The sequence below is a fragment of the Toxorhynchites rutilus genome, chromosome 2 (assembly GCF_029784135.1).
Source record: "Toxorhynchites rutilus septentrionalis strain SRP chromosome 2, ASM2978413v1, whole genome shotgun sequence".
NCBI classification, from domain to species: domain Eukaryota; kingdom Metazoa; phylum Arthropoda; class Insecta; order Diptera; family Culicidae; genus Toxorhynchites; species Toxorhynchites rutilus.
Genome location: NC_073745.1, coordinates 259299869 through 259876584, shown reverse-complemented (window position 1 = coordinate 259876584; position 576716 = coordinate 259299869). Strand labels below are relative to the sequence as shown.

The following is a 576716-nucleotide window of genomic DNA, read 5'->3' as shown; positions in this document are numbered from 1 at the left end:
TTAAATTCGCATTAGTTCAATTCATTAAAAAAACAACTTGAGATTAATAAATTTAATTCAGCCAGTCTCAACTAACAACTTAAGAACAATAAATGCACGTCTTATCGAAATCCGAGCAGCGTGTCTCATGAACCCATTTCTTGCACCCAATACACGTATTCCATTCTTGGCCGTTCACAGAATTTGAGAAACGGCTGCAAGGCATGTGAAATATATGGAAAATATCTGAATTACCTTTAACTGGCCGCAAACCATGCCGTGCTTATCCTACTCAAAGGGTGACGGTCTTACCACAACAGCACATTTTTTAAGAAGACTATTTCTATGAGTTTTTGCTTTAACTTACCTCAACTTGAATCCCAGTGATAGTTACCAATCCAGGGAACAAACTGTAGATCAACGAAAAAAGAATTGAAACCTCATTCAAGAATAAAAGCTTAAACTCCGCTGCCAAAAAATTACATCTCGTGACGCACCTTCGGCACTCGCGTTTGTTTCGATTGTTATCACGTGATCCGGTGGGCTCGATGTGATTTAAGTCTAAAATAACAAATACTAACATGTACAGTAGGGTGCCAATGAAAAGGGTCATCTCGAGTTTCAAAAAGTGACGCCATGAAAAATGTTCACCACCTCGAAAAAACACCCTATGCAAAATATCAGCTCAATCGGTCTTAAGGGAGAGTGGCGCAAAGCGGTCAAAGTTTGAGTTTTTTGAAAATCGAAAAATCACCCAAGGGGGGAGTAAAGGAAATCGGGGTTTTCGAAAAAAAATTTTGAAGCCAAATGTCTTTAAATGGCATGAAACGTCGAGATCTAGTGTCAGCTCGAAAAATGTTTTTTTGGTCAAAGTCGGCACTCTGGTTTCTTTTCGGTATGCGAAACGAAAAGTATGGTTTAGGGTGTTTAGTAGTTATCTCGATTTTTCATTCGGAACTTGCTACGAAGTGTTGATTTGCATAATAATATACCCTAGGCAAAATAGTAGCTCATTCGGACTTCATTTACTGGTGTCGCAGACGTTAAAATTTGAGTTTTTTTGAAAAACGAAAAATCACCGAAAATATAGGTTTTGAAAAAAAAAATTTGGATGCCAAATGTCATAAAATTGCATTACTTAGATATTTCTAGCTGATTTTTCGTCTTTTCGAGGTTGTGAACGTTTTGTACGGGGTAACTTTTTGAAATTTTAGGGTCGATTTTTTCGCATACATTCATTGGCACCCTAATGTACAGTGTTCAAAAACATAGTTAATGACAGTTTTATAGTAAAACTCAACGGAGTGCTGATCATACCCTCAGTGCCGGACTTACCCCCAGCTCCCCTACCAATTACCGATGCAGCAGTAAGGGACTGGGATTACTATCACATGATAATTGTTGCGTCGACTTGGTAGCTAGGATAACATACAAAGATGGTCAGTTGAGGGGCCCTGAGTTATGAGCTCATGATCGTTCGCTTAGCAGCGGTCAAGCAGCCAATTAGGCTACGAAGACCCCCAAATACAAATGTCGAGTGTCATTTTGACAGAAATGTCAAAAGAACTCGTATTTAAGTACGTAGATCACACGAGACGACGAGCGTTCAAAACATTGTGTCAATCAACGTTACCGCATACAAGCCTGATTCGGCTTCTTTTCAGATCGTTCCTTTTGATTGCTTCCGGTTAGAAAACAAAAATCACACAAGGGTGAGGCTTGCGACGCAATGTTTCTCTTCTTTTTGATTTCCCTTATATCGAACAAAACCATAGTATGTGCTATCAGCTCTAGGAAAGACTGTTGTCTGCTCGCTAGCTGAAGCGATACTAACGTTGACTAGAGTGAGGCCAATATTTATGCAGTGACTTCGTTTTCTTAGGCTTTTTAGTTCCTTTGAATAGAATGATATGTATATGATAGCTACGATTGTTTTCGCAGTGATATTGACTTATTCAAATTGTACAGGGTTTTCCAACTTTAAATTCCGAAAGTAAATTGAAATAAAACACACTTAGAATTCGAATTTCGATGATACTTTTATTTCAAATTAAAGTTTGGTTTATGCCATTATGTGTGAAATACAACATCATTCAAATGTCCACCTAGGGCTTCCTCGCACACCTTGATCCGGAACAAGTAATTTTCGATGACTTTTCGGCACATATGGGGCGGTATCTCGGTCATAACTTCACGAATGTTGTCTTTCAAATGTTCAAGAGTTTGCGGAGAGTTGGCATAGACACGGTCTTTCGCATAACCCCACAAAAAAAAGCCTAGCGGGTTCAAATCGCATGATCTGGACGGCCAATTGGCATCACCAAAACGCGAAATTATGCGTCTCTCAAATTTCTTTCGCAATATGGCCATGTTCGGTCGTGTTGTGTGGCACGTGGCGCCATCCTGCTGAAACCACATGTCATCCGTATTTGTGGCAAAAAAAAATCGGTTAACATGCGTTCATAGCGCTCACCATTCACAGTTACCGTCTCGCCGTCCTCATTTTCAAAGAAATACGGCCCGATGACTTCACCAGACCATAATGCGCACCAAACAGTGACTTTTGGCGGATGCAATGGCCTCTCAACAATCACGTGTGGATTTTCTAAGCTCCATATACGGAAATTTTGGGTGTTCACATAGCCACCGAGCTCGAAATGTGCCTCATCGCTGAAGAAAATTTGATGCGAAAATTCAGCATTTTGCTGCTGTTGTTCGTTCATCCAATCGACGTATGCCCGACGCATTCCATGGTCACCACGCTCTAATTTTTGTACCAGTTGGACTTTATATGGATGTAGGTGCAAGTCCAAATGCAAAATTCGCCACAATGATGTGTTTGACAAGCCCAATTGCTGAGCACGCCGTGGAATCGAAACATTCGGGTCATCCTCCACACTGGCAGCAACAGCAGCAATATTTTCGGCCGAACGCACATTACGATGATGCACAGGTTTCACAATATCCACTACGGATTCAGTTTGTTCGAATTTACGCACTACATTAGCGATTGTGTGCTCTGTAGGCCGTCCATGACGACCAAAAATCGTCCGTAATGCTCGAAAAACATTTGCCGGTTTTTCATCATTTTTATAGTATAATTTAACAAAATTAACACGTTGTGCGATGCTAAAACGATCCATATTGTGAAATGGCAGACATTCAACTAACGATATGACGCTTTGGTTGACAGCTATATCAAACGGTTGTCAGCGCAGGGCTGTATACTTTCGGAAGCCCGAAATGGAAAACCCTGTATTTCATCGCTACGCTAGTCACACCTTTTGATCGTTACAATTTATGGAGCACATATTGGGGCAATCAAAACGTAGAAATTATCGCATTTAGATAATGCATTCAATTGATTCTCTTAAAAAATATAACTTTCTTTGTTGTGAAATATTTGCAATGATCCTATTTTTATTCATTATTTCTTATGTTTGGTTTTAAAATTTCCCTTTCTTTTCCAGATCCTCTTGTTAGACGTAGTGCTACGTCAAAAATTCGAGGGGTTGTATCCGAGACACGACCGCTTAGGACGTAGGACTACGCCATTTTTTTTTCAATTTGTTGGTTTCTCATTTCGGATATTATTTGCGAATACTTCGAAATTTCATAAACACAGTTGCAGTGATAAAAATGAAACATCGCGAGAATGACCGTTTATGAAAAATCGTTTCTCCACTCTCGGTCAAAACGGCTCGCAGCTCGTGGGGAAATATAAAACACAAAACGAGCAGAATAAGCGACCTTTATTGTTTCCGGCACTGAAAGATTCGGAGAATTTTCCTCAGAGGAGATGTAATACTTATACGCTAGCGACATCTTACTTACTATGCAAGGTTGGAGTTTACTTCGCAAATATTCTCTTTTCGCTATCCCCCTTCGTTGTTTCTATTCTAGTGGCTGCATAAAATGGCTGTTATTGACAGCTCTGTTCGGGAAAGCACACAAATGAACAGAACAAATGTATTGAGAATTGGGAATGCTTCCAATTTTCATCAATTTAAACCATATACAGACTATGGGATTGTAATGTATAGCATATCAAACAAATCTTAGAAAATTTCTGATTCGATTGGTATGCAAATAGTTAAAATCCGTTCGCAGCAAAAATAGTTATAAACAGGTATGGACAAAATCGCATCGAAATTCGTTCAACAACACTCATGCACAGATAAAACTCACCCTTCTATTCTCCGTTTATGCCTTACTTTATTTGAGACAGAAAACTTTCACCTATCCTCTTCGCAGAGTTCATTCTCGATTAGAATGGAAAAATACTGTCTCGATTCCGCTCTTCTATTCTCAGAAATGTTTGCATTCCCTCATTTGCCTTATTTGCTTTAGTCAGCGAGTGTCTCTGTAAAATCATTCGTTTTTCACTCAAATAGCAATCATTGATCCTCGATCGCGATAGTGAAATATAGTTGAAAACGAGTTGTTTCCTGTGCACTAATGCAATGACATATTTTTTTTGTTTCTAGTATGAAACGATCTAAGCCAACGCAAAATACCATATTAACGAAAGTTATTGGTGAGCGAGAAGGTGGATTCATGTACATTTGAATGCTGACAAGGAAAAATAAAATCATACATACACGCAGATTCAATCTATTTTGACTCACTTGTTATTTTGTTTCGTGCGATCCTTCCAAAGGAATATTCATTAATTGAATGTTGTTTTCCACTCTTTGTTTTGTTATGTTTTCTATCAGTCCCGAATGAAGATGGTCGGGGAGTGTAAAATGATTCATCGTGCAATCTCACGATTGTTTGCTGCATTCTTTTCGCCATGATTATTCCAAGCAGATACAAGAGTGATTTATAATCAGGTGTGGAGAAATGAGTGAATGAACTTTTCCATACTTGGTTATAAACGTTAACTTTATTTCATAAAAACGTGACCGGTTTTCTGATTTGGCACCCTTAATGTAAGACGTAGTCCTACGTCAAAAATTGCATAGTGTTGTTTTCTCTACATCGATGTTTTTTTTATTAGATAGAGAACATTCGTAGCACTATTTGTTGTTGACGTGAGATTTCGTCTATACGGAATATATGGGAAGTAAAATTAAAACCTAAACACAGAACATGGTGGAAAAAATGAATCATTTCGAATGCTTATAACTCGAGATAAGCAAGTATGTTGATTTCAATTGAACTCGAAAATTGTTTCATTCAATCAATAATTTAATCGATACAAACAAATGACCAACGCCAACGGCAGTTCCACGTCAACCTTGCGGTTATATCACAGATGTAATCCACCTAGTTTTTTCATTCGAAACATATTGCTGGTGATTCATACATGGCAGGTTGAACAAGCAAAATCGCAAAATACGTGTGGACGAAATTTCCGACACGGTGATTTCGAAATTCCAAACAACGAATCAGGAAAACGAAATGATTTCTCAGAAGATGGGAAAAATGTGTAACCAATAAGGCTTCTTATTTTCTTGTAAAATTTCACAAGTTCGCTCCCGAATTCAACCAACTGTTAATTCATTAAGCTGCCCATAGACGCTCAATATTATTGCGCAATATTTTAGATTGTACAATATAATTGTTCCACTAGGGCAGCTATACTCAACCTAAAGCTCTTTTGGTTGTCCCGCCTGACTCGTTATCATTTTGTATGTGTAACAATCACGAAAACTTAAAAAATCATTCAGGAAACATGAGATGAGAATAACGGACTTCAACGCATTACACATCTACACATTAGTTAGTTGTCTAGTTAGATGGTATTAGTAGAATAAATATCTATTATATACATTCAATCCGATCATTTGGGCTAATCCAGCCGACATTAGTGAATAAAAATTAAAATATCGATAAAAAATATGAATATGAAATCTTTACCTTTTTTTGACATAACGTAACGTCTTTCAATGATGGTACCAAATCAGAAAACTGGTCATGGTTTTCTATGAAATAGTTTTACCGTTAATATTTATTTTAGCTATGAATGAATTTTGATGGTTTGCTTTCCAAGCGAATCGGAAATTCTTTAATTTTTTCGATAATTTATACATTACGGTACCCGTCACCATAAACCCGTACCCATAAATGATTTAAATTGAGGAAAATTGGAAGAATACACATTTTCCTATCGTGTTCCTATGGCCGAGTATGTATGAGGGAGGTACAACATTCAAACATCACTGCTAATAAGACAGACATAAATTGGTCGCTCGAAATGCAATTGCAGCATTCGTTATAATGACAATGTGGATAGAGATAATATTGCAATCTTAGCTACCCCGTATTCTACTCATTGAGTATTCACAATTCAAGAGTCATCTAGCTAGCGACCAGACGGCAACGAGTCTTTTGAATAACCTTTCTCAAGGCCAAGTGTTTAGTTGAGTTTTCCAAATTGGTCTTTTTCGACGGTAAAGCCGGATGAACTGATGGATTTAAAAGTCTCTATAATTCAAAACATCGTCATCATTCAAGTTCTCGCTTCAGCTGTCAAACAGCAGACTTTCTCAATGCTGATGTCACACACAGTGGTTTTGCTCGATTCTAAGGAAGAATGGATGATAGATATCACACTGTATGGCACAATTTTGTTCGGTTCGATATGCATGCCAACTGGTGAAGAGTACCTCTGTATTTTGCATCACATCATTTTTGAATCTCTAGTGGGGTGTAAGTTTAAAATTTCTGAAACTAGAGTAACGTTGGGGTGCAAAGTTCCGAGCGTTAACATCTTTTTGTCAGTTGTACAAAGTGGTAAATCAAGGTGTATGAGCAATGCTGTTCACTAATTGACTCAAAAGCGTGTTTCAATATCTCAGAACTGCTTCGAAAGCAAACTATTGAAATCACAAAAATCTATAAATATGAGTACCGGCTTGAAAGTAGATCTGCATCAGAAAATGCATCTTCAGAATATGCAAGAAGCAAGCATAGTGCACAGCCGAATAAAAGAAGAAGAAATAACTGAATAGGAGGTTCGTCGTCGGTTTTCATACCGTGGAGATTGTACGAATTGTTGATTTTATGCGTTATGCGTTATCGAATAGATAACGGTAGTGTGGGACAAATATATAATCGCCTGGAACCGCACTGTATGTAGTACGGGAAAAATGCTACGGTACATGCTGAATGCGTTACGTGTAATTTTCGAGTGCGTGTACTGTTATCGCGAGAAAAAGAATGAATCGTGAATCAACCATTTTCAACTGCGTGTACAAAACAATGCAAACCCATCGGTCCTTTTCAGGGCCACTAAAACATTCGACTAAACAGTTACTCAATATTCAGTTAAGAAATTTCGATGCATTCTAAAAATCAATGTAATACTTATGTGTGCCTGTAGAGAGCTTCTGTGAATTCTGGAGTGAGTTTGGATTTATTGGTGTTATGTTGATTCTTGAATTGTACTAAACCCTGTACAGCTTTCTCAGTTCATTCGTCTCTAGCATTTATAGAGACCAATTTGAAATATGAAATATATTAGCTCATTCGGACTTCATTTAAAGGTGTTACAAACGTTAAAATTTGAGTTTTTGTTGAAAACCAAAAAATCGCCCGGATTTAAAAAAAATGGTTGATGCCAAATGTCTTAAAATTGCATTACTCGTCGAGATTTACAGTTATCTCGAAATTTTTTTTGGCACTTGGTCGTTTTTCCGCCTGAAAAATTGATTTTTGACAAAAAAAAATTGTTTGAAATAACTGTAAATCTCGACGTGTCATGCAATTTTATGACATTTGGCCTCATTTTTTTTAAAAGCCCCGATTTCCGGTGATTATTCGGTTTTCAAAAAACTCAAATTTTTACGTCTGCGACATCAGTAAATGAACTCCATGTGAGCTAATATTTTGCATAGGGTACATATTTTCGTGCAAATCAACATTTCGTATCAAGTTCCGAATGAAAAATCCAGATAAATATTTTTATTGGCACCCAAAACCATACTTTTCGTTTCGTATTCCGAAAAACACTAAGTCTCAAAGTGCCGATTTTTGACCAAAAAAATTTCGAGATAACACAAGATCTCGACGTTTCATGCCATTTTAAGACATCTGGCATCAAACTTTTTTTTCGAAAACCCCGAATTACCTTGGGTGATTTTTCGATTTTGAAACAACTCAAACATTGACCGCTTTGCGCCACTCTCCCTCAAGTTCGATTGAGCTGAAATTTGACATAGGGTGTTTTTTCGAGTGGTGAGCATTTTGTATAGGGTAACTTTTTGAAATTGTAGGGTCGATTTTTTCCCATACAACAACTAATTTTCCCACACAATAGTCATCTCAAAATCTACCTAATTGCACAACGCGCGGTCGCGTTTCGCCTCCCGACGACTGTTACACACAAATACGTCATTGTTCCGTCGTTCTGCCACGCCGTTGATAAGCTAACGCGCAGCCTCTCGGTTTCGATTTATAAAGCGCGCTCATCAGCCGGTACATCACCCATTGAACTCGACTCGTGTCGGCGTGAGTGAAAGCAGGTAGGTCAATACGCTGGTGCACATAAACGCCCGGAATCATTGGATAACACATCGAACGGTGGTTTCATCTAGAAAAGCTATTCCATCGAAATGACCGGTTTTCGCGGAACCATTCCGCCGAAGCCACAGAACCAGCTTAATTCATGCACGTAGCAATTGATGTTCGTTTAGTGATTCGAGAAGTTCAAAAGTTCAATAGTTTCCAATAAGATTTGCTGCCATGCGCTGATTGGTTCGGAATTATTTGGTGCAAGTGAATTTTATGTTGAGCAGATCTGCAGTTGCCGGTGGATAGTCGCAATATGTGGGCATCGCGCCCAGATGAAAGTGAGAAACTGTTTGCGTAGGATATACAATTCATCGCTTTGATCCCAGGGTAGACAGCGTTTGGTAGTCTGTCGGAAATTCGCAAACAAAGGTAACGCTTAATAGTGTTGTAAAAGTGAAGTGATTAGATGGTGATTAATCGCGTTCCTTGTTGACACATGTTCGTTCCTGTTTTGATTGTGTATTCATAATAAATCGTGTGGTTGAATGGCTGCTCACTATACTCAGTAAACAATGTGATCGGTCAGAAACCTCAATTATGCTTCTCATTCAAGTGCTGTGCGATAAGCATGGGGAGGGTGACGGTATGTCATAATTATGAGAGGAATTGTATTTAACATTGATGGATGTTAACGCGAGTATGTAGCAGTTCCACGCCAAATTGTTCAACATCCAGTTACCGTATGCGACTAGGACGAATCCCTTGACGTTCTGGGGGGCCGGTAATGTCACTTTTCGTTATGAAATGACCAATTCTGGATTTTTTTTCTCTTGATACAAACGTTTTGACGATTGGTCATTGAGTATTTGTAGGTGATGTGTGTTGATTTAGTTCAAGGCCCTTCATAAAGAATCTTCATAAACTTAATTATCTTTGATCGTGGTAACATCTTTAACACTCCTACACTCGCGCGAAAAATCGTAATTTGTGTACTCTGGACTCTGCGCGTCTCTGTGATATTGCTATTGTGTGTTTTCAGGCGTTATTGGTATTTATTCAAAGAAAAAAATATAATTGAGTGAAAAACTCCAGAAAATATTTTTTCTTTAACTTCATTCAGTATTAATAGTCATTTAATTCAGCCACCTCATTGATGCTCGGTCTGTCACATCTATACGCGAGTATAGGAAGGTTAAGTACGTTTTAGCCCAGAAAAAACCCGCAAATTCCCAATTGGAGGACTTTTAGGAGGTAATCCGAGTGATCGTATATGACAATATCGAATGTGGGACTTATTTTTTAGCGTTGTATCTTGGGTTCTTGTCTGTTGGAAGATTTTTTTCTATTCCGGTCTACAATGATCAAATCGATTTTTGGATGCACCGCAACCAGTCATGGTTTATGATTTATTTACAAGAGCGGAACATGCACCACCATCGACGTTGCTAATCCACGGCTGCAATATTCGCTGGAACCGTGTGACCCAAAATATTGTGTAGTTTGCCAGAGATCCTAAGAATTGTTTCATTCATTCTCTCTGGAAATGGAATTATCCCGAAGACACTGAAAAAAGTACCAGAAGGATTCGATTGCAAATGCTTCTCGACCGGTACCCTATTAATCGGCTTTTAGCTATTGACGGCGATCGTGCTGTGGTTTGATGAGGTTCCTGACAAAAATTACTGGCTTCGACGTCGTTTATTACTAGCCGCCCGTATAGTAGGATTTACTGATTTCGTAGTAGCTGTACATTAACCTTTTCATAGTATAAATTAAATAAATTCACCTTCCTTTGGAACAAAAAGAATCAGCGTAACACGATATGTAACGAAAACTTAGCCGGTACACCCATACCTCGCTTTACGGCCTAGATACGTTCCACGGAATTCGGCACAAAGCGAAAAGCCGTATAAGTAATCAATTATTCTAATACAAATTCATACAAATTTAATCAGATCGGTTCCAAATTTGTTAAATATGTAACATGGTTTATCATTCAAAATGCATTTTATCCTTTTATTTTTATTCTGTTTGAATAAAAAATTAAATACATTTAAATTCATCTCATTTAAATTAAAAATACATACATAACATAAACATAAAACATACAATACATACGACATAATACATAAAAATCAACAATAATCTATAAACAAAAATGAAACAGCTTCATGTTATACCTACCTAATTTGTATGTTGCTTAAGTTATTGTCTCGAAAATATTTTTCACTTCTGTACAAAAGTGATTTTTGAACCACTCCTCAATTATTTTTTTTGCCATTATAACGAAACATTTTAGGCCGTTTTAGCGAAATGCCTTATAGAGAGCTGCCGTATAGCGAGGTATGGGTGTACTGTGAGTGAATGCGCGTGAAACCGGCCTCAACAACAAGCTGTCTATAAAGTGTTAGAAAAATTTCTCAGATACCAGAACAAACGATGAAAACAAACATTACAGAAAGTTTAGAAGGAATTTAACAGTATAAATATTTGCTAGCGGACAAGGGCACTGGAGTGCAAACGATTGCACGATGCAATAAATGCCAATACGATTGTTAAATTATTCCTCAACATTAACATGTACTGTTTATTGTTCGCTTTTTAGAGCGACATTGCTGCACTGAGCTTATGAATATCGAAGTAGTTTTTCAGTATCTCTTAGTCGTCGTGCACAAATTACGTAACGTGAGAAGGAAGGGAGGGGAGTCGAGGCGTTACTTACTGTGTATTATAGGAAATAGGAAATTGCGTTTCGTGGGGTTGGGGGAGCTGGTCCAAAATCCGGATTTTAAGCGTTACGTAATTTGTTACTTCACCAACGCTCCCAAAACACCTTTTCCAAATAGATAATCCGCAAATTATGCTTAACACCTTTCGCTGAACGGCATCAGCAAATCTGATACGAATCGATTGTGTGGTTACGGGAACGGTGACAGCCGGTGTGAAATAAATTTTCACCTCCATTTTTCCCACCGAAAAACACAGCTCTCATACCGGACAAACTATGCCAAAATGAGGAATAAGCTTTCCCAACAAACGAATATAAATATTGTATGATTTTATGAGCTTATTTATGACGTTTAACTAACAAAACATTGAGTCAAGTTCTGTTCTCCATATGGTCGTCCCTATCCGTAAATAATTTTACTTCCATGTTTACACAGCACGGTCGTCCCGACCCGCACTCTTGTCATTATATTTTTTTCATACGGTCGTCCTGAGCCGTACTTTTTGTGCGCGGTCGTCCCTACCCGCATATAATTTTACTTCCTTTTCCAAACAGCACGGTCGTCCCGATTCGTACTCTTATCATTATAATTTTTTTATATGGTCGTCCCAATCCGCATTTTTTAAAAAATTTTTTGTACTCACGCTGTCAATCATAGACGTTTGTGCGGTCGCCTCGATCCTCGCTTATCCACTTTCATTATACCGTTTCATCATACGGTCGTTCCGATCCGTACTGATTATAAAAGTTTTATAACATTTATGTATATTTAAAAAATATTTTTAAAAAAGTGGAACATATCGGTGTTGATAATTTGTTCGTTTTCCTTGTACATCTTTAGAGTAACTCTTATTATTAATATATGACCCATAATTTTGATTTTCAATGCGTTGCTGCGAAGTAATAAGTTAGTAATAATGCAATGGAGCTACGAGACTGTTGTGCATCAGTACTTATATTTTAATATCACCTACTAAACATAGAAACATAATTTATAAAAAAAAATGTTTTGTTACCCTATAGCAACCGAAGTATTGAGCAACTGGCAACAAGCTTCAATTTTGCTGTCATTCGAGTCAACCTGCAGTTTAACATGGAGCATTAGAATTTCTGCCAATCATACTGTTTAATTTATACTTTTTCAAACGTACCATTTACTTACTGATAATCTTCATGCTTCCCATGGTAGAATAGTTCTGCTACTTGTAGTCTTCCGCTAACGGGGTAGTCCCGGGCTGACCACTCATGTCTTCATGTACTTTCGAGTTGTTCGAGGTTCTACTGCCCTTATGCACACATACAAACTTTAATAAAAAAAAAACAAACAACTTTTTTCTAATTTCTGCTTGAAATATTTCACACACGGTGGGAATCACACCAAATGCACTTCGGAAACGTGCAACATTAGTGTCACTTAATTCCCACACGGTTTCCGATTATCCCGTTCAATCCTCGCTCTTAGCAGGTTCCCAAAATGTGTGCCCATGAGCGTTCGCGGGATAATCGGAGACCGCCTGAAGCCAAGCGGTGACTACCTCCTGATAAGATGGCGGAAAAGTGTGCCCAGTGCCCGGCCCACTCAATCGCTAAACTGACAATGCCCGTGTTGCCAGAACAGGGCATGCCATACAGTAATTTTTTTTAAAGGAAAACATGAAAAACTTGTTGTTATGATAAGTCTTTCGCTCTAGCAGTGCGCTTCTTCCGATGTATCGGTGACTTGTTGGTAATTGTATGGGCTATCCATATAATTTTTGTTCAGAATGATGAAATAAATGTTGTAATTTGCGTAATTCGTATTTTTTAGTTGTTTTGATAAAATAAAAATTGTTCAAAAAATAAAAAGCCTAGCTGGAATTTTGACGGGAGGTCTGGGAGATTGAATAGTAATTAAGTATAGAACATCTTAATAATACTGAACTTTCAGTTCCTGTCAAATGTCTCTTGTCTCTTGTGACTCTTATGATTTAGAACGCTAGCAATAATTGACGAAAAAATGTGGTTCGTTCATTTATTCAATATCAATATTATTTATTTGATTATTTTTGCCATTGATAACAATGCTTTCCCTATGGAGTGGAGTGTTAAAAGAAAAGCTTATGTTCATCCTAATCGTTGGACCATTTAGAATTTATCCACATGTCCCAGTGTATGAGAAGCAATCATTTCCATTTCTAAATTATTAGAAACCCATCGAACATACTGTTCCTGTCGTTTGATATTTCGACCCGTTGTCTTGGTGCGTTTTAAATACGTATATGGGAATCTTACTTCGCCTTTGTGAGAATGAGTTTCGGGGGCGCCTGTAATGTCACTTTACGTTATAAAGTGTGGTCACTGGTTGTTTTTCTCCTGCTACAAACGTTTTGGCGTTCGGTCAGTAAGTGTTGGTAGGTGCTGTGTGTGCTTCATTAAATTAATTATCTTTGCTCGTGATAACATCCTAAAGTTCGTTTTTGCCCAGAAAAACTCACAAATTATCAATTTATTATTTCAAACGATTGTGATCAACCTCTCTCTTTCATGATTCAATTAAACAATCCCTCTACCGGTTTCTTCTGTACTGTTACATATACCTTCCCCTTATCCATTTAGTGACCAGCTAGCGACCGGACGGCTCGATAAATAATAGGACGCACCGTGTCAGTTTCCGTACCATTAGGTGGAGAGTGTTTGTGTATGATTGAATCACATACAAGCATTTTTGATTTTATGGGTTGTTACCATCAGTACTAATAAAGTATGGCCTGTGACTACAGCGTGATAAATTATGTGCATTTGCAATCAGGACATAAATTTCGACACATGGTCAACTTGGATATTGTTCTCGCGAGAAAGCGAAAAAGTTGTTTATTTGGTCTGCGTTAAATTTTCTCGAGCGAACATGGATTTCATCAACAATCAACCCAATTTGTTTTGGTTCTGTAACAATTGCACCACAATCATGAAATCGAAACATGTTCGTGATGCGTTCGCCACTTTGTATGATGCATTTCTCAAATTGAGCGAAACACATCGTACTGCTCTAGAAGGAATCCAATCAGAGTTGGTGATGAACCGAGAGCAAGTGGAACTATTATCAACAAAAGTCTCCACTGCTCCTACAACTCCCAAGCCGTGACCGAGCCTGAAAAGACCAGCTATGAAAAGATCCGTTGGTACTGCGGAGCTTGAATCTACACAGCTGCCTAAAATGTCGTGCGGTAGGAGAAAAACAACAACATCCATCCCTGTTGTTCCTCCAGAACCTGAAAACTGCTGGGTTTACATATCCCGAATAGATCCGAAAACCACTGAAGACGACATACTCTCGCTAGTTGCCGAATGTATTCCATGTAACGAGCCCATCATTGTTAGGAAGTTGGTGAAAAAAGACGCTGATCTGAATTCTATGCGTTTCATCTAGTTTAAAATTGGAATCGACGAAAAATATCGGGAAGTGGCTCTTTGTGCTGACACGTGGCCTGTATACTTTCGCAAGTTTGTTGACCATCAAGATCGAAATACTCAGTCGGGGTTCTTCAAAACGCCACGGCTGAAGTAGCAACGAAGATCAGACGAGGAGAAAATACAGCCAGCGAGTTCATATCAGCAACAATCCACAATGTTCGTACAACCGGGATGCAATACCCTGACAATTGCCTCCCAACCTGACAATTGTCATCACTCGTACCTGCCTCACACCGTTCGAACTTTCAGCCATCTAACATTGACCGACCAGCTTGATGATGACCTTCAACTACTGGAACGCATGAATAACAGCAACATGGAATCCCCTAACCCGTCCAACTCAGTCGAGCTCTGCAGCCTGTATCAGAACAGCCGTCCCGGTCCTGTTGTTGAGTCTGGGGGAGGGGTCTTCCAACGTGCCATCCTAGGCGAGTATACTTCAATTGGGAACCCTTCACGACCTGATCTGCCTTTGATTTCTAGCGGGGGCGACAACATTACTACAAATGGTATATGGCTGTACTACCAAAACGTACGCGGCCTGAGGAAGAAAATTGACGATCTCTTTGTGGCAGTAAGCGATTGCAATTACGACGTCATCATGTTGACCGAAACTGGACTTGACGACAGTATCAACTCCCTTCAGCTATTTGGTGCTGAGTTCAACGTTTTTCGTTGCGACCGTAGCCCTTCTAAGGGTGCTCATACACTGTTTGACCGAAGCCAAATATTTGACTCTTTTTGACAGATAAATTTTGTCCAACGTGTACTGATCAAATATATTCTACACAAAACACGACAAGCAAATATTCAATTATTGGATGCCTAAAATATTTTTTTCAGTCTGTTCTTCGAACCTGTCGGTATATGATTAGGTTACCTTGAATATTTCAGTTGATTTTTTCCATGTTCGGTGTTTGATATTGTTTACTACTGTTGAAAATTGAAGAGTGGCAAACAAAATAGTGTTTGTACAAATATCAAATCAAACCTTATCTGTCAAAAAATATCAAATATTTGACCTCCGGGCAAACAGTGTACGGCCACCTTAACAGTTCTAAGCGCAGATTCGGTGGAGTTCTCATCGCAGTAGCTCGTCGTTTCACTGCTGTAGCAGTTCAAACGAGAAATGGAGGTTGCTTAGAACAGATTTGTGTCTCTACTACCATACGTGGGAAAAGGATGTCACTTTGCGTAGTATACATTCCTCCCGACCGCAGTCGTGACGTGGAGGCTTATGATTCATATTTAGCTTGTGTGCGCGAGTTGTGTGACCGTGCCTCCTCTGATGACACAGTTTTCATATGTGGTGATTACAATCAGCCTCATATTGCGTGGGAACTGCATGCCGATTCTGTTGTTGACCTGAACCCCTCGTTGACCACCGCTGCGAGTGCTGCTCTATTAGATGGAGTCACCTTTCTCGATCTCCAGCAACGCAACTCCATTCGCAATTTTCGTGGCCGCACATTGGATCTGGTTTTATGCGCACCCGACATTAACATAGCTATTAGCGAATCCGTATCGCCTAATGGTGGATGGTGGATCTGTACCATTCACCATTAGAACTGTCGTTATCAGCCACAGGTGGAGTAGTGTCGGCTGCTGAGGATCGTAACGAAGCTGAAAAACCGTTGAATTACTCTAAAATTGATTTCACTGCATTCAACGATTTTCTGTGTAGCTACGATTGGGGTGTCCTTGATCAAGACGTTAACAATATGGCGACGCGCTTTTGCGAAATTGTCTGTAGCTGGCTAGTAACAAATACTCTACGAAAAAAACCTCAGATGTCTCCAGCATGGAGTACTCCACTCCTACGCATTCTGAGGCGCGCCAAAAATTCCTACCAACGCAGGTTGCGTCGTCGACGAACTTTTGAAACAAAACACAACTTTCAACTCGCTAGCAAGTCATACCGAAGTCTTAACGCAACTCTCTACCAATCATACGTACTTTATGTCCAGACGAACTTGCGCAGGATTCCAAGAAGTTTCTGGAAGTTTGTAAACTCCAAGCGGCCGATGCAGCTACCCCGATGTAGCTGTTTGCAGCCGATGCAGCTACCCCGTCCGAAGCCGAATGTGCTGCAGCTAATGTTCCGGAGGCCTTAATAGACTTGCGGTGATTCGCTGTTACTCCACAGATGATTGTGAGATGTTGAAACGGCCAACAGTTGCTGGCCCAGATGGCATTCCAGCAATAGTTTTCTGTCGCTGTGCTTCAGCTTTGGCTTTGCTACTCTCCCATATCTACACTGCTTCGCTGGATCAAGGAATTTTTCCAGATGTGTGGAAGCACTCCTATATGTTTCCCGTCTTCAAAAAAGGAGATAAGTGCAACGTGATCAACTATCGCGGGATAACCAGCCTTCCTGCCGCATCTAAGCTATTTGAGATGATCGTGAACGATGTTGTCCTCTTCGAAGTGAAGAGCTATATCTCACCAATACAACATGGTTTTATGCCAGGACGCTCGGTTAGTATAAATCTTCTAGAGTTCTCATCGTTTTGTGTCAACCGCCTTGAAGAGGGAGCTCAAGTTGATGCTATTTATACCGACATAAAAGCCGCTTTAGACCGAATTGACCACGGCATCCTGTTGAGTAAACTATCTCGTCCTGGTGCTTCTGAAGGATTCATCTACTGGCTGAGGTCATTCCTTTCTGGAAGGACGCTCCGTGTTAAGCTCCTGTCTCACACTTCATACTCGTTTGCTGTTTGTTCGGGAGTTACACAAGGCAGCAATCTAAGGCCACTGCTGTTCGCGATATTTTACAACGACGTGTCGCTTATTCTCGCATCCGGCGGTGTATCGATCTACGCAGACGATTTGAAGATCTATCTGGCTATCGAAACTCTCGAGGATTGCCTTCGGTTGCAGAGCTTGCCTAACCAGTTCGTATGTTGGTGCCGGCTGAACAAAATTACCATCAGCATTACTAAGTGTGTGATCATGAGTTTTTATCGAAAAAGACAGCCAATTATATTTGAGTACATGATTGATGATATCATCTTGGAGAGAGTAAGTCAGATCAACGACTTGGGTGTAGCACTCGACCCTAAACTCACCTTCGACGCACACCGCTCTGTTCTGATCTCTAAAGCTAATCGTCAGCTTGGTTTCATTTCAAGAATATCTAGGGACTTCACCGATCCTTACTGCCTGAAGTCACTCTACTGTTCTCTTGTAAGACTAATTCTTGAAACCGCATCGGTAGTTTGGAACCCTTATCAACACATGTGGAGCATCAGAATTGAAAGAATTCAGAAACGCTTCATCCGTAGAGCGCTTAGGCATCTACCTTGGCGTGATCCACGGAACTTGCCGCCATATATAGCCAGATGTCGATTACTGAATCTGGATACGCTTGAACGTCGTAGGCGTATTCAACAAGCCACTTTCGTTGCCAAACTGATTTGTGGTGAATTAGATGCACCTAACTTTAAACTCAAACAAATAAACAAATTAACAAATAAGAATAAACCAACCATCTACAGCTGCTTCCATAAAACCAGGGCTCTTTTCAGAGTCATCAAAACTTTCACTAAGGAATTATTTTTAAAAGTTCGATGCTTCTAAAGTAATATCCGAAACAATAAAAAGCAAACTGTTTTATATAGCTTGTGAGCTTGAATTTGGAAGTTTTGGTTTTTGGCTGTTTTGTTACTATTCCCGATGGAACATTCAATTTCCCACTATTTCCGATTGATTTCGTGTATTATTGCTGGAATAAAAGTCTTAGAATTGCATGAAACGTCCAGAATCGCTGTAATCTCGAAAAAAAATTGGTCAAAAATTGACATTTGGCATCAAAAATTGTTTTTTTTTCGAAATTACAGTGCATCTCGACGTTTATGCAATTTGAACACATTTGACATAACAATTTTTTCCGAAAACCACTATTTCCTCTACCCTTGGGTGATTTTTCGGTTTTCAAAAAACTTTTACGGCTGTGCGACACTAGTAAATGAAGTCCGATTGAGCTGATATTTTGCATAGGGTAGTTTTTCGTGAGAATCAACATTTTTAATCAAGTCCCATTTGAAAATTTGAGATGTCCATTTTCATTCGCACTCTAATGTTCATATGCCAAAACATCATTCACGATCTAACAGTCATCCATCTGTTAACCAGATTGCGGCGGTGGCGGGGCGTCCAAAATGTTTTTTTCTTAGGGCCGAGAGTTTAGGTTGAGTTTTCCCAATTCGTATTTTTTCAAGGCTGAAGTTGAATGAACTGAAAAAGTTTCAAGCCTCTATTACTACAACATAACATTATCATCATCACCGAGATATTTAGGCCTATGGACATTTAAGGTCAGGAATTGACAAATTGTGTAGAAATAAAATAAAAATACATCACAATCATACGAAAATCGAAATCAGCAGCACCATCGACAGCACCAAAAGTTTGTTTCAGAGCCATCCAAATTTAAAAAAAAAATTCAAAAAAATGCTAAATAGATTTTTCCAAGCACAAGCCACAACCTCATTTGAAAAAATCGAACAAATGAAAATAAAACGATATATTTAAATTGACCTTAGTGTAGTGCTACGTTTCTCCAGTTTTGTGCCCAACATTATCCACCCTTTTTATTTTTGATCTTCCAACAGATAACAGGTGTAGACGACATTGACCAATATATAATTGAATATTAGATTTTGCTAACAGAAAATGAAAACCGACAAAGAAAACTACTTTGTGTATCATAAATGCCGCTTTGTTTAATACTTCAATAGCATTAATTTGGCAATAAATTCATTTGTTTGTTTTATTTAAATTGTAATTGAAAAAAAAACTATATGCAGTTTTTAATTAATTATTATTTGTAATTAATTACTTTTAATAAAACCTATCAAAAGTAACGGTGGCTGGCCCTAGTTTTCCCAATGTGATGAGCGTATATATGTAGCTTCGGAAGACCAAGTGTTAAAATCTAAGCAAATGCCGATTGAAATTTTCAAGATAGTCGAACGGCTAAATGCAATTTACGTTTACCTCTCACCATCCTGAAACAACCTGGTTATCGTTGATAGAAGAAAAGATTCATAGTTCCTACCCGGATACAGATATAAAACGAATCGTGATGTAATCAAAATCGGATTATATTTCTTCATAAATCTCTACCAATTAATACGTCCTGTTATCTTATATTTCCCAGCTATTCCATCACCTAGATTAGATAGCAAGTATTGCTAGTTCCGTTCAATCAGCTGCTACCACGTGCAAAAGCCCCTCCGCCTGGTGATTGAATCAGATAAAACCCAACTCCACCCCCGACGGTTCATCAGTATTAAAAGAGACTGCAAGGCAAATCAAAGTGGTGAAAAATGAAGTACCTTCTGCTCTCGTTGCACTTCCTATTCTGCGTAAAACTATACGAAGCAAAAGTAGTAATCACAGCGGATACTACGGGGCCATTCGTCCACAAACGACCATCTTTGGATACCTACAACCAGCAAAGGCAACATGTCATCGAAAAACAAGAACGGCGCTTTCTGGGCGCTGATTTGATGCTGACCAACGACGAGAAGATTGTCAATAGCCACATTATGAAACTGAAGAGGGCCGAAATGGATGAAGGGTTTAAAGACAGCTTTCAATTCATTCCGGCACGCCATATCTTCGAGAAATTGGATCAGTTGAACAGTTCGAAGCTTTTTCAATTAATTCGACGAATACCGAAGGGAGCGGTGCTGCATGCTCACGATACTGCAATCGGAAGTACCGATTTGCTGATTAATGCTACGTACAGACCTAATCTATGGCAAAATGGTAGATTCGAGTCAAACACACCTCCGACTTTCGTATTTTCCAAAACAAAACCCGATGGAAAGGGTTGGGAACTTGTGTCGAAAGTTCGTAATGAAATGACGGCTGAGATTTACGACGAAAAACTGAGAGATTTATTTGGACTGTACACCAAGGATCCAATTAATACGTACAAAAGCATTAATGTCGTGTGGGATAAATTTCAACAGCTATTCACTACCATAGGACCAATTATTAATTATGAACCGGTATGGAGACAGTATTACTATGATTCCCTAAAAGAATTCTACGACGACCAGGTAAACTATCTGGAACTACGAGGGGTTCTTCCAGAGGTGTATGATCTCACCGGGAAGATTTATTCGCCAGAGGAAATTGTTCAAATATATGTTGAAGAGACGAAGAGGTTTATTCACAATTATCCAGATTTTATTGGAGCCAAATTTGTTTATGCTCCCCCACGTTTCGGAGACGACGATGTTTTCCGTGGTTTCATAAAAATTTTGAAAAGTTTGCACGAGAAGTTTCCCAAGTTTGTGGCTGGGTTCGACTTGGTTGGTCAGGAGGATACTGGGCGAGCACTGCTGGAATTCGTTCCTGAGCTGCTGAAGCTACCCGAGTCCATTCAGTTCTTCTTTCACTCAGGAGAGACCAATTGGTACGGAATGAAAACTGATGCAAATTTGGTAGGTATCACTTTGACCATTTATTTTAAAACACCCATAATGTGATATGATCTCTCTGCAGATTGATGCAATTCTGCTAGGGACCAAGCGTATCGGGCATGGTTTCGCATTGATCAAGCATCCTCTTCTACTGGAGGAAATCAAACAGAGACAGATTTGCGTTGAAATCAATCCCATATCCAATCAAGTGCTCAAACTGGTGGAAGACTACAGAAATCACCCGGCAGCGCTATTCTTCGCCGATGACTATCCCGTCGTTGTGTCCTCTGACGATCCATCCTTCTGGCGGGCAACTCCACTGAGTCACGATTTCTATATGGCCTTCGTGGGTATCGCTTCTGCTCAACATGATCTGCGAATGCTGAAGCAGTTGGCGATCAATTCGATTCAGTTCAGCGCTATGGACAAGGTTGACAAGGCTAGAGCCATGCGTAAATGGGAAAGTCTATGGAATGGGACAATGCAAACGCTTGCGTCCGATATTTCGAAGGGAAATCTGAAATAAATCTGCAATAATTGTTTGTCAATTTTCATTCATGACTATTGAGAAATTATTTCAAATGTTTGATTGTTCAGCTGGAAATATCTAGAATCTGAAATCCTATAGAAAAAATTATAGACCAAAATTTTAAATCCAAAAACCCGATCATCTCATGTTTGAAAAATAAAAAATGTAAACTCAGAAAAATGTAGATTTTTTTTATTCAAACATGGAATCCAGAATACGCACAATCTAAAATTTAAAAAAAGCTGTGATCCATGAATCCGAATCTAAGAACTCGGAAATCTAAAATACAAAAATTTAAAATCAGAAATTCTTAAATCTAAATCTGATATCCAAAAATCTTGAATCTACTATCCTAATATCTAAAGCCCTAAATTTAATATCGAAATACTTGAAATCCGAAATCCAAAAATTTGAGATCTAAAAATGCAGAATCTATATAAATAAAAAAGAATCGTCAAATGTGGGGCTAAGCGCAAAACTCGAGAGCGAATCGTAGAGCTGCCATTGTTTTGTTGTGTTCGTCTCCACTCGTAGAGAAATGCGTAGAAAACGACGAAAAAATGGGACAATAGACGTTGGAAACACGCGTTTGGAATAACGCACTTTGAACCTTTCCGGGTAAAGTATGTGTCCCATGTAATGGAGTAACATAGAACATGAATCTTGAATGAGAATTGTGTCTGACAATTATGTTTAATTATGATGATAAGTTTTTGGTAGAAGTAGTCGGACATTTAAAAACATGTAACATTTATTAAATAAGGTTAGAGACTACGTGATTAATCATTCAAATAATATAAAATAATAATTATCATTCCATTTTTATTGATTCGAAACTGCTTGCAGGTTTGCTAATCTTATAGAGTTAATTGTTACACACAACCGTAGATTTCGACACTGTTTTTTTTTTCCCAAAATATATTTTTTATTAAGGCACATGTGGCGTTAGCCTGACGGGGCCGGGAGTCCAATATTTTGACAAATTTTGTCTTACAACTATGTTAGTAATATGTAACCGATTACTCGCGGTTGGCTCGAGGTTAGTATTACAAGTGTTCTCATAATTGGTATGTTGCAGTCTTCGATGCTCTATACGTGTGCCCGACACGGGCTACTTCCTATTGGGATGCAGCTGACCATTAATCAGCAACGCTCCCTAGTCTGTACCCCATATCTAGCGTGGTGCGTCTTTCTCGACTCGAGGAATCCAGGATAGGATGGTCACTAGCCGGCGCAATCATCAGTTCGTGTAGAGTTGTCATGAGCGGTACAACCTTTGGCTCTTGTTGAATGATCAGTGGACTGCACAACCTTTGGCCCGTGTATCTGTAAAGAGTGTGTGTATGTATTGCCGCGACTAAGTAAAAGTTTATAGATCGGATAGGAGGGATATGAAACAGGGACACAACGAAGGAAACATCATTAAACGTTGACATCGGCGTTTCTGAGGAACAGGTATAGATGAAGCAGAAGATCAGGATCACGGCTACCTAAGATATCCCGGACGGGGATATCCGATTGTCTGCCTTTTGCTCTCAGTGCTCTAGAGAGCTGAGAGCGAGCAGCATGGAACCGGATACACGACCAGACAACATGCTCGATGTCGTGGTAGCCATCGCCACAATCAATAAGATTGTTTGCTGCGAGCCCAATGCGATAGAGATGCGCGTTTAGGTTGTAGTGATTGGACATAAGCCGAGATATCACGCGAATGAAATCACGACCTACATTCAATCCCTTGAACCATGCACTCGTCGAGACCTTAGGGATAATCGTGTGTAACCAGCGACCGAACTCATCTTCACTCCACATGCGCTGCCAACTAACGAGTGTGTCCTGACGAGGAATGTGAAAAAATTCATTATAAGCAATTTGCCTTTCAAAAAGTGTGCCTTCTAAAGCGCCCACCTTAGCTAGCGAGTCCGCTTTCTCATTCCCCGGAATCGAGCAATGAGAGGGAACCCATGCTAAGGTAATCTTGAATAATTTTTCGACCAAAACACTCAATAGATGTCTTATTCTTGTTAGGAAATAAGATGAGCGTTTATCAACTTTCATTGAACGGATTGCCTCTATTGAGCTGAGACTGTCTGAAAAAATAAAATAATGGTCGATGGGCAGTGTTTCAATGATCCCTAGACCATAGTATATCGCACCCATTTCTGCGACATACACGGAACAAGGATCTTTGAGTTTGAAAGAGGCACTGGAATTTTCATTGAAGATGCCGAAGCCAGTGGACCCGTTTATGTATGAACCGTCAGTAAAGAACATTTTATCAGATCCAACTTTCCCATATTTTTCCGAAAATATTGACGGAATAACATTGGAGCGTAGGTGATCTGGTATTCCATGGATTTTTTGTCGCATGGACAGATAAAAAATGACAGAGGAATTGCAAAAGTATGGGAAGCAAACTTGGTTGGAGATGCCTGGTGAAGGGTGCACGTCGTGGGTAAGGTACTCATGGTATAAAGACATAAAACTTGACTGAGGAGTCAGCTGGAGTAGATTTTCGAAGTTATCAATCACCAATGGATTCATGATCTTGCAACGGATGAGAAATCTGTAGGATAATTCTGTGAACCGAAGAGTAAGCGGGGGTACTCCTGCCAAAACTTCGAGACTCATCGTATGTGTCGAATGCAAACACCCCATGGCTATACGCAAGCAACGATATTGTATTCTCTCCAGCTTGAGAATATGAATCCTGGCAGCTGATCGGAAGCAAAAACTGCCATATTCTAACACTGACAATATCGTTGTCTGAACAACTGAATGAGGTCTCCTGGATGGGCAGGCTTCCGACACTGTTTGACATCGGGAATGTAATCAATAATGGATTTTTTTTTCTTTTGTAGATGCTTTAGAGTACAAAGTTCATTCGCATCTAGCCTTGTAGTAGGTCATTCAGCAAATCAATCAATGAAAAGTTGAGGAATTGAACTCACGATCGTTTGCTTTGTAATAAAACGCGAATTTTCGAAAGTACTCATAGAGCAATTCCTAATTAAATCGTCCTGAAACTATTTTTGACGAAGTTTGTGGAACATTTGAAGACATGTATGTTCGCATCATCAGCAGCAACACTGAATTCTGGCTGCGGCATTTGTGGCGGCGTTCTAGGGCGTGTTTTCGCCACTGGTGGAGGAATTTGTGGTTGTAATTTCGCCTGTACGGCGATTTCCTCGATATACGAAGAAGAATTAAAAAAAGATGAATTGGTTAGTAGGAAAGAAAGGATTCTAAGAAAATCGTTGTGCTTGAAAAGATAAAAAAATTTAATTGTTATAAAAGTAAAGGACTAAAATTTGTAAGTAAAAGACAGAAGAAAATTATAATTTGAAACTAATTAAACAAAATTTACAGCTTTGAGCAAATCCTAGAAAAAAGGAGTTTGGCTAAAAGAGGTCCGAAAATTTGGGTATAACAACATGTAGGTTTTAACAAAATGTATTTCACCGTTCCTCCTTAACATAAATTTTTACCATAATGATGTATTTCGAAAAGTTGTTGAAAATTATAATCAAACTTCAACAAACTTCGTCCCGCCTAAAATTTATTTTTTGTTATCAATATCTTCAAACATTCACGTTTTCTTACTGAGCGCAAGTTCATGAGTCCAATCGCAGAGCTGTTCATTGATTGATCTTCTATACGACCCCGTTGAATTTACCTTTTACTATGAAATTCCTAGTATTATCAACAAAACTCATCATTATAATATCAGATTATTTTCAGACACAATTCTCGTTCAAGATTTATTAACAACTTGCAAATAATATGTTTCTCCGTTACATGGAATAAATGTTTGATACAGAAAATATGATAGAATAAAGACAAACCCCTCCCCTCTACTCCCCTTAGAAGGGGGAGGAGCGTCTATCCACCATAGAAACGTTTCTTGCCCTTAAAATATTCACATGCCAAATTCGGCTCCATTTGCTTAATTAGTTCTCGAGTAATGCAGAAATTAGTTTTTCATATGTATGACAGTCTATCCTAAGAGAGGGGGGAGGAGTCTCGAACCACCATAGAAACATTTATTGCACCCTAAAACCTCCAGGGGCCTAATTTGGTTGCATTTGCTTGATTAATTCTCGAGTAATGTAAAAATTTGTGTTTCATTTGTATGGCAGCCTCCCCTTTGAGTCTTACCACCATAGAAATATTCATTGCATCCTAAAACCTCTATATGCTTAATTTGGTTTCATTTGCTTGATTAATTTTCGAGTAATGTAGAAATTTGTGTTCCATTTGTATGGCAGCCCCCCCTATCAGAGGGGGGAGGAGTATCTAACCACCGTAAAAACATTTATCGCATCCTAAAACCCTCACATGCCAAATTTAGTTTCGTTTGCTTGATTATTTCTCAAGAAATGCAGAAATTTGTGTTTCATTTTTGTGGCACCCCTCCCTAAGAGAGGGGGGAGGAGTGTCTATCTACTATAGAAACATTTTTTGCACCCAAAAACCTCCATATGTCAAATTTCATTTCATTTGCTTGTTTAATTCCAGAGTAATGTAGAAATTTCGTATGGCAGCCCCCCATAGAGAGGGGGAGGGGTCTCAAACTATCACGAAAACCTTCCCCGGCCCCAAAAACCCGTACATATCAATTTTCATGTTGATCGGTTCAGTAGTTTCCGAGTCCATAAGAATCAGACAGACAGACAGACAGACAGACAGACAGAAATCCATTTACATATATATAGATTCATAAAATTTCATGAACATGACGGTATAATACGACAAACATATTAAAAGAGCCTATTTACTAAAAAAAGGACAATAAATTAGAAATATTTGTTTTGAATATGTCGAGAATGGATGCATTTAGAAAGAGATTGATGAAGAGCTTTTTTGTTTTAAATCATATCAGAAATCATAATTTGTGGCTAAAAATAATTGTTAACATACAAAAAATCGAAATTCCGATAATTCATAAAAAAACGATGTTCCACAAATTTCTTCGAAAATAGTTTTACCATCTTGGACTCTTATTTCAAATTTTCTATATACCTTATATTTTATATAAACAAAATAAAAGAACAAGAAATAATACATATCTAAATAAAATAGAATTAAAAACACAACAAATTTTTTTTTTCAAATATCTCGAGAATGCATTCAGAAGGACATTGATAAAGAGCTTTTACGTTTTAAATCACAACAGAATTAATGTTTTGTGGCTAAAAATGATTGTTAACCTACAAAAATTCGAAATTTCGAAAATTGGTAAAAATTCGATGTTCCACAAAGTTCATCAAAAATATTTCAACCATCTTGGACTCATTTTTTTAAATTTTCTATATGACCTCTATTTTATATGAAAAAAAAAAAAAGTATATATTTAGATATTGAAATTAATTTTTTCTTTGTAAATAAAAAAGAGTACGAATTTTTTTTCCAGTGTACATTTTTTTCACATTTTAACATCAATACTCAATAACTTTTTCCAAGACACTATTTCGGAACCACTCATAGTTTTCGAGATATAAATTATCAAAGATTTTTCTTACTAAAATCGATACACCCTTTTCAAAAGTTACACTTAAGTAAAAAAAATTCCAATTGCTGTTTCCAAAACTCATGTTTCCTCCAACCCAAACGAAATAAAAAAAACTTTCTTTCTAATTATAAATACTTATGTTTTGTCGATTTCATTTGGAATTGCTCTATTTAAAAAATCTATTTTGGATGGAACGAAGTTCTCCGGGACAGCTAGAATAAAATGAATAAAATTTATGTGATCCAAAAATCCGAAATTCCTAAATGTTAACAATCCAAATCCAAAAACGTGAAATCTTAGACCTAAACTTCGAAAATTTGAAATCCAATAGTCTAAAATCTAATCTATATAATCCAACAATCGAAAATTCGGAAAACCTAAATTGTTAAATTCAAAGGTCTAAAATTTCAAAAATCAAAAATGTAAAACCAAATCCAAACGATCAAAATAAAAAAATGCTGAATCTATGATAAAACAATATGTGTTATTGACAAATCTAAAATTATTAAATGTAAAATACCTGTGAAACCTTAAAATCCGAACGCATGAAATTGGAAATCAAAAATCTTAAAATCCTATGTTTCAAAAACAAAAAATTAAAAAAAAAAATGTGAATTTCATGAAACGGAAAATCTAAAAGTCCGAAATTTTAAAATGTAGAATTCAAAATGATAAACAATATCATAGGTTACACATCGAAAATCTAAAATCCAAAAAAACGAAAATGCGCAATTCTAATTTTTTGGGGCACATCTAAAAACCGATTTTTTTTCAAATCCTAAAATCTGAATTTTACAAAATTAAATTCATAAAATCTGAAGTTCAAAAACCTGTGATAAAAAAAATGCAGAATCTGAAATAAAGAGAATCTCTGTAACCCAAAGATTCAAAATAAAAAAAAACCAAAATGTGACATTCAAAAATCTCAAGTTCAAAATCAAATGAATACAGATCCCAAAATAAAAAAGAAAATATATGCGATCGAAAAATCTAAAAACCAAAAATCTGAGATTCTTAAATATAAAATACGAAAATCTAATACCCAAAATCCAGAAACGTGAAATTCGATGTCTAAAATTCATAAATCTCAAAATTGTGAAATTCAAAAAAAAATTCGAGAAATATGAAATCCAGATATCCTAAATATAAAAATGAAGGATCTAAAATAAAAAATCTGAGTAATCCAAAAATCTGCAATCCAAAAACCAGAAATGTGATACCTCAAAAACTGAATCCAAGAAATGAAAATCCAAAAACGTGAAATACGAAATTCTATGTTCAAAAATTAAAAATGTTCTTAAATCAAATGAGTAAAATCCAAAAGTCTATAATCTAAAAATCAAGAATACAAAACAAAATCTTGTAAAATCGAAAAATTATAAAAACAATAATCTAAAGCCTAAATATCCAAAAACGTGAAATTGAATATCTCAAATACAAAAATCTAAACCTCGAAAATCCCAACGTGAACGTGGAATATGAGATTCCAAATTCAAAAAACTGAAAAACGGGAAGTAAAAAAAAACAAAAAAGCCAAAAAAGCGAAGTTAAAAATGTGAAATCTAAATATTCAAAACGGTAAAATTAATAATTCAATAAAAAAAAATGTGTGATCTAAAAATTTTAAATCCAAAAAATATGAAATTCCTCAATGCAAAACAAGAAGAAACAAGAAAATCTAAAGCTTAAAAATTCAAAGAAAATCTAAATTTTAAATGTACCAATCTGAAATCCCAAAAATCTAAAATGCTAAATAAATAAAAATATTTCAAGAAAGGAATTCAAAAGTCTAAAATTGCAAAATAAAAGATAATAAAAATCAGTGTAAAATAAAGAAATCCGGAATCCAAAAAATCTGTGTAGCCTTAAAATCTGAAGTCCAAAAATCTTATATTCAAAAATTCAAGAACTTAAAATAAAAAATTCAAAAACCAAAAAAAAATAATAGCTTAGAATGCAAAACCTAAAATAAAAGTTATGTGTAATTCGAAAATGTCAAACCCAAAACACTAGATCAAAAAACAAAATTTTCAAATTTCAAACAAAAATAAAAAAAAATTTGAAAATCTTGAATCCAAAATTGATAATTCTAAAATCTAAGTATCCAAAAGCTTTGAATTTGAAAATAATATGAAATTTTAAAAAACCTGTAATTGGAAGAATAAAAATTTCAAATCTGAAATCCAAAAATCTACAAATAAAAACCAAATTAAAACAAAACAAAACCAAATTAAAATCCAAACTCTGAAATCTAAAAGTTTGAAATACAAAATTCCGGAAGACCTACCCTATGATCAAAAGGGAACGAGAATTTTTAAATAAAACAAAATAGAGTTGAATTTCAAGCAAATTTATTTTATCCAAATATGATCCATCTGAAGCAACACACATGTGCCAGCGCTTGACCCAGTCCTCCATGCATCCCTGGTAGGCCGACGATGGGATGACCTTTAGTTCCCTCGTCGCATTCTCTTTGATCTCGTCGATCGAGTGATATCTCTTTCCACGAAGTGACAACTTCAACTTGTAGAACAGAAAAAAAAGCCGCACGGGGTCATATCAGGTGAATACGACGGTATTCACCCGATGGTATTTACTTCATGTTTGGTCAAATAATTCAGTACAATTCTGGCTCGGTGCGATGGCGCGATGTTAACATGCAAAATCCAAGAATTGTCGGTCCGAATATCCGGCCGTTTGCGACGTACAGGTAAACACTAATGATTGAATGGCACTAAAACCTGACAGATGTGCGTCTTAAGGTCGTACCAACATAAGAAAAATTAAAATAAACCGGTTCCCGCATGCACGATACGTTTAAATAATAAATTCTCGGAACTTTCTGATCATAGTGTATAATCATAAAATAAAATTCTTAAATTGCTATTCGGGCTGCCTTCTCAGAGCGAAGTATACCATACGCCTACGGGCTTGAAATATGTGAAATACAGGCCATACCCGATAATATACAGTCCCCATTATAAACAGACACGATTTTATATGATTGGATTTTATCTATTTTTAGACTCGATTATACACAGTTATTTATTTATATTTAAAATATAACTTGTAATAAGAAAAAAATGAATATTTCAATGTTATTTGACTATTTTTGACTATAATCGAGGTTTTTAAAGATTCTAATTGAAGGCTCTAACACTTCATAGAAATGATATTTCAGCGAAACAACATGTGTGTAAAACTTGTAGTGTACATGTTGTCTAAGAGTTGTCTCATTGAAGTCCTGACAGAGGACATTTCGAAAACGAGTAGAAGCAGGAGTTGTACATGCTCCGAATGGGTAAGACTTCAAACTTCAAATGCAGTATATTCTTTTTCTCGCGTCCAACCCACTTTTCCAGTTAGCGAACGACCACACCAAAACTAAATCAGACTCGCCAAAAGATATTAATATATCATACTTTTCCCTCCCTTACTTCGTAACCAGTTGCTATTCACTTCATTTTTATCCTTTTTTTGTCCACTGCTTCTGGACACCATTCTACTTGTTGGTTGCAGAAACGTTGTCATCGGTTTTGTCATCCCCGAAGAATGATAACAATTCCGTGCTTTGGCAACATCATCGGGACAAAATAAATCACTTCATCAGAGCAAAGTTCGTGCTTTTGGTCAACAGACTGGATCGCGTTGGAAATGGCATCGGAATTAGGAACTCATCTCGTCGGCTATTCTTGTTCTCCATTTCCGCCTCTGATGCATATTAATGTTGGCTCAATGAAAGAGCGAAGATATTTGCCACCAACAGGACAAACCATCGCTGCAGAGAGGATGGAAATGGAGTGTACGCCACGCTCGTACAAGTCTAACTAATTATGATTTATATCGAGAGACACTAGACACATCGAGTTTGGCGGAGCCGATTGCTTCCTATAATTACTCATCATTAATTAAACGACACCGGATGGTGTTCTTCATGACGAATACAGCTGGGCTGTGATCCTTGTCGACCGGTGATAATGATGTGTTTAGACGCCTGGGAATGATTGACTGTATCCGTTCTGTGCCGAGCCTTTACCTACAGCAGATGTGGGATCATGGGTAAAGGACTTGATTACGTCACTTTTAGTTATAAACACTCCAAATTTGCTTGCATCATTGCAGGTGATTGTTTTGATCTTTTAATAAGACAACTTCATCAGCTTAATTGCCCAAAGCTAAAGAGAGTTCAAATTTTAGAAGGTTCGTTGGGAATCCGAGAATAATGACTTTTTTCTAATAATATAGCATAATTAAAACTTTAAAAAAATTTGTAAAAACGAAACTTTGAGAGTGAATGAATATTTCAATGAAATTATGCACATATGTTCCCGTTAATTAACAGGTACGAATTATAGCAGTGGGATTAAATTCTCGCTGATAATCCCAAATCTGCCGCACATAATGGAAATTGAATCAAAACTGACTCTCTGTTAGTGGAATGCGGTTTATTACATCATAGCATCCAGATTGACTTCGTTAGCTTCGATGCAATGAACCGCTAGCACTCTGTGATCGATGAGCAAAAAACTTTGATCCATTCTACCACCCAACTTTCACGTACTTTAAATATAACTCTGCATCGATTAAATTGACGATGCTCGAAATTCAATTCAAAGGCTTTTAAATATGCCGTATATGTGTTGTGCACTGTATGGCACATATTTCAGGATTTTTAATATAGTGAACAACGTTTAAATGGATGCACAGAACAGAAGCATTAATAAATTCGTTCATTCAATTTACTCGCTTTTTTTCGATGAAGACCTCGATGACAAGTAAACACTCGACAAAGAAATTAGAGAAACAGAGTGCAAAGTCGGAAATTCTAAGTGATTTTTGACATGCTGCAACTGACATGCTTCGAACTCGTAACTTCTTGGTGTATGTAGGTGTAGTGGGCAACAATATCGGGAAGAAATGAAAAAAATATTTTTCTTTGTTTTGCTCAAAAATATGTTGGACTAACACAATTTTTTTGCTAACCACTTTGACAAAAAAATGCATATACATTCTTTACAACGATTTTCCTGTGAACAATTTATTTTCTTTTGTCAAAGTAACAAATCATTCTCGTGCAGAATCTATTGGAGTTTTCAAAACTGCCTTTTGAATTGCGGTGCGATGGTTGTTTATTGAATTATTCGTCATCAAAAACGAAGGGATAATTTTTTATTGAAAATGAAATATCTCTCAAGGGGGGTCTCCGTAGCCACATTGGTTGCGCGTTCGCTTAGTAAGCGATCGATCGTGGGTTCAAAACTCAGGACCCTCATTGACCATCTTTGTGTTGTTACAGAATAGCTACGTCCACGCAACAATCATCAGCGATGGAGATCGATCCACGGTCGAAATAAGATCGATTAATCCATGCAACTGTTCTGCTCTGCAAGACACATCGGGCTGCTGTTCTATAAATAACTCAACAATGATCAATCAACTGTCTCCGCTGTCCGGTGGTCCAACTGGATAATGGAAGAACAGAAAGAATACTCTTACGCCTAAATGGCTACTGTGTGAATGTACCATATGTAATGGTATAGAAGGAATACTGGCGAACGGCAACTGTGTAATGTGCTAATTATAGATATGATAACCATGTGACATGTACACGATTAAAATTCGGCTCTGTTACAGCTGAAATGCTAATGAGCCTTAAATAAATAAATGGGATAAAAAAAAAATATCTCTATATGGGAAGATCCTACAAGAACGTTCTTGGAACCAAATGAAAACTGGTTGATAAGGTTAATTGGATTTGCTATTAAGTTGGGTGGCAAAAAATTGTGTTAGTCCTGCAAATCTGTGAAAAAACAGAGAAAAATCGATTTCTCATTTCTTTCCAATATTGTTGCACCTACACACATCAAGATAAAATTACGTCTGTAAAATTTTCTGATACTTGAAAGTTGTAGCTTCAAAATGATGTACATCCCATCGATATGCGTTAATTCTTCGCGAAGTTACGGCATGTCAGAAATCACTTCAAATTTCCGACTTTGCACTCTGTTCCTCTAATTTTGTTGTTGAGTGTATTTCGTTCCGTTTTGAATCACACAACTTGGTAAACGGTATATTCAATTTTAGATGTTCAAAGGAAGATAAGTAAATTTAAAAAGAAACCGCTAGAAAACGAGTTACTGAAAGCAACTACTAATTTTTCTCACATTTTGACATGATTTGATTTTTTATCCTTCACACCAAAATCATTGTTCCTGCCCTGCCAAAAAGTGTTTTTGTGAAATGTTGTTAACTCATCGAAAACTAGACTTTTCAGACTTGAATTAGTCTATTCCTCGAAAGGTTGTGAGTGTTACCTATAATATTACCAAATTTTGCTCGACTCGTTTTTGTGTCCCATGTATAATTCCAAACATCCTTTCAGTACTTTCCTTCGTAGTGTATATTTTTTGCTAAATAGCGAGAATTTATTCGAATTTTCAGTATTACAGGGTAACTTCGATATAACGTACATTTTACTTTCAAAATTGTACGTTGTATCGAATTGTCTGTTATATCGAAGCATTATAAAGAACTCAGAAATGTAACTTATGTTACTTTATTGTGTTGCTGTTTGAGCAAGGTTAATGAATAAATTCAACTAGAAGACGAATCCAACCTTTCTCATGATGTTTCCCTTCATACAGTTGATTAAGATTTGATTCATTTAGAACCGGGAATCACTAAACAGGAATCACGAGATTGGTTGAATGTACAAATCAAGCTTTAGTATCAAAATACATATAATTTATTGTTCTTTCAGAAAAATGATATTCAAAAAATTATTCCTTTGGACTTTGAAAATGTGTACGTTATATCGAAGTTTTCCTGTATCATATAATTTTGTTTGATTAACAATTGTTGCAGGAAGTGGTTAAAATCATCAAGTATGAAGAAATATTACAAGTTTCCGTCAACCGTTATTGTTGTGACACACTAATTGGTAACTTTACTTAAGTTTTATGTAAACATCTGGTATGTCACCAAAGACTCGTATAATATTCTCTACCAAAGACATACCACCTAAATTCAATCTTTGCATTCAGGGCAAAAAATCCCCTAATCATCGTCTGATAGCGGACTCCATTAACCTTCATCTTTTAAAAATTGAAAACCTATAATTTCAACCGATGGCTTATTTTGATAATTCAATGTTTCGTAATCGATTCTCGTGTGTAAGTCGACAGCTGTTTGGTATGAAGTCTACACACAGAGCTGTTCCGAACGAAAAAAGATTTGCATGATGCAATGTGGGGATGAATGAGGGGTATATACCGCAGAAGAATATGTATGAAATCAAAATTGAAAATATACGTATTTAGAATTTGTTTTATTAACCTATTAACCATTTCTGTGGAATTTTCCATTTTTGAGATACCGTCGATGGGGGTGAAAATGGGTTATGGTGGTAAAATTGGGTCAAAAAAGGAGAAAGTTACTATACAAATATTGCGAATATTATTGAAAGCTGTGAGCCGTTTAATAGAATACATATTTCGACAACTTCCAATGCACAATACTTAACTGTAGTACAAATAGTTATTATTTAATAACTCATCAAAGTGTGATGTGTAAATAGCCATCAAATAACACCCCAGCACTATACAGAACTACCAAAATTGTAAATATTGCATAGAATTATTCTTTGAAGTCTTGCCAGATGAGTCATTACTGATTTTGAACATAAAAAAAAAATTCCATTCGATTTTCAATATTTTCGGAATAATCTCTTACACTGAGTCCCCACTCAGAGAATGGGTCAAGCACAAAATTGAATTACATGCCAAACCGATATAGTGATTGTCAGATTTTCATGAAAATTTGTAGTTTTATTCCTCATCGTAAAATATCAGACCCGTATTGGTGGCCATTTCCATTTTATGGTGGTCCGATCAACTTTTCCCCCTTTTTTCCAAAAATGACTTTTTTCAATAATTCATAACTTTTGAACTACTCGACCGATTTAGATGATCGACATATCAAATTAAAGCCAATAAGCTAGTTTTGTTTGAAGGACATTACACTTGAAAAAGAACAAGATTTTGTTTTCGTAATAATTGATTGTAATTGTTTTTCATAGCTTACATGGTTTCGTAACTAAGGTCACTATATTTTTTATATTTTTTCTTGAAAGCTGAGATTTTTTTTTTACATAACATATCCGAATATCAGAGAGGTGTTTTTTCCGTTTTCGAGCGATTTTGCAAAGTTAACATGTTTTTTCAGTTTACGTTCAATATTCATATGCGACTGGACAACATCTATGCGACTAGAATCCAATTTTTATACATATGTGGCATTTCATGTGGCTTCAAATTGGTATTTCGATCATCTGAATCGGCTCAGTAGTTTAAAATTTATGAATTAAAAACCTATTTTTGGAAAAAAAAAAAGGGAGAAATGATTTTTCGGACCATCGGTAAATTTTGAAAAATCATGACTCAATAAAACAAAATAATGCATCTCTGAATCCTGGATATATCATCTAAAAAAATCTTAGCTTTCAAGAAAAAATATAAAAATATATAGCGCCCTTGGTCGCGAGATAATGTAAAATATCAAAAAAAAAAATACAATCAATAATAACAAGACCAAAATCCAAAACTTTTCTGCAAGTATAATATTTTTCGAAAGAGGTGCAGTAGTTCAAAAGTTATGAGCTTTAAAAAATGTAATTTTTGGAGAAAATGAGGAAAAAAATATCTTTCGGACCACCCTAAAATGGAAATGGTCACCTATTTAATTTGATATGAAGATCATCCGAATCGGTACAGTTGTTCAAAAGTTACGAATTTAAAAAAAAAGTCATTTTTAGAAAAAACGGAAATAATGATGATTCGGGCAATCCTAAAATGATAAAAAATACGGGTCTGATGTTTTGCAATAAAGAACAAAACTTCTCACAAAAATCTGAGAACCACTGTATCGGTTTGACATGGAGTGGCTGTATATAAATATTTCCATCGCACTTCTAGGTGGATTGACACTATTTTCATAACTCTAATAATCATTCAAGACACCTACATGTTGGTGAAGTTATTGAGAAATTGATTTCTAAACACAATTCCTAATAGAAAGTAATATTTACTACTTTGACCCATTGTCACCCTCTCTAAGGGGTGAGATTGGGTCAACTTTCATTTAATCGTAGTTCAGTGAAAAATTAATATTATTCAACAATTCCTTGAACACTTACGAGTGTTCATCATTAGAGAACATTTCTACGTAATCAGAATTGTGTTTCACTCTAATTTACGATAGTTATTCAACAAAAAAGTTCGAAAACTACCTTTATTGATCCATTTTCACCCCCATCGACGGTATATCAATTTGAATAGAATGAGTGTGAAAAAGTTACGCAATTTCAAGGAAATAACATTTATTCTGTCAAATATATACCGGGGATTTGTAGTTTAAAATCTTCTCGCTGAACAATTATTCTTTTTTAAATTGATACTACTGTCAGTGGTCTTAATGTAAATTTTAAGCGCGTTCTGTCATTTAGTCATTAAGAACAAGTTAATTTTTTTTTTGCTCGGGGATTTTTGATATAGATAATTCTATCGGTCAAAGATATAGTGTGATATTTTGTATTGCAAACAAAACTTCTTGTGCCGAAACGTTGAAAACGGCGCAGAATACATTTTGTGACTCAACTATATCGAAACATCCGTGTTTGAATGGTATAAGGCATTCAAAGACTAAGAAGAGATGAAGGATTTGCCACGCCAAGGACGACCATCCACCTCTTCAACAGATTAAAACAAAATCAAAGGTGCTCGGGAATCGTCACTTGAGTTTGAGAGAGCTAGCCCGTGAATTAAACAACTCTCGCGAGACTGTTCATCATATATTGGTTGATGTTTTGAGCATGAGAAAAGTTGCAGCCCGTTTAGTGCCAAAAGAGCTCAACTTTCTTCCAAAACTTAATCGCAACCAAGTGACGCAAAACATGCTTGAACGATCAAATTCTAATTCCATAAAATCCCACATCCCACACATGATTACTGGCGATGAGACATGGATGAGATAGAAAAAGTGTTCCGATGACTGGATTGTTCGTTGGAAAAAGTGTATTGCTCCAGAAGGGGCCTATTTTGAAGACGATAATATAAATTTAGGTGACAAATGAAGCATTTTATTTAACACGTTGACTTACACCGAGTTTTCGCTCAGACTGCCGGTGACTGACAGTATAACATATGAAAATAAGGGTAACTAATATAATCATATAAGCTAATAAGCGTTTCCTTTCGAACCAAAATACATTCCACTACGATAAGAAACGAGAATCCTAATACGTTTAAAAATTTCCACAGAGTCGCTATAAAACCGTAGCGCTCAACGTGTAAAAAACGCAAATTCCCGATATATATTTGACGGAATGTAAACCTGTTTTGAAAAAGGAAGTATGCAAAGAAACCTTATTAGCTAATAAATTCACACGCACATAGTTTCAATGGACTCATCTTATATATGAGTTGACCTGAAATTCCTCTCAAGTTTTACTCTATCAATTGGTGTGAATTGAAATGAAAAGTATACACTAGAACCGGGAAATTAATCGCATCTATCAAACTAAGATATCGTACATTATTCTTAAACTTGGAAATATTACTGAATAAGTCGAGTTCCATCGAGTAACTTAAAAGCAGCGATAGTTTTGTCACGATAACCATACTTTAGTCAGAGTAATCAAAAATATTTTTTCTCCGGCTGTGTCTTGCCCAGCAATGTTTCCTTGTGCTTCCATAGGCTTTCATCACCTAGAGTAAGTGGGGGCTATTCAGACCCCCTAGGCAAATCGCCTAATATTTCCGATCCAATGTGGTCTAAATGAAAAAAATCACATTGTAGCAGTTCGACTGAAAAGTTCATAAGGTTGACGTCTAGATGGCGCCTTGTAAAAATCTACTTGGCTATCACAAAGCACCATCTTTCAGTGGATACGTGCCAAAATTTGACAGCAATTGGTCGATTGGTTCGTGAGCTGCAGCAACGTGAGTGAGAGTGAAGCAACTTTTGTTATTGTGAATAAAATGGAAAAATCACAATTCAATGAAAACGATGGCAAAATTACATGAATTGGGCTTCGAATTGCTCCGCATCCACCGTATTCTCCAGATCTAGACCCAGCGACTACTTTCTGTTCGCAGACATGAAGAGAATGCCCGCTGGCAAGAAATTTAAGACCGATGATGGAGTGATTACGAAACTGAGGCCTATTTTGGAAAAGCCGAAAGAGTACTATAAAAATGGTATCGAAAAGTTGCAAGATCGCTATAATCGCTGTATAGCCCTCGAAGCCAATTATGTTGAATAATAAAATTGAATTTCGCAAAAAAAAAATTCACCTTATTAACTTTTCAGCCGAACTGTTGTTTTTTTTTAATCAATCATGTTTAATCACAGTAATTCAAGATAATATTACAATCAGTAACAGTGTTCTACACCCAAAGGTTATTTTTGGCACATGTTATGGCATCCTGATTCATTACATTAAATGAGCTGAAAAATAACAGAAAATTTTCTACTCCCCAATACATGTATATCATTTGTATAATATATATTCTAGAGCCATTATGAGCGAACGAAACAGGAGACACATTTAAATGAAAGCATATGAAAGCTTTTCGTGTAGTTTGCCAAATACCGCTTTCAGGCCTAGACAGAGAAAAGTATCTATTTTCGTTCATGCTTTTTTCTCCTCTTAGAAAACGTTTCCCAACTTCATGTTATGGTGAGGTGTAATATTTTCACGCTTTTATATAACAACACTAGTAGCGTGGTTAGCGTGGTCGTGTAAAACAGCTTTGCGTTCCAGCCGGGCTCTGATCCCCTTTGATGCGTCGTATGGACTTTTTTTGGCACAATCCCAAATGAAATGAGAAAAGAAAACAGAAAGAGATGTCTGCTCGCATACATACAAACCATTTTTAAGCTTTTATAACAGTTCAATATTTGCGCATTTGACCCTCCAGCAAACGAAAGGGTATTATTTTCTGCCAAAGATAAAATGCTTCTGCCAACGCTAGTTTGGGTGTAGGTCGATCATTCCTTCTTCTAACGTTGTTTCTCAATCATTGACACGGTTAAGAAACGTTTTTCAGATGAACATTTCTTACCGTTTTTCGGAAACGGTCTACAACACGAGAAAATGTTGTTGCAGTCCATTGTGGTATACTGTTATTTATTCTATAAGGAAGATTGTTCGACTGATGAGCGATGTTTGAATGTGAGTAACTTTATATACATATACAGAGGTACCTTAAAGATACATGACTTCAGGTACAATCTAAGCATAACGTAAACAAGTTAAATATTTTTGTGCAGTTTAATCAACGAGGTGTATTTGTGTTGTTGGGAGTTCAATTCTACTTTAAAACTATTTGTGTTTTGATTGTGCAACACGAACAATATGTTAGAAGTTTGTATTGAAATTAAAAAAAAAGATTTTTTAATATCATTACGTTTTGTATTAACCTACATGTCTTCAAATATTTTTCAATGTAACTCCTAAACTTATATTTTTACCATAATGATGTATTTGAAAAAGTTTTTGAAAATTATGAGCAAATTCATAAAAATTCATGAACATGACGGTATAACACGACAAATATATTAAATGAGCCTATTCACTATGAAAAAGACAATAAATTAGAAATACTTTTTTCAATATCTCGAGAATAGCTGTATTTAGAAGGAGATTGATAATGAGATTTTTTGTTTTAAATTATATCAGGATTCATAATTTGTGGCTGAAATTGATTGTTAGTATACAAAACTTTTAAGTTTCGAAACTTCATAAAAATTCGATGTTCCACAAAATTTTTCTTTATTTAAATCGTTTATTTTTACAGGCTCAGTTACAAAAGTTTAAAGGAGCCGAACTCCTTACTGTATTGTTACTAGTATATATACATTTTTTCTTAATTTTAATGTTAATAATATAGGAAACCGATTACTCGCGGTCGACTCGAGTTTAGAAGTGTGACATATTTTCTTCAGGAAAAGGAGGGGATATGAGATTCCACAAAGTTCGTCAAAAATAATTTTACCATCTTGGACTCATTTTTCGAATTCTCTACATGACTTTAATTTTACATGAAAAAAAATTGAAAGTGTGTATTTTAGATATTGCAAATGAATGTTTATTTTTCGTAAATAAAAAAAAGAGTACTAATATTTTTTTGTCAGTGTATATTTTTTTCATGTTCAAGCATCAATACTCTTTATCTCATTCTGAGACACTATTTCGATACAACTCATAGTTTTTAAAGACATAAACAAAGATTTCTCTTACTAAAATCGAAACGCCCTTTCCAAAAGTTACACTTGGGTCAAAAATTCGCAAATGCTTCATATTTCCTTCAACCCAAACGGAATACAAACTTTCATTCGAATCAAAAATACATGTTTTTAAAATCTGCATTTTTAGGACGATTTCATTTGGGATTGCTCTGGGCCAAAAACGAACGAACTTTAAAAGTTTAATATCTTTATAATTCAAGAAGAAAAATAAGTAGTAGTTTGCTACCAATAAAAAATAATGTTTTAGGCTGACCGTCCTGTTCCCCAAAATAAAAAACGATTGAAAACCTTTGGGAAATACAGTTCAACGAATTTACGTTGATATTCGTCAATTTTCAACTACAATACTTCAAGTACGATCTGAAATCGGGCTGGCAATACTGCATTTTTTTATAATTTTGAAAAACTGAAGGTTTGTACCTAATTTTAGAGACATTCGATTCAATCATATGGGTATGTGCACGTTTTCATATCATTCCGTCTTCTCTTCGTTCCCAAAATTTGAGACAATATCGACATTCCGGTAATGCAAAACGAGCTCGCGCACTGGTCCGTAATGTTTACCAAATTCCCCGACACTACAAACGTATGCGCAGAATGACAAAACTTTGCCCACATCTCGTCTGCTGTACCACAGGAAGGATATTGAGAAACGCTATCGTTAATTTTCCGCCCCCGATTTTCCCCAACGGTTTACCATCGTCATCGCGTTTGGGCCCCGTCATATATTGCTCAGTTGCTTTGCCATCTGAATACTGCACCGGAAATGGTGGGGTGCCAATTGAACACCATTTTCCACAGACTCGTGTAGCGTCAGTTTAGGTTATTAAATCTTGCAAGAGTTCAACTGTTTATACTCGTAAGAACACTTTCCCCTATCGAGCTCGGGAATATATTTGCTTATCGGAGCACACCATCGCAATTTTCAGCATAAACTATTCCAAGTAGTATTTGAACGAAATTGGGAAGTAATATAAATTAGTGGGAGCTTTCTTACACGTTTCGATGCACCACTGATCGTTGTGTGTTATAACGAACGAGTTGTTAGCATGAAATGCACACTATGAGAAGAAAGACAACTATGGGATAGAATGATTCTCCAGTTGCTAGTGGAGATGATTGACATTTTTAATACAAGGAAGATGGTTCCACCTCATTCCCCTACGAAGGTTCAACTCGTTAATGCTCAGAAACTCAAACAGCAATTTGATAATTTCTTATGTTTTTGGAAAGCAATCATATGATAATGATTTTGAACCAAATTATAGCTAAATTAATAAGCTGCCACTTAGCGACAATTTCATTTTATTTTGTATCACTTTATTGGGAAATAAACTGCTGCTTTTTTGCTTTAAACCGGTAAATATGTGTGGAAGGTGTTTCAATAATAAAATCTAATAAAATACAAAAAAATTAAAACTTTTCTACAATCAGCCAATCCATGTCAAGCCGATATAGAGGCTTTAATTGCAGTAGCTTAATGGAAAAAAATAGAAACATGGGAATCAAATTTTTTGCAAGTGTATTATTTTTTTCAAAAATACTAGCTAATTGGCTATAATTCGATATGTCGATCATCTGTATCGGTTATGAAAAAGTAATTTTTGAAAACAAGGGGAAAAATAGATTTTTCAGATCACCCTCAAATAGAAATGGGCACCAATACAAAATAATAAGAAAATTTGTTGGAAGAACAGACATTGTGATGTAAAACGAAAACAAGGTTTGTTGGATTGTTCGCACAGTAATTTCCTAGAAAATTGAAAAATAAAAAATTTTTTGAGTGGAAAATTTAATTTATTGAAATAATTGTACTGGTGGGGTAAAACGGACAATTGCCAGTAGGAGTGAGATAGACTGTGAAAAGTCTGTTTCATCTATTCCTAAGGAATGCCCTGCGTCTATAAGTGGAAATCAAATCGCCAAATGCGGACTGTTTAGAAGCTGACTGGAATCAAATACAAAATAGTTGAGGGTCTGTCGGTTCATACTGCTGAAAAGCACGATATCACTTCTAGGAGGATTAATTTGATTTTTTCCTCATTTTATTGACATTCGTGATGAGTTCAGACCTTGGTTGAATAAAATTATTCCTCTCGCGATCGATAAACCTCTACGCTCCATATATCACAAACCTGTCCATATTACCCCCACTATATGTCCATATTACACGCATCGAAAAAAATGTTGTATTTCTCGGTCTGTTTTGATTTCAGTAAAAAAACAATGAAAAACACTTTTTTGTAAAATATTTGGCCAATTAGATAGAAAAACGATGAGATAGAATATCGATGAGTTTCCAAAGATATAATTGAAGTTCTTCTTAACATGTCCGTTTTAGCCCCACCTCCCCTACCTATATCTGCTAGTATGATCGTTTTTTGAACTATAAAACGCTAATCAGCTGAGCGAACTCATGCCTGATTCAAGCCGATCTGGCCCATCGCTTGGATGATTGACATCGAAGAAGTTGAGCGCCATCAACGAGAGACATACTGTGTCCAATAATTCTGTATTTAATTTATATTCAAATTTGGAAATGAACCCCTTTTTATCGTGCAGCTGTCTTTCAGCGTCATTTGGTGCTACTGTTCGACGGCAAACCGGATACGGAAAAGCACCAAGATACAGTTTAAGAAATTGTTTTCTTCTTTTTATATGTGGTGAAATCCTCAGTCTAGTCGACTCAATGAGTGTTCGGATCCAGAATGCAGCAGATATTCGGATAGAGTGAAATATTATTCTAGCAACATCACTTCGCCGACGATAAGTTCGCATCTCAGCATTTTCGTATAATTTCATCTAATGCTGGTATGAGCAAATGTGTGCTATGCGGAATTTCAATGAAACCTATTCATCGATTTTGGCGTCACATGTGTTTCAGTTCGGAATCTTTCGTTCAGTATGCTGGCAGTATAGAATGAGAAAGTTCTAGCCATAAATGAGCACAACTTTAAATGATTAACACAATATCAAAAGTTGATTCTTGGTGAATTGAGCCGTATAGAAACTCTTTATCGGCTCTCTCATCACTCATTTTTGCGTTCTGGCGAGGCCAATCGACAGGTCTGTCAGCGCTTTCAATGTTGGATACCACATAACAAATTTTGTGTAAAACTGAAAAGAAATAGGTCTCCCTATCTCACGAACGATATTGGATGTCCGTCTTCCAGTGCACAATGCACAATGGTCCAGGAGGGATTGTGTCACATTTACCCGAAACCCACTCACCCGAATGACAGTTACCCGAAAGACATTCACCCGAATTCCACTCACCCGAATGTAACAAATACCCGGAAGCGACAGCTACCCGAATGCGACATTTACCCGAATGCAACAATTACCCGAATGTAACGTTTACCCGAATGTAACATTTACCCGAATGCGACAGTTACCCTAATGTAACAATTACCCGAATGTAACATCTACCCGAAAGCGACACTTACCCAAAAGAAGGATATATTCACAATTTTTTTTTTACACAAATTTTACTATATTTGTATTTGTATATTTAATTCTGATCAGTGTTATATAAAGATCATATTTGTCTCATACTTCAATTTCCATTCAAAAAGTATTTTTCGTGGGAAGTACAATTCAAGAAATACTGGCATTGAATAAAATCCTTTTTAAATAAATGAAAAGTGAAAGAATGCAGTTTTATAACGTATTTTTAAGTCCGACAGCGGGTCAGCGGCCTACTCGGATTGCGTCACCTCGGCGGCTTGGTGCTGCCTCGATTCCTTATCCTCGTTAAATGGGGACTTCGCCCCCATTACATTGATCTCAAAATAAATTTCATCACGAAATAATAAACTCATGATAAAAATTGCGCTGCGGCGGCAAATACGTAAGTACCATTTTTGAGGGTCCAGTCTTTTCACATTTTCATTAAAAAAATTTATGTTAATATTACCTGTTTAATTTTCGAAATATTTCATAACCTATGCTCATTTCTGAATGATCTCTTGGTCTTAAAGAGCAATACGGAAAGGGAAAGAAGACAGCATGCCAATTGTAACTACACTAATTTCTAAAAATAACACAGCGAAGTCTTCAACATCTTTTTCGAATTTCCTCATTACAATTTCTCAGTTTACTTCGTAACTTCCTAACAGCAGATTCGAAAAAACTCATAAACTGATTTGTCGGAATTTTTCCTTCTTCATTCGGGTAAACATCCCATTCGAATAACTGTCGCATTCGGGTAAATGTTCATTCGGGTAAATGTCCATTCGGATATATGTTGCATTCGGGTATTTGTTACATTCAGGTGAATGTCATTCGGGTATGCGTTACATTCGGGTAAACATGTTTCGGGTGAATGGGGCACAACCGAGGTGAACATAGTTCGACAATGTTGTAGTCCCAGTTATTTGAGACATCTTTGTAGAACAAAGTATTTTTTTATATCTCTTGAAACAATCGATATAGCGCCTTTTTTCTAAGTTGCGTTAGGGTCAACATGAAAAGAACTGTTTTTTACTCTAACTTTTATATTTCGAATTCTACATACAAATTGTCTTCCAAAGACTTTTAGAGCTTACTAATACGAACATTTTGCGATGCAGAACTTGTTAATATCTCAACTTAACTCAAAGTTATTGATTTTTCTTCCTAAAAACCTAAGTGGTGCGGACTCAATCCACTTCATTTTCAAGCAAATTCATGGATTTTTTCTAGCGGTTTCTTGCAATAAATTCTCAGACCACCAGAGATGCCAGATTAACAGATATGTTTGTAAATTTACAGACATATCTGTAAAATACTTTTTATTTTTGTTGCAGACTTTTTGAATATAACAATATTTCACAGGTTTTTGAAAAATGAGAGGCTCTGTTTATCACATCAAAGATATTTGACTCATCGTATTACATGTTTCCATAGTTTTAATACATAAATGGTTTTTATATTTAGTTTATATCAATACACATGAAGTTATACCTATTTTTTGAGTAATTAATTAACACTTTATCGCCCGGCGTAACCACAGTGGTTATGTGCGTAAACTAGCGCCTAACTGTCGGTGTAACCACAGTGATTACGTGCGCAAAATAGGTCGCATTGCAGTGATCTCGTGAGCATAGTATCGCTCAGTGACCGACGACGGTACTTCAGTATCTTTTGCATTCTGTTGGTGTTTTGTTTGGTAACAATAACTTGTATACGTCAACATTTTTCATGATTTCATAAGTACTGTAAAATATTATAATTTATAGCAAATAATTTTTTGTCTTGAACCCCATTAATTACATGAGCCAGATATGCCATTTGAAATAAACATATTGTACGTCTATTGTTCAAACTAGCCGGTCACCATACAACTGTTATCACAATCAGTCTCAATAAATATCTTAAAGCAACAACATCGTTTTTTCATCTCGTTCTCGATCAGCTCCTTTTTCCACCGTTGGAATTACAGGAATTTAAAATTTTGTCGTACTTTTGGATAAATCTCCTCTCGTACTCGCAATTCGCGAATTTTTCTTAGTGTCGTCTCGAACATGGTCCTTCGAACCGGATTTCGGTTGGACGCGGTTATCACATTGTGGTGAAAAGAACACGTGGCTCCGAAACTGAAGAATTTCTCGCTTGTTGAGCGCCAATTGACAAAGCGAATTGTGTGCCGATTGCATCAAGTGTTCGTAGGAGTGCTAAATCAAAAATTCTCAGTGAAATTTCCAACATTCTTGGACATTGTGGATCCACGTGGTTATCGATCTATTGTTTCGCGATCGGTTACCTCGCGAGCCATTGTTGGTGATCTATTGTTTCGCGAAGGATTGGTCAGTGAACTATATTGTTTCGCCATTTCATTGTTGGGTGATCTACTATCCCGTGAACAATTGTTTGAGAATCCATTGTGTCGCGAAATATCTCAAATATCTCGCAATTTGTCGTCTGGAACTAAATCGAGAGTGACTAATAGTTTTCCCACTGGAAATAAGAAACGGAATTACGAAAGAAAACGAGGAATTTAGTGGATTCCAGATTTCCAGTTCACGAAGCACGTGTTGCCGTGCAGCATCATCGACGCCATTGGCAATTTGAGTCGGTTGGTGGATGTTTTAACAGCGCTCTCAAACATCAGGTGGGTTCGTTCCATACTATAATTCGAATAACACGAACGAATCTTTCTCCGAATTTGTCGAAATGTCGCAAATCGAACAGAAAATATCCGATGATATCACCGCGATGCAAGCGCGTGTAGATAATATAACAAGATCAATGAGAAGAATAGAAGAGTTCACAAAAAGGTTCGATGCGGAGAAAGATTCGGGGCAGGTTTCGGTAAGGTTGGCTAGGCTTGATGAATTGTTCAAGCATTATGGCGAGACGGTTTTGAAGTTGCAACTTCTCTCTCCAGTGTCGAAGAAGGAGTATGAGGGTCTGTTGGATGATGCGGAGGAACGATTTTATCGATGCAAATCAATCCTAACCAATGTCTTACCGAAACAACCAGCTACGAACCAATCACGATCAAATCAAACCGTAACCCAGATCAATCATGTGAAGTATCCCGAGCTAAAATTACCAGAATTCAGCGGCAAACTAGCTGATTGGCAGTCGTTTCATGACTCCTTTGATGCGGCGGTAAACTCATGTGCACAATTAAGCGCAGTGCAAAAATTTCAGTACCTCAAAAGTACACTGAAAGGTGAGGCACTCCGATTGATTGATCCTCTCGCTGTCTCATCGGAAAATTATCCCCTGGCATGGAAAACGTTAGTTAACCGTTATAATAACAAACGTCTCTTGATCAAGTGTCACATAAAGGCACTTTTCGACACTCCTGCAATGCGACGTGAATCTCCAGAGTCGCTTCTGGAGTTAGTTGACAGTTTTGAACGAAACATCTCCATTCTAAAAAGACTTGGTGAGCCTGCGGATCGTTGGAGCTCAATCTTAGTGTATCAGTTAAGTTTACGTCTAGATAACCGAACGCTAAGAGAATGGGAACATCATGCCTCGAGAGATACCGCTAGGGAAGATGGCGCGATAAATGACGGGATGCCATCGTATGTGTGCATGATTCAATTTTTACAGGATTATGCTCGAGTTTTACAATCGCTTTCGCCTGTTTCACAAATTTCACAGCAAACGTCTTATCGTACTGTGGAAACAAAAACAAAAATGAAGTCGTCAGTTTATCACGCCGCTGAATTCTCGTCGTCGTCCTCACCATCATGCCACAGCTGTGGTCAAAATCATTATCTCGCCAATTGTCCGAAATTTCGTAGGTTGTCGCCTCGTGAACGGTTGGATTTCGCAAAAGGTCATCGCCTATGTTTGAATTGTCTCAGAACTTCGTCGCACATTTGTAAAAATTGCCCGTCATCGAACTGTCGAAAATGTGAACGCAAACATCATACGCTGCTACACTTACCTCCTCTCGAGTCGTCTCATACAGATCAACAGACATCACATCTGCCAATCGTAGCCAATCTTAACCAACCTGGTCCCCCACCTGTATTACCATCCACCCAAGTGCGACAATCAGCTCTTTGTCCCACCGTAAACCAAACCGCTCATTTTGCAAATTCTGGGAATGATATTGGAGTCTCATCAAATCTGTCGGAATCTCTAGCAGCACATTCGAATTGCGATTTGGTTCTTCTGTGGACTGCACTCGTCAACTTTGAGGATATGAGTGGAAAAATACATCCTGTTAGAATACTCCTCGATTGTGGATCACAATGTAATTTTATCAGTGAATCGCTCCGTCAAAAACTTAGTCTCGATACCGTCGTCTCTCGTGTAGATGTAGCTGGAATTGGATCAAGTATCGCAAAGGTTTAACGTTCGTCTGTCGCCGTCGTCTCATCTCGTGTAGCCCCCTACAGAAAGAAATTAGCTTTCCTTGTTCTGCCAGCGATCACTAGAGCCTTGCCACATAAGACCGTATCCTGTATCGATTGGAACATTCCAAATTATGTCTATTTGGCTGATCCTACGTTCAATATACCGGGTCCAATCGATGCTATCATCGGAAACGAATGCTTCGCGGAAATACTGCGATATGGAAAAATCAACCTAGAAAATAATAATCCCGTTCTCCAGAAAACCCTTTTTGGATGGGTGGTCTCCGGCAAATGTAAAGAAGACATCAACCTAATCTCGTGTCATTCGTATCATGTTAGTCGGCTTGATAGCCTGGAAAGGCAAGTAACAAAATTTTGGGAGATGGAATCGTGCTCCTCAGTAGACAATTGGTCACCGTCGGAGCAGGAATGTGAAAATCATTTCAAGCAAAATACAACCCGTGACGATCGCGGAAGATATGTTGTCAAGTTACCGAAAAGACTCGAATTAATTTCCCAGTTGCGGGACAATAAGTATAACGCTCAACGTCGTTTCCTTGCACTTGAGTGGAAATTGGAAGCAAATCTTGAACTCAAAACCATGTATCACGAGTTCATTCATGAATATATATCGATGGGCCACATGCGGGAAATATCGGCGGAAAATGATCAGTCGCCTCAATATTTTTTACCCCACCACGCGGTGTTACGCCCCGAAAGTTCGACGACGAAGCTTCGTACTGTTTTCGACGCGTCATGCAAATCGCAATCCGGAATGTCGCTCAACGATGTGTTATTGACCGGACCCACAATACAACAATCGCTCATCGCTCTAGTAATGCGATTCCGCATGCATGCGTACGTGGTAACCGCCGATATCGCCAAAATGTACCGCCAAATAATGGTACATCCTACCGATCAGCCACTACAGCGGATTTATTGGCGAGATGATAAAAACACAACGCTCAAAATATTCCAGTTACAGACGGTTACTTATGGCACCAACAGTGCATCGTTCCTCGCAACACGCGTGTTGAAGCAGTTAGCCGAGGATGAGAAGGTTAAGTTCCCGCTCGCTGCACCTGTAATCCGCAGTGATTTTTACATGGACGATCTTCTTACTGGCTGCGAAGATCTCAACAAGCTGAAAGAAACATGCTCGCAACTCGTCTCCATGTTAGACTCGGCTGGATTTCAGCTACGTAAATTTTCGTCAAACTCCCAGGATGTCCTCAACATGATCCCAGAGCATCTGAGGGAGTCAAAAACCATTCTCGAGTTTGAATCTGGTTCCTCAATCAAAACCTTGGGATTGCTGTGGGAACCAGCATCAGACTTTATCAGTTATAATGTTCCTGATTGGTCACCTATTGAAAGATATACAAAACGAATTATGTTGTCGCGGATGTCGAGTCTATTTGACCCGCTTGGATTGTTGGGTCCTCTCGTTGTGACTGCAAAAATCACAATGCAGCTCGTATGGAAGGAACAAATTCCATGGGACAGTACCTTGCCCCCTGTCATTCGTCAAATGTGGGAAGAATATCAAGTACAAGTAGCCCAAATCAGAAACATACTCATTCCACGATTTGTATTGTCCCTCTGCAAAAATAGTGCATTGCAGATGCACGGATTCTGCGATGCTTCCATGCAGGCCTACGGAGCATGCATATACGTACGATCTATTGCTCCTGACGAATATTGTACTGTTCGCCTGATCGCCACCAAATCTCGTGTCGCTCCCCTAGAAGTGAAGTCGATCGCTCGACTAGAGCTGTGCGCAGCTCTTTTGCTTTCGCAGCTAACCAATACCGTTTTGGATAGCATTGGTCGCGTCCAAGAGATATTTCTGTGGACCGACTCTACTATAGTCTTACACTGGCTAGCGGCGACACCGTCAACTTGGCAGACCTTTGTCGCGAACAGAGTCGCCGAAATACAACGACTTACACCCAATGTAGTTTGGAGACACGTTCCCAGTTTGGAAAATCCCGCCGATCTGCTTTCGAGAGGGATGATCTCAAAGGATCTAATGGACAGCTCGTTGTGGTGGAATGGGCCGGAATGGTTAGCTACAACCAACCACCCTTGGCCTGATAACATTCGTCCTTCCCAGCAAGTTGAAGATCAATTTTTGGAATCTCGCAAAATATCACTCCATTCATCGTGTTCACCGTCTGAGTTAATTGAACAATATTCCTCATTGACAAAATTACTCCGCATAGCATCTCTCTGTCGTCGTTTTGCACACAACAGTGGTTCTGGCAATGTACGTCGTCTGGGTCCACTCACGAAGCTAGAAATAAGACAAACCTTGTTGTCACTGATACGACTAGTCCAGAAACAGCATTTTCCTGCAGAAATAAGCGCTCTCGCTGCGGGAAGATCTGTATCTCGTTCATCGCGTCTACGTTACCTCCACCCCATGCTACAGAATGGCCTCATTCAAGTTGGTGGCCGGTTACATTTTGCCAAGATTTCGCCTGACAGGAAGTTTCCTTTCGTGTTACCGGATAAAAATCCGTTAACTTCTTTAATTGCAGACACAATACACCAACAAACGCTGCACGGAGGATCACAACTGCTCCTGTCGACCATTCGTCACGAATTTTGGCCGTTAGGAGGTCGAAATCTGGCCAGAAAGACCGTCCACAATTGCGTGACATGTGCAAAGGCAAAGCCTCGAACCATTGAGCAACTTATGGGTCAACTCCCACCGGAAAGAGTTTCACCAGCATATCCATTCCAGTTTGTAGGAATAGATTTCGCCGGACCCATTTACCTACGACCAAACACACGGAAAGGAGCACCTATTAAGGCTTACGTAGCGGTGTTTGTTTGCCTGGTGGTGAAGGCATCACATCTCGAACTAGTAACCGACTTAACTTCAGCTGCTTTCATCGCCGCACTTCGCCGGTTCATAGCCCGACGCGGGGTGCCAACTACCGTGTACTGTGATAACGCCACTAATTTCACAGCAGCGCAACGTGAGCTAAAAGAGCTACGCCAACAGTTTCTTTCACAGAAACACAAAGAAGCAGTACACAACGAAGCCAGCACACTCAAGATCGAGTTTCACTTCATCCCGCCACATGCCCCAACGTTCGGTGGCCTGTGGGAGGCGTGCGTGAAGTCTTTCAAACACCACCTCCGCAGAATAGTGGGGAATAGTCTACTCTCAGCTGAAGCCGTTTCCACAGTGTTGGCTCAAATCGAAGGCGTTTTAAACTCTCGGCCAATAACTCCCCTCTCGTCTGACCCAAGCGATCTACAGGCCTTAACGCCAGGTCATTTTTTGATTGGCCGTCCGATTCTGACATTACCAGAACCTGACCTCTCGGAGATACCGACGTCTCGGCTTGATATGTGGCAGAAGATGCAGCTTTTAACTCCGCACTTTTGGAGACGTTGGCAGGACGAATACTTGTCCACGTTGCAGACTCGCTACAGGTGGACAACAGTCAACCAAAACCTCCTCATTGGATCAATCGTGCTTATACGGGATGATAATCAACCAATAGGGAAATGGTCCATGGGGAGGGTTACGGATGTTCACCCAGGAGAGGATGGACTCGTACGAGTTGCCACCATCAGGATACCCAATGGGAAATTGATAAAGCGCCCAATAACCAAAATTTGTCGACTACCAGTGGAAGTGGATGCAGTCACCGTAGCCGAGCGTCCACAAACAACGACTGAATCTCCAGTACAAACCGTATAAAGATGAGAAAAAAAAATTTGAATTGTTGAATGAATTATGTTGAAATGACTTTCAAGGTGGCCGGCATGTAAAATATTATAATTTATAGCAAATAATTTTTTGTCTTGAACCCCATTAATTACATGAGCCAGATATGCCATTTGAAATAAACATATTGTACGTCTATTGTTCAAACTAGCCGGTCACCATACAACTGTTATCACAATCAGTCTCAATAAATATCTTAAAGCAACAACATCGTTTTTTCATCTCGTTCTCGATCAGCTCCTTTTTCCACCGTTGGAATTACAGGAATTTAAAATTTTGTCGTACTTTTGGATAAATCTCCTCTCGTACTCGCAATTCGCGAATTTTTCTTAGTGTCGTCTCGAACAAGTACTTTTGCCCTAAAATCATTGCGGACGAAACAGACAATACGATTCTTCACGATAAATGAAAAATTGCATTAAATGTATCTATACTATACTTCAAAATTTCATGACAGTGAGGGAACAGAGCCGATAACTTATGAGAATTATCGATGAGATTGGTAAAACTTAACAGTTTGTAATTTCCCGGGAATATCAAGAACAACCGGCGACAAACCAAGTAAACCGAATTAGCGCTGTTGCCGCCAAGCGAATCATTTTTCAGCAAACGTACGGTGCAACATGTGCGTCACTAGTTTCCTTAAAAATGATGATCTTTTGAGCAAACGATAATGAGTTGATTCTCAAAGCCCTAACTGGACATCTTTGAATAATATTAAGATTGACTACATCCGAGCGATAACGGAGACCGTTTCATCCCAGTCTTTGAGCATCCCTTCAACCTCGCACTGTTAGTCTATATTCTGGAAAATGAATGCCCATATGACTGAAAATTACCTCATGATAAGCGTTTTTAGTCAATTCGATATTTGCGCTAGCGAAGTTGATCTTTGTTCGAAAGTGGAAATGGATTTTCAGGTAAAAACAACGCATTCCTATATCTTTTATCTATCTATATGAATAAAAATGGAAGGCCAAATGTGTTGCTAATCCCAAAACGTGATGAAGGAAAGGTCCCTTTTGAGCTGTCTTCATTTTATTGTATTAGTGGTATTCTGCCCATAGAACAATGTTATGATGAGAAAAAGTTTAGAAATTCATTCTATAGAATTCATATCAAAACAATAATTTTGCGCGGTACGAAGTTCGCCGGGTCAGCTAGTATATGTATATACAGTTATTTACTTTTAATGCGACATGCCGAGGAACCACTCTGTGTCGCATTGGAGGCGATTTTGACCTGTAATTGGACATTGGCGATGAGAGTGATACAGTGTCGACGCCTGGTTGGGACTTTCAATGTGGGACCATAATTTGGGCCCCGAACTTGTCTCCATGTCCAACTAGAGGTAAAAATGTCCAACGTGTTGCATTACAGGTCTGGTAAATGTCGCATTAAATGTAAACTACTGTATATACAGCCATTTCATGCCAATAAAGTGGTTCTCAAGAGGAAAAATGATTTTTCGGACCACCGGTTAACTTTAAAAAATCATATCTCAAAAACGAAAAAAATAGCATCTCTGAAATCGAGATATGTTATGTATAACAAATACAATAATATACAAAAGACAATCTTACGTGCATCGCGATGTACAAAGTATCAATGAATCTGGAAAAATTAACGTTAAAAGACATTTCTACAGATCCGCACACTTTTACAGATATTTCCTCATTTTTGACAGACTTTCACATATATATACAGACTTTTTTTTTTAAATCATCTGGCAACTCTTCGTTCCACTTTTTATCGAATGTTTTCAAATCGCAGGAGTAAACATTTACGTGACTGTGACTTCGTTTGTTGTTATCTCGTCCGGAAAAATATTATATCAGGGAAAGTGAACATTAAAAATTCGTTGCTCATTGAAAGGCTGCCCGAATACGAGTGAAAATGTTCGCGTAAGCTTTTATCGTATACCCTCAGAAACGTACAGACGCGCTGGGTCGATTTTTACGGAGACGAAAAACTAGTTCCGAATAAGGGTTCCCGTATCTGTGGAGTAAGTACGATGTTTCAATTATTGAAAACCAAAAGTGTATCAAACTTTTCATACACATTTTCAGGGTTATTTTTATAGCGTCTTAATGCAGTGAACTGTAAAAACTGCTATTTAATCCCGCTGTGCGATACCAAAGCAGCCTTTATGCGGCTTGCCCAGCGAGAGAAACCAAATTCCCCCCGTGGGCGCGATGCAGACTGCCTTCATTGCAGTGATGCAGCGGGAATTTTCCATTCGCATGGAACTTCACATCACTGTGGCAGATTGAGGGACTCGTTTCTTCGGAGACAAAACACAACACACGCTTAAACACGCTGTTGCGTACACTCTGCTGTCTTAAATCGAACTGGTGTGCTGTCCTTGTACAGCAAAAACTATCATCCAATCCGTTGGCGGAGCATATTCGATTCTATTTGCAGAAGAGCTGTGGATTGCTCTTTAGGGTCTGGCGTCGAGGGATTGCATCGCATTCATCTGTTCTCTCTTCAGTGCGCTTGCGACTATACAATTTTGATAGAAATACATCGTTACATTTCAACCGGAAAAGAAGCCTCGTGAGAAACCGTAATGCCTTTTCCACAATCAAGCCGGTAGTTGACTTAGAAGATTACGTTCATCATCAACACGAACCGCAGATTGCCTTACCGTTATATTCATCACCAGCACTAGCGGATCATAATTACGCGGGTTTCATCCGGCCAGCTTCACTAGCAAAACTGTTTTCGCCGACGTTAGAAAAAAACGTCTCCAAAACATTTCACTTTTGCTATGTATGTACATATCAAAATTCGCCAATGTTGAATTTCGCTCCCACATTAAAATCTTGGAGTGAACTAAGCGTTATTCGTAGTTTGTTGATATTCTGTCAGGTTCTGATACCTTGCAATATGAGATGCTCTTTCAGAGATTTCTGTCAATTAAACAATTGATTATCATAAGAAAAATAACACTCCTAATCGTTGGAACTCTTTTGACATTTCAATTGGATCTTTTTTGACAGCCGTTTTGATTCAGTCCGCACTAAAACTATGCTCTCTTCGATTGTTTGTCATTCTTTCTGGGGCAAACATAAACTAAGTTTATTGGCGGCATTTGAAAGAACATTTCAATCTACATGATATGTGATTTTCAAATCCATGTTATTTTTCGTGTTTGAGTAAATCAAAATTGAAATCGTGAGTTTTTGGACAAAAAAGCATCAATAACTTTGAGTAGGATAAGAATATTGAATTGCATCGCAATTATTGTTCTGCATCGCAATATTGTTCTGCATCGCAAAATATTGGTATTGATATGTTCTAAAAGTTGTACGAAGACAGTTTTGATGTAGAATTTGAAATATAAAAGTTAAAGTAAAAATCGGATTTTCATTGTCATCCTAAAGCGCTAAATCGATTATATTAAAAGATAGAAAAAAGCTTTGTTCTACAAAGTTGTTTAAAATAACTGTAGCTACAACATTGTCGAACTATGTTTATCTCTATCTATAAAGATAAGATGGTTAGATTTTATATTTCATCGACAATTTTGGTCACACTATTTTTGATAACATAAAAATGAGCGCTCTACCATAAGTAATAACTTTGTCTAAGACATTTTTTGTCTAAACAATAAATATCTCCCACAAAGTTGTTTTTAGCGCCTTCTATCTGAGTTGCATTAGGGTAACTATGAAAAAACTGGTTTTTTACTTTTATATTTAAAATTCTACATCAAAATGGTCTTCGTACGACTTTTAGAGCTGATCAATACGAACATTTTGCGATGCAGAACATGTCAATATCTTAATCCTGCTCAAAGTTATTGATAGGTATTCATCCAAAAACTCATGATTTCAATTTTAATTTACTCAAACACAAAAAATAACATAGTTTTGAAAATCACATATTATATAGAGTGAAATCTGTTCTTTCAAATTCCGTCAACAAACTTTTTTAATTTTTGCCCCAGAAAGAATGACAAACAACTGAAAAGAGCATGTTTTTTGAGAAGAAATATCAATAACTTATAAAAAAGGCGCTATATCGGTTATTTCAAGAGATACAGAAAAACTTTTTTCTACAAAGATGTCTCAAATAATTGGAGCTACAACATTGTTGAGCTATGTTTACCTCTATCTATAAAGATACGAAAGTTAGATATTTTATTTCATCAATATAATATATAATATACTTGTCATGATCATGGGTGTCACCCCTCTAAGGGTGATTTTTTCTATCAATTAAATGAAAGTTCTTTATCCGCTCTACAAGTTTTTTGACATCCAACTTCTTTTTGTCTTAATTTCTAATATAAACAATTCCTGGTGAAAATTCAAGCAAAATCATCATTAATCACGATTTTACCCCACTGTACATATAATAGCCACTGAAATTTATCCTAAACGTTGAAAGGTTACATTTTTCCTTTAAATGCAAAAAAAAATCAAACTGTATATAATCGAGTCCAAAATTGTATATAATCGAATCACATATAATCGAGTCTGTATATAATCGAGTCCGACCTGTATATCCAAACAAGTAACAGTGATTCGCAATATGAAAGTATATTTACTGCACTTTCGTCCGACATTGTATATCATCATTTCGTGCAAATCAGTTTTTTTTACTGTTTACGAAACAGGTGTTGTATTTCTGAACTGCACCTTATTCATCAGATGCAATCTCAACAATTATGAATTCACAGTCATCTCTCATGAATCAGAGTTGAGAGCCAAAAGACAAATAACGAATACGTTTAATCTTTATCGCTACGTTCTAATGCGCCACACAAAACGCCTTACAGTAGAACACATTCTTGGGGAAGCGAACGCAATTACAAAGCATATCGTGTACAACCGTTCACTTTAAGTCATTGTACGGCGCCTGAAGTTGCGACTTATGTGTCGAGTGGAAATAATTTCGTGAACAACAAACAAAACTGAAGATAAGCGTCAACTGCGCTAAGTGAGTTCCCTCTGAAAAGTACTCGAACACATGGTTCGAGTGTTATCATATCAAAGCAGAATATAAAAATATCGCTCTATCGCTTGCGTATTCACAGCGATCGGTTTCACTTATACATACATTCAAGAATTGGGATTCAACTCCTCTGCTTCAAAACATTGGGAGAGGAAAAAGCACTTGCTGGAACTTGTTCTCGCTTCCAGTTACTGCTGGCGTGTGAAGTCGCTGAGGTTCAGTGCGATTGTGGTTTTTGTGCAGTAATCAGCTTGGATTTCGAACGAAAGTGAAAATGTTACGTCCGTCATTCGAAGAATTCCAAGCGCAACGCGCCGATTTTGTAAGTCAGGAAGAAAAGCGTGCATTAGGCGCAGATATAGTGCTGACTGAAGATGAGCTCAAGGTCAACGAATTCCTAATGAAGCTGAAGAATGCAGAACTGGAAGTGGGATTAAAGACACCATTTGAATTCGTACCGGCGCGGCACTTGTTCCATGTGTTGGATAAGATCAAAAACTGCCCGCTTTTTAAGCTGCTTCAAAAGATGCCTAAAGGCGCTATACTTCATGCGCATGACACTGCTATCGGCAGTATGGAAACCATCATTAAAGCAACATATCAAGACTTCCTCTGGCAGCATGGGGATTTCGATCGAGCGAGTCCACCACTGTACAAGTTTTCGAAAACCCAACCAGCGTCGATAGATGATACCGAATGGCGACCGGTGGCTGACATTCGCAAAGAACTGGGTGACGAAGGCTATGATCATAATCTTCGAACAATATTCACATTGTTCAATAAAGACCCTGTCGCCGCCTATCCTTCCATCAATACTATTTGGAGTAAGTTCGCAGATATGTTCTGTTCACTCGAGCCAATCGTCACCTATAAACCCGTGTGGGAAAAGTATTTCCTTAATACCCTCGAAGAGTTATATTGGGACAATGTGAGCTATCTCGAGTTCCGCGGCGTTCTTCCGCCGGTGTATGATCTAGACGGGCGCGTGTACACTGCGGAAGAGATCGTTCAAATTTACTATGACATATCGGAGAACTTTAAGAAGACACATCCTGATTTCATTGGCGTGAAATTCATATACGCTCCGCATCGAATAGTTAACGATGAAGTTTTTGACGGTTACCTGGAGATCGCAGAGAATCTACACAAGAAGTTTCCTACCTTTGTAGCAGGGTTTGATTTGGTGGGCCAAGAGGATCTGGGAAGACCGCTGAGCGATTACAGCGAACGCCTGCTGAAAATGACCCCCAGTATTCAATTTTTCTTTCACGCCGGCGAGACTAATTGGTGGGGCAAAACAGATGAGAACTTGGTGAGTACTTTTCGCTATATTTAATATGTCGGAATCGCGTCGGTCCCTAAAGTTCGACACTGATTTTCCCGTAGTTTTCACGACGGTCTCATCGGCCGACATTGGGCTTTTCGTTTGGACAGTGTCAGCATTGGGAACAACAGCAACAAAGTTAGTCATTGATTTATAGAAGAGTTCATTATCTACTCGTAGGGCCCGACGTAAAGTTCATTGTAGATCCCCTAGCTCGATCGAGGCTCAATGCACAATAGTCCAGGAGATACATTTAAGTGGAAATTAGCATTTAGAGCTAGACAAAAACTGTCTTAGACAAAGTTGTTCCTCATGATAGAGCGCTCGTTTTTATGTTGTCAAAAATAGGGTGACCCAAATTGTCGATGAAATAAAAAATCTAACTTTCTTATCTTTATAGATAGAAGTAAACATAGTTCGATGTTGTAGCTCCAATTATTTGAGACATCTTTGTAGAACAAAGTTTTTCTCTATCTCTTGAAATAACCGATATGGCGCTTTTTTTCTAAGTTACTTTAGGGTAACCATGAAAAAAACTGTTCTTTTTGCTCTAACTTTTATGTTTCAAATTTTACATGCAAACTGTCTTCGAAAGACTTTTAGAGCTTACTAACATTTTTCGATGCAGAACTTGTCAATATCTCAACTTTACTCAAAGTTATTGATTTTTCTTCCCAAAAAACATGCTCTTTTCATTTGTCATTCTTTCTGGGGCAAACGTAAGCAAAGTTTATTGGCGGCATTTGAAAGAGCATATTTCACTCTACATGATGTGTGATTTTCAAAACTATTTTATTTTTTGTGTTTGAGTAGATTAAAATTGAAATCATGAGTTTTTGGGTAAAAAACCATCAATAACTTTGAGTAGGATTAAGATATAGGCATGTTCTGCATCGCAAAGTGTTGGTATCAATAAGCTCTCAAAGTCGTACAAAGACAGTTTTGATGTAGAATATGAAATTTAAAAGTTAAAGCAAAAAAACACGTTTTTTCATGGTCACCCTAATGCAACTTAGAAAAAAAACGTTAAACCGATTATTTTAAAAGATATAAAAAAGCTTTGTTCTACAAAGTTGTTTAAAATAACTGGGGCTACAACATTGTTGAACTATGTTTATATCTATCTATAAAGATAAAAAAGTTAGATTTTTCATAGGGTGACAATTTTGGTCACCCTATTTTTGATAACATAAACATGAGCGCTCTATCATATGTAACAACTTTGTCAAAAACAGTTTTTGTCTAAACAATAAATATCTCCCACAAAGTTGTTTTTAGCGCCTTCTATCCGAGTTGCATTAGGGTAACTATGAAAAACTGTTAATATCTCAATTGCAAAAACGTTCCAATTTAAGTTTGCCATACAATCCGATAGATGAGGTTCTGACCTACCTTCCACATTGTCAAATACAACTGGGAATGTATTTGCAGCTAAGCTATGACCAAAAGAGAGAGTCGATGTAGAGAAATCGATCAAGTCACTTACACCCCTTGCATTCTAATCCCCTCATATAATAACTATGGTATTCGATGTAGTCAACGCTAAAAATATACATGCGGTTTACGCGAGGTTAGTTTTTGTATAAGGTGAAATTTTAATCATCACTTATAACTATTTTCTTATTAATAATATGAATGAATTCAATAGAGATTATGAATAGTCAGATCTAACGGAGACTTGCAGTGATGAGTGTACTTTCGGTAAACGTCTCTCTTTGTCTTTCTCTCTCTCTCTCACTTTTTCTCTCTGTTTCTCTCTTTCTATTTTTTCTCTCTCTCTCTCTTTCTTTCTTTCTTTTCTCGCTCTTTAGTCTCTCTTTACCGAACACGTTACTTTCGACTCAAATGGCAAAGAGAATTCTTGCTCCAAATGTTAATGCGTTCAATTGCGTACACTTGAACAATATTGAATTAAAACTTCGCCGTGAGTGTCAAGTAAAGAGAGAAAGTGAGAGAGAGAGAGAGAGAGAGAGAGAGAGAGAGAGCGAAAGAAAAAAAGAGAGAACTAACGGAATAAACTTTCATCAAAGAACACCGCTCTCACCACTACGATACGCTTTGATGCCTCTTTTAACTCTTTATGAGGCCGTTGCAAGGCAAGGAATCGACTCTAACTTCAGATAACTTAATCCTCGCATGATTAAACTTTGATAAAGAATAAACCAATAATTTTAATATTGAAACGGTTGAAAAAAATTGGTGACAATATAATTGCCACTGTTCGTTTACCCCAAAACACTGTTTGACACTGCCTTGTACATGAAAATTATTCTCAAATTAACATCGTACATTTTTAGCAGCCTTGAAAAATAGAGTAATGCCATATACCTTCATAAGTCTTTAGTTAAGCAAAATATTGGAATGATGTTCCATGAGCAGCGAAAAAAAAATTTTTTTGTGAGTGCAATATAGTTGCCACGACCGTAAGGGGTAAAAAGAGGATTAACAGAGCTCGAATTCACGAAAATTGAATGGTCGATCGAAGAAAAGTCACTAATAAAACTGGAAGTGGGTTGTATCTGTGGTATAACTGCATGGTGGACGTAGAACTAACGTTTGCTTAGCAATCAATAAATAACAAGCGTATATCTCTCAGACATTTCATCATTTGAATAAATTGATTATCATACCACTTAGTTTACCCGGAAAATAATCATTAACGCTCAAAGGAGGAATCGATTCCTCCTCGGAAAGCATTCGATAATAGAACTACTGCTTTCGTCAAACAATACGGCTCCGTTCAGTCCGACTACAGAAAAGAAATGGTATCGGGATAGAAGAGCATAATACATAGACGTGTGAGCGTGACTATCCTCATCTCACATCGCAATAACAACTAAATGGATTTCCGATTCTTTTTCGTCTTCTTCTTCTTGAATTATGGAGAACTTTTTCAGTCCATTCGTCTCTAGCCCTGAGGAAGGCCTTTGTGAAGAACAGAAAACTCTACTTCAAACTTCTTACTAACCTGCCTTGAGAAAGACACTTTATTTTCGTTCGACACTCATCACCAAACCGTGTCTCCTTCGAGATCACCAAACGAAACTCTGTTGTTGATCTCCGATTCGATTTTTCCATTTCCATTTTAGGGTTGTCCAAAAAATCAGTTGTTTTCCCAAAAAAAAATATTTTTTTCCAAAAATTCATTCAACTTTTGAATTACTGAACCGATTCAGATGATTAACAAATATCATCGAAATATGACACTTGCAAAGAAATTGGATTTTGTTTTTGTGATACTTGATTATACTTTAGAGCGCTATATTTTTTATATTTTTTTCTTGAAGCCGAAGTTTTGTTACATAATACATCCAAAAATAAGAAATGTGATTTTTTTTCGTTTTTTTTTGTGATTTTTTTTTCAAAGTTAGCATGATTTCAGTTTTCGTTCAATATTGTTATGCGACTACACTGCCATGATCCTACAATGATTTATAGCCACTGAAAGATGGTTTCATTATTAATACCCATTATAATTTCTAATACTAGACTATCATGTTATATAACAGGGGTGGCCAAACTTTTGGGCATCACGGGCGACTAATTGTTCAAATGCTGGGCTGTGGTCTACCAACGTTGACTGTATGAAAAAATCATTGGAAAATTGAAAGACATGAAATAAGGTCTTAACCAACCTAAACTCGCGCACAGTGTCACAGACTGTGCGTGTCTCTGTAATTTAGCTATTGTGTATTTTGAGGCGTTATTTGTATTTATTCAAAGTAAAAAAAATATAATTAAATGAAACAACTCCAGAAAAAGAGAAATAACTTCATTCAGTCTAAATAATCACTTAGTTCAGCCTTCTCTAAACAAAACTATTTATTGTCGATCTGTGAGATCGTATGCTCGAGTATGGGAGGGTTAATAAAAAAAAACATAAGTCATACTAATAAATATTCAATGGTACATTATTCCATAATTTAAAAATAATTATCTTCTACTAAAAATTGATAATTTTATTTTCTGTAAAGTCTCATCAATCGATATAATTGATTTTTTTAAGGAAATTGTCATTTATGAACACACAAAGCATTGTATTTCCATGAAAATACACCCAAGATGATTATTATATTCATTGATTTATCATCGTAATCACAAATGAAAGAAGCGATAAGCAACAGATGCCGAAAAGCAACAATTGAAAAAAACGAATCGCAGAATGTCAATTGATGTCAGAGTGCGAAAATATTCTGAGGGTTTCTGTTGTCCGAATATTTAAAAACAAAATACTAGAATATTTTTTGAATTAGAAATATTATTGTGAACCTCAGTTTTAAACTATTCTGACAAAAAGGTCTTCTTTATCATCTTAATATGTCTAGAAAAATAAATAAAATATCGCAAAATATAGCTCGTACTTGTGAGGAGTGTTCTGGTTCTGAAGAAGATGAAAATGAAATGATTCAAGGAAGGAATTGAGATTCTGGAATCTGAAGAAAGCATACAAGCAGAAGAATCATTCATTTGAACAACATGATAGGACATGTGAAGGACACTGAAGAAGAAGCACTTCGTGTTTTGAAAAGAAATTGGGAGAGTTCAACTGCAAAGTTACCAAATAACATGCTCAGAGATGAATTTATGCAAATCATGCGATTTGTCCTATTTGATACAAGCATTTTCCAAACATTTACGCACCGACCAATTTACTATGATATCCGAAATTTGGAATCAATTTACACACAATAGTCAATGCTGCCATAAACCTCACGAGAATATTAAAATAGACGAGCAACTGTTCCCTTCCAATGCTTATTGCAAATTCACATAATACATGCCAAATAAACCGCACAAATTTGGCCTAAAGTTTTGGTTGGCAGTAGATAATCAATTGAAATACGTTATAATTAGGTTCCCTTACTTAGGTAAGGACGAAACGCGAACTTCAACATCCCTGAGCGAATTTGTAGTTCTAAAGTTAGCCGAACCATATCTTCATCGGGGCAGACATTTAACCACGGATTATTTTCGCACCAGTAATCCTGTAGCTTAAAAAATAGTTGCAAAAAAACCAGTTTAGTTGATACTAATCGAGTCATGAAGAATAAGATGAAGTTGTATCCTTCAGAACATTTATAAATCTTAAAACTAATATGTTTTATTGGAGTTTTCGTAAACACCTTATAAAATGATCACGGTAAAAGGTGGAGGAATATTTAATCCATTACGGGAAGGGAAGAGTGTCAAACCACTTAAGGAACGCTTCTTGTCTCCTAAATCCTCCCCATGCCAAATTCGGTTCTGTTTTGGTTCGAGTGATGCAAAAATTTGTGTTTCATTTGTGTGCCCCCCCTCCCCCTTTGAGAGGGGGAAGAGGTCTCGAAGTATCATAAGAACCTTCCCCGACCCCAAAAACCCTTACATACCAATATTCATGTCAATCGGTTATGTAGTTTCCGAGTCTATAAGAATCAGACAGACGGAAATCCATTTTTATAGATATAGATACATTACGATTCCCATGCCCTAAACGGATAAAATTGACGAAAATTGGAAGCATTTCTATTATTATGCCGATTGCTGAAAATTCTGCTGTATTTTTTAATGACACGCATACATTGTTGTTTGTATGCGTTGGTGAAATTGGGGAAATTGAAGTGATTAAAAAATGTGCAATACTGGTGCTGGGAAAAAGAATACCTGCAAAAAAGACTGTCGCTATAGTGTTTGCGATGAATTTCTTGCTACATTGCTGCATTGCTATTGGAAAATAAATTGAGGGGCTTAGAATGAAAAAGGTGTAATTGATTTGATCAATTTCTCTACATCGACTCTCTTTGTTGGTCATAACTTAGCTGCGTAAACATTCCCAGCTGTATTTGACAATGTGGAAGATAGTTCAGAACCTCATCTATCGGATTCTATAGCAAACTTAAATTGGAACGTTTTTGCAATTGATATATTAACTAAATAAAAAGTTGATCAAGAGATATCGATCAAGCCACTTACACCCCTTACAATCTGAGCCCCTCAATTGCTTGCGTACTGCTCTCGTGAGGGTAAAAATGAATCATCAATTAATCATCTTCAAATTTTTATATAAAACCATCTATGAGACATTTTAAGGCACTTCAACTTTCTACTGAAAAGTTATTCAAAAATTTTCGATGTATTCTAAACTAATATCCGAAATAATAAAAAGCGAATTGATTTTCATCGCTTTTTTCCAGGAGAGATCTTGTGCGAATTCAGGTGTGTTTGGGTTCGGGCTTATTGGTGACTTTTTCCGATCGACCATTTAACTTTCGTAAATTTGACCATAGTTTCCAGGTTAAAAGTGGCGTCAAAGTACAGCGTATTCCGAACCGGATGTAGAGAAGATATTTTTCAGTGGTAAGAGCTTCTTCGGTCTTTGGTAAAAACTGAAGATGAAAGCTTGTTACATGCCACTGTATTACAATATATTTTTGGGAGAGTTGGAGATATAATTTTTTAAAGAGATGTGCTAAGAGATATAAACACTGAAGAAATAATTGGATAGTCAATTAGTTCGGTGTTTTAGTTTCACTTAGGACAGCGAGAAACCAACATGTTATGTACATGTTATGTTGAAAATTTGTCAATTTGTTCAAATTTTATAGCTTCGCGAATCGTTCGCACCTCTCAGTGCAAGCATTTATTTATCGACCCATGTCAGTGCTACCAAATATTTGTACTAAAAAATACATTCTTAAATTTCTACAATGTTTGCTCTCACCAGCAATAATTGTCAAGTCCTATGTTAACAATGCGGTCGTGTCTTAGATACAACCTCCCTAATTCTATTTTCTTTGGTTGCATGACTTGTGCAGTGTCATGTGTCACAAACAAACAAATAACACTGTTCCACGTTCTTATTTCATTTGATTTGAATCGAAGCAATGTGATAAGAAATATCACTTTGCGATAAAATATGTATGATAGGGTAGCACAAAAGACAATGATTTATTACGGCCATCTGGGGACTGTCCAATTCTCTCTCAACAACATAATGTCTATAGTAATTGCGTATTTCTATCCCTACCCCCAACAGGTCGACGCTATCCTGCTGGGCACAAAACGAATCGGGCACGGCTTTGCGGCAATCAAACACCCTCGGGTGTTGGAGGAGATCAAAAAGCGCAACATCTGCATCGAATTGAACCCTCTTTCCAACCAGGTGCTAAAGCTTGTGGACGACTGCCGAAATCACGTTGGGGCGTTCTACTTCTCCGACAGCTATCCGGTGGTTGTTTCGTCAGATGATCCTGCCTTCTGGTGTGCCTCTCCATTGACACACGATTTTTATATTGCTTTCCTGGGTTTGTCCTCGGCCCGTCAGGATCTGCGGCTGCTGAAGAAATTGGCACTTAATTCCATCGAATACAGTGCAATGTCCAGGGCGGAGAAAGTGGAAGCCAAACACAAGTGGAACATCGCTTGGAACAGCTTTATCGATCGAACAATGCAATCTCTTTAATTGCATAATGGTCAGTGGTATTTTTACAGACAGTATTCCGAAAATAAATAAACAAGAAGCTTATCGTAGCCGTGAATGGGACAAACGTGGTTGATTTCAGAATAGTAAACCCACGCTGGGGCTGACTAAATTCAATGTAATCTCCTGGGCCCTACTTATCTAAGAGGCAATAAATTACGGAAAGGCAACACCGGGTGACACTGTTGTATTTCAATGACCCTTTGTTTCGGTGGTCGAAAGAGCCACGAATGTCAGTTTAATGAATGTGATAAACAACGCATTGATTTAACACCTCGTAATCAGTTCTGATTATTTCATCGTTAAGTAACATTCGCAACAAATAAAACCAACTGCGAAACAGGTTATTAAAAATCAGCTCAGCGTGTTTCGTTTCCAATTCCACAGACACTTCAAAATATCATTCAACTCCATTAAAGCCCACCGGACGGAAGCTCGGAAACGAGCACTGGAGCTGGAGCGAAACGAGTTCCGAATGGCCGGGACGTGTCCAAACTTCAAATGATGTAATTTTTTTTTTGGGTTCCCACATCCAACCCACTTTTCCGGCGGCTGGCAAACGGCCACACCAAAACTAAACCAAACTCGCCAAAATCTAATAATATATCATACTTTTCCCTCCCTTACTTCGTGACCAGTTGCTATTTACTTCATATTTTTTCTTCCTTTGAGGCGGTCTCTTCGCTGCTTGTGGCCGCATGCTACTTGTTGGCTGCAGGAATGTTGTCATCGGTGTCGTCATCCTCGAAGAATGATAACAATTCCGTGCTTTGGCATCATCGCACGGGGCAAAATAAATCACTTCATCAGAGTAAAGTTCGTGCTTTGGCTACCAGACTAGAGCCCTGAAGTGGCATCGGAATTAGGAACTCATCTTTCGCCATATTTCCGCATTCGCTGCATATTAATCCTGGCTCAATGTTTTCTAACATTCCTTCCATTAGCAGAGAGATTTTCCACAAACGGGGCAAGCCTTCGGTAGCGAGGTGGACAATGAAGTGGATGTCGAACCAGGTCGAACCAATTATGATTTATATTCAAGAAACACAACGCGGAGCCGATTGCTTCCTATAATTACTCATCATTAATTAAACGACAGTTTGTTGTGATCAATTACGAGTACGGCCAAGTGGTGATCCTTCACGACCAAAGATGATGATGTGGCTGGGAAAGATAGACTGTGTTCATTTATATTTGGTCACGGATTTTTGCCTACAACGAGAAAATGTTGAACATAAGACTCGGCTACAACATAGCTCGATGAAAAAAATGTGTTTTACATACTCAAATAGAAAAAAAAATAAAATCATTTCTAATTTTAACGGTTTAATGTACTAAAAGCTAGAACATAATTAGGCAAGTAGCAGTTAGTAGATATTACATCCCTTCCTTCATTAATCTAGAGCAATGATGAGACTAAAATAAAATCGTGAGCATATGATGAAACAACTAACTATGGATAATGGAAATCCGATTTAAGTCTCATCATTGCCCTAGATTAATGAAGGAAGGGATGTGAGTGTGTTCTCCAAGTCAAGCCATTCAGCTATTTTTTACCGGCGGCCAATTAGGATTTTTCAAGTTAATATAATACACAGTATTATAAAGACAGCAGAGATAAAGATTTGTTCCAAATTTCAGATCAATAAATCAAAAACAACGGAGTCAAATTTTCATTACTGTGGGATAACCCTACGAACATTCAAACACGCATACAAACAGGTCAAGTTGAATGAAACCGTATAAAAAAGTAATTGGCAATTTTGTTAAAGCGGCCATCTAGGATTTGAATTTTCCTAAATAGCTGTGATCTACCCTCAAACCCTTTCGCCCCAGAAAATATGCAATCCGCCATTTAGTGGTAGCAGCCATTTTGAAGTCAAGCCCTTTCATTTGATACCCATATTGATGGTGTTTTGTAAAAACCCATATTGATGGGGGTTTGAGAAAATATATTATCCACAATTTTGTAGCGGCCGCCATCTTAGATTTTTAAAATCATGAAATACACAGTTTTATAATGACTGCATGGATAAAGGTGTGTTCCAAATTTTAAATCAATCGGCAACAGGAAGGGGTTCAAATTTCTATTAATGTGGTAATGCGCTACAGGCAAACATGTTACAAAGATACAAACATACAAATTACAGGGCAAGCTAAATAAAACCGTTTAAAAATGCGTTACAGTTACCTAACAGTCATGTGGAAGGTAAGTACGACATAATTGGCACTGTATGTAACTCAACATTTATTACCTAATTTTTGAATATTTTATCTCTGTAGTGAAAAATCACGTGGAAAAATCGGAGTTGCCCTATCATGCTGCAGTCAAACTATTCAAACGCGGGCTGATTGATAACACACCACAAGCTCCTTAGCAGTCCCAGAAAAAAAAACGAAATCTTAACTTATCTACCAATGATGTTGCAAGAAAGGATGGTGTTATACAAATTTGCGTTCAGAAGACCAAGGAAAGTAGTGGAATACATATATTGAAAGAATTGTCGGAATCTGCACTGCTGTTCACCTCGAAACAAACTGGCTTCAAACAGATACCAGAATAGGACCCTTTTACCTCGATACAGAGTTTCAAAGTTAATTATCACTTCAGAAAATGTATAAATATACAACAAAGTGTCCAATATGGTAAGAAATCTGTAGGGGAACCGCGGGTAATATGGACAGGCGGTTGATTTGTATAGTTACATTTTGAATTTTCGATTTCTGTTAATGAGAACATCTTCTACGTGATATTCTATAATATTTAAGCCACCCTATGGCAATGAATACTAATCAAAAGTGGAAGAGGGAAACAAAAACCGAAAATCATACATGATTCCGCGTGTGGATGTAAGTTTAGCTGCTTCGATATTAAGCATTTTGAGTGGTTTAATATCAAAATTCAATTCGCTGATGGTTATATTTCGGTTTGTGAGTTAACAGAGAAGCGATATTAGGTATGTACGGAAAAGTAAATTCATTTTTGAGTGGAAAAATTTAAATTATTGAAATAATTGTACTGGTGGGGTAAAACGGACAGTTGCCAGTGGAAGTGATTTTTTGTCGCGTTACAATTTTAATTATGGAGCAGACGTTTCTCCATGAATTCGTTAACGTATATGTCCTGGTTGGTGGTCCCAGTGGAGATTAAAACATCGCTTTCTCTGCCCTATACAGTAATACTTCAGAATCCGGACGGCTTTTTGATCGGGCAATTTATCATTATATCAATATCATCAGAAAACCAAAACGTTATTTTCAATTCATTTTCAATAGATGCGACTAATAGGTGCTATTGAGTCAATTTATTGTAGTGTCAGACATAATACCTAGCTATTAACGAAAAATGTCAAAAATCATCATGCGAGATGTCCGGAATGGGAAACACATTCAGATGATGATTCTAAATCCGGAAGGATTAAAAGTTCACGATGAATTTCCTAATTGCAGGAGTTTCATAATAGTATGTTTCAAGGCCTAGATAGAATGGAGCACGAATTTTCGATGATGTTTGGTTTAAGAGTGGAAACCTTCTCTGAAAGATCGAATAATAACGGATTTTATTGATTTTTTTTTGGAATGTTGGAATCCAAGTTGGTGTTGGGACATTTTGGTGAATGGTTAAATTATATTCGAAGATGTATTTTTTATTTTTTGGATGCCAATATAGTGATTATCATGCTGTAGGCAGGTAATAACATTTTGAAAATTGATTCTTACATTTTCACATACCAATTTCAGCAAGATCGGTCCACTAAATTCTGAGGAAAATGTACCACCAGTTTCAGAGAAAGCATCCACGAGCCCAGCTGCCAACATCATTATAATCACTATATTGGCATCCAAAAACCTAAAAATGCATCTTCGAATATACCTTAACGAATCACCAAAATGTCCCAACACTCAGTCCAGAGTGTCCAGAATCATGATTAAAAAGTGTATGGATTTTAAATAACGACACAGTTAAATAATTTTCAATTTTTTAACAAATATAACATGATTTTGTGGATTTATATGATTCATAATTTAAATGAATACATTATAATTCCATTGGAATGCTACTATTTCATGCTATGCTAGAGCAATATTTTTAAGTAGTTGATGTTACCCTCGTAAATGCTTAAGTGTCCGGATTTCGATGCATTACGATACAACAGCACAGCAAAAAACTATTATTTCCTTGTTTCTTATAGATAAAAATTTCAGATATAATTTCTTTGTGTTGTTCTGTAGAAACAGTTGCAAATGGTTGATTTCTGATTCATGTTTGCCTTGGCGTGAACAATACAGGAGCTGACCATATGTCGCAATTTCTTGTTTTATGACAATGCATTGCACTGAGTATTTATCGTGAACTGCTTATTGCTGCTTATAACAAAAACATCGGACTATTTTTTTCAATTAATAGCAATGGAAGCTTGCTATTGATTCTAAAGTGGTAGAGTTTTACTGTGTCGTTGTGACCATAAAGTTGTGCAAACAGCTCACCGTTTACGCTCAGAGAATATGAGTCAGAGTGAGCTTTTACGCTGAGTAGCAAACCGACTCCACAATCCTCGTATGTCAGAGTATAGCAATACCAGTTCCGAAAGTAGTCTATGTTCACCAAAGTTCAGCCAACCGACTTCCCTAATCTCTAGGATTTCAAGCTTCATGTGCAGCCCCTCGTTAGCCAGTTGAGCTACCTTATCATACTGCGCCAAAGCTAATGCTAAATATCGTTGTCTTTCTACCTCGGTTTCCGTAGTAATTTGTATTGGGTTTTTGTCTTGGGTCGAAGGACACCTATCCTTCGTGAGAAGCGCCTATTTTAGGCATTACTTTGGAGGAAAGGAGGAAAAGCATTGCAGTTTCGATCAAAAGTCGCTCTTTTTTTCGTTCCTTGCAGTTATCCTACTTTCTGTATTAAGGGGACCCCGGTCTGGAAAATCGAAAAAATAGAATTTTTGTTTTTTGCATTTTTGCATTATGCCCTTAGAAGTTACAGCCAAAAGTATGACGTCACCTCAAGGGCTGCCATACAAATGAAACACAAATTTCTGCATTACTCGAGAATCAATCAAGAAAATTAAACCAAATAAGGCATGTGGTGGTTTTAAGGTACAATAAATGTTTTTACTGTAGTTAACTAGTGGGTAGGAATTAAAATTGTATAAAGACCGGAGAAATTACGAACAAAAATCATTTGAAATACCGACCGCAGTAAAAAGTCACAGGAGGGTTGTGTCCGAGACACGACCGCATAGTTGACATAGGATTCCGTTAGGTTATCTGTTTCATGCTGATTTTGGATATGTTTGAAGAATCACACCGTTAAACTCTTTCACAATGATTTGGTGGCCCTGAAAAAGGCTGTTTTGTGTGGTTGTTTGTTATTGTTTTGTTCACTACACCAGTGTTTACAACCGATTGATGACAGAAGAATGGTAATTGGTTATTAGATGGTGCGTATCAAACCGCCCTATGTTACCCCAAGATGAGATGCCTTTATTGGTATGTATGGTTGAAATAAAGAAAACAAAAACTCACCAATGTTATATTAGATAATTATCAATATCGAACACAATTATCAATTTTTCTTATGAGTAAAAACATGTTACTTTATTATAGAGAAAACATATTTGAAAAGGTAATTTTCTATTATAATTTTTACTTTCTGAGTGTTTATTCAATCCATTTCCATTTTCGCTACAAACCAAACGCCAGCATTTTACGCTAACCGGGCAGGTGGCATCTATATTGCCACTAACATTTTGCGCTAACCGGGCAGTGGCCACCAATTTTTTAATGCTTTGGTTGTTTTGTGTATTGGAAAAATTTTTTTTGTGTATTTTAGCATCAAAACATGTCGTTGTATTAGGGTTTGCGTTGATTACATGCCTAGTTCTCACGGCCCGTTAAAGGGTTAAAGCTCCAAATTAAAATTTTATTTGCAAGAATTAATCGTATCACTCACCTTACCTACAATATAAAAATACCCCCGCCTTGCATATATTTGCAATGCCGATTTTCCCAGGCAGTTTGGTTTTGATGTCTCTGTTGGGGAACACATTTCGGTGTGAACAAATGCTCCCCCTACTTTCATGTATTTGCAATGCCGATTTCCCCCAGGCAGCTTGGTTTTGATGTCTCTATTAGGGAACCGCCGCATGTGTTGTCAATTTCGACCAATGAGATGTGGTTATTTCCGTTAGGATAAGGGTTTTTTTTCCAAAATATATATTTTATTAAGGCACATGTGGCGTTAGCCTGACGGGGCCGGGAGTCCAATATTTTGACAATTTTTGTCGTACAACTATGTTAGTAATATGTAACCGATTACTCGCGGTTGGCTCGAGGTTAGTATTACAAGTGTTCTCATAATTGGTATGTTGCAGTCTTCGATGCTCTGTACGTGTGCCCGACACGGGATACTTCCTATTGGGATGCAGCTGACCATTAATCAGCAACGCCCCCCTAGTCTGTACCCCATATCTAGCGTGGTGCGTCTTTCTCGCCTCGAGGAATCCAGGATAGAATGGTCACTAGCCGGCGTAATCATCAGCTCGTGTAGAGAGACCTTTGGCTCTTGTTGAATGATCAGTGGACTGCACAATCTTCGGCCCGTGCATCTGTAAAGAGTGTGTGTATGTATTGCCGCGACTAAGTAAAAGTTTATCGATCGGATAGGAGGGATATGAAACGGGGGCACAACGAAGGAAACATCATTAAACGTTGACATCGGCGTTTCTGTGGAACAGGTATAGATGAAGCAGAAGATCAGGATCACGGCTACCTAAGATATCCCGGACGGGGATATCCGATTGTCTGCCTTGTGCTCTCAGTGCTCTAGAGAGCTGAGAGCGAGCAGCATGGAACCGGATACACGACCAGACAACATGCTCGATGTCGTGGTAGCCATCGCCACAATCACAAAGATTGTTTGCTGCGAGCCCAATGCGATAGAGATGCGCGTTTAGGTTGTAGTGATTGCACATAAGCCGAGATATCACGCGAATGAAATCACGACCTACATTCAATCCCTTGAACCAAGCACTCGTCGAGACCTTAGGGATAATCGTGTGTAACCAACGACCGAACTCATCACCACTCCACATGCGCTGCCAACTTACGAGCGTATACTGACGAGGAATGTGGAAAAATTCTTTATAAGCAATTTGCCTTTCAAAAAGTGTGCCTTCTAAAGCGCCCACCTTAGCTAGCGAGTCCGCTTTCTCATTCCCCGGAATCGAGCAATGAGAGGAAACCCATGCTAAGGTAATCTTGAATAATTTTTCGACCAAAACACTCAATAGTTGTCTTATTCTTGTTAGGAAATAAGATGAGCGTTTATCAACTTTCATTGAGCGGATTGCCTCTATTGAGCTGAGACTGTCTGAAAAAATAAAATAGTGGTCGATGGGCAATGTTTCAATGATCCATAATGCGTAATATATCGCACCCAGTTCAGCGACATACACGGAACAAGGATCTTTGAGTTTGAAAGAGGCACTGGAATTTTCATTGAAGATGCCGAAGCCAGTGGACCCGTTTATGCATGAACCGTCAGTAAAGAACATTTTATCAGATCCAACTTTCCCATATTCTGCCGAAAATATCGGCGGAATAGAATCGGAGCGTAGGTGATCTGGGATTCCATGGATTTTTTGTCGCATGGACAGATAAAAAATGACAGAGGAATTGCAGAAGTATGGGAAGCATACTTGGTTGGAGATGCCTTGTGAAGGGTGCACGTCGTGGGTAAGGTACTCATGGTATAAAGACATAAAACTTGACTGAGGAGTCAGTTGGAGTAGATTTTCGAAGTTATCAATCACCAATGGATTCATGATCTTGCAACTGATGAGAAATCTGTAGGATAATTCTGTGAACCGAAGAGTAAGCGGGGGTACTCCTGCCAAAACTTCGAGACTCATCGTATGTGTCGAATGCAAACACCCCATGGCTATACGCAAGCAACGATATTGTATTCTCTCCAGCTTGAGAATATGAATCCTGGCAGCTGATCGGAAGCAAAAACTGCCATATTCTAACACTGATAATATCGTTGTTTTGTACAACTGGATGAGGTCTCCTGGATGGGCACCCCACCATGTTCCGGTAATTGTTTGGAGAAAATTGATTCTTTGCTGGCATTTCTGTTTCAAATACGCAATGTGTCTCCCCCAGGTACACTTAGAATCAAAATATACACCCAGGTATTTGAAAAACATAGAGTGTTGGATCGTTTTGCCGGATAGGTGAAGCTGGAATTGGGCGGGTTCGTGCTTCCTAGAAAAAACGACCATTTCAGTTTTCTCCGTAGAGAATTCGATACCCAGCTTGAGGGCCCACGTGAACAGATTGTTCAGGGTATCTTGCAACGACTTTTGCAGAACGACGGGATTAGTACCCGTGATGGAAATAACTCCATCGTCTGCCTGCATCGTCTGAGCGTCTGCCTCAGCGTGCAGTCTCTAGTTAGACAATTATCCATATCATTGACGTAAAAACTGTACAAGAGGGGGCTTAGGCAGGAGCCTTGCGGTAGGCCCATAAAACTGTAACGAGAAGATTTCGAGCTGCCATGAGAGAAAATCATGTGCTTTTCTGACAGTAAATTGTACAGGAAATTGTTGAGAATTGGTGAAAGTCCACGATTATGAAGCTTCTCTGAGAGAATTTCCATGGAAACTGAATCAAATGCCCCTTTGATATCGAGAAAAACGGAAGCCATTTGTTCTTTGCGAGCAAATGCGATTTGGATTTCAGAAGATAGCAGCGCGAGACAATCATTTGTCCCTTTACCTCGGCGGAAGCCAAACTGCGTATTTGACAGCAAATTGTTCGCTTCAACCCACTTGTCCAAACGAAGTAGAATCATTTTCTCTAACAATTTGCGAATACAGGATAACATTGCAATCGGCCTATACGAGTTGTGATCGCAAGCCGGCTTGTTGGGTTTCCGTATGGCTATCACTCTCACTTGTCTCCAGTCATGCGGGACAATATTCAGCTCCAGAAACTTGTTGAACAAGTTCAGCAAACGCTGTTTTGCCAAGTCGGGAAGATTCTTCATAAAGTTGAATTTAATCTTGTCCGACCCCGGAGCTGAATTGTTACATGAGAGGAGGGCAATTGAGAATTCCACCATCGAAAAATTCTCATAATCGCTTTGAAGTGGAATGTCGCGTACGACGTTTTGTGCAGGAACGGTGTCGGGGCAAACCTTCCTTGCAAAGTTAAAAATCCAACGGTCAGAGTATTCCTCACTTTCGTTTGTATGGTTCCAGCCACGCATTTTCCTAGCCGTATTCCAAAGAGTGCTCATAGCGGTCTGCCTTGACAAACCATTGACGAACTTCCGCCAATATCCACGCTTTTTTGCTTTAATCAAACCTTTTAGTTTGGCTTCTAGAGCTTGGTACTTTAGAAACCATTCCACTAATCCAGTTTTCCTGAATTTTTTGAAAGCGGATGATTTTTCAAGGTAGACCTTTGAACATTCCTTGTCCCACCAAAGTGATGGAGGACGACGTCGGAAAGTGGTAGCCGGTACACGTTTCTTTTGAGCTTGAAGTGCGCTTTCGTAAATCAAACTCGATATAAAGTTATACTCTTCGAGTGGAGGAAGTTCATGCATTGAAACAATTGCTTCGGATATTATATCCGCATTCTGATACTTATGAACAATCTTTTCCATCACAACAAAGAGTTACAATGGTTAAATTCTGCTGTTATGATTTTTGTCCCACATGTGTAATTTGTACACTGTGCGTAATCTTGTGTGGGTGACTACTTTTATTGATACTGAGTACCGTTATCTATTACTCATAGGAGCACCGTATTGATCAGTGAACGGGTCCACTAGACATCAAGCTTCGTTTAGGAAAAGCATAAACTGATACTTGGTTGAGTAAAATATAAGATTAGCATGATTTCTTGCTGTGGTGGCTGAGAGCAGACAAACGACCACAAAGAGTTAAAGATTAAATTCAAGTGTTCGTGATGTGGTTTGTGGTTTAAAAGGATGTTCATCAGAGAACTTACTCATGCTCTTCAAGATAATGCAGTGAAGAAAAATGTGAAATTAGATGACAGCATTTCTAACATTTGCAGAAATTGCCACTGGAAACTGTAAAAGTACACACCCGAAGAGCCCATCACTGGACCATCCGAAGTTCCTGCTGTCGACAGCCAAGGTAAGCTTTAGGTTTCAATAAACTGACTTGAGTGTATTAGTATAAATTCTGATAACGAGTCTAATAAATTAATTGTTCGCAAGGCTGCTAAATATATATTTTTTTTATTAAATTTCAGTGTCATTACCGTCGCTAGAAACACCCAATTTGGAATCAATCAGGAGTATTGCCAGCGTACCTTCTACAAGCGAGGATGAAATCATTCAGCTACTCAAGGAAAAGTTTCGAAAAAATCATGACAATAATGAGAAGTATCGTATTCTCACCACTTTGCCAAAAAGCTGCTCAGCCTACAAAATAATGAAGGAATTCGATGTTTCTCAACATATGGCAGGAGGACAAGGGCATAATGACAACACAGGCAAATAGGCTAAGCAGTGCGTCTTTGGCAGAAGAAACTCTATCGTTCGTGCGTGATTTCTATACCAGTGACGAAATAACTCGAGCGTGTCAAGGAAAACGAGACTTTGTTGTTTCAAAAAATGTTGATGGCAATGTATATATACAACGAAGATTGGTGTTATGTAATTTACAAGAAGCTTACGCCATTTTCAAAGAACAATATCCTGCAATTAAGATAGGGTTTTCAATGTTTGCAAGTAACCGCCCAAAGCATTGCATTCTGGCAGGAACGAGTGGTACACACACTGTTTGCGTATGTGTTTATCACCAAAATATCAAACTAAGTTTCAAAACTCTTTATGATAGAAAGGCACTTCCAGCTGGTGTAAAATCATACCAAGACATATTGTTAAAAACTCTTTGCGCCAACCGCACAGAACAGTGCTGGTTGAAAACATGTAATCATTGCCCAGGTACTGAGCATTTGGGCTCAGAAATGGTTACTATTCTGACCGATAGGAATGTGGAATCCTTACAATTTGAACAGTGGTGTCAAGCTGACCGTTGCAGCATGGATTTAGTGGAATTAGAAACTCAAGAATTCATAGACATGTTTTGGATAAATTATCTGATTTATCACCACATCATTTCATAGCTGTACAATAAGGGAGATATTTGAAATATGTGAAAACTAACTTGAAATTGACGGAATGTGTAATAATTTGTGATTTTTCTGAAAATTTTTCATTTGTTGTACAAAACGCTGTACAAGGTTTTCATTGGGCAAACGCACAGTGCACTATCCACACATATGCTATTTACTATAACAATGATCATACTTCAGATTTAAAGTTTACAAGTTTCACTGCAATCGCGGAGTCTTCCAAGCATAACTACGTTGCAGTTCGTTTATTCATTGTAGATTATGTTAATTTTATCAAAAGGAAGTTGCCCGATCTTAAGAAAGTTCCCTTTTTCTCAGATGAATCAGGTAGTCAGTACAAAAATAAGATGACAGCCTTTAATTTGTGCCAAATAAAAAAAGAGTTTGGTATAGATGCGGAGTGGAACTTTTTCGCCACATGCCATGGGAAAGGCCCATGTGGCGCTTTAGGAGAAGTTTTGAAGCGGAATGTTGCTAAAACAAGTTTACATGGTCATCACATTACAACTACAAAAGAACTTTATGCATGGGCAATTTCCAAAATTTCCAATCGAAAATGCACTATGGTTTTTTTCAGAGACAAGTTATAAAGCAATGGAAAGAAAACTTAAAATCCGTTATAACCATGTAAAGCAAATTTCCGGAACTCAGTTCTATCATAGTTTTAGACCGGAAAATGAAAATTATATTATCGTAAACAATTCTCGTTCTCGGAAGAAGAACATTCTGTGAAACTGTAAAAGTAGCTTTAAGCATGATTTATACCAAGAATAAAATATATGAAAAATGAATTGTAATTCCTACCCACTAGTCGTCTCTACATTTCTTGCCTTTAACTGAGATTTTTTAATTTAATTTAATTTGCTGATCTTAATTTTAATTTGATATCTCGATCATTCAAATCGGCTCAGTAGTTCAAAAGTTATGAATTTAATTTGTCATTTTTTTAAAAAGTGGAAAAATTTAATTTTTCGGACCACCCTTAAATGGAAATGGTTACCCTAACAAGAAAATAAAAAAAATATGGGTCTAATAGTTTGCGACAAAGAACAAAATTTCCACTTCCCACGAAAATCTGAGAACCACTATACCGGTTCGACATGGAATGGCTGTAAAAAAAATTTTTTTTTTGACTCGATTATATACAGGATTCGATTACACACAGTGAAAAGAAATCGGAGACTGTATATAATCTAGTCCGCGCTGTATTACGAATTTTTTGGTACATTTGATGATATTGACGTCGGCATAATGAAGGCTTCGTCTTCAGTAAGATGGATGAAAATGTAATGAGATTCAGTATGTCCATCGTGGGAAACTCAAGTGGCTTTGTACACTGATCGAAGCGGAAAAGTGAATCGCCTATCGCAACTGCCTTTACATTCTTCAAACTACTCATAAGTCACGTTTATCTGCTCAAAACCTTTGCACTACATTGAACGATAATAGCCAGTGTTGCCGGAGATGACCTTCGCATTGTAATCGGCAGTGTAGATCTTGGTGTCTCTCTTTTAAACCGTATAATCTGTGAAAAGTCTCTTTATCCTGTAGATCGGCAGCGCTAAGCACTACGTAGTGTAGTGTGAAGATAATATAATACAAAGGATAATTTTTGGCAATTCCCTCTGAATTTCCTAACGAAGTTCATGTTGACATAAAATAAAATAATCCACTTGTGCTTGTGAGGCTAAAATGATTTTCGTGTCAGCTCTTCAGTTCGCTCTTCTTACACCTGAAATTTTTTTGACAAACTTCTAAGCCTCAATTCATAAAGGGGAGTTAACCAACAATTATGCTCATAAAAAAGCAACTTTTTGTTCGACTGCCGCCCTCATTAGACGAACTCAATCAGACTGCATTCTCATGAATGTGAGACAGAAAAAAATGTGTGCCATCAATTTCCATTTAGTGCTCTGAAAGTTCCATCGTTCGCGTTCCGATTTCTTCTCCTTCGAGTATATGTACAGACAAATGCCAGAAAAACTCAACAATGATAAACTTTATCCCCAATATATCAAACCGGAATGCTAGGAGATGGAGAGGAAAAGTGTTTCTCAAGACAAGGAAAACAGCAAAATGACAATGATGCCTTTTTCCTCCTTGTTAGCACCACATGAATGTGTGCTACTCCCAAGAAAATGTTGCCAGGGATTGAGAAACAGAAAGCGGGATGGAAAGGGGGATTTTCTCCTGATTTCCGTTTTGTATCATACGTCAAGTCGCATATATATTCCGCATTGTGGGAGATCCAACGCAGCGCGTGTGTTTCAATTTCACCGGAACCAGCGGGACATTAGATAGGATGGCGTGCAGCAGCAGGTTCACTCATGTGGTTTGCCACTAGAACAACCACTAAGAGTGTTGTATACCCAGCACTCCTCCCTTCCCATGACTTGCATCATGGAAAATGGCACTTCATCATTGATCACTTCCTTTGCTAGCCTATGTTTTATTCCTTTCCCACGTTCGCTAGTGCCGGATGAAGCATTGCTGTAGTATATCACCACGGGTTGTGCGGCAGAGCCATTCATCGTTGTGCCTGAAAGGGACAAGTGGGTCAAAATCAGCCTTTTTTTTACTATTGATACTCTGCGAATCGGAAAACTATTTAGTATCCTGAATTATTCAAAATCCTTTCCACAAATTTACATCTACTTGTCAAACAAAATCTCAAGATACCATTCACGGGGTAATAAATGGATTCCCCAATAAATCTGTTGCTCGACGATTCGTTCGAACCCATGTATCCCTTCTGCATAACTACGCCGAACGAAATGTTGGAGTGCCTTTTTCCCAGCAACGTGAAAGCCGAAGAAAGATATCATCTTGGATCTACTCTCCTGGCTAGTTCGGGGAATGGATGAATGACGATCGATATTGTTCCGACGGACGATTCTTTTTCCTCTCACGTATGCCATGCTCCACAGACTAGTGCTTTTATCCAATAAACACACCGCATTGAGCAGTAGCTATTTTCTCTGTTTCATTTTGTGTGTGTGTGTGTGTGTGTGTGTATTGTACTTCAATGGTGAATTGAGTTTCTGCAGAAGTCAGTCATTTGTACGTTTTGTGCATTTTATCGAAGAGGCTTCGGAAGCAGAGAAATAATTTAGACCTAAATTCATTAGATATCGATAGCTCAGTGTATTATGTTGAATAATACGCAGAATTTCGCTAGAATATCTCCTCGGAACCACACACAGCTTCAAGCCCAAGAAGCTCATTATGGCTACATTTAATTGGAATGTAGCGAAATTTTTGATTGGAAAAATGGTACTCTTTCACGAAATTAATTTTATTTTTGGATACAATAGAGCCTTAGTTTTCATTTGACTACAATAAAATTGATTCACAAATACATATTCATGGTGAAAAACTAGAAATATGTTTAATCACTTTTGTCTCAAATTCCGAACAGCAAAAATGCAATTTAAAAAAAAATCATAACTTTTAAACTGCTGAACCGATTCATATGCTCGATATCTACACTGCGTTTCACAACTATAGAACCACTAATTTTTCCTGAGTTTCCAGAGATATGTAAGAACTATATAGTGTAGAATATAACAACTCTTCATTTAAAAGACTGGCCATTTGAACTTTATTGTTGTGTTCAGGCGCAAAACATTAAAAAAAACAAAAATTCCAGTGTATCACAACTATAGAACCAGATGGAAAAACTCTCACTCCTTCACAAAATTAACGTCAATTTCACATGAATTACAAATTTCTAATTCGTAGGTCATCTTTAGTTCTCAATCAGTTCAAATATCCCATTCGGTGTGGTTTTGACCAAGCTGCACCATGTTGTAGTGTGTATCGCGTTCTACGCAAAAGATACCGCTCGTTTAAGTTTTTCAAATCACTCATACTGCTTGTAAGTTGCAACTACTATTCATACGATCACTCCTCATAAGCTCTGGATAGGGGTTTGATCTGGTAAACAAGCTGACCAGTCCAGAATCAGAAGCCGCTATTCAATGAACCATGCCTTGATTTTCCGAATACTATGATTTTATGCCAATTTACCCTATTATCAAGGTGTTTTTGATGCAAAAAGAGAAGTAAATTATTCTGGAGTACCTTATTGCACTTCTGACTTCACATTGGTGTTGATGAAAAGCTATCTGAACCAGGCCGTTTTGAAAATATTTTCCTCAAACCATCAAACTGCCGCCCGCAAAGTTACGAGTTGAAAAATTACATGACACGTTTCGTAAGTCCATCCAGTATGAAGAAATTCTATTCAAGTTGGATTTCTATTCATCAGAGAAGTTCTCCTGAAATAGTGAAACCCATGGCATTAGCTTCCACATTAGTTTTTGCACCCGCAACTTTAGAATGCGATTTTTATGGTTTGGCGAGAATTTTCTCAAAAAGACCTGGTTTAGGTAGCTTACCATCAACACGAATGAACAGTCAGAAGTGCAATAAAGTACTCCAGAATCATTTACTGCTGTTTTTACATCAAAAACAATGTGTTAATTGGGTAATTTGGCATCAATTCATAAAATCTGGAAGGTTATGGCATGGTTTAATGAATAGGGGCTTCAGATTCTGGACTGGTCAGCTTGTTTACCATATCAAAACCCTTAAAACAAACTTCTGAGGAGTGATCGTACGAATAGTAGATGCAGCTTACAAGCAGTATCAGTGATTTGAAGAACAGTATCCTCTGCGTAGAACAGGATACACATTACCACATGGTGCAGCCATGTGGTAGTGTGTATCCTGTTCTATCCTGTTGTATCCGAATGGGTTATTTGTTCTGATTAAGAACTAAAGATGACATATGAATTAGAAACTTATTGTAATTCATGTGAAATTGACTATAGTTTTGTAAAGGAGTGAGAGTTTTTCCATCTGGTTCTATAGTTATGAAACACTAGAATTTTTGTTTTTTTTAATGTTTTGCACCTGAACACAACAATAAAGTTCAAATGGCCAGTATTTTAAATGAAGATAGTTGTGATATTCTACACTATATACTTTAATTCAACCGACTTCTTACATATCTCAGGAAACTCAGAAAAAATGAGTGGTTCTGTTGTTGTGGAACGCAGTGTATATGATTTGGAAAAAAATATTATGCTCGCAAAAAAATTGGGTTTTGCTTTTGTGAATAATTACAAAAGCAAAACCCAATTTTTTTGCGAGCATATTATTTTTTTTATTTATTTCTTATAGTTTACATCGTTTCGGGACCAAGGGCGCTATATCGGTATCTATACCTGTAAATAATGTTAAAATTAAGTCTATAACCCAGAAAATAGGTCGTATGAATAAAAAAAAAGTATTTACTTATTCTGCCCGTTTCCAAGTAAGGTAAACTTTGCTAGTATTTACTTGAATCCGTATGAATAAAAGTTTACTTTACTAATTTGATTTTCGAATTCGATCATAGTTTTTACTTTGTCAAACATCTATCAACTGATTGTTTAGGTTTCGTTTCCAAACGTTTTTTTTGGACAGAGCGTGAATTCGCGATGATAAAGGAATAGTGTCGACGTCTGGTGGCGACTTTCAATTAGGGACCATAGTTTGGGTCCCTATGTCGTTAGTGTTATACCTATCATATTAGAAGACACGAAGCCAGTTAAAATTTGAATGAAAATGTTCACATCATGTTATTTAATCACTTAAAACACTTTTTTCCGACTTTTATTTAACCCTTTGTCTATACATTTCCAACATCATTACTGAAACTTTTCATTATAATATAAAGTTGTCTTCAAAAACAATATCGTACAAGATTTTTTCACCACCTGCAAACAAAAGTGTTTTTCATTTAAACAGAATGCCAAATTGATACGGGAAGGTTATTTTTCATTCATAATTTGAATTTTAAAAACGTGTTCATTCCGCCTGAAAATCAATCAATTTTTTTACGCTCCCCTAAACTAGTAAACGAAGCTCAATGCCATCAATGCGGATCGTTAACTTGTTTAACTTCAAGCGCAAGATAGCAGCATTAAACATAAATCGGATATGACATCAAAACGAATGATAGTGTTTTCAGATCCAAAGTATGCTCATGAGCATACTTGATAATAACGAAGTAAATACTTGATGAATGCTGTTTTATTCATACGAAATCAGCTAAACATCCATTTTCGAAAAGTAAATACTTTGTTGTTTCTTTTATTCATACCAAACGTAGTAAAAACTTAATCTCACTGCTCGACTGTTCGAATGAAGTAAAGTAAAGGTGAATTTTGTTTTTATTCATACGGCCTAATGTCAGGGTATATTAAATCATTTATGACATTAAAGTTCATATTTAAAAAAAAAGTGCTCGCAATTTTAATCATGCGTAGAAACTTGATTCATATTATGAACTCTAAGTTTGATGAAGATTTCTGCATAAAAAAAACATTTTAGTTCATCCATTTATTGTAGATTCTTACCATTTATATCACTTAACATGAAAACAATGAACAAAATAGTTGAAACAACTACAAAACCTGAAAAATGAACGATGCTTGTTTTTAACAGAATTTGCTAACGCAAAAAAAACATTGAATTTGTCTGTCACTTTTATGCAAATGTCTAATATTATAAATTACAGGCTGTATCGATACCTGTAAATGATGTCAAAATGAATCCTATACCTCAAAGAATGTCTGTGTTTTCATTCTTCAATTATTTATAATATAGAAGGTTAGTAAATTTACATTTCAAAATGAAGTGTTCGAAATTTGAGACTGTTCGGAATATGAGACAAACCGGTAAATCAACATTTGAATAATGATTTTTAAACCGTTCTTCATTTCAAGTGATGGAATTAAAAATAAAGCTTCAAACGTTATTTTTTACATATATCATCGTTGATTTATTTTCAGAAAATAAAAAGAATAAATTTTGTTCTCAAAACGAAATGATATTTAAAAAAACCCTTACGTAAAAAAATAATTGGTGCACCCCTCGGTTTTGACACTTTAATGTTTGGATCTATCACAAGCAGTGTTGCCACACGTACAGATTTATCTGGAAAGGTACAGATTTTTCGTTAATTTTGGTACAGATTCTGTACGGTACAGAGTGCATATTTTCGTCAAAAAGTACAGATTGATACAATTTTTTTCCGCGGGTGAAATTTCTTACATTTGAACAAAGTTCCATTATGGTACATAATGACTTTTATGCCGCAGTATCACTTGGTGCGGCAGCTCGAAACTTTTTATGTATAAGCATCATCAAACACACGAATGACGAATGAAATGTGAATGTGGTATTTGTAGTAAATAAATAAGTATTTTTTTATGCTAATAAAATTGATTTTCTCTACAACGAATATTTTCGATGGTACAGATTTTTTGGAAGTACAGATGAGAAAGATTTTTAACAGATTAAAATGTGGCAACACTGATCACAAGCATTATTGTAGAGCTCTAAATCTAAATTGTTGTGACCAAGTGAATCGTATTTTGAAGCTGTCAAAGCCATGGAAAAATGGGAAGACACAAAAATGTTATGTATTGGCAGGCGCACTCCCACTAAAAGATCGCTTCAATTGACTATCTCTTCGGTTCCTCATCCGGTGTAAGGTTATGAATCCAGTGGTGATCGGAAATTTCATGAGTTCATATCATGAATTCATCTCCATGCACGTTGATCCTTCTTCGTATATTCCCAACCGTTTTTGTTTTCCTGACTACATCAATTCCATTTGTGCATTTTGATCTGTTCATGAAGGAGAAAATCCATGGAATTTCAGATTATCATCGATCGGGGATCGTTCCTACGATCTTCAATGCAAAGTATGGGCGTATCAATTGTGATAATATGTACTTTACTGATGGGTCCTCTATGAATGAGTCCACAGGATTTGGAGTGTTCAACGAATTTTTTAGCACCTCACACAGTCTTCAGTATCCTTGCTCAGTATATATTGCTGAATTGGCAGCGATTCACTGGGCGCTGGACAGCGTCGCCTCACGACCTGTTGAACACTATTACATTGTAACGGATAGTCTTAGCTCTGTCGAAGCTATCCGTTCAGTGAGGCCGGAAAAGCACTCGCCGTACTTCCTTGAGAGAATACGAGAAATTTTGAGTGCTTTATCCAGACGCTGTTATGTCATTACCTTTGTCTGGGTCCCTTCACATTGCTCAATTCCGGGTAATGAGAGGGCTGACTCATTAGCAAAGGTAGGTGCAATTGAAGGCGATATTTATCAGCGTCAAATCGCCTTCAATGAATTTTATTCTTTAGTTCGTAAAAATACCATCGTTAACTGGCAACGCAAATGGAACGAAGATGAATTGGGCCGGTGGTTTCACTCAATTATCCCTAAGGTTAGCCTCAAACCATGGTTCAAAAGTCTGGACTTGAGTCGAGACTTTATTCGTACCTTCTCTCGACTCATGTCCAATAACTGTTCGTTAGATGCGCTGCTTTTTCGTTTCAAGCTTGCCGACAGCAATCTCTGCCTTTGTGGCCATGGTTACCACGACATCGAACACGTTGTTTGGTCGTGCGAGCTATATCTTGTCGCCAGATCGAATTTAGAAAACTCCCTTCGGGCTCGAGGAAGGCAGCCCAATGTGCCGGTGAGAGATGTGTTGGCTCGGTTAGACCTTGATTACATGTCCCAAATATAGGTTTTCCTTAAAGATATCGATCTTCGAGTGTGATTGTTCTTACATCCTTTCCCCCCATTTTCTCCTCCTTTTCGTCCTTCGCGAGCTATCGGTTCCCTAACATTAGAATAAGTTAAATTGTTAATACATATTAGATGTGAGGATAGTTTAAGAATTCAGTGTGATGTGTGAGTATGAATGTGAAAGTGAGTGTGAGTGTGAGTGTGAACATGGTTACAATCTCCTTACATCCCATCCTTTTCCTAAAGAAAATGTGTCACCCTTCTAAACTCGAGTCGACCGCGAGTAATCGGTTTCCTATTTCATTAACCGTAGAATTAAGAAAACATGTTAATAGTAAAAGTATAGTTGAGAGTTTGGCTTCTTTAAACCTATGTAACTGAGCCTGTACAAATAAACGAATTATAAAAAAAAAAAACTGTTCGTTAGACGCGCTACCCTTTCGTTTTAATCTTGCCGATAGCAATATCTCTGCTTGTGGCCAAGGTTACCACGACATCGAACACGTTGTTTGGTCGTGCGAGGTGTATCTTGTTGCCAGATCGAATTTAGAGAACTCTTTTCGGGCCAGAGGAAGGCAGCCCAATGTGCCGGTGAGAGATGTGTTGGCTCGGTTAGACCTTGATTACATGTCCCAAATATATGTCTTCCTAAAAGTTATCGATCTTCGTGTGTGATTGTCCATATATCCTTATATTCTCCTTTTTCTTTTCCTTCGCGAGAAATCAAATCCCTTCATACTAACAATAGAATAAGGTGAAATGTAAATACATATTAGATATGAGATAAGCTTAAGAATTTAGTGTAATGAATGTTAGTGTGAACATTGTCAACATTTCCTTATACCCCTTCCTTTTCCTGAAGAAAAAATGTCACCCTTCTAAACTCGAGCAAACCGCGAGTAATCGGTTCTCTACTTTATTAACATAAGAATTAATGAAAAATGTATATATATATACTTGTAACAATACAGATAGGAGTTTGGCTCCTTTAAACTTATGTAACTGAGCCTGTAAAAATAAACGATTTAATAAAAAAAAAGTTTTATATATGTCCAAAATTTTATCGTGCGTGACTCTAAACGTAACGAATCTCATCATGAAATAGCTGAGAAGTATGGAATAGGCCGGAGTGCAGTTCAGACTATCATTCTGAAGCATCAACAGCTTGGAAGTGCTGCTGACCGGGAAGAGGACCACGGAATACATAAACGGAGAACCTGAATATCCCAGGCACCACGTGGTTCACTATCGGATTTAATCATTTTTCCTCAGAACTATTCTAACGTAATTTTCCATTTTAGACTGCAAAGTGTCTTTAGATGTTTACTGTAGTGCGATTAACTGTACTTCATTCTTACATACAGTTCAAAGGAACTGCGGAAAATGGACAAAACCAAACTGTTCAAACAGCTTTATAAAGCTATCATCAAAGCTACTCCTCGAAGCAGCAAGTAGAAGTCACAGGATGTAGCATTACGTATTTGGAATAAAAAAAAATTAAATATTTATATAAAAAATATTTAAAATATAGATATTAACAAAATTCAAGCAAAACTAACTTTGCGAACTGGCCCTCAAATTTTAGGGGTAGGAAAGTACAAGTACCCCGAAGTAGAATAAAGATTCTGTTCCACTGTTGAAGCCTACAGAACACTCTGATAGCGGTGATCAACAAAAACCAACACAGAAGCGACCAATATAGGCTGAAATTGGAGTTCGCAAGTATCGATGCCGAAATTGTAAGTTTCTATATAATACAGTCTAGCGTCAGAATTAAACTGAATAGAATTTATCTGTTCTTGCAAGGTCAAGTTCAGGGAAATGGAAGATTCCGGATTACTTACGGAAGATGGCAAATCTTAGTTAATCAGATGCTTGAAGGATCGCAAGCAGATGGAAGTTAAGCTAAAAACCAAGGCATCAGCCCAAGAGCGCAAACAACGGTTTCGCGATGAGAAGAAGAAATCAATGCGAAACCTATCGCCAGCATTTCTGAGGCCAAGAAAATTTTGAAGGCACACAGTTCTACTGGATGATCCCATTGGAAGAATGCTAGCCAGCCATTTGCCCGAGCCAATTGTGGACATTGCAGTGCATGGATCAACAGCTGAAAAGAAACGGCAGTATGAGAGATCGGAACATTAAAACTCTTTCGGAACTGACCGTAGTGCTAAAGCATAAAGGATTACATGTGAGCTGAAATCAAAATCATTCGTTCACGCGGACGGTTCAATCGAAAGTGTTTAAATTGTCCAAAAAAAATGATTCTTACTAATATTTGTAGATTTTTCTTATCATCTCCCTCCAACCATAGAGAGAGGGAGGAGTGTCAAACCACAATAGAAACATTGATTGCCCCTCAAAAGATCCACATGCCAATTTTGGTTATGCAAAAATTTGGTTATTGAGTTATGCAGAAATTTTATTTCAATCGTATGGCTGACAACCATCCCCCCCTTGAGAGGGAGGAGGAGTGTCGAACCACCATAGAATCGTTTTGTACGCTCTAGAACTATCACATGCAAAATTCGGTTCCGTTTCCTTGATTAGTTCTCGAGTTATGGATAAGTTTATGTTTCATTTGTATGTCAGCACATACCCGTCCCCCCACCCCCCTCAGAGAGATGAGAGGAGTGTCGTAAAATAAACAAATTTATTGCCTCCTATAACCTGCACATGCCAAATTTGGTTCCGTTTGCTTGCTTAGTTCTCGAGTTATGCAAAAGTTTGCGTTTCATTTGTATGATAGCCCTCCTTTAGAGAGGAATTGGGGGAGAGGAGGAGGAATGCCAAAGACGAATTTCATGCCAACTCGTCATAGGAGTTGGCAGCACCATCTTCGATAGCAGCGAAACGTTGTGGATGTAAACACATGGTTCTTTTAAGCAACTTTGCATACTTCGAATATTCAAAAAAGAATTAGACTATTTTTTTGGAAGGGCCAAAAAAATTTTCTTGATTTTTTACAAAACATTCTAACTCAAAAACTATAATAACTACAAAATTTGAATCAAACAATGAAATATAGGAAATTGTCTGAATTTTCATAAACAAATACCGAAATTTCTTTGAAAAAAAAATTTGCTGAAAAAAAAGTATTTTAAAACTTAAAATTCTTTTTTTTTAAACGAATCTTTTTCAAATTCTCAAAAAAAAATATGAATAGCCCTTACAATTTCCAACAAGTCGTCCATACATCAGAAGATGGGCACTATTACGGGGAAAAAGTTTTTCTAACAACAACTTTTTCACGTTTTCTTTGAAAAAAATAAAACTAATCCTAATTTTGTTTAAAGCCAAGATAACAATATAGTGTATTCGACAATGTTTTAGATCTTATTAAAATATGAACTTTTGTCGAAGACGTCAACTTTCTATCTTTTATAGTTTCTTGAGTATAGGGTATTTTTGTATAGAGACCCCTGAAAATAAAAATGTTTTACTCGTTACATATTTGTGAGTAAATTATCGTGTTTAACATGTTCTTGGCATGTTTCTAAATAGAAAAAAGTTAGCAGTGCATTTAAATCATGATAATTTATACATACAAATGTTACAAATTAAACATTAATAGTATTTTTTCAAAGAAAAACATGAAAAAGTTGTTGTTCGAAAAACTTTTTCCCTGTAAAATCGAATTAAAATCAATTTGAATTCTCAAAAAAAAAATTCAATGAATTTTTTATTCAAAAATTTGTTTGATATTTTCTAATAAATACAAAAATAATTTCCTACATTCATTATTTGACTGAAGTTTTGTAGGTCTGATAGATTTTGTGTGAGAATTTTTTTTAAATTTTGAGTTTTTTTCAACTTTTTTTTCCTATTCATTATCAAAGAGTTTAACAATGTAATTTTTCAAACATATTCAAAATCAGCATTAGATCTTATTAAAATATGAACTTTCGTCGAAGACGTCAACTTTCTATCTTTTATAGTTTCTTGAGTATAGGGTATTTTTGTATGGAAAGTTTTACTCGTTAAATATTTGTGAGTAAATGATCGTGTTTAACATGTTCTTGGCATGTTTCTAAATAGAAAAAAGTTAGCATAGCATTTAAATCGCGATAATTTATACATACAAATGTATACATTATATACAAATGTATACATTATATACATTTTCAAAGAAAAAAATTAAAAAGTTGTTGTTCGAAAAACTTTTTCCCTGTAAAATCGAATTAAAATCAATTTGAGTTCTCAAAAAAAAAATTCAATGAATTTTTTATTCAAAAATTGGTTTGATATTTTCTAATAAATACATAAATAATTTCCTACATTTATTATTTGACTAAAATTTTGTAGGTCTGATAGATTTAGTGTGAGAATTTTTTTTAAATTTTGAGTTTTTTTCCAATTCATTATCAAAGAGTTTAACGATGTAATTTTTCAAACATATTCAAAATCAGCATGCAAGGGATAGCCTCACGGAATCCTACATCAAGTATATGGTCGTGTCTCGGACCCAACTCTCCTTTTAAAACTCCATGAACAAATGTATTCCAAGAACAGTGCTTTCCTGAACGAACAACAACGTACGCTGGACCATTTCTCAGTTGTTTTATTCAGAAATAAAAATGGAATTTTGAAGCGTCTTTCAAAAACATGTGTTGTTAACTTCAGCATAGTGCAAACAGTATTACATTCGCCAAAAAATATGTATCCGTATAGTGCACCTAATGCATAGCTGGCTGATTTTCTATTGAATTCGATATTTTTTCTAGGATTTGTTATTAGTGGAAGACGGGGTAGGACCGCCCCCCTAAGAAAACCAATTTTCAGGTAAACGTCCTTCAGAATTTCTCCTATTTGTTGTGCTGCATATCATTGAGCATATAATAATCTACTACAAAAAAAAAGTGTAACTATTGTTGTATAAATTTTTTGACATTTTTTCATTTATATTTGAAATGATAAAAACATTGCTTTTTACTTTGCTGGCGGGGTAAGAAGGACCATCCTCAGGGTAAAACGGACCATGACGGGGTAAGATGGTGCGATGCTATTTTCAAGCAGTACAGTCTAGTAAAAATAACAGGAACAGTGTTGTCTAAGGTACTAAATATTTAGGGTTGTTCATAAACTACTTACAAAATTCTGGAATGGCCATCCATATTCCACGTGCAGAGTTTTGAAAATATTCGTGAATTCGATTATCTATGTGGGTTTAAAATCTCTCAAAATCTATTCACGTGAAGTTTGAATGACCCCGAAATAGGTATTGCTTGTCTTTGATTTGTTGGTGGTTCTAGGAATTCCAAAAGTTACTGATGCTGTCCTGATGGACATGCCTTCCTTCGAGGCATTTGTGTGTAAACAGACGAGCAAAAAGACGATATTTTAATTGATATGAAAATCATTCAATATCACAACGTGTGGCGTTTTTACCCCGTCGAAAATGGTCCGTCTCCCCCCTAGAGCACCTTTTGCATTATTTTGCATTTGAGAAGAGTGGATACGCTCAATGCGAGTGGTGGTTGAAAATTTCTGAGCCTGACGCTTTCGCCCAATAAGTGTTAGACCAATCGATCCATAAAGATAAATGAACTCATCTGTTCGTGAAATGACGGATGCTGGGGATAGTATTTTAAGTTATATTCACAAAGTATCATTGAAAACATACAACAGGATTACAAGATTTGTGAAAGGTAAATTTAGTGTATAAATATAGTAAAATAGATAGAACTAACATCTCTAGACTCACAGATGGGACTTGTATAGAATTTATCCCAGTTTTCGGGACTTAGAATTCATTTGAATGGATGAAATTTGATCGATTTCTCTACATCAACTCTCTCTTTTGGTCATAACTTAGCTGCAAACTCATTCCCATCTGTATTTGACAATGCGGAAGACAGGTCAGAACTTCATCTATCGGATTCTATAGCAAACTAAAATCGGAACGATTTTAACAGTTGAGTTATTAATCAGAGAAAAAGTTGACGAAGAGAAATCGATCAAGTCACTTACACCCTTTGTATTCTAAGCCCCTCAATTAATAAAGGAAGCAATAAATAAATAAATAAATAAATAAATAAATAAATAAATAAATAAATAAATAAATAAATAAATAAATAAATAAAGGTCACGAGTTCAATTCTCAGGAGTCTCAAGGTTCAATTCTCACTCCCGACAGTCTTCCAAAAATGAAAGGTAAAAGTGACGAACCAGCCAAAAGTGTTGAAAATCACTATAATACAGAAAAAAAATAAAAATTGATAATAAGAACAGCCTTTTCCGTGTTAGATCAAACTAACAACTCGTAACAGCAAACATCAATAATACTGAGATAATGTGTGAACTGATATTAATAGAATTCGCCACGAAACATGTCCCTAATAATAAGACCTAATAAACTTACCGATTCGTAGACTCAGGTGTCGGTTATCTGTACTCTCAGCAGCCGCTGACGTGAATCGGCGTAGATCTGCGTAGACCACCGTCGCTATACCTATTAATTTAGCTTAGTATAGCCATGTCGTTTGAGCTTAAGCTAGTGATCTGATTCAATGCCAAACAAAACCAAAGCGGTCTTCGAATATTCCATTCCTATCTGGAGTTTCCTAGATTGCAACACATTTTTTGGAATTCCCAATATGGTAAACTGACCAGACGTCCCGCGTTACACGGGACAGTCCCGCATTTCAACAAAATGTCCCGCGTAAGAGTATGTCCCGCGTAAGAGTATGTCCCGCGAAACGTCCCGCATTTGGCAAAAGAAAAAAACTCACAAAAAACTCTTATTTGGCAGACTGTTTAAGAAAGCTTTCAATGCATCCAAAGATCAATACGTTGAGCTGGTTTCATTGCACCGACAGTGGATTTTTTGTTTAGGGAGTGTCAAATGAAAACGACATCAACAAAATTAGAAAATGATTTTTGAAAAAGTCCCCTATTGATCCGCAGGGAACGTGAGTCAGACGTAAAGTTCATTTTTGGTCCCCTAGCTCGGTCAGGACCTAACGTGTTTAAATAAGAACTAGTGTATACGGGACAGGAAGAGGCAAGGTTGTTTGATGAAGTATCATAAATGAAGCGCTTGGCGGCCTTACGGAAGTTGGCCGGAACCTCAACCATGGCCGATGAAAAGATGTATGTTGGCGTGTTCTTTTACCTCTTCGTGGCTTTGGTGGTCGGCTGTCTCTCCATTTTGGCCATTCGCCCAAAAGTTTTCTATCGGTCGCAGCTGAGGGATGTTGAGAAGGTTGGCGGTCTGCGCGACAATGTTTATCTCCAGCCGATCCATCCTCCAGTGATCTTTTGGCATAATGGGCAGATCCCAGGTTCGGTATGAAGACCACATCATCTTCGAAACTTCCGGTAAGCACTTCGTACTGTATATCTCCCAGTTCATCATATGACACGAAATGAGAGCGGCTTGGACATTCCCTTCTCGTTTGTCAGAGAATGACCTTCTTCGAGAACTTGATGTGAATGATATATTCGACGTCATCGCTTACCTGGGGAACGTAAAGTATTCGGTCCCCTGCCATTCGTTGAATTCAAGCATCAAGTACGTCTTGTCTTTCATTATAAGTACGAAAACAAGTTTTCACCAGTGAAAAAGAAGTTTTTCACTTCTTTTACCGGAAAGAAGTTCTTCACCAGTACCTTAAGCTACTCCTTCTGGATGATTGCCTGCTGCGCGTCTCGCTTGACGCTTTCGCATAAATATGTCCATTTTGGCCAGATTCTCCTTCATCATTGGGCCGGTTGCTTCGATCTCCCGGCTTAACACGTTCGTCGCCCAATGTGCCGTTTTTGAGTTTCTCGCGAAGCCCAAATTGCGGATGAATTATTAAATGAAGATCAAACATAGTTTGTAGACAACTTTTACATGATCTAGTGAATTTTTTTTCTATTTGAAGACGAATTGACAACAATATCACATGCCAAAGTCATATTTTACGGGTTTCCCAAAAAACTCCAGTACAAACCTTCCGTAGTATAAATTGATAAAAAGTATAGTATAAACATTATGTTAATATGATTATGATTTTATTATTTTTCTACATATCCTATAGTTAAATTCAGGTGCCTATTCTGTCAAATTCCTTTTGAAAATCCTATTCAATTTGAACGAGGAAAGTGTCACCCATATCTGGGTGACGGGGCGACGAAAGGGTTAAGGAGCGGCAGGGAGAGGATGTTGTATTTATTAGATTGGCTATATCTGGCGGACACAAAGCGCCTCAGGATGTCCAACTCCTTCGCTGTGAGGTGGAGCTGGCAGTATGAAAAATATCATCAAATTACTTGACAGTGCTGCTGCTGCTGCGGATCAACAACCTTGAATTAATTTTGTTGTAGGCTTAATATACGTTAGATTTAAAGAAAATTTGTTCCATGAAATTATCTTTTGTAGTTTTTTTTCATCGCCATCCGAAATTAGTCCATTTTTTAATGTATACGTTAACGCTAAAATCGATTAAAAATAGATTGGAGTTTTCGAGCATTCCATTCGATAATTGGAAGAAAATTGTGGAATTTGAATCGTGCTTGCCACACTTAAATGCTCTGACTGAGTGAGTAATTTTCAGGCGTAAACAAAATCTAAACCACCGCAAAATCACAACTGGGTGCAGATACTTATAAAGGAATAATACAGATCAGGTTTAATTGCAAGGACACATGTTGAGAGTTTCACGAATAAATGAGACTCTCTAAACTATGGTTTATGTTCACATAACGCAATACATAACGTTTTGTTTCTTGTGTCCCGCGTTAGACCTCTGACCATCTCACTTTACAATATGGGGAAAGTATCAATGTTACTATAACAAACTGCGAAGAACCAGAAGAAACAGAGTAAGACCTTCGCTCTGTGATCAGTTCATTTTTCTGCACCTCATTTCACTTATGTCGTTAAAAAATTTCAAGACAATATGAGGGGCTCAGATGGAAAAGGGTGTATGTGAGGTGATCTTTTTTTTTCTTCATCAACTTTTTCTTTAGTTAATAACTCAACTGCAAAAACGTTCTAATTTGCTATAGAATCCGATGAATATGCTCTGACCTATCTACCACATTGTCAAATACAGCTGGGAATGTGTTTGCAGCTAAGCAGCTAAAAAACAGGGGGTCTCCGTAGCCACATTGGTTGCGCGTTCGCTTAGTAAGCGATCGATCGTGAGTTCAAAACTCAGGGCCCTCATTGATGACCATCTTTGTGTTGTTACAGAATAACTACGTCCACGCAACAATCATCAGTGATGGAGATCGATCCACGGTCGAATTAAGATCGATTCATCCCATACCAACTGCTCTGCTCTGCAAGACACATCGTGCTGCTGTTCTATAAATAACTCAACAATGATCAATCAACTGTCTCCGCTGTCCGGTCTAACTGGATAATGGAAGAACAGAACGAAAACTCTTACGCCTATATGGCAACTGTGTAAATGTGTACCATATGCAATGGTATAGAAGGGAATACTCTAACGCCGAAAACATGGCAACTGTGTAATGTGCTAATTATAGATATGATAAACATGTGACATGTACACGATTGAAATTCGGCTCTGTTACAGCTAAAGCTAATGAGCCTAAAATAAACAAAAGGGATAAAAAAAGCAGCTAAAAGAATTCGATGATGTTACTTACACCGCTTTCATTTTGAGCCCGTCATATAATTTAATTTCTCGTACATGATTCATATAATAGAATTCAACCATAAAAATATAACAGAGTTCGGGCGGAAACTTCAAGACTCATAAACAGTCAGCTGTAAGAAAAGACATAAACTATGTACTAAAATGACTGGTAAAACACCTCACCTAAACGAAATGGACAAAATAGTAAGCAAAAATCCAAATGAGCGAACGGTTTGTGGAATTCTTTCTCTAGTTCCGATTAAAATAACAAAAACATTCTCTACATTGCTTCTTTATTTCGAGATTCATTTTATGGCATTGTTTTGCTCTATGTTTCCCGCAATCTCCTACAATTACAGTGTAAAACAGCATTCGATGCATTTCACAATCCATACAGGGACGACGTATCCTGAACAATGCCAATGCAATTCTCGAGAACCGATAATAATTGTGTCAACAACTGCAACAGCTTATCATTCCCTGGCGAGAGCTTCCACAGAAATGTATGTCCTTTTTTTGCTGCCAAACGGCAAACTGAACAGAAATGAGTCCGAAAAAGGGCAGAGTGGAAATGAGCACCGGATCCGGTCGGATTTACTCAACAATATTGATCGGGACTCTCCGGTTGTCATGAGCAATAATGGTTTGGTTTTTTTAATCGTGTTTAATTTTACCCGCGTTTTTCTTGTTTATTTCACGATGAACTGCGCAGTGTTCTACACCAAAAGGTTTTTTTTGCAACTGCTTTTACTGCCTACTGTTAAAGCTTTTTGGGTGCTGTTCTCGTGTTGAACTAATTAGTAAAAATGTTATATAACGGATGTACTTCATAGATTAAAACAAAGGCAAACTCATGCCGATTGTGCATTATTCCTCCGATACGCTGGATGTGTACACAAGATCTCGCGTTCTTTACTTTCAAGATGAGCTTTTTTTATTAGTTTCTATCCGAATCAATAACAGCGCCTGAATACATCAATACTTCCATTTCTGTTATCCTCAAGCTTGATTGATCCCGCAACCCACAAATGAACAAGAATTGCTTTGCATGGCATTGCTCCATCGTTCGTTCCTTCATCTCATCGTAACACAAACCATATCATACCTATACATAATTCCAAAATACTTATCATGCCCTATTAGATGCTCGTCTATATTTTCGCGTGCAAAGGAAATCTCTTTTTGTGATGCTCCACTTGTTCCTGCCACTTCCAGCTACCTCCCATTTTTGTTCGTCTCCCTCTCTTGCTGTCTGTCTTTCAACCCCCATTTGAGGTCCTGATGCGATACATCCTTCTATCTATGAAACTGATGGTGTGTGTATGTGAGTCTGTAATATGTACATATGTATAATAATCTTTCTACACGTCAGTACGTTTTCAAATATGCGATTATGCACCACCACCCGGTTATACCTTCGCTATAAACTCTACCCCCTTTCTCTCCCCCACACATAATTCGTCCTTCATCCACTGTCCTCGCAAAATGATGCCGTGCCCTAGAGGCGACCGGTCGGTGCAGAGCTCGATTCGGATTTGCGAGTTGAAATTTATTCGGCTCACTTGCCGGAAGATGATGATGCTTTTCTTGTGTTGATGTTCGCTCAATATTTCTCTCTTCCTCGTTTATATAGCCATGGTGACCCTAGATTTATTACCCCATTGCACCCTTGCACCCATCCTGGATTCACTCAACGAAACTCCAACGGAATATGACGGCCAATCTTATGGTGACACTTCAAAGTGACGGAACATTGACAATGTCTAAAACTTTTAGGAAAGACTATTCAGCGGTGACGGTAAGAGCAGACTACCAAACTGGAATTCTCGCAAACCTATTGAAAAGGACCCATTTACATTAATCAATTCTGTTGATACATTCTCTTTCGTTAATAACTCTGCGGTAGTCTAGAAACGTGTTTGACGATCAGGAGTATAGAAGGGAATCGTTCATCAAACTAACTGGCGCAAATCTGCAAAGCCGTGTTTATCGAAAGAGAAAGTCAATGAAGAGAATCGATCGAAGCAGATAGGTCCTTTTCAAAAGTTACGCGAGAACTTTCAAGGAGACGATCTAGCGTATTGGCAACATCCGTACCTCTCACGCTAAAGGTCACGAGTTCAATTCTCACTCCCGACATTCTTCCGAAATGGGAGTAAAGTGACGAACCAGCCAAAAATGTTCGAAAGTCACTAGAATACAGAAAGAGAAAAACAAGTCTATCGAAGTGAAGTGAAATCTATATTTTCTCTACGAATTCTGAAACATCGATTCTTCAGTTTATTTCCGCTGTTTCCGCTGTTTTCTTGTAACCAATTTGGGAAGCCGTAACCTCTGTTGACTATTGAAACGAATGGAGAATATTCATTATTATCGTTAAAGTGTTTCATTTCGCATGCGAAAGACGCTCGCAGTTGTTCAATAGAGAGATTCATCCGTTTCATTTCACCTAAATGGATTATCCGGGACCTTCTCACGAATAAAAATAGTAGGGGAAGACGTAGTAAGACGGGCCACTTCTAGTTTTATGAGAAATCCTCATTTTTTTTGGCAAATATGTTACGCAAGAAGCATGATTAGCCTATTTTTGTCGATTCGAAATACTTGGCAACACTTGAGCGCACGAAATATCAAAATTGTAAACAAAAAAAAGTGTTCGTCCATTGCGGTTGTATTTGTATTTGTATTTCTTTGTATTTGCCAACAGATGATTTCCATCCCAATGACTTTAGTACTTAAACTAACTTAAACTAACAACACAAATTTTAAAACTGACAACACCGTAAGCTAACAAAAAAATCGTCTAAATTCGCGCTTATTCGATTCTTGTGATACATTGAAATCAAACACAAAGTAACACTTATTGAAAACACGACACATACTCCGCACTGGTTCATGTAGGCCATAGTTCGTTCTAGCATGAGGTATGATGAAAAATGAGTGTGATCGTAGATGACGACGACGGGTGTTAATGTGCAGCCTACTGAGCAGTATAGGACAATCGATATTGCCCTGCAAAAGATTTGCAACGAAGCATGCTTTCGTTACCTTGCGTCTCGCGGCCAATTGTTCCAGGTTGATGAGCTTACACCGGCTTGTGTAGCTTGGCAAATTCAAAGGATCCCTCCAGCTGAGGTGACGAAGTGCAAACCTGATGAATTTCCTTTGAACAGATTCAATGCGTTGTGTTTCATTTTGGTAGTGCGGTGACCAAGCAATGGATGAGTATTCCAGGATAGGACGCACAATTGAACAATATAAGGCTTTTAGGCAGTAAACGTCCTTAAATTTTTTGGCAAAGCGAAAAAGAAACCCCAATTGCGAAGTGGCTTTAGATACAGCATATGTGACGTGATCTTTGAAACTCATTTTAGCGTCGATCAGAATCCCCAAGTCCTTGACTATTGATTCGCGTTTGAGTTGTACGCCTGCCAATGTGTAGTCAAAGCAGAAGAGTGTGTGTTTACGCCCGAATGAAATAACGGAGCACTTCGACACGTTAAGCGACATACGGTTCGTTAGACACCATTCGGCAAAAGCTTCCAATTGTTGTTGCAGGAATAATGCGTCTCGCGGTTGCTGTATCACGTAGTAGAGCTTCAGGTCATCGGCATACGAGAGTTTCAGACATTTCATAGTGAAGTTGACATCGTTCATGTACAGCAGGAACAAAAATGGTCCTAGGTGACTGCCCTGCGGAACACCAGACCAAACCGGAAACGGTGATGAAACATGATCTCCAATTTTGACTGCCATGCTACGACCAGTGAGATACGATCGGATCCAGATGACCATTTGGTTACTCATTCCAAGTTTGTCAAATTTAGCTACTGCTATTCGATGATTCATCTTATCAAACGCTGCGGATAAGTCGGTGTAGATAGCGTCTACTTGTAGTCCATTCTCAATTTGATGTATCACGAACGAGGTGAAGCACGTCAAGTTAGTGGTCGTGGAACGCTTGGGCATAAATCCGTGTTGTTCCAATGAGATATACTGTGAACACCTTTGCATTAACGCCTGAAGCACGATCAGCTCAAACAACTTCGAGGTGGCACATAATGCAGCAATACCTCGATAGTTCGAAACGCTCCGTTTGCATCCTTTCTTATATACTGGAAAAACATACGACTCTTTCCAGCATCTCGGGAATACACCGGAAGATAAGGACAGATTGAACAGTGTCGCTAGAGGTGACGCAAGTGTGTCTACACAACCTTTCAAGACGAGTGATGGAATGCCGTCCGGACCACATCCTGTGGAGGTTTTCATGTTCTTAGTTGCTGCAATTACCATGTCGTCAGTGATAACAAAATCCAGCTCAGAAGCAAGAAGTCGAGGTACGTTTCTGGTAGAAGCAGCAACATCCTGCGGATCGATGTGTTCATTGACAAACACATTACTGAACTGAGAGCGAAACAGGTCAGCGATGTCGGTAGTCGTATCAGCTTCCAATAAACCGTTGGTCAACGTAGATGGTAGACCGGATTCCTTACGTTGGTCTTTGACGTAACGCCAAAATCCTTTAGGATTTACCTTAAGGCGTCTCTGCAGACGGTCTTGATAAGCACTGAAGAGACGATTATTGAGCTGTTTATACTCAGCATTCGTCTTTAGATATTTCGCTCTTGTTGAGTCCGTACGGTGCTTGCTGAACTGTCTTAAAGCAGACTGCTTCACTCTTTTAAGATACTTCAGGGCACTATTTGACCAGGCAGGCTTGGTATCCTCACGTTTCATCTTCAATGGAACAAACTGATCGATTGCATACAGCAGAATACTCGACATGATCGATGCAGCGAGGTTAGCGTCACAGCCTTGAAATACATCTATCCACTCGATTTGTGCGAGGAAATTGTTCATCGCGGTAAAATCAGTTTTACTGAAATCGTACGAAACACTTTCAGAAGCATCGTGAAATTGTCGGAAAGGTTTCAAATTGAGATTCACCAGTATAGGAGGATGATGTCGCACTATTTTAACAAGTGGTGATGGTCCTTGCATGACTGTGCAGTGCTCACATAGTTCTTCGTTGACGAAGCACAGATCAAGTATGCGATCGTTTTCATTTTTGATTCCTATCATTTGCCTCAGTCCAGCGGTGCAATAGGAATCAAGCAGTTCTTGTGATGTCAAGCAGATCGAGGATTGAGAAGAAACCGGGTAGAGAAAACCATGCGAGTTATGCTGCCAAGAGATTGAGCTCAAGTTGAAGTCGCCCAGGATCATAATGTTGTCTCTCGGTTCTAGTTGTGAAACAACCCAATAGAGAGAGTCAAGATGTTAGTTGATCAAAGGTCCATCGTTTACCCTATCAGGAGGCATGTAAACTACGCACAAGTAAAGTGTAGCGTCCAAAGTGGTAATAGCGATCCACAGATGCTCTACCGTCGAGCAACTCGGAGGATTGAGCGTACGGGATTTGATCCTTGAGTGAACAGCCAACAATACACCACCTCCCGTGCGTTTGTTACTATTCAGCGACGAACGATCCTGCCTGTAGACGGAGTAAGAGTTGTCGAACAGCTGACTTGATGCAGTGTTTCCTTTGAGCCAGGTTTCGGAAAAGACGTAAATGTCGTAGGAGCCATCACTCAGAGCCAATTGGTACTCTACGAGAGAGCTGTTGATACCACCAACGTTTTGGTAGTAAATTAAGATATCCGAGGAATCAGGACTGCCATTTCTCTGTTGTTGCTCATTCCTGTGGGGTGAGTAGACATCAGAACAAGGTTTGCCGTTCCTTATGGAGTACTTGCCATGGGAGGCAGATCGGAAGACCCCTTCGTCAACACTATACTCAGGGCCGGGACGACTTGAAGGACAAGAGTGAAGGTACTGTGGCTGTTCGAAGATAGTTGGCACGACTGAGCAAGGTGAGTCAGGGGCTTCCTTACTGCTTTGTGTCGAGCGTCCCGGGTCGGATAACGGTGTTCTTTCAAGATGATGAGAAGAATCAGAGGTGACATCTGTTTTTTGTTTCGCAGTCCTACTGGGTGAATGTACATCAGGACGAGAATTACCATTACCAAGTGAATATTTGCAAGCGATCTAATTTTCAAGGCAACCAAAATAAGGATTTTTCCAGCAAAAACTGTGTATTCAGTTAATTATCAGTGTCCCAATCCTTTAGTAGATATGAAATGTAATATAAAATGCGTGAAAAGTGCCAAATAATGCAAAAGGGGGGAAGACGGTCCACTTTCGACGTCGTAAAAGCACCATACGTTGTGATATTGAATGATTTTCATATCAAATAAAATTACAATAGGTTTGCCCTAAGTATGCATCATACTGAGTAATCTAGCGGATAAAAATCGTCGCTGCAAGGCGGCTACTTATCCTTCGCCCAGAACGGTACATGACTCCGGGCCGTACTGCTACTGCGTACTGGTCCACGAAAGAACATACTTACTTAAAATCCCGACATAAACCTTCGTGTTTACTTTGTCACCTTCCGGAATGAACACCGGGTTCATTTTTTTACCATCGGAAGCCACCGATCCAAACACCAAAACGCTAGCAGAATGCTAGGTCAGATACACATTTTTATGCTCGTCGGCCACATCTTTTTCCGGGAGAGAACTTATACACTCTATCCAACTTCTATAAGACCAGGTTATGATCTTGCTGCTTTGTGCCATTGTAAACAAACAAACTTATATTCTAGTGTATTGGTATTGGTTACTACCATACACTGCATCATTTTCATGTGTGTGTGTGTGTGTGTGTGTGTGTGTGCAAGCGCTGAGCGTAAACCAAATGTTTCAAGTGTCAAGTTTCTATAAGACCAGTTACATTTTTCCGTTGTTTTAGTTGTTTTGATCAATAAATTTGGAAAATGCCGAAGGGAAAAGTGCTCACAGAGAGAGAAGAAAGACAAATCGATGCATTTCACCAAGAAAATATTGGTATCAGAGAAATTTCTCGTCAGATTGGACGATCCCATCAAGTGGTGCTCAATTATTTGACGAATCCTCAAGGATACAGTAAGAAGAAGTGAGCTCCACGTAAATCGAAGCTCTCTGACCGGGATAAGCGGGAAATAGCTAGAACAGCTTCGAATACTTCAAAACCCCTTATTCAAATAAAGCAATATTGACATTCGTCATGTTTTGGTAAACAATGTTGGTTTTGGTCAAGTTTTGGTAAACAATTCGTCAAGTTTTGGTAAAAAATCCTCACATAAAGAGGGTTCAAAAAGTTAAAGCTCCTCATCTTACACCATCTCACATCGGAAGGCATCTGAGTTTTGCCAAAGCTCACATGAACCGACAGTGGGACATGGTATGTTGTGACCAGTGCCACAAATTATCAAAATCTGTTCACGAATGAAGACATTAGCTTTTTCCCAGTGTCGGATGAATTTTCTTCTGTTGAAACTCAACGCCATATCTGTCATAATGAGTATAACACAAGAGTCGAGACGCGTGAACTTTGTCTGGTATATTGAACGAATAGAGCATGAACGAATTTCGGAAAGCCTGCATTCAGACACTTCCATTACTGTCAATAATTTCAGGTGATTATCACGAACGTTAAGTTGATTCTCATCGCTTGCAGTGAATTTCTATTGAAAATGTGTTTGATTTCCATATTTAGAAACAAAGGAATCCGGAGAAGGCAACATTAGCTTTCGTTGAGCGTTGACCGTTGTGCGGTGTTGAGCGATTGAGCGACATCTAGCGTTGAACGGCGTTAAGCGTTCCGTTTCCGTTTCCGTTTCTTTTTTATACTGTATTATAATGACTTTCAACACCTTTTTGGCTGGCTTGTCACTTCCAGTTTTGGAAGAATGTCGGGAGTGAGAATTGAACTCGCGATCTTTACCGTGAAGGGTACGGTCCGTTCCCGTTTCCGTTTTCGCTTTATATGATCTTTTACTATCGCCATTTCGCTCTAACACGATCTTAGATTCTAACACTTTCTTCATCTGACTCCATTTCACTAACTCCATTTTCGGTCTCCTAGGGTTTTCAATGCACCGGAAGCCACCGGAATACGATATTCGACTTCCGCTGTTTAAGCCCTTCCATCCAATACCCATATCGTAGGGGTTTTATATGATTGCTAGTCATTTATAGCCAGTATCATTAAACCGGAAATCAAAACAAGATTATGTTCGTTTTTCGCTCGTCTGTTATTGTCACCCATTGCCCATATAATTGGGGTGTACGCCATTTCTTGCCAATGGGGAGTAGATTCATAAAATATAGCTAGAGTTATACCATACATTTCATTGCCAATGTCGCCAAAAACAATAATTTTGTATAATAAATGGCTATCATTTACCATTAATCGATTTCACTCTCAATTAGTTGACGTAGAATTTTATGCTTTTATTTTCACTAACACGCAATGATATTCAATTTCGACGTTACGAATATCATGGCGAAAATGAATATGCAAATGAAAAATGAACTTTATGGCAAGCTGATGTTGATGTTCATTGCACTGGTGTTCATTGATAGTGTTGTTCCATATTTATCGACTCTCGCTTGAGCAGTAGGTTGTCAATACAAAGCAGGCTGAAATTCGCCGTATTTGAATGCCGTCAACGTGAATATTTTCGGCACTGGTTGTGACAAAGAATGTGCCAAAAAATATATTTTTCTATACACCATAACGAAAAGTTCTTCAATGTATAGGTTATCTTCACTGACGAAAATAGGTTCAAAATAGGATGAAAATAGGATGGTCCTGTTGGTTTCAACGGGTACTGGCGTGATTTACGGAAGAAGGAACAGTTTTTTTCAACCAGGAATTTTGGTGGAGGCTCGTGCATGTTTTGGGCGGGATTCTGTGCAACCGGAAGCAAACTTTCTTTCGAATCAATAATACAAGTTTTTAAAATCGGCATTTTTAGTTCGATTTCAATAGGAATTGCACTATAGTTGCCACTGCCCGTTAGTCCCAAAAAAGGTGGTGACAATGTTTTTGCCCCAGCCTTGTAAGCTCTTTTTATTGCAGGTATAAAGACAAACGGAATAATTTGGCAATTTAAAAAGAGTCTTTGTTTAAGCAAGATATTAAAACAATAATCATAGTGCAGCGAAAAAAGTTGAAGAAATCGTCGTTCCAGAAAACAAAATGGTGATGCCGGTTAGTCTGCGTAAAAGATTCCAACAGCTAGCCTATAAAGTGCATCCTGGTTGGTCAACAATGAAGATAAAGAGCTTGGTGGTCAGAAATGCACTGGGAGATCTCAAAGTGGACAACTAACTGTGAAGGGTATCGTTTGATCGAATTACCTCAGAAATCTGAACCAATGCAGAGAATAACTTTACCAACAGAACCGCGAACCGACGTGGCAATACACTTTCTTGGTCCTCTATCATCTGGAGAGTATCTATTGATCGTAATAGATTACTTTAATTGCTAAGAAAAATGACAAAATTATGACAAAGTGAAGAAACAGTTGAAAGTCTTAGCAATATTTTTCGGCGCTTCCAATAACTATAACTATAACTGATAACGCCAAAGAATTCTTTGGCAAATGATGTGTAAGGAAAATGGAATATGTCTCATCTCTACAATACCCTATTGACACTGAAAAACGAAGAGGTATGGCGGTAGAACCGCTCACTCTTTAAGAAACTGAAAAGGAATTAGAGGAATGACTTGGATGACTATTATTCAGCGCCCCACTCTCTAACGACCTAGACACCAACCGAACATTTGACAGGCAGAAACATCTGAATGAAGATACCTTCTTAGAAGGATATCGGATCGCTACATGCAGTGAAGATTTTCATGATCGTGATAGAATCCAGCAGCACTTTTCTGGTGAACGGGGAAACAACAGCCGAGAATCTAACAATCCGACGGGATGCAAAATGTCACTCCTGGTAATAAGCTATTCTTTACTCAAAGGTAGTGGGGGCAAATTGATCATTGGGGGTAAAGTGGTCACCTGCTTGTTTGGTAGTATAACTATTGACTATAGATGCCGTATTGATAGTCACCTTATGTTTGAAGAATTTTATGACTTTTGAGTCACCCTGTACTTCAGTAGAGCTATCGCATGTCAAAATACAAATAAAAACAGAAATTACTCTCTCGATAGCCATTCGGCCGTAGTTCTGTTCGCATGGTATCTAAGGAATTTCTCGTGAAATTTAGTTTACTCAATCTGATATGTTGGACAAATCATTAGTGTGGACGACTGTTTACATATTCTAGGGGAGGTGAACAGATATTTCGTTTAATCTCAGCAATTAATCAGCATAGAAATTATTTTCATGTTTGGGGGCAAAGGTGAATCATAGGTGAATAAAAACTTACAATGTTCTTTTTACTAAAACTGATATACCTCATCACATTCTGCTCTTGAAGAAGATCCTTTTATGGCTTTGACCCTGGATAAAGATGCCACTCCAACTAAACCAAGCCTCATTATGCGTTTCTTCCTAGGTTTTTGTATGCAAGAAAAAATTTAAATTGAGACTCTAGGTGAAAAGGCCAAGCTTATTTCATACATGTACCTACTATCTCAAATATGATTTGAACAAATTTGGACGAAAAAAACGCATAAATCTATCCCATTTTGCTTGATATGTGCGGGTGACCACTTTGCCCCCACTAGGTGACCACTTTACCTCCAAGCAAAAAAAAAGTTCGATTTTTCATCTTTTTTCTAGTGATGAAAAGTGTACTATTTCGAATTTTTATAGTAAAAGCCGTTTGATATCTTGAACAACAATGAGTTGACCTATAATATTCTTCAAGAAACGGGAACTAAATCGGTATGTGGACGCTGGAACTGGGCATATTCTTTAGGGTGACCACTATGCCCCCACTTCCCCTATACCTCTACTGAGTATACTGCTATAGAGAAATTTGGACCCGTGCAACAGTACAGAATGAAGAAACTGGACAGTATATCAACGAAGCTCTGCTCATTCCAAAAAGGTTCTCCTTTCATCTGAGATATAAATTTCGTTTAGTGATCATCAAGAGTCACATGAGTGTTTCGGTGCTGCAGCTGCAGCATCAGTAGATTCATCAGTTGAGACATTCAAACTGAAGCACACTTATAAGCGGTCCGTGCTTTTGGCGAATTATGTAAATGAAGGCTGTGATTCAGATTTTTAAGAGAAAGGGAGATGTGGCATTTATGCCTAAAGGCCCATTTATACGTTGCTAGTAGGTGACTTGACAGTGAGCAGCTACTGACCCGGTGAACTCACTTGACAATTGGGTGACTCGCCTTGTCCGTTCACACAGTGTGAGCTGCTGGCGAGAAATGCCAGGGATGCCAGGCGATTTTCAAATGTCCTTAAAATAGTCAGAAACAGCAATCAGGTTCGAATTTGTTAGATGATTAATCCGAAATCGACTTCTCTATTGGCAGTTTTCGTCACAGGTTTACAATTGAATTCATCATTACACATTACATTTATCATTACATTTATCGCGAAATACGAGGGCGATCCGATAAGTACTTAGCCTCATCGCTAGATGGTGTCAGTATCGCAAGAGAGATTACTTATCATTTAGTACATTCTGTGTGGAAGCGGCCGTGTACGCGGATTTTAGAAAAATGGAAAAAATGGGAATTCCGAATTTCGAAAACCCCGATTTCTTTACTCCCCCCTTGGGTGATTTTTCGATTTTAGAAAAAACTCAAACTTTGACCGCTTCGCGTCGCTCTCCCTCAAGTACGATTGAGCAGATATTTTGCATAGAGTGTTTTTCGAGGTGGTTAACATTTTGTATAGGGTAGATTTTTTAAATTTTAGAGTCGATTTTTTCCCATACATTCATTGGCACCCTAACTTATACGCTGTCGACAGCTTACCTACTATGCAAGGGTGGAGTTTACTTCGCAAATATTCTCCTTTCGCTATCCCCCTTCGTTGTTTCTATTCCAGCGGCTGCATAAGTTGCCCGTTATAGACAGCTCTGTTCGGGAGAAGCACACAAATGGACAGAACGAATGTTTTCATTAATTTGAACCATATACAGACTATGGGATTGCAATGTATAGCATATAAAACAAATTTTAGAATATTTGCGATTCGATTGGTATGCAAATTGTTAAAATCCGTTCGCAGCAAAAGCAGTTGAACGTTAACTTTATTTCATGTGACCCTTCTAAAACTAGAGTAAACCGCGAATATTCGGTTTACCACCTTACTAACCATAGAGTTAGAAAAATTGTTTATATATAGTTTTTAAAAATATATTTAAGAATTCGGCTCTTTTAAATGTGTGCAACTGAGCCTGCAAAAATAAACGATTTAATAAAAAAAAAAATTTCATAAAAACGTGACCTGTTTTCTGATTTGGCACCCTTAATATAAGACGTAGTCCTACGTCAAAAAATGATTTAGGCCAGTAATTGGATGCAAAAAGGGAGCAACACATACAATATTGAAGGAACTCTACGATGATGATCCCCGAGAGTACAGAGCAGTGCTGAGAATAACACCTGAACAAGAACTGAACACTGTTGGATTTAATTGCTCCAAAAATACTACGCCAAAATACACTCATGAGGAATGCTATACCTGCAAGAGTGAAATTAGAAATGACATTGATGTACCTTTCTTCTGGAATACCGTTCAGATTACTGTCGATATTTTTTAGAATTTCGAAAGCATCCATAGGTAAGATAATTCCGAAAGTATGTGATGCTATAAATGGCAGTCTAAAAGATTTTTTTAAATTTAATTTATTTCACCTTGACAGCAGCTTCGTGTACCAATTTGTGAAATGAAAATGGTAGTAGATTTGCAGGTGTAATAAAAACACGTCAAAAATTAAAATAATACATTCATTATGGACTTTTTCAAATCGAATATGTATTCTGCTCTTTGAAACAATACTTTTTTTGCAAGTGGTGAGTGAATTTTGCATTAATATTGTGTCTGATAATTATTTTATATTATAGATTAAAAAAAACTATCCCAAAAAGAAAGCGTGCAAAACAAAATAACAACAATTTCATTTAGAAAATATGAGGGTTTTATTTGTTTTTCCAACAATTATCAAGTCTGTTCATAGCTTCGCATATTTTGAATATCTTCAAAATTGAGATATTTCTTTACATTTGACATCCCTGATCCGAACGCTGAATGATGTTTCTGACATTTTGAGGGATGCGAGTGCGAGTAAAATCAAAAAAACTTTGAAGCAGCTCGCACGCCGGATCTTGCATGACACTAACTGGCATGATGTGTTTACACGGTGTGAGTATCTGCACTGCAGTTGCTGACTAGACCGACTCGTATGCTTACTCGCACCGTATAAACTAGGCTTAACGAAAGTTATACGAGTTGCTGAATTCTACCCTGTCCGTGTCGAAAAGACAGATATGAAAACTGATACCAATGTAGGGAGAAGTTTGTGACTTTCGAACTAAATAAATATTAGGCTGGGGAGAAAGAAATCCATTATTAGCTCGGTAGTAAATGTCGATAAAATCACACACATAATCGAAGTTTACTGGCATGTTAACGGTCGTAGCATCGCCCGGGAGCAGAACATCGACCATAAAACAGGTTTAAACCATTTGCGCAAAGCAGGATTCAAAAAAAAGCTCGATGCCACGCCAATCAACACGAAAAAAACATGATGGACCGAATTTCCATCTGCGAAGTCTTGGCCAAACGGAATCAACATATTTCATAAACGAATGATGACTGGGGATGAGATATGGGTCAACATACGATACGGGACCGCCAGCCAGAATCAATGTTGAGTAGGGCATGTTATTACTCATCGGTCACATCTCCGGTGAATGCTCACCCAAGCTGAGATCAAAACTAATTACTCCGGGCCAGAAGTAGGAGTTTGACCGTCACCTGATCGATCTCAGGAATCGTTTCTATAGGATCCTTATCACCGATATTCGTCGTCTGGCCGTTGAATTGGCAAAAAAAACATGAAGCACCCTTTCAATAAATAATTTGTAATTTTAAATTATTGTAACAAGTTCGTTTCTCTAGAGGTGTCGATTTTACCCGCACTCTCTCTATTTCACCTAAAAACGCCAATTTTCGTATTCTATCAAATCTCGAGTTCTACTCAATAAATGATCAACAGATACTGTTGAAAGGTTAATGAAAAGTTTAATAGAGGTTCTGTAGCGGTTTGAAGTTGAAGAAACCTGAAAGGTCTTGCAAATATATGGAAAATCTTAGGGTGTCGGTTTTACCCTGAATGCTCCGCAGTTGCTGCAGGCTGTTTGAAAAAATGGAAATAGGATGAAATGAAACGAGTATTCTCAAAACTAAGAATAGATGGATTGGAGACTTTTTTCCATAGCAAAATAACAAATAATATTAGAACACATTAGCAGTATTTACGTGATAAGAAAGCTGGAGAAGGAACAGCAGTCTTCGAACTTTTGAAAAGAATGTTTTAGTGGAACTTATCTGACTTTGAATTCAGAATCCGGCATTTTATGGCAAGACTTCAATCATACTCTATGCGTGCTCGTACCTTGAGGAATGATGATTGCATTCACATGTACTGAGCCGTCAATTTAATTCCAATTTTCCGTCTGGGTTACGTGTTCGACATGCCCGTATCATTCCAAAGGGTAAATGAGGAAGAGAGAAGTGTAGCATCGGAGTGAGTTTGAAACCATTCAATACAGCTGACTTGCAGGCTGCTGGTTGATAGTTATATAGCAGTTTCTAAAATTCTACGTGTCCTATATATTCTTTGAGGTTTCCAAACGATATGATGGGTTCTTGTAGCGTCCGAGCTGGCACCCGTTATAAATGTGGTGTGTTCTATTTTTTTTTTGTTTGCTAGTGGAGTAAAATTTTAAAATTGTGTTTCCCATATTCCACATGTGCTATTGGTTTGGTTGAGCTCTGGCTCAGTTCGATTCGGTGAATATTTCCGCGATACCTGTTTTGTCATTCAAGCTTTAATTTTAATCTACATATTTGTTTGTTATTCTAGTGGTTGTGGTATTGACTGTGTCTTTCTTAGCGTGTATGGTATCAAAAATCGCCCCCACCATTCATTCGAATTTGATCTGTAAATAATTTCCTACTGAAACACTTCATCACTTTTTAGATATTATTTTCTCGCATTGATTTTATTTCCGGTTCGTACAAAAGAGTTCTACTATATGTACAATCACTTGCGAACAGATTCGGACCGAAACTATTTCTATTTCCCTTTTTTATTTCGTTTTCGAGGGGTGCATTGTGCAGCCTTGGTGCAATCGTTCGCGTTTAACCGTATCGTAGACACGGATCCAAATATGTAAGTCACTTTAGTGATGTGTTTTTGTTTTGCTCCCCCACCAACTTTACCATCGAAATCAAAGCATGGCTTGTATATCATGTCCAAATAACGTTAAATTTGCTCGAGCTTCCCTCGCCCGTTGGATGTCATTTTGAACAACGTTCCGCTCGCACATTCGTTTTACCGATAAACAATCGCAAACATTCTCCGGGAGCCCATATCACACAAGGCTTCAATTAGGTTACCGGTGCGCCGGGCGGGAGAATACACCAGTGCAGTTCTGGCTCAGTTTATTATGTTCGATGAACCCGTTTTAAAAGCTCGCCGCCATCATTGTGATGGTGGTTTTTCCGTTGACGATGTTGATGCTGATGGTGGTGCGCATTCTGGTGTTTGCGAGGTTGCAGCATACCCGCATTCGCGAGCGGGTTGCCAGTGGATACTGCCGGGAAGTCTCCGAATGAACCGCCCTCGATAGTTTCGCCAACTCCGTCGCTGCCGCTCTCTCTGCCGTCGCCCACCGGATCCGTTGTTTTCCGCGGGCGACAATTTCTGATCTGCGAACAGAGACAAACAGAGAAAAAGCAAATTAAATCGGATTACACTTTATTTAATTTAACAATTCGATGCTATTTTCAACGCGCGCAACATTTCTATTCGCTGCGGAATGGAGCAGGGGTGCGAATGTAAATGTATGGTGTATTTATTATGCAAAGGTTTGCTTCTACTTGACGTAGTGCTCGATAAAGTTATTTTACCAATTTCAATGAAAATCGTGACTATTACGGGTCATTGAAGGACACACAATCGGTCTTGTATTTTCGGTTCCCTTTTTTTTTAATATTTTAAGGTGAAGGCGGAGAGAAGCCACAAAAGGCTGCCACAATGGCGCTAACTTCTTTCATCTCCCTCCCCCACCCCTCGCCCGATATTCAATAATTTAGCGAAACAGTGTGTAGAAAACGATCGTTTTCGCACACTTACCATCAAGTAATATCAACCAAACTCTAATCGATTACTCACAAGATATTAATTTTTTTTCATCTACCGTTGCAACATATAATGAAAAACACGGGAAAACTCGAGCTAGTGCTCTGAAAGTTAAATTGTCATCTCACAATTTTCCGCAAAGGTTTTGTTTGTATTGTTGAAAGCATCGTTGTTTCGACCCTGATGCAAGATAATATCATCGAAACAGCTATAAAAGCCACTCAATAAAATGTTAATTCTAAGTCATACCTGAATCATGTCCAGAAAATCGATAAAATAAAATTGTGTTGATATTTTGTTTATTTTTGGAGCAGGGAAAAGCCCATTTTTCTAAAATGGGCATAAAACCTGCTTATTATTGCGTCAACAGAATAAAACAGTCCAAATGACACAATCCTCATCCTAACAAAAAATAGCTTATTCTATCTTAACACTAAACACTAGTTCACAAAACAAATAACAATATGACCAACTACAATACACTTCAAAGTAACAAAATGATAATAACTAACATAAACGAGCGTACAATTTTCTGAGGACTGAGCGAGATAAATGAAAATCAAAAACACTGTAACACTGATTAAAAATCCTACACATACTATTGACAGGTTCATTCCTAAATACCATAATTAGTCCGAGCAACAAAGAGACGAAGAAAGTTATGGAAGCGAAAATTACGACGACGAATGTCTATATTAAGACTACTGAGTAGATCGCAGCAATCGATATTCGAGAGCAGTAGATCGGAAATAAATATCGCTTTAGCTACATCACGACGCAAGGATAACCGTTCAAGCCCTATAAGATTACAACGATCTTCGTATCTAGGAAGGTTCAGAGGGTCCCTCCAAGACCACGAAGAGCCAATCGCACAATTTTTTTTTGAATGTTTTCAATCCGTTGTATTTCGTTCTGATAGTGTGGGGACCAGACAACGGCAGCATATTCCAGTGTTGATCGAACAAGAGAGCAATACAATGCCTTTAAACAGTGTATATCATTAAAATGCTTAGTAACAAGGAAGAGAAATCCTAAGCTTTTCGTCGCTTTTGCTGAGATGTATGCGATGTGTTCTTTAAAAGTAAGCTTAGAATCAAGCATGACTCCCAAGTCTTTGACAGTATTATCTTTCCGTAATGTAGTTTCGAAAATTGAATAATTAAAATGAACAACGGAGCGTTTGCGAGCAAAAGTGATTACCGAGCACTTAGAAGCATTCAAAACCATGCGATTAGTGACGCCCCATTCAGCGAAAATGTTCAACTGAGATTGCAGCCTGACATCTGACTAAATTGAAAAGTTTCAAGTCATCTGCATACGATAATTTCGAACAACGGATGGAGAGATGTACATCATTTAAATATAAAAGAAAAATATACGGACCGAGGTGTCTGCCTTGGGGTACACCAGACGTTAAGTCGAATGGATTGGATATATGATTGCCTATTTTGACAGACATTTTGCGTGCAACTAGATAAGATTTCAGCCAATCCAAGACGCACCCATGAAAACCTAGGCTTTGCAATTTAGCCACTGCAATACGATGATCGATTTTATCGAAAGCAGCTGATAGATCGGTATATATTGCATCAACTTGGAGGCGATCCTCTAGTGAGCGGGTAATGAACGAGGTAAAAGTGACGAGATTCGTACATGTAGATCGTTTGGGCATGAAACCATGCTGATATTCCGAAATAAGGCTGGAACAGCTATGCGTTAGAAATTCAAGAACAATGAGCTCAAACAGTTTGGAGATAGCACACAGACATGCAATCCCCCGATAGTTTGATACTTCACGTTTGGAACCCTTTTTATGAACCGGAAAAATGTATGATTCTTTCCATATGCCAGGGAAAACGCCGCAGCGTAGAGACGTGTTAAAAATTAACGATAAAGGTGAGCATAAGGCAGACGAACACTTCTTGATTATTAAAGAAGGAATTCCGTCCGGCCCTGGATAAGTAGAGCATTTCAATTTCGAACACGCAATTTGTACAGTAGCGGGATCAATAGTAGGATGAGGTCCAACTGCAGGCATACAGGGGATATTGTGTGCTGCAGCAGATACTTGTTGATCACTAAGTATTCCATTGGTAAAAATGCTGCTGAACTGAATGCGAAATAATTCACAAATTTCCCGCATTGAAGTGGCTTCCTTGTTATCGAGCGACATTGTAGAAGGCAAGCCAGCCTCACGTCTCTGATCACTAACATAACGTCAGAATCTTTTAGGATTATTCTTGAGACTGCACTGTATACGATACTGATAAGAGCTGAACAGTGACTTATTCAGCCGTTTGTAACGACAGTTCAATGAGATGTAGTGAAATTTCAACTGATCAGTACGGTGTTTTGAAAACTTTTTTTAGCGCTGACCTTTTGGCCGTTTCCTAAGATAGCGGTTAGACCATGGAGGGTACTCAGGAACACTGTGAATTCGTTTGGGGGTAAACTAATCGGTATTTGCATCGAATTTATGTAGGATTTCATTCCATTTCATGTGAGAAACAAATTGGTTCATTCCCGCGAAATCTGTCTTCCCAAAGCAATAGGTTATAGTTTCGGTAGTATCTTCAAACACAAATGGTTTACATTCACGAAGAAGAACATGAAGAGCTGGGTGGTGTCGTGTGAATTTAACAAGAGGTGTCGGAGCACGGATAACAGAATTGTGACTAGAGACCTCCTGGGTGACGAAGCAAAGATCCAATAAAGGGTGTGTCACATCAAATTGCATCACGGAAAAAACGCTGTAGAAATTCACCCAGTAGACCGATCCTTTTGAAAATTTTAGACAGTAAAATAAAAACTATTAAACAACTTTTGGCATTTTCTTTTTATTCATACTTCGAGCCCAAGCCCGTATGCTCGTACCTTCCTCTCTACCCCGTCCATAAGGTTCTGTACAACGTCAGGTTGTAGTTTTTTTTGAACAGAAATCCATTTTCTCTTGAAGTCCGCCTCCGATTTGACAACTTTTGGGTTCTTCCGGAGGGTTTGCTTCATAATCGCCCAATATTTCTCTATTGGGCGAAGCTCCGGCGCGTTGGGCAGGTTCATTTCCTTTGGCACGAAGGTGACCCCGTTGGCTTCGTACCACTCCAACACGTCCTTTGAATAGTGGCACGAAGTGAGATCCGGCCAGAAGATGGTCGGGCCCTCGTGCTGCTTCAATAGTGGTAGTAAGCGCTTCTGTAGGCACTCCTTAAGGTAAACCTGCCCGTTTACCGTGCCGGTCATCACGAAGGGGGCGCTCCGCTTTCCGCAAGAGCAGATCGCTTTCCACACCATGTACTTTTTGGCAAACTTGGATAGTTTCTGCTTGCGAATCTCCTCCGGAACGCTGAATTTGTCCTCTGCGGAGAAGAACAACAGGCCCGGCAGCTGACGAAAGTCCGCTTTGACGTAGGTTTCGTCGTCCATTACCAGGCAATGCGGCTTCGTCAGCATTTCGGTGTACAGCTTCCGGGCTCGCGTCTTCCCCACCATGTTTTGCCTTTCGTCGCGGTTTGGAGTACTATAATCATCTAGAAGTCGGCTCATAAACAAGTTCATTGTCGAGTGTGATGTATCTGGATACAAAAATGATGCTGTACTCTGAATCCAGTTGATACTTCCAAAATTGAAATCCCCAACTATTAATATTTTATCGTCGAGTGCCATCTGTGAGGTTATCCAAGATAGCGAGTACAGATGCTGATCAAAGAGAGAATGTAGAATACACATATATAAAGAGTACAACGGCTGAGAACGAGCGAGACCCACAGTTGCTCAACACCTGAGCAGCCAGGTGGAGATAGCATGCACGTTTTGTACATAGAACGAGCAGCCAAGAGAACACCTCCCCCAGATCGTTTAGTGCTGTTTAATGCTGAGCGATCTTGCCGAAAAACTGAATAAGATTCGCCAAATATTTGCTTGGAATGTGTGCTATCGTAAAGCCAAGTTTCTGTGAAAATATATAAATCGTAGACTTCTCCGGAGCATGCAAGAGCATAATCTCTAATGAGAGTGTTGATCCCTCCAACATTTTGATAATAAACTAGAAGTTCATTAATCATACTGCGGTCCGCGTATGCTGATACAATTGAGGAAGTTGCGACTGAGTTGGTATTTGTTGTAGTGGCGTTTGTTGTCGATGCTGAAGGTAGAACGACTGCGGACGATCTCCCGGACGGGTACGTTGGGGAAAATTTGGAGAGAGTGTTGGTGGTCGGTAGTGTTGCAGAACTGAGATTTGATTGTAAGAGTTTGACTTGCGGTTCACAAAAGGGCTAATAGTTACGCCCTCAGGCCAGAACCCATCTGAAAGGACCGTTTTTTCTATGTATTCAGGAACGTTTAACTTAAAAGAAAGGTAAGAGAGTGGTCGTCTGTCAGAGTCAGAACGTACTAGTTTGAAACATCGAATTAGTTCAGGATCGCAACTGGTCAGGGTCGATACATAGCTGATGACATTTTTCTCAGATTCGTGAGGCATGAACCGAGTAATGTAAAACCACTTCTCATCTAAAACAGCACGTGCGACAACGACAGTAGGCATCGTATACACCTGATTGTTGATAGTAGATAAGTCATTGGGTGGGCGAATCACTGTATCTGATAGTATGGTAATCTCAGTGGTGCGGGTTCCAGATCGGTTTATGCTTGATGTGGTGTTGGTATGATTCGAAGAATTATTATAATTTTTTCAATACAATTATTATTCTTACGTTTAATGGGTCTATAATGTAAGTTTTAGCAACTTTAACATTGGATAAGAAAATTGTATTGCAGAGCTCGGAACACTACCACGGCTGCCTCGAAGAGAATGGTTAAGGCTCTCCAACGTGAATATGTGGAAAAACTACGATCAACGAAGGAAAATATTAAGGAATTATCAACATCGAGTTACTGTGCGGAAGAACTTGTTAATACCAAAAGAGCCTCAATTCGCATCTGTTATAAATTAATACATGTTCCGCTCGCGTATGATCAGAATTTTACTGCATATGCAAATATACCACCTATATATATTTATATTTGCAATTGTTCATCGGAACACATCGTTCATACATTTTACTTCAGTATTGAATTGTTATTTTTTTTTCAAATGTATTCTACTTGTGTCAGTGAAGCGCCACACAGTCTGATAAGTGAATTGATCTATTTACGTTTCAACACCAAACCAAACCGGGTGCTCTGCTCTTCTCTCACAAACACTATGACTTGATGAATACACGTGATTTTATCCATACACCCATACCGCTCTACGGCCGCTCTTTATTCGACATTTCGCTATAACGACTCTCTTCAATTAAGGCACGTTTCCGATTACGATCGAATTGAATTTTTGAATATTTTTTATGTCAAACTAGCTGTACCCTGCCACGCTTTTATTTATTTATTTATTTATTTATTTATTTATTTATTATTCGAAACCATCCGACAATAAGTCTTAATGGTAAAAAAAAGGAACTTAGATTGGGAAAAGCCACCTTGAGCAAACGTTAAATTCGAACTCAAAGCGGCATAAAAACCCAATATCTTTTCACAATGGTATACAAAATAAAATGACATAAAAACTAGGCGAATAACAAAGATGGATAACAATTATGACAATACTTTACTACGCATACGTTTCACAGTTGCACACAAAATATTCTAAAAGGACAATAAATTTCCACGACGATTATATTCTAACGCCATCTGACGAATAGGTTCTTGAAGACCATAATTAGTGCGATGCGCATCAACCCGTAGCAGATGTTGGTTCCGTCGAGGCCGAAGAGGGCAGTACAGCTGAAGTCGCGACAGAACAGCAGGGCAATCAAAGCATCCCGATAGGATTTTATGGACGGTCTTAACGGTACTATCCTTGCGTCGCTGCTCGAGAGGAGCTATGCCAACTAGCTGACAAAGATCCTCATAAGGTGGCAAATTATCATAATTTCTCCAAGGCAGCATGCGGCAAATTCTACGAATGAAGCACTTTTGTATCCTTTCAATTCGAAGTATCCAGTACTCATAATCCGGATTCCAAACAACACAGCTTGTCTCAAGGATGGAACGAACTAATGAGCAATAGAGAGTTCGTAAAGTGCCAGGATCGCAAAATTCTCTACCGATTCGAAAGATTGTTTCGAGCTGACGGTACGCTTTATTGATGATGAATGTATAATGTTGTCTAAACGACATTGGGCTGTCCAAAACAACACCTAGGTCCGTCACGTTATCACTTCGCTGGAGTGACGAGCCATTAATGCTGTAATCGAAAACTATTGGTTGTTTTTTTCGGGTAAAACTGATAACAGTGCATTTCTGAATGCTGATTGTCATATGATTAAAGTTGCACCATTCCGCAAATAAATCAATCAAGCTTTGAAGTCTCAAATAGTCTCTGGTGGTCTCAATTGGCAGATAAATTTTTACGTCGTCAGCGTAGCATAACCTTGTTCCATGAGGCAATAGTCGGGTGATGTCGTTAACGAACAGCGAGAATAGCAAAGGTCCTAAAATGCTACCTTGCGGTACTCCGGAACCATTCTGGAACCACCTCGATTGGGAGGAACCCACGCTCACGGAAATTTTGCGACCGCGTAGATATGTGCTCAGCCACGAAAGCAAACTAGATGATGCTCCTAATTTGTTGAGTTTGGCAAGCAAAATTCCATGATCAACACGATCAAATGCCGCTTTCAGATCGGTATAAATAGTGTCGATCTGATTACCCTGTTCCATAGTACGCAAGCATAGCGATGTAAATTCCAATAAATTTGTTGAAACTGATCGACCAGGGTAAAACCCATGTTGTGCAGTAGAAATGTAGCTTTTCACCCGAAACAGTAAATGATCACGCTTTGCTGTGGTACATTGTGGTTGCATGGTTGAGTTGAATTTTTCATTTTTTTTATGTTGTAACAACAATCCTCGATGTGTTTGGTTGTTTTGTATATTGTATCATAATTTGAGCTCAATCGGTTCCGTACTTTTCGTGTTTTTAAAGCGCACACAAACGAACAGAACATTTTTATATACATAGAGATAGATGAGGGAAACCGATAAATTTTAAATCACTTCGAAACACAATTTCAGTACATGATTTTGTCAAACACGTGGAAAAAAAATGTTTCCATCACATAGAACACATTTTCATTGCTGAATAGTCGATTTTAATTAGAAACTCAATCTCAGAGACGCACTCTGGTCATATATAAAGTCATTTTTCTTCCAATTCTCCATTTTTTATGCCGTAACAACACTCCTTGAAATGGGTTGTATATTGTGTCCAACTTTAAGCTCAATCGGTTCCGTACTTTTCGAGTTTTTGACGCGTACACAAACGAACAGAACATTTTTTTATATATAGAGATGTCTTATAGTTGCATAAAACGTAGAGATCTGCAGTAATCTCGAAAAAAAATTGTCAAAGATCGACACTCTGAGATTTTTGAGTCTTTTTTTCGAACTACGAGCCAAAACGTATGATTTAGGGTGCCAATGAAAATGATCATCTCGATTTTAAAGCGGTTTTATTTAGCTTGCCCTGTAATGTGTAATCTGTAATGTGTGTATGTTTATAACATGTCTGTCTGTAGCGCCTACCCACATTAATAGAAATTTTACCCCCTTTCTGTTGACCGATTGATCTCAAATTTGGAACACACCTTTATCTCTGTAGTCATTATAAAACTGCGTATTTCATGATCTTGAAAATCCAAGATGGCGACCGCTACAAAATGGCGGATCACATATTTTCTCAAAACCTCATCGATATGGGTTTTCCAAAACCTCATCCATATAGGTATCAAATGAAAGGGCTTCTCTAGTAGAACACAGATATTTATGAAAAACGCAAATCCAAAATGGTCGCCACCACAAAATTGCGCCATATATATATTTTTTTCAAAACTCTATCAATATGGGTATCAAATGAAAGAGCTTTACTAGTAGAACACAGTTATATATGTAAATTCAAGTTGGCTGCCACTACAAAATGACTGACTACATATTTTCTCAAAACCTCAATAATATGGGTATCAAATGAAAGGGCTTGACTAGTAGAACACGGTTATTTATGAAAAATCCAAATCCAAGATGGCTGCCACTACAAAATGGCGGAATACATATGATGTCAAAACCCCGTTATAATGGGTATCAAATGAAAGGGTCTGACTAGTTGAACACAGTTATTCATGAAAAACGCAAATCCTAGATGGCTGCCACTACAAAAGGGCGGACTACATATTTTCTCAAGCAAAAGTGCGCACCAGCGTTTGCTCTCAAGAATATATATAAAATGTTTTTAACCAATTTTTTAACGGGACTCACAACAAGAAAACTAATTTGAAGAAATGCTCGAAATGGCCCGACAGATGCTTCGAGAGGCGTCGGATTGCGACAGAGAAAGAAAAATAAACAATTGCTTAAAATTATTAAAACCGAAATTCAAATAAAAATGTTTTAATTTTTACCATGCATTCAATTCAATAACGGTTAAGTTTCATTTATGGTAATGTTTTAACAATGAACTTTAAATAAATATTGTGTTTTTTAACAATGAATTCCAAATAAATCAGGTAAAGGTAACTATGCATTTAGAAACTTGATTTGTTAATAAAAAGAATTCTATTTCAAATTTTGGACATTTTATATTGTCAGTCTCCTCCCTCCCAAAAAATTTCCACGTGGTATGTGGATGGCCCGTTATAATATTTCTAGGTGCCAAGAATCAATAAGCACATGAAAAAACCATGTTCGACCATAACACCGACTCTTCTCCATAAAACATCATTCAACACCCCTCCTCCCCACTGGGTAGTGCCAACACACTCTATTAATGATGCTTCTTTCACTGGTAATGATAAAGCATTTATTTTTGTTACAAGTTATCTCAGAAGCTCAATTCAATAAGTGCGCACCTTCGCCCCGTATGGTGCGCACTTTTGCCCCCACTATGGGGCAAAAGTTCGCGTTTGTTATTTCGTATTAAAATAGGTATGTGTTCAACTACAAACAAAACTCGGGAAAATATTGTACGTTTCGAAGGTAATATATAAAGTTACAATTTGGTAAGCAAACTGAATTATATTAGCTTTTATTTCAAGAGTTATTGGACGACAACAGTTAGGTGCGCACCTTTGCCCCGCACTACTCTACTACTACAATGGCTTCGTTCCATCTTCACCTTAACTTCTCTCAAAACAAACTCTTTTCTGCTAATTTCGCGTGAAGTTGCTGAATCAGAATATTTGATTTTATTTCAAATTTTTCTGTTTTCCAGAACGAAACATTTCCACTCTAATTCACAGAGCTTTAAATTCGAACAGATTTTGAAACATGAAGATTGAAACATCCGAAGAATGCATCGATACTCGAAATTCTTTCATTCCTTTCTCTCTCATTCCACCTCGGCTGCTGAAGCACTTCACCCACCATCTAACCGTAAATTTCCAATTAATGAAATGACAAACTGTATTACATTATTACCATGGAAAATCTCAACGGTTAGCAAAGTGAACCTCTCTCTCTCGCTTCGACACTAATAAACCCTAACAATGTCAAAACGTGAGTGCGATTAGCGAAACGTGTCATAATTTCTCCAGCACCGGCAAGGCGGCGCGTTCTTCCCGGGAATTTTTAAAGCACAATTCGTGCCACATCTTTTCACCTCAGTGTCCTTCGCGGAACAAGGACATTTTAACCCACCTGTCCCGCGGCGCCAATCCTCCCCGCCAATCCCACAAATATCTCCGCTCGGAGTCTTCCAGCGCGCTCCCTCACTGCGAAGCGGATGAAAACATAAAAACATTTTTTTGTTCCTTTCCACGGTGGTGGGGCTTCACCACCCCCGAAACGGAGACAATATTATGTAACTAATTAAGTGGAACGCCATTTGACGGCGCTGGCGGTTTTTGTTAGTCTTGTTGTCCGTTTAAGTTTAAGCACGCCGTTGGAAAGATCCGAGTCGCGCTTTCAAAGTCAACCAGAGAATTTTCGCAGCTGCTTTCGGCTGTACGCTGCTCCTTTCCGCGCCAGAACGCGAAGGAGATGACTCTTGTCGGTTTGAGCCACAACAGAGCTGGATGAATGCAAAGTTTCGCTCTGAAGCCGTCGCTGAGTTGTCTCCATGGTCACAGTTGGAGACAGGAATCAGCCTTGCGTATTATTTCCAGCGAGGAAAAATGGAAGAAGAATGTATTTTGAAGAAGTCGCGAAACACTTCTGATTAAGTGTTTTGAATTTTAATCAATTAATTCACTCGATTCGATTAGATGAAAAATCAATTATTGGGCAAAGAATTTTCGATATGCGGATGCCAAAACGTGAGATTGATAGCTGCTTTTAATACCTAAAAGAAAAGACGAGGAAAGACTATTAACATCTCGACTAAAATGACGAGTCCAAATATGTTTTAGACAGTGGAAGATGTGAAGCAGATGTCGAAAGAAATCGAAAAAAACATTGATGCTTCTTCTATATCTCTAGCAACGAGAAAACATTTCGGAAAGATTCGATTTCAATCGCAAAACCGTAGCCGTAGGGTGAAACTCATCTTCTGAAGAAGTCAGGTGATTTTAGTGACTGGTATTAAAAATGAACGGGCTGATAACCAGATAAAACAAAAGAATGGACTGATTTTTGATAAAACAAAAGTCACAAAATCTATCGTAACAAAATTTTTGACTGGGCAGTTGATCGACATTACTCAAACTCCAGTCAAAGACATATTGCTACATACTCTAATTAAGTTTAAGGTGAAGGTGGAAGCTAGCCACAAATGGCTGCCACAATGGCGCTCATTTCTTTCATCTCCCTCCCTTACCCCTCGCCCGAAAATCAATAATTTTGCGAAACAGTGTGAAGAAAATGATCGTTTGCACACACTTCCCACCAAGTAAAATTAACCAAAATCTAATCGATTACTCACCAAATATGAAATTTTCATCTGCCGTCGCAATGTATAGTGGAAAACGTCGTAAAACTCGAGCTAGTGCTCTGAAAGTTAACTTTTCATTTTACAATGGTTTTGTTTGTATTGGTGAAAAGAACTTTATTTTTTCGACACTGATGCCAGACAACATCATTGAAACAGATATAAAAACCACTCAATAAAATGTTATTCCTGAGTCATAGCGTTTCATGTCATGGAAATCAATACAATAAAATTGTGTTGATTTCAATACAATTATTATTTTTACGTTGATGTGTCTATAATGTAAGTTTTAGCAACTTGAACATTGGTTAAGAAAATTGTATTGCAGAGCTCGGAACATTGCCAGGTTTGCCTATACTTTCAAAAATAGTAAACGGAAAAGTATTACATTCAATCGAAATGCCTCGGCCAACGAAGAGAAGGGTTAAGGCTCTCCAGCGTGAGTATGTGAAAACAATACGATCAACGAAGGAAAATATTGAGGAATTATCAATATCGAATTACTGTGCGGAAGAACTTGTTGATAATAAAAGAGCCCTAATTCACTTGTGTTATAAATTTACTCATGTTACGCTCAGAATTGTACTTCATATGCAAATATGAAGTACAATTCATATTTAATAAATAAATAAATAAATATATATATATATATATATATATATATATATATATATATATATATATATATATATATATATATATATATATATATATATATATATATATATATATATTTATATTTGCAATTGTTCATACATTTAACTTCAGTAGTGAATTGCGTTATTTCTTTTTTTTCAAATGTATTCTATGACTCGTGTCAGTGAAGCGCCACACAGTCTGATAAGTGAATTGATCTATTTACGTACTTACGTACAAAGATCAAAACAAACGAAACAAATTGTTCTTCTCTCACAAACACTATTACCCCATTTTTAAACGTGGTTTTACTTATACTACTACAAAGCCTTGCTTCCACCTTCACCAATGTCCTGGGAAAAAGGTAATGAAGATGGTAGAGTTTCGAGCGACATAGCAAGCGCTGCCATAACTATTTCTCAAATAGTGACGTCAGTCGTTGTGTTTATCTACGATTACTCACCGCATCCATGTGAAAATGCTATTTTCAGGAAGTAATTTATTAATGAAAAACGTACATTTGTTTAGAGTTCCCGCTGAATATGAGGCGAATGTGACAGCGTGCAGTGAATATTTGTGAAATTACGTCAAAAAAAAAGGTAGAAAGTGATATTTCCATGTGCCATTTTCACTCCCCCACGTTCATAGAAACAAACGGAGTTTCATTATTTTAACGTTATGAAGTTGATGTTTCGAAGACTCTCAGTGTCGGAGTGTATATTGTGAGAGAATAATCGCAAATTATTAAAAATTTCACCGAAAGTGTTACTGCTTTCGAGAAGTAAGCAAACGACTGCTCTCTAGACCTTTTTACCACATAAGTAATCGAAATAAGCCACATACAATTGTCATCTGTTAAAAAACAAACAGTTGAATGATTTCATTAGAATTTTGGCTTAAATTATCATGCAACCGTGAGTACTTTCAACATTGTTTTGTTTCTTCCATATACAATAAATAATTACGACATGATATTTTGCTTGCCAATACAGATATACTTCACCTACTGCTCCACCTCCATATGTACCTCATTGCACCTTCACCTTAAGCTGTATTTATTTGTAAATGATGTTCTTAATTCAGCGGCTCCATGCTTTTTGTATTCATCAGAGCAGAAATAATCGACCGCTACCTCACCTCATACAATTTTTTAGAAAACTACATTGAGTGGCAACTATCAAAAATTACAATCTTTATTATCACACGACCAAATTCAATTACGGCTGCAGTGATAATTGACTTTTTCTCAAAAAAAAAAAACGCAATCGTAGAAAATCGGTTAATAAATCAAATACACTGTTGGAAAAACTTTCTCAAAAATTTATTTCACTCTCCTACAATCGCGCGAAAAATGTTATACTCGTATACTCACAGACTGTACGTGTCTGTGTAATATTGCTATTGTGTATTTTAGGCGTTGTTGGTATTTATTCAAAGATATAATTGAATGAAAGAACTCCGGAAAATATTTTTTTTATTTAACTTCATTCAGTTTTAATAGTCATTTGATTCAGTCACCTCATTGATTCTCGGTCTGTCAGATATATGCGCGAGTATAGGAAGGTTAATTGAACTTAATATAGAAATGTATTTTTGTGTATTTTTCCTAGAACGCTGTTTTAATTTAACAAACTTTATCATCACTATCCATTAATCTTGTCGAAATCACGAAAAGATTTTTTTTTATTATTACTTCATTTATTTTTATTTGACTATATGTTGTCATGTTGAAAATTAGTTGGGTCCAAATGGCGTAAAAATCTAAGACAAGACATGACAACTGGCTTCTTACTCTTCTTTTTGCTTGTTCATCGAACAAGCACAAACAACAGGGATGTCGAACCACTCGAGATGGCAAGTTTCCAAATAAGATAAAGTTTCTGAAGTCTATTTTCCACGCCCCTAACATATGTTTTCATATAATATATTCATGAATAGTTTCGTTTGGTTTATGTAGTGCAAAACCGTAGCATAGTTTGCAACAAATTATATTTTTAATTAGTTTGAGAGTATTTATCATGAGTAAATTATGTAGAAGTGTATTTTCAAATATTATTGGCAACCCGTTAGGATTGACCAATCTCGCGTAGCTTTTGAAAAGGTCCTAAGTAACATTTTTGTTTTTGAGAATTGTTTTCAAAGGAATCTGCTAAAGGCAGATCGTTATTTTTATCACTCTTTGAATTGCACTAATAACGATAATAACACCCGAAAGAAACAAAAACTCAAAACGACCGAAGTACAACTTCGTGTTGTTTTGATTTCTTTGTTACTTTGGACACTGCAAAAAGTTTACTGTGCATTTTTTTTCTAGCACAGAGGTCTAATTTGATCAAAAGTGTGTAATATCTTAAAATGAGCGGTTTAGATACATAGATAATTATGTCTAATAAAACATAAAAAAAACATTTTAAAATGTATTTTTAGGGAAAACAGACGGAAAGAGTTTATTTCATTTAGTTGCACGTTATGAACTTCCATTTCCTCACTTTCCTCGTGGTGTTTGACATGGTCTTGTAGAATTTAGCCTAGATGTTGTTTGACAACTGTACTGAGGCACTTCCCCCTCCAATTTTAACAAATAATTTCGATTTGAAAATTGCGTTCACAGTTTCTGTAGCGAGACGGTTTAAAACTTTTGTTTTACTCGTATTATTTTGTGAAAAAATACATTTTCCATTGCTACTATATTTGACACGTTTGACTGTAGCAAAAGTAGTTCAGATCAGTGCTTTTCGAATTATCTGATTGAGTTTGTAAATTGTTGCGTAAAATGATCAAATATTTAAAAATGAGTGAATCTTGTTACAAAATCTGTATAAAATCTGCATGGATATCCAATAATCTGTAATCTATATGTACAGATCCTTGGTCAAGAAACATGCTAAAAATCTGTATCATTACAGAAAAATCTGTATATGTGGCAACACTGTTCGGGCATATCGGGCTTCGGAGGAAAGTGGCGTCCGAAGTAACAGCCGAGTGCTTGAAATCCGAATCTTTACATTGGACATTTTTTGTATCGTATAAAGATGAAGAGGACAGATAATTGTACGATTGAAAACTAATAGTATGCATCCATTACCTCGATTTGTTTACATTTGTTACATAGAATCTTTTCAAAAGTTACGCGAGCAATCATCAGCTGGTCCGAAAACTGGTATATTGAACTATATTGGCCAGTTGTATCAGGTAAAAATCCCACATCTTTACGTCATTCTTTGTAAAAAACAAGTAAAACACTTGATGATCAAAACATGAACAATATCAATAAACATAAACATTTGCCACAGCCCATCGTCTGATTCAGATTAATCCAGTATACACCCTTGATCCGGTACTCCTCGTTGAATCCGACAACGAAAAACTTCAGCAGATTAGTTGAACTCGAAGAATTCATGAAATACATTGAATCATGGCTCATGTAAGCCGTAATTCACCAAACGGGGAGATGAAGAAAACTTCTCGAGCGAAGGGCTCCCTCAGGTGCAAGATGTTCATCTCCGCAAGAATAACAGAGCTGTATATTCCTCCAAGCAGCACTTTGGCTGCAAACATTGCCTGGAAAAGTTATATTCAACTGAGGATGGTCAGCGGACTATGAAAAATCCGCCTTCTTATTCAATTGGAAATGAGTTTTGGCTTCTTCCAGCAGTTCCTCCGTCAACATGATTCAACAGTCATTCGGGCGTTTAGTTGTTATCTCAATCTACGACTCGACTATCTCATTTCATTCTCATTTCAATGGACATTCAATGGACTTCAATGCATATTGAACTGACTCCTCCAAAATGAATCCGTTTCTCTTTCTCATGTATCAGGGTTTTTTGCATCGAATCGTTACTGGCGTCTATTAAGATAATCCTAAACCTCGGGCAACGTATGAATACCCCAGCCATGCATCAACATCGACGTCCGCGCGTATTTGGTGGGACCAGCTGGGCGTAGTGTACTATGAGCTGCTAAAACCGAATGAAACCATTGAGGGGCACCTCTACCGATGACAGTTGATGCGTTTGAGTCGTGCACTGAAGGAAAAATGGCCACAATACGAGAAAAGACACGATAAAGTTATTTTTCAGCACGACAATGCTCGGCCGCATGTCGCGAAACCGGTCAAAACATACTTAGAAACGCTGAAATGGGAGGTCCTATCTCACCCGCCGTATTCCCCAGACATTGCTTCGTCCGATTAATACCTTTTTCGATCGATGTAACATGGCCTGGTTGACCAGCACTTCTCCAATCTTGATGAAGTCAAAAATAGGACCGATTCGTGGTTAGTCAACAAACCGGCCGATTATTTCCGCAAAGGGATTCGTGAATTGCCAGAAAGATGAAAAAAGTTGTGACTAGCGATGGGCAATACTTTGAATATTACATTTGAATAAAGCATTAAGTTTTGACAAAAAAACGAAGAAACTTACCGGTACTCCTATTACTATTCGTACGATCACTCCTCATAAGTTCTTGATAGGGTTTTGATCCTGCAAACAAGCTGACCAGTCCAGAATCTGGAGCCTCTACTTATTAAACCATGCAATGACTTTCCTGGTCTTATGAATTGATGCCAAATTACCCAATTATCACGGTGTTTTTGATGCAAAAACAGAAGTGAATGACTCTGAAGTACTTCCACCCGAATGGTGTATTTGAACTGATTGAGAACTAAAGATGACCTACGAACTAGAAACTTATTGTAATTCATGTGAAATTGACGTTATTTTGTAAAGGAGTAAGAGTTTTTCCATCTGGTTTTATAGTTATGAAACACTGGAATTTTAGTTTTTTTTTAATGTTTCGCGCCTGAACACAAAAATAAAGTTCAAATGGGCAGTCTTATAAATGAAGATAGCTATTGTATTCTACACTAAATACTTCAATTCAACCGACTTCTTACAAATCTCTGAAAAATCCAGTGGTTGTGTAGTTATGAAACGCAGTATATAACACACTACTTGTTTTTTGAAGAGTTTTTACATTAACATTAAGAGCGGATGATTTGTATTCCAAATGAATCCGGAATTTCATCAAGATATGAACTATACAATACGATATCCCAGCCCTTCATAGTTTTAGGAGGTAATAGGGTGGTAGCGCATTCTATTCAAAGAATATGAAAATATTGTTTTTTCTTAATTGTACCATGAACATTTCTGAATTCATTTATGAAAAAAATCCTTTTTTCAAGTTTTTTCGAATTCAAATTATTTACCGAGTTAAAGCCATCATAGTGACTCGGTGTGACCTAGCTTTTCACCGGTCGGATCATCTGACTCATTGAATGCGGCTTATCTAATACCATTAGAGATTTCCATCCATTTTTTTAAATCGCAATCCATTTCCATACTAATCTTTTCATTCGATTTAGTCACTGGTAACCCTGCAGATTTACAGAATAATCTGTATTTATACAGATTTTCAGACTTTTTGAAACCAAGAATCTGTAGATACAGATTACAGATTTTTTTGGTTTTCATAAAGATTTAAAGATTTTCCAAAAGAACGTATAAAGGGTGTGTCACATCAAATTGCATCACGGAAAAAACGCTGTAGAAATTCACCCAGTAGACCGATCCTTTTGAAAATTTTAGACAGTAAAATAAAAACTTTTAAACAACTTTTGGCATTTTCTTTTTATTCATACTTCGAGCCCAAGCCCGTATGCTCGCACCTTCCTCTTTACCCCGTCCATAAGGTTCTGTACAACGTCAGGTTGTAGTTTTTTTTGAACAGAAATCCATTTTCTCTTGAAGTCCGCCTCCGATTTGACAACTTTTGGGTTCTTCCGGAGGGCCTGCTCCATAATCGCCCAATATTTCTCTATTAGGCGAAGCTCCGGCGCGTTGGGCGGGTTCATTTCCTTTGGCACGAAGGTGACCCCGTTGGCTTCGTACCACTCCAACACGTCCTTTGAATAGTGGCACGAAGCGAGATCCGGCCAGAAGATGGTCGGGCCCTCGTGCTGCTTCAATAGTGGTAGTGAGCGCTTCTGTAGGCACTCCTTAAGGTAAACCTGCCCGTTTACCGTGCCGGTCATCACGAAGGGGGCGCTCCGCTTTCCGCAAGAGCAGATCGCTTGCCACACCATGTACTTTTTGGCAAACTTGGATAGTTTCTGCTTGCGAATTTCCTCCGGAATGCTGAATTTGTCCTCTGCGGAGAAGAACAACAAGCCCGGCAGCTGACGAAAGTCCGCTTTGACGTAGGTTTCGTCGTCTATTACCAGGCAATGCGGCTTCGTCAGCATTTCGGTGTACAGCTTCCGGGCTCGCGTCTTCCCCACCATGTTTTGCCTTTCGTCGCGGTTAGGAGCCTTCTGAACCTTGTATGTACGCATGCCCTCCCGCTGCTTGGTCCGCTGGACGAATGAACTTGACAAATTCAGCTTATTGGCGACATCCCGGACCGAACTTTTCGGATCACGTCTAAACTGCTTAGCATCCATTTTTGCCGTTCTTCACCTTCCGGTCGATGGTTAGGTTCTCGAAGTATCGTTTTAGTTCTCTGCTGACCGTGGATTGGACGATTCCCAGCATCTTACCGATGTCCCGATGTGACAACTCCGGATTCTCGAAATGAGTGCGCAGTATTAATTCACGACGCTCTTTTTCGTTCGACGACATTTTTCCAAATTTACGAAAAATTGACAGTGAAGCATGGCCAACGTGATCTATACACTCTTATCTGATTATAAGCGAACGCTGAAGATATAATTCCTAAAAATTAAATTTCTACAGCGTTTTTTCCGTGATGCAATTTGATGTGACCCACCCTTTATTAGTTTTTTTTATCTCATTATTATTTTTCCCAACTCACCAAATTCATTCATATAGCATTCGAATCAGTCTGAATGAGAGTCATTTTGGCATTCATATGTAGTGAGTAGTACTGCCTTCTCAGGTTCAATGCTAAAAGATGCTAAAGTCTGTGTTATCGGCTAGCTTTACAATAAATAAATGACACTGCTTACCTTTTTCCTACTAAAGCACAGTGGATACGAATTTTTACGTGGATACCATCAACATCGTCAATTTTATAATAAGCTAAGATTATGATTCAAGATTGAACTTATAAATTTAACTCTTTGTGGTCGTACTAAATTTCGACAATTCCGCAAAAAATATTTCCATGATAAAGCAGTGATATATATAACTTGAGATTATGAAAGATAAACAAGATTCCTTAATTTTTTTGTAAACTTCTGATAAGGATTTACTGAACAATGTTTTTATGTTTATAATCAAAAATATTTGCCATAATTCTTCTTCGTGTGATATCTTTCGCGTGTATCCCAAAAATAATTAGTTTGGCGTCTTTCGCCTTTTATCTTTTTGTTTGAACATACAGAACATTGTTCTTTACATCTACACAGTGCCGCAATACATGAAGTTTTCCATTAATCATTTCCTCAAGCATGGATGACAACTTTTGTTTATACTGAGTACCGATATCTTTTTTTCATAGTAGCACCGTTTTGGTTCGTTAATAAGTTCACAAGACGTTAAAATTCGTTTAGAAAAAGTGTGAACTGATACATTGTTGCATAAATTATAATATTAGTATACTGCTGTGGTGGCTGAAAGCAGACAAACTACCGCAAAGGGTTTATATAGATTTCGATACAGATTTTCCGAGAAAGAAACGCAAATAAAAAGATTTTTAGAGACCAAAAACACAGATTTTTTATGGCAACCCTGAATCACTGTTTTGTATAGAAATACAGGTCGGACTCGATTATCCGGAGTATTGATTTTTTTTTCACTCCGGATAATCGAATCCTCCGGATAATCGAGTCAAAAAATTTTTTTTTTGGTTTTTTTTTACTTGTATTGTTTGATTTTTGAATATAAAAGAGGAATTTGATTTTTGATTCATCTCCTTAAAGTCAGAAAACACCTTTCTCACATGAAAAAAATAAATTTATCCAGATTCTCTCAGGAGGTGATAGGCGATCATATTTGATGAAAAAAATCCTTCTACGCATATGTTCGAATTTCAACAATGAGAGAGTTATAGAACTTTTTTTCTGTTTCGGACTCTGTTGCCTCAAACTGGCTCTACATAAAAAAATACGCTACGGAAGAAAACTTTGTTGCCTTCATTTGAAAGATGAGAAAATTTAGTATAGGATATAGTAGTAGAACATTCACGTTAGTGTATTTTAATAACATTTTGAAAGTGAAAAACTTAAAAGTTAATAATTTTTAATGTGTTCTTATTACTTTTATCCTAAAAATTGTACTAACTGGATTGTTCCTATAAATTAAATTGAAGCTCTTTAAACAGCTCTACAATTTGTTCTTTGACACCTAAATTCTATCTTTCTTAACTTGGCTGCAATATCGATATAAAGAATTCATGGTAAAAAAAGCAAGCAAAATCTCCAAAAATCACTATTTTTACCCCACTATACATGTAATAGCCACTCAAATTTCACCTTAACGTTGAAAGGTTACATTTCTACTTGCAATCAGTCATATTTGAAATATAAAAAAAAAAAATTCCAAACTGTATATAATCGAGTCCAAAATTTATATAATCGAATCACATATAATCGAGTCCGACCTGTATCAAATGAAAGAGATTGACTAGTAGAACACAGTTATGTATTAAAAATGCAAATCCAAAATGGCCGCCACCACAAAGTGGCGCCAAATATATTTTTTTTTCAAAACCACATCAATATGGGTATCAAATGAAAGTGCTTGTCTAGTAGAACATAGCATATCATGAAAATTTCAAATCCAAGATGGCCGCAGTCCCCAAATAACTGATTACTTTTTAATGGTTTCATTCAGCTTGCCCTGTATGTATGTATGTTTGAGTGTTTGTAGGATTGCCCCACATTAATTGAAATTTGACCCCGTTCCTGATCACTGATTGTTTTGAAATTTGGAACATACCTTCAACTATACTGCCATTATAAAACAGCTTGAAAATTCAATTTGGTCGCCGCTAAAAAATGGCTGAATAGACTACATTATGAACAACATAAATTCGAAAAGGTCACCGCCACTAAATAGTCGACTATGTATTTTTTGCATTCCCTTCAATACAGGGAAGCTTCGATATAGCGTACCCTCGTTATAACGTACACATTTTCAAAGTCCAAAGGAAAAGAAATTTTTTGAATAATATTATTCTGATAGAACAATGGGTTATCTGTATTTTGATACTAAAGCTTGGATTGTACTTTTAACCAATCCCGAAGTACAACTGTTTTGTGATTCCGAATTCTAAATGAATCAAATTTTAATCAACAGTACAAAGAGAAACATCATGAGACTTCGTCTTCTAGTAAAAATAATAAAAATATTCCAAAGAAAGTTAGGTAAGAAATCAAAATTTAAAAAAAGTTGAATGGTTTTATTGTAGAGATACCATTGTAGTATACTAATGGTACAGATAAATTAATAAAAACTGGAAAATAAAATAAATAAAACAGCTTTTTAAGTTATACGGATTAATGTATTAAAAGTTAAAAAATAGTTAGACAAGTAACAGTTAGTAGTTATCACATCCGTTCCTTCATTTATGTTTGTTTTGTTGATAATGTAGTGTATTCTCCAAGTCAAGCCATTCGACTATTATTTAGCGACGGTCAAATTGAATTTTTTAAGATCATGGAATACGCAGTTTTATAATGGTAATAGAATTAAAGGTATGTTCCAAATTTCAGATCAATCAGTGATCAGGAATGGGGTCAAATTTCAATTAATGTGGGGCAATCCTACAAACACTCAAACATACATACAAACAGGGCAAGCTGAATGAAACCATTCAAAAGTAATTGTTTATTTGGGAACTGCGGCCATCTTGGATTTTTTATTTCATAAATAACTGTGTTCTACTAGTCAAGCCCTTTCATTCGATACCCATACTGATATAATCCACCATTTTGTTGTGACCGCCATCTTGGATTTGCATTTGTCACAAATAACTGTGTTTTACTAGTCAAGTTCTTTCATGTGATAAATATGGGGTTGTGAAAAAATATATATGGCGCCATCTTGTGGTGGCGTCCATCTTGGATTTGCATTTTTCATAAATAACTGTATTCTACTAGTCAAGCCCTTTCATTTGATAACCATATTGGCTATTGAATATGAAATTATTATACAAATTATTCAAAATTTCCGAAAATCAAAAATAAAATACTCCGGATAATCGAGCCTAAAATTCCGGATAATCGAATCCCGGATAATCGAGTCTCCGGATAATCGAGTCCGACCTGTATAAAGTTTTGCCACAGAACCGAAATCGAATCGTGCAATCCTCAAATCAAGAATTTTTATCGAAATATCGGTATATCTGTATCTGTCAAATAAACGTGGAAAATTTTTGATGTGGCCACGAGTCGATGAAATTTCATTCTGAGCATGTTGTCAGAATTTAACGGGAAGTATACTCTAACGGAAATATATCCTAGATTCTACAATGACAGATCATTGCAATTAATATGTTTGTGGATGCGATTTTTTTACAAATATGTATTAGATGAAACTAGAAATAAAGTTTCTATAAGATCAAAAACTCGTATTGATGAACAGAAAATGTTGAGTGCACAGAACTGAACTACACCACTGATAGGACACGTGTATTACATCGCCTAAACCGCCTTGCAGCCACGGAGCCGAGAGAAAGTGCCAATGAGAGTATGCCACAGGTATTTGACGCCTTTCGTCCGTACCCCCACCCAATCCATTCAACCTCCTCCCTCCCCCAAGCCCTGCAAAGAAAAGCCACTGAAATGTGCGGGGAATGAACGTGTGTGTCTGTGCGACTGTGTGGGACACCACAGGAATCAAATCTTTTCACCTCACCACTGAGTTTCTATTACGTGGTTCGGTTTTATTTCCCCTTCGGTCGTAAAAATGCCAATGTAACCACATGATGCCTTTACTCTGGCGTACGCATCGGAACGTAATACTACGATTGGGGAAGGTTTCCAGCGAATTGTTGTGATTCAAATGCCTGCTTGGTGTCAAATGCAGAAACCTGTGGATGATGGGTGTTATAGGGCTCGTTTTCTGGTTGGCTATATCACTTTTTTATGCTGTTTACGAGATTTCCGCTGGCCCTTTGATACCAATAATATTTGCTTCCAGGAAATAACGTAAAATCGTTTGCAGCATCAATGTGAATCCTTTTAATAAAGCTCCGAAACTCGAAATGCTTTACACGGTTATGCTGGTCGTATTGTTCATCATCTTGCATCTTTATTGGCATGGCAATTGTTTCTCGCAAGCGGAATCCCCTTGATAACATATACTCATTAAAAGATAACAAAGCAACAGCAGTGCTGCTAACAAAGCTAAAGGTATCAGCTAGTATTGGAACTGTCCTTCACCTATCTCTACGACTGGCGTGGAACAGGATTAACCGTTCGGAGCTTCCCACACGCGGTCAACATTACACTGGTGGGTGGAAAACATGAAGTGTGGTAATTTATCCGTACTATGTGCATTCTACCAGCAAATGAAACCACAGATAATTCCGGAAAAGCCAATAACCAACTGTTCCACGACCCAAAGGCTACCACCCGCAGAGGCATCGTTTATGCGATACGTGTCGATTGAAATGGTCATCGAGAGGAAGAGTCTTAACGAGCATTAGCACATACTGCGAGGCCGGACGAAGATTGTTATCATAAAGCGGATACCAAATTTCCCTTATTTCTTGGCAAACGATTGCCTCTGGCAGCAGGCTTTCTGCTCGACACAGGAATAGACCAGAATCAATTGTACCGAATACCAGCTGAAGAAAGGCATTCCATCGTATCGGTTCGTAAATCTAATGATGAGAGGGGGGAACAAGAGAATACTTCGGAGAGGATTACACATCCTTCCCTTGGATTGCTACTTACTTTTGGTCCGCATTCACATTTCAACACCCACTGCACGTCGATGTATTTGTTCTCGATTTTGATCTGCCGGGACTGCAGCATCTCCTGGTCCAGGGGATCGATTGATGCACTATCCCAGAGGTCGTAACCGTGCTCGATGAACTCGAGTGGATCGCCCGCGTTCAGTGGGCAGAGAAGTTCAACCTGGAACGAATGGAATGAGTGTTGTGTAAAGTATGTATGGATATGAATTGCTTTCTCGGCAAAATACAGTTGAGCAATTCCAAATGAAATCGTCCTAAAAATTCAGATTTTGAAAACATGTATTTTTGATTCGAATGATATTTTGTATTCCGTTTGGGTTGTAGGAAATCTGAGTTTTCCACAGCAATTGGGAATTTTCTGAATCAAGTGTAACTTTTCAATGGAGCGTATCGATTTTAGTAAGAGAAATCTTGTATAATTTATATCTCAAAAACTATGAGTCGCACCGAAATAGTGTCTTAGAAAGAGTTATAGAGTATTGATGTTTAAACGTGAAAAAATATACTCTGAAAAAAAATATTACTCTTTTTTATTTACGAAAAAAAAACTTTAATTTGTAATAGTGCAATTCCAAATTAAAGCGAACCTGAAATGCCAATTTCAAAAACTTGTATTTTTGATTCGAACGAAAGTTTGTATTCCGTTTGGATTGGAGGCAATATTAGTTTTCCACAGCATTTGGGAATTTTTTCACTCAAGTGTAACTTTTGAAAAGATCGTATCGATTTTAGTAAGAGAAATCTTTGATGATTTATATCTCAAAAACTATGAGTCGTATCGAAATAGAGTCTTAGAAAGAGCTATAGAGTATTGATTTCAAAACGTGAAAAAAGCATACACTGTGAAAAAAATAGTACTCGTTTTGTATTTACAAAAAAAAACTAAAATTTTCAATATCTAAAAAATATATTTTTTTTTATTTTTTATATAAAATAGAAGTAACATAGAAAATTTAAAAAATTAGTCCAAGATGGTAAAACTGTTTTCGACGAACTTTGTTGAACATCGAATTTTTATGAATTTTTAGCCACAAATTATGAATCCTGATGTAATTTAAAACAAAAAACTTTTAATCAATCTCCTTCTTCTTCTTCTTCTTCTTCTTCAATGGCACTAACGTTCCTAGAGGAACTTCGTCGTCTCAGCGTAGTATTACTTGCGTCATTTTTTATTAGTACTTAGTTGAGATTTCTATGACAAATAACACGCCTTGAATGCATTCTGAATGGCAAGCTCTAGAATACGCATGATCACAGTGCAAGTCGGAGGAAATTTCTTTGACGAAAAATTCCCCCGACCAGAACGGGAATCGAACCCGAACACCCGGCATGTTAGTTATGACGCTAACCACTCGGCCACGGGAGCAATCTCCTTCTAAATACTGCCATTATCGAGATATTTGAAAAAACATTTATCATTTATTGTATATTTCAATTTGATTTTTTTTAAATTTTTATATGCATTTTTTATTTCTTTTTTTATTTTTTCATATAAAACAGATATTTGAAACTTCGAATCTTTGTGTGTGAGGAATCTTTTCCAGCCACAAATTATGAATTCTGACGTGATTTAAAACAAAAAAAACTCTTCATCAATCTTCTTTGAAATGCAGCCATTTTCGAGATATTTAAAAAAATATTTCTGATTTATTGTTTTTTTTATAGTAAATAAGCTCTTTTAATATGTTTGTCGTGTTATACCGCCATGTTCATGAAATTTTATGAATTTGCTTTTTTTGATGATGGTCCCACCTCTTTCCCCTGCAAAGGCTTGAGCGGAACGAGTTATCATATTGATAATAATTATATTACGGTATTTTTTTTTTCATCAACCAACCAGTAGACAAACTAAATTGAAAAGAAAACGGACTGGTTATCTCACAGGCATAGATTACTAATCAAAGGAACAATTGAGGTCATTATATTACCGTATTTATTCAATGGCATGCAGAGGGAATTTCCAGCCCGGGAAGACCCTAGACCGATCGGGAATTGAACCCTATACCTATGTCGGTATTAGCCAAGAATTTACAAGGGAATTCCCGCTTTATTAGATCCCCGGCCACGATGCGATCGTTCCCGAGTTTAAGCAGCTGAGCAAACCCAACCCTAACTCTAGCCGATACTTCAGGCTAATTACTTATCTCAAGACATGTCAAGAAAATTTCCAACCCGATAAAATCCTAGACCGATCAGGAATTAAACCCAATACATATGTCAGCACTTGCTTTGAATTTACAAAGGAATTCCCGCTTTACTAGATACCAGACAACATTCTGCAAATGTGATCGAGACCAGACAGCTGAGAAAACCTAAGCCTAATTCCAACCAATACTTCAGGCCCTACATTCAACCTGGATTATAAACGTATCAACCAGAATCTGTAATGAAATCTGCCACAACACAGAAAAATCTCAATATAATTATCTGTTAAGAAGATGAATTAACGAGTATTCCGGTTGAGCTATCCCTAGCTTTCCTCTGGTTTCCACATTATACCCCTTGGAATGCTTTGATTTTTTTCGCGAAAAACTGCTTTTACTTATGTTTGTTTATTCTTCGTCTTCGAAATTATAACGTACAGACTGTAACTTAAACTAATCTAAATGCTTAATTCTATTAACAAAGACATCCTTGCTGATACAGAAATCAAAATTCTCATAAACAGCGTTAAAAGCACGGATACATGCACTAAAAAGATTGTTGTATCCATAGTTTGTCCTGTTGGCTGGCAGCCGAAGAGCATTATGGAGACGAAGAGTGCGAGAGGGGACGTTTATGTTGATACTCTGAAGCAGTCTTCCGAAAAACACTTACACGTGTCCACGCGATGTGAAAATTCCATGTTTTTGTTTGAATTCGAACACGATTTTCGCTAGTGTTGAATGTCTATCCCGAACACGAACAATGATACACAAACATAAACATTTGAAAACAAACACGATGTTTATAATTCAAGAACATCATGTACAAACATATCACCCGAAGTCGCAGTATTCATTGCTTTCTTTTCGTTTCTTTTCATACACGGAAAGAAATTATTCATCCCAAAACATTTCTACGTAGAATACTTTTTCACAGAAACGAACTTGAAATTTAATTTGCATTACAAAAGTTGCACGAACTAAGAGGCTATGAGTTCATGCATATTTTGCAAGTCTGATTAAATAATCCTTGGTTTCGTGCAAAGAAAACATTTTCTAAATAGAAAGAAGCTTTCTATGAGAATTTTTTTTTTGCGTGCATGTTGGCATTTAAAGTCTGGGGAACCGACTGCACAGCGGGCGACGTCGTACAAATACTGACCAAAAAAAAATACCAAAAAAATTAGTTGTAGATGCAACCTTCAGCGACACACAGCAGAACCAGCAGAGAAATTTCAGCGGCTAAAACACACCATTAATTTCTAAAAGTTATCACAAACTGATTGAAGGAAAAAACAAAAAGCTACACTTACACTGCACGACATGTATGCATGCGATTGCATCATCCTTTCTTTTTCTCTTCCTCGCTCGATTTATAGCTCGGCAGTATTGGCCATTTGTATTCCAGCCAAAATTGTTGCTCCCGTAGTCGAGTGGTTAGCGTCACGCCTAACATGTCACTGCTGAATAATTATTGTGCTTTATGTTCGATTAACATTAAAGAAATATTGTAATCAAAATTTGTTGTGTGTAACTAAACATCTCCGCCACGCTCTATTCTATTTTAGCACTAGTTAAAATAGCTAATAATAGCGAATGTTACATGAATTCAATATATAAATATATAAACAGATAAAGAGGTTTATTCTATTTACCCAATATTTTAGACGAAGCACCCATTGTAATGATAGGAAAGCATTTTTTCCATGTCAACATACCAACACACCACGCGTTGAGTGGTGGTGGTGTGGTGTCCGATTCGCTTCTTCTACTTTACACACTGCCTGTGTTTGGGGTGAAAATGCAAGAGAAACTGTACACCATGTTCGAACATCATGTGAAACATTGGGATTAAACATCGTATGTCCAAACATACTACGAATACAAACATGTCACATTTTCAAACATAGGTACGAAAAAATCATGTTTGTATTCAAACACAAAACTGCGAACAGCAGCGTGGACATGTTTATCCCGGACGCAGTGTTTTTTGTGAAACATGGAAGACTGCTCTGAAGTAATGCCGAACAATCCAAACGATTTGTGAGAACGTCAAAAATGAACACTCGCTGCAGCTTAAGACGTCTGGCCGATAATGATTCTAAACCAATCAGCAGTCAACGTGATGTGTACTGTGGTAACTCTGCAGGGTTAGCCCAGGGAAGCTGGCGAAGAGCGAATCGGATGAAGTGCTTCTGTACTCGTTCAAGTTTCAGACAATGTGAGACGTGATACGGTGCCCAAACTGGCGCTGCATATTCCATAACACTGCGCACTACCGAGCAGTATAGTGATTTGAGAGGATATACATCTGTGATGAATGCTGTATGGCGACGGATGAATCCCAGTGCAGAGAAAGCCTTGGCTGCAGTTACCACAACATGTTCACTGAATCTCAGCTTACTGTCCATTATTACACCTAGGTCACGTATGGAATTGACCCGATCAAGAGCTGTCGAATCGATATGGTAACTGAATTCAACAGCAGTTTGGCAGCGGGTGAAAGAGATTAATTTGCATTTCTTGATATTCACGTTCATACCGTTTTCATTGCACCACAACAAAAGTCGATCTATGTCAGTTTGCAAAACTTGACAATCCAGGACTGATGTAATCACCCTGAAGACTTTCAGATCGTCTGCGAAGAATAGTTTTCTCGATGACAGACGGTGGGCGAGATCGTTTAAATATAGAATAAAGATGAGAGGCCCGAGTACGCTTCCTTGAGGAACTCCAGATGTAACGTCGAACGGTGCAGAGACTTCGTGATCCACTTGAACGAAAGCTAACCGCCCAGTAAGATAGGACCTTAACCAATCGACTATCCAACTTGGGAAGCCCAGAACTAAAAGTTTGTCGACTACAAGGGTATGCGGAACCACGTCAAAAGCCTTCGAGAAATCTACGTAGATCGAATCTACTTGACAACGGGATTCTACTGCAGGGAATAGTATGTTACAATATTCCATCAAATTGGTCGTTGTTGAACGAGGCTCGACGAAATCATGCTGAAACTCGCTGATTAGAGGTTTAGCAGCATTGTTCAGAAAACGATGAACGACTGTTTCGAATACTTTGCCCAAACAACAAAGTATCGATATTCCACGATAGTTTTCAACGAGATTTATGCTTCCTGCTTTGTGGATTGGGACCATCTTTGCAGTTTTCCACATCGACGGGAACGTACACTCGGCTAATGAGCGATTAAAAATTAGCACTATAGGTGCAACCAGTTCAGCTGCACACCTCTTGACAATGAACGGCGTCAATCCATCCACACCGGGTCCTTTGGAGGGGTCCACGTCGTTCAGCGCTTCAAAAACGTCTCTGGCAGAAAAACGAAAATGTGGTAGGTGCACATCATGTAAAGGTGTAAGACTACTTGTTTCCGAATCGGATACAGGAGAGGTGATGCGGAAAACACCTTTGAAGAATTCAGCAAACAGATTTGCAGCTTCCTTGGCTGTGCTTGCTTTGCGTCCTTCGTACTCTACATTGCATGGAATGCGTTTCGATGATTTTTGAGATCTAACGAAAGCCCAAAATGATGACGGGTTCAGCTTCAAACCTGCTTGAAGTCTATCTACGTACGCTGCATATGTTGTCATCAGGAGAACATTATATTCACTTTCGATTAGTCGTACGGCATTGCTATTTTCTTCAGATCTGGCTCTAAAAAATCGGTTGCGGGATTTACGAAGCTTGTTGCGCAAGTGACGGAGCTCTGGCGTCCACCAAGGTTTACGAGTAACAATGGAAGTGTAATTTTTGCGGCTTGGCACAAGTTTAGCGAAAATGTCATGTAGCGTAGCATAGAAAGCAGCCACCGTTTCATCCAATGAAGTACAGCTCAAGCGTTGTGCCCAGTCAATTGTCGAAAGTTCATTTTTCAGCAAGCTGATGTCGCATCTGCTGAAGTCAAGGTCCGTGGCTTCCGCCGGAGCGTCGCTGTAACCTGGCACAGTGAACTGAGTGTCAAGTCTTAGAATGAACGGCTTGTGGTGCTCATCTAATCTTAGGAATGGAAGTGGGGGGCTAAAATTCTCGACATAATCAGGGATGTTGACGTACGCTAAGTCGAGCAGTCTTCCATTCACGTTTCGTAGTCCATTCGTCTGAACAAGACCAATAGCGGACATTGATTCGATCAGCAAAATCACTTGCTCTGTTGATGTGTTCACGGTAGATATCCGTTTATATCATCGTCAAATTCCTAATGAAGGTCTGGTAAGTTGTAGTCGCCTAATGCCAGAACAATATCAGCGTTTGTTGCGTTGTCGTATACGTCCTGGATTGCATTTGTGTGCGAAATATATTTGTCTGCACACGACGATGGCCTGAGGTATATTCCGACAACATAGAGTGAGTGGTTTGCTAACTTGATACCGGTAATTGTTTGTTCGAGCTGATCACAATTGTCCGCAGGGATTGCGCTGTATTGATGGGTCATCTTGACGGCAATAAGCACTCCGCCATCTCTCGATAATTCGCTTGTAGAATCACTTCGATCGCATCTGAAGATATGATAGTCTGATGACAGTTCGCTATCAACGATGTCAGGTCGAAGCTATGTTTCTGTCTACACAAGAATGTCGTAATCGCAGCTGGAAAGCATCAGTCGAAGCTCGTTCGTTTTGGTACGCAGTCCCCTGACATTTTGATAATACGACTGACTGTTTTGGGTGGGGTGGGGTCTTCCGTACGGCTTTCGCAGATGCATCCAGGTGAAGGTTGATCGAAGATGAAATGGCTTTTATTGCTGACGTTTCGCATGATGGAACTCAATTTCATATGTGGCGTTTCAAATGGTCGTATTTGTGTATGTTGCGGTCTCCAAACTGACGGGAATGGCGTGTGAGTTGGGCTCAGTTGATCATTAGCGATGCGTGCACTGCTGCAATCCGAAGAAATTTCAGGCAGAAAAGAAGGATGCGCAATTCAAATAGTTGCCTGCGAGTGGATTCCGGAAAACCCTTTTCCTTTCCACAAAAACAGAGCCGGGATGACTTTGATGGCAGGATACTTGTGAGTGTCGAGATGTACGTTTTCTATCGGAGGTTGGCGCGACTGTTTCGGGTGGGTAAGAGTCTTCCTCGTGGTTTTCGCAGCTGCATCCCGGCGGAGGTTGGTTGAATATTAGTGTGTTGTCCGATTATTCGAAATTGGTATTTGATCGTTGTCCACAAGTTTGTGCGGTGGTCCATGCGAGTTTTGACGTAGGACTACGTCTAACCGGAAGATATAGGGGGTGAAATGGAAATCTAGGCACTGAACAAGTAGGAAAAAATGCAAGATTTGGAACGCTTATAACTCGAGCATTTCTCAATAGATCGCAAAGGTTTTTGCATCAATTGATAGGAAATATATCTACGCATCTATCATAACGAATAACATTTCATTTTTTTGAGATAAATAATTGAATAATTGTGAAATATCAAATATCACATCAACAAACCAATCCAAGCAGCCATGTCTGGACATGGTAAAAGAGGAAAAGTGAAGGGAAAGGCGAAGTGATCGAGTTAGCTGGCAAAGCTGCTCGCGACGATAAGAAAACCCGCATTCGGAACAGAACACATTCGGTTCGGTGGACATCAAGACAACAGGCAGTTGCAGCGAGTGGCGAATGGCAAACGCAATCGCAAAACGGCAGCAGGTAGCAGAAGAAGAAAGTTTGTTCTTTATACAATCTGCTTTGGTGACAAATCCAGAACAAGGCGGCATCGAGTGCGTTCGAAATGTTTTTTTTTCAAAACCACGAGTACTAAGTTTTCCAAATTGGAACCATTCCATAAAACAAGGCGCTTATCAGGGCCATTAAACCTTTCAAAAAAGAGTTTACGAAATACAGTTCAATGCTTTCTAAAATAATATCCAAAATAATAATAAAACACAAATTGATTTTTTCATAATTTGTTTGCCAGGATATGATTAGTATGTGAATTTGACAGTTGTTCTGAGCTTATTGATAGTTGGGGACTTTCCTGATTATTCAATTTTCACCAATTCTTAAATTGTTTCCAGGTTGAAAGTACAGTAATTTACAATTAATTCGACATTTAGCTAATTGGACGGACATGTAATGCGACATATTTAGTTGGAAATTTTTGTAAACATAGAGTTCGGGGTCCAAATTATGACCCAACATGTCCCAAGCTGGATGGGAAGAAATTATCCAACTGTGAAAGCTGTAGCGAGTGGCAACAAATCGCTAAACAGGAAGGTTTAGCCGAACAAGATGGGGATATCGAGTGATAACAAAACAATAAACTCTTTAGATTGAAGATAATTTTGTGATCCTGAAAAGGACCCTTTTTAGCCTGCATGTGAATCCAACGAGCGAACAAATCGTAATGAATGTATTTTTTTGCCATCGCTGCCTTTTAACGCTCATTCGTTCGTCTCGTTGGACTCGCCCCTTTGACTGAGTCTGCCGATTTGTCTCTATCCTGTGAGCGTGTACCGCTAAAGTACAAAACGCGCGCTGATGACCACCTATGCATTAGAGACGAATGAACTCTCAGAGTTTAAAGTCTCTCTAATTCAATACCTTCCTTCCTTCCACCTATGCATCATTCTTTGTGTGGACACCGACTGGACAACATCGTTGCTGGACGGGCTGGACGGCGAGGGATCGAGTGCCTTTCTCAAGGCAAGAGGGCGGAGGTGGTAGCGCTGGAGTAGAATAGAGTAGAGTTTTCAAAGGGCCTTTCTCAAGGCTAGAGACGAATGAACTGCAAAAGTTTATAGTCTCTATAATACAATACCTTACCTTACCTATGCATTCCCTATCACAGCCATCATTTTGATTGTACGATATGTGCATACGCCAAAAGATGCCCGGCGTTGAACATTTAATAAGTACAAAGCCTTCAGAAAAAAATCAAGAATCAACTATGAGATAGTGAGAAAAAATTGAGAAAGTTTGTATAAAAAAAGCAAAAACACAACACCAAAGGTTCTTTTCAGAACCCCCAACATGTTCATAAAGAGTAAACAGTAAACTAATCCATTTTTCAGGTAGATAGGTAGGTATTCACGTAGGAGAAGAAAATAAAACAATATATTTAAAATATATATTTAACAAAAGCTGTCCCCTTTGTATAGTCCTACGTCACTCCGGTTATGTCCCCGACATTACCCACCCGTCTTTTTTGCTCGGTCTACAAATTCTCGGAATATTACTCCTTCCGGCCACGTCGATGGAAGCAGCGCACGTTGTTGCAGCGATGGATCGAGACCGAGCCGTTTGCGCTTTAGTCGACGCGAGATCATCAACTTTCTTACCTAAATTATCGACAGCAGTAGCGAGCAGTTTTACTTGGCTCGATAAATCATCTGACGCAACCACAGCGGCAAGAGGTGTGCTTTGAGTTTTTAATTTGTCTTCCTGGTAGCGTTTAACATTGCGGCCGTTTATCTCAAACCGGCACTCAGAGCAAATGAACATTTCTTTCCCTTGAGTGAATAAGTCTCGACTGGCACGGTGATTGAATCCACAACATTTTTGGCTGATGTGGAACACGACATCGCAAAAGTCACAGCAAATGGGAGGCGATCTGGCGTAGTGGTAACATCCATGCCTCTCACGCTGAAGGTCACGAGTTCAATTCTTACTCCCGACATTCTTCCAAAAATGGAAGTAAAAGTGACGAACTAGCCAAATGAGTTGAAAATCACTATAATACAGATAAAAAAAAGACGGCGCCAGTGGTTGTGTGGTTAGCGTAACAGCCTCACAATCCGATCGGCCTGGGTTCAATCCCAGCTGGCGTCGTTGGGATTTTCTGAGGCGAAAAATCTCTGATTACGTCTTCCTTCGGAGGGGAAGTAAAAGAAGTTGGCCCGGCTCATGAGTTGTTGAGTCTGATAGGTAGGAACAGGTGGAGTCGCCTCCCTGTTGTCGGTGATTGGCACTAAAGTGGCGGAAATAGGCCGACGAAAAATAAGCGAAGATAAAAAAAAAGATAAAAAAAAAGCCACAGCAAATTGGTTCAATATCATTCACTTCCAATAGACATTCTTTGCATTGTTTTTTCGCCATCGGTTTGCTGGATGATAATGTTCAAAGAAATATAGCTAGGCGGGCGGCAGGATGACAGATGATAATGGGAGACGGTGTTGTTATGCTAACTTGCAGGTTGCGCGGAATCGGAATGTACTTCAGTGTCCAAGGATATATTAGGCTGTCAAAAAATTTCCGCGAGGTGTCGTTGTAAGCGCGTAGTTCTAGTTGTATTCATTGTATCGAATCATACTATAGCTTGTTGGAAAGGTATTTTTGCGCGCTATAATATAGTCCTTGACAGTGTTTTGTTTGGTTAAGTCGTTCGTGAGTTATAGTGTCGCAAATATGGAGTAAAATAAAGAGAAAATCCGACATATTTTACAGTACTACTATGACAAAGGCAAAAATGCATCTCAAGCTGCCAATAAAATTTGTGCAGTTTATGAACCCGATACAGTTTCCATTTCCACCGCACAACGATGGTTTCAACGTTTTCGTTCTTGTGTAGAGGTCATCGAAAATTGCAACAAAATCGCTGAATTAGCCGAGAAAGACCGGCATATTAGCAGCCGTAGCATCGGCCAAGAGCTGGGGATAAGTCATCAAACCGTTATTAACCATTTGAAGAAGCTTGGATTCATAAAGAAACTCGATGTTTGGGTGCCACACACGTTGACGCAAAAAAACATCTTTGATCGTATCGACGCATGTGAATCGCTGCTGAATCGCAACAAAATCGACCCGTTTCTGAAGCGGATGGTGACTGGCGATGAAAAGTGGGTCACTTACGACAACGTGAAGCGCAAACGGTCGTGGTCGAAGCCCGCTGAAGCGCCTCAGACGGTGGCCAAGCCCTCATTAACGGCCAGGAAGGTTCTGCTGTGTGTTTGGTGGGATTGTCAAGGAATAATCTATTATGAGCTGCTTCCCTATGGCCAAACGCTCAATTCAGACCTGTACTGCCAACAACAGGACCGCTTGAAGGTAGCACTCATGAAGAAGAGGCCATCTTTGATAAACAGAGGCCGCATTGTCTTCCATCAGGACAACGCCAGGCCACACACTTCTTCTGTGACGCGCCAGAAGCTCCGGGAGCTTGGATGGGAGGTTCTTTTGCATCCGCCGTATAGTCCGGACCTTGCACCAAGTGACTACCACCTGTTTTGTCCATGGCGAACGAGCTAGGTAGTCAGAAGTTAGCCACAAAAGAGGCCTGTGAAAATTGGCTATCCGAGTTTTTTGCCAATAAGGAAGCGAGCTTCTATAACAGGGGTATTATGAAGTTGGCATCTCGTTGGGAACAAGTCATCGAACAAAACGGCGAATATTTGACTTAAAACAGATGATTGTAACTAATTTTATGAACAAATGAAAATTCAAAAAAAAATACCGCAGGACTTTTTTGACAGCCTAATATTAACGAACAATGTTTACAAGCACAGTGAAACAGAAACGATATAGTTAATGTAACAGTAACAAATGGATCGATTACACGAAAGCGATTAATTGATGAAAACTCGTTGGTTGAGGCTGATGATATCCGTGGAACAATGGTCTTGAAGTCCCGCAGACTGCAGGCTTTTTATTGTCGAATAATAAGATCCGTACGGAGAGGTATGCATTCGCGCACAATGCATCGTCGGGTCGTTGGGTCGGTGGGCCCAAACTGTCCAAAATTATCGACCGATGGAAAATCTACAATCTGCGGAGGCTCTTAGTGCATGAGCGAAGCATGCATGAGCGTTTTGACGTAGGATTACGTCTTTCGGGAACATATTGGGGTATAAATTGAAAATCTAAAATCGAGCACATCGTGAGAATTGTCCAATTTCAAACGCTTATTGCTCAGTCATTTCATGGTGGATTGATGAAATTTTTGCGTCAACCGATTTCGGTACTCCATAGCATTTTTTTATATTGAAGAAAATAATATATGTCATGAAACTAACTATCGAACAATTGAAAAATCTCAACCCCTATCCTAACGAAAATATCCACTTCTGTTTGATAGAAATTGACGACACATGCGTCGGGTCCCTAGCAGAGACATCAAAACCAAGCTGCCCTGGGAGAAAACGGCATTGCAAATACATGAAAGTAGGGGGAGCTTTTGTTCTTACCGAAATGTTCCCTAACAGAGACATCAAAACTCGGGGAAAATCGGCATTGCAAATATATGCAAGTTCGGGGGCATTTATATTGCAAGTAAGGTGAATGATACGATTAATTCTAGCAAATTAAATTTAAATTTGGAACTTCAATGTTGGTTGCTTCGTGAAATTTCATATCAATGACCGAGTGTGTATTGTGAAAAATTTAGCACAAGTGTAAGTGTAAAATTGTATATGGTAGCAGTTGTGTTAAAAATGACTTGATATATGGAATGATTTATTTCAATTTTCATAAATAAAAACCAAGGTGTGTTCCTGCTCGAGAACAGGTCGTTTGGTTTAACCGTCGGCAGCCCAAGCCCGCCTTTAAACGGGCTTCACGGATTCTCTTTTCAAATTATTCAGACATTATTTTTAATATTCATCCCCACTAGAACGTCTTCAGAATATTTCCATCTATCACACCTACACATTGATTTGGTGCTGGCACCTTTCTGCTAAGAGTATTTTATGTTGAAAGTCGGAAATTTGAGAAACTTGGGTCTTAGAGGGTTAAGCTGTCTGTTTTGTTGAAAAAGATATTAGAAAATTTTAGAAATATTATAAAAAGTGATTTCCTATATGATCTACATATAGTATTAGTTGTTGTTAGTCCAATTAAAATTCGGATTCGGTTGAATAAACACTAAGAAAGTAAAAATTATAAAAGAAAATTACCTTTTCCATTTCAAATATCTATATTAAAGTAACATGTTTTTACTGATGAGAAAAATTGATAATTGTGTTCGGTAGTGTTAATTATCTTATATTACTTATATTACTTTTTTTCTTTATTTCACCCATACATAACACAGAAAGCATCTCGTCTAGGATCACAGAGGGCGGTTTTCATCATATCTCGTTCTACTTCGGTATCTTTTATCTGATACGCACCATCCAACGACTGTTTACCATCCTTCGGAGTGAACAAACAACACCCAACAATCAAACGATACGACCCTTTTCAGGGCCACCAAATCATTACCAAAAAGTTTAACGATGTAATTCCTCAAACACATCCAAAATCAGCAGATAACCTAACGGAATCCTACGTCAACTAGGCGGTCGTGTCTCGGACACAACCCTCCTGTGACTTTTTTTCATTCGACTGGCGGTAAAATCACAATTCTTTGCTTGTATTCAAATTATTTTCCGTTGTTACTCTGGTTGCTCCTTTTGGTCGGAACCATTTGAGGAGCACAAATTGGACCTATCAGAACGTACCCATAGTTCGTTTGATCACTGTTTGACATTTCACAATTATTCGATTGTTTATTTCAAGAAAAATAAAACGTTATTCATTGTGATAGATGCGTAGTAATATATCCTATCAATTGATGAAAACATTTTTCTATTAATTAAATGCTCGAGTTATAAGCGTTCGAAATCTTTAATTTTTCCCTACATTTTCAGTGCCTAGATTTGTATTTTAACCCCTATATCTTCCGATTAGAAGCAGTCCTATACCAAAATATGTTTGCGAATGCGGCGAGTTTGTAGATGAACAGCCGTGTTAACGAACAAATGTCGCATGACCGAATACCTTAAGATTCAATGGTTTGGGGTTAAGTTTGTTTAGTGGGTCTAAGGTTTATACAAAAAAGTTGCTAGTTTGTACACATGGATTTAAGGCAATCTTCGTCAAAAACGTCAGTCCAAGAAAGTCATGGTGATCATTCGAATATTTTATTGTACAAATCATGAGTGGCATTAACATTTCCATCGAATAAAGTTCTTCCCCACCATTACTGGATGGAGTTTCTGTGCTTTATTTTATTCATGAATTCTTTGGTTCTTGAACATGTTTCTTAGGGATATTTTTTTATTTTTAAATTCTTTCATCTGATTGATAACAGTACTTTGGATGCACCAGGACACCCAGATTAAAATCCTTGTGGTAACTTTTTGGTACTTCTTAGCAAATCATGCTAATAAAATATTTCGCGGGTAATATACACCTCATCAACGAATGAGATGGGATGATTAGTTGGTACTCATATTTTTTCTTTATCGGTATTATAGTGACTTTCAACACTTTTGGTAGGTTTGTCACTTTTACTTTCCATTTTAGAAGAATGTCGGGAACAGGGTTGTCAACTATAATTTCAAAAAATCAGGAAGAATGAGAATAAAAATCAGGATAAATCAGGATAGCTCACATTGAATTGTTCGAAATGGTAATTTCGATTTTTGGGAAAACAAAAACATCATTTCAAATCGAATCATTATAATTTAATTTTATTTAGGGGGTCTTTGTAGCCACTTGGTTACGCGTTCGCTTACCAAGCGATCGATCGTGAGTTCAAACTCAGGGCCCTCAATTGACCATCTTTGTGTTGTTATAGAATAACTACGTCCACGCAACCATCATCAGCGATGGAAATCGATCCACGGTGGAACAAAGATCGATTCATCCATACAACTGCTCTGCTCTGCAAGAAACATCGGGCTGCTGTTTTATAAATAACCCAACAATGATCATCTGTCAACTGTCTCCGCTGTCTGGTCTGCTGAACAATGGAAGAACAGAAAGAATACCCTTACGCCTAAATGGCTACTACTGTGTAATTTACCATAATGTAATGGAACAGAAAACTTAACGCCTAAATGGCTACTACTAACTACTATGTAATTTACAATTTATAGAAACATAAACATATGTACACTGATGGACATAAATATTCGGCATATGCATGAATCTACCACGAATATTATTCTACTGAGCGGTATTATTCCAATCCATTTCCGAAGGTTATTCAAGTGAAACAATATAGTGTTATTAAAAATTTACTTCATTGGGAAATCAAAAAAATTGAAACAACAATTTTACCTTCAAATTCAGCTGGACGAAAGTATTCGGTATTATGAACATTTCTTCAAAAAAACATATCTGAACAATTATCTAACTAATCAATATCTTGTGTTCAATCCTTTCTGTGCAATGACCTCTTTCGATCGATTTGTCATTGAGTGTACCAGCTTCTCGCATACTTTTAGCTCGATCTTATACCATTCTTCACGAAGAATATCTTTTAGCTGCTTTTGTGATGTTACATGATGTTCACGTACACGTCGATCTAGAACATCCCACAAATCCTCTATGTTTTGAGCTGATGGAGAGTATTATATAGCAGCCAGAGACGAAACATTTCCGCAGTATGTTTAGGGTCGTTGTCTTGTTGGAAGTAGAAATTGCTACCTACCCAACTTTTCAGCACTTTTCTTCATATTTTCTTTCAAAATATTTAAATATTGCTCCTTTTTCATGATACCATCTACAAATACAAATTCCCCGACACCGGATGCTGCCATACAGCCGAGACCATGACTGATGGACCTCCATGTTTAACGGTAGTTTAAACATTTTTCTTCTGCAGCTCAGTACCCGGTTTTCGCCATACCAATAACCTTCCATCTGATTTGTCAACATTGAATTTGCTCTCATCGGAAAACAACACATTGTTCCAGAAACCAATCGGGTGATTTTGGTAATCTTTCGCAAAGTTCAACCTTTTAGCCTGATTAACCTTTCTAATAAGAGGCTTCTTACGACAAACACGGATACTATATTGGGCATTATTCAACACTCTGCGCACCGTTCTGGAATGAGCATTTTTCCCATTGAACTCCAGCAACTCTCTACGCACTTTTGACGAAGATGTTTTCGGTTCTTTTTTATATCCCTAGTTCTGTTTCATATCTATATAGTATATCTTTCCTCGGGCGAGAACCGGATAGGTGAAAGAATAAGCATTGTATAATTCCACGCATAAGCGGAAATGCTAGTGTTTCGTCTAACCTTTTGATCGTTTATATTTTTTTCCAAAAAACCTACAGCATCACTACAGTCAATTGCAGAGAAATCAATATTCAACTTTTCACTAAATCCATCGTCCAAAAACAATAAAATTGTAACACTATGAAATAGTACTAACAACAACGATATAAAGCACGCGCGGGCTCAAACTATTGCGGACTTCACAATTATTTTATTTTTTTAATTAATTGAAAAACTAAAATGAAATAAAAACAAAATCAATCGATACCATCATCATCAAAGTCTCGAAATAGAACAAAATAAAATTTAAAAAAAATACACAAACACAGAAGACAATAATTTACAATATGAAATCATGATGGTGGTATCCTTACGAAAGCTTGAGCTGAACGAGTTCTCTTGTTGATTAGTATTATGAAGAAATTTATACAAACGGACTGTTTATGTCTCATTCTCATTCGAAAGAACAACTTCAATCATCATCTGGACCTATATATTCATTATGGTAAATTATGGTAAAACTATATGTTTAGGAGTTACGAGAGAATTTAGAGTAGTCCGAGATAACACTCAACATACGAGATAACACAAACAAAATATTGTGCACAATAGACATCATACTCGAAATATCTCACTAGTAGTATAAATACTGGTCACCGACACATCATCTCATCTTACTCCTTTGTAAACCGTCACCAATAAACGAACGAAAGGAATCAGTTTTCCAACCACTAAAACCAATAGTCTTTTTTAACATATTAAGGACCGTACGTTTTGGGGCAAACTTGTACGCTATATTAGTTCGGATGCTATGAATAAGATCGTTTCCTTCAGTGTGGATGAGACGAAGCCGAACCATCGGTAGGTCTTGTGAGATTCTTGGCAGACCATGGATTTAACCATCAAGTGTAGAAAACACGCGTTATTTCGTGTTCCATCCGTAACAGACGGGAAACGCAAAACACGAGAAATCTCGTGAGCGGTCCGCAAAGTGTTAAGACTCAAAAAGAGTAAATAGAGTTTCCTATCAGTCCGCTTCGCCTGTCCAGGCACGGGAACATTTCGAGGTGGAGTCCGTGGCGCAGACAACATCTTTACTAATTAAGTATTCATCGGCTTCTTCTTCGATCAGATAACCAGAAGAACTGAAATCTGGAAAACAATGCATAATAAACTAACTAACTTACAAGTATACACAATCGCCAACATGAACGTGATGAAAAAAAAAATACTCTGTATCATTTCATCGGGATCCACCTTGTGTGTGTGTAACTCGATTGTTTGTCTGTAGCGTTGTCCCACATTAACACTGACGTCCGCACGTTTCATAAAAAAATATCCACTTGGCACCGGCAGCGCTAATTCGGATTACTTGGCTTGTCGCCGCCCGTTTTTAACGTTATCTGGAAACCATAAATTGTTGAGTTTTACTAACCGTTAGTTTTCATAAGTTCTCAACTTTGTTCCCTGAAATTTCGAACATCTACATACGTAAATGTGACAAACCTGTCCATATTCACCCCACTATATGTCCATGCGGGTAATCATCGAAAAAATGTTCTACTTTTCGATCTATTTTAATTTTAGTAAAATCATTGAAAAATTTTTAGTCGATTGATTCGAAAAACAGTATATTGGGATGCAAAACACTGAATTAAAGTTTGGAGAAACATGAGTTTCGAAAGATATGATTGAAGTTCTTCTTAATATGTCCGTATTTCCCCACCTCCCCTACTTAAAAAAAACACAAAACTTGTTGGCGTGTGTAAGTTAATGTTACCGAAACAAAACCCCAACAGAATGCAAACGATACTAAAGTGCTATCGCCGACCGCTGAGATACTATGCGCACGTAGCCACTGTGGTGTCGCCGGACGCCATATTGTTAATAGAAATTTGACCCCTTGCTATTGGCCGATTGATCTGAAATTTGGAACACACCTATTTCTCTGCTGACATTTTAAAACTGCCTATTCCATGAGTGTGGAAATTCAAGATGGCGGCCGCTACAAAATGGCGGATTACATTTTTTTTTTCAAAATCCCATCAATATGGGTATCAATGAACATCGGGCTTGACTAATAGAACATAGTTTTTTACGAAAATTTCAAATCCAAAAGGACCGCCACCCCAAAATGACAAATCCAAAATGACCGTCACTACAAAATGGCGATATACAGGTCGGAATTACATACAGACTCGATCATATGTGATTCGATTATATACAATTTTATACTCGATTATTTACAGTTTGAAAATAATTTTTTTATAGTATTTTTATACTTATTCCAATCAAAAATGTAACCTTTCAAAGTTGGGGTAAAAATCGCGGTTTTTGGAGATATTGCTTGAATTGTTTCTATCGATTTTGCAGCGAAATTAAGAAAGAAGCTGGGCTTCAAAGAACAAATTGTAAAGTGGTTTGAGAGCTTTAATTTGATTGATAGAACGATCAAGTTTAATATGAATTTTTTGAATAAAATTAATAATCACTAACTATTAAATTTTTCTTTTCCAAAATGTTATTTAAATACGCTAATCAAGATGTTCCACCACTACATCCTGTACTAAATTTTCTCATCTTTCAAATAAAAGCAACATAATTGGCTTACGTAGCGTACTTTGTAGTGTAGAGCCAGTTTGAGGTATAGTACAGTATTCAATATACAGTGAAAAGAAATCGGAGACTGTATATAGTCGAATCCGCGCTGTACATTTTTTTTCAAAACCCCATCAAACCCCTTATCAATATGGGTATCAAATGAATGCACTCGACTAGTAGAACACAGTAGATCATGAAAAATCCAAATCCAAGTTGCCCGCAGTCCCCCAATAATCAATTACTTTTTTAAATGGTTTCTTTCAGCTTGACCTGGTTGCATGCGTGTTTGTATGCATGTTTGATAACTCCGCCTGCGAATGACGGATCTCAATAATAGCATGTCCAAATAAGAACCTGAAATTATTGAGAAACCAGAGCAGTGGGTCCAAAGCCCCAGAAAAGGAGGATGGTTGTAATAGCTGTTATCCATGGTTATTATGGAAAGGAAGTAATGGATAAACCCCTAAACCAAGGTGTGAAGCGACCCGTGCCGAGGGATGAATGGTAGGGGGGGTTTTAAACCTTGCCGTTAACGGAGCCTGTGGAGCACCAGGGCTCCCTCCACAGTATCGTCTGCCCTTGCTGCATTAAGCCGGTCACTGATGCAGTGGACCTTCTTTACCGCGAGACTCATGGGACTTCTATGAATAATCCACATCCAAATGAACAAAACGAGCGGTCGAAAATAACGCAGAACACTAAGGTTCTGCAAATAAATCTCCATCACGCTAAAGCAGCATCTAGCGTGCTGTCTAGGAGGTTTATTAAAGACGCTATGGATTAAGCTTTAATTCAAGAGCCTTGGGTCCACAAAGGAAGAATACTTGGTATTCATACTGGTTCATGCAAGTTATTCTACGACGACAAGCATGACTCCCCAAGAACTGCTGTTCTAGTAAAAGCAAATATTAAATGCTTTCCTATAACAGAGTTCATTCAAAGGGACATCGTCGCGATCAGAGTTGAGATACCAACCGCCAAGGGAAGATCCGACATAATAATTGCGTCGGCTTATTTCCCTGGTGACGTACCTGAGGCACCTCCCCAAGAGGTTGCGGCGTTCGTAAATTATTGCAGAGAAATCAAAAAAGACTTCATCATCGGCTGTGATGCCAACGCTCATCACACTTTGTGGGGTAGTACTGACATAAACAGTCGAGGTGACTGTCTTTTAGAATTTCTCTCTTCAAACAACATTGACATTGCCAATATAGGCAATGAACCAACGTTTATAAACGCTATCAGACAAGAAGTCCTGGACCTAACACTGTGCAGTCCGGTAATTTCTTCGAAAATACACAACTGACACGTTTCGGAAGAGGCGTCTTTGTCTGATCACAGACACATTATCTTCGAATGGGATGGTGGCTTGACAGTACAGAGAGAATATCGTAATCCAAGAAAAACCAACTGGGAACGATATTCACTTGAACTCGAGTCAGAAACTCTTAACACAAGAATAAGGTCGATTCAACAGCTCGAATCAACTTCAAAAGAATTAAATGATACGATAGTTTCTGTCTACAACAGTAATTGTCCACTTAAGAGAGTTTCTTCGACAAGAAACGTTCCATGGTGGAACAAAAGGCTCGAGCGGCTACGTAAAACAGCGCGGAAGCTGTTCAACAGAGCTAAAATTAATTCGGATTGGTCTCAATATAGGAGCGCCCTAACCGAATATAATAGAGAACTAAGACGATCTAAACGAAAATATTGGGTAAATAACTGCGAAAGCATTGAAAGTACCCCAATCGTTGCAAGACTAAGTAAGACTCTTGCAAAAGACCACTCGAACGGGCTAGGTTCCCTCAAAAAGGACGACGGTTCGTTCACAAAATCTCCCTCAGAAGTATTAGACTTACTGATGAAAACTCACTTCCCGGGATCTACATCGGTTCATTCTGATACCAGTCCTAACTAAACCGCGACATGAAATGCTCTCGAAGGAATTCTCAAAGTGCAAAGGATGTCGCAAAGATAGTTGCTGGAATGGTTTTCACGAGGGCCAGAGTAGAAAGCGCGGTGAGATCCTTTCAACCGTACAAATCCGCAGGTGCAGATGGAATTTTTCCAGCCCTGATTCAAAAAGGAGAATCTAAGCTGATTCCATCTCTAATCGAGATTTTTAAGGCAAGTCTGATACTAGAGCACATTCCTTCCACATGGAGACTCGTTAAAGTGGTCTTCATTCCAAAAGCTGGGAAACGTGATAAATCACTCCCAAAATCATTCAGACCAATTAGTTTATCATCAATACTGCTGAAAACTATGGAAAAAGTATTATATGAATACATAAAGTCTGTATTCATGTCCAAATGCCCTTTATCTAAATACCAGTTTGCCAAAATGGTCAATCAGGCAAATCCACAGTCACAGCGTTACACACGCTTGTGACTAAAATTGAAAAATCTCTTTCGTCAAAAGAAACTGCATTATGTGCGTTTCTTGATATCGAAGGGGCTTTCGACAATGCTTCCTATGTATCAATGGCACAGGCTATGAGAAGAAGACATTTCGATGACTGCATAGTCGAATGGATCAAAGGCATGCTCACAAATAGACAAATCACCTCGGAGCTGGGTGGGTCATCGACATCTGTGATTGCAACGAAAGGTTGCCCACAAGGAGGGGTTCTATCACCTCTACTTTGGTCACTGGGGGTTGACGACCTTCTGATTAGTTTGGAGGCGAATGGTTTCGAAACCGTGGGTTTTGCTGATGATTTAGTCATAATGGTACGTGGCAAATTCGACGATGTGATATCGAGTAGGATGCAGATGGCCTTAAACCTTACACAATCATGGTGTATCAAAGAAGGTCTGAGCATAAATCCCTCAAAAACAACAATTGTTCCTTTCACCAAAAAGAAGAAACTGCATCTGCAGACTCTAAATCTTGGAGGAGAGGAAATAAAATTCAGCGTTTCAGTGAAATATCTAGGCGTAATCCTAGATGCTAAACTAAACTGGAACGCACACTTAGATGCAATTATCAGTAAGGCCACCATTGCCCTATGGGCATGTTCTAAAATGATAGGTAGAACATGGGGCCTGAAACCAAAAATGGTTATGTGGGTCTATACAGCAATTGTGCGGCCTAGGATAACCTATGCCTCCTTAGTATGGTGGCCAAAGACTAAGGAGACTGTAGCTACAAAAAAGCTAAACAAACTCCAACGACTGGCATGCGTTGCTGTAACAGGAGCAATGCGAAGCACACCCTCAAAGGCAATGGAGGCTATCCTTCACTTGTTACCTTTGGGTCAACATGTTCAGCTGGAGGCTAATAGAAGCGCTCTAAAGCTAAAAAGATATAAAAAAATATTAGACGGGGACAAAACTGGTCATTTGAGCATCCTGAATCTCTTACCCGTTGGACCAACCTCAGAGATGAACAGCGATTGGATGGAGCCAAGGACCAATTATGACATTCCATACACAGTGATCGAACTTTCTCGTTCAGTATGGGATGAGGGTGGTCCCGATGTTCGTAATGGTTCAATCCTGTTCTATACCGATGGGTCGAAAATGGGTAACAAAACAGGTGTTGGAGTGTATGGTCCCAGAATAAAAATTTCTGTAGCTATGGGGAACTGGCCAACAGTTTTCCAGGCAGAAGTAGCTGCAATAATAGAATGTATAAATGTCTGCCTAAAAAGAAATTATAGACATGCTAACATTTGCATCTTCTCAGACAGTCAAGCAGCACTTGAAGCCCTCAATGCTTTCAAGTGCTATTCAAAAGTTGTCTGGGAATGCATTTGCCTTTTACGACAACTGTGTCAGAGAAGTTCGGTACAACTGTACTGGATTCCTGGCCATTGCGGTATAGAGGGAAATGAACAAGCAGATGAACTCGCAAGACGCGGCTCAAGCTCACCCTTCACTGGTCCAGAACCATTCTGTGGAATTTCTGAATGTGTGGTGAAGAGTGAGCTGAAGAAATGGGAAGACCGGGAAGTAATGGCCAACTGGATGGCTGTACAACTCAACCAGTCAAAAAAATTTATCACGCCGAGTATTAAAATTACTCAACAATTGCTGAGTCTTAATAAGAAAGACTTCAGCACATTCACTGGTCTTATAACAGGACACTGTCCGAGTAAATACCATCTCAAAAACATAGGTTTAGTGCAAGATGATATTTGTCGCTTTTGTAATGCCGAAAGCGAAACCTCGGAACATTTGCTCTGCAAATGCGGAGCACTAACAAGACGCAGACTTCAACACCTTGATAAGGCTATTCTGGAGCCCAAGGAAGTTTGGTCTGTGTCGCCGATCAGGACTATAAATTTTATCAAACAGATTATTCCTGATTGGCACCTATCTCGCTATAGCTTTCAGTCTACTTCTTCATCAATAAGCAGTAGATAAGCTTGAAGCGTAGTACAAAAAATGGGGCATACCACAATAGTTCAAACTAATGGACGCAGTGGTTCACACCCAACAAGGGAAAAAAATGCATGTTTGAATGTCTGTAGGATTGTGCCACATTAATAGAGATTATACCCCGTACTTGTGGACTGATTGGTCTGGTACTTGTAACACATCTCTGCTGTCATTATAAAACCAATTTGCCCGCTGCTAAAAAAAAATGGCTGAATGGCTTGACTTAAAGAACAAAATACTGTACGAACACAAATTCAAGAAGGTCGTGGCCATGTATTTTGTATTTTTGTATTTTTTGCAATCCCCTCAATATCGGTATCAAATGAGATGATTCGACTAATAGAATTCAGAACATCATAAAAATATTCCGAGGAAAATTAGCCAAAATATTTCAAAAATTTTGAAAATTAATAAAAAAGTTGAATGGTTTTATTGTAGAGAAATATGTTAATGATACAGATAATGTACTGAAAACTAGAAAATAAAATAAGTAAAAAAAAGTTTTTAAGTTAAACGGTTTCATTGTGATTAAACATAATAATAATAATACAGATAATGTAACAAAAGCTAAAAAATAATTAGGCAAGAAGCAGTTAGTAGTTGGCACACCCCTTCCTTCATTAATCTTGGGCATTGATGAGACTAAAATAAAGTCGTGAGGCACTTCGGATTTTCATTATCCACAGTTAGTCATTTCATCGTATCCCCAATATGGATTGCATTACCGTGCCAAAATTCCAATAACCGGTTATTCGGTAATGAAAATTTCATTACCGGTAAAACCGGTAAATTACCGATAAGAAATACATTAGAGTGGAGTGAAGATTAGTTCGGTCGTTGGTTACACATGATTATCCCTAAGGTCTCGACGAGTGCATGGTTCAAGAGGTTGAATGTAGGTCGTGATTTCATTCGCGTGATATCTCGATTTATGTCCAATCATTACAACCTAAACGCGCATCTTTATCGCATTGAAGTCGGAAATATTAAGTAATTTTTGGCATGCTGTAACTTCGTGAAAATCCTACGCATATCGATGGGATGCACATCATTTTGAAGCTACCACTTTCAGATATCAGAATATTTTACGTACATATTTTTATCTTGGTGTGTGTAGGTGTAGTGGGCAACATATCGGGAAGAAACGAAAAATCGATTTTCTTTGTTTTTTCAAGAATATTCTGGACCAACACAATTTCTTGCCAACCAACTCAACAGCAACTCCAATGAACCCTATCAACCAGCTTTTATTTGGTTCCAAGAACGTTCCTGTAGGACCTTCACACATAGAGATATTTAAGTTTGAATGAAAAATTACCCCTTCGACCATGATGATGAATAATTCAATAAACAATTATCGTACCGCAAATCGAAAGGCAGTTTTGAAAACTCCAACAAATTCTGTACAAGAATAATTTGTTATTTTGGCGTAAAAAAAATTTATTTTTTGCATCGATTTCAAAAAAGTGCCAGAAACAGGATTTTTATAGTGCTTTACAAAATTCACTGTAATTCTCGAAATATCGCAGTACGGTCTAATGTTTGCAGGCATGTTTTAGCCTAGTATATTCTCTAAACATCCGTGAACGTTTCATATTGATACGTTCAGCCGTTTTTTCTAGCCAATTTTTCAAAGTTTGGAGTAAATTAGATGAGCATTTAATCGCAAATCGTACCAAAAAAAATCATACGCGACTCTCAAAATGAACGATTCGTAGCTTTCTTCTTTATGAGTTTGTGGGTGGAGAGTGCGTGTATGTGTGGAAATGCCTATGAATATGTGTGACTATCATCACTCCTTACAATATTTGTACCTACAATCGCATGACAACGGAAGTTACGAATCGTTCATTCTGAGAGTCGCGTATGATTTTACACTTGGATTTTGTAAAGCACTATAAAATCCTGTTTTTGGTACATTTTTGAAATAGATTCAAAAAATTTAAATATTTTTTTTAGTCAAAATAACAAATTATTCTTCTACAGAATTTATTGGAATTTTCAAAACTGCCTTTCGATTTGCGATGCGATGATTGTTTATTGATTTATTCATCATCAAAGACGAAGGGATAATTTTTCATTCAAACTGAAATATCTCTGTGTGGGAAGGTCCTACAGGAACGTTCTTCTTCTTCTTATATGGCACTAACGTTCCTAGAGGAACTCCGCCGTCTCAACGTAATATTACTTGCGTCATTTTCATTAGTACTTAGTTGAGATTTCTATGCCAAATAACACGCCTTGAATGCATTCTGAGTGGCAAGCTCTAGAATATGCGTGACCACAGTGCAAGTCAGAGGAAATTTCTTTGACGAAAAATTTCCCCGGCCAGAACGGGAATCGAACCCGAACCCCCGGCATGCTAGGTTTGACGCTAACCACTCGGCCACGGGAGCACTACGTTGCTAGAACCAAATAAAAACTGGTTGATAAGGTTGATTGGATTTGCTGTTGAGTTGGTTAGCAAAAAATTGTGTTGGTCCAGAATGTTCTTGAAATACAAAGAAAATCGATTTTTCGTTTCTCCCCGATATTGTTGCTCACTACACCTACACACACCAAGATAAAAATACGCACGTAAAATATTCTGATATCTGAAACTTGCAGCTTCAAAATGATGCACATCTCATCAATATGCGTAGATTTTTCACGAAGTTACAGCATGCCAAAAATCACTTAAAATTTCCGACTTCGCACTCTGTTCCTCTAATTATTTTGTCGAGTCTTTATCGGATCTCATTAATAGAGTTTCCAGAAGAGGAAACCGCTGTCAGTTCTTCATCGCTGAAACTTATCTTGTGTTTCTTTTTCAGATCGAGCAGCGAATTTTGAACTGATGTTATGAGGTCATAGAATTGGCGAAATACAGCCAGTTGTGATTTTCCGATCATGTTTTGATTTTCGAATCATATTTCAAATCGGCATATTGACAAATATTATTTCTGATGTAAAGCTGAATATTACCGAAATTACCGGTTAATGATTGTAAAATTACCGGTAATTCGGTAATGAAAAATTACCCGGTATTGCAGGTAAAACCGGTTAACAATCCCTAATCCCCAATGATTTTATTTGATTTTATTTTGCCCAAGATTAATGAAGGAAGGGATGTGATAACTACTAACCGCTTCTTACCTAATTATTTCCTAGCTTTTAGTACATTATCTGTATTATTAGTATGTTTAATTACAACGAAATTACAATGATTTTTTCACTTACGAGGGTCGTTCAAAAAATAAGTTTCAGTGCCTCAGAAATCGCGGAAAAATAAAGTTAGGACTAAAATCAAGGTGATTTTCGTAATCTAAGTTTTATTTTATATTTTTCTACATAATCGCCGTAACGTTCGAGGCATTTTTCATAGCGTGGCTCGAGTTTTTCTATTCCGAGCGCGAAGTGTGTAGCGTCCAACTTTTTGAAGTACGATGTAGCTGCGTCACGAATTTCTTCAGTGTTATCGAATCGTTGACCGCCGAACGCCTGTTTCATTATCGAAGAGAAGAATGTATAACGACCTTTTAAATAATTACCAGATTATGAAGGTTCTGGAATATGAAGTTTGCATTCTTCGTCTCTGTATTCCTGGAAAACTAAGAATTAATGTTTTTTTAGATGAAGCATAAAAAGATGATATAAAATGATTTCTAGGAACTTCCTTTTCTTTTTCTAGTTTTCTCGTCGATATTGTCCATTATAAAAAAAAATATCCCTGAAACTGTAACGGTTAAAAATAACCATAAGCCACCGATCAGTTTATAGTTTACTGGTTACAATTCTTCCACAAGTGAAATTCTTTCACAAGTGTGTATATGTATGACCATTATAATTAGCGAATAACTATACGAAAGTCAAACATTTATATTTTGCTTCTTAACATATGAATCGAACTACGAATAGCTAATATATGGATCCGTTCAATCCAGTTACAAAAGGGACTGAAATCAAATAAGAATAGTCAGGTAATGATCTTATGCATTATATGCAATAAACATTCCACGCCACTAACATTAATTTATACATTTCAACAATATTCTAGAATATGAAAACAGGCACTTGTCCAAAAAAGTTACTCCTACACTCGCGTCGGTGTGTCAAACCGAAAGTGTGAAAAAAGAGGCACATGTCCCCTTTGTACCAACACATGCGATACGCTAAACGATGACGAACGACAAATAACGAAGCTAGAGAGAATCGCAAAGTCGAAATGTTGATATTTTCTGAGAAATGAACGAATTATTGATTTCTCGGTCTGACAGACCAATGCGCGAGTATAGGAGTGTTAAAAATATGTGTTTCAAAAATAATATCGTAACTGGTGAACAGTCGCATTGAATGAAATCTTTGCCACAGAAATAGTAAGGTAAATGATTTTGGTTTGTCCAGTCGAAAATATGATCATGGTTTGCCCACTTTTTTGAATGCTCTAATTCAGCACACCTTTGTCAAATCAGGTATTCGTATGTTTCAAAACATATGAATAAAATTTATTTTTTCACGATTTACAGTAGTTTCATAGTATTTTTCTACGGAATTACATGTTTCAAAGAATTATAAAATACACCATCTATTGGTGTCAATGCGCACCTCATTCGAGCTAGTTTTTAATCGATCACCAGATGATTATTTCGCACGTATTCAGACCTTTTCTAGATTATAACACTTACGAAAATTGTAAACATCATTCTTACACACAATTTGTATCAGATTTACATAGCTAAACCATTGAATTAACGCATTTTGATGAATTCAATTCTGATTATGAGTTATCCAATTCAATAATGTTGTTTCGTCCACATGATTTCTATGGCAAACGCTTGGCGCGCTGTAGTTTGTTTATTGTGTCCTTCGCGCATAGCAGAAATAAAGTTTCTCTATGTTGAGTGTCTTGAGGTGAACACTTTTAAAATGCCCAAGAAAATGCAATATTGTGAAGAAAGCCTAAATTATGCATGGATCAATATGTTGACAGTAAACTCAAGCAATGATACATGCAACATCTACTTGAAAATTCGAATGTTTTCATTCTAAAAAACCCTTAGTAGTATCAGCAACTAGAGACGTGGGGCATTTCAACAAACCCAGACTCGTATCGATTATATGTTATTTTCATGAAGAAAAATCGATTTGCCTTTACTAGTTGCATAAAAACACCCCAAATCGGACAAACAAAGATCATTTACTCTACTCGCATACCGAAAAGACAGAAAAAACAGCCCAAAGTGTATAAAATTGTAAATTTTTGTCAGAAAAACTCTCCGATCGGAACAGCAATTGAACTAGTCACCGCCACCGCAATTTGTGTGATAATTCTCATTTCAACTCACTTGACCAATAGCCATGATTTGAGCATGAAATAAATGAATACAGTGAATGCACTCACCTTAATAGTAGTAGTAATGGAAGGCACACAGCACATATTGGGATCCTGGCAGTGGCCACAGGTTTTCGGCCGATAGAGCTTCCGGGACACACATGGACCCAGCCGCAACCGAGAGGAGGATGTTCGTTGAATGCTCCGACATTCGTGTCCTTTCTGCAGATGAGACGATAAGAAAAATGAGAAACTAGCCAAGATTATACACCGTGCTTGTCCTCTGGGTTGCCGTGTGGGTGTAGCTGAGGGGACTCGGAACTCGGAGGAAAAACCATTAGATAATTATTCGTTTTCTCGGAAGAAAATGTAATTACCCCCTTAAGAGCCACGTGCCGCCCACCACTACCACCGTGCTCGCCGGGTCCAGATAACACTTACCCTTCTACGGTGTTCTGGCTCGCCGGACAACAGCAAACTATTAGCAACCGGGTAGCCCTGTTGATGCTGCTTTTTGCTGCCACCAAGAGGACCGGTCGCTCCGTCACCATAATCATTAGCAATGTTGTAGTAGTTATTGTCCTGTCGACTGCATTTGTGGTTCTCGCACAGCCTCACGGTGCTGAGCCGCTGGCATCCCGGGGTTGTGGTTATGTTCCTGGTTGAGATTCCAATGCCACAGTTTTGCGAGCAGGGTGACCACAGCGTCGTGGACGAGTTATAACAGGTTGCATTCACTGTGAGGTTGTGCGAATATAGGCAGCATTGATACATGTGGATTTGTTGGAGGTTTTAATCCGTTGGAACGCCAGCCCAAGCGAAACCGCAAATAGAGGGGAAAGCATGGGGAAATATAAAACAATAAATGATTATGTTAAAATTTAGCTCATTATGAGAAATACAGGTGATTCATTTGCACCATAATCAATTAATTGCAGCGCAATTTTAATAGCTCCAAGGACGATACAATTACACTGCTCTCTCGCCGTACCAGTTGCATATGTTAGCATGTGCTAAAATATTCAGATATGAAAATGAGTCCCATCCCATTCTGAAAATGAGAATCATGATAAGTGGCTCGGTAGCCAGCGGAGTGAGTTTGGGTTTAAAAATAGTGCTCTACTTCGAAAAAGGGATGATCACGCTGGATGTTGCATGAAAATTTCCACGAAAAGATGTCTCTGTTTCCTCTGGTCCAATCTATCTCGCCGCAAAACGAAGGACTGATTTATAGGGTACAGATAGCAGCAGTGCTATCGGTACCCTCTAATCCAACAACCTTCGTAGTAGCGTTGTGTTAAATGCCCGGAGAGTTCTTTTCCACCTACTCTAGCAGTTGTGCGCACAACAAGAACAAAACCCTCATCAGTATATTTATGATAGTGCGAGACATCAACTGTAATTAAAGTGACCTTGGGTTTTAGATTACTTCATTGGATTGGGGACGTTTTTTGATCAATTATTGAGCCACGACTAGTATCTAAAATCTTAATTCTCTTCAAAATAACCTTTTGTCCTTCTTGATAACCTACTAAATTCTTGTCAAAATTCATCTTCAATCAAGCTAATAATAAGTACATGCCCTATTCAACTACTTTTGGTAACCTCAAGTACAGTTGACAACCTTTTAGCTAAACGCAGTAAGCATTTGTTATTTGATAAAGTTTAAGAAAACTAGCGAAAACAAATTCCTTTTTAAAATGGCGAAAATCACCAAATCTGAGCCTTCCAAATTTCCAAAACCACCAGTAAGAAAACGAAATCAATTTTCCCGCAGTCAAAATTCCAAGGCGGTTACCTCTGGAGTGAACAATCGAATACAACGTCGCCGACCGGTTCGAGCTGGGGCCGTCTCCAATCGGCGGAGCGCTCCATCAAGGCGACCAATGGACAACGGCCGCAACCGAATAGTGCTTCTCGACGCCTGTAATGTGGGTTACTTCCACTCGAACCACCGGGGCTTTTCTTCCGAAGGACTGCGGTTGGCGCTACAATATTTCATCGATCGGAATTACGAGGTGTACGGCCTTCTGCCGAAGTTTCGCTTAAAACCAGGAAAATCGAGCGATTGGACCGTGTTAGATAGTCTGTACAGAAACGGCCGCTTGATAGCCACGCCTTGCAAGGAATTTCCGGTGCGTGCGATGTGTTACGACGACCGATTTATGATGGAAATTGCAGCCAAATTTGATTGCGACGTGGTTTCCAACGACCAGTATCGGGATTTGATGGACGAAAAACCGTATTATAATGAAGTAATCAGGAGGAGGATACCCTTTTGGTGGAATGGTAATCGATTCGTAATAGAAAGAGACCCGTGACATAAAAATCAGTTTGATTTTTGATCGAAAACATTCAAATCAACTCCGTAATTGAAATAAAAGTCAACCGTTTCGTAATAAAGTTTTTGTTTTTATACGTCTATCAGTTTTGTTCCTTATCACTAAATATTAGACCAATATTTTTTTCATTTCTTCATTAGGGTGCCCATTTACATTTGAGAGTGATCCGAATAATCCCCCTTTTACCCAATAATGTCTTTTTTTAACTTTTGAACTCCTAAAACTGATTCAGATGATCGACATATCAAGTTACAGCCAATTAGCTTGTCTTTATTGTTAAAAATATGATATTTGTAAAAAATTTGTTTTCATAATTATGAGGTTGACCAAATAGTTCAGGGATAAAAACGGGACACGTCAACCCAAAACACAAAACAAAAACATTTACGAAGAATTTTAATGACTAAATCAAACCGAAAATAAAACCAAACAATCAAACATTCATAGATGGTCCTGCTTTGATCTCTACATTAAATAAAAATTTAGATGATGGAGAGACATTGCGAAGAAGATTATTATTTTCAGAAATTTTATCATAAAATTTGTCACATTCCAGATCAAAGCTCTGTTTGACAATTATCATAGGGTTTTTGTCGTAACCAGGGATGCCAGGTGATTTTTTCAGATGTCTTCACATGGTACAAAAAAAAGTCTTCAAATGTCTTCACAATCATATTGGAGGAAACTAAAATTCATAATTTTATTTTGATCAAACTTTGATACATTATTCAAATTCTAATTTATATTGTTGTATAGCGCGTTTCATTAACCTTTCCTTGAGGATTTGAAGTTTATTTCAGTAAATGGGAGTAAAGAATGTGTTCGCAACAGTGGACTAATTTTTATGAATTTTGAAATGATAATAAACTTGCTAAGTCGTTGAAATATCTCCTAAATTCTTCCACAAAAACGGAACTATTATAAGTGTGCTATTAAGGTTGGCACAAATTCAAGAAAATAAAATGAATGACTCTCAAAAATCGGCATTCTGGGACTTACTTTTTTTCGGAGTACGGAACGAAAAGTATGATTTTTGGTGGCAATGAAAATACTTATCTCGATTTTTCATTCGGAACTTGCTACGAAATGTTAATTTGCACGATAATATACCTATGCAAAATATTAGCTCATTCGTGCTTCATTTATTGGTGTCATAAAAGTTAAAATTTGAGTTTTTGAAAACCGAAAAATCACCGGAAATCAGGGTTTTTAAAATTGCATGACACGTCGAGATTTACAGTTATATAAAAAAATTGTCAAAAATCGATTTTCCAGGCGAAAAAACGACCAAGTGCCAAAAAAGACGGATGGGTAATGTCGGGGACATAACCGGAGTGACGTAGGACTATACAAAGGGGACAGCTTTTGTTAAATATATATTTTAAATATATTGTTTTATTTTCTTCTCCTACGTGAATACCTACCTATCTACCTGAAAAATGGATTAGTTTACTGTTTACTCTTTATGAATATGTTGATGGTTCTGAAAAGAACCTTTGGTGTTGTTTTTTGTTATCACTCGATATTCCCATCTTGTTCGGTTAAACCTTCCTGTTTAGCTATTGCGTTTGCCACTCGCCACAGCTTTCACAGTTGGAAAATTTCTTCCCATCCAGCTTGTGATATATTGTACAGTAAATTACATTTAATGCGACGTGCCGGAGAAACACTTTGCCACTCACTGAAACTAATTGTTGCCTTGATGAGCGCCGAACCGAAGCTGCTCTTTTCTTGATGCGGGTTTTCTGATTGTCGTGAGCAGCTTTGCAAGCCAACTCGAGCACTCCGACGGCCGAAACTCTATAATCGCTGTTAGGTATACTGGTGCTCCGGCACCAATCCGTTCGGCCTAGTTACCCTTGCGGAGCAATCAGTGAATGCGACCAACAGGGAACTGGAGACCTGCACGGTTCGAGTGAGACTTTGCCTTTCCCTTAACTTGTCCTCCTTTGTTACGTCCACGATGCCGATGCCGTACAACCACACGGGTTTACGGTTTGAAAGAAAATAAGATATTTTTTTGGGGTCCGCGTGTTTTATACTCTAGCGGTACACACTCACAGGATAGAGACAAATCGGCAGACTCAGCCAAAGGGGCGAGTCCAACGAGACGAACGAATGTGCGTTAAAAGGGAGCGATGGCAAAAAAATACATTCATTACGATTTGTTCGCTCGTTGGATTCACATGCAGGCTAAAAAGGGGCCTTTTCAGGATCACAAAATTATCTTCAATCTAAAGAGTTTATTGTTTTGTTGTCACTCGATATCCCCATCTTGTCCGGCTAAACCTTCCTGTTTAGCGATTTGTTGCCACTCTCCACAGCTTTCACAATTGGAAAATTTCTTCCCATCCAGCTTTGTGACATGTTGTACAGTAAATTAGGCGATTTTAACCTGTAATTGAACATTTGTAATGACAGTGGTACAGTGTCGACTTTCAATGTGGGGTCATAATTTGGATCTCTATGTTTACAAAAATGTCCAACTAAATAAGTCGCATTACATGTCCGTCTAATTAGCTAAATGTCGAAGTAATTGTAAATTACTGTACTTTCAATCTGGAAACAATTTAAGAATTGGTGAAAATTGAATAATCTGGAAAGTCCCCAACTATCAATAAGCTCAGAACAACTGCCAAATTCACATACTCATCAGATCCTGGCAAACAAATTATGAAAAAATCAATTTGTGTTTTATTATTATTTTGGATAATGTTTTAGAAAGCATTGAACTGTATTTCCTAAACTCTTTTTTGAAAGGTTTAATGGCCCTGAAAAGCGCCTTGTTTTATGGAATGGTTCCAATTTAGAAAACTTAGTACTCGTGGTTTTGAAAAAAAACCATTTCGAACGCCCTCGATGCCGCCTTGTTCTGGATTTGCCACCAAAGCAGTGCCGTTTTGCGATTGCGTTTGCCACTCGCCACTCGCTGCAACTGCCTGTTGTCTTGATGTCCACCGAACCGAATGTGTTCTGTTCCGAATGCGGGTTTTCTTATCGTCGCGAGCAGCTTTGCCAGCTAACTCGATCACTTCGGCGGCCGAAACTATATAACGCCGGCTAGGTGGACTGGTGCACTGGTACTAACGCGCTCGGCCTAGCTACCCTTGCGGGGTACTCCAGATCAACACGGTTCGAGCGGGATTTTGCCTTTCCCTTCACTTTTCCTCCTTTACCATGTCCAGACATGGCTGCTTGGGTTGGTTTGTTGATGTGTTGTGATACGAACCGATGTGGTGTACGGTTTGAATGAGAATGATCGTTACGGCAGCGGAGCGGGGATTTTTAAGCTGACTGGCTGGCTCGAGAATTACGCATGTGTGAGACTGCGACGAATGTTTCGTTCATTTTTTTCTTTTTCCTTTCCAATCGTGCTTCATTCTATTTCGCTGCTGCTCTGGTTGCCCGTTTTGGTCGGTACGATTTGAGGAGCACAAAATGGACCAATCAAAAATGGGCACATAGTGTATTTTGACAATGCTTGATATTTCACAATTATTCAATTATTTATCTCAAGAAAAATGAAATGTTATTCGTTATGATAGATGCGTAGATATATTTCCTATCAATTGATGCAAAAACCTTTGCGATCTATTGAGAAATGCTCGAGTTATAAGCGTTCCAAATCTTGCATTTTTCCTACTTGTTCAGTGCCTAGATTTCCATTTCACCCCCTATATATTCCGGTTAGACGTAGTCCTACGTCAAAAAACATTTTTTTTACAAAAAAAAAATCGGGATAACTGTTAATCTCGACGAGTAATGCAATTCTAAGACATTTGACATCATTTTTTTTTAAACCTCGATTTTCGTTTTTTTTTTTTTGTTTCGATTTTTCGTTTTTCTAAAAAACTCAAATTTTAACGTTTACGACACCAGTAAATGAAGCCCGAATGAGCTAATATTTTGCATAGGGTATATTTTCGTGCAAATCAACATTTCGTAGCAAGTTCCGAATGAAAAATCGAGATAACTATATTATTGGCACCCAAAACCATACTTTTCGTTTCGTACTCCGAAAAAAAAGTAAGTCCCAGAATGCCGATTTTCGGCGGAAAAAAATTCTCGAGATTTCGACGCTTCATGCAATTCTAAGACATATGACATAAAAAAAAGTTTTCGAAAACCCTGATTTCCTCTACTCAACCCCCTGGGTGATTTTTCGATTTTCAAAAAACTAAGACTTTGACCGCTTCGTGCCACTCTCCCTTAAGTCCGATTAAACTGAAATTCGGCATAGGGTGTTTTTTCGAGGTGGTGAACATTTTTTATGGGGTAACTTTTTTAAATTAGAGATGACCATTTTCATTGGCACCCTAGTGTAAATATTGTACAGTGGGTCCCCTTGGATTGGCAGCCACCCAATACCAAAAGATGTTTGCATCCCCACACCTGTGGGAGTGATCCTCTTCCTCACACGCGAAAACCCCATGTATTGTCTGAACCATTCCTTCACAATGCCTTTTGCGACACATATGATTATGTACATTTGACAATAAATATACAATAAATATTTGAAGGATTTTTTTACACGTGCAATTCGTTTATCTATTATCAGTCAGAAAGTTCTTATAAAATAATTATTTACATTTCGTTTTTTAGTTCAAAATCCAATGAAATTGTTTCAACAAAATTATTACTTTGCATAATGTAGATCACATATTTTATGAATATTTTAAGAAATGGCAAAACTTGCTACCTACTCGAAAGAGTAATAGTTAACAAACAATTCTATAAAATTACGGTAGTACTTTTTGATAAAATAGAAATTGAGAAACACTTCTAAGAAACCAATGTGGGCTTTTTATACCTATCACAGTATATCTCTAGGTTTTGAATGGTAATATCAATTTCCATAATTTAGCAGACGAAATAGCAGCGTATTCGTGATGTATCCATCAATATGTCGCAAAAATACATTTCAATCGCCGTAGGAGCGTCCCGCTGGTTCATGAAAAGGGTCTTGAACCGAGAAAAGAAAGGACAACTATCCGCAAAGATGACCACAGGTCGTCCGAGGTCAGCTCGGATTCCGATTGTTATCGCTGTCATCAAAAGGAAGTTTCGGGCGAATCCAGGAATCAATGAGGAATATGAAGGCGATAAAATAAAAGCAGAAGTCTATATTGAAATTTTAAGTAAGTATGTTCGTCCGTGGATCAAAGACCAGTACGGCCCGAAGCTAAATGTTGTATCTCAACAAGATCGAGCTCCGTGCCACATCTTGATGCGCGCTCAGAAGTGGTTGCAGAAACACCTGCCGTTCTGGGCGAAAGATATGTGGCCGCCATCCAGCCACGATCCTAATCCGCTGAATTACTCAGTATTGCGCGTCATGAAGGCCTATTCTAAGCGCCGCCCGAGTACAATAAGCCTCGGACAAACCTTGACCTGCATCTGGAGAGAAATGAATCCAGGCTACATTATTAAGACCTGCCGTGCGTTCTGGAAACGTGTGGAATCTCTCATTGCAGCAAGTGGAAACTCAATCGATAATTAACATAAACTCTCAGAAACATCTTCCTTTTGGCTTTGGTGGTCGTTTGTCTCTCTATTTTGGCCATTCGCCCAAAAGTTTTCTATCGGGCGCAGCTGGGGAATGTTGGGAATGTTGGTGTTGGAAGGAAGGTGTTCATCTCCACCCGATCCATCCTCCCGTGATCTTTTGCCATAATGGGCTGATCCCAGGTTCGGCATAAAGACCACATCGCCTTCCCGACTCCGCCAAGCACTTCGTACTATATATCTCCCCGTTCACCATATGACTCGAAAGAAGAGCGACTTGGACATTCCCTTCTCGTCTGTCAGAGAAGGACCTTCTTCGAGAACTTGATGTGAATGATACATTCGACGTCATCGCTTATCTGGGGAACGTAAAGTACCCGGTCCCCAGCCATTCGTTGAATTCTAGCATCAAGTACGTCTTGTCTTTCATTATGAGTACGAAAAAAAGTTTTTCACTTCTTTCGCCGGAAAGAAGTTTTTCACCAGCACCTCAAGCTACTCCTTCTGGGTGATTGCCAGCTGCTCAGATACGGCCGGTCTCGTCTGACGCTTCCGCATAAAAATGTCCATTTTGGCCAGATTCTTCTCCACCGTTTGGCCGATTGCTTCGATCTCCCGGCTTAACCCATTAGTACCCAGCGTATGAAATTTAATACGCTAAAATGCCCGTTTTTGAAAATCTGTTTTTGATTAAACTAAAGTGTTAAGCGCATTTTAAATGATACCACATGACAATTCAAGAGTGTTTTTTGTGTCTGTATCATTTCCTCTGTCATTTTTGTTATTTTGTTGTGTACTAAAGCTTGCAAAGTTCGAGTTTCCCGCAAAAGTTGCAAAGTAAACATAACCTACACCTGGGCAGTAATGGGTTAAGGAGCGGCAAAGAGAAGATATTGTAAATACCAGATCGGCTATATCTGGCGGACACAAAGTGCCTCAGGATGTCCAACTCCTTCGCTGTGGAGTGAAGCTTGCAGTATGGAAAAATCATCAAGTTGCTTGACAGTGCTGGTGCTGCGAATCAACATCATTGAATCATTTTTGTTGTAAACTTAATAAACGTAAGATTTAAAGAAATTTTGTTCCTATAAATTATCTTTTATCGCCTTCCGAAATTAGTCCATTTTTTTAAAGGATATGTTACCACTAAAATCGATGAAAAAGGAATTGGAATTTTCGAGCATTCGGTAATTTGAAGAAAATTGTAGAATTTGAATCGTGCTTGCCAGGCGTAAATGCTCTGATTGAGCGAGTGATTTTCGGGCGTCAACAAAATCTAAACCACCGAAAAATCGCAACTGAGTGCCGATACTCAGAAAGAAATAATACTGATCAGTTTAGACTCGCTAAACTATGGTTTATGTTCACATAACGTATATACATAACGTTTTATTTTTTGTGTCCCACAATAGGCCTCTGACCATCTGATAACTTTACTCTACACAGTAATCAGCCTACTTCATATGCTGAGGTTGAGACTTATCATGAAAATTAGAATCTGTTTTTGAATGCTACGATAAAGTTACAACATCTACTAAAAAGTGAATAATAAAATTTCGTTCCTTCCTAAGTTAATATCGAAGGTGATAATTGAATTGAAGGCGAATTGAATACATTAAGTTCGTAGTCCAACGTTAATAATGCGGTCATGTCTTGGACACCACTCTTCTTGTTTTTTTTTTATTTTTCATTTAGCTACCGTAGTTCTCGAGGTCACAATCGTCGTCACGCAACGTGAGTTTCGGATAGTTTATTTATACACTATAGAAACTTAAAAAAAATAAAAATAAATTTCTGGCTTAAAATGTTCTCTGGAATCTCTACTTTACTGTAGCTTTTGTCCCAGGTTTGCCCGATGCTCCGTTCCGAAGTTACAAGCCAATTAGTGGACCTAAGACTTTGCTTAAGGAGCGCGTAAAGAATGCGGCCAACGCATACATCAGTTGCTTACGGGAATGGATATCCTACTGGCTACCAATGCTATCAAACAATATAATGGATGGATATATCTAGATTGATTTTTGAATTAGTCCTATGTGCATTTGTCATAGGACCGAACACAGATTCGAACAACTTGATTCGCTTTCTATTGCGACCAGAGCGGTGGATTTGTAATGTTGATGCATGCAACCGAAAGTCTAAAGTTTTGGAAATTGCAACAAATATAGTAATCTGTAACTTCAATGATTCAACGTGCTCCCGTGGCCGAGTGGTTAGCGTCACACATTATCATTTCGGGGGTTCGGGTTCGATTCCCGTTCTGGCCGGGAGATTTTTCGTCAAAGAAATTTCTTCCGACTTGCACTGTAGTCACGCGTATTCTAGAGCTTGCCACTCAGAATACATTCAAGGCGTGTTACTTGGCATAGAAATCTCAACTAAATACTTATAAAAAAATGACGCAAGTAATACTACGTTGAGACGGCAAAAGTTCAACTGGGAACGTTAAAGTCATTCAAGAAGAAGAACTTCAATGATAGTCTACAAGGCGTCTTGGGGATAATGAAAGAGCTAAAGCTTGAAATTGGACAGGAGTGCAAAAATTTCTACGGAAAATCGCATAAGGAACGAATCGAACGAGCAGAGATGCGGATTTCAGAGAGCAGCTAAAGAAGCCCGCAAGTCTAATTTGGCAAAAAAAAAGTAACAGGAAGATTATTTTTTAAGCGTTGAAGGACAGTTTTATCGTCCAGGGATTGAAGACTTTGGATACGATGTAAAATGAACGAAATAAATGTATCTTAAATTAAAAACGCGTTTTTCTCGAAACTATGTTTTTCAAACTGGTGGGAGTTCTACCTCCGGAACGGTCCATCCGATTTTGATGAAATTATTTTTCCCAGATTCTCCATTTCCTGTCATCTTACGTAAATTTTTTCGATAGTTGGAATAATAATATTTTGGTTAATGTTTTTGTCTCGATTTTTGAGGCAAAAACGCATTTTTTTACAAAAAATATCGCCCTTTCGTTAAAAATCAATATTTTGAAAAAATCCTACTTATGATGACAAGAAATATATCTAAGATCACGTAAAAAACAACTGGTTCAAATCGGTCCACTAGAAAAACTTGCAGAAAGAAACACCCCAAGTTTACAAGGTTTTGGCTGCAAGGATTCAACAAACCGGTTGCAGCTATTCAGGGGATAGTCCAATTAGCTCGTTGAAAAAAATCATGAAAATCTCATATTGTTTATGTTGTACATAGTGTACTACCCTCTTAACACGTTGAGCCCCGACCGAAATAGGGGACCGACAATGAACTTTTCGTTTGGCCCGTGTCGGTCCCAGCGAAACGATAGTGGGCTTTTCTAAATATCGTTTTGTAACTTTGGTGTTGCCGTTCCCAATGTCGACACTATCCGAACGAGAGGTCTGCTGTCAGTCCGGTGAGATCGGCGCAAAAAAAGACGGACATTTAAGTTTCAGTTCCCAGGGACCGACGTGGGGCTTGCCTTTTGAATGAATAAAACATACCCGAAAAAGCTGGAAAACTGAAAAACGCAAGTAATACTTGAGACTGCAGAGTTCGTCTAGAAAAGGTATAGTACTAAGAAAATGGGGAAGAAGAAAATGGAATTGTCAACAAAAACCCAGACGAAAACATTCAGAACATTTCTAATACGAACCCCTCAGAACATTACATGGAAAAATATAGGTGCTAACAACCCATTCTCGCTCTGTGAGCCGTATAAATTCTGATTAGGCCTCTGTATTCCTTTTCCGTTACACTCAAGAACCACACCAACTGGTAGTGTCGCCGCTAGCTGAAATCAGCTGTTAGCGTTCGTTCAATTTTCCTTCCACCAGCTGTAAAGCGACAATATGAGCGCGCTGCCGTGCCATTGATCGAGCGGGGGATCAGATTACAAAGAGCTGATTCATTACGCGCACGCGTTCGCGAGTATGGATATAGGTCAGTTGTGCTAGGATCAGCAATTAGATTTCGTCGCGGTTTAACCTAACCAGCGACTGGAAGAGAACATACTGTATAAAAAGTATAGCATGGACACATATTCCCGATTCGAAAGGGATACCGAATTTGAACGCCCTTTGCTTCCCGGGTGGCAAAATATTATTGAATGAAATTGTAACTCCTTTCACACTGGGAAGCAAGGGGCATCAAAATTGCTGACAATCCATTATCTTAGTATTTAAGAACCCACAAAGCATGTAAATAATCAGTATCAATAAAGTATCCAAAGAATAGTCAAGTAGTACGTTCGGGTCCTCTACATCCGAAAAAGGTTTTCCTCCGGCGTGAGGAAGTTTACTAAGTTGCATCTTTCACTTCGCTACAAATCCTGAGTTACTCTGTTTCACTTGTGCTGCAAGTGGAACATAGAAACTTACAAACAAACTTGGAATTAGAATTGGCCTGTACTGCAGGACGGTTCTAACCAAACCTCTCCCTTGCAAGGAAGTTATCATTGGAGTTCTCGTTACGCGGGATTTTCATTGTCTAACTTCTGGTTAAGTCTTGGACGGTCTGTTCAGCAGAACGTCGAATACTGACCGGCAACCCAACTCGCGTCGTAAGGTCGGCGTGTATCGATCGCCGACAGGTAGTAAACATAGTACAGGGTTTTCCATTTCGGGCTTCCGAAAATATACAGCCCTGCGCTGACAACCGTTTGACATAGCTGTCAACGTTAGACATAGTTTGACATAGCGTCATATCGTTAGTTGAATGTCTGCCATTTTACAATATGGATCGTTTTAGCATCGCACAACGTGTTAATTTTGTTAAATTATACTATAAAAATGATGAAAAACCGGCAAATGTTTTTCGAGCATTACGGACGGATTTTGGTCGTCATGGACGGCCTACAGAGCACACAATCGCTAATGTAGTGCGTAAATTCGAACAAACTGGATCTGTAGCGGATATTGTGAAACCTGTGCATCATCGTAATGTGCGTTCGGCCGAAAATATTGCTGCTGTTGCTGCCAGTGTGGAGGATGACCCGAATGTTTCGATTCCACGGCGTGCTCAGCAATTGGGCTTGTCAAACACATGATTATGGCGAATTTTGCATTTGGACTTACACCTACATTCATATAAAGTCCAACTGGTACAAAAATTAGAGCGTGTGAACACCCAAAATTTCCGTATATGGGGCTCAGAAAATCCACACGTGATTGTTGAGAGGCCATTGCATCCGCCAAAAGTCACTGTTTGGTGCGCATTATGGGCTGGTGGAGTCATCGGGCCGTATTTCTTTGAAAATGAGGACGGCGAGACGGTAACTGTGAATGGTGAGCGCTATGGCCGCATGTTAACCGATTTTTTTTGCCACAAATTGAAGATATGGATACGGATGACATGTGGTTTCAGCAGGACGGCGCCACGTGCCACACAACACGACCGAACATGGCCATATTGCGAACGAAATTTGAAGGACGCATAATTTCGCGTTTTGGTGATGCCAATTGGCCGTCCAGATCATGTGATTTGAACCCGCTAGACTTTTTTTTTGTGGGGTTATGCGAAAGACCGTGTCTATGCCAACTCTCCGCAAACTCTTGAACATTTGAAAGACAACATTCGTGAAGTTCTGACCGAGATACCGCCTCATATGTGCCGAAAAGTCATCGAAAATTACCTGTTCCGGAGGTGTGCGAGGAAGCCCTAGGTGGACATTTGAATGATGTTGTATTTCACACATAATGGCATAAACCAAACTTTAATTTGAAATAAAAGCTTCATAGAAATTCGAATTCTAAGTGTGTTTTATTTCAATTTACTTTCGGAATTTAAAGTTGGAAAACCCTGTATAAGAGTCTTACGTAGTATACTTTCAAACCAATGGCAAAGCACATGTTAATATGAAGTTTATGTTTGATACTAATTGTCTGAGGTACAGGAACGGAAAAATATATATCTTTGGCAACCGGACTGCGGCCACTTCCTATAACCGCACACATATTTCAAACATAACCTTAGAACTAAGTATTTTCATTGATCTTCTTGTTACAAAATATTTTAAATAGATGAATTTTACGTCATGAATTAATGAATCATCAAACGCACTCTGATTATCACTGTTTTCAACAGAGGCCAAATCAATAATATTTCAATGAAAATACCATCAAAAAGTTTATGGCTACCCCCCGTATAAACACTTACCATCGGTTGTCGGTTGCTCGCAAAGCCACACCCGGCAGCAATGGTCCGGAAGTTCAACCAGCCTGGGGCCGACGCAAATCGCCGTATCGTTGGGAGGCGGCAGGTTCTCATGTGGGCACAGTGTCGAACACGCGTGTCTTCCGTTCTGGAAACAAATGATGTATCGATATAATCATTACAACTGACAAACGGCGAACGTGAGGTAACGATAATTGTGGCGCGAAACTCTACTCGAATTCATCACAACCAAATGCAGCTGGTACGGGGATCATAGACTGTTCTGTTCGTTAGCCTCGCTATCATGAACTCGGGCAAATATAATTAACAAAGTTAAATTTCGCCTCATCATCGCTTTCATTTCCTACTGATGTTGATACCACGGTTTACTCCGGGAAAACCCAGGTAACCGACCCCAACTCGCGCTACTGTTGAATCACTGTGGAATGCTGACGTAACGTTCCACCTAGACGGCAGGTGTAATTACTTACTGCTAGAATTGGATTCTCTTCCCCATTCCCTGCTGGTAATCCGGTCTGACACAACCACTCCAGCCAGGATTACATTCAAATAAAGCTGAAAGGACTGATGCATTGGGGATTATAAACTACGAACAAACTAAGTCATTCATCAATTATTGCCGTTGTACTTTATCCCTCGGTAGACCCGATCGAGGTAAATCCACATACGTATGTCCATCGACTGGTCATCCAATTCTTTGTTCAGAGAAAATGACAATCTTCGGTAGGCGGACAAGAAAGTGTGATATACAGATAGCATTGCATATTGCACTGTGTGACAGTTATCATCTCTATGAGAGTGACATTTGACATCAGAGGAAAATCTGCCTCTGTGACCGAACGCAATTCAATTTATTAGCACATTAAATCTCAAGTTCGTCCTCAATATGTACTTCTATTAACACCGTTACTGAGATAAGATTCAGCAAATAATTCCTAAACAACCTGCCGGCGACAATTCCGTTCTGCCTCCGAGACATCCCCAGTTCAAATATTTAAACTAATTATTACTTCCATTGCTGTGGCATGATTAGATTCCTACTCGGGAGGGTGCGATTGGTTCAGTTAACACATTAAGGACCGCACGTTTTGGGGCAAACTTGAACGCATCATTTGTTCGGATTCCACGAATGAGGTCGTTTCCTTCGGTCTGGATGAGACGTTAGATTCTTGGCAAACCAAGGGTTTAACCATCAAGTGTAGGAAACACTGGTTATTTCGTGATCCATCCGTAACAGACCGGACGCGAAACACGAGAAAACTCGTGCGCGGTCCACAATATGTTAAAAAAGGATCGATGTAAATGCTGCCTTTTTTGCTATCATCATTCAGAGCCCTGCAATGCGATGACTGAGATCAGATCAGCTGTCGGGTATTAAATTTGCCAACGGGCAGCGGGAGTTGAGATGGTTGAAACTTTGTCCTCCTGGAGCACCCGTGGCAGAAATTAATTTTGTTTACCCCGCTTTCGTCTATCTTCCCCCATCCTCAACGTAATATTTGGACAGATGGGTTAAGTAACATCAAGCGAGAAGATTAATTGTGTAACGAAATTTGGAAAATTGAATTGTTTGTTCATCGTTTGATTATTTTCAGGGATATATGATGAATACGCAAGATGGATTTCAGTCTAATATAATCGTTAAGTACGAGTATGAATATTCAAACTGAACAATGCAATTTAACAAATTTATTAACGTTTTAAAATTTATTTGTTTGTAGGGCAAATAATCGTTCGAACAGCTTGGAACAAATTAACGAATATGATCTAGCCGGTTTCTACAGCTCATAGAATATAGAATAGAATATTCGTAGGTTTTTAAATGTTTCGAAAGTGTCGTCAATGTAACACTATCCAGCCATTCCATGCGAATCTAATATAGTGTTTCTCAGATTTGCGTGAAAAATGGTAGTTTTGTTCCTTATCGCTAAATATAAACATAACTTTTTTTCATTTTCATAACTTTTGAACCACCAGAGGCGACGCGTGACCAAGTGAGCTACCTATTCATATCTTAACATTTATGTACACTCAACAAAAAAATTAGAGGAATAGAGTACGGAAAAGGTCGGAAAGATCGGAAATTTCAAGTGATTTTTGACATGCTGTAACTTGAAAAATCAACGCATATCGACGAGATGCGCATCATTTTGAAGCTACAACTTTCAGGTATTAGAATATTTTACATACATATTTTTATCTTGATGTGTGTAGGTGTAGTGGGCAACAATATCGAGAAAAAATGAGAAATCAATTTTTCTTTGTTTTTTCATGAATATTCTGGACTAACACAATTTTTTGCTAATCAACTCAATAGCAAATTTAATTAACCATATCAACCAGCTTTAATTTGGTTCCAAGAACGTTCCCACACAGAGATATTTCGGTTTGAATAAAAAATTACCCCTTCGTCTTTGATGAACAATTCAATTCAATAAATAAAATCTGCAAATCGAAAGGCAGTTTTGAAAACTCCAAATTTATGACATCAATTTGTATCCAAATGCCCCTCACAGTTTTTATCAGCACATGAATATGACGTCTATTATTGACGTATAACTGCTTTTGCTTTTTTTATTGGTTTTTACACAATTGACACATGAAACTTTTGATGAATTGACACATGAAAATGAACTTTTAAACAAGTTGCTTTAATATTTGTGGGTTTCATTCGAAATAGTCTAATAGTCATCTAATGGCGTTGAAGCCGCTCGAATGACAGTAAATGACAGTTGATGTCAAATAAATGTTCTTGAAAATTTGTCTCAATTTTTTTGGAAAAATTGGTGCCGCAATCAGGTAAATATGACGGATCAGTGACTTGTAACTCGGCGAAAACCCGTACAGAATAGTTCAACTTTGTGGATCGTGATATTCGGAACACCAAAAAGACCCCCATTTTTCCAGATCCATTTTCCAGACTTCGTAATAAGAAATCAAATAGCTTGAGCGAAAAAAAATTATTTCGATTTTTATGGACATGAAAGGCAATTTTCTTTATAGTACAATATTACGTGATCTGGTAAATTTAATATATCCGTTATCTCACGAGTATTGCATCAATCATTTTTTTAATGTTGCCTGTCTTCTAGTTGCAAATTTCTTATATTAGGAGTTTTTCCTTATCATTGGAATTATCGGAAGATGTTTAACCATAAAATATTTGTGATTTGAAAAATTCTCTGATAGTTGTCCTTGAAGATTTGTTTGTTTTTCTAAAATTTCCCCATCTTAGAAATGTGATCAAAATTTCTGCTGAAGCTTTAGGTTTTCACAAGTCAATAGAGTTATTGTTATTTAAAGAATACAAAAATTTATTGTTTTAATTTTTTTTCTAAAAAATCATGCCTATATATTAGTTTTCTGCAACTTGTTTCTTAGACAGTTTTCTATACAATTTTAGGACAGAGTTCATATTGAAATGCAAACTACATAGGACTATCGTAAATAACCATGATCAATAACTTAAAGCTCTAATATGGTACTGACTAAGAAAGATCAAAAACTACAGTAGCTACGAGACAGATGGAAAAAATTTAATATATCTCTTAAGCCGGCTTGCTGGATTGAGACTAGCATTGAAATCCATGCGAAAGCGAAGTTATATTATTAGTTATATCTAAAATATATGTTTTTGATTTTTTAAATATTTTTTCCATATAAAAAAGAAGTCATGTAGAAAATTTAAAAAATGGGTACAAGATGGTAAAACTATTTTTGACGAATTTTGTTGAACATCGAATTTTCAGGAATTTTCGAAATTTCTAATATTTGTAGGTTAACAATCATTTTCAGCAGCAAATTATGAATCATTGGTGTCATTCTCGGCCATTCTCGAGATATTTGAAAAAAACATTTCTAATTTATTGTCTTTTTCAATTTTAATTTTTTTTAATTTTTTTCAATTTTTTTCATCTAAAAAAGAAGCCATGTAAAAAATTTAGAAAATGAGTACAAGATGCTAAAACTATTTTTTAAGAACTTCCACAAAGTTCTAATTTATTGTCTTTTTTATAGTAAATAGGCTCTAGTTTTAAAGATATAAATTAATTATTAGATATATTTTAAGATATAAATTAAATATAAATTAGATTTCTTGTAGCACGGTACTGATTTCGACATATGGAAGCCCCTCGTTTCTTAAATTTGAAGTCAGATCCCACACAATCTCGTATGTGTGGATCTGAGTTCCTCTCTTCTGGATTTGTTTGGATGAATGGCAGAGCGAGAGCCTCTCCGCTTTGAATATTTGAGCGACTAGCCATAATGGGTGCTGAATGGGATCCGGCGGCTGAGTTTAGCGAAGACACTCACTGACCAATACGTATTTAGAAGACTCATGCTTTCCTTTTTTTGTTAACACACTTTCCCCCAAAAAAAGCAGAGTCTTTCGGCGGGTTTCTTGTTCTTGAAACTCCAAACCCGGCGAACTCGATTTGGACTGTATTCGGGAGCGTAAAAACCGCGAATGTGGGAAAAACGAGACGGGTACAACCACAAAGAACTTCGGTTAAGACTGTGGAATTATTAACATCGTTAATAATTACGTAGTTCCGGTTCTAAAGAATGCCGGGCTGATCTGAGGATCAAATCAGATACTCGCCCATTTCAACTTTGGCCGTGGACGAGGCGAAAGCGGTGTAGTTTGTGTCTAAATCGCGAGTTTGAAACCGGAAGGTATTGTTGGTGCTAGGTTCACGTTAGTTAGTGTGTTAAGAGTTTTTTTTCCTATTTGTAGAGTGAATTAGGTTATTCAAATAATTGTAACTAGAAATACCCTCCAGTGCATCCGTCAAACGATAAATAGGTAAGCTCTATATTCAAATGTGGCACGTGGCGTGTGTAAACTAAATGTGGCTTTTGTGTGGAATTTTTCTGTTGTGTAAAATAGGAGGAAGAGCCGTTTTCGACACCACGTCCATCGTTGGAATCCAGCCCCGAACGCTATTGAAGGTGGCCGCGCATCCCATTCGTAAGCGCTACAACACTCGCGGAAAAGGAAAACCAGCCGCGGCTCGAATACCAGAGTTCATCGGCGGATTCATCGCCCACGTCTCCCATGCACGCAAGAGCCGCCGGCTATTCACGTAATGCCTAGGTTGTGAGTACTCTTTTCGTTTCTTTCTAACACATGCGCATGTAGAGAAATAAATTTGAAAAGCCACACACGTATTAACAAAGCCACAATGCCACACACAAAATAGAGCATGCTAAAAATAGAGCAATAACCGACGACGATAGAATATCGTCGGTAAAGGAGGGCATGAACGCAGATGAAATGATAGGTTAGTTAGAAAAGCAACAGATTAGAAATCCCATGGGTAGAGGTTCAAAACCAACATATATATGTGATTTATTAAACAATATATAATTGCTGTTGAATTGATGTTTGAATGTTTATAATGATGGTTGTTATGTTTGATATGATTATTGAGTTCTATGTGTAGAGAGTTAAAAAAACGAATGAATAAATGTTGTTGAGAAAGTTATAGAGGTCTAGAAAAAGAACTCGGACGCATCTTTACTGGCTGGCGTGTAGCCGAAACACCGACAAATCGAAACTTTTTCAGGAAATAGGTCTTGAGTCCAGGGTTGGGGCTCCTTTTCTGTTGCAGCAATATTCCAACCCCCGCTTCACGTTCTCTGAAGCTAGTTTCAAGGTGGGTGGGATTAACGATATTTGAAATTGGTCCTATGATGAGATTCTCGGCCTAAGCGGTGTTCTCGGAACCAGCCGTGGTTCTCAGTTTTGGGGTTGTATCACGGACCGCGGACCAACGGAGTCGCGGGTTCTTCAGAGAGCGCAGAAGAGTCGCGGAAATAACCGGGTTTGTGAGAAAAAGGACAAACCCGCCCTCAGTGGGTGTCTCATTGCCGGGCAAGGATAAAACACGGCGGTCGGTCTCCCTCGCGGGAGTGGCGCTTAAGCCGACCGCTTATCTGCGCAAAATCCCCGGTCGCGACGAACTCTCGCGCGCCCCCCGGCGTCGCGGGCTACATTCTCTTACTAAAATCGATACGCCCTTTTCAAAAGTTAGACTTGAGTAAAAAAAAAATTCCAAATGCTGTGGAAAACTCATATTTCCTCAAACCAAAAAGGAATACAAACTTTCGTTCGAATCAAAAACTCAAGTTTTTAAAATCTGCATTTTTAGGTCTATTTAATTTGGAATTGCACTCGTGTCAAATCGCAATTACAACTAAATGGTTTTCCGAGCGGGCGCCTGCCTTCATAGAGATTTGTGTGATTTCAATAGCCTGTTTCAAAAGAAATTTTTAAGCTATTGAAACAAGGTTTCGGATCAATAATTAAAAAGCATATAACTCTTGGACATTTTCACTTTTGTATAAAATTATTACCATACCATTTCGTTGAGGTGGAGCAGAGTTATTGACGCTCACAGAAGGATTCCTACTCGGAAATACTCAGCACAAATAATACCCCTCTTCTCTATTGCGGCATCCGTACACAATTGATTTCATAACTGTTGCTTTCATCAATGTAGTTCCTTTGTATGGTGAATTATCCTCTACATCATATCAAGCATTTCGTATTCTCCACTATCAAATTCATAGTCAATGGCATCTGTATCGAATTATCATCGATACTTCGGTTTTCGCTAAATGCTCTATTCAGTCCGGCTGCAGAAAATAAATGTGATTGGTAGAGAGGCGTGTGAGCGAGACCATCCTCATGTTACATCGAAATTACAACTAAACGGATTTCCATGCGAGCGCCAGCTTATATACAGGTTAGTGTGATTTCAATAGTCTGTTTTCAAAGCAATCTTTAAGCTATTGAAACAAGTCTTAGGATCAATAACAGATAACGCGTAGATATTTCATCTTTCGAATGAAGTGATTGTCATGCCATTCCGTTCGGTTGATTAGGAGGAATTAACGCTCAAAATCTTGTTGCTCCGGCGTAACGCTTTCGTTTTCGAAGCACTGAATTTACACCCCAGTATAGAACTGAAAGTCGTAGTGTCTCCGCCCAGAGAGGTATCTGAGCAGAGTTCCGAAGTAGAGTAGACTGGCTACCCGATGATTAAGATGAGATAAGATCGAATATAGTCAAGACGCTTGATGTATACTGATCGGTGGTTTATTTGCAACTGACACTGTTCTTAACATTTCATGCCCTATTTATATGATTGGTCACATAGTCATTTCAATGCGCAATTGTTGTATGGGTTGCATCTAGAATATTCACCATAAACAATTACACTTTGTATAGCGGGTTCGTTTCCATCTGTTCCGGTAGTTTGACAATTTGCTTGTTATTGTTCGTTTGTTGTGATTGTCTATATGTTTTTGTTTTGTTGTGCTGTTGTGTTTTGTGATGTGGTAAGTATTATGTGCAAGATCAATCTAATCGATGTTCTTTACAGGTGATTGTTTTTGAAGCCAAGGTAAGTGAAAATACAAAATGCACTTATCCATCTTTTATTCCAGGCACGGATTCCTGCGGAGAATTCTAATTAAGTCTTTATATTGTGTTAGATTTGTGTAGCTGTAAGTATAGTGTGTAGTTGTGTAGTATTTTGTTTTGTGAGTGTTTTATATAAAAACATTCTGTGTTTGTTACGTAGTCCTACGTAAAATTTTTTACACCTACCGCGTGTAGGTGTCATTGTGACAATCATTACCGGGTTGTTAGTGAAAATTGGAAAATGTTACGGGATTTTTTTCTCGGATGGAACCATTAATAAACATGATTTTTTATGGAACCTAAGTTGAGTCCCAATAGAAAGTATTATAATAATGTAATGTTTCAAATATATCCAAAATCAATGTGATATAAATAGCCTAACGTTATCCTACGTAAACTATGCGTTCGTGTCTCAGGCACTTGACTTTTAATCTCATTTGTTTATTTATTTAGGCACATTATTTTATTCTTATTTTATTATTCAAATCATTGTAGCGTAAGAAATTCTCCTTTTCATGTACAGGCAAACCTTTCTTTGTGAGGGGGATAGGGACCGCACAAAAAAAGTCGCGTGAAAAAAATCGTGCAAAACTTCACCAGCAGCTTTAAAAAATCGTATTCGGTACGCATTTTGAAAAAAACTTTTATTGTGCGGTAGATAGGGACCGCATAAAAAAAGTTTCCCCCAAGAAAATAACTCAAATACACGCCATTCACCGTTCAATTTTCTTTTGTTTCCCTGCTTTGCGATGAGACACTTTGTCTTTTCGGTTTTCGGTTTCTGTTTCGTGCTTTTAGTTGCATGTCGAAGCGTGTTGCTTTAGAAATCATGTCATGCAAAAACTTAGAAAAACTTAGAGCATTTGATGAGAGGAGGGGAATGATTTCAGAAGTGGATAATTGAGACGCTAATATGCTTTTTTTCGCTCTGAAATGCATATAAACCATCGAAAAAAACAAAATGTACGACAACTTTGTCAAATATGCTTCTTTTCATACACCGCACAAAAAAAAATCGTACAAAAAACCGCACAAGAACAGAAAATCGCACCAACAAAATTGCACAAAAAAAACGCACAAAAACAGGTTTTACTGTACTACATTAAGTTCTAATACATTGAGCCCAGTAATATGTCTTCACTTCTTTATAATAATTAATCCTAATCTAGAGTTTCAATTAACTTTGTTGATTCCTCATGTTGAACCATTTAACGCATTCTCGATGAAATCCACCCACACTATTCATGCTCTTAAATTCGTTAAGTAATTGATCCCAAAACCCAATGCCCCTAACGAACAATGTATTGCCATAATGCGACAAATTATATCGTGGTATCACATAGTTTCTATTACGATTACTGCGAAAAGCATTATGTTTTCGAAATAAGTACGTAGGAGAACGAAAATGCATGATTTCAAACAAGGTTAAACATGTTCGCAACATAATAAATTCATTCCTTGACTTTATTCACATTCGATTCAAGTCATGACATTTTAGCTGTAACAGAGCTGGATTTAATCGTGTACAAGTAGCATATTCATCGTATCTTCTTCTTCTTCAATGGCACTAACGTTCCTAGAGGAACTTCACCGTCTCATCGTAGTATTACTTGCGTCATTTTTATTAGTACTTAGTTGAGATTTCTATGCCAAATAACACGCCTTGAATGCATTCTGAGTGGCAAGCTCTAGAATACGCGTGATCACAGTGCAAGTCAGAGGAAATTACTTTGACGAAAAATTCCCCCGACCAGAACGGGAATCGAACCCGAACACCCGGCATGTTAGTTATGACGCTAACCATTCGGCCAAGGGAGCACTATGTTCATCGTATCTATAGATTGTAAATTACACAGTAACCATTTAGGCGTAACAACGAGGTTTGACATATGCTACATATGAGCCAGATTTTTTGTATCATACACGAGAATTACTCACACAGATAAAATAACATGCAGAATCATGGCATGGTAAAATTTGACTTATTTAGAAATTTTGTTGATTCAAACCAGTCTTACTGTTTTTTTTTCTCACAAAATTTAACTCGAGTTAAAACTATCTTCGGCAACTTTTGCCTTGTTTTAATTCAGAAAGCGCGTGAATTTTGCTCATCAAAAATGGCGAACAAATAGATGCTCTTCCTGGAAATTAGTTAACAAAAAGTTACATGAACGATTTGAGTTTTTCAATCGCTAATGATGATTTCTCTTTTCACATGGAAGTGTGAATTGAGGCTATAGAACAGTATGTACGGAACAACAACATTTTATTGATAAAACTTGCAAAAAGTTTTCCTCAACTTTAAACCAAACATATCGGATTGCATGCTGTTAGGTGTGAAAAAGCGAGTAAATTAGAACACTAAGGAGTTGTGGAGCGTTCGAATATGACCGGTAGCTCAATGATGCGTAGGGTACTCATGGTAACGTAAAGGTAATTCATTCTTTGCGTTGACATTTGTCTATGTTGCCCTTCAAATCTTCAAATGGTAATACTTTTTTTTTGTTTTTCTAGGTCTGGATACCTCGAGGTCGTTTTTGGAAGCAACGGTGTCATGCATTCTTCAATGTTCCAATGGCGAAGCTACTGTTTATGGACACTGTCGACAACGCATGGGATTCTGGGTTCTAAGTCAGCCGTATCAGACTGCAGTAGAGAAACGATGATAAATCATATTTTCCATTTTCCATATATAGGGAAAATATATGAAATCGTGTAAAATACATATTTTTACATCAAATATGAGGCTTTTTGGAAAGAAATATGTATACATTATTTCACAAAAAAATTAAAAAGACCCATACAAATTCAGGCAATTTTGCACGCTATTTACTAACTAACGCAAGGACCCTTATAGCATACCTGATCACTGTCCAAGTACGTAGAGACCAGACAGCGGAAACAGTTGATATGATCATTGTTGTGTTATTAATAGCACAAGAGACTGATGTTTCTTGTTGCAACCAGAGCTTGTATGGATGGAGGGAAGCCAGGACTCTGATCGTGAATCGATCTCCATCGCAGTGGCTACGAAGACCCCAATAATATTATTATCAAGCACAACATTAATTCATGAATTTTTCACCCATTAAAGAACGTGTTACTTTATAACATAGAAATTATATTCGATATACAAAGTTAATATTCATACATCATTTTTACTTTTTAAACAGCGTTTGCAGTTTATTCAGCTTTAAAAACATATATTGCAGATATGACTAAACCTTGATTTGTCTAATCCAATGTCAGACTGTTGTGCTGCTGCCAACATCAATTCTGAATTCGTTAATATTTTCCATCGCACCCTACACAATTTGGGGCGTTTTTTAAACGGTTTTATTTAGCATGCTCTGTAATTTGTATGTTTGTATGTTTGTAACATGTTTGTCTGTAGCGACTTACCACATTAATAGAAATTTGACCCCCTTCCTGTTGACCGATTGATCTGAAATTTGGAACACACCTTTATCTCTGTAGTCGTTCTAAAACTGCGTATTTCATGATTTAAAAAATCCAAGATGGCGGCCGTTCCTTTTAATTTATTGATCTGAAATTTGGAACATACCTTCAAACCTTCATCTCTGCTGTCATTCTAATACTGTGTATTCTATTAACTTGAAAAATCCAATTCGGCTGCCGCTAAAAAATGGGTGGATGGCCTGACTTGGAGAAAACACTACATTATGAACAAAAATTCAGAAAGGTGTATGTACTTTTGTGTAATTCCCTCAACATCGGTATCGGATGAAATGATTTGACTAATAGAATACAGTACATCATCAAAATATTCCGAAGAAAATTAGGTAAGAAATGAAAACAAAAAAAAGTTGAATGGTTTTATTGTAGAGAAGTATACTGATCGTACAGATAATGTACTAAAAACTAGAAAATAAAAAAAGGAAAAAAAAACTTTTCAAGTTAAACGGTTTAAACGGTAGCTTTTAGTACAGCTAGGAAATAATTGGGCAAGTAGCAGTTAATAGTTATCACATTCCTTCCTTCATTAATCTAGGGCAATAATGAGACTAAAATAAAATCGTGGGGCAAAACGGATTGCGATTATCCACAGTTAGTTGTTTCATCATATGCCCACGATTTTATTTTAGTCTCATAATTTCCCTAGATTAATGAAGGAAGGGATGTGATAACTATTAACTGCTACTTGCTCAATTTTTTTTCTAGCTTTTAGTACATTAAACCGTTTAACTTAAAAAGTTTTTTTTTTACTTTTTTTATTCACTTTTTCTTCGCCATTTCGCAGTGAACTATCGTTTAATAGACATGTTTGTTGTCAAACGTGTTTGTTTGATTCTGTCTACAATTCAATGTATCATTCGTCTCCCAAATGTCCACCACCTTCCTTGACTTTATTCACATTCGATTCAAGTCATGATTGTATCCTCATCTGTAAACCGATTTTGGTAAAGGCAAAACTCGTTACACCCCGAATTGCTTCCTATTATCCAATTGGGATAATCAACAACCAAAAAAATAAATCTGCCGCCAGATCACAAGGGTTAGGGCGTCTTTTTTCCTATCCTTCGTTGCTTTCTGTCTTGCTGCAGACCCAAAATCACTAAATCGACAAATCGGAAAATCAAACACAGCCATCCCATCCCAAGTCAGTCAGATCTGGACGAAGAAGTAGTTCATGTGCCTGCGAGGTGGAAAATTCAAATCGGAAGACGGTGGAGAGAGAAAAAAAATACCAATCGTGAAAATGAGAACTAAAGTGTAATGGAAATTCAATTACCTGACAAACGCATTGTGTTCGGCAATCCAATTTGAATGTTTCGCCGTGGAAATATGTCGTGTTCTCTACCGTACAACTACCTGTGAATAAAAAGGAAAATGGTGAATAGGCACCGAGCACACGAAAAATGGCCTAAAGGAGTGAGTGAAAGGGTTCAGGATGGAATTCGTGGCTAAAGTTTCTGCCATTCTCGGAAATTTTACATTGGACGGCATTTGTGGTGTGAGTTGTGAAAAGATGCTCCATCCATGGGAACCATTCTCGGGGATCGTGGGGTAGGGGTAGTAGAAATCGGCGCTCGAGGGTATCAAGGTTTGAGAAAAGTGAGCCAATTGAAATGGCGCCGAAGATGCCGTCGTCGTACCGATGTAGTTCGTACGCGATACGCCTGAAGATGAAGGACGCCTTTGACAAAAGACCTAATTTTATTCCACTTCATCTGCCACGGTAAACAGAAATGGCTTTTGTTGGTAATTTGAAAGCATTGCTCCACAAACGTTCTGTTGGAAAATTGGATTCTTGATACACCCCTCCACGTAAAGAAATATGTCTAATTCCTAATTCAGCAACGTCAATTACCCTTTTTATATTAAATCTTCGAAAATTAGCGACATTTTCTCCTTTCCGCGTAAGTCGAATCGCCAGGAGATTGAGATTCATCGCGGATGGCCAATCGAATTAAACCGCTTGAAGCGTGGTGGGATAGCTTTCCGGAAATTGACACTTTCGCCAGCTGCAGTGACTTGGCCAAGGGATTAATGAGAAAAGGAAATTACAATTTTTTCAACTGCAAGCTGTGGCGAATAGTTTTCTCCCAGTAAAATGTGCGCCAGTTCACGTCCGACGTGTCGGGGGCGAAGGCGATGGAATAGTTGGATTTCAGAGTCCACATTCAACCGGTGCATTTTATCGTTGCTGAGTGGGTGAAGGACGCTGTTGGTTCAAGTGCGATATAAGAAAGGATCCTAACAGATTGTATGTGTGTATTTTGCCACGGTACAAAATAGCAGTGCTGTGGAAGCAATTTCACGCTGCTGTACATTTTAATCTTCATAAATTTGCCATCGCAATACAAATTTAAGGAAACCTGTCAGATTTTTGCTTGGTCGTGGGACTGAGGAAATAATTCGTGAACGTGTATTTTTGGTGAGAAAATCTATCATTGATTACACAAGGGAAGGAAGAGGACTGAGAAATGGACTGTTTGAATATCTATAGAATTACTCACCGTAATCTAAATCTATGCGTGGGCCAAACAGCTGCAAAGAAAATGATAATTATTAAAATAAAACATTTCAGCAGACAATGTAAAAAATTAGAATAAGTCATATTCAATAGATGTCTTCGTTTGTCACAACGAAAATATATTCTATTATTACGACTTTCACCCGAATTTTCCCTGTCAATTGAATTCACATAATTAATTAATCACTTCATGAAATACGCCATGGGGACGATTATCGGAAGATTAATCCTCATTTTTATGCAACTGTTCTCATTGTCAGTTTTTCTGGTTTCGACCTAGATTCCATTCAAAACGCGTTTTATTTATACATCTCGTTCATTGCTTCCTCGCTGTTTTTGACAAGATGGGATTGATTAGCTAACCTTGTCCGTAACCTGATGTACAGTGGGTTGAAAAAAAGAATTTCGAAGAATAAAGACGCGCCTGCCAAGCCGAAGAATCACCACAATAACGATTCACCTCCAGAGAAGCCTCAGTTTGATTAATTATGAGCTTATCACCGAGCAATTCTGACCGTTCTCAGGCCATAGACTTCGCTTTATTTTTCTTCCGTTGCTAAGAACACTGAAAGGCTGACGCCTTCCAGACAAACTTTATGAAATTACGAAATAAATACGTACACTGTCCGTCCGGTTTTTGGAAAAATGAAATTTGGAAAATCGAAAACTTAAAAATGCGTAAAACGTCGAGATCTGTTGTCATCTCGAAAAACACATTTTGGCCAAAAATCGACCTTCTGGGATCTACCCTGAGTGGCAAGGTATGGAAAAAAATCGTCCAATTCAAAGAACCGACCATGTACATTTTGTTTATTGGCCCCAAAAAAATGATCTGTGTAAAATTTGAGATCAATCGGACATGATTTAGAGGTGCCTCAAAGCACTCAAAGTTTTGATTTTTTGGCCACTCAGGCTAAGTTTTTTCCAGATAACATCTGATCTCGACGTTTCATGCAATTTGAAGACATTTGACATCAAAACATTTTTTTTTAAAACCCCGCTTTCATGTACTCCCCTCTTAGGCGTCGTGCACAAATTACGTAACGCTAAAAATGCGGTTTTTGGACCCCCTCCCCACCCTATGTAACAATAAGTAACGCAAGACAAACCCCCTCCCCCTCATGTTACGTAACGCAAAATCAAAGTCGTTTGAAAAATTTTCATAACATTTTGTTTTTATTAAATAATGAAAACATTAACGTAGAAAATCTGTCCAGGCTGGAATCAAAGTTTATTCGAATTAAATTTGACAAGTTCATAGAATTTCTAACAAACAGAGAAAGAAAATCAATGCTTACATCTGTTGGGATTGGTATTTTCAAACCATCTAGTGTTTGGCTGAGAGGAACAGGAGCTGGTATAAATTGATGTTGATTTATATAAAAATAACTGTTTGTTTTCAGAAGTTCGAGACTGAATCGAGCATCGAGATTTGTCACTGCTCAACAAAAGGGTCGCTTTCTTAGGAATTTAAAAAACACGTTCTCAAATTTAAAGAATAGGGGGAAATAGTCCTAATCCGACCGATGGTCTTGAACCGACCTCTACTTGGATCTCGGAAATGGCGCCACCTACCGAACTTCTAGCAGTATCAAATGAAAAGTGTCATAAAACTGATGATTTTAACGTATGATGGCCATTTTCTTGCACCCTTTATTCCAGCGTTTTGGTGACATTCCGTGTTTACAATGCTTAAACAAAAGGGAAAGATATATTTTTAACCAGTACTGAGAATGAGTTAAATGTTCTTTCAGACGATGAAACATTACAATACTAAGCTATTTCGATTGCTTATGGTCTACTTTTCAAGACAAGTTATATAGATTGAATTTACCTGATGCTTGAAGTAAGCGGCATACCGTTAATTGAAAAAAGTTTTGGTGGTCCTGAACCAGCCCTCTGTGTTTGCTTTGTGTTAGTTATTTAACACGTTCCCTCATGTGTTTAACATCAACGGAACGCATTTGCAATTTAAGGGGTCTGATCAGGGCCATCTTCCCCTATGTATTTGACTAAGTATGATTTTGGATGCTGTCTGTCGTTCTACTGATGGGTCCTCTTTTAGATCAACTCATCTGCGCTGTAGTCGCATTGAGATGCCTAATCTTGTATGCGGGTGTGTGTGCGGGACAGAATAACAGATTTGATCGGGAATGGTCGGATTGAGCCATATTTGGTTTCCATCGGGCTAAACAGATTTGTATAAATTCCAACAGTGACTACTCCTTGTTTCAACGCAGCGGTTCCTGTCGTTTGACTACTTGCAAAGAGTACTGGGATGTTCTCACGTGACGAGGAAAATCATTCGGCTAAATATCCTACAATTCCTCCTCCTCAATTTGGGAGTTTTCGGGCTTAATATATTAGGCTTTAACGGGATATCCATCGATTGCTAGGTTGTTCCACAGATCATCTAACGATTTCGCTACATACTCAAAATGTTTCGCTTCCAGTTTCGGATTGTTTTGAGTTTTTCATCCAAGTGAGATTCATAATTATCATACGAAAGTATTAATCCTTCTAACTTCTAGAAATAATAGCCTTCCGACGTTCAACTCGGTTGAAAACCATGCGTTCTGGACCATTTGTAAAAAAAGAATATTGCATCAAGATTCAATTGATTAAAATGATGAAAATATATATCTATGCCCTTTTTAAAACGAAGGTTCTCGTCTGGTCCTTCATCCACATTAATTATGATTACTGGGTTAATAAATTGAATAATTTAGAATTCAGGGAGCTCGCCACCTTTTTTTTTTAAATAGAACCCATGAATTTGAAGAATAGTGCCTTCCTGAAACAAACTGCAACGTACGTTGGATCACTGTATCCAACTGATTCAGAATGACCAAAGTGCCCTAGCTTCTTTCTGCACCTGTGATAACCGATGGAATAACCTTATGTATAGCAGCCAAGAAAAATAATGATCTGGAAGATTAACGCGATATTCGAGATGCACTAATCGGTTCCTGCCTATTTACCGCGGTTATCCCATTATAACATGGTCATCTGGACTCAGGAACCACATTCCACATTCGGCCCCAGAATCGAAGCTATTTGCTCAAGCATATAGGGGCGGTGAATGTATTTAGGAATAAACATTGAATTTTGTTACGTAACGAGCACGCTTATACAGCCCCCCCCCCCCTCCCTATGTTACATTACGTAACAAAGCCTCGACCCCCCTCCCCCCCTACATGCGTTACGTAATTTGTACACGACGCCTTAGGAGATTTTCGTGGGTAAAAAAGATTTTCGTGGGGCCCCTAAATCATGTCCGATTGAGCTGAAATTTTGCACAGGACATTTTTTGGGCCAATAATCAAAATGTACATGGTCGGTTTTTTCAAATTCGACATGACCATTTTCGCTGCCATCCTAACATACATTTCCACTTTGTGTTCCTTCAGAAAATCCCGAATTAAGTGAAAATTTTCGGAGTAACATGGTTTCTTTATAGTTGTCGACCAAAATATATTTGGAAAGGTTAATCTACCCACTTAATTGTAATTATTCAAAAAGGCTTCCAGTTCGCCGTTCCAGGCCGTAGTGCCATCTATCATTTAACGAAGTTAATAAATTCGTTCTGTTTGAAAAACGAACGACGACTAACTATTTGGATATTGTTTATACAAAAATATTGAAATCGCGAGGAAAATGGAGAATGGAGTGTTAAAATCTAGAATTATATGTATTTTTGAAGCCAAATTTAAGAAAAAAATGCAGAAAACATATTTTTCTTTTCCTAGGACCACACTAATCGGTATTAAGTATATGAAAGTTAAATATATTGTAATCGGTACTCTAGCGGTATCATGTATAGCCTATTTTCATAGCTACAATTTTTTTTTTTGGTATAATTTCACAAAAATCGGTCGTGCCGTTTCGGAGAAGTTCGACCACGAACAAGAAGATTGGATTGAAACATAATATTACATAATATTGGAGACTAGCTGACCCGGCAAACGTTGTTCTGCCATATAAATTATTGCTAGTGAATATTTTGGTTGTTAAATGAAAATTAAATAAGTATAAGTGTAAGTGTTCAAATTTGGTCGAATGTGATCGACAAAATAAAACGTCTATCCTTTCGGGAATGACGGTGTGTATTATCACTCGATAAACAAACATGAAACGTTCGTGACTCATCTGTCCATATTTGTGTTTGACATATAGAGAGTACATTTCACAGAGTAAAACTATTAAAAGATAAAACGTGTCAGTTACGATAATGAAATACGTTGAATTGAATTTTTGTTTTTTTTTTTGCGGTTGGTTATTGTCTTGACACTCCATTCCTCGGTATGTCTAACGCAAATATGGGCACATGAGTCACGAACGTTTCACGTTTGTTATCGAATGACTGAAACAATATGTTTAGTCGCAAAGTAGAAAATGGAATAGAGAAAATTTATATTAATCTCGTTCAATTATACAATTAAATTGGTGAAAAAATACTTAGCAGAATCGTAAGCAAATTTACATTATTAAAATTCAAATGAAAATTGTTACTCAAAGTTGTTTGAATACTTTGGAGATCCTAACTCTAACATAACTATTTTTTCTTACAATCTCCTTGCATTTCCGCCTAAACTTTATCCATAATATAAAATCATTATCAGAGAAAATTTTTGGTCAAGATTACACATTACACAGAACACATATTAGAGCCTATGTTCATACTTCTCGTATTTTCATTTACAGATTTTTGTTTTGAAAGCGTGTTCCTTTAATTCCTTTCACAGAAATGGAACACGAAGTTCAATGTCATCTGTGTGGAATTGCGTGGCACATTTGCACAACCCGATTGGATTTGTCTCGAACGGATTACAGAATGCAGTATTGCGACCCGTTCGGGTAATTCTGATTCGAGTGGATTTTAGAATACAGGAATGTAGTTGATCAGTAGATGGATCTAGAAATTCCGAGGAAATTACAATATCGATTTCCTCAGGTCGTATTTTGTCGATTAATCAAACTAAAAATGTGCGTATGAGGTAATTCCGTTTTCGCCATTCAACCGTATATATCTACTAATCTAACTAATCTACTATATCTAATGGAGATCATTAAAGGCTTCATTCATTCTTCGCCGATTGCCCGAAGTAACCAGACGAAGGAAAGTCGCGTCCAAGTTCCGTTATCGGTTACCGCGTGATTGTTGTTTTTTTGCCGCTGAAGAGTTCATTTCACTATCTGGATAGTGAGTGAAGTGCCCTGCCTGCAAGTGGATAAAGGCTTTTATCCTCGGAAAGCAAAGCATTGGTTTTTGTTTTGTCGCTGCTTCGCCGACATTGGAGATTTCGCCGAGTCATCGTGCCAACAGTGACAGTGCGGGTAAGCTTTCACCGACGACTGTGTGTAGTGGTGTCGTAGGCACATTCCCACCACCAACGAGCTTTCAGCACGCTCCCGTTCATCTGCACTGGAGTGCGTTCATAGGTGAATAAGATTGAATATACTGAGAGAAAATATTTAATAATTATAAGTTTTTTTTTTGTTTTTGTGAATTATTTTATTGTGAAATATTGTTTAAAAAAATACTTAGAATATAAGTGAAAATTTAAAATGGCAGAGAGTGGGGGACCTTCGGATATGGAGGTCTCTGACTCTAGTTCCCTCCTAACGGATAAAAAAAAGTCACTCAAACGTGTTCCAAATACGGAAGATACTTCTTCTGGGGACGAGTCAGCTAACCCTACCAAGCCTCCCTCCAAAAAACTAGCAAATCTCCCATCTGCCCTTAACGATCCCACTCTACCTTCAACCTCGTCTTCTCCCTCTGTTCTTCCCGCTCCTTCTCAACCTTCGCCTTCCCACTCTCAATCCCCGTCCTCGCCTTCCCCCCCTGTTATTCCCACTCCCCGTGTAAAGGTCTATCCAGAAGATGCGCCCGGAACTGGTCCCTGGGTTGTTTTCTTCAGGCCTAAGCCAAATGGAAAGGCGTTGAGAGTCATGCAGATCGCGAAAGATCTGGCAAGGTATACCTCCGTTTCGGAAATTTCGAAGGTTAGACCAAACAAATTGCGAGTTGTCGTGAATGATCGAAAAGACGCAAACAAGATTGTTGTCGATCAGCATTTTACAATTGAGTATCGGGTCTACATACCCTCTCACATAGTCGAAATTGAGGGTGTGATAACCGAAACGGGCTTGACGTGCGAATACATTACGAGTGAAGGTACCGGCCGTTTTAAAAAACTGCCCTCGACGACTGTTAAGATCTTGGGTTGCCGCCAGCTCGGAACAGTCTCCCATGAAGGAGAAGAAAAGAAATTTACGCCGTCCAACTCGTTTCGAGTCACCTTCGCTGGTTCAGCTCTCCCTGACTACGTGATGGTAGATAAATTGAGGTTAGCCGTGCGACTTTTTATTCCAAAGCCAATGACTTGTCTAAAGTGCAAGTCAGTTGGTCACACGGCTGCTTATTGTGCCAATAAAGAACGATGTGCCACTTGCGGAGAACAACATGAGGGGAAATCCTGCAGTGCGACTGAGCATAAGTGTCCATATTGCGGGGGATCCCCACACGTGCTCTCAGCTTGTGAAACATACAAGGCTCGCTGGGAGAAACAGAAGCGCTCTTTGAGGGAACGCTCTAAACGCACTTTCGCAGAAATTTTGAAGGGCGCTTCTCCACTGGCTCAAGAACAACAACCAATCAATACACACAATGTCTTCGCTACGTTGCCAGTTGACGAAATGGAAGCGGATACAGCTAACGGGGGCACGCCGTTTATTTCTCAAGGGAATCCCCGGCGCAAAAATGTGACCACTCCCAAAGTTCAAGGACAAGTCCCTCCGGTGATACCCCCTGTTAGCTTGCCCAAAAAATCGAGTGCAGCGGATAAGCAAAATCAGGTCCCTCCTGGCCTCCGTGGTAATAGTTCACCTTCGAACGACCCAGCACTCGAGGGGACATCAAAAACCCCAACTGTCCCTGTTTTTCCGTCAAGTTCAACTTCCCAATCGGGATTTATAAAGTTGTCTGACCTTGTGGATCAAATCTTCACGTGTTTTAATGTTTCCGACTCCATCAGAACCATTGTCACCGCAATGCTTCCAGTACTAAAGACAATTTTGCAGCAATTGATGCAAACATGGCCCCTCCTTGCAATGATTATCTCTCTTGATGTCTAATTTAAATAGAGAGGTCGGAGATATCACTGTTTTACAGTGGAATTGTCGTAGTCTTATCCCTAAATTGGATACATTCAAATTTCTAATTCATAAACTCAATTGTGATGTTTTTGCTCTATCCGAAACCTGGCTCTCTTCTCAAAATGATCTCTCTTTCCACGATTTTAATATAATACGCTTGGACCGTGATGACAGATACGGAGGGGTACTATTGGGGATCAATAAGTGTCACTCATTTTTTAGAATTGACCTTCCACCTACTGGAGGGATCGAAGCTGTTGCTTGTCATGCAAACATCAGAGGCAAAGACCTCTGTATAGTCAGCTTGTATTGGCCTTCGAGAGCTGCGGTTAGCCGCAAGCAACTTGTTGACATGTGCTCACTCCTTCCTGAGCCACGATTAATCTTGGGAGACTTCAACTCTCACGGAACTGCCTGGGGGGAACAGTACGACGACAATCGTTCATCGTTGATATATGACCTTTGTAACAGCTTCAATATGACCGTTTTGAACACTGGGGAAACAACACGTGTACCTAAACCTCCTGCTAAACCAAGTGCTCTTGACCTCTCGCTTTGCTCGAATTCACTATCGTTAGATTGCAAGTGGAATGTAATCCAGGATCCCAACGGTAGTGACCACTTGCCAATCAAAATTTCTATCACCAATGGGTTGAATTCTTCTGAATCAATAAACATGGCATACGACCTCACAAGACACATTGACTGGAAAAAATATGCGGACGCGATTGCTCTAGCCATCAATTCCAGAGATGGTTTGCCTCCATTGGAGGAGTATAACTTCATTTCTCGTTTGATATATGACAGCGCGGTTCGCGCTCAAACGAAACCCATCCCAGGTTCCACTATTCGTCGAAGGCCTCCCAATCCATGGTGGGATGGCCAGTGTTCCAAGCTTTATGGAGATAAATCGAATGCATTTAAAGCTTTTCGGAAACGTGGAACCCCTGAAAATTTTCAGAAGTATTTGGACCTTGAAAATCAATTTAAAAACTTGATCAAAGGGAAAAAACGTGCTTATTGGCGAAATTTCGTGGGAGGTTTGTCACGAGAAACGTCAATGAAAAAATTATGGAAAGTGGCTCGAAACATGAGAAATCGCTCTTCATCCAATGAAAGCGAGGAATATTCACATCGATGGATTTTTAATTTTGCACGAAAGGTTTGTCCCGATTCCGCTCCAGTGCAAAGAATTATTCGAGATATACCACAAGATAGGTGCGATCTTGATTCCGAGTTTTCGATGGTAGAATTCTCTCTTGCTCTCCTTTCATGTAACAATTCTGCTCCGGGATCGGATAGAATTAAGTTCAACTTGCTGAAAAATCTCCCTGATGTGGCGAAACATCGCTTGTTGAGCTTATTCAATCGGTTTCTGGAGCATAATATTGTTCCAGATGATTGGAGACAAGTACGAGTTATAGCTATTCAAAAACCCGGAAAACCCGCGTCCGACTTCAATTCGTACCGCCCAATAGCAATGCTGTCTTGTATACGGAAATTGTTGGAGAAAATTATCTTGTTTCGCCTTGATCGATGGGTTGAAACGAATGGCCTACTCTCAGATACACAATATGGGTTCCGCAGGGGCAAGGGGACGAATGATTGTCTTGCGTTGCTTTCTTCAGAAATTCAACTGGCTTACGCCGAAAAAAAACAAATGGCTTCAGTATTCTTGGACATAAAGGGGGCCTTTGATTCTGTTTCAATAGAGGTTTTGTCAGACAAATTACAATCTCGGGGTCTGCCGCCTCTATTGAATAATATGTTATATAACTTGCTTTGTGAGAAACATTTGAACTTTTCTCACGGAGATTCGGCAGTAAGTCGGGTCTCTTACATGGGACTCCCCCAGGGCTCATGTTTAAGCCCCCTTTTGTACAACTTCTATGTAAGCGACATTGACAATTGCCTTACACAAAATTGCAGCCTAAGACAACTTGCAGATGATGGAGTGGTGTCTGTCGTAGGATCAAACGAATCCGACCTGCAAGAATCCTTACAAGATACTTTGAACAATTTTTCAACCTGGGCCATTGGGCTAGGGATCGAATTCTCCACGGAGAAAACAGAGATGGTGGTTTTTTCTAGGAAGCATAAACCAGCAAAACCAAAGCTTCAACTTTTGGGTAAACCGATCACTCATGCTATGTCATTCAAGTATCTTGGGGTCTGGTTCGACTCTAAATGTACTTGGGGGGCCCATATTAGGTATCTGAGTAAAAAATGTCAACAAAGAATAAACTTTCTCCGTACAATTACCGGCACCTGGTGGGGAGCCCATCCCGAAGATCTTATAATGTTGTATCGAACAACTATTCTCTCAGTGATGGAGTATGGCAGTTTCTGTTTTCAATCAGCTGCCAAAACACACCTCATTAAACTCGAGCGAATTCAGTATCTTTGTCTCCGTATCGCGTTGGGATGTATGCCCTCAACGCATACCATGAGTCTCGAGGTTTTGGCAGGCCTACTCCCACTAAAAGATCGCTTCAATTTATTATCTCTTCGGTTCCTCATCCGGTGTAAGGTTATGAACCCATTGGTGATCGGAAATTTTGAGCAGCTGATCGAGCTAAATTTTCATTCTGGATTCATGAGCTCATATCATGAATTCGTCTCCATGCAGGTTGATCCTTCTTCGTATATTCCCAACCGTGTTTGTTTTCCTGACTACATCAATTCCTCTGTGCATTTTGATCTGTCCATGAAGCAGGATATCCATGGAACATCAGATTATCTTCGATCGAGGATCGTTCCAACGATCTTCGATGCAAAGTATGGGGATATCAATTGTGATAATATGTACTTTACTGATGGGTCCTCTATGAATGAGTCCACAGGATTTGGAGTGTTCAACGAATTTTTTAGCACCTCACACAGTCTTCAGAATCCTTGCTCAGTGTATATTGCTGAATTGGCAGCGATACACTGGGCGCTGGACAGCGTCGCCTCACGACCTGTTGAACACTATTACATTGTAACGGATAGTCTTAGCTCTGTCGAAGCTATCCGTTCAGTGAGGCCGGAAAAGCACTCGCCGTACTTCCTTGAGAGAATACGAGAAATTTTGAGTGCTTTATCCAGACGCTGTTATGTCATTACCTTTGTCTGGGTCCCTTCACATTGCTCAATTCTGGGTAATGAGAGGGCTGACTCATTAGCAAAGGTAGGTGCAATTGAAGGCGATATTTATCAGCGTCAAATCGCCTTCAATGAATTTTATTCTTTAGTCCGCAAAAATACCATAGTTAACTGGCAACGCAAATGGAACGAAGATGAATTGGGCCGGTGGCTCCACTCGATTATCCCTAAGGTTAGCCTCAAACCATGGTTCAAAAGTCTGGACTTGAGCCGGGACTTTATTCGCACCTTCTCCCGACTCATGTCCAATCACTGTTCGTTAGATGCGCTACTCTTTCGTATTAATCTTGCCGACAACAATCTTTGTGTTTGTGGCCAAGGTTACCACGACATCGAGCACGTTGTTTGGTCGTGCGAGCTGTATCTTGTCGCCAGATCGAATTTAGTAGTCACCCTTCGGGCCCGAGGAAGGCAGCCCAATGTGCCGGTGAGAGACGTGTTGGCTCGGTTAGACCTTGATTACATGTCCCAAATATATGTATTCCTTAAAGCTATCGATCTTCGTGTGTGATTGTCCTTATACCCTTAGTTTTTCCTTTTCCTTTTCCTTTGTGAGAGATCGGATCCCTTCTTAAGAATAAGATGAAATGTAAATACATATTAGATATAAGATAGGTTTAAGAATTGAGTGTGATTGAGAGTGTGATTGAGAGTGTGAGTGTGATCAATGTCAACATATCCTCATATCCCCTCCTTTTCCTGAAGAAAATATGTCACCCTTCTAAACTCGAGTTGACCGCGAGTAATCGGTTTCCTATATTATTAACATTAGAATTAAGGAAAAATGTATATATACTAGTAACAATACAGTAAGGAGTTCGGCTCCTTTAAACCTATGTAACTGAGCCTGTAAAAATAAACGATTTAAATAAAAAAAAAAAAAAAAGGCTTCATTTTTGTTTTAACACATGTGCTAGAATGTATATTGACATTGCACGCGTTTTGATCTGACAATAGTAGAGGCTGTGTTGAAGTTGCTCATGATAGCGTTTCGTGAGTGAAAAACAGCAAATGGTAGAAGAAGTGGTTCCAGTGGGTTTGTTACAAAAACGGAGATTGTGGAAGCCCGTAAAAGACGGCAGGATTAGGGTAACACGGGGTGATTTGGACCACTCCATTATCTCAAGAAGTACGGCTCAACTTGGATTTTTTATAATCTTCTTTCATTAATGAACCGTATGTAACTAACGTAGAAAAACTTAGGTAAAATTCGACAGATGGAAGGAAAAGGTAGCATGAACACAGCAAGCACTTTGATTGTCAAAAAATTTGAATTTTCCCATCGTGGTTTTAAGATTTTTACCGCTAATTAAACAATCTTTTCGTGTATTGTGCAGTAAAGTTCTGTTCAACAAAGAAGAGGAACAATTTGATGCAGCGAAACTGTAAGTTTGATAACAATAAATGAAATTAATTGCATTTTAATTTTTACATGTTGTGTGGGGTGAAATGGACACGTTTTTGTGGGGTGAATTGGTCCTACAGCTTCGAGGTTTTTCTTCGGTCTAATTGATTCCAGATGCCGCTGAATTACAAAAAGAGGATGGGCAGATAACGTTAGAAGAAGGAGGAGCTTGAAAGAGCAACGTCGGCCATCAATAAAATTTATTGATATAACTACAAGATACTTCACAGTGAGATGAATTTCAGTCTCGTTGGCTTCCTGTGGACGAGCGTTGCGCTCGTTGTCGGCTTCCTTCGTTTTGTGATCCAATCACTTCGTCATTTTCCTCCCATATTCACTTGCCATCAATTTCGATCTTGGCCTTCTCGCGAGCCATCTCGTTCAGTAGCTTACGAGTGTTCGTCAGCTCGTGCTCGTACATCTGAGCCAGCCGCAAAACTTTCGAGTAGGGGTAGTGGGGGCAAATTGGTCATGGGGGGCAAAGTGGTCACCTGCTTGTTTGGTAGTATAACTATTGACTTTAGATGCCGTATTAATAGTCACCTTATGTTTGAAGAAATTAATGACTTTTGAGTCACCCTGTACTTCAGTAAAGCTGTCGCATGTCAAAATATAAATAGAAACAGAAATTCTCGCTTAACTTTTGAAAAGGTCCTATGTAACAAAAGTAAACAAATCGAGTTAATGGATGCACGCTCTTAGTTTTCAATCATTGAATGCATTAAAAAAATAACCGTTCATGTATCTATCTTCTTCATCTTTTTATCGCCGATACAAAAAAATATCCAATGTGCAGATTCGTATTTTAACCACTCGGCTGTTACTTCGGATACCACTTTCTTCCGACGCTCGGAACGTCCGAAGTAACAAAGCAGTCAAAACACTACAAAGTCGTACTTCGGTCGTTTTGGGTTTTTGCTTCTTACAGGCGTTGTTAGCGATTTCAGTGCAATTCAACGAGTGATAACAACAATAATATGTCTTTAGAACGAAATGCTGATATTCGAATTGCTGTTTGGTAGTTAGTTTCAGATTCGCATCGTGCAACGTAATATGTCCAATGTGCAAACGCGGCAGTCAAAACGTCCAATGTAACATTTTTCGTTCCTAGGCTTCAAATTTAAGCTCAAATCACTGAACAACAGTTACGATTGGTTTTTCAGAGTTATTCTTGACTGCTAGTGGTGAAAGTAGCGATAGAGATTAATACCTTTCAATACAATTCGCAGATTAATGTTCGGGTCGTCAACTTAGTTTTTCTCGAGTTGACGAAAATGTTACATTGGACCTTTTCAAAAGTTACGCGAGAATTGTTCTCTCGATAGCCATTAGGCCGTAGTTCTGTGCGCATGGTTTCTAAGGATTTTCTCGTGAAATTTAGTTTATTCAATCTGGTGTATTGGACAAATCATCAGTTTGGACGACTGTTCACATATTCTAGGAGAGGTGAGCACATATTATGTTCAATCTCAGCGATTAATGACAATAGAAATTACTTTGATGTTTGGGGGCAAAATGATCATAGGCGAATAACGACTTACAATGTTCTGTTCACTAAAGCTGATATACCGCATCACATTCTGCTCTTGAAAATAATCTTTTTGTGGGTTGGACCCTGGATAAATATGTCACTCCAACTAAACCAAGCCTCATTATGCGGAACGTTTTGAGTTTCTTACTACGTTTTTGTATGCATGAGAAAATTTAAATTGAGACTCTAGGTGAATAAGCCAAGCTTATTTCATACATGTACCTACAATATCAAATATGATTTGAACAAATTTGGACAAAAAAACGCATAAATCTATCCCATTTAGCTTGATATCTGCAAGTGACCACTTTACCTACAAGCAAAAAAAAAGTTCGATTTTTCACCTTTTTTTCTGATGATGAAAAGTGTACTATTTTGATTTTTTTTAGTAAAAGTCGTTTGCTATCTTGAACAACAATGAGTTGAACTATAATATTCTTCGAGAAACGGGTATTGAAGTGGTATGTGGACGCTGGAAATGGGCATATTCCTTAGGGTGACCACTATGCCCCCACTTCCCTTACAAACATTACGGGTTAAGCTAGCTAACATCCTAGGCTTATCCGGAAAAAACTTACTCTATACGTTAAAAATCTATACCAGTGTCCTATTTTAAGCTTTCATCTTTTTTTATTTACTTTTTTTATTTATATTTTTTTTAAAATATTGTTTCTGCTTCAGCACTTTCTATAAAAACCAAACCTTTGCACAAATAAAATGAATTCCTTTTGACGTAGGACTACGTCTAACCGGAAGATATAGGGGGTGAAATGGAAATCTAGGCACTGAACAAGTGGGAAAAAATGCAAGATTTGGAACGCTTATAACTCGAGCATTTCTCAATAGATCGCAAAGGTTTTTGCATCAATTGATAGGAAATATATCTACGCATCTATCATAACGAATAACATTTAATTTTTCATGAGATAAATAATTGAATAATTGTGAAATATCAAGCATTGTCAAAATGCCCTATGTGCCCATTTTTGATTGGTCAATTTTGTGCTCCTCAAATCGTACCGACCAAAACGGGCAACCAGAGCAGCAGCACGATTGGAAAGGAAAAAGAAAAAATGAACGAAACATTGGTCGCAGTCTCACACATGCGTAATTCTCGAGCCAGCCAGTCAGCTTAAAAATCCCCGCTCCGCTGCCGTAACGATCATTCTTTGTGTGAACACCGACTGGACAACATCGTTGCTGGACGGGCTGGACGGCGAGGGATCGAGTGCCTTTCTCAAGGCAAGAGGGCGGAGGTGGTAGCGCTGGAGTAGAATAGAGTAGAGTTTTCAAAGGGCCTTTCTCAAGGCTAGAGACGAATGAACTGCAAAAGTTTAAAGTCTCTATAATACAATACCTTCCTTCCTACCGTAACGATTATTCTCATTCAAACCGTACACCACATCGGTTCGCATCACAACACATCAACAAACCAACCCAAGCAACCATGTTTGGACATGGTAAAGGAGGAAAAGTGAAGGGAAAGGCGAAGTGATCGAGTTAGCTGGCAAAGCTGCTCGCGACGATAAGAAAACCCGCATTCGGAACAGAACACATTCGGTTCGGTGGACATCAAGACAACACGCAGTTGCAGCGAGTGGCGAGTGGCAAACGCAATCGCAAAATGGCATCAGGTGGCAGAAGAAAAAAAGTTTGTTCTTTATACAAACTGCTTTGGTGGCAAATCCAGAACAAGGCGGAATCGAGAGCGTTCGAAATGGTTTTACCTTAGTACCACGAGTACTAAGTTTTCTAAATTGTAACCATTTCATAAAACAAGGCGCTTTTCAGGGCCATTAAACCTTCCAAAAAAGAGTTTAGGAAATACAGTTCAATGCTTTCTAAAACATTATCCAAAATAATAAAAAAACACAAATTGATTTTTTCATAATTTGTTTGCCAGGATCTGATGAGTATGTGAATTTGGCAGTTGTTCTGAGCTTATTGATAGTTGGGGACTTTCCTGATTATTCAATTTTCACCAATTCTTAAATTGTTTCCAGATTGAAAGTACAGTAATTTACAATTAGTTCGACATTTAGCTAATTGGACGGACATGTAATGCGACTTATTTAGTTGGACATTTTTGTAAACATAGAGATCCAAATTATGACCCCACATTGAAAGTCGACACTGTACCACTGTCATCGCAAATGTTCAATTACAGGTTAAAATCGCCTCCAATGCGACACTGAGTGGCGCTTCGGCACGTCGCATTGAATGTAATTTACTGTACAACATGTCACAAAGCTGGATGTTAAGAAATTTTCCAACTGTGAAAGCTGTGGCGAGTGGCAACAAATCGCTAAACAGGAAAGTTTAGCCGAACAAGATGGGGATATCGAGTGATAACAAAACAATAAACTCTTTAGTTTGAAGATAATTTTGTGATCCTGAAAAGGACCCTTTTTAGCCTGCATTCACATCCAACGAGCGAACAAATCGTAATGAATGTATTTTTTTGCCATCGCTCCCTTTTAACGCTCATTCGTTCGTCTCGTTGGACTCGCCCCTCTGGCTGAGTCTGCCGATTTGTCTCTATCCTGTGAGTGTGTACCGCTAGAGTATAAAACACTCGAACCCCAAAAAACTATCTCATTTTCTTTCAAACCGTAAACCCGTGTGGTTGTACGGCATCGGCATCGTAGACGAAACAAAGGAGGGCAAGTTAAGGGAAAGGCAAAGTCTCACTCGAACCGTGCAGGTCTCCAGTTCCCTGTTGGCCGCATTCACTGATTGCTCCGCAAGAGTAACTAGGCCGAACGGATTGGTGCCGGAGCACCAGTATACCTAACAGCGATTATAGAGTTTCGGCCGTCGGAGTGCTCGAGTTGGCTTGCAAAGCTGCTCACGACAATCAGAAAACCCGCATCAAGAACAGAGCAGCTTCGGTTCGGCGCTCATCAAGGCAACAATTAGTTTCAGTGAGTGGCAAAGTGTTTCTCCGGCACGTCGCATTAAATGTAATTTACTGAACAACATGTCACAAGCTGGATGGGAAGAAATTTTCCAACTGTGAAAGCTGTGGCGAGTGGCAAACGCAATAGCTAAACAGGAAGGTTTAACCGAACAAGATGGGAATATCGAGTGATAACAAAAACACAACACCAAAGGTTCTTTTCAGAACCATCAACATATTCATAAAGAGTAAACAGTAAACTAATCCATTTTTCAGGTAGATAGGTAGGTATTCACGTAGGAGAAGAAAATAAAACAATATATTTAAAATATATATTTAACAAAAGCTGTCCCCTTTGTATAGTCCTACGTCACTCCGGTTATGTCCCCGACATTACCCACCCGTCTTTTTCTGTTTTCGTTTTGGCCTTTGTTAGAGTGAATGTCATCACCTCCAGAGATGCCAGATGATTTATTTGAAGGTCTTCGACAAAAATCTGAAATGTCGATGTGAGCTTTGTGAAAAAAGAGGTTGTTAGCGCTGAGAACTGAACCAAGCCAAAACGAAGAGAAATACCATATCCATGCAGTCTGCAACAAGATAGAGTTTGCGACAAAAATTAAATATCAGCAAAATTGCAAACATGTCTGCAAATTTGGCATCCTTGCAATGATGAAAAATAAATTTCGAAATAATTCGAAGTCGAACGGATTGATAAATGTGCTCAATCGAAGTCGAACGGGTTACAAAATGCATCATTTTGCTAATTTCAAACCCGATCGTGTATCGGAATAGAGGTGATTATTCCTCACGCCTCTTCTGTTAATTGTGTCGTAGAAATCGCAGTCGTTCGCTCTCTATCTTTGCGTACATGTCGACCATAAGTTGTTGATACAGCTAACGACATCGAAGATGTTCGTTGTTCTGATCGCGTCAAATTATCATCCGACACCAAGCAAACCATTTGTCATGACAATTATCATGCGTAAATGCGAAAACAGAATAGAAACATACGGTATGAGGCATGATGTCGACGCCAACCTCTCTCAGTTTCTATTCTGTTTTCGCATTTTCGCATGACAATTGTCATGACAAATGGTTTGCTTGTCCGACACACATAAAAGATATCGAACGTACTCTCTTGGTTGTTTCGTCTTCTCTATCCACATATTCATAAAAGTAACGATGTTAATAAAAAAAATTCTGATTCCTGTGGCATATATATTCTAGAACCAGTGTTGCCACATTTTTATCTATACCAGAGGGGTTGAAAACTTTTCTCATCAGCACTTTTTCTTTCAATAATCTGTAGCATCGAAAATATTCGTTGTAGAGAAAAATCCATTTTAGTAGCGTGAAAAAATATTCATTTATTTACTATAAATACTGCATTTACATTTGCAAGTCAATTGCAAGTATTTGATGATGCTTATACATACAGGGACTTTCAGATTAAACGCTCACGCAACAAATTTTAATAACTTCTACTAAAGCGAACCGATTTTTACTTTTAAAAAACAAAAATAAAGCTTATTCTAGGACATTTTCGATGTGACCACCTCTTTTTTCGATAAGGCGTTTTAAACGGTGAACAAAATTCTTCATGCACAACTCTAACATTACGACTTCGATGCTATTGAAAATCTGAGTTATTTCTTTCTTAAGTTCCTCCAAATTTTGTGGTTTATTAACATGGCAACGGTCCTTCACGTACCCCCAGGGGAAGTAATCGTCAACGATAAATGTTGAGATTCTTACCATAAGAGGACAAAGTCACAATTTTTATCAAATTTTTAATCTTAAAATAGCGTTCATCCTATCGTTGCTGATTTAATAGCATTGGACATTGAAGCATCGTGAGTTCAGGTTTTTCAGTCTGGAACGAACGATTCCATCTGTTGACCTGGGGAAAAACATACTCCAAAAAGCAATTGAAAGTCGTCAAGTCGGCGTAAAAATCGTCAAGTACCGTAATGTTGCTTTGTTCAAATGTAAGAAATTTTACACGAGGGAGAAATCTGTACCAATCGGTACTTTTTAACGAAAATCTGTACCCTGTACCGTACAGAATCTGTACCAAAAATAACGAAAAAATCTGTACCTTTTCAGATAAATCTGTACTTGTGGCAATACTGTCTAGAACTTGTCACTCAAAATATTCAAGGCGTGTTTTTTGGCATAGAAATCCAGATTATTGTTTCTTCTTCGAATCACAATTTCATGTCACTGTGCAGTCGCCTACCATTATTCCAGCTACCACATACGCATTGGAACTGCACACGTGCTCTTCAGCTGGTGTTTTATCAGAATTGATGACAATAGCGTGATTGTAATTGTGCAATTCGACCATGTGTGATTTGAAGAATTTCAATAATTCATAGTGCTCATTCAAAAAGGCTTCCAGTTCGCTGGCGATGCGCCTGGCTTTAGGCGAATTGAGTTTGGTATGTGAAGGGGCTTGTGCGAATGAAAGTTCGAAGATGCGGACGTAGTGCCATCTATCATTTAACGAAATTAATAAATTCGTTCTGTTTGAAAAACGAACGACGACTAATTATTTGGATATTGTTTATACAAAAATGTTGAAATCGCGAGGAAAATGGAGGATGGAGTGTAAAAATCTAGGGTTGTATGTATTTTTGAAGCCAAATTTAAGAAAGAAATACAGAAAGACCACACTAATCGGTATTAAATATATAGTAATAGATTATTTGCCTTGACGGAATTTAATCCATCATGGAGGAGCAGATGCAAAAACCTGCTTCTCAACTGCAAACAATACCTGAGAATACTAGATGATGAGAATGGTTATTAGATATACTAAATAAATAACCGAAAACAGAGAAAATTTTGTTTTCTAAGTTTTATGAGTTCCAAACCTTTTTCCATGCTTCTATAACATCGTTGTAGAATGCTGACTACAAACGGAATTGGTTCGCAAACTAACTTCATTACTCCAATTCCGAATTTTATCCGCGAGCATCATTATCAACCCCGGAAAGTGCTTACCGCCGTCGGATCGTAATGGGGATAAGGAAGTAATTTGAACTTCGCTAAATTCAATTTTGGCGCTTCAATCATAGAGTTGTGAGCGAATGGTCTATCTTAGCGGGTAAACGTATTCTTCTTGCTATTCTATCGAAGTTATTTCCGTTCACGCAAGAATATACAGGGTTTTCCATTTCGGGCTTCCGAAAGTATACAGCCCTGCGCTGACAACCGTTTGACATAGCTGTCAACCAAAGCGTCATATCGTTAGTTGAATGTCTGCCATTTTACAATATGGATCGATTTAGCATCGCACAACGTGTTAATTTTGTTAAATTATACTATAAAAATGATGAAAACCCGGCAAATGTTTTTCGAGCATTACGGACGGATTTTGGTCGTCATGGACGGCCTACAGAGCACACAATCGCTAATGTAGTGCGTAAATTCGAACAAACTGGATCCGTAGCGGATATTGTGAATCCTGTGCATCATCGTAATGTGCGTTCGGTCGAAAATATTGCTGCTGTTGCTGCCAGTGTAGAGGATGACCCGAATGTTTTGATTCCACGGCGTGCTCAGCAATTGGGCTTGTCAAACACATCATTGTGGCGAATTTTGCATTTGGACTTGCACCTACATCCATATAAAGTCCAACTGGTACAAAAATTAGAGCGTGGTGACCATGGAATACGTCGGGCATACGTCGATTGGGTAAACGAACAACAGTAGCAAAATGCTGAATTTTCGCATAAAATTTTCTTCAGCGATGAGGCACATTTCGAGCTCGCTGGCTATGTGAACACCCAAAATTTCCGTATATGGAGCTCAGAAAATCCACACGTGATTGTTGAGAGGCCATTGCATCCGCCAAAAGTCACTGGTGCGCATTATGGTCTGGTGGAGTCATCGGGCCGTATTTCTTTGAAAATGAGGACGGCGAGACGGTAACTGTGAATGGTGAGCGCTATGGCCGCATGTTAACCGATTTTTTTGCCACAAATTGAAGATATGGATACGGATGACATGTGGTTTCAGCAGGACGGCGCCACGTGCCACACAACACGACCGAACATGGTTTTTGAAAATTGAAAAACATTTACAATGGCAGCTATCATTCCCGTTAAAAATGAGTCATTTTCATGAAAAATCACTGTTTAGAAGCTCATAAAAAAATAAAAAATGAGATATCGAAAAACGGTTATGTAACGCTTTAGATAATTCAATTTTACATGCTGATAAAACATTTCAGCCAAATCGGTTGAGTAGATCCTGAGATATCGATACCACCAGCTGAAAAAACATAGTTTCGAAAAACACGCGTTCAAAATTTTGTACAGGAATACTATATCCCTTGAGGGAACTCATACTTTTGGCTGTAACTTCCCTACAAAATAAAATATCGAAAAATCCTTTTAGGACAACATTTCTGAGGGCATAAGCTGCCCAAAAATGCAAAACGAAAATTCGATTTTTCCGATCTTCCAGACCGGGGTCCCCCTTAATTAGATTCCCCAGTTCGCCCGTGATGGCTTCGTTCGATTTTAACAGCACTAATAGATAACATTGACCTGTTTCATGATTGCGTTTTAGCCGCTGAAGCAGTTGAAAACGACTGCTGCTCCCAAGGAATTAAAATACGACTGTTCTCTGGATCGTTCACCCCTTCAATGATGGTAATAAGTCATACTACAAGTGTCATCTATTAAACTGTGATAACTGGGTAATTTGGCATCAATTCGTAGCATCCGGAAAGTCAATGCATGGTTTATTGAATAGGGGCTTCAGATTCTGGACTGGTCAGTTTAATTACCATATCAAAACTCAATAATGAACTTATAAGGAGTGATCGTACGAATAGTAGATGCAGCTTACAAGCAATATGAGTGATTTAAAGAGCTTGAACGAGCAGTACCCTCTGTGTAGATGAGTTGTGAAACGCAGTGTATATTAGTCTCATCCAATTTTTGGAGCGGAGTGTGATGTTGTTTATATATTACGGCTTTAGATATGTTGTTTTGCACTTTCATGTGCTACTCGGTTTTTCTGGAGTACTAAGTACAACGAGCAAAAAATAAATCGTTGATCCGAATGATTTCATTTTTTTTTTATTGATAACATTCGTTGTCGCGTATTGGATTGAAGAAATGCATGTTTAGTAATGAGTTATGCCATCGTTCAGGTTTATTGAAGACGAATTTTGTTAGTTTACTTCTCAGGATCAGGGCCCGGATTCTTCGAAGGTGAAAAATGAAGACCGACTCTACTCTCAGTAGCTTCGCTTTGACTAACACTGCTTCGGCAGTCGCCCACAACAAAAAGTGACTTGACTAGAAAATGAATTGACTAGCGTTGACTAGGGAGGATGACTGGTAAACTAGTCCAGTCAGTGGTTATTTTAACTGACTCGACTAATGAATACAAATCTGCCTCTTTATTCAACTGACTTAAATTCACATTTCTACTCCCCTAGGAACGAAATTTATACCCGCGTACGCAATCTTATTTTTACGTCCATATAAAGAGGAACGAAAACATGATTTCTGATGCAAAACAGAAGTTACCCTATCAATGGACGGTTTATTATCTACCCATCGTGAACTCAAACCAACGAACTTAGACATTTATCAAGTATGCTATAAAGGTCCTCGCGTTAGTATAAGTAAATAGCGTGCAAAATAGCGCACATACACTGCACGCTATTTTATACGTGTGAGTAATTTTTCGTGTACGATACAAAAGAATCTAGCTCACCTGTAGAGTATGTCAAACCACGTTGAACTCAAACATCGTTGCATGCACACGTACATGGGAGAGAGGAAGAGAGGAACGAATTCGTTTTGGGGGAAGTCACTTCAAAATGCAATGAGGACAATTTGACTAGGAAGAATTAAATGATATAGTCGAGTCGGTAGAGGGAGATAGCGATTAGTGGAGGCGATCTGGCGTAGTGGTAACATCCATGCCTCTCACGCTAAAGGTCACGAGTTCAATTCTCACTCCCGACATTCTTCCAAAAATGGAAGTAAAAGTGACGAACCAGCCAAATGAGTTGAAAGTCACTATAATACAGATAAAAAAAAAAAAAAAAAAAAAGATAGCGATTAAACGCCCGACATACTGTTTAGTCGTTTTGGCGGAGAAACTGCGTGAAGAAGCCAAAAGTCTTTTTGGGCTGAATACAGATATAGTCAGTCAGATAGTCAGCTGACTATCCTCAGTTGACTATGACTATGCAGAGCCCTGCTCAGGATACCCAGGGAGATCCTAAGGGCGTTAGAATCAAAGAGTACTACGCGTGTTGTGGAGTTGCTAATTTAGTATTTAAAGTGCGAATCATCGAAACTTACACACTGAGAACGGATTACCAATCACAAGCGCCATTTAGTCAGTAAGCAACGAAGTTAACAGTCTGCCTGAGCTCAGCTTTAATCGGTGAACTTTTTTAAGCAGATCCATTTCCAGTGTATTGCTGTGTGTAGATTAGAAGTAGTACCCGAATGTCTCATATGATACCTCAAGAACACCATTTGCACACAAAGACCCGACGTTTTTCAGCGAGTAGCCTTTCCATTTTTCAGCAAATACGTAAAAACTTTTAATGATGATTACTAAAATATCAGCATGTTGTGAGTGTGTTATTACTTTCTGGACCAGTCTGTAGGCGAGTTAATTTTAATATGAAAGCATATTTAATGAAGCAGCTTGATTATTTACAAAAAATAATCACTTTCAAGTACCGATAAATTTGACCAATGTAACCCTGTTGAAATATGTTACACGAAAATGACAAAGAACTCCAACCCCTCTTCAGCAACAAGGTTCTGGAATGCTGCTGCTGCCGTTCTTCATCATCATCATCTTACGCAAAGATTAGTAACTCTGATTTTCCTAGGCATCATTTTCTTTTCTTGGTAATGAATACAGAGCTTCCTCTCGTCCTCTCTCGTTGTTATATATGTTTCACCCCTCTGAGGCTAATGATAAAATTTTTCATGCTTTCATTTTACTGCCAGAACTCAATCATTCATAAGCTTGGCTCATTATTTTTCCGCCAGACATTGTTTCATAGCGATCCACTTACTTGCTGCCCCTTATGCTCCGGATTTGCGTTGTCCGGAAGCGTAATTACAAGCGCGTTGGCCAGAGACAGGGATGGGCAACACAACAGCCTAACGAACAAAGAAGTAATAAATTTTGTTGGAACGTCCGAAAGCAGACGAAAAAAAAAACACTTGGTTTTATGAAGTCGAACAATCGATCAAACTTTTTTTTCTGCTACCGCTACACGCGATTCACAGGTGTTTACAGTCTTCAGTCGCTTGTTCGACAAGTTTTTATGACAGTCATTAGTTTCGTTATTTTATTTGGTTCGCATCTATCAGAGAGAGAGTTTGATAAATAATAATTTCAAAAGTATTTATATACATTTGTTATTTGATTAAATGTGAGCAATAGGCATTCCGATGTAATTTTGACAACTGAGCTCAAAAGAACAAGGCGGAAAGCTATCCTTACGTCGATAAATCCGAGTCTTTTTCATTGAACTTTTATGGTTGAGCTTGCAGAAGCTGGCGATCGAACCTGATAACCCTTCTCAAAACTGAATACTCAATTTGTTAATCATTAATAATTAATGTTAATCATTGTAGTTCTTTTGACTTTAAATGTCAGATACAAGACCAAAAATAAGGGACATCCCGCTTTGGCTATCCTTTTGGAACAAATTCTGTTTCCCAAATACCAAACTAGATTCCAAATCTAGCCTTTTAATGCCCTTCTCTGGCACTGAAAAGCTAAAAGGATTGAACCGGGCGAGTGACCTCTACCCCCTGAAGTCCAGGTTGAAAATCGAGACGCAACTCAGCATGAGTCCGACCGATCGTCTTAGGATGGAAAATCGTTAAAAGTTGCTCCTAACTCGTGCTTCCATTTCGCTCCCCCAGAGGATTAAAGTTATGGCTCAATATAGATTATTGAATATTTACGGGATTAGAAGGAAGAAGTCTTCTGGTTTGTGTTTCCCGCTCCGTTCTTTTTCGCACCCTTTTCCAGAGCAGCTCGAAAGAGCCGTTGTCTCTTTCTGAACCCGACTGAAACGGATACTTGACCGGGGAAGCAACAGCAGATATATAGCACAATAAATTAAGTTAATGGAGGATTTCGGCACTCAATTTTATTCGAGTTTTTGGCAGCAAGAATGAAGGTCTAAATATATTACTGTGACCAACATTAAATGTGGGAGCGTTTTGTCCTGCTATCAGCAGGAAATAATTTTCCCCGCAAGGGTGGGAGATGATTCGATACTTTGCCAGTTGTTGATGGATTACTCAGCGAAAACAAACTTTGCCCATTCAGCAGGTTTGTTCTTCGGATTTACCTGATTATCTGTGTTGATGGAGAACGCTGTTATATCCAATATCCTGCTTATAACAAGGCTGATGAGTGTATATATCCACATGTTGCTGTAATGAAATGGAAGAGAAAACAAAATAAGATCATTGTTTTTAAGAAGTTTTTGACTTGTAGTAGATAAGCTGTCTAATGGTGAATGCTAGAAAATTTATTTTTTTACCATGAACATTGATTTTCCATTTTCAAGGGTTTTCCCACCGAAAACGTCCCAAACCCACAAAGGAAATGCATTCAAAGCAAATAGGACGTGAGAATCCTTCAGAAGAATACCGTGTAATCTTCTTAGGAAAAATATATATCTCCGGAGTTTTTTTTTCTCTCACTTACCCCCACTGAACGCTGTAACGGTGCAGCCAAATTTATGATTTTTACCCCCGCCCCCCACCACCCCCCCACAGCGTTTACGTGACGGAGGGGCGGCAACGGAAATCCTCTCCCAAAAGGGGCCTAAATTGCTCCCGCTAGCAGAAAAAGACGGATGTAACTTTATTGTATGTTTTCCAACTTTTAAAGCTCCGTCGCCGTCGACTTTGTGGTTTGTTCGGAATTCCATGGAAAAAAGGAAAACCAAAAGATTTTGGAAGACATGCAAATTCGAATGTTTGTGTTGAATTTTTCAGCTTCTTGTCGAATGATGGAAAAGTTTTCCCGCCTGGCGGTGCCTCGAGTATTCATTCACGGGAGGTATTGTAACGGGAAAAGTTTGATGAGTATTCTCTACGCAAAAAAAGATGGCAATGACATCCGAGGAGAACAATGACATTCTCCTGAAAAAAAAAACGAAGGACTTGGTATGATGTTTTTGAAGAGTTGAAGAAGCTTATCTCTTATTTTTTAAATTAGGTTATTTGCAATTCTATAGTGTCACATTATTAAGAGTGAATCATAAATAACGGTTCGTTTCATTTTCTTTATGTTCAATGTTTATCATCTGTCATAGCTCCTCTGCTGAAATAATATTAGAGTTCAGCAAGATACAGACGACTTCCGATATGAACTGTTCGCCTTTAGATTTCTTGTCTTAAAACAGCAAAAAGAAATAAAATAAACGGTTGGACTCATTCATCGCCCTGTAGAATACAGCAGAATATGAGCGCAATGACGAGATAGTATTCCCAACCCTCATTATTCCATAGTTCAATTTATATCAGCGCCCCTAGTGATTGGTTCTATTTTGTTTCGGAATGTTATTGTTTTGAAAGTGTTTCTACTACAGTGATGAAAACTTCGTTACAATTAGTTTTGTTTTTTTGAATGTTGTGCGTGATAGAAGCTGAGAACCGAAAATTAATTTTAGCCATGTAGAATTGCATCGGAAGTGTTTCCACCTCTTGGACGATCATGGGATATATATCATCATGTTCACCCCGATTCTGGACTTCGATCGAATCGGAATATTTTTTCCCTGTTACGTTCAAGTTGTTTTTAAAATCAAATGTATTTCGTTCGTGCTGTTTTGTTTACGAACATCTCACGAGCAAAACGATCGAAATAGGGAATGACTAATTCGAACTAGATCGAAATATCACTTTCGAACGAAATGTATATCCCTCGGAGTACAGAATCGGGAGATTATCTACGTGGAAGCGAGAGCATTTGAGATTGGCGATACTGGTATGCTTATCTATATATATAAAAATGGATTTCTGTCTGTCTGTCTGTTTGTCTGTCTGTTTGTCTGTCTGTCTGTCTGTCTGTCTGTCTGTCTGTCTGTCTGATTCTTATGGACCCAGAAATTACTGAACCGACCGACATGAAAATTGGTATGTAGAGGTTTTTGGGGGCCGGGGATGGTTTTCATGATAGTTTGAGACCCCTCCCCCCTCTCTAAGGGGGGCTGTCATACAAATGAAACACTAATTTCTACATTACTCGAGAATTAATCAAGCAAATAAAACGAAATTTGGCATGTGGAGGTTCTAGGGTGCAATAAATTTTTCTATGGTGGTTAGACATTCCACCCCCCCCCCCCCTCTCTCTCTAAGGGGGGGGGGGGGGCTGCCATACAAATGAAACAATGCAAATGAACACAAATTTCTGCATTATTCGAGAATTATTCAAGCAAACGAAACCAAATTAGGTATATGGAGGTTTTTGGGTGCAATAAATATTTTCACGGTGGTTAGACACTCCACCCCCCTCTCTAAGGGGGGGAGGGCTGCCATACAAATGAAACACAAATTTCTGCATTACTCGAGAATTAATCAAGCAAACGAAAGCAAATTTGGCATGTGGAGGTTTTAGGGTGCAATAAATGATTCTATGGTGGTTAGATACTCGTCCCCCCCTCTCTTAGGGGGAGTTCCCATACAAATGAAACACAAATTCTGCATTACTCGAGAATTAAACAAGAAAACGAAACCAAATTAGGTATATGGAGGCTTTAGGGTGCAATAAATGTTTTCACGGTGGTTAGACACTCCACCCTCCTCTCTAAGGGGGGCTGCCATACAAACGAAAAACAAATTTCTGCATTACTCGAGAATTAATCAATCAAATAGAACCCAAAATAGTCATATGGAGGTTTTAGGGTGCAATAAATGTTTCCATGGTGGTTAGATACTCCTCCCCCCTCTCTTAGGCTTCCACGCAAATCAAATACTAATTTCTGCATTACTCGAGAATTAATCAAGCAAACGAAACCAAACTAGGTATATCGATGTTTTAGGGCGCAATAAATGTTTTCACGTTGGTTAGACACTCCATCCTTCTCTCTAAGGCGGAGTAGGGGGGCGGGGTGGTGTTAGTGCCACAAAAATGAAACACAAATTTCTGCACTACTCGAGAATTAATCAAGCAAACGAAACCAAATTAGGTACGGTGGTTAGACACACCAACACCAAAGACACACCAAGGGGGGGGGGGGCTCTAGGGGGGAGCTGCCACACAAATGAAAGGCAAATTTCTGCATACTAATCAACTAATCAAACTAATCTCTTAGGGTGGGCGAGAAACGAGAAACAAATTTCTGCATAACTCGAAAACTAATCGAGCAAATGGAACCAAATTTGGCATGTGAAGATTTTAGGAGACACGAACCTATTCTGTGGTGAAAAGACACTCCTCCCCCATCTCTAAGGGGAGAAGAGGGGAGGGGTCTGCCTTTATTCTATCAAATTTTCAGTATCAAACATGTATTCCATGTAACGGAGAAACGTGTTATTTGCAAGTGGTTAAAAAATCTTTAACGAGAATTGTGTCTGAAAATAATCTGATATTATAATGATGAGTTTTGGTAGAAGTACTAGGAATTTTATAGTAAAAGGTAAATTCAACGAGGTCGATTAGAAGATCAATCAATGAACAATTCTGCGATTGGACTCATGAACTTGCGCTTAGTAAGAAAACGTGAATGTTTGAAAGTATTGATAACGAAAAGCAAATTTTGGGCGGGACGAAATTGTCCGGGTCAGCTAGTGCAAAATAAAATTAGGTCATTTTCACTTTATCTAGTACAATTGATCACTCTGTAAATAATCATCTAATCATCATATATACTTGCTACAATTTGACATACAATTCAACGATTCTTTGAAAATAACAAAGTTCAACAATTGAATCGTTAAATTGTTGTCGTTCAATTGGAATATCTTTTTTGATACTAAGTTATTCATAGCAATCAAATGCATTTCGACATCGATAATTTTTTGAAGACGAATAAACTCCGATGGTATATCAATTAGTTCGTATTCGTTTCCTCATTGAATTACAACCGATATTTGATAACTTGATTGGCGACAACTGCGAAACGGAATATAGATATTTTCATGATTTCTGACACACATTCCAACATGTGCAATGTATGCGAAGAATCGCTCATTTTATCCACATGTCAATACCGGTGCGTAGGTGATAAATTGCCAATAGAAACGAAAAAAAAACTACATCTACATCTTTCGGCGGAACAGGCGTCTCAAAATAAACACACCGAAGGACGAAGGCGCACACAAATTGTCGCCAGGGGTCATGAATATTCAACGAAACCTGATACCTCTGGATGCCTATCAGTCTCGATGCTGTCACTAAATTATCTTTTCCAATCATGCTATTTATGAGGGTTGCCGGAATTTTTTTTCCCCCCACCGATGATAAACTCGGTCTGGGCAAGAGATGTCACACACGCGACTGACACTGGTTATACATATGGGCTCGATTATGGAACCACCTTTGATCATACAAATAATGCCAACGGCATGTGGTGTTGTTTTGGGGGAGTGTATAAAGCCAATCCATGCCAAACCGATATAGTGGTTCTCGAATTTTCGTGAAAATTAGTAGTTTTGTTGTTTATCGCAAAATATGAGACTCGTAGTTTTTCTATTTTTTCATCAGGAAGCCCATCTCAATTTTAGAGTCCGCAAAATCAAATTTTTCCCCTTTTGTTCAAAAATGATTATTTTCGAAAATTAATAATTTTTTACCTTTACTTTTGTTTTGGATGAAGGACATCTCAAATAGAGGCCAGTTACCTAGTCTTTTTGAAAAAATACATCATAGAATTTTACTTTCGTAATTGTTTTATTGTATTTGTTTTTGATAGTTTACATGTCCTTGCGCCATATTTTTTTATATTTTTTTCTTGAAAGCTGAGGTTTTTTAAATTTCAATTGCCACTCTTCAATTATCAACAGTGGCAAACAATGTCAAATATCGAACATGGAAATTTTTTTAATGAAATATTTAAGGTAACCTAATCTTGTACCGACAGATTCGAAGAACAGATCGATACAATATTCCGAGTATCCAATAACTGAATATTTGCTTGTCGTCTTGTTTGTCGAATAGATTTAATCAGTACACGTTGATCAAATTTTATCTGACAAAAAGAGTCAAATATTTGGTCAAACTGTGTATGAGCCCCCTGAGACGAGACCAGACAACAGAGGGATCGATTCCAGACCAGTTAACTGTCAAACTCGGACTGATTGATCAATTCGGCGAAGGAGGGTTGCCAATATTATTTGAAAATACACTTCTGCATAATGTACTTACGGTACATACTCTCGAGCTAGTTTTTATAACAAAGAATAACAGAAAAATATAATTTTTTGTTCAACATGCAACAATTTTGCCAAGCATAAACCTAAACATCAACATCAACCAAATGTAACCATTTATTGAATGTATGATACGAAAAACAAATGTCACGAGCGTGAAAATGTATCTCCAGATTTCTTGTATCAATTAGACTACTGACATCTCGCCTGATTCGGCATCCCTGTAGATCGTGCCTAGCACAGACATTTGACTAACTGTGAATACATTTGATTTTGTGAAGTAATTTTGAAGACATTATGAAAAATGTGAAGACATTTCAGTATGTGAAATTTTGTGTGAATTTTTGAGAGATATTATTTCTATAAAATTCTAACTTTTGGCCAAAAATATCCTCCAAACGAAGTAGGGCTTTTATCTCAGTGTCATTTGCTCGCTTTTTTTCAGTGTCATTTTTTACTTTTGTTCTTAGTAATGAACGGAGACTTTTGGCTGGGTATTTTTGGGATTTCAACAAGCGAAAAATCGAACCTTGGATAAACCTCATTAGTTAAGATATCACCATTGCGTAAAGCTAGTCTCGGGGTAATTCACCCGCTTTTTAATTTTTTTTCCAAGCAAAGCTTTCATATGCTTCCCTTTAAATGTGTCTCCTGTTTCGCTCGCTCATTCTGGCTCTAGCATATATATTATACAAATGATATACATGTACATTTTTCTGTTATTTTTCAGCTCATTTAATGTAATAAATTGGGATGCCAAAACATGTGCTAAAAATTAACTTTGGGTGTAATATTATAAGACTGATCATGCAACAGGATTCTGATGGCGATGTTCGTTAAGTGAAGCAAATTAATATCTATCAGATTAGCAAGCGCGAAGGTAGTTTCAAATTGTTTAAATTTGAATGGAAATGTTTACTCCATGTTATTTAATTACCTAAAACACGTAGTGCTGATCCTCGCTTAAACATTTGGCTATAAATTTTTCGATATTTGCCCGAAAACTCATCATTATAATATACAATTTGTTATTGAATATATTTTGAAAACATAATGATTTACTTAAGTCTAGTTAGCCTATAACTACAGAACTATATTGAATACATGTTTGATACGAAAAAGTGTTTTTATTTGTTTATTTTACTTGAAAACACATTGCCATTTTCGTTTCCAAGATGACAATACACCAAACTCAATACAGTCAACTCAAATTTACACCAGTTTGAGAGTTTGACAGTTCTCGCGATTGACATTGATCGCAAATTGAATTTGTGGGTTTAATGTTTATCTCGGTTTTACATTTTACGAATGAATATCCCTCAAAAAAAGAATGATTGACTATAATCGACTTCTTTACAGTAGGGTGGGATGATTTAAACCGATTCCACACGTTTTTCTACATAACTATGTGAAAACTGTGCAAATCACGTTCAAACTTGCTATATAAACAATGAACAAAAACAATTTTCCACCGGCGCTCAAAATCTACATGCATTGTCTTAGGCCTTACAAAGCCAGCCCAATCATTATCGACATCAAAAAATTACTTGCAAGGAAGATCCAGGAAAAGTATTTTACTAAAATTTCAAAATTTTCAATGGAGAACTCTTCCAAAATGCATCCAATTTTTTGGAGTATAGAAGGCACGTTCTTCTAGGCTTGTTCCTAAAGACTTTTTTTTCCTATTATGGTGACTTTCAACACATTTTGGCTGGTTCGTCACTTTTACTTCCATTTATGGAAGAATGTCGGGAGTGAGAATTGAACTCGTGACGTTAAGCGTGAGAGGTATGGATGTTACCACTACGCCAGATCGCCTCCACAGTTGTTCCTAAAGAAGCCCATAAGGCCAATTGAGCGAGACGATGTTAATCTACAATTTCGATGTTATGCCACTACAATGTTAACGATGATTTTCAATGAATTCAAACAGTCAATCTCAAAATTAAGTATACACCTCGTGCTGGTTTGTTATTTTTGAGTTTTTCGGGGTTTAAAATTAAATAACTAAATACCACTTATATTCATCGTAAAATCAATCCATTTTACTCTCATGTAATGATTAAATAAAAAAAAAACTTTTCGCGAAATTTTCTTGTGCACATGGTTAGTTGAATGTGTGTGTTATTAACATGCACCATAAGAAGAAATGTATTCAAGATATTTTGTACCAAATAAATGGAGAGTATCGTCGAGTAGCATGTGTACACTCAATTTTGCGAACCCGAATCCGTCCCATTGTTGGCTGGGAAACTTCTTCTCAGTCACTCCTTTCAATCGCTGCTTTGGTAGAATAAAACGTCGTGTCATCTCGAAAAACAAACGACCGAAAATCGACCTTCTGAGATTCCGACAATTTTGCATGCTATTTACTAAACTGACGCGAAGACCCTTACAGCCACGATAAATACAATAAGGTACCGCGACTTGTGAGAAAGGTTTTTCAGCCATCTTGGAATTTGTATGTAAACAATCAGCAATATTTTGCAATATATGTTTTGCTTTTTGTTTGTGGAATTGCTTTAGTTGCAATAAGAGCATTGAAAAGTTGAAAGGTAAGTCTTTTACGGTTAAAGTTAGGTTTGTGATATACTCTCTCATTTTATGTTTCAGCTAAAGAGAACAAATCGACTCTCGGTGTCTTTTTTCAATCGTCCTCAAAAAATAATGAAATGGTAAATTTATCAATATACTGAAATACCATTTTATTCAAAAACCCTTATTCTGCGCCGTGTTTATTTCAAAATTATATTTAATGTAACTTTTAAAAGTATGACGTCCCATTTTTTCTATTATAAATGTCTGTTCGTTTTGATTACAAGAAATAAATATTCGCTCGATTAATCGAAAACTGAAAAACAATTATTTGAATGATTGGTATGATGCCTAGGACAAAATATATGGACGTAAGAATTATCAAACGATAATTGTATTTAACATTTCTTTCTGAATTTTACATCTCTCAAGTGTACGTACTTCTCGAACCGCGAATTTACTTGAAACTGGAAAGTTCATTCGCTTCTAGTGTCTGCACGATTTTTCTAGGTTCCTAAGTTTAGAAGATCGTGGTAGGACAGACATATTCCTGTTTGCACAAATGCAAGCGAGGACATAAATACTCACTGTTTGCATTTATTTGCAGAGCCGATTTCCCCAGAAACCTTGGTTTTGAAGTCTGTGTTAGGGGAACACATTTCAATCGGAACAAAAATACCCAATATGAAATGTATATGGACTTGTACGAATTCGCAATGCCGATTTCCCCACGCTCCATGGATTTGAAGTCTGCGTAGGGAAACACATTTCAGTCGGAACAAAAATACCCCCGACTTGCATGAATTTGAAATGCCGATTTCCTCCAGGCACCTTAGTTTAGAAATCTCTGTTAGGGAACACATTTCGGTGGGAACAAAAGCTCCCCTTACTTTCAAGTGTTTGCAATGCCGATTTCGTCATCGTTGCTTGGTTTTGAAGTCTGTGTTAGGGAATATTTTTCGGTGAGAAGAAAAGTTCCCCTACTTCCATGTATTTGCAATGCCGATTTCCCCAAGGCTGCTTGCCTTTGATGGCTGTGTTAGGGAAACCGTAAATCGGGCCAATCAAAACGAAGCAGTTAGGGCGTTTAGATAACGCTTAATATTTTACAGTTATTCAATTGTTTATCTAATGCAAAATAACATTTTGTTAGTTGCAATAGATGCGTAGAAATATTCCCTATCAATTGATGCAAATATCTTTTCGATCCAGTAAGAAATGTTCGAGTTATAAGCATTCGAAATCTTTCACTTTTTCCTGCATGATCTGTGTTTAGGTTTTCATTTTACCCTCCATATATTCCGGTTAGACGTAGTCCCACGTCAAAATTTAGACATCTCTATTTGCAGTCAAATCCCTTTCCACAGTTCCTGTATATTTATACCGTTTCTCCTCGCGCACTTATTGACGACACGGTCACACCTTTAGTATATATATATATATATATATATATATATATATATATATATATATATATATATATATATATATATATATATATATATACACACCTTGCTTACAGAATACCTGGTGACTGTCTAAGGGTAAGGTGACATTGGCTCGGAGTACGCACGAAAATTTGATTGTACGAAGAGAAACAAACAGTTTTGTTCTATAGAAGCTGGCGAATTCGAACGAAGCAAGGGGGGAAGCAATGTAACCACACCAATACAACTCAATATGGTTGTTTACTTTCGCTATTGCATAAAATTAGTACGACCACTTATCTGCATCCAGTGTCACCGCCGCCTAAGAGTCCCCGCACACTGCAGACTTTTTTTTAGCCGATAGTTTGGTCGGGTTGGGTTCCTAGTGCGCACACCGAGCCAACCAAACAGTCAGGTTGGTAAAGATTGCGCACACTAGCCAACTGTCGGTCGAATATTCTCGAAAGACTATTTAATTTGTGTTTGACAACGGAGGAAAATCAAAAAGAGATTCAGAGAGCATCCCATTCCCAGTGATTCGCACGACACGTATGTCGGATACCAAAATTGAGAGCGAATGGAGAGCTGAAAGTGCATTTCATATGATTGTTTCACCTGGTATATATAGAGGCGCCTTGGTATTGATTAAACGGACGACCGATATTTGACCGACCGAATAGTTTGAATGTAATCGGGAAGCCTCACAAACTTTTTCATCGGCCGGTACTGAATCGGTGTAGTGTGCACATGTGCATATCGCTCCATACTGATTAAGTCATTCGACCGATCTATCGACCGACAAAAGTCTGCAATATGCGGAGGCTCTAAGTATATTGGTTGTGGATCAATGACATACATATGAGGTGGAGCAGTAGGCAGAGTATATTTGGATTGGTAAACAAAATATGGTGTTGTCATTATTTGCAGGCAATATGAAATGTATATGGAAGAGACGAAACAACATTTGAATAATTCACAAATTGATGATGTAATGAGCCTAAATGCTCATGAAATCTTGTAACTGATTGTTTTTATTAGATGATAATTGTATTGTGACTTACTTCCATCATTTAAGGAGCAAAAACGTCCAGAGAACAGTCTTATTTTTAGTCCTCGGAAATAGCAGAATTTTCAATGAAATGTTGCTTAATTGTACACTATTTTTCTCAAATCACAGGCAATGGTATTGGGAGCCTTCAAAATATCATCGTATCATCGCGGAAATAACGAAAATTTGTTTGTTTATATGAAGGTGAGAGAGTGAAAATGACGCACAAAAAGATCACTTTTATTCATCTTTTCCGACATAATTTGACAAATATCCACTGCACCCTGTCACATTATATGCATATTCATATTCAGCATATTCAGAACTCTACGAAAAGGTCTGTTTTTAATTGATATAAAACATGCCAAAAAAAGCGTATTCTCATAGATGTGGAAAGTAATTGAATGTAAACACAAATATTGACGTCACAATGTGGAAAGTAGCTATGACAGCGCATGCTGTCACGCACACTACGCTCGCAAATTCTGCCATCTGCTCCACCTAATAGTCCTTCTCATGGGTTGTGGATCTCGTTTACTCGAGATTCTCGGAATTCATATCGGCACAAACACTTCTTTTATCAAAAACTGCCAAATTCTCACTTCATTGTGTTGAAATCAAGGAGTTGACCATATTTTTGTAGCTCGCGTAGAATGTCATAACCAAGGCGCCTAGAAGTATATACTAAGGTGGGCCAACTTGCTAAAACCACTCTTCAGCCATCTTGGAAGTCTACTGTGTTTTGTTTGTAAACAAAACACAATACGCTATTGCCGAAGCTCGCTCGTGATCAGTCTGTCTCTTTCACGCTACCAGCAAATAATTCCCCTTCTACTTTCTTCCGTGCTGTTTTCATATACCGCTCCCCTACCAACTTAGTGACGAAACGGCCTCACCTAGTACCATAAACCCGTCTTGGTCATAACCAAGGCGCGTAGAAGTATATCCTAAGGTGGGCCAACTTGCTAAAACCACTCTTCAGCCATCTTGGAAATCTACTGTGTTTTGTATGTAAACAAAACACAATACGCTTGTGCCGGAGCTCGCTCGTGATCAGTCTGTCTCTTTCACGCTTCAAGGAAATAATTCCCCTTCTGCTTTCTTCCGTACTGTTTTCATATACCGCTCCCCTAACCCACTTAGTGACGAAACGGCCTCACCTAGTACCATAGACCCGTCTTGGTCATAACCACCCCAAGCCACACTCACATTGCTATTCGATATCTGTAAACACATACAACACATTGTGAAACAAACAAAAGAAATTCTACGGCTCAACCGTTCGACTGCATAGACAGCTTTATTTGGCAGAGCTGAGTTTGAGCCTAGTGATCCCCGATAATCGTTCGATTAATCGAATCAGTGTTGAAAAAAATCGTCTTCGCTAAGCTCAAATGCATAGATTTTCGGGCTAGGTTGCATCGAAAACCTATATACTCCAAACGAAAATCAAAATGACAGATCCAGACAACCAGTGAATACGAGCAAATGAACTTTTGTTCTTCAATATGTTTTGAAGGTTATTTTTTCACCCAATGTCATTTTCATATTGATAATTCGAGACGTCAGAACTGAATCTCATTTTAGCTAAATGAATATCAGCTATTGTTTACTTTTAACCTGTGGCTGCTGTGTGCGGATGGTTTTTAATTAGTTCTAATTTTTATTGTATTGCTGCTTGCAATACGATAAATACAGCGTTTAGGGATCGTTCGTGGTTTTTTGCTTGTTTTTATCCAAATGTTTTATGAGCCCGTGCTGCTTTGCAGCTGCCGTGTTTGGAAAGTTCACTGCCAGAACGAATTTCATTTCGAATGTGATGAATATAAATTTGATGCTTTTGATATTTGAAGTATGAATAACAGCGGAATTGTGAACCCCACTCAATGCCACATTCATTCATTATAGCAAATTTGTTCATGCGTCAGCGATATGAACAAAATGAACTCGTCTGTTATTATCATCAATATAATGAGGGAAGTGTGTTTCAAGCTGGAAAAAAGTCATTTACACTGAAATAAAATCATATTCGTTACTCGTGAATATTTGTTGATATTCTAAGACACTGAATCGAATGCTTCCTACAGAAATCGATTATTAATCGAACGAATACTGCCCAACCAATAATTGGCGATCTAACGCAAAACGTAAACGATCGGTGAGACATCTGGATTTTCTTTTTGAACTAAAAAAATGATGATAAGGTAACCTACAACTCAAAAACAAATCACCTATATTATACTTCCGGACTTTCCAAGGTAGTTCTTACATGCAGGAACCATGTATTTTTTAACTTGTTTTTGATTGTGCTCTCGAATTTTCTTTTTTAATGCAACCATTGTCAACATTTATACAATTTTTGCTACTGGAGGAGGTAAGAAAATAACATGTTACATATAAAATTGCGCAGAATTAAATTTCTTCCAAACTCATCACAATCAAATAACCTTCATGGCTATAACATTGTTATTTATGGAAAGAACTACAAACTTTCAATAAACTCACATTGCAAAATTTAAAACCATCATCACTTTTACCGCAGCGCCGCCTAGGTGTAGATTTGTACGTTAGATCGCCAATCGAAGCAAACGAATAATTTACGCCGATTAATCGATCCAAACCCAGAGAAAAAGAAAAAAAACGTTTGGCTGCTGCAGTTTTATCCTGAATTAGTAAATGAAGCTGAATGCCGTCAACACGAATCGAGCTTCGTTTACGATCTTAGGGGAGCGTAAAAGATAATAATTGATTTTCAGGCGGAATGAATACTTTTTTTGGTTCCAGATGCTTTCTAGGAAATGAGAAATATTAGTCTAACTAATTATTTCTCTCAGTGTGACGATTAATCGATTATTTTGGGCGATTAATCGTATCGAAAAACAAACTGCTGAAAAGTATTCGATTAGCTGATGAACGATTAACACTCCTATACTCGCGCATTGGTCTGTCAGACCGAGAAATCAATAATTCGTTCATTTCTCAGAAAATATCAACACTACGACTTTGCGATTCTCTCTAGCTTCGTTATTCGTCGTTCGTTATCGTTTAGCGTATCGCATGTGTTGGTACAAAGGGGACGTGTGTCACTTTTTTAACACTTTCGGTCTGAGACACCGACGCGAGTATAGGAGTAACATTTTTGGACAAGTGCCTTTTTTCATATTCTAGAATATTGTTGAATGAAATGTTTAAATTAATGTTAGTGGTGTGGAATATTTATAGAATATAATGCACAAGACTATTGCCGGACTATTCTTATTTGATTTCAATCTCTTTTGTAACTGGATTGAATGAATCCATATATTAACTTTTCGTTGATATATTCGTCTTTGAATGTTTGACTTTCGTATAGTTATTCGCTAAATATAATGGTCATACATATACACACTTATGAAAGAATTTCACTTGTGGAAGAATTGTAAACAGTAACCTATAAACTAATCGGTGGCTTATGGAAACTTTTAACGGTTACAGTTTCGGGGATATTTTTTTATAATGGACAATATCTACAAGAAAACAAGAAAAAGAAAAGGAAGTTCCTAGAAATCTTTTTATACAATCTAATTCTTAGTTTACCAAGAATACAGAGAAAAAGAATATTAGAAATATGCAAACTTTATATTCCAGAACCTTTATCATCTATCATTATCTAGAAGGTCGTTATACATTCTTCTCTTCGATAAAAGACCCGAAAAACACACAACAACTGCATGAAATGTAAAAAATATGTTTGCTTCAAGCATGCAGTTATGCTATGTTTCGATTCTTACTTCAATGGAACCACAATCGATTAAAATGTTGTAATGTCATTTTAACGCTCTTTATACTTCCATGAATTATATTCAGTTGCTTACTTTTAATTAATATCAGTGAAAAATTCGAATTTCGTTATTTGTGTTGGAGTATCAAAAATTGCTCTGTTTTGATGAGGCTGGATTAGATGACTATTAAAACATAATAAAGACGAAGAAAACATAGTTTTTGGAGTTTTTTCATTCTATCATACCCTCTTCTTCAAATAAATGCCAATAAAGACTGAAATATACACAATGGCAACATTACAGAGAAGTTTAATTTTCGGTCTATGACACCGTGCGCGAGTATACGTGTTATGATTTTGCACGCGAGTACAGGAGGGTTAATTTAAAAAATCGGAGCTGAGCTCTTTCAATGGTGCCTACGCTTAATTTGTGTTGGTTCAGATAGGGACACCAGTCCCTTGCTTGAAATATATCCTATATCTATACCACTACAATTGGATTTAGTGTGTATCTTCCTATGTACACACACACATACACACACTTGAATAATGCATCGTATAGACAACAGATTCAAGAGAATGATATCTGCTCTCTTCTTCCCAGTCAAATTCATCGGTTCCGTTCAGCAAGTGATAAAGAAAGAAACGCGTTAAAAAGCAATATGACAACGATTAGGCTGCAATCGTCGGATGGCGAAATTTTCACTGTCGACGTAGAGGTCGCCCAGTACTCGGTAACACTCACCAATTTGATGAATCGTGGTATTGGACTAGGTGAGAACGACGTTATCCCACTGGCGACCGTAAACTCGCGCAATCTCACCAAGGTGCTGGAGTATTACGAGCACCACAGGAATGATCCGGTAACCGAACCCATTCATCGTCGCCCTCGCCGAAAATGCCCACCCAGAAGACGTTCCAACAACATCAGCAAGTGGGATCAGAGATTCTTGGACATTGATAATGGCGCGCTGTGCGAGTTGGCACTGGCAGCTTATTGTCTTGAATTATCAAAGCTTCTGAATGTAATTTGTAGTACTTTTGCCAATAGACTGAAGAGAAGAACACCCGAGGAAAAGGAAGAAGTGATGAAATTTTTGCGAGGCGAAGGATTCGATATGGAATGATACCGCTGTAATGGGATAATAAGATTCGATAAAGTTCGATGAAAATACAGTCGTGTTTCCAGAAAACAAATGTTTTTATTATTTGCTGTAGATTGTGATGTATATTGTTTACGATCATGGTAGTATTGGTCAATCATATCTCGCAATCCGCGATGACGAATGTACAGTGTCGACGTCTCGTGGCGATATAAATGCTTGTAAGGCGCCTCGCACACCGGAGCAATAAGCAACTAGCAACTATCAACATGCAATAAGCAATATTATCGCCAATGGATTTTTCCATTTAATCTTTGTTGATCTCGCATACCGACGCAATACGATATCGCTGTCGCCTTTACAGAGCAACACATGTCGCTAGCAACACGGCGTGTCGGTTGAAGAGCAACTTATCGCCCATATTTTGACAAGTTTCGTACATTAAGCCGATTGTTTGCATAATGTCGGGGGTTTTTATTGCTCTGGTATGCGAAGAACAACAAAATATGTTTCCTGTTGCATATTGCGTATTGCAGTTTGCTAGTTGTTTATTGCTCCGGTGTGCGAGCCGCCTAAGGTACAGGCAAAACCTTTTTCCGTGCGATTCAAAAGTATCGCGCAAAAATAGATTGACGATTACGTTTTTTTAACTAGCATGTCAGACGGAAGTTTCAAATTGATAGAATTTGAAAGAAAATTTTTATTTGATGTTATTTGACATCTTTGAATATTGAGTTCTAGTTCTAACTTTTTTCTATAAATTTCCTGATAGTTCCATAGAAACTTATTGACCAATTTACGTGCGAATAAAATGATGATGTTTTGTTTTTTTTGTATGAAATTCGTTTAAATTTGTTAGAAAATCCGAATTTTTCTTCAAATTTTCCGGATTCAAGTATTATTTCCACGCTGAAAAAGTTAGAAAATTATCTTACAATGTGGTATGTATATTATGAAGAATGGCTTAAAATAAGTGTTGTAGCTATAATTTTTTCTCAACTAGGTAAACGATGAGTAGCATATGTTACGTTAAAAATACTGCAAATCCTTCTCGTATCGGCCCTTACATAATCAATTATATCAGCCAACTTAATCAGCCATATTCTGTATTCCGACGGATTTCCATTTCGTTCTTCTTTCGAAAATTCTCTATTCCGAACGTCTTGCCCATTTAAACTTCGAAGAGAAACAGATCGAACGAATTGCAAAAACAAATCGAACGGAATACAGAATGAAATTTTATCAAGTCGTCCGAAATATTTCAAATCGATCGAAACACAAAATAGGGGTCAATATGATATTGATTTCATCGCCATTATCTATAGTTATAATAATCTGTATGCTTTATCAAACTTAAAATTTTCGAAGATTATCTATGACTCTAGTCAAATCGCGTGTTGAAGCCATCGTGAATTTATAAAACTCTAACTTTCTTACCATGTACTGACGACATTTAGCTGTTGAAATGAATCTAAATAGAAATGAAATGAATAATCTCGACCGAATCTTGTTTTTCACTGTGTAGAATAAACAAACATCATCACTTTTGTGGTTCTGGGCTCTATGTAGGTGTCGCATGAGCTGATTCAGATTTGCGAAGATTCGTCAATTGACGATTTAACGATTGGACGTTTAACTAGTTGAAAAAAATAATATGAGGTTGTGTCGAAGACACGACCGCATTATTGACGTAGAACTACGCTGTTATTCAAGTTATTTGTTTATAACATCGGATATTATTTTAGGATGCTGCGAAATTTTCATTTCGCACTATTCACAAAAGAAACGCCTCGAGAAAAATGACTTTCTCATTCTCGAGACAAGCGCAACTGTCAGCCTTTGTGTAGAAAGTTTTGCTACTGCCATGTGAAACCAAATCAAACTATCATGTGAAACCGAATTCCAGAACTATTATTTTCTTGGTGAGCCGATGATAGCCTAGCTTGATGATCCCCCACACTATTGTGTAGTTCAGAACCCTCATTGAATGGCGTCATTTAGATGTAATGATTGCTATGCCTGATACATCAGCGAGTGACTAATTTGGTCGCATCCACAGCTCAATCCGAAACGAAGACATATGATGACACAAAACAAAGAAGAGCAAGCAATGTTCGTTGCTTCGAATTCAGAACGATACTGAAAGTTTGCCTTCCTTCCTTGTTTGAGACTTTAAACTTCTTCAGTACATTCGTATCTAGCCTTCAAAAAGACTCTTGGAAAACTTTATCCATCATATTACTCCTCCACCCCCACTGCCTTGAGAAAGGCATTCAATCCCTCGTCGTCCAGCTCGCCCAGAAACAATGTTGTTCAGTCGATTTCCTCACGAAGAATGAAAGTTTGCCTCAGCGAGATCCACTGTTTATACTCTAGGCAAATGTTCCTCTTCGTTTTTCTTCTTTTCCTTTGTTCACGGAGACTTTACATTTTGTGATTTCCCCTTCGTTGCTCGTCGATAAGTTGCTCGTTATTGATAGCTCTTTTCGGGAAAGCAAACAAATGGACAGAACAAATGTATGAGGAAATGGGAATGCTTCCAATTTTCATCAATTTAAACCATGTACAGACTATGGGATTGTAATGTATATTACATCAAACAAATCTTAGGGAATTTCCGATTCGTTTGGTATGTAAAACGCCATAATCCGTTCGCGGAAAAAATAGTTATTTACGTTAACTTTATTTCATAAAAACGTGACCTGTTTTCTGATTTGGCTCCCTTAATGAAAGACGTAGTTCTACGTCAAAAAATAAAGTAATAAAACATATGCCAAGCCATTCTTCATAATATACATATCATATTAAAAATGATGATTTTCTAACCTTTAACATGACAAATTTTTGTTCTTGTTGACAACGACGCTACACTTAAGAAAATTCTCGATAGAAAACTACCTAATACCTTTGGTTATACAAACATTAGTACCATATCTTTTTTTTTACATATTACCAACCGTATGTAAAATTAATGTCAGATGCAATACAAGAATATACCAATAATGAGTACGGTAGAAAATGACTATAGATTGGTTGCATTTATCTAAACATTCGTTATATTCACCATTTCTCTCAGTGTAAGGTGAAACGAATTCTTTCTTCTCCCCAATTATGCCGGATTTACAATCATCTACAATGTGCGCGATTTTTATCTTCAGTAATGCCGGATTTACAATCTTTCACAATTTTTTCAATAACAATTTTTATTCGTCAACCAATCAAAGCAAAGCGCGAAATCACCCATGACAGTGCGAAATAAGATAGAACTCTCCAAGCTGCGAAAGCTTGGCTGTGAAAATCTCGTTGCTTTGACAGGAGATACTACATACATCAGACAAGTTGAACAATATATGCTAGATGAGAGGAGCGATTAATTGAAATAAATGTTCAGCTCTATACATATGAAACGCTTAATCAAGTGAGAGCTGAGTCGATCATCTATTGCAAGCGTATTGCTGCATAATCATAATTCTTTTTACACATTTTTGTTAATATTCTTTTGAATTAGTTTTTCAATTATTAATCATCTGGAATTTTATATTTGCATTCACACTTCTAGCGATATGATTTTGTTCCAAAAATCGAGTACGACCTTGTCCATAACAAATAATGTCAGTATGATTAGAGGGATGCAGGTTTGACAGACAGATTATGAAAGATTATCGCGCACCATTGTAAAGAGCTGCACTGAAAAATATCGCGAGTGACTATATCGCATGCCATTAAAAGTCTGCATTGTAAAGGAAGCATTAGACGAATAAACTATTTCAGATCCGGAATTTATCCGAAGTCAGTAAGTCTTAAGTGTTTCGTATCTCTATGTGCTTATTTGAAGAGTTTGAAATTAACAAACTATCAGAAAAAAAGAGCATTTCCAATGTGCAGAATTGGTAAAGAATTCTGCGTGCACAACTGAAATCAGTCACTAATGAAAAACGCCATGGAAAGCACTCAGTTTTGCAGAAGGATGAGCCGAGCTTCCGATTGACACGATACCTTTGAAGACGTCCGTGGCATATTTTCTGCGAATCATCAAAAGAGAGGAACCCATTTAACCCTTTCGTCACCCCATCACCCAGATATGGGTTACACTTTCCTCGTTCCAATTAAATAGGATTTTTGAAAAGGAATTTGATAGAATAGGCACCTAAGTGTAACTATAGGATATGTAGAAAAATAATAAAATTATAACCATGTCATTATAAAGTTTATACTATATTTTTTTATGAATTTATAGCGGGGATGGTTTGTACTGCAGATTTTTGTGAAAACCATATAGGGGAAGTGGGGGCATAGTGGTCACCCTAAGAAATATGCCCATTTCCAGCGTCCACATACCGCTTCAGTTCCCGTTTTTCGAAGAATATTATAGTTCAACTCATTTTTGTTCAAGATAGCATTCAGCTTTTACTATAAAAATGCTAAATAGTACATTTTTCATCATTGGAAAAAAAGATGAAAAATCGAATTTTTTTTTGCTTGGAGGTAAAGGTGTCACCTAGTCGGGAAAAGTTGTCACTCGCACATATCAAGCTAAATGGGATAGACTTATGCGTTTTTTCGTTCAAATTTGTTCAAATCATACTTGATATAGTGTAGGTACATGTATGAAATAAGTTTGGCCTATTCACCTAGAGTCTCAATTTAATTTTTCTCATGCATACAAAAACGTAGTAAGAAACACATAACGTTCCGCATAATAAGGCTTCGTTTAGTTGGAGTAGCATATTTTTCCAGGGTCAATGCCACACGAACTTGTGTTACGAAGCGTACAATCCGGGAGTGGTTCCAAGACATAATCAAACAAGAATATATCAGCAACGTCTTAGAAACAAGGTTCATCATTTTCGAGGACGAAACATAAAAATCGACTCTCCTCTCAATCGCTTCGAATGGGATTACTTCGGCTTTAGCAGTCAACATGAATAGTTCATCAGTCCATCCTTGCTCTCAACGCTCGTCAATTTATTTCTAGTCAATTCAATTCTAACAACTGGTTATTTTAATTGATGTGACGAATGAATACAAATCTGCCTCTTCATTTTATCTGGCTTCAATCCACCACTACTACTCCATCGTGACATGTACCTCGTCGCTCGCGTTCAAAATCTTATTCTAACCTTCATATAAAGTGAAACGAAGACTTCATTTCTGATATAAAAAGTCACAGTAGGGTTCTGTCCGAGATACAATCGCATAGTTGGCATAGGATTCCGCTAAACTATCTGTCGCTTGCTGATTTTGGATATGTTTGAGAAATTACATCGTTCAACTCTTTGCTGATGATTTTGTGGCTCTGAAAAGGGCAATTTGATTTGGTTGTTGGGTATTGTTTGTTAGTTTCACCAGAGTAACAAACAAGTGATGATGGCATAACGATGGTAATTAGCCGTTGGATACCTCACGATAGATGATGCCGGAGTGCAATGAGGTGTGATACGATACGATATTTAGTATGGTATGTAGAACATATGGGAAATCACTTTCTGGAATATTAATTCACTTTTCCAATTTTTCCATCCTTATGAACTTGGGTGAAGATGAACACAACAAAAAATCGGACGATTCCCTCTCCAGCGGAAATACACATTGGTTTTGGACCTAGGACTACGTCTTACATTGAGGGTGCCAAATCAGAAAACAGATCACGTTTTTATGAAATAAAATTACCGTAATAACTATTTTTGCTGCGAACGGATTTTCACGAATTGCATACCAATCGAATCGGAAGATTTGTTTGATATGCTATACATTACAATCCCATATCTGTATATGGTTTGAATTGGTGAAAATTAGTTCTGTTCTGTCCATTTTTGTGCCTTCCCGAAAAGAGCTGTCAATAACGAGCAACTTATGTAGCCACTAGAATGGAAACAACGAAGAGGGATAGCGAAAAGATAATATTTGCGAAGTAAACTCCACCATTGCATAGTAAGTAAGCTGTCGCTAGCGTGTAAGGCATCGATACTTTTAATTGCCATTCGTATTTGCTCTCGTGCGTATCGACTCTGTTTTGATTCAACAAGCTCCTAGCTTTGTTGACGGTTTTGACCGAGAGTCGAGAAACGATTTTTCATAAACGGTCATTCTCGCGATGTTTCGTTAAATACTCAGCGCAATCCGTGCATTGATATAAAGAAACAAATTGCCACATATGACCAAAGCCGATCGCTAAGTTCAATTGTACTGGTGCATCTCGTGTGAATCGCTGTGAGTGAGAACGTGAGAACGAGCACCGGACTGAAAAGTGCACAATCGCAGCGGCGTCTGCAATCATCCGATCGAGCAGCAGCCGTTACCGCAATCATCGCACTGGTGTGCGTTAGCAAGTAGTTTTATTATTTTTTGTTTTTTTTATTAGGTTATAGGAATCATTCAAACTATTGCAATTATCAGCCACATAAATGATGGATGAAGGTGGGGGGTCTTTTAATATGGAGATCTCCTTCGATGACTCCCTTTCCGTTGCACAAAAAGGTGCCGGAAAGTTGCTTAAGCGCGTTCCGTGTGATACAGAAGAGTCGTCGATTAAAAAGCCCCCCTCTAAGAAATCCACAAACCTCGCCACTCATCCCCCGAACCCCCCCGTTTCAACTCAACCATCGACCTCGCATTCCTCATCTGTTGCTCCTGATCCCTCTCAACCATCCACCTCATCTCCCCCCTCTACCGTCCCCGTTCCCGCCAAAACCTCGTCCTCGTCTTCTTCTTCTGTTTTGTCCTCTCCCCGTGTCAAGGTTTATCCAGAGGATGCACCTGGAACTGGTCCATGGGTTGTTTTCTTCCGGCCCAAACCCAACGGGAAATCGCTGAACGTCATTCAGATTATGAAAGATCTGACAAAAAATTATTCCTCCGTGGTCGAAATGAGAAAGGTTAGACCGAACAAACTGCGTGTTGTCGTGGCTGATCGGAAGCAAGCTAACGAGATTGTTGTCGACAATAGATTCATCCTAGAATATCGCGCCTATGTGCCCTGCCATAACGTAGAAATTTCGGGGGTGATTACAGAAACGGGTCTGACGAGCGAATTTATAAAAAAGGGAGATGGCATATTTAAAAAGCTTCCTCTGTCGATAGTTAAAATTTTGGACTGCCAACAGTTAGGAAAAGTGTCCCAGGAAGAGGGAAAAACAAAATTCACGCCGTCCGACTCGTTTCGAGTAACTTTTGCTGGTTCCGCCCTCCCTGACTACGTTATGGTAGACAAATTGAGGCTACCACTGCGACTCTTCGTGCCAAAGCCCATGACTTGCAACAAATGCAAGTCAGTTGGTCACACAGCAGATTATTGTGCCAACAAGGAGCGCTGTGCCACTTGCGGAGAGCAACATGTGGGGAAATCCTGCAATGCGACTGAGCATAAGTGTCCATATTGCGGAGGATCCCCACACGTGCTCTCAGCTTGTGAAACTTACAAGAGTCGCTGGGAGAAGCAGAAGCGCTCTTTAAAGGAACGCTCGAAACGTACTTTTGCGGAAATTTTAAAGGGCGCTTCTCCACTGGCTCAACAACAACAACCAATCTCAACACACAATACCTTTTCCGCGTTGCCAGTTGATGAAATGGAAGCGGACACAGCTAGCGAGGGCACACCGTTTATTTTCAAAGGGAATCCCCGGTGCAAAAATGTGACCACTCCCAAAGTTCAAGAACAAGTCCCCACGGTTATATCCTCTGTTAGCTTGCCTAAAAAATCGAGTGCAGCGGACAAGCAAAATCAGGTTCCTCCTGGCTTCCGTGGGAATATTTCATCTTCGAACGACCCAGCACTCGAGGGGACATCAAAAACCCCAACTGTCCCTATTTTTCCATCCAGTTCAACTTCCCAATCGGGATTTATAAAGTTGTCTGACCTTTTGGATCAAATCTTCAAGTGTTTTAATGTTTCCGACTCCATCAGAACCATTGTCATCTCAATGCTTCCAGTATTAAAGACAATTTTGCAACAATTGATGCAAACATGGCCTCTCCTTGCAATGATTATCTCTCTTGATGTCTAATTCAAATAGAGAGGTCGGAGATATCACTGTTTTACAGTGGAATTGTCGTAGTCTTATCCCTAAATTGGATACATTCAAATTTTTAATTCATAACTTCAATTGTGATGTTTTTGCTCTGTCCGAAACTTGGCTTTCTTCGCGAGATGATATCTCTTTCCACGATTTTAATATTATACGCTTGGACCGTGATGATAGATACGGAGGGGTGCTTTTGGGGATCAATAAGTGCCACTCATTTTTTAGAATTGACCTTCCAACTATTGGAGGGATCGAAGCTGTTGCTTGTCATGCAAACATCAGAGGCAAAGACCTCTGTATTGTCAGCTTGTATTGGCCTCCGAGAGCTGCGGTTAGCCGCAAACAACTTGATGACATGTGCTCACTCCTTCCTGAGCCACGATTGATTTTGGGAGACTTCAACTCTCACGGAACTGCCTGGGGGGAACAGTACGACGACAATCGTTCATTGTTGATATATGACCTTTGTAACAGCTTCAATATGACCATTTTGAACACTGGGGAAACAACACGTGTACCTAAACCTCCTGCTAACCCAAGTGCTCTTGACCTCTCGCTTTGCTCGCATTCACTATCGTTAGATTGCAAGTGGAATGTAATCCAGAACCCCAACGGTAGTGATCACTTGCCAATCAAAATTTCCATCACCATTGGGTCGAATTCTTCTGAATCTATAAACATGGCATATGACCTCACAAGACACATTGACTGGAAAAAATATGCGGACGCGATTACTCTAGCCATCAATTCCAGAGATGGTTTACCTCCATTGGAGGAGTATAACTTCCTTTCTCGTTTGATCTATGACAGCGCGGTTCGCGCTCAAACGAAGCCCATCCCAGGTTCCACTCTTCGACGAAGGTCTCCCAATCCATGGTGGGATAGCCAATGTTCCAAGCTTTATCAGGATAAATCGAATGCATTCAAAGCTTTTCGGAAACGTGGAACCATTGAAAATTTTCAGTCGTATTTGGACCTTGAAAATCAATTTAAAAACTTGATCAAAGGAAAAAAACGTGCTTATTGGCGAAATTTCGTGGAAGGTTTGTCACGAGAAACGTCAATGAAAAAATTATGGAAAGTGGCTCGAAATATGCGAAATCGCTCATCAACGAATGAAAGCGAAGAATATTCACATCGATGGATTTTTAATTTTGCACGGAAGGTTTGTCCTGATTCCGCTCCTGTGCAAAAAATTGTTCGAGACATACCACAAGATAGGTGCGATCTTGATTCCGAGTTTTCGATGGTAGAATTCTCTCTTGCTCTCCTTTCTTGTAACAATTCGGCTCCAGGATCGGATAGAATTAAGTTCAACTTGTTGAAAAACCTCCCTGGTGTGGCGAAACATCGCTTGTTGAATTTATTCAATCGGTTTCTGGAACATAATATTGTTCCAGATGATTGGAGACAAGTACGAGTTATAGCTATTCAAAAACCTGGAAAGCCCGCGTCCGACTTCAATTCGTACCGCCCAATAGCAATGCTGTCTTGTATACGGAAATTGTTGGAGAAAATGATCTTGTTTCGCCTTGATCGATGGGTTGAAACGAATGGCTTACTCTCAGATACACAATATGGGTTCCGCAGGGGCAAGGGGACGAATGATTGTCTTGCGTTGCTTTCTTCAGAAATTCAAATGGCTTACGCCGGAAAAAAACAAATGGCTTCAGTATTCTTGGACATTAAGGGGGCGTTTGATTCAGTTTCAATAGAGGTCCTGTCAGACAAATTACACTCTCGGGGTCTGCCGCCTCTATTGAATAATATGTTATATAACTTGCTTTGTGAGAAACATTTGAATTTTTCTCATGGAGATTCGGCAGTGAGTCGGATCTCTTACATGGGCCTCCCTCAGGGCTCATGTTTAAGCCCCCTTTTGTACAACTTCTATGTAAGCGACATCGACAATTGCCTTACACAAAATTGCAGCCTAAGACAACTTGCAGATGATGGAGTGGTGTCTGTCGTAGGATCAAATGAATCCGACCTGCAAGAACCCTTACAAGATACTTTGAACAATTTTTCAACCTGGGCCATTGAGCTAGGGATCGAATTCTCCACGGAGAAAACAGAGATGGTGGTTTTTTCTAGGAAGCATAGACCAGCAAAACCAAAGCTTCAACTTTTGGGTAAACCGATCACTCATGCTATGTCATTCAAGTTCGACTCCAAATGTACTTGGGGGGCCCATATTAGGTATCTGAGTAAAAAATGTCAACAAAGAATAAACTTTCTCCGTACAATTACCGGCACCTGGTGGGGAGCCCATCCCGAAGATCTTATAATGTTGTATCGAACAACTATTCTCTCAGTGATGGAGTATGGCAGTTTCTGTTTTCAATCAGCTGCCAAAACACACCTCATTAAACTCGAGCGAATTCAGTATCTTTGTCTCCGTATTGCGTTGGGATGTATGCCCTCAACGCATACCATGAGTCTCGAGGTTTTGGCAGGCGTACTCCCACTAAAAGATCGCTTCAATTTATTATCTCTTCGGTTCCTCATCCGGTGTAAGGTTATGAACCCATTGGTGATCGGAAATTTTGAGCAGCTGATCGAGCTAAATTTTCACTCCGGATTCATGAGTTCATATCATGAATTCATCTCCATGCAGGTTGATCCTTCTTCGTATATTCCCAACCATGTTTGTTTCTCTGACTACATAAATTCCTCTGTGCATTTTGATCTGTCCATGAAGCAAGATATCCATGGATATTCAGATTACCAACGATCGAGGATCGCTCCAACGATCTTCGATGAAAAGTATGGGGGTATCAATTGTGATAATATGTACTTTACTGATGGGTCCACTATAAACGAGTCCACAGGATTTGGAGTGTTCAACGAATTTTTTAGCACCTCACACAGTCTTCAGAATCCTTGCTCAGTGTATATTGCTGAATTGGCAGCAATTCATTGGGCGCTGGACAGCGTCGCCTCACGACCTGTTGAATACTATTACATTGTAACGGACAGTCTTAGCTCTGTCGAAGCTATCCGTTCAGTGAGGCCGGAAAAGCACTCGCCGTACTTCCTTGAGAGAATACGAGAAATTTTGAGTGCTTTATCCAGACGCTGTTATGTCATTACCTTTGTCTGGGTCCCTTCACATTGCTCAATTCAGGGTAATGAGAGGGCTGACTCATTAGCAAAGGTAGGTGCAATTGAAGGCGATATTTATCAGCGTCAAATCGCCTTCAATGAATTTTATTCCTTAGTTCGTAAAAATACCATCGCTAACTGGCAACGCAAGTGGAACGAAGATGAATTGGGCCGGTGGTTCCACTCGATTATCCCTAAGGTTAGCCTCAAACCATGCTTCAAAAGTCTGGACTTGAGTCGGGACTTTATTCGGACCTTCTCCCGACTCATGTCCAATCACTGTTCTTTAGATGCGCTGCTTTTTCGTTTCAAGCTTGCCGACAGCAATCTCTGCGTTTGTGGCCATGGTTACCACGACATCGTACACGTTGTTTGGTCGTGCGAGCTATATCTTGTCGCCAGATCGAATTTAGAAAACTCCCTTCGGGCTCGAGGAAGGCAGCCCAATGTACCGGTGAGAGATGTGTTGGCTCGGTTAGACCTTGATTACATGTCCCAAATATATGTTTTCCTTAAAGATATCGATCTTCGAGTGTGATTGTTCTTACATCCTTTCCCCCCCATTTTCTCCTCCTTTTCGTCCTTCGCGAGCTAACGGTTCCCTAACATTGGAATAAGTTAAATTGTTAATACATATTAGATGTGAGGATAGTTTAAGAATTCAGTGTGATGTGTGAGTATGAATGTGAAAGTGAGTGTGAGTGTGAGTGTGAACATGGTTACAATCTCCTTACATCCCATCCTTTTCCTAAAGAAAATGTGTCACCCTTCTAAACTCGAGTCGACCGCGAGTAATCGGTTTCCTATTTCATTAACCGTAGAATTAAGAAAACATGTTAATAGTAAAAGTATAGTTGAGAGTTTGGCTTCTTTAAACCTATGTAACTGAGCCTGTACAAATAAACGAATTATAAAAAAAAAAGTGGTCGTGTCTCGAATACAACCCCTTGGATTTTTTTTTAATGAAAATTAAAATAAATCGTTTCATATTTGAAGTCATTTTTAACACAACAGCTACCATATACAATTTTACATTTACACTTGTGCTAAACGTTTTACAATGCATGATCAGTATTGATATGAAATTTCACGAGGCTACCAGCACTAATGTTCCAAATTTATATATTTTTTTTTTTTTATCCAAACTATATATTTTTATTAAGGCTCATATGGCGTCAACCTGACGGGGCCGGGAGTTCAATATTTCGACAATGTTTGTCTTATAACTATGTTAGTAATATGTAACCGATTACTCGCGGTTGGCTCGAGGTTAGTATTACAAGTGTTTTCGTAATTGTGATGTTGCTGTCTTCAATGATCTGTACCTGTGCCCGACACGGGATACTTCCTATTGGGATGCAGCTGACCATTAATCAGCAACGCCCCCCTAGTCTGTACCCCATATCTAGCGTGGTGCGTCTTCTCGAGGAATCCAGGATAGAATGGTCACTAGCCGGCGCAATCATCAGCTCGTGTAGAGTTGTCATGAGCGGTACAACCTTTGGCTTTTGTTGAATCATCAGTGGACTGCACAACCTTTGGCAGATACACGTGTAAAGAGTGTGTGTATGTATTGCCGCGACTAAGTAAAAGTTTATAGATCGAATAGGATGGATACGAAACAGGGACACAACGAAGGAAAAATCATTAAACGTTGACATCGGCGTTCCTGAGGAACAGGTATAGATGAAGCAGAAGATCAGGATCACGGCTACCTAAGATATCCCGGACGGGGACATCCGATTGTCTGCCTTTTGCTCTCAGTGCTCTAGAGAGCTGAGAACGAGCAGCATGGAACCGGATACACGACCAGACAATATGCTCGATGTCGTGGTAGCCATCGCCACAATCACAAAGATTGTTTGCTGCGAGCCCAATTCGATAGAGATGCGCGTTTAGGTTGTAGTGATTGGACATAAGCCGAGATATCACGCGAATGAAATCACGACCGACATTCAATCCCTTAAACCAAGCTTTCGTCGAAACCTTAGGGATAATCGTGTGTAACCAACGACCGAACTCATCTTCAATCCACATGCGCTGCCAACTAACGAGTGTGTCCTGACGAGGAATGTGAAAAAATTCGTTATAAGTAATTTGCCTTTCAAAAAGTGTGCCTTCTGAAGCGCCCACCTTAGCTAGCGAGTCCGCTTTCTCATTCCCCGGAATCGAGCAATGAGAGGGAACCCATGCTAAGGTAATCTTGAATAATTTTTCGACCAAAACACTCTATAGATGTCTTATTCTTGTTAGGAAATAAGATGAGCGTTTATCAACTTTCATTGAGCGGATTGCCTCTATTGAGCTGAGACTGTCTGAAAAAATAAAATAGTGGTCGATGGGCAATGTTTCAATGATCCCTAATGCGTAATATATCGCACCCAGTTCAGCGACATACACGGAACAAGGATCTTTGAGTTTGAAAGAGGCACTGGAATTTTCATTGAAGATGCCGAAGCCAGTGGACCCGTTTATGCATGAACCGTCAGTAAAGAACATTTTATCAGATCTAACTTTCCCATATTCTGCCGAAAATATCTCCGGAATGTAATCGGAGCGTAGATGATCTGGGATTCCATGGATCTTTTGTCGCATGGACAGATCAAAATTGACAGAGGAATTGCAAAAGTATGGGAAGCAAACTTGGTTGGAGATGCCCGGTGAAGGGTGCACTTCATGGGTAAGGTACTCATGGTATAGAGACATAAAACTTGACTGAGGAGTCAGTTGGAGTATATTTTCGAAGTTATCAATCACCAATGGATTCATGATCTTGCAACGGATGAGAAATCTGTAGGATAATTCTGTGAACCGAAGAGTAAGCGGGGGTACTCCTGCCAAAACTTCGAGACTCATCGTATGTGTCGAATGCAAACACCCCATGGCTATACGCAAGCAACGATATTGTATTCTCTCCAGCTTGAGAATATGAATCCTGGCAGCTGATCGGAAGCAAAAACTGCCATATTCTAACACTGATAATATCGTTGTTTTGTATAACTGAATGAGGTCTCCTGGATGGGCACCCCACCATGTTCCGGTTATTGTTTGGAGAAAATTGATTCTTTGCTGGCATTTCTGTTTCAAATACGCAATGTGTATTCCCCAGTCACTTGATTTGCAAATATAATCTTGAATAAAATTTATATTTTATTTGCTTGAATTAATCGTATCACTTACCATACTTGCAATAGAAGAATGCCCCCGACTTGCATGTATTTGAGATGCCGATTTCCCAGGTATCTTGGTTTTGAAGTCTATGTTAGGGAAACACATTTCAATAGGAACAAAACTTCCCCCAAACTGCATGTATTTACAATGCCGATTTCATACTGTCGTGAGCTTCGGCAGCAATGCTGATTCCCCCAGACATCAATCAGAACACGTGGTTTTTCATTGAGATGCTTGAGTTCATTATATTGTTCGTCAGTTTTTTCCATAAATATATTATTTCATTTTCACTGTAATGAATTGTTATACAGTGCCCAAATCGTCTGATGTAGAACTCTCGTAAATCTATCAGGAATATTTATCTGAGCAATAGTTGTGAGTACTAGAGGAAGCTTGTAACATCGATTTCAACCAATCAGAACGCGGTATTTCCGTTTGTTTAAAGGTTGAGATTTTCAAGTTGTTCGGAAGTTAGTTTCATTGAATATATTAATTTATATTAATACAGGGCGGACTCGATTATATGCAGTTTTTGATTTCTTTTAACTGTATATAATCGAATCCTGTATATAATCGAGTCAAAAAAAAATTTTTTTATTCGTTTGTTTAGAGCAGGGTTTCTCAAAGTGGTCGATATCGATTCCCTGGGGTCGATTTCGGTTTCCTAGGGGTCGACAGAAACGAAAATTGATTTTGGGGGTCGACGGGGTCTGAATATCGACCCCTATAACATAACACAAGTTCTTATTTGAAATTTTCAAGATGCTCCATAAGTTGTGTTACGTGAACAACCCTGTTATGAGAATGACCAGAGTTGCCACATTTGATCCTGTGAAATTTTCTGAATAAATCTGTATCAAAAAACTAACGAAAAAAATGGAAAAGGTTTATTTTCATTTTGAATTTATTGTTCTTATTTATGGATTGCCTAAGTCGTATCAATGCAACAAAAAAAATCATAAAAAGGTTTTCTCATAATAAATTGTATGATGTTTATACATGGTTTTGTCTAACTTTGCTTTTCTTAAATTTTCCGTCAATTTCATCCTTGACGCTCCTCCTTGAGCCGATACATAGTTTTTTGCTTTCAAAATAGAATCCATAATTGTGAAAGCCATCCGATTTCAGAACTTTGTTTTGTTGGCATTGTGAAGCGAGAATATTCACTCAACACATGCTGATGAATGTGGAATTATCAAAAAGTGTCCCAAAAACATCCTTAGCAGGAATGGAGAAGTGAGGTGACATTCCATATGGTTCAGCATTTTTATAAACCAAGGTACATAGTTTCATGACTCAACGGTAAAAAAACAAAGTTTATCAGTAAGAAGGTAGACAGTAAAAATGAACTGGAATTAATTGAACATTTTAATTTGAATTTGAAAAAATATCTTTAAATTCTGTATCTTTGCAGAAAATCTGTAATTCTGTGTATACAGATTCTGTATCTGAAATTTGGCGAAAAATCTGTAAAAGACAGAATATTCTGTATATGTGGCATCCCTGAGAATGATCAATACCTTAGTAGAAAATATTGTTACTGTACATTTTAAAAACTCAACAAGACGATGAGTGTGCACGCGATGAAAATAAAAAAGTACAAAAAGTACAAGATGAAAAATTCGGCAAGTAAAAAAACGTGAACAGGTTCGTGCAAGATAATGTGTTTGAGCGTACGAGTCCTTCAGGCATGTTTAACATTTCTCTGTATTTTAAACATATAGGGAAAAAGCGGTTAAAATGAACACCCTAAGGAATATGCCCATTTACTGCGTCCACATACCGCTACAATTTCCGTGTTTCAAAGAATATTACAGCTTAGCTATTTTTTTGTTTTTATTATGAAAAAAATAGTACATTTTTCATTTAAAGGAAAAAAGGTTTAAAGTCGAGTATTTTTTTCTCGTGCGGTTAAAATGATCACATGGTGGTGGTAAAATGAACAATTACACATATCAGATAGATTTATGCGTTGTTCCTTATCCCTATCCCTTCCTAAACATTTTTGAAATAGTAGGTACATTTATGAATCAAGCTGAGCTTATTCACCTAGAGTAGTAATTAGAATTTTCTCATACGTACGAAAACGTAGTAAGAAACACATAACGATTCACGTATTGAGGTTTGGTTTTGGTTGAGGTGGTATATTTTTTCAGGGTAAAACCCACAAAGGAACCCCTTGAAAAGCAACATGTGATGAGGTAGATCAGATTTGGAAAACATAACATTGTTAGTCGTTATCCAGTGGTGGCTCATTTTGCCCCAAACAACAAAGTAATTTCGAACGCGAATTAATCACTGAAACCAAACAAACTATCTGTTTACCTTTCATTGAATATGTGAACAGTTGTCCAAACTGATGATTTGTCGAAGATATCAGGTTGAAAATTTAAAATTCACGGAAAATTTCTTAAATACGATGCACGCAAAATTACATCCGAATGACTGCCATGAGAGAAATTTCTGTTTTATTTATTATTTTTTACATTTGAAAGTTTCATGCATAACAGGTTGTCTTAAATAGCTTCAAATGTTCTAACAATAGGATGATGAAGAAGTATCAATTGTTTTATGGTTAAATTAGCGAAGTTTGAGCACTGGTTCATTTTACCAACCCTGTTCATTTTAACCTCATTTCCCCTACGCGAAGCAAGTCATCATCAAATTCTTGTCAAAACACTCTCCTGATATTTTACTGTATAACAAGCTTGCTCTTAGGTTGCAATTTCATATGTGTTCTGAAATACGTTGGAGCTTGAATGATAATGTACTCAAATTCTAATTTAATTCAGGAGATTACAAGGTATTTACATAGCTAAATGAAGTGACCTAGAATAAAGTGGTTAAAAAAAGGATTTACAAAATGCTTGGTCATCTATGTGCATGGCGTAACAAAAAATTTGTTTTTTATTATTTCAGGAAACTTGAGATAGGTCGCGAAGAGGGGAAAAAGTAATTCAATTTATTATAAACCGACAGATTTTCTCTCCAGCTGGACAAGTCTACATTACCCAGCAATGAAGCTCTGCCGAAAAAGCTATTCCATGGAAGAACATTGAGACTGATGGTTGGTCGTCATCGTGGTTTTACAGCTAACTCAAAGTTACAACTGCGTAAGGTACTGACCATTCACTGCGTGATTCACAGACAGCATTTTGTAGCAAAAAATTGATCGCATCAGTCTTTACTCTATGTTATGAGCAGTGTTGCCACAGAAGGGGAAAAAATCTTTCTCATCTGTATTTTTTCTTCAAAAAATATGTACCAAAATCTGTACCAACGAAAATATTCGTTGTAGAGAAAAATCATGAAGCATTAAAAAATATACTTTACTACAAAATATTATATTTACTTACTAACTTTATATCTACATTTACTTACTAGAAATACTTACGTATTAACGCCACCGGGACGCAATTTTTACTATGAATTTATTTTTTGGCTATGGGGGTCTAAAGTATGACTTAATTCTGGAAAAGGGGTCTCTTGCCCAAAAGAGTTTGAGAACCCCTGGTTTAGAGCATGTATTTTTCGGACTCTATTGCCTCAAACTGGCTCTACATTAAAAAGTACGCTACGGAAAACAATTATGTTGCTTTCATTTAAAAGATGAGAAAATTTCCCATATGATACAGTAGTGGAATATCTGTGGATTAGTGGATTTTAATAACATTTTGGAAGTGAAACACTTAAATGTCAATAATTTTGAATGCGTTATTATTAATTTTATCCTTAAAACTTATATTAAACTATATTGTTTCTATCAATTAAATTGAAGCTCTCTAACTGCTCTACAAATTGTTCTTTAACACTTGCAATATAAGTATAAACAATTCCTGGGGATAATTCAGGCAAAATCCTCAAAAATCACGATTTTTATCCGACTGTACATGTGATAGCCACTTAAATTTCACCTTAACGTTGAAAGATTACATTTCTTCTTGAAATAAGTCGTATTTGAAATATATATTTAAAAAAAATTCAAACTGTATATAATCAAGTCCAAAATTGTATATAATCGAATCACATATAATCGAGTCCGACCTGTATATGTAAAGAATGTTATGGAGTACCGAAATCGATTGACGCAAAAATCACATCAATCCATCATGAAATGACTGTGTAATAAGCGTTTGAAATTGAACATTTTCCACGATGCGATCGGTTTTCGTTTTTAATTTGTACCCCCAATATGTTCCCGAAAGATTTTTTATTTATAGCCATAGATTAAGTCGTAATTGGAGATAATAAACATCGATTTTATGATATACACTATCGTAAAATTGAACTAATCGACAGCATATCAGGCAGATACAGTTCGAGTGTCGCATAAACGTGTAGTTCGAATATTTTGCGCTACACACACAACGTCCCGTCACCGTTCCGTCTCTGTACCTCTCCAGATAAATCTGTACGTGTGGCAACACTAATGAGAACTATTCTTTGGTACAATAACTTTAATGAAATAATTTATGAACATTTATTAACGATTCTAAAATTATAATGCATTTTTATCATTTCGAGTTTTTATGATTTTTTAATTGTTCCTGAAAATTGAAGGAATTCATGGTAGTAAACACTGGTCTAGTGGAGCTGTATGAAGGAAGCAGCTTAATATTTCCGTATATTGTGAATTTTCCTCTTTTTACAGCTAAGCGAAAGATTCACCTGCGGTATTTTTTCCCTCTTCTTGTTTGTGACATGTCCCACTGTGCGTTCGGGTGGTTCAAAACTCTGTCCCCTTCTACGGTTCTTAACATCTATATATTAACGGTACATAGAGGGAGAATACACGGATATTTATACGAATAAAGCTAGCTAGAATATTTGAAAACAAACATATACTAAAATAAAATAAAATTTAAAATGATTATAAAGAAAAAATGAAATAAATGAAATAAAAATGAATAAAAGAAGGAAGATAGACTTAAATGACGGCACAGGGCTAACACCACACAAACCAGAATGTATAAACAGCCAAGACAACACTACACGAAACAATTCACATCACAACAGTTGGCAAGATTGTATCAGAGGCGGTGTAACTCGACCCGAATGTGACCTGGCGGGTTTGAGAGAGTTCTGCCTTACTCGAGGCGGACACTTTATCTAAACCATCGGACAAAGACGCACCAACTTGAAGACGTTATACGATACGGTCGAGACAAAGGGTAACATTGAAACCCAGAATATCGAAGTGGAGATTCCCTTCCGTTCTTTCCGAACAATCCATACCGTTTCCGGAGGAAGTTTGCGTAGCGAAAGTATTACTGCTTCGTCGTCAATAACCATTGATGTGTCAACGAATAGTGAGGCGGACTCGTAATTTACACGTGTCCTATCCAAACTTCCGTTTCCTGTGCACCGGTCAAGGAGCGGAAATAGGACGAACCAACACCAGCAGACTGAGCCAGTTTACCTGAAACAGAGCCAACTACAGTGAAGCAGCGGACCGGAACCGTATCACGACAGCACGAAAATCCAGCGGCGGGCCCAGACACTTCAACACACCAACACCGTGAGTAATGTAAAAAGGAATAGGGAACTAGGGAATCAGGAAATTCAGGAATCACATAATAAATCGCCGTCGTAAACCAGAAGGAACACGTGTGTTTTCCCTATTGTACCAACCTCTTTCGGGTTAACCTAGTATAGGCTGTGATTGAGCCGACCCTGGGAAGGATCAGAGAGTCCATTGGGGCTGCTAGGGCCTAACAGAGCCTTGTTACATGTTGTTGACTGATCACTAGAAGAGTTCATTTGACCCATTCCATGAGGTCATGCACCAATGAACCAAATTTCAAGTTTAGTTTTAGGTAAAAAATTAAAACGTTATTTGAATAAGCACTAGTTATATCATAAATTCCTTGAAACGAATTTAATTTTTATGCGCCAACCTTTGAGAGAGGCGAGTTTGAAGAACTACATTATTATGTTTGAAATATTTTAGGTTTTCAGTATTTTTATGTTTCTTGAAATATCTCTGCACTTGCTTAACCAAAATTGAATGCCTATATACCATTGAATGGATAATTAAGTACTTGTTCGAAAAGCTGTGGGTATATCTAGATTTCATTTTGTAATTTATGAGAAACAAGCATTTGAAAAACAGGTATTTAATTTATCATCTGAACCTAAATTCAAACCTTTTTATACTTGGGTTTCTTTGAGCAAACAGTGAGAGTCAACAACCCACAAAATTTGGTTAGGATCGGTCCACTAATAGAGGAGTATCAATTGTCTCAAGAAGTCGTTGTCACGTCACGCAAAGTATACGATCCATACCAGCGTGAGGTGGTAATACTTTGACTCAATACAAACATTTTTTTGGCATTTTTATGTATGAAACTCACAATATTAAACGATGTTTTAGTGTAATTGAGAAAATTTATTACTAGAATCATCAGTTGGAGAATATAGATAGATTGGATTGTTGTCTGTCAAATACTTTTGTGACGAAACAACACCTGACTTTGTTTCGGACTGTTGAACATTAATGAACTGTTTGAAACGGAACTGAAACTGTTTCAAAATATACAAATGAGCTTTCTTCTATTTTTTTGTCAACAATAGATGAACGTAGATTCCACAATATAGAACTGAATCTAGTTTCGACTTCCGGTTTGCTGGTAACAGTATTGAATGACAAAAAATATGGAAACCCCATCCGATTTGGATATTTCGTTGCAGGCGTCTTACCAGCGGAAGCGGAATCTAAAAAACCGAAAATGGCATGAAATTCCACAATACGATCGTGAATGGTAGCGCTAGTAGTGGTAGTGGTAGTAGTTAGACGAAGAAAGTACACATCCAAAAGCACACTCAAACGTCAACGATTAACAATCAAAGTCAAAGTCAAAGTCATCTTCAACACGCAAACATAAGCGCCCTTGCACAGGTACGCGCACATGCAAACAGATACATACAAAGAGTTTATCAAAAATTTCTGATAGAAAAATCAAATGCGTTTCCCCTGTAGTGAGCGCCGCTCGATGAACCAGGATTGTGCCAGCCATTGATGGCAAGCGCCAGAGTGAACGTGTTAAACAATCATGATGTAAAAATTGGAGGTCGGTTTAGGACCACTCCGAATTTTCCCAAACAACGGCATACCGTGTATTACAGGTAACAGGTAGATTCAATTTATATAGTTTTATTTTGATGAACATACCATAAGCAATTATAATTGCCTTGTTTCGCAATGTTCCACAATCTAAAAGAACATTGAACTCATTTTGCATACAGGTCAAAAATATTTCTCGCGTAACTTTTGAAAAGGTCCAATGTAACATTTTCGTCAACTCGAGAAAAACGAAGTTGAATACCTATACATTATCACGCGAATTGTCTTAAAAGCTTTCCATCTTTATCGCTACTTTCACCACTAGCAGTCAAGAATAACTCTGAAAAACCAATCGTATCTGTTGTTCCGTGATTTGAGATTAAAGTTGAAGACTAGGAGCGAAAAATGTTACATTGGACCTTTTGACTGCCCGCATTTGCACATTGGACATATTACGTTGCACGATAAGAATTTGAAACTAATTACTAAACAACAATCCAAATAACAGCTTTTCATTCTAAAGGCAGATTATTATTGTTATCACTCGTCGAATTGCACTAAAATCGGTAACAACACATGTAAGAAACAAAAACTCAAAACGACCGAAGTACGACTTCGTATTGTTTTGACTGCTTTGTTACTTCGGACGTTTCGGGCGTTGGAGAAAAGAGGCGTCCGAAGTAACAGCCGGGCGCATAAAATCCGAATCTGTACATTGGATATTTTTTGACGTAGGACTACGTCTTTCATTTCTATACCGGGGTGTAAAATCAAAGTTTCGAAAACGAAAACGCCGGAAACCGAGATTTTGAGCGTTAATAGCTCCTAAACAACTGAACGAAATGGTATGATAAACACTTCATTCGAAAGATAAAATATCTTCGCGTTATATACTTGTTACTTTTTGATCCAAAAACTTGTTTCAATAGTCTTAAAATTGCTTTCAAAACAGGCTATTGAAATCACCAATCGGTATATAAGCGAGCGGCGCTCGGAAGTCCACTCAGTTCTACAGTGAACAGCGATTGGAGCATGTTGTCGCTGTTGCGGTGAAGCTCTTTATTTATCATGAAAGCGCGGATGAACGGTGTCACCAAGAGCCTGTTTGTGCACCCTAGGCCAGAAGGGAATCTATCAGGAGGAGAGTGATGCCACAAACGGTTCCCTGGGAAGACATCGCTACACACACATACACGCGCGGCTATTAACAGGTGGTTATCGAGTTGGCATTAACCACTGGTGGGCTTCCAGTATCGAGGATGTGGAAATATCTAATCGTTACTGAAAATAATCTGCCAGTTCCTTTGGGAATTTTCAAAATATATTCATGTGAAAGAGTTTAATTGAATGTTTTCTATCCATGTAACACTGTGACCAAATACATTTGGTTTTGTGGTTTTTCAATCAATCGCAATTAACAGGATAGCTTCAGAAGATTATTCTTCCCCATCAGTAGGATATTTTCGTATCCAATATTGTATGCGCCCGCAATCGATTATTGCTCAGTCGCCGAAAGTTCCGAGCTCAGAGAGTTCATTCCCCTCTAGTTTGCCTTCCAAATTTCCATCGTAAACCACACCTTCTCTCGATTCAATCACACACAAAAAGCATACTTAAGCGATATTCTGGTGGTGAGACACATTTATTTTTCGTGAGGACATCGACAAGACAACATCGTTGCCTAACGTGCTGGAGGAGGTGGACGGCGAAGGATCGACACATACACGCGCAGAACTCTTTCCGTTAGGATGCCATTCAGCATCGAGAAAGTTCCGGAAAGATCTAATCATTGCTGGAAAATAATCTGCCAGTTCCTTTGGGAATTTTCAAAATATATTCATGTGAAAGAGTTTAATTGAATGTTTTCTATCCATGTAACACTGTGACCAAATATATTTCAATCAAGTGCTATTAACAGGTGGTTATCGAGTTGGCATTAACCACTGGTGGGCTTCCAGTATCGAGGAAAATGTAGAAATAACTAATCGTTACTGAAAATAATCTGCCAGTTCCTCTGGGAATTTTCAAAATATATTCATGTAAAGAGTTTAATTGAATGTTTTCTATCCATGTAACACTGTGACCAAATATGTTTCAATCAAGTGCTATTAACAGGTGGTTATCGAGTTAGCATTAACCACTGGTGGGCTTCCAGTATCGAGGAAAATGTGGAAATATCTAATCGTTACTGAAAATAATCTGCCAGTTCCTCTGGGAATTTAAAATTACATTCATGTGAAAGAGTTTATTTTAATGTTTTCTATCCATGAAACACTGTGACCAAATACATTTGGTTTTGTGATTTTTCAATCAATCGCAATTAACAGGATAGCTTCTGAAGATTATTCTTCCCCATCAGTAAGATATTTCCGTATCCAATATTGGATGCATAAAACCTTGTGCCTCCAACGTAACGCTAACGTAACGTTTTCGAAGTTCTCCAAATATTCATTCATTCAGAATGAATTCAGATTCAACTTCAAACAAATGATCTCTAAATCAACGATAGTCCTACGTCACCCTTGCGGTTATACCATAGATATAACCCACTTCCTGTTTTTGTATCGGCGATAAAAAGATGAAGAAGATAGATACGTGAACGGTTGTTTTTGTAATACATTCAATGATTGAAAACTAATAGCGTGCATCCATTAACTCGATTTGTTTACATTTGTTACATAGGACCTTTTCAAAAGTTACGCGAGATTTCTTCTCTGTTTTTGAAGCAATGAAAATGCAAAATGGCGCTAAAACGTTAGAATGAAGAGAGCCAGAAAAAAGTCACCATGTTATCAAATTGTCAGCATTATGACATCTTTCATTTGACACTACTGAAAATTCGGTAGGAAGTACCGTTCCTGGGATATAAAGAGGGGTAGGTTCAGGATCACCACTCGCGTTAGGACCACATTCCCCTATAGGATGGACTTTAGAAGGAGAAGGGCAGATCTCAGAGGAAAGTGAGAAGTATTCAGAGTAATAAAAAAAAATAAAAAATAGTATACAGCTTGCATCATACGGTGAAATTCTTATTTATTACAACTTATTGATTGAGTGACGTGACAACGCTTCGTGGAGACTGTTTTTTCGCACAAAGCGCGTTGCCACGTCACAAAGTGAATGCCGATTTCCTACATTTATGTTCAATAGTCGGAAACCGCAAAAAGACAGGTGTTGTCACATCACAAAAGTATTGGGCTGGCAACAAGCGAATTGATCTGTAAAATATTCTCCAACTGAAGATTCTTGTAGGAAATTTTCTCTATTTTACTTTAATATCGTTTACTGTTTGGAAATCGTGTAATTTATACTTGAAAACGAGAAAAAAAAAACTGTTTTTAGTGAGTCAAAACTTTGTCACGTCACGCTGTAATGGGTCATATGTTTTCAGAGATTATTTTTCAAAATAGTTTTCTGAAGCATTGTTTGCGGTTTTTATTTTGAATGTTACTACTAATGATGTAGTTTGTAGGCTGCATTAATTGTTTTGTAATACGGTGCATATACGTTCGTTACAGAATGGTTTGAGTTTTGAAAAGTCTGAACTACGCAGAATATTATGTAGTTACATGACTACATATTCGGAAAATTAGCTTTCTCGTATTAACTTTTTCTTAGAGACAGAGACAACTGTTTTCTCAATGCTTTAGTTCCTCGCTAAAATTAATGGTTTCAAAGCATCGCCAGAAACAATCGTTAAATGAGAGCTTTCAAACATCCTTAGGACCAACCGTATTCGTGACAAGCATTTTCCCAATCGTTTCATTTCCCGTGAAGCCCATTCATTTCGGAAAACGAGAAGAGAAAAACCGCTTATTTGTCTCGAGTAACCACTAGGCATTACGAAGGTCCCTCGCAGACACCGGCAGCAACTTTGTTATACATCGATCTTGCAGAAAAAAGCGTGTAAATTCAACACAGTGCAGCCTGCAAACTTTACGTCCCATTTCCAAACACAAGCGCATTCTCGAAGAAGTTGCTTGCATTGTGCCGTCCATTGCCTTGGGTGTGTTTCCGGCGGACAGTAAATGAGTGTGTATACTTCACCTCGAAGACAGTTGTAAGCAGGAGCGAAAACAAATTTCATTTTGCTCCTAAAGTCCGCCACAGTTAGAAACTGGTCTGGCAAGTATCCCTTTTCCGATTACTTTTCGTTGCTGCAAGGCTCTACATTTTGCCGGTGCATGTCCCGTTGTACTGGCTCCGTGCGGTCAAGGGAGATGCCATTCGGCCGGATTGTCTGTTACTTTTGTGGATGAGAGGAGTGTGTATTTTTCGAGATTAGCTGGAAGCATTATTTCGCTTCCATCAACTACCACAACAGGAGGAGTTCCTTCTGTTACAGCAAATCGGTGTGGATAAGGACTTTTGATGATCACATGTAGTGGCAAGAGGAACAAGGTTATTTAATTGCAAATGGTTTTTCGCCTGTTTCCCACTTCACGCCGAAAACTAGTGCCAGCGAACCACTTTAGTTGGTATCGTTTTCATCCGTAAGAACTCCGCTCCATGTAAAGATACAAACAGATGTAGTATTCGTTTTACAAAATTGGCCTCGGGCGTGGAAGAAGTAAATAAATTTATGCTAATTGCTTCGGTTAGGAATTCTCCAGTATAGTGCTCTTGGAACAACAAAGTTCTATTATCTGAAGATTGTAGAAAAACAGAAAGTGTTTATGGCTACGTAGGGAACAGAAGACATATCAATTATTGAGCCTGAGTGTACTATTTCTTGAACGCCATTTGGAATCTGGTTGAATAACTTCAAATATTGAGCTACAAAGAAAAAAGTGAATTGAAAAAAACCCCAGTATATTATTGTTTAAAATTCTACGGTCGCTTTTTCACCAGCCACCAACAGGTCCGCCCTGAGAGCGCCTACGATCTCATTATTAACAGCATCCAAGCTGAAGTGACAGCGACAACAAATTACTAATGGACGTTTAAAGTATTTAAATTAGTGTTGAGTCTCGTACGGAAAATTTCCACTTAGTCACGTGCATTACACCTTCATGTCTGTCAGTCTGCTGCATGCTGGTTCGCAAGATCCCCGTCCTCGGGGTGCAGGAGAATGGCTCACGTTTCGTTTTCCATTTTGTTGGCTTGTTAAAATTTGAGGTCACGACATGTTTAAGTATAATATGTTGTTTTTAATTATAATTGAATGAGCGGATCGCTTGAACAGCTTTACTGTCTTCTAGCTAATCGGAACTGAATATGTTCAAAGATGAGATTTTTACACCCCCGAAAGCCGCTGAATCGTCTCATTCAGAAATTTCACTCATATGAGCCAACAGTCGAGGTAAACGATCGGCTTTCTAACATCTATAGCAGTTAATGCCTACTAAAGGGTGTGTCACATCAAATTGCATCACGGAAAAAACGCTGTAGAAATTCGCCTAGTAGACCGATCCTTTTGAAAATTTTAGACAGTAAAATAAAAACTATTAAACAACTTTTGGCATTTTCTTTTTATTCATACTTCGAGCCCAAGCCCGTATGCTCTCACCTTCCTCTTTACCCCGTCCATAAGGTTCTGTACAACGTCAGGTTGTAGTTTTTTTTGAACAGAAATCCATTTTCTCTTGAAGTCCGCCTCCGATTTGACAACTTTTGGGTTCTTCCGGAGGGCCTGCTTCATAATCGCCCAATATTTCTCTATTGGGCGAAGCTCCGGCGCGTTGGGCGGGTTCATTTCCTTTGGCACGAAGGTGACCCCGTTGGCTTCGTACCACTCCAACACGTCCTTTGAATAGTGGCACGAAGCGAGATCCGGCCAGATGATGGTCGGGCCCTCGTGCTGCTTCAATAGTGGTAGTAAGCGCTTCTGTAGGCACTCCTTAAGGTAAACCTGCCCGTTTACCGTGCCGGTCATCACGAAGGGGGCGCTCCGCTTTCCGCAAGAGCAGATCGCTTGCCACACCATGTACTTTTTGGCAAACTTGGATAGTTTCTGCTTGCGAATCTCCTCCGGAACGCTGAATTTGTCCTCTGCGGAGAAGAACAACAGGCCCGGCAGCTGACGAAAGTCCGCTTTGACGTAGGTTTCGTCGTCCATTACCAGGCAATGCGGCTTCGTCAGCATTTCGGTGTACAGCTTCCGGGCTCGCGTCTTTCCCACCATGTTTTGCCTTTCGTCGCGGTTAGGAGCCTTCTGAACCTTGTATGTACGCAGGGCCTCCCGCTGCTTGGTCCGCTGGACGAATGAACTTGACAAATTCAGCTTATTGGCGACATACCGGACCGAACTTCTCGGATCACGTCTAAACTGCTTAACTACGCGCTTGTGATCTTTTTCACTGACGGAGCATCCATTTTTGCCGTTCTTCACCTTCCGGTCGATGGTTAGGTTCTCGAAGTATCGTTTTAGTACTCTGCTGACCGTGGATTGGACGATTCCCAGCATCTTACCGATGTCCCGATGTGACAACTCCGGATTCTCGAAATGAGTGCACAGGATTAATTCACGACGCTCTTTTTCGTTCGCCGACATTTTTCCAAATTTACGAAAAATTGACAGTGAAGCATGGCCAACGTGATCTATACACTCTTATCTGATTATAAGCGAAAGCTGAAGATATAATTCCTAAAAATTAAATTTCTACAGCGTTTTTTCCGTGATGCAATTTGATGTGACACCCTTTACTTGAAGTGATGCTAGTGTGGGTCCCCGTTCTTCCTCAATTCACCCTTCACAAAAAGCATCCAATCGACACTTAAACGATGTGATATTCTGCTTCCTTTAGTCGTGGTTTATCTCTGATCTTTGGAAGACTCACATAAACCACTAGCGTAAGTGATTATCATCTTACAGAAGCTGTCTCAGTAGACTTTCACCGGGATTGGAGGCAATGAGGACAAAATGCTGAGCTTCGATTAGGTACGATGTATAAGTGGTTTCAAAACAGATTAATGAAAATGTGATGATTCTCAACTAGAAATCAGTTCCTGTTGAATTATAGCATAGATGTGGAACAATTCTTCACTCATATGGGGGTTTACAATGAAATTAAAAAATTCATATAGATAAGAAGCTTCTGTTGAGTTTGCGTGATTTTTAAGTGGGAAAAATAATATTTGAACTTTAAATTTCCATCAGGAGACGAAATTCCGAAAAATGTGTAGTTTTTCTATACATACCAATTCGTTATCAAATCAGAAAAAACCCAATTAGATTCCCGAAGTAACGTAGCATAATGCACGTTGATTCACTAGAGCAGTGGTGCCCAGGTATAGACATGGTGCGGGCCACATCAGAATTTTCATTATAGCCGCGGGCCGCAATGATTTTTTTCTTACTACTGTTCCTAATGAAATGTAAAATATACGTAATGAAATGGTACTATTTTGACTCATTTTTTTTATTTAAAATTAGAAAGTATTCAGATCTATACCTGTAAAATTCATAACTCGAGAACAAAATGAGATAAAAACCCAAAACATTTATTGAAGGTATAAAAGTATCCAGAATTAAAATTTCTGGCAAAATTTTTCGACCATCTCTTCTTCACGCAGAGTTGAAAACGCTAAGGCCAATAATTAATCGCTGCAGCTTCTCGATAGAATTCGATATTCGATTGGTAATTCCAATGAGAACTGTGAATAATCCGATGGATTGGCAAATGGCCAATCATTTGCGGCGATGAAGTCTGATAGGTTTGTTGCGTGTCCGTTCTAGGAGTTTTTTTGTATCGTTTCAAACATATTCGCTTCAATCTGGGCGTCAAAAAATGTACACACATCAATGTACGCATCAATTAATTTATCCAATTCGTTTCGACTGATGAATGCTTTTGTTTCTGAAGAGGATTGCGTTGTACGCGTTCATGATCAACATAGATAAAATTCTGCAGCCGTACCGACCTGTTGTAGTGTACGGAACACGAATCGTTCATTGATAGAAAACGGTTTGACAAGCTAGTAGATCTGTTTTGATGTTTTCCCGCACTTAAATAACGTGACAATTGCCACACGCTTCTCGTACAGACCGAACTTTATCGTTGCTAGGAAACCGAACAAGTACTGTTGGGACCACGAAACTTAGTGAGAGTGAAGAAGAACAACGAACTACACGACTGCAGTGTTACCACTTTTCTTCGCTCCAAATTTCTTTGCTGAGAGCAATCGCGATTTCACTGACACAATTATGGCTATACTTGATAATGTGATCACGTATCACGTATCACGGTATCGATGAAATTGAACGTTCTTTCAATCATCAAAATTTCTACAATATTTTTTGTTTGTTTCAATATAGAAAATCCTTGAATACAAACATACTCCAACACCGTTTCGATTTCACTCGAGCTACTTTTCCTGAGCCATTTTATCTCAATCAGCTTGAATGTGAGAGATAGTCACTGATAGTGACTGACTGTAAGTGATTCTGTTCCTTGACTTTGATTTCACTTCTTTCATAACTGAAACGTTTGCTAACAAATATTTGTGGATTCAAACAAAGAAGTAATAAAATGAGCATACTTTATTAGTTCTGGAAATCGCGCTTCTGGATCAAATCTGGATTTGAAATCCAAGACACCATGGTTTTCAAATTTGTCACGCAACCCTAAATCACACTTCGTTTCAATGAGTTCCATCTGCATGTTTTCAGCGGTATATACGTCATCGAAACTGAATGGGGTAGAGAAAATACCAAAAAATACCAAAAGTACCAAAATCTGCATTAATCGACTGGAGTGCATCAACATCTTTCCCAGTTGTCGACACTTGAGAAATTCTCAATGTCAGAAAATGGGTAAAAAATGGGTGCAGGCTTCCATTTGGTTTCAATTTATGCAACACACACAGCGATAAAAAGCGTTTGCCAATAGGCACTGAATGAACTCGATCGCCCTCTAATGGCGAGAGCACAGCAAAATCGAATGAATTTTCTCCCAAACTTTCTCTTTCTTTTATGAACTCATGCAAACATACATCCCGTTCTCTCCCATAAGACTCTTGAAAAAGCTTCCAACAGTTAAGCCTGGTTTATACGTTGTCAGTTACTCGGTTGCGTGTAAACGACAAACGATCCGAAGTATTACGAACGTACCCATACCACGAAATTTAACATTTGATTTGGTTGTATGGGGCTACTCGCAACCGAGATATTTCAAAGTTTTTTGGCTACTCACTCGTTTACCCCATACATACAAATCAAATTTCATGGTATAGGTACGATCTTAGTTCTTCAGATTGTTTGACGTTTACTCGCAACCGAGTAATTGACAAAATAAAAACAGGGTTTTATTGCCGTTACTTGCCCGAATTTATGCGAGAGTGAACATAACAGAACCAAAAACGTGAAAAAGTACTAACGAGAACAATTGTCAGAACGGTAAATTAGCATGGAAAAAACAGAAAAGAAATCCGAAAATGATCAGCTTGGATACACACGATTAACAAGAATTACTCACAAAGTTATTTTTATTCAATTGTATGGAAGAATTTTCAATTATATTATTATATTTCGCTCTTATGATTTTTTTTTTCAAATCAGACTGCAGGCCACATGAACAAGTCTGGGCTGGGCCGCAGGTTGGCCACCACTGCACTACTGCATTGAAAATTAATTCATAATGATTACTATGTTATTGGATCGTTTCAACTTTGCTAGAAACGAAATTTTCGAATTTGATGAAGGGGAATCCGCTTTCATCAAGATAAAGTGGTCGGTGGGGACCAGGTCGCAGAATTGAAAATTTCGAGTTATTGATTGCATTAAGTTAAGCATTTCGTAAGCTACATACCACATCCATCAGATTTGAAAAAATCACGTGAGTAGCAGAAATAACTTATCGAAATTGTTTTGAATACTAAAGAATGTCCGTTATAGCCAAACTTCAACCTCGTTTTTCTCGAAATAATGAAAATGTCACATGGTCCAGTCTGACTTAAGGGTGGACCCCGGTCTGGAAAATCGAAATACAGGCAAACCTCTTTTTTTGTACGGATCAAATGTATGGGAAAATGGGAATGCTTCCAATTTTCATCAATTTAAACTATTTAGAGAATATGGGATTGTAATGTATAGCATACCAAACAAATCTTAGAGAATTTCCGATTAGATTGGTATGGAAATCGTCAGAATCCGTTCGCAGAAAAATTAGTTATTAACGTGAACTTTATTTCATAAAAACGTGACCTGTTTTCCGATTTGGCACCCTCAATGAAAGAGGTAGGGTGGATGCGATCTGGCGTAGTGGTAACATCCATACCTCTTACGCAGAGATCATTAGTTCAATTCTCACTCCCGACATTCTTCCAAAAATGGAAGTAAAAGTGACGAACCAGCCGAAATGTGTCGAAAATCACTATACTAGAAAAAAAAGAAAATACGTAGTACTACGTCAAAAATCGTTTAAAAAAATCGTGCTTTACCAGTAGCTTTTAAAAATCGCATAAAAAAAGTTTCCCCCAAGAAAATAACTCAAATACACGCCGTTCACCGTACAATTTCCTTTTGTTTCCCTGCTTTGCGGTGGGAAAGTTTGCCTCTTCGGTTGCGCGTGACTGTTTTGTGCTTTTAGTTGCATGTCGAAACGTGATGCTGTTAGATATCATGTCATGCGAAAACGTAGAAAAACTTAGAGCATTTGATGGGAGGAGGGGAATGATTTCAGAAGTGAATAATTGAGACGCAAACATGCTTTTAGCACTGAAATGCATATAAACCATCGAAAAAAACTAAATGGACGATAACTTCGTCAAATATGCTTCTTTTCATATACCGCACAAAAACAATCGTACAGAAAAAACCGCACAAAAACAATCACACAAAAAAAATTCGCACAAAAAAATTCGCACAAAAAACCGCACAAAAACAGGTTTTACTGTAGTCGATTTTTTGTTTTTTGCATTTTTGGTAAGAGAATACCCATAGAAACGTTGTCCTAAAAGGATTTTTCGATATTTGATATCGTTGGAAAGTTACAGCCAAAAGTATGAAGTCACCTCAAGTGATATATTATGATTGTACGAATGTTTAAACTCGTTTCTCTCGAAACCTTGTTTTTTTAACTGGTGGTATCGATATCTCAGCATCTACTCGACCGATTTGGCTGAAATTTGTTATCAGCATGTAAAAATGAATTTTGATATCTTATTTTTTCGATTTTTTATGAGCTTCTAAATAGCGATTTTTCATGAAAAATAACTAATTTCGTCCAACAAAAATGGCCGCCATTTTGGCAATTTTCCGAATTTTAAAAAACCCTTTAGGTGTTGTCCTAAAGTTTCAAAATATTCATTGGAATTCGTTCTGCGATATCCCGTTATTTAAACACTTTCTTACTAACATCCGAAAAAAAAATCACGGAAATTCATAATTTTTCCCGCCTTAACACCGACCATGTATGATGGACATTTTCGCCAGCGCCACAACCAAATTTCATGAGTTTCCTCGTGCGTAATATGGTCCAGTCTAGGATCGGGCAATCTTGGATCGATATTTAGAAAAATCGTTCTTTTCTTCTCGATCTTTCCGATCTCTTGATCGCACTATTTTTTTAAAATTTGTTTTTCAGTGCACATTGTTTTTAATCTCACCAAAAACACCATAAACATTGAATCCATTTCAAATCCATTGAATCCATTTCGAGGCTGTCAAATCAGTGGTCGTAAATTTCGGATATGCAATTTTGTAAGCTTGGTTATACAAAACAAGTAATCACAAGATATATTCACACCATCGCACTCACTAGGCCGACAGTGAAAATTATGATGAAATTGGATGATGACATCAGGTCCAGCTGAAGCGTTTTTTTTTCTAGAGCTGGAACTACTACCAAGTTTTAGACTAAATGCCAGACGTGTGGCACGGTATTTTGTGGGGTCATTTTCAGCGAAGTTCTAATAATATTTTTCAAATAATTTATTCCATTAACCCATGAACGACCAAGCTGTAAAAATATGTTTTGTTGACGAAAGCCATTGTTGTATTTTCGATAAATGAAAAACCTTCCGTCTTCTAAACTGAACATATCAAAATGCGCAGCGGAGGTTAGATGTGTTGGTGTTGATTCAGCAGAAAAAAAAATGTTCGTTATGGCCAACGTTCGATTTTTCGAACGCATGGCCTAAAATGGGTTACGTAATCAGTGACGGTACAAGAGTAATGCTCAGGAAAATACAATTTTCTGGGCTTTCAAGTTTTGTTTGTGTCCTTCAAACTGAAAACAAAAATAAAATGCGTTTCATGTTTGAACAAAAATGTGAAATGTTTAATTATTGCTAAAGGAAAAGACAACATTCATATAGAATAAGTAAATAAATTGGAAAAAAGGCTTCCGATTTTTCAAAGATCGATTCAGCAAAGATCAATTCTCTGGAACCGATTTAATCAGTGAATCGATCGCAACACTGTTTAGACAATCGATTCGTCAATACCGACTTGAAAAAAATAAATAAATCTACTTTCCACGTAGGGGAGGTGGGGGTAAAACGGTCATGTTAAGAAGAACTTCAATTATATCTTTGGATACACATTTTTCCCAAAATTTTGATGCAATTTCTTCCAATTCAACATACTGTCTTTCTACCTAATTGGTCAAATATTTTACAAAAAAGTGTTTTTCAATGTTTTTACTAAAATTAAAACAGACCGAAAAGTACAACTTTTTTTCAATGCGGGTAATATGGACATTAAAGTGCCAATCAAAATGGCCATCTCGATTTTTCAAAGCGAACTTGATTGAAAATGTTGATTCCCACGTAAAACTACCCAACGCAAAATATCGGCTCAAAAACGCAAAATATCGGCTGATTAAAAAATATTTTCGGGATAACAGCAAATCTCGACGTTTTATGCAATTTAAAGACATTTGGCATCAGAATTTTTTTTTTCAAAAACCCCGATTTCCTTTACTCCCCCTCTTGGGTGATCTTGGTTGTTAAATAATAAAATGATAGGTTACTCTGAAACACAGAACTAATATTAGAGCCTATTTTAATTTTTTTTTGCGGTAGAGCCTATTTTTACTCATAATCTTTATTTTAAATGTTTAATTCAAACGATTTTTTTTACCTATTTCGCTTCACAGAAATGGAACACGAAACTTAATGTCGTCTATGACGAAATGCGCGGCAAGGTTGCCACATTTGCACATTCGCACACGATTGGACTTAAATCGAACGAATTACAGAATACAATATTACGATCCATTTGGGTAATTCTGACTCAATCGGGTTTCAAAACACAGGAGGGTAGTGGATTAGTAGACAGATCTGGAATTTCAAATGAATGAGGATTTGAAGTATAATTTAAGAAAAAAAATATGCGGCAACCATGTTGCTTCGTTGACCACCAAACGAGAAGTTGTGTGGCTTCAAATCGAGGATAGCTTATTCAAACCAAATATGTTGGAAACGGGCAGAGACGAATGTATCAGTTGCTTGTTATTGACAGCTCTGTTCAGGAATGCACACAAATCGACATTGTATGGGAAAATGATAATGCTTCCAGTTTTTATTTATTTAAACAGTTTAGGCATAAGTGGATTGTACTGTATAGTATATCAAACGAATCTTAGAGAATTTCCGATTCCATTGGTGTGCAAAGTATCAGAATTTGTTCGCTGTGAAAATAGTTATTAACGTTAACTTTATTTCACAAAAACGAGACCTATTTTCTGATTTGCGCCCTTCCTGAAAGACGTAATTCTACGTCAAAACTCAATTTTTAACGTCTTTGACACTAGGTGGTGAACATTTTTTATGGGGTAACTTTTTGAAGTTTTGAAATCAAGAAGCCGACCAAACTATAAAGCCGATAAAGAGTCTGCAGTCTGCGGGAGCTCTGAGCGTAAAAAATAGTAATTTTGTGTAAACAAACAATGAACTAGCGGTTCCGCGCAGCTACTGCGATTGAACCTTTCAAATGAACGAAACATTTTTGAACATTTTAAAAAAATATTAAACTTGAAATTTTATGATTTAATTATTTTAAATTTATAAAACTTTAATCAATTTACACGAATTCCTGTTGGAACAAAATTTTGATCGTAACCCCCTTTGATGTTATTAAATTGATGGGGTTGTCCAGAAAGTTCGTTCCGTTTTCTATTAGATATATTCAAACATATCTTAATCAGTCATAATGATTGCGGACATATGATTGTTGTGTTTATTTCGAAAAGTGTTGTTTCAACGTGTGTTTTAACTATTTTAAATAATTGTTTTCTGTTTGTTTTGTATCTTTTCGCAGATAGGGAAAACACAGCACATTTTCGACACTTGATAATACCGTTTTGTCTCAAATTCCGAACACTTAAGCTTTGATGGCCAATCAACAGTGTCTCGTCACTCAAAATGGTACTTTTTCGCGAAATTAATTTGATTTTTGGATACAATAGAGCCTTGTTTTTCATTTGACTTCAAAAAAATTGATTTATAAATATATTCTCATGGAGAAAAATTAAAAATTACATTAATCACATTTGTCTCACATTCCGAACACCATTTATTTCACTGATTCATATTCCGAACACTTTTGTCTCAAATTCCAAACTGGACCGATTTAGATGATCGTTATATCAAATTAAAGTGAATTAGCTAGTGTTTTTTTGGAAAAATAATTTACTCACCAAAAAAATGAATTTTGTTTTTGTAATTATCGATTGTGTTCGTTTTTTCTAGTTTACATGGTTAGGTACCGAGGGCGCAATACTTTTTTATAATTTTTCTTGAAAGCTGAGGATTTTTCACATAACATATCCATAAATCAGAGACGTAATTTTCATCATTTTTGAGTTCTTATTTTTCAAAGTTAACATGATTTAGTCTTCGTTCGATATTCCTATACGACTAGACGAATTCTATGCGAATAGGATTATTTTTTTTTTGCAAATTCAATATTTTTTCGAATAAGACTAACTTATTGACTTTACTTTAATATGTAGAGTATCCGAATCTATTCGGTAGCTCAAAATTTATGATTTTTTGGAAAAAAAAATTAAAAAAATGAATTTTTGGACCACTCTAAAATGAAAATGGTCGCACTAACAAAAAAAAAACTAATATTTTGCGTAAAGAACAAAACTATCACTATTCACGGAAATCGGAGAACCACTATATCGGGTTGGCATAGAATGGCTGTATAATCGAATCAGTATATAATCAATCCGACCTGTTACTTCGGGACCCCGGTTTTGTCAATGTGGTTTTAGTTGAAAACCTGACTAAGAAAATCAATTTTACTCTCATTGGTTTGACCCTGTGACCTGCGTTTTGCAATAAAAGAGCTTGTCAACATTTGTTAACAAATATAAAAATATTGTTGCTCCAGAATTGGATTGTCCTTGTACCCAAATTTATGAACTATCGCTGAAAAAAAGTGTGTTGCCTGAAAAAAAGTGTGTTCGAACATTTTCTGTTCGGAAATTGATTCACGCATCGAAACTTGATTCAAATTACGAACACTACTTTAACACTAATTTTAACAAAGATTTTAGCAAAAAAAGATTTTTTCAACAATTTAAAGTAGATTCGTAACGAGATTCTTACCAAACGAACATAAAAACAGAAAAACAAAAAAGTTAAACAAACTAAAAAAAAGAAAAATTATCGATGCTTTTTTTCTACGGAATTTGCAAATGCAAACATTTCATCACTGGTTTTTATAGTAACTTTTTTTTATAAATGCTTAGTATTACAAAGGATAGGCAGTATCGATACATGTGAATGATGTTAAAATGAAGCCTATATCCCAAAGAATGTCAAGGCTCCCATTATACAATTATTTATAACATTAAAGTGTAGTAAATTTGCATTTAAAATAAAGTGTTCGGAATTTGAATCATGCATAGAAACTTGATTCAAATTCCGAACACTACTTCAATACTAATTTAATATTCATTGAAATGCACAAAATATATATTTTTTTATCTATTTATTATAGTATATTACCGTTTCTACAACTTAATATGAAAACAGCAAACAAAATAGTTGAAAAAACCTCAAAAACTGAAAAATTAACGATGCTCGTTTTTTACGAAATTTGCTAACGCATACATTTTATTATTGGTTTTGGTCACTTTTTTGTGCAAATGCTTAATATTATAAATTATAGGCAGTATCGATACCAGTGAATGATGTTAAAATGAAGCCTATATCCTAAAGAATGTCAAGAATATCAAGGCTCAAGTTTTTTACGCAATTTTACGCTTTCATTATACAATTAATCATAACATCAAAGCGTAGTCAATTTACATTTACTACAATATTTACATTTCATCAAACATTGGCGTAAAGCCAAATCGATATTCTTGGCGAGGTGACATTGTGTCTGGCGTGAGAATACCACCAGCTGATCGATTAAGGGTTAACAATGCAATCAGAATTTACAATGTTCATATGTGATTGTTTTCGCTTAGGTGTTAAATTCTATGTTCATTGATATGATTACAGTTTTCAGCAGTTCCAAATCCGACAGCTATGCGAAATTGGTGGAGTTTAGTTTTCAGTATCAGAAACACTGTCGCCGTCCGTTGGGTATTTTCTACTGCTATCAACAATCTTGTTGGTATTATGTTTGAAAGCAAACAAAACAAACGGGAACGCAATGAAGCGAAAGATCAAAAAAACTCATTCTTTTCGTTCAATCATCGGAGGAATTCCCCACCATGTCAGCCATGGCCCACAACTACAATCATCCGGGGCACCACGCAAACCACTAATAATATAACTAGTTATCACCGTCATCATCGGCGGCTGGCTGTCAAAGAAGCGCTCTCGGGAGATACACCCGAACTAATGTTTGCCTTACCAATATCGGACAGTTGCTGTCCGCTCGTTAGTTGGAGAAGTCGGGATTTCCACGGTATTTTTGTGTTAGTCGTAGTAGTTCGATTATTGTTACACGTTAAAGCTTATACACGTTACGCGTCGCATCCTACATTAATTGAGAAAAATAGTGATTGGTCGTGACACGGCCACCCACCCATTCATCTAGCTCCCGTCCTGGGGGAGATTAAAACTAAGTTCGAACATTGGATATCGCTCCATCAACTGTGGCCGTTTTTATGCGGTGATTCGGCAACATGCAACTCCAATTCAGTTTACGGAAAACAACGTGTTCCGCGGTCTCAATATTCCTGTGTAAGTGTGCCTTATGTTGAATCTCTATTTCTACGCTGCTAACTCGCAATGCGATAACCTTGGGTGAAAGACGTCGTAAAATCGATGCAAGCTTAGCGCCGACGATCGAACAAGTTATGCAAATTACTACTATGGGCTGCGAGTATTTCGAAGTTTACTCATTCAACACGAGCGAACACGATGCCGATAGCGGTAATTAATATAATTACCCGTGACTCATACGCGCACAAGGTTTCGTTAGGCGATTTCGAGGTCAAAAGGTAGACGACACGAAACATTCGATCAAAACAAAACCGATGAACTTCAGGTTCATACGAAGATTGGATCGAAACCAGTACCGGAGAAAGCACGCAGACCAGTTTCCTTACCGTTGTCGGTGTGGTTATTAAACCGGTTCTCGAAGTAATTACAGCTTCGAATTTTGTTTGACAGTGATGGAAAGTAATTACTTACAATCCTTTCATGGACATGAAGAGAAAAAAAGCATGATTTTCAGATGGATTTATTGTATGCGAGGTTGTTTGACGTTGATTATAAGCGAATTGCGAATAGGTATATAAACCATACGTCTATACAAAACACAAATCCTTTAAAATTGTGATGGCCGGTTCCTCCTCAAAACTGCAAATTATGTTGTAGACGATTTATTGATTATACGATTATATTGATTAATGAAAGGAATTATATTGTTATAATTGTCTAACAATCATTGAAAAATTTAGAAAAATGTTATGTTCGAGACATGACCACATAGTATACGCAGGATAACGTTATGATATTTGTTGCATGTTCATTTAGAAAACCTTTGAACAAAATACGTCGTGGTCGACCCTGCGCTCTGCGGTCTACACAAATATACGAGGAATGGGAAAAGCTTCATTTCCATCCATTTTTAAACATATAAACTATACAAATTTTTACAATTATTAGGAGTATCGGTAAATTTCTTGGTTTTTTTTTCAAAAATTAATGCTTTATTCTGCAAAAAGGTTGAAAATTTAATATTCAAAGTATTGCCAATCGCTAGTCACATTTGTTTCTGGCAATTCTGACAATTCACGGATCCTTTTGCGAAAATAATCGGCCGGTTTGTCGGCTAACCACGAATTGATCCAATTTCTGACTTCATTAAAATTGGAGAAGTGCTGGTCACCAGGCCATGTTGCATCGATCGAAAAAGGTAGTACAGACGGAGCAATGTCTGGAGAATACGGCGGCTGGGATAGGACCTCCCATTTCAGCGTTTTCAAGTATGTTTTGACCGGTTTCGCGATATGCGGCCAAGCATTGTCGTGCTGCAAAATAACTTTATCGTGTCTTTGCCCGTATTGTGGCCGTTTTTCCTACAGTACACGGCTCAAACGCATCAATTTTCGTCTATAGAGGTCCCCCGTAATGGTTTCATTCAGTATTAGAAGCTCATAGTACACCACACCCAGCTGGTTCCACCAAATAGACAGCATAACCTTGTCGTAATGGACCCACTTTTCATCGCTATCTTTTCAACGATTCGATGCAAAAAACCCTTTCTTTCATGTCGTTGGAGCAGTTGTTCGCACGTGAAAAAACGGCGTTCGATGTCTCGTGGCTTCTATTCATACGGCACCTAATGTCCTATCTTTCGGATCATTCCTATTGCTTTTAAACGATCGGATATGGTTTGCTGAGCTACTCCAAGTGTATCTGCAAGTTCTTATGACGGATCCTAATCGAGTAAGTCCTCTAATTCTTCATCTTGAAGCTCTTTGGCGGTCCGGAACGTTCTTCGTCTTCCAAGTCAAAATTATCACTTTTAAACCGTGCAAACCACATCTGACACGTTCGCTCAGTTGGAGCATGGTCACCATAAACTTCCACCAAAATGCGATGACTTTCCGCAGCTTTTCTCTTCATATTGAAGTTATGAAGTAACACTCTCTCACTCTCACATTCTCGTTGGTACGAAATTCGACATATTCGAAGTGGCAAAAAAAAACTATGTTGTTTACGCTCTAACTTTTTGACATATACTGACAAAGACGCGCAATGATAGTAGCTTTCCACCGAATGTCTGGAAATTTGATTCACTGGAATAATAATCAAGTTAATTACCACGAATTTGGAATTTGGGAGGAACTCCAACCGGGAATTAAAGGACCTTTGATCGCTTCTTGCAGCAATGAAGGCCATTATCAGTGATAATGTGTTACTTCAGATACTTCACACAACCGCATAGAAAAAAAAGCCCAACGGCGTTGAATCGTATAATTTTGAGACCAATTCAAGGTTTCCATTATGCAGAATTGTTCGTTCGCGGAACGTTTCTCTGAATAAATCAATTGTTGAATACGCGGAATGGCATATAAAATCGTATTAGCTTCACCGGAGTCGAAATACAATAGATTGCAATTTTATTGTTCGCACAGGCACCCAGTTTTCTGTTGTATTATTATTACCTTGTTGTTTGCAGTGTTTTATTATTTTTCAGTGTTACGAAAATACGTATTTGGGATTTGCGGTACTTACGTATAAACGCCACCGGTGCGCAATTTTCATTGTGAAGTTATTTTTTCGTAATGAAATTTATTCTAGGGTAAATGTAATGGTAACGAAGTCTCCATTTACCTAGGATAAGGAACTGAGGCGGCCCCAAGCCGCGGAGGTGACGCAATTCGAGTCGACCGCCGACCCGCCGTTGGAAGCAGCGGTTTCTCGCAAGCAAATCTGTGTTACACCGATTGCCCGGTAGGTTGGAAACATAGGAGTCTTCAGTTAGGACGGGCGACATACGTTTGCCTGGTACATTAAGTTTGTCCGGTTATTTTTGCTTTGAAATATGAGTGACGCTCCGGTGACGTTCATTCGTGAGTACTGCAAATCCCAAATACGCATTTTCGTAACACTCTCTATTGAATTTCGGCTCCGGTGATGCCAATACGTAAATAACAATTGTTTTGTTGAAACCACAGCTCCTCATATTGAGAGCACTAAATTGTGTTACGAAAAAGTCGTGAAACCAAAGCGATCACCATTAAATTTGATTTATTTTCATATAAAAATTGATGACTATTACATTTGAATTTTAGAGGAGCTTCCTGGAAGTTTATCTCTTGTCCACAATTGTAATTACTTTTTTTTCACAATTAGGGTGCTGAACACTTCTTTCTTCTAACTGCATTCAACATCCGAGTCAATCAAATTTATTTTTCAAGTGCATTTTGTATGAAAAAAAATATTTCAACTTTTTTTTTCATCCCCTTGTACTATCTGCCAAATATTTCTCCGAGCAAAGGAACAAACGCTTTTGGCCTCGAACTTTAATTATTTACGTTTTTAGGCGAGCCCGGGATTCACCTATTACAGATTATCCTTCTAACATTCGGTTTTCTTCATCGGTTTTAATAGTTATACCTGACTGACACGATTTAAGGAGTTTTTTTTTCTTTCTAAAGAGAAATTGAATACAGGGATGCATGGAGGACTGGGTTAAGCATTGGCACATGTGTGTTGTTTCAGATTGATTTTTTTTAGGAGACAAAATAAATTTGCCTGAAATTTAACTCTATTTTGTTTTATTTAGAAATTCCTCGAGCTTTATGATCATATAATTATAATTAATATTATTATACTCTTCGAGACATGTGAACCAGATGCAAAAATGAAAAGGGTGATGTCCAAATTAGACCGCATAGTTAACGTAGAATTACGAAAATATTTTATGCAGATTAACCTGCTATTACTTCGAATCTGTCTTCGAAAGAAATTAAATAAAATAATTAATTATTTAGTTAAAAATTTCGTTGGTCCTATAAAGGCTAGATAGGTTGTAAAAACAACTGTCTCTGAAAAGTCAATTTGAAAACATGAAAATTAATTCATAGCCATAACAAATGCTGCTGACTACGCGCTGGCTAGAGTGAGATTGGAACAGAAATCGCAAATAACATGTTAATTCTCTATGACTTTGTTTAATAATTATGAAGTTGGCAGGTCAACTATGCTTTTCTGCTGCCTTCAAGTCACGAGAATATCCGAAGCAATTTTTATTTATTTTTTATATCAATGAAGATAATTTTTAGGCTTTCCGGCGCCAATGCTGATAAATCCAAAGTTAATTTTGTAAAACAAAATTCTGGATCATCAAATAAGTTTCACAATAATATCAAACTTAAATTTGGAGGAAGCCAAACATTTACTCGTCAGTGCATAATTTTGAGTAAATGGTTGTCGCTGTCTTCTTAACGACTACGACGTTATTTCTAATGTTTCATCATTCGGAACCATGTACTTCTAGTTCTCACAACCCTGGTGGTATCGGAGAATGCTGTCGAGCACGAAACAAACCAAATCCAAGGTTCAACAGAGACTGTCCCACTGAATAATCAATTGGACTGGATGCTTGTCCACGAAGTGTTTAGCAACAAGCCACAAAACACCATATTCTCCCCGTTTTCGGTCAAACTGCTACTGACGTTGCTGCACGAAGCGTCCGGGCTGAATAGCACTACCAGGACCGAGCTGGCTAAAGCTCTGGCCGGAACGAGCATCGAGAAAAGTCGTCAGGTGTATCAGGACTTCCTTGAAAGTTCCACGGTACGCATTGCATTTCTGTAAGTCATCCAAACAGATCTTTAACAGCGTTCTGGTTGTCATTCATCTTCGCAGAAAGAGAACGGAAACTACGAATTCAACATTGGGACGCGGGTTTTCGTAGACCAGAAACGAGCGAAAGTCACCGAAAGCTACCTGAAGCTAGTGGAAAAATGCTACAAAACCAGTGTCGAACCGGTGGTATTCAAAGAGGCGAAAGCAACGGCTGAGAAGGTGAATAATTGGTGCTCGAAAATTACCCAGGGACATCTCAGGAACTTGGTACACGAGGGTATAATCTTCTCAAACCCCCTGAACATAAACACAAATGTGATGATTTATCTGATCCTACAGACCATGTTAAGGACGCTGCCATGATTATTGCGAATGTTCTCTTTCTGAAAGCCTCTTGGAGGAACTCATTTCCGGAGGAGCAAAGCAGGAAACGGCTATTCCATGTGTCTGCCACCCAAACGGTTGATACCGACTTTATGGAGCAGACCGACATTTACGCATACATGAACGATCCAGAACTTCAGCTCGAGATGTTGAGGTTACCCTACAAAGGTCGGCACTTCTCGATGATCATAGTGCTACCGTACGAAAGCAAATCTCTCGATGATGCTATTAAATCGTTGACAGCTGAGAGCGTTTCGAAGCTCAGGTCAAATTTTTCGCGAGAAGAGGTGGAGGTTATCATTCCTAAATTCAAGTTCAACTATGGAACCGCACTAAACGATGTGTTGATAAAGGTATACTAGTGAGTTTTTTGTTGTTGTGACAGCACGCCATTCAAATCAATGAAATATTTCAAGATTGGTATCACGGATATTTTCACGGAGGATGCATCACTCCCGCAACTCTCGGGAGGAACAAACTCTACTTTACTGGTTTCCAAGATACTTCAGAAAGCAGGAATAGAAGTGAACGAGAAAGGTACCTTAGCTTTCGCTGCCACAGGTAGGTTTAATCATATTTCTGTTATTTCATTTTCTGAAAAATTCTAAAACTTCAAACTTCACACAGAAATTCAGCTGGTAAACAAATTTGGCCTAGGAGATAGTCCGATCAAATTCGCAGCCACCCGGCCGTTCCTGTTCTACATCAAGGACGAAGACACGGATGCGTTGCTGTTTGTTGGCAAGGTCATGAACCCAGCAGATTCAGCGACCGGTTATGACCAGTGCGATTGAGCCGCAGAACAAGAGAATACTGGTGCCACAAGTGTATCGCGCGTCAACGTGGGAACGTAAGTTAGCAAAGGTTTCGATGTAGTGTACGAAATATTGTTACCCAAGTCTTAAAACGTTAACCTCATGTTAAAGTGAATACTATTCTCAGGTTGCGTGATTAAAATACTCGTAAAGAAAATTTGTAGTCTAGCTTTCATGATCCGAACTCTAACAATCAGTTTTCCTCGGACATCTAACGTGTATCAGTCAATTTAAAATAAATTCAAATTCAGCATTGAGAAATCCATCGAACTCGCATATGTTTCGTCCAATCTAACCAAACCAAATCGATCAGTGATCGATTAGCATTTTGCATTGCCTACCTGTATAATAGATCTAATGGAGCTTACAGATAATGTTCTGCTACTTGGTGGGTACAATATATCTGGCATTAACTGGATTATGACTTCTTTGGATTACTAAGAGACGAATGAACTCTCAGAGTTTAAAGTCTCTCTAATTCAATACCTACCTTCCTTTGATTACTTTTATCCTGATACTCTACGTTCATATATGCACCGTCAGACTACGCGTCTTCTCGACAGTTCAGCCAGGGCTCGGCAAAGTAATATTCAATTGAAGATCGTTAGTGGGCTCTGGAGCCATCGGCCTTCGCATTCAATTGGAAATGAGTTTGTGCTTCTTCCAGTAGTTTCTCTGTCAACATAAATCAAAAGTCATTCGGAAAGTCTTCGTTGCAATCTTAGTAAAAGAGCACCATGATGACGATCGAGTCTCCGCTGCAGCTTATAATATACCTGACAGTGCAGCGATTGCATTACTACCTGTGATAAGCTCGTGGAACAAGCATGTTGTAAACTGAACCAATCCCCAAATTCTGGGCCTGATGATATTCCATCAACGATTTTTAAGAAATGCTCCTACAGCTCGTCTCAACCACTGAGCCTCTTATTCAATCGTTCCGTCCAAAGCAGTATTTTTCCGGAAACATGGAAGAGCTCTTTTGTTTTCCCTGTCTTTAGGAAAGGGTGTGAAAAGGAAGTGAAGAACTATAGAGGAATTGCTTGCGGTTTTTAAATTATTGGAAAAAATACTTTTGGATTGCATCTCTCATGCACGTAAAGTCCATATAGTCGAACAGCAACATGGATTCATTTCCAATCGAACCACATCCATGAATCTAACTGCTCGATGCTGCTTGAGCTTCACAGTTACGTCAACAAATATATACGGTATACACGAATTCCTCAGCAGTGTTCGATACAATCAACCTCCAGATAACAATCGCCAAATTGCCTTAGATTCAGTGGTTCCTTTTTACGTTGGCTATAATTATATCTGACAGGTCGGCAGGTGTCAGTAAAAATTGGCAACACTCTTTCGAGTTACGTCAAGCGTTCCCCAAGGAAGTCACCTTGGTCCATATATTTTCGTGTTAAACCTGAATTACATTAATTTCTCGATTGAGTGACATAAGTTTCTATGCTAACGACATTAAGGTGAAGGTGGAAGCTAGCCACAAATGGCTGCCACAATGTCGCTCATTCCTTTGAACTCCCTCCCTCATCCCTCACCGAAAATCAATAATTTTGCGAAACAGTGTGAAGAAAAGGATCGTTTGCACACACTTCCCACCAAGTAATATTAACCAAAATCTAATCGATTACTCATCAAATATTAAATTTTCATCTGCTGTCGCAATGTATAGTGGAAAACGTCGTAAAACTCGAGCTAGTGCTCTGAAAGTTAACTTTTCATTTTTCTATTTTCCGCAATGGTTTTGTTTGTATTGGTGGAAACATCTTCATTTTTTCAACACTGATACCAGACAACATCATTAAAAAAGATATAAAAACCACTCAATAAAATGTTATTCCTGAGTCATAGCGTTTCATGTCATGAAAACCAATAAAATAAAATTGTGGTAATATCAATACAATTATTATTTTTACGTTTAATGGGTCTATAATTTAAGTTTTAGAAACTTGAACATTGGTTAAGAAAATTGTATTGCCACGGCTGCCTATGCTTTCAAAAATAGTAAACGGAAAAGTATTACATTCAATCAATATTCCTCGGCCAACGAAGAGAAGGTTTAAGTCTGATAAGTGAATTGATCTATTTACGTACAAAGATCAAAACGAACGAAACAAATTGCTCTTCTCTCACAAACACTATTAACCCATTTTTACACGTGGTTTTACCTACACTACTACAAAGGCTTGCTTCCACTTTCATCCTAAACTATATCACGTGGTTAAAAAAGATGAGTTCCTTCAGAGACAACACCACGGAATGATTCTGAATCCTACCAAGTGCTCGACTATTTTATTGATTCAAAAACGTTCGGTGACCGATTACGAGTATATGCTCAGAAGCATCACGCTACAATGAGTCGGCTGCATGAGGGATCTTGATGTCATGTTAGATTCAAGGACTACGTCTACGAGACCTACGACAGCATCCGAACCTTTGGTTATTCATTAGGGTTATTATTGTACCCGTTGATACGAATCAAGAAATTAAAAAATCACGGGTAAACCCAGGACAACAACACGGGTCATTCAAAGTCATAAGTAATTGAACGAATTGTATGATAAGTTGTTGCGAAAAAAAACTTGCTAAAATGAGTAACAGGCGCAACGTATTTCCCCTTGACGATAAAACAAACATTAAATAGTATAAAGGGTGTGTCACATCAAATTGCATCACGGAAAAAACGCTGTAGAAATTCGCCCAGTAGACCAAACCTTTTTAAAATTTTAGACAGTAAAATAAAAATTATTAAACAACTTTTGGCATTTTCTTTTTATTCATACTTCGAGCCCAAGCCCGTATGCTCGCACCTTCCTCTTTACCCCGTCCATAAGGTTCTGTACAACGTCAGGTTGTAGTTTTTTTTAACAGAAATCCATTTTCTCTTGAAGTCCGCCTCCGATTTGACAACTTTTGGGTTCTTCCGGAGGGCCTGCTTCATAATCGCCCAATATTTCTCTATTGGGCGAAGCTCCGGCGCGTTGGGCGGGTTCATTTCCTTTGGCACGAAGGTAACCCCGTTGGCTTCGTACCGCTCCAACACGTCCTTTGAATAGTGGAACGAAGCGAGATCCGGCGAGGTCGGGCCCTCGTGCTGCTTCAATAGTGGTAGTAAGCGCTTCTGTAGGCACTCCTTAAGGTAAACCTGCCCGTTTACCGTGCCGGTCATCACGAAGGGGGCGCTCCGCTTTCCGCAAGAGCAGATCGCTTGCCACACCATGTACTTTTTGGCAAACTTGGATAGTTTCTGCTTGCGAATCTCCTCCGGAACGCTGAATTTGTCCTCTGCGGAGAAGAACAACAGGCCCGGCAGCTGACGAAAGTCCGCTTTGACGTAGGTTTCGTCGTCCATTACCAGGCAATGCGGCTTCGTCAGCATTTCGGTGTACAGCTTCCGGGCTCGCGTCTTCCCCACCATGTTTTGCCTTTCGTCGCGGTTAGGAGCCTTCTGAACCTTGTATCTACGCAGGCCCTCCCACTGCTTGGTCCGCTGGACGAATGAACTTGACAAATTCAGCTTATTGGCGACATCCCGGACCGAACTTCTCGGATCACGTCTAAACTGCTTAACTATGCGCTTGTGATCTTTTTCTCTGACGGAGAATCCATTTTTGCCGTTCTTCACCTTCCGGTCGATGGTTAGGTTCTCGAAGTATTGTTTTAGTACTCTGCTGATCGTGGATTGGACGATTCCCAGCATCTTACCGATGTCCCGATGTGACAACTCCGGATTCTCGAAATGAGTGCACAGGATTAATTCACGACGCTCTTTTTCGTTCGACGACATTTTTCCAAATTTACGAAAAATTTACAGTGAAGCATGTCCAACGTGATCTATACACTCTTATCTGATTATAAGCGAAAGCTGAAGATATAATTCCTAAAAATTAAATTTCTACAGCGTTTTTTCCGTGATGCAATTTGATGTGACACACCCTTTAATTTTGCACGTGTCAAGTCTTACAAGAAATCCGAATAAATCATAATCGCATATAATATCAATCAAAGTATGTATCGTGTATATTTGAAAACGCATTAAATGTAAAAACTCGATTTTAAATACTATTATAAAATTAAGTCGCAATTCGGTATAATAAACATCAATTTTATGATGTACAATGTCGTAAAATATATTTAATCCGCTTCATATGCGTATATTACGCTGATGCAGTTTGTGTGTCGTATAAGCGTATAATTTAAATCGATTCAGTACTGTAGTAAATCGTGTTGCATGCTGAAGAAAATCATGAAACAGTAAATCATATTAAATCCTAATGCAGAACATATTACATCATATTGAAATGTCAATAAAATGCTGATGCACTTTTAACCGCTGTTGAATTAAATTCAGATAGTTCAGATAGCCGCGCAAGATAGCTGGTGGATGATAATCCAGACGACCGGAGTTCGAACCCACATCGGAGCAGTTTTCACCAAACATCAATCTGTGCCATTTTAAACATTCATATTCCACTCCCAACACAAGTCAATCAAACAATTATTATTTTTACAAACATGAATACTCATATATAAAAATGGCAATTCGTGAGGCTATAATAAACATTTTACGAAAATATTTTGCGCCATTTGTTTTTCTTTTCTATGTCTGTAATAAATCGTATATGAGTATGGCAAAAGTTGTATTTAGTGCTTTGACAATTCATGAATATATTCATATTAGATCGCAATTCAATTTCTACATAATCGCTATTATAGGCGGTCAAAGTTGCATATTCATCCAAACAAATTCGGTAAGCATTTGCCATGTATGTATATGGCCTCCACTTTTGCATGCATATGCCAGTTAGGCGCATTATATGCCAACCAAATTTTAGGGCATATGATGCTATATATACGCTTGTTATGCGATATAATGTTTGCTGGGGTGCCAAATCAGAAAACAGGTCACGTTTTTATTAAATTAAAGTTAAAGTTAAAATTGATAACTATTTCCACTGTGAACGAATTCTCATGATTCGCATACCAATCGAATCGAAAATTCTCTAGGATTTGTTTGATATGCTATACATTACAATTCGCTAATCTCTAAACGGTTTTATTTCATGAAAACTGGGAGAAATTCCTTGTTTCCCATACAATTGTTCTGCCGATTTGTGTGCTATCCCTATCCGTATTTCGAATGCTTATAATTCAAACATTTCTTAACAGATCGGAAAGATCGGTTTGCATCAATTGATAGGAAATATTTCTACGTGTCTATCACAATTAATAAAATATTATTTTTCATGAGATGAACAATTTAATATATTTAAAATGTCAAGCGTTATTTAAACGCCCTAATTGCCAAGTTTTGATTGGCCTGATTTACAATTTCTCCAACACAGACTTCAAAATCAATGTACCGGTGGAAATCCGCTCTGCAAATATACATGCAAGTTGGAGGTATTTTTGTTCCCACCTAGCTGTATTTCCCTAACACGGACTTCAAAATCAATGTGCCTGAAGGAATCCGCTTTGTCAAAACATGCAAGTATTTTTTCTCACTGAGCTGTGTTTCGCTAACACGGACCTAAAAATTAATGTGTCTAGGGGAATATGCTTTGCAAATACATGCAAGTCGGGGGTATTTTGACGTAGGACTACGTCTAACCGGAAGATATAGGGGGTGAAATGGAAATCTAGGCACTGAACAAGTAGGAAAAAATGCAAGATTTGGAACGCTTATAACTCGAGCATTTCTCAATAGATCGCAAAGGTTTTTGCATCAATTGATAGGAAATATATCTACGCATCTATCATAACGAATAACATTTCATTTTTCTTGAGATAAATAATTGAATAATTGTGAAATATCAAGCATTGTCAAAATGCACTATGTGCCCATTTTTGATTGGTCCATTTTGTGCTCCTCAAATCGAACCGACCAAAAAGGGCAACCAGAGCAGCAGCGAAATAGAATGAACCACGATTGGAAAGGAAAAAGAAAAAAATGAACGAAACATTGGTCGCAGTCTCACACATGCGTAATTCTCGAGCCAGCCAGTCAGCTTAAAAATCCCCACTCCGCTGCCGTAACGATCATTCTCATTCAAACCGTACACCACATTGGTTCGCATCACAACACATCAACAAACCAACAAAAAACATGGTAAAGGAGGAAAAGTGAAGGGAAAGGCAAAATCCCGCTCGAACCGTGTTGATCTGGAGTTCCCCGCAAGGGTAGCTAGGCCGAGCGCGTTAGTACCAGTGCACCAGTCCATCTAGCCGGCGTTATATAGTTTCGGCCGCCGAAGTGATCGAGTTAGCTGGTAAAGCTGCTCGCGACGATAAGAAAACCCGCATTCGGAACAGAACACATTCGGTTCGGTGGACATCAAGACAACAGGCAGTTGCAGCGAGTGGCGAGTGGCAAACGCAATCGCAAAACGGCATCAGGTAGCAGAAGAAAAAAGTTTGTTCTTTATACACACTGCTTTGGTGGCAAATCCAGAACAAGGCGGCATCGAGGGCGTTCGAAATGGTTTTTTTCAAAACCACGAGTACTAAGTTTTCTAAATTTGAACCATTCCATAAAACAAGGCGCTTTTCAGGGCCATTAAACCTTCCAAAAAAGAGTTTAGGAAATACAGTTCAATGCTTTCTAAAACAATATCCAAAATAATAATAAAACACAAATTGATTTTTTTCATAATTTGTTTGCCAGGATATGATGAGTATGTGAATTTGGCAGTTGTTCTGAGCTTATTGATTTTCTCCAATTCTTAAATTGCTTCTAGATTGAAAGTACAGTAATTTACACTTATCTCGACATTTAGCTAATTGGTCGGACCAGTAATGCGACAAATTTAGTTGGACATTTTTGTAAACATAGAGTTCCGGGTCCAAATTATGACCCCACATTGAAGGTCGAAACTGTACCACTGTCATCGAAAATGTTCAATTACAGGTTAAAATTACCTCCAATCCGATACTGAGTGGTGGTAATGCGACGTGCCATTGAATGTAATTTACTGTAAAATGTCACAAGCTGGATGGGAAGAAATTTTCCAACTGTGAAAGCTGTGGCGAGTGGCAAACGCAATAGCTAAACAGGAAGGTTTAACCGAACAAGATGGGAATATCGAGTGATAACAAAAACACAACACCAAAGGTTCTTTTCAGAACCATCAACATATTCATGAAGAGTAAACAGTAAACTAATCCACTTTTAAGGTAGATAGGTAGGTATTCACGTAGGAGAAGAAAATAAAACAATACATTTAAAATATATATTTAACAAAAGCTGTCCCCTTTGTATAGTCCTACGTCACTCCGGTTATGTCCCCGACATTACCCACCCGTCTTTTTTATTTCAAATTCTACATACAAACTGTCTTCAAAAGACCTTCAGAGCTTACTGATACAAACATTTTGCGACTTGTCAATAACTCAATTCAACTTTTCATGTTAGATTTTCAAAACTATTTTATATTTTGTATTCAAGTAAATAAAACTTAATTATGGGTTCTTCGGTGAAAACTCATCAATAATTTTGAGTGGGATTAAGATATTGACAAGTTCTGCATCGCAAAATATTGGTCCTCATAGGCTCTAAAAGACGAACAAAGACAACTTTGATGTATAATTTGAAATATAGTTTTTTCATGGTCACCCTAATAATGCAACATAGAAATAAGCGCTAAATAGAAAAATTATAGTAAAAGATGGAAAAGAACAAAAGTGGCAGATACATCATCTCTTTCAACAAGGTCAATGAATGTTTTAAAGATCACTAATAATAGGAGTACCGGTGAATTTCTTCGTTTTGTTTTCAAAAATCAATGCTATATTCTGCAAAAATGGTTACAAATTTAATATTCAAAGTGTTGCGCATCGCTAGTCACAACTTTTTCCTATCTTTCTGGCAATTCACGGATTCCTTTGCGGAAATCTCGGCCGGTTTGTCCGCTAACCACGAATCGATCCAATTTTTGACTTCATTAAAATTGGAGAAGTGCTGGTCAACCAGGCCATGTTGCATCGATCGAAAAAGGTAGTAATCGGACGGTGCAATGCCTGGAGAAAATGGCGGGTGGGACAGGACCCCCCATTTCAGCGTTTTGAAGTATGTTTTGACCGGTTTCGTGACATGCGGCCGAGCATTGTCGTGCTGCAAAATAATTTTATCATTTCTTTTCTCGTATTGTGGCCGTTTTTCCTTCAGTGCACGGCTCAAACGCATCAATTGTCGTCGGTAGAGGTCACCCGTAATGGTTTCATTCGGCTTTAGCAGCTCATAGTATACCACACCCAGCTGGTCCCACCGAACAGACAGTATAACTTCCTGGCAGTGGCCGTCGATGTTGATGCATGGCCGGGGTATCCATACGTTGCCCGACGTTCAGGATTATCGTAATGGACCCACTTTTCATCGCCATCGCTTCAACGATTCGATGCAAAAAACCCTTTCTTTTATGCCGTTAGAACAGTTGTTCGCACGCGGAAAAACGGCGTTCGACGTCTCGTGGCTTCAATTCATACGGCACCCAATGTCTTATCTTTCGGATCATTCCCATAGCTTTTTAACAATCGGATATGACGTGCATTTGATTCACTGGAATAATAATCAAGTTACGCTATCTGTTGTAAAACCGAAGAAACTTACCGGTAGGGGAAGACGGGGTAAGACCGCCCCCCTAAGAAAACCAATTTTTATATAAACGTCCTTCAGGATTTCCCCTTTTTGTTATACTACATATCATTGAGTATCTAATAATCTAGTACTAAAAATGTGTAACTGTTAATTGTATAACTATATTTGCATTTTTTCATTAATTTTTGAAATGATAAAAAATTGCTTTTTATTTCGCTGGCGGCGTAATAAGGACCACCCGCGGGGTAAGTAAAAGTAACAGGAACAGTGTTGTATAAGGCACTAAATGTTTAGGGTTGTTCATAAACTACACACAAACTTCTGAAAAGGCCATCAATATTCCACGTGCAGAGTTTTTCAAATATTCGTGAAATATTTACCAAATTATCGGAATCTATAAGGACGATTATTCGACGACTTCTTTATGTACTTTCGGGGCATTTGTGTGTAAAGAGACGAGCAAAAAGATGGTGTTTCATTTTATATGAAAGTCATTCAATATCACGATATGGCGCTTTTACCCCGTTGTAAGTGGACCGTCTCCCCCCAGAGCACCTTTTGCATTATTTTGCACTTTTTAAGCATTTTATATTACATTTTATATAACTTTTAACGCAGAAAGATCCGGAACAATCCACTGAAGGATTGGGACTCTGACAATTAACTGAATACACAGTTTTTGCTGGAAAAATCCTTATTTTGGTAGCCTTGAAAATTAGATTGCTTGCAACCGCAATGGACGCAAACTTTGATTTGTTTACAATTTTGATATTTCGTGCGCTCAAGTGTAGCCAAGTATTTCGAAACGACAAAAATAGGCTACTGCGAAAAAACTGCGAATTCCTTATAAAACTAGAAGTGGCCCGTCTTACCCCGCCGGGCGGTCTTACCCGGTCTTCCCCTACACCTAATAGTAGTACAACATGGCAGTATTACAAATATTTTTTTTCTATATATCCAAAATACGGAAATGAAGAATGGTTAAAAATAGGGTACTGTCCCGTTCAAAACGTTGCGTTTGGTCAGCCTAGTCACCAAAGCGATTCTACTTCACAATCGAAGTATTAACGGAACAAACGAATCCCGAAAAGATAAACATCAAATTGTTTTATCAATTCATTCCCGATAGGTCAAAAACATGAATGGAAATGAACTACCTTAGCGCTCAAATCAAGCTTTACACCACAACAGCCCGATTAATCGAGTGATGTACCGAATGGTGTTCCAATCGCAATGACCACCACGTATCGATTCACTGCCCTGTCGACTAATTTTTCACAGTTCTGCAATCTTCTGCAATTTAGTAGGATAAAAAAAATACTTCAAAGCAAATCTCTCTTCTCGCGATCCTGTTCAAGAAGCATGTATTATTCATCAGCCAAACGCGAGAACGTGACAAGAGTCACTCGTACCTCGAAGAATTTTCTTCCAATGGATGTGCTGTATCCCATCCCCAACGCCTGGTGACATCACATTTCGCGGAGCGTGAAGCCCCATTCTCGTTGAAGTACTCTTCGCAGACGCGAAGCTCATGGCAACATTCGTATATACATCACGGAACGTCAGCGATCGTCAGTGTCGACGTTACGCGTTCCGTTGACATGCACTGTAATGAGAGTGAGTCTTAACGAACCGCGGGATTATCGCACACCAGTGCATTCGCGTTCCATTCACCGATCGCGGATGTTTGCCGATCTTCATTTTGTTTTGAGCTGTCGATCTCGCAACATCGACGCAATTCTGTTACCTCGCGGAGGGAGTTCCAAACATTCAGCATGACTCGGAGAGACAAGATGTTAGTGGTGGTGATGCTGCTGATAAGTGTCGGTAAGTTTTGAATCGTATGTCTCAATCTGAAGCAGAGCGTTAATTCTCGTTTAACTTTACCGGTAAACAGTCGGCCACAGTGCAGAGGGTCAGACGGATCAGAGGGAAAGTAGCGTTCAAAATCGTAACTCCAATGATGAGAGGCCACCACAGCCATCGCAAAACGACAAGTTCGACTGGCAACTGATAAAGGTACGATTTGTTCATGTATTTGAATCCAACAGATCGATCTGTCGATAATTACTAGGAACTTTGCAAAAAGATTTCTGTGAGCAACAGAATGGGAAAATTTGTACTCAATGAAATGGGTTTAATCCCAGTATCGCATGACCTTGTTGTCAGAATTGAATCGATCTGCGTTTTTTGTGCACTTTCTCAAATGATAATACAATCATTTTTTTATTTCTTGATTCGATTTTCATAAGCATAGTAATGTTAGAGCTGAAAGACCTAGAATTTTAATTCTGGCTGTGAGTGACTCTCGTTTTGACGTAGGACTACGTCTAACCGGAAGATATAGAGGGTGAAATGGAAATCTAGGCACTGAACAAGTAGGAAAAAATGCAAGATTTGGAACGCTTATAACTCGAGCATTTCTCAATAGATCGCAAAGGTTTTTGCATCAATTGATAGGAAATATATCTACGCATCTATCATAACGAATAACATTTCATTTTTCTTGAGATAAATAATTGAATAATTGTGAAATATCAAGCATTGTCCAAATGCACTATGTGCCCATTTTTGATTGATCCATTTTGTGCTCCTCAAATCGTACCGACCAAAACGGGCAACCAGAGCAGCAGCGAAATAGAATGAAGCACGATTGGAAAGGAAAAAGAAAAAAATGAACGAAACATTGGTCGCAGTCTCACACATGCGTAATTCTCGAGCCAGCCAGTCAGCTTAAAAATCCCCGCTCCGCTGCCGTAACGATCATTCTCATTCAAACCGTACACCACATCGGTTCGCATCACAACACATCAACAAACCAACACAAGCAGCCATGTCTGGTCATGGTAAAGGAGGAAAAGTGAAGGGAAAGGCAAAATCCCGCTCGAACCGTGTTGGTGTGGAGTTCCCCGCAAGGGTAGCTAGGCCGAGCGCGTTAGTACCAGTGCACCAGTCCACCTAGCCGGCGTAATATAGTTTCGGCTGCCGAAGTGATCGAGTTAGCTGGCAAAGCTGCTCGCGACGATAAGAAAACCCGCATTCGGAACAGAACACATTCGGTTCGGTGGACATCAATACAACCGGCAGTTGCAGCGAGTGGCGAGTGGCAAACGCAATCGCAAAACGGCAGCTGGTAGCAGAAGAAAAAAGTTTGTTCTTTATACAATCTGCTCTGGTGGCAAATCCAGTTTTTTTTTCAAAACCACGAGTACTAAATTTTCTAAATTTGAACCATTCCATAAAACACGGCGCTTATCAGGGCCATTAAACCTTTCAAAAAGGAGTTTACGAAATACAGTTCAATGCTTTCTAAAATAATATTCAAAATAATAATAAAACACAAATTGATTTTTTCATATTTTGTTTGCCAGGATCTGATGAGTATGTGAATTTGGCAGTTGTTCTGAGTTTATTGATAGTTGGGGACTTTCCTGATTATTCAATTTTCACCAATTCTTAAATTGTACAGTAATTTACAATTAGTTCGACATTTAGCTAATTGGACGGACCAGTAATGTGACATATTTAGTTGGACATTTTAGTAAACATAGAAATCGAAATGATGACCCCACATTGAAAGTCGACACTGTACCACTGTCAACGGAAATGTTCAATTAAAGGTTAAAATCGCCTCCAATGCGACACTGAGCGGTGCTTCGGCACGTCGCATTGAATGTAATTTACTGTACAACATGTCACAAAGCTGGATGGGAAGAAATTTCCAAACTGTGCAAGCTGTGGCGGGTGGCAACAAATCGCTAAACAGGAAGGTTTAACCGAACAAGATGGGGATATCGAGTGATAACAAAACAATAAACTCTTTAGATCAAAGCTAATTTTGTGATTCTGAAAAGGACCCTTTTTAGCCTGCATGTGAATCCAACGAGCGAACAAATCGTAATGAATGTATTTTTCTTCTTCTTCTTCTTCTTTGTTTTTAAGAGGCTTTAACTTTGCAGTTCATTCGCTTCTAATGTATTTTTTTGCCATGGTTGCCTTTTAACGCTCATTCGTTCGTCTCGTTGGACTCGCCCCTTTGGCTGAGTCTGCCGATTTGTCTCTATCCTGTGAGTGTGTACCGCTAGAGTATAAAACACGCGGACCCCAAAAAATATCTTATTTTCTTTCATCGTAAACCAGTGTGGTTGTACGGCATCGTTTAACATCGCATCGCATCACATCATAAAAAAAAACAAGCAGCAACGTGGACGTGTGGACGTAACAAAGGAGGACAAGTTAAGGGAAAGGCAAAGTCTCACTCGAACCGTGCAGGTCTCCAGTTCCCTGTTGAACCGTGCAGGTCTCCAGAAAATCCGCATCAGGAACAGAGCAGCTTCGGTTCGGCGCTCATCAAAGCAACAACTAGTTTCAGCGAGTGGCAAACGCAATCGCAAAACGGCAGCAGGTAGAAGAAGGAAAAAGTTTGTCTATATATTGTTTGCCAGGATATGATGAGTATGAGAATTTGGCAGTTGTTCTGAGCTTATTGATGGTTGGGGACTTTCCCGATTATTCAATTTTCACCAATTTTTAAATTGCTTCTAGATTGAAAGTACAGTAATTTATATTTAGCTAGACATTTAGCTAATTGGACGGACCTGTAATACGACATATTTAGTTGAACATTTTTGTAAACATAGAGTTCGGGGTCCAAATTATAACCCCACATTGAAAGTAGACACTGTACCACTGTCATCGGAAATGTTCAATTGCAGGTTAAAATCGTCTCCAATGCGACACTGAGTGGTGCTTCGGCACGTCGCATTGAATGTAGCTTACTGTACAACATGTCACAAGCTGGATGGGAAGAAATTTTCCAGCTGTGAAAGCTGTGGCGAGTGGCAAACGCAATAGCTATACAGGAAGGTTTAACCGAACAAGATGGGGATATCGAGTGTTAACAAAAACACAATACAAAAGGTTCTTTTCAGAACCACCAACATGTTCATAAAGAGTAAACAGTAAATTAATCCATTTTTCAGGTGGATAGGTAGGTATTCACGTAGGAGAAGATATTAAAACAATATATTTAAAATATATATTTAACAAAAGCTGTTCCCTTTGTATAGTCCTACGTCACTCCGGTTATGTCCCCGACATTACCCACCCGTCTTTTTTTTAAGAAATTCATTATATTTTTCCCATTGTAGAAATTATATCACTCAACTCATATACTAATACATGAAATATTCATTAAACAGTGTTTTCAGATGTCAGTGCATTATTTCTTCACCTTTCCAACGCTCCATAAACGAGTCTACTCAATAGGCTCCGTCGTTTGATTGAGAAACACAATGTTAAGCACTTTGAAATGCGCTTTTCTTTTCAGTATTACCTCTCTGATCTTTAATACATTTATTATGTTTATCTTCTAATTAGATTTTATCTTTGAAGTTTTCAATAGTTATTACGCATATTGATTAATTGTGCATGAACACCTTCCAAAAATTATTATCACTGTACGACAATGACACCGAAACATCATCCACAGCTCGTCCTCAGCAGAGAACATGGAAATGCTGCCCTGTCAACGCTGACGACAAAGTATCTCCTGAATCTACTGTACGAAGGCAGTGGCACCGCTTCGAAAACCCAAGCTGAGCTTGCTGTTCCCCTTGAGCGTTCACCTGGCACCCTAAATGCACCACCATTCGTCAGTGCCGTTCAGTCCCTCCAGAGTAATTCCAAGCAATTGCTCGTTAGAAACCAGCTCTTCGCCGATGAACACATAAGTGTGACCCAGAAGTACGCTGCGACACTCGGGATGACGTACAAAACCAATGTGGAGAAGGTAGATTTCCAAAAGCCGCAACTCGCCGCCAAGCAAATCAATGCGTGGATTTCCGAGGGCACTCAGGGGCAGATTCGCCAGCTGGTTTCGGCAAAAAATTTGCAAGACTCTGTCTTGATGCTTGCGAACACAGTTCACTTCAAAGGACTTTGGAAGAAGCTGTTCTCCGAGAGTGCTACTTCTGTTAAACCGTTCAACACCACCGATGGCCGATCGGTGAATGTTACCCTCATGAAACAGATCCAAGACCACTACTTCGTTAAGTCTGCCCAGCTGAACGCAAAAGTACTGCGGTTGCCATATGCGGACGGGCAGTTTTCGATGATCCTAATACTGCCGAACAAAGACAGCAATTTGAATCAACTGATGAGCGTTATTTCTGCGGACGCTATCCATAAGGCGATCTACGACATGGAGGAGACCGAGTTAAAGGTTGTTCTGCCACGATTCCACATCGACTACTTCAGTTCGGTGAAGGATGCTCTGCAAGAGGTTGGTTCATTTCCCACATAATCATCTAAGCCATATCGAATAAATTACACTTTCACTTTTTACCTGCAGCTGGGAATCGTCCGCATCTTCCAGGACAATGCCGAGCTAGGAGGCATAGCACGCGGTGGAACACAACCGGTGAAGGTGTCCGACATATTCCAAAAAACGGTTATCGAAGTCGATGAGAAGGGAACGGTTGCCAGCTCGGGTGGGGGCTCTACGTTGGTGTTTACCATTGCGAGCGAACCCGAGAAGTTCATAGCTAACCGACCATTCATGTTCCTCATTCAAGAGGAATCCACTGGAACGCTCCTGTTTGCAGGAAAAGTTGAAGATCCTTCACAATAGAGACTGTACCACTTTTGTAGAATGACACTCGGATAATATATTGCGTTATACGTAAGACCGAAAGATGTGATGTTTATTTTATTATGTTTCTTATCAACCCGCAATCGCAATTTTCGAAACGATGACTATAGCCAGCAAATTCATTGCGATTTTCAGAATAATCACAATACATTCATGAAATTCTGCAGTAACACATTAAGCAAAATACACAACTCATTTCAATGTTGAGTATTCGAATGAATTAAAATACATCTTGGTATTTGGATGAATTTGTAAGACGGAAATGAATCACAACTACCTTCTCAGTTCACATTTCTACGAACAATATGAAATACAGTCGTATTAGGTATATGCCCAAAATTCATCATTTCGTTTTTCAAAAATGTCAAATGCCATACAAACGAAACATAAATTTCTGCATTACTCGAGTATTATTCAAGCAAATGAAACCAAATTAGGCATGTTGAGGCTTTAGGGTGCAATAAATGTTTTTAACGGTGGTTAATAGTAAGAAAACGTGGATGTTTGAAGGTATGGATAACAAAACACAAATTTTCGGCGGGACGAAGTTTGCCGGGTCAGAATCTATAGAAATGTCTTTTAACAGCCATTCCATGCCAACCCGATATAGTGGTTCTCAGATTTTCGTCAAATTCAAAAGTTATCAATTTTCATTTGTAATTTTCGAACCACCCTAAAATGAAAATGGGCACCCTAATGAAAAAATTAAAAATACGGATCTAATGTTTTGTGATAAAGAACAAAATTACCACTGACTACCACTAACGAAAATCTGAGAACCACTATAACCAAAATTAACATAATGTTGCAGTTCGCATACTTGCCCCCAAGCGACATTTTCAATAAAAAAAAACTATGAATGGGTTATACCTATGATATAACCGCAGGGTTGACGTAGGACTGAAGTTGGCTTTGTAATCATTTGTGTTTTCTCAATTAGCAATAATCGCACTTCGAATGTTCCTCATTGGGTACGATATCGCCGTTGCGCAGAGCTGTTGATTAAATTATTGATTAAACTAGTGAATGAATGAAACAATTTATGAATCCAATTGCAAACAAATCCCAATTTAGGTCAATTCATGCAGTAAATAGTTATCAACATTTTGCCTAATCATCAAACGGTATGCGTAGAAGTTCAGTGAGCTGGCGACATGAAGGGGCATGCAGTCTTGAATAACCGAGCCAAAGCGTTGATTTTGTACCCGCTTTTATAGACCGTGTTAGCAAAACGCATTCCGGAGTGTAAAAATGCATGGGGGTAAAAAAAAGTACTGCCGAGATCTGGAGTGCCGATTTTCCCAACTTGCTGGTTTCGGAATCTGTGTTGGGAAAACACGTTCCGGTTTGCAAAAAACTCAAGCGAGTACAAAAGTACTCGCAGCTTGCATCTCATTTGCAATGGCGATTTCCCCAGGCTCCATGGTTTTGAAGTCTGTGTTAGGGAAACATTCCGATTTGTAAAAACGCAAACGAGTACAAAAGTACCCGCTGCTTGTATCTATTTTGAAATGCCGATTTCCCTTGGCTCCATGGTTTTGAAGTCTGTGTTAGAGAAACATTCTGATTTGCAAAAGCGCAAACGAGTACGAAAGTATCCGCTGCTTGCATCTACTTTGCAATGCCAGTTTCCCCTGGCTCTATGGATTTGAAGTCTGTGTTAGGGAAACATTCCGATTTACAGAAACGCAAACGAGTACAAAAGTACCCGCTGCTTGTATCTATTTTGCAATGCCGATTTCCCCTGGCTTCATAGTTTTGAAGTCTGCGTTAGGAAAACATTACAATTTTCCAAAGCGCAAACGAGTACGAGAGTACTCGCTGCTTGCATCTATTTTGCAATGCCAGTTTCCGTGGTTTTGAAGCATGTGTTAGAGAAATACTCCGAATTACAAAAGCACAAACGAGTACAAATGTAACCGCTGCTTGTATCCAATTTGCATTTAAAATTCCCCAGGCTCCATGGTTTTGAAATCTGTGTTAGGGAAATATCCATTCATTCCTGCGATGGTACCGAAATCACAGTTCAATTATAACTGAGTGGATTTCTGAGCGGCGCTCGCTTATATACCGATTGGTGATTTCAATAGCCTGTTTTGAAAGCAATTTTAAGGCTATAGAAACAAGTTTTGGAATCAAAAAGTAACATGTGTATAACGCATAGACATTTTATCTTTCGAAAGAAGTGTTTATCATACCATTTCGCTCAGTTGTTTAGGAGCTATTAACGCTCAAAATTTCGATCTCCGGCGTAACGCTTTCGTTTTCGAAACTTTGATTTTACACCCCGGTATAGAAATGAAAGACGTCGTCCAACGTCAAAAATTTAGCTGAAAAAAAATCATGATTGAAACTCGCCGGAAACAAACAGGTCATGTACAATAGAGTACCTTTATCAAGTATGAAATTATTTTGAAATTTGAACTTTCTACATAAAGCGGATAATTAAATTTGAAATAAAAAAGTAAAAAAAAACTTTTTAAGTTAAAAGTTTTAATGTACTAAAAGCTAGAAAATAATTAGGCAGTTAGTAGTTATCACCTTCCTTCATTAATCTAGGCCAATTATGAGACTAAAATAAAATCGTGGGCATATGATGAAACAACTAACTGTGGATAATGAAAATCTGGTGTGCCTCACGATTTTATTTTAGTCTCATCATTGCCCTAGATAATGAAGGAAGAGATGTGATAACTACTAACTGCTACTTGCCTAATTATTTTCTAGCTTTCAGTACATTAAACTGTTTAACTTAAAAAGTTTCTTTTACTTCTTTATTTTCTAGTTTTTAGTACATTATCTGTATGTTTATAATAAAACCATTCAACTTTTTTTTAAATTTTTATTTCTTACCTTATTTTCTTCGGAATATTTTGATGATGTACTTGATTCTATTAGTCAAATCATTCATTCGATACCGATATCCCGATATAGGGGATAACAAAAAAACATACACCTTTTTGAATTTATATTGTTCATAATGTAGTGTGTTCTTCAAGTCAAGCCATTCAGCCATTTTTTAGCGGCGGTCAAATTGAATTTCTAATTTTTATTAATGTGGGACAACCCTACAAACACACAAACATACATACAAACAGGTTAAGTTGAATGAAACCGTTTAAAAAAGTAATTGGCTATTTTGTTACAGCGGCTATTTTGGATTTGAATTTTTCATAAATAGCTGTGATCTAATGGTCAAGCCCCTTCACTTGCTACCCATTTTGATGGGGTTTGTTTTGAGAAAATATGTAATTCGCCATTTCATGGTGGCGGCTAGTTCCATTTTTTTTATAAATAACTGTGTTTACTAGTCAAACCCTTTCATCTGATACCCATATTGAGGGGGTTATGAGAAAATATGTAATCCGCCATTTTGTAGTGGCGGCCATTTTGGATTTACATTTTTCATAAATAATACCTACTTCTTCTAGTCAATCCCTTTCATTTGATGGGGTTTTGAGAAAATATGTAATCCGCCATTTTGTGGTGGCGGCAATTTTGGATCCTCATGAATAACTGTGTTCTACTATTTTTTTTTAATTCTTTATTTGAGAGGTTTTCAGCCTCCTGGGCTGGTTCGCCTCGTGTTCTACTAGTCAAGCCCTTTCATTTGATACCCATATTGATTGGGTTTTGGAAAAAAATATATATCGCCATTTTATGGTGACGGCCATTTTGGATTTGTATTTCTCATGTATAACTGTGTTCTACTAGTCAAGCCCTTTCATTTGATACCCTATTGATGGGCCATGGCCATTTTAGATTCTCATTTTTTTCATGAATAACTGTGTTCTATTTATTAGTCAATCCCTTTCATTTGATACCTATATTGATGGGGTTTTCAGAAAATGAATAATCCGCCATTTTGTGGTGGTGGCCATTATGGATTTGCATTCCTCAGCAATATCTATGTTCTATTAGTCAAGCTCTTTCATTTGATACCCTATTTATGGGCCATGGCCATTTTAGATTTTTATTTTTTTCATAAATAACTGTGTTCTATTAGTCAACCCATACAACATACAAACATACAAATTACAGGGTTAGCTTGCGGAAAAAAATAACTAAATCACGATTTTTCACATTTTTATTTTTCACTTTTTTTGTGATAACGTTTTCGGCAGAGTTACCGAGTACAAAGTTTGGCCTTGTTATGATGCATCTTCAGTAAAAAATAGGTGGCGCTACCTTCATTACAACGGGCCAAATTACCGCTTCGTCATCTTGCCTCTCTCTCCCCTACCTTATAAACTTTTCAGCCGAACTGTGTTACTTCGGATGCCGTTATTATCAGTTATTTATTTCCAAATTGTTATCGTGGAACGTGATTTGTTCAATCCACAAAAGTATATTCCGGTTCTTCAATTTTAATCTAAAATCGCAGACCAACAGTTACGATTAGGTTTTCCGAGTTATTATTGACTGCTAGCTATGAAAGTAGTGATGAAAATCGATCCTTTAAAAAAAATCGCAGAACAATGTTCCAGTCTTCATCTTCGTTTTTCTCGAGTCGATTTGAATGTTACATTGTTACAGATATTTTGTTGCGAGGGGAGTCCCTGCACATAATTATGAGTTAAAATAGAAAAAAATACAATGAATAGCGTTTTTGTTTGCTGTGTGTAAATATGATCGAAAGATTTCATTCACAATTCTTCAATTACTCAAACACGATTCAACCGAGTTACGATTTTTAACACTCCTATACTCGCTTAAAAAATCGTGACTCGTGTACTTACAGAGTGTGCGCGTCTCTGTAATATTGCTATTGTGTATTTTTAGACGTTATTGGTATTTATTCTAAAAAGAAGATATGAATGAATGAAAAAACTCCAGAAAATATATATCTTTAACTTCATTCAGTTTTAACAGTAAATCAGTTCAACCACCTCAATCATTCTCGGTCTGTCAAATCTATGCGCGAGTATAGGAAGGTTAGTAACAAAAAAAATGTATTACCACAACTATTCGGTGTTCAAGCTAACTGATTCTTCTGTTGTGATAATTTCTGGTTGCACTAGAGATGCACTATACGATGATGATGCTATTGGTGGTGACGAAACCGTCACGTCGTTAACCAGTTCCGGTGATCAGTGCAAAAAAAAAGGTTTCATCGATCAGGTTCTTTGATCCGATAAACAAATTAGCTATCATCACTAGAGGAAAAGTTTCCCATGAGCAACAGGGGAAATTCGATGATGCAAACCAGCGTATGGATTACGATTGGTTGTTCTGTGGTTCAAAACCATTCATCAGTTCCTCTTCCCAAACTGGAATCACTTTCGTAGCATATGCGCAGCATGATTTGAAAGAGTTGTTGAGATACTAGAACTAATGCAATCATATGTCCGCTGAAGCATTTCATGTTTCATGATGAATAGGAAATAATATTCGTATATTTTGAGTGTCAGTGTCACTTGCTTCGTTAAGACGTCATGATACGAATCCGATGAAGTAATGGGGTGCGTGTCCTTGAAAAAAGGTGAGTTTAAAGTTATTTTGAGTTATTACATGGATATAATTAACACTGAATTTGCTGTCCTATTTCTCTCACAAAATCTAAGTGCATGTAGATTTGAAGTAAGGTTAATTTGCCTCCCAAATAACCATATCACCATCAGACGTCGACACTGTACACTCTGTTCATCTTCTATAAGACCACCCTGATTATATTTCGTTGCAACACAAACAGTTAGAATTTCAACAAAATACATTCATACATTGTTGAATGCTTAGAATAAAGTGTATTTAACGTCATTTTCGTGCAAAAGAGTTGTTTGTTTATTTATTGTGCTTAAATATGATGATTTCAGCTGTCCAATTTCTATAAGACCATTTCAAAATTCATAAGTATTATCAATGAAATATTTAAAATGGTCAGCTTATTTACATGCCAATAATTGCCAACCTTGCCATTTCGGCTGATAACCTGGAAAGTTCGTGTTGGAATACTATTTCCCATCTTCTACTGAACGGATTTCTCGATATTTTTTTTTCATGTTTCCAAAATTGCGACCTTGAGCTCTTCAACCATGGTGTACCGTATTCCCTCACTGTAGATTCCGCGTACAAGGATCCCCCTAAGATTTTCAACAGGATTCAAGTCTGGAGAGTGAGCCGGCCCTTTCATAAAATAAAAATTTTGGTCCTTAATCCATTGCTTAGTTTTCTTCCTGGTATGAATAGTAGCATTGTTTTGCTGGAAAGTGATTTTTTTGTGACGATATCGACGCACAAATGGTAGAAGAGATTTGATAATACTGCTACTTCTACAATAAATCACGCCAGTAGCTGTTGAAACCATCAGGACCATCCAAATTGAACTTTTTTTTCGCGAGTGAAGATAATCTATACATTGCTTCTCGTTATGGTATATAGCAAAATGTAATCTTTTGGAAACATTCTTTATCATAACATACCATGCTCCACTGTCGGTTCATGTGAGCTTTGACAAAACTCAGATGTCTTCCGATGTAAGATGGTGTAAGATAAGGATCTTTAACCTTTTAAGCCCTCTTTATGTGAGGATTTCTTTCCCAAAACTATATGAATTTTCACCCGAGAACCATTTAAATGAGTAATTCCAAATGAAATCGACAAATGACAAAACATGAGTATTTTTGATTCGAATGAAAGTGTGTATTCCGTTTGGGTTAGAGGAAATATGAGTTTTCCACAGCAATTAGGGATTTTTTTGACTCAAGCGTAACTTTTGAAAAGGGCGTATCGATTTGAGTTAGAGAAATCTTTGATATTTTATATCTCAAAAACTATGAGTCGTACCGAAATAGTGTCTTAGAAAGAGTTATAGAGTATTGATGGTTGAATATGAAAAAATGTACACTGAGAAGAAAAATTAGTACTCTTTTTTTTATTTACAAAATAAAAATTCAATTTGCAATATCCAAAATACATATTTTTAATTTTTTTTATTTTTTCATACAAAATACAAGTCATGCAGAAAATTTAAAAAATGGGCCCAAGATGGTAAAACTATTTTTGACGACATCGAACATCGATTTTTTAGGAATTTTAAAAACTTCGAATTTTTGAATGTTAACAATCCTTTTTAGCCACAAATTATGAATCCTGATGTGATTTAAAACAAAAAAGGTTATTATCAATCTTCTTCTAAATGTAGCCATTCTCGAAATATTTAAAAAAAATATTTCTAATTTATTGCCTTTTTTATAGTAAATAATCCCTTTTAATATGTTTGTCGTGTTATACCGTCATGTTCAGAAAGTTTTATGAATTTGCTTAGAATTTCCAGCGAATTTATAAGCGAATTCATAAAATCTCATGAACATGATGGTATAACACGACAAACATTTTTAAAGGGCCTATTTACTATTAAAAAGACAATAAATTACAATTTTTTTTTAATATCTCGAGAATCGCTACGTTTAGAGGGAGATTGATAATAGATGACTGCTAACTTACAAAAACTCGAAGTTTCCTAAAAACTGGATGTTCCACAAAGTCTGCATTTTTAGGATGATTTCGTTTGGAATTGCACAATAGGAGGAGGAATTTTATTCAATTTATTTAAATAATGCTCTATTTGCATAATTCTAGCTATTTCCCACTTATCCCGGCCAGAGAGCTTCGATTTAGATGGTGCTCTCTCCTTCTTGTCGTATCTTTGAGGATTCGCCAAATAATTGAACACTACTTAATGGGATCGTCCAATCCGACGAACAATTTCTCTGATACCAACATGTAGTGCATCGATTTGTCTTTCTTCTCTCTCCGTGAGCACTTTTCCCTTCGGCATTTTCCAGTTTTACTGATCAAAACAACTAAAACAACGGATAATGTAACTGGTTTTATAGGAACCTGACACTTGAAAAATAAAAAAAAAAACATTCGTTTACGCTCAGCGTTTGCACACACACATATGAAATTCATGCAATGTATGGTAGTCACAATTCCCTACACACTAGAATATAGATTGAAGCATTGTTTGTTTACAATGACACAAAGCAGTGAGATCAACACCTGGTTTTATAGAAGTTGGCCAGAGTTTACCTACGACATCGCGGATCTTGATGTGTCAAATTCCTTATATTATGCAATATGTCTTCAATTACGATCTAATACGGTTTACTGTTGAACGAATTTCCACAGCATGTAATACATTTTTTCGCAATACAGGTCGGACTCGATTATATACAATTGTGGACTCGATTATATACAGTTTGGAAAAAAATATTTTTTTTATATTTAAAATATGGCTTATTTCAAGAAGAAATGTAACCTTTCAACGTTGAGGTTAAGTTTAAGTGGTTATTAACTGTACAGTGGGGTCAAAATTTGTGAAGATTTTGCTTGAATTATAACCAGGAATTGTTTATATCGATATTGCAGCCAAATTAAGAAAGATAGAAGTTGGGCGTAAAAGAACAAATTGTAGAGCGGTTGAAGAACTTCAATTTAGTTGATAGAAACAGTCTAGTTTAATATAATTTTAATATACTTTTTAGGGGGTAATAATAACAAATTTAAAATTATTATCTTTTAAGTTTTTCATTTCCAAAATGTTATTAAAATCCACTAATTTAGTTGTTCCACTACTCTATCCTGTACGCAATTTTCTCATCTTTCAAATGAAAGCATCAGAATCGTATTCCGTAGCGTACTTTTTAATGTAGAGCAAGTTTGAGGCAACAGAGTCCGAAACAAAAAAAAAAGTTCTATAGCTTTGTCATTGATGAAATTCGAACATATGCGTAGGAGGAGCTTTTTCATCAAATATGATCGTCTATCACCTCCTGAGAGAATCTGGATAAATTAATTTTTTTCATGTGAGAAAGGTGTTTTCTGACTTTGAGGGGATGAATCAAAAATCAAAACCCTCTTTTATTTCCAAAAAACCAAAAATACATGCAAAAAAAAACAAGTAAAAACAATTTTTTCACTCGATTATATACAGTGAAAAGAAATCAAAAACTGTATATAATCGAGTCCGCGCATGAACGTATAATTGATATAAATTATTCGTTCATGCGACTCACGAACTACATCAGTCTGATATGCATATATGATTTCGTTACGATGGACCTGTATAGTGTTTATCAATGAAATCGGGATTTTCGCAATTCATGCGATTTAGGATCTACACAATGTATACTTTGAATCACATTATATATGATTGTGATTCGATCCCACTTTATATGCGACTTAGAATATGCCAAGCTACGTGATTTAATGTTTGCTGGGTGGGAGCCGAATTGTCAGAGTGTCTATGCGGATGATCTTAATGTTTATATCAGGGCTAGGTAAGCTGAAGATTGCAAAGAGGCGAAAGCTGTAAAAACTATTTTTTCGACAAAAATTTGACCTGGACACGGGTCAAGGCGAGAGCTGCGGATCGCCCAGGATGGAAGCTTCTGACGAAGGCACTATGCTCCCAGCGTGGAGCGCAGCAACAATAAGTAAGGAAGTATAATTTCGATTATTGGCCCTAAAGAAACTCCAATGTTTGAGATTTTGTTCCCATCTTCCATTTTAAGGGAAAAAACTGCGACTGTCAAACATTGGCTAAAATTTGCATTGGCTTTTTAACGAGTACAAACGCACTGCGACAAAAATTCACTATAATTAGAACATCAATTGCCCTAATTTATTAATTTCGTTCGTCCGAAATGAACGAGCACAGATGAATAAAAGTCTCTAAGGAAAAACCTGCATCAATCCACCTATGGTGAGACTTCCATTATTTTATATCATTTTAACTTGTTATCGGCAGGTTATTTCTTCTAAACGAAAACTATTGCTGGTTTTTCTTTTTTCGACGGTGGAGAAATGTGAGTTCTCAGGAATAATTCGATTGTTCGATTGTACTTTTTCCCACTTTGTTTCCTTTAAACGTATAATTGAATGGTTTTGGTAAAGGTTTATATATTTTTGTGTTGGATTATGTTTTTCTTATTACAAATTAACATCGATTTTTTTTTGTTTCCAGAAAAAAAATATTTGGAACGGAGTCCACAATTTTTCTCACCAAAAAAATAGTGGCGGCGTGCAATTTTCGATATTTTGAAATATTTCAATAACATAAAAAATGACATTCGATGTGACATTACAAGTAACAATGTTTTACATTAGTAGATATAACAGTTCATGCATAAATTCCAGTTTAACATGCATACACCTGGAATAACCTACTTCGAGACAACCCAAATTAATGGAATCAACAAACATTGATATGATTGAGCTAGATTTTGGAGCCAAAAAATACATGGAACCTGAATGAAACTTCAAAACCCCCTCAAAGCATATTTTCCCCATAGTAAAATTACGAACGTTCCGAACCATTTTTCAAGGATCTACAAACGCATGCAACCGCACGACCAATATCTAAATGTGAAATAGGGTTACACTGAATCCATAGTAAGAAAAACATAGCAGGATGATTCAGGGCTAATGTTTTCGATGACCACCCTCTAACGTTCTGGTGTTCAACTCAAGAAATAGAATAATCGAAACCAAAATAACCGCAATATCATGGTCTGCCAGCGTTCGGAGTTTATCTTGAATATTGAAGCCGTAGAATGAATGTAGAGATGAATTTGTATATTCTGGGGGCTGAGTTTAAGTGTATAAGCGAGTCCGCCAATTAGAAAATAACCCAGAAAATTATGTGCAACTAAAAGTTGTTGTATTAGTGATAAGGAGCAATCAATTTATATGGTCCAATCCAATGATTTATGTATGTAAATGCGGTTGATCGATACAACCGACGATAGAACATACAAACACGGCTTCAAAAATCCTAATAACACAAACAACGCTCACACTGAATCTACCAAACTACTGAGAATCTCAGTCTCGGTCTCGCGAGGGGCTTACGAAAAATCGGATTTCCCGGTCGTATAACGGTTTAGAATACGCTTAACACATAGCATTTGTTTGCTGACCTCATCTTGGGGAAAGTTACAGCGAAAGATACTTCATTATAAAACAAAACATTTATTGTTAATAAATTTTGATATCAGTCGGTGTAGGTAGCAACTCAAAACAATGTAATTACAATGTGAAATATTCAATAAATAATTCACAGATTACATTCGCACTCGAATAGCACAGAGTTCATCTTCAAACCTTCTTAGACTGAGCTAGTGAGAAGCTGAACCTATGCTCGGCCTGCCTTATCTAGCATCTTTATCGAAAACCTTTCGCTGAAAGTCTGAACACTCTTTTGGGGAAAACCCCTCCACTTGTTGTCGTTCCGATCGGGTTTCGGTGCGGTTGTTGCTGCTACGAGTGCTTCATAACCGTAGGCGAAACATATTCCGCTTCGCATCGCGTCGCATCGAATCACAACAGTTATCAATTGCTCGGCAGAGTTCAGTTGCTGCTGGTGACCGGTCGAGGAAGGATCCCTTGAGCAGTTTAAGAAGATGCGTGCGTTCATACTATTATTCGGTAAGTGGAAAAAAATTGTGATTTCTGGTGTGTAAACCTATCAGCATCCAAAAAAAAATCAACCTGGATTTAATCCACCCAAAACATGGGGTTCTTTTAAGTGAAAATCGTTTCTGTGTTGTGGCTTCCCGTTAGAAATTCGATTTTGATTAACTTTGTTTGCGTTGGTGACAAAAGCCGGCTTTTTGTTTTGGATATACACAGAGGAAGGAAGTGGGAGCTGGCGGACGAAGAGAGCTAGTTGGCCTCAAGGTGTTCAAGGCAATCTCAGTCTACAGCAGCAACTATTCGGCGTCAATTGTTGGAGGAAACGATTTTTCAACGGTCGCTGATAAGAGACGTTCCATCGCAGCAGCATGTTTATATGACCCTGAATTCTAAAGGTTAAAGTCTTCGTGATGTGAAAAGTGGAACAACTGGATTTGTAGAAAGAGTATACCTACAATCATTACAGTGTTCGAGTGCGGTCAGCTTCCGCGCGCCATCTTTAGTGTTGAAAATGAATTTCTAGTCTGGCCTAGGTTTGTTTAGAGTTAATGTTAGCATATTCGCGCATTTGACCCATCTGCAGAAGCTTGTCTAAGTGGTGTATTCATTCCAAACAACCGTTTTTGAGTGATTATAATTGAAAACCGGTCATTCTGGTTATTTTGCGGCCACAGAGAGTGATCTTAAACATTTTTTCCTTGTTGTTTTTATTGCCCATAGCGAAACGCTTCATCGCCGGGATTCCCCCGATCGAAGGAGACGGCAAGCTCGCGTATGTTTGTGGCGAGCGTAAATACCCCCGGGGCAATGAGAGACAGTTTGAGTCTGCTGAAGAACAACAAATGTTCGTTCGTTTTCGCAAAGCTTACGGCATCAGTTGGCTGGGAATTCTCCGGTAGACAAGCGGAAGCGTTTTGATGAAAACGGATGAAATAAAGAAAACAAGATTTTTTCTACAATTACCGACCATATATAATCGTCGTTGAAACTATTCTGGGATGAATTGTTAATATTTTTTGTGAAGCTTTGATAAGATATGTACGGTAGACTGCCAATGAATGTATGGGAAAAAGTGACCTTCGAGATTTCGAACGGGAATTCTTGCAAAATATTGATTCTCGAAAAAAATATTCAATGCAAAATTTCAGCTTAATCGAACTATATTTACTAGTGTCGTAAAGTCGTCAAAGTTTGAGTTTTTTTTTTTGAAGACCGTAGAATCACCCAAGGATGAGTGAAGAATCAGATTTTTAAAAAAGAAATTGTTGTCAAATGTAACAAAAATGCATGAAATGTCAATGCCAAGAATCGACTTTTCAACGAAGTCAACAGAGTCCTAAAAGTCAATATTTCACAATTTTTTTCAATATAAAAGTGAATCTCGACGTTCCATGCAATTTTTAGTAATTTGGCATCAACTTTTTTGACGTGGGACTAAGTCTAACCGGAGTATATGGGGGTAAAATGAAAACCTAAACACAGAACATGCAGGAAAAATATAAGATTCCAAATGCTTATAACTCGAACATTTCTTACTGTGTAACAGTTGCCACAACTGTTTTCATCATGTGATATTTTTGGATTATTTATTGACTTATTTATTATTGGTGTGCATATTTATTGAGTGTTGTTTATTTATTTACATATATTTTTGTGTATTTATAATTATTTATATATATATATATATATATATATATATATATATATATATATATATATATATATATATATATATATATATATATATATATATATATATATATATATATATACATAGTTATATATTTATTTATTTATTTATTGGTTAGGATAGTTAGTAATTATTCAAATATAAAAATTTAAATTCAAAAACTCACACTGAAACATTTACAGTGTACCTGTACTAAGTCACAACCGAAAGTAAACTAAAAGATACTCCAGAAAGTATACTTAAGAGCTTAGATTTCCCATCCCACCTCCCTGGAGCTGGGCGAAAGCTCAATCACCAAAGTTGTTCGGCCAATGAGTGTCTGTTCGCGCAGCGCTTACTTTCGTGGCCTTGAGTTTGGGGAGGGGAATGAGAAGGTCGTATTCAAGGACGGTTAGTTGAAGCAAGATGCACACAAGGGGATGCTTTGGGGAAATTATCTTCGGCTGAGCTTGAGCTCTGAATCGCGAGATACCCTGCGGTTTATCTGAGGACTACAATGTTCTTCGACCATTTTGCCTTGAACTGTCCGACGTCGCGGAAGCATTGTGCTTTTTGTTCGCGATCGTAATTTTGTTAGCATTGTTCCTAGATTCCATAGAACCGCGTAATTATTCAAGCATGAAACAAAGCGACTAGAGAACAGGGAAATACGTCATTGGCAAAAACCTGGTGAACCAATCACGCCAAGCAAAGACAGCGTCGTCACCATCGCGCCTTCCGAGGATCCGCTGAGCGATACCCACCGGCGGATAATTCTACGGAAACAAGCAAAAGGAGTGGGTGAGGAAACTTGTGTCCTCACCGCACTCCCCAGGTACCCTGTATTGTATAGTTTTGTCCATGTGCACATGTGATGTCCCCATAGTTTAAGCAAAAGTTAAATGTACAAATAAATTGTATAAATGTGAATCTGTAGTCCACTCAGGAAGTTTTTCGTCATGTTGTTAAGTTATGAGTAAAAGTCATATGTGATCCTGTAATCGTTCACTTTATGTTTCATTAAGGTTTCACGTTATCCGTGTTTCGAGATTATTATTTGGATTTCGTTGTTGTTTTGGAGCCTTTGTTTCCCAGATGGTTGAGCCAGTCTGGTGATTTGTTCGCTGAATACTTCCGGTGATGAGAAAACCCTGTTGTGGTATTCTGTGCTTTTAGGGTGATTCTTGGTCGTTTGATGGTTCTCTCGGAGTACCCTACGGGTGTCTTCTAGAAGTCTTCGCTGGTTGGAATTGGTACAGATCGATCGTCCCCCGATCCTGATAAAAGGATACAATTTAGGCCTGCCTGTCAGGCCTCTAGCTGGGCAACTAACGCGGCGATTGGTCCTCGAAAGAGGTGGCGCTTAAGCCAATCGCTTAAGAGAGGTCGGGTGGGAAAGCTGAGCTGTTAGCCTTCTTCGAGCTGGCCGTAGGTTCCGGGTTGTCTTTTGAAACCCGGTCCGCTACAACTGGATCGGAAAGATGTTTGCATCAATTGATACGGAATATCGCAATTAATAAAATATTATTTGTTCATTAGATAAACAATTAAATCTCAAGCGTTATCTAAACGCCCCAACTGCATAGTTTTGATAGACCCGATTTACGGTTTCCCGAACACAAACTTCAAAATCAATGTACCTGTGGGAATCCGCTTAGCAAATATACATGCAAGTAGGGGGTATTTTTGTTCCAACCGAGCTGTGTTAACCTAACACGGACTTCAAAATCAATGTGCCTGGGGGAATCCGCTTTGCAAATACATGAAAGTCAGCCTTTTTCAGGAAGTCAAGTTCGGAATATTCGAGATAACCATCAATCTAAGGCATGACGGAGAGCAACTCTAATATACAGCTTTCTTTGGATCGAATTATCGTTCGTCTGATTTATGATTAATGGCAGTATGTTTTCTTTATTAACACTTCACTTCACGAAAACACCATGATTGTACTATTGTTTGTAAATCACCAATATACTGTCAGAGAATTTCCTTGGAGTTTAGATGCTATTTTTTTTATTATTTTTTTAGGCGTCTCGTAAAATCCGTTGCAATTATACGAGTCGCAAAAGTCGCAAGAATTGAGAACACAAATTTGAAGATTTTTAGAATTCTGACAGATCACACACCGCAAAATGCTACAGCCGTCAAGGCGAATGTGTTGAATTCTCGATTACTCAATTACTCGAAGGTCACATCAATTGACCATTTTCATCGACAAAATTATGCGTTTCACGCATACGAAATCAAATCGCCCCAAGAGCCCAAGCCTCTTGACCAGTTGACTCTTTCAGTGTAGTATATTCTCTAATAAGAAGCAAACTCGAGAACATTTTTTTTCATTCTCCAAAAAATCCCGCGGGTTTTGCCGGAAGGTGTCATTGATCGTTACTTTTTCGAGAAAACCCCCAATTCGATGATTATGGTAAATAATCAACGATATCGTGCTAAAATCCATAACTGTTTCTTGAAGTAGGACTACGTCTTACATTAAGGGTGGCAAATCAGAAAACAGGTCACGTCTTTATGAAATAAATTTAACGTTAATAACTATTTTTGCTGCGAACGGATTTTAACGATTTGCATACCAATCGAATCGGAATATTTCTAAGATTTGTTTGATATGCTATACATTACAATCCCATAGTCTGTGCATGGTTTAAATTGATAAAAATTGGAAGCATTCTCATTTCCCCATACATTCTTTCTGTCTATTTGTGTGCTTTCCCGAACAGAGCTGTCAATAACGGGCAATTTATGCAGCCGCTAGAATAGAAACAACGAAGGGGATTGCGACCAGTTAGTGTGTTGTTCTCGCAAAGGCAAGAAAGAATCGTTGCTTCTCGAAATGATTCTACAAAACCACGCAAGCCATTAAACCTTTTCATGGTCCCCGGAACTTTTTACTAAAGAGTTATTTATGAAATTTCGACGTATTTGATAAACCGAAATAATAAACCAACATATTAAAAAAAATACGTAGTCCTACGTCCCGAGCGGTCGTATCTACGGGGGTATCCGATACAACCCCTCGATTTTTTTTCTCGAAGTTTGATGAACTTGCGTTGATGGCATTGAGCATCGTAGGCTGTCATTGTGAAGCGAAAAGTATAAAGGTTTTTCAGGTGGTAAAAACACACTTTCAAAATTAAAATTATGAATGAAAATTTACTTTCACGTACCAACTACGAGTTCTATGTAATTTGGTAATACGCGTGTTTTTTCAAAGATTGGGAAAACTAAACAGAAAGTGTACACCCAAAATTGATTTTCAGCTCATGTTTTGTCATCCCGATTTAATGAGCGTAAAAATGACAGAAAATGCCATGACTCACAAATACTGGTATAATATACTAACTGACCCGGCAAACTTCGTCCCGCCCAAAATTTATTTTTCGTTATCACATCCACGTTTTCTTACCAAGCGCATGTTCATGGGTCCAATCGCAGAACTTTTCATTGATTGGTTTTCTGATCGATCCTTCAAAATTACCTTCTACTATGAAATTTCTTCCACCAAAACTCGTCATTATAATATGAGATTATTTTCAGACACAATTCTCGTTCAAGATTTGTCAACTACTTGCAAATAACATGTTCCTCCGTTACATGGAATAAATGTTTGATACAGAAAATATGATAGAATACAGACAGCATTCCTTTCTCGAGTTTTGCTCTTATCAACACATTCGGCGATCCATTTTTATTTACATAGACAGAAGACGATATAGGAGTGCGTTTTATCACATGAAAATCCATTTCCACTTTCGAATAAAGAATAATTTCGTTAGTGCAAACATCGAATGGACTAACAACACTTATCAATATGTAATTGTAGAACATATGCGAATTGAATTTTCCCATTTTCCTTCAGAGTTTTCCGAAAATTTTTGATTTTCATGTTTGGTTGGAATATGTTTGATTGAAATATTTGCATTTTTTTCATGGGACCCCCACTCCATTCCACAGGAGGAAGGGGTGTCTTTCCAACATAGAAACATTTCTCGTACCCAAAAACCCTCACATCCCAAATTTGGCTCCATTTGTTTGTTTAGTTCTCGAGTTATGCATAAGTTTGTGTTTTATTTGTATGGCAGCCTCTTTGCTCTTAGAGAGGGGGTGGGTGAGTCGAACCACCATAAAAACATGTATTGCTACCAAAAACCTCCACATTCCAAAATTGGTTTCGTTTGCGTGATTAATTCTCGAGTAATGCAGAAATTTGTGTTTCATTTGTATGAAAGACCCCCACCACTCCTTAGAAGGGGGGGAGGAGTGTCTTACCACCATAGCAACATTTATTGCACCCTAAAACCTACACATGCCAAATTTGGTTTCGTTTGCTTGATTAATTCTCGAGTAATGCAGAAATTTGTGTTTCATCTGTATGGCAGCCCCCCCTTAGAGAGTGGGAGGGGTCTTGAACTATCATAAGAACTTTCCCCGACCCCAAAAAACCCTACATACTAATTTTCATGTCGATCGGTTCAGTAGTTTCCGAGTCCATAAGAATCAGACAGACAGACAGACAGAAATCCATTTTTATAGATATAGATAGATATGGTACAGCAATATCAGATTAATACGAACGATCGAAACAAGAGACATGTTTCAAATAAGCACGCATTACTTGGCCACGGCCCAGACCGAGATGGATAGAAATCTCCTTTAAGCTGGAAAGTGTTTTCTAGGAGTAAAATTAGAAAACACTTTCCAAATTCAATTTGTAATGAGATGTAATATTATCACGCTCCTCCCCAACAGCATCATTAGCTATGTGGATAGCGTGATCGTGTGAAATAGTCTTGCATTCCAGCCGGCCTTGGATCGATTCCCGTTGACGTCGTTTGAACTTTTATTTTTGGGTGCAATCCCAATAAAGATGAAAAAAGAAAAAAGAAAGAGATGTCTGCTTCCATACATACAAACATTTTAAAGCGTGGGGGACAGATGGCATTATTTGCTTATTTGACGCTTCAAGGCATGGAATGACATGTTTTCTGTCGAAAATGAAATGCTTTCTGACAACGCTAGTTTGGGTGTTTCTGATTAAGATTTTATGTTATAATGATGAGTTTGGGTGAAAGCATCAGTACAGTGAAGTAAGTCTCAGAAATATGTGCTCTAATTAATCAAATAACATGATATAAAATTCTAAACCTACCAACCAGATAGAGAGTAATTTTCATGTCAAAAACGGATGTTGCCACCAGACGTAGGCTCTTGCTCTGTTGTTATGGTTATGGCTTCCACATTATCTGACCAATGGTGTAAACTACCGTACAGATGGATAGTTTATGGATTTATATATTGATAAATGATAGTTTCTACGCTGGAATATCTTTGTTTCTCGTGTTTGTACCTCATTTTAATTTCTTCATTGCGTTATCCGCGATTTCCGTTATTCGCGTTGACCCTGGTAGACTATTTGGCGGATAACCGAGGCTCTACTGTAGTTTAATTTTGCGTGGTGGAAATGTGTGTCCTTTTTTATTGAGTTGTTTGAAAAGTCAATTTTACGTTGGGAAACCCAATCGCACTTCAGAACCGGAAAAAGAACACAATTTCCGAATTAGTCTATTATATTGCAATCAGTGCTAATTTGAAATTGTCAAGTTAAAGAGGCCACACCGATTACATATCGACGCTTTGCGGTCTTTGTCTTTGTCTGCTCTCAGTCATCATACCTTTTTTACCGTTCCGGTCATTTGTCTTATATTTTATGCAACAACATAACCGTTCAAACTTTTTCTGAACGAATTTCCATATCTATTGAACATTTTCACGAATACCAAGGTTCACTGCGTTCCGAAGAATAATACATTACGGTACTGCTTGAGAAAAGGAACGTGAAGAACTCCACGTATGAATCAGTAAAACAAAATTCAACTGTTCAATAAGAACAGAATATAAGGAAAAGAGATAAATAAATATGTAAAATAAAATAAGACTTTTTAATTGATAATTATAGGAGGTTGTGTGCAAGTTACGACCGCATTGTTGACGTAGAACTACTCTGTAATTTAATTCAAGCCGCTTGGTTATAACTTCAGATAGTAATTAATAATGCTAAGAAATTTTAGAAATAACTGTTTAGTAGAATGGTTTGGTCGCCCTGAAATAGTTTTTTTTTTGTCGTAGAATCAGTTGACGATAATTGATTTATGATTCATCCTTGTCATCGCAGAACAATACACAAGCTGATCCCATATCGCACTTTGTTTCATGTCAATGAATCGAACATTTGCCTCGAATGCTATTCCGATGGCCTTTTTCGCAATTGACATACACTCGGCTACACCAGTACCATTATTCCACATTTCATAACTACATCAATTTTTCTCTGGCACCGAATGGAAACAACAACAATGGCAATACATACAGGTATCAAATATCATGCTACATGTTATTTTGTATAGTCTCAGTGGAATCGTACCTCTAGACATCGTTCGTACGACGTAAACCAACCAGCACCAAACAAGCGTTCAACATAGCGTGCTTGAAGTTACTAGGAATATAAACAGTTCTCATCATTTTGTGCTATTCTTAAAATAAACGCTTCTGTTAATATTACTGGCTAGTTAAATTACTTTCTCGTGCTCGAGAATAGCGCAGCTGTCATCTTTGGTGAAGAGTTTTGCTACCGACAAGCGAAACCAAATCACATACAAAATTCCAGAACGACATTTATTTTCTTGGTGACTAAATAAACGAAAAGAGTCGCATTGCTCCATTAGATTAGCACTAATGTCATCCTCGATGTCAGGCATTTTTGCGAATGGCACACAAAGCCAAAAAACGCAGAACATTCCAGCACGACATTCACGATGGTCTAGCTTGATGATTTCCAAAATAATTATGTGGCGCACAATCTTAACAACTTGCTTCGCCATAGCGTCAGTTTGATGCATTAATGCAATGTCAGAGGCACCAACGGATACCTTATGATCCCGCAAAACAAACAATGTTGACTGCTTCGAATATAGAGAAAGATTGAATATTTGCCTCAGCAGAGATCCATTATTCATACCCTAGCGCTAATATTACCTTTCCGCTATCTCCCCTCCTTGTTTATATTATTGCTGCTGCATAACTTGCACCGCCAAATCGTCCATCATAGCATAAAAAATTAGGCGATTGTTGCATCGCGACAGGACCAATGTACAAGGGAGAAGCTACAGGTGGGGTTTCAGTGTAGCGAAGATGTACTATTTGTACCTGCGGATTATGAAGCAGGCACGTACGCACACAAATATCCATATATCGATGGCTTGAAGCAACTAAATATATACACACTTATCTCCGGTTTGTGTTCTTCTCAAAAAGCCCTTTCTGTTAATATTGCCGGTCTAGATTAGCTTAGCTGTTATCCTTGATGGAGAAAGTTTTGCTACCGTCATGCGAAACCAAATCACACATGAAATTCCAGAACTATTATTTTCTTGGTGGTCCGATGATAGCCTAGCTTGTTGATTCCCCACACATTATGTGTTAATCCAAAGGCTTCAATTCGATGCAATAATTGCAATACCAGAGACATCAGCGAGTGAGTAATTTGGTCGCGTCCACAGCTCAATCCGAAACGAAGAAATGTGATGACGCAAAACAAGGAAGAACAAGTGATGTTCATTGCTTCTAATGCCGAACCAGACTGGAAGCTAGCCTCAGCAAGACCCAACATTTATACTCTTGGCCAATATTCCTCTTCGTTCGTTTTGCTTCTTTTTTTCTTCGTTCATGGAGACTTTAAATCATTCCCCTTCGTTGATCGCTGATAATTTGCTCGTTGTTGATGGCATGGGTAGGGGAGCTCCCAATTGAGCAGAACAAATGTATGGGAAAATGGAAATATTTCTAGTTTTCGTCAGTTTAAATCGTTTACACAGTAGGGGATTGTAATGTATAGCATAAAAACAAATCTTAGGGAATTTCCGATTCGTTTGGTGTGTAAATTGTTTCTGATTTGGCACCCTTAATGGAAGACGTACATCAAAACCATTATTCGGAAAACAGATAGCAAACCTTCCAACTCTCAAGACTTATAAAGTTCGTACATGGTTGCATTACAATAACTCAAAAATTATTGATATTCCTCCACAATATAAATATTCCTTCCGAATACACCAAAAAACTCGTAGATAAGACCAAAGACAGCTAAAGATAGTTGCAATGCACATAATATACCATACTAATGACGGAATTCTGAAATTGGTCGAGTTGAGATTTCAACCAGCGTACGATTATGAGTTCGAGTCAATTTTCATACATTAGCACATACATTCGTCATTTTTAGAGAAATTAAAACCATTATTGTGAAAGTTATTATTGTGAAAGTTTGAGTCACTGTAAAATGAACTGTTTAGTTTCATTAAAGTTTCAATCACATGTTTGGAATAGATCTTTCACCTGTAAGCAAATATCCAGAAACACACCTGGAATGAAAAAGATAAGAACATTTATGAATAAATTTATTTTACTCCTATCTGTTATTAAGCAATGGTTGAAAAGTTAAAGGAAAAAAGACGAAAATAGGAAGGAAGCAGGGCTAAATGTAATCGGGAAAGCTTAGAATAGAGGCAAAAGAAGGCAAAAAGCGTGAAAATGATTTTCAATTATAATTATGCTGTTGCTTGAGTGCACTAGAACTTTCACTCAAATTATCAAAGTGATAAGTTATCACTGTTCATGGATGACTCATAACAGAACTGATAAAATGTAATCATCAGGTTGATTTCTCGATCTAAAAGAAGGGTTTTCGCACCCTAATCCATGAAGTTTACTCAACAAACTTGATCCATTCGGAGTAAGAGGAATTGATATCCGATCGGAAACAATTCGTTGTAATTAAAGATATTCGAATTTTCACCAATGGTATAGGAATTGATTCAGCTTTATTCTATTCACGTAGTAATGCTTAATCCATAGTAGCAGACATGGAATCAGGTTTAATGTATAGGGGGTCCAAATCCGTATTTTTGGCATTACGTAATATGTGCAAGGCGCCTAATTCATTTGAAAAAGGATTTTTTTTAACTGAAAAAGCTGGTTCCAATATGAACAATAACAAAGTTCGTAAGTAAATCCAATAACCATAACACCACTTTGCCAATTCCCCGAAATGATAAGGTGCTAGTTTGTGCCAATGAAACACCTCTCTAAAGGTTTTTTTTTTTGTTAAGAACCAGAACCAGAAATCAGTAATATTAATAACCGAACAAATGGTCTTTTTTTGGATATCAATAAAGCGACTAATCCATTTTCTCATTACACAAATGCTTCCAGCTTGCGTTCTAGCAGCATGCAGCGTACGAGCAGATACCTTCGATCAGCTAGAGGATATACCCTTCCGGGGTACCAGAAACGTTCAATTCGACTGGGATCTAACAAAGGTATATATTCTGTTATTCACAGTTATTCACAGTTGCTTACTTTTGTTGTGTTCCCGCTCTACTTCCAGCGAATCTTTAAGTCCGAGAAATCCAATGCCGTATTTTCACCCTTTTCGGTCAAAATTTTACTCACACTACTCTACGAGGCAACCGGGGATGCGGCTGGTCTGTCAGACACACAAACAAAGAAGGAGCTTTCAGTTGTGTTGGACAACTCAGGGGACCTCAATTCAACACGAGTGATGTACCGATCTCTGTTGGATTCGGCGATTGTGCGTTAGCTGTTTCTCCGTTCAGCACGGGCAATTAACTATTCTCTTCCTTAATCCACAGGCTGGAAACAATGATTACGATCTGCAGATCGCAACGAAATTTTTCGTTGATGAATTCATTGACGTTGTAAATAAGTATCAAATTATCTCGAATCATTTCTACAATGCGACTGTTGACAAGGTACAATTCTCCAACCCGCAAAAGGCAGCAGACTACATCAACAGTTGGGTTTCCCAATCCACCCGTAACCGTATCAATGACCTTGTGACCGCAGGTATAGTGAGATCCTTCTTGCTCTGGTATCCATCAGTAATGAACCAATATCCTTACAGATGGAGTGGAGGGTGCGGTCATTACCCTAGTCAATGCTGTGTACTTCAGAGGCCTGTGGACTTATCCGTTCCCGGAAAATGGACCTCGCCTTACATTCAACGCTGGTCGGAAACAAGTAGCTACAAGCTTCATGGAACAAAGCGGTCAATTCTATTACGACGACTCTAACATCCTTAATGCCCAACTGCTTCGGTTGCCGTATCAAGGAGGCAAATTTGCCATGTACGTCATACTGCCCCACCAGGACAGCTCGATCAATGATGTCCTGAACCGTATCAATCAGAAAAGTTTGCACCAAGCCTTGTGGTACATGAGCGAAAGTGAAGTGAATGTCACAATGCCCAAATTTAAGTTCGATTTCTCTGAAAGACTGAATGAACCCCTCCAAGACGTAAGTTAGGAAAATTTTGTTTTGGCGACCCCAGTGCCACTCAAAGTTTTCATGTGTTTTAGATTGGGATCCAGGAGATTTTCTCACAAAATGCATCCCTACCACTACTGGCCCGTGGAAAGGGCACGCGCGATCAAGTTAGAGTGTCACGGGTTTTCCAGAAAGCTGGCATTTCCGTTAACGAAAAAGGAAGTGAAGCGTATGCTGCCACAGGTAAATCAAACATGTTTCCATTACACTCTGAACATAATATTTCAAAAACTTATTTTTTTTTCATTTCAGAAATCCAATTAGTGAACAAATTCGGCGGCGACGGAACGCAAATCTTCAACGCCAATCGACCATTCATGTTCTTCATCGAAGACGAAAAGCTCGGTACGCTTCTGTTTGCCGGTAAAGTTGAAGATCCTACGAAGTAGATTCGGAAACGGGAGACTACACCCCAAAAATGATTGGTAGCCAATTTCGGAATTTTTTGTTTTTCCATGCGTACAAAACAAACGAAATAAATTTTAATGATATAAATGGTACCCACAAACAGTTTCATTTCCGTCGTGTGAATTAACGCCACCCAAAGTTCCGCTCTTGGGGTTTCTCTCTCAGCAAATTCCCGGTATTGGACACAAATAGAATGCATTATGTGCACTTCACTGCTCCAACAGCATTCTCCGAATCACTCACGCTTGATTGGGCTTTACTCCTTTCACTTGCTCGGATCAAAGAAATAAATTGATCGTGAAAAAATGTGGAAAGCTGAGCATACCCCCATTCAGCATTGGATAATTTGTGCAGCTTGAAGAGTTGCATAACCTTTCGGTCAACAAGAACAGTTTTTCTTGTGTTTCCGTTTTGACGTAGGACTACGTACTTCATTAAAGGTGCCAAATCAGAAAACAGCTATTTTTGCAGCGAACGGATTATGATCCGAAATTCTCTGAGATTTGTTAGATCTGCTATATATTACAGCCTCCAGGTTTGCAAGTGGAGGGGGGTAGCCTACTGTCCGAGGCAATGCTCTGCTGTTTCTGGGCTGGCGGAGCAGTTTGAGATTTGAATATTCTTACAAACAATAGCAGCAGCTCTCGTTTCATCTTGTGCGGAGATTTAAAGAAAAACGAACAAATTTCAATGCAAAACCAATCCTAACCACCTGATTTAATGCAAACTACCTCTTCTGAAAAAGTGAGCATTTTTCCCGCTCGCATAATATTTAACAAATGGAGCATGCATTCACAACCTTGACACAATACCCTCGCATCTTTCAAACAATCAAAAAGTGACTAAAGAATAGACTGTTTGCTCAGCCATCAAGTTTCTTTAAAATATGAAAGCCCCTGGTTTTGACCGCTCAGGGCCCCTGACCGTGGACGCTCAGGGATACACAATTGCCTACATTTTCAACAGATATACGGAGCATAATAACTATCCATCTGCTTGGAAAGTGGCGAAAATAATACATGTGGTCAAACCGGGAAAAGATTTCACATCCCCCACCAGCTATAAGCCAATAAGCTTGCTCTCAGCAATCAGTAAACTGTTTTAGAATCTTCTTATCAACCGTTTATCAGCGTTCGTTAGTAAAAATAATGTTATTCCTCCAGAGTAGTTTAGATTCCGAAGGGTTCACAGCACAATCCATCAGCTGCTAAGGCTCAAACATAAAGTTTATTAACATAAAGCACTATTTAAGACCACAGTTATGGCATTGTTGGATGTTGAAACAGCAATTGACAACATCTGGAATGATGGGCTTATTTACAAGCTTTGCCTCCTGAAAACACCAGTTTACCTGGTTAAAATAATTGGAAATTATTCCAAGATCGAACGTTCAGAATTTTTCTGGGCAATGTTGTGCCAGGAAACTGTCTTATTAATGCTAGTGTTCCTCAAAATAGCCTTCTGGGACCATTGCTTTATAATAGCTTTACGTCATACTTTCTAAATCTTTTATTTTATTAGGCTCATTTAGCAATTTAGCTATAACAGAGCCGAATTTATTCGTGTACATTCTTGACGTGGGACTACGTCTAACCGGAATTGATAGGGAGCAAAATGAAAACCTAAACATGCAGAACATGCAAAAAAAATGAAAAAAATTCAAATGCTTGTAACCAAATTTGACATGTTCTGGTTGTAGGGTTCAATAAATGTTTTTATGGTGGTTTGACACTTCTTTCCCCTCTCTGAAGAGTGGGTGGGGGAGAGTGCTGATCAACTCGGGCACTAATGAAACAAATGGAATCAAACTTAGCATATAGAGGTTTTAGGGATCAATAAACGTTACTATGGTAGCTCCACACTCCTCCCCCCATCGCTAAAGAGGAGCTGCCATACAAATGAAACACAAATTTCTGCATAACTCGAGAAATAATCAAGCAAATATGGTCGTATATGGTCGTACATGAAGAACGCATTGAGTCAGTCCAGAAAGTCCAGAAACAGTTTCTTCTATTTGCACTTCGTAAACTCAACTGGACCTCATTTCCACTTCCTTCATATGAAGAACGCTGCATGCTCATAAACATCCAAACACTAAAAGAACGCCGTGAATTTGCAATGTTTTCTTTTGTTAATGATCTAATTTCGCAACGAGTACAGTCAGCTGAACTACTAGAAAAACTAAATTTCTATGTACCTGGGCGTCAACTAAGAACACGAAATTTGTTTCTAGCCAAAACATCCAGAACAAATTATGCAAATAACGCCCCTATCAATCGCATGATGCGTATATACAATCAGCACTGCGAAATAATTGACACAACAATGAATAAAAAACAGCTAAAAAGAAACATGTACCGCAAAAATAATATTTAACCTAAGAAAACATTGTAACATTAGTGTATAAGTGTGTAGCCTACATTTGTTTGACGAAATTAATAAATAAATGAATGGAGCCAAAATTGGGATGTGAGGGTTTTTTGGTACGAGAAATATTTCTATGATGGCACTCCTTCCTCCTCGGGAAAGGAGAGGGGGGCCCATAAAAGTAATGCACATATATCAACCAAACATATTCCAACCAAACATGACAATTGAAAATCTTCGGATAACTTGAAGGAAAATGGGAAAATCCGAAAAATTCAATTCGCATGTGTTCTACAATTACATATTGACAAGCGTTGTTAGTCCATTTGATGTTTGCGGTAACGAAATTGATCTTCGTTCGAAAGTAGAAATGGATTTTAATGTGATAAAACGCACTCCTATATCGTCTTCTATCTATGTAAATAAAAATGGATCGCCGAATGTGTTGATAAGAGAAGGACTCGAAACTCGAGAAATGAATTATCCGATTCAGGGCTGTCTTCGTTTTATCATATTTTCTGTATCAAACATTTATTCCATGTAACGGAGAAGCATGTTATTTGCAAGTAAATGAAAATTTTGCACGAGGATTGTTTTTTTTATCCCATTTATTTATTTAAGGCTCATTAACATTTTAGCTGTAACAGAGCCGAATTTTAATCGTGTACATGTCACATGGTTATCATATCTATAATTAGCACATTACACAGTTGCCATTCGCCAGTATTCCTTCTATACCATTACATATGGTACAGTCACACAGTAGCCATTTAGGCGTAAGAGTATTCTATCTGTTCTTCCATTATCCAGTTAGACCACCGAACAGCGGAGACAGTTGATTGATCATTGTTGAGTTATTTATAGAATAGCAGCCCGATGTGTCTTGCAGAGCAGAGCAGTTGTATGGATGAATCGATCTCATTTCGACCGTGGATCGATCTCCATCGCTGATGATTGTTGCATGGACGTAGCTATTCTGTAACAACGCAAAGATGGTCAATGAGGGCCCTGAGTTTTGAACTCACGATCGATCGCTTACTAAGCGAACGCGCAACCAATGTGGCAACGGAGACCCCCACGAGGATTGTGTCTGAAAATATTCTGATATTATACTGTCGAATTTTTGGTAGAAGTACTGAAATTTATAGTAAAAAATAATTTTAAAGGGTAGATTAGAAGATCAATCAATGGACAGTTCTGCGATTGGACCCATGAACGTGCGTTTAGTGAGAAAACGTAGATGTGACGTTTGTTTGGTGCCAGTTGGTTTGCGTTGTACGAAGGATTTCTACAGGTGCGATCCCACTGCGGCAAATCTAAATATTAGGCTGTCAAAAAAGTCCTGCGGTATTTTTTTTGAATTTTCATTTGTTCATAAAATTAGTTACAATCATCTGTTTTAAGTCAAATATGCGCCGTTTTGTTCGATGACTTGTTCCCAACGAGATGCCAACTTCATAATACCCCTGTTATAGAAGCTCGCTTCCTTATTGGCAAAAAACTCGGATAGCCAATTTTCACAGGCCTCTTTTGTGGCTAACTTCTGGCTACCTAGCTCGTTCGCCATGGACATAAATTTAAAAAAGGTGGTAGTCACTTGGTGCAAGGTCCGGACTATACGGCGGATGCAAAAGAACCTCCCATCCGAGCTCCCGGAGCTTCTGGCGCGTCACCAAAGAAGTGTGTGACCTGGCGTTGTCCTGATGGAAGACAATGCGGCCTCTGTTTATCAAAGATGGCCTCTTCTTCATGAGTGCTACCTTCAAGCGGTCCAGTTGTTGGCAGTACAGGTCCGAATTGAGCGTTTGGCCATAGGGAAGCAACTCATAATAGATTATTCCTTGACAATCCCACCAAACACACAGCAGAACCTTCCTGGCCGTTAATGAGGGCTTGGCCACCGTCTGAGCCGCTTCAGCGGGCTTCGATCACGCTTCAGAAACGGGTCGATTGTTGCAATTCAGCAGCGATTCACATGCGTCGATACGGTCAAGGATGATTTTTTGCGTCAACGTGTCTGGCACCCATACATCGAGCTTCTTTGTGAATCCAAGCTTCTTCAAATGGTTAATAACGGTTTGATGACTTATCCCCAGCTCTTGGCCGATGCTACGGCTGCTACTATGCCGGTCTTTCTCGGCTAATTCAGCGATTTTGTCGCAATTTTCGACGACAGGCCTTCCGGAGCGTGGCGCATCTTCGACGTCCTCTACACCAGAACGAAAACGTTGAAACCATCGTTGTGCGGTGGAAATGGAAACTGTATCGGGTCCATAAACTGCACAAATTGTATTGGCAGCTTGAGATGCATTTTTGCCTTTGTCATAGTAGTACTGTAAAATATGTCGGATTTTCTCTTTATTTTGCTCCATATTCGCGACACTATAACTCAAGAACAACTTAACCAAACAAAACACTATCAAGGACTATATTATAGCGCGCAAAAATACCTTTCCAACAAGCTATAGTATGACTCGATACAATGAATACAACTAGAACTACGCGCTTACAACGACACCTCGCGGAAATACCGCAGGACTTTTTTGACAGCCTAATAACATTTAGCAGGATATTTGAAACCTGTAAGTGTTGCCATTGTTGTCGTTACGGTGCCAAAGATAGATTGATGTAGTTATGAGATGTGGAACAATGATACTGATGCAACAAGAATATAATCGCCGGAAGCCTAGTTTGTGTCAAATATGAAAAAAGCAACCGAAATAGCCTTCGCGACAAATTTCCACTGTATTGATATAAAGAAATGAATTGCGTTATATGATCAGCTTGCGTATTGTTCTGGCAAGAACAGAAATGAATCATCAAAATCATCATTATCGTCGACTGATTTTATAAAGCGACCTTTTCAGGGTGATCAAAATGTTATATCAAACAGTTAGTTCTAATATTTTAAAGGATTGTAAAAAATATCCGAAGTTATAAATAAGCGAACTGGTTTTGAAAATAGCGTAGTCCTACGGTCGTGTCTTGGACACAACCCTCCCATATTTTTTATTGAATTACCAATTCTTGGTGTTTTATAATAAATTACAATTTACGTTCTTTGTTATAATTTATTTATTTGTTAAATTTTCTGAATAATGTGTGTCTTTTTAAGGAATGACAGTTCAGTTGGACCCAGAGTTGCCAACCCTCGGTTTTTTCCTGTACATTGCCAGTTTTGTAAGCATGCCAAACTGTGAAAATTTAAAATCTCCAGTTTATTTTAAATTTTCACAGTTTTATCCAGATTTTTCTATTTTTTCGGCATTTTCCAGTTGTTTACTCCCCTAAATTATATTCTTTCCTTCCACTTGTGAGAATCCTACCTGGCTCCACTCACATCGAAGACTTTAATGATGATAATCGTCTTTTCCTATCTATAAAGCCATTCCATGCCAAACCGATATAGTGTTTCTCAGATTTTCGTCAAAGTGGTAATTTTGTTCTTGTTCACAAAACACTAGACCCGCATTGTTTTATTTTTTTTATTAGGGTGCCCATTTCGAGTCGAAATCGAAAATCACTTTTTTCCCAAATGTGACTTTTTTGCAAAAATAACTTTTGAACCACTGAACCGATTTATTGACAATAAGCCTACGACGAGGAGTCAAATGACCCATTTTAAGCTTTTAGTCAAAATTTTCTTGCAAATTACATTGTCACAACATAATTTGCCTACACTACTTTTCCTAAAACATACATCGAATGTATTTTTCAGTGTTTACTCCTCTCTTGTTATTTTTTTACTGAAAAATATAAGTAATCTGCCCAAACTACCGCAACGGGTCATTCGACCCGTGTAAACATTCATATGAAATCAGAAACATTTGTATGTGTGGTTGTGATACAAAACTATTGCATTACACATTTTTGCTATTGCTTTATATATTTTGGTGTATTTATGAATGATTAGAATTAATTGTATTGCTGACTATCCGAGCGAGCTAACAGTAACCATTCCAAGCTACAGTGCTATTTCGCGTGTCAAAAATTGTAATTTCATTATTTTGCCAATAATTGTTATCCTGAAAATGTCGAAATATACAGGAGAAATATGGTATGTCACGTTTCTCAACAAAACTATATAAATCGAGTCATTGTTCACTAGCTATTCATAAAGGGTCACTTGACCCGCTGTAGTAGGAATAAGTATACATGAAACATCGGTGTGAAAAAATACTTAACTTTCAAAAAAATTGATATTTTCGTAATTCTTGATTGTAGTCGTTTTCCATTGTATTCATGGCTTTACACTAGATGGCGCTATATTTTTTTTTAATATTTTTTCTTTAAAACTGAGGAATTCTTAAATAAAATATCTCGATATCAGAGGGGCTTCTTTTTTCGTTTTTGAGACTTTTAAAAGTTAACCTGTGGTTCAAAAAATCGTTTTCCTCTTTTATCCAAAAATGATCGACATATTAAATTGAAGCCAATAAGCTAACCTTCTTTGAAAAAATTAACATTTGCGGGAAGATTGGATTCAGTCGCATAGACGTAGTCTAGTCATAAGGAATATTGAACGAAGACTTAAAACATGTCAAATTTGCAAAATAATAACCCTAAAAAGAATAATAACACCTTTCTGATTTTCGGACATATTATGTAGGTATTATGTATTTCAGCTTTCCAGAAAAAATATTAAAAAAAATATAGCGTCATCTACCTTTAACCGAGGAAACTATGAAAAACTAATTCAATCAATAATTACAAAGTTGGAGGCGATCTGGCGTAGTAGTAACATCCATGCCTCTCACGCTAAAGGTAACGAGTTCAATTCTCACTCCCGACATTGTTACGAACCAGCCAAATGAGTTGAAAGTCACTATAATACAGATATAAAAAAAAAAATACCAAAAACGAAAATCCAATTTTTTCGCAAAAGTAATATTTTTCAAAAACAAACTAACGCTTTAGCTTCAATTTGATATGTCGATCATCTGAATCGATCCAGTAGTGCAAAAGTTATGAATGTTAGTATTCGAAAAAAGGGGGGAAAATGTTTTTTTCGAACCATCGGTTAATTTTGAAAAACCATAACTCAAAAACTAAAAAACACCATTACTCAAAAACGAAAAAAACACATCACTGATTTTAGGATATGATATGTAAAAAAAACTCAGCTTTCAAGAAAATATATGAAATAATACAAAGCTCTCGGTCTTTTCGGAAAAAATATTAAACTTGCGAAAAAAAAAATTGTGTTTGTTATTATTGATTGTATTTGTTTTTTTTTTAGTTTATTCGGTTAAAGATAGGGAGCGATATATGTTTTTATATTTTTTTCTTGAATGCTGAGGTTTTTTACAAAGCATATCAAAAAATCAGAGATGTAATTTTTATCGTTGTTGAATTATTATTTTCAAACTGACTTGTTTTGAGTTTTCGTCTTCGTCTTACTCAAAAACGAAAAAAAAACATATATCACATTTTTGGATATGTTGTGTAAGATTCAAGAAAAAGACGGGTGGGTAATGTCGGGGACATAACCGGAGTGACGTAGGACTATACAAAGGGGACAGCTTTTGTTAAATATATATTTTAAATATATTGTTTTATTTTCTTCTCCTACGTGAATACCTACCTATCTACCTGAAAAATGGATTAGTTTACTGTTTACTCTTTATGAATATGTTGATGGTTCTGAGAAGAACCTTTGGTGTTGTGTTTTTGTTATCACTCGATATTCCCATCTTGTTCGGTTAAACCTTCCTGTTTAGCTATTGCGTTTGCCACTCGCCACAGCTTTCACAGTTGGAAAATTTCTTCCCATCCAGCTTGTGACATGTTGTTCAGTAAATTACATTTAATGCGACATGCCGGAGAAACACTTTGCCACTCACTGAAACTAATTGTTGCCTTGATGAGCGCCGAACCGAAGCTGCTCTGTTCTTGATGCGGGTTTTCTGATTGTCGTGAGCAGCTTTGTAAGCCAACTCGAGCACTCCGACGGCCGAAACTCTATAATCGCTGTTAGGTATACTGGTGCTCCGGCACCAATCCGTTCGGCTTAGTTACCCTTGCGGAGCAATCAGTGAATGCGATCAACAGGGAACTGGAGACCTGCACGGTTCGAATGAGACTTTGCCTTTCCCTTAACTTGTCCTCCTTTGTTACGTCCACGATGCCGATGCCGTACAACCACACGGATTTACGGTTTGAAAGAAAATAAGATATTTTTTTGGGGTCCGCGTGTTTTATACTCTAGCGGTACACACTCACAGGATAGAGACAAATCGGCAGACTCAGCCAGAGGGGCGAGTCCAACGAGACGAACGAATGAGCGTTAAAAGGGAGCGATGGCAAAAAAATACATTCATTACGATTTGTTCGCTCGTTGGATTCACATGCAGACTAAAAAGGGTCCTTTTCAGGATCACAAAATTATCTTCAATCTAAAGAGTTTATTGTTTTGTTATCACTCGATATCCCCATCTTGTTGGAAAATTTCTTCCCATCCAGCTTGTGACATATTTTACAGTAAATTACATTCAATGGCACGTCGCATTACCACCACTCAGTATCGGATTGGAGGTAATTTTAACCTGTAATTGAACATTTGCGATGACAGTGGTACAGTGTCGGCTTTCAATGAGGGGTCATAATTTGGACCCCGAACTCTATGTTTACAAAAATGTCCAACTAAATATGTCGCATTACAGGTCCGTCCAATTAGCTAAATGTCGAGATAAGTGTAAATTACTGTACTTTCAATCTAGAAGCAATTTAAAAGTTGGTGAAAATCAATAAGCTCAGAACAACTGCCAAATTCACATACTCATCATATCCTGGCAAACAAATTATGAAAAAATCTATTTCTATCTAAATCTATTTTTTATTATTATTTTGGATATTGTTTTAGAAAGCACTGAACTGTATTTCCTAAACTCTTTTTTGGAAGGTTTAATGGCCCTGAAAAGCGCCTTGTTTTATGAAATGGTTCCAATTTAGAAAACTTAGTACTCGTGGTTTTGAAGAAAAAAAAACCATTTCGAACGCCCTCGGTGCCGCCTTGTGCTGGATTTGCCACCAAAGCAGTTTGTATAAAGAACAAACTTTTTTCTTCTGCTACCTGATGCCGTTTTGCGATTGCGTTTGCCACTCGCCACTCGCTGCAACTGCCTGTTGTCTTGATGTCCACCGAACCGAATGTGTTCTGTTCCGAATGCGGGTTTTCTTATCGTCGCGAGCAGCTTTGCCAGCTAACTCGATTACTTCGGCGGCCGAAACTATATAACGCCGGCTAGGTGGACTGGTGCACTGGTACTAACGCGCTCGGCCTAGCTACCCTTGCGGGAACCTCCAGATAAACACGGTTCGAGCGGGATTTGGCCTTTCCCTTCACTTTTCCTCCTTTACCATGTCCAGACATGGCTGCTTGGGTTGTTTTGTTGATGTGTTGTGATGCGAACCGATGTGGTGTACGGTTTGAATGAGAATGATCGTTACGGCAGCGGAGCGGGGATTTTTAAGCTGACTGGCTGGCTCGAGAATTACGCATGTGTGAGACTGCGACCAATGTTTCGTTAATTTTTTTCTTTTTCCTTTCCAATCGTGCTTCATTCTATTTCGCTGCTGCTCTGGTTGCCCGTTTTGGTCGGTACGATTTGAGGAGCACAAAATGGACCAATCAAAAATGGGCACATAGTGCATTTGGACAATGCTTGATATTTCACAATTATTCAATTATTTATCTCAAGAAAAATGAAATGTTATTCGTTATGATAGATGCGTAGATATATTTCCTATCAATTGATGCAAAAACCTTTGCGATCTATTGAGAAATGCTCGAGTTATAAGCGTTCCAAATCTTGCATTTTTTCCTACTTGTTCAGTGCCTAGATTTCCATTTCACCCCCTATATCTTCCGGTTAGACGTAGTCCTACGTCAAAAAATAAAACGATTTAATTTCAATGATCCTTCGATCATCAACATGACGATAATTGATACAACTAATGCCATAGAAAGGAAGAATATGTCGATTGTTCCCCTTCTACAAAGTCTTCCGAATGTTTGCGATCGAAATTAGATTCAGTATATCGATAATGAATTTAGAGCTTGAGCTTGGGTAGACTGTACAATTCGTAGTTGCTCTCCGTGATTGACCTGAACCAACCAAATTGCACAAAGAACACACAAGATGACGCTTGGGACTAGCAAATCATTCTCGTTGTGCAATTTTCGGTGATTCGAGCTTTGAATGGTCGATAACGACGCCGGCCACGTCCTTACAGTCACCAGGGGTAGGGAAGGAATGTTAGTATGATAATCACCGCCCGAAGGCCAGAAGGGTCGCCTCTATAGCGTGGTTCCCTAGCGATTATCATGGGAGGGATAGTTGTTAGTAGGCAGAGGTAAGAATCAGGATTCACTGAGGTAAGTGAAGTGATTATGTAAACGCGAACTACGACCACTGGTAGAAACAAAAATCCGAAAATCCCCTATGTCACAGCACGCGGCAAAGATTAACTTTAGGTATCCTGAGAAGGAAAACCTGCAAAACCAATTGGACTAGCTATACATTCGATTATTTATCGCACGTCCTTTTTCCAATCGCCAGTCGGTGGTCAGTAAACTGTGGGAAAGCTAAGAAGGTAATCAAGATAACTTTGAAAGAGTCGATCCTTCAAAATATTCATCGATCCTTCAAAATATTCAATTATTCGTCATGGGTATGCTTTTTAGAACTTCATTGAATTTTGGACCACCTGAAAAGATAAACGAGGGGATTCTTCTAAAACCAATTATTATTCATGGGTAATCTTTTTGAGACTTTATATTAGGTGTACCGATAAGTTTCTTCGGTTTTACAACAGATGGCGTAACTTGATTATTATTCCATTGAACCAAATTTCCAGACATTCGTTGGAAAACTACTGCCATTGTATATCGATAATGAATTTAGAGAGATCAAAAACCTGGATTTTACTGTCTTCACTGTAAACGAACGCAGAGATGCTTTTTTTCTTAAAAACCAAAGACTGAATGAATATTCCAACATTTCTGATACTGCCGTATTTCAGATTGTTTTCAGAATACAATTTAAACAAAACAGAACAAAAACAAAAACTGTGCGAGAAATTCTAGCTTTCAAAAATTATGTAGACATGCAAAATGTAAAGTAAAAGTGTAATGTTACGTAAAAAATAGGATGAGGAAAATTAAAATTACGTATTAAGGCAACCGGAGTACTTTTTTTTATGAATTCTTTTTTTTCCAAAATATATACTTTTATCAAGGCTCATATGGCGTTAGCCTGACGGGGCCGCAGTTCAATATTTTGACAGTTTTTCTTATTATCTATGTTAGTAATATGTAACCGATTACTCGCGGTCGGCTCGAGGTTGGATTACAAGTGTTCTCGTAATTGGGATGTTGCTGTCTCCAATGCTCTGTACGTGTGCCCGACACGGGATACTTCCTATTGGGATGCAGCTGACCATTAATCAGCAACGCCCCCCTAGTATGTACCCCATATCTAGCGTGGTGTGTCTTCTCGACTCGAGGAATCCAGGATAGAATGGTCACTAGCCGGCGCAATCATCAGCTCGTGTAGAGTTGTCATGAGCGGTACAACCTTTGGCTCTTGTTGAATGATCAGTGGACTGCACAACCTTCGGCCCGTGCATCTGTAAAGAGTGTGTGTATGTATTGCCGCGACTAAGTAAAAGTTTATCGATCGGATAGGAGGGATATGAAACGGGGGCAGAACGAAGGAAACATCATTAAACGTTGACATCGGCGTTTCTGAGGAACAGGTATAGATGAAGCAGAAGCTCAGGATCACGGCTACCTAAGATATCCCGGACGGGGATATCCGATTGTCTGCCTTGTGCTCTCAGTGCTCTAGAGAGCTGAGAGAGAGCAGCATGGAACCGGATACACGACCAGACAACATGCTCGATGTCGTGGTAGCCATCGCCACAATCACAAAGATTGTTTGCTGCGAGCCCAATGCGATAGAGATGCGCGTTTAGGTTGTAGTGATTGGACATGAGCCGAGATATCACGCGAATGAAATCACAACCTGCATTCAATCCCTTAAACCAAGCACTCGTCGAAACCTTAGGGATAATCGTGTGTAACCAACGACCGAACTCATCTTCACTCCACATGCGCTGCCAACTAACGAGTGTGTCCTGACGAGGAATGTGAAAAAATTCATTATAGGCAATTTGCCTTTCAAAAAGTGTGCCTTCTGAAGCGCCCACCTTAGCTAGCGAGTCCGCTTTCTCATTCCCCGGAATCGAGCAATGAGAGGGAACCCATGCTAAGGTAATCTTGAATAATTTTTCGACCAAAACACTCAATAGATGTCTTATTCTTGTTAGGAAATAAGATGAGCGTTTATCAACTTTCATTGAGCGGATTGCCTCTATTGAGCTGAGACTGTCTGAAAAAATAAAATAATGGTCGATGGGCAGTGTTTCAATGATCCCTAGAGCATAGTATATCGCACCCATTTCTGCGACATACACGGAACAAGGATCTTTGAGTTTGAAAGAGGCACTGGAATTTTCATTGAAGATGCCGAAGCCAGTGGACCCGTTTATGAATGAACCGTCAGTAAAGAACATTTTATCAGATCCAACTTTCCCATATTTTTCCGAAAATATCGACGGAATAACATTGGAGCGTAGGTGATCTGGTATTCCATGGATTTTTTGTCGCATGGACAGATCAAAAATGACAGAGGAATTGCAAAAGTATGGGAAGCAAACTTGGTTGGAGATGCCTGGTGAAGGGTGCACGTCGTGGGTAAGGTACTCATGGTATAAAGACATAAAATTTGACTGAGGAGTCAGTTGAAGTAGATTTTCGAAGTTATCAATCACCAATGGATTCATGATCTTGCAACGGATGAGAAATCTGTAGGATAATTCTGTGAACCGAAGAGTAAGCGGGGGTACTCCTGCCAAAACTTCGAGACTCATCGTATGTGTCGAATGCAAACACCCCATGGCTATACGCAAGCAACGATATTGTATCCTCTCCAGCTTGAGAATATGAATCCTGGCAGCTGATCGGAAGCAAAAACTGCCATATTCTAACACTGATAATATCGTTGTTTTGTACAACTGAATGAGGTCTCCTGGATGGGCACCCCACCATGTTCCGGTTATTGTTTGGAGAAAATTGATTCTTTGCTGGCATTTCTGTTTCAAATACGCAATGTGTCTCCCCCAGGTACACTTAGAATCAAAATATACACCCAGGTATTTGAAAAACATAGAGTGTTGGATCGTTTTGCCGGATAGGTAAAGCTGGAATTGGGCGGGTTCGTGCTTCCTAGAAAAAACGACCATTTCAGTTTTCTCCGTAGAGAATTCGATACCCAGCTTGAGGGCCCACGTGAACAGATTGTTCATGGTATCTTGCAACGACTTTTGCAGAGCGACGGGATTAGTACCCGTGATGGAAATAACTCCATCGTCTGCAAGTTGTCTCAGCGTGCAGTCTCTTGTTAGACAATCATCCATATCATTGACGTAAAAACTGTACAAGAGGGGGCTTAGGCAGGAGCCTTGCGGTAGGCCCATAAAACTGTAACGAGAAGATTTTGAGTTGCCATGAGAGAAATTCATGTGCTTTTCTGACAGTAAATTGTACAGGAAATTATTCAGAATTGGTGAAAGTCCACGATTATGAAGCTTCTCTGAGAGAATTTCCATGGAAACTGAATCAAATGCCCCTTTGATATCGAGGAAAACGGAAGCCATTTGTTCTTTGCGAGCAAATGCGATTTGGATTTCAGAAGATAGCAGCGCGAGACAATCATTCGTCCCTTTACCTCGGCGGAAGCCAAACTGCGTATTTGACAGCAAATTGTTCGTTTCGATCCACTTGTCCAAACGAAGTAGAATCATTTTCTCTAACAATTTGCGAATACAGGATAACATTGCAATCGGCCTATACGAGTTGTGATCGCAAGCCGGCTTGTTGGGTTTTCGTATGGCTATCACTCTCACTTGTCTCCAGTCATGCGGGACAATATTCAGCTCCAGAAACTTGTTGAATAAGTTCAGCAAACGCTGTTTTGCCAAGTCGGGAAGATTCTTCAACAAGTTGAATTTAATCTTGTCCGACCCCGGAGCTGAATTGTTACATGAGAGGAGGGCAATTGAGAATTCTACCATCGAAAAATTCTCATAATCGCATTGGAGCGGAATATCGCGTACGACGCTTTGTGCAGGAACAGAATCGGGACAAACCTTCCTTGCAAATTTGAAAATCCAACGGTCAGAGTATTCCTCACTTTCATTGGTATGGTTCCCACGCAGAATGCCACGCATTCTCCTAGCCGTATTCCAAAGAGTACTCATAGCGGTCTCCCTTGACAAACCATTGACTAATTTCCGCCAATATCCACGCTTTTTTGCTTTAATCAGACCTTTTAGTTTGGCTTCTAGAGCTTGGTACTTTCGAAACCGTTCCACTAATCCAGTTTTCCTGAATTTTTTGAAAGCGGATGATTTTTCAAGGTAGACCTTTGAACACTCCCTGTCCCACCAAAGTGATGGAGGACGACGTCGTAAAGTGGTAGCCGGTACACGTTTCTTTTGAGCTTGAAGTGCGCTATCGTAAATCAAACTTGATATAAATTTACGATAGCGCACTTCAAGCTCAAAAGAAACGTGTACCGGCTACCACTTTCCGACGTCGTCCTCCATCACTTTGGTGATGGAATTCTTTTTTTCGCAATAAAATTTATTCTGATGTTGATATGATAAGGGTCGAAGTTTCCATCTAATGAGGATAAGGAACCGAGGCGGCCCCAACATTACGAAAAAATAAATTTATAACGAATATTACGCTCCGGTGGCGTTCATACGTGTGTACCAATGCTACATACTGACACTATAACTGTTCATCCTTGTTTTTATTGGTAACTAGTTGACCGACGAACTTCGTCCCGCCCAAAATAGATTTTCTGATTTGAATTCTTTCAAAGATCCACGTTTTCTTACTAAGTGAACGTTAGTGAGTCCAATCACTGAACTCTTCATTGACCCTTTACAATTTCCTTTTACTATAAGTTGTCTAGTACTTCTACAAAAATTCGTCCTTATAATATAAATTTATTTTCAGACACAATTCTCGTTCAAGATTCTTCAAGCATTTGGAAATAACATGTTTCTCCGTTGCATGGAACACATGTTTGATACAGCGAATATTATAAAATAAAGACAGCTCAAATCGGACCATTCCTCCCTCGGGTTTAGGGCACACCAACACATTTGGCCTTCCATTTTTGTTTATATAGATAGAAGATATAGGAATGCGTTATTCCGTCTGAAAATCCTTTTCCACTTTCGAACAAAAATCAATTTCATTAGCGCCAACATCATACGGACTAACAACGCTTAGCTAATTGTAGAACATATGGGAATTCAATTTTCAGATATGAGATATGGAAATGCGTTATTTCACCTGAAAATCCATTTCCACTTACGAACAAAGATCAATTTCGATAGGGTTTTTTTTTTTGTTATCAATACCTTCAATACCTGTTTGAAGCAATTTGTTTTTCGTTATCAATATCTTTCACGTTCTAAGCGCAAGTTCATGAGTCCAATCGCAGAACTGTTCATTGATTGATCTTCTAAAACCCCGTTGAATTTACCTTTTACTAAAAAATTCTTTGTACTTCTACCAAAACTCATCATTATAACATCAGATTATTTTCAGACACAATTCTCGTGCAAGATTTTTCAACCACTTGCAAATAACATGTTTCTCCGTTGCATTGAATAAATGTTTGATACAGAAAGTATGATAGAATAAAGACAGACCCCTCCCCTCTTCTCCCCTTAGAGAAGTAGTTCTGGTAGTAGTGTATGGAAGTTCCCCCTTAGAAAGTGGGGGTGGAGTGTCTCACCACCGTAAAAACATTTAATGCACCCTAAAACCTCCACATGCCACATTTGGTTTCATTTGCGTGATTAATTCTCGAGTTATGCAGAAATTTGTGTTTCATTTTTATGACAGCCCCACCTAAGAAAGGGGGAGGAGTATCTAACCACCATAGAAACATTTATTGTACTCTAAAACCTTCACATGCCAAATTTGGTTTCATTTGCATGGTTAATTCTCGTGTAATGCAGAAATTTGTGTTTCATCTGTATGGCAGCCCCCCTAAGAGAGGGGGGAGGGGTCTCAAACTATCGCGAAAACCTTCCCCGGGCCCAAAAACCGCTACATATCAATTTCATGTTGATCGGTTCAGTAGTTTCCTAGTCCATAAAAATCAGACAGACAGACAGAAATCCATTTTTATATACATATAGATAAACAAAAAAAATAAAAATCAATTCTTCCAGTTTTCCCAGTTTGTTTCAGCTTTTTCACAGCTTTTCCAGTATTTTATTCAATTTTTTCCAGCTTCTAATTAAATGATAGGCAACTCTGGTTGGGCCGTACAGTGGGACAGTCCCGAATTTGGAATTCGAAGCCTGGCATTTGGGATCGAAATCTCAATATCGTTTTGCAATTCGGTATCATCACAATACTCGCAACGGGTCCAAATTGAAAAAAGTTAAATAAACATGTAATTATAACCTCGGACAGAATCATCCATGCAGCACAGATCAACATAAGAGCCCCACTTGACTCACCTTCCATCATGATGAAGCAATTCAGCTATTTCGCTTCTCAATGTCAAGATCCCAGCTATTTTGGGCGGTTTTTTGGACACAAAAAGCCCAACATAGGAACTCTTTTTTACCCCACCATTGTCAGAGCATACAGCCCGGTAGCTTTTTGCCGCAAGGGTTGTCGCATCGCTTCTCTACAAGAGTAGCAGCAGCATCAAACACAGAAGCGCCACTGCAAATTGCTACGTGGCCTTCCACACGAGATAACCTTCGTGGGCTTCGTGCTGCAAAAAAACCGGGAAAAATGTATTCCCTCTGTTCACCGCGGACCTGCCCGGCTTGGTAGTCATTGCGATTGAATTTGAATATGGAAAGTACGAGTGTTCCGAAGTACTGTATTATATATTCATTTTCTCATTGTTTCCGAATCATTGCTTTTGGTAGGTTTTTGGCAGCTCCGGGGGGAAGGAAACTGCATTGGTACATGTTGTCATCTCTGTACAGTCAGGATGTTTCGAGCTGGCAGGTAGGAAACAAAACAACGCTCGAATGAAGGCTGGAATAGGTTAACGATGTGTACAACATTGGACAATCAACAAGGGTGCTGTTTTGCGATTTCGGAGATGCAAAAAGGATTTTGGAAGCTGGGTGCAACCTCTTTTTTCGGAAGCAGTCAATTGGCTGTGAGGCCAATGTAATTGCGCGTTCGTTTTTCCTCGAATAGAGCAAGAATGTTCAACTAAAAGCATTTTAGGTCAACATCTCACGATGAGCATGAGAATTCTTAGAGCCTAGTGAAGGACAAGCAAGCTTGAGTGGAACTTTTATTTTGCTCGGTTGATGAGAAAAATTCGGTACGAATGTGCACGGTGTACACTGTACCTCCTCACGTGACCGACTCTACCCACAGCTAAACCTATTTGACCTCGCTACCGCAATCCGTGGTCCAGTGTTCTTCGTGTATATAACTGGATGCCGTTTGTTGATTGCGGTATTCACGAAATAAGAATGGGACTGCCGACCGCTTCATTCTGGGTACCGTCCTTGGGTCCTCTGGGGAACTGTCGGGGAGCACACGAATGGTAGAGGAAATAGCGAAATTAATGCCTCTCCGGGGGCTCATTCCCTTTCCATTTCGCCTTCTGTATTGTAAAGAATGGGTTGGAGTATGGTACCGTTTGCTTCAAACGTGGCGTGACTGAGACTGGCCTGGATGGAGGTTTTTTATTCGGCTGGCTAATCTCTCGAACGTTCTCCATCGGTTTAATTTCACGTACATTTGCTGCATGAACGAACCACTTGCCTTCACTCTAAGGGCTTATACTATTTGATATGTGTAATATTTGAGGCCCTTTATTGCAAAAGTTCTCGAATGCAATTTGGTTATTTGACCTATATTAGCATTATTGAAAAGCATGGTGAATCATGAGGCACACCTCGCTTTTACTTCAAACAGCCAAATTATAGAATGTGAACATCAATAGTTGAATATTTTCAGAAACATTTTTATGTTAGGATCTTAACTAAGTTTCTGACCATAAAAGTTTGATAATGATTACTTCATTATCAAGTTCGAGTAGCCATCACTAAAACATCTGCTATTTTTGGCATTTCTCGGAAACATTTTTTTGTGAATTTTGTCTCTGGACATTGAAGCACCGGAAATGCAAGAAAACTGTGGATTATTTATTACAATTTTTTATTACAATATCTCGTATAGGACACGTTTTTCATTCCCCAGCTTTTTTAAATTCCCATCGTAACGATATGTAAACGTTTTCAATCCTACTTTAATGCTTTTGGGACTGGAAAAGCTTCTAGAATGTAGAATTGCAGCAGCTTTGAGGGTCAAATAATTGAAATCGAACCTCTTTCACAACTACTTGAGCATCTCCACGAGTTACAGATTCACTCGAAATTGGTACCTATCTGTACTTTAGGACAAAAACCTGTGATCTGTACCGTTCAGAATCTGGACCAAAAAAAAAAAGGAAATCTGTACCTTCCCAGATAAATCTGTACATGTGACTACACTGATTAAATCTTCGAACAAGTTTAATGAAGCGCTCTAATGCGATCCATGTTGACATTATGTTAATGAAGTTATCAGATGATTTTTGGTGAGATTAGAGTCGATGTATGTACACTGAAAAACTAATTTACTGAAAGGTTTTCTACACCCAAACTAGCGTTGACAGAAAACATGCCATCTTTGGCAGAAAAGATGCCTTTTCCTGGTCATGAGAGTCAAATGCGCAAATAATGAGCTATTTTGAAGCTTAAAAATGGTTTGTATGTATGCGAGCAGACATCTCTTTTTGTTTCCTTTTATCTTTTCATTTGGGATTGTGCAAAAAAAAAGTCCCTACGACGTCACGTCAATGGGGATCGAACCGAGGCCGGCTGGAATGCGAAGTTACTTTACACGACCACGCTATCCATATAGCTGCCAGCGCTATTATAAAGGAGCGTGATAATATCAAACCTCATCATAAAATGAAGTTGGAAGGTGTTTTCTAAGCCGATAAAGAAGAACATGAACGAGAATATATCTTTCTCTGTCTGGGCCGTGTATTTGTCAAACTATACGAAAAGCTTTCATTTAAATGTGTCTCCTGTTTCGCTCCCTCATATTGGCTCTAGCATATTTATTATACAAATGATATACATGTATTGGGGAGTAGAACATTTCATGTTATCTTTCAGCTCATTTAATGTTATAAATCGGGATGCCAGAAAATGTGCTAAAAATTAACTTTGGGTGTAGGGTCGAAAGAATCGATTAAAAAATCGGTGATTGGTGTGGAAAATAAAATAAGTAAAAAAAAAACTTTTTAAGTTGAACGGTTTAATTGTGATTAAACATAATAATGTACTAAAAGCTAGAAAATAATTAGGCAAGTAGCAGTTAGCAGTTATCACACCTCTCCTTCATTAGCCTAGGGCATTGATAAAACTAAAATAAAATCGTTTTAGCTGTAACAGAGCCGGGTTTTAATCGTGTACATGTATATATGTTTTTTTTATGTTTCTATAAATTGTCAATTACATTGTACACATTTCGGCTGGTTCGTCACTTTTACTTCCATTTTTGGATGAATGTCGGGAGTGAGAATTGAACTCGTGATCTCTGCGTGAGAGGTATGGATGTTACCACTACGCCAGATCGCCTCCGCTACACACTGTAGTTAGTAGTAGCCATTTAGGCGTTAAATTTTCTGTAACATTATGGTAAGTTACACAGTAGTAGCCATTTAGGCGTAAGAGTATTCTGTCTGTTCTTCCATTGTTCAGCAGACCGGACAGCGAAGACAGTTGATATTGATCATTGTTGGGTTATTTATAGAACAGCAGCCCGATGTGTCTTGCAGAGCAGAGCAGTTGTATGGATGAATCGATATTTGTTCCACCGTGGATCGATTTCCATCGCTGATGATGGTTGCGTGGACGTAGTTATTCTATAACAACACAAAGATGGTCAATTGAGGGCCCTGAGTTTGAACTCACGATCAATCGCTTGGTAAGCGAACGCGTAACCAATGTAGCTACGAAGACCCCCAGATTGCGGCCATCTTGGGTTTCATGATTTTTTCATGATCTGCTGTGATCTACTATTCAAGCCCTTTCATTTGATACCCTTATTAATTGGGATTTGAGGAAATATGTGGAAATATGTAGCCCGCCATTTGGTAGTGGCTGCCATCTTGGATTTGCATTTTCATAAATAACTGTGTTCTACTAGTCAAGCCCTTTCATTTGATATCCATATTAATGGAGTTTTTCATAAATAACCGTATTCTACTAGTCAAGCCCTTCCATTTGATACCCATGATAATAGAGTTTTGAGAAAATATGTAGTCCGCCATTTTGTAGTGGCAGCCATCTTAGATTTGCATTTTTCATGAATAAATGTGTTCTACTGTTCTACTACCTTTCATTTGATACTCATATTAACGGGGTTTTGACATAATATGTAGTCCACCATTTTGTAGTGGCAGCCATCTTGGATTTCTATTTTTCATAAATAACAGCCATCTTGGATTTGCATTTTCCATAAATAACTGTGTTCTACTAGTCAAGCACTTTAATTTGATACCCATATTGATGGGGTTTTGGAAAACCTAACCATCTTGAATTTTCAAGATCATAAAATAAGCAGTTTTATAATGACTACAGAGATAAAGGTGTGTTCGAAATTTCAGATCAATCGGTCAACAGAAAGGGGGTCAACACGTTACACGGTACAGAAAGGGGGCTACAAACACGTTACAAAGTTTCAAACATACAAACATACAAACAGATTACAGGGCAAGCTAAATAAAACCATTTAAAAACGTTCTTCTAAATATATATCCGAGAACGCCCAATCCTTCTTATTCACGGAGAGTATTAAATAAGTGTCTTAAGTTTTATGTGTTTGCATGAGCTTTTCTGATGAGACGATTACATGGGTTCCCTTTTCTTCTTCGATGTTGACGAGCATTGCTTAATATGTTTTAATGAGATTTCTTCAAAGTATTAATCAATATGTGATGCATTGCCGTTGTTCAGATAGACATCAACATGGACACTAGTTGCTGATGAACATTATCATGTCAAATGACAGATCGGCCAAATTCGGGATGTTGCACATTCGTTTGGCTCAAAAGACTGAATGTTTCTACGAGTGGAAATATAAAGATTAACTTTTTTTTAACGTTGTTTAGAAAATTATTTCTCGGAAACCTTTTTTCACGAAATAAAAAAATTAACTTTAGATTTTGAATAACTCAAAAATCAATCTTTTTTTTTCTTTCATATTTGATTCGCATCAACTAAAAGTCATAGAGATAGTTTTGATCACATTTTAAGAATGGGTAAATTTTAGAAAAAAAATCGATATCAATATTTTGTGCATTTTTTCAAATCTCAAGTATTAAAATATTCTGATAATATTGTTCCAAATTATAAAGCTTATTGATGAATTCCATTCATTCCAACTAATCTTAGGAATTGGCAGCACCACCTCAGATTGCAGTGAAACCAGCCGTTTGGCACCCGCCATGTTTTTGGTGCCAACATCTCAAACGTCAGAAGTACTGGTTTTCTTCAAAACAGCGATCCGCGTTGACGGCAGTGAGCTTCGTTTACTAGTTTAGGGGAGCGTCAAAGAATAGCTGATTTTCAGTCGGAGTGAACGTTTTCAAAATTAAAATTATGAATGGAAATTAGCTTTTCCATATCAAATTAGTATTCTGTTTAAATTAAAAACATTTTTGTTTGCAAGTGGGGAAAAAGTCTCACACGAAAATTGTTTTGAGGACAACATTATATTAAAATGAAAAAAATCAGCAACAATGATGGAATTGTATGGCCATATGGTTGATTGAAAGTCAGAAATACGTGTTTCTAACAATTAAATAATATAATGTGAAAATTTTCATTCAAATTTTAAAATTTGAAAACCGGCTCCGTGTCTTCTAATCTGGTAGAGATTACACTATCGATTTTGGGACCCAAATTATGGCTCTAACTTAAAGTCGCCACCAGACGTCGACGTCATCGCGAATTACCAATTTACCACCATCTGACATATCGTGATGTCGATGATGAACTTTTACAGCAGAGGGATAGTGAGATAGGCGGTAACGGTAGGTAGAGTGAGATAGCGATAATCGTGTCATACACCTGAGTGAAACGTTGTGGGTGTTAGGCTTTAGGGACATTCAAGCAACTTTGCACATTAGCAATTCCACCCTAAATCAGCCAGCCACTGACCCGACAATTCAATTTCAAAAATTCATATCTCTATTTTGCTGAGATAACCACGGCATCACTGTACGTCAAACTTTGTTGAACTGGAAGAGCTTTCAAATAAAAATATACAAAAAAAAATATCGAAGAGGGGATGTTTTGAGATATAAAGGTTTTCAATATTAAATTCAATTTTTGAGTAAGGTTTTATAACAGTACATATGTTATTTTTTCTAAACGATTCATTTATTTTCCAACGAATTTGTCAAACATAATATTTTGATCAGACACTTTGATTTTGTATACACACTCTTCTTGGATGTTTGGAGCACGTTTTTGGCCCTCCTTCTGAAATCCTAATCCCGAAAAAAATCTTCGATTGGGCGGCACTGAGAACGGTACAAAAGAAGTAGTTCGCCGAATAGAGTGAACGAACGGTCGTTCATTTTTCAAAGAATGGTAGTTCGCCACACGAACTGATTCCGAGCGTAATATTTGAGAGCGAACTGTTTTGGAGAGGAAGTTGGGGCGATTCATTAACTAGGTAAACATTAAACCTTAAAATGTTTTTGTGTTGCTTTCAATCCATTATTTGGCCTATTACGTGTACGTGTTATCGTGATTTTTTGTATGATTGATTGTTTATAAAAATTGAAAAAAAAATCGTTACTGGATTTCTGATGGAACTTATGATTTGTTCTAACAGAAAATATGAAAAATTGCACATATTCTACATATATACATTTATCATTCTTTATTATTATTATTATTGATTCATCTGACAGAAATAGTCTTAATGAATAATCTATCACGTTTTAAAATACATGCAGTCTTCTAATACTATTAACAAATTGTGACGTAGACATTCCAAATTCAAACACTGATTCAACGGACGAAAACATGCGGATCATTGCACAAACAGGTTGGTTGTATCCATACAAAGTACGATGAAATCCCGGCTGCATTAGGGATCGGTATCTCAGCATCCTACCCGAGGCTCGAAAGTCCAAAAGCGATAGGAGATACGAGCAGTCGACATCGCCATTGAGTAGTTTAACTACAAACGTCGCTTGTTGAATCTTTCGTCTCCGATCAAGTGTTTCAAGTCCAAGCAAGCGACACCTGTCAGCATATGCTGGTAGGTTCAATGGGTCACGCCACGGTAAATTTCTGAGCGCAAGCCGTACAAACCTCTTTTGCACTCGTTCAATCCTTAGGTTCCACGTGACATCATTAGGAGCCCAAACAGCAGATGCATTCTCCAGGATCGGGCGAACAAGAGAGCAATACAATGCTTTTAGGCAATGCGGGTCCTTGAAATCTTTGGCAATCTTGAATAGAAAACCAAGTTGTCGGTTTGCCCTAGATATGGTCCAGGTATAATGAGAATGGAAGGAAAGTTTAGGATCCAGCACTACGCCAAGATCTACCACTTCATCTACTCTCTCAAGAACATTTTCAACGATGTGATAGTCAAAAATGATTGGGTCCTTGGATCGATGAAAGGTCATTACATGGCATTTACCGATGCTAATAACAAGTTTGTTCTTGCGGCACCAGTGAACAAACTCATCGAGTAGCCTTTGAAGACGTAGACAATCCCCGATGCAACGTACCACGACATAGATCTTCAAATCATCAGCATACATAAGTTTGTTCTTGAAGCCTAACGAAGATGCAGCGTCATTGAAATATAACACGAACAATAAAGGTCCCAAATTGCTTCCTTGTGGGACACCAGATCATATATGTACTATTGTCGGATTCGATAAACATATTTTCGTATATAGTTTGCGACTTTTAAAGAAAAAGAACCTTTTCTTTCTCCTGTAATTTAAAAAATATAAATTCAATACAAATCAAAAAATGTCCAACAATATCAGTGCTAGGATTTAAATAGCTGTCTATGTAAGTTGGGTTCCAACAATCTGACGTCCTAGGTTGTTCTTGATACCCATATTCATACCGCTGAAAGGAAGTGGGATAGAACGGTTCAAAAGAACTAGTTTGCTTAGATGAACGGTTAGCGACTGAACCGTACATCAAAGTGAACTGATTTGCCCATCTCTAGCATGAACCATGGCTTAGAAATACCTCTCTCTCTCTCTCGGAAACAACAGTGTACAGCATCACTTCCTGCACTTATGTTTAAACTTATATTTTATGTACAGACACGCAGTAGCACTATCAATGGAATAGCATCGATCGTTTCCCGGAATGTGCGTCTTCGAAAGAGGGAAGTAACTTTCGTCGTCTAAAATAAGATATTTGCCGGAATCAGTTTTTTGTGAACCACCGGCATCGAGATTTCAGCGTCGAAATCTGTTTCTCAGTGTATTCTGAGGCTCTTTCCCCATTTTGGCACTTTATTCTGACTTGTTTCAGTGTTTTGCAGATGTAGGGGAAAACGGAGGGAATTTGGACCACCTAAGCAAATCGCCTATTTCCAAACCAATACGGTCTAAATAAAAAATAGCACATTGTATACTAAGCTACACTTGTTTTCTCTCAATCAATAATCTTTCATCATTATATCAAGCTTTAAACTACCAAATATATCATACAATAAAAGAGATGATTTTTGGACATTAAAATTTGATGCGGGGTGATTTGGTCCAGTGTATGTTTCATCGAAAAAAAACATACTTATGTATATGTAAAGTATTTTGCACAAATGTTACAATCAGTAACAGTGTTCTGAGATCGATACAAGGTGTCTTGGCAAGATTCCAGACCAGAAAAAATGGATTGAGACTATCTCGAATTCTGCATGGATTTTTTCACTGTTGTTCGAGCATCTTCAAACACTTTCGATACTTGGTCAAAGAGGTTCAAGCTCCTCCTTCTTCCAACGATGTTTGCCCATCCCCTTTTGTAATTCAGCGGTATCTGGAATCAGTTAGACCAAAGAAAAACCTCAAATCAGCAGGTACAACTCATCCCACAAAAACGTGTCCATGTCACCCCACACAACAAGCAAAAATTAAAATGCAATTAATTTCACTTATTGTTATCAAACTTACAGTTTCGCTGCATCAAATTGTTCCTCTTCTGTAGGCGAACAGAACTTTACTGCACAATACACGAAAAGTTTGTTTAATCAGCGGGAAAAACCTTAAAACTGCGATCGGAAAATTCACATTTTTTGACGATCAAAGTGCTTGCTCTGTTCATGCTACCATTTCCTTCCACCTGTCGATTTTTTCCAAAGTTTTTTTTACGTTGGTTACATACGGTTCATTAATAAAAGAAGATGACATTATAAAAAATCCAAGTTGAGCCGTACTTTTTGAGATAATGGGGTGGTCCAAATCACCCCGTATGTCCAACTCACCTCGTGTTACCCTACTGGTGAGAACAGTTGTACTTTTTTTGCGGCATTCCGTTGACTCAGTGGATACTTGTTGTTGAAGGCATAAGAAAGAGAACAAAGTCCTTTTGCGTCCATAATTTTAGCTGGTCTTTCACTACCTTGCTTGCGAGTAGTTTTTGAAGATCTTAGAATATGGCAAACAGTCGAAGCCGCAACGTTTTTTCTTTTAACACATTACCGTCCGCACGATTCGTAAAAAAAAGGTTCTTGACATTATCGGGAAATCATAAATTGCTAAGTAACCTTGTCCATATCATGTTGTTCAGGGTTCTACAATGGGAATATACAAGATCTGGAGAATTAATTCCGTACCCTAAAGGTAAAATTACTCCGTAAGGAAATCACAGTTTCAGAAAACGAGCATGTGCAGGATTGGTGGACAAAAATTTGAGGTCTAAAAAGAATTGACGGTTCGATCGCATTTTCGTTGCTTCGATGCCTTGTTTGTGACGTTATCACTCCTTGGATTTTTTTTCTGAATATAATCAGAACAAAAATAAGCTTCCAAATCGGCTCAGTAACGATACGATGAGTGCACCCGTGGCCGAGTGGTTAGCGTCTCACATTATCATGCCGGGTGTTCGGGTTCGATTCGAGTTCTGGCCGGGGATTTTTTTGTCAATGAAATTTCCTTCGACTTGCACTGTGGTCACGCGTATTCAAGAGCTTGCCCCTCGGAATACATTGAAGGCGTGTTATTTGGCTTAAGAAATCTCAACTAAGTATTAATAAATGACGCTAGTTAATGCATGTGTTGAGACTAGAGATGGGCAAAACAGTTCACTTTGATGAACGGTTCAGTCACTAACCGTTCATCTAAGTGAATCAATTCTTTTGAACCGTTCTTTCGCTCTTTCGTTCTGCGGTATTAAGAACAACATAGAATGTTAGCTGCAACCCAACATCAATAGACAGCTATTCATTGATATCGTTGGATTGGATAGTGTACGTATGGAATTTATATTTTTGAAATTTAGTCCTTCTTCAAAAGTCGCAAACTGTATGTGAAAATATGTTTATCGGCCGACAAAAGTATATGTAATAATTTTATGCGAACAAAATATATGCAATTTTTCAGATTTTCTGTTTGGACAATACACAGGTTCCATGTAAGATCATATTTCATTCAGAGAAAAAATACAAACCATCATGATAACACGTACGCGCAATAGGCCAAACAATGGATTGAAAGCAACGAAAAAACTTTTTTCTTAACTTGCCCTCACTATGAGATTTTTTGTTACCTAATTCATGAATCGCCCCAGCTTTCCCGGATTTTTTTAACCAGTTCGTTCACAAACAGTTCACTCTCAAACTGTTCACTCGCAAACCTTTTCTTTTCGGCGAACTAGTACTTTTGTACCGTTCGTGAACGGTTTGCCCATCTCTAGTTGAGACGGCAAAAGTTCCACAGGGAACGTTAACGCCATTCAAGAAGAAGAAGAACGATACGATGAACGCTATTTTGAGATCAAAAGATTTGATTAAACATGATTGCTATGTATAAGCATCATCAAACACATGAATGACTCGCAAATGTAAATGTAGTATTTATAGTAAACTATCTGACCTGGCAAACTTCGTCCCACCCAAAATTTATTTTTCGTTATCACATTCACGTTTTTTTACTAAGCGCACGGTCATGGGTCCAATCGCAAAACTGTTTATTGATTGATTTTCTAATCTACCCTTTAAAATTACCTTTTACTATAAAATTCCTAGTATTTCTAACAAAACTCGTCATTATAATATTGGGTTGGAGAAAAAGAAATGTCGTATATTGTCAATATATGGCAACACTTAAACATATCTTGTGTTGTACTTATCGCATCGGATCATACTATACGGCTATTTAAAGACGACAATCTGTGCTACAAGTGTCGTTTTGACAGTGTTGTGATTGTCCTTTTCAGTCTCAAGTTATAGCGCGTCAAATATGGAGTCCACCAAGCAAGAAATTCGCCATATTTTACGTTTTTACTACCTGCGAGGTAGAACTGCAACGAAGGTGGCCGAAAAAAATCGTGTAGTTTATGGACCCGATACTGTAACGATTCGCACAGCACAGCGTTGGTTTGATCGATTTCGTTCTGGTGTAATGGCTGTCGAAGATACACCCCGTACTGGCAGGCCAATCGTCGTGGAAACCGATAAAGTCATTGAAATCATCCAAGTAGACTGGCATGTGAGCACTCACTCGATTGGCCAGGAACTGGGTACAGACCATAAAACTGTTTGGAACCATTTGCAGAAGATTGGATTCCAAAAAAGCTGGATGTATGGGTACCACACGAGTAGACGCAAAAAAAATTTCTAAACCAAATCAATTGCGACGCACTGCTGAAACGGAACAAACTCGACCCATTTTTGAAGAAGATGGTGACTGGTGATGAAAAGTGGATCACTTACGACAACCTAAAGCGAAAAAAGGCGTGGTCGAAGCGCGGTGAGTCGGCCCAAACCCGGATTGACGGCCAGGAAGGTTTTGCTGTGTGTTTGGTGGGATTGGAAGAGAATCATCCACTATGAGCTGCTCAACTATGGCCAGACCCTCAACTTGGTTCTCTACTGTGAGCAGCTTGACCGTTTGAAGCAGGCGATTGACCAGAAGCGGTTAGTAATGATCAATAGGAATGGTGTTGTTTTCCACCAGGACAACGTTCGGCCTCACACATCTTTGGTGACCCGCCAGATGCTACGGGAGCTCGGATGGCATGCATGTCCTATTGCACCTACCGTATATTCCGGACCTGGCTCCAAGTGATTATCATCTCTTCCGGTCCATGCAAAACGCTCTTGGTGATACTAAGTTGACCTCAAAAGAGGCTGGCGAAAACTGGCTGTCTGGGTTTTTTTTGCAAATAAGGAGGGTGGGTTTTATAAGCGGGGGTAGGGGGGGAATAATGAAGTTGTCTTCTGAATGGCAACAAGTTTGCGAACAAATCGGCGCATATTTGACTTAAATTGGATAATAAGTATGTTAAATAAAGCGTCAAATTTCGATCAGAAATACGTCTTTTTTCCCCAACCCTATATCAGATTATTTTCAGACACAATTCTTGTTCAATATTTTTCAACCACTTGCAAATAACATCTTTATCCGTTACATGGAATAAATGTGCTCCGAAAATATGATAGAATAAAGACAGCCCTAAATCGGACATTTCCTTTCTCGATTTTTGCTCTTATCAACACATTCGGTGATCCATTTTTATTTATATAAATAAAAGAAGATATAGGAGTGCGTTCAATCACACTATCAGCCCCCTTTCCTTCAGAGAGAGGGGAGGAGTGTCTATCTACCATAGGAACGTTTCGTGTCCCCTAGAACCTTTACATGCCGAATTCGGCTCCATTTGCTTGGTTAGTTTTCGAGTAATGCAGAAATTTGTGTTTCATTTGTATGGCAGCCCCCCTTAGAGAGGGGAGTGGGGTGTCTAACCACCAATGAGACATTTATTGTACCCTAAAACTTCCATGTGCCTAATTTGGTTTTATTTGCTTGATTGATTTACGAGTAATGCAGAAATTTGTGTTTCATTTGTATGGCATGGCATTTGTATGGGCATTGCTTAAATTTCTGGAAAACAAATATAGCGCTTGAGAAAATATGTATTACTATTATTATTAGGCCCTTCCAAAAGTTTTTAATTGAGTTATGAAACTGTGAAACTGTACGATTATATAAGGCATTGAAAAGTACGGAGCGTTTTAACGCCAAATGATGGATCGGAAAAAAATCGAGTGGTTCCAATTTGGTATAAACGTTGCACGAAGTGTCTCCAGAAACTGAATATTTTCAACAGATGTAAAAACGGTATTTTTATGTAAGGGTTATTTTAAAGCGGAATGCGCATTCCAGCATAAATTATATTTAAATACAATGCTCAGAAACCATTGGGCCATACAAATGAAAAACACATTTCTGCATTACTCGAGAATTCATCAAAGAAACGAAACCAAATTAGGTATATGGAGGTTTTAGGGCACAATAAATGTTTTCACGGTGGTTAGACACTCCACCCTCCTCTCTAAGAGGGAGGGGGGAATTTCTGCCATACAAATGAAGCATAAATTTCCGCATAATTCGAGAACTAATCAAGCAAACGGAACTAAATTTGGCATGTGGAGCTTTTATGGGAAGAAACATTTCTAAGGTGGTTCGACACTAAGGGAAGAAGAGGGGAGGGGTCTGTCTTTATTCTATCATATTTTCGGTATCAAACATTTATTCCATGTAACGGAGAAACATGTTATTTGCAAGTGGTTGAAAATCTTGAACGAGAATTGTGTCTGAAAATAATCTGATATTGCCTATAATGAGAAGTTTTGGTAGAAGTACTAGGAATTTTTTAGTAAAAGGTAAATTCAACGGGGTCGATTAGAATATCAATCAATGCTTAGTAAGAAAACGTGAAATGTTGAAGGTATTGATAACAAAAAACAAATTTTGGGCGGGACAAAGTTTGCCGGGTCAGCTAGTATTTTAAAAAACTTTATAACTTACAAATAGAAAAATTGTCCGTCATTTTTTACCCAATATTGATATACTACTGACAAAGTATTACAATACATTATACTGCAGTAAATATTATGTACCATTTTTCGTTGAGTTTTATTGGGCTGGGATAGCTCATCTGAAATCATAATTTGATGGAATGGGTTTTTTACTGTTTATAAATATAAAATAGCATGAGAATGAGTTTCTACAGGTTCTTACAGCTTCTCCTACTACGGTTATTCTAACAATTCAGAAACAATGGCTTTCATATTGATGATAAAGATGATCGAAATCCACCGAAACAAAAATCGAGACGCATAATTGGAAGCTTCTACTACCTGAAACTATCACTGATGAACCGATTGCAGTTAATATGTTTGAACGAAAACTTAAAGAAAAAACAACCTGAATGGGAGAATAACAATGAAAAGATAACTTTAAAGTATGACAAACGCCAGACCACTCGGTCATGAATCTGTCAAGAATTATCAAAAATAAGTAAACCAGATTTCTACCAACATTGAATCTGTGCATTGCCTGAAAGATGTGCCAATGTTGTGACTTCATATGGAGCATACGCTAGATGAGTAATTGGAAAATTGAATAAATTTTAAAGAAATGTCTAAGGTGAATTATGTTGGTTTGTCCGATTTAGAATGTTTTAAATGAAATGTAAATGAAAATCGATTTTTCTCCATGAAAATCACATGTAATCAAGACGAGTTTTGGAGAAACGAGAGACGAGTTTGTTGAAAAGCCCTAAGTCTCTAGTTGCTAATAAAACCATGAGGCGTTCAAATTGTTCAATTTTGTATGCTTTTTTAGCGATTTTCCTCAAAGAGAAATTATGATAATGGTTTGTCCACCTCTGATCATGGCTTGTCCGGTTTTAGAAATCACAATTTAAATGAAAATATTCTTATTTTTAAGTAGGTGTTGCATTTATGACTGCTTGAGTTTACTGTCATCATATCGATCCATTCATAATTTAGGCTCTTTTCAGAGTATTGCGTTTGCTTGGGCATTTGAAAGGTGAGCAACACCCAACACAGAGAAACTTTATTTCTGCTTCACGCGAAGGATAACAAAACAAAACAAACTGCAGCGCGCCAAGTGGTTGCCATAATAATCATGTGGACAAACTAATATCAGTAAATCGGATAAACCATCATCAGAATTGAGGTCATCGAGATGCATTAATAACATGATTTAGATATATAAATCTGATACAAATGGTGTGCAAGCATGATGTTTACAATATTTGTAAGTGTTATAATCCAGAAAAGTTCTGAATATGTACCAAATAATCGTCTGCTGATTTATTAAAAGTTAACTCAAATAAGGGGTGCATTGACAGCAATAGAAGGTGGATTTTATAAGCCTTTAAAACATGTGAATCCGTGAAAATATCTTATGAAACTACTGTAAATCATAAAAAGGACAATTTTATTTATGTGTTTTGGAACATTTGAATACCTGATTTGACACAGGTGCGCTGAACTATTGCTCTCAAAAAGTAAACAAACCAAGATTATGTTTTGGACTGGAAAAACTAACACCATTTACCTCACTATATAAATGCAAATAGTTAATACTTGAACACCAAAATTCACGAATTGGTTCCATGAACAAATACATATGAATATATGAATAATATTCGGCGGATTCTTCCAATAGATTATCTTTATTTCCAACAAACATGTGTTGTCTCATATATAATTGGCATTAGGTAATCGTCGAGTAACTTCCATGTACAATGAAGGATTTATTGATGACGATTCGATTATTTATAAAAACGACATCATATGGAATCCAAATCAGTTTTGGCTACAGCAGCGGTGTACTTCTAGCCACTTCTGAAAATCCGCAACCCAGGGCAAACCACACTGCAGATTTCCTCAGTCACAGTAAAATTGATCATAGTTAAGGCGTAAACCACAAACGACGAGTTATTCTAGAAAGCCGTTGTAGGTTTTATTTGTAGAAGAAACCGCAAGTGGGAAAGTGTCCCAGGTCCACGTTCAGGATGAGCAATGAGGTCATATATTAGGGCAAGTTCATGCCCTGTAGGATCACATACAATACACGCCATGTAACCTTTCGGCTAGTGTGGCTCTAATGTATAGGATTATCGATTTTTTTCCTGCCTTCAAAGCTCCGTGGAATACACACAACATGTCGTACCGTTTTTCTTCTTTGCAGCAGTGTGTGTTCTACTAGCAGTTTGAATTGTAGGTGGATGAAATTTTGATGAGGGCTATGAATAGCCTTCTGATTTTCAATGAAACTGGATGTGGATCGCTGGGACAAGCACCAGCGGTGAACTTTATTTAAAAGTTGACGCGTAGCATGAATTATTGTACACTAGCTGATCCGGCAAACTTCGTCTCGCCCAAAATTTGTTTTTGGTTATCAATACCTTCAAACATTCACGTTTTCTTACTAAGCACAAGTTCATGAGTCCAATCGCAAAACTGTTCATTGATTGATCTTCTAATCGACCCCGTTGAATTTACCTTTTACTATACAATTCCTAGTACTTCTACTAAAACTAATCATCATAATATCAGATTATTTCCAGACACAATTCTCGTGCAAGATTTTTCAACCACTTGCAAATAACATGTTTCTCCGTTACATGGAATAAATGTTTGATACTGAAAACGTGATAGAATAAAGACAGACCCTCTCCTTTTAGAGAGGGAGAAGGAGTGTCTTTTCACCATAGAAACATTTCGTGCCCCCTAAAATCTTCACACGCCAAATTTGGCTCCATTTGTTTGATTAGTTTTCGAGTTATGCAGAAATTTGTTTTTCATTTGTATGACAGCCCACCCTAAGAGAAGGGGAGGAGTGTCGAACCACCATAGAAAAATTTATTGAATCCTAAAATCTCCACATGCCAAATTTGGTTTCGTTTGCTTGATTAGTACTGGAGTTATGCAGAAATTTACGTTTAATTTGTGTGGAAGCCCCCCCTTAGAGAGGGGGAAGGAGTGTCGAACCACCTTTGAATTTCTTCTCCATAAAACCTCCACATGCCAAATTTAGTTCCGTTTGCTTGATTAGTTCTTGAATTATCCGGAAATGTATGCTGTATGACAGCCCACTCTCCCCTCAGACAGACTGGAGAGTGTCTATTCACCATAGAAACGTTTTGTGTCCCCTATAACCTTCGCATGCCAAATTTGACATTTTCTTGATTAGTTTTCGAGTTATGCAAAAAATTATCTTTCATTTGTATTGCAGCTTAGAGAGGGGTGTGGAGTGTCTAACCACCGTGAAAACATTTGTTGTGCCCTAAAATCTCCATATACCTAATTTGGTTTCGTTTGCTTGATTAATTCTCGAGTGATGCAGAAATTTGTGTTTCATTCGTATGGCAGCCCCCTCTTAGAGAGGGGGGGGGGGGTAGTAACTAACCACCATAGAATCATTTATTGCACCTTAAAACCTCTACATGCCACATTTCATTTCATTTACTTGATTAGTTCTCGAGTAATGCAGAAATTTGTGTTTCATTTGTATGACAACCCCCTATAGAGAGGGGGGTGGAGTGTCTAACCACCGTGAAAACATTTATTGCGCAATAAAACCTCCATATACCTAATTTGGTTTCGTTTGCTTGATTAATTCTCTAGTAATGCAGAAATTTGTGTTTAATTTGTATGGGAGACCCCCCCCCCCTTAGAGAGGGGGAGGAGCCTCAAATTATCATGAAAACCTTCCCCGGCCCGAAAACCCCTACATACCAATTTTCATGTTGATCGGTTCAGTTTTTCCGAGTCCATAAGAATCAGACAAACAGACAGAAATCCATTTTTATATATATATACTAGCTGACCCGGCAAACTTCGTCCCGCCAAAAATTTGTTTTGTGTTATCAATACCTTCAAACATTCACGTTTTCTTACTATGAGCAAGTTCATGGGTCCAATTGCAAAACTGTTCGTCGATTGATCTTCTATTCGTCTCCGTTGAATTTACTTTTTACTATAATCATAATATCAGATTATTTTTAGACACATTTCTCGTTCAAAATTTTTCAATCCCTTGTATATAGCATGTTTCTCCGTTACATGGAATAAATGTTTTGTACAGAAAATATGATAGAATAAAGAAAGCCCTAAATCGGACAATTCTTCCCTCGAGTTCTGCTCTTATCAACTCATCTGGCGATCCTTTTTTTTGTATAGATAGGAGAAGATATAGAAGTGCGTTTCATCACATTAAAATCCATTTCCAGTTTCGAACAAAGATCGTTTACGCTAGCGCAAACATCAAATGGACTTACAGCACTTGTCACTATGTAATTGTAGAACATATGGGAATTTAATTTTCCAATTTTTCCCATTTTCCTTCAGAGTTTTCCGAAAATTTTCAATTGTCATTTTTGGCTGGAATATTTTTGGTTGAAATATGTGTAATATTTTTATGGGACCCCTCTCCATTCCAGAGGAGAGAGGGTGTCATACCATGTCATACATTTCTCATACCCAAAAACCCTCACAGTTGTGCTTTATAAGCTTTCGAGTTATGCAAAAAATCGTATCATTTGTATAACACCCCACTCTTAGAGAGCGGGAGGAGTGTCTAACCACCATAGTAATATTTATTGCATCCTAAAACCTCTATATGCCCAATTTGGTTTCGTTTGCTTGATTAAATCTCGAGTAATTCAGAAATTAGTATTTTATTTATATGGCAGCCCCCTCTTAGGGAGGGGGTGGAGAATCTAACTATCACAGAAACATTTAATGCACCCTGAAACCTCCTTATGCTTAATTTGGTTCCATTTGCTTGATGAGTTCTCGACTTATGCAGAAATTTGTGTTTCATTTGTATGGCAGCCCCCCTTAGAGAGCGGGATGGAGAGTCTAACCATCATAGAAACATTAACTGCACCCTAAAACCTCAATATGCCCAATTTGGTTTCAGTTGCTTGATTAATTCTCGAGTAATGCAGAAATTTGTGTTTCATTTGTATGGCAACCCCTCTTAGAGAGGGGGGTGGAGAGTCTAACCACCATTGAAACATTTATTGCACCCTAAAACCTTAATATGCCTAATTTGGTTTTATTTGCTTGATCGATTCCCGAGTAATGTAGAAATTTGTGTTTCATTTGTATGCAGCCCCCCCTTAGAGAAGGGGGGGGGGGGGTCTTAAACTATCACGAAAACCTTCCCCGGTGCCAAAAACCCCTACATACAAATTTTCATGTTGATCGGTTCAGTAGTTTCCGAGTCCATAAAAATCAGACAGACAGACAGAAATCCATTTTTATATATATAGATTAAAAAACGCTACACAATTATTTTTTTTCAGAGGATGACTTATAACATACAGAACTACAGTCGTTCTAATTTTTCTATGTATTCGTCTGCATGCATGCAGCATAGTATTGTCGAAGATATTTCCCAAAAAAGATTTCACTATTCTCCGAATGCAATATGGTTTCTATTCATGGAAGCTCGAAACATAAGGTAAGACGTACAAACTGTAATTGTGACTCATATAAAAGCCTCAGGGTATAACAGAAGCCCTATGAATACATCGTAATGTATAATATGTAGCATACTTATAAAATCATTATCATGATTTAATTAGCAAAACACATGTTATTAAATGCTCTTGTACACAGTATGCAACAACTGATCGATTATTTTCGGAAAAAAGAATATACGAGGATCGAGCAAAATAAGGAAATTTTTTTCGGTGAATTTTTTTCAATGGAATTACATATATGTATTTACATGCAATACATATATTTTAAAACAAGCCTTCTCCGAGTCCAGTATTGTGGGGGTAGTTCATTTGTCCTCATTTTAATGAGGTTATATTCATTTGGAAGATAGCCTGCATTTATTGTTGAAGCACACAAATCCGATGACGCGTCCTCGACAATAATGTTAGCATGGCCGGAGACAAAAACATCCATAACATTCACTGAAAAACAAAAAACACAAATTAACGTATCTGACAATCTATTTTATTGAATTATTCGTTAATGATTTTCACATTATCAACGTGAAACCAATCGAGGAAATGTTTCACTTGTGAACCATTTTTCCATCGACAATGCATTATTCATTACCACCCAATTATGTTCTCAACCATTTCATTACAGCAATCTAGAGCGGAACGTTAGCATTTTACATATGGATAACATGTAACGAGTGATATTTCACAGCCAAACCGCCGCCGCGATAATATTATCGATATTAATTATTGAAGACTCACGCATAATTGTATCGGCAAGCATGGCATCGCGAATGCCACGTGTGTATATCAATTAATTTATCCAAATTATTTTATGATTGCAAATTTACGAAACCGATAATTTACAAAACCGTTATTGTGTATGCCTGGGTTGGTTGCCTATTGGTTTATCGCCTTTCCCGTCGCTGGTAGTTCATTGTTTCTTGTCAATAATGGATCCAACCGGCAGTATCAATTTAATTGACATAATAATTTAGGACATGCACAGCATCGGAAATCATCGCAAACTTCCGCAAAGACTCGAATACTATACATTCTTCATCAATGCGCTAATTCGTGTCGCGGCAGAACTCAAACATACTCTCGGTCCATCCAAACGGAACAAATTTCGAAACCTCGGAATGCCTTTATGAAATTCTTCAGCTAGTCAGAAGCGCCCAATCGGATATAAATGCCAAAGCATTTGGGTGAAATGTTTTGAAACCTGACCAAGCAGAATTGTAATGCAACACACCAAACACACAAACACACCTGCCACAATCGTCAGCTGGTTAGGATAGGATGCACTGCAATAACGCAAAATGCAGAAGCTGTTTCAATTTATTCACGAGCTAACGCTCCCGTTCTATCCCGCGCCGGCCACCCTTTGCCTGTGTCTGGTTCAATCTTTCGGAAGCAATCTCCCCGAGTCAGAGTCATTCGCTCCTGCAGGTGGTGTGATGTTCACCGTCGAAGCACAAAGCCACGATGATCCTGTCTGGAAAAGAGATTGTCCCATTTTTGTTTACCCCATCTCAACCCGAGCTCACACTGAGCTGGCTGGAGGAGCTCAAGTTTTGAGTGAAAACTTTTCGTTTCTTCAGTGAATGTTTCCGGTACCGAAATCACCAACAGTATGGGCTTTTTTGTTTCTTAGAAATGTCAAATTTTTTATTAAATTTCGTCCCACCCAAAATTTATTTTTTGTTATCAATACCTCCAAATATTCACGTTTTCTTACTAAAGGGTGTGTCACATCAAATTGCATCACGGAAAAAACGCTGTAGAAATTCGCCCAGTAGACCGATCCTTTTGAAAATTTTAGACAGTAAAATAAAAACTATTAAACAACTTTTGGCATTTTCTTTTTATTCATACTTCGAGCCCAAGCCCGAAGCCCGTATGCTCGCACCTTCCTCTTTACCCCGTCCATAAGGTTCTGTACAACGTCAGGTTGTAGTTTTTTTTGAACAGAAATCCATTTTCTCTTGAAGTCCGCCTCCGATTTGACAACTTTTGGGTTCTTCCGGAGGGCCTGCTTCATAATCGCCCAATATTTCTCTATTGGGCGAAGCTCCGGCGCGTTGGGCGGGTTCATTTCCTTTGGCACGAAGGTGACCCCGTTGGCTTCGAACCACTCCATCACGTCCTTTGAATAGTGGAACGAAGCGAGATCCGGCCAGAAGATGGTCGGGCCCTCGTGCTGCTTCAATAGTGGTAGTAAGCGCTTCTGTAGGCACTCCTTAAGGTAAACCTGCCCGTTTACCGTGCCGGTCATCACGAAGGGGGCGCTCCGCTTTCCGCAAGAGCAGATCGCTTGCCACACCATGTACTTTTTGGCAAACTTGGATAGTTTCTGCTTGCGAATCTCCTCCGGAACGCTGAATTTGTCCTCTGCGGAGAAGAACAACAGGCCCGGCAGCTGACGAAAGTCCGCTTTGACGTAGGTTTCGTCGTCCATTACCAGGCAATGCGGCTTCGTCAGCATTTCGGTGTACAGCTTCCGGGCTCGCGTCTTCCCCACCATGTTTTGCCTTTCGTCGCGGTTAGGAGCCTTCTGAACCTTGTATGTACGCAGGCCCTCCCGCTGCTTGGTCCGCTGGACGAATGAACTTGACAAATTCAGCTTATTGGCGACATCCCGGATCGAACTTCTCGGATCACGTCTAAACTGCTTAACTACGCGCATGTGATCTTTTTCACTGACGGAGCATCCATTTTTGCCGTTCTTCACCTTCCGGTCGATGGTTAGGTTCTCGAAGTATCGTTTTAGTACTCTGCTGACCGTGGATTGGACGATTCCCAGCATCTTACCGATGTCCCGATGTGACAACTCCGGATTCTCGAAATGAGTGAGTTAATTCACGACGCTCTTTTTCGTTCGACGACATTTTTCCAAATTTACGAAAAATTGACAGTGAAGCATGGCCAACGTGATCTATACACTCTTACCTGATTATAAGCGAAAGCTGAAGATATAATTCCTAAAAATTAAATTTCTACAGCGTTTTTTCCGTGATGCAATTTGATGTGACACACCCTTTAAGCGCACGTTCATGGGTCCAATCGCTGTTCATTTATTGATCTTCTAATCGACCCTTCAAAATTACCAAAATTACCTAGTGTCGATTCACCATAGAAACGTTTCGTGATAAGAAGCAATAAAACATAATTGATGCGGTTATAGAAAGTGGTCGAAGTGTATGGCTCTGATTCAAAATATAATAACTTATATTTCATTTGAAATAAATCATTTTGGTATACTGAATTATGTTCCAGTATGTTCCATAAAAATACCAAACTTGGCCAATTGCCGATCGGGAAGCAGTAATCTACGGTATGGTAGATCAAATATGTCTCAAAAGAACTCAAAAAGTCACAGGAGAGTTGTGTCCGAGACACGACCGCATAGTTGACGTAGGATTCCGTTAGGCTATCTGTTGACTTTGGATATGTTGGAAAAATTACATCGGTAAATTTTGATAATGATTTGGTGGCCCTGAAAAGGACCGTTTTGTTTGGTTATTCGGTATTGTCTGTTTACTCCACCAGTGTTTACAGAGTGATGATGATAGAAGGATGGTAAACAGTGGTTGGATGGTGCGTATCAGAAAAAAAGATGCCGAAGTGGAACGAGATATGATGAAAACCGCCCTCTATGATCCTAGACGAGATGCCTCCTATGTTATGAATGGATGAAATAAAGGGAAAAAAACTCACCAATGTAATATAACATAATTAACAATACCGTACACAATTATCATTTTTTTCTCATCAGTAAAAACATGTTACTTTAATATAGAGAAAACATATTTGAAATGGAAAAGGTAATTTTCTTTTATAATTTTTACTTTCTGAGTGTTTATTCAACCCAATGCTAATTTTAATTGAACTAACAATAACAACATACTATACTATATGTAGAGCATATGGGAAATCACTTCTTCTAAATTCTTCACATTTTCCAATATTTCTCGCCGTAAAAAATTTCCTTGGGTGAAAATGAACACACACACGTGCACACTTGCATATTTTTGCCATGCCGAGTTCACCTGGGCACCTTGGTTTAGATGTCTCTGTTAGTGAACACTTTTCGGTGGGAACAAAAGCTCCCCCTACTTTCATGTGTTTGCAATGTCGATTTCTCCCTGGCACCTTGGTTTTGATGTCTCTGTTAGGGAACACATTTCGGTAGGAACAAAAGTTCACCCTACTTTCATGTATTTGCAATGCCGATTTCCCCCAGGTTGCTTGGTTTTGATGTTTCTGTTAGGGAATCACCACATGTGTCGTCAATTTCGACCAATCAAAAGAGGGTGTTTCCGTTAGGATAGGGGTTGAAATTTTTCAATTGTTCGATAGTTAGTTTCATGACATATATTATTTTCTTCAATATAAAAAATGTAAGGGGGTGCCGAAATCGATTGACGCAAAAATTTCATCAATCCATCATGAAATGACTGAGTAATAAGCTTTTGAAATTGGACAATTTTCACGATGTGCCCGATCATCGATTTTCAATTTGTACCCCAATATGTTCCCGAAAGACGTAATCCTACGTCAAAAGATAACATAACGAATTCAACATTCGTTCCATTGTGGCATCATTCTTTATTTTTCTGCGAGTACAATACACAATATACCACATACATAATATGTCGCAATTTGTTCCATTTTTGTCAGCACATTTGTTGCATACAGATCCGATATATCATTAAATTTTTCTCTCGAATTTAAAATCCGAAATTTATCAAGAAATCAGAATCGCACTGACGTGTTTGACATCTCTCATTAACAAAATACTTTGCGTGGACCAAAATCTCTTTGTATGACTGCTGGCTGCTTACTGGGTGAAGCGAAACTGGAACGAGAGTCGTTAATGAAATCTATTCCATATTTGTGCTCGGAGCAAGAGTAGAGCCAAAATCAATATTTCAACTTTGCTTCTGCGCGTCAGTACAAGCTCTTCACTTAGCATGCTTTGTGCATGTTCTGAGAATGCAAACAAGAATATGTTGTTGTCAATTAAAAAAAAAACAAATTAATGAAAACTACAAATTCTCATCATTTTTCTATCTGTGAACTACACAAAAATTTTCAGAAGTCTGGCTCGACTTAGAATAGTAGCTTTCGGCTTTTTAATCGATAGCGTGGAATTCCGTTGCTGGAAATTAGTCAGGCAATCTTTTCCAGCCATTTCGTTTCTCTTCCATGTATCTGGCATCAGAATCCAGAACATTGCGGCGCACAGCTAGAGATGTCTAAATTTTTCGCTTATTCGATTATCGATTAATCGTGGGCTATTTTTAAATATTCGATTCATTCGAATAATTGTCTTTCAGTATTCGATTAACCGAGCGAACATTTATTTCTTGTAATCAAAATGAACAGGCACTTATTTCGAAAAAGATTATGATGTCATTATTTCAAAAGTTACATTAATTACAATTTTAAAATAAACATGTGGCAAAATAATGGTTTTTGAATGGTATTTCGGTATATTGATAAATTTACCATTTCATGATTTTTTGCGGACGATTGAAAAAAGAGTTTATTATGAAAATGATGCACAATATTTTAATTGCACCAACATACAATTTTTTCTGTTCAAAATTACCTGTTCTTCGAATGTTGTTGAAATAGAAAATTTGTTTGAAAATTCCTGCTTGGTCCCTATAACTACTAATTCAAAAGAAGCATATTTATAAAATCATTGACCACTAGTATGGTATATTTTCCTTGGTATATTTTATTCCTTGAATTTAAATATTAACACTTTAGTACGGGAGCTTAGACCACCTTCTTCAATTCCGCCTTTTATTCCTGCAGACGCTGAGCTCTTCTTCCCAGTATCCTCCACCACCAGGGAATTAGTTTTATGCTACAACCGTAAATGGTTTAGCATATTCGATGAATTTCAACAGAACGACAAAATGGTTCACTTTTTACTAATCGCGATTACTGGGATACAAAATTTCTATGCAGATATTAGATTATTTTAATTAACCGAACGATTAACCGACGTATCTACGCACAGCTAGTTTCTTGCTTGTATTTGTTTCGTTCGCCCCGAAGTATATTGAAATAACCTCCAGGTATGCTACATTACTCAATACATTATTGTGAGTTGTTGATATTCAATGTTAGCGTTCATTATATTTGATGAAAATTTTACAGCAAAAAATTCAAGTATGACAATGCAAGTGGTTTGCTTTCAATATTCGCTTATAAAGGGTGTGTCACATCAAATTGCATCACGGAAAAAACGCTGTAGAAATTTAATTTTTAGGAATTATATCTTCAGCTTTCGCTTATAATCAGATAAGAGTGTATAGATCACTGTCAATTTTCCGTAAATTTGGAAAAATGTCGTCCAACGAAAAAGAGCATCGTAAAGTAATCCTGCGCACTCATTTCGAAAATCCGGAGTTGTCACATCGGGACATCGGTAAGATGCTGGGAATCGTCCAATCCACGGTCAGCAGAGTACTAAAACGATACTTCGAGAACCTAACCATCGACCGGAAGGTGAAGAACGGCGAAAATGGATGCTCCGTCAGTGAAAAAGATCACAAGCGCGTAGTTAAGCAGTTTAGACGTGATCCGAGAAGTTCGGTCCGGGATGTCGCCAATAAGCTGAATTTGTCAAGTTCATTCGTCCAGCGGACCAAGCAGCGGGAGGCCCTGCGTACATACAAGGTTCAGAAGGCTACTAACCGCGACGAAAGGCAAAACATGGTGGGGAAGACGCGAGCCCGGAAGCTGAACACCGAAATGCTGACGAAGCCGCATTGCCTGGTAATGGACGACGAAACCTACGTCAAAGCGGACTTTCGTCAGCTGCCGGGCCTGTTGTTCTTCTCCGCAGAGGACAAATTCAGCGTTCCGGAGGAGATTCGCAAGCAGAAACTATCCAAGTTTGCCAAAAAGTACATGGTGTGGCAAGCGATCTGCTCTTGCGGAAAGCGGAGCGCCCCCTTCGTGATGACCGGCACGGTAAACGGGCAGGTTTACCTTAAGGAGTGCCTACAGAAGCGCTTACTACCACTATTGAAGCAGCACGAGGACCCGACCATCTTCTGGCCGGATCTCGCTTCGTGCCACTATTCAAAGGACGTGTTGGAGTGGTACGAAGCCAACGGGGTCACCTTCGTGCCAAAGGAAATGAACCCGCCCAACGCGCCGGAGCTTCGCCCAATAGAGAAATATTGGGCGATTATGAAGCAGGCCCTCCGGAAGAACCCAAAAGTTGTCAAATCGGAGGCGGACTTCAAGAGAAAATGGATTTCTGTTAAAAAAAAAAACTACAACCTGACGTTGTACAGAACCTTATGGACGGGGTAAAGAGGAAGGTGCGAGCATACGGGCTTGGGCTCGAAGTATGAATAAAAAGAAAATGCCAAAAGTTGTTTAATAGTTTTTATTTTACTGTCTAAAATTTTCAAAAGGATCGGTCTACTGGGCGAATTTCTACAGCGTTTTTTCCGTGATACAATTTGATGTGACACACCCTTTAGCATGCGTAATGAAACGTGGCACACCTGAAAATTTTATATGCGTTGCTCTCAAACGAGTAAAGGCCGTTTTATATTATCCAGCACGTGGCGTATACGGCACGTACCGACACGGGCAGACAAATACATGATGTGTTTATATTATCAGACAAACCAACTTTTCTGTACGGACCGGCAGCGCAGACGGACCGGGAGAGTAAATTCGCGTTGACGAAATTGTGCCAAGCGCAGCTACTGGTGAAAGAACCGATGTCGTACCGAAGAGCGACGAACGCACCCATACCACGAACTTCGACGTTCGATTTGTATGTATGGTGCTACTCGCCCGTGTAGTTCGTGTCCGGCAGCGGCAAAATATTCTTTTCGAGAATTCCTTCATGCATTTGTCTGAAACGTGTTGTGTATGTCCGGAGTCGTTCCGCTATATATACGCATACACATTTGAAACACACGCAGCAATATTTATCTTGCATGGAACGTGCCGTGCCGGTTACGCTAAGTGCCTGATAATATAATATTACCTTAATTTCTACAATTGTGCATGTCGTATGCCCAACTAGCCCCTCTATACATGAGAAAGAATATTTATGAAAAATCAATTAAAATAATTTTGAAATAGATTTCCATTAACACTTAAAACTAATACATACAATAACCCTTTGTATTATGTTGGAACCAATTTTTTCAAGATTATTAACCTTTTTTAGAACAAATTTTATAATGCACAAACAGTGACTGATTTTTGGTGAAATCGACACCATGTTCGGATTGTTTAACCTACTTAATAAAAAGTTTTTCCAATTTGCTTATTTTATTGCATCAACAATTCGCTATTAGATAGCATAGACTGATTTATGAACGAACTTTTGTTTTATGAGTACGAGGTAATTGGTATTTGCTTGATTACATAACCGCAAACTAGTACATTTCATAAAAAAGTCCTTTTTTTTTTTGAAACAAACAGTTGCATTCAGACGAACATACATATTTCAACACAACTATAAAATCGAAAAATATTGATGAAGTAACAAAGGAACGACAGTTGAAGATACAAAATGGCAGACAACAAATTTCGTCAAAACCCCATCAATATGGGTATCAAATGAAAGGAATTGAATAGTAGAATTCAGTTATTTATGAAAAACGCACATCCAAAATGGCCGCCACCCCAAAATGGCAAAATTTGTTGTTTTTGACGTAGAACTACGTCTTTCAGGAAGGATGCCAAATAAGAAAACAGATCACGTTTTTATGAAATAAACTTAACGTCAATATCTATTTTCACTGTGAAAGAATTCTCATGATTTGCATACTAATCGAATCGGAAATTCTCGAAGATTTGTTTGATATACTATACATTACAACTCGCTAATCTCTAAACGGTTCAATTCATGAAAACTGGAAGAACTTCCTTTTTTCCCATACATTTGTTCTGCCGATTCGTGTGCTAACCCTACCCGCATTTCGAATGCTCATAAATTCATTTCTTAACAGATCGGAAAGATGTTTGCATCAATTGATAGGAAATATTCCTACGCGTCTATCACAATTAATAAAATGTTTTTTTTTTCATGAAATGAACAATTGAATAACTAAGTAAAGTTTTGATTGATCCGATTTATGGTTTCCCCAATACAGACTTCAAAATCGATTTACCTGTGGAAATCTGCTTTGCAAATATACATGCAAGTCGAGAGTATTTTTGTTCCCACCGAGCTGTGTTTCCCTAACACGGACTTCCAAATAATGTGCCTGGGGGAATCCGCTTTGTTAAAACATGCAAGTCGGGGTTTTATTTTTCCACTGAGCTGTGTTTCTCTAACACGGACTTCAAAATTAATGTGCCTGGGGGAATCCACTTTGCCAATACATTCAAGTCGGAGATATTTTTTGGTGTTGAGTACTTTTGTACTGGCTTGTCGTTGTGCAGACCGGAATATGTTTCCCTAAAACATACTTTTAAACTGAGAAGTCTGGGAAAATCGTCATTTCAGATACTAGAGGTGAATGAACTTTCGCGGTTCGAGAGCTACGTAAACATGAGATGTGCAATAATTTCAAAGGGAAGTGTAAAATACAATGAACGTTGGACAATTCTTCCGTTCACATATTTTGGTAGTCCTAGGCATCATATCAAACCTCAAAAGGACGTTCATCAAATTTATTTGTAACGAAGAACATAATCTATTACAAAAATTTCAATGCATTCTAAAATAATATTCGAAGTGGTAAACATGTGGATTGCATAATGTAATTGCGAAGTTCTACGTCAAAAATATGCGGTCGTGTCCTAGATACAACACCTTACCATTTTTTCAAAACCCCATCTGTTCGCGCGCAACCGTATTTAAATTTTCGGATACATCATAACACATAACACATAACTTAATCATTAAACATTGAACGGACTAAACGCGAACTCCATTTATTTTCCAAAGACGTGTATTTTTTACGACGGTACATTTAAGTCTCCTCTTCATACAATCAGCTGTTTTATCAGAAACATCGATCAAAGCAACATCAAAAAACGTTATCTCTAGAGAGAATTGGTCTCTCTGAGTAATTGTTGCTCGAGTGAAACAAACCAAGCGATACTGTGTGGGAAAAGAGGAAAACAATATCGCTTGGTTGTTGTGGATCACGTTTTCTCGGGATGCTCAAAATTCCTTTTCGCATAAACATGCCGGCCGCCTTGAAATATCTTGCATTTCAATTGCTTCTGTCCTATTCTAGCTACTACGAAACCGATGAGAATAGAGGTTGTCTGGCACACACTTCGGAAATAGGCAGCGCTCTCCGTGGTAACGGTACATCCCGGTTTGTTTACATCATCTGGTCATTGTTGGTGCTACTATTTACGTCTGGTGAGTAACGGTACTATGAACTTGACCTAGATTCGCCGATTGTGCTCTACAATATGTGTGAGTTTTCTTGTGATCCTTCTTTCGTTTCATTTGCTGTTGTTGTTGCTGCCAAGTTCTTAGTTCGTGTTTATATTCTGCTGATGGGAGTTGACACGTTGATGATGCGCCTGATACACTTTGTCTGCGGTTGTTTCTGATGCTAGTGAATGATGAGATTGTTGTTGAAAGTAACTGTAATTTCTGTTGACGATTTGGAACGTTATCTCCGCAGTCGCAGTTGTCCTGTTCATTGTTTTGCTGGTGCTTGCTTTATGTGTTGACTGGTCGTGCCTGATACCGTTCGTCGCTGGTGGTGGTGCTATGAATAAAATGAGAGGGTGCTTTTTTAAACCGAAATGATGTTACAAAAAAGGACTTCCCTGAAACGGAGGCCGGATGGCCTCCGCCCGCGCCTCCTGGCGTTGGTGTTCCTTCTGCAGACAGAATGACGTGTACATTACGTCGGTATTCCCCAGTTAGGATCAGGCCTCGCTGATGTCAAGTGTGCCTCGAAAATACCAAACGTAAAACTGTGATTAACTGAGGTTCGTCTGAGACAACCGATACGGCTGTATAGGTGTGGACCACACCAAACATAACTGGTTCGGTAACCAGCGCAACTGCTACACCCTCACACTGCATGCAATTACTTTCCACCACCAAGAACAAAACGGGTTACCTCGACTCTGATTTAAGCTCAGTTCTGGTGAAGTCAAAACAAACGATGTCCATTTAATACAAAATGCGATGGTGTGCGGGGGCCTCTCGACCCCCGCCGTTGGAGGAGTCCTAGTTCTCCTCTGATGATGCATTAATGTTATCACGGATGGGCAAGATACAGACTTTGGATATTGCACGCCTATATATTCCTTCCCTTGTGCGTACAGTAACAACACGAATATTACCATCAGATCCGGGATGCAACTCCACTACCCGCCCAAGTTGCCACTTCAATGGTGGTAAATTTTCATCTTTCAACAGCACCATAGTCCCAGCAGTCAAATTATCGCGTTCTTTCGTCCATTTAGTGCGGTTCTGTAGATTCGAGAGATACTGAGCCGACCATTTCTTCCACAAGCATTGCATAAAATATTGCGTCCGTTGCCAAGCAGACAATCTATTCACAGGTATGTCGTCCAAATCAGGTTCAGGAATCGCAGTTAAAGGTCGTTGGATCAAGAAATGACCCGGTGTTAGCGCTTCGTAGTCGTTCGGATCGTTGCTCACCGGAGTCAGTGGTCGCGAGTTTAGCACAGCTTCGATTTGTGTTAAAACAGTCTGCATCTCATCATACAGCAAGGTGTGGGTGCCAATGGTCCGCTTAAATAATGTTTTGAAGGACTTAACTGCTGACTCCCAAAGTCCTCCAAAGTTTGGGGAACGTGCGGGTATGAACCGAAAATCAATATTGCTTTCCGCTGCTTCTGCAGAAATAGTCCGTTGGAATTGTTGGTTGTTAAACAACGTACATAGCTCGTCCAATTCTCGTCTGGCTCCAACAAAGTTCGTGGCATTATCGCACATTACCAGACTGGGCTTGCCACGGCGTGATGAAAAGCGTTTCAGTGATGCCAAGAAAGCCTGTGTTGTTAAGTCAGCGACCAGCTCCAAGTGCACTGCCTTTGTAACCAAGCACACGTACACAGCTACAAAACATTTCGTTGGACGAGCTCGGCGATGTGGAAACGCAATCCAAAACGGCCCGCAGTAGTCGACTCCAACTCGCTGAAATGGTATGCAAGGAGTGACTCTTTCCGGTGGAAGATCTGCCATCAGTTGATCGTGTATTCTGGGTCTGTTGCGAAAACATGGAACACATTCATGAATAACCTTTCTGGCCAGGTTTCGAGCGTTTGTCGGCCAGAACCGTTCACGGACAGTGGAAATCAAGAGTTGTTGACCTGCATGAAACAGCTTACGGTGGTAATATGATACAATTGCTCTTGTTAGCGGGTGTCGATGGTGCAATATGAATGGATGCTTCCGAGTTGTTGACAACAGCGCATGCTGTAACCGGCCGCCAACACAAATAATGCCGTCTGTTATCTGCGGATGAAGTGAACTTATTCTAGAGGACTCCTGAACCTGTTCACCCTTGGATAAGTCAGCAAACTCCTGTGGAAATGCTTCTTTCTGGGACAGACGAACTAAAATTTTCAGTGCTTCGTCGCGTTCTTCAGCGGTGATGAATCCATGCTTGCGACGATTCCGGTTAGCAGCTTGTGAGTTGAAGCGAAAGCGGCGGATGAGTGCTGTCAGTCGAATTAAATCTGATAATGATGATCGTAAGCCGAATATCTCACTTGGGTTGATTGCATGTAGAACTACTGTGATGACTTTTTTCTCTTCCATAATTGACTTGTCTAATTCTTCCTCCTGGATTGGGATGGGTTGGGGCCAATTCGATTCGTCCAGCTGTAACCAAACAGGCCCATGCCTCCAACTGGATTGATATTGTAGCTGCGCTGGAGTCATGCCCCGGGAAAGAATATCAGCAGGGTTTTCAACTCCCATTACATGATTCCAAACTCCTTCACTCGTCAGGTGCTGTATTTCGGAGACTCGATTCGCAACGAATTCCTTCCACCTGGATGGTGCTGAAGTAAGCCAACATTTTACGATCATCGAATCCGTCCAGAAATATGACTTGACTTCGATGTGGATGCTGGCCATCACTTTCTCGTGCAAATGTGAAAGAAGCAGTGCTGAAGATAACTCAAGTCGAGGAATGGACTGCCGACGATTTTTTCTTTTGAGATTTTCCAGAGGGGCTACCCGTGATTTTGAAATCAAGAGGTGTGTTGAAACAGTATCGTTGTCCTCGACGGTTCTTACAAATATACATGCCCCATATGCCTTCTCTGATGCATCACAGAATCCGTGAAGTTGTATGGACTTCACAGTTGCGGTGACTCCGACCCAACGAGGAATGGACATGCCATCCAAGTCTACAAGATTTCTCCGAAATTCTTGCCATTGTTGTTGAAGACTATCAGTGAGAGGCTCATCCCAACTGCATTCGTATTTCCAGAGCTCTTGCATAAAAATCTTCGCTTTCACCACCACCGGACCAACCAAGCCTAAGGGGTCAAATATTCTGGAGACATCTGATAACACAACCCTTTTTGTAATATCTGCTGCCATGCTCCACTTAGGACTATGGAATCGGAAATTATCTGTACTTGGTTCCCAAGCCAAACCCAAGGTTTTGATTGGAGCGCTGGACGAATCTAGCTCTAGAATGGTGCGATCATCTCTCAGGGTTTCTGGTACATCCAATAGGAGTTTTCGGGAATTCGAATTCCATTTCCGTAAAGAGAAACCGGCTGATTCCATCAATTCGATGATTTCACGTATGAGTTCTCTGCCTTGATCAATACTACCTATACTCAATAGCAGGTCGTCTACATAAAAGTTATTTCTGATGACGGATGCTGCGAGCGAATGAGTTTGCTGACCATAGTCTGCTAACTTCTGCAGGCACTTGGTCGCCAGATATGGTGCGGATGCTGTTCCGTACGTAACGGTCGTCAATTCGAATGAGCTGATGGGCTGGTCGGAGGAGTCCCTCCACAAGATTCTCTGCAGATGTCTATCGTTTGGTTGAACTCGAATCATGCGGTACATTTTGGCGATGTCCGCAATAAGAGCATATTGATACAACCGAAAGCGCAAAGTTAGGCTGATTAAATCATCCTGTACAACAGGGCCAACTAGAAGGACATCATTCAGAGATACTCCGGTCGTTGTTTTGCACGAAGCGTCGAACACAACTCGAAGTTTTGTTGTAGTGCTTTCTGGTTTTAAAACAGCGTGGTGTGGCAGATAGTATGTTCCCTTTTCAGATCTGTCCGTAACGATTTGCATATGTCCAAGGTGTAGATATTCATGGATGAAATCAGTATACATCTGCTTCAGTTCTGGATTTGCAGAGAAGCGTCGTTCCAATCCTCTGAACCGATTAATTGCTATCCTTTTCGATTCGCCAAGACGTTCAATTGCGAATTCTTTCTTCGGTAGTGTAACGATGAACCTTCCTGATGAATCTCTGACTGTCGTCTTATCAAATATTTCTTCGCAGATTGTTTCTTCGATGGAGTTGTTGGATGTAGTGTTACAGGTTTCTAGTTCCCAGAACCTTGTGAGCTGCTGTTCAATCTCTACCGTGGAGCACACAAACGTGATTGACTGGGTCATTCTGGAGGAGCTGCGTGGAATCCTTCCTGATAGGATCCAACCAAATACCGTGTTTTGTAGCGTAGGTCCATCGTCGGTTACCTTTTGTCTGCCATCGGTTAGCAGATCCATATAGTGTTCTGCACCAATGATAACGTCTACTGGACTGCTCTCATAGAACTGCGGATCTGCCAGAACTTTCACGTCAGGAAGGGTCCAAGTGGACGGATTGAAACTCGTCGTCGGCAACGGCACTGTCAATTCTGGCAACACGTGGAACTGCATCTCCTCTTCAAATGGTGAAATTATTTGTGATCTTGGACAAACTGCTGCCTTCACTGCTTTTGTTGAAATATTACGAGACGACCCAATCCCCTGCACGCACAGATATGCTGAAGTTTCATCAAAGTTAAGCCTTTTCGAAAAAGCTCTTGTCATAAGGCAGTGCTGCGAACACGAGTCCAACAATGCTCGAGCCAGCAGTGAATTTCCAGAGTTGTCTCTCATACGAACGAGTGCGGTTGACAGAAGGATATCGGGTGTTGGTGTGGCAGGGACTGCGACATAATTCTGGCTTGTGGTGGCATGATCTGTGCTGAACTGTGAGCGTTGTGTGCTATGCGAGTTGGCTGTGTGTGTGTTTTGTGGCTGAGTGTGTGTCTGTTGGAGTGAGTTGTGTTGCATGGACTGTGGTTGTTGCGATGGAGGATTCAACATCGCGAATGTGGATTGCGGCTGTGGAACGGAGTGTTTAATCTGCCCAACATGCAGCATCGAATGATGTTTTTGAAAACAGTGATGACAGGTTCCTCGATCGCAATCTTTGAAGACATGTCCGGGACGAAGGCAATTCTTACATAGCCGGTAGCGAGATACAGCATCGTTTCGTTCTGGCAAACTCATTGAATGGAATGTTGGACACTGGAAAGGTGAATGCCAGGGATCGGTACAAAAGGGACATCTGGCCGGGGTCTTCAATGTAGTGTGACACACTGCTACTCTGGGTTGACGCTGATCAAAATTTGAAGGTTTGGCAGAAGCAACTGACTGCAAAACTGAGCAATGGTTACGGAGATATGCCAGAAGTTTCTCGTACGTAGGGACTTCTTTACTGTTGTGGTGAGTCTCCCAATTACGTAGAGTCGTGGTATCCAACCTTAAACATAACATGTGGACTAACAATGTACTCCAACCGGAAACGATCTCACCTATTTTCTCCAACATTTGCAAATTCTTCTCAAACTCGCAGATAAGATGATTCAAACCATCGTAAGATTCTTTCTTCAGAGGTTCGAGTGAGAAGAGTGCATCCAGATGATCCTTCACGATGAGTTTTCGGTTTTCGTATCTGGATTCCAGAGTCTTCCAAGCTACATCGTAGTTGGCCGCAGACAACTCGATGCCGTTTACCTCCTGGAGAGCTTCTCCTGTGAGTGACGACTTCAGGTACGTGAATTTGTCCATTTCCGTCAACTGCGAGTTGTTATGGATCAGACTATAAAAGGTATCGCGAAACGTAACCCAATCCTTTATATTACCGCTGAAGTGGGGAAGGGAAATCTCCGGAAGTTTAACTCGAGAAAATGCTGCAGTCTGCTGTCCACAATTAGATTGATCTCTGTCGCATTTCGAAACTGCTGTACTGACAGGTTTTAGCTTCAAAAGTTGTGCCTTCAGCACACAAAACCGATTCTGAAACTGCCGCATTACGTCAAAATTGGCCTTTTCTCGAAGTTGATCTGCTTCCTCTTTTTCATCTTCATCTCCCGCAGCAAATTTCTCAGAATCCGCATCTTCCATGATAATTTCAATTTTGTTGCGAACTTCGAGAAATTCTTTGTACTCCTCCTGCAACAGCTGCAACCGAACTTCAACCTGGCACTCATCCCTGTCCCATTCAAAATCCTCTAAAAATTGCTGCACGACGTCCAAGCTATTCAGCATCTGCCGTTCCCGCTTTGTGAGTGCTCTCAATTCCTTGCTCATTTCGATAGTTTCGTAAGTATTTATTCCACTGATAACACTCACTGATTTCTATTACTTCAAATTGGTTTACTCTACGTTCCACGATACGCGATTCTCGATGTGACAGAAGGCAGAATGTGATTGCAATGAGGATAAAAATATAACAACCACAAAATCCAGCAGATTTAGAAACACAACCAGACAAAAAAAACTCAGGCCAAGCCAAATTAAATGAAACTCGCATGCACTTTTATTTATTTATTTTAGTCGTATTCCTTTATTATTTCTAAGCCACATGCACCAAGCTTACAGAATGAGCAGTACTTCCCTGGTCAAATCCTTCATCCAGTAGTGCAGCAACCCAGCTTCCAGTGCGCAATGGTGATTGTAGCTGCACTCCACAATGGTGCACAAGTGATGGCGTTGTTTTATTCCAATTTCACTGGTTGGGAGTTTCGCTCTTTTTCAGCTTCAGTTATGAACTCCACAATTTACATAACAGTTGGTGATCCGAATCAAATAAACTCTGGTTAATCTGTATACTCCGTGACCTCAATCCGCGTATTTTGAATTCGATTCAACTTCGAAGGCGAACAGAATTGTCTTTATTTCACCAATTGTCAAGTAAGTTCAATTGTGCGCTATTGTTCGTAACACACTTTACGCAAATGAATTTAAACGAAGTATCCGAAAAACTGATTCTAAACGATCCGGTTCGAAGGACCAAATGTTCGCGCGCAACCGTATTTAAATTTTCGGATACATCATAACACATAACACATAACTTAATCATTAAACATTGAACGGACTAAACGCGAACTCCATTTATTTTCCAAAGACGTGTATTTTTTACGACGGTACATTTAAGTCTCCTCTTCATACAATCAGCTGTTTTATCAGAAACATCGATCAAAGCAACATCAAAAAACGTTATCTCTAGAGAGAATTGGTCTCTCTGAGTAATTGTTGCTCGAGTGAAACAAACCAAGCGATACTGTGTGGGAAAAGAGGAAAACAATATCGCTTGGTTGTTGTGGATCACGTTTTCTCGGGATGCTCAAAATTCCTTTTCGCATAAACACCATCAACATGGGCATTTGATAAAAGGACTTGACTAGTAGCACACAGTTATTTATGTTGATTGGAAATCCAAGATGGCAGCCGTTATAAAATGACAGACTTCATATTTTGTCAAAACCCCATCAATATGGGTATCAAATGGTAGAACTTGAACTAGAACACAGTTATTTATGAAAAATGTAAATCAAAATGGCGACCGTTACAAGATGACAGACTACATTTCTTCTGAAAACCCCCATCATATGAGTAGAGCACAGTTATTTATGATTAATCCAACTCCAAGATGGCCAGTTACTTTTTTCATGCGGGAGTATGGGTATCGAATGGAATGGTTTGACTAATATAATACAGTTCATCATGAAAACATTTCATTCGAAATATTTTGAAGATGTTTGGGACATAAAACGAAGAGAAAACTGTGTCGTTATCGAAAACTGATATACTCTCCCGACTGATAATCCGACATGATCAACATCATATGGATCAAGAGAAATCAGTTCTAGTGATTATAAAAAAGCTCTGTAATGAATTGATTCCGGACCTGGTAAAGTGATTTACAAATCTTGAATCAGACGAATTAGTAGCCTAACCAATACTGCTAGAATCTTCGCTTCAAGCAGCAAGGTTTTGGGGATAACAGAAAGTACAACTGTACACACCTCTCGTTGGTAAGGACGCTAAAAATGACATTCATAGAATACACGCCTATGAAACTACCACAAATCGTTGGTGATGGAGCGCGGTCATCTGTATAGGAGAAGTTTGATGCATTGGTTGGCAATCTTCGATCCTCACATGATCCAAAAGCTGCTGCAATATCTATTGTAGATAAATATTTAGCGGAACCACATTTGCTGAGAACAAGTGACACTTTGCTTTGGTGGAATGAAAGGGGATTTATTCCTCCACGGAGCTACCATTTTTTTAATATTATGTATTCCTGCGACTTCAGTACCGTGTGAGTGAGTTTTTCCGAGCAGGTCAAGTTTGCAGTGAAAGATTTATTTTTAACGTCTTCCATTATTTACATCTCCGAATAAAACAGTTCATGAAAAGAGCCGTCGAGCCGCTCAAATGAGCCATCCCTTGTCATTGAGCGCACGGCTCTGAGCCGCTCACTGAAATGAACCGTTTTACCCATCTCTACTCTGAAGTCGGGCATTTTAAGGGACCAAGGGTCCAACTGAGTTATTTATATGCTCTATACGTCTTGTCACCACTCGAAAATTGATCAACACAGCGCTCAGCGTTCAGTTCCTAAGCCAAATTCTAATCTGAGATGTTTACATCTGCCTTGATTTGCACTTTGCCGAGCCTTCGTATGGATATCTTTGTTGTTTTTCATAGACTGTCCCGAGTCATATTGCATCACGAGAAAAGATATGGAAAAATTCACCCATTCAACCAATCATCTTCGAATTTTCAGAGAATAAAGTAAAACATTTTATTCCACTTTTACTATGTTTGTTTTATTCAACTTCCTTTCTATATCACTATGCACGAACCTCTCTCTTCACACTTCTCTTAAGACCTAAAATAAACGACAGGACAAAGCGTAAAGTAGTAGAGGAAACGCGGGTAATACGGACAGTGGGGGTAATATGGACAGGTGGTAGATTTGCATAGCTACAATTTGAATTTCAGATTTCTGTTTAGGCAGCATTCCAGTCTAGAAATTTAAAAAAATCATTTTTTTCCTTCATATTTCTGTAGTTTATGCATTCAAGAATATACCATAGAAAGGACTTTTCGAAAATCCTACTATTTACCGAGCTAGAGCCATTTTAGTGATGCCGTATCTAACCTGATACAGCCATAACAATGAACTTCAAACGCGTTTTTCTCGAAATTAGTTTTTTCAAACTGGCGTACACGATATCTCAAGCTCTACTGAACCGGTTCATGTCGAATTAATATGGATACAATCTGCAGGCATCTCTCTATCGCATGAATATCTAAAAAATAATATTTTTGTAATTTTACTATTTTTAAAAAATCGGGAAATGTTAGAGAAAACGTTTTAAACCGCATTTTATTTTTCAAACGACCGCCACTTTGTCAAAAAAGATGTTTTTGACTTGTCCGAGGTTCATGCCATAGCGGCATCTTTACTGATTCAGAATCTGTTTGATTTTTTTTTTTCAGATAAGCAGAAGGGCTGAAATCGTGTACGCCATGGCACAACATTTTTTTTTGAGCTCCCTCACTTCATCACATCTTAACTATTCTCGTTATGAATATTTTTTCTCCGTTCAATTATTGTGTTATTGTTAAAAGACAGATGAACAAATAATGATATAATGGATACTAAAAATATCCTTTGTTTTATTGTTACGGAGCTCGAAAAAACGTCCGAAATTTTAAATTTTTTTAAATTTTAAATTATTGAAATAATTGTACTGGTGGGGTGAAACGGACAGTTGCCAGTGGGAGTGAGATGGACTGTGAACCGTCTGTTTAATCTATTCCTAAGGAATGCCTTGCGTCTATAAAAGGAAATCAAATAGCCAAATGTGGACTATTTAGAAGCTGACTGGAACCAAAAGAAAAATAGTTGAGGGTCTGTCCGTTTATACTGCTGAAAAGCGCGATATCATTTCTAGATGGATTAATTCGAGTTTTACATCATTGAACGGACATTCGTGATGAGTTCAGACCTTGGTTGAATAAAATTATTCCTCTCACGATCGATAAACCTCTACGCTTCATATATTACCTGTCCATATTACCCACATCGAAAAAAATGCTTTTCGGTCTGTTTTAATTTCAGTTAAAAAACATTGAAAAACAATTTTTTGTAAAATATTTGGCCAATTAGGTAGAAAAACAATATATTGAGTTGCAAGAAACTGCATCAAAGTTTTCGGAAACATGAGTTTCCAAAGATATACTTGGAGTTCTTCTTAACATGTCAGTTCAACCCTCACCTCCCCTATAAGCCCCATTCGTGGACTGCCGACTGGGGTGGTGGAACGAATTTTCACCTTCAGTTTTCAACCGAAGAACGCAACTCTTTCTACTGGAAAATTCCCTCTTCAGACCAAATATAAAGCTTTCCCGATGAACTCTATCCGGAATCGAAAATGTGTACACCCTTTATTGGAAATTGCACACTGCAGCCATCTTGATCACCCCTACGCTCGACAGCCCTTTAATCTGGCAGCCCCAGAATTGCACACTAAAACCCAACCAAGCAAAATCTCCCGGAAGCAACTTCGGTAGCGAAACTCTTTCTTGTCGCTGGCGGTGCACTAAAATACGGGGAAAAGATTATTATGCAAATATAAACATCATCTACTAGTGAACCAACTGTTTTCTCTGCTGTTACCAAGCGCCACCTGGTTTTCCGACCAACTTGAATGCACAACACTCCGCCGAATCACAACCGGAAGCTTCGAACCGAAAAACGCATAGACGCGAATGCGATGAACGAAAATGCGGCTGATGCAGATGATGTTGTTGATGATTCCTGCTTGTTCGTAAGGACTTGCAATAACTTTGCGCTCTGTTATTCGGTAGTGCTGTTTTCCTGGTAGGGAGAAAATACATGTTTTCTTAGACAACATACTTTCAAATGAGATAATCATGACAAAGTTCACTCGTTGCCCCAGACACGCCAGCTATCACAATGAAGGACCGGTTCATCACGGTTTACCTCAGAACTATTTGATCACCATTAGACACGGATCCAGCATTTTCGAAAGGTTTCCAACAATCAACAATCCTCGAAATTTGCGCAAAAAAGGGGAAGCGGGGGAGGAGAATGCCAACCCCAAAGCAGTATGCTGTCGCAGTACCTAGTGCAAGAGTTTCCGTTCGTTAAACGTCATAATAATCGGAGCCCGACCACGACCGGAATGCTTTCAGAATGTGCTGTTCAACAACGATGGCCTCCTCCCACCCCTTTATTTTCAAGTGAAGAAAATGTGGCAAAACATTACGGTGGAACTATACAAACATTCCGCTGGCAGTATCCCGGGTCGTCAGGAGCGGCGCAATAACAGAAACAGTTGGAAGTCCATGAGAAGGGGAAACTATCAGATGCATTGCAGACTGTTTCCAGTGCTTCACTTTTTCCAGTTGGAATAATGCCGTTTACGATCTGTCTCGCTTTTTGAGCACTGTGACGGACATTATCTGCGGGGGGTTTCGCATGCTACCAACATTGACGGGGCGTATCGATATAGGATCGTACTGTGCCACAAACGAACGGATTTGCAGTCACATTTTTTTATCGGAGTTTTTGGAGATACCAGTATAGTGAGGATACTTTATCAACTATTCTGCGAAGCTGCAGTGTTGGATCGTAGTATTATGTCTATTTTTATGGCCGCAGACGTGTATGTATGCATGATTATACTGGGGTGTGCGTCACAATACATTTCAGAAAACTCATGACATATTTTGGAATTTATTCCCTTTAAAATGGAGCCGATAAGATGATACAGTTTTGGTCAAGAAGTGCCATATCTACCTATACTTTCTGAAGCGACAAACATATACAGTAAAAACATGTATTCGCCTACATATGTCACAACTATTTGGAAATAGAACCAATCGTAACGAAACTTCAACCATTGAAAAATCAATTTCCATAAAATATACTGTCGCGATAGATTTGATAGAGTAAAGGGTGTGTCACATCAAATTACATCACGGAAAAAACGCTGTAGAAATTCGCCCAGTAGACCGATCTTTTTGAAAATTTTAGACAGTAAAATATAAAAACTATTAAACATCTTTTGGCATTTTCTTTTTATTCATACTTCGAGCCCAAGCCCGTATGCTCGCACTTTCCTCTTTACCCCGTCCATAAGGTTCTGTACAACGTCAGGTTGTAGTTTTTTTTTTTAACAGAAATCCATTTTCTCTTGAAGTCCGCCTCCGATTTGACAACTTTTGGGTTCTTCCGGAGGGCCTGCTTCATAATCGCCCAATATTTCTCTATTGGGCGAAGCTCCGGCGCGTTGGGCGGGTTCATTTCCTTTGGCACGAAGGTGACCCCGTTGGCTTCGTACCACTCCAACACTTCCTTTGAATAGTGGCACGAAGCGAGATCCGGCGAGGTCGGGCCCTCGTGCTGCTTCAAAAGTGGTAGTAAGCGCTTCTGTAGGCACTCCTTAAGGTAAACCTGCCCGTTTACCGTGCCGGTCATCACGAAGGGGGCGCTCCGCTTTCCGCAAGAGCAGATCGCTTGCCACACCATGTACTTTTTGGCAAACTTGAATAGTTTCTGCTTGCGAATCTCCCCCGGAACGCTGAATTTGTCCTCTGCGGAGAAGAACAACAGACCCGGCAGCTGAAGAAAGTTCGCTTTGAAGTAGGTTTCGTCGTCCATTACCAGGCAATGCGGCTTCGTCAGCATTTCGGTGTTCAGCTTCCGTGCTCGCGTCTTCCTCACCATGTTTTGCCTTTCGTCACGGTTAGGAGCCTTCTGAACCTTGTATGTACGCAGGCCCTCCCGCTGCTTGGTCCGCTGGACGAATGAACTTAACAAATTCAGCTTGTTGGCGACATCCCGGACCGAACTTCTCGGATCACGTCTAAACTGCTTAACTACGCGCTTGTGATCTTTTTCACTGACGGAGCATCCATTTTTGCCGTTCTTCACCTTCCGGTCGATGGTTAGGTTCTCGAAGTATCGTTTTAGTACTCTGCTGACCGTGGATTGGACGATTCCCAGCATCTTACCGATAGCCCGATGTGACAACTCCGGATTCTCGAAATGAGTGAGTTAATTCACGACGCTCTTTTTCGTTCGACATTTTTCCAAATTTACGAAAAATTGACAGTGAAGCATGACCAACGTGATCTATACACTCTTATCTGATTATAAGCGAAAGCTGAAGATATAATTCCTAAAAATTAAATATCTACAGCGTTTTTTACCGTGATGCAATTTGATGTGACACACCCTTTACTTCAAGCGAAAACCAACCTTTCGTGTTTTTGGTTTGAATCCATAATGTTAATCCCTAAGTACCTGTTATACTTTCTTTCTACTTCAATTCACTCATTATCCTTCATTACATTTGTATACGTGTTTTCCATATTCATTTGTTTATGATGTACTCGTTGACGCATCTAGTCATCGATCTCCGTTAGAGGTAGCATGCAATGTTTTGCTACCATTACTAAATTTGTACAAGGGACTTATGCGGCGAGTATCCAGCGGGAAGCGGGAAAATCGACCATGCTTTAAGCTTCTGTCATTACTGTAGCAAGTAATTCCTCTTCCAGCTTCGGCACTACCGGAACGCATCCAACTGCTGATTTTACGCCTCGAACGACATCTCTGATAGTGTGGCCCGTGAAAAAAAAACACAAATAGTTTAACTATTTTAGTACGGGGTCTTCGTAGACACATTGGGTGCACGTTCGCTTAGTAAGCGATCGATTGTGAGTTCAATACTCAGAGCCCTCATTGACCATCTTTGTGTTGTTACAGAATAACTACGTCCACATAACAATCATCAGCGGTGGAGATCGATCCACGGTCGAATGAAGATCGATTCATCCATACAACTGCTGTGCTCTGCAAGAAACATCAGACTGCTGTTCTATTAATAACACAACAATGATCATATCAAATGTCTCCGCTGTCCGGTGGTCTGACTGGATAATGGAAGAACAGAAGGAATACTCTTACGCCTAAATGGCTACCTGTGCAATGTACCATATACAATAGTATAGAAGGAATATTCTTACACCGAAAAATGGCAACTGTGTAATGTGCTATTTATAGATATGATAAACATGTGACATGTACACGATTAAAATTCGGCTCTGTTACAGCTAAAATGCTAATGAGCCTAAATAAACAAATGGGATAAAAAAAACAGGAAGTGGGTTATATCTGTGGTATAACCGCAAGGTTGACGTAGGACTATCGTTTATTTAGTGATCATTTGTTTGAAGTTGAATCTGAATCAATTCTGGATGAATGAATGAATGAATATTTGGGGGACTTCGAAAACGAGAGCGTTACATTGGAGGCACAAGGTTTTATGCATCCAATATGGGATATGGAAACATTTTACTGATGGGGAAGAATAATGTTGATGATGATGATGATGGTCCCGCCTCCTTCCCCCACAGAGGTTTGAGCAAGACGAGTTATCTAAAAGATAATTTATTTTTTTTTCAACATTGAAATCAGTTTAGCAAACATGAAAAACGAACTGATTTTATTTACAGATATAAGTTCAAAAAATTGCAATGTCCAAAAAAGCCAATACTCAGTCATGACCGCCACAGAGCCGATACGGTCCCGACGAGGACCTTGCAGCCAAGTGGTCCACCAGAGCACAAGTCCAACCGCCAGCCTTGTTTTAGATTGACTTTGAATACCCTCAATACCTCTGTAAGTGTTGTTGCGCATTTAATATGTCTTGGCATCGAGTTGAACACATTTATTCCTTTGAAGTACAACGAATTTTGTGAAGCACATGACAAGAAATTAGGTGTTCTTATTTCATTCGCGTTTCTGGTGTTATAACTATGAAAGTCAATTCCTCTTTCAACTCGATCACACAAATATCGAGGCAGCAAACCTTTAACTACTTTGAAAATGAACACCATAGTTAAATAAACAATCCTTTGCTTCACGGATAACCATTGCAGAGCGTCCAACATTAAAGATGAGGAAGTGAATCTGTTACATTTTAGTATCAACCGCATTATTTTGTTTTGCAAGCGCTGTAATCTCGATATTTGTGTGTCATTGGCTAAAAATAAAATGGAAGAGCAAAAGTCTAAATGAGGAGAGATGATTGATTTGTATAGCTGTATTTTGCTGCAAATAGTTAAATCGTTTTTCAATCGACATAAGATTCCATACTTCTTGGCAATTTTCTTGATGACATTGTCAATGTGAGTGTTGAACTTGAGTTTGTCATCAATAATCACGCCAAGATATTTAATGTCCCGAACTCGATCAATAGTCTCATTATCAATAACGATGGAGACGTTTTCATTTAAACGATTTCGCGAGATTACCATATATTTAGTTTTACTTATGTTCAATTTCAATTGCTTATACTTCAACCATCTACTTAAGGAATGTAAATCTCCATTCAAATGTAAAACGACCTGATCTAAATCATTAGCTGCAATGAATAACACAGTATCATCTGCAAAAAGATTGATATCACAAAATCGTAAAACTCTTCCCATGTCATTGATATACATAATAAATAAAAGGGGCCCTAATACACTTCCCTGAGGTACTCCAAGATTATTCCCTAGGGGATTCGAAATTGTATCATTAAAAATAGTCCGTTGAGTTCTGTCATTTAAATAGCTTTCGAACCATTTATATGCAGTACTCGTAAATCCAAAGCGCTTAATCGTGTTCAACAACAAGGGCCTAGAAATTGTTTCGAAAGCGCGTTTTAGATCCAAAAAAACAGCAATGATATTCTCTTTGCACTCTAGTTTCTCTTTCCATTTTGCTAATACCAAGTTCAATGCGGTTTCACAGGAATGACCTTCCCGATATCCCGATTGTTCTGGTATTAGCAAAGCATTGCAATTTAAATATTCCAGCAGCTGACCTTTAACGACTACTTCTAATATTTTCTCTAGCGTGTGCAACATATTGATGGGACGAAACTCTTCGGCTTTAATCGTTCCAGCAACCTTTTGAATTGGAACTATTAAAGATTCCTTCCACACCTTAGGCACATGCCCAGTTAGCAAAGATTTATTAATAAGGTCCAGCAAGATGTGATCGATGACATGAAAGCAATCTTGAATAACTCTAGCATTGACATTATCCACTCCAGCCGTTTTTCCTAAAGAAAAGCAAATAGTTCTAAGTTCATTTAATGTAATTGGGTGAAAACTTTCAAATCTACAACTACTGTTAACCGGCTGTTTTATTTCATCAGGTTCATCAACCAATTCAATGGACTGATTGATCAATGAAACACTATTGACAAAATAATCGTTAAACTTAGATGCTATAGCCTGTTCAGAATGTTCAAGTGTGCCATTAAAAGTTATGGAACGCGGTTTGCTATTACTAGGTTTTAATAAAGATTTCAAAATTTTCCATAACTCCTTGCTGTTGCTTTGATGCAGATCAATCTTCCTCTGAATATATTCACAACGAGTTTTCTTAATCGACTGTGAATATATATTGCGCGCGTTTGTGTACATATTCCAATGATTTCCATCATTTGTTCTACAAAATTTCTTGTACCATCTGTCTCTCTCACGTTTAAGGCGTAAAAGATCCAAATTGTACCAGCTGTTCGAGTTTTTCATAGGAACAAATTTTTGCGTAACAAGCCGATTTGTACACTCTTTCAAGGTATTAGTTAGAACAGCTGATGATTCATCTAAATTACCGACCTCGAATGGAAAATCCAGGCTTCTCACTACGAGATTCGAAACAGCATGCTTCGAATATTTCCTCCAGCACTTTAATTTCACAACATTTTCATTTACCACGAGATTATCTACAATATTGATAATTAAAGTCTCATGATCGGTTATTTTCAAATTGGTATCCGTGACTGTGTAAATAGTATCAAAATTGGAATAAACATGATCAATTAAAGTTTTACTGTGCCTGGAAATGCGAGTAAATTCATGTACTGTTTGTTTCAAATTGAAGAAATCGGATACACGCTTCAAATGGTTCGAATTGTAGTCATCACGCCAATTAATATAAAGTTAACTACACTTGATTAAAAAATCACAAAACAAAATGTATTTGGTCGCATTATTATATGAATAGAAAACACTAAAATAAACTCTTTCGCTTGAATGTAATTTTCATTTCCAAGGGGTACTGGAAGATTATTTTTCAGCAACGATGACATCTTTCCGGATTGTTCTCGATGGTCGATAACCACCAAACGAAAAGAGTTGCGCGCGTGTATGTGTTTGTGTGTGGCTGCTGCTGCGATGCCTCAAGCGGAATCAGTTTTCCATGCTGTTACTTCCTTGGTCGCATTTTCAGTGGCATCACTCTCCTCCCGATTGATTCCCTTCTGGTCTAAGGTGAACAAACAGGGTCTTGGTGACACCGTTCACCAGTGCTTTCGTAATGAACGAAGTTAGCTTCTCCACAACAAACATTTTGACATGCAGAACATGTCAATACCTCAACTTCATTCAAAGTTATTGATATTTTTTCACAAAAAAACACGCTCTTTTCATTTGTTTGTCATTCTTTCTGGGGCAAACATAAAAAATGTTTGTTGACGGAATTTGAAAGAATAAATTTAACTCTATATAATAGGTGATTTTCGAAACTATGTTATTTTTTGTGTTTGAGTAAATTGAAATTGAAATCATGAGTTCTGCATCGCAAAATGTTTGTATTGATAAGCTCTAAAAGTCGTTTGAAGACAGTTTTTATATAGAATTTGGAATATAAAAGACAAAGCAAAAAAAACCGCTTTTTTCATGGTTACCCTAATGCAACTTAGATAGAAAGCGCCAAAAACTACTTTGTGCGAGATATTTTTTCTTTAGACAAAAACTTTTTTCAACAAAGTTGTTACATATGATAGAGCGCTCGATTTTATGTTATCAAAAATAGAGTGACCATGAAAAAACGGGTTTTTTGCTTTATCTTTTATATTTCAAATTCTACATCTAAATTGTCTTCGTACGACTTTTAGAGCTTATCAATTCCAACATTTTTCGATATCAATATCTTGTCAATATCTCAATTTTTCTTAAAGTTATTGATGGTTTTTTACCCAAAAACTCATGATTTCAATTTTAATTTACTCAAACCAAAAAAATAACATAGTGTTGAAAATCACACATCATGTAGATTGAAATAATGCCGTCAATAAACTCTGTTTATGTTTGTCCCAGAAAGAATGACAAAAAATTAAAGGGAGTGTATTTTTTTGGGAAGAAATATTAATAACTTTGAGTGAAGTTGAGATATTGTCAAGTTCTGCATCGCAAAATATTTGTATTAGTAAGCTCTAAAAGTCTTCCGAAGACAGTTTGTATGTAGAATTTTACATATTACACAAGTTAGAGCAAAAAAAACAGTTTTTTTCATGGTGACCCTAACGTAACATAGAATAAGACGCTATATCGGTTATTTCAAGAGATAAAAAAAAACATTGTTCTACAAATATGTCTCAAACAACTAGGACTACAACATTGTCGATCTATGTTTACCTCTGTCTATGAAAATAAGAAAGTTAGATTTTTCATTTCGTCTACAATTTGGTCACCCTATTTTTGATACCATAAAAATGAGCATTCTATCGTATGTAACAACTTTGTCGAAGACAGTTTTGTCTAGAGGGTAACTGTCGAGCTCTAAATGCTAATTTCCACTTGAATACATCTCCTGGACCATTGTGCATTGGTTTACAATGTACTCGTTGTATCGTTGACTGAATGTCTCGAGCTATCCGAATCATTCAGTGACCAGGTTGAGTAACATAATGAGAAATATGAATATTTCAATAAAAATTCTCAAGCGATGAATAATCGCCTACCCGTAGAGCAGGGGTTCTCAAACTGTTTTTGGCGAGAGATCACTTTTTCAGAATGAAGTGATACCACAGACCCCATAGCAAAATTTCTTCAAAAATCTCTAGTTTTTTTCTTATTCATACATAATACTTACCAATTTAAAAACTTTGCAGTTGATGAAATGAGAAAACATGACCTTATTTTCTTATTAAAATTCAACAAAATAAATATATACATGAAATTCAGTAATTATCAAGTGTAACTAATAGTTTTTAAATACACATTACTTACAAATACTTAAGTAGGTAATTAATTTTTGAAACTAACTTTAAAACCGCAAAGTAAAAATAAAAATATGTTGCTGAAAAACACAATCCAACGTCAAAAACTATGGGTGGGTTATACCTAAAATACAACCGCAAGGTTGACGTGGGACTACCGTTGGCTTAGTAGACATTTGAATGTATTGATTAAACCAGTGATTAAATGAAACAGTTTCCGAACTCAGATGCGAACAAATCCCAATTTAGGTCAATTCATGTATTGTGAAAAGATTACTTTCTTTGTAGCAAGTCGTATGGCATGATGCTTTGTTCATTTCATTCATTTCTGGTAGACTTCCAAAATATGTGAACGAAAGAATGGCTGAACGATCAATGTATTTTACATTTCCCTCTGAATTCATTGCATCTCGAACCGCTAATTTTCTCGATTTGTTGAACTTCAAGCACTCAGTTTTGATTTTGACATGTAAGTTGAAAGCATATTGTTCAATCGACGTTATCGCAGCAAATTGTTATCATAATTTTGCCAAGTGGTATACGTAGAAGTTCAATTTGCTGAAGACATCAAGGAATGTCTTCCAATGCACTCTTGAATAACCGAGCCAAAGCATTGTGTTCATACCGCTTTTGAAGTCTGCACATATTCCCGAGTGTAAAAATGCATGCAGGTACAAAAGAACCCGTATCTTGCATCTATTTCGCAATGCCGATTTCCCCAGGCTCATTGAAATCTGTGTTGGGGAAATTCATCAAGTAGCCGCACCTTGCATCCAATTCATGAGGCGAATGAACAGTATTGTATAGAAAATTTGCATTAAGCACCAATCAACGTAAAAAAACGAAAACCAAGAAAACCGAACATTTATAATTTTCGGTGACAAATATCCTGAACGCTACGCTCGTTTAAATTATTTTCAATCACTTCATTTAAGTTCACTTTCACTATGATTAACGTTGTAATCTCTTGAAATGAATTAGTCGACGAGTTCAGGGTGGAAACTCAACCAGAAAAACCGGTAGAACCAGTAATTTTCATTCAAAACCAGGAAAAACAGATGGATTAGTGTTATTTAAATGTAGTGCTCTTGTATGTTTTATATACATTGATCTTCAATCAGAGAGTCAACGGAGTTTTCGTCGACACTTGAGTCCCATCTAGAATCAAAGTTTCTAGTCGACGCAAGATTGATTTTTCATCTTCTAACAAACACAAACATAAAGAATTACACCATTTCTTTCGATTGATTTATAATTCAGACTGTTGAAAAAAAAAACCATTCCATTGAAACGCAGAATAAAGGGTGTGTCACATCAAATTGCATCACGGAAAAAACGCTGTAGAAATTCGCCCAGTAGACCGATCCTTTTGAAAATTTTAGACAGTGAAATAAAAACTATTAAACAACTTTTGGAATTTTCTTTTTATTCATACTTCGAGCCCAAGCCCGTATGCTCGCACCTTCCTCTTTACCCCGTCCATAAGGTTCTGTACAACGTCAGGTTGTAGTTTTTTTTTTAACAGAAATCCATTTTCTCTTGAAGTCCGCCTCCGATTTGACAACTTTTGGGGTCTTCCGGAGGGCCTGCTTCATAATCGCCCAATATTTCTCTATTGGGCGAAGCTCCGGCGCGTTGGGCGGGTTCATTTCCTTTGGTACGAAGGTGACCCGGTTGGCTTCGTACCACTCCAAAACGTCCTTTGAATAGTGGCACAAAGCGAGATCCGGCCAGAAGATGATCGGGCCCTCGTGCTGCTTCAATAGTGGTAGTAAGCGCTTCTGTAGGCACTCCTTAAGGTAAACCTGCCCGTTTACCGTGCCGGTCATCACGAAGGGGGCGCTCCGCTTTCCGCAAGAGCAGATCGCTTGCCACACCATGTACTTTTTGGCAAACTTGGATAGTTTCTGCTTGCGAATCTCCTCCGGAACGCTGAATTTGTCCTCTGCGGAGAAGAACAACAGGCCCGGCAGCTGACGAAAGTCTGCTTTGACGTAGGTTTCGTCGTCCATTACCAGGCAATGCGGCTTCGTCAGCATTTCGGTGTACAGCTTCCGGGCTCGCGTCTTCCCCACCATGTTTTGCCTTTCATCGCGGTTAGGAGCCTTCTGATACTTGTATGTACGCAGGCCCTCCCGCTGCTTGGTCCGCTGGACGAATGAACTTGACAAATTCAGCTTATTGGCGACATTCCAGACCGAACTTCTCGGATCACGTCTAAACTGCTTAACTACGCGCATGTGATCTTTTTCACTGACGGAGCATCCATTTTTGCCGTTCTTCACCTTCCGGTCGATGGTTAGGTTCTCGAAGTATCGTTTTAGTACTCTGCTGACCGTGGATTGGACGATTCCCAGCATCTTACCGATGTCCCGATGTGACAACTCCGGATTCTCGAGTGCACAGGATTAATTCACGACGCTCTTTTTCGTTCGACGACATTTTTCCAAATTTACGAAAAATTGACAGTGAAGCATGGCCAACGTGATCTATACACTCTTATCTGATTATAAGCGAAAGCTGAAGATATAATTCCTAAAAATTAAATTTCTACAGCGTTTTTTCCGTGATGCAATTTGATGTGACACACCCTTTACACACACGAGTAAGGTCGTGAGCTGGCAATCTTCCTCAGCAAGTGGTAGACATGATCCCATGAAACTCTAGTGCTCTAGTGCTAAACTCTTTCCGCATATGTTTCCAGACAGTGGAATGGTACCAACGATGCATCTCAGCAGAACTAAAATGAGCTACCTGCTCACATACGGTATTGAGCCATACTTTTTGAATGACATCCTTCGTTTACTCGAAAATTGTAAGGATATCGTTATCGGCTTCGACGAAACGTTAAATAAGATTTCACAAAAGCAACAGATGGATGTTAGCCTTCGTTACTGGAATGTAAAGAAGGGAACGATGGAATTCAGGTACATTGGCTCAGCTGTTCTAAGCTCAACGCGTGCACTGGACTTGTTCGACGGATTGAAGAAATATTTTGAAGCTAAACCTAGTTTGAAGTGGGTCAACTCAGCATTGACGGTTCCCATGTTAATTGGAGAGTAGTGAAGCAGTTGAATGAAGAAATTCGTGAAATCCGAAGCAGCCAAAACTACGAGCACACGAATATAGGTAGCTGCAGTTTGCAAGTTTTCACAATTCATTCAAGAAGGAATGAAAAAGACTGTTTGGAAAATTGATGAATTCCTCCAGTGTTTCTACAGCCTGTTTGAGAACGTTCCGTTAAGATGTGCGGAGTATTCTTGAATTATTGGATCGGCTGAAGTTTTGCGGAGTAAAACGGATCGAAATGTGTTTTTCTTAACATCATCTGCTGCAGCTTTCAGAGTGACGAGCTTAAAGCACCTTTTCTATTCGAAATGACGAACCGTTTTAAACCAGTAATGAATGAATTGATCAAGCCAGCACTTTTGGGAGGGAATCTGAAGTCCCTTATAAACATCGATCTTTCCGATGATTCGTTTCTACTAAGCAGCGGCTAGAATTGAATTAGGATTCGCTGTAAAAGTTGCAATCAACAGTGTTGTGGAAACAATCAAGTTTATGAGATGAATATCTTGATTTTTGTCAGAACTGTAAAGAGTACAACATTTAATTTCATCGAAAAATGAAGGAACGATCACCTATATATACAAACGATTTATTTGTTGTATCCAGCGTTTATAGTTTGCAAAAAAGCGCATGAATTTCGCTACTGAACATTTCGTCGAGAAACATAGAATCAGTGGTACCGTGGCGAACAAAAGTAAACAGGAATTCCTTGAGTTTTGTGATACTTTGGGTTGGTGCGATATGCTAAAAAAACTATCGTCGAAATAAAGAACGTTCGGACCTTTTGTGGGTGAAGAAACTCATAGGCGCAGCGGGAAAAAATATACAAACTTGTCTGACTTTGTCAAAGAGATCCTCATTCTGTCGCATGGCAATGCTACAGTGGAGAGAGGTCCTCCATGAACAAAGTATGTTTGGTGGTAAACCAAAATGATCCGAACTTGGTAGCTCAGCGCATAGTTCACAATGAATTCATCTTATTTTGCAAACAACTTGCAACCTAAATGCAAGCTTGTTATGGTTGTTTGGACTCGAATTTGATCATGGCTTCATTCGTTCCACTAAAATATTGGTCATTATTGTAACAAATTGCTTCACGTAATACAACTTATACAGTATCATGAAAGTTTCAAGTGAGAACAAGTGTTAATTAAAAGGGGTCGATTTTTAGACCCCTTTGACCCCCAAAATCAATTTTCGTTTGTCGACCCCTTTGAAAACAAGATCCACCCCTTGGGGTATTTGACTTTGAGAAACCCTGCCGTAGAGTGTACCCAAATTCGTACTGCATAGGAACCCCAACAGTATACCAATGACACCAAATTGAAGTCAATGTGTACACGTTGAAGTCAAATTCAAAGTGTATAAATTAAATCCAATGGGTACACATTGATTTGCATGAAGTCCCAACTCGCCGTTAAAACCCATCCTACGGTTTAATTAACCGTTTAATTATGCCTTCAGAATCAATTTCAGATAAATCTTGTAATGTGAAACGTTTACTTCTCTCATCCACTCAGGGTGAACGCGTCGAACGGTTTGCTAGTCCTTAACAGCTTTTCAGTATTTTTGCTCTCTCTCTCTCTCTCTCTCTCTCTCTCTCTCTCTCTCTCTCTTGTCAAGCACTTCGGGGCCCTTTTCCACCTCCCCCAGCAACATCGGGTGTAACCCACGGAGAAATTTGAAGAATGTAATTTACATAAATTCAACGCATTTCTCCCTCGCTTAGCCAAGTGCCAAGTGGAAATTCGGAGGCATCCCCGTGTCTGGGTCTGCTCCAAGATTAGATTGTTCTGTCTCCTCTCGGGGAGCGGCTTGCGGCTTTCCGGGTTTGGGGGACCATCCGCTCGCTTCTCACGCTTGGATGCTCGGAATAATTTTTGCGAACGTAAGGCAAATGGGTTTTTTTTTCTCCACGCCTAGGCATCAGGATAGCGCGATTCTTCGTTGTATCAAGCATCCAAGGCGCGAAATGGAATACATTTACGGGCAAATTTGTAGCAATTTAGAACACAACTTTAGCGACTATCTGGAGGGGGATGAAATCGCAATACAATTTTTTTTTATTCTTCAAAACTTATTACGAATTTCATAATATAAAATTGGAGATAAATTTAATTTGTCCAAACATATCATTCGTTGGAACACTTGGTATTCGGAACCGTCAACAAATTTGATTATCTCATTTTTCATAAAAAAAAATACCACCAAGTATAGTTAACGTTGAAAATTTGTTCAAATGTTTCTTCCCTTCATTTTTCTATCGCAGAGTGGATTTTCCCCCAACAGAAACCCTGCAAAAGCTACCATATAATAGGATTTAAAATGCGTTTGATTTCGAATTCCAAGTCTGTTTGTGAGATTCCAGAAGTTGGTTATGCATGCCATCAGCACAAACCAGTAGCATACAATCAGCATACACGCCACCCCAACATAATTTCTGTGATTCAAAGCATTTTTAGCAGCGAGAGAAAAAAACATCTCTCGTTCCAAGTGAGATACGATTCGGCAATCGATCAAAATGATTTTGATAGGTTAAACGTAGCGGCAAACCAACGCCGCAACGGTTTTGTTCGCAATGTGCCCGTTTCCAAAACGGAAAAGAAATGATAATTTTTGAAAGGATATGAAGCGGGAAAATGTGCCGCCATTATCGCTGAGGTCGTGCTGTTCGTCTCTTTGTTGTTTCCAGAGTTGTTGAATGCATGATTGAGCATCAAAGAGTGGAGAAAAAAATCATCCGTGCGCGCATACACCCCCACACACACACACAAGACGAGCTAATGTTTCAGCTTGCGAAGGGTTTTTTTTGCCCTTTGTCTAAATTCATATGAACAGTTTGGAACGAAGCATGGCCGTTTAGACAAACACTCTCACTGCGGTGCGCTATATTTCACATGATTGTGTCGAAAAAAGAACGATAATTTTGATGAATGGATCGGATGGATTTTTGGAGCGTTTGTTTCTGCGTGGTTCGATTTCAAAAACGTTGAGTAGCCAAATTTACACGCTTTGTGGATTCCCAGATAAAAAAAAGCATTTGAGTGATGCCTTCCTGTTTCCCTGACGCTTCGGTAATGGATATGAAGTTTGATAAAAAAAAGAAAAAGGATAATTATTTCATTTATTATGCATGTTCTTTTGTCAATATTAATTTCATCCTTTTCAAAGTAATCTCAGAAATAACGTTCCGCGTGTGACTCTTCCAATTATAGTACCACTTCTGACACTGACACGAAGAGCACCGTCTGTGCAGAATAGTGTTCAGTTATGTTTACATTTTCGTTATCACACTGTGAATGTTTGGAGAACGTTGACCTTTAATTGTTATTTCTAACTTCGGGAATAGAGATTGAATATAATTCCTCCTCCTATTGCCGGTTTCTGCTTTACTCATCACCGTTTATTAGGAGTGTGTCACATTTACCCGAAACCCATTCACCCGAAAGACATTCACCCGAATTTCACTCACCCGAATGTAACAATTACCCGAATGCGACACTTACCCGAAAGAAAGATATATTTGCCGTTGGAAGCGGCGTCTTCTCGCAATCAAACCTGTGTTCCACCAATTGACCGGACAGTTTGAAACATAGGAGACGATGCTCTAGTTAGGTCCGACCGAGCGCATTCGAGTATTTGTTACATTCGGGTGAATGTCATTCGGGTAAATGTGCTTCGGGTAAACGTGTTTCGGGTGAATGGGACACAGCCCTTTATTAGTAACGTCTTTGAGGGAGTATCAAACAATTGAGTGAACAATTCACGCTTAACTTTTCAATAGGACCTATCTGTTTTGATCGATTCTCTTCATCGACATTCTCTACCGTTGATAACTCGTTGGTAGATGCATTTCCTGATGTGTTTGACAATCAGGAGTGTAGAGTGAAAGCTCGGTTGTCAAACTATACGGAAAAACTGACGCAAAATCTGTTTGCAAGACCATGGTTATCGAAAGAGAAAGTCCATGAAGAGAATCGATCATAACAGATACGACCTTTTGAAAAGTTAAGCGTAAATTACTGAAACCGATGGCTTGATCACAATTACTTTATAAAATACTTTACTTTTACCTTATAAATCTATACATATAAAAATGGAATGTTGTCTGTTTGTCTTTCTATCTTTCTGTCTTTCTGTCTGTCTGATTCTTATGGACTCGAAAACTACTGAACCGATCGACATGAAAATTGGTATGTGGGGGTTTTTGGGATCGGGGAAGATTCTTATGATAGTTCGAGATCCCTCCCCCTTCTCTAAGGGGGCTGCCATACAAATGAAACATCAATTTTTGTATTATTCGAGAATTAATCAAGTTCACGAAACAATTTTGGCATGTGGAAATTATGGGTTGCAATAAATGTTTCTATGGTGGTTAGATACTCCTCCCCCTTCTCTAAGAGGGACCTGCCATACAAATGAAACACAAATTTCTGCATAACTCGAGAACTAATCAAACAAATGGAGCATGTGAAGGTTTTAGGAGATAACAAACTTTTCTATGTGTGATAACGAAAATGTTTCTATGGTGAGCAGACACTCCTCCCCCCTCTCTAAAGGGAGGCTGCCATACAAAAGAAACACAAATTTCTGCATAACTCGAAAATCAATCAAGCAAATGGAGCCAAATTTGGCATGTGTAGGTTTTAAGGGACAACAAACGATTCAATGGGGGGCCTGCATTACTCGAGAATCAATAACGCAAACGGAACCAAATTTGGGATGTGAGGGTTTTTGAGTACGAGAAATATTTCTATGATGGTATGACACCCTTCCGTCCTCTGGAATGGAGGGAATTTTTCAATCAAACATATTCCAACCAAATATAACAATTGACATTGTGACAAGCGTAGTTAGTCTATTTGATGTTTGCGCTGACGAAATTGATCTTTATTTGAAAGTGGAAATTGATTTTATTGTGAACAAACTTACTCTTATAGCTTCTTCTATCTATATAAATAAAAATGGATCACCGAATGCAAAACTCGAGGAAGGAATTGTCCGATTTATGGCTGTCTTAATTCTATCATATTTTCTGTATCAAACATTTATTCCATGCAACGGAGAAACATGTTATTTGAAAGTGGTTGGAAAATCTTGAACGAGAATTGTGCCTGAAAATAACCCCCTAATCGTAGTATTATAACGACGAGTTTTGGTAGAAGTACTAGGAATTTTGTAGTAAAAGGTAATTTTAAAGGGTAGATTAGAAGATCAATCAATGAACAGTTTTGCGATTGGACCCATGAACGTGCGCTTAGTAAGAAAACGTGAATGTGATAACGAAAAATAAATTTTGGGCGGGACGAAGTTTGCCGGGTCAGCTAGTTACTTTATAAAATAGTAAGACTTACTTAATAAAAACAAAACAAGTTTTACTAGATTTGAAGAACTTTGAATATTGAACTTTTGTGCCTTGAATGTACGATTTGCGGACAGCATTGATTCTCTGCTACCATTAACCCTTTCACTACGACAGTGTGCTCCGTCGGAGTGCTACCGCTACCGGAGTGCAGTATCACTCTCATGTCGTGTAAAGACGACGCTCGTAGCGAAAGGGTTAAAAGAAAACAGCTGCAGAATCGCATCATATGCTTTCCGAAAAATTGTATTACTTTGAGCGATAAAAAAAACATTAAGAATGTGATTTTGACGTGAGAAACGAATAGCATGGAGAACCTTTGAAAAAAGTTAAGGACTTAGCAGTTCACAAGCACTTTTGAACAAAGATGACACTCAAGCGCAACAACTCGCGGACCAACAAATGTAACTCAAGAAGCTATCTCCATAGGTTTGAAGGTGATAAGGAAAAGACCCAGAAGATTGGAAAATGAGTTTCACATGAGCCGAACGAAAGACAACAGGAAAACCAAAAAATCACATGTGAAATGCTACTCACTGGGTACAAAAAAAGGTAGTGTTTGGTTCGGAACCGTTTATTCTGAACTGATAACAAATAAATAATTTGAATCGAGTTTTGGATGAAAACCGACCAAGGTAGGGGAGAGGGAGGCAAGTTGGCGAGGGAGGCAAGATGACGAATCGGTCGCTTGGAGGCAAGTTGGCGAACTGCAACATTTTGTTAATTTTTAGTTTTTTATTGCAAATGGTTAGAACTTATAAGCGAAAACGAGACCAATGTTGGTCGGACACCAGTTTGGAGAATGCTATGAAAGCTATAGAAGAAGGTTCGCCTGTTCTGGGTGCTTCAAAACAGTTCGGTGTGCCATAATCAACTTTGAGGCGCTATCGACGAAAATATCCAGACATATCCAGGATAGATTTTCAATTCAGCACATTCTGAATGCAGTTATTGGATGTATCCTGACAAACCATATGTGTGTGATTTATGTGTACATTTAACTTATTTGTATTTCTTATGTCCTTCTGTCTTATAAATAAATAATTGTTGTTACATTTTGTTGATTTTTAGGTGACCAAACCATATTCGCCAACTTGCCTCCAGGCATTCGCCATCATGCCTCCACGCTTTTTGCGCAAGGTGTTTGGTGGACAAGTTTTTTAGTTTTTTTTACCCATCCAATAGATAATATGATAAAAACACTTCAGACTATAAGAATCAGAATCAACATTAAAAAAAAGAAAAAAATTCCAAGCTCCAAGGCTCGCAAAAGCTTAACGTCGCCAACTTGCCTTCCTCTCCCCTACTAAAAAAGACAGCACAAAGGTACTTTGCAAAGCCGCTCAGGGAGACGATTGAGTCGTTTGGCTGGGAAGATCTTCCACATTCGGCTTATTCATCAGATTTAGCTCCATCCGACTATCACAGTCTCGATCCAGCTAGCGTGCAGACAACATTCTTTCCAGATGCTGAATAATTTTCTTCATTTTCTCCATAGAAATATTTCCTACCGATTGATTAATATCTCTGTGAATTGTCGAGAAATGGCGGAGTTGAAATCACAACATTTCTTCTTTCATCTCTCGTACAATGAACGCTAGATTTGATTCGTGTATCACGTGTATGTCAACATCTTTCCATTCATCTACAACAAATGGGGAGAATCGTCAAAAGCTGTCAACGTTTTTCGTCCATTTGGTTTATTTGGTCAACTTGCACCCGACTTTTTTTTCTCACTTAAATATCGACTATAAATAATAACTGTTCCTACTGGGATTCGAATGCGTACTTCCATGAAAGGAACGTTGTATCTAAATAAATACAGTGCATGTCCTTATTAAAATTTTCATTAGAAAGAGGGAAATTTTTCATTCTCTCAAAACTTTTTCCTGTAGTTAAATGACCTACAGGAGCGTTCTTGGAATCAGATGAATGCTGATTGATAAGGTTAATTAACACAGTGTTTTATTAACCAAGTCAATAGTAAAGTGTTGATCTACAAAATCTTGAAAAAAACAGAAAGAATCTATTTTATTCTTTCCAGTTTTGTTATCTACTACACAAACACTGCTCACTACACACAAAACGATAGAAGCATTCAAGTATTACAACTCAAAACATGAAGCTTTAAAATGATGTGTATCCCATCTTCATGCGTTGGTTTTTCACAAAGTTACAGCGTTTCCAAAATCACCTAAAAACTTCGACTTCGCGCTAATTCGCATGATTTTTGTCAAGTGTAGAATCAACGACATAGTATTGTATACTAAATCCTATTAACACTTTTTCCATGTGACATCGACTATTACCATAATAGATACACTTATTGCGAAACTTCAGGAACACTATTACCATAATGGGTACATGGTAATGGCATTTTCAAACACGATTTTTATACAATTTAGTCAATTGATCATCGAAATATCAGTAAGAATCTCCAAAAACAGAGTTCAAACTGCTAGAAAAAGTATACTTTTGTATACTTTTGAACTAAAATAGAGTATTTATTCGCCAATTTCTGCAAGTTGGTGACATATGTCCTCCATAAGTGGTACACTTACTCTATATAGATTTGTCTTTGAAACAGAAATTTTGAAAAATGAATGTGTCCGGCATCTTTGAAAAAATAAGATTGAGCCGGGAAAGACGGACACTAACTGAAAATTCAAGTTTATGTACTCGATAAGATCTGGAGGTCTTCAAATATGCCTTAAAAATAATCTAACAAAATGGCTAGACTAAAATCACCTAGAAGGGTTTGTAATTTTTCTCATGTTTTCGTGTTCAAAATAGCTGTCGGCATTCGGAATGACCAATTCGGATTACGTTTTCAAGACGTAATCCGAATTGATCATTCCGAATGCCGTTTCATGTAAGTGTCAAAGGTATTGATACACTGAATTGCAAGTTTGTGCATCGTTAAAATTCAAAATAAAAATGTAATTTATTAATTATACAGGGGTGTCCGTCTTTCCTACCTTGTCCGTCTTTCCTGACTTTCCCCTACTCGTACTAAAGAGTGATTAGCTCTTAAATGTTTATAATGTTCGCTCTGACCGGCAATAACTTCCTAGTCCTACATTTAAAATGCCGTACAATCTTGGACCATCCTTCTGTTTTTATGTATGAAATGTCTTTTCTGACTTCAATGAACCAATAATTAAATTATTGCTTATATTCAACAACCAAAAAAATATATGCATATAAACAGTTAAAAAATACTTTTTTGGATTCGATCATGTGAAAACTAAACGTGAAAAAGAATTGGATCGATCGATAATCGAGTCCAGCTTGTAGATATTATATTAGGTTGGGGAAAAAGTTATTCATTATTTTTGGGTGAAATTTTAAATATGCTTCGGATTGTCCGATTTAGGTCAAATATGCACCGTTTTGTTGTAAATTTTATTGCCATTCTAAAAGTAGCTTCATAATGTCTCTATCATAGAAGTCTTGGTCCTTATTGGCGAAAAACTCTAGCGATAGATTTTTACAATCTTCTCTTGATACCAATTTCTTATCACTATGGAGATTTTGCAATGCGAGAAAAAGGTGGTAATCGCTTGGTGTCAGGTCCGGACTATATGTTGGATGCATTAACACATTGCGGACCGCTCACGAGTTTTCTCGTTTGTCGCGTTCCGTCTGCTACGGATGGATCACGAAATAACCCGTGTTTTCTACACTTGAAGGTTAAATCCTTGGTTTACCAAGAATCTAACAAGGCCTACCGATGGCTCGCCTTCGTTTCATCCACATCGAAGGAAACAATCTCATTCGTAGAATCCGAACAAATAAAGCGTTCAAGTTTGCCCCAAAACGTGCGGTCTTTAATGTGTTAAAACATCCCAATCAAGCTCTCGGAAAGGTGTACCCTTGCGTTGGCCAATTCTGGACGTATCTGGTCAATCGCTCGATTCAAACGGTCCATTTGTTGACAGTAGAGATCTGAATTTATTGCACTTAAAAAAATAAAAAAATTAATTTGAATTTTTTTTTTGTAAATGATTTTTTTTAAATAAATAAAATTGCACGTAGATTACTGTTGCAGTATCGGCACCATAAACACCATTCACAATATCAGCGGCCTTTATAAAAGAAAAAGTGTAAAATGTACCGAACTTTCTCTGTGTTGACCTACATTGTTAACACTTTGTAACTCACAACTGAATGGAACAAACAAAAACAGCAAAAGAACTTTTTTAGTGTGAAATGTCACCTTTACAACGAGCCTAAACTAGAAATTGTATGATCGATATTACGCGAGACATTGATTACTAAAGCCAGCTACCGTGAAAATAATGGATAACTTTATCCCCAACAACAAAAGATGATCTAGTGGCATGTCGATCTTCACGGAAATCCTGTGAAAATAAGTTTAAGAGTATTCATTTGTAGTTAGTTAACTTTGTATGTAGTTTTTATAAGCATCTTGGTACAGTATAACCAACTATCAGTGCAAATTTGCGTGTAAAATATTATTCAGCTGCATTTTCGCCAGGAGTTTCAATTCAGTTCTATGTGAGAAGCCACTTGATTGTATCTGAAATGAAAAACAATCTGAGCAAACTGTGTAATCCTTGAACTCTTGCGACTTTTATCTTAATATAAACGCAGCCCTTTGATGTTTGTAAATAAATATTTCAAAGAACACTGTGTGTAAATACAACTATAACAGTATAACACTTATAATACGAAGCACATGAAGGAAGTGGATCAGCATCCTTTCTCTGCGTTGCGTTTGAACTGTGAAACTCATAGAATGAAGGGATATGAATTATTGACATCTCACAATTCAATTTCGAGTGGTGATTAAGGAAACAACGTTCTCTTCCAACCCCAAAACAAAAAGCTGTATATAGAGTAAAATAATTGTTTGGTTGTCTTTCTCCTTCAAGTCATTATTGATACAAGACAGTCCCTAGAAACGGAACAGTGCGAAACTCGAAGACAAAACAACCGCGCGTACTTTAAACTTGAAGCATCTTCCGAAAATCGATTTTTCCCTTGCCATGAAAATTCTGCCCGCGTTGTTTCTTCACATTCATACCGCCGCTTTCCTTTTGACAATTCTCCCAAAAACGCTTCCAATGTTGCCGGAAACAAAGGTCACGAGTTAACTCCCAAGACGAGGATATTTGCATCGTTCTACAACCCGGTTTTAAAGACAATCAGAAATAAACACATCCACAAACACACTACTTGGACTCCTAATAATCCCAAATGCTCGGCACACGGCAAACAAAAAAACACGAGTGGTATACAAGAACTCACCTGCTTTTTGTCGACAGCTCTTAAAGCCGAGATTTGTTCCACAATGACAGACCGTTTATACAGTCTCGATTCAGCACTGAATCATGTACAACCGAAGGAGAGAAAAAACGCTTCCCCCACCGGAAAACGTAGGAAACGAAATGTTCTAGAGGAAACTCCTTCCTTTATTTATATGTATTTTCCTCCCGGTGCTCCGGGCTGGTTATATTTCCGTAATACGGAAAAACTTCACTCACTCTAATCCGATCTCAACAAGTTGTCCATCGGAACGAGCGCAGATGAGATTCGTTTCCTTGGGCCATATAACACGGCGATTGTTCTTGTTCCGTCGCGCGAAGTTTTTTGCCCTTCCGGTTCCCTCACGCGCTCGGTGTTGGAAAACTTAGATCTGAGAACGGGCTCTGGAGGAGAAAACGACGAAGCTCAGCTATAATTACAGAACACTTGTTTGCAATTTTCGGTAATTTTATACTCTAGTCCTTTGGAGCTGAGTTTCTTTCCGAAGAGTTTCGCGATTGTCTGAAAGAAGAAGAAAAAGAAGGATGATTAATGTCACCATTGGTAAGGTAAATGATTTTGGTTTGTCCAGTCGAAAATATGATCATGGTTTGTCCACTTTTTTGAATAGTCTAATTCAGTGCACCTGTGTCAAATCAGGTATTCGAATGTTTCAAAACATATAACTAAAATTATCTTTTTCATGATTTACAGTCGTTTTATGGTATATTTTTACGGGTTCACATGTTTTAAAGGATTGAAAAATCCATCTTCTATTGGTGGCAATGCGCCCCTCATTTGAGCTAACTCTTAATCAATCACCAGATGATTATTTTCCATAATTTCTATGGCAACCGGTTGGCGCGCTGCAGTTTGTTTATTGTGTCCTTCGCGTATAGCAGAATTAAAGTTTCTCTTTGTTGAGTGTGTTGAGGTGAACACTTTTAAAATGCCCAAGAAAAGGCAATATTCTGAAGAAAACCTAAATTAAGAATGGATCAATATGATGACAGTAAACTCAAGCAATGAGAAATGCAACATCTACTTGAAAACTCGTTTTTTTTCATTCGAAAATGGTGATTTCTAAAACCGGACAAACCATGATCATTTTTTGGGCAAACCATGATCAGAGGTGGTCAAACCATGATCATAATCTCTCTTAGAGGAAACTCGTTAAAAAACATAAAAATAAGAATACTTTCCACGCCTTATGGTAGTGTTAACAACTAGAGACTTGGTGCTTTCCAACAAACCCCAACTCGTATTGATTATATGTGATTTTCATGAAGAAAAATCGATTTGCATTTACTAGTTGCGTGAAACACCCTTAACACTCCTATACTCGCGCATTGGTCTGTCAGACCGAGAAATCAATAATTCGTTCATTTCTCAGAAAATATCAACACAACGACTTTGCGTTCCTCTCTAGCTTCGTGATTCGTCGTTCGTCATCGTTTAGCGTATCGCATGTGTTGGTACAAAGGGGACGTGTGCCACTTTTTTAACACTTTCGGTCTGACACACCGACGCGAGTATAGGAGTAACTTTTTTGGACAAGTGCCTTTTTTCATATTCTAGAATATTGTTGAATGAAATGTATAAATTAATGTTAGTGGCGTGGGATATTTATTGAATATAATGCTTAAGATCATTACCGGACTATTCTTATTTGATTTCAGTTTTTGTAACTGCATTGAAAGGATCCATAAATTAACTATTCGTCGATATATTCGTCGTTAGATTCATACGCTCAAAAGCAAAATATAAATGTTTGACTTTCGTATAGTTATTCGCTAAATATAATGGTCATACATATACAGACTTTTGAAAGAATTTCACTTGTGGAAGAATTGTGAACAGTAAGCTATAAACTAATCGGTGGCTTATGGTAATTTTTAACAGTTACAGTTTCGGGGATATTTTTTTATAATGAAAAATATCAACAAAAAAACAAGAGAAAGAAAAGGAAGTTCCTAGAAATCCTTTTATATCATCTTTTTATGCCCTATCTATAAAAAGGTATTAATTCTTAGTTTACCAAGAATACAGAGACAAAGAATATTAGAAATATGCGAACTTTATATTCCAGACCCTTTATCATCTGGTGATTATCTAGAAGGTCAGTATACATTCTTCTCTCCGATAAAAGATCCGAAAACACGCAACAACTGCATGAAATGAAAAAAAATGTTTGTTTCGAGCATGCAGTTATTCTATGTTCTGATTCTTACTCCAATGAAACCACAATCAATTAATACGATTTTATATTATTTTATAGCTCTTAATACTTCCATAAATTATATTCAGTTGCTTACTTTCAATTAATAACAGTGAAAAATTCAAATTTCGTTATTTGTGTTGGAGTATCAAAAATTACTCTATTTTGAGGAGGCTGAATTAGATGACTATTAAAACATAATAAAGACGAAGAAAACATATTTTTTGGGGTTTTTTCATTTAATTATACCCTCTTCTTAAAATAAATGCCAATAAAGCCTGAAGAATACACAATGGCAACATTACAGAGAAGTTCAATTTTCGGTCTGTGACACCGTGCGCGAGTATACGTGTTATGATTTTGCAAGCGAGTACAGGAGGGTTAATCGGACAAACCATGATCATTTACCCTATCAATGAAAACGGAAACAACATCCAATTTGAGGCGACATCATATTTACATGAGTTTTAGAATAACGATGAGGAGCAATATTTGAATACTTTGGAAAATATGAAAAGTTCGTTGATATCAAAAGTGTAAACTGTGGGACCGTTATGATTATCAACACAAACAGCTGTAAGATATTTGCATGAATGAACAGATACCAGTAGAATATTCTAGTACAATGAAATCCAGACGAGTATCAACTGATGATTTATTTCGAAAATTTTGTGAAAATTCTTCAATTTTTGATGAACAAGTTCTCTCGAGGCAAATTTCTCACTAACAGAATCTTTCACCAGAACAGGACCAGTAGTAATCAATTTATGTCAGATCAGATGGGTGCATAGAAATTTGTCAACTACACCCAAACTAGTCGTGTGCTGAAGGGTGAAATAAACAAATAAAAGCAACTTTTTCAAAAATTTTAAAATGTTTGTATATATGGGAGCAGACATATCTTTCTTCCAGAGTGAAAGTCAGCTTGGGATTGTAAAGGGTGTGTCACATCAAATTGCATCACGGAAAAAACGCTGTAAAATTTTAATTTTTAGGAATTATATCTTCAGCTTTCGCTTATAATCAGATAAGAGTGTATAGATCACGTTGGCCATGCTTCACTGTCAATTTTTCGTAAATTTGGAAAAATGTCGTCGAACGAAAAAGAGCGTCGTGAATTAATCCTGCGCACTCATTTCGAGAATCCGGAGTTGTCACATCGGGACATCGGTAAGATGCTGGGAATCGTCCAATCCACGGTCAGCAGAGTACTAAAACGATACTTCGAGAACCTAACCATCGACCGGAAGGTGAAGAACGGCAAAAATGGATGCTCTGTCAGTGAAAAAGATCACAAGCGCATAGTTAAGCAGTTTAGACGTGATCCGAGAAGTTCAGTCCGGGATGTCGCCAATAAGCTGAATTTGTCAAGTTCATTCGTTCAGCGGACCAAGCAGTGGGAGGGCCTGCGTAGATACAAGGTTCAGAAGGCTCCTAACCGCGACGAAAGGCAAAACGTGGTGGGGAAGACGCGAGCCCGGAAGCTGTACACCGAAATGCTGACGAGGCCGCATTGTCTGGTAATGGACGACGAAACCTACGTCAAAGCGGACTTTCGTCAGCTGCCGGGCCTGTTGTTCTTCTCCGCAGAGGACAAATTCAGCGTTCCGGAGGAGATTCGCAAGCAAAAACTATCCAAGTTTGCCAAAAAGTACATGGTGTGGCAAGCGATCTGCTCTTGCGGAAAGCGGAGCGCCCCCTTCGTGATGACCGGCACGGTAAACGGGCAGGTTTACCTTAAGGAGTGCCTACAGAAGCGCTTACTACCACTATTGAAGCAGCACGAGGGCCCGACCATCTTCTGGCCGGATCTCGCTTCGTGCCACTATTCAAAGGACGTGTTGGAGTGGTACGAAGCCAACGGGGTCACCTTCGTGCCAAAGGAAATGAACCCGCCCAACGCGCCGGAGCTTCGCCCAATAGAGAAATATTGGGCGATTATGAAGCAGGCCCTCCGGAAGAACCCAAAAGTTATCAAATCGGAGGCGGACTTCAAGAGAAAATGGATTTCTGTTAAAAAAAACTACAACCTGACGTTGTACAGAACCTTATGGACGGGGTAAAGAGGAAGGTGCGAGCATACGGGCTTGGGCTCGAAGTATGAATAAAAAGAAAATGCCAAAAGTTGTTTAATAGTTTTTATTTTACTGTCTAAAATTTTCAAAAGGATCGGTCTACTGGGCGAATTTCTACAGCGTTTTTTCCGTGATGCAATTTGATGTGACACACCCTTTATCCTGCTACATTTAAGATCTTTACGAGGGGGAATGACATTTATCTCGCACATCCTTAATGTAATTAAGAAACTTTGCATCCCCTTTATGGTAAACCGTAATTTTCACATTTCCCGTATCAATGCAAACACTATTGGCCCCCCAAAAGTGGTCTAAATAATTAATTAGCTCAACTTGTTAGCAAATGGAGGAGACGAGTGACACCGATGTCCTCGATCAGGTGAATACCTCTGGCCCGGTGCCTATCGGAAGAAGCACCGCTCAGCTCGGCACATATATTTCAATGGTTCAAAAACCACAATGTCCCAACCATATCGTTGGATACATATTGTGAGTTAAATGCGGGAACCATGATTACCCTTTCTTCGATTAAAAGGACTACCAGGGACTACGAGGAGCGGAGCGGTAAACTAATAAATTTCGAAGATTACAGTAAAGGGTTTATTTGCACTCATATGGGGTAAGGGTTTTCTACTATGATGCCTTCCTCAAAGCGCGTTCACTTGTGTGCTAATAAACATAGCGAGAATACAAGATGTTTGCGGCGTGGGAGCATGTTTGCGCCCGGTGATGTCGTTTGGGTGGTTTCACGCCACCGGAACACAACCAACAAAACCTGTCGAATGGGTAATTCAACACGTTCAAGGACAAAAAAAAACAGGACGGAACAGTGATTCGGGGTAAAAATAATCGGTGCCGTAAATATTAGCCCAACTATCTACTAGCAACATGAAAGTGATAATTAAAAATGAAATAACAAAATGAGTCGTGGAGAAGAACTCTTCGTAGGTGTGTGTGTGTGATATTAAAATATGTGCCATTTAATGAATCGAAATCGAAATGATGATGAAGAATATTGATACACAATATGTGTGTTCTCAATATTGTTACTACCTAACATGGCTCGTAACTATGACTAAGGACTGAAAAAATAAACTGTCCGAAAAGTTATCCACTCAAGAAGTATAACATCTACATATGCCGTAATGAACTTTGTATAACGGTATCCGTTCCGTTCCGTACTGTTCAACATCTTTTAATTGCATATCCAACGCTCCAAGAAACACAATTTTCTTTTCGAACAATGGCAACCAAAGATGCCAACGTTCCTGATTTTTTTGGATTTCCCAGACTTTTCCTGATAACCTGACAAACACTCAATTTTTCCTGATTTTTTGTACTTTTTACTTTGTTACTTTGTACTAAAAATTATCTGTATCAAATATAATGGAATTCCTGTCAAAATGTTCATGGTTCAAAATGATAGCTGGCATAAAAGCCTACATAAATAGCTCGCCATCCTGCGCTTGTATAATGCTAACTCTCTTTCTTTTGTTTATCATCTATCTATTCCGAAGCGAGTCGCATCATCATGAGTACAGTATCGACATTTATTGAAGCTGGAAGTCAGTGTGAAAAATAGATAGGGGGAGTGGGGGCAAAGTGGTCACCCTAAGGAATATGCCCATTTCCAGCGCCCACTTACCGCTTCAATTCCCGTTTCTCGAATAATATTATAGTTCAACTTATTGTTCTTCAAAAGAGCAAACGTCTTTTACTATAAAAATTGCTTAGAATGCAAGGGGTGTAAGTGACTTCGTGACTCGATTACTCTTCATCAACTTATTCTTTAGTTAATAACTCAATTGCAAAAACGTTCCAATTTAAGTTTGCTATAGAATTTGATAGGTGAGGTTCTGACCTATCTTCCACATTGTCAAATACAGCTGGGAATGTATTTGCAGCTAAGCTATGTCCAAAAGAGAGAGTCGATGTAGAGAAATCGATCAAATCACTTACACCCCTTTCATTCTAAGCCCCTCTATTCAAAATAGTATACTTTTCATCATTAGAAAAAAGGTGAAAAATCGAACTTTTTATTTGCTTGGAGGTAATGGGGTCACCTAATGGGGGCAAAGTGGTCACCCGCACATATCAAGCTAAATGTGATAGATTTATGTGTTTTTTTTTTCGACCAAGTTTGTTCAAATCATATTTGATATAGTAGCTACATGTATGAAATAAGCTTGGCGTATTCACCTAAAGTCTCAATTTAAATTTTCTCTACCATACAAAAACATAGTAAGAAACACATAACGTTCCGCATAAAGAGTTTTGGTTTAGTTGGAGTGGCATATTCATCCAGGGTCACAAAAGGATCTTCTTCAAAAGCAGAATGTGATGAGGTATATCAGCTTTAGTAAACAGAACATTGTAAGTTGTTATTCACCTGTGACCACTTTTCCCCCAAACATACCCATACTTTATTAAATTAGCACACCCGAAGGCAGTTTCAAATCGGTATATTTTGGGTGGAAACAAAATTGCTTGATGTTTTTCACTGCTTTTTAATGCTTAAAACACGTAGTCTTGACTTTTACTTAGCCTTCTGTGTATTTTTCTGATATTTCCTCGAAAATTAATTTTTATTACATAAAATCAGTACAGTTTTTGTTTAATACTTTTCACAATTTGCGATTAAATGAGTTTCTCCATTACGTACAACAAATACTCAAAGCATTCATTCACACTTTTTATTTTTGAAGCACGTTCACCTGAAAATCAGTTATGATTTTCGCTTTATAATGTCCTCAACGCTAATCTTCTTTGTTTCCCTCCGAAAACGAAAAGGATGACAGATCTACAGATATGTGTATTATATATTGCCATAGATGAAGCCGTTCATAAATCGTACAAGAGTAGGTAATATTTTTATACGTAAGTGCACATATTTAAATACATATATTCAAAATTGATATTGCATCCCTGGATAATGTTTCGAAGCAGAAATCATTCATTAAATCGTTAAGATTTCTGGATTGCACACCTTAGATGGATTGCTTCTCCATCTGCGACTCGCTCCATAAACGCAACAAAAAAGCGGTTTTGTAGCAAATCGTGACGGGTGATGAAAATCGATTATTTACGACAATGTTGAGCGGCAAAATTTTGGGGTAAGTGAATTTCACCATCATTAGCTAACCCCAAAGCTGTTTTTCACTTGAAGAAAGTCATTCTCTGACTCTCAAGGGATTGAACAGGAATTTTTTATTATGAGCTTCTACCAAGCAAACAGTCGAGAAATTATCACAAATACTACTCGCCACTGGACAAATTGAAGCCAACTATCCAGGACAACCTACCAGAATTAGTCAATGTGATAGACATCGTGTTCCGCCAAAGCAACGGCAAACTTTGTCTCATTGTCTCATTGACAACACGACAAATTTATTCGAAGTCTGACTATCTAATCAGCTGAACCAACCCAATGTGAACTTCATTTTATTAAAGTTTCCCTGCCAAATTCTCTCAAGGGTAAAAACCTCGACTATATGGACAGCATAAAAATTCATTTATGACAAGAAGACGAACATATTCTGGGAAGATAGATTTTTTAAGCTTCCTGCAATAATGCCCGACTGTCTCTTCAGTCATGTTGACGGAGAAACTGCGTGAAGAAGCCAAAAGTCATTTCCGATTGAATACGAAGGAGAAATTCTTCATAGTTCGCTGACTATCCTAAGTTGAATATGACTATGCTGCCTACAAAACCGATGCTTTTCCCAAAATCCAGCAGGAACGCTCCGGACAACCTAATATGAGCTATCCTGTTTTTCCTGATTTTGAAATTCGAAACGAATCGCTTGTGTGGTGGTGGCGACATTGACAGCAACTGACGCGGAACAAATTTCCAACTTCAATTTTCCTCCGAAACACACAGATCTCGCCGCTGAAAGATCCGGCTTGAAATGCACTACACTTTGATGCCATGTCTAACTCGGAAACAACGCACGTGTACACGAAAATAAAGTGATCGATCGAAAAAAAAATCTCCAATAATCCATTCACGATTCATCCGCCTTTCAGCTAGCGACCAGACGGCAGCGAGAGTTTGGCTTAGTTTTTCAAATTTGCCTTTTCAAAGTTAAGAGGTGAAAATAAACTGAGAATTTTAAAAGCCATTAGAATTCAAAACATCATCATCACCAATAAGTCCAAACACACTCCCAAATTCACACAACTTCTCTTCCAGCAAAAAAAAAACTAAATATCGATATCATATATCATTACCTAGGATATTATTTTAGGATACATCGCAATTTTTATTGAGAAAGTTTTGGTGGCCCCGAAAATTTCCTATGTATTTGCGTGGTTTACCAGTCGAAGAAGGCAATTAGCTGCCTTCGGCTACCTGTTTTGCATTCTCGGGAGACCTTTAGAAATAATGTGCCGACAGAATTTTTCGATATTTATTCTCGTTGAAAATTTACAAACTATGGGATCGCCTCAAGGGAAGTAGCATAGCTGTACGAATTTAAATGCATTTTTCTCGAAAACAGGTTTCCAGCTGGATAAACATACTCTCAGTATCGAGTGGTACGATTTGGCTATTTTTTTCAGCATATAAAAATGAATTGTCTAAATTATTACGTCACCGTTTCTTGATATCTCAATCATTTTTTTTATGATCTTTTAAATGGCGATTTTTGTTGAAATTCATTTTCTCATATTTTTTGTTGAAAAAACTGCTACTTTTTATTTAAAAACCAAATTTTGGATTCAAAATTGAATGAAGAAAATATCATTTGAAAGAAGACACGAACGAATGCATGAATTAGAAAACAATAATTGTGGATATTATGAAACAAATAGCTTTATTTTCAAAAACAAATGGCTATTTCTATAGTTCAACCCTAGTAGAGTTTTCGTAAAGATCATGAAGGAAAAATGTTAAAAATGCCATTATCTATTTCAAATGATTGTTTATTTTTCAATACTAATTTTATCCCGTGTAGTCGTATCAACTATGGTTGGTTAGTTAGAAGTTTTTTAAGCCGATGAAAACTTTTACTACTCATCATATCCTCAGGACATTGCCCATTCGGCTTAGAGCTAAGTTCATTCAAATATAGAACATAGGAAGGATTCCTAAACCGACCTCCCTACGACTGAGATTCGATGATTTTTACACCAATCGAATCGGAAATTCTTCAAGATTTGTTTAAGATGCTATACATTATGATTCCCGTATTCGTAAATGGTTTAAATTAACGAATTTTGGATGCATTTCCATTTACCCATACATTTGCTTACCCACCCGTCATCAAGAATCAACTTATGCATATGTGAGGTACAATGTTTATATATAACTTCGCGAATCAAATGCTGCGTTCATTCTACGGGCAATGTGCAGAGAGATGAAATATGGTAATGTAAGCTCCGCATGTTTTGAGCAGATAAACAACCCATTCAATATTGCAAATCAATCTGCAATCCAACTAGCGAGCAGACAACATTCTTTCCGGATGCTGAGAGGTTTTATAGAGGTTTTGCATGAAAGCTGAAAAGCGGTGCAATTTTGTCCGATGCGAGCATCGGTTTGATTTTCATGGCGTCTGGCGAGAGTGCTGCTGTATTTTTGTATGATACACACACATTGCTGTTTTATGCATTTCCAAATGTAGATTGAAGTGGTTAAGAAATATCGAATAGTGCTGGAGAAGAAATATACGATCACCTGTGATCGACATACAGCGTTCGCGATGAATACTGCATTACTTTGACGGAACCAATTGCGAAAAATTATCAGCTTGTAATATGCTCTCGCAAAGGCAAGGATGAATCATCAATCAACCATCTTCAACTGTTTCTACAAAGATTTTTATAATTTTTTTCCCGGAAAGAGCTTGTGGTGATTCAAGAATGTGTTCGGACTTATTGGTGATTTTGCCGATCAATCAGCGTATTTCAAGCCGAATATAACGAAGCCACCAAAACCACACAACCGATTCGGTTCAGAGTTTCTGTTGCCGTTCTGCGAAAGATGCTGCACAGTATAATTTGTGGATTATTTCTTTGGAAAATTATAGTTTTTGGAGAGTTGGGGATTGAATTCTGTTAAGAGAGACTGTAAAATTACCGTGATGTTCAATAAGTTGAGTATTTCATTTTCGCTCTAGACAGCGAGCAATCAACAGTACATTAATGATACAATAATATTAATTAAGGTTAATCGTAATATGTCAATTTACATAAATTTACTTTTAATTGCTATGCGAATCATCTATGCCATTCAGTGCAAGCATTCATTCATCGACCTCTGTCAGTGCTAACAAACATTTGTACTGAAGTATTCATTCTTAAATAATGTTTATTCTCGCCGGCAATAGATTTGTGATCCTGCGTTAACAATGCGGTCAGGCCTTGGACCTTGCCCTTATAATTTTTTGACGTGGGACTACGTCTAACCGGAGTATATGGGGGTAAAATGAAAACCTAAACACAGAACATGCAGGAAAAAAATTAAATATTCCAAATGCTTATAACTCGAACATTTCTTACTGGATCGGAAAGATGTTTGCATCAATTGATACGGAATATTTCTACGCTTCTATCGCAATTAATAAAATGTTATTTTTCATTAGATAAACAATTGAATAACTGTGAAATGTCAAGCGTTATCTAAACGCCCTAACTGCCTAGTTTTGATTGACCTGATTTACGGTTTCCCGAACTCAGACTTTAAAATCAATGTACCTGTGGGAATCCGCTTACTAAATATACATGGAAGTAGGGGATATTTTTGTTCCAACCGAGCTGTGTTTCCCTAACACGGACTTCTAAATCAATGTGCCTGGGGGAATCCACTTTGCAAATACATGAAAGTCGGGGGTAATTTTGTCCGACTGAAACGTGTTTCCCTAATACAGTCTTCAAATCCATGGAGCGTGCGGAATTTGGCATTGCAAATACATGCAAATCGGGGGCAGTTTTATTCCGACTGAAATGTATTTCCCTAACACAGACTTCTAATCCATGGAGCGTGGGGAAATTGGTATTGCAAATACATTCAAGTCGGGGGCATTTTTCTTCCGACTGAAATGTGTTTCTCTAACACAGACTTCAAATCCAAGGAGCGTGGGTAAAGTGAAATTGCAAATACATGCAATTCGAAGGCATTTTTATTGCGGCTGAAATGTGTTTACCTATTACAAACTTCTAAACGAAGGTGTCTGGGGAACTCGGAATTGCAAATACATGCAAATCGGGGGAATTTTTGATCCGGCTGAAATATGTTTGTCTAGCCCAGACTTCAAAACCAAGATGTCATCATACCAAACATAAATGGACTATCATTAAATTCATTATACAATTTTTTTACTCACAAAGCAAATATATTGAATTCAATTGAATTCGGAAATTGTTTCATTTGATCAAAAATTAAATCAATACAAACAAATGATTGCTAAGGTAGTCCCACGTCAACCTTGCGGTTATATCATAGATTAGACCCACCCATTTTTTCTATAGATGTTTTTCAGAATACAATCTCCTATGAGATATTTTTTATGACAAATTTCCTTCGACTTGCGGTGGAACATGCATATCTAAGAACTTGCCACTCACAATAAACTTAGGTGTTTCATTCGGCATCGAAATCCGAACTAAGTACACATTGAAAAATAACGCTATATATGCAATGTAAAAGTTCGTCTATGATCGTTTATGCATTTGGAAAAGAAGACTGAAAAATAGTGTGTTTATACAAGAGCGGGCAAAAAAAATAAAAAATTGTTGTATCCAAGATATGCCCGTATCATTGACGTAGAACTACGAAATTATTCTATTCAATCATCTTGTTTATTACTGCGGAGAATAAACTCTTGTAACATTCGTGGCACTTTTGTCAGCACAAAAACAAAATAATGAGTAAAGAATACGCACACATAACACAGCACCCCCCGTGCTGTATAACACTCGTATGACAGTAAATGTCATCACCAACAGTGCGCATATGACAGTCGCCAGTCTTCCATGTTTCACAAAAAAAACACTGCGTCCGGGATAAACATGTCCACGCTGCTGTTCGCAGTTTTGTGTTTGAATTCAAACATGATTTTTTCGTACCTATGTTTGAAAATATGAAATGTTTGTATTCGTAGTATGTTCGGACATACGATGTTTAATCCTAATGTTTCACATGATGTTCGAACATGGTGTACAATTTCTCTTGCATTTTCAACCCAAGCACCGGCAGTGCGTAGAGTAGAAGAAGCAAATCGGACACAACACCACCACCACCACTCAACACGTGGTGTGTTGGTATGTTTACATGGAAAAAATACTTTCCTATCATGACAATGGGTGCTTCATCTAAAATTTTGTCAAATAAAATAAACCTCTTTTACTGTTCTGAACAAAATAAACGTCGATTGATATCAGAGTTCTTCACAAGTGAAATCATTATTTAGTGCACGCATCAATTTTTATATTGACGTCATGTAACATTCGCTATTATTAGCTATTTGAACAAGTACCAAATTTAATAGAGCGTAGCGGAGAGTTACCAACAACAAATTTTGAATACAATATTTCTATAATTTTAATCGAGTATAAAGTACCAGCATTATTCAGCACCACTAACCAAGCTAACCACTCGACCACGAGAGCAACAATTTTGACTGGATCTTTGAATGTTTACAACGTTTACGAACACGACCCGTGCTATGAAACGAGCGAAGAAGAAGAGAAGAAAAGATTATGCAATCGCATACACACATAGCATATGTATTGTAGTGTAAGTGTAGCTTTTAGCTTTTTCCTTCACTCAGTTTGTGATAACATCGAGAAATTAATGGCTTGCTACGGCGACTGATATGTCTCTATGCGCAGTATACCTGTCATTGGAGCTAATCTTTCCTCCAACACCCATTTATAATGGTATAAAAATAATAAAAATATAAATAAAAATATATCGAGATACAGAACATAGATTAAAGGAGGGTTGATTGTAATTCTTTCACAAATCGTCATCGCAAAAGCTAATCAGTAATATGGTACAGATTTTTCCATAATAATTTTGCAGGTGACAATTGTTTTCAGAAAGATTTCCCTGCAAAATTAATTTTTCGGAATTGGTTTTTTGAACCCCCTAACTTGGACCGCCCTAATCAAACATTCATAAAAATATCAAGAATATCTGTAGACTTTCCTGAAAACATGCATCTAAAACTAATTTTTGGGTATTTATTTATTTATTTGGCCAGCATTTGTACGACTTCGCCCGCTGTGCAGTCGATTCCCCAGACTTCAAATGGCAACATGCACGCAAAAAAACTCATAGAAAGATTTAGAAAATGTTTTCTCTGCACAAAACCAAGGATTATTTGATCAGACTTGCAAAATGTGCATGAACTCATAGCCTCTTAGTTCATGAAATTTTTGTAATGCGAACTAAATTTCCAGTTCGTTTCTGTGAAAAAGTATTCTACGAAGAAATGTTTTAGGGTGAATAATTTATTTCCGTGCATGAAAAGAAACGAAACGGAAGCAATGAATACTGCGACATCGGGTGATATGTTTGTACATGATGTTCTTGAATTACAAACATCGTGTTTGTTCATCATTGTTGTGTATCATTGTTCGTGTTTGGGATAGACATCCAACACAAGCAAAAATCGCGTTCGAATGCAAACAAAAACATGGAATTTTCACATCGCGTGGACATGTGTGGATAAGTGTTTTTCGGAAGACTGACAGTCGCACAACAAAGCGGCTGTCAAGCATCACTTCCGTGGAAGGAGAAAAAAGGCGGTATTCGTTCTCTCTTTTTGGCGACGGAAGCTTTAAGCGAGCGGACGCATCTCCAAGTTTTGGTTACACTTCGGGTCGAGTTTTCTGCCACGTGAAGAGTGGTATAGCGTGACAAGTTCGGAGATCCGCGTGAAAGCTAGTTCCCACACAACCGCTTCGGGTTCGCGGCATCGATACACCGCTGAGGTTCACTTGGAGGTGAGAGCAGCGAAAAGGAAGAGTCCCCACGGGATCGTGAAGCCGCGGGTGGCCCCGGGCGAAGCGAGCTGCACGGTGAGAACGCCGTCGAGGTTTCCGACGGACAAAGGCGGAGAGAACGCGGAGTGAAGGATCCCGGAGTGACCCATGGTCTCTTGATGACAACTGGCAGTCACAATAAAGTACGGTGAGTACGGGGAGACCCGGTGCTTTTCTATTCTCTAGTTTTGTGTGTGCCCAGATTCTTGGAAATTATAGTTTGTGCTGACAGTTTGGAGTAACCGAGAATCTCATTCCTCGAGAGAGACAGGATCTCGTTACACTCTTTAACAAAAATGTTTGGTAACCCTGAAAATAGCCGATTTGGTCGGTAACCCTGAAAATAGCCGTGGTTTTGTCGCTCGGGACACATCGAAAGCCAAAACCAATCATTGGTATTCCAATATAACCATTAAAATTTGGAATTCACCGGTTTACTAGGGCAAAGCAAATAAACTGCGGTCAGATGATTTGGGGATCAATAAATAGTTCTGGAACTGGAACTGAAACTAAAATCCGATTCGACAGGATTTTTTTTTATACACCTTGAAATGTAACCTGCAATCTTCTGTGCAGCAATTTGATCCACCACATGATTACTGAGGCAGCCAAGACAACGATCCGAAGCACACCACTTTCATCGTACGAGGGTGGCTGCTTTATAATGTCGACAACCACCGGACTTGAACCCTGTCGAGCATGGTAGTGGAAAACCGAACACCGGTTGAAATATAAATATCCAAGAAACAAAGTGGGATTCGAGAAGGCAGTAAAGTGGATCTGGGAATGGTCCGTTTACACTAACGAGAAAATTTGGTCAATCGATACTACGATATTTGCAGGTAAAGGGTGTGTCACATCAAATTGCACCACGGAAAAAAAGCTGTAGAAATTCGCCCAGTCTTCTTCTTCTTTAATGGCGTTAACGTTCCCTGTGAAACTTTTGCCGTCTCAACGTGTTCATTAACTGGCGTCATTCATTAATACTTGGTTGAGATTTCGATGCCGAATAACACGCCTTAAATGTACTCTGGAGTGGCAAGCTCTAGAATACGCGTGACCACAGTGCAAGCCGGAAGAATTTTCTTTGACGAAAAATCCCCCGGCCAGAACGGGAATCGAACCCGAACACCCGGCATGATAGTGTGGGACGCTAACCACTCGGCCACGGGTGCACAAGACAGTAAAATAAAAACTATTAAACAACTTTTGACATTTTCTTTTTATTCATACTTCGAGCCCAAGCTCGTATGCTCGCACCTTCCTCTTTACCCCGTCCATAAGGTTCTGTACAACGTCAGGTTGTAGTTTTTTTTGAACAGAAATCCATTTTCTCTTGAAGTCCGCCTCCGATTTGACAACTTTTGGGTTTTTCCGGAGGGCCTGCTTCATAATCGCCCAATATTTCTCTATTGGGCGAAGCTCCGGCGCGTTGGGCGGGTTCATTTCCTTTGGCACGAAGGTGACCCCGTTGGCTTCGTACCACTCCAACACGTCCTTTGAATAGTGGCACGAAGCGAGATCCGGCCAGAAGATGGTCGGGCCCTCGTGCTGCTTCAATAGTGGTAGTAAGCGCTTCTGTAGGCACTCCTTAAGGTAAACCTGCCCGTTTACCGTGCCGGTCATCACGAAGGGGGCGCTCCGCTTTCCGCAAGAGCAGATCGCTTGCCACACCATGTACTTTTTGGCAAAATGGATAGTTTCTGCTTGCGAATCTCATCCGGAACGCTGAATTTGTCCTCTGCGGAGAAGAACAACAGGCCCGGCAGCTGACGAAAGTCCGCTTTGACGTAGGCTTCGTCGTCCATTACCAGGCAATGCGGCTTCGTCAGCATTTCGGTGTACAGCTTCCGGGCTCGCGTCTTCCCCACCATGTTTTGCCTTTCGTCGCGGTTAGGAGCCTTCTGAACCTTGTATGTACACAGGCCCTCCCGTATCTTGGTCCGCTGGACGAATGAACCTGACAAATTCAGCTTATTGGCGACATCCCGGACCGAACTTCTCGGATCACGTCTAAACTGCTTAACTACGCGCTTGTGATCTTTTTCACTGACGGAGCATCCATTTTTGCCGTTCTTCACCTTCCGGTCGATGGTTAGGTTCTCGAAGTATCGTTTTAGTACTCTGCTGACCGTGGATTGGACGATTCCCAGCATCTTACCGATGTCCCGATGTGACAACTCCGGATTCTCGAAATGAGTGCACAGGATTAATTCACGACGCTCTTTTTCGTTCGACGACATTTTTCCAAATTTACGAAAAATTGACAGTGAAGCATGGCCAACGTGATCTATACACTCTTATCTGATTATAAGCGAAAGCTGAAGATATAATTCCTAAAAATTAAATTTCTACAGCGTTTTTTCCGTGATGCAATTTGATGTGACACACCCTTTATTGTTGAATTCCAAAGGCGTCCATTACTGAATTATAAGTTTTTACTATTTGAGAAATTATTCTGAACTGAATTTGCTAGTTTTATGAGAGTATAGATTAATAATAATTATGTCAACTGTTCTAAAATACTACGGGTTATCTATATGAACTACAATTGTATTATTGAGGTTGACCTTGATGGAAAACGGATGTTGTACAAGCAGAAGCCTAATACATTTATCTAGCGATATCTAGCGTTAACGAGCGCTTACTTGCTTCAAAGGTTCCGGTCGATTTGGCAGGACTGATTTGCTTCAAAAAATAAATAAGTTTTAGCGTTAAGTACGTGTTGTATACCAAATAACTTAAATCTTCTACCATTAATTCCACAAAAACATTGACACATTCCCACCCATATACACCGGAAGCTCAACAAATCAACAATGTGCTAATTGTTGATTTCTCAAGAACTTGCGTGCTCTTCCCATTCATCATTGAGTGGTGGCATTCTACGAACATACTTTGTAAATCCCTTTTAGTTAAAAGAAAACACCACTTCACTGTAATTCAAATCCAACTTTCGAATTCCTACTCCGGTTAAAGCATCTCAAAGTTATCCATTCCGCATACAGTTGCTTTTTTTGCGCGAACGATCCAACTGAAATCTCTGAAAGCTATTTAACTTTGAAACAATTTACTCGTTCTAGCTTCCGTTCAACTTTCCCGATTCGTAGGAGAGCCGCACGTCGTAAAAGTATACCAAATGTGGGTGCGGCAAAAGGCACTACGCGAGGGAAAACATTTGGTTGTAGGGAAAAACAGTTGCCTCACCACAATAATCATTCCCCGCTCGTTTTGCAATGCGGAAAAAGTGTGCGTAGGAGATAATTGGCCGATCGGCAAGAAAAAACTGTTCACTTTTTTGCGTTTATTTTTTTATATCAGTGGAATTCATGGTGAGTGTGACTTTCAAATAAACGGTGAATGGAACTTTTACGCATCGGTGAAATTTCTATGTACGATTATACATTAACTTTAGAACATTGTACCTTTTGTCAGTTAAGGTGAAGGTATCATATTACGCAACTGTTTTGGATGGCGAAGCATACGATGTCCACAAACTTTTTTTCCACGACAAACATAGAAGCGAGAACGAAGCATCTAACCTGTAGACCAAATTACCTCAAGCAAAATGCCATAAAATAAGCTATTTCATTCCGTACATAACCAGGCTGGTTGGTAACACCCCCTGCAGGGGTTACCGCTTGCGGTGCATCCAACAACTTTATAATACTTTTACCCCATTTTTCCTGTGTCCTTTTAATTTCCATTTCTCTACCGACCTTCTTTTGGGCTTCACCATCCTTACAGCTATCAAAACACCAACCTAATCATACGCGTTTTTACTTCGTTCAAGATTTTCCTTTATTTCTTTCATTCAACGGGGAATCTTTCCAACCGAGTTTGGTTGACATCAATGGTTTTCTCAATCCAGAATACAAAAAAACTGCGGCTGCCCGGGAGTTTATCAACTGCCCGTGGTTTTTGGACAGGAAAGGGATAGTCTAGAGAAGATGAGAGTGCCTATCATTAACATTATCAGCGTTGTTATCATCATAGACATCAGCAGAGCGGCAATCATAGCTCCATTGTTGTGCTGGAGATGACAAACTCTGACAAGTGGGAGGACCCGTCCTTTGAGTTTGAAAATTCGACGAAAAGTTCCACGGCTACATAAACTTTCGTTCGAGCATTGCTTTAGCAAACGAACAATAAACATTTCCGGTGTCAGAAAAGTTTGCCTTGATGTGATTCGCTGATTTCGAAATTCATGGTTTGAAAAATCTGTATCATGTTGGTGTAATGCGCCATCCATCTAATGTTTTGATGGTGGAATCCGATTATACAGTGTTCTGTGTAGGTGTAGAAAACTGGGACAAATCGCTTCGGTCGGTTGATTCACTTCATAGTGCGGAATAAGCAGACGATGCATAAAAAATGTGATTCAACATTATCGTAAATATTCTCATGACTAAATTCGTTCATGTGCGTGCGCTTTGCGCTGAAATGAACAAATTTTGACGTAGGATTACGTCTTTTGGGAACATATTGGGGTACAAATTGAAAATCGAAAATCGAGCACATCGTGAAAATTGTCCAATTTCAAACGCCTATTGCTCAGTCATTTCATGATGGATTGGTGAAATTTTTGCATCAACCGATTTCTGCACTTCATAACAATTTTTTATATTGAGCTTGAGCTTGAGCTTGAGCTTGGGTAGACTGTACAATTCATAGTTGCTCTCCGTGATTGACCTGAACCAACCAAATTGCACAAAGAACACACAGAATGACGCTTGGGACTAGCAAATTATACTCGTTGTGCAATTTTCGGTGATTCTAGCTTTAAATGGTCAATAACGACGCCAACGTCCTTACAGTCACCAGGGGAAGGGAAGGAATGTTAGTATGATATTCGCCGCCCGAAGGCCAGAAGGGTCGCCTCTATAGCGTGGTTCCCTAGCGTTTATCAAAGAAGGGATAGTTGTTAGTGGGAATGGTTCAGAAAAATCAGGATTCACTGCGGTAAGTGATGTGATTTCCTAAACGCGGAGTCTCAGCCATGTGACGGAAACCTGAAAAGGTAATCCACAGCTCCTATAATTTTGCTATCATGAAAACATGTGTATAATCAGATGTCTCATGAATGTGCGTGTGACACGTGGGACATCTTTCGATGACCTAACAAGGCCTAACCTAACCTAACCTTACCGAGAAATCTTGTGTTTCTCGATATTCTAATCATATATGATTTTTCCTTGAAAACATTTTCCTTGAAAATACGCATATTTAAACTTCTAAACAAAATTAAATGCAGGGGAATACACAAACACGATTTCACCATCCGGGTATGAATTTTCTTCTATCTCGCTAACTAGAAAAAATAACTGTGATAATAACACAACGCAATTACACACACCGATCGCTCTATATATACATTCGCTCAGAGCGATTTTCACGCTTCTTCCTTTATATTTTACACACGCGCTGCAGAGAAACACCAATCAGCACAATGGCGAAATATTACCACCGGGAAATCAAACTTCTCGAAATATTCACATAGAACTTTAGCCAGATACATCCATTTGGAGTGCACAAAAGCACAAGGCACTCAAGCAGAAAAAACATGCATTTTTCTTATTCAACTGATTATTTTCCTCTTATATTTATTTGCATGAAACGCCCAATTTTCCCAGTTGATCATCACTGCACACTATAATACACGAGTTAATAACTGTATCGCGAAAATATAAGGGAAACACTTAGCAAATAGAATCGGCCAAAAACACGTTCAAGCATGTTTGACGACGAAGAATAGTCAAACGAGGAGCAAAGTAAAAAACATCCATTCGCGACGACTGCCCGATCGAGACTCTTCATAACAATTTTTTTATATTAAAGAAAATAATATATGACATGAAACTAACTATCGAACAATTCAAAAATCTCAACCCCTGTCCTAACGGAAATACCCACTTCTGATTGGTCGAAATTGACGACACATGCGGCGGTTCCCTAACAGAGACATCAAAACCAAGCTGTCTGGGGGAAATCAGCATTGCAAATATATGCAAGTCGGGAGCATTTTTATATTGCAAGTAAGGTGAGTGATACGATTAATTCTAGCAAATAAAATTTGAATTTGGAACTTAAATGTTTGTTGCTTCGAGAAATTTCACATCAATGACCGATCCTGTATCGTGGAAAATTCAGCACAAGTGTAAGTGTAAAATTGTATATTGTCGCAGTTGTGTTAAAAATTACTTGATATAAGAAAATTTAATTTTCATAAATAAAAGCGTGATGTGATTTCTACATATAGTATTAGGTGTTGTTAGTCCAATTAAAATTCGCATTGGATTGAATAAACACTCAGAAAGTAAAAAATTATAATAGAAAATTACCTTTTCTATTTCAAATATGTTTTCTCTGTATTAAAGTAATATGTTTTTACTGATGAGAAAAATTGATAATTGTGTTCGGTATTGGCAATTATCATACATTGGTGAGTTTTTTTCTTTATGTCATCCATACATAACACTGGGGGCATTTCGTCTAAGGTCACGGAGGGTGGTTTTCATCATATCTCGTTCCACTTTGGTATCTTTTATCTGATACGCACCATCCAACGACGGTTTACTGTCCTTCATGTAAACACTAGTATAGTGAACAAACAATACCCAACAACCAAACAAAACGGCCGTTTTCAGGGCCACCAAATCATTATCAAAGAGTTTAGCGAACATATCCAAAATCAACAGATAACCTAACGGAATCCTAAGTCAACTATGCGGTCGTGTCTCGGACACAACCCTCCTGTAACTTTTTTTAACGTATGAATATTCAGAACGAACGACTTCAGAGATCCATGGGATAGAGAATGTGGATAGTTCTTGGAAGTGGATATGCAGCTGCTCTTTGGTTTCTCTGATATGGGTTTTCCTTACAATGAAAAAATATATACCAAAGAAAAAAAAATAAACGCGTAACCGTAACAACTATTGGCGTTAAATGTTGTCTCTTTAAAATATATAAAGATGACGCAAATAATACTTACGTTGAGGCGACAAAAGTTCCTCTAGGATCGTAAGTGCCATTCAAGAAGAACTGTACGTAAAAATCAAAAACAAACAGGGATCTAAGTTAACAGCGAAAATAATTACGATACAATTAAACCTACTTCCATATTCCAACCGCTTTAAGTTTCCCACCACTTCTTCTTGATTACATAGGAAGAGAACACTCAGCATAATAATATTAATCGAAATTCTAATAAAAATACGCGCAAATGGGAAAGTATCATATCGTACGCAACGGACCCAATCAAGGAAAGCGGAAGATAACGTCCCAGGCAAACGTTTTTATTCGCAAACTAAATTTCCATTATCTGCTTCCTGAGCTGAAAATGATGCTCCATGATGAAATCATAACGGTTTGAACAGGATGGAAGAACGTCCGGCTGATTTCATCGTTCTTGAAGGTAACAAGGTAACTTGTACAAGTGGACCACAGAACCATAAAAAATGATAATAAATTAATATTTACAACTGCGTCTTGCCTGGATTAGTCCGCAAGAGGTATTTGTAATGAACGAGGACATGAGAACATTTATACTCTCAAGAACTTAACATTGAATCCTCCGATTCCATGTTCCGTATCGAGGCAATTGGTGAAAAATTAATACATAAAATTGGAATTACCTGGGGTGGCAAAGTATACAAATGTTATTAAAGATATATCTTGAGTGATTCATTTTAAAAAGTGATGAGGGCTTACAAACAAAACGAATAATTGGAATGAAAATATAAATAGTTCCGAGGAAAAAGCTCCACGAGCATTCGTTCCCCATCATATTCCACCGAAAGAAACCATCGGAAATATTGAACATTATTCACAGATCTATGGCATGTGCCGTTCCACCTCACCGACTGCAGAGCAGTGCAATCGCCATACACCGCTCACGTCGTAAACCACCCTAGTTAAGCTTTCATGAGAATAATTTATTTAGATTACTGCTCTTAAATATGCACCACCACTCCCGCATAGGAGCTGTTCTGTATATACCGTGTGTTTGGTTCCTTTTCGGTATGAAACCGTGGAATCCGGTGGGTGTTCGTTGAGAAAAATAAAGCTAAATATATTGAGGTCGGTCAACATTCCCACAAGGATAAACGCCCACCAGCAGATCCCACCGACCGACCGGTCATAAAATTGTTCCAAATAATTGGCCTTACACAAGCCGAGTCAATTTTTTAATTAGCTTACATTCAGGGCTTAGCCTTATCCACATCGGCACCAGTGAAGCAGCAAGCGCGGCGGTCGGTATCCTTTTCCGTTGAACGCAGGTTACGCACAGCACACCCCAAACGAGGGTTCTTGAATGGGACGAAGCTAAATGATACACACATTAATCATCTGTTTCCACATCGTATCAGGGCGGGATATCATTGTTCTCATGTTTCGTAGCGGCAGTCCGGGCGTGTAAACTTCATTTTCTTGTTATTACAATTTTTATGAGATTGCCAACAGAGCGAGCGAAGGGCGCGGCGCGAACGACCGCCAGTTTTCCGTTCTGGTGGTGGAGCGGAAAAATCGCCGGTGAAAGCACTCACTTCACATACATACACATACGTTTGCCTTTTTACTCCCACAGTCGATGGAAAAGTTGGAGCGAAAAAAAAAACGAGTGGGCAAACTAAACAACTTGGAACCGTACGTAATCAAAATTTATGTGAATAAACACCATAAGTAAACTGACGAGAAACGTCGCTGGTAAACTTTCGCGTTGGCTCCGAAATCACTAGGACCTAGCGAAGAACACACTTCAAAACACACTGCACAGCTACAAGGATTGTTAATTCGATATTATTCCGTTCCACGTTGCCTCCCCCACTTTGTGTTCAATTTTCTCCGTTGAACTCCGGGATATCTAATATAGAAATCTTTACAAACCGCTCTGCTAAAACTTCCAAATCCAACTAGGAGCCACTTTAGCGAAAAAGGTTCAAACATCAATAGTCCTTTCCTTTCCCACTGTTTGCCGTCGTCTTTCGAAGTAGTCAAGAAAACAGAAAACACCGACAAATGACGGAGGTTGACCAAGTCGGGAAGGTCTCGAACTGAACCGAAGCGCTCGGAACGATACTTCACTCAATTTTCACGAAAGCAGGGGAGAAAAAAAACTGTTCATTCTACTTCTATTTTCATAACCCCCCACTGCTCCATCACTTCTGTCGCCTCCTAATCCGAACCAACCGGAATATGATGGCTTTATGAAAACGCTGGTCTCAAGTCACTAGCGCGAGCGAACAACTCATGGCCATCAAATAATCATAGTCCACGGGAACATAGGCAGCGGCAGTTGACTTGAACCCGCCAACAAAACACTATACAAATCCACACAGCCGTTTTACGGTTTGTTCTCCAATAATCAGCTGGTACTGGGAAAAGAAATTCTCGAGCGAGCGAGAAAACCTCCGGACGACAGCAGCCGACGAACGCAGACAGAAGACTATGAGCGGAAGCGTCCGTTCGGCAGGATATCATGACGAAATGGTTCTCTCTCCGGTGCTTGAATCCGTTGCCGTCAGGTTGGAGATTCCGCGAAAAATTCGCTCTGTTATGAAAAGGCTGAGAGAGGAAAAGGATTGCACTGTTGTGGTGTATGTGTGTATTCATTCAAAGATAGGAAAATTCATCCGCTGTTGGAAGATTCACGACTATCATTAACCCTTTGCAATAGAGGACTTCATTTGTCTTCAAATTCGAAAACTCCGACATTGAGATAATGCAAATAATTTGAAAATAGCGTGTTGGTATTCATTATTAATGCGTATAAGATTCAAAATTATGTGTTGTTTTTATATCCTGAATTCAAATCTACAATCCTGATCAAAAACAGATTTGACTGAAGTGATACAAGTTGGAGCTTAGAGGTTCATTCAAAAATGGGGCTCTTTCGAAAGCGTGTATTTTTAACCATTTATCCAATCAAAATACTTTCTAAAGATGAAATAAAGGTGATAATATTAAAAACTGGAAAAAAAACTGCCTGAAAAAACAGTTTCTTATACAGGGGAACTTCGATATAACGTTCACATTTTCAAAGTTCAAAGGAATAATTTTTGGAATATTTTTTTTAAAGAATAATAAATTATGTGTATTTTGATACTAAAGCCTGTTTTTGTACCTTCAACTGTTTTGTGATTTCGGATTCTAAATACTTCAAACTTTAATCAACAGTACGAAGGGAAACATCATGAGAAAGGTTGGCTTCGTCTTCTAGTTGAATTTATTTATTGACCTTACTCAAACAGCAACACAATAAAGTAATATATGCTACGTTTCTGAGTTCTTTATTATGCTTCGATATAGCGTACAATTCGATACAACGTACAATTTTGAAAGTCAAATGTACGTTATATCGAAGTTACCCTGTATGAACTTCTATCCAGAACCAGATTCCAGAACCACATTCTAACATGGACACGAGGAACTCGACACAATTTTTTTATATCGATGTTCAAAAATGTGCACAAAATATCATTAAAGCCACTTTCTTCTATTTATTTAGTTATGCAGAAGAGGAGAAGGAGGCATCATTTATCAGTGCACCTTAAATAGTTTAAATATTGCAGTCTAAATAGGTTAGATCTACATAGATATAAATCAAAGTCTAATAAAGCTATAACTACAGAAATATAGTATGGATAAAAAAAGCATTTTCTCCTACGCTGCCTCGTTGTCCGGTAAATTATTTGTAGAGGGTTGTAATAACATTATAACCAGATGATACATATCAAGTATCCTATGGCCATGAGTGCTCTCTTGGGAAATTTGTGGTAGCTGTCGTAGTAAATTGATATCATCGGGTTTTAAATGCAGCTTATTTACAGTGAAGAGAATGGTGAACGGACAAATGAATTCAGGGAAGTTAAGCGGGCAAAATAATAACAAATTACTTCTAAGGAATACAAATATGAGTAACATAATATTAAGATCACAACTACTGATGATATCATGATCTGATATGCGTGATTATACCCTTTCGAATCTCTAAATCAGCAACCAAATAAACTCTTCGATTGCATTTTTTACATTACCAAACAACATGCTTGATATTATGCTATTCTGGACCTCAATTACATAAATTGATAGTGGCAAGACCTACACGATAAAAACGTGAAATGAGCATGAATTGAATTGACAACGACCTGAACATCAATCTGATTAAATCTCTATTAACGTTTAACCTCGTCAAATCTTTGGGGAGAATAGAGTAAAACCTTCCAATATCTTCTCCAAAATTATTCCAAGATTATTCTTTCATTGATTCTGCCAACTAATGAATGCGTATTATCGGCAAATGGGTAGTAAATCATAATACACATCGACTCACATTGTGAGCTAACGCCGGGTTGTAGGCAAAAAGATTGCTCGTTTCGTTGTGAGGAAAAACGAGTGTCTAGTAAAATCGTAATAACATACCAATTTTAATCTTGAAATTTTTAACTTTTTTGTTATATCCACTGTTAATGTTTCAAGCAAAAAAAAATCCTTTAGAAGATAAATTTTCGATCTAATGGTATACAACATAAAATATATGGCAATAACTATTTTGCGTATTATGCGTTTGAAATCTCTTAATGAATCCTTGCATGCCCAATTTTCAATTCCGTAGAGTGACACCCATATATAGAAATCAAAGACGTAGTCTTACGTCAATATGAACTGGATAGAACTATTGGCAAACTACAAATTACAGTCAAAAGTTTGCATACTGAGGGCGCTGCTATCGCTAAACTGAAGCGCTCTATTCTTAAATGGTCTAAGCTCTATACTATATCGGGAACCACAAGCTGGGTCCAATTTTCATATAATACACGAATTTATTCCATTGTGCTAGAAGTTTGGTAGTCAGGTCAATTTTTATTTCTTAATAAGATCGGTATCGCTCTCCGGAATGGGCCGACATCATGGACCAGAACAAATAGCAATCCTAGAAATCAATCGTGAGAAATATATGAAGAAAACCCAAACGGTAAGATGAAACTTCTCAGTTAGCACATTCTAGAAAACTAAGTAGTAAGTAGTTTGAGTTGCCTTTAATAATTGAAGACTGGCAAGAAGAGAAATTTAGGATTAAAAAAATATATTTCCGGCTTTTTACTCGGGAGTCTTGAATGGCTTCGAACCACAGAAATCTATCAAACACAAACAAAACAGGGGGAACTTTTTTGTTCTCCTTCGTTTGAAGCACAACTGGAAAGCCATACAAATTGATAGCGAGAGATATCGAAGGGCGATTTTGCATATCCGAAATGTTGCTTGTACGGCACAACAGGAAGTTTTGTTTTTACATTTTCGAAATTCAATAATCGGCTTTATTAATATTGAATGGCGTTAACGTTCCCTATGGAACTTTTGCCGTCTCAACGTATGCATTAACTAGCGTCATTTATTAATACTTAGTTGAGATTTCTTAAGCCAAATAACACGCCTTGAATGTATTTCGAGGGGCAAGCTTTAGAATATGCGTGATCACAGTGCAAGTCGAAGTTTCATCGAGCGGTAGATAGTTCGCGTTTATATAATCACATCGTTTACCTCGGTGAATCCTGATTCATACCTCTCCCCACTAATAGCTATTCCTTTCATAATAATCACAAGGGAACCACGTTATAGAGGCAATACTTCTGGCCGCGAATATCATACTAACATTCCTTCCCTTCCACTGGTGATTGTTATGTCGTGGCCGACATCGTTATTGACTTTTTAAAGCTCGAATCACAGATACTCGAACAATGAGAATGGTTTGTAACTCCCAAGCGCCATTCAGTGTGTTATTTGCGTAATTTCCCTAGTTCAGCTCAATCACAAAGAGCGAAGAGTACAGTTTACCCAAGCTCAAGCTTAATATTTATTACTTCAGTAAGAAGGCACTAATTCATGCGTCTACAAAGTGTTTGCAATAACACAGCCGTTTTACAGTATGGAAGTTTCATTATTTTGGTCACGTAGCTCTCAGAAAAATACCAAGAAGCAAGATTAACTGTAACATACTATTTTCAAAAAATATTTTTCAGCAAAAATAATATGTTCAGTATGGAATCAAGTATTTAAATCAACAAACAAGAGTTTATTCATATTTAAAAAGTTTTATTGTAAAACGTTTATACTACGTTTATTTTCGCCACGTCTTAGCTGGTGCTTTCGGATTAAGACCGACTCGATTTAGATTTGTTTTAAGACTGTTTATTTATTTCCAAAGGCACCTTTTGTTACATATTTCTACTGTAGGTTTCTGGAATCGTCATGTACCAAACGGTCAATTACAAATCGATACATAAAAAAGAAGGAGGAGACAAATATGAAAGCAATATATTGAAATTTTTTTTGGTACTGAATGCAATTGTAAAGCATTTAAATTAGTAAAATGAAGCAATATTTTAGAACTAAAAAACTTAAAAGTGATATTTTTTTGATATTTTTTAAAATAAAATAATAAATATTTATAAAAGTGAAAGTGAAAGACTACATCCCTCCCATCCCATGAACATCAAGTGTATCGAATGAATTCCCCTCGAATGAACACAGACATGATTCGATTGAGAGAACAGGAGCACCAATTCGAATCCCTCCAGCTTATGCTCTCGCGAGGAGCCGGCGTCCAACAGCCCTTCGCAGCCATAAATATCCGTCTGTATTAGGATGATCCCATAAAATTCCTATAAATATCGTCCACCTGCGTAGCATCACAAAAGTGCTCTCCGACTTCCCATGTTTCTGCAGTGTCTCGCTCATTTCACTCCGCCGCCCCAAATGGACCCCCCACTAAACAGCTGCAGCTGTTTGTTTGTCTGGATATCCGTCCTCAAGCGCCTTTCGGCTTTCGAATAACATTACACCACGTCGGAAAGCTAGGAGAGCGAGTCAACGCAATCACATTCATTTGGTTAAATGTAGTGTGTAGAGCAGAACAGACACCACGTTCTTTTTGCGCCTGGCAAGGCCATGCCACATCGGGAACGGGAAAATGAACATTGTTGGGCTAAGAATAGATAGCAATTATCCGAAAAGCTTTAATTGCATTTCGAAATGATGATAATGTATTCTTCGCATTCCTGTGGATCGGTACAAGTCTGTCGATAATTTTTCACATTTTTAATTTTACATCGTTGACACACAATTAGTATTCGGTTTAAAATTATTCACCATGGAAAATGAAACCAAATGGATGCGCATGATGCATTGTTTTCAAATATGAGTGAACAAAATACCATCGAGCTCCATCGGGAAAGAGAACTTTCATTTCATTAAACACAGACGACAATTGTCTAGCATACCCAAATAATTTTCATGAAAGCTTCAATAAAACAATCAGAGACATGTTTGCTACGCATGTGTGTTCAAAATAGCACTAAGTTGGATTGTAAACATCACCGGCCGGACAACCAATTATGTGCACCAAAGTACAAAGAGATGATGTTCCACTGGCTTTGCACTTTGTCTTGACGTTGTCATCGTCCATATTTCGTTGAATCCTTCCCGGCACAGGTGATTATTCTCTCTCTGTGTGTACACTGCTTTCCATCATAGGCGAAACACATCCCCGGGGCAACAGGAAGTGGAGTGTCATTCCTCTTGCTCTGCTGTGCGTATCCGTTTGAGCACATCCACCGCTACCAACCACAAACGCTGCCAGACGAAACGTCTGCTTGATAAAGTAGTGCTTCTCGACTCTCGAGCAAATGGAATTTAGACAACTGCCGAAGAAAGATGGCAAAAGGTACGACAGAGGGCGCTCCCCCGTGAGTAGGGCAAAAGTCACACAAATTTACACTACGAATAGATAAATCTGGACAGACAGACAGGCTGGCAGACTCCGTGCGCTTCATTTGATTCGAATTTTCCGCCGACCCCGGCTTTATTCCGAGAAATATCGCGATCGCTTCGTGGAAAAAGTAGCGACAAGACCCAAGTTTTGGGGTTTATGTTGTAACGAGAGTAATCATTCGAGTTTCAGAAGATGCCTTGTTTGTGGTTTAATGCTTTCGCATTATGATAGCCTAGCGTTCATCTATTATTCGTCGAGATTTTTCAAAACATTATGAGAATTTGAGCACAAGAGGTCGATACAATAAGTACACTATCCCCAGAATTATGTATCATTCAAAAGAAATGAGCAATACACTATATCCGTTTGCGACGAATTTTCTCTCTCAAACGACTCAAGCTAATATTCTTTATTTACCGTTTGGCCTCCCGGAAGGAATTTTGAATGGACAACATCACACCAAACATCGCCGAGCAAAAAAAAAAAGTTAACTTGTTCTTAATGACGCCTTGAACGAACAAAATGATAAATCGGTCTCAAAATTGTCATTTAAACCACTGACAGTAGTACGAACCAAAAAATTGTCAGCGGGAAAACTTAAAATTAAAAATTCCCGGTGTTACGGAGACGGTCACGATTCGGACTCATAAAAACAAACTCGTGTTTTTGTTTACAGTAAGCTTTGAACTGAAATTAATTTTATCTATATACAGGACAGCTTCGATATAACGTACATTTCGCTTTCAAAATTGTACGTTGTATCGAATTGAACGTTATATCGAAGTATAATAAAGAACTCAGAAATATAGCTCATATTGCTTTATTTTGATGCTGTTTGGGTAGAGTTACTAAATAATGATGACAAAATCCAACTAGAAAGTGAAGCCAACATTTCTCATGATGTTTCCCTTCATACTGTTGATTGAGATTGATAAGAAAAATGACCGCTTACCTGTTTTTCCCTGTAACAGAGCCCTTTTTCCAATGTATGGGAGTCTTGTTGGTAGTTGTATAGACTATTCATATAATTTTTGTTCAGAATTTAAAAATAATATTTTTTTGAGAAAAATAATTTCATTTTTTTTTCAAACAATTTTTTTTTGGCGAAATTATTACATTTTTTGGTATTTTTCATGAAAGGATGAATTATTTCCTATATTTCATTCTATGACTAAAATTTTGTAGGTCTTAAAGTTTTAAAGTTAATTTTTTTTTCAAGAAAAGCTAAAAATGACTGGAAATTTCAAAAACACTTCAACTTTAAAACTATAAGAACTACATATTGAATGGTCAGACATTCAATATTGTTGGAAATTGTTTAAACTTTCATAAAAAAATTAGCAAACTCATTTTCAAAAAAAAATTAAAATTGTGTTGCAAATTAAAATTTGTTTTTCTCAAAAACATTAATATATGAATATTCTATACAACTATCAACAACTCTCCCATACATTGGAAGTAGGGCATTGATACTTTTGATAACTTTTATAAGAATTCAAAAAATACGTATTTGAGGAAAAATTTTTTTAATCTTTGAAATATTTTCCTTTCAGTGTAATTTTATCTATGTATTTTTTTCATGGAAATTTCAACAATTTTCTACATAACATTCTATGAATAAAATTTTGTAGGTCTTGAAGTTTTGACGTAGGATTACGTCTTTCGGGAACATATTGGGGTACAAATTGAAAATCGAAAATCGAGCACATCGTGAAAATTGTCCAATTTCAAACGCCTATTGCTCAGTCATTTCATGGTGGATTGGTGAAATTTTTGCATAAACCGATTTCTGCACTTCATAACAATTTTTTATATTGAAAAAAATAATATATGACATGAAACTAACTATCGAACAATTCAAAAATCTCAACCCCTATCCTAACGGAAATACCCACTTCTGATTGGTCGAAATTGACGACACATGCGGCGGTTCCCTAACAGAGACATCAAAACCAAGCTGTCTGGGGGAAATCAGCATTGCAAATATATGCAAGTCGGGAGCATTTTTATATTGCAAGTAAGGTGAGTGATACGATTAATTCTAGCAAATAAAATTTGAATTTGGAACTTTAATGTTTGTTGCTTCGAGAAATTTCACATCAATGACCGATCGTTTATCGTGGAAAATTCAGCACAAGTGTAAGTGTAAAATTGTATATTGTCACAGTTGTGTTAAAAATGACTTGATATATGAAAATTTAATTTTCATAAATAAAAGCGTGATGTGATTTCTACATATAGTATTAGGTGTTGTTAGTCCAATTAAAATTCGCATTAGATTGAATAAACACTCAGAAAAAAAAATTATAATAGAAAATTACCTTTTCTATTTCAAATATTTTCTCTATATTAAAGTAATATGTTTTTACTGATGAGAAAAATTGATAATTGTGTTCGGTATTGGCAATTATCATACATTGGTGAGTTTTTTCTTTATGTCATCCATACATAACACTGGAGGCATTTCGTCTAAGGTCACGGAGGGTGGTTTTCATCATATCTCGTTCCACTTTGGTATCTTTTATCTGATACGCACCATCCAACGACGGTTTACTGTCCTTCATGTAAACACTGGTATAGTGAATAAACAATACCCAACAACCAAACAAAACGGCCGTTTTCAGGGCCACCAAATCATTATCAAAGAGTTTAGCGAACATATCCAAAATCAACAGATAACCTAACGGAATCCTAAGTCAACTATGCGGTCGTGTCTCGGACACAACCCTCCTGTAACTTTTTAAGTTATTTTTTTTTCGAGAATAGCTTAAAATGACATAAATACATAATTTTGGCAGACAATGGAATATAAGAAATTGTTCAAGCTTTCATTTAAAAAAATAGCAAACTCATTTCCAAGAAAAAAAATCAAAATTATTGTGAAAATTAAAATTTGGGTTTTAAAAGAACATTAATATATGAATGTTCTATACAACTACCAACAAGTCTCCCATACATTGGAAGAAGGGTACTGTTACTTTTGGTAACTTTTATAAGAATTTAACACTCCTGTACTCGCGCATTGGTCTGTCAGACCGAGAAATCAATAATTCGTTCATTTCTCAGAAAATATCAACACTACGACTTTGCGATTCTCTCTATCTTCGTTATTCGTCGTTCGTCATCGTTTAGCGTATCGCATGTGTTGTTATAAATGGGACGTGTGCCACTTTTTTCACACTTTCGGTCTGACACACCGACGCGAGTATAGGAGTAATTTTTTTGGACAAGTGACTTTTTTCATATTCTATAATATTGTTGAATGAAATGTATAAATTAATGTTAGTGGCGCGGATTAATTATTGAATATAATGCATATGATCATTACCGGACTATTCTTATTTGATTGCAGTCCCTTTTGTAACAGGATTGGACGGATCCATATATTAACTATTCGTGGATATATTCGTCGTTAGATTCATACGTTTAAAAGCAAAATATAAATGTTTGACTTTCGTATAGTTATTCGCAAAATAAAATATAATATAAATATACACACATGTGAAAGGATTTCACTTGTGGAAGAATTGTAAACAGTAAACTATAAACTACTCGTTGGCTTATGGTAATTTTTAACAATCACAGTTTCGGGGATATTTTTTTATAATGAACAATATCGACAAGAAAACAAGAAAATGATAAGGAAGTTCTTAGAAACCCTTTTATATCATCTTTTTATGCCCCATCTAAAAAAAGGATTTAATTCTTAGTTTACCAAGAATACAGAGACAAAGAGTATTAGAAATATGCAAACTTTATATTCCAGAACCTTTTTCATCTGGTAATTATCTAGAAGGTTGTTATACATTCTTCTCTTCGATAAAATACCCGAAAACACGCAACAACTACATGAAATGTAAAAAATAAGTTTATTTCGATCATGCAGTTATGCTATGTTCTGATTCTTACTCCAATGAAACCACAATTGATTAAAACGTTTTTATGTGACTGTATAACTCTTTATACTTCCATGAATTGTATTCAGTTGCTTACTTTTAATTAATAACAGTGATACATTCGAATTTCGTTATTTGTGTTTTTTTTTTATTAATTCGTTTATTTTTACAGGCTCAGTTACTTAAGTTTAAAGGAGCCGAATTCTTAAACGTTATTTGTGTTGGAGTATCAAAAATTGCTCTGTTTTGAGGAGGCTGAATTAGATGACTGTCAAAACACAATAAAGACGAAGAAAACATATTTTTTGAAGTATTTTCATTCAATCATACCCTCTACTTCGAATAAATGCCAATAAAGCCTGCAAAATACACAATGACAACATTACAGAATAGTTCAACTTTCGGTCTGTGACACCGTGCGCGAGTATACGTGTTATGATTTTGCACGCGAGTACAGGAGGGTTAAAGAAAATAATTTTTGGGAAAAATTGATTTCAATCCTTGACATATTTTTTTAGTGTAATTTAATTTATGTATTTTTCAAATAAAAATTTAAACAATTTCCTACATTTCATTCTATTACCAAAATTTGGTAGGTATAAAAGTTTTGGAACTTTGGAGAAATGTTTTGTAAATTAAGAAAATCAACTTTGGCCCTTTCCAAAAAGTGGAGCTTTTCTGGAGATTTCAAGCATGTAAAGTTGCTCAAATGACTAACGTCTTTACACCCACAACGTTTCACTGAAATCTGAGATGGCCCGGATCCCATTGAAAAAGTGTACGTTATATCGAGGGTACGTTATATCGAAGTTTACCTGTACAGCCATTCCATTCCATCGATATAATGGTTCTCAGATTTTCGTGAAAAGCGGTAGTTTTAATCCTTTTCGCTAAATATTAGACCCATATTTTTTATTTCATTTTAGGGTGGACCGAAAAATTAAAAATTCAACTTTTTCCCAGAAATGATCATCTAAATCGGTTCAGTAGTGCAAATGTTATGAATTTTTGCAAAAGGTCATTTTTGGATTCGAACCAACAATTTTTCAAACCATCGGTTAACTTTGAAAAATCATACCTCAAAAAAGAAAAAAATCTCTGATATCGAGATATGGTATGTAAAAATCCTCAGCTTTCAAGAAAAAATATAAAAACTAGCTGACCCTGAAAACTTTGTCCCGCCCACAATTGTTTTTCTGATTTAAATAATTTCGAACACCCACGTTCCCGAAAATTATTTTTCTGTGCGCGATCTATATTGGCAGTATATATTTTTTTTTCTTGACATATACATCTGACGCAGACTGAGACACTTCAATCTTGATACCGACTGTTCAAATCCGTTGCTCCGTTTTTAAGTTAAATCGTGAGAAACGGATACCAATTTATATAGAAAAAATGACTTTCGAATTTTCCACCTTTCCGAATGGTTTTTATTTTTTATTTTTTGCATGTAAACCTGACGCAGACTAGGACACATCAATCCTGATACTGACTGTTCAAATCCGTTGCTTTGCCGTTGTTCTTGAGCTAAATCGTGAGGAACGGACACCAAATCATTTTTATTTATATAAATAGATATGCAAAATTTGCCGAAAAATGACTTTCCAATTTTCCAAATTTCCGAATGGCTTTCATAATTTTTTTGGCATATAAACCTGACGCAGATTGAGACACTTCAATCCTGATACTGACTGTTCAAATCCGTTGCTCCGTTCTTGAGCGAATTCGTGAGGAACGGACACCAAACCATTTTTATTTATATAGATATGCAAAATTTGCCGAAAATATTACTTTCCGATTTTACAACTTTCCGAATGGTTTTCATAATTCTTTTAGCATATAAACCTGACGCAGACTGGGACGCTTCAATCCTGATACTGACTGTTCTAATTCATTGCTCCGTTTTTGAGTTAAATCGTGAGGAACGGACACCAAATCAATTTTATTTATATAGATATGGCGCCCTTGGAAACCATAAAAAACGACTACAATCAATAATTTCAAAAATGAAATCCAATTCCAATCAAGTTCAATATTTTTTTTATAAAAGACTAGCTTATTGGCTTCTATTTGGCAAGTGGCAAGTGAAGGTTTTAGAGAGCAAGAAATGTTTCTATAGTGATTCGACACTCCACCTCCTTCTCCCTCCGAAATTGGAATGTGAAGATTTTAAAGTACAAGAAATGGTTCTATGATGGTTTGACACCTCTCCCTCCTCTGGAAGGAGGTTGTTCCCATGAAAATATTACGCATACGAGGGCGGTCCAATAAGTACTGAGCCTCATCGCGCGATGGTGTCGGTATCGCAAGAGAGATTACTTATCGTGTAGTACATTCTCGTAAACGGCTACTGTCAAAATTTCAGCCGAATCGGGCTTCGGGTTTTATTTTGACCGTGCGTCCGTGGATTTTAGAGAAATGAAAAAAATAGAAATTCCACCGTCGCCACGGCCAGATTGGTCGAATTGCACTACGAACTGCTGCCCCATCCACCGTATTCTCAAGATTTGGCCCCGCGCGACTTTTTTTTTGTTTTCAAACTTGAAAAAGTCACTTGCCGGACAGAAATTTGAGTCGAATGAGGAGGTCATCGCCACCACGGAGGCCTACTATGCAGACCTCGAGAAAACTTATTTTTCAGATGGATTAGAGAAGTTGGAGCATCGCTGGGTCAAGTGTATCGAGCTAAAAGGAGACTATGTTGAGAAATAAATCGCCACGTTTCCAAAATTTTTTTTCGTACTAAGTACTTATCGGACTGTCCTCGTTTTCCAACCAAACATGACAATTGAAAATTTTCAGAAAACTCTAAAGGGAAATGTTTGGTGTTTGCGCTAACGAAATTGATCTTTTTCATGAGTGGAAATGAATTTTCACATGTCAAAGCACTCCTGTATCTTATACCTATTTAAATAAAAACGGATCACCAAATGTGTTGGCAAGCGCAAAGGAAGGAATCGTGCGATTTGAGATGTCTTCATTTTATTATATTTTCTGCATCAAACATATATTCCATATGATGTTATTTGCATATATTTTTCAAATCTTGAACGAGAATTGTGTCTTAAAATAATTTTATTTTATAATGACGACTTTTGGTAGAAGCAAAAGGAAATTGTAAAGGATGAATTAGAAAACCAACCAATGAATAGTTCTGCGATTGGACCCATGAACGGGCTGCCATGCAAATGAAACAAAAATTTCAGCATAACTCGAAAACTAATCAAGCAAATGGAGCCAAATTTGGCATGTGAAGGTTTTAGAGAGCAGTAATTGTTTCTATGGTAATTTGACGGTCCTTCCCTCACTCTGAAACGGAAAATATTACACATATTTCAATCGGAAAAACTCTGGAAGGAAATGGGAAAATTCGTAAATTTCAAATCCCATATGTTCTATAGCTACATAGTGACAAGCGTTGTTAGCCCATTTGATGTGTGCGCCAACGAAATTGATTTTTGTTCGAAAGTGGAAATGGATTTTAATGTGATAAAACGCACTCCTATATCTTCTTCTGTCTATAAATAAATGAAAATGGATCACCGAGTGTGTTGATAAGAGCACACCTAGAGGGAGAAATTGTCCGATTTAGGGCTGTCTTTAAAATCACATTTTTTGTATCAAACATTTATTTCATGTAACGGAGAAACATGTTATTTGCAAGTGGTTGAAATCTCGAACGAGAATTCTATCTGAAAATAATCTGATAGTATTTTGAAGAGTTTTGGTTGATGTACTAGGAATTTTGAAGTAAAAGGTAATTTTAAAGGGTCAATTATATAATCAATCAATGAACAGTTCTGCGATTGAACCCATGAACATTCGCTTAGCAAGAAAACGGGAGTGTATGAAGGTATTGAAAAAAAAAATAAATTTCAGGCGGGACTAAGTTTGCCGGGTCAGCTAGTCTATATACATAAAAATCTCGTGTCACGGTGTTTGTTACCGAACTCCTCCGAAACGCCTCGACCGATTTTGATAAAATTATACATAAAAAACTTGGTAGGCACGAGACTACATATGTAAACTATATATTATACCGCTAAGATTACCATTACCATAACCATGGGTGACCATGTTCTCCCGTGGCCCAGTGATTAGCGTCACACCTGACATGCCGGGGGTTCGGGTTCGATTCCCGTCCCGTAATTTATCGTCAAAGAAATTTCCTCCGACTTGCACTGTGGCCACACGTATTCTAGAGCTCGCCACTCAGAATGCATTCAAGGCGTGTTATTTGGAAAAGAAAATGTTGGAGAAGAAATCTCAACTAAGTATTAACATATTAAGGACCGCAAGTTCGGATTCCACGAATGAGATCGTTTCCTTCGGTGTGGATGAGACGAAAGAGAGTCATCGGTAGGTCTTGTTAGATTCTTGGCAAACCAAGGATTCAACCATCAAGTGTAGAAGAAACGGGTCATTTCGTGATCCTTCCGTAACAGACGGAACGCGAAACATGAGAAAACTCGTGAGCGGTCCGTAATGTGTTAATAAAAATGACGTATGTAACACTATGTTGAGACGGCGAAGTTCCTTCAGAAACGTTAGTGCCATTTAAGAAGAAGAAGAAGAAGAAGAAGAAGAAGAAGAAGAAGAAGAAGGGTGACCTATGGAGAATTTTTTTTCTGATTTTTTGTGTTTTTCTTAAATCCGGCCTCTAAAATACAAAAAAAAGCTAATAAAATACATATATTTTAAATCGCGACTGTAATACTTCTGTATAAACAATAGCCAAATAATTAAACCGTCGTTCGTTTTTCAAATGTTAATTATTGCTAACCGAAAGCTAGTTTTGAAAACTCAACTTAACACATTGCGGACCGCTCACGAGATTTCTCGTGTTTCACGTTCTGTCTGTTACGGATGGATTACGGAATAACCCGTGCTTTCTACACCTGAAGGTTAAATCCTTGGTTTACCAAGAATCTAACAAGGCCTACCGATGGCCCGCCTTCGTCTAATCCACATCAAAGGAAACGATCTCATTCGTGGAGTCCGAGCAAATGCAGCGTTGAAGTTTGCCTCAAAACGTGCGGTCCTTAATATGTAAAAATTTGTAAAAAGCTAATTTGTTGGTTTGGCGAAAGAAATTTATTTGAATTTTCACCATCGATTTCAAAAAAGTGCCAAACACGATTTTTATAGTGTTTTAGAAAATCATCTGTTATTTCGGAAATATTACAGTAAGTTCTGATGATAGCAGGTATCCCCTAAAGTTCTTTGAACGTTTCATATTGATACGTTCGGCCGTTTTTTTCTAGCAGATCGATCAAAGTTTGGAGTAAATGAGAGGAACACTTCATCGCAAACTGTAACAAAACTACAAAAAACCATGCGTACCCTCGAGATGAGCGACTCGTTACTTTCGTGAGCAATATTCGATTAATCGATCAATCGAACGATTCCCAGACATCGCTAGTTGGAGCCACCGGCTAAACGGTGAAGGAGTACATGGTCAAAGTGGACATTCTTACGAGAAAGCATCAGTCGAGGCCAACCACCCCTTCAGCCGCTCCGAAGATGTTGGTGAAAAACATCTTACCGGCGAGGCTCGATGTAGTGGTCATAATGGAAGGTGACCGGGTACTTTGCATCCCTATCGGAGAGGTAAGCGATGATATCGAAGGTAATGTTCAAACTGCTGTTGTTTCCTTAGGGGTTTACGATGAACGGGGAGATATACAGAACGAAGTGCCTACCCGAAGTTGTCGTCTTCATTAAGAAGTATCATGCTAAGGAAGATGTGGTCTTCTGGTCGGACCTCTTCTCAGCTCATTGTGTCAAGAGATAGGCGAGAAGATTAATCGGTTCAAGATAAACGTTGTACCGAAGGCCAATCATCCCAACGCCTCCTAGCAGCGACCGATACAACAATTTTGAGAATACCTCAAACGGAGGATCTACTTCAATCATGTGGCCGAACGTGGCCAGAGAAACAGCTGATCGCCATGGTCACGAAAGAGCTGGAGAGCTTCATCTTTTCATCAGCCATGGCAAAGGTTCCAGCCAATCCGGCAGGCCGTTGAAGCGCTTTTGAAAAAGGCCCAAAAACGTAGGATTTAAGGAATATGTGTTCCATTGAGTTTTATTTTGTAGTTTTTATTTATCACCATTCCAAATTAATTCATTTTTGTAATGCATACTTAGAATTCTGCCATGAATTATCAAGACAGTTCATTCGTGTTGATTTAAACAAAATGAAGAAACATTTTGCCCCTTGGAGTCGTATTGTACCTATCTCATCTATATCTCGTGAATTTTGCCAAGGAATCAAAGACTCACCATCATATTTTTTTTTCTTTTCCCGTGAAACAAAGAAAATATATGTTCAATTCAAAACTGATATTATCTCATTGTTCATTACTAATTTTTGCACTAATGCAGCAAACACACTGTGAATTATGAATCAATAACCCGACCTCTATTTGAAGTTTTCGGAAATGTCTCTGATAAATTTATCTTTCCACCTCAGAGAGTCATCAAAGGATAGCCCCACTGGAATATATTGCTTTGGAAATGTTTCGATCAACTCTGGAACGCACCTTGTACATGATTTCTTTTGAAAATTGTTGCTAGATGGTTTTATGCTCTACATTCGGGCCTGCAGATGAGTCTCACTGAAGTATGCGCTTCAAATTGTAGCAGACAATGCTATGTTAGCTAAAATTCTTGTAATATTTCCCAGTTTTTTTTTTTTTTTTTTTTGTTCGCAATCAGCAAATGTTGGCTTCCACAGAAGACACTTCTACTGTATCATATAGTGATTTATTGAGAACATTCCACTTTATTCTCATAGAAACAAAAAGTGTCAACGAGTGGAAAGCTCTGTGCTAACCGTCAAAGAGGCGTCACTTTTCGCACGTGAGAAGCCACTGCTGCTGCTGCCCCCACAGAATGGCTCACAGGGGAGCTTTGTGGCACTTCATTTCTTGTGTGTGTGTATGTATGTTTTCGAAACCAGGACAAAGTGGTTCATCGCATTGTGTCGCACTTGTGTTTTTTCCTGGTTCCTTTCTCTGTTTTTTCCCAGAACGTGAAGCATTGACTGCTTGGCTGCTGCCCATTTTCCCCAGCAGAGCAGCTGATACGAAACGAGAGCGAATAAGAAACGCAAGGAATTCATACCCACTTCCGACCCGGCATGTCTTATGGCGATGATACTGCTTGTAGCCCCCAGGGCATCCTATTTCATTCGGGCAGGATGCATGTAAGATGTGGCTTCCTTGTGTGGCCGGTGAAAGAATGTATACATATTTGATTTTATTCATCCCTTAGACTCTGGACGGATAGAGTCTGTTCCACAAAAATATTCCAAAATGGGATTTTACAAGACAATTGAATATGTCTGAAGATTTATTCTGCCAAACAGAGTTGTGAATCATCTCCTTGAATCCCAACCAACGAACAGTCGTTATGAATTTCTCTGGCTTCGAATTTGACATATTTTTGATAAACTCTCTCACTTGAGATAAATTGGAAGCAGCGGAATATATTGAATACAAATAGAACATGAATAGAATGAATTCTGGACGGATATAATGATTGTTTTATCCACGAATCGAAACAGCTTCACTAGACGCACTTCTGGAAGTGAACACATTGAAAGCATTTCGTTGTTAGTCGATTTTTCGACTGTCAATCACTGATCCACAAATCAGACAGCATCGACCTATTTGATTTCTCATGAATCATGTATCCTCCCGACAGCTACAAGAAATCGGTCCCAGGGGGATCGGACAACGCGATCCGCGCGCGCTCGCTCCTTGGCAGGATGATTGAGCTCCGCTGCAAATTATATTGTCACATTGTTATTTCCACAGTTGTCACTTTATCATTTCGCGTCCATCATATACAGCCATCCAAAAACAAAGAACGGGGCCATTTGCTTGCCCAGGGCGAGAAAACAGACGGAAAATCGTTCCTTGACACGCTATCCGTTGCTGATGTTATTACGATAAATCATGGGCAAAATGGCGGAACGGGCGCGTATCGATGCAAAACGAAACCCCGGCAAAGGACAGCGCCCCTGAGCGGAAGGCACAAGGAAAATCTCCAGCGATAGTGCCGAAACTGGTTAAGAGTCAAAAACAATTTGACATGTTTCAGATGAAAAGAGAGCGAAAGTTTCGGGTGCCTGGAGCATGTCAATTGCCGGCGGATGTGTTTTTATTGCAAACAAGCGCTCGCCTGTCACGTCTTACATTAAACATCGAAAAAAAATCGAATATTGGAAGAGAAGTGACGTGTGACAACATTCAATGCTTTCGTTTATCGGAGGGAATTTTTTTTTCAATAAGCTTGAAATCTCCTATAACGTTGTATTACATAGATTTGACAGAACGAATGCCAGCTCTATTTAGCATATGGATTTAATTTTGTGCTCATATGCCAGTCACATCTTAACAGTCGAATACATAACATTGCAGAGATGTCGAACAATCTCAACTGTGAAGCTTTTTCAAAATTATCCTTTTGACGTAGAACTACGTCTTTCATTAAGGGTTCCAAATCAGAAAACAGGTCACGTTTTTATGAAATAAAGTTAACGGTAATAACTACTTTTGCCGCGAACGGATTTTGACGATTTACATACCAAACGATTCGGAAAATCCCCAAAATATTTGTTTTTATGCTATATAGAGGAGATATGTCTAAAATGCGCCTGCCGGGCAATTTGACCCGCATGATTTTCTCGTAAGCCAGCAAGAATAGAAATGCAATGGATATAGGCAATCGTGCTAGTCAATGATAGAATCCTACAATGCAAGTTTTACATTTGTAACATGCTCTAAAAAAATAAGAAAAATAATTTTTTTGGAAGCGATTTTCTATGTAACTTTCTACATCATTTCTATAAGGTTTTTGTTGCTTGAAACCGATTCAGAGGCGATGACTGTGGGCCATATTTATGAGTCGAGTTCCCAGCGAATATCTCAAATGAAGAAAATGGTAATAAAGGATTCATTTCCTTCTCAATTTGACATTTTTCCGCATCAGCTTACCATCGGGCAGTATGGCGTACTCGATCGGGACAATTTGCTCGCTTTCGGCCGGATAACATTCTCACGAGAGAAATAGCTTGTATGTGAGGGATGTCAGATGATTTTTCCAAATATCTCTGCATGGCACGAATCATAATAAACAATAATGAGCAAATCATCACGATATTTATAAATCATACTTTACTTATACTTTGAACTGACCTCTGTATGTTTTCACAAAATTAAATGTCTTCAAAACGAAAACATGATTTCACATCTGTCATCTATATTATGTGCTCAGAGAATGCAGGAAAACAAGAGCGTGGACTGGAGAATTAATGCACGAATATTGGGAGAACGCGCTCACCGGAGAAACGTTTCTTCTCTTCGCTGATGGGCATGAAGGGAATAGATTGATGGAATTTCTCATTCATACAAGCTTTTTCTCTGAGCTACTATAAAGTCTCTGAGAGAAACAACTCGTGGGCATATTATACTTCTGCTGGGTCATTTAACACCGTATGATTGGAAATTTAGAATTTGGGAGCCTTACAATATAATATTCGTAGCACTTTTGTTTTTCAATATCTAAAATACAGAACGATTACAGATGGCTAAGGGTTAACTAATCTACGTACTGATGTAGTTGTTACCTTAAATTTTAAGAGCACGGTCGAGATAAATCCATTCTCGCTCAGGGGGTGCGTATTACACACTTCTCCTATATTACAATCTCCTGGTGTGTAACGGGTGTTAAATAAAAAAATGAGAATTTTTTCAATCACATATAAAAAAAAAATATTTTTTTCATCGATTTCAATATTTTTTATTAATAACATAATATATTTTCTTCAAAAAAATGTTAGTGAATGTTTGAGTAAGGGCCGTGGTCTGCTGTTCGACGCAACTTTGTCGCGATGCTCTCACAAGAACGTTGTACGGCACTTACGTCCATTTTCCGGATACAATTGCGGATTCTTGTAGTCAGTTGCTTCGTGTCCTTGGCCCTCCAATTGTTTTTATACACTAGGGCACTGAGTGAGCCAAAGAAATCCTCTATTGGGCGGCACGGGGGCAAGTTTGTTGGGCTACGATCTTTCGGCACAAACGGTATCTTTTTCTCCTCAAGATATGCCAGCGTCTTCTTGGCGTAATGGGAAGACGCCTTGTCCGGCCAGAAGACGTACTTCCCATCCGCGTGATGCTCGTTCAGGAACGGCAGCAGGATTTTATCGAGGCACTCTTCTCGATAGATTTGTTGGTTGATTGCCAGACCGCTCGGCTTAAACCAAGGCTTTGAACTGCCCCGGTCGGAAATGGCGATGTACAACATAACCTTTTTTTCAAACTTGTGCTTGAACATGTATTTCACTTCAGGCGGTGTGGATGACTTGGCGCTGGAGTAGTAATTATCATTTCCTGGAATATGCGTTTTGGACAGCGGAAAATAGCTTTCGTCGTCCAGAACGAAAGACGTCCCGCGGTATTTTTTGGTCATCCACCGACACTGTGATTTAACCGTCTCAATCTGCTCCTCCGTGTACTCCAGCGACCTCGTCTTCTTCCTGCAGACGATTTCTTCCATCTTAAGGGTCCGATGGATCAATACGTGGGAGCAGCCATATGTCCGACCGGCGTCACGCAGGCTGGTTGCGTCCTTGTTGTCAAACAGCTTCTTTAACGATGTCTTCCTCCGCTTCGTCATTATCGTCACCGGACGACCACTTCCGACCTTCTACTCTACGTTCAGGGAACCCAGGATACAATATACCGTAATGACAGGTACATTTTCTTCCTTAAAATGTGCCACCGTGAACTTTTTTCCTTGCTGGAAATGCGTTTCGTAGAACCGTACAATGCGTTCGCGGAGCACGTGCTGTTTCGACGCCATCTTTGCTTTGACTAAATTCAAACTAGCAAAACCAAACACGCCTACTGTTTCTAGGGAGCCCAAAGAGCAATTTTCTTAGAGAAAGAAAATTTTACGCTCTTTATTTGAGTTACTGAAAGGTATTGAAAAAATTCTCATTTTTTATTTAACACCCGTTAAACGGTTGAAATTGGTGTAAACTAGAAGCATTTCCATTTTCCCATTAGTTCTGCTTATTTGTTAGCTTCCCTGCCCATGCCATCAATAACGAGCAACTAATCAGGGTTCAGCGAAGGGTCTCCGTGAACAAATAAAAGAAGAGGAAGATGAACGAAGGGGAATATTTGCCTAGAGCAATAAATATTGGGTCTCGCTGAGGCAAACTCTCAGTATCGTTCTAGATACGAAGCAATGAGTATCGCTTGTTCTTCTATGTTTTGTGTCATAACATGTCTTCGTTTCGGATTTAGCTGTGGAGACGTCCAAATTACTTACTCACTGATGTCTCTTACATCAATCTGACACCATTCCATTAAGATTCTGAACTACACAATTATGTGGAGAATCATCAAACTAAGCTATCATCGGCTCACCAAGAATAATTGTTCAGGAATTTTGTATGTGATTTGGTTTCGTGTGACAGTAGTAAAACTATCTCCACCATGGATGACAGCTCAGCTAATCGAGGCCGGAAATAGTAGTGTGAAGGGCTTCTGTTGAGAAGAGCGCAAAGCGGAGATAAGTGTGTGCATATTTAGTTGCTTCAAGTCATCGATATATGGCTTTGTTTGAGTACGTGCATGGTTCATAACCCGTACGTAAAAATGATACATCTTCGCTACGCCGAAACCCCGTTTGTATCTGCCCCCGTGTGCATTGACCCTGTTGCGATGCAATAATCGCCTAATTTTTTGATGCTGTGATGGACGATTGTTTGGAGGTGCAAATTATGCAGTCTCGATTATAAATATAAACAAAGACGGGAGATAGCGAGTAGGAAATATTTGCGCCAGGGTCTGAGTAATGAATCTTTGCTGAGGCAAATATTTTGTCTTTTTCATTACTCCCAGCAGTTAAGATCGTTTGTTTTCCGTCGTCATAAGAGCTTCATTGGTGCCTTTGACATTGCAGTAATGCATTGAACTGACTACGGCGAAGCAGCCGTTAAGGTTGTGCGCCAAATGATTATTTGGGGAATACCAAGCTAGACCACCGTGAATGTCGTGCTGCAGTGTGCATTGGCGCTAATATTGATCATAATGAAGCTACTCTTTTCAAGGTTATTGAGATTAACAGAACGAGTTTGTTTCGTTTTTCGTATTTCGTCACCAAGAAAGTAAATGTCGTTCTGAAATTTCGTATGTGGTTTGGTTTCGCTTGCCAGCAGCAAAACTTTCTTCACTATGGATGACAGCTGCGCTTATCTCAAACATGAGAAAGTGACGCAACTTTTTTCAAGTCCAGTTATATTAACCATTTGTGGTTATTTGTCTGTTCTTAGCCACCACAGCAAGAAATCATACTAAATACTTTATCCAACGTTGTGATAGTTTACATTTCTCTGAACGATTTTTAATGTCTAGTGAACTTTCTCACGAAAGTATACTGAAGTCCTATCAAAAATACTCGGTACTCGGTATTAACAAAATATTAGCGTGGGAAGATAAAAGGATCTCTTTCAAGGGAAATTAATTCCGACCACAAGAAGCCGTTGAGGATGTTGTAGTGCGTATCTCGTTCTACGCAGAGGATACTGTTCGTTTAAGCTCTTCAAATCACTTACAGTGACTCAAATCCGTAATCGTACTCCACAATGCAGATCTCTTTTCCCTTTTTTTGAAAGTCGAAAACAAGCTTTCGAGACATTCTATTTAGATAAAGTTATAGTGTCATATGAGAGTTAGAAGGTTTGCTATCTGTTTTTAGAATAATGGTTTTTATATCTCTGAAAATGGCGAATGTATGTGCTAATGTATGACTCAAACTCATAATCGTACTCTGGTTGAAATCTCTACTCGATTTCGAAGACGTTGGCCAATTTCCGAATTCCATAATTAGTATGGTATCCCTTGTTCAATGCAACTATATTCAGCTGTCTTTGGCTTACGAGTTTTTTGGTGTATTCGGAAGGAATATTTATCAGTTTTTTCATCAGCTGTCTTTGGCTTACGAGTTTTTTGGTGTATTCGGAAGGAATATTTATCAGTTTTTTCATCAAGTTGTTTTAAAATCATTATTTTAAGAAATTTAGTGGTTTCCAAATTTCCTACACAGATAAATTCTTCAGTTTTTTTTACTGGGATTGATGTCAGAAGATTGTGGATAACTTTTGAGTAATTGTAATGTAGCCATGTGCGAACTTTATATGTCTTGAGCTCTGGGTCATTGCCTTGGCAAAACTTGAATCCTCGAATGTTTACTTGAACATCCTGAAGGGGAATATGAAGCAAAGTGTCAACAAAATGTGATGGAATCGAGGATTCAAGTTTTGCCAAGACAATAACCCAGAACTCAAGACATATAAAGATCGTACATGGTTACATTACAATTACTCAAAAGTTATTTATATTCCTCCACAATCTTTCGACATCAATCCCAGCAAAAAACTGAGGAAGTTATCCGTGTAGGAAATTCAGAAACCATTAAATTTCTGAAAATAACGATCTTAAAAACCACTTGATGAAAAAACTGATTTGAGTCACTGTATATTGCTTGTAAGCTGCATCTACTATTCGTAGGATCACTCCTCATAAGTTCTTGATAGGGTTTTGATCTGGTAAACAAGGTGACCAGTCCAGAATCTGAAGCGCCTATTCATCAAACCATGCCATGACTTTCCGAATTTTATGAATTGATGCCAAATTACCCAATTATCACATTGTTTTTGGTGTTAGAAACAGCAGTAAATGATTCTGACGTACTTCGTTGCACTTCTGACTGTTCATCCGTGTTGATGGTAAGCTACCTAAACCAGGCCTTTTAGAGAAAATTCTCCCCAGTCCATAAAAATCCCATCTCCAAAACTGCTTGCTCAAAAACTAATGTGGAAAATAATCGCATGTGTTTCACTATCTCAGGAGAACTTCTCTGATAAAAAGAAGTCCAACTTGAATAGAATTTCTTCCTACTGGAGGGCCTTACGGAACGTGTCATAAAATTTTTCAACTCGTAACTTTGTAGGCGGCAGTTTGATGGTTTGAAGAAAATATATATTCGAAAGGTTCAGATAACTTTTCATCAGCACGAATGCACAGTCAGCAGGGCAATGAAATACTTCATTTACCTCTGTTTTTGTATCGAAAACGTCATGACAATTTTTTTTAATTTTAATAATAATAATATAATAATGAAGGTCCCGCCTCATTCCCCTACATAGGTTTGAGTTGGTCGATTATCTAGTTGATAATTAATTAATATATAACCAGTTTTACAAATAAAAACGAACTGATTTAATTTGCTGATATGAAATCACCTCTTTGTGATATCGGTATTTCACTTAGCTTCGTCTATTCAAAAGTTTCTTCGGACATGTTTGTAAGAAGTCACAGCAAATCTTTCAGTTCAGTCAAATCTCAAGAAGAAACGCTTGCTGTCCCGTCATACTATCCCATAGCATCCCATAGCAATTGGGTAATTTGGCATCAATTAATAATATCCGGAAAGTCATGGCCTGGTTTAATGAATAGGGACTTCTGATTCTGGACTGGTCAGCTTGTTTACCAGATCAAAACCCTATCAATAACATATGAGGAGTGATGGTATGAATAGTACATGCAGTTTACAAGCAATATGAGTGGTTTGAAGAACTTAAACGAGCAGTATCCTCTTTGTAGAACGAGATACACACTACAACATGGCGCAACTTGGTCGAAACCACCCCGAATGGGTTATTTGAACTGATTGAGAACTAAAGATAATCTACGAATGTCGATCATCTGAATCGGTCTAGTGGTTCAAAAGTTATGAGTTTTTGGAAAAAGTCATGCGAAAAAATGTTTTTTTTTTTGGGCCACCCTAAAATGGAAATGATCACCCTAACAAAAAAATAAAAAAATACGGGTTTCACAATTTACGATAAAGAACAAAACTACCACAAAAAACCACTTTTGACGAAAATCTGAGAACCACTATATCGGTTTGGCATGGAATGGCTGTATAGTTACAATTTAGTACGCAAACGGAATTTTATTTGCTTTTATTTCAAGAGTTATTGGACGAGCGTACCGTTGAGTTTCTGCTCCGGATTACGTAAATACAGCGTCGACATCCACCAAAGTTTTCAGAATGCGTGTAGTGAAACTGCCTCCTTTAAATTAGAATACCTGCAGTAAATGTTCAATTGTTAAAAGTCATTAATAAATTGTGTTCTTTAAATGCTCAAAAAGCGTAGGCTTTTTTTCACTCAACTATTTATCTATGAATTCCCTACTATTTGCACTGAAACCACACTGTATTGATCTCGCTTAGGGGAAAACGGTCTAATCAACTATCCTCAGATATTTCTACAAAACCACGTAAACCATCGGATTTTTTCCTGGATTGCCAGAAATCAAAATAAAGGGTTCATTCTCAAATTTCGTTCAGTTCTAAAATAAAATCCGAAGAGATAAACATTATCGAATTGAGTAAAAAAAAATTCGCCAGCAATGCCATCGTGTCTGGGACACAACCCTTCTTATTTATAAAATCAAAGTAGTGCGAAAGCACTTATCGGGACCGCACCTTATCGTTTTCCATTTTTCACAAAGCTAGAAAAAAGATAATTACGCAAAATATTGTGTATGAATGTCAAAGAGAAATGTCAAGACTAGGAAGGAGGAAGGACCAAGGACCAGCAACTCTTAATTGTTGTAAAAATCGACTATACTACTTCAATTTATATTTCCCAAACTTTAAAAATACTTATTCGTTCCCCGTTATAGGCCAATTGACAACGGCACATGAATAAATTTTAAATTCCCCCTTTTTCCCCGTAAACCCGACCAACCGTTCCATGCTCTGTGTCTCCGTTTGTGTCGTTCCTTTCCTTTACCCATTAAACGCATCCCACGGATGTGTCCCCGCTCTGGAAGCGGAGAATGGCGGCTGCACAACAACACTTGAGGCTACACGGTGATCTTGAGCGTGCGTTATTATAATTTATTTCCCTTCTATCTAATAAAGGCGGATTTTCCCCCCGCTCAACAAAAGATTGTTTTTTATTATCTTTTATTACACTTTTATCGTTCTGCAGCGGTTCAGCGCTGAAGTGGGTGGGTGGCATCTGCTTACTGCATCGTCGGTTTCGGGATATTTGTAGTAAGGGATGAATCGGGAAAAAAGAGGCTGCAAAATTAGCCTTCGAGAAGGAAACGAGTGGGCTAGAGTGAAAGTAAGGTACCTCACGCGAGAAAAAAAAAACAACCCTCTTCGCAAATTACGACGATAAAGATCCAACGGGGAAAGAAAAAGTCAACCCACGATGAGATGGTGTTTCGCATTATGATAACTGCTTTATTCTCCGTAAATCCGTTCCGGTTGGGTGGGTAAGTTTGAGCTAATGAAAGCTAATGGAATTATATTCCAATTAATTAAAATTTACTGCAAACAGCAGAGGCGAGCGATGATTGAAATTTACGGTCATCCTACTTAAAAGAGATTTTCTCGGTTGATACGTACGGGAAAGTCATTGTTTTTGATTTAAGTGTTCAGTTTTGGTTCTGAAAAAAAAACTTTTTTATGCCTTTCTGAACACGAATAACCCTAACAATTTTCAGGTGTCGTATGCTAATGAATTGAAATTAAAATGACACTCTTCAAAAGCTTCAGAGGTTCGAGTTTCGATTTATTGCATACCAATAGAATACTCATTGCCACTGCGTGGCATAAAAACCCATCAACTATGGGAAAAAAACTCGGAAAGGAAAATCAATAAGCACTTCTTCTTGCACCATCAAATATTTCAAATAAATAACTAAGAAGCGTGCTCTTATTCGAGTGCCATTTGCCTGCTTTTCTGTTGTGCGATTGTGTCTTCGTTCAGTTCTCTGAAGATCTTTTCCCCAAGATGCTGGGAGGCGAGAAAAAAAACCCGACAACACGCCCGTAAGCTGCTCGATTCAAACACACTTCACTTGATGGTGTTACGGCATTAAGCAACTGAAGCATGTAAACAAAATAGCAGCAGAGAGGGGGTGGCAATATTATGCCGCTCTATTATGTTCGATTTGTTTAGCTTTTCTTTGTTGAGATTGCTGACATCACGGTGTCACCATTTCGCCGATTTCATGCGTTGATGCTAGAGCTTTGGATCCGGATGTACAGACATATGCCGCGGCTTGTCTTTTCAACAGTTTGTACTCTTCCCTGTCAGTTTTGGTTTTGTCAAATTATTAACGTATGGAAGGGAACATTCAACACGGCTGTAGAGATTATTTAGGCAGTACAAAAACGTTAATTTTTGTTTATTCAACACGGAAGCGGAATACTCAACAATCCTTGAACCGACAGTTTCAGAACGCAAGATGGCTTTGAGTCTTTGACTGTCAATTGAAGCATACAGAAATAAGAATAAAGTTCAAATTGTTCTTACGATGTTGAATTTTTTACACACTAGATATGAATCGAGATCCATTTGTGTTTTGTAGGTCATCTACACTTCGCCGTAGATGGTTCGTACCTCTATTTAAAATACAAAAACAAAAAGGAACGATTGGATTCGTCGACGCAGAGAATCGTCATTAATTTAAAAAAACGCATATGTTACGAGTTCCTTTTTGTGCTAAAGCATAGTTCATCTTAAATCTGGACGCACTGTATATAACACCACAACGCTCCTAGTGGTCGGATCTAGAATGTTCTGACAGCACTTTGTTTTGGAATGTTTCCTCTATCAGTGCTGAAAATTTCATTATGATTCGTTTTGTTTCAGAAAAGTTACACGTGATGGAAGCCACGAAACGAAAATTAATTTTGGACACCCACGTCAAAAACCCGACGTGGTCAGGTTCAAAAATCGCGAAATCGTTGAAAATGGCCAAATCGACCGTGTGCAGCATTCTCAAACGTTTCCGTGAGATGCATACTATCGATCGGCATGTTCATACCAAGCGTCATAGTGGAACTAAGGATCGGAAACTGCATTTGAAGGTGTTGAGAACGATCAAGGCAAACCCAGGGCAGTCGGACTATGACATCGCCAAGAAATTCAATGCCGACCGGTGCACCGTCAGAAGGATTCGTCTGCGCGAAGGAATACGATCTTATCGGGTCAGTAAGCAACCAAACCGGACATTGAAGCAGAATGTAGTAGCCGAAGGACGTGCCCGGAAGTTATACAACAAGGTTCTAACGAAGTACGACGGATGCATCCTCGTGGATGACGAAACGTACGTGAAGATGGATTTTGGGCAGCTTCCAGGCCAAAAATGTTATAAAGCCACTGGTCGGGGTGATGTCCCCGGCAAGTTCAAATTCGTTTTTGCTGAGAAGTTTGCAAGAAGGTGTTTGATTTGGCAAGGTTTTTGCAGCTGCGGACGAAAAACCCCGGTTTTTGTGACAAACAAGACCATGGACTCCAAAATGTACAACGAGGAGTGCCTGTGAAAACGTATTCTTCCGTACATTAGATCTCACAAAGGACCAGTAAAGTTTTGGCCAGATTTGGCAAGCTGTCACTACAGCAAAGAGGTACTACAGTGGTATCGAGACAACGGGGTGGATTTTGTCGAAAAGGACATCAACCCACCCAACTGCCCTCAATTCCGCCCTATCAAAAAATATTCGGCAATTGTCAAGCCGAAAATGAAGAAGAATGGTAGGACGACTCGGGATGCAACAGAGATGAAGAGATGGTGTAACAAAATGGCCGCTGAGGTCAGCGAACAGGGTGTCCAAACTATGATGAGTGGTATTCGACGAAAAGTTCGAGATTTCATCAAAACCACATCGGAATAATTTTTTTGTTATTTTTCCTTTAAAGTTCAATAAAAGACCAACATTTTGAGTACATAACATTTTTATTTCGTTCACATAGCTCCGAGATAGACCCGTTTTGATGCGCCCAGATTTAAGATGAACTATGCTTTAGATTAATCGTGTGTTGATTGGAATACACCATAAGCTTGTTCAACAACAAATACGAATAAAATAAACATCTATTCCCAATACACTTTTAGCTTTAACTAGTAAACGACTGGACAAAGTGTACCATCTGTACCCCATGTACCTGCAAAAGAGCACCATACCGGAAAAACGAAAAAGCACAGAAAAAATTACAACTAAATTCGAAACAGTAAACAAAACTTGTAATAAATCAATCAAGACGCTCAAAAGTTCCGAAGTAATTTCATAAGGATGGGTATGGTTTACAAATTCACGCGTACAAAGCATCATCATTCATCAATCGCGAAATTTTCCCTTCACTACATTCACAAGAAGTTGTACAGACACCTCAGTGATGTAACAGACTTATTTGGTCCAGATTTTTGGAAAGTGTTTGAAATTTTTAATCTGATTTTTCCCAGAAAGCGATCGCCTCATAGGAGGCCAATATTTTTTGATTTAACGTAACCCGGGACAATTGAAAAGTTTGGCAAGTTTTGATACAACATGGACCTTATTGGCTTCCGACTACATTGTGATATCCTGCTATCTATAGCTCATATGACCTACAACAACTGCTTTCCAAAACAAACCTTCTTTTGACGTTCACTATCCTATTCGTTCCCTTTCACAAAGTAAACAAAACTTTATGTTTGTGAAGTCAACTGAGGATTTTTTTTTCAATTATTTTGTTTAAGTTTATGGTCTTCCAATTATTCTTGTCGTTCGTCGATTCGATATTTGTTCACGATTATTTGAGTCCTGAGTTTCAACCGTTTCAACTTAAATTCTATTTTTTTTGTTTGTGTTAATCTGCATGCCACACCCTAACGGGCTCGTCAAAATATTCGCTTTTCTCTTGTTCCTCTACCAATCAAAATATACACAATAGTCTTCTTAGAAATATATATTCTTGAACATGTTATAAGATTACTTTTGGCTCCATTCATTTCCGTGCCGAAAAATAAAACTTATACATTACTATCAAAACTATATTAAAATTATCTTTTTTTTCTTTGAAATTGGTTTTTCTCGTAACATCGCTCGAACTAGATGTATCTGTTATGCATAATTTATGGCATCCTATTTTATAGCAACAGAAATAAACCAAATACCCGTATCTTTGTTCATGTTTACGCTTCATTTTCAATTCTGTTTGTTTGGATCCAATCGAAGCAGCCAGCAAATGACTAGAGTGCATTCATCTTCTGTTGTTTTAATACGTAAAATCAGCTGTTAACATGGCATCACAGCTGTTTCACTCAATGACCTTGACTTATCCCGGCTTCATTGTTGGCCAAGATTTTCATCGACCCAGCCTCTACTATTCTACTCAGAGACTGAACATTTTACAATTGAAACTTCACGGAGTGTTGGTCTTGGTTTTTTTCCCGACTCAACCTGCCTAAACGTCGACCATGGTCTCCTACCGGCTCAAGTTTTTTTGTTTATTGGCTTTTCCCAACTCAATCGATAAGACATTGTTAGCCATGGTCTATCATCGGCTCAACTTTCTTTTTACATTGTTGGCCATGGTCTTTCGCCGGCTTCACTTTTCATTCCATTTCGGTCCCACGTATAACCCGGCTCGATTTTTTGACGTAAAACTACGTCTTTCATTAAGAGTGCCAAATCAGAAAACAAGTCACGTTTTTATGAAATAAAGTTTACGTTAATAACTATTTCTTAGCGAAAGGATTTTGACGATTTACATACCAAACGAATTGGAAATTCCCTAAGATTTGTTTTTTGTGCGATATATTACAATCTATTGATTTACACGGTTTAAATTGATGAAAACTAGAAGCATTTATATTTCCAATATATTTGTCATTTGTGAGCTTCCTTACCTATGCCGTCAATAACGAGCAACTTATCGGCGATCAAAGAAAGGATTAAAAATCTCCGTGAACAAAGAAGAGAAGAGAAAGAACGAAAGGAAATATTTGCTTAGAATATCAATATTGGATCTCGCTGAGGCAAACTTTTAGTGTCGTTCTAGATACGGAGTAATGAACATCGTTTGTTCTTCATTGTCTTGCGTGATCACATGTCTTCGTTTCGGATTGAACTGTGTACGCGACCAAATCACTTACTCGCTGATGTCTCTGGCATTGCAATCATTACATCAAACTGATGCCATTCCATTAAGTTTCTGAACTATACAATTGTGTGGGGAATCATCAAACGAGGCTATCATCGGCTCACCAAGAAAATAATTGTTCAGGAATTTTGGGCGTGATATTTGGTTTCGCACGACAGTAACAAAACAATTGTAATGGGTTGTATGTAGGACACGACCGCAGTTTTCGACGGAATTATATTATTCAATCCATTTGATAATATCTTAGAATCCATCGAAATTTTGGAATAACTTTTTGACTATTTATTTTGTTATTACTTCAGTAGACTCGACTCATGCATGCGACTCAGAATCGTCGAAAGCTATTAGCACTTTCCTCACTTTAGATTGCACTGTACTGTCAACTCGCATCATAGTTTCTCCTTCCCACTCAGATATCGTTCACAACTTATAAACACTTTTGCTCCTATATTCCGCTTGAGATGTGATCGAACCCCACAACGTGCAACAGTAAGGTTTCCTTGCTGGAATTTGAAATCATACTTCCATGAAGGATACGTTGTATCCAAATTAATGCAGTGTGTATTTATACTCCAAAATTTTGGACACTCTTCCTTATCCGCACTAGCACAAAAGTTCCCGTATGCACCTTCTTTGTTGTAACACACTTTGCTACAGAGGGCTTCCTCTTTTTGTATCGATCTGTGTGTGTATATGTGTGTGAAATCAGCTTTAGGCATGAATAATATCTTGCTAGCTCGCTCGCAACTGTGGTTTCATGTCATTTCATTTTTGTTTTTCACCTCTAGCCCTAAGAAGGGCCCTTGTGGAAAATACTGTACTCCATACTCCTCCTCCACCTGTCTTGAGAATGACAATCCACTCCCGCTCGACGCTTTCCGGAAACAATGTTGCTCCGATGACAGCCAAACGAGAAGTAGTGTGGGTGCAAATCGCAGATGGCTTATTTATACCAAATAAGTTGGAAACGGTACCAAATAAGTTGGGAACGGTCGGAAAGAGATTTTAGTTGTATTAGTTGCTCGTTACTAACGGTACGGGTAGGGAAGCACACAAATCGGCAGAACAAATGTATAGGGAAATTAAAATGCTTCCAGTTTTCATTAATTTACACCGTTTAGGGATTGGGACATTGTAATGTATAGCATATCAAACAAATCTTAGGGGATTTCCGATTCGATTGGTATACAAGAATCCGTTAGTTGTGAAAATAGTTGTTAACGTTAACTTTATTTCATAAAAACGTGACCTGCTTTCTGATTTGGCACCCTTCCTGAAAGACGTAGTTCTACGTCAAAAAATATCCACCAAGGATGACAGATGGCTCGTCGAGACCGGAAATATTAATAGAAAGGGGTTCTATTGAGAAGAGCGCGAAGGACTTGAACAAAATAACAAAATAAAATTTCTGCTTCTATCTCACTCCGCGCCAAGAAATCAAAACAAATATATGTTTCTTACCTCAAGTACCTTCCGGTCTTCTCTTCCGCAATATGACCAACAGAAGAAAACATAAGTAAACAAACATAATTACTGATATCTTGCAGGGTGGCCAATGTGATATCCTGCTATCAGTAGCTCATATGACTGAAACTACGTTTTAAAACAAATCCTCTTTTGACGTTCACCATCCTATTCGTTTACACGCTCCATATAACATACGTAGTACTGGGTAAATATTCTGATCGGGAAGCCACACACCATCACGGTTTCAGAAAAGGCGCCTCAAGTGGGCCAACTTCCTAAAACCACTCTTCAGCCATCTTGGAAGTCTACTGTGTTTTATTTGTAAACAAAACACAATATCAGTGATCAGTCTGTCTCTTTCACGCTACAAGCAAATAATTCCTCTTCTGCTATCTTCCGTACTGTTTTCATATACCGCTCCTATAACCAACTTAGTAACGAAACGGCCTCACCTTAGGATATACTTCTAGGCGCCTTGGTTTCAGCATATAGACGTTATGCCAGATCGGGCAAAACAAGGGATTTTCATCGTGATTGATTGTGCTCGTGGGGATAGAAGATTGACTCTTCCCGGTACACGGGCAGATTGCTCACCAAGTAATAGATTTTTTTGGAGAATTCATAAACTTTCCGTCATTTTATTTCTGCTCATCGCAGTATGAAAAACCAGTCCTAAAAATTGTTTAAAATCTGCCAAAATGTGATATTCATCGTCCATAACAACACATGAAATCTTCGTCAAATAATCGCAAAAGAATTTTCGACTATTTGATCGCGACAATCGAATTTTGTTTATATTTGAAGTTAGGCGCGTTTTTCTGGCTTTGTATGACTTCAATCCAGAAGCTATCTTTGATTTTTGGACAAATCCTGGCGACACTCCTATTTTCCGATCCACAGTTCGATCCAAAGAGGTTCGAATTCCTAGGCAGCATCTTCTTCACCTTTCACCTTCAATATTTTTGTCACCTTTTGAATACCTTTCGATGGTCGAACGGATTTTATTATGACTGTACAAGATTCGTTCGCCCACTGCTTATGGAATGTCAAAATAAAAATTGTCTATGAGTACAGATACCCACGTCTGTTTGTGTGAAATATTTCACTCATGGCTGCAATATTTCAAAAGTCACAGTGTTTGAATCCGAAATCTCGGATACGAATAGACATGGAAAACTTGGGATATGGAACTTCAAGTCGCTCAACTTTCGTGTGATGACCGGCATTCTTTCGTATATATCGAGAGCCAGAAATTTGAACATCGCAGCGCTGTCAGAGACGTTCTGCAAATATTCGACGGTACTATCGTTCCAAAATGGTTATATCATATCAAGATGATAATACTCCATCGGCGAAGAAAACGATTGAAGCGTTCAATTGGGAAGTACTTTCACATACAGCTAGAAATGCAAGCAAACATGTATACATTTTCAGTCAACCCTCATATAGTTGTAAACTGTAAGTCGAAACCAATATGAGTATTCAACACCCGTCCGATTTTTTCGATCTAGTCCCATTTCACCTATTCAATGAACTCAAAACCAACATGAGAAACCCGTTTTGAGAGTGTAAAAGCGACGAAACGGAACTGGTGTGAAAGTACCGATTGTGACTTGTTTGTTTCACTTTAGCTACACCCAAACTAGCGTTGGCAGAAAACATTTCATCTTCGGCATAAAAAATGTTCTTTTGTGTGCTGAAGGGTGAAATGAACAAAATAAAAGCATCCTTTAAACATCTTTTTCCCTCAGAATGAACGACAGCTTGGGATTGTACCAACAAAAAGTCCAATCGATGTCCATGGGGATCGAACCAAGGCTGGCTGGAATGCAAAGCTGTTTACCACGACCACGCTATCCACATAACCACTGGTGCTGTTACATGAATGCGTGATAATATTACACTTTCTTATAAAATAAAGTTGGAAAGTGTTTGCAATATCGCTCTTTTATTACTTTAGCATGTATATTATACAAATGCTATATCAGTATTTGAGAGTAGCACATTTTCTGTTATTTTTAAGATAATTTAATGTAATAAATCGGGATGCCAAAACAAGTGCTAAAAAATAATTTTTGGTGTAGAGTCATTATCGATTAACTCATTTTAGTTTATCAGCGTTCACCCGTGGAATCTGTATACTCTCTACCTATGCCAAAAAATCGATTCTTCCGTACCGTTCATTTCTGCTGCCGTTTCCCTTAAAGTAAATTGCTGGAATGGCCTATATTCATCATCATTATCAAATGGTTTTATTTCGATTGTGAAAGGATGCTCGCAGCTTCCAATACAAAGTTCCATCCATTTTATTTCACCAAATGAATTGTCATTGACCAAAACAATGACATCAAAAATGCTTATGAGAACAAAGCAGTCACGCTCACCACAAAACCACCGGAGCATAAATACGTGATCAAGCACCCTGCTAACGTTATGATGTTTGTATTGGTGGCTTCCGATGGCATAAAATGAACCCGGTGTTCATTCCTGATGGCGACAAAGTAAACACGGGGTTTTGAGTGTGTTCTTCATGGATCAAAGAGCAGTACGGCCCGAAACCAAATGTTGTATTTCAACAAGATGGAGCTTCGTGCCAAACCTCGAACCCCAATCAGAAGTGGTTGCAGGAACATCCGCCGTTCTTGGCAATGGATATGTGACCGCCATCCAGGCCCTATCTTATTCCGCTGGATTACTCAGTATTGCGCGTCATGAGTATAGCAAGCCTCAGACCAGGGTTGCGACATATACAGAATATTCTTTATTTTACAGATTTTTCGCCTTATTTAAGATACAGAACCTGTATATACAAAATTACAGATTTTTTTCTAGTTACAGTTTTGAATGTTAAATTAATCACAGTTCATACATAGATGCTTTGATTTATGAAAATATTGAACGCAACGCAACGAGATGGTTTTCGTTGGAGGCTGTTCGTTCCAAGTTAAGTATGACCATAATCAATCCGTCAATCGTATATTGACTCATTTCAACGATCCGATGACTAAACGGATGGCGCTGTTCCTAAACTTTGTTCTACCGCTCATCAATAACGTCAATTGCACCTTTCAGTCAGAATGTTCTTAATTTTGCGAACTTTATGACGAGACAGGAATGTTGTTGTTGATCATGTTGGGTAACTTATGTTTTGAGAGCTACGTGCAACGATTCGCTGATGCTGATCTTGATTTGAAAGATTTTAAAGACTTTCTGAAGAAGTCTGAGGATGTTTACGTTGGTATCGATGCGGAAGAAGCCGAAAGAGGGTTGGATGCAGCTAGGAAGTTGGCTTTCAAATCGATTTATCGCGTTTTCTATATTGAACTCGTGGCATAGATTTTAAAGCGATTTAATTTCAGTGATCCTTCAAAAGTTCGTCAAAAAAACTTCAAAAGTTCGTCAGATGTTTGATGCGCCAATTTACTCAATTCGTTGAAGCAGATATTAGGCAAGGCTTGGATAACGAATGCAGGCTACTCAAGACGAATCTTATGGCGCAAAAATTGAGTGACTCACATACAGAGATGTCAACCAAATTTTTGAAAAAAATGGAAAAATTTGAAAAAAAAAACTGGAAAAAGCTGATTTTTTTTAAATGGGAAAAAGGTGGAAGATAATATTATTATATTTTTCCTCAAATTGGTTTACATCAGTTATAAAAATTTGGATATACAATGACAGTGTCAGTATGTGGCATTGGTACTAGCGTATTAAAGTCACCGGAGCGTAATTTTCATTATGAATTATTGTTTTGTAAAGAAATTTATTCTGAGATTAATGTTCGGGCTGCCTCGGTTCTTCATCCTCGTTAGATGGGGACTTCGCCCCTCATTACATTAGCATCACAATAATTCTTATTGTGAAAAATAAATTCATAAGAAATGCGCTCTGGTGGCGTTAACCCATTGACGACCAAGCTGTAGAAATTATTTTTTTAACGAAAGCCATTAGTGTAATTTTGGTTATAGACGTTACAGAAATCCCAATCTTCTAGAATTCTTTTTTTCCGTTCTTCAGTTTTCCGGAGAATGACAAATAATTGAAAAATCGCCCAACAAAAACATTGGTCAATCTATACATTTTTCAACCTGTAGGAGATTCAATCCAATGTTTTTTTTACACCCCAAAGTGTGTTCTTTCATCAAAGTAATACTGTAGAAAAGTGTACATATAGTTGCTTTTATCTGAATTTTCCCCAACAAAGGTATTCAAAATTGAATGAAATTATTATTAAGTGGTACCTAAGAAACTAAGCTATCATTTGACTCCAAAACCTTACCATATGGTTGCTTTCCAAATCCATAAAAAATATTAAAGTTGCTGTTCGATTTTTCGAACGCTTGGCATCAAATGGGTTATTACGAAAGTACCGTAGCATTTTTAATTTCCGTTATCTTGTTTGTGTTTGTTACATTTTACCATTATACTTTTGTTTTACATTTTGTGTAAATGATTCTGACAGTTCTTTATGCATGTCTACATAATTTTTGGAGGCTAGAATTCCTCGCACAGTTTTTCTGGAATAATTTTTTTTTCATTTTTGTTTATATAGGCAATACAAATTACGATATACAGTGACCGTGTCAGTAAGTAGCATTTTGGATTTCCCTGTTTGTGACCATACAATTTAACATTATACTTCTGTTTTACATTTACAAAATGAAAAGCTTATTTTAGGACATTTTCGATGTGACCATCCCTTTTTTCGATAACGCGTTTAAACGGTGAACAAAATTCTTCATGTACAACTTTAACATTACGACTTTGATGCTAAACCTTTATTTGAATGTTTTTGCCTTAATTTTTCGATATAGATTTTTTTTTGCTAAAAATACAGATATACAGTTTTTACAATTTTACAGAATTAAATGTGGCAACCCTGCCTCATTGACAAACATTTGACCTATACCGTGAGAGAAATGGATCCTAACATTAGACATTATTAGGACCTAACGTGCCTTCCGGAAGCGTGTGGAAGCCTTTGTTGCAGCAAGTGGAAACTCGATCGATGATTAACATAGTTTAAGACTCTCAGAAACATCCCCCTCTTGAATAAATTTTAAAAAATCGAAACCGAATTTTTAAATTTTGACAATGGTGCGAACATTATCACGCATACGGTAATCATATACCTTTTTTAACAATGTATCAGTTCGCTCTTTTTCCAAATGACGAGCATCGAACGAATTCATTTTGAGGGGAGTCACTTCAATATGCAATGAAGTCCAATTGACGGGGAAGATTGAAATGAGATGGTCACGCCGTTGAGTGAGATAGCAACTAAACGCCCAAATGACTGTATAGTCATGTTGACGGAGAAACTGGAAGAAGCCAAAACTCATTTCCAATGGAATGCGAAGGCGAATTTCTTCATAGTCCCCTGACTATCCTCAGTTGAATATGACTTTGCCGAGCCCTGGTTAGTATGATATTCGCCGTCCGGTCGCCTCCATCCTCCTTAGGGGTTTTGGCTCCTCTGCTCTGGTTCTCAATAGTTTCAGGTTCTTTTTCGACATGTGCTATAGAGCTTCTTTATTCGCAGGCGGAGTTTTTTCCCCGTTGGGTGTGAACCACTGCGTCCATTATTTTGAACCATTGTTTTTATAAACTCCTTTTAATCACATGAATGAAGAAATTATACAATTCCTAGTATAAAAATATAGTTAATTATCTTCTGTACGAACATAATTTGTAATAAACTCACGTTTACTATATTCACTCAATCAGGTAACCCGGCAAAATTCGTCCCGCCCAAAATTTGTTTTTTGTTATCAATACCTTCAAATATTCACGTTTTCTTACTAAACGCAAATTCATGAGTCCAATCGCAGAACTGTTCATTGATTGATCTTCTAATCGACCCCGTTTAATTAACCATTTACTAAAAAAATCCTAATACTTCTACCAGAACTCATCATTATAATATCAGATTATTTTCAGACACAATTCAACAATATCGAATTTAGCAAAATTTTCGATTCATTCGTCGCCGATGCTGATCAACTTGTGGAGAAAACCAGCAATAAAAAGAGAAACAGGACCAGTAGTTGCTCTTCAACTCATATAGCAACTTCTAGGATCGGCAAAAGAACGAGAGTTGATGCGTCAGTAGATGCGTCTGATTTCAACCCACCGCAGCATCATTTACAGTCTCAGAAATAGATAGGAGACATAACATCTCAACAATTGACCAGCGAGAACCCCTACTAGATTCTATAGTTGAACATCATCCTACCATCGTTAATGCAGTAGTAACATCATCACAGCCTCTTGCAACCTACTCCACTAGTAATCCAGAGATAGGCGCACCTGTGCCGGCCTCCTCATCTAGTTTCACAGGTAATGTGCCCTCTTGTATATGTCCGGTCGAAGCCGGTCGAGATACTACACAACTGATTCGTTCTTCACCGATACCAGATGCAGATCTTAACCAACAACGGACAGCCACTACTATCAACACGCTAACCTCTGGAATTAATTCCTGCATGGAAAATGGGTCCGGATCACGAAACAACGCAAGTATCCATTCATCGGAGTTGCATACGTTCCACCTGACCTCACAAATGATTCATCTGTGATTGAACAACATATTTCATCGTTAATTTGGATTACTGAACAAATGAAACCTAAAGACAATATTATCTTGCTGGGTGACTATCATCTACCAGGCATTAAATGGATCCTCAACACATCGAATTATTATTACCCTGATATCCTGCATTCGACTATGCACCGCCAGACCGAGTGTCTACTCGACAGTTTTAGCTTCGCTGGACTATGTCAATTGAATGGAATCGTCAATGCAAACAACCGCATACTTGACTTATGCTTCACCAATACTGAGCTCATTTCAAACACAACAGTGATCGAGTCACCGTTTCCTTTGGTGAAAGTGTGTCATCATCACCCTCCGCTCCTCATTTCGTTGCGTGTCTCGCCACCACTCATGTTTGCAAGCACAGCTGAATCGGTCCATTACAACTTCAACAAGGCTGACTTTCTATCAATGAATAGATTTTTTCTGAACATTGATTGGAACGCCATTTTAGATGCATGTGATGTCGAATCTGGCTCTCTTGCTTTATCGAATGTGTTGCTCTATGCAATTGACCAGTTTGTCCCGATGAAAAGAATCCATAATATTCAGCAACCAAATCGTAATCTGAAACATTTGAAAGCAGCGAAGAGATCCGCTTTGAGAAATTTCACTAGATTTCGCTCGTATTATTGGAAAACCCGTTACGCACTGGCCAACAGCAATTACAAACGTCTTAACAAAGTTTTATTTGCCAGTTATCAGAACCGCGTGCAATCCACTTTAAAATGTAACCCCAAGAGATTTTGGGAATTTGTCAACAACCAAAAGAGAGATTCCGGTCTACCGACTGTGATGACACGTGGAAATGTAGTAGCTTCCAGCAGAGAAAGTATCTGTGAGCTGTTCCGGTGCCAATTCAAGATTGTTTTCGTCAAGGAATGCCTTAATCATGAGCAAATTGTCTCCGCAACCGCTAATATACCTCATCTTGCAACGTTTGGATCACCACCTATAATTAACCAGAACATCGTCAAAGACGCCTGCCATAAGCTGAAACGTTCTTCCAACCCTGGACCAGACGGAGTCCCCTCCATTGTTTTGAAAAAGTGTACCGATAGTTTGTCTTACCCACTGAGTCTCCTTTTCAATCTCTCCGTAGATTCTGGCATATTTCCAGATATATGGAAAAAGGCTTATATCTTCCCGGTTTTTAAGAAAGGCAGCAAGAAAGAAGTGCAGAACTACAGAGGGATCGCTTGCTTATGTGCAATATCTAAGCTACTAGAGCTCATCGTCTTGGATTACATCTCCTACACATGCAAGAGCTATATAGCTGAACAACAACATGGATTTATTTCGAAGCGATCAACAACTACAAACCTAGTTGTTTACACATCATTTATTGCTCGTGCTCTACAGTCGCGTTATCAAATAGATGCAGTTTACACCGATTTTTCGGCGGCTTTCGATACCATCAATCACCAGTTAATAATTGCCAAACTTAATCGTCTCAGTTTCAACGGCTCCTTTCTTAAATGGTTGCAATCCTATCTGGTAAATCGACAGATGTCTGTTAAAATTGGTGACACTATTTCCAAGACCTTCAGTGTTACTTCGGGTGTTCCCCAAGGAAGTCACTTAGGACCATACATTTTCCTGCTATTTCTGAACGACATCAATTTTGTTTTGGATTGTCAAAAATTGTCTTACGCAGACGACTTTAAATTGTACTATTTAATTAATAGTGAAAATGATGCAGCATTTCTACAGTCGCAAATCGATGCATTTGCTGCATGGTGTGACAAAAATAGAATGATTCTAAACCCCACCAAATGCTCAATTATTTCATTCTCGCGTAAACGCACTACAGTCCACTTCAATTACAAGTTGCAGGGCTGTATATTAGAACGAGTCAATTGTGTCAAGGACCTAGGAGTTATGCTCGACTCTAAGCTTACATTTCGTGAGCACATTGCATATATAACGATGAAATCATCCAAAATGCTCGGATTTATGTTTCGTGCAACAAAACACTTCAGGGACATACACTGCATAAAGGCCGTATATTGTTCCCTCGTTCGTTCGATACTCGAGTATGCATCAATTGTTTGGTCACCATACTATCAAAACAGCATTCAGCGGCTAGAAGCTATCCAGTACAAATTCGTTAAATTTGCTCTACGAAATCTACCTTGGAGTGATCCCAGCAACCTTCCCAGTTACGAACATCGCTGCAGACTCATCGGGCTTGATACTTTGTGTAATCGCCGCAACCTTGCCAGAATATGTTTCATTTCCGACTTGATACTGTCGCACATAGACTGTTCAGAGCTTTTACAACTTGTGAACTTTAATATCCAGCAAAGGAATCTGAGATCTCATAGCTTCCTCCAGATACCGTTTTCACGCACGAATTACGGATACTACGAGCCAATGTCGAGTATGTGTCGAGAGTTCAATAGACACAGTATTTATTTTGACCTCGGGATATCACGCACATCACTTAGAAAGAGATACATCTCTTCGATCACAAATACTCCGTCTAGTTATTAAGTTTTTAATTACAATTTAGTACGTAAGCGTCATTTGGGTTCTGTATACCCGTTGATTTGTCGAATAAATAAATAAATAAATAAATATTTTTCAACCACTTGCAAATAATATGTTTCTCCGTTACATGGAATAAATGTTTGATACAGAAAATATGATAGAACAAAGACAGACCTTTCCTCTCACCTCTTCTCCACAATTTCGAATTCAATACATAATCGAATCACAAAAAAGCTATTTTTCTATTAATGTTTGACATTCATACAATAATGAAAAAATTGTTTTCTTGAGATTCGATTATGTATAGGATTTGAAAATAATTGTTGAAAAAAAATAGTCGACTATATATAATAATTTTAATTAGATAATAATTCACTAATTTAAACGTATTTCTACCGTTTTAGATGAACTATTAAATTTAAGTTTCATGTAAGTTCCAATAGATGTAAGTATAAACTTTAGACTTAAATAAATTCTCTCAGTCTTTCTTTCTATTCCACTTTTAATTCAACTGTGACCTTTTTTCTCAAAAACTATTTTCACTTTCTTCAATTTCTTCTTCTTTTTCCTCTTCATCATTCCTACGGATTTCTATTGACCACTACTCTACTGTCCATTTGGACTGTGTGTAACATTTCGGTCGAGGTATGGTTTCTTCGTAAATTTTGTACGTATGGAGAAGCGCTGCCAGTCGAGTAGAGGCGAGGAATCCAATACAGAGTAGAGGCCAGAAATCCAATACAGTTGTACCGAACTTATCTGATTTAATTGCCGTAAAAGGAAGATGCATTCCCAGACAATTTTTGAAGAGCATTTAAAATCGTGTTTAGAGCTTTAAGTGCCGCTTGACTGTCTGAAAATATGCAAATGTTAGCATGTCTATATTTTCTTTTGAGGCAGACATTTGAACATTCTATTATTGCAGTTATTTCTGCAATACTTAAACTGTTGGCCAGTTTCCCATAGCCACAGAGATTTTTGTTCTGGGGCCATACACTCCGGTACCTGTCCTGATTCTCATTTTCGACCCATAAGTGTAGAACATGATTGAACTGTTACGTACATTGGGACCACCCTCATCCCATACTGAACGAAAATTTTCTATCACAAACCGGAGTTCACAGGCGGAGTTCAAATAAGACTATCGATCCAGCATTTCAAATTTTAAGAATTTTTTAAAGTCATTTTTGGAAAAAGGGGAAAAAGTTGATTTTTTGAGCCACCCAAAAATGGAAATGGGACCCCAATGAAAAAATTAAAAATACGGCTCTAATATTTTGCGATATGGACCTAAACTACCAATTTTCACGAAAATCTGAGAACCACTATTTCGATTTGGTATGGCATGACTGTATATACTTGGTCTACATTTACCTGTCAAATGCTACTGTTTGCTGTCTAGTTCCAATGTTCAGGTTTCAGGTATTTGTCCTCTTTTCATATGCAAGGGGTAAAGAAGCAGAGCAACTAGACGTTTACAGTACAGCATTCAGTTTAACACAGCTCTTAGCACCGCTTCCCAATCTTTCGCGCCCGGGGCGATGAAGAGTAAATACACATCATGGTAGTCATCATCGTTGCCAGTCTGAGTTCCAGTGAAAGCAAACGGGTAAAACGAGTAGATAAAGATGTTCACGAAACCCTAGCTATAAACATTTTTTAAATATACTTTGGCAGGCACTTCGCGGGCCCTTTTTCGCATCGAAAAATATCAATATTTGGCGATAAAAAATGACGTGAATGATAATGGCGAGGGTGCAGAAATTTCCATTAAATTTAGATTATGACATCATTTGAAGCCACTGCTTTCTTCCTCCGAGATAATGACGCTATACGATGGGGCCGTTAGACAATTTGCTGTGCATGCATTTTTCCCCCAAAAATGATAAGCCTTCTTACTACCACACATAGTTAATGGATATAATATTTTAATATTAGTCATAACCATTAATTTGTCCAACCAATTCCAATTACTCCTTCAGAGAATCCTTTTGATTTCGCTTCAGAGTGCATCTCAACATCATGCGCCAAGTTTCCCTCAATGAATAAGCACATACTTCATCAAATTGAATTCCGCGTTAGAAAACATGATAAATCCTCATATCCTCCACGAACGGGATTTAACAACTACTAGCGAGCGCCTTATCATGAAACCGCACTTCCCTATTGCGAAAAGCATCAAAAGCTCGCGACATTACATCGCCACCAGCGGCACCGTTTCGTGGTAAACGGAAAGCAGAAAAACTAAACGGTTCAAAGTGGGTTGCAGAGTGATGAATTACCACCCTGGAGGGTTGGAGGTGTGGTTGGGATGAGCGGAACATATTTTTTACCGCCATTACGCTCGTCGTTTTTTCCCCAATGGTATGCTTCTCAGGGAACACGTTTACTTGGGTAACGAGGCAGCGAGTTACCTTCAAGAAGAGATTGAATTACTGTGGTTTCTTGGAAGTTATGTCAATTTTAATTACAGTAGTGCTTTCTTGCAATATTTCAAAGTAGATGGGATGAGGGAACAATCTCGCGAGAGTCACTTTCAAATTGATCCCACTCACTCTGTGTGCAATCTGAGCGAAAACTCAATTGTAAACGCTGGAAATACGTAATTCAACCTGAACCACCATCACACGTAACACACGTAATTGAACATTCGCAGTTTGCATCACTTTACACTTCCCTATAGTGGCCATAAATCCTGTTGCGATAAAACTATACTAACCAACGTTGATTCACTTGTTTAGTGCGAATAGAATGGAGATTTATTGCATTCTCGGAGCCAAAAGTACCAAACACCAACCGCAACGTGATCGGAAAACCACTAGCCGAAGCATGACCCCGCGAGTTGCCGCATATTGTGGAAATTTTATCCAATACACGGTGCTTATCACTTATGCATACAACACAGAGTTTTCCATAAATTCATTGTTGATAAAAATGCAAATTCTGGCTTCACCCGTCACACATACACACACACTGACAGCAAGGACTCACTTTGTCTCCATTCCGCGAAAATGCACTCTCAGCAACAAATAGCCTAGTTCATACCGTATTTTCGTAAGACAGAATGTTCGATGCAGGTCGTCTCGGATATGCAGGATTTTTCCACTTTCGCCACTGCCTCTCCCCGGCATGGCACGGAAGATCGTTGAGTGCATCGTATGCAAAATCTAAAATGCAATCTCCAGATAACACCGTATATCATCTCCATGCAAATCTGTGTATTCACGATGTCATCCGGTTATGAATCATCGCAATGAATGGAAGATGCAGTTAGCAGGGTTAGAGTGGACCGGCACTTACTGTGGCTTCCTGTCATAATGCAAGCGTATTCAACTGCACCGCCAGGAGCGGTTCAATGTTTTCGGGATGGTTTCATTTTTATAACTCCACTAACTTGTTGCAGAGCTGTCGGCTTGTTTTGTGATTCGTTTGCTTGCTCGAAAAAAATATGTATTGTATACACAAATTTACTTTTGAATGTCCACAAACATGATACGATTCTTTTGACGTAGGACTGCGTCTATCATAAAGAGTGCTAAATCAGAAAACAGGTCAAGTCGTTTTAAAAAAGTTTTTAATATTTTTTTTGGCTAACGGGTTTTAGTTATTTGGTCACCAATCATAACAGAATTTTTGTGTGATCTGTTTAATATGCTATACATTACAGTTTCCCATGCCTAAAAAAATTCAAATTGACAAACATTCCCAATTATTCTGTTTTTATCTGTTATATCTGTGCTTTCCTATTCCCGGACCATCAAAGACGAACATCTGAAGTAGCAGCTAGATACAATACGGAGACGAATGCATCGTGAGAATTAAAATCCCCTCGAACAAAGGAAAAAAAGAAGATGAAGAAGACACAATACGCATCACTACTGAGGAGGCAATATTTTTGCGTTTTTAGAAAAAGTTTATAAGTTGGTTATTCTACTATTTACACTACCGACTGAAGACAAGCCTTTCTTAAAGCTTAAATTGGCACAAAATACAAATTGCTTTTTCAGCATAACAGTTAGAGCCCCCGCAGACTGCAGACTTTTCTCGGCAGACTTAACCAGTACGGAGCGATATGTATATGCGCACATCACACCGATTCAGTATCGCCCGACGGGATCTTGACATAGGACTGTGATTGTGTGTAGTAATTGCATTTAAATTGAGTTTTTTATTGCTCAAAATTTGTTTTTTCCCTTTTGATACATCAAATGGATGCCCTGGAAAAATCGTTTCCTGTATGTATTTGTATCCTTTAAACGGGTTAGATGACATAACGTGGTAGAATTCGGTACGGCATTCTGTTCAAAATGTACACAAAAATACCATTAAAGCCATTACTACTCTTTTCTTCTGTTTATTCAATCATGCAGATGAAGACAAAGAGTCATCATGTATCATTTTTAAACACAAGTCCAAATAGTTAAACACAAGACCTACATAGATATAAGACTGAGTCAAATCAATCTATTAGTAAAAATATATATTATAGATAAAAATAGCATTATCTCCTTCGTTACCATGTTGTCCGGAATATTATTTGTGATAACTTTATAGCCCGGAGCTAACGCCCGAATCTAGACAAACATATTGCTCGTCGGAGAGGAAAGCGAATGGTTAGTGCATTAGCAAGAAAACATACCCATTTAAACCGTCAAATTGTTAACTTTTTTTACTATATTCACTGTTCATGTTTTAAGCAGAAAAAAATACTGGATAAGTTTCCTGTCTAATGATAGATAACACAACATATGTCGCAATAACCATTTTGAGTGATATGCATTTAAAAACTCTTAATAAATAGTGACATTTTTCGTAGAGTGACCCCCCTATATAGAAATCAAAGACATAGGCCTATGTCAAAAGTTTTATGTGCTTTCCGATTGCATTCAAACTATTCTGACGGCCAACTATCTGCCAACTGGTTAATCAGTATAGGTCTACTTCTTCGGCATACGCACACATGACGATTATTTATCGGTCGATCAGGGCGATGACAGTGGTACAGTGTCGACATCTGGTGAAAACTTTTAATCTGCGGCCACTATTTGGGTCCCAAACTCGCACTATATCAGGTTAGGCACGATGCCAGCTTTAAAATATTCAAATTTAGATGAAAATTACTACATCATGTTTTTTAATTACTTGAAACACGTATTCCTGTTTATTATTTAACTATTTGTCTATACATTTTCGATATTTTTACTGAAACTTTTCATTATACTTAATACAAAATTGTCTTCAAAAATATTTTTCGTATGGGACTTTCTTACCACCTGCGAAAAAATGTTTTTCATTTAAATAGAGTACTTATTTGATAAGGAGACGTTAATTTTCATTTATAATTTTAATTTTAAAAATGTGTTCATTCCGCCTGAAATTCATCTTTGACGCTCCCCTGAACTCGTAAACGAAGATCAATGCCGTCAATGCGAATAGTTCATTTCGCCCTTAGCTTTTGCCATCGTGGTTTGGCATCTACTACAGGTAGGCTGCATTTTTTTGGATATTGTACTGGGAAATTATTCACACGTACAAAATAGCGTGTAGTGTTTTGTTCAGAAACTCTAACAAAATTGTGATTTTTTTTGTTATAACCTGTTTTTTACTTCACAAAATTTAACTCGGAGACAAAGTGAACTAAAATGTTATTTGAAATTCCTCACAAATTCAGAATTTTGCACGTTATTTCGTTATTTAATAATACCAACGCGTGGACCTTTATAGCACACGTAAGTTCGTTGAGCTTCGGCATCTGACATTTGTGCCGTGCCTTCATTATTTTCATTTCCAAACATCGGTGCCGTGCATATTTTTTCGTAATGGAATCGTCGAATTTACAGACACGTCCATTTTAGACTTAATTAAAGAAGTCGAGCAAAGAAATTGTAAGGGGTTGTATATAGGACACGACCGCATATTTTCGACGTAACAAAAGTACTCACTACCAAAAAACAGGAAGTGGGTTATATCTATGGTATAACCGCAAGGGTGACGTAGGACTATCGTTGATTTAGAGATCATTTGTTTAAAGTTGAATCTAAATCCATTCTTAATGAATGAATAAATGAATATTTGGGAGACTTCGAAAACGAGAGCGTTACGTTGGAGGCACAAGGATTTATGCATCCAATATAGGATACGAAAAACCTTGTTCTGAAGAATAATCTTCAGAAGCTAACCTGCTAACTGTACTTGATTGACAGATCACAAACCCAAATGTATTATATGGATATTTTATGGATAGAAAACATTAAAATAAACTCTTTCACATGAATGTAATTTTAAATTCCCAGAGGAACTGGCTGATTATTTCCCAACAATGATTAGATCTTTCCGGAACTTTCTCGATGCTGAATGGCATCCAAACGGAAAGAGTTCTGCGCGTGTATGTGTCGATCCTTCGCCGTCCACCTCCTCCAGCACGTTAGGCAACGATGTTGTCTTGTCGATGTCCTCACGAAAAATTAATGTGTCTCACCACCAGAATATCGCTTAAGTATGCTTTTTGTGTGTGATTGAATCGAGAGAAGGTGTGGTTTACGATGGCAATTTGGAAGGCAAACTAGAGGGGAATGAACTCTCTGAGCTCGGAACTTTCGGCGACTGAGCAATAATCGATTGCGGGCGTATGCAATATTGGATACGGAAATATCCTACTGATGGGGGAGAATAATCTTCAGAAGCTATCCTGTTAATTGCGATTGATTGAAAAACCACAAAACCAAATGTATTTGGTCACAGTGTTACATGGATAGAAAACATTAAAATAAACTCTTTCGCATGAATGTATTTTTAAATTCCCAGAGGAACTGGCAGATTATTTTCAGTAACGATTAGATATTTCCACATTTTCCTCGATACTGGAAGCCCACCTGTGGTTAATGCTAACTCGATAACCATCTGTTACTAGCACTTTTTTTTTTTTTTTAATTCGTTTATTTTTACAGGCTCAGTTACTTAAATTTAAAGGAGCCGAATTCTTAAATATAATTTTAAAACTATGTATATAAACAATTTTCTTACATCTATGGTTAGTAAGGTGGAAAACCGATTACTCGCGGTGTACTCGAGTTTAGGAGGGTGACATATTTTTAGGAGAAGGATGGGATATAAGGAAATTGTAACAATGTTGATGAACACTCAATTTATAAATCTGTTAATAGCACTTGATTGAAACATATTTGGTCACAGTGTTACATAGATAGAAAACATTCAAATAAACTCTTTCACATGAATGTATTTTTAAATTCCCAGAGGAACTGGCAGATTATTTTCCGGATCTTTCTCGATGCTGAATGGCATCCAAACGGAAAGAATTCCGTGCGTGTATGTGTGTGTGTAGCGGCTGCTTCGATGGTCACCTTCTCTTCTCCTGAAGGATCGGCTTCTCTGTGCTCCCTCACAGGTTCAAACAAACTGCCTGCGTTTCAGGGCAGATCTCGATCCTTCGCCGTCCAGCACCCTCAGCAACGATGCTGTCTTGTCGATGTCCTCACGAAAAATGAATGCGTCTCACCACCAGAATATCGCTTAAGTATGCTTTTTGTGCGTGATTGAATCGAGAGAAGGCGTGGTTTACGATGGCAATTTGGAAGGCAAACTAGAGGGGAATGAACTCTCTGAGCACGGAACTTTCGGCGACTGAGCAATAATCGATTGCGGGCGCATACAATATTGGATACGGAAATATCCTACTGATGGGGAAGAATAATCTTCAGAAGCTATTCTGTTAATTGCGATTGATTGAAAAACCACAAAACCAAATGTATTTGGTCACAGTATTACATGGATAGAAAACATTAAAATAAACTCTTTCACATGAATGTATTTTTAAATTCCCAGAGGAACTGGCAGATTATTTTCAGTAACGATTAGATATTTCCACATTTTCCTCGATACTGGAAGCCCACCTGTGGTTAATGCTAATTCGATAACCATCTGTTAATAGCACTTGCTTGAAACATATTTGGTCACAGTGTTACATGGATAGAAAACATTCAAATAAACTTTTTCACATGAATGTATTTTTAAATTCCCAGAGGAACTGACAGATTATTTTCAGTGACGATTAGATATTTCCACATTTTCCTCGATACTGGAAGCCCACCAGTGGTTAATACTAACTCGATAACCACCTGTTAATAGTACATGATTGAAAAATATTTGGTCACAGTGTTACATGAATAGAAAACATTAAAATAAACTCTTTCACATGAATGTAATTTTAAATTCCCAGAGGAACTGGCAGATTATTTTCAGTAACGATTAGATATTTCCACATTTTCTCGATACTGGAAGCCCACCATTGGTTAATACTAATTCGATAACCACCTGTTAATAGCACTTGATTGAAACATATTTGGTCACAGTGTTACATGGATAGAAAACATTAAAATAAACTCTCAAAGGGGGTCTCCGTAGCCACATTGGTTGCGCGTTCGCTTAGTAAGCGATCGATCGTGAGTTCAAAACTCAGGGCCCTCATTGACCTTCTTTGTTTTGTTACAGAATAACTACGTCCACGCAACAATCATCAGCGATAGAGATCGATCTACGGTCGAAATAAGATCGATTCATCCATGCAACTGCTCCTGCTCTGTAAGACACATCGGGCTGCTGTTCTATAAATAACTCAACAATGATCAATCAACTGTCTCCGCTGTCCGGTGGTCTAACTGGATAATGGAAGAACAGAAAGGATACTCTTACTAAATGGTTACTGTGTAAATGTACCATATGTAATGGTATAGAAGAAATACTGGCGAATGGCAACTGTGTAATGTGCTAATTATAGATATGATAACCATGTGACATGTACACGATTAAAATTCGGCTCTGTTACAGCTAAAATGCTAATGAGCCTTAAATAAATAAATGGGATAAACAAAAAAAATCAAAACTTAGAGCGCTTTGAGGCACCCCTAAATTATGTCTGATTGAGCTGAAACTTCGCACAAATCATTTTTTGGGCTAATAAACAAAATGTACATGGTCGGTTTCTGAAATTCGATGATGAATTTTTTCCCATACATCCATTGCCATCCTAATATCGACATGTACTGTCACACGTTATTCAAATCATTTCTTCCTCGGTTGTCTTCGTTTGTAGTTAAGTTATTCATGGAGCAACTGTAGAGAGTTTCTGTGAAATTTATTCCATCTTTAATTCTCACATAACTATGCAGAATACAGCAAGCTTTAATAATTGGAACACAAAAATTTATATTGACATCAATTGGTCGGTGAAAAGTACGGCATTTGTTAACAAGAATCCCAGAAGTACACTCAACCATTTATCGAGCTCTCGTATGGTTGTACAGGCAAACCTTTTTTTTGTGCGGGGGATAGGGACCGCAAAAAAAAACCGCACAACAAAAAAAATCGCACAAAAAAATTCGCACAAAAAAAAACCGCACAAAAGCAGGATTTACTGTAGTTGAAAATTTGATTGATGTAGTTTAAATTTCTTTTTGCATAGGGACGTAATATATGATTCGCAAGTCCAAACGCCTCATCCCCTACGACAGAGAATGGCATAACATCTCCATAATCATCATTAGGCAACTGTCTTCCAGAGGGAATGTTTAATAGGTTTTCCGAAAGCCGTTTATCCGTTTCTGATGAATTAAATTTTTCCGAATCACTAACTGTTCCATAAGAACCAACGTCAATGTATAAAAAATTGATAATCCATCTGAGCGAATTTTCCCGAAAGCGGGACAATTTTGCAGCGAAAGATAACCATCTATCATCAGATAGCATTGAACAGATAATGTTTATAAATCGAAATATGTAATGAAGATTAATGTGATGGAAATATATCAGAGAAAACCTTCAGTAAAGTAAAATTCACTAAAACATCACTTGATCTAAGCAAGGCGTTTGATCGAGCGTGGAGGTACCCAGTGTTGAAGAGTCTTTTCGACTGGGGGATTCGCGGTCGACTAGCTTTCTAATTTTCTAAAAAATAGTACTTTCTGCACCATAAACACTCTAGTCAACACTAAATCTTCGTTAAAGTTACGAGAAATAGAAATTCCTCAAGGCTCAGTTATATCATCAATCCTTTCCATGATTATTATGCAATCCCTTTTTGCGAAAATTCCAGAAAATTTTGAAATCCTTGTTTATGCAGACGACATTGTACTAGTTTCTGTTAGCGTCGCTACATCAGAAACAAGAAAAAGACTTCAGTAAACAATTGATTCCGTTCAAAACTGGGCCTAAAACAGAGGTTTCGAAATATTCCGGGAACAATCCAAATTACTGCAAAGCTTAATTCAAGGTGTCAAACCCCAAAATTTTCGAAACCCAGATGCTCTCAGCTAAAACTCTACTTGGAGTAACTTTTGACTAGGAACTTTTTTTCGTACCACACGCTCAGACGATCAAAAAAGATGCCCATAATAGCCCATAGTCAATTTCTGGCAACGTAGCTCCCAGACATAGGGAGACACTATTACGAATAGTGAACGCTTGATTAGTTCCAAAAATCCTCTACGGAGTTAGCTTCCTCAAACGTGGCGGAAAAATCATTCCAAATCGATATATAATAGAGGAACAAAGATAGCCATCGGTACCTTTGTTACAAATTCTACCATATTCATTTAAAAAAATTAGCTGATTTCGGATGACGATGAGAAAAAATCTACAAAAAATAAAATAATGGATCAAAATTTTCTTGGATGGCACATTTATTAAGTCTTCTAAAAAATATTCGACACCCTGACGGGTAGTATTACGGTAAATGACCGGAACCTTGGCTAGAATTGATGGAAAGATAAATGTCAGCATGTTCTTAGGATCTTTCGTGGCCTTGGCCTTGGACGATTAGGCTACCTTGCACTCGGTTTCCCTCATCTTCTGCACTCTACGGTTGCGCCGCACTGTTAGAAACTGGCAGTATGAACAAAGTATCGGACGCAGCTGTTTTTAAGTTTTCACATAGACTGCTGCAAATCAACTGGTAAGGACGTCGATGCTTTTTTTAATAAAGAAAAAAAATAATAAAACAATGAAAAAATTGTAAGGGGTTGTATCTGGGACACGACCGCATATTTTCGACGTAGAACTACTCAATTATATTATGCAATCCACTTGTTTACCACTTCGAATATTATTTTAGAATGCCTCGAAATATTTGTAATAGATTATGTTCTTCGTTACAAACAAATTTGATGAACGTCGTTTTACGTTTGATATGATGCCTAGGACTACCAAATTATTTAAACGGAAAAATTGTATAACGATCATTGTGTTTTACATTTCCCTCTGAAATTATTTCAAATCTCATGTTTATGTAGTTCTCGAACCGCGAAAGTTCATTCACCTCTAGTATCTGAAATGACGATTTTCCCAGGCTTCTCAGTTAAAAAGTACGTTTTAGGGAAACATATCCCGGTCTGCACAAAGACAAGCGAGTACAAAACACCAAAAATTACCCCCGACTTGCATGTATTTGCAAAGCGGATTCCCCTAGGCACATTGATTTTGAAGTCCGTGTTAGGGAAACACAGCTCGGTGGGACTGACTTGCATGTATATTTGCAAGGCGGATATCCACAGGTACACCTATTTTAATGTCTGTGTTGGGGAAACGTAATCGGGCCAATCAAAACTTGGCAGTTAGGGCGTTTAGATATGGCTTGACATTTTACAGTTATTCAATTGTTCATCTCATGAAAAATAACATTTTATCAATTGTGATAGACGCGTAGAAATATTTCCTATCAATTGATGTAAACATGTTTCCGATCTGTTAAGAAATGTTCGAGTTATAAGCATTCGAAATACGGGTAGGATTAGCACACAAATTGGCAGAACAAATGAATGGGAAAAAAGGAAGTTCTCCCAGTTTTCATGAATTCAAACCGTTTAGAGATTAGCGAATAGTAATGTATAGCATATCAAACAAATCTTAGAGAATTTCCGATCCCATTGGTATACAAATAATGAGAATTCGTTCACAGTGAAAATAGTTATTAACGTTAACTTCATTTCATAAAAACGTGACCTGTTTTTTTCTGATTTGGCACCCTTCCTGAAAGACGTAGTTCTACGTCAAAAAAGAAACAAAATAACATCGGAGACGAATGAATCGTAAAAAAAAAGTTGCTACTTTGCTTCAGTATGGATCAGTTACGCCATTCAGCGCGTTGCTTTCATTGATATCGATAAATGAAACACATTCGCAACACAAGCTCCACCCTTTCCGCAAATTTGCACCGGATTAGAATATAAAAAGATTTAATTTGCTCTAATAAACTTACAATATATTTCATGACAATGAATAATTGCTGAGGTGTTCTAACCCGTCTGTTGGGTAGATGTTACATTACAAACGTTTTGTGTGTACGCTAGACGGAATCCTCGATTAGCTGCATCTGGACTCTCATTATCATCCCAAACCACATAAACAACAAATGGCTTGATTTGACCTAGAACATGATCGAAGATACAGATAAAATTCATTCAAAAGGTTCGAAAACACACTTACTCGTCACCGGAAACAACCCCAATCCGCAGAATCGATCAGTGAACACAGCACCGAGAGCATTCTGGTCAGTGACAATCGGATCAGGAATCACCACATAGTCTGTGATGCAATCTGCACCGTTTTGTCCGAACGCTCCCTGTCCGATGAGAGTGGGATCAATCACGCCCGCATCGCCGGATACTGTAAACGCGTACTGAGCTGCACTAGAAGGCTGATGAGATGGAATGTTATCATTTCGTCATCAACTGCGCAATTGAATCAAGACTTACCAAACTATAGGTGATCGAGCATCTGTTAGGTCCCGCTCGAATACAGATTCCGTAGCGCTGATTAGCGATTTGTCTTGAACCCGTGGCCCCTAGAGAGTTCAGGTTAGGGTTGGCTCCGAACCCATAGTTGAAACTGCTTATGGTACCACTCAACCCAAAGTGGTACTGCAAACAACCCTCTGGAGCACGGAATTCGGAAGCACAGGCAATTTGGGACAGCTGAAGATTCCATTGTCTGCTAAAAGCTACCGCAGCAGTTGTGGCCACCTGTATTGTGATTGGATTTATTCCGTTAAAGTTCACATATACATGTTGGCCAGAGTTCTCGCCACATATTGGCTGAACGTTGGAACTACCACCAGTGATGGTCAGTACATCCGTAAGACAGAATCCATCGCCGTCAGGTTGCGCCAAACTCAGCGATCTAAAATCTATTCTCAACTGGCAGACCGATGAACTGCAAGGGTAGATAGTGAATGTGCAAGTTCCACCCTCGTTGACCGCCGATGGATAGCCAAAGTTGGAAAAGTAGGTGCTGTTGAGATTTGTGGATCCTCCACAAGTTCCCGTCACTACGATTTTCGGAAATGGCCGAGGTGATAAATGAAACTATTTTTCTACTTATGTTTCTACTCACAAAGACAACATGTGGCCTGTCTGGTATTGTTGTTGCAAGAACCTCCTGATAGTCCCCCATTTTCGAGACATTCACCACGAATCATACAAGTTCCGGTCAATCCATTGCTTGCCACACAAGGTATATTGGCAATCCGTCCAATTGTGTAGAACGGAAAAACTGGCACAAAACCAAATCTCAATGTTTGTAATGTTCAGAAATAAATCGATAACACTCACATCTCGGTTCCCTAATACTATTGCCGTCTTTCAGGTGAAATCCTTCTTCTTCCCTTGATTCGAAACTCCGCAATTCTCCGAATTGAAGGCAACAGAAAAATACCCACCAAATAACCCTCCACATGTTTATCACAATCAAAATATTTATGTTTATCAAAATCTCGCAAATGCCTCGAGGGAGTTTCCAGACTTTCACCCAAATCAAAAGTCTTATCTCGTCGACCGACTCAGCCAAACTACTGGCCCAGAAACCGAGACGGAACAGCTCATCTGGGCGGAGAAAACCAGCCCAGGTAAACACACTCGCAAATACCATCCTCATGCGCTTCTAGTGCAAGTGAAGAAATTGAACGTGCTAATTGGCCCTTTGCTAAAGCGTCAGTACGTGAGGTGAGATACATAGGGAGTATGTGCTCTGTTATCTTGCATGCTGTGAATAAATGTTTGAACCGGGAGCATAAGGGTGTCGGGATTTGCATTGATGCTGTAGTTGTGGGTGAAAGTGCTACTTTCTTGATTGGATTCCACAACGTCGAACGGCGTTCGGATGCTATCGATATCACAATCTGAGGACGAAATTGGGCCACAATCACAGCGGGTGAAACCCGCCGCCGTGGCACTTGATTGGCACACGGAGTTAATACATATTTATCTTTCACGGCGCGTGTTGCGATTTGCGAGTAAGGATAGACGGTGTGGAATCAATATTGATTCCTCCTCTCAACAGATGCTTGCGGTCATGAAGTCTCTATGTTTGGATTGTTTTTACCCATTTTTATACAAAAACAACTTCTGTTCATTGCAATACACTTATGAACCACAATGTGGAACATCTGTTGACTTTAGATTCATATATAATTTTTTCAGCTCTAATTTGTTCGCTACAAAAAAACTCAAAAACTAAGTTTTATATTTTCTTTGGTATTAGATTGTTATTTGGTTGTTGAACTACTTTTGGAAATATTCTAAAGTCATTGCGAAAGCAGATATTTTTATACAGAAATATCCATTACTTTTTCAAAATTCTATATAGCCATTCTATGCAAAACCCTTCTGGGAACTGGGAACAATTGGAAATTTGCGATAATTTGAGATCGCTAAATGAAACGAAACGGCAATAAATTCAGATACATAACACCCGTGAGACTCTCTACTCTTGCTCATAATTCATATCGCTGAGACGGAAGGTATCCCTGAGTAGCCTAAGACTACATCTCAAAAACTCGTATGTAGAATAAAACAGCGATGAGCAATTTGATTTTTGATTCATCCCCTTAAAGTCAGAGAACACCTTTCTCACATGAAAAAAATAATTTTGTCCAGATTATCTCAGGAGGTGATAGACGATCAAATTTTATGAAAAAAATCCTCCTACGCATATGTTCGAATTTCAACAATGACAGAGTTATAGAACTTTTTTTTTTGTTTCGGACTCTGTTGCTTCAAATTGGTTCTACCTTAAAAAGTACGCTACGGAAGACGATTCTGGTGCCTTCATTTGAAAGATGAGAAAGTTTAGTACAGGATATAGTAGTAGAACAACTAAATTAGTGGATTTTGGAAGTAAAAACTTAAAAATTAATCATTTTTAATGTGTTATCATTAATTTTACCCTAAAAAGTTATATTAAACTAGATTATTTCTATCAATTAAATTGAAGTTCTTTAACCGATCTACAATGTGTTCTTTGATGCCCAACTTCTATCTTTCTTAATTTGGCTGCAATTTCGATATAAACAATTCCTGGTGAAAATTCAAGCAAAATCTTTAAAAATCACGATTTTTACCCTACTGTACATGTAATAGCCACTTAAACTTCACCTTAACGTTGAAAGGTTACATCTCTTCTTGAAATAAGACATATTTGAAATACAAAAAAAAAACTTATTTCTAAAGTAACCTGATGGTCAGAAGTCTAACGCGGGACACAAAAAACAAAACGTTATGTTATGTTATGTTAAATTACCGAATGTAATGCTCGAAAATTCCAATTCATTTGTCATTGATTTTAATGTTAACGTATGCATTCAAAAAATGGACCAATTTCGGATGGCGATGAAAGAAAATTAAAAAAATTTCTTCCAATCTTACGTTTATTAAGTCTACAACAAAAATTATTCAAGGATGTTGATTCGCAGCAGCAGCACTGTCAAGCAACTTGATGATTTTTCCATACTGCAAGCTCCACCCCGTATCTGAGCAGCAGGTAATCACCCAGAAGGAGTAACTTGAGGTGCTGGTAAAAAACTTCCTTCCGGCGAAAGAAGTTAAAAACTTCTTTTCGTACTCATAATGAAAGACGAGACGTACTTGATGCTAGAATTCAACGAATGGCAGGGGACCGGGTACTTTACGTTCCCCAGGTAAGCGATGACGTCGAATATATCATTCACATCAAGTTCTCGAAGACGGTCCTTCTCTGACAGACGTGAAGGGAATATCCAATATAGTACCAAGTGCTTGCCGGAGTTGGGAAGGTGATGTGGTCTTTATGCCGAACCTGGGATCCAGCCCATTATGCCAAAGATCACTGGAGGATGGATCGGCTGGAGATAAACATTGTCGCGAAGACCACCAACCTTACCAACATTCCCCAGCTTCGCCCGATAGAAAACTTTTGGGCGAATGGCCAAAATAGAGAGACAGAAAAGGTAAAATAACACGCCGATATACATCTTTTCATCGGCCATGGTTCAAGTTCCGGCCAACTTCCGTAAGACCGCCCAGCGCTTCATTTACGATACTTCATGAAACAACTCTGCCTCTTCCTGTCGAGTATACACTAGTTCTTCCGGCTTATTTCAAACGTCAAACCCTGACCGAGCTAGGGAACCAAAGATGAACTTTTCGTCTGACTTACGTTGGTCCCTGCGGATCAATAGGGGACTTTTATAAAAATCATTTTCCAATTTTGTTGCTGTCGCTACCAGTTGATACTCTCTAAACAAAAAGCCCAATATCGGTACGATGAAACCAGCTTAACGTATTAATCTTAGGATGCATTAGAAGCGCTCTTGAACAGTCTGCCAAATAAAAGTTTTTTTCGAGGTTCATCCATTTAAGAAAATCAACATGATCAAATTGTGATAATGAAATATATTGACATCGCGGGACATTTTCGTTTCTTTTGCCAAATGCGGGACGGAATCGTACGCGGGACATTTTGTCGAAATGCGGGACTGTCCCGCGTAACGCGCGGACGTCTGGTCAGTTTACTTATTTCCAAACTGTATATAAACGAGTCCAAAATTATATATATACTGTGTTTTCCATTTCGGGCTTCCGAAAGTATACAGCCCTGCGCTGACAACCGTTTGACATAGCTGTCAACCAAAGCGTCATATCGTTAGTTGAATGTCTGCCATTTTACAATATGGATCGTTTTAGCATCGCACAACGTGTGAATTTTGTTAAATTATACTATAAAAACGATGAAAAACCGACAAATGCATTTCGAGCATTTCGGACGGATTTTGGTCGTCATGGACGGTCTACAGAACACACAATCGCTAATGTAGTGCGTAAATTCGAACAAACTGGATCCGTAGCGGATATTGTGAAACCTGTGCATCATCGTAATGTGCGTTCGGCCGAAAATATTGATGCTGTTGCTGCCAGTGTGGAGGATGACCCGAATGTTTCGATTCCACGGCGTGCTCAGCAATTGGGCTTGTCAAACACATCATTGTGGCGAATTTTGCATTTGGACTTGCACTTACATCCATATAAAGTCCAACTGGTACAAAAATAAGAGCGTGGTGACCATTGAATGCGTCGGGCATACGTCGATTGGGTGAACGAACAACAGCAGCAAAATGCTGAATTTTCGCATTAAATTTTCTTCAACGATGAGGCACATTTCGAGCTCGGTGGCTATGTGAACACCCAAAATTTCCGTATATGGAGCTCAGAAAATCCACACGTGATTGTTGAGAGGTCATTGCATCCGCCATGGTGCGCATTATGGTCTGGTGGAGTCATCGGGCCGTATTTCTTTGAAAATGAGGTCGGCGAGACAGTAACTGTGAATGGTGAGCGCTATGGCCGCATTAACCGATTTTTTTTGGTCACAAATTGAAGATATGGATACGGATGACATGTGGTTTCAGCATTACGACGCCACGTGCCACACAACACGACCGAACATGGCCATATTGCGAACGAAATTTGAGGGACGCATAATTTCGCGTTTTGGTGATGCCAATTGGCCGTACAGATCATGCGATTTGAACCCGCTAGACTTTTTTTTGTGGGGTTATGCGAAAGACCGTGTCTATGCCAACTCTCCGTAAACTCTTGAACATTTGAAAGACAACATTCGTGAAGTTATGACCGGGATACCGCCCCATATGTGCCGAAAAGTCATCGAAAATAATCTGTTCCGGATCAAGGTGTGCGAGGAAGCCCTAGGTGGACATTTGAATGATGTTGTATTTCACACATAATGGCATAAACCAAAAATTAATTTGAAACAAAAGTTTCATCGAAATTCGAATTCTAAGTGTGTTTTATTTCAATTTACTTTCGGAATTTAAAGTTGGAAAACCCTGTATAATCGAATCACATATAATCGATTCTGTATATAATCGAATCCGACCTGTACCAAACCGACCATGCCAAACCGAAATAGTGGTTCTCAGATTTTCGTCAAAAGTGGTAATTTTGTTCTTTATCTCAAAATATTAGACCCGTATTTTTTTTAATAAGGGTGCCCACTTCTATCTTAGGGTGGTCCGAAAAATCAATTTTTTCCACTTTTTCTAAAAAATGACTTTTATAAAAATTCAAACTTTTGAACCACTGAACCGAATTAGATCATCGACATATCAAATTGAAGCCTATGAGCTTTTATTAAAAAATATTGAAACCACGAAACAAACGGAAACGGTAATTATTGATTGCAGACGTTTTTAATTGTATTCAAGGCTTGGACTAGAGGGCGCTATATTTTTTGTATTTTTCTTGAAAGCTGAGGATTTTTTACATGACAAATTTCGATATAAGATATAAGATAGCTAAGTTTTTTTTACATAATATATCCGAAAATCAGAGAGGTGTTATTTTTCGTTCTTATTTTGCAAATTTAATATGTTTTAAATTTTTGTTCATTATTCCTATCTGACTAGACTAGACCTGTGCGACTAGAATCTAATCTTCCCGCAAGTGTGATATATAAGTGTATAAGTATATATAAAGTCTGCTTCATTTAATATTGGAACACAAACAATTGCGTGTAGTTCAGTCATTTATTAACGAATTCATAATTTGTTTTTCATACAAATGTAGCATTTTCTTTACTCATTCATAAAAAAAAATTAAAAAAATTATTCATTGCTGTTTCGAAGAAATTCTCGTACTTTTCCCGTAATACGGCACATTAGGCGGCGCACACCCTTTTCGTCCACCGTTTTGGCGATTTGATTCCACCAGTTCTTCATTTGAGTCATGTTCCTAACAAGTTTTCCCTTTGCCTTAAGCCTCCGCTTCGTGATTGCCCAGTATCTCTCTATCGGCCGGAACTGGGGGCAGTTTGGGGGGTTGAGGTCCTTCGGTATTACGCTGACCCAGTTCGTTGCGTACCATTCCATAACCGTTTTGCTGTAATGGCAGCTTGCGAGGTCCAGCCAAAACATTACTGGACGGTCGTGGACACGAATAAACGGCAGAATCCGTTTCTGTAGGCACTCTTTTTTGTAGACTTCTGATGTCATTGTCTTGTCAGTGAGAAAGACTTTGGTTTTCTGTCCACAACTGCATATCCCCTGCCAAATCATGTACTTGCGGGCGAATTTATCCGCAAACACGAACTTAAATTTTGCAGGTACATCCCCCCGAGCCGTCGCCAAATAAAATTTTTGACCTGGGATTTGCCCAAAGTCCGCCTTCACGTAGGTCTCATCGTCCATCAGAATACATCCGTCGAACTTGGTCAGCACTTGGTCGTACAGCTTTCGAGCACGGATTCTGGCCATATTGTTCTGCTTCAGCGTCCGATTTGGCTGTTTGCTGGCTCGGAATGACCTTATTCCTTCCCGGAGACGAATTCGACGCACCGTACTGTGAGCGGCCTGGAACTTATTGGCCAAATCGCGGTCTGAAAGATTGGGTTTCCTCTTGACGGCCTTGATGACTTTCCCACGCAGTTTCCGGTCGACAGTTCCACTCCGACGCTTCGAATGCGGCTTCCGAGCCGTCGTTAATGTTTCCTTGTACTGCTTGATAACACGCCATACGGTATTTCTGGGCAGATACCGACAACAATGAATTTTCAAGAAAACTGTGCACAATTTTATCTCTCCGTTCGGCTTCCATGGCGGTTGTTTACAAAATGCTATCGTTTGGTGTTATGACATAAATACATGGTGAAAGGTAATGAATTTCCCGACACGTGGGTGAAAAAAGTTTCCAAATCCGTCCACTAGGAGCGCCACAATGAGCAAAAGAATTTGTTCCAATATTAAATGAAGCAGACTTTATTTCAAAGAAAGTTAGCTTATTGGCTTCAATTTAATATGTCGATCATCTAAATCGGTTCAGTAGTTTAAATGTAATGAATTTTTGGATAAAAGGGGAAAAATGATTTTTCGAACCACCGGACCACCAAAAAACATCTCTGATATCGAGATATTTTATGCAAAAAATCCTCAGCGCTCAAGAAAAAATATTTAAAAAATACAGCGCCCTTCAGTCCAAAGGCATGAAAAAAATAAAGTCCATTTTTTATAAGTTCAATATTTATTAATAAACGGTCATTGGCTTGAATTTGATACATCGATCATCTGAATCGGTTCAGTGGTTCAAAAGTTATGAATTTAAAAAAAAATCATTTTCGAGAAAAGTGGAAAAAACTGATTCTTCGGTCACCAAAACGAAAAAATAATTAAAAATACGGGTCTAATATTTTGCGATAAAGAACAATACTACCACTTTTCAAAGAAATCTGAGAGCCACTATATCGGTTTAGCATGGAATAGCTGTATATTTTTCATTAGGGTACCAATGGATGTATGGGAAAAATTCGACACAGAATTTTAAAAAGTTATCCCATACAAATGTTCACCACCTCGGAAAAACATCCTATGCAAAATTTCAGCTCAATTGGACTTAAGTGAGAGTGGCGCAAAGCGGTCAAAGTTTGAGTTTTTTGAAAATCGAGTTTTTTTGGAAATCACCCAAGGGGGGAGCAAAGGAAATCAGGGTTTTCAAAAAAAAATGTTGATGCCAAATGTCTTAAAAATGCATGAAACGTCGAGATCTACTGTCATCTCGATTTTTCTTTTTGTCAAAAATCGTACTTAGTTTTTTTTGGAATACGAAGTAAAATATATGGTTTTGGGTGCCAATAAAAATAGTTATCTCGATTTTTCATTCAGAACTTGCTGCGAAATGTTGGTTTGCATGATAATATATCCAATGCAAAATATTAGCTCAATCGGACTTCATTTTATTGTGTCGCAGACGTTAAGATTTCAGTTTTTTGAAAACTGAAAAATTACCGGAAATCGGGGTTTTACTGTTATCAAGGCATCGAAAAATGATGATTTTTCGATTTTCAAAAAACTCAAACTTTGACCGCTTTGCACCATTCTGCCTTAAGTGCGATTGAGTTTATATTTTGCATATGGTGTTTTTTCGAGGTGGTGAATATTTTTATGGGGTAACAGTTCAGGAATAAAGCCGGGACATGGAAACCCAAAAAACTTACCAATTTTTTTTTCAATGAATTTTAGTGAGTGAATAAGACTATAAAAAACATTCAATCAAACATCCTGTACCTGCTTTGGTCTGCTTTGGTTTGTATCATAAAATTTGTCACATTCCGTATCAGAGTTCTGTTCGACAATTATCATAGCGTTTATGTCGTGACTTTTCCGTTGTTCAAATATTGATCATCATAGAAAAATCTTTCTACTGAAGCGATACTACCAGCCAAACACAGAACATAATCAGTAAGCTTCAACTTTAAGGAATAGTTTCAATAAATTTGTTTTCCTTTTTCAAAAATACACGACGATTTGTAACTGGTACAGATTATCTCATTAGTTATAATTTTTATCTCCATAATTATCATTCCTGTAATGTATATGAACAGGATTTTTTACTAATGCCACTTTGAATCTCTGGCAATTCCTGAATAGACTTTAATATATTGCTGTCATATTTCTCCTAGACTAGCCTTTCAATTTTTTAAGTATCCAACGCAGTATCATTAAAAATTTCCACAATTTTGATAAATTTAGCCTCTTGTATTTCACCTGAATCAACTAGTCCAACGTTAAAACTACGTCCTTCAGTAAGAAAATATGAAACGTTTCTATGAAAATGTTTTAAAGTGAATAAATATTTTTGCTTCTAAAGGAAATTGATGATTTTTGATTTGCATACAAATCGATTAGGAAATTCCCTGAGAATCGTTTGATGTGAAAAATTGGAATACATTTTCCCATACATTGATTCTGTCGATTTCTGTGCTTACCTAACTGTGCCGAGAAACGAGTAAAGTCGTGAGGTATATTTTTATATACCACTGCAAATAAGGCGTTTGTAAATCGCTCGCTCGCGATTTAAATGCAGCGCTCATTCGTACGGACACTGTGAAGAGAGGAGACATTGCAAATTAGCCCCGCCCGTTTATAACTTATTGGGTATAAATAAACAATTCACGATTTCTAATACTCTGTCTCGTTCCAACAAGCCAACTGCTGCTTGCAGTCTCTCCTAATGATGTCACACACAACCAAAGATGTCAATCTTCCTGATTTTTCAAGATTTCCCAGACTTTTTTCCACGTTTCCTAATATCCTGTCTTTATATAAGCTTCTACAGAATGAAAATCCCGAATCACATATTTACTACACTCAAAATATTCTAGGATTTTCAAAACAGGGCAGGATAATTTCATGAAACGCTGCGTTCGCTTACCAAGCGATCGATCGTGAGTGCAAACTCAGGGCCCTCAATTGACCATCTTTGTGTTGTTATAGAATAACTACGTCCACGCAACCATCATCAGCGATGGAAATCGATCCACGGTCGAAATAAGATCGATTCATCCATACAACTGCTCTGCTCTGCAAGAAACATCGGGCTGCTGTTCTATAAATAACTCAACAATAATCAATATCAACTGTCTCCGCTGTTCGGTCTGCTGAACAATGGATGAACAGAAAGAATACCCTTACGCCTAAATGGCTACAACTAACGACTGTGTAATTTACAATTTATAGAAACATAAACATATGTACATGTACACGATTAAAACCCGGCTCTGTTACAGCTAAAATGCTAATGAGCCTAATAAATAAATAAATGAGATAAAAAAAAATTCATGAAACAGAATATTCCACGAATTGAAGGGATTATAACGAGACTGAGTCTGAAGCATAGCATTTCCTTGATACATTTTTGATTTTGATGTGCAGGATATGTACTTTAACCCTCTACAGCCCAAGTTCGCCTTTAGACGGGCTTCGCGGATTGTCTTTTCAAATTGTTCAGACATTATTTTCAATGTTCACCCCCACTAGAACACCTTTAGAATATTTTCATCTATCACACATACACATTGTTTTAATGCTGACAGCTTTCTGCTTGGAGTATTTTATGTTGAAAGTCGGAAATTCGAGATAAAAGTGGAGTAGTTTTTTTTTAGATAAATAAAAAACTTGAGCGGTAGAGGGTTGAATAAACTGATGCATAAGAAAAATGGTCATGATCAGATCTCGGCAATATTTCTTAATAAATTAGCAATGTAACTAACAATTCCATTTTTCATTCATTTCAATGGTACTGTAACCAGGAAACAAATCATGGAGATGCAGTATCTAGTACAGGTCGGACTCGATTATATTCTTGCTCGGTTCTATACAGTTCAGGAACACTATATTTTTTAATATTTCAAATATGGCTCATTTCAAGCAAAAAATATAATATTTCAACGTTACGGTGAAATTTAATGGGGTATCGTAAGTACAATGAGTAAACATCGTGATTTTTAAGATTTTAATATTACATTCAACAAAAATTGTTTCAAATGATCTTACAGCGAAAATAAGAGAAATAGAAATTGAGTGTGAAAGATCAAATTGTAGAGCAGTTAGAGAGCTTTAATTTGGTTGAGAGTAACAATCAAGTTTATTATTCTTTTTAGATTCCGAATATATGTATTTCTTTTGTTCGAGAAATGCATTGTCTGACGTAAAGAGGATTAATCAAAAATTAAATTCTTCTTTTATGTTCAAAAAACACTAAATACACGTTTATAAAATAATTTTAAAAAAATCTTTTTTGTTTCGATTATATACAGTTAAAAGAAATTGGAACCTGTATATAATCGAGTCCGCCCTGTATAAGGAATATAATACATTACTATCCAATTACTTTATATTTGACTGTTATAGTCAAAAACAACACAAAAGGATGGTACCTGGTCTACCGTCACAAAGGCTACCAAATTATTTTTTAATTAATTTTATCGTTATAGAATAGACCACATCTTTGGTACAAACTGATAGCGAGTGGCCTTCAATTTCTAAAAAAAATACTCCAATCACTCGAGTGTGATGTTACTATCAACTAAATGCTCTTCTAGCTGGTTTGTTGTACTGAAAAATAACGAAATGATATACTGCGAAAAGAATGCCATTAGAAAGCAAAATCCTCAAAATAATTCATGTCTCGAAAAGCAGCTTTCCAGAACAGCTTTCCAAACACCAAAACACGGATACAATGAACACAAGTAGAACAGCATCCTATCTAACGCAACCGTAATTTCCTTCCCGACTGAAGTGCTCTTAGAACAAAAGAGCAGAAATAGTTGATGATAGAACATAATTTATCATATTTCCCAGCCGTCAACAAGAGCTCGTCGTCCATCGGGAGCATCTCATGAAGTGCAGCAAAATAGACAAAGCAACATAATTGAAACTACGGAGTCTCTGCTCAGCGAGATGATGCAGCGGAAAACATTCGTTTGAAATAATGTTAATTCAACGTTCCTGTCAAGTAGAAACATTCCACAAACCGGCAATAACAACGGAAGCGGGGGAGTGATCAATATTAAAAACGAAATTTTCTTTGAAGAAGAAATTAACAGCAACCAAGAATGATGTATTAGGCTTCCCAGTGATCGTGCATCCGGAAGTTCATCTACTTCAAAATATTTATTAGCAGTTATCAATATCAAATTTGCTTAACCATGATCCATGACTCACACGGAGCAATCAGAATATCAGACCGTTGTTGAATGACCGTTTTTTCAAACAACCCTCATAACTTAAAAAAATTAACTCGTTTTGCATTAGTTTTCAAAGTGGTAGAACGCTTTTTAGCGGCGCCGTTTCGCGCCACAACTGAACGAAAGTACACTTCACGCTGTGTTCGAAATGCCATCCCCGATGAAGTAACTAAAATACATAATTCAAATAGTTTCCTCCCATTATTTTTATTTTTTATTCAAGCACGACACGATCAAAATCACAGGAAAAACAATAGACACTATTGCGACACGAAAAAGATTTGCATACTTTAGCATTGTTTTCCAATTTCGTACGTGTTCGGACTTAATTTTCCGTTCACCAGTGTTGTCTGGACGCAAATGTTTGATAGTCTGCAATTGTCCTCGGAACGACAAGCACGAGAGCCTGGTATTCGTCAGGGGGTTTGGAATTAAAATGCGTCTCGAATCAGCACAATGGGACAGTTTTTGATTATTTACACACTAAGTAGTAAAAGTAATTATACACACCTTCTCTTTTTCACCTTCTCTGCAGTACCGAAGATAAAGTCGTATTTTACGTTCCACAAAAGCAAACGCGTAATCGTAAGGTATGGGTTCATTTGAGAGAAATCCTGTCGCACATCCACTTTTAAAAGCTAACTTTTGAGTCCAAACAAGTTTATGTTGATAATCCTAGGACATCGGAGTGTCATGGGTGTATGCAAAATGTTGAAAAATTTCACATTATTTCTCTTTTTTGTTTATTTGAACGTACAGGCAAACCTGTTTTTGTGCGGGGGATAGGGAACGCACAAAAAAAGTCGCATAAAAACAATCGTGCAAAACTTTACCAGCAGCTTTAAAAAATCGTGTTCGGTGCACATTTTGAAAAAAACTTTTTTTCGTGCGGTATATAGGGACCGCATAAAAAAGGTTTCCCCCAAGAAAATAACTCAAATCCACGCCATTCACCGTTCAATTTCTTTTTGTTTCCCTGCTTTGCGATGGGACACTTTGACTTTTCGGTTGCGCGTGGCTGTTTTGTGCTCTTAGTTGCATGTCGAAACGTGTTGCTGTTAGAAATCATGTCATGCAAAAACTTAGAAAATCTTAGAGCATTTGATGAGAGGAGAGGAATGATTTCAGAAGTGGATAATTGAGACGCAAATATGGTTTTTTTCGCACTGAAATGCATATAAACCACCGAAAAAAAAACAAATGGACGATAATTTCGTTAATTATGCTTCTTTTCATACACCACACAAAAAAAAATCGCACAGAAAAAACCGCACAAAAACAGGTTTTACTGTACACCAGCACCCAAACCGACAGTTAATAGTCATGATAGGAAAAGGTGGCCCTGATCCGGTCCCCTAAATTGCAACGGCCATTGATCGCATAAAATTCTTGTTTTTTTGGTGATTTCGGCATTGAAATTTATAGTATAACTATTTGATTATGTCTTGTACTGATCGACGCGTTTCGTGCGTACAGGTCGGTCTCAATTATATACAAACTCAATCTTATACAGGTTCAATTAAATACAATTTTAGACTCATTTATATACAATTTAAGAAAAAATGTTTTTTTTAATTTCAAATATGGCATATTTCAAGAAAAAATGGCTACAATAAGTACAGTGGAATAATAATCATGATTTTTGAGGTTTTTAGTTGAAGACATAACAGGAATCGTTTAAAATGATATTACAGTGAAATTAGGAAACAAATTGTAAAGCGGTTAGAGAGCTTTGATTTGTTGATAGAAACAATCTAGTTTATTATGTATTTTTGGGATAAAATCAATAATAACACCTTGAAAACCACTTTTAAATTTTTCACTTCTAAAATACTACTTATCTACTAATTTAGATGTTTCACAACTATGTAATGTACTAAATTTTTGCATCTTTCAACTGGAAGTAACAGAATCGTCCTACGTAGCGTATTTCTAGAAGTACATTGCCGTTCTACGCAAATTGTCCCATGTTACTTATTGACAATTTTCACTTTTCTTCATAAAACGATGTTTTAATGCATAATCTTCCGGAAAAACACAAAAAAAAATATTGTTTGTTCCCAGCTTTAAAAAAAAACATCAAGTTCAATTGTCTCATGTTGATATTCTAGGCATAACTGTCCCACCATGATATTTTTGTAGATCCATAATAAAAGAATCGGTTCATGTACAATGCCACGCTTGCAGCAGGGCTAAAGCACTCATTTCTGATTTGGAACTACTACTCAAACAAATAAAAAAAAACAAGTTTAACAGAACACGTGTACACCTTGTTGGTGAATGCCTTATAAATATGAGATTTATACTCCGCAAAGGTGTTGCAGGTCACTCACTGCGCTCACACCTCTGTACGATTCACAAGTGATATTACTACAATATACTAAACTTCGGCTTGCTATGGTACCAAATGTTTTACTTGTCTATGTTATTAAACTGAAGTTTTACGCATAGTTCACACATGTTACTTTGTGAAAAATTTAACTTTTCTTTATAAAACTTTTTTTTAATGCATAATCTTTCGAAAAAACACAATAAAACTTATTGTTTGTTCCCAGTATTTCAAAAAACAACATCAAATTCAATTGTCCCATGTTGATAAAGAAGTTTGACCCTGTCATTGTTGAAATTCTGATATATGCGCAGAAGAACTTTTTTTTCATCAAATATTTTATGTGGAAAGGGTATTTTCTGACTTTAAGAGGACGAATCAAAAATTAACTTCTTTTATTTTCGAAAAACAAAAACTATATGCATATAAAACAAATCTAAAAAAAAATTTTTTTGCTCTAATAAACAGGATTTGATTATTAAAGAAATTGGAGACTGTATATAAAGCCTGTCCAAGTTAAATTTCGGACACTTTTCTTTCAGTGTAGTTTATGAAATATTTCACTTACATGACAGCTGGAACCCTCCTCTTTATTTCAATGTCGAACATGTTTACATTCTTCTTCAGTTTGGTAAAATGGCGTCGAATCAACACTGTCGGTACGCGATCTCGCCAAAAAGCTAAAACTTCCGAAGAGTACCGTGTTTAGTGTGTGCAAATCGTTTGACCAGTGCTTAACACGTTGAGCCCAGCATCGGTCCCTAGTGCCGACGTTGAGCTTTTTGGTAGGAAAACGCTGACTGACTGGGACTGACAGTTACAAAATAAGAAAATAAAAATATATACGGTTTGTTTTCGGATGTTTTACAAAATGTGACTACTTTCTAGACGAATTTCTGACAAGTTTCTATTTATACAATAGGTACCTTTGAGAACTGGGACCGACACTGATATTGTGCAAACGCTCTTGATGCGGGCTGAATGGAAAGCGCAGCAAGAAAAAATCAGGGCTTAACGTGTTAACTGTGGATCGGAAGGTTGGAAGCGGAACAAATCGAAAAGTATGCTCCCGACAGATGGACCGAAGGTGGTTGCCATTATTGAGAAACATCCCAACCTTTCAGTTAGAAATGTGGCTCGAAAGGTTGGAAAATCTAAATCATATGTACAAAAAGTGAAGCAGAGGCATGGACTGAAGGCGTACAAAGTGAAAAAGGTGCTGAATCGTGATGATAAGCAAAATTTCACTGCAAAAAGCCGTGCTGCTTTACACCCAGTTTTACCAAAAATGTTCATGCACCATGAACGGTGAAACGTATGTTCTCGAAGGCTTCAAACAGCTTCCGGGTCGCGCTTTTTTATACTGCAATGCGAAGGAATGTCGTGGCCGAGTGTTTCCGGACCAAGAAGCAGTCTAAATTCCTAAAAAAGTACTTGGTTTGACAGGCCATATACAGTTGTGGCCGAAAATCCAAATATTTCGTCTCTACCGGCACTATCAACAAAGATGTCTACGAGAAGGAATGTCTCCAGAAGCGGTTGCTACCATTCATAAGAAGCCACGACTCTTCAGCGTTGTTTTGGTCTTGTCACTATGCAAAATCCATCCTGGAATGGTACGAGGGTCACTATTTATATTTCGGGAATAGGAACAAAAACAAATAGTTAAGCTGCGAATATATTTTTATTGTTTTTCAAAGTACTCGCCACGATGATCGATACACTTTTGCATGCGCTTAAACCAATTTTCAAAGCATTTATTCCAATCGACACGAGCCTTTTTTTTGAGCGATTGTCAAATTATGTGGGATCCAACGTGAACATAATTTTCGCACAACTAAGTGTTCATGTAAAATCGCATATATGCTGGTGGAACTAATGCTTAGGGATGCCTCAATCTCACAATAGGTTACATGACGATCTTGCTTAATCATTTCGTGCACAGCATCGATGTTTTCTGGCACTACAGTCGATTTTGGACGACCTTCACGAAACTCGTCGGACAGCGAACTACGACCACGATTGAATTCACTATACCAGCGATACACAGTGGTTTTTGATGGAGCTTCATCGCCAAAAGTCTAATTAAGTTGATTGACGCACTCTTGTTGTGATAATCCACGTCGAAAGTCGTAAAAAATCATCGCACGAAAATGTTCACGATTCAGTTCCATTTTTTTGCCGAGACCAAACTTTCAACTAAATATAAAATAAACAAATAGCGTCCGTATGACAAAATGTTCTGAGTACGTATATCGTCAAAAATGTCAAACTTTACGATGGAACCGTCAGATGGACTCACATGACATCAGTGTTGCCAATTCCCGAAATATAAATAGCGACCCTCGTATAATGCACATGAGGTCAAATATGTGCCAATAGAACCTTTGAGCAGAAGTGGAGGACAAAGGTTTTTGACAAGGAGCTTTTCGTCGAAGCATAGACAGCAGAACTCCTAATCTGAGCGCCGACGGGCTGACAGAAACATTGGTGAGGGCATGCGATACAGCGATGCCGAGAGACACGAGACAACGAGACACTCAGCATCCTCCGCGCTAACTGTCTACGAGCCAGAAGAAGAGTCCAGAGGGCACGAACCGATGTAGAGAGAGAGGAGCACCGCGCGTCTTTCCGAGCGACCAGAGCCGCCTTGAAACGAGAGATACGTAGGAGCAAATCGAACTGCTATAGGGAGCTGTGTCGAGACGTCGACGCAAATCTTTGGGGTGAAGCATATCGAATCGTGATGGCGAAATTCTGAAGTTCAACGACTCCCATGGAATTATGTCCGGAAAAACTCGAGGTCATTGTGAATGGACTCTTTCCGCAGCACGACTCACGGACGTGGCCACCCACACTGTACGGTGAGGACGATGCAGAGAACGCACAAGTCACCAACGAAGAACTCATCGCGGTGGCAAAAGGTCTAAAGTTGAAAAAAGCACCCGGCCCCGACGGAATCCCCAATGTGGCCCTGAAATCGGCGATCCTTGCTTTCCCCGACATGTTCAGGGTGGTGCTGCAGAAATGCCTGGATGACGGTCTCTTCCCTGCGAAATGGAAGATACAAAAGTTGGTGCTGCTCCCGAAACCAGGAAAGCCACCTGGAGATCCAGCGTCGTATAGGCCTATTTGTTTGTTGGATACTTTGGGAAAGCTCTTAGAGAGGGTTATTCTCAACAGACTGGTGAAATGCACGGAGGATGACCACGGATTGTCGAAAATGCAGTTCGGATTCCGGAAAGGAAAGTCGACAGTGGACGCTATTCGGACAGTTATCGAGAAAGCTCAGGTCTCGCTTAAACAAAAACGAAGAGGCGACCGTTACTGCGCGGTGATTTTGATTGACGTGAAGAACGCCTTCAATAGTGCCAGCTGGGAGGCCATCGCCGAGGCGCTACACAGATTGAAGGTCCCTGACTACCTGTACAGGATACTGAGGAGTTATTTCCAGATTCGGATCCTGGTATACAACACATACAGGGGACAGATACTGAAGAATATCTCGGCGGGAGTTCCACAAGGTTCCATCCTAGGACCCACGCTTTGGAACACGATATACGATGGTGTTCTAAGGCTGAAGCTACCCAGAGGTGTGGAGATCGTGGGCTTCGCAGACGACATCGTAACAACGGTAATCGGCGAGACGCTTCAGGAGATGGAAATGTTGGCGACTGAGGCTGTAGACATGATCGGTAGTTGGATGGACAGCGTAAAGCTCCAGATGGCACATCACAAAACCGAGGTGCTGTTAGTGAGCAATCGTAAGGCAGTGCTGCGGGCAGAGGTATCGGAGGACATACCATCGTTTCGAAGCGGGCGGTGAAGTACCTCGGAGTCATGATCGACGACCGCCTGAACTTCAATCAGCACGTCGACTATGCAAGTGGTGGCGTCAAAGGCCATCAACGTGGTGGCGAGGATCATGCCAAATAGCTTTGGCCCAAGCAGCAGCAAGAGGCGTCTCCTGGCAAGTGTATCTTCGTCAATACTGAGGTATGGTGGCCTTGCCTGGTTGGCGGCTCTGGAAACCCACCGAAATCGGAGGAAGCTGAACAGCACATTCCGACTCATGGCCATGCGAGTCGTAAGTGCTTATAGGACCATTTCGACAGAAGCTGTGTGTGTAATCGCCGGAATGATTCCCATCTGCATCACTCTGGCGGAAGATAGCGAGTGCTACAAGCGACGGGAAAGCAGAGGTATCCGGAAATTGATGAGAGCGGAGTCGTTGGACAAATGGCAGTATGAATGGGATACGACAGAAAATGGTAGATGGACGTACAGGTTCGAACCGGTACTTTCGACCTGGTTGAACAGGGAACACGGTGAAGTTAACTTCTAGCTGCCTGCGAGGGGCTGCCTGCAGTTCATGTCGGGAATATTGTGGAGGAGATGTGTCGCGACGAGATGATCTGGAATGCCGTGAGCAGTGCAATCACACAAATCATGTCGGAGCTGCAGCGAAGGTGGAGGGCTGACTAAAGTGCTGACAACGCCCGACGGTGAAAGGTGAACAACGGCGACGGCTGTTGCAAGAGATGTACCTCACGAGAGTAGCTGTGACGGGGTGCGCGTTATGTTGGAGGGCACCACCTAATCGGCTCACCGCTGGGAAGAGAAATCCTGCGAGGGTGACTGTGACGGGGCGCGCGTCAAGTTGGAGAGCGCTTCCTAATCGGTGCACGTCTCGACAGGTAAACGGATACTGCCGCGGAGAACAGCAAAAGGCCTGCCTGACAACGCCTGATCGTGGCCTGGATGGAGGAACACCGCGAACGTTTCGAAGGAACGAGCATCAAGGATGAAGCCATGATCAAAATGGTGCATACCCCACGCGAAGGTGGAGCGCTGACTAAAGTGCTGACAACGCCCGACGGTGAAAGGTGAACAACGGCGACGGCTGTTGCAAGAGATGTACCTCACGAGAGTAGCTTTTGGTGCTTTTCTTCCATTGCCAGCTTGCCGCTGGGTCGTCCGGGTCTTGAACGATTTTACCACACGAGACAGAGTTGAATGGTCGATTCCCAACTGTTTCGCGATCCACCTGTGGGCTGGCCTGGATTTTCAACGACCGTGTCCTTATTTTTTTGTCAATGCACTTCTTATGACGCAATTTTGCAATGTGAAAATTACACTCTAAACTAGTTTTATCCAAAATTTCTCAATTTTTACCCATGCAATAAAAAGTTATACACAAAAAAAAAGTTGCATTTCTTTCGAGTACAATCTTCAATCAAAGTCGTCTAATAGCACAATCACATGCGTTCCTCTTGTATGACAAGAGCCTGTGTGAACCGCTTGAATAACTACGAAGCAAAAAGAAGAGATCGGTTCAGGACCACCTTTTAGAGGTCGATTCAGGGTCATCCCGACTTTTATCAAATTGTACTATAACAGTTTTCCAAAAAACTTTAATGACCTACCTAATTTTCCAAGCAACAGAAATTAGCAGTTTCAACGCAAATCTTTCAAGCATCATAAATTAGAAATTTTTACGTTACGCACTAACATCAACGAACGGGAATGATTTAAAGTATCCATGAACAAAGAAAGAAGAAGAAGAAGAAGAGCAAAGGGGAATATTTGTCTAGAGCATAAATATTGAATCTCGCTGAGGAAAACTTTCAGTCACTTTCAGGACACAACCTTCCATCATTTTTTTTTTTTTTTTTGATCATTAAGAACACAAAACGGCGCCAAAACGTTAGAATAAAGGAATCAGAAAAATGTCACCATACCTCTAAACTTCCAGCGTTGTGATACTCGTGCCATTCCTGACCTCCGGTAGAGGGCGGTTCAGGACCACCGGTCGGATTAGAACTACTTCCCCTATGAACAGAAGAGAGCACTAAAATAAGCTTCTCAAATTTACATTACTCCTATAGTGATACAAATTCGAAAGCAACGCAAAGTCTCGATTCTATTCATCACATTAACAGAAGCCTGAAATAAGACTATCAGCAATTTAAAACAGATTTCAAGCATTTTTTTTTTATTCGCTGACTTTAAACACTCATACCGTCGATTATGATATGCTTGGAGAGGGAAAAAGAAATATGCATATTCGATTTTGTACAACAAACTTTTCAATCTTGAGCAGCTTCAAGTATTCTGTAGAAGAAACAGAACCACTCGCGAATGGCACAAAACGAATGGTACAATTTCTGAATAACATTATCTTGTTATCAAGCTTCGGAAATTCTCCCGCAGAATTTTTCGCGATTGCAAAGCGCTGTGCGCTAATAGCAACTCTTTTGACGTAGGACTACGTCTTTCATTTCTATACCGGGGTGTAAATTCAAAGTTTCGAAAACGAAAGCGTTACGCCGGAGAACGAGATTTTGAGCGTTAATAGCTCCTAAGCAACTGAACGAAGAGGTATGATAAACACTTCATTCGAAAGATAAAATGACTACGCGTTATATGCTTGTTACTTTTTGATCCAAAAACTTGTTTCAATAGCTCTAAAATTGCTTTCAAAACAGGCTTTTGAAATCACACCAATCGGTATATAAGCGAGTACCACTCGGAAATCCACTCAGTTACGATTGCGCAACAATTCAAGTACGATCGCTGGAATGGATGGATGTTTCCCTAACACAGACTTCTAAACCATGGAGCCTGTGGAAATCGGCATAGCAAATTAGATGCAAGCTGCGGGTGCTTTTGTACTCGCTTGTGTTTCTTGAAATTGGAATGTTTCCTCAACACAGATTTCAAAACCACGGAGCCTGAGAAAATCGACATTGGAAAATTGATGCTACGGGTACTTTTGACCTCGCTTGCGTTTCTGGAAATCGGAATGTTTCTCTCACACAGACTTCAAAACCATGGAGCCTGTGGAAATCGGCATAGAAATTTAGATGCAATCAGTAGATACATTCTAGTCGGCAATACTTTTATACCCCCAAACATTTTTACAATCCAGAATTCGTTTTGCTATCACGATTTACAAAAGCGGGTACAAATGCAACGCTTTGGCTCGATTATTCAAGACTGCATTGGCAGATATCCCTTCATGTCGCCAGCTCACTGAACTTCTACGCATACCGTTTGATGATTAGGCAAAATGTTGATAACTATTTGCTGCGATAACTACTACCATAATGCATGGATTGACTTAAATTGAGATTTGTTTGCAATTGAATTCGTAAATAGTTTCATTTATTCAATATTTTAATCAATACACAAAAGATAGCACTGCGCAGCGGCGATATCGTAACAAATGAGTAACACCCGGGGAGGGATTATTGCTAATTGAAGATTTACAATTGATTACTAAGCCAACGGCAGTCCTACGTCAACCTTGCGGTTATATCATAGGTATAACCCATCCATAGTTTTTTGATTGGAAATCAGTTTCATCCATTCGGTGCCGTTTTTGATAGCACCATTCGGACGATAGTTGAATTTAGATTGGGGGGGGATTGAGTTGCTGTGAAGAAATGATTATCATTATTCTTTACAAAGATAGTTTTTTAAAATTACTGCTCTGAATTTCTGTTCTATTTTGAATTTTGTAAAATATATCCCAAAATCCATGTTGAGGTTCGTCCTTTCGCCTGGAATATTGCACGTCGTCTAGAAGATGTACATGCTCAACTTTTCATCATCTCGTTATAACCGAAAGTCCATTAACAAATTTATGCTATCATTAACATACAGTGCTAGAAAACACGATCACGTTGAGTTTGTCCTGTTTCTTGCTGCGAAACATGATTGTTTCGTTTCTTGCACGGGTTTGGAAACTTTCCGCCTTACGAATAGTCGAAAGCGACGAAAATATGCTAAATTAGATGAAACCTGGCGGCGGCGAAAAAATGCGAACACGTGAAATTGGATGAATGCGGCTAATGAAATTAACGAAAGCTCGCCCGCTCCGCATTTCCGTACCGCGCGTTGGTTGTTTCATTTTAACGACAAATTTTATTAACGTGAACGACGGCGGCGCGTTTCTTCGTCTCGATTCGATTTGGCCAAGTTCTGATGGGCCACATTCACAGCTGCAGAGTGGAAAGGTCATGAAAGGATTGCCAGCAAACCCAAACATTCGGAAGGTGGAGTCGGGTAGTGAATCTATAGCTAGTGATAGGTTTGGGCCATGAACTTTAGCCAGACCGCAGAATTAACGAAGCAATCGTATTCTTGCGTCGAGTGGCACGCGAAAAACTCGTTAGATTAATCATTGCGGCGAATTAATGGCGTTCTGACGTGCACCTCTGCTGCCACTCGCGACAGCATAAGCGACGGGAAAATGCAAATAGTTCTGTTTAGTCATATTGATTCAGGATAGCCCAATATTGCGCATTGGAATGTTGCGACCACTAGAATGATGGCAAATCGGGCAATTTTCAGCAGCAATGTTGTACGTTCTGAATTACAAACTCATCCTTCAAAACTTTATGAAACGTTTGATTTCAAATATCAGTAAAATTTTATCGTCTGTTTGTAACAGAACGTTTATCATAATGCAAAACATTAACCGAATACCAACGCCATCTCTCATCAATTTAATTCAAACGATCCAAAAAAAACCACCAGAAAATGAAAACGCGGTTAATTGTGGTTCACTTTATTATTATGTACAGTCTATCGCAAAATTGAGTGTACACATGCTACTCGACGATACTCTCCATTTATTTGGTACAAAATATCTTGAATACATTTCTTGTTTTGATGCATACTGAAAACACACACAGTCAGCTAAACTAAACTGACCAGACGTCCCGCGTTAAGCGGGACAGTCCCGCATTTCGACAAAATGTCCCGCGTACGATTCCGTCCCGCATTTGGCAAAAGAAACGAAAATGTCCCGCGATGTCAATATATTTCAGTATCACAATTTGATCATGTTGATTTTCTTAAATGGATGAATATTTGAAAAATGCTCATTCTTCCTCAAAACTCATTATTATCTACGACACTAGCTCTAGCACTAGCTCGTAAAACGTAGTTCAATGGCGTGCCGTTGAATTTGAGATGTCGTCTTGGCCATGAAAACAGACCTAAGGAGTTCTGGAGCAAGCTCTTTTATACGGATGAGCCAAAAACCAATCTCTTTGAATCGGATGGTAGACATATGCCGTGGAGGAAACCAGGATCGGTGCTGCAGATTCAGCATTTGTAAAACATTTGTAAAACACGGCGGCGGGAGTCATTTGAAGTATGGTACATTGGCAGCTTCTGGAACTGGAACCATGGATTCGGCGATGGATAAGATGGCTTAATTGATCTTCCTGAAAAGTAACCTGCAGTCTCCCGTTTAAAAATTGGGTCTCCCCCGTGATTACTACTTTCAGCAGAATGATGACCCGAAGCACACTGACCTCGTCGTGCGGGAATGCCTGCTCTATTATGTCCCAATCAACTCAAAACACCTCCGCAAACACCGAGTTTGAACACTATTGAGTATCAATGGTGGGAAATCAAGAACCATCTGAAGAATAAAAATCCAGGGAACGAAGCGGAACTCAAAACGACGATTACGGAGATCTGGGAGGAAATTCCGTCTACAGTGACCAGAAATCTCGCCTCGACGCTTGCAGGAAGTGCTAGACGCCAAAAAGGGGCCATATACAAATACACCAGAAGATGGCGCCATATATATTTTTTCACAATTCCATCAATATAGGTATCAAATTGTAAGGAACGCTTCTGTACCGAAATGAACAGAAGCTTCAACGCCATTGTCGTCGAGGAAAGCTGCTACGTTTTGAATGGTCCGGCTAGAGATCGTTCACACTCAAACACTTTATCTTCCATGTTTCTTTTTTTTTACACATTGGAGTATCCGTACCGGATAACTGAACGACATGAAATAGGATGGGACGGGATTTCGAGGTTTATCTCAATATTTTCGGTCGATAATAAAGCTACTCACGGCACTTTGGTGAAAACTGCCATCCACCGTTTTAGTTCCAGGACGTCTGATATCATAGTTTATCCTCCCAACGGAAGTCACTTGGCGGGAGTTGAGGGGGCTCTTCGAGGTCTTGCCTCTACACCGATCATCCCGGATTACCGTACACGGACACATAACCATCAAACTCGAAACTCAAACCCACTTATCATCTCGCATCTCTTTTTCTTTTTGTGTTTTATTTTTCCGCGACTCACTGCTTCGGCGCTCCCCACTGAAGTGTTCCAGCTTTTCGGACCACGCGCACTCTACCTCCTAAATCTCCTATCCTTCTCCTACTTCTAGACTGTCCTTTTTTTCCGTGGGTGACGTATCTCCCGCAAAAGTCGCAGGGAAGTTTCAGTGGAGACCATTACATCGAAACACGAAACGATGCAACTTCCCTGTCGACATACAGATAGCGCTAGTCGAAAGCTGTCAGTTTCGACGAGGTCGAACACGACCATTTTGTAGCGGTAGCCATCTTTGATTTATATTTTCCATAAATAATTGTGTTCTACTGGTCAAGCCCTTTCATTCGATACCCATATTGATTGGGCTTTGAGAACATATGTAATCCGCCATTTTGTAGCGGCCGTCGTCTTGGATTTTCAAGACCATGGAATACGTAGTTTTATAATGACACCAGAGATAAAGATGTGTTCCAATTTTCAGATCAATCGGTCAACAGGAAGGGGGTTAAATTTCTATTAATGTGGTACAGCGCTTCGTACAAAGTTACAAAGTTACAAAGTTACAAAGTTACAAAGTTACAAAGTTACAAAGTTACAAAGTTACAAAGTTACAAAGTTACAAAGTTACAAAGTTACAAAGTTACAAAGTTACAAAGTTACAAAGTTACAAAGTTACAAAGTTACAAAGTTACAAAGTTACAAAGTTACAAAGTGTTACAAAGTTACAAAGTTACAAAGTTACAAAGTTACGAAGTTACAAAGTTACAAAGTTACAAAGTTACAAAGTAACAAAGTTACAAAGTTACAAAGTTACAAAGTTACAAAGTTACAAAGTTACAAAGTTACAAAGTTACAAAGTTACAAAGTCACAAACATTTATTACTACATGAGAGTAAAATGGATTGATTTTACGAATATTAGTCGCATTTAGTTATTTTTACTTTTTACTTTTTTACTTTTTGACTCAGAAAAACTCAAAAACAACAAACCCGCACGAGGTGTATACTTAATTTCGAGATTGACTGTATGTAAAAGCAGGTTATTTATGCGAGTTCAAAATAAAAAAGAAATCTCTTGGATTTGAGACATGATGTTAAAAAAAAGTTGAGAAATAATGCAAAAAAGTATATCCATCCCTCTGGCTCACATAGTTTTAGTACTTCGTGTGACCACCTTTGGCTTCAATAAATGCTCGGTATCGTAGAGGTATCGACTCAACAAGCTTAGCAGTTATTTGTGGGGTGATATTGTTCCATTCAGTTAAGATTAACTACCACAATTGCTGGATGCTCGTTGGGTTTTGCTAGCGAAGCTTGATTTTCAAAATTGACTAGAGATGCTCGATCGGATTATGGTCGGGAGACTGTAATGGCCGCTCCATAACCTTGATACGCTTTTCCTCTAACCACGTTGAAACCAGCTTTGAAGTGTGCTTCGGATCTCCGTCTTATTGGAACGTATATCTGCGCCCCAACTTTAGCTTTTGTGCATACGCTGGAAGTTTTCGCTTCAAACTTTCCAAATAAACCTCATGATCTCAAATTCTCCAACGCAAAATGAAGCCATAGATCCCCACACCATGACTCTACCTGCAGAAAAAAATAAAAGTGATGCTCAATTGGTTGAAAAATCAATGTTGGTAAAGTAACTCACCACCGCCATGCTTGACTGTTGACTTTCATCGGTGCGCCGCCATTTTCTTGTGATATCATTAGACTCAAATGCGGACAACCATGGCTTCTTAAGTGCTATTCTGCCCTTAAGACCTTCTTATGAAGGCTATTTCGTACGAATTGTGATGTCAGTTGAATGGAAAACTTGCTTTCAATCTGTTTTGCAATTTTCGGAGCTGATAGTCCCCGGTCCAGCTTCGCCTTCTTAACGAAAGCTCTCTCAATTCGGCCAGTTGTCTTTGAAGGACGTCTCGATCGCTTAGCTGGTGAAATAAAACCACGCTTTCTGTACATCTGCACAATCCTAGCGTCCGTATCTTTGTGAAGCTGGGCAATATCGGAAATATCGCGGTTGCTTTTGCCAGTTTTGTGATGTTCATTAATCTAATTTCGGAAGCCTAACCAATTTTGTGCTTTTTTGGGCATTTCGCAACAAATAACTTCCAATTTTGAACACGAGACTGAAATTTTGAACACGACAATTTCAAGAGCACTAAATGACAGCTAGACACAATGTTTACACCCAAGAAAGTTGCAGAATACACACTGAAACTCTGTAAAACACACTTAAATCATAGTTTTCGTTTGGGAGTAAATAAACTTTTTCTACGTAATTTTTTACCCTTTTTCATATTTCATCTCATAAAATCTGAAGAAAAGATATAAACGCCGTATTTTCAATGACAATGTGCTAAATAAACATAAATTGATAAATCTTGGAGGAATACTCAACAAATTAACCTGACTTTCAACAGAAAAACAAAAAAAGTTGTAAATTGGTAGGGAAGTGGAGGAACTGTATATATTATTCCAACGGCATGTTGAATAACCGAAACAAAGCGTTGTGTTCGTGAATTATTTTTTGCAATTATTCAATGATCTGGCGTGTAATAGCAAGGTCAATCGCACAATGCTAATCAACCTCGATTTAAAAATTGCCAACGAAATAAATTTGAAGAAAATTGTGTTTAATTTCAAAACTGATGAGCAAATATCCTTATAGAGTTAATGAGAAGAATTACCTTAAAAGTTGAATTAAATCCACTTTCTCCAACAATATTTGCATCGAATGACGGCATTTGAAAGCATCCATCCTATATTTATCAATGAATATCTCGATTCTGATAATTGGCAGTGAAACGAAGAGCGCAATGGCGCTGGTTGTAGAATCAACGGTGATGATTTGACTTTGCCACCTGCACGACATAATCCTAGTGTCTCCTAGTGAAACTTTAGCATATTGCAATCTCGATATTAAATTCTCGTACATATCACAGAAACCATTCGTTGTGGTCAATCATGCAGTCATATCAAGAAGCAGCGCGTTATAATTTGACAACAGTTTGATCCTGCAGATAGCGATTGTGAAAACTCTTTAAAGTTAGCACGATTGAGTTGATCGTTGCTCGGCGTTCTCCCTCTTTGATGTAGAATGTAGAGCACTGCCGTGAGGGACTCTTCTTTACGTTTATGGGTAGTCTGCACAGAGGGTGCTCGATGGTCCTTTACGTTTAGGCGTAGTGATGGTCCGCGAGACCGAACGGTGTGCTGGTCAACCGGGAGTTCATCGAGAAATCAATATCCAAACTTCTCGAGCGAACTTTTGGACAAACGTGAGCGTGTCAAAACATGTATTTGCGTATGTGTGTGGGCGAGTGTGTTTGCATGTTGACCGTTGATCGTTGAGCGTTGAGCGTTGACCTTTAGGGGTACGGATGTTAACCAATACGCCAGATCGCAGCAGTTTACATTTGTTTCCGTTTCCGTTAGTACATGTGTTCTTCTCAATTTCCCTAACTTAATTTCCTGTCTTTTAGTACCGTTTTTAAAAAAACGGAAACCACCATTTTCGTTTCCAAGTTGCATCTGAATACGGTATTCAGTTTCCGTTATCATAGAGGCTTTCCAACTTTGCTGGTCATATTCTGGTGTCTTCTTATCACGTTTCAACAGAGTTGGTGAACACAATCAATAAACAATTCAATAAAATCAATAAAAAAAAATATATTCGTGAGCGTGAAAAGATAGTGTGTACTCTCCTGCCGAACTATTGAATGACGTCAAACCTACGTCATCGAAACAGAAAGTTAACATGTGTTTTAAAAAGGTTGTAAACTGAATAACAATCCTGCTAAAATCTCACTTCTGCAGAATCTCATCCACAAATTTCCGTATTAATTTAATTTAATGTTTAAAAAACTTTTTTGCTGATTACCGCTATTGAAACTGGAAAAGTTTTCTCGAATTCTTTTCCCCGGTTCTGAAAAAAATTATTATGTTCGAATCGGTATGGCTTTTGTTCATCAATGAATTAAGTCATATAACATCTCATTTTATTGTGATGAAAGTGTGAGAGATCATAGCCGCATCAGACTCTAGTCCATACTCCTACTTGATCTAGAAAATTCACATAGCTCATTAATTGTTCTGGAGCAACAGTGTATCTATTGTATAATGTTTTCATTCCTTTAGAGAACGGTGAAGTAAAAACTTCATATCATAAAACGCACTCGGAAGTTGTACGGAAAGGTTCCAACCAAGTACCAAATGTACATATTCAGTAACGACAAAATTTATTCGAAGATGGTTTTCAGTTTCAGGGATGAAAACTAACAGCGATAAAATTCAGTTAATTAACGAGAACAAGATTCGATCCAAAGCCCAAGGCTGCTGCAATGTTAAATCTTAGAAACTTTTCCAATTTAATGAGCACCAACGTTGTACAGCAAGCGTTTCTAGCGTTCTACGAAGGGGTTTCACAAGATCTGGAGCACGAAGATCGTGCCTTAAAATAATCTAGGAAATCACCGTTTCAGCAATCAAATTTGCAGGATTGGATGCCTAAGGGATTCGATCGGTTCGATCGCATTTCTAACGCTTTGATGCCTTTTTTTTATCCCTTCTGTTTATTTTAGGCTCATTTTTTAGCTTTAGCTGTAACAGAGCCGAATTTGAATCGTGTACATGTCACATGTTTATCATATCTATAATTAGCACATTACACAGTTGCCATGTTTTCGGCGTTAGAGTATTCCCTTCTCTATACCATTGCATATGGTACACATTTACACAGTTGCCATATAGGCGTAAGAGTTTTCGTTCTGTTCTTCCATTATCCAAGTTAGACCGGACAGCGGAGACAGTTGATTGATCATTGTTGAGTTATTTATAGAACAGCAGCCCGATGTGTCTTGCAGAGCGGAGCAGTTGTATGGATGAATCGATCTTATTTCGACCGTGGATCGATCTCCATCGCTGATGATTGTTGCGTGGACGTAGTTATTCTGTAACAACACAAAGATGGTCAATGAGGACCCTGAGTTTTTGAACTCACGATCGATCGCTTACTAAGCGAACGCGCAACCAATGTGGCTACGGAGACCCCCGCTTCGATGCCTTGTTTCTAACAATTTCGCTATGGCTCTCTCCTCGGCATACGTCGAGCGATTTTTTTTCTAAATACAATCAGAACTGAGCTTCGAGATCAGCTCAGCAACGACACGATGAACACAATTTTAAGATCAAAAGATGTGATTGAACATCGCGGCGGAAGATCGAAGATCTGCAACGAATATTTTTGATGGTAAAGATGGTTAGAAGAAAAAATACAGATGAAAAAGATTTTTACTCACTCCGGTAAAAATTCCCAATTCTCTACTCTACCTGCATCTGACAGATCTCCAAAAATAGCATGTCCGAAAAGGAATCTGAAACTGTTGAGAGCCAGAGCAGAGTTCCAAATCTCCTAAGGAGTATGATTGTAATAGCTGTTATCCTTGGCTTTTACGTGAAGAAAGAAATGGCAAAGCCCCTAAGCCAAGGATTGACGCGACCCGTGCCGAGGGATAAATGGTCGGATGGCAAGGAGCACCCTGCGCTAACGGAGTCTGTGGATCATCGCGATCGGAGTTCTATTGGATGAACGATTCTTGATGGAGTAATGTCTCTAATTCTAGGATAAATGTTTCTATAAGAGAATATCACTGTTTGTTCATGTAGGCTCTATTTGGTGTGTGAGTGAGTATAAAAAAAATCACTGAAATAAGTATATATCCTTCATCAATAAGTGATACAGACAATAGACAATCACCATAAAAGTTTCTAATGGAGATGGTTAGAAATCTCTTAAAGAGAAAAAAAAAGGTTGAACTATTGAGAAGAATTGAGTGAAAAAGTTGCCATTTCACGATTGGAATCCGGACACAGCCAAAGCGAGAAAAAGTTCAGTTAGATAGTATGAATAAACGATTATTTTTGAAAATCGAATCAACTATGATTGATTAGAAACACAAAAATAACCCAGTCAGGTAGCATCTCATAGAAAACTTCCGCATTTAATATGGATCATCATTTTAACGAATGAAAATTGTAACTATTCTAAGTTACCACATGATCGTAACCTTCAGTGATTTCTTTTCTATGTTCTATTCTATGTAGATTACCATTCTGCCAGCTTACAACCGTTACAACCGTGTTGTAACAAAATATGCGGCCGTCTCGTCGAAGACTGTACAACTATGAGGAAGGGGGTCTCCGTAGCCACATTGGTTGCGCGTTCGCTTAGTAAGCGATCGATCGTGAGTTCAAAACTCAGGGCCCTCATTGACCATCTTTGTGTTGTTACAGAATAGCTACGTCCACGCAACAATCATCAGCGATGGAGATCGATCCACGGTCGAAATAAGATCGATTCATCCATACAACTGCTCTGCTCTGCAAGACACATCGGGCTGCTGTTCTATAAATAACTCAACAATGATCAATCAACTGTCTCCGCTGTCCGGTGGTCCAACTGGATAATGGAAGAACAGAAAGAATACTCTTACGCCTAAATGGCTACTGTGTGAATGTACCATATGTAATGGTATAGAAGAAATACTGGCAACTGTGTAATGTGCTAATTATAGATATGATAACCATGTGACATGTACACGATTAAAAATTCGGCTCTGTTACAGCTAAAATGCTAAGCCTTAAATAAATGAATGGGATAAAGAAAACTATGAGGAAGGCACATTGAAGTGTAAAACCCAGCAACAGTCAGAAGCCTCAACAGTAGCAGCAATTGAATCCAGTCGCTCATCGTCAGTAGCGTAGTGTGCGGGCGGCATTTGCCGGGGGCGCTGATCTTTTGAGGCGCCAAAATCCAAAAAATTTCAATTGCAATTTTTTCCACCGTATTATATTTCATATTTCAATTGAGAAAAAAAACATCCATCATGAGTAGTTGCTTCTGTCCATACATTAAACCAATAACCTCATCTTGATTTTTGCAAAATTGAAACACCCAACATCACATTACACCAATACCCTTCTAATTTTTCGCTACGCAAGCCTGGGCGCCCCTCCATGCTATGCGTTGTTTTACAGTTATTGTCTGGAAGGTCGAAAAATAATTAATTTTAATGATTTTTTTTCGGATGTTAAGAATACAGTGAAGTATTCGGATATTTTGGTTATTATTTAATGTATATTCGAAAATGTATTTTAAATTTTTTAAGTGCGTAGCTTTTCCTAATCGCCGGTCTGTCTGATATTTACACGTTACTAAAATCCGTCATGTACAAAAGGAGACGTTCCCAGAAATATTTAAATAAAAAGCAAGTATCGTTAGCTCCAAATGAATATTTTGCAGAATTTGTTTTCTCCAGTTTTCTCGAGATCGTATTTGAAGTCGAAAACAGCCACAATTGCATTGTTTGAAGTAAATTAAATTTTATTAAACCATATTAAGCCTTTTGAAAACGATGAAAGGAGTTTTGTTGCATCAGGAGAATTATTGTTTGAGAATTTTAACAATGAATCCGAAATAATTGCTGAAAACATGATTAGAAAAGGTCGCTGTCAAGGAACACAAGCAAAAAGTACAACTCAACGAATTAACTGATACCGCACAGTTATTTGTATCCATAAGGATGTGTTTGCAGGATATGTTTAATAAAGAAGGTAACTTTAACATTTTTTTATCAATAAAGGGACAGAGACATTTCGAAATATATATACAACTCGTTCGAGTCCTTCATCACTTAAGCATGATTTCCAATAAAAACTTGGCATCAATTACGACTGATGGAGCTTCTTGCAAAATAGTAAACTACGTATAGAAATCAGTTTGCAGAAAAGTAAATTCAGGGCAAAAAAATTTTGAATCAAATATCTGATATCGTCAATATACTCAATGAATGCTGGTGAGTGCTTGACCTCGTTTTCCATTGTGTCATCATAGCGAAGATAAATTTTTTTTTTTTTTTTTTTTTATAATTCGTTTATTTGTACAGGCTCAGTTACATAGGTTTAAAGAAGCCAAACTCTCAACTATACTTTTACTATTAACATGTTTTCTTAATTCTACGGTTAATGAAATAGGAAACCGATTACTCGCGGTTGACTCGAGTTTAGAAGGGTGACACATTTTCTTTAGGAAAAGGATGGGATGTAAGGAGATTGTAACCATGTTCACACTCACACTCACACTCACTTTCACATTCATACTCACACATCACACTGAATTCTTAAACTATCCTCACATCTAATATGTATTAACAATTTAACTTATTCTAATGTTAGGGAACCGATAGCTCGCGAAGGACGAAAAGGAGGAGAAAATGGGGGGGAAAGGATGTAAGAACAATCACACTCGAAGATCGATATCTTTAAGGAAAACATATATTTGGGACATGTAATCAAGGTCTAACCGAGCCAACACATCTCTCACCGGCACATTGGGCTGCCTTCCTCGAGCCCGAAGGGAGTTTTCTAAAGTCGATCTGGCGACAAAATATAGCTCGCACGACCAAACAACGTGTTCGATGTCGTGGTAACCATGGCCACAAACGCAGAGATTGCTGTCGGCAAGCTTGAAACGAAAAAGCAGCGCATCTAAAGAACAGTAATTGGACATGAGTCGGGAGAAGGTCCGAATAAAGTCCCGACTCAAGTCCAGACTTTTGAACCATGGTTTGAGGCTAACCTTAGGGATAATCGAGTGGAACCACCGGCCCAATTCATCTTCGTTCCACTTGCGTTGCCAGTTAGCGATGGTATTTTTACGAACTAAAGAATAAAATTCATTGAAGGCGATTTGACGCTGATAAATATCGCCTTCAATTGCACCTACCTTTGCTAATGAGTCAGCCCTCTCATTACCCGAAATGGAGCAATGTGAAGGGACCCAGACAAAAGTAATGACATAACAGCGTCTGGATAAAGCACTCAAAATTTCTCGTATTCTCTCAAGGAAGTACGGCGAGTGCTTTTCCGGCCTCACTGAACGGATAGCTTCGACAGAGCTAAGACTATCCGTTACAATGTAATAGTGTTCAACAGGTCGTGAGGCGACGCTGTCCAGCGCCCAGTGTATTGCTGCCAATTCAGCAATATATACTGAGCAAGGATACTGAAGACTGTGTGAGGTGCTAAAAAATACGTTGAACACTCCAAGTCCTATGGACTCATTCATAGAGGACCCATCAGTAAAGTACATATTATCACAATTGACACGCCCATACTTTGCTTTGAAGATCGTAGGAGCGATCCTCGATCGAAGATAATCTGGAATTTCATGGATTTTCTCCTTCATGAACAGATCAAAATGTACAGAGGAATTGATGTAGTCAGAAAAACAAACACGGTTGGGAATATACGAAGAAGGATCAACCTGCATGGTGATGAATTCATGATATGAGCTCATGAATCCAGAATGAAAATTTAGCTCGATAAGCTGCTCAAAATTTCCGATCACCAATGGGTTCATAACCTTACACCGGATGAGGAACCGAAGAGATAATAAATTGAAGCGATCTTTTAGTGGGAGTAGGCCTGCCAAAACCTCGAGACTCATGGTATGCGTTGAGGGCATACATCCCAACGCGATACGGAGACAAAGATACTGAATTCGCTCGAGTTTAATGAGGTGTGTTTTGGCAGCTGATTGAAAACAGAAACTGCCATACTCCATCACTGAGAGAATAGTTGTTCGATACAACATTATAAGATCTTCAGGATGGGCTCCCCACCAGGTGCCGGTAATTGTACGGAGAAAGTTTATTCTTTGTTGACATTTTTTACTCAGATACCTAATATGGGCCCCCCAAGTACATTTGGAGTCGAACCAGACCCCAAGATACTTGAATGACATAGCATGAGTGATCGGTTTACCCAAAAGTTGAAGCTTTGGTTTTGCTGGTCTATGCTTCCTAGAAAAAACCACCATCTCTGTTTTCTCCGTGGAGAATTCGATCCCTAGCCCAATGGCCCAGGTTGAAAAATTGTTCAAAGTAGCTTGAAGTAGGGTCCTTGCAGGTCGGATTCGTTTGATCCTACGACAGACACCACTCCATCATCTGCAAGTTGTCTTAGGTTGCAATTTTGTGTAAGGCAATTGTCGATGTCGCTTACATAGAAGTTGTACAAAAGGGGGCTTAAACATGAGCCCTGAGGGAGGCCCATGTAAGAGATCCGACTCACTGCCGAATCTCCATGAGAAAAATTCAAATGTTTCTCACAAAGCAAGTTATATAACATATTATTCAATAGAGGCGGCAGACCCCGAGAGTGTAATTTGTCTGACAGGACCTCTATTGAAACTGAATCAAACGCCCCCTTTATGTCCAAGAATACTGAAGCCATTTGTTTTTTTTCGGCGTAAGCCATTTGAATTTCTGAAGAAAGCAACGCAAGACAATCATTCGTCCCCTTGCCCCTGCGGAACCCATATTGTGTATCTGAGAGTAGGCCATTCGTTTCAACCCATCGATCAAGGCGAAACAAGATCATTTTCTCCAACAATTTCCGTATACAAGACAGCATTGCTATTGGGCGGTACGAATTGAAGTCGGACGCGGGTTTTCCGGGTTTTTGAATAGCTATAACTCGTACTTGTCTCCAATCATCTGGAACAATATTATGTTCCAGAAACCGATTGAATAAATTCAACAAGCGATGTTTCGCCACACCAGGGAGGTTTTTCAACAAGTTGAACTTAATTCTATCCGATCCTGGAGCCGAATTGTTACAAGAAAGGAGAGCAAGAGAGAATTCTACCATCGAAAACTCGGAATCAAGATCGCACCTATCTTGTGGTATGTCTCGAACAATTTTTTGCACAGGAGCGGAATCAGGACAAACCTTCCGTGCAAAATTAAAAATCCATCGATGTGAATATTCTTCGCTTTCATTCGTTGATGAGCGATTTCGCATGTTTCGAGCCACTTTCCATAATTTTTTCATTGACGTTTCTCGTGATAAACCTCCCACGAAATTTCGCCAATAAGCACGTTTTTTCCCTTTGATAAAATTTTTGAACTGATTCTCAAGGGCTAAATACATTTGAAAATTTTCAGGGGTTCCACGTTTCCGAAAAGCTTTAAATGCATTCGATTTTTCTACATAAAGCTTGGAACATTGGCTATCCCACCATGGATTGGGAGGCCTTCGGCGAATGGTGGAACCTGGGATGGGTTTCGTTTGAGCGCGAACCGCGCTGTCATAGATCAAACGAGAAAGGAAGTTATACTCCTCCAATGGAGGTAAACCATCTCTGGAATTGATGGCTAGAGCAATCGCGTCCGCATATTTTTTCCAGTCAATGTGTCTTGTGAGGTCATATGCCATGTTTATAGATTCAGAAGAATTCGACCCAATGGTGATGGAAATTTTGATTGGCAAGTGATCACTACCGTTGGGATCCTGGATTACATTCCACTTGCAATCTAACGATAGTGAATTCGAGCAAAGCGAGAGGTCAAGAGCACTAGGGTTAGCAGGAGGTTTAGGTACACGTGTTGTTTCCCCAGTGTTCAAAATGGTCATATTGAAGCTGTTACAAAGGTCATATATCAACAATGAACGATTGTCGTCGTACTGTTCCCCCCAGGCAGTTCCGTGAGAGTTGAAGTCTCCCAAGATCAATCGTGGCTCAGGAAGGAGTGAGCACATGTCATCAAGTTGTTTGCGGCTAACCGCAGCTCTCGGAGGCCAATACAAGCTGACAATACAGAGGTCTTTGCCTCTGATGTTTGCATGACAAGCAACAGCTTCGATCCCTCCAATAGTTGGAAGGTCAATTCTAAAAAATGAGTGGCACTTATTGATCCCCAAAAGCACCCCTCCGTATCTATCATCACGGTCCAAGCGTATAATATTAAAATCGTGGAAAGAGATATCATCTCGCGAAGAAAGCCACGTTTCGGACAGAGCAAAAACATCACAATTGAAGTTATGAATTAAAAATTTGAATGTATCCAATTTAGGGATAAGACTACGACAATTCCACTGTAAAACAGTGATATCTCCGACCTCTCTATTTGAATTAGACATCAAGAGAGATAATCATTGCAAGGAGGGGCCATGTTTGCATCAATTGTTGCAAAATTGTCTTTAATACTGGAAGCATTGAGATGACAATGGTTCTGATGGAGTCGGAAACATTAAAACACTTGAAGATTTGATCCAAAAGGTCAGACAACTTTATAAATCCCGATTGGGAAGTTGAACTGGACGGAAAAATAGGGACAGTTGGGGTTTTTGATGTCCCCTCGAGTGCTGGGTCGTTCGAAGATGAAATATTCCCACGGAAGCCAGGAGGAACCTGATTTTGCTTGTCCGCTGCACTCGATTTTTTAGGCAAGCTAACAGAGGATATAACCGTGGGGACTTGTTCTTGAACTTTGGGAGTGGTCACATTTTTGCGCCGGGGATTCCCTTTGAAAATAAACGGTGTGCCCTCGCTAGCTGTGTCCGCTTCCATTTCATCAACTGGCAACGCGGAAAAGGTATTGTGTGTTGAGATTGGTTGTTGTTGTTGAGCCAGTAGAGAAGCGCCCTTTAAAATTTCCGCAAAAGTACGTTTCGAGCGTTCCTTTAAAGAGCGCTTCTGCTTCTCCCAGCGACTCTTGTAAGTTTCACAAGCTGAGAGCACGTGTGGGGATCCTCCGCAATATGGACACTTATGCTCAGTCGCACTGCAGGATTTCCCCACATGTTGCTCTCCGCAAGTGGCACAGCGCTCCTTGTTGGCACAATAATCTGCTGTGTGACCAACTGACTTGCATTTGTTGCAAGTCATGGGCTTTGGCACGAAGAGTCGCAGTGGTAGCCTCAATTTGTCTACCATAACGTAGTCAGGGAGGGCGGAACCAGCAAAAGTTACTCGAAACGAGTCGGACGGCGTGAATTTTGTTTTTCCCTCTTCCTGGGACACTTTTCCTAACTGTTGGCAGTCCAAAATTTTAACTATCGACCGAGGAAGCTTTTTAAATCTGCCATCTCCCTTTTTTATAAATTCGCTCGTCAGACCCGTTTCTGTAATCACCCCCGAAATTTCTACGTTATGGCAGGGCACATAGGCGTGATATTCTAGGATGAATCTATTGTCGACAACAATCTCGTTAGCTTGCTTCCGATCAGCCACGACAACACGCAGTTTGTTCGGTCTAACCTTTCTCATTTCGACCACGGAGGAATAATTTTTTGTCAGATCTTTCATAATCTGAATGACATTCAGCGATTTCCCGTTGGGTTTGGGCCGGAAGAAAACAACCCATGGACCAGTTCCAGGTGCATCCTCTGGATAAACCTTGACACGGGGAGAGGACAAAACAGAAGAAGAAGACGAGGACGAGGTTTGGGCGGGAACGGGGACGGTAGAGGGGGGAGATGAGGTGGATGGTTGAGAGGGATCAGGAGCAACAGATGAGGAATGCGAGGTCGATGGTTGAGTTAAAACGGGGGGGTTCGGGGGATGAGTGGCGAGGTTTGTGGATTTCTTAGAGGGGGGCTTTTTAATCGACGACTCTTCTGTATCACACGGAACGCGCTTAAGCGATTTTCCGGCACCTTTTTGTGCAACGGAAAGGGAGTCATCGAAGGAGATCTCCATATTAAAAGACCCCCCACCTTCATCAATCATTTATGTGGCTGATAATTGCAATAGTTTGAATGATTCCTATAACCTAATAAAAAAAAAACAAAGAAAAACAAAAAATAATAAAACTACTTGCTAACGCACACCAGTGCGATGATTGCGGTAACGGCTGCTGCTCGATCGGATGATTGCAGACGCCGCTGCGATTGTGCACTTTTCAGTCCGGTGCTCGTTCTCACGTTCTCACTCACAGCGATTCACACGAGATGCACCAGTACAATTTAACTTAGCGATCGGCTGATCGCGTGTTGGGCGCTCGGCACAAATGAAATGGTGTATCACACCACTAAGCGCGTTCTTCCACACTGATATTGTGTGCGTGCGATTGACCACCGTGTCCGACTCCAATTTGCGATGGCGATGAATTGGCGAGAAATGAAAGCCAGCCACTTTGGCAGGCCTTGTTGCGGCTTCTCCACTCGCTGATTGCGAGGTTGAACACAATGTCCACAAGACCACGGTAAACGCGTGATAATAAAAACACCAGGGCGAGTAAGGTTAATAACAGCTTACAGCACTCGATCACGATTACGGGAACGCGAAAGTAAACGACTGATTGCTTGCGCTGTCCAGACTTGTAGCGAAGATAAATGAATTAAATTTGAAACATCAAGGAACAAAAACTGAAAGCACTCTTGTTGTAGACGAAATTTAAAACGATTCGAAAATATTGAGACCAAATTAGCAGATTAAAACATATAAATACGATCGTTATTCAGATTAAATTTCTTTGTTACAAAATGAGTTCGATAAAAGATTTGAAGATATTTCAAAAATAGACGACATAATAAAATTCATGTAATTTCCATTTAATGATGCAATCAACAGAGAAGAAATATCAATGAAATTAAAAAGTATCAATCGAAAATAAAATCGTCAGTTTTAATGGCGATATATTTCTAAAATCAAGATATGAAGTTCTTGGTTTCGAAGGTATTCTAAATTAAAAAATATATTTACTGTACTTATTGGAATTTACTTCGCGAGGAAATGTGTTGCATTTTTGATAACTTTGAACAAAAATATGAAAAACATTACATAAATATACAACCTAATGCTTCCAGCACTTTATCCAATACAAAACAAAAACCAAAAATCAAAAGTGACCTGAACTCTTCAACAACTTTAGGCATCTCGAATGTTATTCCCAGATATTCTCTCGAAGCATTTCATCCTAATATCGAGACGGCGTTACGAATTTTACTGACTTCCAATTACAATGGCATCGTGCGCACGCAGTTTCAGCAAACTTAAATTGATTAAAAATTATCTGCGTTCTAAAAAAAGCCAAGACCGATACAATGGTTTCACAATTCATTTGAAAAAATCGCTTAAGAATCGCTGAGACCTTGATTTGGATGCAGTTGTGGATCATTTTGATTCAGCTAAAGCACGCAAGGCAAATATTTGACTAAAGAATAAGGGAAGCTGATAATGATATTTCTAGCCTTCTAACTAGCTTTCTTCTTCAGCGAAGAAACTGCTCAAAGTAAACATTGGTATAAGTGAGTAGTTTGCTCAAAATATCACAATCTCAAAACTAGTGAAAAAATCGAAAAAAAGTGGTATTGTTTGTGGCGTCATTTTTGTAGTTTGCCGGGGGCGCTGTCTACCCTCACTACGCCGCTGCTCATCATTATATGTTATGTAACAATAAAAATTAAGAAAAAAAATTACCTGTTCAATTGCACAAACTAGCCATAGGAGAATAGGCCTCGAGAGCCTAACTTCAATGGACCCCGAGGCTTAGACGAGGTTTGAGATTTTGGTGGGCGATCCGCCTGATTCCTAAGAGCAGTAACAAGAGGCATATAAGCTTCAAAATGACAAAGACTTATCGAACTAGACGGCGCATATTACTGAATTCAATTACGGCCAAACTCAACCAACTCGCGCAAAACTTTATCTTGCAAACTTGCACTACCGAAGCTTTACAGCCAACCAAGGATAGTTTTCCAAGAGGCCCCTTATGTGACCCGAATGACTACGCGGAGCTATTTTGTCGAGTGAAGATACAGAACGGTCGATGGATAGAGTGGCTGTTCTCCGTGGAAATAGACCATTAATTTTCATTACAAATCAAAGTCAAATTGTTTGTTCCTTAGTTTCAAATTCGATTGAATCTGCCAAAAAAAAACTTTCCTTATGAAGGATAATAAAAAAATCACAAGAGGGTTGTGACCAAGACACGACCGCATAATTGACGTAGGATTCCGTTAGGCTATCGGTTGATTTTGGATATGTTTGAAGAATTACATCGTTAAACTCTTTGATAATGATTTGGTTTTAATTTCTCTGTTAGGGAACACATTTCAGTAGGAACAAAAGTTCCCCCTAATTTCATGTATTTGCAATGTCGATTTCCCTCAGGCAGCTTGGTTTTGATGTCTCTGCTAGGGACCCGCCGCATGTGTCGTCAATTTCGACCAATCAGAGGTGGATATTTCCGTAAGGATTGGAGTTGAGATCCTTCAATTGTTCGATAGTTAGTTTCATGAAATATATTATTTTCTTCAATATAAAAAATTGTTTGGAGTGCCAAAATCGATTGACGTAAAAATTTCATCAATCCATCATGAAATGACTGAGCAATAAGCGTTTGAAATCGGACAATGTTCACGATGTGCTTGATTTTCGATTATCAATTTGTACCTCAATTTGTTCCCGAAAGACGTAATCCTACGTCAAAAACGCTATGCTGAACGTTTTCTGAAACGAGAGATCCGGGGAATAAATCGGTCCTTTGTCGCAGCAAAAGTTGCGATTTGAAAATTTTGCCTAATAGAATCTACCAGCTTTCAGCAAATGGTTCGGGTGTCAAATTAGTTCTCCATACTTCAAACCCTTGTACCATCGGCTAATGTGTACATATGTGATAAGATCCCTGTCGAAAAACGTTCCGTCCTCCAGCAAATGATGTTGTGTAACAATCCGTGTGCCGTGTACCGATCCGATTGGGTGGGATGAATGAAATGCGAAACATGGTTTCTTTATAATCAGGTCGAGGGATGAAAGGAAGCGTATGCGTGAAAAGGGTAATTGGGTCTAGGATGATTGCCGTGCGTTGTTTCAAGAGCTAATCAGACAAATGTCCTGTGAAAGCAACTTGTTCGACTGAGTGAAAAGGGATAATTGGGTTAATCTGTTAATTAAATTTTGACGGGGACTAATCATCGGCATTGCACTAAACACCGCAACGAAAATAAACGCATTATTGACGACGACGAGCGTAATGTGACAACTTGTCCAACTGTTTTGCTTGGTTTCAATTGTACGCCCACAAAAAAAAAATGGGTGGGTTATATCTATGATATAACCGCAAGGTTGACGTGGGACTATCTTAGCGTAACAATCATTTGTTTGTATTGATTAAACTTTTGATTGAATGAAACAATTCCCGAATTCAATTGAATTCAATATATTTGCTTTTTGAGTAAAAGGATTGTATAATTCCAGACACTTACTTTCGATTTTGACATGTACGTCGAACGCATATTGTTTAATCAATAAGCGTCATCGCAGCAATTGGTTATCAACATCTTGCCTGATCATCAAATGGTATGCGTAGGAATTCAGTGAGCAGAAGATATGAAGGCATATCCTTTGATGCAATCTTGAATAACCGAGCCAAAGAGTGGTGTTCGTACCCGCTTTTGTAATCCGTGTTAGGATAACACTTTTCGGAGTGCAAAAAAAACGTGCGAGTGCAGAAGTACCCCCGGAAGACCGTTTTGAGGAAACATATTCCAGTTTGCACAAAGGTAAGCGAGTACAAAAGTACTCGCAGTTTGCATTTATTTGCTGAGCCGATTTCACATTTCAGTCGGAACAAAAAAGCCCCAGACTTACATGTATTTGGAAGGCCGATCTCTCCAACGCTACTTGGTTTTGATGGCTGTGTTAGGGAAACCGTAGATCGGGCCAATCAAAATGAGGCTGTTAGGGCGTTTAGATAACGCTTAACATTTTAAAGATTCAAGATTCAATAAAGATTCAATTGTTTATCTAATGAAAAATAACATTTTATTAATTGCGATAGAAGTGTAGAAATATTCCCTATCAATTGATGCAATCATCTTTCCGATCCAGTAAGAAATTTTCGAGTTATAAGCATTCGGAATCTTTCATTTTTTCCTACATGTTCTGTGTTTAGGTTTTCATTTTACCCCCATATAATCCGGTTAGACGTAGTCCCACGTCAAAACAAGTGTAACGATTGCAGACATGTGGAATTCCACACCGTGCTCAAAACATCCATCACCACCAGCAATAAATCATCGGATCGTCAGACAGCAGGAGCGGTGCGGCAGAGCTCTAATGACCCCCATCGCAGCCATTATTCAAATGAACCCCGTAATCGACGATGGCGACGAGTGGTGTTGCACACTTCCGATGAGTCGTTTTTGAAACGTCCTCCTGGTGATCATTTGTAACAAAGCCATTTTAACAAGTCAGCTTTTGCTGGCTCGGCTATCCGGCTGGAAGAAGTGACACTAGCACAAACACGAAAGCCATAAACGATTCGTGAATTAATACGTTTTTCCAAGGGACAGATTCTCTTTGATCCTGACAATGGCCTCTCGTTGGGGCTGAATACGTGACTAACGCGCGCTGGATTTAGGTTACACGTCTGGCAGTCTCCATCAAGCGGTAGCCGTATTTCGATGTATATTTATTACTGGGACCGGCCAATCAAGGGATGTTTCTATTGTCAGCTTTCGTTTGAGAATAATATTCGTAAATTTAGAACCAACGAAATGGTCATATGGACCAATATTTTTTTCTTCACTAATAACGGCTCAGATCCCTAGAAAGGCTAATTTTAGTCGAATCTAAATATTATGACTAAAATTTGCTTTCGATAATTTCATGTTTCCAGCAAATCACACACAACAGTGTAGTTACAATTCATATGAGCATTTTCCCTTGAGAATAAAACAATAAAGCGATGTTTTCATGTGATGAATACCGATGCATGGAACATTGATCAAATCGACTGTCTGGTAAGTGGACAGTGTAAATATCAACTAGAGAGGAAGATCAACGACCTAAGCTCTTTTTTCAGAAAGTTCTGAGAGAACGATACACCAGCTTGGATTTGGGGAGAACTGTACCGCCTGTAAAATAATGCAGAAGAAAAATATGAACGATTTCATTTACTTCAAACCGTATTGTTGAGCATCCCTCGCGATACCACGTTGAATTCCTCGGCTCTTATGCAGAACTGATACCGCAACCGGATGACCATTATGTGCCCATCGTCCGTGTGCTTGATTCAGTTTGGCAGGAGGACGTGACACAGATCCTGTCGAAGGCCAAAGGTGTGATTATAATTATGTTGATTACGAGACGGTGATAGGATGATATGGGTCCACGATGACGACGTCGTGGGTGATGATGATGATGATGATGATGAGGTTGACAGCGGGGGAGTGTGTCACTAGCCAGAAGAACATGTTTGGACAGTATTTCGATTTTTCGAACCAACATGACCTCCAGCTGGCCGAGCAGAAGCGAACAGGAAAATGAACAACTGGTAACGACATGTCAGATCAGCAAGGTTCCAGTCAGTCAGTGTATAGTGCAACTTTAGGGCTCTTAATTCGAACGAATTTAATTTTCATGATTACCCGCTGCCTGCCGGATGCTCTGTTTGTTCGAGTGCTGCCAGACAGCGGAGCTTTACAGGAGTTTGTCCATTTCGTTATTCCATTCCATTCATTCATTGAACGTGACCGGAACCAGCGACACATAAATATTTCCTGATTGCAGTGTCTCTTTTTTGGGCTAGCTATCGTGTCATATTCTCGGATCCGTGTACTACCCAGTCGAACGGTAGCTTGTGGGAGAGAATGCAAACTAACTACCGTTTGACAACGTGTGGGTGGACGAGAGCTAGATTTTCATAAAGACGGGAAATGAATAGTCTTCACCTGGGTTACTTGTCTGGAAGGGCTTTGCGAATCTTTTTATCCATGGCTGGAAATTCATGAGTCGTTGTATCGGATAATCTTCATAATACAAAATAGACCGAATTCATGACTACTCGTCTTAGGAGTTGGCAGCACTATCTCAGATAGCAGACCCATGTGTTCATACAACGTTGTGGGTGTAAACACATGGGTCTTTTAGGCAACTTTGCATACTTGAAATATTCAAAAAGGAATTAGACTACTTTTTGAAAAGGACCAAAAAATGTTCTTGATTTTTTTTCAAAATTTTTAATTCTCATATGAACAGCTATTACAATTTCCAACAAGTTATCCATATATCGGAAGATGGGCACTTTTACAGGTAAAAAGATTTCTACGACGACTTTTCCATGTTTTCTTTGAAAAAGTTACAACAAAACCATTTGTTTAAAGTCAAGATAGCGATATAATGTATCGACAAAGTTTTGGATCTTATTAAAATATGAACTTTCGTCGAAGCCGTCAACTTTCTATCGTTCAAAGTTTCTGGGATATAAGGCATTTTTGTATGAAAACTCCTGAAAAAATAATGTTTTACTCGTAACATTTTTGTGTGTAAATTCTCGCGTTTGACATGTTCTTGACATGTTTCTAAACAGAAAAAAGTTAGCAGAGCATGTAAATCGCGATAAGTCATACATAAAATGTTACGAATGAAACATTAATAGTAATTTTTCAAAATAACCCAGGAAAAAGATGTTGTTCGAAAAAATTTTTCTCTCCGAAAGTGTCCATCTTCCGAATTTTGTGGTGACTTGTTGGAAATTGTATGGAAAATTCATATCTTTTTTTCAGAATTTAAAAAAAACATGTTTTCGAGACAAAATAATTTTAATTCTCAATGTTTTTTTTTCATTAATTTTTTTTCAAAAATTTCTTCGATATTTTTTAATAAAAACTTAAATAATTTCCTACATTTCATTCTTTAACCAACATTTGGTAGAGCACACCGTTTATTTGGGTAGAACGTTTACTCGAATGGTGAATAGTCCCGAATGAGAAAGAAAGAAATATTCGAAAAAGATTAATATTTTGCCAATAATCCTGATAATAAATTAAAATCAGTTGAGCACCACCCGACAGAGAAGCTCATTTGTCAAAGAAGGAATAATTTTCTGTAATAACTAAATTAAAATTTTGACGTGGGACTACGTCTAACCGGAGTATATGGGGGGTAAAATGAAAACCTGATCACAGAACATGCAGGAAAAATTGAAAGATTCCGAATGCTTATAACTCGAACATTTTTTACTGGATCGGAAAGATGTTTGCATCAATTGATATGAAATATTTCTACGCTTCTATCGCAATAAAATGTTATTTTTCATTAGATAAACAATTGAATAACTGCAAAATGTTGAGCGTTATCTAAACGCCCAAACTACCTCGTTTTGATTGGCCCGATCTACGGTTTCTCCAACACAGCCATCTAAACCGAGCAGCCTTGGGGAAATCGACATTGCAGATACATGGAAGTATGGAGACTTTTGTCCTCACCGAAATGTTTTCTCTAACACAGACTTCAAAACCAAGCAGCGTTGGAGAAATCGACATTGCAAATACATGAAAGTCGGGGGTATTTTTGTTCCGGCGGAAATGTGTTTCCCTAACACAGACTTCAGAATCAAGGTGTCTGAGGAAATTGGCATTGCAAATATATGTTATTAGGGGGCGTTTTTGTTCCAATTTAAATGTGTTTCCCTAACACAGACTTTAAATCCTAGGAGCGTGGGAAAATTGGCATTGCAAATACATGCAAGGCGGGGGCATTTTTGTTCCGGCGGAAATGTGTTTCCCCAACGCTGACTTCAGAACCAAGGTGTCTGAGGAAACTGGCATTACAAATTCATGCAGGCCGGGAGTATTTTTGTTCCGACTGAAATGTGTTTGCCCAACGCTGACTTCAGAACCAAGGTGTCTGGGGAAATCAGCTTTGCAAATAAATGCAAACTGCGACTATATTTGTACTTGCTTGCCTTTGTGCAGACTAGAATATGTTTCCTTAACACGGTCTTCTAAACTTAGGAACCTGGGAAAATCGTGCAGACACATGAGGCGAATGAACTTGAAGCCTCTATAGCATAAAAAGTATAAGTTGAAGTTGTTGATTCATGCAAGCCGAGGGTATTTCTGCACCCGCATGTTTTCTTTGCACTTCGAAAAGTGTTTTCCTAACCGGGATTACAAAAGCGGGTACGAACACAACGCTTTGGCTTATTGAAGATTGCATTGAAGGATATGCCTTCATATATTCTGCTCAATGAATTTCTACGCATACCGTTTGATGATTAAATAAAATGTTGATAACAATTTGCTGCGATAACGCCTACTGATTAAACAATATGCGTTCGACGTGCATGTCAAAATCGAAACTGAGTGCCTGAAGTTCATCAAATCAAGCAAATTCGCGGTTCGAGAAGTACGTACACTTGAGAGATGCAAACTTTAGAGGGAAATGTAAAATAAAATAATCGTATAATTCTTCCGTTCACATATTTTATCCTAGGCAACATACCAAACGTAAAAGGAATGTCGTTTACTTGTAACGAAGAACATAATCTATGACAATGCATGAATTGAGCTTACATGGCATTTATTAAACCTTTTTACTCACAAATCAAATATATTGAATTCAATTGAATTCGGAAATGGTTTCATTCGATCAAAAATATAATCAATACAAACAAATGATTCCTAAGCTAAGGTAGTCCCACGTCAACCTTGCGGTTATATCATAGATATAACCAGTTCGAACATATAGAACAAAAGAACAAACAGCAAGAAAAATTTCCATAAAATATTTTTCTTCATTGGTACTCAAGGGGGTCTTCGTGCCCGCTACTAAGCGAACAATCATGAGCTCATAACTCAGGGCCTTCGGCTTGACCATCTTTGTGTGTTATTCTAGCTTCTACGTCCACGCAAAAATCATCATGTCGCCTAAATCCCAGCCCCGCTCACATTCCGGTCTGCTGCATCGGTAATTGGTGCTATTTATAACACAACAATGGAAGCCTTATATTAACAGTCCCTCTGTATATATAGCAGAACTGTGAACATTCGAACAATAAGAATATTCTTACGCCGAAAAAAGGCGACATGTGTTGTATATCGATAGAATAGGAATATTCTTACGCCTAAATGGCTACTATGTAATAGATAAAAATGTGTATTGATGAGATAGGAATACTATGGCTAATGTGTAACATACAACAAGAGAAAAATGTACATGATAAATTCGGCTCTGTTGCAGCTCAATTGCTAAATGAGCCTAATAAAAATAAACAGATGGGATAAAAAAAATTGGTACACCCGGGTTTTTTTCACGCGGGGGATATGTGGGTTATATCTATAATATAACCGCAAGGTTGACGTGGGACTACCTTAGCTTAGCAATCATTTGTTTGTATTGAATTAATTTTTGATTGAATGAAACAATTTCCGAATTCAATTGAATACAATATATTTGCTTTGTGAATAAAGAGATTGGATAAATGCCATGTAAGGTCAATTCATGCATTGTGATAGATTATGTTCTTCGTTACAAGTAAATTTAAGGACAGTCCTTTTACGTTTGGTACGATGCCTAGGACAAAATATGTGAACGGAAGAATTATCAAATGATTATTTAGTTTTACATTTCCCCCTGAAGTTGACATCTGTCAAGTGTACGTACTTCTCGAATCGTGCTTTTGCTTGATTTGATGAACTTCAGGCACTCAGTTTCGATTTTGACATGTACTTCGAATGTATATTGTTTAATCAATAGGCGCTTTTTTTTCGTAACCGAATTAATTTCGAGATCAATGTAATATAGCATCTAACGAGAATAAGGAACCGAGGTGACGCAATCCGAGTTGGTCGATGACCCGCCATCGGAAGCAGGAGCATGTCGCTAGCAAACCTGTGTTCCATCGACTGTCTGGCTAATTTGAAACATAGGAGACGATTTTTAGTTAGGTCGGCATACGTTTGCCCGGTTAATTTATGTAATGGATGATAAATTCAATCTATATACATAAAAATGGAATATTGTCTGTCTGTCTGTCTGTCTTTCTGTCTTTCTGTCTGTCTGATTCTTATGGACTCGGAAACTACTGAACCGATCGACATGGTGTGTAGGTGTTTTTGGGGTCGGGGAAGGTTTTTATGATAGTTCGAGACCATACAAATGAAACACAAATTTCTGCATAACTCGAAAACCAATCAAGCAAATGGAGTCAAATTTGGCATCTGAAGGCTAAATAACTCGAGAATCAATCACGCAAACGGAACCAATTTTGGGATGTGAGGGTTTTTGGGTACGAGAAATGTTTCTATGATGGAATGGCACCCGTCCCTCCTCTGGAATGGAAGGGGTTTTCAAAAAATTAAAACACATATTTCAATCAAACATATTCCAACCAAACATGATAATTGAAAATTTGCGGAAAACTCTGAATAAAATGGAAAAATTTGCGAAAATTAAATTCCCATATGTTCTACAATTTCATAGTGACAATCTTCGTTAGTCCATTTGATGTTTGCGCTAACGAAATAGATCTTTGTTCGAGAGTGGAAATTGATTTTAATGTGATAAAACTCATTCCTATAGCTTCTTCTATCTATATAAATAAAAATAGATCGCCGAATGTTTTGAATGTTTTTGGAATTGTCCCATTATGGGCTGTCTTCATTCTATCATATTTTCTGTTTCAAACATTTATTCCATGTAACGGAGAAATATGTTATTTGCAAGTGTTTGGAAAATCTTGAACGAGAATTGTGTCTGAAAATAATATCCTAAAAATAATATTATAATGACGAGTTTTGGTAGAAGTACGAGGAATTCTACAGTAAAAGGTAATTTCAAAGAGTAGATTAGAAGATCAATCAATGAACAGTTCTGCGATTGGACCCATGAACGTGCGTTTAGTAAGAAAACGTGAATGTCATAAAGAAAAATAAATTTTGGTCGGGACGAAGTTTGCCGGGTCAGCTAGTATACGATATATTTCAAAGCAAACATTCACCGCGCAAACGTAATGGACCAGGTTAACGTATACCGATCAACGCTCGCTAAGGCTTAACCAAAGGGACAAAGGGAAATTCTTTGTCAGATATAGGTTTTCCCAACAAAATTCTCCTGGCCATCTTCTCGTAACCTCATAGAATTAACTTAATATTTTATGTAAGGTACACTGGAGCAAATGGAGCCCCAAAAACCATTAGTTCAAAAATAAAGTGTCCTATTTTTAATGTTGTTGATTATTTTTCAAAACGAACTACACACATCACTACTATAGTTAATTAGGAATCTATACAGGGTGCGTGCGGTAATTTTGCACAAAGTGATGTATGTCATCAAATAATTATTTAAAAATCGTATATGTACTGAATTTTACTTTATTCATTTTCTTTCAAACAATAAAGGATTTTATTCGAAAAATTCGTTTTCATAGTCGCTGACCGTTGTAAGACGTAAGACGGAAACTGCTGCTAGTTCGTTTTACAATGTCGCGATTTAATGACGTCATTATCATCAAGATTTTTGACAACCAATTGTCGTGAGAGGGGCTTTATTAGTGTCCCGTTCAACGACATCTCAAACAAAGTAATCCAAGGGGTTGATGTCAGGACTGCTAGGCGACCAAACTTCTTTCTCCCAGAATTCTGGAATATTTCCCGCCAGCCATTTCTGCGTTTTTTAAACGGTTTTATTTAGCTTGCACTGTTTGTATGTTTGTATGTTTGTATGTTTGTAACATGTCTGTAGCGCTTTCCCACATTGATAGAAATTTGACCCCCTTCCTGTTAACCGATTGATCTGAAATTTGGAACACACCTTTATCTCTGCAGTCACTATAAAACTGCGTATTTAATAATCCTGAAAAAACAAGATGGCGACCGCTACAAAATGGCGGATTACATATTTTCTCAAAACCTTTTCAATATGGGTTTTTCCAAAACTACATCATTATGAGTATCAAATGAAAGGACTTGATTGGTAGATCGCATTTGTTTATAAAAAAATGCAAATCCAAAATGGTCGCCACCACAAAATGACATCATATATACACTCGACAAAAAAATAGAGGAACAGAGTGCGATGTCGAAAAATTTTAAGTGATTTTGACTTTCTGTAACTCCGTGAAAAATCTACGCATATCGATGCGATGCGCATTATTTAAAGCTACAGGTATTTGAATATTTTACGTACATATTTTTATCTTGATGTGTGTAGGTGTAGTGGGCAACAATATCAGGAAGAAATGAAAAATCGATTTTGCTTTATTTTTTCAAGAATGTTCTGGACTAACACAATTTTTTGTCAACCAACTCAACAGCAAACGCAATTAACCTAATCAACCAGCTTTTATTTGGTTCCTAGAACTTTCCTGTAGGATCTTCCCACACCAAGGTATTTCAGTTTGAATGAAAAATTACCCTTTCGTCTTTGATGATGGATAATTCAATAAACAACCATCGCGCCGCAAATCGAAAGGCAGTGTTGAAAACTCCAATAAATTCTGCACAAGGATAATCTATTATTTTGACGATAAAAAAAAATATTTAAATTTTTTTAATCGATTTTGAAAAAGTGCGAAAACAGAACTTTTATAGTGCCCTACAAAATCCACTGTAATTCTGCAAATATCGCATTAAGTTCTAATGTTCTAATGTTCAGAATATTCTTGAAAAAACAAAGAACACAGTTATTTGTGAAAATGCAAATCCAAAATGGTGGCCGCTACAAAATGGCGGATTAAATAGAATCCCATCAATATGGGTATCAAATAAAGGGCTTGATTAGTAGATCACATTTATTTATAAAAAAATGCAAATCCAAAATGGCCGCCACCACAAAATGGCGGACCACATATTATGTCATAACCCCGTTAATATGGGTATCAAATGATAGACCTTGACTAGTAGAACATAGTTATTTGAAAAAAATTCAAATTCAAAATGACCACCACTACAAATCGGTGAAACGACGAAAAAATTGAATCGCGGGGTCAAAAAATTAAAACATTGAGCTTTTTGAGGCACCCCTAAATCATATCCGATGGAGCTGAGATCTTGAACAGGACTCTTTTTTTTGGCCAATAAACAAAATGTACATGGTCGGTTCTTTAACCCTTTGCGGTCGGAATTAATTTCCCTAGAAAGAAATCCTCTTTTCTTTCCACGCTAATAATATTTTGTTTATAGAGAATAATGTTACATATTATTCATAGAAACTCCGTATACATTCGTAAGAAAGTTCACTAGACATTAAAATTCGTTTAGAAAAAATTTAAACTATTTCATCGTTCAATAAAGTATTTAGTATGATTCCTTGCTTTGGTGGCTGAGAACAGATAAACGACCGCAAAGGGTGAAACTCGATGATTATTTTTTTTCCATACCTTCATTGCCACTCGGATAAGTCCCAAAGGTCGATTTTCAGGTAAACATTTTTTTTTTTGTTTGAAATAACACCAAATCTCGACGTTTCATGCATTTTTAAGGCATAGATATAAAAATTTGGATTTTCCAAATTTCATGTTCCACTAACGTCTGGGTGTTTGCAGTTAAGTTATGACCAAAAGAGAGAGTCTATGTAGAGAAATAGCTGATGCCACTTACAGCACATTCATTTTGAGCCCCACATTTTATACATTTGAATACAAAAAATCACATTGTTCTATCAGCATTTTGTATTCGTTGGTCTACTCGAATTGCGTTACACAAAGGGAATACCTTCAAAGTAAAAAAGCTCACCAAAATATATTCACTTTTTTCAATCATAGCCATAACAAAGTTATTCACCACTATTGATTCCTAAATTGTACCCCGCGTACTCGGAACAACATTATGTCTTCAGTGTTCTCGAATCGTTTCTCGACATCGTTGTAACCATACACACGCACACACACCAGATGCCGGATCCAGCGTAGGCGCGTTCCCCGCCATTACGAGAGATAGACCAAAGAAATACATCAGAAAGTTGTCCCACTTCAAGCCATCAAAGATAACGAGGAAAAAACACCGCTCACGTCATAAATATTCAATCTTATCTTCAATCTTCTCCAATTCGATAATCATCATCTCGTCGTTCGTAAGCCATGGTATGTTGGGGCTGGTTTTTCCCTCCCCCCATTCCGACTATCAAGTGTATTACTCCATTCCCCATTTGGCGGGGAGAAACGTTTCAATCCATGGGTGCTTACGATGCACACATACTCCGGTTGCTTGCTCAAAGTCTGATTTGGAATCCCCCATTACACGCGGCAGAGTCAGTTCTGTGAAGTCGTTCGTACTGGAGTGAGGCAAAGGAAGTGTGGAAAACGGAATAGACTCATATCAGGATAGGAAACGAGGGTGGTGAAAGCGCAATTCGAAACATTGAATAATCTATGAGACACTGAAATTGGATGTTTCATTGGAGAAGAGAATTTCGCTTGAAGTAGGGTTAACCCATGTTGAGATATCGAATTTGCACTCTGATTAGGAACACTTTTCGTTTACAATGTCGTTTACATCAAATATTTCCCAAAGATGTATGGCCTATCACACGCCCCTTTCGTTCGTTGGCTTTTCGATAGGTTGAGCAACGTTTCCTGTGCCTGTTGGAATGCTTCACGGAACCGATCAATGCAATCACATTTCCTTCATTTGCATTTTTTACGCTCTACGAACTTGAACAGTTTCTCCGAAGGATGACTGAGTCAATATACACGTGGGGAATTCAACCATGTGAGTAGGTTTGTATTGCGGTAATTTTTAGGATGGTATATTTGGGAATGTTACGTTAGGTTCGTCTCCGGTATAATTTGTGATTGTTTGTTTTAATGATAAGTCTACTTTCAACAGAAAGGTATAGAGTGTAATATGAAAATCGTTAATTTGAAGAGTAATCTATATAAATAAAAATGTAAGGCAAAATCTGTTGGTAAGCGGAAAACCCGAAGAAGGGATGGTCCGATTTTAGCTTTCTTTATTTTGTTGTATTCGTCTCTTCTCGTAGATCAATATAGTGGAGAGAAAAATGAAACATCAAAAAAAAAAAAAACATCAAAATAAGCGTTGTTAGTCCATTGGAAGTTCGCGCTATCAAAATTGATCTTTGTTCGTAAGTGGAAATGGATTTTCAGGCGAAATAACGCATTACCATATCTTATATCTATCTATCCATATAAATAAAAATGTAAGGCAAAATCTGTTGGTAAGCGGAAAACCCGAAGAAGGGATAGTTCGATTTTAGCCTTCTCTATTTTGTTGTATTAGTCTCTTCCTGTAGATAAATATAGTGGAGAGAAAAATGGGAAAATTTTCGGAAAACTCTGAAGGAAGGTTGGAAAATTCGGAAAATTCAATTCCCACATGTTCGAAAATTACATCAAAATAAGCGTTGTTAGTCCATTTGAAGTTTGCGCTATCGAAATTGAGCTTAGTTCGTAAGTGGAAATGGATTTTCAGGCGAAATAACGCATTTCCATATCTTATACAGGTCGGACTCGATTATCCGGAGTATTGATTTTTTTTTCACTCCGGATAATCGAATCCTCCGGATAATCGAGTCAAAACAATTTTTTGTTCTTTATTTGTGTTTTTTTGCATGTATTTTTCGTTTTTTTGAAAATAAAAGTCTAATTTGATTTTGATTCATCCCCTTAAAGTCAGAAAACACCTTTCTCACATGAAAAAAAAAATAATTTATCCAGATTCTCTCAGGAGGTAATAGACGATCATATTTGATTAAAAAAATCCTCCTACGCATATGATCGAATTTCAACAATGACAGAGTTTTAGAACTTTTTTTGTTTCGGACTCTGTTGCTACAAACTGGCTCTACATTAAAAAGTACGCTACAGAAGACGATTCTGATGCTTTCATTTGAAAGATGAGAAAATTTAGTACAGGATATAGTAGTGGAACAACTAAATTAGTGAATTTTTATAACATTTTGGAAGTGAAACACTAAAAAATAAATAATTTTTAATGTGTTATTATTAATTTTATCCTAAAAATTTATATTAAACTAGATTGTTTCTATCAATTAAAATGAAGTTCTTTAACCGCTCCACAATTTGTTCTTTGACGCACAACTTCTATCTTTCTTAATTTGGCTGCAATATCAATATAAACAATTCCTGGTGAAAATTCAAGCAAAATTTTCAAAAATCACAATTTTTCCCCACTGTACATGTAATAGCCACTGAAACTTCACCTTAACGTTGAAAGGTTATATTTCTTCATGAAATAAGCCATATTTGAAATATAAAAAAAAATATTTTTTCCAAAATGAATATTATCGAGCCCAAAATTGTATATAATCGAAACACATATAATCGAGTCTATTAGTCGAATAATTTCATTTGATGCCAATATTGGGGGGATTGCAAAAAAAACATAGTCGACCATTTTGGGGCGGCGACTTTTTCGAATTTATGTTGTTCATAGTGTAGTGTATTCTCCAAATCAAGCCATTCAGCCATTTTTTTGCGGTGGCCAAATTGAATTATTCAAGATCATGAAATACGCAGTTTTATAATGATAGTAGAATTAAATGTATGTTCCAAATTTCAGATCAATCATTCAACAGGTACGGGGTCAATTTTCTATTAATGTGGGACAACCCAAAAAAACATTCAACATGCTATGTTCTACTAGTCGAGAACATTCTTTTGATACATTTTTGGACATTTTTCATAAATGTTCTACTAGTCAAGCCTTTTCATTTGATACCCAAATTGATGGAGTTCTGAGAAAATAAGTAATCCACCATTTTGAGTGGCCGCCATCTTAGATTTGTATTTTTCATAAATAACTATATTCTACGAGTCAAGCCCTTTCTTTTGATACCCATATTGATGGGGTTGTGAAAAAATATGTAATCCGCCATTTTATAGTGGCCGCCATCTTGGATTTTCATTTTTTATAAATAACTGCATTCTTCTAGTCAATCCCTTCCTTTTGATACCCATATTAGCTATTCAATATAGAATTATTATACAAATTATTCAAAATTTTCGTAAATCAAAAATGGAGAATGGAACACCTTGTATGATACTCCGGTTAATCGAGTCTTAAATTCCGGATAATCGAATCCCGGATAATCGAGCCCGACCTGTATCTATAAATAAAAATGGAAGGCCAAATGTGTTGGTAAGCGCAAAACTCGAGGAAGGAATGGTTCAATTTGTGTCATCTATATTTCGTTGTATTCGTCTCTTCCCGTAGATCAATATAGCGGAAAGAAAAATCGGAAAATTCGGAAAATTGAATTCCCATATGTTCTACAATTAGCTAACTAAGCGTTGTTAGTACATTAGATGTTGGCGCTAACGAAATTGTTTTTGTTCGAAAATGGAAAAGGATTTTCAGACGGAATAACGCATTCCTATATCTTCTATCTATATAAACAAAAATGGAAGGCCAAATGTGTTGATGTGCCCTAAACCCGAGGAAGGAATGGTCCGATTTGAGCTGTCTTTATTTTGTAATATTCTCTGTATCAAACATGTATTCCATGCAACGGAGAAACATGTTATTTCCAAATGCTTGAAGAATCTTGAACGAGAATTGTGTCTGAAAATAATGTTATATTATAAGGACGAATTTTTGTAGAAGTACTAGACAATTTATAGTAAAAGGAAATTGTAAAGGGTCAAAGGGTAATAAATTAATGAAGAGTTCAGTGATTGGCCTCAGTAATGTTCACTTAGTACGAAAACGTGGATGTTTGAAAGTATTCAAATCGAAAAATCTATTTTGGGCGGGACGAAGTTCGTCGGGTCAACTAGTGAAAAAAAAATTGAAGCGCGTAAAATGTGGTATAGAGAAAAAAAATAGATTTAAGAACCCTCAATCAATTGATAGCGACTTTACAAGAAATCCCTGATAATGAGAGGTGCTTCCTCTCATTCCCTTTGCTTTTGCGAGGAAACAAAACGCTCGTGAATGTGTCAACAATCATTGCCAAAACAACATCCATTGATCTACTCAACCATAACATTGATAACACCTGACTCTCGATGAACCCCGAAAACGGGAACTACAATATTATATCTAAATCGATCTCTCCCAGGTCGGTCAGGTTGGTAAATTTATATGCTAATAAATTCAAACCACAACCGATACCAACCATGGATTTGTGTGTTCTCACTTTCGCAGCAGAGTTCCGTGGCCATTTCGTACATGAATTTCAAATACTGCTTAGCGGTTTTCCCCCACGTTTCGCTCTCCTCTGCAAGGCGACTTGCACTGGACCTTCTGATACCGTACTTGCCGTTATCATCATCATCATCATCCTTTTTTGCACCGTCAGGTTTATCGTCATGGATTCGATGCTTCCAAGTTTCACATACGGAAACGATTGCTTCTCATACACGCTGTTTTAATAGTGATGTTCCCAAAAAGGAGCTTTCAAAAGCAAAACAGTATAATCCTTGCACATTTACGCGTACGATACAGTTTACATCAATTGCAGCACATTTCACATCCTTGGTAGTCAAATTTTATTCGTCATAATGAATGGTAGCCAAAAAAACGGATGGTAGTAAATACATTTAGATTTTAAATATCCCACGTTTGACCTCCACGTGCACGAATGAGTTTGGCTGAACACATTTATATGATACAGTTTTAACCACGCGGAAGATGTGATTTGTGGTATTATTACGCATTTAATGGTATTAAATGTTCCATTAAATTCAAATGCGCAGTGAACAATCACAATGCACTAACCTCATCTACCGAGAGATAGAGACTGATTGTTATGCAAATATGTGGTTTGGTGGTATGAACATTCTAATCTAATCCTATTTCCTACGAATAAGCAACAACTGATTAGTTACGGCTTTCCGTGCGTCCAATCCCTGATACCACTTCGAACCTTGTCTATTATTGATAGACGTTTGCAATTTGCCACCAGGGCTCTATCCCATAAAACTATTAAAGTGGCGTGGAGCGTTATTTTCGTTCACCTCCAAGAACTCTCACTGAATCATTTACGGAGACAATTATCCCGACGAAGAACACAATGTTAAATTATGACCCGCCTGAGGTCGGCAGTGGCAGGAAATTTTCTCAACTCTATGTTATATTTAATCTTCCTCGTCCACAAAATGTCTCTGCATCTCTCGGGATGTTCTCGTCGATCCGGTCTCCGTGCCCGAGGTCATACAGAGTTGACCAAAAATCTCAGCCACCACAGCGGACCGTCGGGTTTTGTTGGGAGACACGGCGATGACTGCCGCATCCATGGCGAGAACAAAAACGGACCGTTGGCTATTTATGTTATGATAATTTTTAATATTTAATTCCCACAAATCTGCCAGATGAGAAAGCAGCAAGGAGAAACCACCATGCGGACGGCTGGTGCGGTTCACCACTGCCGAGCAGCACCCCGGCTTTTTATTTAAATTGAATAAATTTGGGTTGGGGTTCGCTGTCGTGTAAACCAATTAAAGGTAGAGCAATTCTTATTGATAATCGCATCAGATTTGATAGTTTAAAATAGAAATATTCTTATCACGCTACAACAGAACTAAAACAAATCAATTTAGGGCAAACATAAAAATGAAAAGCAGCACGCAATTTCACTTCAATTTAAAAAATAAAAATCTGTTGGTTTCTTTTGTGTGAATTTTGTTATTTTCACACTGAATGAAATAGTATTCAGTAAATAGTCGTGAAGTTCTTTTTGAATGACACTAACGTTCCTAGTGGAACAGTTTTCACTTGTTCAACAATAGTTTAATATTTTTATCTGCGCAGCAAATTCAAAGTCAATTGGGTGGATTTAGATTATTTGCCAAAACTTTGTTAGTTCATTGTCAAAACCGTTGTTCCAGAACCGTTTCATTTTTGTTACCAAAACAGATGCTGGTTCTTACACATTTACGATACATTGTCATTAAATCAGTATTATTTGGAGGTTTAATTTACTGATTTTTTATATTTAGATTAACACTGACACTTAAACTTGTAACGATTCTGAGAGAGCATTAGTAGTACGTCACTTGCTTGAACTGTTGTATCCTGTCGCTAGGAACTTAATCGACGAGGATAACGAAGAAGTAATCATGACGGTGATGGTAAACTGAATCCCTCTGTTCTCGATCCATTTCCTTATCCTTTTATTCCCTGAACCATACTTCACAGTCCTCTCCATACATCAGCTGTCATTTGTGAAATGGCTCTCCTCGGCCCAGAACGACAGCCATGACGGGGCGAAGGGTCCTGATGGTGGATACGTGACGAGTGACTAGTTCTTCTGGATTGAGCCGTGAGCGAGTCAACACGTTAATCGACATCCTCATTTGACTAGTTTGCCGAAATTTGCCTTCTCCATTGTAGTACCGCGAGTGGAAGTGGTGTACTAAACAGAGGCATCCGTTGATCGCAGCAGTCAAACGTGCCAATCGGAAGAGGTCGTGGGTGGACCACGAGGATAACCGCCAAGGAGTCATCCGGTACCCACAAGAGGAAGCAGTTTCCTTCAAGACGTATTCTGAAACGACGGAAGCGATCGGTGGAGGTAAGCCTGAACCTGATTGTGACCTGAATCAGCGTCCTCAGCGAGCGTGCGAGGAGCGATTAGGTGCAATCAGTTTTTTTAAGGCCCACCAACACACCCCCATACCAAAGAGCTCACACAGAGCCCCCTGGTAATGGGCTCCTTTTTGGTTTTTTTGACAATAGAAACACAAACAAACAGAAATTGGTAGCTACAAAACAAAAAACAAAAAGAGAGTAAAACACAAATATTAACACAGTTTTAGTTCAGTTCATGTTAAGGTGTGTGTGATAAGCATTATTTACTAATATTTTTAGTAGGGATGTACCCAGTGGAACTATGTTCCTTCGAAGAGATCCCTTCAATGTAGAAAACTAGCATCTACAGTTCGATATATTTTTAAATACGATTTGAATGCAATATAAATTGGTAATTAGCATTTTTAATGATGCTTTAAACTGGTTTTAAATAACATTCGATTATTCAACCCTTTCAGACGATCCGGGAGGGCATTGTACACAGATGGACCGTAGAAAGAAATTCACATTTGACCTAGGTTTGTGAAGGTTCTCGAACGCATTAGATTATGAGCATACCGATTATTGTGATCATGATTTGTGGTCGGTAGGATGAGGTTACAAAGCATATTCTGATTTTTAACCACGTCGTATACAAACAAGCAAGACTGGAACTTGCACAGGCCACGTAAAGGGAGAATCCTGTGCGACGCGTTTGTATACAGTTGAAAAGAGGAATATATCTGCGGCAAGTTAAAAATTATTTTTAGGTATCTGTTTTGTAATACTTGTAATTTTTTAAGCTTTGCTTTACAGGCATGACCCCAAACGATTATTAAATACTGCAAATGGGAATGAATACAACCATGATGAAAGGTCAAAAGGACATTCCGAGACACAAATTTACCAACACGATACATGATACCACATAAAGATGTAACCTTCCATCGCACAAAAATCTATTTGATTTCCCCATGAAAGCGTGGAGTCTAACATCAATCCTAAATATTTGAAGCTGGGTACTTTTTCGATTACTACAGGTCCAAGTGATGGGCCCACATTTCTTCCTCGGAGAATGGAACACCTTGTATTTGGTCTTCGACAGATTTAGTGAAAGCAAATTTGTGTCAAAATGTCTCGTGAGTATCTGCAAATCATCATTGATGCATGAAATAATGGAAGATATACTATGATGCACTGATGATATAACTAAAAATTTAATATCACAATTGCTTCTTTAGAGTGATCCCTTGGTTTCACTATCACTTCATTTGAGAATAACATTTGAGTTATTACATAGTAGGAAAAAATTCAACAGCACCACTCATTATCGTTTGTGTTTGACGTTTGTGACGTGAGCACGTAGAATTTACCCGTTCATAAATATTGAAATTTCTCCCGTGTTTCATCAGTTCTCATCATCGTTAACAGTTTACTGTGCTTGCTTGGTAAGTGTTTCGCAGTGGACTATAAAATATGATCAAGTGTAATGTAATTTTCGTCCATAAAATTACAAAATAAAGTGTCAGAAATTTGATTTAGTTTGCTAAAGTTTGATTCTTATTCGCTTTATTTGGAAAGCATTTCATTCGATGATTTTCTTATGTTTTCAATCAAATAGGTACCAAAGTAGAGCATATTGCATATTGCATATAAGCATATTGAAACTATATATATAAGCATATAAGCATATTGAACTAATTTATTAAAAATATCCACCAAATAATACCTTTGCATGAAGTTTAGATATGTTTTCTGCATCATATGCCTTAAGCGTCCGAAATATGATTCGGAACGGTATTTTATTAACTATTGACAGTGTGGAGATGGGTCGATAATTGCACGGATCAGACGCATCGCCTGCTTTGAAAACAGGAATCACTTTTGCTACTTTCAGACTGTCAGGATATTTACCTTGCCTCAGTATTTGGTTGAAGAGTTCAGTGAATATTTTCTGAAAATGCGTTTAGGTTATTTTTGATAATAATTGCAGATAGATTATCTGGTCCACAACTCTTCCAGGTATTTAAATTATTTATCAGGGAAGCAACCTCTAATTCGTCAGTGGAGTAAGGAAAACAGTTCGTTCTAGATAAGGTGCAGTGTTTACGGAGTTGAAATTATTTCCCCCCCCGCTCCCTTTAAAGAGGGGGGGAGGAGTGTCGAACTACTATAGAAACGTTTATCGATCCCTAAAACCTCTATATGCTAAGTTTGATTCCATTTGTTTGATTAATTCTCGAGTTGTTCAGCATTCCCCCCCTCTTTAGAGAGGGAAAAGGAGTGTCAAACCACCGTAGAAACATTTATTGCACCTAAAACCTCCATTTGTCAAATGTGGTTTCATTTCCTTGATCATTTCTCGAGTAATGCAGAAATTTGTGTTTCATTTGTATGGCAGCCCCCCCTTCCCCCTGTCCCCTGAGAGAGGGGGGCGAAGTGTCTAACAACCATAGAAACATTCACTGTACCCTAAAACCTCCATATGCCAAATTTGGCTTCATTTGCTTGATTAGTTTTCGAGTAAAGCAGAAATTTGTGTTTCATTTGTATGGCGGCCCCTTTTAGAGAGGGAGGTGGAGTGTCTAACCACCATAGAAATATTTACTGTACCCTAAAACCTCCATATGCCAAATTTGGCTCCATTTGCTTGATTAGTTTTCGAGTTATGCAGAAAGTTGTCTTTCATTTGTATGAAAGCTCCCCCTTAGAGGGGGAGGGGGGTGGTGTCTCTAACCACCGTAAAAACATTTATTGCACCCTAAAACCTCCACATGCCAGATTTGGTTTCATTTGCTTGATTAATTCTCGAAAAATGCAGAAATCTGTGTTTCATTTGTATGGCAGCCAACCAACCAATAACCTTTTGGACAACTTCGAGAGTGTTTTCTTCGGGGGGAATATGGAACACCAAGAATACCGCATTATTTTAATTTTTCTCGTGGTTGTTCCTGTCCACTTGATATTCAAGCTTGTGGACCGTATCAGGCAGATTTTTTTTCAATTTGTCAACCTCATGTTTCAAAAAAAAAGTTTCTGTATTTGACGGGTGAACATTGTGTCACCTTTATATTCTCTCTTCTCGTTGCAGACCCGCCATGCCCTCATAGCTCTACCGCCTTAGCAAAACGCCTAATATTTCCAAATCAATACGGTCTAAATTAAAAATGTCACATTGTATACTGAGTTACACTTGTTTTCTCTCAATCAATAATGTTTAATCATTATATCAAGCTTCAAATTACCAAATATATCATAAAATAAAAGAAATGATTTTTGGACATTAAAATTTGATGCAGGGTGATTTGGACCGTCTGTGGGGCGACTTGGTCCAGTGTGTGTTTCATCGAAAAAATCGAAGGATTGTATCCGAGACACGATCGCTTAGGACGTAGTACTATGCTTTTTTTTTTAATTTGGTGGTTTATCAATTCGGATATTATTTGCGAATACGTCGAAATTTGATAAATAACTCTTTAGTAAAACGTTTCGGAGCCCTGAAAAAGTTTAATTGCTTGCATGGTTTTGTAGAATCATTTCGAGAAGCAACGATTCTTTCTTGCCTTTGCTAGAACAATACACTAACAACTCATATGTAGCAATTTGTTTCTTTATATCAATGCACGCATTGCACTGAGTATTTAACGAGAGGCATCTTCCGTGCATCGCCATTCAACAAGCATCAGACACTCGTCTAACAGATGCACACAGTTACAGCGATAAAAATGATACATCGCGAGAATGACCGTTTATGAAAAATCGTTTCTCGACTCTCGGTCAAAATCATCAACAAAGCTAGGAGCTTGTTGTATCAGAACAGAGCCGATGCACACGAGAGCAAATACGAATGGCAACTAAAAGTACAAAAAGGGGAAACATCAAACACAAAACGAGCAGAAGAAGCGACCTTTGTTGTTTCGGGCACAGAAAGATTCTGAGAATTTTCCTCAGAGGAGTTGCAACGCTAGCGACAGCTTATTTACTATACTCCACACAACATGAAAAAATTAAAATGCAATTAACTTCATTTATTGTTATCAAACTTACAGCTTCGCAGCATCAAATTGTTCTTCTTCTGTAGGCGAACAGAACTTTACTGCATAATACTCGAAAAGTTTGTTCAATCAGCGGGAAAAACCTTAAAACCACGATCGGAAAACTCACATTTTTTGACAAAGTGCTTTTTGTGTTCATTCTACCGTTTCCTTTCACCTGTCGAATTTTACTAAAGTTTTTTACGTTAGGTACATACGGTTCAACAATAAAAGGAGATGATATTATAAAAAATCCAAGTCGAGCCGTACTTTTTGAGATAAATGGGTGGTCCAAATCACCCCGTATGTCCCAACTGTTTCCTGTCGCTTCATTTCTTCATCAGAGTCGACTCTTCATTCGAAAGCGACTGGCTTGGATGATCTGCTATGATTCGAGAATAATGAATGGGTTCATTTTAAGCAGAGACACTATATTATTATGAAGGTTATCATTTTCAACCAGTAAAAGTTTGTAATAAAGATAATTTTCATTCAGATAAAGGGAAAAGTATAAAAATCAGAAAAAAAATCAGGATCATTTCAGAAAAATCAAGCAAAATTTAGTGTTTGTCAGGATATCAGAGAACGGGCCAAAAAGTCTAGAAAATCCTGAAAAATCAGGAAGGTTGGCATCACTGGCTCTAGCTCATTCTGATTAATGGCGTTCAACACTTTGATTGAAGAAAGCACCCAATATCGCCAACAATGTCTTTCAAGTTTTGCCCTCATTTTTGAGCAAAGACAACAGTCATGTGTCATCTTTTTTTATATCATCCACCTTTTTTAGAAATCATTTCAACAATGCTCCAACCAAATCAATTTTCATGATTTCAGATGGCAAATAGCGATCTCAGGAAACCCCTTTGAGAAGGCTATAATTGCGCGTCATTATATAATAGCAACCATATTATTCCGGTCCATAAATCATTACGCCTACAATCTAGAATCAAAACCTATCATCATTAGGAGAAAACAAGAGCTAGTCCTTTCGTTTGATCTTTCTGTTTTATTTTTCCTCTCACTGATTCATCGGCTATAGATAACAAATCAGTTGGAACTTCAAACCCCATGATTGAATGATGAAAAGATATTCTAAACAAATCAGGTGGATTTTTCGAACAACGATGATTGAAGATTACCAATAGATCACTAAGGCCGAATCAAACAGACGGTCATTGTTCGGCCGTCAATTGCCTTTTTGAGAAACATAATGATTCTTCCAGGGCTGAACACATCCCTTTATTAAAATGATGAAAGGGATTATTTGTATTATATGCTCCGTTGATCACTCACAGTCCTCGAGGTTACAAGCAAAACCTTCTCGATGGCTTTCATTAAAATTTCAACCGCCAAACCCAATTAGGAATACATCTTATTTCAGCGAAAATCTCATCAGAGAGAAATTCTGCATTGATATCGGATGGAATGACCAAAACAAAAAACGCTTACTTTGTGTGTTCAATTCATGAATTGCACCCAAACGTCTATCCTTTCGTACTTCACTAGTGCCATCGTGGCGTAAAATGTTGGCTAAATTTCCAATTACTTTTTCATTACAACCCATTGAGCAACAGGAACTTTTCACCTGGAATGTCACACACGTGAAATGGAGAGCTGCCTTCTTCCTTTCCTCCCCCGTGGAACTTGTATAACTCAACAGAGAGTGTAGTGCAAAATCACAGCTAAATAAAAGAGCAAACGGGGGTTGACATGGAATGGTGGTGGCGTTTTAAAATTTACTTAACATACGTGTCGACACGCTCTCGGGTAATTCAACCGTTACGACTTTTTAATTTAATTTTGTGAATACCGCCGTCGGAGTGAAGGGAAAATTAGAATTTGCCAATCAAGACATTGTGTGGAACGGTGGGTGCTTTCCTTTCGCTTATGGTTGCGCCAAAAATAGCTGGCCCGCCTGTATTTGTTGCTGCGAAACATCGAAATCGACCTAACTATGCTAAAATTTTCCCTAAACCGACCAAACGATACAACTTTGACTAAGTGTGCATTTTAATTTTTCTCTACTTCGTTTAGGTACCCGGAATTGATTTTTCATTGAAATTGTGTACCTTCCTTGCTCACTTTAAATACTGGTTGTGTACATACTATATGCAATGGTCTGGTAAACGATGCGATTTGGTTGATTTGGCAAAATAAGACTAATGCTGCACTTGGAAACGTTCATTTCGAGTACAAATACTATTGTTTACGAAGAGGAACCGAACGCGTTCACGAACGGCATAGATGACATTGTGCGGCCGTATAGACCTCGGACACTTTTCGCTGGGTCTATCTTCTACATCATCATCTTTGTACCATTGTAGTATACGGAACACGAGCCGTTCATCGTAGAAAGCGGTTTGAACAGCTCTTAGAATTGTTTCGCTGTCTTTCCGCAACTAAACAATGTGTCAATTATCGCTGACATAAACTGACAGAACATATAGCTATACTAGATACTCGTTTTGGGTTGGACAATTGAAATGACTTTGTGACGTCGTGGGTGAACATTTTGCTGAACTACTTGAGCATTATAGCACAAGATTCCTTTCTCTTGGAACTTCTGTCGAGAGATTTTCTCGTATTTTAATGGATTGTGTTCCTATTCCCAGCCTGTGAGAGCTGTCCTATTGTACTATTCGATTCATTCGAAATTCCATACCTCAAACTATGATTGATTTTTGCTAGACATTAGTAACCCAGCAAACATTAAATCGCATAACAAGCGTATATATAACATCATATGCCCTAAAATTTGGTTGGCATATAATGCGCCTAACTGGCATATGCATGCAAAAGTGAAGGCCATATACATACATGGCAAATGCTTACCGAATTTGTTTGGATGAATATGCAACTTTGACCGGCTATAATAGCGATTATGTTGAAATTGGATTGCGATCTAATATGAATATATTCATGAATTGTCAAATCACCAAATACGACTTTTGCCATACTCATATACGATTTATTACAGACATAGAAAAAAAAACAAATGGCGCAAAATATTTTCGTGAAATGTTTATTATAGCCTCACGAATCGCCATTTTTGTATATGAGTATTTATGTTTGTAGAAATAATAATTATTTGATTGACTTGTGTTGGGAGTGGAATATGAATGTTTAAAATGGCACAGATTGATGTTTGGTGAAAACTGCTCCGATGTGGGTTCGAACTCCGGTCGTCTGGATTATCATCCACCAGCTATCTCGCGCGGCTATCTGAAATTTAATTCAACAACGGTTAAAACTTTCGAGTGCATCAGCATTTCATTGACATTTCAATATGATGTAATATGTTCATTTTTAGGATCTAATATGATTTACTGTTTTATGATTTTCTTCAGCATGCAACACGATTTTCCACAGTACTGAATCGGTTTAAATTATACGCTTATACGACACACAAACTGCATCAGCGTAATATACGCATATATATTTTACGACAATGTACATCATAAAATTGATGTTTATTATACCGAATTGCGATTTAATTTGGTAATGGTATATAAAATCGAGTTTTTACATTTTATGCGATTTCAAATATACACGATACATACTTTGATTGATATCATATTCGATTATGATTTATTTGGATTTCTTGTAGGACTTGGCACGTGCAAAATTATACGATTTAATGTTTGCTGGGAAGTGGCCTTTCAAACATTTATAGACCTTGTTGAATGATATGATGGATCTGCTACTGAAGTTGCTGATGATTTTGCTGATTTTATTAGAATTCTTCACCATAAAATACAAGAAGTATTTTTGTCTAATTAGGTGTAAAGTGTTCTTGAAAGTCTACTTGATTCAAGTAAAATATAGGAGGCTGAATTGCATTGGGAACGTGGAAAAAAATTTACGATCCTGGGTTGGGGTATATTGAAAAATTGAAGGCTAGTGTTAGATGAGCACAAAAGTATGTAGGGGAAGTAGGGGCATAGTGGTCACCCTAAGGAATATGTCCATTTCCAGCGTCCACATACCGCTACAATTCCTGTTTTTCTAAGATTATTATAGTTCAACTCACTGTTGTTCAAGATAGCATACGGCTTTTATTATAAAAATTCAAAATAGTACATTTTCCATCATTAGAAAAAAAAGGTGAAAAATCGAACTTTTTTTGCTTGGAGGTAAAGTGGTCACCTAGTAGGGGCGAAGGGCTCGACATAAACGCATAAATCTCGTACATATCAAGCTAAATGGGATAGATTTATGTATAGTTCCCAAATTGTCAGAGATTTCAATAGCATGAGTAAAGAACTCCCTGTTAAAATAGATGAAAACATTTTATTTGATGAGTGAACAATGATTAAATGAATTATAATTAATGAAATAAAAAGATGGAATAAAGAATTGGTACCAGCTGCAAATCGTTGAGTGCAAATATTTTCTGGTGAGTGTTAGAAATTCGTGAAACTGATCATATTTTTTGTATGCTTGTCAGTACCGCACCGGTAAAAAAATCCTACGATGAATAATTTGTGGACAAGGGAAAAGATGGAAGAAAATTGGAAGACAGGACTTTGGTCTGATTATTTGAATTTTATGATAGAATTTACACAAATCGCAGTCTACTTCTCAAAGTTTCTTCATCATCTACATCAAATTCTTTGGGAACTATTATGTCTTTTAGTTTTTTTCCTTACCTGTCCAGTTTTTTCTTCTGTATATAATTTTAAGTTGGCTTCACTGTTTTTTTGTGTGTGCTATTCTGACAGCTGTCCGTATATTTTGTGTTTAGTTCAATTTAATACTGGAACCTAAATAACGCAGGCAAGTTGTGCTAACTAATATAGAAAGTTTTAATATAGGAAACACATCATGAGTTTAAAGCTCAGGGCCCTCATTTGACCATCTGTATGTTATTAAAGGGTATGTCACATCAAATTGCATCACGGAAAAAACGCTGTAGAAATTCGCGATCCTTTTGAAAATTTTAGACAGTAAAATAAAAACTATTAAACGACTTTTGGCATTTTCTTTTTATTCATACTTCGAGCCCAAGCCCGTATGCTCGCACCTTCCTGGACGGGGTCATAAGGTTCTGTACAACGTCAGGTTGTAGTTTTTTTTTGAACAGAAATCCATTTTCTCTTGAAGTCCGCCTCCGATTTGACAACTTTTGGGTTCTTCCGGAGGGGCTGGTTCATAATCGCCCAATATTTCTCTATTGGGCGAAGCTCCGGCGCGTTGGGCGGGTTCATTTCCTTTGGCACGAAGGTGACCCCGTTGGCTTCGTACCACTCCAACACGTCCTTTGAATAGTGGCACGAAGCGAGATCCGGCCAGAAGATGGTCGGGCCCTCGTGCTGCTTCAATAGTGGTAGTAAGCGCTTCTGTAGGCACTTCTTAAGGTAAACCTGCCCGTTTACCGTGCCGGTCATCACGAAGGGGGCGCTCCGCTTTCCGCAAGAGCAGATCGCTTGCCACACCATGTACTTTTTGGCAAACTTGGATAGTTTCTGCTTGCGAATCTCCTCCGGAACGCTGAATTTGTCCTCTGCGGAGAAGAACAACAGGCCCGGCAGCTGACGAAAGTCCGCTTTGACGTAGGTTTCGTCGTCCATTACCAGGCAATGCGGCTTCGTCAGCATTTCGGTGTACAGCTTCCGGGCTCACGTCTTCCCCACCATGTTTTGCCTTTCGTCGCGGTTAGGAGCCTTCTGAACCTTGTATGTACGCAGGCCCTCCCGCTGGTTGGTCCGCTGGACGAATGAACTTGACAAATTCAGCTTATTGGCGACATCCCGGACCGAACTTCTCGGATCACGTCTAAACTGCTTAACTACGCGCTTGTGATCTTTTTCACTGACGGAGCATCCATTTTTGCCGTTCTTCACCTTCCGGTCAATGGTTAGGTTCTCGAAGTATCGTTTTAGTACTCTGCTGACCGTGGATTGGATGATTCCCAGCATCTTACCGATGTCCCGATGTGACAACTCCGGATTCTCGAAATGAGTGCGCAGGATTAATTCACGACGCTCTTTTTCGTTCGACGACATTTTTCCAAATTTACGAAAAGTTGACAGTGAAGCATGTCCAACGTGATCTATACACTCTTATCTGATTATAAGCGAAAGCTGAAGATATAATTCTTAAAAATTAAATTTCTACAGCGTTTTTTCCGTGATACAATTTGATGTGACACACCCTTTAGTGAAACAAAAATGGAATACTCTTACGCCGAGAAAGGCTATATCGTGAAATTTATCGTTTGTAAGGTTTGATTCAGATAGAATTCGAAATCACTAATGTGTTTTATAACAGCGGTCGTAGTAGGCGTATTTAAGATATTTTATCACCAAATTATATGGAATCCGTTTGATTCTATCCTAACCCCAACTAGGGTACGAGTAACGAGTACGAGTGAAAATTGGGTAATCAAGCCTAGTGGGATCTTGGTCGTATATGGATAGGGGATGGGACCTATCCGAGCGTCTGTTCACCTTGAAGCCTCCATCTAGGTAGCACCGATGGCGATAAAGAAGAATTCTAAGAATTCTGGTAAGTTTAGTGTCCATCCGCGAACCAACGAAAACGCCCTAAAACTTAACGACAGCGCTGGCTCCAAAAACATGTCCATCCGCAGCACATTCTTCCAGTACAGCCTTCTACAGTGTCTTTCTGATTAAACGCTCACGCAAAAAAATCGAATAGCTCCTTATAAAATTTTGTTTTCGCTCCGTCAATGGTAACACTGCATTTCCCACTTCGGGACGATAATATTCGGCTACTCGTTCAGTCTGATCGGATGGTTTTTAGTGTCAAGATGTACAATTTACAAGAACGTGTGTATTCAGTGAAATCGTATTACTCGAGCAACCGAAGCCTTAATGAAACTTTGTCCTCTTATGGTAAGAATTTCAACATTTCTCGTCGTCAATTACTTCCTCTAGGGGTACGTAATGGACCGTTACTACGTTAATAAGCCACAAAATTTGGAGGAACTTAAAGAAGAAATAACTCGGATTCTCAACAGCATCGAAATCGTGATGATAGAGTTAGAGAACGCGTTATCGAAAAGAGGAGTGGTCACATCTAAAATGTCCTAAAATAAGCTTTATTTTTGTTTTTCAAAAGTAAAAATCGGTTCACTTTTGTAGAAGTTATTAAAATTCGTTACGTGAGCGTTTAATCTGAAAGACCCTGTATACCTAGATCACATCAGAAAATGGAAACACAAATCGACCACTTTTTGACCGATGGTCGGCATTTCTCAGATATCATCTACGGCAATTTTAATACTAAGCTGCGCTGCATCTGATGAGACGTCCACATTACGTGACTAATCTAACATTCCGACCGGTACAGGCCGATCGGCATCATTCGGCATAATGTGGACGCGCCTTAACATTCTTCGTTCGCTGTAGAGAGCAGGGCCCGAAATCTTCGAAGGTGAAAAATGAGGACCGACTCTACGCTCATTAGCTTCGCTTCGATTAGAACTGCTTCGGCAGTCGCCGGCAACAAAAAGTGGCTTGCCTAGAAAATGAATTAACTAGCGTTGACTTGCGAGGATGACTGGTGAACTAGTCCAGTCAGTGGTTATTTTTACTGACTCGACTAATGAATACAAATCTGCCTCTTCATTCAACTGACTTCAATTCACACTTCCATTTCCCCCTGACACTAATTCATATCCGCGTACGCAATACTATTTTTACGTCCATATAAAGAGGAACGAAAACATGATTTCTGATGCAAAGAAGAAGTTACCCCATCAATGGACGGTTTATTGTCTACCCATCAAAATCGGCATTCTGGAACTGGAAATTTTGTTTGTCAAAAATAATGTTTATTTGGCACTTGGTCGTTTTTCCGCCTAAGAAATCGATTTCCGACAAAAAAAAATTTTTTTTAGATAACTGTAAATCTCGACGTGTCATGCAATTTTAAGACATTTGGCATCTAATTTTTTTGTTTTCAAAAAAAACTCAAATTTTAACGTTTGTGACACCAGTAAATGAAGTCCGAATGAGCTAAAATTTTGCATAGGGTATGTTATCGTGCAAATCAATATTTCGTAGCAAGTTCCGGATGAAAAATCGAGATAACTATTTTTATTGGCACCCAAAACCATACTTCTCGTTTCGTACTCCGAAAAAAAAAGTCCCAGTATGCCGATTTTCGACAAAAAATTTTTTTCGAGATGACACTAGATCTCGACATTCCATGCAATTCTAAGACTTTTGGCATCAATTTTTTTTTTCGAAAACCCCGATTTCCTTTACTCAATTGTATAGGGTAACTTACAATTTGTATAGGGTAACTTTTTTAAATTTTAGGTCGTTTTTTTCCCATACATTCATTGGCACACTAGTGCTGATGCACGGGATGTGAGAGAATAGATTGCTCTTGCGAATCAATCAATCAGAACACGGAATTTCCGTTTAGAGATTTTCCAATTGTTTAATAGTTAGTTTCATATATTATTTTATTAATTGTAAATTAATTGTTATGGAGTGCTCAGATCGATTGATGCAAAAATCTCGCAAATCCATCAGGAAATAACTGAGCAATAATTGTAAGTACATGAGCCACCGCTTGTGTCGTCAATTACGACCAATCAGAACTGGGTATTTCCGTTTGAATAGGGGTTGAAATTGTTCAATTATTCGATATTTAGTTACATAATGTATACTATTTTCTTCAATGTTATAAATTGTTATGGAAGCAAAAATCTCTTCAATCCATCATGGAATGTCGGAGAAATAAGCATTTGAAATTGGACATTTTTCACGATGCAATCGATTTTCGTTTTTTTTTCATACCCCCATGTTCCCGAAAGACGTAATCCTACGTCAAAAAGCTTGTTAAGCTTAAAAGTTGATTTCAAACTCCAGTCCTGGAACATAATTAACACACTGTGTATTTATATTCAAAGAGTGATAACGACAAGACGGGGAAATGAGGAATGATGGTGGTGGTGAAAGTAATGGAACCGGCATGGTAGTCAGACCTTCTATCATTATGATTATTGTGTGAATTTAAATTTTTAATTTAACGGTTTTGTTTCGTGGTTGACTTTCCCAATTAATGAATGAAAATTAATTATTATTTTTGGATTATACACAGAATTTACAATTTTTTCTAGTAGTTATACGAATATGGATTTTTTTCTTTTCCAGAGCAGTTTCTCATATATTGTGTTCGTTTTTTATGTAAACCTTATCTGTTTCATTGAATTTCTTTTCGCTTTTGTTCAATTATGCTTAAAAATGACAATATGCTAGCATGTGTTCTGTTTTTATCTGTAGAAAACTGTGGTATATGCGAAATTAATTTAGGGATATTCACAGTGGTTGAATTTGAAACAGGTTTGAGAATTTTGGAGTAGTTAGTTTAGTTCTTGTTCTTGTTCTTGCTTCCTGTTCTTGCGTTCGTCTGTGGTTGAATAGTAGTTACGCATGTGTTTTTTGCGTTGATATTTTTGTGTTTTTACGTGAAAATACAAATACAAAGCATTTGTGTCTTTTCATTTAATATTTCTTTTCATAAATATATAAATGTGTGATCGATTTTTCCTCGTCAATTCCTCAATGCTTTAACTTCTTTAACTTCATTCTTTTTTTAATTGTTTGATTGTTTATTGTTTTAAATTCTTTTATTCCTTCCGCGATTAGAGTTTGATAAACAGTTCGTCAGATGACTAATGGAATATATTGATCATACGAATGATCTTGAAATAGTTTTCTCGGTTACCTTCTCAGATTTCCCAAAGCACCTCTTCGTCGTCGCAATTCAAATTCTATAAAGAATACGCACGATGCATAACATTATATATTTCATATCTTATGGGTTTGACAGGAGTTATATCGGTTACTTTCTCAGGTTTCCCAAAGGTAACTCTCAACCGTCGTGATAAGAACTTCATGAAGCGTAGGGTGATGAATAACGGAGCATTCGCCGGGTCGATAGGTTTTAAAAAAAGTTCTTTGAAATATATTGTCGGCCGATTGATTTCGGCCGTCGTGATTGGATTGTATAAGTATGTGCAATGAATAATAGAATATATAGCCGGTCCTCCTAATACCACAGGTTTTCTTTCTCAAGATACCTAAAGATAACATCTCCCGCGTGTTATTATTTATAGGATTTTCTGACCTTCGTTTCGTCAAGCGGTCAATAGTTCGTGTATACATAATCAAATCACTTACCGCAGTGAATCCTGATTTATACCACTTCCCACTAACAATTATCCCTCCCATGACATTCGCTAGGGAACCACTCTATAGAGGCGACCCTTCTGGCCTTCGGGCGACGAATATCATACTAACATTCCTTCCCTTCCCCTGGTGACTTTAAGGACGTGGTCGGCGTCGTTATTGACCATTTAAAGGTCGAATCACCGAAAATTTCACAACGAGAATGATTTGCTAGTCCCAAGCGTGTAATTTGGTTGGTTCAGGTCAATCACGGATAGCAACTACGAATTGTACAGTCTACCCAAGCTCAAGCTCAAGCTCAAAGAGTTATAACGTCAAGACGTTGATTCCTAACTGAAACCTTTAAAAATATTTCCGTCTCTCATCATCCATTCGTATAGATTAGATTTGAATTGTATTTACTATTCTACAAAAAAAGTGCACTTATGTGCCGATAAAGTCGGCGTAGAGCCATCACGATATGCGAATCAATTCAAATTTGCCCAACGAGGTGCATTAATTTGTCGAATGCCATTCTATCCTCCCCATTCATCAACTGATTATTCTCCATTAAATGACTCCCTATCCGAGAACCCCAGCGAGCGACACAGGACGCTATTTGCCATTTGATTATTATCGGAAGGAGAACAGCAAACAGTTCATCAATTTCGCTGGAAATATTATTCGGTGCTAAAGCCATTATCACGCTTGGTATCATTCAATAAATGGGGAAAATAAGTTTCCCACGCTCCTTGGGACGATTTTCAGTGCCATTTGGGACCAACGGACGATTCGCAGTCGGAACTCGCGCAATCGGTACAGATTGTCACACTCCAGGCTCCGGTTCTGTCCATCTGGTTCCGGCACGTTTCAAACGATCGCCCGCCGTCATTCCAAATTCCAAATGCCAGCAGTGGTTGGCTGGCGAGTAAGCGACGCCGCTATCATTAGCATTCCGCATTATCGCCATCACTTTCGTGTGATCAATTGAAAATAAAGCTTGCCGTGCGGCCGGGGTTCATTGCTATCAGGTCACGTTCGGCAATAAATTTGACAATACGCACGACAGTGCTTATTAGATTTATTATACGATTTTTTACCCGTGACGTCTGTGGAGTTCCCCGGGAGGAATCAGAACCGTGAAAATTCCATTGTGGTTTTGGGAATCATTGTGAATCGTGCTCAGGTTTCACAGTTCACAGTGCTAGAGGGCGACACGATGGATCAATGATCCCAGTCCAGAAGCTATCCTGTTCAATTTTTCCTACCTGTGATAAATAACACAATACGATGACTTTTGGCGATGCATTACCGTTCCTTTTTTTAGCAGTTGGAGACGGAATAGTGACTGTAAAGACAGTTTCAACATTTGAAGGACTACGATTCTGCTTACCTGTAAGTGGGTTTGGGTTTATCTTCTCCGACTCCAACAACACCAGCATTAGTTAGAAATATAAAAACAGTAAATTCCAACAATTTTCAGATATATGGCTCTGTTAATTATTTGTTTGATATCAAAAATGGATGAAAAACTATCTAAAGGTTAAGATTAAAATTCTACTTATTGACGTAACGTAACATTGACGGAGTTGTTTTTCATTATAATCAAGCATTTTCGTTTGTACCCTGAGGGGTACGAGAAGTAATTATACAGAAAAAGTATATTATTCGCGTTTACATATTGTTCCATTTCTACAGTTCATTATTACAATGAAACAGCAACAATCCAACCCCAAATGTGACACCAGGAAAACATGTGAGGTTTGTGGGAATGAAAACTCTGCTTAATGTGAAGATTTCTCGGTGCGGAAACACAGGAAATGGAACGGAGATATTGTTGCAGATGACATTTTTTTCTCCGTTGTGATGTGACACTGGCAATATGTATTCGAGTGACATAATTACCACACATTGTCGGCGTTCAACATGATGTCTAGATACACTTAAAATTCAGTACCAGTAAATTGTTATGAAGGATTATCCATTTCGTGGTTCGGAATGTTTAGTCTAGTATTCTGACAACTGTCAATTTTGGATATTGTTCAACTTGTTATTTTTCCGATTTCAGATTCGAACAACGATTTCAAATTCTGAACAAGGCATATATTCGGATTTACAGTCGTTCACAATACACCCAGGTTTTTTTTACGCTTGAGATAGATACCGCGTAAAAACTATGTTGATTGAAAAAACCGCGTTAACTTGAAAATTCGCGAAAAAAAACTTCGTAAGAAAACCGCGTAAAAACTTGATTTGCGAATCTCTCATGGCAATGCGAAGAAGAAACAAAAGAAGGGGGCTTGTACACTACACGACTGAATTTTTGACCACTTGTTTATCAATTCGAATATTGATTTAGAATTTTTGTGATAACTTTTCAGTATCAAATTTTAGTGGTACTCCAAAACCACTAAAATTGGATACTGAAAAGTATCATAAGTGGTTTTGTAGAATTAGATGGTGATGGTTGATTCATAATTCATTCGTTCCCTCGCGAGAATAATACACGAACGTTACTCTTCTTCTTAGTGTTTAGCTATAAGAGCTCTCGAGGAAACCTTTTCCTGCCGTCTAAAAACCGATGTTTTGTACAACTTCATCGCTTTGAAGTTTCGAACAAAAGCGCACCGCAATTTCATTCACACCACAACACACTATCGACCCTCCATAGTAATGCTGACCGCCCGCTGGTAGAAGCAAACCTGTGTAACAAAAATTACAAATGCTCTTGTCTTACACTCTGTCCGTGTGAATGAGCTGTAATTAAATTGTAATATTTCCTATCCCCAAAGTGCCCACCAGCAAACATTAAATCAAATAAAATGCCATAATTGGAGGCATTTTATTTGAATTTAATATACATACGAGACACATTTGGATGGTATATTATGCGTATAGCTTGCATATACATGCAAAAGTGGATACGTAAATTCGTAAATACGTAAATACGTAAATACGTAAATACGTAAATACGTAAATACGTAAATACGTAAAATACGTAAAATACGTAAATAACATACGTATATAAAACCGAATATAGCGATATACGATACTTTTTACACTGATATGCGATTTGATCCGACAATATTACCACTTAATACATCGATGACATGGAAAATCGTGTTTTTGCATTTTATATGATTTAAGATGTATATGATCCATATTTTGATTGATATTTTATGCGATTGTGATTTGATACGAATTTAGATGTGACTTATCATTTGCAAAGTTATACGATTTAATATTTGCTGGGCGTTCACATGATGCAGCATTTGTTCTCTGCATTTGAATTTCGAGCAACCAATTTACGTACGACTAATTCGCAGTAATATACAAAAGAGGGCCATCGGCAATGCATTACCCAGCAATAAATCGTATAACCAGCATATATACAGCATCATATTCCCAAATTTTGAGTTGTATACATTTATTGCAACATTCAGCTAATTGAATAGACCTGTAATGCTACACGTTTAGTTGGACATTTTTGTAAACATCGAGTTCGGGACCCAAATTTTTGGCCCCATATTGAAAGTCGCCACCAGACGTCGACACTGTACCACTTGGATGCATGTATATCGTCTCCAATAATGGCGTTTTCAATGATTTAATGTTTGCTGGGCGTACATGGCATATGCTGGCGAATTAGTTTGGATGAATATTTTTTTTAAATAAATTTAATTCTACAGCAGTTAAAACTCGTACATATAAAACGAAAGAGATGCATTCAAATACGTTATTTCTGGTTGCCAATTTAATTTTTTTTAACTGTGTTCTAAGGAAAAAGAAGTATTCTCAATCAAGTAAACAAAATAATAAGTTTCGTTTATTGAAAATAATAGGGAATTCAAAGCAACGTTCTCGATTGTATTATCTGACTACAGTTTGTTCTCTCAGGTAATTATGAATGTAGTTTTACATTATACTATTTGTAAGCCATCTTGGCAGCGTTGTAATGATGATTCTTGATGTGTCAAAATCATAGTACGATGTGATTTGTCCTCCATTATGATCTAATATGATTTACTTTTCAATGATTTTTCACATCATGAAACACTACATTAATTAAAAATATACGTTTATGAAACACATCCCCATAATAAACATATATGATGTCGATTAGACCGATTTTACAATAGTGTGTCAGAAAACCGATGCTTCCCAGCTAACATTAAATCGTATAAAATACTATAATTGGAGGCAATATACTTACATCTAAGCAACATTTGGGTGATATATGATACCAATAACTGATATATACATGCAAAAATGGAGGCGACAGACCAATAAGTCATATTATATGTACATATGAGGCCGTATATACCGACATACGATATTTCTTACACTGTTATGCGATTTGACCTTCTTCTTCTTCTTATATGGCATTAACGTTCCTAGAGGAACTCCGCCGTCTCAACGTAGTATTACTTGCGTCATTTTCATTAGTACTTAGTTGAGATTTCTATGCCAAATAACACACCATGAATGCATTCTGAGTGGCAAGCTCTAGAATACGCGTGACCACAGTGCAAGTCAGAGGAAATTTCTTTGAAGAAAAATTTCCCCGACCAGAACGGGAATCGAACCCGAACCCCCGGCATGTTAGGTTTGACGCTAACCACTCGGCCACGGGAGCACATGCGATTTGACCTGAGATTGTAGATATATACAATGCGATTGTAGATATATACAATGTATACTTTGATTGATATTGTATGTAGGGTTGGGGAAAAAGAAATGTCGTTTTTCTGATCGAAATTTGACACTTTATTTAACATACTTAAAATTATCCAATTTAAGTCAAATATGCGCCGTTTTGTTCGCAAACTTGTTGCCATTTAGAAGGCAACTTCATTATGCCCCCCCTCCCTTATAAAACCTCCCCTCCTTTTTTGCAAAAAACTCAGACAGCCAGTTATCGCAAGCCTCTTTTGAGGCCAACTTAGTATCACCAAGAGCGTTTTGCATGGACCGGAAGAGATGATAATCACTTGGAGCCAGGTCCGGACTATACGGTGGGTGCAATAGGACATCCCATCCGAGCTCCCGTAGCTTCTGGCGGGTCATCAAAGATGTGTGAGGCCGAGCGTTGTCCTGGTGGAAAACAACACCATTCATATTGATCATTTCTGGCCGCTTCTGATCTATCGCCTGCTTCAAACTGTCAAGCTGCTCACAGTAGAGAACCGAGTTGAGGGTCTGGCTATAGTTGAGCAGCTCATAGTGGATGATTCCCTTCCAATCCCACCAAACACACAGCAAAACCTTCCTGGCCGTCAATCCGAGTTTGGCGATGGTTTGAGCCGGCTCACCGCGCTTTGATCACGACTTTTTTCGCTTTAGGTTGTCGTACGTGATCCACTTTTCATCACCAGTCGAGTTCGTTCCGTTTCAGCAGTGCATCGCAGGCGTTGATTCGGTCTAAAAGATTTTTTTGCGTCAACTCGTGTGGCACTCATACAACCAGCTTTTTTTGGAATCCAATCTTCAGCAAATGGTTCCAAGCGGTTTCATGGTCTATACCCAGTTCCTGGCCAATCGAACGAGTGCTCACATGCCGGTCTACTTGGATGATTTCAACGATTTTATCGGTTTCCATGACGATTGGCCTACCAGTACGGGGTGTATCTTCGACAGCCACTACACCAGAACGAAATCGATCAAACCAACGCTGTGCTGTGCGAATCGTTACAGTATCGGGTCCTTAAACTACACGAATTTTTTCGGCCACCTTCGTTGCAGTTTACCTAGTAAACCTAGTAAAAACGTAAAATATGGCGAATTTCTTGCTTGGTGGACTCCATCTTTGACGCGCTATAACTTGAGACTGAAAAGGACAATCACAACACTGTCTGAAGGACACTTGTAGCACAGATTGTCGTCTTTGAATAGCCGTATAGTATGACCCGAATACAATAAGTACGAGATTACACGATGAATCATTTTTAACTCTCCGACCTTCTTCATTCGTGACTGTGAGTGAACATAACAAAACAAAAAGTGGACAGCACTATTCGATGCATGAATGCTCCATTGGAAGAATCACACGAAACAAAATAACGAATGATTCAAAATCGGCTCACTCTGCGAGTTGGTATGATTCTGTTTTCTTTTCCATTCGCTCCCCTTGTTAGCACTGAAGCCTTGTATCTATCAGGATTCTATGTATTGAACGTCTGAAATTCATCATCTATCTATCATTATTAACATTATTAAAAAGTACAGGTAGGTAGTCGAAATCTAGTTATTTCCTGTTCGCTGCTATGATGTTTTTTTCTCAGATCGTTACATACTATTAAAAACCATTCTAGCAGCGAACAGGATATTACACGATTTCGACTACCTACCTGTATTTTCCTCCCGCGATTGAAGCTTCAATGATTGTTATTGGAGTGAAAAACGAATGTTTTGACTTGTATGAGAATTCAATTAGAATTGTATCACAGAGACACTCGTTGACTCAAGTTAAAATTTTCCAAACTGATTCTCTCACCATCTAGCGTCATTTCGAGAGACAAATGAGAGAACTTTGCGATGATGATAGGTGAACGTTTTTTGTCTCAAACATAGTGAGACATAACCAGCGAATAGAAGGGAGAGTTTTATTCGTGAATGAGTGTTGTCGAACGAATTTCGATGCGATTTTTCCCATACCTGCGGGTAGGTATGTAGAAATAAGTAGATCAAATGTATGAGCGAATGGGAATGTTTCCAATTTTCATCAATTTAAACTATTTACAAATTAGGTAACTTAATGTTACGCTCCCATCAAAAAAAATTGACGAATTCTACCAATTTTTCATGCGTCCACCTTAACACCTGGTAATGATTTTTCACAGCGCTATCAGTTGAACTGCGGAAGGTATGGGGGAAATAGTAACGCAACTGCGCTCCATGCTTTGTGCGTACTGGGAGCTCCATCCCGTTGCGAAGAAAGTGGACTTCCTCAAGTACTTTGAGTCCACCGGATACGCTCGTTCCGGTATCTATAATATCCTTACACTTCTGGAGAAGAAGAAAGCATTGAACGGAAGTCTGGTTCAGGTCCTCTGACGGTGCTACGCGATCGTAAACTGCAGCCGGTGCCAAAGCAGAAGACACAGTAAAAGGTGACTTCTTCATTACGGGCTTTGGGTTTCTGTGGCTAACCATCAGCGAAAAGGCACAAAGTGCCTGCCGGAAGTTGCATTTTTCATTCAAAAATATCACCCGGACAAGGATGTGGTATGTTGGCTTAACATGGGCACGCGAGGAGATGAACCGCTCGAAGGTACCTTTTGTTCCAAAGTCCGCCAGCCCTCGGAACGTCCTCCAGCTGCGTCCCATCAAGAATTTCTGGATAAACCAGAAGCGGAAGCCATTCCGACCATACTTTATCAAATTTGAGGTGGAAACGAAGAAGGAATAAATAAGGATAAGAAAGAACTAAAAAATATTCCATCAAAAATGTTTTCGACAGCAACGGTGAAAGCTTCGGTCAACCGCCGGAAGACCGCTCGACAGGACGTTGAAATATGTTTGTACCGTGGTCAATGAAATTAGTATTTATGGGAAATTTGTCCCATTAAATTATAGTTTGTAAGTTTTTTTTTATCGCCATCTGAAAATTGTCCTTTTTTTAAAGCAAACTTTGCTCGCGCACGGTGTTACAAACCGTACGTGTCTCTGTGATATTGCTATTGTGTACATTTCAGGCGTTTTTCAATAACGGTTATTGGTATAGTATGGGAACTGGGGGTAAGCCCGACATTCCTTGAGTTTCACTATAAAACTCTAATTAACTATGTTTTTGAACACTGTACATGTTAGTTAGTATTTCAGACGTTTTAAATCGAATCCAGCCATCCGTGATTCGTCAAATGTTAACATATTAATCAAAACAAACACGAGTGCCGATGATGTGCAACCGGATACAATTTTTCGGTAGTTGAATTTAAGCTTTTATTCTTGAACGAGGTTTCATATCCTTTTTAGTTGTTCTACAATTTGTCCCCTGGATTGTTAACTATTACGGGGATTCGAGTTGAGTTAAAACAAAAAGAAAATAGTCTCCTTAAAAATGTATGCTGTTGGGGTAAGACCGTCACCCTTTTAGTGGAGTAGGCCCGGCATGATTTTCAGTTAGTTGAAGGTTATTGGGACATATTTTCCATCTATTTCAGATGCCTTGCTTTCAGATGCCCAAGAAAATCGAATTGTGAGAGTGCATCCCAGGAGAACCTCACCCTTGCAAAAGAGGCTATCGTAGGTGGAGTTTCTGTCAAACGTGCTTCCAAGACTTCGGAATCCCCAGGTCTACATTACAGGATCACGTTTTATGAAAGGTGGTAAGCTCGAAACTAGGACCTAAATTCCATCGAACTAGTAATTGAATTGTGGTGTGGTTTGAGGTGTCGCATGATAGATTTTTCAAATTACAAATTCCTTTCTTTTCCATATTCCATGTTCACCGGAGTTTGTTCCGACCATATCTCCGGAATCAGTTGAGCGATTCGAACCATATTCGATAGCGACATCTACAATTAGAATACCTCCATTTGGCGGTTGCCACATTCAAATTGGTTCAGCTGGTGTCAATTATATTTATTGACAAATTGAGGGTGCCGGTGTTACCCCCATCGGGTGCCAGATTCACCTTCACTGTTTGGTAAATTCCGTTTTTATGTCAGCTTTGAAAATTGACCATTACTTGCTTGACGTTTAAAAGCACTGATATTTCTTATATCTAATGGAAAATAATCGAGACAATGAGTCTGTGAGGGAAACATAACAATAACTAGTATTGAACACATGCATTTTTAATAGTTGTGTGCTAACATTAATGTTCGCTAAAATAAACCGTTTTACATTGCGAGTGTAATTACGATGTGGATGCGACAACTCTATCTTCCACAACAACACCAGTTGGAAAATATACATTACCAGGGGGAATCTTTTGTCTGCCCACCTGAGTGCATGCTCCCTCGGGTGCATTTACGTTGAGTTGTTGGTATCTAGGAGCTTACGACAGCACCTCTTGTGCTCCACGATAATAATTTCCCATTCTGAAGGCTGCGAACAGCATGTTCATCTGTCACTCATTGTCGTGAGGTTCTTCCATTGGTTCTTATACGCATTCGCCAAGGACAATGCGTCATATGAAAAGACCAACACAGTGCACTAAAATATTGACTTTTTAACAGCTCGCATACGAACATTTTTGTATCATCATTGCAACGGGCTCGTACATATTGTGGAGATTTTAATTTATACCTGCATTTACGTTGACGCGTTTCATTCAAATAATAATGGAAACCCACTACTTAACTGTTCTGAGGTTTCATTTTACACTTTCTTACTTATGTCCTTCAACTAGAACTTCTTAGGGAGAGTAGAAGAGAAAAAGGTTCCGTTGTACAACTTTTGATTACAGTGAAAGGATTTTTTCCGCCAGCTTTCTTGCACCATATCCTAGACGAGCTGACGTCTTTGTCGAAAGTTCCCCACCTCCAATGTGTAACGTTTGAGAGATCGCTCCCTAGAACTATGGCATGGCATTGAATGACATCGCGAGCAGATAGTTTCGCTGGCAATTTTCCTCAAAAGTTCGTGGAAGAGAAACTCCTTTTGTTTTCCATGGTGTAGGGTGTTTGAAGCTTGCATCGGTTATGTTTTCATGATTGCACTGCTAGTTTCATGATTCTTGTTCCGGGCTGGAAAAAAGGCGACAATCCTTTTGATAGCACATATTGTTCAGATTCGTTATCTTTTACCGTACAACATATATTCATACACTCTAATTACCAAGCTGCAAATGACGACCAGCGGTATATAACAACGATTATTGGGGAATTGGGAGTATAACTCAAAAATGGGCCTTTTCAGGTAAACATAAATGTTTTATTCAAATTAAGTAGTTTATTCAACTACACACTATTTTTTCTATGTCAGTTATGAATCTAGACCATCCTGACTACCAGTTGTGTCGATAGGGTTAAAAATGTATAAAACGTCGAGATCTGGTATTATCTCGCAAAAACATTTTTGGTCGAAAATCGACTTTTTGGGACTTAGCCTGAGTGGCCAAAAAATCAAAACTTTGAGTGCTTTGAGGTACCCCTAAATCATGTCCGATTGAGCTGAAATTTTGCACAGAGCATTTTTTGGGCCAATGAATAAAATGTACATGATCGGTTTTTTAACACTCCTATACTCGCGCATTGGTCTGTCAGACCGAGAAATCAATAATTCGTTCATTTCTCAGAAAATATCAATATTACGACTTTGCGATTCTCTCTAGCTTCGTTATTCGTCGATCGTCATCGTTCAGCGTATCGCATGTGTTGGTACAAAGGGGACGTGTGCCACTTTTTTAACACTTTCGGTCTGACACACCGACGCGAGTATAGGAGTAACTTTTTTGGACAAGTGCCTTTTTTCATATTCTAGAATATTGTTGAATGAAATGTATAAATTAATGTTAGTGGCGTGGAATATTTATTGAATATAATGCATATGACCATTACCCGATTATTCTTATTTGATTTTAGTCCCTTTTGTAACTGGATTGAACGGATCCATATATTAACTATTCGTCGATATATTCGTCGTTAGATTCATACGTTCAAAAGCAAAATATAAATGTTTGACTTTCTTATAATATATTTCGTATTATAAATGTTTGACGCTAAATATAATGGTCATACATATACACACTTGTGAAAGAATTTCACTTGTGGAAGAATTGTAAACAGTGAACTATAAACTAATCGGTAGCGTATGGTAATTTTTAACAGCTACAGTTTCGGGAATATTTTTTTATGATGGACAATATCGACAAGTAAAACAAGAAAAAGAAAAGAAAGTTCCTAGAAATCCTTTTATATAATCTTTTTATGCCCCATCTAACAAAAGGCATTAATTCTTAGTTAACCAAGAAAACAGAGACAAAGAATATTAGAAATATGCAAATTTTATATTCCAGAACCTTTATCATCTGGTAATTATCTAGAAGGTCGATATACATTCGTCTCTTCGATAAAAGACGCGAAAAACATGCAATAACTGCATGAAATATAAAAAATATGTTTGTTTCGAACATGTAGTTATGCTATGTTCTGATTCTTACTACAATGAAACCACAATCGATTAATACGTTTTTATGTTATTTTATAGCTCTTTATACTTCCATTATATTCAGTTGCTCACTTTTAATTAGTGACACTGAAACATTCGAATTTCATTATTTGTGTTGGAGTATCAAAAATTACTCTATTTTGAGTAGGCTGAATTAAAAACAAAATAAAAACATAATAAAGACGAAAAAACATATTTTTTTGAGTTTTTTCATTCAATCATACCATCTTCTTCAAATAAATGCCAATACAGCCTGAAAAATACACAATGGCAACATTACAGAGAAGTTAATTTTCGGTCTGTGACACCGTGCGCGAGTATACGTGTTATCATTTTGCACTCCTGTACAGGAGGGTTAAATTCGATAATTTTTTTTTCATACCTTCATTGCCTCTCAGGCTAAGTCCCAAAAGGTCGATTTTTTTTTTCGAGATGACACCAGATCTCGACGTGCATTTTTAAGTAATTTGGCATCGAAAAAAAATTCGATTTTCTAAATTTCCTTTACACACCCTCCTTGGAAGATTTTCGAGGATCAAAAACTATGGATGGGTTATACCTATGATATAACCGCAAGGTTGACGTAGGACTGCCGTTGGCTTAGTAATCATTTGTGTTTTTTCAATTAGCAATAATCGCACCTCGGATGTTCTTCATTGGGTACGATATCGCCGCTGCGTAGAGCTATCTTTCGTATGTATTGAATAAATTATTGATTAAACTAGTGAATGAATGAAACAATTTACGAATTCAATTGCAAACAAATTCCAATTCAGGTCAAATCATGCATAATGGTAGTGGTTATCGCAGCAAATACTTATCATCAAATCATCAAACGGTATGCTCAAAAGTTCAGTGAGCCAGTGACATGAAGTGATATGCAGTCTTAAATAACCGAGCCAAAGCGTTGCATTTGTACCCGCTTTTGTAGACCGTGTTAGCAAAACCATTTCCGAAGTGTAAAAATGCATGGGAGTATAAAAGTACTGTCGAGATCTGCAATGCCGATTTTCCCAACTTATTGGTTTCGGAATCTGTGTTGGGAAAATACATTCCGGTTTGCAAACAAAGTATAGTAGAGTACAGAAGTACTCGCTTCATGGTTTTGAAATCCGTGTTAGGGATACATTCCGATTTGAAGAAACGCAAACGAGTCCAAAATTACCCGTTGATTGCATCTCATTTGCAATATCAGTTTCCGCAGGCTCCATGGTTTTGAAGTCTGTGCTAGGGAAATATTCCGATTTGCAGAAATGCAAGCGAGTACAAAAGTATCCGCTGCTTGTATCATTTTGCAAGACCGATGCCAGTTTACCCAAGCTCCATGGTTTTGAAGTCTGTGTTAGAGAAACATTCAGATTTGCAGAAATGCAAGCGAGTACAAAAGTACCCGCTGCTTATATCTATTTTGCAAGGCCGATTTTCCCAGGCTCCATGGTTTTGATGTCTGTGTAAGGGAAACATTCCGATTTGCAAAAACGCAAACGAGTACAAAAGTACCCGTTGATTGCATCTCATTTGCAATGCCAGTTTCCCCAGGCTCCATGGTTTTGAAGTATGTGATATGGAAACATTCCGATTTGCAGAAATGCAAACGAGTACAAAAGTACCCGCTGCTTGTATCTATTTTGCAATGCCAGTTTCCCCAGGCTCCATGGTTTTGAAGTCTGTGATATGGAAACATTCCGATTTACAGAAATGCAAACGAGTACAAAAGTACCCGCTGCTTACATCTATTTTGCAAGGCCGATTTCCCCAGGCTCCATGGTTTTGAAGTCTGTGTTAGAGAAACATCCATTCGTTCCAGCGATGGTATCTCGATCGTTGCGCAATCATAACTGAGTGGATTTCCGAGCGACACTCGCTTTTATACCGATTGGTGTGGTTTCAATAGCCTGTTTTAATAGCATTTTTGAGGCTATTGAAACAAGTTTTTGGATTAAAAAGTAATTAAGTATAGAGCGCGTAGACATTTTATCTTTCGAATGAAGTGTTTATCATACCATTTCGTTCAGTTGTTTAGGAGCTATTAACGCTCAAAATCTCGGTGTCTGGCGTAACGCTTTCGTTTTTGAAACTTTGAACTTACACCCCATTATAGAAATGAAAGACGTAGTCCTACGTCAAAAAACCAAAACTATGAGCGCTTTGAGGGACCCCTTAATCATGTCCGAATGAGCTGAAACTTTGCACAGATAATTTTTTTGGGCCAATAAACAAAATGTACATGGTCGGTTTTTGAAATTCGATGATGAAATTTTTCCCATACATCCATTGCCCACAGCCCACCCCCCCCCCCCCCCCCCTAATATATATATTCATCCATTCCATGCCGTGAATCCCATTAGATCATGAATCCATTGGTGATTGATAACTTCGAAAATCTACTCCAACTCACTCCTCAGTCAAGCTATATTATTAATATATATTATCTTTTCTTTAAACATGAAATTAACATTTTATATTTCTATTCTAACATCAAAGGGATTTCAATTTTAGTAAAGAACGCTTTAGCTGGATCTAATGTTAACATCCCATCTCGTCACAATTTTCACTGTCAGCCTAGTAAATATGATGGTGTAATATAACTTGTGACCACTTGTTTCGAAATGACCAAACTGCGTCTGCTTCTCCTAAATTTACGACCACTAATTCGAAAATCTTGAAAGAGATTCAATGTTCATGAAATTTATCAAGTGGTTTTTGGTAAGAATCAATGTTCACTGAAAAACAAATTTACAATATTTTTATTCAACAATCAAAAAGATCGGGAGTGATAGCAAAGAACAGATAGATTTTCGCGTTTTTTTTTTTGAGTACTAAGAATCGACCGAAAAAACGGAAATCGGAGAGAAAAAGATCAATCTTCTAGATATCTATCCAAGATCACCCAATCCTATTCACTATCACTAATTTGACATCCTCGAAAGTTATTCAAATGTTAAATTATGTTTATAAAATTTGTCAGGAGGTGAGATTAAAATTTTAATTAAGAGAATCTAATTAAATTTTTAATTAAGAGAAAAACTCTAAGATTGAAAAAATCGAAAGCACAAGATCGATCTTTGCGATTTTTTCGGGTACAATGAATCGATCCAATCGATCCAATCGAAAATCGAAATGGAAAAGATCGACTTCTGAAAATCGATCCAAGATCGCCCAATCCTAACGTGCACATTCTATCCTGGATTCCTCGAGTCGAGAAAGACGCACCACGCTAGATATGGGGTACAGACTAGGGGGGCGTTGCTGATTAACGGTCAGCTGCATCCCGATAGGAAGTCCCCGTGTCGGGCACACGTACAGAGGATTGAAGACTGCAACATCCCAGTTATGAGAACACTTGTAATACTAACCTCGAGCCAACCGCGAGTAAACGGTTACATATTACTAACATAGTTGTAAACAAACATTGTCGAAAATTTGAACTCCCGGCCCCGTTAGGCTGAGGCCATGATAAAAATATACATGGTTTTCCATCTTTAATTTCCGAAAGTAAATTGAAATAAAACACACTTAGAATTCGAATTTCGATGAAACTTTTATTTCAAATTAATGTTTGGTTTATGCCATTATGTGTGAAATACAACATCATTCAAATGTCCACCTAGGGCTTCCTTGCACACCTTGATCCGGATCAGGTAATTTTCGATAACTTTTCGGCACATATGGGGCGGTATCTCGGTCATAACTTTACGAATGTTGTCTTTCAAATGTTCAAGAGTTTACGGAGAGTTGGCATAGACACGGTCTTTCGCATAACCCCACAAAAAAAAGTCTAGCGGGTTCAAATCGCATGATCTGGACGGCCAATTGGCATCACCAAAACGCGAAATTATGCGTCCCTCAAATTTAGTTCGCAATATGGCCATGTTCGGTCGTGTTGTGTGGCACGTGGCGCCGTCCTGCTGAAACCACATGTCATCCGTATCCATATCTTCAATTTGTGTCAAAAAAAAAAACGGTTAGCATGCGGCCATAGCGCTCACTATTCACAGTTACCGTCTCGCCGTCCTCATTTTCAAAGAAATACGGCCCGATGACTCCACCAGACCATAATGCGCACCAAACAGTGACTTTTGGCGGATGCAATGGCCTTTCAACAATCACGTGTGGATTTTCTAAGCCCCATATACGGAAATTTTGGGTGTTCACATAGCCACCGAGCTCGAAATGTGCCTCATCGCTGAAGAAAATTTGATGCGAAAATTCAGCATTTTGCTGCTGTTGTTCGTTCGCCCAATCGACGTATGCCCGACGCATTCCATGGTCACCACGCTCTAATTTTTGTACCAGTTGGACTTTATATGGATGCAAGTGCCAGTCCAAATGCAAAATTCGCCACAATGATGTGTTTGACAAGCCCATTCGGGTCATCCTCCACACTGGCAGCAACAGCAGCAATATTTTCGGCCGAACGCACATTACGATGATGCACAGGTTTCACTATATCCGCTACGGATCCAGTTTGTTCGAATTTACGCACTACATTAGCGATTGTGTGCTCTGTAGGCCGTCCATGACGACCAAAATCCGTCCGTAATGCTCGAAAAACATTTGCCGGTTTTTCATCATTTTTATAGTATAATTTAACAAAATTAACACGTTGTGCGATGCTAAAACGATCCATATTGTAAAATGGCAGACATTCAACTAACGATATGACGCTTTGGTTGACAGCTATGTCAAACGGTTGTCAGGGCTGTATACTTTCGGAAGCCCGAAATGGAAAACCCTGTATATTTTGGATAAAAAAAATTCCATGCCAAACCGATATAGTGGTTCTCAGATTTTCGACAAAAGTGGTAGTTTTGTTCTTTTGTTCTATCGCAAATTATTAGACTCGTATTTTGTTATTTTTTTAGTAGGGTGACCATTTCCATTTTAGGGTTGTCCAAAAAATCAACTTTTTCCTCCCTTGTTCAAAAATGACATTTTCTCAAAAATTCATAACTTTTGAACTACTAGACCGATTCAGTAGATCGACATATCAAATTAAAGCCAATTACCTGAAAATCATAGAAACATTTATTATACCCTAAAACCTTCACATGCCAAATTTTTCATTTACTTGATTAATTTTCGAGTAATGCATAAATTTGTGTTTCTTTTGTATAACAGCCCCCCCCTTAGAGAGGATGGTGGAGTGTCTAACTACCATAGAATCATTTATTGCACCGTAAAACCTTCATATGCCAAATTTCGTTTCATTTGCTTAATTAATTCCCGAGTAATGTAGAAATTTGTGTTTCATTTGTATGTCAGCCCCCCCTTAGAGAGAGGGGTGGAGAGTCTATCCATCATAGAAACATTTATTGCACCCTTAAACCTCAATATACCTAATTTGGTTTCATTTGCTTGATTAATTCTCGAGTAATGCAGAAATTTTAGTTCCATTTGTATGACAGCCCCCACTCAGAGAGAGGGGTGAAGAGTCTAACCACCATAAAAACATTTTTGCACCCTAAAACCTTCACATTCCAAATTTGGCTTCATTTGCTCGATTAACTCTCGAGTAATGCAAAAATTTGTGTTTCATTTGTATGGCAGTCCCCCCTTAGAGAGGGGGGTGGAGAGTCTAACCACCATAGAAACATTTATTGCACCCTCAAACCTCAATATGCCTAATTAGGTTTCATTTGCTTGATTAATTCTCGTGTAATGCAGAAATTTGTGTTTCATTTGTATGGCATCCCCCCCTAAGAGAGGGGGAAGGAGTATCTTATCACCATAGAAACATTTATTGCATCCTAAAACCTCCACATGCCAAATTTGGTTTCATTTGCTTGATTAATTCTCGAGTAATGCAGAAATTTGTGTTTCATTTGTATGGCAGCCCCCCCTAAGAGAGGCGGGAGGGCTATCTAACCACCACAGAATCATTTATTGCACCCTAAAACCTCTACACGGATAATTTCGTTTCATTTGCTTGATTAATTCTCGAGAAATTTAGAAATTTGTATTTCATTTGTATGGTAGCCCCCCCTTAGAGAGGGGGGAGGGGTCTCAAACTGTCACGGGGAAGGGGGGGGGTCTGCCATACAAATAAAATACAAATTTCAGCATTACTCGAAAATTAATCAGGCAAATGAAACCAAATTAGGCATATGGAGGTTTTAGGGTGCAATAAATGTTTATATGGTGGTTGAACATTCCACCCCTCTCTCTAGTTCTGACATATAAATGAAACAAAAATTTCTGCATAAATCGAGAGCTAATCAAGCAAATGGAACCAAATTAGGGTACAATAAATGTATCTATGGTGGTTAGACATTCCACCCCCCTTCTCAAAGGGGGGGGGAAGGGGGGACGGTCTGTCATGCAAATGAAACACAAATTACAGGGGGCACACAAACTTCTGCATAACTCGAGAACTAAGCAAGCATAATTTGGGATGTGAGAGTTGTTGGGTACGAGAAATGTTTCATGTTTCAGACCGGTGATTGGTAGGTTCAGCGGCCATCAGCGAACCAACGAAAACGGCCTAAGACTTATCGACTTCGCTGCCTCCAAGAACATGGCCATACGTAGCACCTTCTTCCAACACAGCCTCCAATACCGTTACACCTGTAGATCACCACAGCAAACCGAAACACAAAATTGACTACGTTTTGATCGACGGTCGGCACTTCTCAGATATCATCGACGTCAGAACCTATCGTGGCGCTAACATCGATTCAGACCACTACCTGGTGATGGTCAAACTGCGTTCTAAACTGTCAGTCGTCAATAACATAAGACACCAGCGCTCACCACGGTATCACCTACGACGACTACAGGAGCCGAACATTGCTGCAACATACTCGCAGCATCTTAAAGCTGCGTTACCGGGGGTAGACGAACTGGATGCTGTTCCCCTCGATGAATGCTGGAACACCTTAAAAGCAGCAATTAGCAGCATAGCAGAGACCGTCATCGGGTATGAACAACGAGGACAACGGAACGATTGGTTTGACGACGAGTGCCGAGCGCTCCTGAACGAGAAGGATGCAGCACGCGCAGCCATGCTGCAACGAGCGACTCGACAAAACGTGGAACGATACAAACTGAAGTGAAGGCAGCACATCTTTTTCGGGAAAAAAAAGCCACCTGGAAGAGAAAGAGTGTGAGGAGATGGAGCTGCTTTATCGTTCTCGAGAATCGCGGAAGTTTTTCAAGAAACTAAACGCCTCGCACAAAGGCTTTGTGCCGCGAAAGGAGGCATCTTGACGAACGAACGCGAGGTGATCGAGAGGTGGAGGCAGCACTACGATGAACGCCTAAACAGCGCGCAGACAGGGGACCAAGACGGCGTTGAAGAGGACTACACCGGTGCAATGAACAACGACGACATACCACCCCCGACGATGGGTGAAGTTAAGGAGGCCATTAATCAGTTCAAGAACCACAAAGCAGCTGGTAAGGATGGCCTCGTAGCGGAGCTCTTCAAGAGAGGTCCGAGAAAACTTGTAGAGTGTATGCACCGGTTGGTAGTCAAGATCTGGGACACAGAACAGCTACTGGAGGAGTGGAAGGACGGGGTAATCTGCCCCATCTATAAAAAAGGCGACAAGTTGGATTGTGGGAACTATCGTGCCATCACAATCCTGAATGGTGCCTACAAAATTTTGTCTCAGATCCTCTTCCGCCGTCTATCGCCAATAGTAAGTAGATTTGTGGGTAGTTATCAGGCCGGATTCATGCCCGGTTGCTCGACGACGGACCAGATTTTTACACTGCGACAGATCCTCCAAAAGTGCCGCGAGTATCAGGTCCCTACACACCACATCTTCGTCAACTTCAAGGCCGCATATGATACAATCGACCGACGACAGCTATGGAGGATCATGGACGAACACGGCTTTCCCCGAAAGCTGACAAGACTGATTCAGGCAACGACGAACGGTGTGCGGTGCAGTGAGCGGATCTCAGGTGAGCTGTTGGAATCATTTGAGACTCACAGAGGACTTCGACAAGGCGATGGACTCTCCTGTCTGCTCTTCAACGTGGCGCTGGAATGTGTTATGCGGAGAGCAGCTCTGCAAAGATGGTGTTCTCATCTAATCCGGTAGGAACAGGAAGGAGAGGAGCCCAGCGAGCGAGGTGGTTGGACCAGGTGGAGCAGGACTTGGCAAGAATCGGTGCAGCCGGGAGTTGGAGAACTGCAGCCATGGACCGGGTTTATTGGAGAAGAGTAGTGAATCAGATCTAATCTCAATGGGATGTAGAGTCATAGTCAAAATGTTTCTATGATGGTATGACACCCCTCCCTTCTGTGGAATGGAGAGGGGGTTTCATAAAAATATTATACATATTCCAATATTCCTGACAATTGAAAATTTTCGGAAAACTCTGAAGGAAAATGGGAAAATTCGAAAAATTCAATTCGCATGTGTTCTATAATTACATATTGACAAGCGTTGTTAGTCCATTTGAGGTTTGCGGTAACGAAATTGATCTTCGTTTTAAAATGGAAATAGATTTCAATGTGATAAACGCACTTCTATATCGTCTTCTATCTATATAAAAAAAATGAATCGACGAATGTGTTGATAAGAACAAAACTCGAGAAAGGAATTGTCCGATTCAGGGCTGTCTTCATTCTATCATATTTTCTGTATCAAACATTTATTCCATGTAACGGAGAAACATGTTATTTGCAAGTGGACGAAAAATCTTGCACGAGAATTGTCTGAAAATAATTTGATATTACAGTAATCGTTCGCTAACTGGTCCTGGTTTAACTGGTCTGCTGTTTAACTGGGCGAACGTTAACTGGTCTTTGGACCAGTTAAAAAGCAGAATTTCGTAAACAATCTACGCCATATTCAAATGGAAGATTTGCTGTGAGGGGCATTCGAATGTAATTTAAAATGTTATGAGAATAGACATTATTTTCGCACGACAAAAACATTGATGAAACTACAGAAAAATAATTTTCTCAAATCATATGTCATACCTGTTATCGCACTCAATGCGAAACATCCATTGAAATCCTTTTATTTATCCAATTACAGGAACAATGCGAATCAAACAATTCATTGAAGTTTCCCTCGATTTTATTTGACGTTTAACATGCCGGACCAGTTAAAACGCGAATGTCGATAAGTGGTCTTCCCTTTTCGCCCAGTTAGTGAATGTTTACTGTATAATGTCAAATTTTGGTGGAAGTACTGAAATTTCATAGTAAAAAATAATTTTAAAGGGTATATTAGAAGATCAATCAATGAACAGTTCTGCGATTGGACCCATGAACGTAGAGACGAATGAACTCTCAGAGTTTAAAGTCTCTCTAATTCATTACCGATTACCATGAACGTGCGCTTAGTAAGAAAACGTGAATGTGATAACGAAAAACAATTTTTGGGCGGAACGAAGTTTGCCGGGTCAGCTAGTTCGCTATAAGAATCCAACATATTTTTGGAGTGTGTCGAAATTTTACGTTTATTAATATATTATTTGAATAGAATATATCGATACATTTAATGCCTATATCGGTCGCTTTCCGCACTATGCGCTAATTTCCTGCGCGGATTTCCCACTTGATGGGCCAAACTGTAGAACCAACCGATCGAATTCAGCTTGCTTCTTGTTGTAAGTCGCAACCAATGCACTATCCTTATGCTCATCAAGCACCTGCGATAAATATCGATTGAACTGGCTGTTAGTTTTCTCCTTTTGCTGGGACAAACTTAACAAATTGATAAGTGTATCATAATTGTTAGGATCACGATTCAAACATTCTCTCAAAACATTCTCGGCATCATCATACTTCTGCTGTCCAATGTAGCATACAGCTTGGCCATTCAGCAGCAATAGCGAAGGGGAAAATTTATCGCAGAAATCTTGGAATATGAAAAATGCATCCTGCAATTTCTCTCCGCCAAGCTGGATGTTCAACCAAGCTTGCGATAACTGAGTCAGGGTTGCGTCATCATCCTTCTCCTGCATTGTTTGCAGAACTTGCTTGGCCAGATCCACTCGGCTCATGTGCAGTAAACATTGCAGTTGTAACGACAGACATTCCAGGTTGAAATTACCATGTAGAATTCTGAAAAAGAAACGTGGTTAGCTGGAACAGCAACAATTGAACAATCTATTGAATTTACTTCAGAGCTGACTCGTATGTTCCTTCATTACAGTAAATGGTAGCACCAACAATGATCCAGATCACATCCAACGAGTTGATGTCCTCCTTAAACTTATCATCGATTAAGTTCACAATCGCATCCTTGCGAGATTTATTGGAAAGATACTCGGCCAAATAGCGCAGAGCAAGCAGTGGCGTGTCGTTATTTGGCTTTATTTCGTCCAATACCACGCGATATTTATGCTGGGCGATATATGCTCGATACAGGAAGGTGTCCTTTTCAAGGGATGTTTTCTGAAATGAAAATGTTCTACTCAATGCTGTAAATGTATTGAAAAAAATGAAGCACCTACCGAAACTTTATTGGCCTCGTTAATACAATGCTGGTAGTTACCGATATAAAACGAGTTTTTCACGTCAAACAGCTCATCGACCTCGTTTGATTGTCGGCTCATTTTGATGGCTTTCTGAATTTTAACACTTAGATGTAAAATATATCCTATTTTCTTGTGTAATTTAATATTATTTAAGCCAATAATCACAAAAGCTACGTGGAATTCAAATTGTACACAATCCGATGACGTTTATTGCGCGGACGACATGACAGAAGCAAGGTTACAGGCGATCAGGTGAACTACAACAGCGGTACACTCGTACACTCAAAGAAATTATTCGGTCTTCTTGATAGCTCCATGATCCATTTTTTGAATAAAACAACTTAATTGTTAATTGTTAGTTGTAGCGTCATAAACGAGCTCCGATAAGTCCCGCCGACATGTCCATGTGCGCGCTATGAGACTTCACAAGCAAAGCAAAATAAAAGTACCCTCGGTTTAGTTTATTTCTTCTTCTTCTTGAATGGGGTTAACGTTCCCTGTGGAACTTTTGCCGTCTCAACGTATGCATTAACTAGCGTCATTTATTAATACTTAGTTGAGATTTCTTAAGCCAAATAACACGTCTTAGATGTATTCCAAGGGCAAGCTCTAGAATACGCGTGACCACAGTGCAAGTCGAAGAAAATTTCTTTGACGAAAAATCCCCCGGCCAGAACGGGAATCGAACCCGAACACCCGGCATGATAATGTGAGACGCTAACCACTCGGCCACGGATGCACGCCCAGCAAACATTAAATCGCATAACAAGCGTATATATAACATCATATGCCCTAAAATTTGGTTGGCATATAATGCGCCTAACTGGCATATACATGCAAAAGTGGAGGCCATATACATACATGGCAAATGCTTACCGAATTTGTTTGGATGAATATGCAATTTGATCGGCTATAATAGCGATTATGTTGATATTGAATTGCGATCTATTATGAGTATATTCATGAATTGTCAAAGCACCAAATACGACTTTTGCCATACTCATATACGCGCAAAATATTTTCGTAAAATGTTTATTATAGCCTCACGAATCGCCATTTTTATATATGAGTATTTATGTTTGTAGAAATAATAATTTTTTGATTGACTTGTGTTGGGAGTGGAATATGAATGTTTAAAATGGCACAGATTGATGTTTGGTGAAAACTGCTCCGATGTGGGTTCGAACTCCGGTCGTCTGGATTATCATCCACCAGCTATCTCGCGCGGCTATCTGAAATTTAATTCAACAGCGGTTAAAACTTTCGAGTGCATCAGCATTTCATTGACATTTCAATATGATGTAATATGTTCTTTATTAGGATCTAATATGATTACTGTTTCATGATTTTCTTCAGCATGCAACACGATTTACTACAATACTGAATCGATTTAAATTATACGCCACATACGACACATAAACTGCATCAGCGTAATATACGCATATGATGCGGATTAAATATATTTTACGACAATATACATCATAAAATTGATGTTTCTTATACCGAATTGCGTCTTAATTTGATAATGGTATATAAAATCGAGTTTTTACTTTTCATGCGATTTCAAATATACACGATACATACTTTGATTGATATTATATGCGATTCTGATTTATTCGGATTTCTTGTAAGACTTGGCACGTGCAAAATTATACGATTTAATGTTTGCTGGGATGTCACTACAAGTGACATGATGAGTCGACTACAAGGTTCCACTGCATTTACCAATACCAATATTTCATCAAGCTCGAGTATAACCTTCCGTGTCACAGGTACTAAAGTGTAAAGTGGGTAGGTAAGCCTTACATGGACCATACCGTTCGGATAAGAGGTACTGAAAGCTTGCCTTCTACGGGTTATACCCTCCGTGTCAGAGGTGCTGAAGGAAATGTCATACATATCCTATGTTTGAGAAGTAGGGGAAATAGGGGGAATTTGGACCTCCTAAGCTAATTGCCTAATATTTCCAAACCAATACGGTCTAAATAAAAAATGTCACATTGTACACTGAGTTACACTTGTTTTTTTTTCAATCAATAATGTTTAATCATTATATCAAGCTTCAAATTACCGAATGTATCATTAAATTAAAAGAGACATTTTGGACATCAAAATTTGATGCGGGGTGATTTACACCGTCTGTGGGGTGATTTAGTCCAGTGTGTGTTTCATCGAAAAAAGTTTATAAGGTAACACAGTCAAACTATTTTGTTGCAAAATTCATTTTTATTATTCAACATAATTGCCATGGAGGGCGATAGAGCGATTATAGCGATCTTGCAACTTTTCGATACCATTTTTATAGTACTCTTCCGGTTTCTCTAAGCGTAAGAACACACTGGACGGCTTCCCCGCGCGGATTTTGCAATGACAGACCGCCGCGGGGCCTCGATAATGGAATGTGAATGAGATAAAACACACAAGGCGGAGCGGGTACGGCCGGTTCTTAAGTCACTGTTGTAAGGTTCCTCATTCTCTGCGGTGGCTCGATGGAGATGATGCGCCGCAACGGTTTTGTGATAGTATTAGTGTTTATGCGGTGCACATGAAGCAAGGTAATAGTTAATGTACTATCGGTGAGCCAATACGTGAAAATCACTCTGCGGTCATGTAGCTGCGGATTCTCGAATACTACCCAAATTATCGAGAAATGCAATATTTCAGACGTGTGCGATCACCTTCTTTCTCCCTCTCGCTCAGGTAAACATCCCTCTTCCGTTTTCCACCATTCTGTCTTTATATACCTTCCCTCTAATCCGCTTACTGTCCAAACAGTTGTACCTTGTACCATAGACTCGTCTTGCATCCGTCTATAAAAATATGATAATGGCCGCTAGTGAAGCCGTCGAAAGCCGCTGAATGTGTTTTTCATCGAGCTCCTGCTGCGACTTGTCATTGCGAGAATCGCGCGGGAGAGCCGTCTAGTGTGTTTCCACGCTAAAATAGGCCTGTTTCAGTAATCACTTCATCATCGGTCTTAAATTTGTTGACAGCGAGCATTCTCTTCAGGTCTGCGAACAGTAAATAGTCGCTGGGTCAGATCTGGAGAATACGGTGGATGCGGAAGCAATTCGAAACCCATTTCATGCAATTTTGCCATTGTTTTCATTGGTTTTCCATTTTTTTCACAATAACAAAAATTGCTTAACTCTCAATGTTGCAACTCACGAACCAATCGACCGATTGCTGTCAAATTTTGACACGTATCCATTGAAAAATGGTGCTTTGTAGATAGAATAGATTTTTGCAAGAGGCGCCATCTAGACGTCAACCTTATGAACTTTTCAGCCGAACTGTTATGTAAAGTATTTCGGGATAATGTTACAATCAAAAATCTGTGGTATCTGGCCAATATACCTCGTATCGATCCCAAAACACTGTTACGGATTACAATAATATCGTGAATTGCTTTACATAACGTAAGTACAGTAGAAACCCGATTATCCGCGGAATAGTCTGGCTAGCTCACCGCGAATAACGAAAATCGCGGAGAACGAAATAAGGGCCTAAGGAGTATCAAACACGAGAAATGATATTTCAGCATGAAAACTATGTTTTATCAATACAGCAATCATTAAACTATCCATCTATAAAGTCGTGTACACCAGTGGCCAAATAATGTGGAAACCAACACCGAAACTAAAGTGCATGAGCCTTCCATTCACTGAGAAATTCCTGGAAAGCCTATTGGCGATCTAACGCAAAACGTAAACGATCGGTGAGACATCTGGATTCTGTTTTTGAACTAAGAAAATGATGATAAGGTAACCTAAAATTAAAAAAACAAATCACGTATGTTTTACTTCCGGACTTTCCAAGGTAGTTCTCACATGCAAGAACCATGCATTTTTCTACTTGTTTTGACGTAGGATTATGTCTTTCGGGAACATATTGGGGTACAAATTGAAAATCGAAAATCGAGCGCACCGTGAAAAATGTCCAATTTCAAATGCTTATTGCTCAGTCATTTCATGATGGATTGATGAGATTTTTGCGTCAATCAATTTCGGTACTCCATAACAATTTTTTACATTGAATAAAATAATATATGTCATGAAACTAACTATCGAACAATTGAAAAATCTCTCCCCTATCCCAACGGAAATACCCACCTCTGATTGGTCGAAATTGACGACACATGCGGCGGGTCCCTAACAGAGACATCAAAACCAAGCTGCCTGGGGGAAATCGACATTGCAGATACATGAAATTAGAGGGTGCTTTTTTTTCCCACCGACATGTATTCCCTAACAGAGATTTCAAATCCAAGGGGGAAATCAGCATGTAAATACCCTCGTGGTCGATAGTTTAACTAATGACGCGCACAAATGGATAGTGCTCATTGCAACTAGTGTAGGCATTGCTGATTGCATACGTGCTGGCTAATAAATTGGGAGCGATGAACGAATGTTTTTTTTTGTTATTTTCGTTCCAATAAGAATCTTTCGATGGGTTGATTGAAGAATGATGTTTCAATGAAATTGGAACTTTTATGTTGGTTGCTTCGTGAAATTTCATACCAGTGACCGATCATGTATTGTAAAACTTTATAGTTGGTAAGTGTAAAATTGTGTATGGTAGCTATTGTGTTAAAATGACTTGTCATATGAAACGATTTTTTTCTCCCACGGAAAGTTCATGCGAAGAGCAAAATTGGAGAAATGAAGGAATATCCGAAGGAATATTGGGTTTAAAGCGAAAAGGAAAAGGGTTGTATAAACACTCAGATAAATATAAAAAATATATAAATGAAATTACCTTATCCATTTCAAATATATTTTCTCTATACTAAAGTAACACTTTTTTTCTGGTGAGAAAATTTGTGTTTGATAATAATAATTATCTTATATTACATTGATGAGCTTTTTTTTCTTTATTTCATCTATACATAACACAGGAGCCATCTCGGCCAGGACCTCAGAGGGCGGCCTTGGTACGTAATACGCACCATCTAATGACTAATCACCATCCTTCTATCATTATCACTCGGTTATAAACACTGGTGGAGTGAACAAACAATACCTAACAACCAGACAAAACGGACCCAAATCATTATCGAAAAGTTTAACAATGTAATTCTTCAAACATATCCAAAATCAGCATGCAGCAGATAACGGAATCCTACGTCAACTATGCGGTCGTGTCTTGGACACAACCCTTCTGTGACTTTTTGATGGTGCTCTCGAATTTCCGTCTTTGATTCAACCATTGTCAATATTTATACAATTTTCACTACTGAAAGAGATAAGAAAACAACATGTTATATATAAAAATGCGCAGAATCAAATTTCTTAAAAACTCATCGCAATCAAACAATCTTTTATGATTACAACATTGTAATTTATGGAAAGAACTACAAACCTTCCATAAGCTCACATGGCAAAATTTACAACCATCATCACTTTCACCGCAGCGCCGCCTAGGTGTAGATTTGTACGTTAGATCGCCAATAGATTTACTATGGAACTCTCTGTCGCGAATAATCCGCACAGCGGATCATCCGCTCGTGGATAATCGGGGTTCCACTGTATTTTTTTTTTCGATGGAACACACACTGGACTAAATCACCCCGCATCAAATTCAAATGTCCAAAAATCATCTCTTTTATTTTATGATATATTCGGTAATTTGATGCTTGACATAATGATTAAACATTATTGATTGAGAAAAAACAGGAAGTGGGTTATATCTATGGTATAACCGCAAGGGTGACGTAGGACTATCGTTGATTTAGAGATCATTTGTATGAAGTTGAATCTGAATTCATTCTGAATGAATGAATATTTGGAGAACTTCGAAAACGAGAGCGTTACGTTGGAGGCACAAGGTTTTATGCATCCAATATTGGATACGGAAATATCCTACTGATGGGGAAGAATAATCTTCCTATCCTGTTAATTGCGATTGATTTGAAAATCACAAAACCAAATGTATTTGGTCACAGTGTTACATGGATAGAAAACATTCAAATAAACTCTTTCACATGAATGTGAACTGGCAGATTATTTTCAGTAACGATTAGATATTTCCACATTTTCCTCGATACTGGTTAATGCTAACTCGATAACCATCTGTTAATAGCACTTGATTGAAACATATTTGGTCACAGTGTTACATGGATAGAAAACATTCAAATAAACTCTTTCACATGAATGTATTTCTAAATTCCTAGAGGAACTGGCAGATTATTTTCCGGATCTTTCTCGATCCAAACGGAAAGAATTCCGTGCGTGTATGTGTGTGTGTGTAGCGGCTGCTTCGAGATCTTCCCGGGGAACCGTTTGTAGCATCACTCTCCTCCTGATAGATTCCCTTCTGGCCTAAGGTGCACAAACAGGCTCTTGGTGACACCGTTCATCCGCGCTTTCATGATAAATGAAGAGCTTCACCACAACAGCGACAACATGCTCCAATCGCTGTTCAATTAGAACTGAGTGGATTTCCGAGCGGCGCTCGCTTATATACCGATTGGTGATTTCAATAGCCTATTTTGAAAGCAAATTTAAGACTATTGAAACAAGTTTTTGGATCAGAAAGTAACAAGTATAGAACGCGTAGACATTTTATCTTTCGAATGAAGTGTTTATCATACCATTTCGTTCAGTTGTTTAGGAGCTATTAACACTCAAAATCTCGGTCTTCGGCGTAACGCTTTCGTTTTCGAAACTTTGATTTTACACCCCGGTATAGAAATGAAAGACGTAGTCCTACGTCAAAACAAGTATAGCTCGTGTACAATGTGACATTTTTTATTTAGACTGTATTGGTTTGGAAATATTAGGCGATTTGCTTAGAGGGTCCAAATTCCCCCCATTTCCCCTATAGCTCCCCGTGCATGAATGGGAATCAATTTTGTGTAGAAAGCATAAAGGTGGTAATGAATATTCTATACAGAATGGTGTCAAACACATAGAAAGCGATTGAGGGTAAAATCGTTTGAAACAAGCTATTACTTGTATGGCATAAATAAAGTGTATTACTTTCACGGTGACACCCTGTATATCCTCTTGAATGGTACTGAAGTTCCCAGTGGAACATTTGCCGTCTCAACGTAAGTATTAACTAGCGTCATTTTCATTAATACTCAGTTGAGATTTCGTATGCCAAATAACACCCTTTGAATGTATTCTGAGCGGCAAGCTCTAGAATACGCCACAGAGCAGACCGGAATAAATTTATTTGAAGAGTGTCTGACAGCGAACTGAAAAATCGATTTGACAAACTGGCAATTACGAAGTTTCGGAAAACCAGTTTCCCGGGTGCTACCAAGATTCTGTAGACATTTGATGGCCGCTGGAATTAATTCTAATGATGTCAATGATTAGATTGCATTGGATGTGTTACAGCACTTCAAGAAGTGGGACTTCCAAGAATCACTTTCAAATCTTACAGTGAATTCGAAGCTGTTTCTAACCGTGTACGTTTCTATGGCATCTTGTGTAGAGGGTTATCAGAGTTGAAATTAATTTAAAAAAATCGGTGGGTTATATCTATGATATAATCGCAAGGTTGACGTGGGACTATCTTAGCTTAATAATCATTTGTTTGTATTGATCAAATTTTTGATTAAATTAAACAATTTCCGAATTCAATATATTTGCGTTGTGAGTAAAAAGTTTGAACGAATGTCATGTCTCTAGTGTCTGCACGATTTTACCAGGTACCTAAGTTTAGAAGACCGTGTTAGGAAAACGCGCTCTAGTCTGCACAAAGGCAAGCAAGTACAAATGTACTCGCAGTTTGCATGTATTTGCAATGCCGATTTCCCCAGACACCTTGGTTTAGAAGTCTTTATAGGTAAACAGATTTCAGTCGGAACAAAAATACTCCCGATCTGCATGAATTTGCAATCCCAATTTCCCTAGACACCTTGGTTCTGAAGCCTGTATTGAGGAAACATATTTTAGTCGGAACAAAAATGCCCCCGACTTGCATGTATTTGCAAAGCCAATTTCCCCTCGCTCCATGGATTTGAAGTCTGTGTTAGGGAAATACATTTCAGTCGGAACAAAAATGACCCCAACTTGCATGAATTTGCAATGCCAACTTCCCCACGCTCCTTGGATTTAAAGTCTGTGTTAGGGAAACACATTTCGGTGGAAACAACAGCTCCCCCTACTTTCATGCATTTGCAATTCCGATTTCCCCAAGGCTGCTTGGTTTCGAAGTCTGTGTTGGGGAAACCGTAAAGCGGTCCAATCAAAACGAGGTAGTTAGGGCGTTTAGATAACACTTAACATTTTACAGTTATTTAATTATTCATCTAATGAAAAATAACATTTCATTAATTGCGATAGATGCGTAGAAATATTCCCTATCAATTGATGCAAACATCTTTCCAATCCAGTAGAAAATGTTCGAGTTATAAACATTCGAAATCTTGCATTTTTTCCTGCATGTTCAGTGTTTATGTTTTCATTTTACCCCCATATATTCCGGTTAGACGTAGTCCCACGTCAAAATTTGCGGTCGATGATGGGGCAGACATGTTTAACACGTTGAGCCCGTACCGTTATTGCCGCGCATTCCACATCGAGTGAGACTCGATGTTGTACGTGGAAGGGTTGACGGGAAGCACTTGTACAATATCATTGTCGATTTCAGCTCCTAAAGATATCTATTTGATGAGATTTTCTTGAGTCACATTTAAGTTATTTGAGTCACAATTTAAGTTATTTAACACGTTGAACCCCGACCGAAATAGGGGACCGACAATGAACTTTTCGTCTGGCCTGTGGCGGTCCCAGCGGAACGATAGTGGGCTTTTCTAAATATCATTTTGTAACTTTGTTGTTGCCGTTCCCAATGTCGACACTATCCGAACGAGAGGTTTGCTGTCAGTCCGGTGAGATCGGCGCAAAAAGACGGACATTTCAGTATCAGTCCCCAGGGACCGACGTGGGCTTAACATGTTAAAAAAAATATTTGACGTAGGACTACGTCTTTGATTTCTATATTGGGGGGTCACTCTACGACAAATGTAACGTTTATTAAGAGTTTTCAAATGAATATTAAGCAACATAGTTCTTATGATATATGTTATAATATATTGGGCTGTCAAAAAAGTCCTGCGGTATTTCCGCGAGGTGTCGTTGTAAGCGCGTAGTTCTAGTTGTATTCATTGTATCGAATCATACTATAGCTTGTTGGAAAGGTATTTTTGCGCGCTATAATATAGTCCTTGACAGTGTTTTGTTTGGTTAAGTCGTTCGTGAGTTATAGTGTCGCAAATATGGAGCAAAATAAAGAGAAAATCCGACATATTTTACAGTACTACTAAAGGGTGTGTCACATCAAATTGCATCACGGAAAAAACGCTGTAGAAATTTAATTTTTAGGAATTATATCTTCAGCTTTCGCTTATAATCAGGTAAGAGTGTATAGATCACGTTGGCCATGCTTCACTGTCAATTTTTCGTAAATTTGGAAAAATGTCGTCGAACGAAAAAGAGAGAGAATTAATCCTGTGCACTCATTTCGAGAATCCGGAGTAGTCACATCGGGACATCGGTAAGATGCTGGGAATCGTCCAATCCACGGTCAGCAGAGTACTAAAACGATACTTCGAGAACTTAACCATCGACCGGAAGGTGAAGAACGGCGAAAATGGATGCTCCGTCAGTGAAAAAGATCACAAGCGCGTAGTTAAGCAGTTTAGACGTGATCCGAGAAGTTCGGTCCGGGATGTCGCCAATAAGCTGAATTTGTCAAGTTCATTCGTCCAGCGGACCAAGCAGCGGGAGGGCCTGCGTACATACAAGGTTCAGAAGGCTCCTAACCGTGACGAAAGGCAAAACATGGTGGGGAAGACGCGAGCCCGGAAGTTGTACACCGAAATGCTGAAGATGCCGCATTGCCTGGTAATGGACGACGAAACCTACGTCAAAGCGGACTTTCGTCAGCTGCCGGGCCTGTTGTTCTTCTCCGCAGAGGACAAATTCAGCGTTCCGGAGGAGATTCGCAAGCAGAAACTATCCAAGTTTGCCAAAAGGTACATGGTGTGGCAAGCGATCTGCTCTTGCGGAAAGCGGAGTGCCCCCTTCGTGATGACCGGCACGGTAAACAGGCAGGTTTACCTTAAGGAGTGCCTACAGAAGCGCTTACTACCACTATTGAAGCAGCACGAGGGCCCGACCATCTTCTGGCCGGATCTCGCTTCGTGCCACTATTCAAAGGACGTGTTGGAGTGGTACGAAGCCAACGGGGTCACCTTCGTGCCAAAGGAAATGAACCCGCCCAACGCGCCGGAGCTTCGCCCAATAGAGAAATACCCAAAAGTTGTCAAATCGGAAGCTGACTTCAAGAGAAAATGGATTTCTGTTCAAAAAAAACTACAACCTGACGTTGTACAGAACCTTATGGACGGAGTAAAGAGGAAGGTGCGCGCAACGGGCTTGGGCTCGAAGTATGAATAAAAAGAAAATGCCAAAAGTTGTTTAATAGTTTTTATTTTACTGTCTAAAATTTTCAAAAGGATCGGTCTACTGGGCGAATTTCTACAGCGTTTTTTCCGTGATGCAATTTGATGTGACACACCCTTTATGACAATGGCAAAAATGCATCTCAAGCTGCCAATAAAATTTGTGCAGTTTATGGACCCGATACAGTTTCCATTTCCACCGCACAACGATGGTTTCAACGTTTTCGTTCTGGTGTAGAGTTCGTCGAAGATGCGCCTCGCTCCGGAAGGCCTCTCGTTGAAAATTGCGACAAAATCGCTGAATTAGCCGAGAAAGACCGGCATAGTAGCTGCCGTAGCATCGGCCAAGAGCTGGGGATAATTCATCAATCCGTTATTAACCATTTGAAGAAGCTTGGATTCACAAAGAAGCTGACGCAAAAAACATCTTTGACCGTATCGACGCATGTGAATCGCTGCTGAATCGCAACAAAATCGACCCGTTTCTGAAGCGGATGGTGACTGGCGATGAAAAGTGGGTCACTTACGACAACGTGAAGCGCAAACGGTCGTGGTCGAAGCCCGCTGAAGCGGCTCAGACGGTGGCCAACCCCTCATTAACGGCCAGGAAGGTTCTGCTGTGTGTTTGGTGGGATTGTCAAGGAATAATCTATTATGAGCTGCTTCCCTATGGCCAAACACTCAATTCGGACCTGTACTGCCAACAACTGGACCGCTTGAAGGTAGCACTCATGAAGAAGAGGCCATCTTTGATAAATAGAGGCCGCATTGTCTTCCATCAGGACAACGCCAGGCCACACACTTCTTTGGTGACGCGCCAGAAGCTCCGGGAGCTCGGAAGGGAGGTTCTTTTGCATCCGCCGTATAGGACCTTGCACCAAGTGACTACCACCTGTTTTTGTCCATGGCGAACGAGCTAGGTAGTCAGAAGTTAGCCACAAAAGAGGCCTGTGAAAATTGGCTATCCGAGTTTTTTGCCAATAAGGAAGCGAGCTTCTATAACAGGAGTATTATGAAGTTGGCATCTCGTTGGGAACAAGTCATCGAACAAAACGGCGCATATTTGACTTAAAACAGATGATTGTAACTAATTTTATGAACAAATGAAAATTCCAAAAAAATTCCGCAGGACTTTTTTGACAGCCTAATATATATCATTAGACGGCAAATTTATCGAACATGTTTTTCGCCTGAGACATCAACAGTCGAAATAATAAAACAAGTGAGCAATCTAACAAACAAAAGAGGTATGTTTTGAGAGCGGATGCGAAGGTAAATTATGTATTATGCATTCTTTCTTTCAACTTCGTTCCCATGAATGTTGTATGCTACACAAAATTGTGTGTAATAATTCGATCTTCTTCTTCTTCTTTTTGGCTTTAAGAGGGTTTAAAATTTTCAGTTCATTCGCCTCTATCTAATAATTCGATCTATCAAACAAATTAGTAAGACCTTTTTCGAATGTTGAAGTAATTAGATGCAAGATTTCATGCATCAATCAAATGTCATGCAAGATTTCATCAAAGTAACGAGGAAAGTGTCACCCATACATATATGACGGGATGACGAACATCTTAAGCCGGGCTGCGAAAACATGGGCAATTGTACAGCGAAAAATGATAGCAGTACTAGGAGGATGGCAGTGATTATAATGTGAGGACTTATTGAGATCGGCATTACATCGCATCACAAAAATGAAACGAAATAAAATATTAAAAATCTTCATGACTCATATTCATAATTCTCAATGACTTAATTCCTTATATGATAGGTTGAGCAGTAGAACCAATACGACTTGATTGTGATAATCTGCAAACGAACATTGTTTCACCGAAAAAGCTTCTGCCAACAATAAGAATAACACAATAGAAAGAAATAACAATACCCAGCAAACATTAAATCGTATAATTTTGCACGTGCCAAGTCTTACAAGAAATCCGAATAAATCATAATCACATATAATATCAATCAAAGTACGTATCGTGTATATTTGAAATCGCATAAAATGTAAAAAGTCGATTTTATATACCATTATCAAATTAAGTCGCAATTCGGTATAATAAACATCAATTTTATGATGTACATTGTCGTAAAATATATTTAATCCGCATCATATGCGTATATAACGCTGATGCAGTTTGTGTGTCGTATAAGCATATAATTTAAA

General features: G+C 38.3%; 11 protein-coding genes, 1 long non-coding RNA gene and 1 pseudogene across 18 annotated transcripts; 8 read left to right on the top strand and 5 right to left on the bottom strand.

The window, feature by feature from the left end:
* The first annotated feature begins 8337 nt into the window (after positions 1-8337).
* LOC129770742 (adenosine deaminase 2-like) lies at positions 8338-21893 on the top strand. Of its 2 annotated transcripts, none has more exons than XM_055773778.1 (3): positions 8338-8450; positions 19782-21078; positions 21140-21893. In XM_055773778.1, the coding sequence occupies exons 2-3, from the start codon at positions 19951-19953 to the stop codon at positions 21581-21583; spliced, it is 1572 nt and encodes a 523-aa protein (XP_055629753.1). In that variant the 5' UTR covers positions 8338-8450; positions 19782-19950; the 3' UTR covers positions 21584-21893. The 2 variants fall into 2 exon arrangements, with proteins under 2 accessions (XP_055629753.1, XP_055629752.1); XM_055773777.1 differs by lacking the exon at positions 8338-8450 and adding an exon at positions 8615-8868.
* Positions 21894-48590: 26697 nt separating this feature from the next.
* On the top strand, positions 48591-51929 carry LOC129766840 (uncharacterized). Its single transcript, XM_055767441.1, has one exon. The coding sequence runs from the start codon at positions 48591-48593 to the stop codon at positions 51927-51929; it is 3339 nt and encodes a 1112-aa protein (XP_055623416.1).
* A 4677-nt stretch (positions 51930-56606) lies between these two features.
* On the top strand, positions 56607-77663 carry LOC129770450 (adenosine deaminase AGSA-like). Of its 2 annotated transcripts, XR_008742118.1 has the most exons (4): positions 56607-58233; positions 65261-65696; positions 75803-75885; positions 76004-77663. XR_008742118.1 is itself a non-coding variant. In XM_055773291.1 (2 exons), exons 1-2 carry the CDS (start codon positions 57196-57198, stop codon positions 65684-65686), a joined length of 1464 nt encoding a protein of 487 aa, XP_055629266.1. In that variant the 5' UTR covers positions 56608-57195; the 3' UTR covers positions 65687-68318. The 2 variants fall into 2 exon arrangements, 1 of the variants encoding a protein (XP_055629266.1); XM_055773291.1 differs by lacking the exons at positions 75803-75885; positions 76004-77663 and having other exon boundaries at positions 56608-58233; positions 65261-68318.
* Positions 77664-101803: 24140 nt separating this feature from the next.
* Positions 101804-416197, bottom strand: LOC129769152 (uncharacterized). Of its 2 annotated transcripts, XM_055771242.1 has the most exons (10): positions 414970-416197; positions 392488-393006; positions 215046-215130; positions 190521-190551; positions 189293-189372; positions 177090-177234; positions 163555-163850; positions 163183-163335; positions 134711-134893; positions 101804-110857 (listed from the first exon to the last, which is right to left on the bottom strand). In XM_055771242.1, exons 3-10 carry the CDS (start codon positions 215124-215126, stop codon positions 110594-110596), a joined length of 1233 nt encoding a protein of 410 aa, XP_055627217.1. In that variant the 5' UTR covers positions 215127-215130; positions 392488-393006; positions 414970-416197; the 3' UTR covers positions 101804-110593. The 2 variants fall into 2 exon arrangements, with proteins under 2 accessions (XP_055627217.1, XP_055627218.1); XM_055771243.1 differs by lacking the exons at positions 392488-393006; positions 414970-416197 and adding an exon at positions 310938-310960.
* On the top strand, positions 164744-165494 carry LOC129769154 (probable ribonuclease ZC3H12D). The gene has a single exon (XM_055771245.1). It carries the CDS (start codon positions 164814-164816, stop codon positions 165432-165434), a length of 621 nt encoding a protein of 206 aa, XP_055627220.1. The 5' UTR covers positions 164744-164813; the 3' UTR covers positions 165435-165494.
* On the top strand, positions 181595-182286 carry LOC129769155 (uncharacterized). Its single transcript, XR_008741822.1, has 3 exons — positions 181595-181784; positions 181846-181914; positions 181999-182286. It is a non-coding gene; the product is annotated as an uncharacterized LOC129769155 (long non-coding RNA).
* Positions 229510-229974, top strand: LOC129766839 (S-phase kinase-associated protein 1-like). The gene has a single exon (XM_055767440.1). The coding sequence runs from the start codon at positions 229510-229512 to the stop codon at positions 229972-229974; it is 465 nt and encodes a 154-aa protein (XP_055623415.1).
* LOC129766838 (uncharacterized) lies at positions 268070-289489 on the top strand. The gene is made up of 10 exons (XM_055767439.1): positions 268070-268404; positions 272678-272976; positions 273049-273265; positions 273328-273725; positions 273789-273933; positions 274000-274156; positions 284426-284622; positions 284693-284814; positions 288287-289078; positions 289148-289489. The coding sequence occupies exons 1-10, from the start codon at positions 268347-268349 to the stop codon at positions 289424-289426; spliced, it is 2664 nt and encodes an 887-aa protein (XP_055623414.1). The 5' UTR covers positions 268070-268346; the 3' UTR covers positions 289427-289489.
* Positions 300718-313447, top strand: LOC129769153 (serine protease inhibitor 2). Its single transcript, XM_055771244.1, has 7 exons — positions 300718-300877; positions 311814-311920; positions 311989-312192; positions 312254-312467; positions 312526-312917; positions 312980-313130; positions 313200-313447. The coding sequence occupies exons 1-7, from the start codon at positions 300853-300855 to the stop codon at positions 313334-313336; spliced, it is 1230 nt and encodes a 409-aa protein (XP_055627219.1). The 5' UTR covers positions 300718-300852; the 3' UTR covers positions 313337-313447.
* Positions 359329-367096, bottom strand: LOC129769151 (uncharacterized). Its single transcript, XM_055771241.1, has 2 exons — positions 362124-367096; positions 359329-362039 (listed from the first exon to the last, which is right to left on the bottom strand). The coding sequence occupies exons 1-2, from the start codon at positions 365980-365982 to the stop codon at positions 360610-360612; spliced, it is 5289 nt and encodes a 1762-aa protein (XP_055627216.1). The 5' UTR covers positions 365983-367096; the 3' UTR covers positions 359329-360609.
* Positions 416198-469291: 53094 nt separating the features above from the next.
* LOC129765032 (uncharacterized) lies at positions 469292-526600 on the bottom strand. 4 transcript variants are annotated; one of them, XM_055764837.1, is made up of 7 exons: positions 525994-526396; positions 512879-513214; positions 470654-490069; positions 470436-470594; positions 469799-470370; positions 469530-469740; positions 469292-469470 (listed from the first exon to the last, which is right to left on the bottom strand). In XM_055764837.1, the coding sequence occupies exons 3-7, from the start codon at positions 470973-470975 to the stop codon at positions 469340-469342; spliced, it is 1395 nt and encodes a 464-aa protein (XP_055620812.1). In that variant the 5' UTR covers positions 470976-490069; positions 512879-513214; positions 525994-526396; the 3' UTR covers positions 469292-469339. The 4 variants fall into 4 exon arrangements, with proteins under 4 accessions (XP_055620812.1, XP_055620814.1, XP_055620810.1 ...); XM_055764839.1 differs by lacking the exons at positions 512879-513214; positions 525994-526396 and adding an exon at positions 526416-526600 and having other exon boundaries at positions 470654-471023; XM_055764835.1 differs by lacking the exon at positions 525994-526396 and having other exon boundaries at positions 512879-513600.
* A 27692-nt stretch (positions 526601-554292) lies between these two features.
* On the bottom strand, positions 554293-554369 carry LOC129772294 (U4 spliceosomal RNA; annotated as a pseudogene).
* An 8710-nt stretch (positions 554370-563079) lies between these two features.
* LOC129768780 (coatomer subunit epsilon) lies at positions 563080-564360 on the bottom strand. Its single transcript, XM_055770656.1, has 3 exons — positions 564106-564360; positions 563772-564046; positions 563080-563713 (listed from the first exon to the last, which is right to left on the bottom strand). The coding sequence occupies exons 1-3, from the start codon at positions 564205-564207 to the stop codon at positions 563173-563175; spliced, it is 918 nt and encodes a 305-aa protein (XP_055626631.1). The 5' UTR covers positions 564208-564360; the 3' UTR covers positions 563080-563172.
* Between the last annotated feature and the right edge of the window lie 12356 nt (positions 564361-576716).

Coding starts and splice junctions, on each gene's coding strand:
- LOC129770742 (XM_055773778.1), top strand. CDS start 19,951: ATGAAGTACCTTCTGCTCTCGTTGCACTTCCTATTCTGCGTAAAACTA. Junction 21,079..21,139: donor TGAAAACTGATGCAAATTTG/GTAGGTATCACT, acceptor ATCTCTCTGCAG/ATTGATGCAATTCTGCTAGG.
- LOC129766840 (XM_055767441.1), top strand. CDS start 48,591: ATGGAATCGTGCTCCTCAGTAGACAATTGGTCACCGTCGGAGCAGGAA.
- LOC129770450 (XM_055773291.1), top strand. CDS start 57,196: ATGTTACGTCCGTCATTCGAAGAATTCCAAGCGCAACGCGCCGATTTT. Junction 58,234..65,260: donor GCAAAACAGATGAGAACTTG/GTGAGTACTTTT, acceptor TACCCCCAACAG/GTCGACGCTATCCTGCTGGG.
- LOC129769154 (XM_055771245.1), top strand. CDS start 164,814: ATGGCGAAAATCACCAAATCTGAGCCTTCCAAATTTCCAAAACCACCA.
- LOC129769152 (XM_055771242.1), bottom strand. CDS start 215,126: ATGTGGATATATACACTCATCAGCCTTGTTATAAGCAGGATATTGGAT. Junction 189,373..190,520: donor ACGCATAGATTTAGATTACG/GTGAGTAATTCT, acceptor TTTTATTCACAG/GTAGTTGTACGGTAGAGAAC. Junction 110,858..134,710: donor AATGTGAATGCGGACCAAAA/GTAAGTAGCAAT, acceptor CTCTGTTCGCAG/ATCAGAAATTGTCGCCCGCG.
- LOC129766839 (XM_055767440.1), top strand. CDS start 229,510: ATGACAACGATTAGGCTGCAATCGTCGGATGGCGAAATTTTCACTGTC.
- LOC129766838 (XM_055767439.1), top strand. CDS start 268,347: ATGCAACTCCAATTCAGTTTACGGAAAACAACGTGTTCCGCGGTCTCA. Junction 268,405..272,677: donor CGCGGTCTCAATATTCCTGT/GTAAGTGTGCCT, acceptor ATGTACTTCTAG/TTCTCACAACCCTGGTGGTA. Junction 274,157..284,425: donor TCAGCGACCGGTTATGACCA/GTGCGATTGAGC, acceptor TGAGTCTTAACG/AACCGCGGGATTATCGCACA.
- LOC129769153 (XM_055771244.1), top strand. CDS start 300,853: ATGCGTGCGTTCATACTATTATTCG. Junction 311,921..311,988: donor TCGACTGGGATCTAACAAAG/GTATATATTCTG, acceptor CTCTACTTCCAG/CGAATCTTTAAGTCCGAGAA. Junction 313,131..313,199: donor TGAAGCGTATGCTGCCACAG/GTAAATCAAACA, acceptor TTTTCATTTCAG/AAATCCAATTAGTGAACAAA.
- LOC129769151 (XM_055771241.1), bottom strand. CDS start 365,982: ATGAGCAAGGAATTGAGAGCACTCACAAAGCGGGAACGGCAGATGCTG. Junction 362,040..362,123: donor TCTACATGCAATCAACCCAA/GTGAGATATTCG, acceptor TCAACTCACAAG/CTGCTAACCGGAATCGTCGC.
- LOC129765032 (XM_055764839.1), bottom strand. CDS start 470,975: ATGAGGATGGTATTTGCGAGTGTGTTTACCTGGGCTGGTTTTCTCCGC. Junction 470,595..470,653: donor TAGTATTAGGGAACCGAGAT/GTGAGTGTTATC, acceptor GTTTTGTGCCAG/TTTTTCCGTTCTACACAATT. Junction 470,371..470,435: donor ACAGGCCACATGTTGTCTTT/GTGAGTAGAAAC, acceptor CGAAAATCGTAG/TGACGGGAACTTGTGGAGGA.
- LOC129768780 (XM_055770656.1), bottom strand. CDS start 564,207: ATGAGCCGACAATCAAACGAGGTCGATGAGCTGTTTGACGTGAAAAAC. Junction 564,047..564,105: donor ACGAGGCCAATAAAGTTTCG/GTAGGTGCTTCA, acceptor TTTTCATTTCAG/AAAACATCCCTTGAAAAGGA. Junction 563,714..563,771: donor ACATACGAGTCAGCTCTGAA/GTAAATTCAATA, acceptor TTTCTTTTTCAG/AATTCTACATGGTAATTTCA.